This window comes from Brachycentrus maculatus, unplaced genomic scaffold (genome assembly GCF_059751285.1).
Source record: "Brachycentrus maculatus isolate JH-2025_06_01 unplaced genomic scaffold, ASM5975128v1 h1tg000301l, whole genome shotgun sequence".
Classification (NCBI taxonomy): Eukaryota; Metazoa; Arthropoda; class Insecta; order Trichoptera; family Brachycentridae; genus Brachycentrus; species Brachycentrus maculatus.
The window spans coordinates 52568-629283 of NW_028281052.1; the positions used below are offsets into that span (position 1 = coordinate 52568).

General features: G+C 34.6%; 24 protein-coding genes and 5 long non-coding RNA genes across 46 annotated transcripts in view; 15 read left to right on the forward strand and 14 right to left on the reverse strand.

The window, feature by feature from the left end:
• Positions 1-3516: 3516 nt before the first annotated feature.
• LOC148304833 (uncharacterized) lies at positions 3517-65223 on the forward strand. Of its 2 annotated transcripts, none has more exons than XM_088267619.1 (5): positions 3517-3849; positions 11513-11622; positions 60146-60311; positions 62033-62154; positions 63349-65223. In XM_088267619.1, exons 2-5 carry the CDS (start codon positions 11590-11592, stop codon positions 64615-64617), a joined length of 1590 nt encoding a protein of 529 aa, XP_088123745.1. In that variant the 5' UTR covers positions 3517-3849; positions 11513-11589; the 3' UTR covers positions 64618-65223. The 2 variants fall into 2 exon arrangements, with proteins under 2 accessions (XP_088123745.1, XP_088123746.1); XM_088267620.1 differs by having other exon boundaries at positions 3526-3651.
• Positions 40383-41195, forward strand: LOC148304834 (uncharacterized). Its single transcript, XR_015838295.1, has 2 exons — positions 40383-40656; positions 40973-41195. It is a non-coding gene; the product is annotated as an uncharacterized LOC148304834 (long non-coding RNA).
• Positions 65224-82728: 17505 nt separating the features above from the next.
• dib (Cytochrome P450 302a1, mitochondrial) lies at positions 82729-101942 on the reverse strand. 2 transcript variants are annotated; one of them, XM_088267604.1, is made up of 8 exons: positions 101407-101934; positions 99103-99340; positions 97751-97953; positions 94800-95004; positions 93596-93773; positions 85552-85800; positions 84459-84665; positions 82729-82911 (listed from the first exon to the last, which is right to left on the reverse strand). In XM_088267604.1, the coding sequence occupies exons 1-8, from the start codon at positions 101690-101692 to the stop codon at positions 82798-82800; spliced, it is 1680 nt and encodes a 559-aa protein (XP_088123730.1). In that variant the 5' UTR covers positions 101693-101934; the 3' UTR covers positions 82729-82797. The 2 variants fall into 2 exon arrangements, with proteins under 2 accessions (XP_088123730.1, XP_088123731.1); XM_088267605.1 differs by lacking the exon at positions 85552-85800 and having other exon boundaries at positions 82741-82911; positions 101407-101942.
• LOC148304836 (uncharacterized) lies at positions 89508-107194 on the forward strand. Its single transcript, XR_015838289.1, has 3 exons — positions 89508-92487; positions 99050-99236; positions 105357-107194. It is a non-coding gene; the product is annotated as an uncharacterized LOC148304836 (long non-coding RNA).
• Positions 107195-110937: 3743 nt separating this feature from the next.
• On the reverse strand, positions 110938-118065 carry LOC148304837 (uncharacterized). The gene is made up of 3 exons (XM_088267651.1): positions 118057-118065; positions 113170-113274; positions 110938-111527 (listed from the first exon to the last, which is right to left on the reverse strand). The coding sequence occupies exons 1-3, from the start codon at positions 118063-118065 to the stop codon at positions 111258-111260; spliced, it is 384 nt and encodes a 127-aa protein (XP_088123777.1). The 3' UTR covers positions 110938-111257.
• A 3005-nt stretch (positions 118066-121070) lies between these two features.
• On the reverse strand, positions 121071-127035 carry LOC148304838 (SH3 domain-binding glutamic acid-rich protein homolog). The gene is made up of 4 exons (XM_088267622.1): positions 126868-127035; positions 124821-125024; positions 123303-123407; positions 121071-121660 (listed from the first exon to the last, which is right to left on the reverse strand). The coding sequence occupies exons 1-4, from the start codon at positions 126910-126912 to the stop codon at positions 121391-121393; spliced, it is 624 nt and encodes a 207-aa protein (XP_088123748.1). The 5' UTR covers positions 126913-127035; the 3' UTR covers positions 121071-121390.
• Positions 127036-130580: 3545 nt separating this feature from the next.
• LOC148304839 (uncharacterized) lies at positions 130581-134140 on the forward strand. Its single transcript, XR_015838292.1, has 6 exons — positions 130581-130627; positions 130706-130786; positions 131061-131314; positions 132050-132139; positions 132239-132327; positions 132472-134140. It is a non-coding gene; the product is annotated as an uncharacterized LOC148304839 (long non-coding RNA).
• A 9452-nt stretch (positions 134141-143592) lies between these two features.
• On the reverse strand, positions 143593-159247 carry LOC148304840 (sphingomyelin synthase-related protein 1-like). Its single transcript, XM_088267607.1, has 5 exons — positions 158583-159247; positions 150117-150321; positions 147914-148200; positions 147226-147418; positions 143593-145112 (listed from the first exon to the last, which is right to left on the reverse strand). Exons 1-5 carry the CDS (start codon positions 159061-159063, stop codon positions 144695-144697), a joined length of 1584 nt encoding a protein of 527 aa, XP_088123733.1. The 5' UTR covers positions 159064-159247; the 3' UTR covers positions 143593-144694.
• A 176-nt stretch (positions 159248-159423) lies between these two features.
• yrt (erythrocyte membrane protein band 4.1-like yurt) lies at positions 159424-170391 on the forward strand. Its single transcript, XM_088267628.1, has one exon. The coding sequence runs from the start codon at positions 159654-159656 to the stop codon at positions 161682-161684; it is 2031 nt and encodes a 676-aa protein (XP_088123754.1). The 5' UTR covers positions 159424-159653; the 3' UTR covers positions 161685-170391.
• Positions 170392-171981: 1590 nt separating this feature from the next.
• Srrm1 (Serine-arginine repetitive matrix 1) lies at positions 171982-185490 on the reverse strand. 3 transcript variants are annotated; one of them, XM_088267657.1, is made up of 14 exons: positions 185294-185490; positions 185079-185168; positions 184600-184722; positions 184319-184424; positions 183205-183375; positions 181116-181222; positions 179572-179708; positions 178937-179114; positions 178153-178262; positions 177402-177528; positions 175271-175459; positions 174480-174569; positions 173768-173904; positions 171982-173683 (listed from the first exon to the last, which is right to left on the reverse strand). In XM_088267657.1, the coding sequence occupies exons 5-14, from the start codon at positions 183355-183357 to the stop codon at positions 172167-172169; spliced, it is 2745 nt and encodes a 914-aa protein (XP_088123783.1). In that variant the 5' UTR covers positions 183358-183375; positions 184319-184424; positions 184600-184722; positions 185079-185168; positions 185294-185490; the 3' UTR covers positions 171982-172166. The 3 variants fall into 3 exon arrangements, with proteins under 3 accessions (XP_088123783.1, XP_088123780.1, XP_088123782.1); XM_088267654.1 differs by lacking the exon at positions 184319-184424; XM_088267656.1 differs by lacking the exons at positions 174480-174569; positions 184319-184424.
• A 2061-nt stretch (positions 185491-187551) lies between these two features.
• On the reverse strand, positions 187552-208897 carry Pfas (phosphoribosylformylglycinamidine synthase). Its single transcript, XM_088267625.1, has 21 exons — positions 208768-208897; positions 206716-207001; positions 205717-206030; positions 203280-203416; positions 202754-202866; positions 202361-202614; positions 201304-201564; positions 199973-200200; positions 198898-199089; positions 197620-197769; positions 197381-197529; positions 196345-196548; positions 195686-195881; positions 194307-194436; positions 193006-193121; positions 192008-192406; positions 191514-191618; positions 190900-191046; positions 189557-189770; positions 188739-188977; positions 187552-188376 (listed from the first exon to the last, which is right to left on the reverse strand). The coding sequence occupies exons 2-21, from the start codon at positions 206991-206993 to the stop codon at positions 188192-188194; spliced, it is 4011 nt and encodes a 1336-aa protein (XP_088123751.1). The 5' UTR covers positions 206994-207001; positions 208768-208897; the 3' UTR covers positions 187552-188191.
• Positions 208898-210082: 1185 nt separating this feature from the next.
• Positions 210083-214238, forward strand: LOC148304844 (DNA polymerase epsilon subunit 4-like). The gene is made up of 2 exons (XM_088267616.1): positions 210083-210502; positions 213962-214238. The coding sequence occupies exons 1-2, from the start codon at positions 210200-210202 to the stop codon at positions 214103-214105; spliced, it is 447 nt and encodes a 148-aa protein (XP_088123742.1). The 5' UTR covers positions 210083-210199; the 3' UTR covers positions 214106-214238.
• A 465-nt stretch (positions 214239-214703) lies between these two features.
• Positions 214704-242126, reverse strand: LOC148304845 (maltase A1-like). The gene is made up of 10 exons (XM_088267615.1): positions 241961-242126; positions 238704-238883; positions 235478-235641; positions 234535-234660; positions 231926-232381; positions 229484-229591; positions 224246-224494; positions 223365-223462; positions 215744-215884; positions 214704-214956 (listed from the first exon to the last, which is right to left on the reverse strand). The coding sequence occupies exons 1-10, from the start codon at positions 242112-242114 to the stop codon at positions 214887-214889; spliced, it is 1746 nt and encodes a 581-aa protein (XP_088123741.1). The 5' UTR covers positions 242115-242126; the 3' UTR covers positions 214704-214886.
• Positions 242127-246993: 4867 nt separating this feature from the next.
• On the reverse strand, positions 246994-253639 carry LOC148304846 (maltase A1-like). Its single transcript, XM_088267652.1, has 10 exons — positions 253495-253639; positions 252442-252621; positions 252188-252351; positions 251986-252111; positions 251147-251602; positions 250384-250491; positions 249821-250069; positions 248658-248755; positions 248224-248364; positions 246994-247138 (listed from the first exon to the last, which is right to left on the reverse strand). The coding sequence occupies exons 1-10, from the start codon at positions 253637-253639 to the stop codon at positions 246994-246996; spliced, it is 1812 nt and encodes a 603-aa protein (XP_088123778.1).
• Positions 253640-254372: 733 nt separating this feature from the next.
• On the reverse strand, positions 254373-292736 carry LOC148304847 (5'-3' exoribonuclease 1-like). 3 transcript variants are annotated; one of them, XM_088267609.1, is made up of 32 exons: positions 292492-292736; positions 291124-291350; positions 289425-289638; positions 288308-288472; positions 287467-287749; positions 286738-286898; positions 285860-285988; positions 284299-284368; positions 283227-283314; positions 282204-282396; positions 281034-281207; positions 280153-280264; positions 278829-279007; positions 278167-278336; positions 277178-277330; positions 277032-277099; positions 274485-274693; positions 273426-273573; positions 272501-272622; positions 271790-271965; positions 271026-271224; positions 270269-270361; positions 269369-269541; positions 268735-268801; positions 267948-268051; positions 267063-267153; positions 265223-265306; positions 262570-262722; positions 261618-261776; positions 260910-261007; positions 260712-260829; positions 254373-255332 (listed from the first exon to the last, which is right to left on the reverse strand). In XM_088267609.1, the coding sequence occupies exons 1-32, from the start codon at positions 292564-292566 to the stop codon at positions 255249-255251; spliced, it is 4539 nt and encodes a 1512-aa protein (XP_088123735.1). In that variant the 5' UTR covers positions 292567-292736; the 3' UTR covers positions 254373-255248. The 3 variants fall into 3 exon arrangements, with proteins under 3 accessions (XP_088123735.1, XP_088123734.1, XP_088123736.1); XM_088267608.1 differs by having other exon boundaries at positions 254375-255332; positions 262570-262725; positions 292492-292719; XM_088267610.1 differs by having other exon boundaries at positions 255109-255332; positions 260712-260823; positions 262570-262725; positions 292492-292719.
• Positions 292737-293531: 795 nt separating this feature from the next.
• Positions 293532-302295, forward strand: LOC148304848 (uncharacterized). Its single transcript, XM_088267613.1, has 6 exons — positions 293532-293603; positions 294707-294863; positions 297079-297212; positions 299551-299760; positions 301254-301326; positions 301652-302295. The coding sequence occupies exons 2-6, from the start codon at positions 294770-294772 to the stop codon at positions 301744-301746; spliced, it is 606 nt and encodes a 201-aa protein (XP_088123739.1). The 5' UTR covers positions 293532-293603; positions 294707-294769; the 3' UTR covers positions 301747-302295.
• Positions 302296-303036: 741 nt separating this feature from the next.
• LOC148304849 (uncharacterized) lies at positions 303037-308751 on the forward strand. Its single transcript, XM_088267653.1, has 2 exons — positions 303037-307782; positions 308408-308751. The coding sequence occupies exons 1-2, from the start codon at positions 307425-307427 to the stop codon at positions 308749-308751; spliced, it is 702 nt and encodes a 233-aa protein (XP_088123779.1). The 5' UTR covers positions 303037-307424.
• Positions 308752-309882: 1131 nt separating this feature from the next.
• On the reverse strand, positions 309883-324427 carry LOC148304850 (ATP-binding cassette sub-family G member 5-like). Its single transcript, XM_088267612.1, has 13 exons — positions 324202-324427; positions 321195-321312; positions 320158-320342; positions 319005-319067; positions 317755-317836; positions 317525-317656; positions 316622-316762; positions 316331-316538; positions 315695-315812; positions 314576-314669; positions 312784-312922; positions 312504-312689; positions 309883-310285 (listed from the first exon to the last, which is right to left on the reverse strand). The coding sequence occupies exons 1-13, from the start codon at positions 324253-324255 to the stop codon at positions 309886-309888; spliced, it is 1920 nt and encodes a 639-aa protein (XP_088123738.1). The 5' UTR covers positions 324256-324427; the 3' UTR covers positions 309883-309885.
• Positions 324428-327454: 3027 nt separating this feature from the next.
• Positions 327455-386555, forward strand: LOC148304851 (ATP-binding cassette sub-family G member 8). Its single transcript, XM_088267618.1, has 15 exons — positions 327455-327730; positions 370567-370692; positions 371901-372032; positions 373148-373288; positions 374061-374205; positions 374872-375068; positions 375468-375615; positions 376414-376569; positions 377192-377383; positions 378936-379323; positions 380730-380928; positions 381902-382190; positions 383643-383763; positions 384379-384656; positions 385956-386555. The coding sequence occupies exons 2-15, from the start codon at positions 370577-370579 to the stop codon at positions 386211-386213; spliced, it is 2760 nt and encodes a 919-aa protein (XP_088123744.1). The 5' UTR covers positions 327455-327730; positions 370567-370576; the 3' UTR covers positions 386214-386555.
• Positions 386556-397605: 11050 nt separating this feature from the next.
• Positions 397606-403065, forward strand: U2A (small nuclear ribonucleoprotein polypeptide A'-like U2A). The gene is made up of 6 exons (XM_088267629.1): positions 397606-397835; positions 397930-398077; positions 398662-398826; positions 400658-400845; positions 402223-402384; positions 402858-403065. The coding sequence occupies exons 1-6, from the start codon at positions 397754-397756 to the stop codon at positions 402896-402898; spliced, it is 786 nt and encodes a 261-aa protein (XP_088123755.1). The 5' UTR covers positions 397606-397753; the 3' UTR covers positions 402899-403065.
• A 3700-nt stretch (positions 403066-406765) lies between these two features.
• LOC148304853 (serine/threonine-protein kinase Nek8-like) lies at positions 406766-412831 on the reverse strand. The gene is made up of 6 exons (XM_088267624.1): positions 412559-412831; positions 412398-412488; positions 412150-412320; positions 410404-410561; positions 410122-410272; positions 406766-409156 (listed from the first exon to the last, which is right to left on the reverse strand). Exons 1-6 carry the CDS (start codon positions 412621-412623, stop codon positions 408953-408955), a joined length of 840 nt encoding a protein of 279 aa, XP_088123750.1. The 5' UTR covers positions 412624-412831; the 3' UTR covers positions 406766-408952.
• Positions 412832-412979: 148 nt separating this feature from the next.
• Positions 412980-415184, forward strand: ND-B18 (NADH dehydrogenase (ubiquinone) B18 subunit). Its single transcript, XM_088267611.1, has 3 exons — positions 412980-413214; positions 413399-413567; positions 414983-415184. The coding sequence occupies exons 1-3, from the start codon at positions 413103-413105 to the stop codon at positions 415062-415064; spliced, it is 363 nt and encodes a 120-aa protein (XP_088123737.1). The 5' UTR covers positions 412980-413102; the 3' UTR covers positions 415065-415184.
• Positions 415185-416718: 1534 nt separating this feature from the next.
• LOC148304855 (uncharacterized) lies at positions 416719-444229 on the forward strand. The gene is made up of 19 exons (XM_088267649.1): positions 416719-418282; positions 422211-422440; positions 423389-423489; positions 425461-425652; positions 425941-426071; positions 426812-427015; positions 428083-428226; positions 429685-430000; positions 431220-431354; positions 431593-431800; positions 432756-432921; positions 433623-433826; positions 435464-437141; positions 438713-438911; positions 440278-440643; positions 441128-441333; positions 442009-442209; positions 442431-443828; positions 443909-444229. Exons 1-19 carry the CDS (start codon positions 417353-417355, stop codon positions 444094-444096), a joined length of 7197 nt encoding a protein of 2398 aa, XP_088123775.1. The 5' UTR covers positions 416719-417352; the 3' UTR covers positions 444097-444229.
• Positions 444230-460265: 16036 nt separating this feature from the next.
• Positions 460266-478155, reverse strand: LOC148304856 (27 kDa hemolymph protein-like). The gene is made up of 6 exons (XM_088267650.1): positions 477806-478155; positions 474488-474660; positions 465305-465417; positions 463213-463376; positions 462154-462428; positions 460266-460415 (listed from the first exon to the last, which is right to left on the reverse strand). Exons 1-6 carry the CDS (start codon positions 477846-477848, stop codon positions 460299-460301), a joined length of 885 nt encoding a protein of 294 aa, XP_088123776.1. The 5' UTR covers positions 477849-478155; the 3' UTR covers positions 460266-460298.
• Positions 478156-481458: 3303 nt separating this feature from the next.
• On the reverse strand, positions 481459-505699 carry LOC148304857 (calcyphosin-like protein). Its single transcript, XM_088267614.1, has 7 exons — positions 505546-505699; positions 491552-491705; positions 488430-488526; positions 486898-486978; positions 485685-485809; positions 485044-485128; positions 481459-481631 (listed from the first exon to the last, which is right to left on the reverse strand). The coding sequence occupies exons 1-7, from the start codon at positions 505565-505567 to the stop codon at positions 481530-481532; spliced, it is 666 nt and encodes a 221-aa protein (XP_088123740.1). The 5' UTR covers positions 505568-505699; the 3' UTR covers positions 481459-481529.
• Positions 505700-506286: 587 nt separating this feature from the next.
• Positions 506287-507612, forward strand: LOC148304858 (uncharacterized). The gene is made up of 2 exons (XR_015838294.1): positions 506287-506568; positions 507069-507612. It is a non-coding gene; the product is annotated as an uncharacterized LOC148304858 (long non-coding RNA).
• Positions 507613-508421: 809 nt separating this feature from the next.
• LOC148304859 (uncharacterized) lies at positions 508422-509518 on the forward strand. The gene is made up of 2 exons (XR_015838293.1): positions 508422-508752; positions 509370-509518. It is a non-coding gene; the product is annotated as an uncharacterized LOC148304859 (long non-coding RNA).
• Positions 509519-514114: 4596 nt separating this feature from the next.
• Positions 514115-576716, reverse strand: part of Zasp52 (Z band alternatively spliced PDZ-motif protein 52) — a 110595-nt gene continuing 47993 nt past the window's right edge. For 3 of the 12 annotated variants that reach the window (XM_088267632.1, XM_088267631.1, XM_088267636.1), the window contains 14 exons: positions 559933-560084; positions 558067-558235; positions 557146-557285; positions 555326-555417; positions 549032-549179; positions 543455-543643; positions 541410-541530; positions 537559-537861; positions 535300-535474; positions 524718-525720; positions 522289-522475; positions 521006-521126; positions 518896-519011; positions 514115-514877 (listed from right to left, as the gene is read on the reverse strand). In XM_088267632.1, coding sequence (XP_088123758.1) covers positions 514800-514877; positions 518896-519011; positions 521006-521126; positions 522289-522475; positions 524718-525720; positions 535300-535474; positions 537559-537861; positions 541410-541530; positions 543455-543643; positions 549032-549179; positions 555326-555417; positions 557146-557285; positions 558067-558235; positions 559933-560084 — 2994 coding nt within the window. In that variant the 3' untranslated portion in view covers positions 514115-514799. Of the gene's footprint in view, positions 514878-518895; positions 519012-521005; positions 521127-522288; positions 522476-524717; positions 525721-525858; positions 525995-531546; positions 531586-535299; positions 535475-537558; positions 537862-541409; positions 541531-543454; positions 543644-549031; positions 549188-555324; positions 555418-557145; positions 557286-558066; positions 558236-559932; positions 560085-572731; positions 572929-576716 lie in introns of those variants that run through there. The other 9 variants (XM_088267640.1, XM_088267639.1, XM_088267634.1 and 6 more) reach the window with 7 other exon arrangements.
• On the forward strand, positions 549401-551212 carry LOC148304861 (excitatory amino acid transporter 3-like). Its single transcript, XM_088267643.1, has one exon. It carries the CDS (start codon positions 549530-549532, stop codon positions 551075-551077), a length of 1548 nt encoding a protein of 515 aa, XP_088123769.1. The 5' UTR covers positions 549401-549529; the 3' UTR covers positions 551078-551212.

Here is a 576716-nt window from a genome sequence, read left to right on the forward strand (position 1 = left end):
AATGTTTTTTCTCCACTTGAAAAATGTTTAGTGTATTTAAAAAAATAATTAAACACCCTTTCTTCAAAATGCAGAAACAATACTTTATCCCCTGTAGCGGGTAAATTTTAAGTTGAAAATATGCCACCTTTGCTGGGATATAGTACATTTTCTGGGCATTCCGAAAACATGCACAATTGAAAATTGACGGTTTTTGATTTTCTGGCGTTGGAGTGAGCGATGTACACATATTTCAAGGATATATATTTTTTTAATTTTCAAAATACGCCATACGAGACCATTTAAGCGACAGCATGTTAGATACGGTCCCCAGCCTTTACACTTTGGAAAATACATAAACACATTTATTAAACCAATTGCCTCTATTTTAGACGTATTTTAGAATTTTATATCCAATGGACTAGTGATATAATATAACAAATTAATAATTTGACCGGTAGCAGTGTGTATTTTTTTGCCTGGTGTGAACTCGCTTAAATCTTTTGTTGATTGGTGTTTTCCCAGCGTTCAATTACAGTTTCCGTAATATTATAATTGGGAAAATTACCCGCGGTTGTATTGTCTCAGATCCACGTAGGTTTCTGGCAATGAAAACATTTCCGTGTTATTTATTCTGCGCTTCAAGTTCAGCCGAGTTCACCTTCTCGACAGTGGGAGGACCTGGATTTTTTGCGCTGACAGTTTACATATATGTATGATATAATATTTTGTTTGTGTATTTTACGATCACTGCCAACAAACTCCCCCTCATGTCACCGTTTTTAAGACGCTTAAAATATATTTGAAATTAAAATATCAATCAAGAAAGGTAGGTCGATTTTAGCTAAGTATATTTGACAGATGCCGTGGCGTAGTTGGGTAGACGCTCGATTACAAAACTGGCGTCGCGGGCTCGATTCCCGCCAAGTACAAAATAAATTCAAGAAAGATTTATTTTCAATTGGTCTGGGTATTCGAAATGTAAAATTTACATTTATCTTCCCTGTCCTTACTATCCTACCTGCAGACAAGCCTCTAATAGAGGCTTTGCGAGTTATTCCTTTGAAAATATTTTTTTAATTTTTAAAATACTGGAAGTATGAATAAAAATACTGCTAAACATCGATATAAGGTACTAATTGGAGAGAGGGGGTGTCCGTTATAAAGCTGAAAGTCCGTTTTATAAATATTGGTTTAAAATAAATGAATAAAAAGTTTATTCATTTATTATTTTAATATAAATACATGTATTTTAATATAAATACACGATACATAATAACTTAAACAAAATTTTATGTTGAAGTGACTACCGAATCAATCAATGAAAATTCTTTCATTAATTGATTCTGCAGTCACTTTGTGGTAAAATCTATCAATTTTAAATTTAAGTTTTATTCATTACATGCCACTATTTCTTAAAAGTAACATTGGTTTTTACTAAGCAAAACTTAAATTAAAAATTATTATTCTATTTACTGTCAGACAATCGTCGTGAAGTGACGTTGCTGGCGGTAAATCTGCTTTGAAAAAGGAATCAAGTTATTTTGCACTTCTGAAATTTGCAGCTTTATTTTTACAATAATTACTCTAAATTTACGAAAAAAAAATAACTTCGTTATCTGACGAATGGTCAATAAATGAGATCGTCGAGATGTGATCTTGCCATCCTTCTTCCTCGCATCTTTACTTTCATCTTCGTTTTTTAGATCCATAACTTCATCTACTACTTTACTTTAAGTCATGATATTATTTTCAGGTTCACATTCATCTACATAGATTTTTGTCCGTTATATCTGAAGTTCTTTAAAAGAGGTCCGTTATATCGAGTTTATACTGTAGATTTAATGAAGTCGTTATTAAGTCAAAATATGCGGCAAAGCGATGTATGATAGATGTTCAAATGGTTATATAATGAAAAAATGCAAGGCTGAGATAAGCATTATTGATAAAATTAAGAATGGCGTGTTGAGATACTTTGGACATGTGGAACGAATGAGTGAGGAACAACTGTAAAACAAATTTATCAGGTGCATGCAGTTGAAAAAAAGAGCAGAGAAAGACCGAAAAATACTTGGCATGATCAGGTATACCTTGAAAGCGGACAAGGTATACCTGACAGGATTTGGAATAATCGGCGGGTATGTATGAGGAGATACATGAATATGGAAGAGGCAAGTTTGCAAAGGCAGAGTGAGTGGCGTTCAATTCTCTCTGCCTACCCTAAGCCGTATGATGGTTAATTAGTCAGTTAGTTAATACCAGACAAAAACGCATGTCAGCCGGAAGACAATTCTTTGAAAAATGGATTAAAATGTATGAACTGTACGCGTGTGGAGTATGTAGCGAGACTAATTACATCAGGAATGAAAGATAAATTTTTACGTAGTACAAACAAACAAAGGTGCCATGATTCTCTTTGTCCACTGCACTAGTAACTAGTATGGAAGTATGTATATCGTTTTTTGCAACGTGCATTCCTGCAGTATATAGAAAACAAAGGTTTACTTTCACTATCGTCCGTGACTGTCCGGTAGCATGCGACAGATGGCGCTGTTCTGGGCGACTTTCGCCGCATGGTTCGCGAATCCTCGGGCATATTCGGACATCCTGCGTAATGCTGGTTTTAGTTATTTTTATTTTTTATTATTTTACTTATTTTACATTGAAAGTTATCTACAACATTTTGAGTGTGTCCAAATACTTGTTCACAAAATCTGGATCATCTCCAATTGCAGGAGTTATTTTCATATTATTTTTTGACATCTCATCAAAGATGAAGAAGAATATGGAAGTCTGGGCATTTACGGGGCTGACGACCGTCATAGGCTGGTTTAAGTGATCACTTTACACACGTGTAACATTCACCAATTCTACCCATTATTGACAACCACACTACTCAAATTCTTGGAAGTTCTATATATATGAACCAATTTAGAAACTTTGTTCTTGAATCACTAGAACTTCACTAGAGACATCTATTGGTGAGATGTACACCAGCCTATGACGCTCGTCAGCCCCGTAAATGCCCAGACTTCCATATTCTTCTTCATCTTTGATGAGATGTCAAAAAATAATATGAAAGTTATCTACATAGTTGAAGACCAAGGAATTTATGGGTGACGCAAAAAGATAACATGATTCGAAGGCATGGCCTAGGTGACGTTGTCCAGGACAGAAGGACCTATAACCTGAAGACGAGGAGAGCTGACCACAGCAGTCTATAAAGACAGTAAGCCGGGATGTAGCCAGGAAGAAGTTGAGCTTAAATAAACTGAATATGCAATAAATCCTTGTACGTAATAGGCAAGGGTAATTTTCTTTAGCAACTAATAAATAGTATTAAAAAAATGCTCCAATTTTTTTGTCAAAACATTGGTTTCAAAAGTATTGATGTTTAGGATGAGCTGTTTGCCCCATTGCGCTAGGCTGTCGGAGCTGGACTCGTGGTATCCCTACCACGAGTCCAGTCCCTTACCGTGGGAGTGATCTGAGAGTGCTACAGTTTGGCGCCGGTATCGGTTTGCCGCCAGTTTCACAATCAGTAGCCCGCCAAACGCCGTGATCACCGCGCGCGCCAACTCTTTCCGAACGCGATGCAATTTAACCAGCGCGCCAATTCTGACAGATCTATGAGTGCATTTGAGACTGTGATATGTAGCAAACCATAGACATGTGTGTTACCTTTTCATATAATCTGCATGATCTATCTTTCTACTCTATGAATCGTGAAAAATAAACTATTTAACATAGTATCTGATTCAATATTATAGGTCTTTTTAATTGTAGCATTGTTTTTTTTTACGGGTCTACTTCAAATCGTATATACGAATTTCGAACGAATATTTTTATGAGAAAATATTGGCGGATCAAGTACGTATTTTGATTTAAAAACAACAATAATAAAAAAATAACCAGGCTTTTTTTATAAAAATGTTTTATTAATTTAACATAAAAAATTATGATTGAACAAAACAAACGACTTAATCATTTAACACGAAAAATACAACTAAATAATTTAACAAAATATACTCATCTTCATTAAAAAATTAACAAACTATTAATATTAATTAATGTATAAATATTAACTTTTTCATTTTTTTATTTGTATAAATAATTAATTATATAGGTTTCTCGAATGTTTTTGCTGACGCTTTGTAGCACATTTTATAATCTTAATAAAATAAATGGAAATCCAATTTTGTTTTTTGCCAACTTTTATTTCTGTCACTATTTTTCCTACCGGTTTCGATAAGCACCTTGTCTTTTTCAGGAATGATACGTAGATATCCATCATTTAAGAAGACGAAGTGCTTGTCACAACCGGTTGGAAAAATAATACCAAAAGTAAAATGATCAAAAAAAGTTTTGGTTTTAATTATTTTATAAAATCATTTAAAAATAATATTTTTAAAAACATACAGATATTTTTTTTTGTATCTTCTAGATATATTTATCAATCTCGTAACACAAATCACGAGAGCTCACAACAGCCATCTATATTGGAATGAGGAAAGCTTTTATTAAGCAGATACTCTTTTTATTTGTATACAAAGTCAGACTCCTGGATTATATTTAAGTAATTCCGTCGTACAACGATTTTCCTATCATTCGTCTGATCACTCAGCATTTCCACAGCATTCATCCTTCCCAATTTCATATTTTGCTTCCATACATCAGTGTTGGTACCAGCACTCCGTCAAAATTACTCAATTGCAAATTAAATGCGTTATTATTGCGGAGCTACAGATGCAGTGGGTGGCCTCTATGTGGGATATTGCAAATCGTGGGCCTGAAATCCATGAAAATAATACATCTACTGCCCATAGTATGTGTACTTCTCAGAGTAGAAACCTATTAATTGTGATGTAATTTCTGGTAAATTATGTAAATTATATAGGAACCCAATTCAAGGTTGCATTGCTTACGAAATTTAAAGTTATATTAAAACTTTTATTAGATTTAAAATATAATATAACAGATGACAGTCTTAGTATACCGCTCACTCCTTTCAACGTCATATATGAAATAACTTGATTTTTCAGGAGATCGTTTTTGAAGTTTAAGAATATAATAAGATGTATTAAAAATAAATATCAAGCCACTTATTGAACTTTTTACTATGCAACAGATCTTTTGAGGTAAAACCTGAAGGTTTTTTCTCCATTTGAAAAATATTTAGCACATTAAAAAAAAAATTAAACAATACCCTTTCTTCAAAATGCAAAAACAGCACTTTCTGCCCTATAGCGATTAAATGTTAAGCTAAAAATATGCTGCTTTTGCTGGGATTTAGTACATTTTCTGGACATTCCGAAAACATGCATAACTGAAAATTGTCAATTTTTGATATATGACGTTGTTGAAAGGAGTGAGCGATATGAGTAATTGCATATAAATGTTATAGAGATTTTCAATACTGGCTGTAGCTTAATCAGACTGAGCCACGCGTTGCTGTGGCTCAGTCTGATTAAATGGAAAAGAAAGACATATATTTAGCATGTTTTCTTTCAAAATGCTTGTGAAGTAATTAAAATATTGTCTTACAAATCTTTGAAGCAACAATGCAATAATGCGACAGCAGTGTTAAGAAGCACGCTGCCCGCCATGAGAAATGTTTAATATTGCGCAAATTGCTGTTACTTTCAACAGATGGCACTGACATTGCCGAAAAAATTATCTGGCACAGGTAAAAACACATGTCACGGATATCTAAGTGGACAAACCCAGATTTGTGAACATTGATTTGGACACACTCAAAGTATTATAAAACAAATCAGTAAAAAATAATTTTTAATATTTTAAAAACAAAAAAAACTTCTCTATTTTTGTTAAGATATCATTAACATGTTAAATGTTTAATTTCATAAAACCATTATCGACGCATTAATCAGTGCTTATAAGGCCTTACTAGATTTAAAAATACATATATAAAATGGGTTGCATTGTTTTTCCTGTGATCTGCGAATTAAAATAAATATTTCATCTATTATTATACTTTGCAATAAATATACAAAAATCCATTTCGATCGGTTATATTAGATAAAAATGAGACCAAAGAAAGTTTTTTAGTAAAAAAAATTTACGATGTTTTATGTTTTTTTTTTAAATTTTATTTCATCTTTCTGTCCAAATGAAAGATAAAAAAACCACAATTTTTTGTCCATAATTTTAGGATTTGCGATTTGAGAAAAACGAGAGTAATATACAGACTGTAACAATAGAATAAATGGTGCTTTGAACAGAGCGATTGCAAATAAAAATATGTCCATGGAAGCTAAGCTGGCGGTTCACAACGGAGTACTGGTACCGACAGTGATGTTGGAAAACGAAACATGGCAAAAGAAGGATGAAAGCAGAGTGAACGCCGTTGAAATGCGATCTATCAGACGAATGCGTGAATAATCGTTATATGATATAATGAAAACGAAGATATTAGAGAATAATGTAGATAAGGCTGAACAATGGATAATTGAAAATATCAATAAAAGTCCTTGAACGTGGTATGGACATGTGGATCAAATGGATAACGAGTGATTGACTAAGAAAGTGTATTATTTAGCAAATGTGAACGGGGGAACGGAACGAGGACGGCCGAAAAAGACTTGAAACGACCAGATCAATCAGAACCTTAAATCTGGTGGTGTCAAAAGTCTACGTAATCTGAGAGCACGTATGACTTGATGAATGTGACGGAAGCTAGGAGTGTGTGTGTTGGGACTGAAGAGTGTGACGTTCCGTCCTTTCTCCCTACCCCTGCGGTAAAAAGGCGTGATCTTAGTAGTAGTAAGATATCAACTAACAGAAAATAACAAGTATCACATAATGATATATCAATATACGAGTATATCATGATATAAACACCATCGATAAAATTAAGAAAGATGTGTTTGGGCACGTGAATCAAATGAGTGAAGAAAGAACAGCAAAAAAATATGAGATGAATTTGGTTGAAAAAAGAAGCAGAGGAAGACCAAGGATAACTTAACATGATCAATTATTTCAAATACTGGGCGTGGTCAGGTCAGGAGAAATAATCGGTGGGTATGTATGAGGAGAACATGAACGTGGAAGAAGAATTAACTGTTTGCAAAGACAGATTGTGGCGTGATGGTTGGTTAGTTATATTTTTTTATCAAATTGATTTGATATTTTAATAATAATTGAATAATTGATATGTTGTATCAAATTGTAAAATTACAAGTCATTATTTAATATTAAAGAGACCATAATTCATTTTCAGAGTGATGTGAGAACACAATACTTTAATTAATTTAGCGATAATTATATTCTAGTATTACACAATAGAGTAAGGTACTTTATAGCTATTGTCAAGTAATAATCGTTTGATATTCGCCTAACTAACAAGCTAAGTCGGTATTTTCAAATAAAATTTATAGTTTTAATTTAAGTTTTACTTGGTAACTACTACTATTTCTTGAAATCTTGAGTGAGTGGTTTCTTTCAACACCGGCGTTCAAAAACGCATCATTTTCAACACCAGTGTTTGAAAATGATGCGGAATTCATCGAGACATGTCGCTCACTTCTTTCAACAACGTCATATATTAAATAACTTGATTTTTCAGCAGATCGTTTTTTAAGTTTAAGAATGTAATAAAATGAATTAAAAATAAATATAAAGCCACTTATTGAACCTTTTACTTTGCAACAGATATTTTTAGGGAAAACCTGAAGGATTTTTCTCCATTTGAAAAATATTTAGAATATTAAAAAAAATAATAAACAATACCTTTTGTTCAAAATGCAAAAACAACACTTTCTGCCCTGTAGCGGATAAATTATTAAGTTTAAAATATGCCTATTTTACTGGTATATAGTTCATTTTTTTGGCATTCTGAAAACATGCACAACTGAAAATAAACAATTTTTGATATATTACGTTGTTGAAAGGAGTGAGCGATGTATAAAATAGAACCCAGTCAGGGATCAAAAATGAATGAAACGAAAAAAAACTTTATGGAAAGATATTTGTGTTAGTGATTAGGTATATTTTCTCATTTGTTTCCTTTAAACATACTTCTTACCATATCGCTCACTCATTTCAAGATCGTCATAAATCAAAAACCGTCAATTTTGAGTTTTGCATGTTTTCGTAATGCCCAGAAAATGTACTATATCCCACCAAAAGAGGCATATTTTTAACTTAATATTTACCCGCTACAAGGCAGAAAGTGTTATTTTTGCATTTTGAAGAAAAGGTATTGTTCAATATTTTTTTTAAATATACTAAATATTTTTCAAATGTAGAAAAAATATTCAGGTTTTACCTAAAAAGATCTGTTGTACAGTAAAAAGTTAAATAAGTGGCTTGATATTTATTTTTAATACATTGTATTTTATGTTTGAACTTTAAAAACGTTCTCCTGAAAAATCAAGTTTTTTTTTATGGCGTTCTTGAAAGGAGTGAGCGATATGTTTTTTTTATATACCTTCTTACTCTACCCGTTTATTGTTTTATATTTCAAATTTTTCCCTGCGTTACTTTTGTTAATTTTTTTATCTTATTTGTTTTCAGTCTTGTTAACCTTAATCCTAAAATGAGTAATGGAAATTGTTCATTGGGAATATTATACAGGGTCCGCCATCTAAAGTTTTTTTTCAACTAGTGCTTATTTCGTGAATGGTAACACTTAGCTCATGTCTGATTTGACAGATAATTAGTTTTATCCTTCCGCTGAGCGAATATGGTTGTGTATACGCTTGAACAACGCTGGGAAATATTGCGACATTACTTTGAAAATCATGGTAATGTGTGCGAAAATTGCGTACGGTTTTTGGAAGAAGAGAAGCACCGTCAGCTCCGTATGTTCGTTATCTTGTGAAAAAAGTGAAAGAAACTGGCATCCTCATCGATAAACCAAAGCGTGAAAAGCCAAAAACAGTGCGTACACCCGAGAATATCGATGTTGTGGCAGAAAGTGTGCGTGAAGCGCCATCAACATCAATTCACCGTCGTTCTCAACAATTGAACATTTCGGAGACATCATTGAGACGAATTTTGCATAAAGACCTTGGTATGACGCCATACAAAGTCCAATTGGTTCAGGAGTTGAAGCCAACTGACCATCCAATGCGTTTTCGCTTCGCTGAGTGGGCCTGCGATCGACTTACAGAAGATGCCGATTTTGCCAAAAAAATCATCTTTTCGGATGAAGCTCATTTTGATCTTGGCGGGTATGTAAACAAGCAAAATTGTCGTATTTGGGGCACAGAAAACCCGCACGCATACATTGAAAAGCCGGTACACCCAAAACGAGTCACTGTTTGGTGCGGATTTTGGTCCAGAGGCATAATTGGGCCATTTTTCTTTGAAAATGAGCAAGGAGTGGCCGTTACAGTCAATGGCGATCGTTATCGGGCCATGTTGAACGGATTTTTGTTCACAAAAATTGAAGAGGAGGATATTGGCAACATTTGGTTTCAACAAGACGGCGCTACGTGCCACACAGCCGAAGCTACACTCGATGTTTTTTATAGCATTTTCAAAAAAAAAAAGTTATTTGGCGGACCCTTTATATGTGACTTATGTTTGTATACATAATATGTTTTTTTTTAAATAATAAAAACACGTATTTTAATCAAATGTCATCAATATAAGATCCAACCTGTTTTCGCGATATGAATGTAAAAAGTATTGTCATATTTATTGCGAGTAAAAAAATAGATTAGATCATTTGGTATGCATTGGTGAAAGTTGCCAGCAGGTTATAACATATTAATTTTTAGATACATTTAAGGATGACGCATATCGACATGTGTGTTCTTTATAACATTTTGAGTGTGTCCAAATACTTGATTACAAATCTATAACCTATTAATTTTTACATACATTTATGGACATATATGGACATGTGTGTTCTTTACAACATATTGAGTGTATCCAAATACTTGTTCACAAATCTGGATTATCTCCAATTATAGGAGTCATTTAACATTATTTTTCATATTATAAGCTAAAATAATAAAATGAAATGGATATTTTCTGGCGTTTCTCATGTATGTGATTATAATCCATGATTTGGACTTTAAATACAATTAAAAGAGTTTCTGTCTAAAAAAAAAGCTTCTTTTTATCTCACCAATAGATGTCCGTAGTGAAATTTTAGTGATTCAAGCACTTTGTTACGAAATTAAACCAAATATATAGAACTTTCAAGAATTTGAGTAGTGTGGTTGTCAATCATGGGTGGAATTGTTGAATCTTACACGTGTGTAAAGTGATCACTTAAACCAGTCTGTGACAGTCGTGAGCTCTGTAAATGACCAAACTTCCATTTTCTTTTTCATCTATGTTGAGATGTCAAAAAAATTAGTAGGTAATGAATTAATATCCTTTGAATGATTCACATTTTTTTTCTAAAAAGTCGTCTTTTAGTAACTCAAAAAGTATGCTGAAGTATTTCAACATAAATTTTTACCAATACTCTCCTTATAGTAACGTATAATTTTACTTTTATGTTTCATACTGAAAACTGAAAAAATCGATTGCATCACTGAAAGCTGAAAAAATCTGAAGCTGTTTTTGTCGCTGCATTTTTTCAGGACGGAACTTTCATAATCCGATACCGCCATGACTGCAAAAAAATAATTCAATTTGTCAATCTGAGCTTGCTCCGAAAGACTGGTCACAATATTACAGAATACATATTTTACTATTTCACGGATCGTTTTTAATCCATCGCAAACGGAAAGTAGAATTAATAAATTCAAATCTCATTTCAATGGCAGAATGTATGAATTTGAGTGAATGTTTTTTTTTCAGTAATTAGGTGAAATATGACTTATATATTTACAATATTAGATATTTACAGGCTGTTTTTATCGCAAGTGTGGGTATTAACAGGGCTGATGACCCGTCATATAGTTTTGTTAAAAACCATGTTTTAAGACTTCTAGTATACAAAATTATTAGAGGTCTTGCATACATTTTAAATAACGGTTTGTGTTAATTTTTTTACTGAAATAAACTAAAGATCGTTGTAAGAATTCACCGTGAATTACATATTTATGTGTATATATATATATTTATATATATATATATATATATATATATATATATATATATATATATATATATATATATATATATATATATATATATATATATATATATATATATATATATATATATATATATATATATATATATATATATATATATATATATATATATATATATATATATATATATATATATATATATATATATATATATATATATATATATATATATATATATATATATATATATATATATATATATATATATATATATATATATATATATATATATATATATATATATATATATATATATATATATATATATATATATATATATATGTGTGTATATATATTACTATTATCATTTACACTCGGGCTTCCACGAATGCGTGAACTCACATTTCTTACAACCATCATACGGATAATGACAAGACAGTTTTTTTTCTTGAAGATTTTTTTTATTATGAAGTCTTTGCATCTTTTAATGTGTATATTATTTTTCCTTGTAGGTTTGGACTCTAACGAAACTTGAATTTGATGATCAAAATTAACATTGGGTTTTCGTGAACGCGATACAGGAGCAATCATGGGTCACCTTCAAATCGTATTCTGCATAATGGTAAGTGTTTTATCACATTCTAAATATTACATATTTTAAAATAAAAATAAAAAACAGCCGAGTATAAACTGACAGGTATAATAAAGGGTCCGCCAAATAACTTTTTTTTTTTGAAAATGCTATAAAAAACATCGAGTGTAGCTTCGGCTGTGTGGCACGTAGCGCCGTCTTGTTGAAACCAAATGTTGCCAATATCCTCCTCTTCAATTTTTGTGAACAAAAATCCGTTCAACATGGCCCGATAACGATCGCCATTGACTGTAACGGCCACTCCTTGCTCATTTTCAAAGAAAAATGGCCCAATTATGCCTCTGGACCAAAATCCGCACCAAACAGTGACTCGTTTTGGGTGTACCGGCTTTTCAATGTATGCGTGCGGGTTTTTTGTGCCCCAAATACGACAATTTTGCTTGTTTACATACCCGCCAAGATCAAAATGAGCTTCATCCGAAAAGATGATTTTTTTGGCAAAATCGGCATCTTCTGTAAGTCGATCGCAGGCCCACTCAGCGAAGCGAAAACGCATTGGATGGTCAGTTGGCTTCAACTCCTGAACCAATTGGACTTTGTATGGCGTCATACCAAGGTCTTTATGCAAAATTCGTCTCAATGATGTCTCCGAAATGTTCAATTGTTGAGAACGACGGTGAATTGATGTTGATGGCGCTTCACGCACACTTTCTGCCACAACATCGATATTCTCGGGTGTACGCACTGTTTTTGGCTTTTCACGCTTTGGTTTATCGATGAGGATGCCAGTTTCTTTCACTTTTTTCACAAGATAACGAACATACGGAGCTGACGATGCTTCTCTTCTTCCAAAAACCGTACGCAATTTTCGCACACATTCTGCAACATTACCATGATTTTCAAAGTAATGTCGCAATATTTCCCAGCGTTGTTCAAGCGTATACACAACCATATTCGCTCAGCGGAAGGATAAAACTAATTATCTGTCAAATCAGACATGAGCTAAGTGTTACCATTCACGAAATAAGCACTAGTTGAAAAAAAAAACTTTAGATGGCGGACCCTGTATAAATATTTTTAAATGGAAGAGGTTTTCTCGAAACGCTCCATGACCTGTAAAAATTTGAGTCAATGATAGTTCAATTTATGTTTTTTATGAAAATTCAAATAATTTTGGACGAAAAGTCCCGTGGTTAGTGTCGCGGACTCTTGAGTCAGAGTTTCTCGGTTCGAACCCACTCTACCACAATCTGATACCTATTTCTAATAATGAGCCGCTTAGGCTCACAGAAATAGTATGAAATTGAAATATTTTTGTAAATAATAAAACCACAAACATTTCACATTTTATTATTTAAAAAAAATTAAATCGTAAATTTTACCTATTCTGCTTCTATTTGTCAACTTTTCTAAATATTTAACATTTTCCCTCGGATCCATTTCTTATCAAAAGTATTAACAGTCTTTACTTATTGATTAGCTTTCTAGATTACGACATCTACCAAATTCAAACTCTTATCCGCACCCGGTGATGCATAGGGCACTGCATAATTGTTATCTTGATCGTTAATACATGAAGGAAAGGTGATTAGCCCTCCGCCTCAGGTACCAGTCCAGGGTGGTATTGAACAAATATTAAAGTGAAAAACTCACTTATATTTGTTTGACCCCTTCCCTGGGAATCGAACCCGGGACCTCCAGTGCGGTAGCCAAGCGTTCTGACCATTACATGCCCGATCGAATCCTTACGAGTGTGAGAGCAACACACATAACCAAATATGAAAGTGAAATATTCTAATTTCGTTATTAGATGTTTTATTTTGAATATTATTTTGATGTTACCTCTCAAAATGATCTAACTTTCCCGTAGAAAGGTGTCAAATGTGTTAACTTTACACTGTTACGTAATTTTAAATTAATATTACACTCGCAGTCATAAGTAACACAACTTACATAGTAATATATTATAACAACTAGTCTAATTATATAAAAAAATGAATGTTTGTATGCATGTTTATCCTCTGTAGACTGCTATACTATTCAACCGATTACGATGAAACTTACAAAAGCTATTTTGTACATGCCCGCGGTGGTTTCTGCAAAGCTCAATATCAATATGTCGAATTTAAAATTTGAGTAATGTGGTTGTCAATTTTATGTAGAATGGTGAATGTTGCACGTGTGCAAAGTGATCACTTAACGAGCCAGTTAGGAAACAATTACGTCATTTTAAAGACAAACAGTCAGTAACAGGTAGTAATTGATTCTTTAAATTTTACACACAAGGTGGTATGATCGATGGCCACAACTTTGTTTTTTAAACCCAAGCAATATTTAATATAATAAAAATTTTTGCTAAAAATATAGTTTTTGAATTGAAAAAAAATATTTTAAAAGAATTATACAAATAATTTGAAACTAAAATACTTATTGAATGGTAAGGAGTTAAAAAAAAATTAAAATTAAAATTTTCAAAACATATTTTGAAAAAAAAAAACAATATCTAATACCATATACACGTGGTAAAATCTTGCATAATTTTTTCAGTAAAGTCGTTATTTGTATGCCTTTTTCCTTTTTTTTAAGAGGCTTCCTGTAATCTTTGATTACACCTTGATTACGCAATATCTTTACTCATCAATGTCTTCTTTGTTTCTAAGTAGAAAGTCAGTGTCTGTTTATGTATTTAATGACAAATTTGATACAAGTAATATGAAAGAAATTAAATAAAAAAATATCATTAACTTTCATTTACGCGAGATGACGCTATTATATCTTCAATATTTCCTCATATTACTGTTAAAAAATCTTAACTAAATCAACATAAAAGAGAAAACACCTTTTTTTACCTTTTTTGTGTGTGAACCTTAATTCAATTTTAAATTACATATACAGAGAAAAAAAATATAACATCAATTCAACTAACATCAATCATATGTAAATATTGTTTCAAAAACTATTTTTTTACATTCTTTTTTTACATCTCAAAATAGTTGAAGAAGAATATGGAAGTCTGGGCATTTATGGGGCTAACGACTGTCATAGGCTGGTTTATGTGATCACTTTACACACGTGAAACATTTACCAATTCTACCCATGATTGACAACCACATTAAATCACTATTTCATGACTACCAGTTTCGGAATAATTATTCCATCATCAGGTCAAATGGTGTCTACATTTGACTTGATGATGAAATTATTATTATTGCAGTGTTTTTTAAGTGGTATTACATAGAGTAAACGATGAACGATAAGGAGAGTGTTTTATTACCATACCACAATGTTAACAATGCTTTTAATTTACAAAATATAGAATGCTATATACTTTCTTCTCTTCTTACCCTTATCCGCACCTGATGGTGCATAGGGCACTCCATCATATAAATGCAGTGTCATCTTGATCGTCAACACATGAATGAAAGGCGATCAGCCCTCCGCTTTAGGTACCAGTCCAGGGTAATATTGAATAAATATTAGAGTGAAAAAAATCACTTATATTTATTAGATCCCTCTGGGAATCGAACCCGGGACCTCCAGAACGGTAGCCGAGCGTGCTGACCTACACTACACAGGCGGACAAATACGCTTTATAAATAAGGGCAGCACTGTCAGCCATACATTCCACATCTATCAATTACAACCAACATACGAAAGAAATCTAATATCTTTTTATCTCTGAATATAAGAAATGTTGCTCTGATCGTTATATTACGTTCAGTAACAGTCAGTAGTAAGATTCTATAGAAAAGTGTGTTCTGAAATATATGCTGGATTCATCATTACGGTATTCATGTATATTGTCAACTAACAAATATTTGAACTAAACCCCAATACAGCAAAATTACTTCAAACAAATGACTCTTACTATCTAAAGAATGACACTATGGTAATTTGTCGTTTTGTTCGGCTTTTTGAAACTTTGAAGTCTTGTGACGAAATTATGGTAATTCCTGTACAAAACGGATAACTTAGTTCAGCGGCTCTCAAAATTTGGTACAAGGAGCCCTCCGGAGGCTCCTTTTTTTGGGTTAACAACAGCAACATATGTAAAACAAAACATTAAAAGTTTATACACTAAATAAGCCAATTATAGTTAACCACAGTAACATAAAAATTAGAACAAAATATGTAGTGTAGATCTAGCAATTTTTTTCAACTCCTAGATCAATCTCGTGACACATTACATATGAGTTCACGACAGCCATCTTTGTTGCACTGAGGAAACTTTTATTTGGCAGAGAAGTTTTTTTTAATGTATGCAAATAATTCATAAGTAAACAATATCTAGATTTGTGTATTAGCATTTGGATATGTTGTAAATAAATTAAAATTAAATTTAAAAAATCAGATTTAACTTATTAAAAGGAGCCTCAAAGGGCTCCGTAAAGTATTTAGTACTTTAAAAGGCTTCCGTCACCTAAAAAGTTTCAGAACCACTACCTTAGTTTAACCGATCCGATCGTTAATTTACAATGAAATAAAAGAAAAATATTTTAAATCTGTTTTTAAAAAAGTTAAACAAAGTCCAAATTAGAATTCTCGCTTTCAGCATAACGACAAACTGCGGTAATTCCCGTAAAATATTAATATGAATAACGGTAATGATGATTACCGAAATTAATACATACGTGCAATGACGGTTTAACGAGTTGTATTTTTCATTTCCGTTGCTAATTTCAACTGGAAAAACCTTTTGATTGCTATTGCGTTTACATATTATAATAAACAACTTCAAGACACATTCACACGCTGCTTTTTGTCTGTTGTTAAGGTTTGTTTGCGTTAAGGACAAAATACAATATACATTTCGTTTTTCATCAACATATTATTTCACAATTGAAATATTCACAACTATTATGTACTTATCTACATATCACTCACTCCTTTCAAGAACGTCATAAATAAAAAAAATTGATTTTTCAGGAAAACGTTTTTAAAGTTTAAAAATATTATACAATGTTTTAAAAATAAATGTCAAGCCACTTATTGAACTTTTTTCTGTGCAACAGATCTTTTTGGGTAAAACCTGAAGGTTTTTTCTCCATTTAAAAAATATTTAGTACATTTAAAAAATAATTGAACAATACGTTTTCTTCAAAATGCAAAAACAACACATTCTGCCCTGTAGCGGGTAAATATTAAGTTAAAAATATGCCTCTTTTGCTGGGATATAGTACATTTTCTGGGCATTTCGGAAACGTGCACAACTGAAAATTCACGTTTTTTGAATTATGACGTTCTTAAAAGGAGTGAGCGATATGTAAAAATGAATGTATCTATCTTTATTTATTTAAAAAATTAAAGTCTTGTAATAAACCGCTTAATGAGTTTTATTTTTTATTATACACGACTAGTTTCGAAAACTTACAGATGTGTTCATCTACAGGTGAAAATAAAAACTAACGAGAAAAAAATATTTAGGGGTGTATATAGAGGTTGATAGCAAAAATTATTATGAAAAATATCTCCTATAATTGGAGATAATCCTGATTTGGAAACAAGTATTTGAAACTAATGATATTATGCATACCTTCATTTAAAACTAAATAAAAAATATTATAAAAATTCCTTTAAAGATGATGATCCACAAAAAAAATTGAAAGAGAAATATTGTGTTTTTGTGATTTACAGAAATATTTAAATTTCATACTATTTCTGTGAGTCTAAGCTGCTAACTATTTGAAATAGGTATCAAATTATGGTGAAGTGGGTTCGAACGAGAAACTCTGATTAAAGAGTCCGCGACACTAACCACGTGACCACAACCCGACACCATTTTAATGTCTTCAATTTTTTTATATATGTAGGAAGGTTATTGAAGTCATTGGTTCCCAAATATGTAAAGTCCTATTGGAATTGTTTGGTATTACATTTTGGTACAATAAAGTCACGTTTATGTCTCATACATATCGCTCACTCCTTTCAACAACGTCATATATCAAAAATCGACAATTTTCAATTGTACGTGTTTTTGGAATGCCCATAAAATTTATTATATTCCAGCAAAAGCGGCATATTTTTAACTTAATATTTATAAAGTGTTGTTTTTGCATTTTGAAGAAAATGTATTGTTTAATTTTTTTTTTAATATACTTTATATTTTTCAAATAGAGAAAAAACATTCAGGTTTTACCTCAAATGATCTGTAGCACAGTAAAAAGTTCAATAAGTGGCTTGATATATATTTTAAATTCATTTTATTATATTTTTAAACTTTAAAAACGATCTCCTGAAAAATCAAGTTTTTTGATTTATGACGTTGTTGAAAGGAGTGAGCGATATATCCGGTTTTGAATTATAGCAGTATATGGCTATTTGACTTCAGCACAGAGAATCTGATCCCAATTATCTACCGTTCGCGGTATATTAAGCACAACATAATAACACGAGCGAATCATATATCAGGAAATGCACGTTAATCAAATGCCCTTCGTAATGCTCTCAGGTGTATGAATTCGATACGCGCTGCGTAATTGTGCAATCTTATCGTTATATTAACCACAAACTATATCCGATTACGTATTTCCTTCAAATTCACACGTTACAACGCGCGAATTTTTCTATATATATTATTTATCACATAAAGAACATCAAAATTCTGCTCATGAAAAACATTGACTTAAGACTGTGTGCTTCCATTGTTTCCACAAGGGTCACAACCCTCAGTAATGAGGAATAAGATGGAGAAGAAAGACCATGTAGCATTACTTAAATTTGTGATAAAAAAATATGATTAAAATGTAACTTTGTTTTAAAATCACTACAAACATTTTATTATAACTTAATTATAATGTCTACCGGTTTCAAAGCTAACCGCTTCTTTATCAGTCTTGATAAAGAAGCGGTTAGTTTCGAAACAGGTAGACATTATAATTGTGTTATAATAAAACATTTGTGTGATTATAAAACAAAGTTACATTTTTATTATAAAATGGAAAATCACAAAGTTAGTGCTTGAAATATAAATTATACAAAATAAAATGTTTTGGTTTGGCATCTCTAAAGGTTTAGGTATTAATTATTGAAACAAACACAATTTTTTAGTCTACTAAGTTGTATTTTATTGTACAACAAAACACAATTTAGTAGACTCAAAAAAAAACGGTTTTTGATGTACCAATTAATACAAAAAATTAAAAAGGAGTTCTACAAATTAAACCAAATCAATAAATAAATCTCTAAATGTGTTAAACAGGGATGTGTAATGTCACCGAGGTTGTTTGATCTGAACATGAATAATTGCACTAATAAACTTAAAGGTTTGAATATTGTATCTAAAATTATCAATTAGACTGTCTGTTGCTTTTTGTATGCTGACGAAACTGTGTTTCTTGATAGTAAGGGAAGACCTGCAGGAGCTAGTGTCAAAAGTGCAAAACGTATGTGAGGAAAATAATTTGCTGATGAATTTTGACCATACCAATGTCATGAATTTTGAAAAAGATAAATGTAGATCTGGCCAGATCTGGGTGTAAAATATTAGTTGAAGGATCAGTTACATTAAAGGGATAAAAAAAAATCTCGTATTTCTAATGTGTTTTTGGTTCCATTTCTTATATATGTAAGTGAAGTGTGGAGTTCGCAAGTGTAGAAAATGACTGAATGCAATTGAAATTCGATCTCCTAGATGAAAATGGGGCAAAGCAATGTATGATAGATGTTACAATGGTGATACAAGGAATGAATGCAGGGCTGAGATGAGCTTTTCAATAAATTCAAGAACGTCGTGTTGAGATGATTTGGGCATGTAAATTAAAGGGGTGAAGGAAGATCACTAAAACAAATTTATGAGGCGAATACAGTAGGAGAAAGAAGCAGAGGTAGACCGAGGAAAACTTGCCGTGATCAAATATGTTAAATACTTGGGTGTGGTCAGGTCAGGAGTTGGAATAATCGGCGGGTATGTATGAGGAGATCCATGAAAGTGAAAAAGGCGAAAATTGTTTCAAAAACAGAACGGTGTGGCGTTATATTCTATCTGCTTACCCCTGCGTGTTAGTTAGTTAGCTCAAACTCATCCATATGTATGCATCTAATAAAAACCATCGATTTAAGAAAATTGTATGTATGCTCATTTATATGTATTTTTTCGGGCTTACATTCTTATGCTTTATGTTTGAAAAAAACTGCATAATCCAACCCCTGGTAAAATAAACAACACAATCAACCTTTTGTCACAAACATTTCATAATTCCATAGAAAAATTAACACAAAGTTGCGATCCATAGATCACAGAACAATCGCAAGAAAATTGTGCATATTGATTAAATTACTGGATATTGCCCAAGACTTACAATATGATTGTAATAACAATTATGTCAAATTGTTACATACGTGTTTCGATAAAACGGTGTCGCATTACTTGTCCATTGTCAGTAAATTACGGAAAACAAGTTTTAAGTAATTAAGTACGTAGGTTACTGTAATATCTTGCATATTCATGCACTTTTCATTAACTATTTAGATGTGGGTACACGAAATCGGCTCCCACTCGTGTAAGCGGTTACATTTTATGTACTTTTAATATCAATTTATTACTAAGCGTGATCTAGAAGGCGTTGCAAACAATTTTATTGATAAAATGAAGAAAGTAAGCTTGTTTGGGCATATGACACGAATGATTGATGATAGAACACTAAAACAAATTTATGAGGCGAGTGTAGTTGGTAATCCACATTAGATATGCAAAACTGGTTCTCCGAATCGGGATTATTTTCCTTCCGGAAAAACGGACGTGTGCTTGGACAACGTTTTTGCAAAAGTTTCGTGCATTGGGAAACCCCGATTCGGAAACTGAATTCGGAAAACGTGCGTATGCCGCTGGCCCAGCACAATCGTAGTCTCTGGATATTACAATATTATGTTAGGCATTTTTTCTACCAACGATGGGAGCTGCATTTATTATTTATCCGATATATTCGGAAACTGAATTCGGAAAACGTGCGTATGCCGCTGGCCTAGCACAATCGTAGTCCCTGGATATTATAATATTATGTTAGGCATTTTTTCTACCAACGATGGGAGCTGCATTTATTATTTACCTTATTATGTACAAGGTTTACAGATCAATTAGAATATTTTAGTTTTTTTCAAGCTAAAAAACATGTTGTATTTTAATATGTATTAGGATAGTTATGAAATAATGTGGGCCAATCAAGAACTTGTCAGCATTTGCTCATTGGTGGTAGGAAACTATGTAAAACTCTTCAGGAGCATTTTGTGTCCTAGCTTGGTTTAAGGTACTAATTAGTCCTTCACTATTTGTATCATTTATATATTTATTTATTTATTGGAAAACCAACAAAATATTTATAAAAATTACAAAATACTTTAAAAAATTAAATTAAAATCCTTTTTCGGGTTTTCACATAAAAGTAATCTTTAAAAAAATGTCATATGCATAAGGATAACTATAAAATATTACACTTACCTGCATTTCTTTTTCAAATAATCGAAAAGACATTAACAATTTTACCGTTAAACGCTTTAAAATAAATATTATTGATGTCTATTTGATAAAGGATTTCATATCGCAAGCTTTATTTAAAAAATGAAATTTGGCAGGACTTGGTATGCATTTAAGGAATTTTCACAGTAGATACCATAGGGTTTGGCATTTTGTATTGTGGCTTGATTTATGGTACCAATGTCCTTCAATATTTTTGTCATGTATGACACCACCTCTTGTAAGAGTTCCTTATAAACTATCACGGATTCGATGTCGGATAGGTCCTCACCCAGGCTCCTGCAACGCGCCTCCATCTGCTGTCTTTGAAAGCTGAAATGGGAGCTGTATTGTGCCTTACTTGAGATTTCGGTTTCCTACCTCTGTCTTGAATCAGTGAAAGTGGCTGCTGGTCATACAGAGCAGTCTTCCTTACTAGGTACTGGCATGTTTGACTTGTAACACCGGTTTCGTACTACGCGTGCGCAATTCTCGGACATACGTACGTATCATGACGTCACAATGCAGAAATTTCCGCTCACGCGTGTGACGAAAAAGAAGACTCATCTCTCGAAAAAACTGTCGTTCACACTCAACGTGCAACTGTCTGGTTATATTCCAAATTCTATAGAAAAGATAAGTAAATATTACACAAATTTCGTATTTTATATACTCAAAGCCATAGAAGCGAAATTATTAAAATATTTCTTATATATCTTAAACCAATTTTTTTAAATTTGTTATTTTAAATTTATACGTACCTTACATGTATTTATAAATTCATATACATGTTATTTTTGTAGTTTTTTTTATTTTTATTTATTGTTTGTTTCAAGTGACATCACACACCATTTAATAAATATAAAGAAGTAAAAGGAACGCTTCCTTACAAGACTAGATAATATGACATACATAATATCGGAAATATTACTTACATTTTTACGATTTTGAATATTCACAGTATACCTTTCATTTTTTTATAAACAAGATTTTTTTTTACAATTAGTTAATGTAGTCCAATAATAAAGTCTAATATAAAAAGTCATAAGAGGCAAAATAAGAGGTCGACGAGAGGGCAGAAGACAAACCTCCTGGCTCCAGAAAATACGAGATTGGATGGGGATTAGGACCGTCGAGGCGCTGTTTAGAGCTGCCCAAGACAAGGACAATTACTTTCAAGTGATAGTCGACGTCAGGAGGATCTGACATGACACTTGGAAAAGAAGCTGAATAAAGTACAGCTTAATGTAGAACTTATTTAAAAATATTATCTGTGTCTAAACCTACGATAAAGTCATAAATTATGTGCAAAGATATATTACATATTATAAACATAGATAAAAGTTTTTGATTACATCGAAGGTCAAAAACTGTACGCCCACTGACATATGACCTTTTTGGTAACACGATCTATTTTATTTTTACGACCACATTCATTATCATTCGATTAGTTTTTGCTACAGATAAATTCACAACAATAACCCATTGCACAATCTAATTCTTTAGATAAACCTCGCACCACGACATGCTATGATTTTTTTTTTTGGCCAAGCACCCAAAATTGAGTGATACATGCCACCTTTCATTACTGGTACATTTCAATATTATGCCGTAAATTAACTTGAATGCGATCTTGCTTGCTTGCGATGCTTGAAATGCGATCTCTCAGAAGAATGTGCGACAAAACGATGTATGATAGATGTGCGAATAGTGAAATAAGGAAGGAATGCAGAGCTGAGATAAGCATTATCGATAAAATTAAGAAAGGTGTGTTGAGATGGTTTGGACATGTGGAACGAATGAGTGACGAAAGAACGGTAAAACAAATTTATGAGGCGAATGTTAGTGGGAAAAGAAGCAGAGGAAGACCGAGAAAAACATGGCACGATCAGGTATGCCAAATACTTGAAAGTGGTCAGGTTAGGAGTCGTAACAATCGGCGGGTATGTATGAGGAGATGCATGAACGTGGAATGAAGAATGTTTGCAAGGACAGAGTGGTGTGGCGCTCTATTCTCTCTGCCTACCCCTGCGGGGAAGCGGCGTGATGGTTAGTTAGTTAGTTAGTTAGTTAAATTAACTTGAATGATTACTACAACTTACTCAAACGTTTTTGCCATACTTTTTAAAGTACTTTATGACGTCCAATTTTAAGGGAAAAACCTGTATAAGCTTTTATTCGTTCTGCAACCTTTTGAGCACCTTACGATGGCATTTAGAAAGGTCAAGATCTATAACATATCGCCTCGGGGCTATGTCCAAATAATTCTCACGAGCATAAAAAATGTTTGCCAAATAATAAAATAATGTTTTTTTCATAGATAAAGCGATCGTCAAGGATATACTGCTACAAGCCTATCAATCACCTTTTAGAAAATTCAATTTTTAAATAATCGTGGCAACACTCGCAACTACAACAACTCTTAAGGGGATATTCGCAAAAACAAAATCCATTCCACCGGAGAGGTCACATGTATGTTGACGCCCGATTTATTCAAAGAATTAATATTGCATATATTTTTTTTAATGTATATAGAAAAAAATACTTTTACATTTTTAAAAAATCCTTACCTTTTCATAACTCTTTTTCAAAACTATATAATTATTTCGAAGAAAAACTAATTTTTTCAATGCGAAATCAGCGTTTTAAGAAAAAGTAAATTACATTAAACGTTACCTGGATTTCGAGAAAACTAAATCGTGACTCAAATTCATATTTATATTCAATTTTTTTTGAGACATCGGTCACTCCTTTCAAGAACGTCATAAATCAAAGAACTTGATTTTTCAGGAGAACGTTTTTAAAGTTTAAAAATAGAACACAATGTATTAAAAATAAATATCAAGCCACGTATTGAACTTTTTACTGTGCAACAGATCTTTTTAGGTAAAACTTGAATGTTTTTTCTCCATTTGAAAAATATTTAGTACATTTGAAAATATAATAAAACAATACCTTTTATTCAAAATGCAAAGACAACACTTTCTGCCCTGAAGCGGGTAAATATTAATCTAAAAATATGCCGCTTTTGCTGGGATATAGTACATTTTCTGGGCATCCCGAAAACATGCACAACTGAAAATTGGCGATTTTTGATTTATGACGTTCTTGAAAGGAGTGAGCGACATGTGTGAGTCCCTCACGTAGCCATTTACTTACTGAATTCTATGTTTCCGATTACCCCCTTAAATTATTACCCACTTTTAATCATGTATTAAAATCTGGGTCCGAATGTCTTATGGTATTTTTTTATCGATTTATTACTCTAAAATTTTATAGATCAGTATATACCTTCGTACTGTGGCAACGCCTTCTTTTGTTCTTTCGTTAACATTCAACAAAAGAGATTAAGAATTAAATTTTTGACCCAAATCTGGTTCAGAGCTTAATGCTGTCAGCAATGGTCAATTTAGTTACAGCAGTATTGCTCAAGCCCATTACGTAATGCTCCATTTATAAATCGTTTACTAATATACCTTACCTATTGACATCACAAAATTAATGAGCAAAACTTCTTTACAAAACTCATTTCGACAAATTCTCTTATCTACAATTTCGCTCACTTTACTTGTTTGTATATACTTTAAGCGGGATTATCCATAGCCCGCAACTTAATTTTCTTTAAACCCGGGTAATATTTACAACATTTTGAGTGTGTCCAAATACTTGTTCACAAAATCTGGATTATCTCATTATTATTATTATCTTATTATTATTATTAGTGAAGTTCTAGTGATTCAAAAACAAGGTTTATAAATTGGTTCATATATATAGAACTTCCAAGAATTTGAGTAGTGTGGTTGTCAATAATGGGTAGAATTGGTGAATGTTACACGTGTGTAAAGTGATCACTTAAACCAGCCGATGACGGTCGTAAGCCCCGTAAATGCCCAGACTTCCATATTCTTCTTCATCTTTGATGAGATGTCAAAAAATAATACAGGTAATATTTTATGTTATTGATTTTTTTCGTTAAAAACACCGTTTTTGTATTAAAAATATTTTTTATTCGAAATAAATATATGGTTTTGAAAAGAAAATAGCGATTGAAAGGTAAAGAACTTAAAAAATATATAAATATGCATTTTAAAAAATATATTCTTATAAAATAAAATTCCAATAGATATGTATTCTAAAAAAATTGTGCGCTTGTGAGTTTATATATTTGAGAGTTCACCCTTAAGACACGTCAATATAAATACATAAATATTCTTCTAACCATCCGCACCATTGGTGCATAGCAGTGTTATCTCTATCATAAAACGCATGAAGAAAAGGTGATCGGGCCCTCCGCTTCAGGTACCTGTCCAGGGTAATATTGAATCAATATTAGAGTGTAAAACCACTGATATTTATTTGACCCCCCCTGTTAATCGAACCTGCGACCTCCAGTACGGTAACGTGCTGACCATTACACTACGGAGGCGGACAAATAAATATACGTACCATAATTCATTACGTTCGCATTCCTCATGAATTTTCAAGCATCATGTGTTTTACCCGAATCATTTTAACTATTTTTCCTTATTAAAAACTTCGTATAGAAATAGGAAACTAATTGCAATTATGTTTTAACGATGATTTCGGAGGAAATGAATACAACTTCACGTTATTCAATTTGTTATTTTCATTCCTATCACAATTCGCTCACTCCTTTCAAGAACGTCATAAATCAAAAATCGTCAATTTGAGTGAGCGACTTGTGCTTAACAAAGAAATCTCTGTCTTTGCGATGTTTTTAATAAATCAAGATAATGTCTTTAAATTCTCATTAAGCCACAATACAGTAACTAAACTACTTTAAAATAATTTGCATTTTAAATATTTTAAAACCATTCATCAACGCTTAAAAATAAAATATTTCATCATAAAAATATCTTACATATCGCTCACTCCTTTCAACGACGTTATAAATAAAAAAAACTTGATGTTTCAGGAGATCGTTTTTAAAGTTTAAAAATATAATAAAATATTTTAAAAATAAATATCAAGCCACTTATTGAAGCCAATTATTACTTTCTTTTTACTGTGCAACAGATCTTTTTAGGTAAAACCTGAAGGTTTTTTTTCTCCATTTGAAAAATATTTAGTACATTTAAAAAAAGAATTAAACAATACATTTTCTCCAAAATGCAAAAACAACACTTTCTGCCCTGTAGCGGGTAAATATTAATTTTAAAAAGTCGTTTTTGCTGGGATATAGTACATTTTCTGGGCATTCCAAAAACATGCACAACATAAAATTGATGATTTTTGATATGTGACGTTGTTGAAAGGAGTGAGCGATATATCTTTTTAGGTTAATTTGTTTTACTACTATTGGCCTGGTTTTGACATTACCAAATTTAACAAAAAAATTATGATACATATTTTTTAAATATTAAATAAATATAATTATCGATAGATCGACATAGTTGAAGAAGAATATAGTATAAGAGTGGGTGTTTACAGGGCTTGCGACTTATCATAGGCTGGTTTAACTTGCATGCAAGATTGATCGAGACTTTTATGAATTGTAAGTATTCTGAATTATGAAACATACTAAAAGACAACTGAAAATATCATTTAATTATGTAGTGCACAAAAATAAACGTTCGAATGATGATACAAGGAAAGAATGCAAGGCTGAGATAAGCATTATCGTTAAATTTAAGAAACGTGTGTTGAGATGGTTTGGATGTGTGGATTGAATGAATTGAAACGAACGTAGTTAGAAATAGAAGCAGAGGAAGAATTTGAATTTGGGGATTCACATCAAATGAATTAGGAATAATGTTTTGAGTGTGTATACAAATCTTTGTTCACAAACATAGGTTAATTGTATTTTTGTGAGTCGAATGAGCAAAGAAAGTAGAGTGAATCAAATTTATGAGCTGAATGTGGTTAGTCATAGAAGCAGAGGAATACCGAGGAAAACTTGACATGATCAAGTATGTCAAATGCTTGAAAGCGGTCAGGTCAGGAGTCGGAATAATCGACGCGTATATATGAGGAGATCATGAATAGACTAAAAATGTTTGCAAAGACAGAGTGGTGTGGCGTTCTATTCTCTCTGCCTGCCCTTCGGGGTAGTGGTTACTTAGTTTAGCTAGATACACGGGTGTTTATTTATGGTTTTACAAACAATATTGTTCATAATAGAAGTGCATAATGTATCCGGATCTCAGCAAATGTAGGTAGGTTGGTAATAATTATTCCGCCTGTAATCAACGTCATGAAACGTTTTGCATCGACAGCTGTATGCCTTGGTCGGTGACAGCTCTGCACCGTGGGAAATCAAATTATCATTCAGATGCAATAAGAGCAAAAACATTACATTCTGACTATGTAAACAGCGTCCATTTGTACATGCTGTGCCCTCGAAACGGTCTATAATATTGTCAATGTTGCCAAGAATGTTGTAGGGGTAATTGAAGTGAAAATAGTGTGAATTTTGACTAAAGGCAGTTTCACACTTATTTATTTTTTTACAAAAATGTTAATAATATTAGTTATAACCACTCACCGAGATTTTCAGGTTTTACCACAAAGTAACTGCCGAATCAATAAATAATAATAATAAAACCCTTATTCGCACCCAAATGGTGCATAGGGCACTGCGTCATATAACGCAGTGTTATTTTGATCGTTTTTACACATGAAGGAAAGGTGGTCAGCCCTCCGCTTCAGGTACCAGTCCAGGGTAATATTGAATAAATATTACAGTGAAAAATCACTTAAATTTATTTGAACCCCCCTGGGAATCGAACCCGGGACCTACAGAACGGTAGCCGAGCGTGCTGACCATTACACTACGGAGGCAGACATAGAATAGATTTATTAATATATATATATATTGACGATTTGTATATTTATGAATGCCGTTTTAAAAAAAAAATAAAAAATTCATTTTGAACATCAAGTTATCAACAATTCTCTTCTTGGTTTTTCATATTTTTTTCATGATCTTAAAAATAATTTAATCGGGCTGTTAAAAAATAAAATGGTATATCACGTAATATCACATAAACTAACATATTTACATAATATATAAATGAATGCATTGTCATGCAGAACTTATCGTAATTACTAGATACCTTGATTATGCACTAAGGTAAAGGTCATATTATGTAATTAAATATACTCGTTTACATTAGTAACAGAAACATCTTCGTGGGTTTAATTTCGTAAAATAAATATTCCATATCTGCTATGAAATTCACCGGCGTAAATATATTAGATATATATATATTTTTGTCCGCCTCGCTAATGGTCAGCACGCTCGGCTACCGTTCTGGAGGTCCCGGGTTCGATTCCCAAGGGGGGTAAAATAAATGCAAGTGATTTTTTTCACTGTAATATTTATTAAATATTACCCTGGACTGGTACCTGAAGCGGAGGGCTGATCACCTTTCCTTCATGTGTAAACGATCAAGATAACACTGCGTTTATATGATGCAGTGCCCTATGCACCATTGGGTGCGGATAAGGGTTTTATTATTATTAAATATACTATGATACATTTAACAGTTATATAAATATAACAAATTATATGGTGAATTTCATTAATTGATTCGGCAGTTACTTTGTGGTAATATATATCCATTTTTAATTTAATTTTCACTTGGTAAATACCACTTTATCTTAAAACTATTGTGACACGTGTTTTGATGCATTCCGCATCATTTTCAAACACTGTATGTGTTTGAAAATGGGAAAATCTGGACTCTTTCCACATAAGAGTTATTTTTACATTTTTGACATCTGAGATGTAAAAATAACTCTCAAATAGAGAACATCCAGATTTGTCAACAAGTATTTGGACACACTCAAAATGTTTTGAATATAAATAACTGGTCAAATTATAAGCACATATAAAAAAATCAAATAACGATTTCAAGCGTTTCCTAGTATATAAAAATAATCAGGGGCTCGGATCTTGCATACAAATAAAAGGGTGTGTGCCTAATAAAATCTTTGCTAATCCAACATAGATGATTGTTGTGAACTCACATGCACCGTGTCACGATATTGATAACTATATCTAGGAGTTCCAAAAAATTGAGAACTTTGGTTGTTAATTATGGGTAGAATTGGTGAATGTTGCACGTGTGTAAGGTGATCACTAAACCAGCCTATTACAGGCCACAACCCTGTTAATACCAGACTTCCATATTCTTCATTGAGATGTCAAAAATATAAAGGTTTTTTTTTACCAGAGCCTTCATTGAAACCCCTTATTTCGTTTTAGGCCATGATTTTTCTTGTTGTATGCTTATATAAATATAAGTTACATTTAAACCATATCCACATATGCATGCAAAACTAAACCTGCACATTCTAACATTAAAATATCTTGTGCAACACTTGGAAAAACCACAAGTCATTATTTCGTCACGCATATCAAAGTATAATTACTATTATTGTAATGCAAGTTCAACTATGACCTCAGCCGACATAAAAATACCTTACTTTGTACTGTCATTATTATCATCTCATTTGTGTCTAGAGCCGGGAGCCGATCATTCATCCAAAATGACACTTTTTAAACGGAGTCAAGGATCACTTTTGTGTATTAGTTTCTCGTTGAAAACAAAAAATGCTCCGCAACAAGCGAACGCCCACAAAACCGCCAAATAATAAAATAAAACTAAATATTTAACCTTGTATTTGACGATTTTTGTCACGTTTCTTGAGAATTCCAGAAGATCATTATTTCTCTTGTTATTGGACCTTTTTTGTTGCTGTAGAAGTACTCTACACCAAAAAAATATACATTTTATAAATATCTGTTTTTTTCCTGACGAATTGCTAGTACAGTGCCAGCTCGCTAATCTGAAGTTTTCTTTGGTCTTCGTCTGTTTCTATTACCAACTACACTCGCCTCATAAGTTCGTCTTACTGTTCTTGTTTCACTCATTCACGTGCCCAAACTACCGAAAGAAACCTTTCTTAATTTCAATCGCATTTTATTTCACAAATACATTTTTTTAGTATCAAAAATCGTAAGTATCATTTACTTACATAGTTTTTTTAACAATACATATCAAACTTATTTTTTTATTTTTTATTATTTATTTGGCAGTCACCCAGTGAAAGAATGTTTCTGCCAGTGTCAAGTATTATTTTTATTTTACGTATTAATTTGAAATCAAACACAGATTTTTTGAGTCTACTAAGTTGTATTTTATTAACAAAAACATATAAAAAATTATATTTTGACACTTGTTTCGCCTTGTTAGGGCATTATCAAACGAATGCCCTAACAAGGCGAAACAATTGTCGCTATATAATTTTTGTTTATTTTTGTAAATAAAATACAACTTAGTAGACTCAAAAAATCTGTGTTTGATTTCAAATTAATACATAAATTAAAATGGAGTTCTTCAAATCAAACGCCAAATCAATAAATATATATTTATTTATTATTTTTATTTATAAACAAAAAAATAATAGTATGTAATAATAACAATTAACAGAAAATTTTAAAGTTTAAATGCGTTTAGCTTAATCATTTTAGAAATTATGCCCGCAATATGTAAAATTATAATTTTTTCATTTCGAAGAATTTTTATATCTAAAAAGCATGTTCTCAAGGGATGGAAAAGTAAAAAAAGATATTGAGAGAATGCAGGGAATAAAATAAATGGTGCTTTGCATAAAAAATAAAAAAATATGTCCATGGAAGCTAAACTAGTGGTTCACAACGGCGTGCTGGTACCGACACTGATGTATGGAAGCGAAATATGGAACATTTAAAGTAGGATGAAAGCAGAGTGACCGCCGTTGAAATGCGTTACATCAGACAAATGTGTGGAAATTCCCGTATGGCAGAATTAAAAACAAAAATGATAGAAAGGAATGTAAGACTGAACTAGGGATAATTTATAAGGTTAAGAAAAGTTCTTTAAGGTGGTATGGACATGTGGAGCGAATGGATAACGAGAGAATTACAAAGACATTTTATTTGGCGAATGTGAACTGGAGAACATAACGAGGACGGTCGAAAAAGGCTTGGCACGACCAGATCGGTCAGAATCGCATTACAATCTGGTGGCGGCAAAAGTCTACGTAATCGCAGGGCATGTATGACTAGATGTATAGATGTGAAGGAATCTAGGAGTGTATGTCAGGATAGAAGAGTGTGGCGTTCTATTCTCTCTGCGTACCCCTCCAGGGAAATTGCGTGATGGTAGTAGTAGAAGTAGTAAAATTATACTAACTAGACAAAGTTTTCAATATTTCTTATGATTATTAAACTCGCATAAATGTTTATGTTAGAGCATATCGCTCACTCCTTTCAAGAACGTCATAAATCAAAAATCGTCAATTTTCAATTGAGCATGTTTTCGTATAAATGTTTATGTTAGAACATATCGCTCACTCCTTTCAAGAACGTCATAAATCAAAAATCGTCAATTTTCAGTTGAGCATGTTTTCGAAATGCCCAAAAAATGTACTATATCCCAGCAAAAGCGGCATATTTTTAACTTAATATTTACCCGCTACAGGGCAGAAAATGTTTTTTTTTTTTTTGCATTTTGAAGAAAAGGTATTGTTTACTTATTTTTTTAAATATATTAAATATTTTTTAAATGGAGAAAAAACCTTCAGGTTTGACCTAAAAATATCTGTTGCACAGTAAAAAGTTCAATAAGTGGCTTGATATTTATTTTTAATACATTGTATTATATTTTTAAACTTTAAAAACGTTTTCCTGAAAAATCAAGTTTTTGATTTATGACGTTCTTGAAAGGAGTGAGCGATATAAGATATAGAATTTCTTTGTATTTTGATTAAGTATTGAATACATATACAATAATAAAATGTCGGAATTACGAGTCACGAGTTCCATTCATTCTGGTAAACATTTTTATTTGTCCATTGTTACATCTCAGCGTGCTATTATTTCAGTTTATTTTTATTTAATCTATTTTTTTTACTTTCACGGGTATTTAATGACTGGGAATATTTAAGTTAGAATTTTTCTATAAAATCTCAAGTCAAAACTGTATGCAAATGTAACGACTTCGCACACTAGACGAGAACTACTCTTCGACCGGCCATTTACGTAATTTTTGCCAGTATACCCACGATATAATATTATAGAGTAAACCAAAATAACTAACTAATTATCACGCTGCTTCCCCGCAGGGGTAGGCAGAGAGAACACAACGCCATAATACTCTATCTTTGCAAACATTATTTGTCTCTTCCACGTTCATGAATCTCCTCATATTTTATTTATTGTTTCGGCATTTATGTACTTGTCAGTAACTATCGTCAGGTCTAAATAATAATTATTCAGACCTGACGACGGAAGTTTAGCTTCCGAAACTAGTAGTCATTAATAAACTCAAGTGGTATAAAAACAAGTGTTTCCTTTATCATTTTAAAATCTCTTCATACATACTTGCCGATTCTTTCGACTCCTGATCTGACCGCTTTCGAGTATTTGACATGCCTGATCGTGGCAAGTTTTTCTCGGTCTTCCTCTGCTCCCTTTTCCGACTACATTCACCTCATAAATTTCTTTTACCGCTCTATTCTCACTCAATCGTTCCATATGTCCAAACCATCTCGAAACAACTTTCTTCAATTTATCGATAATATGTACTTATCTCAGCTTTGCATCCCTTTCTTATTTTGCCATTCGAATATCAATCATACATCGTTTTGCCGCACAGAGATCGCATTTCGACTGCATTCAGTCTACTTTCATCCTTCTTTTGCCAACTCTATGCTTCACTTCCGCACACTACGTTATTTGCATGTGAAAATATGATGGTATCACATGGTATGACAAGGTGCATAAATGCACAACTTGGGAAGCTGTAATACAACAGATCACGACTAGCTTGTGTTTGGACCGTATTTATGTGCGTGATAGGGAGTGCGTACTACATACTACAAGCTTGTGTTCTGGAATGCGCTATTGCTAACCAACTATATGACTGCCGTCTCCATCGTTCCGTTGGAAAAAAGGCAAAATAAAGGAATGGGTGTATGATCAAGAGTTAATTTTATGAAAATTATACAAATTTTATTTTCTTAAATTTTCTCTCTTTTTTGTGAGTATATTTGTTTAAAATCGTTTAAAACAATAAAAAATGTATTCAAAAAGAACTCCACCGACAAGACACACAAGGTGGCTTGGCTTCTCTGCAAAAAATTATTTTAAATATGTTTAAAATTTTGATTGAAATAAATGTACACAATTTATGTTAATAAAAAAATAACAAGGACTGCCAGTTTAGCTTTCGCTGATAGTTTTTAATTTGCTATAACCGATTTCAGTGCACCATTCACTCTGTTCCCAGCATTCACTCTCCTTATAGACAAAGTAATTAATTTATGTAAAATTAAATAGTCAACCATATTTAAAACGGTGATCTGTAATTATTTTGTATTATATTTTGCTTTATCTAAATATGCGGAAAAGGCGCACACTTTCTTCGAGTCGATACAATTATAATTAATTCTACACGTTATAATAATTTCCCAAGAAAATGGGAATCAAGATAGTACTTTTCCTTATTCTGTATACAACTAACCAACATTTTGTTTACTTAACTATGTAATTTGGCGCAATTCTATTTCATTTAATTATTTGTATTACATTAATTAATTCAACAAATGAATAATAAGATAATTGATAAAAAGTACCATTAAAAAATTATATGAAGTGATGTAGGAATTACTCGAATAATTTTTTAATATTTTTGACTTTTATCTTTTTTGTCTTGTATTTTAAAAACAAGATATAACTATAATAATTTTAGACATAAATCATAAATTCTAAAAAAAGTTAAACAAAATTAGAACGAATCAAAAAAAAAGTAAAATGAATTTTTTTATAAATTGTTTTTTGACATCTCATCAAAGATGAAGAAGAATATGAAAGTCTGGGCATTAACGGGGCTGACGACCATCATAGGCTGGTTTAAGTCATCACTTTACACACGTGTAACATTCACCAATTCTACCCATGATTGACAACCACACTACTCAAATTCTTGGATGTTCTATATATGTATGAATCGATTTTGAATCGTTTTTCTTGAATCACTAGAACTTCACTAGAAACATCTATTGGTGAGATGTAAAGAAGCTTTTTACTGAGCAGAAACTCTTACATTAGTATGTGAGGTCCGAATGCTGGATTATAATCACACACATGAGAAATGCCAAATATCATTTTCATTTTTATCATTTAAGCTTATAATTGGCCAGATAATTTATTTACAACATTTTGAGTGTGTCCAAATACTTGTTCACAAATCTGGATTATCTCCAATTAAACGAGTATTTTTCGTATTATTTTTTGACATCTCATCAAAGATGAAGAATGGATGAATATGGAAGTCTGGGAAATTACGGGGCTGACGACCGTCATAGGCTGGTTTAAATTTAATCATTTTTATTATATGTTGTTAATTTCTCTAAATATTCTGTTGGTTTTCCAATAAATAAATAAACGTTGTTACGTAATTTCGTTATCATCGAATCGGCTGTTACGCTGGCAGACCAAGTTATCGAAGTACCTACCTGTTACGTTGCACCTGAACTCATAACAGACGTTTTAATTTCCCACGGGCGTCTTCAAACCGGCGAAAGTCAATTTCATTGTTATTTCTTCCTTTTGGGAACGGACATGTAGGCGTGGGCTCAATTTGGCGACCGTTTTCTTCGTTTCTTAATTCCAGTTGCGGCGATGTAATATTACGTAGTTACCGTAATATGTTATGGTCTTCTTTGTGTAGGACGAGGATCGAACCTGGAACCTGAAGTAGTTGAATGAGAGTGTCACCATCGAAATTGCAATCAACAGTTGTATATTCAAAATTACAACATTTTGAGTGTTTCCAAATACTGGTTCACAAATCTTGATTATCTCCAATTATAGGAGTTATTTTTCACATTATTTTTTAACATCTCAACATAGAATATACCATATATTGCAATTAGATTTTTTTATTGAATATACATATATTGAACAAAATATTTTCATCATTTTTTAACTCGGGTTGTGGTCACGTGGTTAGTGTCGCGGACTCTTAAGTCAGAGTTTCTCGGTTCGAACCCACTCTACCACAATTTGATACCTATTTCTAATAACGAGCCGTTTAGGCTCACAGAAATAGTATGAAATGGAAATATTTGTGTAAATAATAAAAACACATGAACATATTTCTCTTTTTTAAAAAAAGCTTCTTACTTATAACTATAATAATATATAGAGAAAACTTTTTATTTATTTTTAACTTCTAACCTTTCAACAACTCTTTTCTTTTCAAAACCATATATTTATTGCGAGACAAAACTTAATTTTTCCAAATAAAAACGGTGTTTTAAGCAGAAATTAAAAAAAAATTCAAATGTTACCTGGTTTTAAGAAAATTATGTTGTGATTTATCGTATATCGGGCCTTAATATTATATAATAAAATGTCACCAAAAACTGTCAATACCCATTGCAGCACCCTGTATTTATGGTATATTTGTAATGTTTCGCTAAAAATGCGGATGTCCTTTTTCGGCCGATGTTGGCGTTTCGATCGGTGGTGTCATAGCCATTATGGTCATACAACTTGCGAGCACAAGAAAATTAAAACTGTAATAACCCACATTTTTAATGCTGAACGATTCCAAATACTTACGAATCCATGAATCGCTATAAACTTGGTTGTAAGACGTTTATTGAGCAAAGTTTGTTGACCAGTCTCACCCACGATAAAAAATACTTGTTTTAAATCCTCATTTTCCATTTGCAAAAATATGCAAAAACGGTGTTCAAAAGGACTCGATGACGATTAATAATTTACAACAGGAAATGAAGAGGGTGGTGCATAAGAGACCAGAATGGCGAAGGTGTCCTTTTATTTTATGACATCTCATCAAAGATGAAGAAGAATATGGAAGTCTGGGCATTTACGGGGCTGACGACCGTCACAGGTTGGTTTAAGTGATCATTTTGCACGCGTGTTACATTAACCAATTCTACCCATTATTGACAACCACACTACTCAAATTCTTGGAAGTTCTATATACATATATGAACCAACTTTGAAAAATTCTTCTTGAATCACTAGAACTTCACTAGAGATCTATTAGTGAGATGAAAAGAAGCTGTTTATTGAGCAAAAACTCTTTTTTTAGTATGTTTGGTCTGAATCTTGGATTATAAACACACACATGAGAAACGCCAGAAAATATCATTTTAATTTTTATTATTTAAGCTTATTTAACCAGATAATTTATTTACAACATTTTGAGTCTGTCCAAATATATGTTCACAAAATCTGGATTATCTCTAATTACAGGAGTTATTTTCATATTATTATTGACATCTCATCAAAGATGAAGAAGAATATGGAAGGATATGAATATCTCACCAATAGATGTATCTAGTGATTCAAGAACAATGTTTCAAAATTGGTTCATATATATAGAACTTCCATGAATTTGAGTAGTGTGGTTGTTACACGTGTGTAAAGTGATCATTTCAACTAGCCTAAGACGTGCGTCAGCCCCGAAAATACCCAGACTATGTACCCATATTATTCTTCATCTTTGATGAGATGTCAAAAAAATAATACCATGTATTCTGTATTTTCTTTCTTCTACTTTCTTTGTCTTTACTTTGTACCGTATGATTCTGGTCTCCGTTCCAACGTTTATGGCATGATTACATGTAGCAACAAATCGTGCAATACGAGAGAACTTTTATATTGCCCAACGTAAAGCGGCTGGCATTAATTTATTTTTCAAAATGGACTCTAAATTGATTGTGAAAGGCAAAATTTTTAAATAATGGGACCTGTAAAGATTAATATCGATAAATTTTGATATATTTACAATAACTTATTGTAGGGAGTAACAAGATCAAATAAAATATTAGCTTTATAAATAATGAATGTACCTAAATACCCGTGTCGGGTTGTGGTCCCGTGGTTAGTGTCGCGGACTCTTGAATCAGAGTTTCCCGGTTCGAACCCACTCTACCACAATTTGATACATTTTTCTTTTAATGAGCTGCTTGGGCTAAATGAAATTGTATGAAATTGAAGTATATTTGCAAATAATAAAAAATAATAAAAAACACAAATACGAACTTCTCTTTTTTCAAATAAAATGGCGTTAGGTGTTTGAAAATGATGCAAAATGTATGATCTATCTAAAACACATGTTTTGTAGCGTTCCGCATCATTTTCTAAAATATTATATTTTAAACATATTGTTCAGTTAAGGCCCATCATTCTTTAAGTCTTATTCATTCCACCAGAGAACACCGGAGAGATCACATGTCTGCTCACACCCATTTTTTTAAGAATATGTAGAAAAAATATTTTTATATTATTTAACTCTTTTACTTTCAAAACCATAAAATTACTTTGAATAAAAACTTCAAGAAAAAAATCAATTACGGAAAATGTTATTTGAATTAAGAGAAAATTAAGTTGCGACTTAACGAATGCTGAGCCTTAAGTGTTCGTAAGCCCGGTAAATGCCCTGACTTCCATATTCTTCTTCATCTTTGTTGAGGTATCAAAAAATAATATGAAAAATAATTCCTATAATTGAAGATAATCCAGATTTGTTAACAAATAGTTGGTCACACTAAAATTGTTGTTTTATTTGTATATTTCAATGATTATGCTCTTCTACACAGATGTAATTGACATTCCTTATTTCGCCTGAAAATTACCGTTGGCCCTTTTGGTAGGATTTGATGTAATTATGACGTCATTAACTTACCGGTGTCTTTCTTTGTTTCGCTGTAAACCCATAACTCTATGGTGGTATAAATAGTGCGGCGTCGAAGTTATGGCGAGCAACATGCCTTATTTGGCCATCGGTAGTTCTGAATGTAATCTGTAGGTGGAGCTCGTTCTGGTCAATATTATTTAACATTATCTCAGCGCCAGACTGCTGACGCAGAGGCAAGGAACTCGTACATATACAAACTATGACATGTCGCTCATTTAGTGCAACAATGACGTAATTACCATTTTTTTACCCTCCCTTCCCTGTGTTTTGTACCTTGCACACATTGCTTCTGATAACCATAATATCTCTTGAAATAAAATAAATACAAGACTAAGATTAAAGTTTTCCTCCATAACATATTTACGCATTGATTAAAAAAAATTATAAAAATCGACTTAGATGGATCTAGCGGATCTTGAAAGAAAACACATTTCGCTCACTCCTTTCAACAACGTCATATATTTAAAAAAAACTGGATCTTTCAGGAGATCATTTTTAAAGGTTAAGAATATAATCAAATGTATTAAAAATAAACATCAAGCCACTTATTGAACTTTTTACTGCGTAAAAGATCTTTTTAGGTAAAACCTGAAGTTTTTTTCTAGTTGAAAAATATTTAGGATACTTAAAAAAATAATTGAACAACCTTTTCTTCATAATGCAAAAACAACTCTTTCTACCCTGTAGCGGGTAAATATTAAGTCAAAAATATGCCGTTTTTGCTGGGATATAGTGCATTTTCTGGAAATTCTGAAAATTGACGATTTTTTATGTATGACGTTGTTGAAAGGAGTGAACTATTTAAGAAAAATATTATTGATTTTGTGCACACCTATAAAAAGACTATTTTTGCAAAAAAGTATTCAGCAATTTTAGCATATGTTAAATATTAAAAAAAATCTCAGTACTAAAGCGGTTAATGTACTTGAACCAAAAAAAAAATTCTGGTAAATAGAATATCAAATGTGCAAGCAAAAATTTTACACTTCGATATTCGTCGCCACCTTCTTCGATCACCCTTATCAAATTAATCGGCACCATTATATTGTTTGATATAGATATAGAAAGGAGAGTGAATGGCGAGAAAAGAGTGAATGGTATAATGAAAGTAGTTTTGGCAAATAAAAACCTATCAGCGAAAGCTAAAGTGGCAGTACACAAAGGTATCCTAGTATTACTAGCAGCAAAGTACGGAGTTGGCAAAAGAAGGATGATAGTAGACTGAATGCATTCAAAATGCGATTTTTTTTTTTTAATTACCTAACGTCCAAGTGACTCTGAAATCTAGCTACGGCTTATGCAACACTGCTTATCATGTCCCTACTCAGGCTTCAACTTAAGATTCATAGCCTATGCCTATTCGTGAGTGGATTTACTCTTTATGTTTAAAGTTACTTTAATTTCATGTAATTCATGAGTGAAAATTCTAGGCAAAAACACTCGCGTTCAAAATGCGATCTCTCAGACGAATGTGTGGCAAAAATATACTGAAATCAGTTGCTATTGGAGGACTGTCGTTGTTTGTATTTTGAGCGATTACAGTGGAATCTCTCATAACGAGCTTAATTCGTTCCAGAAGCTTACTCGTTAAGCGAAACATTTTTTGTTTTGACTGGCGCAGAAGTCCCTGCATACAAGTGAATGTCGTGAAAATGGGACTTGCCCTTTCTCTATAACTCCTTACGCGAAATGTCGCTCGTTAAAGGAGCAACTTTTTCACATTTTCACTCGCTATGCGAATTACTCGTTATGAGAGGTTCCACTGTATTTTGTTCAGTATTGTGCGCTTTTCGCAAATTTTCATTTCCAAATAATTATCATTTCATAAGTTTATGCTAGTTAACGATTTAATTATATCCCTCCAAGCTCTTTAGAATATACAATTGTTGGGCTGTGGTCCCGTGGTTAGTGTCGCGGACTCTTAAGTCAGAGTTTCTCGGTTCGAACCCCTCTACCGCAATTAGATACATATTTCTAACAATGAGCCGCTAAGGCTCACAGAAATAGTATGAAATTGAAATATTTGTGTAAATAATAAAAACACAAATATATCTCATATTATTTTTTGACATCTCATCAAAGATGAAAAAGAATATGGAGGTCTGGGCACTTTATTTAAAAAAAATAATAATAATAATAGCTCCTGTAATTGGAGATAATCCAGATTAGTGAACAAGTATTTGGACACACTCAAAATGTTGTAAACAAATATTTCTCTTTAAAAAAAAAGTTCACGCGTGAATTTCCAATCAAACGCTATTAGAAAAGTTAAACTAATATTAGAGTGGCGATTTAATACAAAAATAAAACTCTTATTTTTATTTTGACTGTCTAAAGACGTCTATAACATTTGGCGATAACATTCTAAACAACATTGAAAAGACACAATCAGTGTGAGAATGATTGTCTCCGATCGAAATGCTTCGAGTACAGCGACCTGCCAAATACAGCGTTACGCAAGCTCTCGGTAGGTACTTGAAGTATTTAATATACTGCTCGAAAGGCAATCAGGTTGCTTTTGCGAACAGACAAGTCACTTTTGCGAACAGGCAAAAGTCGTGCATCTTGTGCGTGACATAAGCGGGAAAGTGACCACTTAACTTTGGATAATGCGACGGTTTTTTTTGTAAAAGACACCGCGTTAGTTCTCGTCATGATATCGGAATCATTTACCCATAAAGCGATCACGATGACGGATGGCGGATGTGTCATTAATAATGGTACCACCTTGCGATCATTTGATGACGAATATTACCAAACCTTAATGTTTGATCAATGACAAACAAGCTTTATCCGCAATAAAATGGAAATTTACAATTTATACTCATATACCAGTTCTTTGAGGATTAAACCCTCAAACATGCGCAGGTAAAGTAGGTACTAATAAACTTTCCGAATATTTATTTATCTAACCTTTTATAATTTTTTTCACATAAATAAATATTTTCTTTTACATATATAAATTGTTAGCATTCTCGTATTTTTAAAGCCTCTACTCGATTGCTAATGATTTTGACTCTTTCAAAAAAAAACATTGTAATAATAATAAAATTAAAAAAATAATAAAATAATTAACTGATTTAGTCCGCCTCTATAGTGTAGTGGTCAACGCGCTAGGCTACCATGCTGGAGGTCCCGGGTTCGATTACTTAAAGAGTCAAAATAAATATTAGTGATTTTTCAGTCTAATATTAATTTAATGGCCCTGGACTGGTACTTGCATCTGAAGGCTGATCAACTGCTGTAACTGCTTCTGCTGATATAACTGCTTTCTACACGATGCAGTGCCCTTTACACCATTGGGTGCGGATAAGGGTTAGAAGAAAATTTACTGAAATTAAGGAAAATTTGAAATAAATTATTCGATCTTTGCAATTAAATCCAATTAAAATGTTGAAAATAAAAAAGTATTGTTATTTTAAATGCAACTATACACGTACACACACAAACACGCACACACACATGCACACACACACACACACACACACACACACACACACACACACACACACACATTATACAGCTTAAGGCTGAATTCACACATTTTGCAAACAATTTTTCCTAGTTTGAAAACCTGTGAACTGATTTTGTTTTTTTGTTGTATCTCATCATTGCATGGTATATGCATATATTAATACAAAAATTAAAAAAATATAATCAATTTAAAAGATACATTAAAATGATATTCGCGGCACACTTCGGTGTGATTGACCGCAAGATACGACATTCGTCTAGCCTGAATACCGGGCAATTTACGAATACCGAACTGCCTGAATGGAGAGACGAACGAATAGCAAGGTTGCATTGCGGTGCAGTAATATGCTTAACCCTAGATTTCGGGACATTCGTAAAATTTACGACGGACATTCAATTTGCGGGGAGCACCGAGGCAACACATGTAAAGAATGTACCTAGTGACAACTTGCGTATATCTTAATTCTTTACCGATATTTTATGTTCGTATTTTATATAAAGTTCTCTAAAAACATCTTCAAACACGTATCCGCACTCGATGGTGCATCACATAAACGCAGTGTTATCTTGATCGATAGCACACGAAGGAAGGGTGATCAGCCCTTCGCTTCAGGTACCAGTCCAGGGTCAAAAACATGTCGCACTTTTTTATTATTTAAGTATTTTTAGTATCGATAAAATGAAAGGTGCGTTTAGATGGTTTGGACACGTGGAACGAATAAGTGGTGAAAGAACGGTAAAACAAATTTATGAGGCGAATGTAGTTGGAAAAGGGGCATAAGAAGACCGAGAAAAACTTGGCGTTGTCAGGTATGTCAAATACTTGATTGCGGTCAAGTCAGGAGCCGAAATAATCGGGCGGTATGTATGAGGAGATGCATGTATGTGGAAGAGGCAAAAAGGGTTTGCAAGGAGTAATGTGCACTCTATTTTCTCTGCCTACCCCTGGGGTAGGGCGTGATGGTTAATTAGTTAGTATTTGTTTTTAGTAAACTTTTTTGGTAAAATGTGAGATCTTCGTACATTTTACGATTGAGTTACAATGAAAATAGTATTGTTGTATAGAGTTAAAGTATAAACACACGTGCATTTATTTGAGTAGACCCGATTGAAGTAATCATTTGATAATTAGGAACATAGCGTTTATCGTGCAAGGCCGAAAAAGTTTCGCAACTTCTTACTACATCTACTGACCATTTGGTCTCACGATTAGTACGTGAAGTAGGCATGAGCATATGGAGACCGTAGGCGTTGACGATTTGCAATATACACGTATATAGGGTGATTTTTTTTTAGGTTTGGTTTTTAAACTAGCAACATTGTTTCTATAAACTGTAAATTTTTTTAATTGATTTGTAGTCAGTACGTTTTGACATTTTACGATGAACAGACTGAATGACCACTATGCGCGTCTTAGGTTCGGTAAATGGGTCAAAACAATATTCGGCTTGATCCTTTTTTTTAACGCAAAAAAATGTTCACCGATGAGGCACATTTTTAGTTAAATGGCTATCTCAATAAGTTGTAATTGCCGAATCCAGAGTAGAAAAAACCCAGAAGGCTTTGTTAAGACGCCTTTACATATCGCTCACTCCTTTCAAGAACGTCATAAATCAAAAAACTAGATTTTTCGGGAGAACGTTTTTCAAGTTTAAAAATATAATACATTATATTAAAAATTAATATCAAGCCACTTATTGAACTTTTCACCGTGCAACAGATATTTTTCGGTAAAACCTGAAAGTTTTTTCTCCATTTGAAAAATATTTAGTATTTAAAAAAAAAAAATTAAACAATACATTTTCTTCAAAACCCAAAAAGAACACTCTCTGCCCTGTAGCGGGTAAATATTAAGTTAAAAATATGCCTCTTTTGCTGGGATATAGTACATTTTCTGGGCATCCCGAAAACACGCACAACTCAAAATTGACGATTTTTGATTTATGACGTTCTTGAAAGGAGTGAGCGATATATTAAAAGTCACTATTTGGTGTGCTTTATGGGCAGGTGGAATCATTGGCAAATATATTTTTTAAGATGATGCCGGCCTTAATGTAATGGTCCATGGAGAGCCCTATATAACCATGATTACTGAAATATTCATACCTCAGTTGAATGGCATTGATGTGACAGAACTGTGGTTTCAACAAGATGGCGCAACATGCCACACGGCAAATGCCACCATAAATTCATTGCGGAAAATTTGAATTTGTATACCTCTGAAAAAAAACATCCTCTATTATATCTCAACGCCTACCTGCACTGATAAATTAGTTTTCGATACATTTTTAAAGCTTTGCCCTCCGAATTGAGGTGACAAGTATTTTAAATGGTCGCGAATTATGTTTTATACTTTGCAAATTTTATTACATGTTATATGGAAAAAAATGTATTCTAGTTAGGGAACCCAAGACGTGTTATTTGTTTCGTTTGGAAGGTGTTATTTATTGATATTGTTAAATTTCGTTTAACGAATGAAAAATAATACTTTACAAGCGATAATTCTGCTTATTCACAAATCCTGGGAGTAGAACAATTCAATATATAGTCCCAAACATTTTTTATTTGTTGCCGACGGAGGTAAGAGGTCGAAATAAAACATGGAACAAAGGCAAAATAAAGGAATGGGTAAATGATCAGTAGTTAAAAAAAACTATGAAAATTGTAAAATAGTTAAAATTTGTTTCTCTCTTTTTTGTGTGTATATTATGTTAAAGTTGATTAAAAAAAAAACAGTAAAAAATGTATGTACATAAAAAGAACTCCACCGACAAGACACATAAGGTGGCTTGGTTAAAGACAAAAAAATAAGTAAATTATTTTTATGGATTTTTAAATGAATGATTTTTTTTTTATTCAAACAACAACAAAACTGGGATAGAAGTACCATATGCCTCATTACTCATGATAAAGTTCTGGAAAGAGTGATGAAATGTCATAAATCGGGCTCTAATTGTCATCAATTCTAGCGGCACCACTTGACCGATTTCATTTTCTCGACTTGATGGAAAACAAAATTAAGACATAAAATAAACACAACTTAAATAAATATCTAAAAAAATCATATATGAAAAAATTACAGTTAAAAAACGTCGGTCACAACTTTTGTAGTACCTTGTATATTATTTATATCTACTACTTCTTGGTGTAGGCCTTACGGCCTGTTTTTAAGAGGGATCAGCCTCCAGCGATGTCGATTCCCATCTTTCAATCCTTCCCTTTTCTGGTCTGTCCGAGGATTGTCTACCTTGGAGTAGGGCATGAAGTGTCCTGTGGGGGAGTCTGGATGGTTCCATTCTCTTCCCATGCGCATACCATTGTCTTCTTCGTTGCCTTCCCCACCTAACGACATCTTCGATCTCGCATATTTCTCTTATCCTGGTGTTCTTTATTCTATCTCGTAGTCTCTTGCCAGATATGCTCCTAGTCTTCATTTTCGACACTCTTGTGTTTTTTTGTATTTCACGGCACCTTTCCAACATGACTCGAGTCTTCCGTCTTCATGGCAACCTTAAAATAGGGAAAATAGGAATTGGAGAATACCCTCACTGCAAAATGATATGAGATATTCTCGTACGTATATTCATGTATTTAATATTACGTGTCTACAATATATCAACCATCGTTAATTGCTCCACCTCCGATACTTAGTTATTATTCCAAGGATATGTGCAAAATGCTGAATCACAATAATGCGCTAAGAATATACAAACACATACATAATAATTATTGTCATCTTGCATGCCTTTAGAACAGTAATGGCCAACCTTTAACCTACCATTCGCCTTTTTTTAAAGACTATTCAGATACCCTGTACCACTTCTTCGTCTTCTTCCTGGCTCAATCCCAACTTCTCGTCTTTTGTAGACTGTTGGGGTAAGCTCTCCTCGTCCTCAAGGTGTAGAGCCTACTTCTTCAATCCATCATCTAGTGAACTCACATGTACAGTGTCACGAGATTAACCCTTTCCGGTCCATAAAAAAAAATTTAAAATTCCACCAGGTCCACAATAGATTTACAGCATTACAGGGTTAAACAATACATCCAAGTTTTTTTTTTAATGAAACTACACTTGTGTTATAAATTTACTTTTTATTTTCAATGTATACAATCTTGTCTCTTATTATTAATTTTACAGTAAATATGAGTGAGAAAAAAATATGTTTGCTTGTATTTTAACACTAAACTGATGAAGAAAAAAATGTCGAATGACATTCGACATTGGACTCACCGGAATAAAGTTGATGTCGAATGGCATTCGACATAGGACCGGAAAGGGTTAATGATATATGTAAGAGTTTAAAAAAAATGAGTAGTGTGATTGTCAATCATGGGTAGAATGGTGAATGTTGCACGTGTGTAAATATCGCGAATAATCACTTGATGGTGACAAAGGACCTTTCAAAACATTAAAAAAAGTATTTAAAATTTGAAAAGATATAAAACATATTTTTGTTCTCTTTGTGTGTAGTATTCACACGCCTCTCGTGTTTATACTCGCTTTGAAACAGTCAAGTATAAACATTAGTCGTCGAGGGGACTAAAGCTGAGATTACCCTCGCAAATTGTACCTTCATATATGGAATTGAAACTGAGAACAGTCATTGCTTCGACAAGGGTCACAACCCTCAGTAATAAGAACTAAGATAAAGAATAATATGAAATTGAACTATTAATAATTGGATTTTTTTCGTTGCGCACTGATATAAAATATTGTATCAAGATTATAAGGGTATATTTGACTTATTGCTATCAGCCACACGCGCCTAGCGCGTATTTCACACTTGGGCCAAATGTTAAAATTACGCGTCCAGGGCGTACGCTGCATTCAACATATAAATCAGTCAATTGACATCATTTTATATTATTTTTTGACATCTCATCAAAGATGAAGAAGAAGTCTGGGCATTTACTGGGCTGACGACCGTCATTGGCTGGTTTAAGTGATCACACTACACACGTGTAACATTCACCAATTCTACCCATTATTGACAACCACAACACTCAAATTCTTGGAAGCTCTATATATATGCTAGGAACAAAGTGAATGGTGCACTGAAATCAGTTATAGCAAATAAAAACCTATCAGCGGAAGCTAAACTAGCAGTGCACAACGGAGTCCTGGTTCCAACTCTAATATTTGGAAGTGAAACATGGAGTTGGCAAAAGAAGGATGAAAGTAGACTGAATGCAGTTGAAATGCGATCTCTCAGAAGAATGTGCGACAAAACGATGTATGATAGATGTACGAATAGTGAAATAAGGAAGGAATGCAAAGCTGAGATAAGCATTATCGATAAAATTAAGAAAGGTGTGTTGAGATGGTTTGGACATGTAGAACGAATGAGTGAGGAAAGAACGGTAAAACAAATTTATGAGGTGAATGTTAGCGGGAAAAGAAGCAGCGGAAGACCGAGAAAAACATGGCACGATCAGGTATGCCAAATACTTGAAAGTGGTCAGGTTAGGAGTCGTAACAATCGGTGGGTATGTATGAGGAGATGCATGAATGTGGAAGATGCGATGAATGTTTGCAAGGACAGAGTGGTGTGGCGCTCTATTCTCTCTGCCTACCCCTGCGGAGAAGCGGCGTGATCGTTAGTTAGTTAGTTTTCTACATATATGAACCAATTTTGAAACATTGTTCTTGAATCACTAGAACTTCACTAGACACATCTTTTGGTGAGATGAAAATAAGCTTTTTATTGAGCAGAAACTCTTTTATTAGTATGTGAGGTCAGAATCCTGAATTATAATAGCATAAACGATTAAAAAATAATACGAAAAATAATAATATGAAAAACAACATCTATAATTCGAGATAATCCAGATTTGTGAACAAGTATTTGGACACACGCAAAATGTTGTAAACATCATTTTAAACTAATTTTTGCTTAATTTTCGCCTCGGATTTTACGATACGCGCCTATGTAATTCGTATCAAGTAGGTGTGAAGCATATCTAAGTAATTCATTACGACATCGATTAACTAACCTTGGTTGGTGACATTCAAACTTCATAAAGCATAAAAAACGGATAATAAAATTACATGATTACAAAGTTTCAATCGCATCCCACGTTTCGTTCCACTTCACTGGTAAGTGAGATGAATTAACTCTTTTTATTCATCTGGAACGATGCATCGATGAGCACTGCGCTGTGCAGCGAATCCAAAAACGGATTTAAGATCTACTACTACTACTACTACCATCACGCCGTTTCCCCGCAGGGGTAGGCAGAGAGGATGGAACGCCACACTCTTCTGTCCTGACATACACTCCTCGCCTCCTTCACATCCATACATCTAGTCATACATGCCCTCCGATTACGCAGACTTTTGACACCGCCAGATTTTAGGTTCTGATTGATCTGATCGTGCCAAGTCTTTTTCGGTCGTCCACGTTCTGTTTTCCCTCTCACATTCGCCACATATATTTTCTTAGTCATTTTCTCGCTATCCACTCGCTCCACATGTCCATACCACCGCAAAGAGCTCTTCCTAATCTTTCCAATTATTCCTCGTTCAGCCTTACATTCCTTTCTTATATCGTCGTTTTTAATTCTGTCATACAATGATTTTCCACACATTCGTCTGAGGATTTAAGATCTTCATCTTCGTCTAATTAGGTTTTTGGATTCGAGCACTCAACCCTTATTATGCTGATCAGTAACAAATTTGGTTGCGTATTTGAGAATAAAAAAAAATATTAAAGAAACAGAAATATTTAGTTTTTTTTTTTATTATTTACACAAATATTTCAATTTCATACTATTTCTGTGAGCCTACGTGTAGTAGAGTGGGTTCGAACCGAGAAACTCGGACTCAAGAGTCCACGACACTAACCAAAGGACAACAACCCGACACAATTTAACATCATGAAAACAATATGAACCAGTGATCAAGAAATTATTACCTATTGGAGATCTTTTTATTAAGTTATGTCATAAATCGTGAGTCCATGGACCGATGGTCAGCAACGCAAATGTGCTCCAAAGAGCAAGAGCAGGGAGACAGTTGCTGACTGATATCAAGGTCAGGGAGGTGTCCTATCTGGGGCATGTGCTTAGAGGAGAGAAGTACGAGCTATTGTACCTCATGAAAGGCAAAATAGAAAGCAGAAGACAGATCTCCTGGCTCCGAAATATACGGGATTGGACGGGGATCAGAGCTGCTCAAGATAAGGATAATTACTCTCAAGTAATAGTCGACGTCAGGAGGACCTATGTTGACACACACAGAAGAAGATAATGTGGAACAAAGAGCTAATAAAAACCGTTCAATTGATCCGTTCTGATGCGGAACAAACGAATCATTTAAGTGATGCGAATCTTCTAAATGACTAGATCTTACCCACTTCTAGTCACCACATCCGAATGTTCTAAAATGACCTAATTTAATTAGTAAATAATTATATTTATACATATACATGTATTGCTAATTTATATAAATTAATAAATGTGTTATCGGAGCACTTTATCTTTCATCATTTGTTTTTAATATAACAACAGCTGTCAAAACGATATTACACAACTAACTCGTTAATGAGTCAGGTATAGAATGTACGTCTTATAATATCAATCAATTAAAGAGAACGCCCACTAACTGTCAATAGAATGATAGACGTCAATTATATAACCGTTTGTACGAATTGGTCAGATGTTCTCAAGTTCTTCTTGATATTACTACAATGCTAGACATTGTATATATTGTATATACAGTGGAACCTCTCATATGGAAAAAATGTGAAAAAGTTACTTCCTTAACCTTTCCCTTCCGGTGCTAAAATAAAACACGCGTACCGGTGTTTCCAGGTCATTCATTGTAAATTAAGTAAAAAATTATAATAATTTAGATTTATTTGAAAACATAAAAACACCATCTGGCAACGCTCACGGAACAAGCATAGGTCCACTCTTGTCGAAAGCTCAAGATCTACTGCCGCTAGCTCGCTAGCTAGCCAGAGAACATTGAGCTTTGAGCTCCTCACGCTTGCACAGTGCAAGTATGCAAGAGTGAGATGCGAATATAGTGTAGCGGTTCCCGTACACTCTTCACGCGCTATTTATACGCGAATTTATTTCCGATATTCACAAAATACCTCCGATGTACCCGATAAATTCTTATTATTATTAATGTTATTTTTTAAATCAATGCATAAATATGTTATGGAGGAATAAATAAAATCTTAGCCTTGTATTAACTATATTTATAGAAATATTATGGTTATTAGAATCAATGTGTACAAGATACACAAAACCGGGAAGGGAGGGTTAACGAGCGTTTATATCGCATAACGAGTCACACATAAGGGCAAGTCCCTTTTTCACGACATTCACATGTGAACCAGGACTTTCGCGCCGGGATTCGAGGTAGATAACAACGATATTGAAGAGCTTGTGAAAGAGCTCAGTCAAGAGCTGACCACCGAAGAGCTTATGGAGTTGCATCGTGTTTCACAGCAAGGAGAGGAGGAAGAAAACCGAGAAAAACTTAATACTATCTGGTACGTCATCTTGAAAGCGGTCAGGTCAGAAGTCGAAATAATCGGCGTGTATATAATATGGAAAGATGCATTAATACAGCTGAGCGAAGAATGTTTGCAAAGACATATTGGTATGGCGTTCTATTCTCTCTGCTTAAACCTTCGGAAAGCGGTGCGATGGTTAGTTAGTTAGTTCGTTTTCAAGTATAGTCACAGCAACGCGTATTAACGTATTATCTCTTAATATTTCTAAATTAGACAAAATACGCACTTTTTTTCTTAAACTGTGAGTTCATTACTCCAAAACCGGAAATAAAAAAGCATTACGTTACATAACGTGGTGGAAATATGAGATATAATCTTCTAGCGAGATCTATTTATGGTTATTATAGTCTGTTTTAATCAAGCGTATCTAGAATATATTATTAAGAGCCATGGCGCACGATCGAAGCAAGATTGCGGCAAAAAAATCCGATAAACGTGAAAAAATAATGAATAAGAAAGATTTCATGTTTGAGACAGAGAAATAGAGCATCTCAAAAGAAATGTAACAATACGAAATTTGCATAAAAATATTATGTTTATTCAATATTTACACTGTCATTGATTTGTGTTTCAATCGGTAATACTGATATTTATGGTTTGTGATAGCTTAAATGTGATATATGTCCGTGATTCGATATTTTTGAGATTAAAAGAAAAATTATACCTAATATTCGGATTTTCTTATTGACTAGTTGAGTTTTTGAAACTTTTGAATTTCTGAATATTATTAAAATTTAAAGCATTTACTTTGTGGTTAGTCATTCTTACTTATTTATTTTTTTTACAAAAATTTTAGTATTAGTATTTTTATGTCTACCGGTTTCGAGACGTCCCGTCTCTTCGTCAGGACAATCGTAGTATTGTTTGCATGCTGTGGTAGTGATTGTCCTGCCGAAGAGGCGGGTTCGAAGAGACGGAACGTCTCGAAACCGGTAGACATAAAAATCTCGGTGAATGGTTATATACTAATATTACCTACACTTCTTGATATATTGATCAAACCCGTAACACAGTATGCGTGAGTTCACAAAAGCCATCTATGGTGGGATAGGAAAGCTTTTATAAAGCAGAGGAATCTGAGAAGTGTGGTTGTCAATCATGGGTAGTAAATATTACACGTGTATAAAGGGATCACTTTACCAAACCCATGTCGTAAGCCGTGTAGTTGATCTGACTTCCATATTCATCTTCATTTATGTTGAGATAATGACAAAAAATAATGTAATCACTGACTTATTTGTACCGCCTGGTCTTTTCTTACTCATTCGATTCACATGCCCAAACCATCTCAACGCACCTAATAATTGAACCATCTTTTTCGTATGCAGTATTGTCCATTACAAAATCGTCAGTGCGCGTTAGGCCTATGGTGATATTGTAGCCAAGTAGGTAGAACGTACTACTGGAACCGAAATAAATTGTATGAATTCACTTTCGTTTCTCTCCTCCATATGTAACTATTTAAAATAATGTAGAGTATGGTATAATTAAAACGAGTTATTAGAAGCATGTAAAATGTCACCTATGACATCAGAAAAGGGGAGTGTCGTGAATATTATCAGATATCAACAACGTCATTTATCAAAAATCGTCAATTTTCAGTAGTGCATGTTTTCGGAATGCCCAAAAAATGTACTATATCCCAGCAAAGCGGCATATTTTTAACATAATATTTTCCCGCTGCAGGGCAGAAAGTGTTGTTTTTGTATTTTGAAGAAAAAGGTATTGTATAATTATTTTTTTCATAAACTAAACATTTTTCAAATGGAGAAAAAACCTTCAAGCTTTCCCTAAAAAGATCTGTTGCACAGTAAAAGGTTTAATATGTGGCTTGATATATATTTTTAATCATCTTCATCATATCAGCCCGTTGAGGTCCGCTATATATTTTTAGTAGTATGTCTGGCGACAATAAATAGTGAGGTCTACTATATATTGTCGCCAGACATACTTTATATTTTTAAAACATTTTATTATATTCTTGTACTTTAAAAACGATCTACTGAAAAATCAAGTTTTTTGATATATTACGTTGTTGAAAGGAGTGAGCGAAGTGTCAAAGAAGATTGATTGCCATTGACCTTACAAAAGAACTCATGCAACGCAAACTATCGGATATATAAACACTTTTTTTCCGGAAATGGATCGTTTTATTTTGTAGGAATCTGAAAACGAAAGTGCATACAGAAAATAAAACAATTATTTATCATTTTGTAACCATATTTACTTATTTTCCTTGCAAGAATTCCAGTACATACTTTTTATAACAGTTTAATATCGCGTGATCTGCAGTTAGAAGACAATTAACGCATTCGTAACAAAGGGAATTGAATAATCGTTTAACAGTTAACTATAAACTGCCGGAAAATCTATCAAGTTTTAGCATAGTTATCTACTCGTTTATTCAAACGTCAGTCTGAACAATCAGGCCATTATATATAAGTACGTGAGATGCTTATGGATTTTAAATGGCAGCTAAATTCATGCCATTTATGTATAATTGAAATAAAATAAATATTTTTTGATGGCTAGCTGTGTCCGGCCACGCGTTGCTATGGCTCAATCTGATGAAATGGATTTAAAAAAAAATGAAAGCACACATTTCTAATGAGTGGTTTTACAATGCTTGTGAAGGAATGAAAACAATAAAAATCTCTAAAACAACAACGCAATTGAAAGCATTTAAAATGACAGCACGTGTCAAGAAGCATGCTTTCCACCATGAATTATCGAAAACATACAATTCAGTAAGCTAGGGCTGATCTAGAAGCCAGACGTGATCCGCACACATTTTTTTTAGTACCTATATACATTGGATTTTGGTTTTGTTTATAATATTAATTGCAATATTTATTTTTTAAACTTCTAACCTTTCAATAACTCTATTTTTTTTTATTTGGCGTTTAATTTGTAGAACTCCATTTTGATTTATGTTTTAGTTATTAAATCAAACACAGATTTTTTGAGTCTGCTAAGTTGTATTTTATTGTTAAATTACATAAAAATAATATTGTGACGTTTGAAATGCCATAACTACAGTCTGTTCACAGTTATTTTGACTCCAGTTTTTTTTTTTATTTGGCAATATAAATAATTAAAAAAAAAACTAGAGGCAAAATAACTATAAACATTTTTTTAATTAATTTTTTGGCAGTGTAAATAATTAAAAAAAAAACTGCTGGTAAAATAACTTGAACAGACTAGTCGAAACAATTATCAGAATATTAATTTTTATGTTTTTCTCAACAATAAAGTACAACTTAATAGACTCAAAATTTTTTTTTTTAAATTAATACACAAATAACTCTCTGAAGAAAAACTTATTTTTTAACACAAAAAGGTGTAAAAATTTAAGTTAAATGTTTCTTGGGTTTAAAGAAAATTAAGTTGCAAGGATTTAAAAAAATTACGTTAAATGCTCCCTGGGCTTAAAGAAAATTAAGTTGCCTTTGCAACTCTTTAGTTAAAAAAATTACGATAAATATTTAAAGAAAATTAAGTTGCAAAGAGTTAAAAAAAATTACGTTAAATGTTTCCTGGGTTTAAAGAAAATTATGTTGCAAAGAGTTAAAAAAATTACGTTAAATGTTTCCTGGGTTTAAAGAAAATTAAGTTGCAAAGAGTTAAAAAAAATTACGTTAAATGTTTCCTGGGTTTAAAGAAAATTAAGTTGCAAAGAGTTTTAAAAATTACGTTAAATGTTTCCTGGGTTTAAAGAAAATGAAGTTGCAAAGAGTAAAAAAAATCACGTTAAATGTTTCCTGGGTTTAAAGAAAATTAAGTTGCAAAGAGTTTAAAAAATTACGTTAAATGTTTCCTGGGTTTAAAGAAAATTAAGTTGCAATCTATCGTATATTGGGCTTTAAGAAAACGATTTGGCTCGACTGCGGAATTCATGCAAATCTTTCATTGTTTATCGTTCAAATATCCCACGACGAAAAACGCCCACCTGTTTTTGCCTTCACAACCTATAACTTAACTTCAAATGACAAATTAACACACAAAAACAATATTCCTAGCCTTCTAGTCCTGGCATAAACACAATAGAATTAGCCGAGGCCACAAGTTCTTACTCATTTATGTACGGGCAATTTTCCGCTGTTTGTTTTTCAGTCAGTATGATGGGCGGGTAAGACCCGGCATTCAGAATATCCGCTTCAGTAGATCCGTTCAGTAAGACCAGATCAATGGAAACATAAATCGCTCACTCCTTTCAACAACGTCATTTATCAAAAATCGTCTATTTTCAGTTGTGCATGTTTTCGGAATGCCCAGAAAATGTACTATATCCCAGCAAAAGAAGCATATTTTTAACTTAATATTTACCCGCTACAGGGCAGAAATTGTTGTTTTTGCATTTTGAAGAAAAGGTATTGTGTAATTATTTTTTAAATAAACTAAATCTTTTTCAAATGAAGAAAAAACATTCAGGTTTTACTTAAAAAGATACGTTGCACTGTAAAAACTTCAATAAGTGGCTTGATATTTATTTTTAATACATTTTATTAAATTTTTAAACTTTAAAAACGATCTCCTGAAAAATCAAGTTTTTTGATATACCATATGACGTTGTTGAAAGGAGTGATCGATATAGTTTATTTTACTATTTTTTTGATGGCTTTGGAAATCAATTCAAGGGTGTTTTATAACAAATAACAATTTTCACATTTAAAACAACATAAGTTAATACTTATTATTCACATCAATATATAAAATATTATAGAGTAGCACTAATAATACATGCATATACATCAACATACACACACATACGTACATTCACATATACAAACACATACACTTACAGTTGTATTGATATCTCAACCTACACGAAGAAGACAAGACTGTACGGTATAAATCATATGAAAATCAATATTTCTTGACTACATTTTGAAATAAGTGGGAATCGATCCTGCGACGCCTGTTTCACAGTCGAACGTCTACCCAACTACGCTACAGGGTCAATAAGTAACTAATCAACCATCACTCCGCTTCCCGCAGGGGTAGGCAATGAGAAAAAAATCCCTCTTCTACATTCATGCATCTCCTGATAATTTCGACTCCTGACTTGACCGCTTTCAAGTATTCGACATAATTAATCGTGCCAATCTTTCTCTACTTCTATTTCCAACTACATACGCACCACAAATTTGTTCTACTGTTTTTCGTACTCATTCTTTCTACATGTCCAAACTATCTCATCAAACTAACATTTCTTAATTTAATCAATAACTAGGTGTAGATGCTTATCTTTAGTCATAAATAAACCCTGAAGATGGCAAAAGGTTGTTGCCGAAACTAGTTGGTTAGTAAAAATGTGAGTGGATCAGAACACAAAGTATTTTTATTTCTCGAAATAATATATCAATATGATCCACAAAGTTAATGCTTTCAATATTCAAAACAAAAAAAGGCTTATCTTTACCTTTAATTATTTCCTGATTTCACAATTTGAACATCTACCATACATCGCTTTGCTACAAATTTGTCTCAAAGATCGACTGCATTCAGTCTACTTTCATCCTTCTCTTACCAACTCCATGCTTCACTTCCATACATATACTATTATGTGTTATATGCTTGGTAATAAAATTAACACCCAAAGCCTTATTATATTTTAAAAGTATAACGTTAAACGAATCTTAAATAATCTTCTGGTATTACGTCTCGTTTTTATGATAATATATCTATTATAAATTTGGGAAATCACAACCGCAAAAAATAAGACAATTGAATATTTCCACAAATTACTGGTAGGTATGTACGTTCAAATGCGACAATGATACCCAAACAACAGTTCGTCGGGCGTTCCTCAAGGCCGACTCTTGGGCCTCTACTATAGTCATTCCGAATGTAAACATCGATCTCTAAGCATGCTGAATGTGTCAAAGGAACTCTCATACTGGAAGTGTAATATATGTTTATACATTATATTTCTCGTCATTCGTCATTCTTATTGGTTCGGAATACTAATATCAGAAGCGAGACAACACGGTCAAATTGGGTTTCACGGCCGATCTATACAATACATCAGGGATAGCCAAAGTCTCGGTCAAAACTTTACTTTACAACATTTTAAATATAATATATAATAAATCCCTTACCGCACCCCAATGGCGCATAGGGCACTGCTTCATATAAACGCAGTGTTATCTCGATCGATTACACATGAAGAAAAGATGATCAGCCCTCCACTCCAGGTACCAGTCCAGTGAAATATTGAATAAATATTAGAGTGAAAAAATCACTTTTATTTATTAAACCCCCCTGGGAATCGAACCCGGGACCTCCAGAACGGTAGGCGAGCATGCTGACCATTACACTACGGAGGCGGACAACATTTTGAGTGTGTCTAAATACTTGTACAAATCTGGATTATCATTTGACGCTCATCGCGTCAGTCAGGGCACAAAGTTATTTGTGTTTTAACACAATACATATCCCTGCAGAGAAACGGCGTGGTGATGGCTTCCCCAAGAGAATAGAACGCCACACAATCTGTCTTAATTTTTTTTCCTGTGTTTTATTTTATTTTATTTATTTAGAAATTTTGCAGAACAGTTACATAAATACATTTACAATAATAAGGAACAAAAAACAGATATTTGTAATATTTCATTTACAAAATTTCACATATCGCTCACTCCTTTCAAGAACGTCATAAATCAAAAATCGTCAATTTTTAGTTGTGTATGTTTTTGGAATGCCCAGAAAATGTACTATATCCCAGAAAAAGTGGCCTATTTTTAACTTAATATTTACCCGCTACAGGGCAGAAAATGTTGTTTTTGCATTTTGAAGAAAGGGTATTGTTTACTTATTTTTTTAAATATATTAAATATTTTTCAAATGGACAAAAAACCTTCATGTTTTACCTAAAAAGATGTGTTGCACAATAAAAAGTTCTATAAGTGGCTTGATATTTATTTTTAATGCATTGTGCTATATTTTTAAACATTAAAAACGTTCTCCTGAAAAATCAAGTTTTTTGATTTATGACGTTCTTGAAAGGAGTGAGCGATATGTCGTTAAATATAAATGCAAATAGAGGGGCGAGAGGAATAAAAAGGGGAAATGGGAAAGATCAAAGCTAAAGTCCAAGACAAATTATGTTAAAATTGGGACACACCACGATATAAATATCGACGTACTTACTTTGCCAACAATCTTCGCCTAATCTACGTTCATGCACATAACCTGATCACGTCTAAGTATTGGAAATACTTGATCATGCCACATTTTTCTCAGTCTTCCTCTGCTTCTGTCACAATTTTGCTTTACTTATCTTCCTTCACTCATTCGATTCACATGCCCATACTATCTCACCTCTCCAACACACCTTTCTGAATTTCATCGATAATGCTTCAGATATGTAGAGGTTGAATGTTTTACATCGTTTTTCCGCACAGAGATTGCATTTCCACTACATTCAGTCTACTTTCATCCTTCTTTTGCCAACTCGATACTTCACTTCCATACATGACAAAACATGAATTCGCATACTTTTCTAGGCAATTTTTTATATTGTACGTATGTAATACTAAAAATCGTTTTGAATACCCCTGCAATGCATTATAATCTTGTTCTTACTTACCAACGCATGACAAATTGAACAGAAGAATACTAATTTTTCAATAACTATATTAAGATAATAGAAACATACTAAAAATAAAAGTCACGTAAATATATCGCATAATAAACACATTTATATAGAGTTGACCTATCTAAGCAGGTAAACGCCGACATGTACCCAACGATGAGACACAAGGCATGACCTCAATATTATTTTAAATAAAAAATATCACCTTCCATGGTTATGAATAACAAAGACTCTTCATTACAAATGGGTACATTTTCAGTACCATTTTCTGAAGTAAAACATTAATTAAAAATATAAATGTATATAATGAAGTAAAATATGGATAGGTTTTACCACAAACTCACTGCCGAATCAATTAATGAAACCATTTTCTGAGTCAAGTTTTAGAAAAAGTTAATGAAAATTTTGGTTAAGAAAAAAGTATTTGCCATTATGTAAAATTTTCGTAATTTCAATACTACATTTGCAAATATTTTATCAAAAATATTCAAATATACATTTTATTGTTTTACATATTTCAATTTTCTAAAGACAATCAGCGATGACAAGTTTTATTTGAATGTATAATTTCTTTGCCTATTGTTTATTAAAAAATATTAAATTCTTTAAATCTTGAATGTGGCTAGGTAAGGAGTTGGAATAATCGCCGGGTATGTGTATGAGGAGATGCATGAATGTAGAAGAGACGAATAAGGTCTTGCAAAGACAGAGTGGTGTGGCGTTATATTCTCTCTGCCTACCCCCGCGGAAACCGACGAGATGCCTAGTTAGTTATTTAGTAAAAATATATATTAATTTTTAAAAAATCCGACAAAACTGTAGTTTCGATTGTTTGATTGTAACATGCATATCCACCTTCGTAATGTAGTGGTCAGAGCGTTGGCTACCGTGCTGGAGGTCCTGGGTTCGATTCCCAAGGGGTTCAAAATAAATATGGGTGATTTTTTATTATCATATTTAATTAATATCACCCTGGACTGTGTTACAAGAGGCGCAGGGTTGATCACCTTGCCTTCATGCAAATAACGATCAAGATAACACTGTGTCGCTACGATGCAGTGCCCTATGCACCGTTGGGTGCGTATAAGGGATATAAAAAATAAAACAAATATAAAAAAGTACATATAAAATGAAAACCGTTATTGTTTATTAGTTTTCAAAACAGCGCTTTTTGGTTTCCACCGCCCATATAAGTCCAGTGTCGTTTCGTCTCCAGTCTGCAGTGACGATGACGTCAGGTAACATGGAAATCTAATCGTGATCGTACGTGAAGGAAATCTAATAACCCGATACCACCATATTAATTCTAGAGGCATCCTGTGACCATCTAGGTCAAGTTGAAGTGCGTGTTCCAGCCAAGTCAACAGTAGATATTCTTCAGTAACGCTCGTTGCCCTTATAGAGTCTATTGTGAGAAATCGTCATCGACTGTCGATATTTCCAGATTGATTTCACTTTCCACAAGACAATATGGCGATGTTTTCTAATGAAGATCGTGATTGAACATTCAAGGTCAATTTTCACTCAAGGGCCATCGCGACTACGTATTTTGAAATATGTTTCTTTTCTTTAGTGCCTCAACTTTATATGAAACATCCTTCTTCTTCTTCTTATTTTTTTTGTAGATCCTTAGGGTCTGCTTGTGCCTCCGCTTGTCGCTCTTGGGATGTTGACTCCCAGCTGTCTTTCCACCTTTTTAGAGGTCTGCCTGGGGGTCTGCGTACTTCAGGGTTTCCTTAAAGGGCGATACATGGAAGTCTGTCTGAGTGGAACATGCATCGCTCTTTTTATATGAAGGAAAATGAAAGTCTGAGCACCCCAGGGCTTACTACCTTACTACAGGTCAAGTTGAAGTGCTTGATCCAGCCAAGTCAACAGTAGACATTCTTCAGTAACGCTCGTTGCCCTTATAGAGTTCTATTGTGAGAAATCGTCATCGACTGTCGATATTTCTAGTTTGTTTTCACTTTCCACAAGACAATATGGCGATGTTTTCTAATGAAGATCGTGATTGAACGTTCAAGGTCAAGTCTCACTCAAGGGCCATCGCGACTGCATGTTTTACATCCTCGTTATAACCGAGTTCGACTGTATGTTAAAGTACTATTATAAACTACAAATATTTGATTTTAACAAAAAACTAAAAATTAAAAAGTTAGCAAAAATATGAGTTATACGTTTAAAAGAAGAAGGTACTTAGATGTTTTTTCAATGAATAATTTCAGCAAAATTTTATATCGAAATATTATTAACTTATTAATGACTAACATATGTCTTTGTGGAATGAATTCAACAATTTTGGAACTATCAAAAATGAGTGCCTTTGCGCGAGTCTAGCTGTGCAAAAAGGGATTTCTGGTTGATTATTCATTATTTGGCTAGATCTATTAATATTTTTCACTTCAAACCCCTTATCCATACCCCAATGGTGCACAGGGCACTATATCAAACAAACGCAGTGTTATCTTGATCGATAACTCATGAAGGAAAGATGATTAGCCCTCCGCTTCAGATACCAGTCCAGGGTAATATTGAATAAATAGTAGAGTGAAAAAATCTCTTTTATTTATTTGACTTCCCCCCTGGAAATCGAACCCGGGACCTCCAAAACGGTTGCCGAGTGTGCTGACCATTACACTACTGAGGTGGACATTAATGTTTTTAGGAAATAAAAAAACAATTTCAGCAAAAAAATAATTTAAAATAAGTAATGAATATTGTGGTTCTGTGAGTGATTTTTTTTCTTGTTTATTTTCAGTTATCTACTGCGGGTGCAGTACTGAGTTCCTGGAGCAGCGCTCCCGGATCTCCCAACGGGCAGTACCACATCCAGACAGACGAGGGTCCCGAGAGGTATTTCAAGTACCAGACGCAGAGCGGTCAGTACCGCAAGGAGAAGCGCCTTCAGGACGGAACTGTAGTCGGTAATTACCGCTTTCAATATTCAACCATTACAGCGTTTGTGCACTACACGGAATTCTACCACTCGGCAGTCCGGTTTTTTTTTAATAAATTAAAATAGAAGCGACCACGACAGTTTAGCGCAAGGGAGGCCAACCTGCGGCCCGCCGAGTGTCTATTTGCGGCCCGCGGAGTATTTCACATATTTTTTCTTTAAGTGTACATAAAACCACCAAAAGAACATTTCACGGTGCGTAGTTCGTATCATATCTTATGTATGGAAGTATTTCACTATCGTGACAATTTCAAGACCCATATAATGGCGTCAAGTAAAGCTGATAATTTTTGTATAGCCTAGCTCTAATTTAATAAATATGTTTGATTCTCATTTTCATTGTATCTTAATAAGAAAAAAATATATCCATTTCTAAAATCAGGCCCGGCTGCTGAAAAGGTTGGCCACCCATGGTTTAGCGTGATCGAATTTACGCGCAACGTGTTCACGCACCGATCCGAAGAAAGACGGTCAAAAGCACAAGCCTATCCAAGCCAATCATTCGTTTTATCATGTTAACCGGACTGCCGGACAGTAAAATCCGTGTAGTGCACAAGCGCCCTTAGACTGCTGAGAATCGATATATCGACTCCGATATATTTGCCAAAAACGCAACCGTCGATATACCGACAATGATGCCAGTGTTTATGTTTTGATTTTGATTTTGATTTGGGAATTTGCATTATAGCTTGAGCATTTCTAAAGCTCCGATTTGTCAATAAAATATTTTTATTGATAGCAGTTATACTACTACGACTACCACGCCATTTCCCGGGTAGGCAGAAAGGATGGAACGCCACACTCTTCTGTCCTGACATACACTTCTCGCTTCCTTCATATCCATTCATCTAGTCATATATACCCTCCACGCACGCAGACTTTTGACACAACCAGATTTCATGTACGTTCTGATTGATCTGATCATTCGCCTTTCTAAGTCATTCTCGCGTCATCCATTCGCACTCAAAAATATTAATATTCAATAATTAATAATTAAAAACATACAAAAATGTTTGTCATACTCAAAATAATGACAGGGCCAGAAATTACAATAGAATGTTTACCAATTGGTGGATACGCATCGATAACGAAAACTCCAAAGACGAGCCAATTTTACACGTTTTTGACACGTTCTTGTGAATAAAAATTTTATTTATTATTTATTCATACTTCTCATTTGCATTTCTTTTAATACACTTAATTTTTTCATTACAAAAACCGTTTATTTCAATTGTTTTATATGTTCTCCGCCGATACCAGAAGAAATACTAAAATTGATAAATATTTAAGAAAAATACTGTGCATTTTGTACACACCTAATGAAAAGGACATTTTTGCAAATGCACTTACTCTCTCTCTCTCTGACCCTTATCTGCACCCAATGGTGCATAGGGCACTGCATCGTTTTGACGCAGTATTATCTTGATCGTTACTTATATGTAAGCAAGGTCATCACTCCTGCGCTTCAGGGACCATTCCAGGGTAATACTTAATAAATATTAGAGTGTAAAATCACTAATAACAATTTTCTCCCCCTCTGGGAATCGAACCCGGGACCTCTAGCACGGTAGCTATACACGCTAACCATTACACCATGGAGGCGGAATGCACTTACACCCACACAAAATATCAAACACATTATTTTCATTGAAAACCAACATGAACTTAATTATTATTTCTAATTTCTAGGTTCTTACGGATGGATTGATGCTGATGGTTATCTTCGTCTCCGAGATTATATCGCCGATAATGAAGGATACAGAATCCTGAAGTCAAAGACGGTGTACGTGGGACAAAACCGTCCAATAGAGGTACACATTATATTTTCTGGCTACCTTTCTTTTTTATTGTACAAAGCACAAGAAAACGGGATAAACCAAATTTGATATTTCGCTCATCCTTTCAACAACGTCATATATCAAAAATCGTCAATTTTCAGTTGTGCATGTTTTCGGAATGCCTAGAAAATGTACTTTATACCAGCAAAAGCTGCATATGTTTAACTTAATATTTATCCTCTACAGGGCAGAAAGTGTTGTTTTTGCATTTTGAAGAAAGGGTATTGTTTAATTATTTTTTAAATATACTATATATTTTTCAAATGGAGAAAAAACATTCAGGTTTTACCTAATAATATCTGTTGCATAGTAAAAAGTTTAATAAGTTGCTTGATATTTATTTTTAATACATTTTATTATATTTTTAAACATTAAAAACAATCTCCTGAAAAATCAAGTTTTTTTTTTATATATGACGTTGTTGAAAGGAGTGAGCTATATCAACACATAAAGTTACTTCCGGTATGTGGAATATTGTGGATGAGTATCATCGTTGAACAACAAACTGGAAAAATATTTAAAATTCTAGTTCACAACCATGATACACGATTTACCCACAACGAAGGGTTGAAAATCCCAAGAACTAACAATAAATATGGGAGTAGAACACTTATAAAACAAATAAAATAACAGTATATCGTTCCAAACATTTTTTATTTGTTGCTGACGGAGGTAAGAGGTCAAAATAAAATATGGAACAAAGGGAAAATAAAAGTTAATTCAATGAAAATTGAAGATCGTTTTTAAAGTTTAAAAATATAATAAAATGTATTAAAATAAATATCAAACCACTTATTGAACTTTTTACAGCGCAACACATCTTTTTACGTAAAACCTGAATGTTTTTTCTCCATTTGAAAATTATATAGTTTGTTTAAAAAAATAATACCTTTTACTGAAAATGAATAAACAAAACTTTTTGTCCTATAGCGGGTAAATATTAAGTTAAAATAAATATTGAGTAAATATTAAGTTAAAAATATGTCACTTTTGCTGGGATATAGTACATTTTTTGGGCATTCCGAAAACTTGCCCAACTGATAATTGACGATTTTTGATTAATGGCGTTGTTGAAAGAAGTGAGCGATATGTATTTATATGTATGTAAATAGTTTACAAATAAATGTGTTAAAAGGATAATCTTGAACTTATTTTCGTATATTCTAGGAGGCAGTCAAGTTTGCCAAAAAAGTGGCCCCGCAAGCAGGAATACTAGTAGGAGCTGCCAAGCCAGGACTCGCCTCCTACCCTGCGAGAGGCACCCCGGCATATCCTTCAGCATCTCGCCCATCTCTGGGCTACCCTACGGCCGTGAACTCACTGGGAGTGTCTGTGACTCCCGCGCCCACCTTCTCATCTTACCTGCCGCCCAGCCGCTCCCCAGCTCCGTTTGTGTCTTACAACTCCATCGAGAGCAGCACGCAGAAGCCTGAATACGACTTGAGGCCTATTGCTAACCCGGTTTCCGCTTATGGAACTGGAGTTCCTGTCACCTCCAACACGCCGCTGGTACTACTCTCGCACAACTCCATAGAGAGCAGCTCACAGAAGCCCGAGTACGACTTCAGACCGACCGTAGAACCCATCGCGGCTAATGCCTTCACAGAAAGACCCGCGAGCTCCTTTTCTACAGAAAGACCTTTATCTTTACCTGTTGGAGTATCTTCATCTACATTCTCAACGCCGATTTCGATTCAATCCTCGACATATCTGCCTCCTGTTTCATCCTCTACTGAAAGACCTTATTCTCACGGGGTCTCTTCGTCTACATACCTTCCTCCTGTACAATCCTCTACGTATATCCCACCAGTTGAATCGTCTACTTATTCTCCTCCTATACAGTCCTCGACATATCTCCCTCCCTCTTCATCTACGTACTTGCCTCCAGTTTACTATTCATCCACCCCTGCTCCAATCGTCGCCATCACTTCGAACGTCTTGGGAGACTATAAGAGGAAATATGGCGTCAGTCCAGTAGCCAAATACAATACGTACGAAACGCGTCCGAGCTACGGAGATCGTAATTTGTATTCAACCAACTCTTTGAATTTGGATCCGTTCGGCTTGCAAAGTACACCCATCGACCGAAACGATCAATACCGCTACCAACGACCCCAGACTTACAACAATTACCGATCTACCAATCCTTCAACATACACTGGTAATTATATCGGTAATGGTTACGATCCCCAATACCCTCTTTACGACGGTGTGTCAGTGACCAAGAACGGTTTCAGGTATTACTTACCCAAGCAGTACCATGAAGAAGAGAACTCTGGCAGTGATACTCGCGCTGGCAGTTTCGGGTATGTGGATCCTTTCGGCATCCGAAGAGTGATATATTACAATACCTCTCCTGGATCAGGGTTCGTACACAGAAAGAACAACAGATATGTGGGATTCGATGCCACGCCATACGATCCTAGGCCATTATAAAAAAATCATTCCGGTTCGACTAAAACGGTTGACGGGGATTTATTACATCATATGAAAACAAATATTTTGTAACAAACGCCTACCGTATCGGTTTATAATATACGGAATGTCGTCCGCATTGGCTGGCAGTCGTTCAGTCGCCTTGACATTGAGAGCCACCGACGCACACAATTGTCAAAATTACATTCAATCATTATACACTTCCTAATTATAATACATTATTGTTTAGTGACGTGATTAACAGAATGCACATGATCTTTGAGTTAAACATTGAGTTAATATAGTACGAATGACTGAATCCTAACTTTTTCAAGAATGTTTTATTGTACCCTCATAACTACATGTATACCTATTTTAACATTTTTAAATATTTGTTGGAACGAATTCATGATCTATTTTTCCTTCATCCCAACCTACTTGCTACATTTCTTTGTGTCTAGATTCCACCCACTACCTTCCACCTTCCCACTCTTGGTCAATGGAAAATAGCAACAGGACGCAAAATTGTACTACACGTGGGCGCAAAAGTGGACCGATCGTTCAATTCAAGTCTAGATTATCGTATTCAGGGTTGCCTATCAATTCCGCGTCGTTAAATCGATATTTTTTTTTTAAATAAACAATTTAAAACCAATTTTACATATTTATCGCGCATCTGAAGTACCTGCTTGTAATAAAATTGACAGCTTTCATAAGGATGTTTGCGTTTTTAATTTAAGTTTTGCTTGGTAAATACCATTTTTTCTTCAAATCTATTGTGACACGTGTTTCGTTGCATTCCGCGTCATTTTCAAACACCTTACGTCATTTTCTTTAGGAATTTTATTTTTCTATCTAGCTAATATTTTATTTGATCTTATTACCTCCTTCAATAAATTATTGTAAATATACCATTATTTAAATTACAAATAACCATTATTTCAGTACAGTGTATCCTAAGAACACAACTCTAAAATTTAGACTTAAATTCACATACGTTGATTGAAAATGACGCGGAATGCATCGAAACACGTGTCACAATAGATTTTAAGAAATAGTGGTATTTACCAAGCAAAACTTAAATTAAAATGTATGGATATTACCGCAGATTGACTCCCGAATCATTTAATTAAGATATTTCTTATTTCATGGGCTATTGGCATTTCAATCTCAATATATTATGACTGAACAAAGACAATATTTTCAATATCAAAACATTCGATTTTAAAAAATTACGATTTGCAAAAATGAAGTTTAATTTCTTCATTAACAAAACATACATTTTAATTTTATAATAGATAAGAGGTTGAATAAAATGTTTATTATTCTGAATTTATTAAAATCACTTTTTTATCAAGTTCCATTGTGTGTTTAAAAAGAAGTGATTATTTTGTTGGCATTGCACGAGTATAGTTATGAAGGTGCGTCTTTACATTTTCTAAATATTTTTGAATGTTGGCAACCCTGCGATTTCTGAAATAGTAGCACGACCTCCAAAAGATAACCATGTAGGGCTTCTAGTGCGTAGGAAGACAACCAGCTGACGCTGACGCCTCGACCATATTCAGCATCGTATCTACTAAATTTATTATTGTAAAATTTAGAATATCATGACATAATAATGGAATGTTTTCCCTGTGTAAAAATCAAATACAGTGATTTAAACTTTTTTGTACAATTGGTAAGGGCGTCACTATCGACATTGACGATTCAAAAATCATTGTTCATAAATGTACTCAAATACGAGTACCTATATATAAATCAGTTCCATTTTTGAACATTCCATAGATTAACAGTACCTAAGTGGGAAAAATTAAGAAGTAATACAAGTTTTTTTTAAATTATGGCTTAATTTTTTTCTTTGATTTTTTATTATGATAATCCTGAAGGATAAGTCACCTTTTAACTTTTAATAGTATAGAATATATATACGGTGGTGATAAATCGACCATTTCCCGACTAACATCGTTAACGTCATTTAAAATATAGTTTTCTTTTGATTTCAATTTACTAAAACAAAAAATGTATGGAAGTGAAGCATGGATTTGGCAAAATTAGGATGAAAATATACTCAATGCAGTCGAGATGCGATCCCTCAGTGCAGCAAAACTATGTATGATAAATGTTCGAATGGTGAAATAAGGAAAGAATGCAAAGCCTAAAGTAAGCATTATGAATAAAATTAAGAAAGGTGTGTTGAGATGGTTTGGACATGTGAAAGAACGGAAAAACAAATTTATGAGTCGAATGCAGTTAGTAAAAGGAGCTGAGTAAGACCGAGAAAGAGTCGGCATGATCAGTTATGTAAAACACTTGAAAGCGGTCGAAATAATCGCCGAATATGTACGAGATGCATGACTGATGAAGTGGCGAAGAATGGTTTGCAAAAGCAGAGTAGTGTAGCATTCTATCCTCTCGGCCTACCCTGCGGGAAGCGGTGTGATGGTTGGTGAGTTAGTTAGATTTACTAAAACACAATTGGCGTTAACGATAGTTTGATAGGAAAGGGTCAAACACCTAAATTAAAATACAAAAACCTTGTTTTTTCGGAGGAAAAAGTAGAAAAATTGTTAAATTCATATTTTGCGGATTCATTAATTTATATGGTACAATTGATCGATTATTCTTGTATGAAATGTATAACTAATCCTTTTGTAATAATTTACATATCGCTCACTCCTTTCTAGAACGTCATAAATCAAAAATCTTGATTTTTCAGGACAACGTTTTTAATGTTTAAAAATATAACACAAAATATTAAAAATAAATATCAAGCCACTTATTGAACTTTTTACTGTGCAACAGATCTTTTCAGGTAAAACCTGAGGGTTTTTTCTCCATTTGAAAAATATTAAGTTTATTTTAAAAATAATTAAACAATACCTTGACGTCGCCCACCTTTTCAAGCTGATATACCTTGGGAATATTGATGGAAGGGTAGGGAGATGAAAGAAAATTCTGCACAAAAAATATACTTAAATTAATTTAATTAAAAATAAAATAATTATACGAAAGCGACTTTAACTTAAACTAATCTTGAATTGCTATCTTAAATTAGCTTAAAATTAATTAACCCTATCTTAAATTAAACTTATTCTAACCTTTGGTGGAAAAGATGCGCCATGATGCTGGTGTGGCCGTGATCCTTTGTGAAAAAGCTGCGCCGTTGGATGCTGGGATGAGGTTCTTCTTATGACGGGCCGCCGTGCGATGATTCTTGCTTCTTATCTTCTTCTTCTCCTAGTAGAGCTTCAGCTCTTAATTTGAGGCTTATGACCCGGCGTGGGTCTGCTTTTGATACTCCGGATGAGTAAATCCCTTTTTTCTATCTTCTCTCTCCCTGCGTAGAGCTCCCGCTCTTCTCCTCACTTAAGTCTTAAAACCTGGTGTAGGTATGCTTCTTCATCTGATTTCTCCCGACTGCTCGATCCCCCTGATCTCTCTCGACTGCTGCTTACAACTCCTCGATCCCACTGATTTCCCGGATGCGGATTCCGACCAACTCCTCCTTCCAACTAATTATTCCGACCAGTCCGACTGGTCGGTCTTTCCTTTTACGACTGATTCCTCCCAACTAATCCTTCCAACTGTTGGCTTCTAAGAGATTATTCCGACCAACTGCCGGCTTCCAAGAGATCGATCCCACTGATTTCTTCCCGTTATATTCAGTTTCTCTTCTTGAAGATCACGCCCTCGAAACCATTTTTCATTGGCTGACGGTGCGCTTGTATCCACCCCCAAAATTTTCAACGTCTAGACATCAATTAGCAATAATTTTATTTGCGCTATATCGTAAACAAATGATTTTACTATAATCATAAAAACCGCCGGCAAATAATCCCTTTACAGGCCAGCGGGTTGGCGACAGTTTTTTTTATGATTCAAACCTTTTAAATACATTTTAGTTTTACGACAGGTAAATTATAAAAGGTCGGAGCCACAAAAAAATATTTGAGCGCACAGATTTTTTTTTTTTTTCTAAGACTAATTAAATTAAACGATTGATAATTGATTATTTTTGCCAGGCTAGAGGAGAAACGTGGTTTCACCACGTCAATCCACCCCGCCTTGTAATGGCAAAAAAATCAATCTTCAATTAAATTATTAATATTTGTCTATTTCCTAACTTATTTACTACTTCTGTTCGTACATGGTTATACTAGTGGGTAAATATAATATTTAAACTAATTATCCCTAGATTCGGGTGGTTCAGTAACTCCCGGCGCTACGCGTAAGTCGTATACAGATTTATTTCCTCTGTCTACCAAAAATGTTCCTTGCGTTCCGATTTGCATTTGGACTTTAAATCCTATTCCTAATAAATGTATCCGGAGATCTTTCTTTATCTCATTTTCCCAAGCATCTATTTCTCTCTCTTCGTTCTCCCCTTGCTCACGCAACGTGCCGTTTCTAGTTAGAGGCATATTTTTGTTTGTTTACGGTCACGTTAATCGATCAATAAAAAAAAATCGAATTACCTAACACCACACCTGTATTGTATTAAAACAAGAGAGAGCAAAAAAATATATGTAAATGTGCATTTAAAATTAATTTGACAAAAAAAACATATGCATAAAATGTGTAAATATTTACTTTCTTTATCTTCTACAATCTCCTACCCCTTTCTCAAGGTAATCAGCTTAAAATGGGACTGTCAATAAAAAAAAAAATATGTATTCCTATACATATAAATTTTTTTGTAAGTTTTCTCAGGGTCGCGAACCTCGAAATTTACAATATTTCGATGGCCGACACGTTTTGGGCGCCAATTGACGTCGCCCACCTTTTCAAGCTGATATACCTTGGGAATATTGATGGAAGGGTAGGGAGATGAAAGAAAATTCTGCACAAAAAATATACTTAAATTAATTTAATTAAAAATAAAATAATTATACGAAAGCGACTTTAACTTAAACTAATCTTGAATTGCTATCTTAAATTAGCTTAAAATTAATTAACCCTATCTTAAATTAAACTTATTCTAACCTTTGGTGGAAAAGATGCGCCATGATGCTGGTGTGGCCGTGATCCTTTGTGAAAAAGCTGCGCCGTTGGATGCTGGGATGAGGTTCTTCTTATGACGGGCCGCCGTGCGATGATTCTTGCTTCTTATCTTCTTCTTCTCCTAGTAGAGCTTCAGCTCTTAATTTGAGGCTTATGACCCGGCGTGGGTCTGCTTTTGATACTCCGGATGAGTAAATCCCTTTTTTCTATCTTCTCTCTCCCTGCGTAGAGCTCCCGCTCTTCTCCTCACTTAAGTCTTAAAACCTGGTGTAGGTATGCTTCTTCATCTGATTTCTCCCGACTGCTCGATCCCCCTGATCTCTCTCGACTGCTGCTTACAACTCCTCGATCCCACTGATTTCCCGGATGCGGATTCCGACCAACTCCTCCTTCCAACTAATTATTCCGACCAGTCCGACTGGTCGGTCTTTCCTTTTACGACTGATTCCTCCCAACTAATCCTTCCAACTGTTGGCTTCTAAGAGATTATTCCGACCAACTGCCGGCTTCCAAGAGATCGATCCCACTGATTTCTTCCCGTTATATTCAGTTTCTCTTCTTGAAGATCACGCCCTCGAAACCATTTTTCATTGGCTGACGGTGCGCTTGTATCCACCCCCAAAATTTTCAACGTCTAGACATCAATTAGCAATAATTTTATTTGCGCTATATCGTAAACAAATGATTTTACTATAATCATAAAAACCGCCGGCAAATAATCCCTTTACAGGCCAGCGGGTTGGCGACAGTTTTTTTTATGATTCAAACCTTTTAAATACATTTTAGTTTTACGACAGGTAAATTATAAAAGGTCGGAGCCACAAAAAAATATTTGAGCGCACAGATTTTTTTTTTTTTCTAAGACTAATTAAATTAAACGATTGATAATTGATTATTTTTGCCAGGCTAGAGGAGAAACGTGGTTTCACCACGTCAATCCACCCCGCCTTGTAATGGCAAAAAAATCAATCTTCAATTAAATTATTAATATTTGTCTATTTCCTAACTTATTTACTACTTCTGTTCGTACATGGTTATACTAGTGGGTAAATATAATATTTAAACTAATTATCCCTAGATTCGGGTGGTTCAGTAACTCCCGGCGCTACGCGTAAGTCGTATACAGATTTATTTCCTCTGTCTACCAAAAATGTTCCTTGCGTTCCGATTTGCATTTGGACTTTAAATCCTATTCCTAATAAATGTATCCGGAGATCTTTCTTTATCTCATTTTCCCAAGCATCTATTTCTCTCTCTTCGTTCTCCCCTTGCTCACGCAACGTGCCGTTTCTAGTTAGAGGCATATTTTTGTTTGTTTACGGTCACGTTAATCGATCAATAAAAAAAAATCGAATTACCTAACACCACACCTGTATTGTATTAAAACAAGAGAGAGCAAAAAAATATATGTAAATGTGCATTTAAAATTAATTTGACAAAAAAAACATATGCATAAAATGTGTAAATATTTACTTTCTTTATCTTCTACAATCTCCTACCCCTTTCTCAAGGTAATCAGCTTAAAATGGGACTGTCAATAAAAAAAAAAATATGTATTCCTATACATATAAATTTTTTTGTAAGTTTTCTCAGGGTCGCGAACCTCGAAATTTACAATATTTCGATGGCCGACACGTTTTGGGCGCCAATTGACGTCGCCCACCTTTTCAAGCTGATATACCTTGGGAATATTGATGGAAGGGTAGGGAGATGAAAGAAAATTCTGCACAAAAAATATACTTAAATTAATTTAATTAAAAATAAAATAATTATACGAAAGCGACTTTAACTTAAACTAATCTTGAATTGCTATCTTAAATTAGCTTAAAATTAATTAACCCTATCTTAAATTAAACTTATTCTAACCTTTGGTGGAAAAGATGCGCCATGATGCTGGTGTGGCCGTGATCCTTTGTGAAAAAGCTGCGCCGTTGGATGCTGGGATGAGGTTCTTCTTATGACGGGCCGCCGTGCGATGATTCTTGCTTCTTATCTTCTTCTTCTCCTAGTAGAGCTTCAGCTCTTAATTTGAGGCTTATGACCCGGCGTGGGTCTGCTTTTGATACTCCGGATGAGTAAATCCCTTTTTTCTATCTTCTCTCTCCCTGCGTAGAGCTCCCGCTCTTCTCCTCACTTAAGTCTTAAAACCTGGTGTAGGTATGCTTCTTCATCTGATTTCTCCCGACTGCTCGATCCCCCTGATCTCTCTCGACTGCTGCTTACAACTCCTCGATCCCACTGATTTCCCGGATGCGGATTCCGACCAACTCCTCCTTCCAACTAATTATTCCGACCAGTCCGACTGGTCGGTCTTTCCTTTTACGACTGATTCCTCCCAACTAATCCTTCCAACTGTTGGCTTCTAAGAGATTATTCCGACCAACTGCCGGCTTCCAAGAGATCGATCCCACTGATTTCTTCCCGTTATATTCAGTTTCTCTTCTTGAAGATCACGCCCTCGAAACCATTTTTCATTGGCTGACGGTGCGCTTGTATCCACCCCCAAAATTTTCAACGTCTAGACATCAATTAGCAATAATTTTATTTGCGCTATATCGTAAACAAATGATTTTACTATAATCATAAAAACCGCCGGCAAATAATCCCTTTACAGGCCAGCGGGTTGGCGACAGTTTTTTTTATGATTCAAACCTTTTAAATACATTTTAGTTTTACGACAGGTAAATTATAAAAGGTCGGAGCCACAAAAAAATATTTGAGCGCACAGATTTTTTTTTTTTTTCTAAGACTAATTAAATTAAACGATTGATAATTGATTATTTTTGCCAGGCTAGAGGAGAAACGTGGTTTCACCACGTCAACCTTTTCTTCAAAATGCAAAAACAATATTTTCTGCCCTGTAGCGGGTAAATATTAAGTGAAAAATATGCCTCTTTTGCTGGGATATAGTACATTTTCTGGGCATCCCGAAAAGATGCGTAGCTAAAAATTGACGATTTTTGATTTATGACGTTCTTTAAAGGAGTGAGCGATATGTCAAAAATCCATAAAACACTTTTGAATCTTATTTTCAATGACATTGTACCCACATATATACAATTTATTATGTTTTAATTCTTACTGTTAATCATACTAATAATTTTTAATTATTTATTGTACCATTAGACATAAGAAATACGTATTAATAATTTATTTATATTAAAATAATTCTACTAGATTAATTTGAGTGACTTATTTTCATTTGAAGAGGTGCCATTACATATTATATTTACTTTTATTCAATTTCTGTAAAATTGTGAAAAAGATTCTTTGTTAAGACCCAATACACGACAAATTATCTTTATTTTCTGTAAACCCAGTTAAAATTTTACGTGATTGAATTTTAAAATGCCGTTTTAGTATTGAAAAAATAAGTTTTTTTTTAAAAAATACATGGTTTTGAGAAGAAAAGAGTTATTGAAAGGTACGGAGTTTAAAAATTATAAAGATATTTTTTTATATTTGGTTACGCACCCTATCGTATGAAGTTATAATTTTTGCAAATGGCGTTTATGTCAACCATATTTAAAATTTGTAAAATCAACATCTGCAGTACCTATTTAATCAAATTTAAAATGGCGCATAATTAAAATCCAATTTTGTTTTAGACTAACTTTTTAAATAAATTTTTAAAAATATTTAGACTTTTATATTTTTTCTGTTAAGTGGAAAAGATAATATCCGTCCAGTGTTTATACACATTTGTGCCCGTTTTATCAATTTGTTTGTATACTGCAGCTGTCTAGATCTCAAAATTTAAAATTCGATTGATGTACGACGCCATTTTCAAAAATTATAACATTTTCCTAAAAGATGATCAATTTTGCGCAACGCTTTATATTCTTTAAAAAAATTGTGTTATTTGTTTAATTATTAACAACGATTAATGAAAATGTACGACATTCGCTAATTTGGTTTTCGTTATAATTTGGGTTATTATATAATATTAATGAAAATAATAATTTTAAACGATTTCGTTAATAATTTTTCATTGCATGTGTACAAATATGGTGCGCTTGCGACATACGTGCATATGTCTCTAATTAAATCTTGTTACTAAATCGCACACAGTCATTATATTAAGTAAATTTTATTTTAAATAATTAATTAAATACGCTGTTTTATTATCCCATATGTATTGTATTGTGTGACTTAATGGAAATAAATATTATTTGACGAATACTGTGTTCTTTTTATTGAATAATCACACTGGCCAACAATTTACAACTTTTATTTTGTAACTGGCATGAAAATACCACGGCTGTCCAAATTTAAAACACAGTAAGGGATATTTTTTTGTAGTAGGCTTTTTTGCATTTATGGACTAAGTAGACTCTACTTATCCCATATGTATTGTATTGTATGACTTAATGGAAATAAATATTATTTGACGAATACTGTGTTCTTTTTATTGAATAATCACGCTGGCCAACAATTTACAACTTTTATTTTGTAACTGGCATGAAAATACCTCGGCTGTCCAAATTTAAAACACAGTAAGGGACATTTTTTTGTAGTAGGTTTTTTTTGCATTTATGGACTAAGTAGACTCTAGTTAGTCCAAAAATGCAAAAAAAAAAACCTACTACAAAAAAATGTCCCTTACTGTGTTTAAAAATTTTGACAGCCGACCTGATCTTTATGCACTTTGCATAGCTGAATTAAAAAACGAAAGCAAAAATAATGTAGCACGTCAGATTTTTTAGTTATGGATATTTTTATGCTGATATTGACTGAAGTTTATTTTATTATTTATGTATAAATATATTGAACGGACCCTACGTAAGTGCTTTAACTACATTTTTGTCAATTTTGAGATATTTGGTGTATGTTATCAACTGATAACATAAACAACTGATATCAACTGATCTACAAATATAAATAAACAAAAAATATATAAAATGAATTACGCCTAGTTTTCAGGCGTATAAGACGCTATCTACATTGAATTTTCGAAATGAACTGAACTCCTCAAACGCTAACTACTTAATTTTAACAAAGCATAAAGTTTTATAACGATTATTACATTATTTTATCGTGTTCTTTAATGTTTAATACTAGTTAAGAATTTCAGATAAAAACGTCACTTAATAATAAAAAAATACGTTGAAAAAATCTTCTAAGCTCTCGTAATGTAACAAATTTGCAGATAGAGTACTTTACGTAGGGGCCGTCGATATATAAACATATAATGCTATCGTTTTCAATATTAACAAGTTTATATATCATATTTCCACTATTACTCCATAATTATCAACAAAAAAAATTATCCCTTAGACCTTAGACTAAAACATGTCTAGATACCAACCACTATTACGGTTTCAACGTATGGGGTCCATACAAACAATAATATGACCGTAACATCAAAACTTGACGTGATACAAGCTTGTCACTATATAGACTTTGAATAAGAACGATTAACTCAGTCCAGATCAGTCATCAAAATTTCAGTTACAAAATCATTGTATACCAGTGTCATTTACAAATCTGGATTATCTCCAATTTAGAGTTATTTTATACATTATTTTGGACATCTCAACATAGATAAAGACTTTTATGGAAGTCTTGGCATTTTACATGGCTTACGACTGCCATAAGCTGGTTTAGGTGATCATTTTACACATGTGTAACATTAACCGTTTATTGTAACTGCAGACAGTTGGTAGAATTCCATATTGAATTGTTGGTTAATATATCCAAAATTAAACACGGTTATTGGATTGAATTCCCTGTAAATACGTAGACCTTCATATTCTTTCTCTTTTATTCTTCTTTTTCATCTTGGTGTAGGCCTTGTGGCCTGTTTGTAAGAGGGATTAGCCTCCTGCGATGTCGATTCCCAGCTATCGACCCACCTCTTTGGTGGTCTGCCCGGGAGTCTACCATGGAGTTGGCCGTACAGTGCGATGTCTCCTTCGTTGCTTTCCCCACCTAACGACATCTTCCATCTCGCATATTTCCCTGATTCTGGCGTTTCTTATTCTATCTCGAAGACTCTTGCCTGATATGCTTCTTAGAGTCTTCATTTCCTATTTTATGTTGAGATTTATTCACTAGTAAAATTGAACAACAGAACCCCGGAAATTCAAGATTTTTAAGAATAACATGTGTAGGAAAAATATTTTTAAAAAACAAGCAGACTGAAAAACATAAAATCACTACATTTAACCAAATTTTGACTAACAATTATTGAGAAGTTAATAAAGTATACAGTACTGTATCTGTACTGTAAAACTCATGTACTGTAATATTAGATTGAAATGTAAAAAGTTGCAAATAATGTTATACAGGTGGCGTAAAAAGAATCATCCAATTTTGATTTTAAAAAAATTTATTACTAAATAAAAAAAATGACTACGAAACTACGAAAATATTAATTTGGACCTAAGCAAAGGGTCAAAATCTTTAATTTTGCACCACCTTTTATTTACCTTACAAAAAACAAAGTCATATTAACAAGTATTTCATTGACAAAATAGAGCTAAATGAACTAGAAAAAACAGAAAAGAACACACAAAAAAAGGCTAATCCGAACTTTTCAAATCCGAACAGATCACTGCCCCAATTAGTTCGGATTTCCACTGTATATAAAAATATTCACAAATTGAAAAAAAAATTAAATAATGTTTTCTAGCGTTTCTTAAGTATGTGAATATAATCCAGGATTCGGACCTCACATACTAATGAAAGAGTCTCTGCTTAATAAAAGCTTTCTCATCCCACTATAGATGTCTATAGTGAACTCTCTAATACCGTGTTTCAATTTTGATATTGATCATATCTAGAAGACTCAAGAATCTGAGTACTGTGGTTGTCAATCATGGGTGAATTTTACAAATGTGTAAAGTGATCTCTTAAACTAGCCTCCGATGGTCGTTAAGCCCTGTAAATGCCCAGACTTCTATATTCTTCTTCATCTATGTTGAGATGTCAAAAATAATGAAAAAAGTAACTCTTCATTGGCGATCATATATATTTGTTCACACAAGTATTTGCACACACTCAAGTATTTCATCGACAATACGGCTGTCCAAACTCAAAACATAATAAGGGACATTTTTTTGTAGTAGTTTTTTTTTTTTTTGGACTAAGTAGAATCTACTTAGGCCAAAAATGCAAAAAAAATGTACTATAAAAAAAAATGTCCCTTACTGTGTTTTAAGTTTGAACAGCCGAATAGAGCTGAATGAACAAGGAAAAACAAAAAATTAACACACAAAAAAGGCTAACTTTTGAACTTTTTCGAATCCGAATCTGAACAGGCCACAGCCCTGTTTTGTTTAGTTAGGATTTCTGGAGTTCCCCTGTTTTAAAAAATAAATAAATATTTCTCTGGAATAATACTCAGTTGCAGGCGAAATTATATTTCCGTTGACAAAACGAGTATTAGCTAGCTCTGCCTATTGCCAGTGCCGGATCAAGAGTAGTGACGGCTCTATTCTAAAATATTAATGTGGCCTATTATTTATTATTCTATGAAAAAAAGTAATGAATATTAAAATTCAAGTTATCTAATAAAAATATAAGTAAGTATACATACAAACATACATAACTGAACAAAATTAACTAAATTTAATTTTATCTTTTTTGATCTTTTTTGCGTTCAAAATTGAAAAATCTTCAATCGTGTTTTAAGGCGTTTCCTAGTATGCAAAAATTATCCGGGTGCAGATCTTGCATACATACAAATAAAAATAAAAGTTTATAATTTATATTTGAAGCACTAACTTTGTGATTTCTCCATTTTAATTAAAATGAGAATTAATCAGTCTTGATAAAGAAGCGGTTAGCTTCGAAACCGGTAGACGTTATAATTAAGTTATAATAAAATATTTATTTATTGATTTGGCGTTTAATTTGTAGCACTATTCATTTATGTATTAATAATTAAATAAAACATACATTTTTTTAGTCTACTAAGCTATATTTTATTTATTAAAAAACAAAAAATTAATATTGTGACATTTGTTTCACCTAGTTATGGCATTTTCAAACGAAACAATTATCATATTATTTTTTGACATCTCATCAAAGATGAAGAAGAATATGGAAGTCTGGGCATTTACGGGGCTGACGACCGTCATCGGCTGGTTTAAGTGATCACTTTACACACGTGTAACATTCACCAATTCTACCCATTATTGACAACCACACTACTCAAATTCTTGCAAGTTCTATATATATATGAACCAATTTAGAAACCTTGTTCTTGTCTCATTAGAACTTCACTAGAGACATCAAAATGTTGAAACAACTGTCAACAAAAAAAAATTGGCAATAAAATACAACTTACTTATAACCCTTATCCGCACCCAATGGTGCATAGGGCACTGCATCGAATTGACGCAGTGTTATCTTGATCATTACTTACATGAAGGCACGGTGATCACTCTTGCGCTTCAGGAACCAGTCCAGAGTAATATTTAATAAATATTACAATGTAAAATCATTAATATTTATTTTCACCCCCGCTGGGAATCGAACCCGGGACCTCCAGCACGGTATTACATTACACCATAATATTATATAATTATTTTTCTTATTTAGCTTGTCCGCCTCCGTAGTGTAATGGTCAGCACCCTCGGCTACCGTTCTGGAGGTCCCGGGTTCGATTCCCAAGGGGGTAAAATAAATATAAATGATTTTTTCACGTAATATTTATTCAATATTACCCTGGACTGGTACCTGAAGCGGAGGGCTGATCACCTTTCCTTCGTGTGTAAACGATCGAGATAACACTGCTCTTATGGTATATGACACAGTGCCCTATGCACCATTGGGGTGCGGATAAGGGTTTTATTATTTATTATTATTATTATTTAGCTTGTACGTAAATCCAGCACTGCCTTTCATCACATTAGCACTAATTGCCGCAATAAGTAGACTGAAGAATTTTCACAATATTCCAAATCGTCACTTATAGCATATTATAATATTCAATTTGACTATTCCGGTCTGCGGGCCCTCGGGTATTGGAATATTGTGTATAAATTGATTGCATTTTTGATATTTATTCAATCAGTTTCAACTGTTCAACACAATTCACAATGGTAAGTGATCATTGAATTTGTATCGTAACAGAATTTAAACAAACTCAAGCAAATTTCAAATAATTCAAAAATTTAAATAAAATGTAACTTTGTTTTAAAATTACTATAAATATTTTATAATTGTTTTGAATATTGAAAGCATTAACTTTGTGGATCATATTGATATATTATTTCGAGAAATAAAAATACTTTGTGTTCTGATCCACTCACATTTTTATTAACCAACTAGTTTCGGCAACAACCTATTGCCCTCTTCAGGGTTACATTTATTACTAATAGTAATTTTATAATAACTTAATTATAATGTCTAGCTTTTAAACCGGTAGACATTATAATTTTTATTGATTTTTTTTATTTATTTATTTCACAGATACATATTTATTTCGTAGATACATTTACTATATGTATACCTTGCCTGTGTTGAGCCGAAATACTAACATGCTAAAACAATTTTGTTTATTATTTTTTTTATTATTTGTTTTTTCATTTTATTATTAGATTATATACATTAGATACAAGAGATACAATAATAATTTATAGTATAAAGGTTTTACAATAAAATAATTAGACCTGGACTTTAATAAAATCACTTTCTACCTTGTCCCTTCCAACGAGAAGCAACCATCGACGGACACTGATCACTACTGGAATTCTTAATGGTTTCGGGCAGCAAATTGAGGAATGAAAAAGTTTTTTTGCAAGGAATGAAAAAAAAAGTTATAATAAAATATTTATAGTGATTTTAAAACAAAGTTATATTTTAATTATAATATGTAAAATCACAAAGTTAGTTGCTTCACATATAAATTATATTTAATTTAAAAATATTTTACTGGTCTACTATTATTTTTTTTTAATATTTATATGCAAGCTGAAATGCGTTATTTCAGAAGAATATGCGTCGAAACCTTGTATGATAGATGTTTGAATGGCGAAAAAAGGAAAGAATGCTTTGGGCAGGTGAATCGAAGATGCAAAACTCAACAACAACAAAAATCAACATAGATGGCTGTTGTGAACTCATATGAACTGTCACGAGATTGATCATTTATCTAGGACAGCGGTTGGGGAACTTTTTTAACTTTCCCCTTCCGGTGCTAAAATAAAACGCGCGTCCTGGTGTTGGGTAGTCACTACACAATAAAAAATTAGCGATTATAAAATCGGAAAAATATGGACATTCATAGCTTATCCCCTAAATAATTAATAATAATAATCAGAAATGAAGTAAAAAATTATAATAATTTAGATTTATTTGCTGAAAATATTAAAAAACCATCTAGCAAAGCTCACGAAACAAGCATAGGTCCACTCTTGTCGGAAGCCCAAAAGCGCCAACTAAGGTGTCAGTTGCCATATTTATTATTATCCCCCATATTAATATTTAACTAATTTCGATAAATATATGAATATTTTGTTCTACTTGTGGGAAGCGCTAAGGTGTCAGCTGCCCTATTGTCCGCTAAATTAAGTTCATTATTACATTGCAGAGGTTACTAGTATGGCTCGCCATCGTGGCAGCCGCGGGAGCTGTCCAGCGCGGGACGGAGCCACCCCCACCCGTCCCTCCCCCCCCGCCGCCTGCCATAGTGTTCCGGCGCATCAGGGACACCACCCCCCTCTACCAGCATCTGGAGGAGCTGGTGGACTTGCCCGTGTACAGCTTCGAGCGTGACCCGATAGTGGTCCTCCACCCGTACGCCCCGGCTGTGGAGTACGGACCACCGCCGCCGCCACCACCCCCTACACCACCACCACCCCCTCCACCGCCACCACCACCTCCACCGCCACCACCACCTCCACCGCCACCACCCCCACCACCGCCGCCGCCCTTCAAGATCGAAAAACATCATGTGGAATATGTGCCCCAGCGATCAGTAAAGCCATACCCGCCAGCGGAAGAATATGGTCCACCGCCGCCGCCACCACCGCCTCCGAAACTAATAAAACCGTATCCACCAGCGCATGAATATGGTCCACCGCCACCGCCGCCGCCACCACCACCACCGCCGCCGCCACCACCACCACCACCACCGCCGCCGCCACCACCACCACCACCACCTCCAAAATTACTAAAGCCATACCCGCCAGCAGAAGAATATGGTCCACCCCCGCCACCGCCTCCACCACCACCACCGCCACCACCACCACCACCTCCAAAAAAACTAAAACCATATCCACCAGCACCTGAATATGGTCCACCCCCTCCACCACCGCCGCCACCGCCACCACCACCAGCACCAAAACTACTTAAGCCATATCCACCAGCCGTTGAATATGGTCCACCACCACCACCCCCACCGCCACCACCGCCACCTCCACCACCACCACCACCACCTCCAAAATCACTAAAACCATATCCACCAGCACCTGAATATGGTCCACCCCCTCCACCACCGCCCCCACCACCGCCACCACCAGCACCCAAACTGCTTAAGCCATATCCACCAGCCGTTGAATATGGTCCACCTCCACCACCACCGCCACCACCACCACCAAAAATACTCAAGCCATATCCACCGGCCGTTGAATATGGTCCACCACCACCTCCTCCACCTCCACCACCTCCACCTCCACCCCCACCACCTCCTCCACCCCCACCTCCTCCTCCACCACCACCACCTCCTCCACCACCACCACCTCCTCCACCACCACCACCTCCCCCACCTCCACCGCCGCCAATACTGAAACCTTATCCTCCAGCAGAAGAATATGGTCCACCACCTCCCCCTCCACCACCACCACCTCCCCCACCACCACCACCACCACCCCCACCTCCTCCACCACCCCCACCTCCTCCACCACCCCCACCTCCCCCACCTCCCCCACCACCACCACCTCCTCCACCACCACCACCACCTCCTCCACCACCACCACCACCTCCTCCACCACCGCCACCACCACCACCGCTGAAACCATACCCACCACCCGTTCCGCATGAAGTTTACGGTTCACCTGACCCACTCCCACAAAACATATTCTTTGCCCATTAGATTATTGAACACTTTACGATAATATTGATTATTCTCATAAATGTGTACTCAGTTAATAAAAATATCCTTTTTATAAGATACATGTTACAATTGTGTGATTTTAATCACGAATAATTTGTATTTAGTACAGATATCGAATAATAAATTATTGAAGTGGGCGTGTATGTATGTTTATAATGTAATTAATTTTACAACAAAAAAATAATAAAAATCAAAACCAAAAAAGTATATTGTATATTGTTATCTCACCTTTATTAAATTCTGGAAAATTATGTAGTTGTCCGCCTCCGTAGTGTAATGGTTACCGTTTGGCTACCGTTCTGGAGGTCACGGTTTCGATTCCCAGAGGGGTCAAATAAATATAAGGGATTGTTTTTACTTGAACATTTACTCAATATTATCCTGGACTGGTACCTGAAGCGGAGAGCTGACCACCTTTCCGTCATGTGTTAACGATCAAGATAAAACTGCGTTTATGGTATATGATGCACCATTGGAGTGTGGATAAGGGTTTGAAGAAGAAGAAGTTAGTACATTAACGTTCTCCGAGTAAATATGTATTTGTATTATATATATATATATATATATATATATATATATATATATATATATATATATATATATATATATATATATATATATATATATATATATATATATATATAATACAAATACATATTATATGTATTACATATATATATATATATATATATATATATATATATATATATATATATAATACTTTTATTTCATTTCTGGGTAAAAATAGCAGTCAAAATATATAATAATAATAAAACCTTTATCCACACCCCAGTGGTGCATAGGGCACTGCCTTATATAAACGCAGTGATATTTTGATCGTTTAAACATGAAGGAAAAGTGATCAGCCCTCCGCTACAGGTACCAGTCCAGGGTAATATTGAATAAATATTACAGTGAAAAAAATCACTTTTATTTATTTGACCCCCCCCCCTGGGAATTGAACCCGGGACCTCTAGAACGGTAGCCGAGCGTGCTGACCATTACACTACGGAGGCGGACAAAAGGCATTCAAAATATAGGGATGAAAATATTAACAAACACAGTTTTTATTATGCAAATGGTTTTAATTCATTTCTTTTACAATAATAAAACACAAATAGTCATATTTTATCTCATATCTTCCTCTGTTTGAACGTTAGATTGACAGGTCCACTGGGTTCGTTTATTCCCCTCGAGACAATTTCCAAATCTTTTCCTTCCCAACCGATTTCAAAGTTGCGTACCATCTGAAAATTTAAGAAAGAAGCCATTTGAATTATGATCAAAACAAAGATTTGGTTATACCCAAAATACTGTTCTGCAATATATATATATATATATATATATATATATATATATATATATATATATATATATATATATATATATATATATATATATATATATATATATATATATATATATATATATATATATATATATATATATATATATATATATATATATATATATATATATATATATATATATATATATATATATATATATATATATATATATATATATATATATATATATATATATATATATATATATATATATATATATATATATATATATATATATATATATATATATATATTTATTAAAGTTTTTTTTAGATGGGAGTTGCATGTATTATTTACCTCTTTTATTATGTACAAGGTTCAATTGTTTCATTGAGGGTGAGATCTCAAACGTACAAATTCAGCACGTGGCTGCCTACACGAGAATCCAGACGTGTTGTCTGCACACAAATTTTTTAAAGAATATTTATTGGAATTTCTTTTTTTTTGAGTATATATTGAAAATATTTTTTTTAACTCCTCACCTTTCAATAACTCTTTTCTTTTCAAAACCATTTATTTATTTCGAAAAAAACTTTGTTTTAAGCAAAAAATTCAACAACATTATGTTATCTGGGTTTAAAGATAATTAAATCGCAGGCTGTCGATTCTCCCACCTTAAGTGGAGTTTATTCTGCTAGCTAAAAAATGGTTTATTTTAATCTGTTTTGGGGAAAGGAGGGATAATCTAGTGTGGGCTAAACAGGAACTTGTCAGCATTTGCTCATTGCTGGGAGAAATCATGTAAAATTCCTCAGGAAAAGCCGGACTGTTGACTGTCGTCAACAGGCCATCCGTTCTACTTGAAGAGGGTTGGGCATTTTGTATCCTAGCTTGATTTATGGTACCAATGTCTTTTACCATATCGCTCACTCCTTTCAACAACGTCATATACCAAAACATATATCGACAATTTTCAGTTCTGCGTGTTTTCGGAATGCCCAGAAAATGTACTATATCCCAGCAAAAGCGGCATATTTTTAACTTAATATTTACCCGCTACAAGGCAGAAAGGGTTGCTTTTGCATTTTGAAGAAAAGGTATTGTTTAATTATTTTTTTTAAATATTCCAAATATTTTTCAAATGGAGAAAACCTTCAGATTTCACCAAAAAGGATCTGTTGCACAGTAAAAAGTTCAATAAGTGGCTTGATATTTATTTTTAATGCATTTTATTGTATTCTTAAAATTTAAAACCGATCTGAAAAATCAAGTTTTTTTATATATGACGTTGTTGAAAGGAGTGAGCGATGTATGATACCACCTCTCGTGATAGTTCCTTATGAACTATCACGGATCCGATATCGGATAGGTCCTCACCCAGGCTTTTGCAACGCGCCTCCAGCTGTTGTCTTCAAAAGCTGTTTAGGTTAGGTTTGGTTAAACTTGGTTAATTTAGGTTTTAATAAAAGAAAATCTAATATAGTACCATTATCCATTACACTTACTTTGAGCAAAGTGATGTGCATGTTTTGCTCCGCTAGTCGCCTCGCTATGCACATTCGTGGTCCGTGGCCGAAGGGAATCGAAGCGAAGGCATTGCTCGGTCTGTACTGCCCACTGCTCCTCAACCATCTCTCAGGGATGAACTCTTCAGGTCTGTCGAAGTACTTGGGCAAGTTGCTGGTCACCTGGCTGGAAGTTACAGCTATGGTCTGAAACGTAATGCCACCATATCATGCACTGTCTTGACCGACAGTTATATGCTGGAAAAACTTGACAGAAATGTCCAAATTTATTAATTAATATTGATTTGATTGATAATTAATGGAGATGTCATTTTCAAAACCCAATGAAATAAAACTGAAAATGTGCCTCTCTACACAGAAAAGAGAATTAAATCCATATTAACCTAAAGAAGTGACCACGCCTCACCCCATATATATATATATATATATATATATATTATATATATATATATATATATATATATATATATATATATATATATATATATATATATATATATATATATATATATATATATATATATATATATATATATATATATATATATATATATATATATATATATATATATATATATATGTTTATATATATATATATATATATATATATATATATATATATATATATATATATATATATATATATATATATATATATATGTATATATATATATATATACATATCGTGGGTATACTGGCAAAAAATGTTAACTCTTACATCCCTGTTTGAATAATCCCTGTCATTTAAAGCTTTTAGCCTGAAGAAAATGCCCGCTTTTAAACTTAAAGTAGAATTTACTTTTATAACCAGGAGTTTTATGTGGTTTCGTCCCAGCAAAAGTAAATGCTGAGAAGTTCCTGACTCTCTACATTATCCCTCCTATTCCCAACACAGACTTAAATAAAATATCTTTTTTTATTTAGAGGAAAAAATAAAAATCCGTTTAATGATCTTTGTAGGTTTATGGATACACCTTACAAGACATCGGTAGCACGCCGCTAGCGCGTACTTGGCAATTAATTAGATAGGTACATTTTTTTTTTAAATAACATATTAAATAAATTCACTTACTCCCTTGGGAATGTGGTACCCTCCCAAAACAATATCCTTGGTGACTGTTCGACCAATGCCAACAGAAATTGGGTTAATCCTTAGAGATTCCTTCAGCACAGCTTTTAGATAAGAAGCCTTGTTTAAAACATCACCAGTCACCCTTTCATCCGGCTTAGGAAGGAGTGCTGCCGCCTCGTCAAACAATTTGTCCTGTACATCTGGATTTTTGGCCAAATGATACAGTAAGAAGCTGGTGGAAAACGATGTCTGTAATTAAAAATATGAATTTACAAATATTATTTTATTCATTCATTCAAACCTATATCTGCACCCCGATGGTGCATAGGGCACTGCATTATAATAAACGCAGTGTTGTTTTGACAGTTAACACACGAAGGAAAGGTGATCAGCCCTCCGCTACAGGTACCTGTCCAGGGTAATATTGAATAAATATTAGAGTGAAAAAATCACTTATGTTTATTTGACCCCCCCTGGGAATCGAACCCGGGACCTCCAGAACGGTAGCCGAGCGTGCTGAACATTACACTACGGGCGGATTATTATATAATTTGTATATTAAAAGCATCAATTACTTTGTGGTATAGTAATATTAAATATGTTTGTACTAATGTTATTATCTTTGTGGTATGGTAATATAACACTCTTTTTAAGTGGTATTACACAAAGTTAACGATGAATGATAAGGAGAATGTAATATTATTATCATTCTTCTTAGAACTTCAGAAATAGAACATTAAGGTGCATAGCCGGAAACACTTTAAGAGATCGAATAAGGAACACGGAAAATGTGTAGTACGGAAGATATAGTCAGATGGGAATACAGCGAAGACGGTCCTGGAATGCTCATGTTAATAGAAAGCAAGAGAATATACTTGCTCTTCAAGAAAACCCACACGGAAAAAGGCCGTCTGGAAGACCTCCAAAACGAGTCGTGACAGCTGGCATACCACATCAAAAGAGACGGATACTGGAACATCGTCGTTAGTCGTCAAGTTGGTAAGCCTGCGCGGTAAGCTGTCTTAGTCTGTGAGCGAGATGTGTTTTCAGACATGATTTGTCGGGTTGTGGTCCCGTGGTTAGTGTCGCGGACTCTTAAGTCAGAGTTTCTCGGTTCACACCCACACTACCACAATTTGATACCTATTTCTAATAATGAGCCGCTCAGGCTCACAGAAATAGTATGAAATTGAAATATTTGTGTAAATAATTAATATACAAATATTTCTCTTTTTATTTAAAAATTAAAATAAAATTTCAGCACCTACTACTTTGAATCGTGATTTCTTCTATTAATATATTTTTAACAATTATAGTTTTTTTATAAAATACAATATAACATTCAATTTGTTTTTTAAAACGTCCAATTCGATTTTTTAAACGTACAAATTGATTTGTCAAACGTCCAACTTGAAGTGAAAACCTGTATACATAATCACTAATCGCTCACTCATTTCCTGAACGTCATAAATCAAAAAACTTGATTTTTCGGGAGAACGTTTTTAAAGTTTAAACATATAATACAATGTATTAAAAATATATCGAGCCACTTATTGAACTTACTGTGCAACAGATCTTTTTAGGTAAAACCTGAAGGTTTTTTCTCCATTTGAAAAATATTTAGTATTTTTAAAAAACAATTAAACAATATCTTCAAAATGCAAAAACAACATTTTCTGCCTTATGGCGGGTAAATATTAAGTTTAAAATATGTACATTTTCTGTACATATATTGGTTTGGCCGGTACTTATCGGTAGTACGTTTTGAATTTCGAACGACGCCCGACTGCCCGAATACAAGACAAAAGAAAACAAAAGTAAAAAACAGTTGCAATTTGACTCTTCACGCGGGCGCTCTATATTGAATTGTTGTGAATACCTCGCTGTATTTTGTGACCCCATCACCACCATCAAGAGAGAATCGCCCTGATCCCAGCGCTGGATCAAGACCAAATATAAGAATAAAAGGTTAGTTCTTTATTCATATGTGCTATTAGATATTTATCGAACTCGCCGTCCCTTAGTACTTGAAAGTTCGAGCATAAATCATCGAACTAACTCGGGAGAGTAACACGACTCCAAATCGATCTAAATATTTCAACCTTGTAGAATCGTCGTCTTATTGTTAATACCATAAGACTGGTCCTTCGAATAACTATTTTTTTTGAGTTTCATTTCGCACTGTGGCGAAACCATTTTTGGTCCTATCGAACCGGATTTACATATTTACGATTACTAGCGTACCTATTTACGATTGTGAGCGTTTCGGATTTGGTGTCAATACTAAATTCGATATTTAAATTTCTTGTGAATTTGTTTCCCTTTGATAATATTGCTACTGCAATAAGCATTACGTAAACATGAATGATAAAATACAACTTAAATTGGCGATAGCAAAAAAAGATTATATTTTGGCGGAAATCGAAGAGCTGCATAAACAAGCTCAACATGTTTATCAAAGTCAAAAAGAAACGCGAATTACACAAGAATTTAGAGTACAGGCATCGGAAATTGACAATGATTTTTCCGAATTTAAAAACTTATGTGATAATGAAAACGTGTTGCAAATGAAGTTAAATCCAGATTTTCAACCGAATTTTGAGAGCTTGACAGTTTTCAAAAGGAAGTTTTATTTTGTTAAAGACACACTTATACGGATGACAAAAATTTCTGAACTCGAGTCGTCAAATACTTCGCAACCAATTCAAGGTGTAACAAATTTAGTTTTAAAATCGCAGTATGATCCTAGTTATAATTTAAGTATTCAACCACTAGTTTTAAATAAGATAACCGATAACCTTCCAGTTTCCGAGATTAATACCTCATCTCTCAACTATTTAAAAGACTTGTCCTTAGCCGACAGAGACTTCCACATTTCAAGACCAGTAGACATATTACCGGGTGCTGAAGTCTTTACTGAAATACCACGAGATAAAAGAATAAGTGGACCGCCAGGAAACCCAGACGCTATAGAGACCGCATTTGGGTTTATAATTGTAGGTTCGGCCAATTCTTTGATAAGTTACGATAAGGACGATACTCGTCCTCCTATTCATAATTTTTTGACTACTTCTAAGGAATCAATTGAGTCACTAGTATCCAGATTTTGGACATTAGAAGAAGCACCTTCGAGTGAAAAACCAAGTTTTTCATCTGGGGAAAAACAGTGTGAAGAATTTTATAAATCAAACATACATCGGGATAGCACTGGGCGCTACGTCACAGCACTACCCTTTAATAGAGATCCATCTTGTTTAGGAGATTCACTTACAACTGCGACACTTCGCTATCAGAAGTTAGAACGCAAAATTAATCAAAATGACACTCTGCGTCGTGACTATGATAAGGTCATGGAAGATTATCTCGAAAATAAATTTATTTCTCCCATACCACTTAGTAATTCTAACGAGCCATTTTATGTCATACCTCATCACGGAGTTCAACGAGCGGACAAACTCACTACAAAACTTAGAGTTGTCCTAAACGCCAGTCAGGTGACTACGTCGGGTCTTTCTCTGAATGATTGTTTACATCCAGGTCCTAATTTACAAGCAGAATTACCCGCCGTTATTCTAAAATTCAGATTATTTCCAATTGCACTCAGCGTGGATATCAAGCAAATGTTTCTAAATTTAATTGTACGTCCTAAAGATCGTCGTTTTCTCAATATCCTGTATAAATTTAAAACTGATGACGTAATAAAGATGTACCAGTTTAATCGCGTGTGCTTCGGTTTGAGATGTAGTCCTTACTTAGCTATGCGTACCGTAAAGCAGCTAGCTAAAGATGAACATGATAAATATCCATACGCTGCCAAAATCGCGTCCGAAGATTTTTATATGGACGATTTAGGCACGTCCACTCGCACAACGGAAGAAGGTGTTAAGTTGGCGCTAAGTCTAATTGAACTTTTTAAATTAGGAGGTTTTGAATTAGTTAAATTTGCAAGCAACTCGGCGGAAGTAATGAATGCTATTCCGGAAAGTAATCGTTTAACTAGTAAAGTTAAATTTGACAATGAAGAGGATAACCTTAAGATTCTCGGATTAGATTGGTGTCCTAAGGAAGATGTTTTAACAGTTTCTGTAAAATGTAGCCCAATACCTAAATGTACCAAACGCACAATGTTGTCAACGGTGGCAAAGTTGTGGGACATCAATGGCTATTGTTCTCCAGTAATCTTATATGCGAAATTATTAATCAAAGCTTTATGGATTCGTAAGTTAGGGTGGGATGAATTGCCACCTGAGGAAATAAAAACTACCTGGCAAAAGTTCTTAAAAGAATTGCCTCTGCTAAAAGGATTTAAATTACCTCGATTTTTAGGCTTTGAATCGGAATTATTTACTTTAAACATATTAGGGTTTGCAGACGCCAGCAAACGCGCGTACGGCGCCTGTGTTTATACGTGCATAGAAGTTCCAACCAATCCCAATGAAATAAGTCTTATTCTAGCCAAGAGTCGTGTAGCTCAACTCAAAATTGTGTCTTTAGCTCGATTAGAACTTTGCGCAGTCTTATTATTAGCAAAGCTTATTAAATTTGTCATCGATACAATTTCCTCAAGGTGTACAGTAAAAAATATATATGCCTTTAGTGACTCGACAGTCGCTCTACACTGGACTCACTCATCACCACATCGTTTTGACACATTCGTCGCAAATAGGATCACCAAGATTCAAGAACTTCTTGATCCCAAATATTTTTACCATATCAATGGTAAGCAAAATCCAAGCGACTGTATATCTCGCGGGTTGACACCCGCGCAATTAATTGACCACCCTCTGTGGTTAAACGGTCCACCGTGGGCTAGGGAAGATTGCTCTACGTGGCCTATAACTAAATTTTCCTTTGAAGAATCCGAAGATAAAAAATTGGAATACAAACGTTCTAAAGTTTTTCTAACAACGAATACATTCGTTAATAATTGTTTGGAGTTTTACGAATTGTCTAAAAGAGTCTCGTGTTGGGACAGGCTTCTTCGTATAATTGTATATTGTTTACGTTTTTTAAAACGGTTACCTTGTTCGGTGACAGTTACAGTCTCAGATTTGATAGAAGCTGAGAAGGTGGTTATTAGAGCGGTCCAAAGCATGCATTTTTCAGACGAAATAAGCCAATTAAAGGGGTCTCAGGTCATATCAAAACAGTTGAAACGTCTGAGTCCCTTTATAGACGAAGAAGGTATTTTACGCATTGAAGGAAGATTATCCAAAGCAGATCTTCCTTTTGAAACCAAACACCCAGCGCTTCTTCCAAAACGAGACCATGTGGTCGATTTAATAATAGATCGGTACCACAAATTTCACTTACATACGGGATCGGGACTCCTTATGTCTATCCTGCGCCAAAGATTTTGGATTCTTTCTGCCAGAAGCGTCATTAGAGGGCGAGTAAATAAATGCAATGCCTGCTTCCGCATGTCTCCGTCACATCCAACTCCGAAAATGGCTGATCTTCCATCATATCGGATACAGGAGGCAAAAGCTTTTGTCCACACAGGTGTTGATTACGCGGGTCCTCTAAACATTACTCTCACTAGAAAGCGCGGACAACGTTCTCAAAAGGCTTATCTGTGTCTTTTTATTTGCTTAACAACTAAGGCCGTACATATTGAACTTGCTTCGGACTTATCCTCCGATACTTTCTTAGCCGCGTTCAAACGTTTTTTGTCGCGAAGAGGACCTGTATCATGTTTGTACTCAGATAATGGTACAAATTTTATTGGAGCTAAGGCACAGTTAGAAGATATTTATAAGTTAACCGTATCGCAGGAATACCACAATATTATAAGCAAAGAAATGCTTAAGCGTCGTATAGAATGGAAATTAATTCCACCTCATAGTCCACATTTTGGTGGAATCTGGGAGTCAAATATTAAGAGTTTCAAATCACACTTATATAGAGTAATAGGAAGTCAATTACTGACTTATGAAGAACTCCTTACGGTATTAGTACAGATAGAGGCTCTCCTCAATTCTAGACCCATTTGTGTGTTATCGGGCGAACCTCATCCGGAAGTCCTTACTCCCGCCCACTTTCTCATGTCTACACCTTTGCAATCTCTTCCGGCCTTGGAAACAAACAGTTATAGTCTAGGTTATCGTAAACGGTTATTAGACAGTTTAGTCCAAGAATATTGGAAAAAGTGGAGGTTGGAATACTTGCATACATTGCAAGTGCGCCAAAAGTGGTGTACACCCGATCACCCGGTAACTGTGGGTACTTTAGTTCTAATTATACAAGACGACATCCCTCCTTTACGTTGGCCTCTAGGAAGAATAGAAGAATTATACCCTGGCACCGATGGTATTGCCAGAGTGGCTTTGGTCAGAACCCAAACCACCAGCTTCAAAAGGCCAGTTGTTAAACTGTGTCCAATTCCAAATCAATAGTAGTTTGTTTATCTATTGTTTTTGCATTTTTTTTATCTCAGTTTTTCTTTTGTTTGTTTGTTTTTGCATTAAGTTTCCAATTGTATTGAATTGGACGTTTCCGAACAAGTGAAAGTGTTGAGAGAATTACCTCAAACCTCTTATGGTTCAAATTGAAATGAATTATTTAATTATCCCTTTATTTAAGTATTTTTCCATATTATTTCTCTCTCTTCAACATTCGTGTTTGATCGTTTTGGAGTTCGTGGTTCTTTCGGTTTGCGTCGACGGTTTCGGAAGCTCTAGGAACTTCCAAGGCGGGGGGCATGGTTTGGCCGGTACTTATCGGTAGTACGTTTTGAATTTCGAACGACGCCCGACTGCCCGAATACAAGACAAAAGAAAACAAAAGTAAAAAACAGTTGCAATTTGACTCTTCACGCGGGCGCTCTATATTGAATTGTTGTGAATACCTCGCTGTATTTTGTGACCCCATCACCACCATCAAGAGAGAATCGCCCTGATCCCAGCGCTGGATCAAGACCAAATATAAGAATAAAAGGTTAGTTCTTTATTCATATGTGCTATTAGATATTTATCGAACTCGCCGTCCCTTAGTACTTGAAAGTTCGAGCATAAATCATCGAACTAACTCGGGAGAGTAACACGACTCCAAATCGATCTAAATATTTCAACCTTGTAGAATCGTCGTCTTATTGTTAATGCCATAAGACTGGTCCTTCGAATAACTATTTTTTTTGAGTTTCATTTCGCACTGTGGCGAAACCATATATAGTACATTTTCTGGGCATTCCGAAAACATGTACAACTGAAAATTGACAATTTTTTATTTATGACGTCTTGAAAGGAGTGAGCTATATAGCGCAGTTTTAAAATTGTCCTCGTTTATGTTTTTGGATTAGACAGAAATAGGATACATATACGGGATTTTTTTCACCGTCCATCCTGGAAAATCGGGAGTGTACTTTATATTGAAAATACAGTGAAACCTCTATCTATCGTTCCTCGAATAATCATTTTCCCGGATGTGTCGTTTATTTCTTGTATCCCGAATTAATTTCATACTAAAATAGATCGCATCGATCGTTTCTCTATCACCATTCACCGCATTTATCGTTCGAATTAAGCTGCATATTTGGTACATTTTGTCTGTTTTTTACATTATTTTCAATTTTCTTACATTCAACGGCAACTTATGGGATAGAAACTATCGCAATCTTGTGTAACCGATAGCAGGAGAGGTCGATATTGATGAAAAGAAGCCGCTGCCTGTACCTGCATTGCCAGAAGCATGCATACTTTTTGAAAGAAAACTTTCTACAACGCACATTCAATAACCGATGAGTAAAAATACTAATTGCAAAGCCGAAAATATACTATTGACTTAACAGTTAAAACACAAATTTGGATCAATGAACTTAGTATTTTTAAAAATTCTATTCAGGTTTGTATTTTTTTTTAAATAAATACCTTTGCATCTGAAACCTGTATTCTTCTTAGAATTTCAGCCCACGAATGGCTATACAGATTAAGTATTGACCTCTTAATTCCGCATTCATTGTTTTCCCGCATACATAGTTTATTTTAATAGGTCCCTTTAAAAACGATAAATAGAGGTTTCACTGAATTCTGAACATAACCATATTTACCGTATCAATGCCTCCCAGTAATAAATCCACAGATGTTCCTATGATGTCTTTAATATCTATGTCAGGATTCATAAGATATGTCTCGAGCAGGGACGATTCCCTTTCAGTGGATCCATCCAGTGAAGATATATTATTCTCAAGGCTTTCTTTCTTCTTTATTATGAATTCTAGGGCAACCCTAAATTGTAAAATATTATTTTTAAGTGATTTGTTTTATTATATACTAGCTCATACTTCTTCTTCTTCTTCTATCCGCACCGAATGGTGCATAGGGCACTGCATCGCATTGACGCAGGGTTGACTTGATCGTTACTAACATGAAGGCAAGATGATCACTCCTGCGCTTCAGGGACCAGTCCAGCGTAATATTAAATATATATTAGATAAGGGAATCGAACCCGGGGCCTCCAGCACGGTGGCTAAACACGCTAACCATTACACTACGGAGGCGGACAGGTTCAGACTAGATAAATGGAAAAGAAAAAAATGAAAGTGTACACATTTCTAATATGATTAATTTAACAATGCTTGTGAAAAATGGCGATATATCAATCGACCAACATTATTATCAGATCTAAGTATTTAGAAGTACTGGAACACTCAAAATAAATATTCTTTTATATAATACTTTTACTTATACTTAATATTTATACTTCATACTTCAAATATTTGGCAATCAAACATTTCAATGAACTCCCTAAAGAAATTTAAAAAATAGATGATATAAAAATACTTAAGAAAAAAATTTAAGCTCTATACCTTTAAATCTTGAAAAATATACAAAAAAAGACTATTATATATTTTATTATATAACATTAAACCCCGAGTGTAAGTCCCTCTCCATGCACAAGAGCACATTCTCTTTTATTATGGAGAGGCACAGCGAATCGAAATATAAAAGTTCTCCATATGTATAAATGATTCAAATGTTTTATGTTATAAATAAAAATGTAAATATATTAAATAAATAAAACAATAATAATAATTATAATTTATCTCTCGAGTAGTAAAACAACAACGACATTTTTAAACACGTTTTTTTGTTCAGTCGATAAATGATTTAGTTGTGTCAAATCATCAATAGATGGCGTTAGTAGTTCCAAATCTTGACAAAATTTGGAAATATTCGAACATGGGCGTACGCGCTATTTGACCTGATATTTTATATAGTTAGTAATAAAATTAATAAATCAAATAAAAATACTTCTCTAAATATTCTTGCGCTTTGTTGAGACTTTTCACAGCGGGGCTTTTAAATTTTCTGAAAATGGCCGGTTCGTTGTCCGTCTTGATCGTGTTACTGTTTGAAATCATCGAAGCTTGTATTATTTTCGAGGATTTGGATTCAGGTGACATTTCGTCGGGTGTGAAACTATTGATTTTAACGTCAAATGCGATAAGGCAGATCACTGGAATAAAGACAAGTAATGATTACTCTTAAATTACAAAGTGTGTATTTAGGAACGTTTGCGAATCCAGTTGGACGTTTAACGAATCAAGTTGGACGTTTAACAAATCAAACTAGACGTTTGATATATAAAATTATACGTTTGAAATATCAAATCATACGTTTGTTATATCAAATTAGACGTTTGATAATTCAAATTTGATGCCTTACAAATCATATTCGACGTTATACAAAACAAATTGGACGTTATAAAAAAGTTGTAATTTTGGTAAATACATTCAAAGTGATGCAGGTACTCATGATTTTTTAATCAATACTACTTTGGTAGTATTGAAAACTTTTTTTTGAAAACTTGAGTACACATTGCGCTCACAGACGATGACAACGCGCCGCGCAGGCTAGCCAATTTGATGACTAACGTACTTGCTAGTCTTAAGAACAATATTTTTTTTTCGAGTTTTGAAAATTTCCAACCATTTTATTTAATAAAATAAGTTAATTTATTATTAGATTAAAACCAATATTTTTAGCTTTTCCACTTTTTTATTTGACCAGCGACCGGGTTTCGTCGTTACCGACATCATCAGACTGGTGATGAGTCTGATGATGTCGGTAACGACGAAACCCGGTCGCTGGTCAAATAAAAAAGTGGAAAAGCTAAAAATATTGGTTTTAATCTAATAATAAATTAAAAATGCAATTCCATCACGAAGTGTCAGTGGATAATATAAATCTATTAATAAAATAAGGTCCAATTCGTTATGTAAAACGTTTAATTTGAAGTGCATACGATTATATATAGGTACGTACATATTTATTAAAAACATAGTTTTTATATCTGAAAACCAAAAAAAAAGCTCTGTAAATCTATATTTGATTCCAAATAGGCATTCATTTTTTTAAAATCACATACTAATTATTAAAATCATGGCTTACGTAGGGTAGACTGGGTACGGTTGAAACAATTTTGCTTATATTGTCCATAGAACTGTTCTTAACAAGTCAAGCGATGATGAAGATGCATTAAATACAAGAGTGTGTTTCTGTCTACTAATGGGAAGAATTATTTCAGTACCCGGTGTGTTATTTTTAGTGGCAGATCAAATTTAAAAAATATATCCGATTTGTTTCAACCGTCCCCATACCAGGGGCAGTTGAAACAGTAATTGGGGTCAGTTAAACACACGCAAATAAATCAATATTTAATATTGTAAGACGTTTTATTCATTATTTATTTTTGTTTTATAAATAATTTTGGCACCGCATGACAATATTAATCAGTCTACAGATATGTAATGAACAAAAACAACTAAAAACAATGGCATTAAAAAAAAACAAATAGAACGAAAATAATCTGTGAATAAACTAAAAGGAAACACTTCTTTCATTTTGATTAGTCATAAATCAAGCGAAAATCTAGCTTTGGGATCATTCCGAGTCGCAATTGTGGCAAACATAGCTAAGACCACCTTTTGTGCAGTCTTCTTGAGTCCACAGTTTACAAGTGGTGCACTGTATCCACTTTTCACCGGATTTGCTCTCTGAATACAGTGACAGACAAATAAGACAATAGCACTCGTCCTCTTCTGATGATGATTCCTGTTGCGTATTATGATTATTTTTCCTTTAACGATCCTTCTACTTTTTCCTCCATCCAATCTTTTCTTGACTTACTTAGTTTTCATCCGTTTCAACCTTATTTCATGTTCCTTTCTTATCTCTTCTTTCTCTGTTTTTTTTTAGTAGCAAGTATTTTGCAAGCTCCTGCTCCTGCTCTTTATTAAAAACTTCGTTGTGGGGTTCATATCCCATTTTCTTCTTCACCAGATGCATCTCGCTTTTGTATATATCTAATGAGCGAACATTGGTTTAATCCATGCTTCTCCGCCGCTTTTCGCAGTGAATCTCCTGCTTTAACCTCCTCATAAGCGTATGTATACCTCGACAAGTCGACCTCCCCCCTCGAAGTCTAGAAAACAGGAAAACTGAAAAAATATGTTGTTTCAACCGTACCCACAAAAAATGTTTCAACCGTCCCCAACCCCTCCTTTAGGTGGAAAAAAGAAAATAGTAATGTTAACAATAATGGCTCATTAAAACTAATCACTATATCGTGTTCTACAAGCTTCATTTCAAACACGAAATCATACTCAATAATATCGTTTCAATAGAAACCGTAATAAAAGGAAAATTCTCAGAACAAAAATACTTACTTTTGGTAATCAAAATACAATAGGACCTCCTACAAGCAACTGCACCGTGCGGCGAGCGATGCAACACTGTTTGATATGGCATATTCGTGTTTGAACTTGTTGTCCGCTTTGTTCGTTCCTTGGACCCTTCACCCTACCGCATACGGTTTGCAAGATATTTGCTCTGTTTCAACCGTCCTTTGTTTCAACCGTACCCAGTCTACCCTACTACACGTATGTAGGTACTGATTTAAATTTAAAAAAAAAAACAAATATCTCTCTAAACCTTAGTATGATTCTAAGTAGGTACTATGCTTAAAAATATATCACCTTGTAATTATTAAAATCATGGGTTATATATCACCACTTAGCATTTTTTTAATGCTCTGTAAATCTATGTTTAATTCCAAGTAGGTATTCAGTTTGTAAAAACACAATAATTATTAAATCATGGCTTGTGTACAACAGGTAGGTACTGATTTAAATAAAAATGGATAATAAAATATGACCAAAATGTGGCAAACAGGGTGTAGTATATAATTTTCTCGCACTTACACTGCAAATTTAGTCGAGACAAGTCTTGTAAGAAGTCTCTTGGTTCGTTTGAACTGTTCTTAGGTGTTGTATATATTCCTTTCACCCTTTCAACAAATTCACCGACTACCAAGTCAGTTTGGCTAATATACAGACTGGCTTTTTGGGGACTGGAGAGAGGTTTTTGAAATAGGCTGCGGATTTTCCACCATTCTGGTCCATTGCTACAAGCAATACATCAATAAAAAAGTTTAATTACTAAGCAGTGTACTCTAGAATGCACAATAAATCAATCGATGTAACAAAAAGTGTTCTAGCTTTGAATTTCTTAAAGATATATTCAAAAAATGTCAACCTTATACCTTTAAACAGCTTTTTTTCAGAATTTCATTAAAACTAATTAACATACATGAACCCATATATTCATGTTTTTTTAAGACCTATCTTTGATAATTTAATGAAGAGACAGAGCCTGTTGTATCCAAACAGCTAACATCAAAAAATTTGTCGAAAACTTTTTCCTTTTTTGAACAAGAAATAAACATCCTCCTTGAAAACAATCTTGACGTCGAAAGTAGCGCTAAAGTTTCTCGAGGAATTAACTCAGCCATTAGCAGCTGTTATAAATCACTGAAGAACGAATAATAGGCAAGAAGGTAAGACAAACAACGTTGGACATTTTTTTAAACCAGGCCAATCCTTACCAGCGTAAAATGATGACGACAGGTTACCATTTCTTCATCGTTTTAAAGCCATTTTAAAAAAAATATACGTATATATATGTACACATATTTTATGTAACATGAGCATTAGCTACTGTTGTCTCACATAAATTATTGCTGCACATATTAAAACTGTCACTTAGAATTGTAAAACTACATAAGGATCGCCAGTCCATTTGATCTTCACATTCGTTTGAAAATGCCATAACTAGGCGAAACAATTGTCACAATATTAATTTTTTATGTGTTTTTGTTAACATAATATAAAATAATATATAAAATAAAACTTGGTAGACTAAAAAAATCTGCGTTTGATTAAAAAATTAATACGTAAATTAACGTGAAGTTGTTTAATTTTTTTATGGATTATTGTTGGTTTTTGGAGTCTGTTATTATTTTAAGTACAAATGTATGTTCTTGTATGTATTTTTTGTTTAAATGAAATAAAAGATAAAATTCATTTTGAATGATAATGCATTTTATCATTAATAAACCTTGTTACATTTTTAACAAGTTTGGAAACCGATCCCATTGAATTTGTATGAATTTGTTTTACGATATTAATAATTGATTCCTTATACGGCTTTTCGCTTTGTAGCCAAGTTTCGTGGAACGTATCTAGGCCGTAAAGCGAGGTATGGCGGTACTTACCTAGCAATCAGACCCCCAGTTTTGTACTTGTCAGGCCTGCTTTTCCTGAACGCTGCTGTGGCCACATGCGACCTCCTCTCAGGGTACTTGCCCGAAGATCTCAGGAGCACCTCCACATCGTCAGCATCAGCCAGGTAAACTATGTTCACGCCTGGAATGACTTCTTCCCTCACGATAGGCCCATACTCCTTATAGTTCCTCAGACAATTCAAATGCAGCTTGGTGAAGCTATATTTACCTGAAAATTCAAAACCAACACATACTTTGGATATCCATGTTAGAATTATTTAAATTGTACAAAATCCGTTTTTTTTTTAAATTTACGTGAGACTCTCGTGTTTTAAGGAGATATTCGCAAACGCAGAAATCATTCCACCGGAGACCACCGGAGAGGTCACACGTCTATTCACGCCCGATAATTTTAAAGGTTAGGTAGGAGTCGTAACAATTGGCGGGTATGTATGAGGAGATGCATAAACGTGGAAGAGGCGAATAATGTTTACAAGGACAGAGTGGTATGGCGTTCTATTCTCTCTAACTACCCCTCCGGGGAAGCGGCGTGATGGTTAGTCAGTTATTTTTAAACCATGTGTATTGGATATTATTTTTTTTTAGAATGTATAAAGAAAAAAAACTCTTTACCTTTCAAGAACTCTCAAAAAGTTCTTTTCAAAACCATTTTATTATTTCAATTCAATGTGATTTTTTATTAAAGCGGTGTTTTATGAAAAAAAATGGATTACGGAAAATGCTACTTGGATTTAGAGAAAATTAAGTTACGACTTAACGAATACTACGCCTTAAGCGAAACTTCTAAAATTCTAGACAAATTTGATTGTATGCATTACTATCTTTGCATTTATTGACCATTTTATTATTTCAAGATTAGGAAATGGTTGTGTGGAATTTAATTGAAGATAATTTCTTTTAACTAAATTAAATATGTACTGGTTTATATATTTGTCAACATCATTTGCACTGTAGCTTTATTATCCTGGTGCCTATGTAAAAAAAAATCGTGTAAATAATCCAAAAAAAATATGTAATTTATTTATATTTTTTCACCATGGTCACCCTATGAACGTTGGAAAGGTTATATGCCGATGTCTATACCTGCTTCATATCCCATTCTTTGTGGTCCTTTGTCTAGGGCAGAAATGGGAACTCTTTCATTTCTAAAGCTCACATTAATTTACCTGATTCAGCATAAGGCTGCAGCAGTAAAGAAATCCTTGACATAACTCCGAAAACCAAATGTTTTAAATTCAGTTTCACAGTCAACACACTTTTTTTAACTAAGGTAAAATACAAATTCACAAAATAAATTCAATTTTTAAATCAAAAAAGTTTTAAATACAATCAATAATAATTTTAGATAATTTATATAGCTCCAATTTCATAAAATAATATTTCAAGGGTGCTTTTCTTCTCAACATTTTGAATGTGTTTAAATACTTCACAAGTCAGGATTTTATCTACTTATGAGTTATTTTTACAATTTGACATCTTAACAGAGATGAATAAGAATGTGGATATCAAAAATGTCACATATTATCACAAAAATGTGCATCCCCGCCGCAACACAAGGTTTCTGAAACGTATAAATATGTGCGACCCGAAGCCAATGTGTTAAAACAACGTTTTTGTATTGAAAATGTGAGTTTTTCTTCGAATTAAATATATGGTTTTAAAAAGAAAAAACTGGTTGGAAGGTAAGAAGGCTTAAAAAAATTATGAAAAATATAAAAAAAAACTAACTAACTAACCATCACGCCGCTTCCTCGCAGGGGTAGGCAGAGAGAATAGAACGCCTCTCCACTCTGTCTTTGCAAACATTCTTAGCCTCTTCCACGTTCATGCATCTCCTCATACATACCCGTCGATTGTTACGACTCCTAACCTGACCACTTTCAAGTATTTGGCATACCTGATCGTGCCATGTTTTTCTCGGTCTTCCTATGCTCCTTTTCCCAATTACATTCACCTCATAAATTTGTTTAACCGTTCTTTCCTCACTCATTCGTTCTACATGTCCAAACCATCTCAACACACCTTTCTTAATTTTATCGATAATGCTTATCTCAGCTTTGCATTCCTTCCTTATTTCACTATTCGAAATTAAAAATATTATTTCAATATATGTATATATTCTTTTAAAAGGTCAAATTCCAATGTGTGTTCTAAAAAAAATGTGCCTGGAAACAAGTCTATCCCCTAAGCGCCGCCTAGTTCTGAAATTGAACGTTTGAGATCTCAGCCTTAAATTATAAGGATACCCATTTTATAAAAACAATTATAACTTACCGATCAAGGGTATATAAGCCCACAAAGTTCCAAAAATTGGTATAGATCGCGGTCCAGGAATCTCATTGAAGTTTTTTACCTTTATCCCGTCATTTTTTCCATTCGTTTCATTCATTTCCCCTGCTACATCGCCCGATTGTCCATTTGATGTTTTAAAAACGTCGCCAGTTGATAAGATATTCTTGTTTACGGCCGGATTTGTAATTTTAGATTCCTGTTTGAGGGGGTTACAGTACTTCCTTCCGACTCGAAGCATGTGGCATAAACTTGACTTCGCTATGTTCATTTTGTGTCACATTAATTCCGCTACCGATCAACGACAAATTTAAATCCGCATGATTCGAGATCTTGGCTTGTCACCAGTATGCCGACGCGACTGCCAATTCGATCTCTGGTATTCGACTGAGCTATGGTACTGCTCAATAAGCTAATGTTTGTGTGTTTATACGTGACTGTTAGATATGTATCTTTCTACATTCTACATGCACGAGTCGAATTCTGGGAATCCATTATATCAAAAAATTATGCAGTCAACGTTACAAGAAGGTGAATAGTGTCTACGAGTGAATAGTACTTTTTTTAAACATTTATTTGTGAACTATATATACATATAAATACATCTTTAATTATTGTTTCGGCATTCACTTTGTGGTAAGACATGATGAACTTGTAAAATAAAAACATTTGTTTTTTACCACTTGTGTTATATTTATTTTATTTTAACGACTAGTTTCGGAAGCTATGCTTACATCTTTAGGTCTACATATAAACTAAAGCAAAAATAATTATCTGTTCATAAATAAAGACGGGGATAAGTTAGGGGGAGGGGGGTTAGTCAAGGGGGTGGAGTTTGAAAATAAAGGAAAAATAAAAAGCAAAGGTGAAGATTTTTATATATTGTTTATTTAATTATTATTATTAGTTTGAGTTTTTTTGGATTTCTAAATTATGTAGATGTATGCAAGATCAGAACTGCGGATTATTTTTACATACTGGAAGACGCCTGAAAACATGATTTAAAAAAATGTGCAGCTTATAATTTGACCAGTTATTTTATCTCAACATTTTGAGTGCGTACAAATTTGAGTGTGTTCACAAATGTGGGTTTCTCTAGTTAGGACTGATTTTTACATGTTGATATCTCAAAATAGATGAAGAAGAATATGGAAGTTTATTAACAGGGCTTATAACTTATCGTAGGATGGTTAAGTGATCACTTTACACACGTGTAACATTCACCATTCTGTCCATGCTCTACAAACACACAACTTAAATTTCAGAAGATATATTTATGCATTACCTTTACCTTTCTTTCACATGCTACTTCGTGGCACCATCTATAGTTGAGTTTAGTAAGTTTTGTTTAAATTAGCAGAGACCTTTATGAAATGTATGGTAGATCCTGGATAGAATGGTGAATAAAACATGTGTAAGTGATAGCTTAAATCAGCCTGTGATAGTTTGTAAGCCTTTAAATATCCAGACTTCCATATTCTTCTACATTAATGCTTGAATTTAAAAAGAGTATTGTTTTGCCATATTCTTCTACATTAATGCTTGAATTTTAATAAGAGTATTGTTTTGCCGACAGAAAAGCCTGGATACAGTTTGTGGACTCCATATGCTCCATCTAGGGAGCGGATATGGTTAATAATTGTTTTAAAATTGATACCGAAATTTATTTTGTTTTTATTGTTAAATAATGCTGTATCGAAACATCTGGATAAAATATATTTAAACTTATTTGTCATTCATTGTATTCCGGTCAGATTCAAGATAAACGTAGCGGACATCAAATTAGCATAACCACTAGATAGAGGTACAGTAAAACCTCGATATAACGGACTGATTGCGGGGAGGGGGTGTCCGATAAAGCCGAAAGTCCGTCATACAAAATAGGTTTAAAATATATCATAAATCTTTTTTTAAATATACAGTGGTGGCCAAATGTATTAAGTACCCCTACAGAATTGGTTTATGTCTTTAAATATGAATTCTTGCAATCTTTTCGGGTTGTATCGTATTTTGATGGATTTCACCTACTACTTATTACTTGCTACGACAGTTAGGGGCGTGGTATATTTAAAAACACTATATTTACTATTATTTTTTGACATCTCATCAAAGATGAAGAAGAATATGGAAGTCTGGGCATTTACGGGGCTTACGACCGTCATAGGCTGGTTTAAGTGATCACTTTACACACGTGTAACATTCACCAATTCTACCCATTATTGACAACCACACTACTCAAATTCTTGGAAGTTCTATATATATGAACCAATTTAGAAACCTTGTTCATGAATCACTAGAACTTCACTAGAGACATCTATTGGTGAGATGTAAAGAAGCTTTTTATTAAGCAGAAACTCTTATATTAGTATGTGAGATCCGAATCCTGGATTATAATCACACACATGAGAAACGCCAGAAAATAAAATATTTGGACACACTCAAAATGTTGTAAACTATAATTACTAATTTCAAAGGTCAGTTTTAAAGTGAAACATTGCTCTCCAGTTATTTGAATCAGTCAAAAAGTAAAAAAATCTACTTTACATTTAAACCTTCATTATTTTAAAATTAAAATGCCAAACAAAACGTGATTTGAGTGAAACTGAGCGGTCTCAAATAATTTATTGAATTCAGAAGTGTTGACCCGGGTAAAAATACCCGGGTCGACCCGGTTCGAACCCACTCTACCACAATTTGATGCCTATTTCTAATAAAGAGTCGCTCAGGCTCACAGAAATAGTATGAAATTGAAGTATTTTTGTAAATAATAAAAACAAACATATTCCTATTTTTTTTTTAAAATAAATATTGTAATACCCAGGGTACCTTCATTACTTGGAGTTTTTGTACGTTATATCCGAAGTTCGTTAAATAGAGGTCCGTTATATGGAGGTTTTACTGTACCTACACCACTGTCATTGACAGTGTCCCAAGCAATAGCTCCTTGTCGCTCAGTACGAAGTTTTTCGGCGACACTTTAAGGCTGAGATCTCGAACGTTCAAATTCAGAACCAAACGGCTGCGCTATGGCCGGACGTGTTTCCAAACACATTTTTTTTAAATATATATTTTAATTTTTTTTTTTTTTAAATATAAGTATATTTAATTTTTTTCTAGCTCCTTACCTTTCTATAACTCCATCCTTTTCATACCATATATTTCTTCTTTTATAACCCTTATCCGCTTCCAATGGTGCATAGCACACCTAACATTGACTTTTAACGGATGTAAGGGCGTCTCGACAAAGGATTCTGAGTTTTCTCTACTCCAAATTCGGCAATTCCCCTTATTGGCATAGCAATTTGATCAAAAATGTGCCTCATCGGTGATCAAAATTTTACGTTGAAAGAGGATCAAGCTGAACATTATTATCGGCCCATTCACCGAACCTACGACGCGCATAATGGTCATTCAGTCTATTCATGGTGAAATGGAAAAAACAAAACCTCAAAAAAAATCCTTTATTTGTAAATTTGTTTGTATTGACTAACCCAAGCAGTATTATTTTTGACATCTCATCAAAGATGAAGAAGAATATGGGCATTTACGAGGCTGACGACCGTCATAGGTTTACTTTACATAAGTGTAACGTTCACCAATTCTACCCATTAATTGACAACCACACTACTCAAATTCTTGGAAGTTCTATATATATGAACCAATTTTGAAACATTGTTCTTGAATCACTAGAACTTCACTAGAGACATCTATTGGTGAGATGGAAGAAGCTTTTTATTGAGCAGAAACTCTTTTATTATTAGTATGTGAGGTCCGAATCCTGGATAATAAACCTCACAATGTTGTAAACCCAAGCAGTGTTCGGGCAGTCCTATTTCAACTTGTTGGTAATGATTTTCTGCACTGATAAATTTTCTCTCCAAAATTCAACTGTTAAGTAGTAAAAGCAGGATTTAATCCTGTTTATTTTATTACAGAGCTTTAATGAAGCTACCCCGACACTGCAGCGCGAGTGGTATGTTTGCCACAGCACGCCTACCACATTGGGATGGCCTGTTAAGGCACCGAGTGGCAGGCTTCCGGGAGAGGCTGATGAAGAGCTCCAACCTCATCATAAAGCGGCTTGTGGAGCACAGATGGGGGCTGGACATGTGGCGGCACTGGAGCACAGTGCTGCGTTTGCCAGCGAGCTAATTTTCCTCTACATCTCTCAAAATTTATTAGTATTTTTTTTTTTTTTTTTTTTCTTTCACTGTCTTATTTGTTTGTTATTCTTAATTTCATTGTATAAAAAAAAAAGTTGTAAAACATATATGGCTGACTAAGTATTGCACCCACCACTTAGTCAAGCTGGAATAAAGAGTTTTTATTATTATCACGGTCACGGGTCAAATAAAATCGTGCCGGGTTGTGGTCCCGTGGTCAGTGTCGCAGACTCTTAAGTCCATATCAGTCCATGGACCCACAATTTATGGTATAACTCAATAATAAGATCTCTAATAGGTAATCATTACTTGATCACTGGTTCATATTGTTTTCATGATGTTAAATTGTGTCGGGTTGTGGTCCCGTGGTTAGTGTCGCGGACTCTAAAGTCAAGAGTTTCTCAGTTCGAACCCACTCTACCACAATTTAATACCTGTTTCTAATAATGAGCTGCTTAGGGTCACAGAAATAGTATGAAGTTGAAAAATTTGTGTAAATAATAAAAACACAAATATTTCTCTTTTTTTAAAAAAATAAAATAACAAGTATGGAAAAAAACTATAATTTTTATAAGATTTTTGTCCGCCTCCGTGGTGTAAAGGTTATCGAGTTTAGCTACCGTGCCGGAGGTCCCGGGTTCGATTCCCAGGGGGGGTGAAAATAAATATTAGTGATTTAACACTCTAATATTTATTTAATATTACCCTGGACTGGTACCTGTAGCGCAGGAGCGATCACCTTACCTTCATGTAAGTAACATTCAAGATAACACTGCAAATAGGATGCAGTGCCCTATGCACCATTGGGTGCATATAAGGGTAAGGAGAAGAAACTATTGTGATTGTAATGCCATCAAGAAATATGGATAATATAACTTTGACCTCGTTCATTTTCAACCTTTTTTAAAGACCACGTAATAAATGAAGAAGAAAAAAAAAACAAACATTATAAATAATCAGTTCAGTTTATTTTTTAAATAATTTCGTGTATTTTAAAATAATATAACAATAAAATGTCCATTGGCATAAACAAAAAAATATATATATATTTACAAAGCTGACAATAATTCAAATAGGCCAAACGTGATGCGGATAAAAATATGAAAAATCTATTCATATACATAAATTCATAGCAAATAGCGTAATATCACTTTAACCAAATGCACCGACTCATATATTATCTTAGTACATATTATACTTGTGTGGCTAAGCCTCGTGAATAGTAACATAATGACCCCTACCCGCCAAATTATCATAAACTACAAATACAGAGGCCTATATTATCAAAAACACCGTTTCCAGTGGCCTATATTATCATAAACAGCATATCCAGGGGCCTATATAATTAAAAACACCGTATACAGTGGTCTTTGTTATCATAAACACCATATACAGTGGCCTTTGTTTTCATAAACACCATATACAGTGGCCTATGCTATCATAAACACCACATATAGTGGCATAAATTATCATAAACTCCATATACAGTGGCCTATATTATCATAAAAAGCGTATGTAGTGGCCTATATTATCATAGACACCACATATTGTCAGACCAGCACTCCTGTATGGCTCTGAATGCTAGACAGACGAGATGTACAACACCTACTCTAGAGTAGGTGTTTCATAGGCAGTTTCTAGTTGCCTAGGCAACTAGAAACTGCTGAAATGCGAATGTTTACATGATCAGCTGGAGTGCTCCTTAGAGACAAAATAAAGAGTTCACGCTATCGTGGAAGCCTGGCTGTAACCGATATAGATATTAAAGTAGAGGAAAGGCAAATGAGATGGTATGGGCACATGGGACGTAGAGAACCTGAACATATTGTAAACCAGGCGATCGCCATGGATCTTCCTCGAAAGACATCTAGGGGAAGACCAAAAAATTCACAGATGGTACAGAAAGATAACATGATTCGAAGGCATGGCCTAGGTGTCGTTGTATATGATAGAGGTAAGGACCTATAATCTGAGGACGAGGAGAACAGTCCTCAAAGACGATAAGTTGGGATGGAGCCAGGAAGAAGAATAATCCTGTCGAAAGCAACATCTCACAAGTTTCAGACACCTAGAAGTATAGCAAAGTTTTGAAGGCTGTACTGATTGAACAGAGGTCACATTGGTGTTGAAAATACTAAGATGGGTACAATTATAAAGTCCATTTAAAAAATAAGCGGGCGCAGGGATGCAATGAGCCACGGTTTGGCCACCCCTGCATATATATGTAGGAAAAGATCATTTTGCTCTAGTAAATGTACTAAAAATTAGTATTGAAATTAGTACTCATGATCTTTAAAAAATAACATACACATTAGAGCAATCTTATGGTGGGGACTAACCGGAGTCATTTCGTCGTAACGTAACATGTTACGATGCGAGCATTCGTATAGTCAGTACAGCGAGCCGGGCTCGTACCGAGTACTCCATCCGATGTTCAGATGCTCGCCGCGAATATGTTACGACGAAATGCTCCGGTCAGTCCCCACCTTTAGTGTCAGTTCAAAATGTGTGTGGATTATGCATTTACGTATTTCGAGCAGACTTACTGAAACAAAATGATCTTTACCCGAGTGGCGTTTGCGATAGTTTGCCGAGAAAGGGTCGATATTACATACATAATACTAAATAATTTAAAATTCAGCGATACCATATAGATTATTTTAATTCCTAAACTTTGAATAAACAAATTGTTCATGTAATCAAGACGGCAAGACATGTAATAGGATATCCGTATGCCTTATAACAAAAGAGGGTGGGAAATATTATGTTTATTTAATAAGCAAACACAAAGTCCAACAGAGTCAAATTTGAGGAATTGCTAGGATCATAGAAAAGTAACTCAAGGTTTTTTTTTAAATACGAAAATCAAGAGCAAAGCAAAAATATTTTATGAATCTATTTTACGATGTTGTGATGCTTCAAAAAAGAATATGTTTACAATTAGTCGAATAAAAAAATCAGTTTTGTTAGCAAAAAAATCACGCGGTGATAGGGCAATCAAATATTTAAATATTAAATGTTAGATCAAACACTGATTTTGTTAGTGTACTATTGTATTTTATTGTTATAAAACACTTAAAAAAATAAATTTTGTGACATTTGTTTCGTTTGAAAATGCCGTAACTAAGCGAAAAAATTGTGACAATATTTATTTCTATGTATTTTTTTTAAACAATTAAATACAAATTAGTACACTCGAGAAATCGGTGTTTTATTTAACATTTAATATATAAATTAAAATGGAGTTATACAAATTAAACGCCAAATCTAAAAATACAATAAAATACTCCTAGTATCTTTAGTAGATCTAACATTATCTGTTGAGCGTATATATTATTGCCGCCCTAGTATTATCTGGAGATAATCTATATTAAAATTTTATCAAAATTTATTTAAAAAATGGATATAATTAAACCATACGTCATAGACTTATCAAGAACGAGTATTCACAACGTAATAATTTTTGGATTATTTTTCATACTATTGATTTTATTTGTAATTTGTAATTTTAAATAATCTGAAAGGAAAACAACCTCTAGTACAGTAGTTTGTCCGCCTCCGTAGCGTAATGGTCAGCACGCTCGCCCACCGTTCTGGAGGTCCCAGGTTCAATTCCCGGAGGGGGGTCAAATTAATATAGGTGATTTTTTTCAATATTACCCTGGACAGGTACATGAAGCGGAGGGCTGATCGCCGTTCCTTCATGTGTTAACGATCAAGATAACACAGATGCAGTGCCCTATGCACCATTGGGTGCGGATAAGGGTTAGAAGAAGATTTATGTTACATATTTTTTTTTCAATAAACAAAATTTTTAACTTGTCTGTAATAAAATAATCTGTTTTATTTTAAATAATGTATGTTTTTCGAATCTCGAGGTTTGGTGTACTGCAAATTTTCCTTATGATCAAAAGTGCTCCTGACTTCAAAATGGTCCAGAGCCACTGCTCTATAATATAAGGCATACAGACTTGTCTAGATCTAACATAATGAAAGGATCGTTTTCTATAGCAAAAAACATATGTAGTAATCAATCATTTAGATTGCCAAAGAATGAAAGTGTCTTTCGCAAAAATAGTAAAGGAATGTGACTCGGTGTCCAATGGCCGACCAGTCACGCGTGTCTTTGACAAATCAAACGTAATATGATTTGTTATAACTCTACAAAGTCTTACCGATGTTCGCTTAACACTAAAAGTATATTAAAGTATGCATGTAATTCATAAATTAAAAAAGGCAGATTTGAGCTTCGACTTGATAAAAGTAATGAGATGCAGGCAACTTCCAGCTTCGGTCGTAATGTAACAGTCAGTAATTAGAGTAAAATCAACAAAATAAGTCATAAAAAATTATCAAATCAATACCTTGCATTAAAAATATATCATAATTGATATTATTAAAATTCGCATAAAGATACAGTGGAACCTCTCATTATGAGCGTAATTCGTTCCAGAATCTTATTCGTTAAGCGAAACATTTTTTGTTTTGACTGGCGTGGAAGTCCCGGCTCACAAGTGACATGATAAAGGGACTTGCCCTTTCTCTGTAACTCATGCGAAATATCACTCGTTAAGGGAGCAACTTTTTAACTTTTGCTTTGCTGGTTATGCGAATTACTCGTTGTGAGAGGTTCCACTGTACATTTAAAAATGATCGCTTTTTTGTAGCATTTTGTTTCGACAAATCGAGGTTTAACTCAAATAATCTATATAAACAAAAATCAAAATATTCATTTCATCAAAATCTTAAATTATTCACTTATGAGTTATGTATTATTTTTAATTGATGTTTTCGTTAGTAAATACCACTATTTCTCAAAATCTACTGTGACATATCGCTCACTCTTTTCAAGAATGTCATAAATCAAAAAACTTGATTTTTCAGGAGAGCGTTTTTAAAGTTTAAAAATATAACACAATGTATTAAAAATAAATACCAAGCCACTTATTGAACTTTTTACTGTGCAACAGATCTTTTAAGGTAAGACATGAAGGTTTTTTCTCCATTTGAAAAGTATTTAGTATATTTGAAAAAATAACTAAACAATACCTTTTCTTCAAAATGCAAAAACAACATTTTGCCCTGTAGCGGGTAAATATTAAATTAAAAGTATGCCTCTTTTGCTGGGATATAGTACTTTTTCTGGGCGTTCCGAAAACATGCTCTACTGATAATTGACGATTTTTGATTTATGACGTTCTTGAAAGGAGTGAGCGATATGTTTCGATGCATTCTGCATCATTTTCAAACACAGTATGCTGTAGATTTTAAGAAATAGTGGTATTTACTAAGTAAAACATTAATTGAAAATGGATAGATTTTACCACAAAGTGACTGCCGAATCAATGAATGAAGTTACGTATTTTGTTGTAGATATGGGGAATACCGCAAGAATTCTAAGATGGAGACCTTGGGAGAGCAAAAGAGGTGTCGGAAGACCCCAAAAGAGATGGTCCGACGACATAGTCGCTGTGGGGGGTAGAAACTGGGTGCAAGCAGCAACCGACCGGAGGAAATGGAAAGAAGGGGAAGAGGCCCAGGTCAGAGGGCTCATAAAGAAGAAGAAGAAAGATGGGCAATGCTTAAAAATATAATACTTGAAATGAAAACAAAATATAGAAGCTAGTTCCTGCATCTCTGTTCGTTTATAGTTATTTTTTTATTAAACATAGCTCATTCCGCGGTGGACTCATTAACGATTAGGTCCTCTGATGGTGATATATCTTTCTTGACGGTGGCCGAGTCTAAAATCTTATCATCCTCCTGGATCTCGATATCCTCGTCCTTGGTTTCGATTCCCTCATCCGCCTCCTCGGACTGCGCGTCGCCGTTCAGCTTGGTCTCCGCTTCCACCGAAGCCTCCCGGGAGCTGCTGATTCCGTTTCTTGCCACCTGTTCTATGATGTCTTCAACGCCGGATGCTGATTTTGCGGTCTCTAATTCCTGCAGAAAAAAAATTGACCTTTAATAAAAACTTCTTCTCCGTCTTATTCCTTATTGCTGTGGGTTGTGACCCTTGCAGAAGCAATGACTCTTCTCCAGTTATCCCTTGACTGCGCTGCACGTAGCGCTCCAACCACTGAGGTGCCTGCTGCTGCTTTAATTTGATTGGTCCATCGTGTGGGGATCTTCCTCTCCCTCTCTTTCCCTTCAGGCTACCGATCACAACAAGTCGTTCCAGGCTATCCTCGTTGCCACGCGCAACGCGTTAATAAAAACAGCGAACAGCAATTCAGACCTCGGCTCTTATTGCATGACAGCGTTGGAATAGATTATTTCACATTCCTATATACAGGATCAACCTGCTGATGGTTATGCCTGTAGGAAGAGCTACCGCAACGCTGTATAATATTACGCCGGATATTCGTTTGTTTCATGTGTCTGAGGGCGTATTCCGAAGCAGGATTCTTCTACATCTTTAAACATCCCCTCCCGGTGATGTATATTTACTACAACTTGACTTTGAAAATAAGATTATCAATATAGAATATAATAATAGATACAGGCTCAGAATTTTTATATTCCTCAGTAATACAATTACGTATTACATAAAAGTATTATATGTAGTATAAAGTTGTTAATTTGTAGCTATGGAAATAAATTTTTAAATAATTTAAAATTGGGGATAGAATAAGCAATGCACAAAAGTTTTTCAGCGTGTGGGTGCATGCAGTGCTTTACGTATATACGCGCACGTCGTAGGGTGTTTAGTAGCACGCAGATCGCTCTCAAGTCGTAAGCCATGTAAATACCCAGACTTCCAAATTCTAATTCATCTGTTGAGATGTCAATACAGTAGAACCTCTCATAACGACCATAATTCGTTCCAGAATCTTAAAGGGACTTGCTCTTTCTCTGTAACTCATTATGTGAAATGTCACTCGTTAACCTTTTAAACGCGTTAACTTTGTTCCTAAGAGACGCTCGTGCGCGGCTGTATTTCGCCGTTTTTTAAATGATTACTTTTATCATGTATTTAGTTATGAAACGATTTATTTTCCTAAACAAAAACGTTCAATGGGATTCATTGTGCCTTTTTGGTACTCTATAATACACGTGTGTCACATTATTCTTGAAATATATCGTAATATAAACAAATTAGATCGTAACATAAATAAATCAAAGCACGCATCGTGTGTCACTCTTACCCACTGGCGATGCGTAGCGTCGAGAGTGAGACAGATATAGGGCATGATTATGGCGCGGACTAATTACCGACCGCACGAAAAATCAGGGATCTGTTGTTTTATTTATCCTTGTGATGTTACAAATTATTAGTCAGATATTTCAACAGATGTCATAAGGCCGAGGATTGACGTATTATTTTATCCAAAGTTCCACACCATGAAAAAATCCCTCCAAGTTGAACTGAGGTTCGAAACTTGGAGCAAAGTGAAAACACAAACGCTTATGTCAGCCGCGTATGGGGCATGTCTTGTAAAAACACATACGGTTATGCGAGCCGCGTGGATCCGGTTAAGGGAGCAGCGACTTTTTAATTTTTGCTTGTTATACGAATTACTCGTTACGAGAGTTTCCGCTGTAGTGTCTATAATGAACATTTATAAATGAAATTGGCTGTTACCTTTTCTGGGGATTTTTCCGCAGGCTCCGGCTCGCTCGGCGGTTCTACTTTTAAGAATTGTTCCAACGTGTCTACTTCATTAGCCAAATCAAACTGGTCGTAATCCTGAAACAAAAGTCAATCGTACAATCGACATTTCAAGCACTGACTTTGTGTTTTTACATACAAAAAAAACTTGGAGAAAAAAAATCACTATAAATACAGGGCGATTCATTATGACCTTTTTTTTCAATGGACTTTTATTGATAGATCACGCTCGAATCGCTTTGAACTGTCATTGTAAATGAAAACACTTGTTTTTTACCACTTAGTTAGATTTATTTTCTTCTTCTTCAAACCCTTATCCGCACCCCAATGGTGCATAGGGCACTGCATCATATAAACGCAGTGTTATCTTGATCATTAACACACGAAGGAAAGGTGATCAGCCCTCCGCTTCAGGTACCAGTCCAGGGTAATATTGAACAAATATTAGAGTGAAAAAATCACTTATATTTATTAGACCCCCTTCTGGTAATAAATAAAAACAAAAAATACACTTGCTTCAAATTAATCGTAATTTAGAAAAATTATTTTTTGCTAAATTATAAAAATAAATCAATGGTCAAATCAAAATATTATTTATATTATTTTTTGACATCTCATCAAAGATGAAGAAGAATATGGAAGTCTGGGCATTTACAGCCTATGACGGTCGTCAGACCCATAAATGCCCAGACTTCCATATTCTTCTTCATCTTTGATGAGATGTCAAAAAATAATACGAAAGTAACTCCTGTAATTGGAGACAATCCAGATTTTGTGAACAAGTATTTGGACACACTCAAAATGTTGTAAACTATAATTACTAATTTCAAAGGTCAGTTTTAAAGTGAAACATTGCTCTCCAGTTATTTGAATCAGTCAAAAAGTAAAAAAATCTACTTTACATTTAAACCTTCATTATTTTAAAATTAAAATGCCAAACAAAACGTGATTTGAGTGAAACTGAGCGGTCTCAAATAATTTATTGAATTCAGAAGTGTTGACCCGGGTAAAAATACCCGGGTCGACCCGGTTCGAACCCACTCTACCACAATTTGATGCCTATTTCTAATAAAGAGTCGCTCAGGCTCACAGAAATAGTATGAAATTGAAGTATTTTTGTAAATAATAAAAACAAACATATTCCTATTTTTTTTTTAAAATAAATATTGTAATACCCAGGGTACCTTCATTACTTGGAGTTTTTGTACGTTATATCCGAAGTTCGTTAAATAGAGGTCCGTTATATGGAGGTTTTACTGTACCTACACCACTGTCATTGACAGTGTCCCAAGCAATAGCTCCTTGTCGCTCAGTACGAAGTTTTTCGGCGACACTTTAAGGCTGAGATCTCGAACGTTCAAATTCAGAACCAAACGGCTGCGCTATGGCCGGACGTGTTTCCAAACACATTTTTTTTAAATATATATTTTAATTTTTTTTTTTTTTAAATATAAGTATATTTAATTTTTTTCTAGCTCCTTACCTTTCTATAACTCCATCCTTTTCATACCATATATTTCTTCTTTTATAACCCTTATCCGCTTCCAATGGTGCATAGCACACCTAACATTGACTTTTAACGGATGTAAGGGCGTCTCGACAAAGGATTCTGAGTTTTCTCTACTCCAAATTCGGCAATTCCCCTTATTGGCATAGCAATTTGATCAAAAATGTGCCTCATCGGTGATCAAAATTTTACGTTGAAAGAGGATCAAGCTGAACATTATTATCGGCCCATTCACCGAACCTACGACGCGCATAATGGTCATTCAGTCTATTCATGGTGAAATGGAAAAAACAAAACCTCAAAAAAAATCCTTTATTTGTAAATTTGTTTGTATTGACTAACCCAAGCAGTATTATTTTTGACATCTCATCAAAGATGAAGAAGAATATGGGCATTTACGAGGCTGACGACCGTCATAGGTTTACTTTACATAAGTGTAACGTTCACCAATTCTACCCATTAATTGACAACCACACTACTCAAATTCTTGGAAGTTCTATATATATGAACCAATTTTGAAACATTGTTCTTGAATCACTAGAACTTCACTAGAGACATCTATTGGTGAGATGGAAGAAGCTTTTTATTGAGCAGAAACTCTTTTATTATTAGTATGTGAGGTCCGAATCCTGGATAATAAACCTCACAATGTTGTAAACCCAAGCAGTGTTCGGGCAGTCCTATTTCAACTTGTTGGTAATGATTTTCTGCACTGATAAATTTTCTCTCCAAAATTCAACTGTTAAGTAGTAAAAGCAGGATTTAATCCTGTTTATTTTATTACAGAGCTTTAATGAAGCTACCCCGACACTGCAGCGCGAGTGGTATGTTTGCCACAGCACGCCTACCACATTGGGATGGCCTGTTAAGGCACCGAGTGGCAGGCTTCCGGGAGAGGCTGATGAAGAGCTCCAACCTCATCATAAAGCGGCTTGTGGAGCACAGATGGGGGCTGGACATGTGGCGGCACTGGAGCACAGTGCTGCGTTTGCCAGCGAGCTAATTTTCCTCTACATCTCTCAAAATTTATTAGTATTTTTTTTTTTTTTTTTTTTCTTTCACTGTCTTATTTGTTTGTTATTCTTAATTTCATTGTATAAAAAAAAAAGTTGTAAAACATATATGGCTGACTAAGTATTGCACCCACCACTTAGTCAAGCTGGAATAAAGAGTTTTTATTATTATCACGGTCACGGGTCAAATAAAATCGTGCCGGGTTGTGGTCCCGTGGTCAGTGTCGCAGACTCTTAAGTCCATATCAGTCCATGGACCCACAATTTATGGTATAACTCAATAATAAGATCTCTAATAGGTAATCATTACTTGATCACTGGTTCATATTGTTTTCATGATGTTAAATTGTGTCGGGTTGTGGTCCCGTGGTTAGTGTCGCGGACTCTAAAGTCAAGAGTTTCTCAGTTCGAACCCACTCTACCACAATTTAATACCTGTTTCTAATAATGAGCTGCTTAGGGTCACAGAAATAGTATGAAGTTGAAAAATTTGTGTAAATAATAAAAACACAAATATTTCTCTTTTTTTAAAAAAATAAAATAACAAGTATGGAAAAAAACTATAATTTTTATAAGATTTTTGTCCGCCTCCGTGGTGTAAAGGTTATCGAGTTTAGCTACCGTGCCGGAGGTCCCGGGTTCGATTCCCAGGGGGGGTGAAAATAAATATTAGTGATTTAACACTCTAATATTTATTTAATATTACCCTGGACTGGTACCTGTAGCGCAGGAGCGATCACCTTACCTTCATGTAAGTAACATTCAAGATAACACTGCAAATAGGATGCAGTGCCCTATGCACCATTGGGTGCATATAAGGGTAAGGAGAAGAAACTATTGTGATTGTAATGCCATCAAGAAATATGGATAATATAACTTTGACCTCGTTCATTTTCAACCTTTTTTAAAGACCACGTAATAAATGAAGAAGAAAAAAAAAACAAACATTATAAATAATCAGTTCAGTTTATTTTTTAAATAATTTCGTGTATTTTAAAATAATATAACAATAAAATGTCCATTGGCATAAACAAAAAAATATATATATATTTACAAAGCTGACAATAATTCAAATAGGCCAAACGTGATGCGGATAAAAATATGAAAAATCTATTCATATACATAAATTCATAGCAAATAGCGTAATATCACTTTAACCAAATGCACCGACTCATATATTATCTTAGTACATATTATACTTGTGTGGCTAAGCCTCGTGAATAGTAACATAATGACCCCTACCCGCCAAATTATCATAAACTACAAATACAGAGGCCTATATTATCAAAAACACCGTTTCCAGTGGCCTATATTATCATAAACAGCATATCCAGGGGCCTATATAATTAAAAACACCGTATACAGTGGTCTTTGTTATCATAAACACCATATACAGTGGCCTTTGTTTTCATAAACACCATATACAGTGGCCTATGCTATCATAAACACCACATATAGTGGCATAAATTATCATAAACTCCATATACAGTGGCCTATATTATCATAAAAAGCGTATGTAGTGGCCTATATTATCATAGACACCACATATTGTCAGACCAGCACTCCTGTATGGCTCTGAATGCTAGACAGACGAGATGTACAACACCTACTCTAGAGTAGGTGTTTCATAGGCAGTTTCTAGTTGCCTAGGCAACTAGAAACTGCTGAAATGCGAATGTTTACATGATCAGCTGGAGTGCTCCTTAGAGACAAAATAAAGAGTTCACGCTATCGTGGAAGCCTGGCTGTAACCGATATAGATATTAAAGTAGAGGAAAGGCAAATGAGATGGTATGGGCACATGGGACGTAGAGAACCTGAACATATTGTAAACCAGGCGATCGCCATGGATCTTCCTCGAAAGACATCTAGGGGAAGACCAAAAAATTCACAGATGGTACAGAAAGATAACATGATTCGAAGGCATGGCCTAGGTGTCGTTGTATATGATAGAGGTAAGGACCTATAATCTGAGGACGAGGAGAACAGTCCTCAAAGACGATAAGTTGGGATGGAGCCAGGAAGAAGAATAATCCTGTCGAAAGCAACATCTCACAAGTTTCAGACACCTAGAAGTATAGCAAAGTTTTGAAGGCTGTACTGATTGAACAGAGGTCACATTGGTGTTGAAAATACTAAGATGGGTACAATTATAAAGTCCATTTAAAAAATAAGCGGGCGCAGGGATGCAATGAGCCACGGTTTGGCCACCCCTGCATATATATGTAGGAAAAGATCATTTTGCTCTAGTAAATGTACTAAAAATTAGTATTGAAATTAGTACTCATGATCTTTAAAAAATAACATACACATTAGAGCAATCTTATGGTGGGGACTAACCGGAGTCATTTCGTCGTAACGTAACATGTTACGATGCGAGCATTCGTATAGTCAGTACAGCGAGCCGGGCTCGTACCGAGTACTCCATCCGATGTTCAGATGCTCGCCGCGAATATGTTACGACGAAATGCTCCGGTCAGTCCCCACCTTTAGTGTCAGTTCAAAATGTGTGTGGATTATGCATTTACGTATTTCGAGCAGACTTACTGAAACAAAATGATCTTTACCCGAGTGGCGTTTGCGATAGTTTGCCGAGAAAGGGTCGATATTACATACATAATACTAAATAATTTAAAATTCAGCGATACCATATAGATTATTTTAATTCCTAAACTTTGAATAAACAAATTGTTCATGTAATCAAGACGGCAAGACATGTAATAGGATATCCGTATGCCTTATAACAAAAGAGGGTGGGAAATATTATGTTTATTTAATAAGCAAACACAAAGTCCAACAGAGTCAAATTTGAGGAATTGCTAGGATCATAGAAAAGTAACTCAAGGTTTTTTTTTAAATACGAAAATCAAGAGCAAAGCAAAAATATTTTATGAATCTATTTTACGATGTTGTGATGCTTCAAAAAAGAATATGTTTACAATTAGTCGAATAAAAAAATCAGTTTTGTTAGCAAAAAAATCACGCGGTGATAGGGCAATCAAATATTTAAATATTAAATGTTAGATCAAACACTGATTTTGTTAGTGTACTATTGTATTTTATTGTTATAAAACACTTAAAAAAATAAATTTTGTGACATTTGTTTCGTTTGAAAATGCCGTAACTAAGCGAAAAAATTGTGACAATATTTATTTCTATGTATTTTTTTTAAACAATTAAATACAAATTAGTACACTCGAGAAATCGGTGTTTTATTTAACATTTAATATATAAATTAAAATGGAGTTATACAAATTAAACGCCAAATCTAAAAATACAATAAAATACTCCTAGTATCTTTAGTAGATCTAACATTATCTGTTGAGCGTATATATTATTGCCGCCCTAGTATTATCTGGAGATAATCTATATTAAAATTTTATCAAAATTTATTTAAAAAATGGATATAATTAAACCATACGTCATAGACTTATCAAGAACGAGTATTCACAACGTAATAATTTTTGGATTATTTTTCATACTATTGATTTTATTTGTAATTTGTAATTTTAAATAATCTGAAAGGAAAACAACCTCTAGTACAGTAGTTTGTCCGCCTCCGTAGCGTAATGGTCAGCACGCTCGCCCACCGTTCTGGAGGTCCCAGGTTCAATTCCCGGAGGGGGGTCAAATTAATATAGGTGATTTTTTTCAATATTACCCTGGACAGGTACATGAAGCGGAGGGCTGATCGCCGTTCCTTCATGTGTTAACGATCAAGATAACACAGATGCAGTGCCCTATGCACCATTGGGTGCGGATAAGGGTTAGAAGAAGATTTATGTTACATATTTTTTTTTCAATAAACAAAATTTTTAACTTGTCTGTAATAAAATAATCTGTTTTATTTTAAATAATGTATGTTTTTCGAATCTCGAGGTTTGGTGTACTGCAAATTTTCCTTATGATCAAAAGTGCTCCTGACTTCAAAATGGTCCAGAGCCACTGCTCTATAATATAAGGCATACAGACTTGTCTAGATCTAACATAATGAAAGGATCGTTTTCTATAGCAAAAAACATATGTAGTAATCAATCATTTAGATTGCCAAAGAATGAAAGTGTCTTTCGCAAAAATAGTAAAGGAATGTGACTCGGTGTCCAATGGCCGACCAGTCACGCGTGTCTTTGACAAATCAAACGTAATATGATTTGTTATAACTCTACAAAGTCTTACCGATGTTCGCTTAACACTAAAAGTATATTAAAGTATGCATGTAATTCATAAATTAAAAAAGGCAGATTTGAGCTTCGACTTGATAAAAGTAATGAGATGCAGGCAACTTCCAGCTTCGGTCGTAATGTAACAGTCAGTAATTAGAGTAAAATCAACAAAATAAGTCATAAAAAATTATCAAATCAATACCTTGCATTAAAAATATATCATAATTGATATTATTAAAATTCGCATAAAGATACAGTGGAACCTCTCATTATGAGCGTAATTCGTTCCAGAATCTTATTCGTTAAGCGAAACATTTTTTGTTTTGACTGGCGTGGAAGTCCCGGCTCACAAGTGACATGATAAAGGGACTTGCCCTTTCTCTGTAACTCATGCGAAATATCACTCGTTAAGGGAGCAACTTTTTAACTTTTGCTTTGCTGGTTATGCGAATTACTCGTTGTGAGAGGTTCCACTGTACATTTAAAAATGATCGCTTTTTTGTAGCATTTTGTTTCGACAAATCGAGGTTTAACTCAAATAATCTATATAAACAAAAATCAAAATATTCATTTCATCAAAATCTTAAATTATTCACTTATGAGTTATGTATTATTTTTAATTGATGTTTTCGTTAGTAAATACCACTATTTCTCAAAATCTACTGTGACATATCGCTCACTCTTTTCAAGAATGTCATAAATCAAAAAACTTGATTTTTCAGGAGAGCGTTTTTAAAGTTTAAAAATATAACACAATGTATTAAAAATAAATACCAAGCCACTTATTGAACTTTTTACTGTGCAACAGATCTTTTAAGGTAAGACATGAAGGTTTTTTCTCCATTTGAAAAGTATTTAGTATATTTGAAAAAATAACTAAACAATACCTTTTCTTCAAAATGCAAAAACAACATTTTGCCCTGTAGCGGGTAAATATTAAATTAAAAGTATGCCTCTTTTGCTGGGATATAGTACTTTTTCTGGGCGTTCCGAAAACATGCTCTACTGATAATTGACGATTTTTGATTTATGACGTTCTTGAAAGGAGTGAGCGATATGTTTCGATGCATTCTGCATCATTTTCAAACACAGTATGCTGTAGATTTTAAGAAATAGTGGTATTTACTAAGTAAAACATTAATTGAAAATGGATAGATTTTACCACAAAGTGACTGCCGAATCAATGAATGAAGTTACGTATTTTGTTGTAGATATGGGGAATACCGCAAGAATTCTAAGATGGAGACCTTGGGAGAGCAAAAGAGGTGTCGGAAGACCCCAAAAGAGATGGTCCGACGACATAGTCGCTGTGGGGGGTAGAAACTGGGTGCAAGCAGCAACCGACCGGAGGAAATGGAAAGAAGGGGAAGAGGCCCAGGTCAGAGGGCTCATAAAGAAGAAGAAGAAAGATGGGCAATGCTTAAAAATATAATACTTGAAATGAAAACAAAATATAGAAGCTAGTTCCTGCATCTCTGTTCGTTTATAGTTATTTTTTTATTAAACATAGCTCATTCCGCGGTGGACTCATTAACGATTAGGTCCTCTGATGGTGATATATCTTTCTTGACGGTGGCCGAGTCTAAAATCTTATCATCCTCCTGGATCTCGATATCCTCGTCCTTGGTTTCGATTCCCTCATCCGCCTCCTCGGACTGCGCGTCGCCGTTCAGCTTGGTCTCCGCTTCCACCGAAGCCTCCCGGGAGCTGCTGATTCCGTTTCTTGCCACCTGTTCTATGATGTCTTCAACGCCGGATGCTGATTTTGCGGTCTCTAATTCCTGCAGAAAAAAAATTGACCTTTAATAAAAACTTCTTCTCCGTCTTATTCCTTATTGCTGTGGGTTGTGACCCTTGCAGAAGCAATGACTCTTCTCCAGTTATCCCTTGACTGCGCTGCACGTAGCGCTCCAACCACTGAGGTGCCTGCTGCTGCTTTAATTTGATTGGTCCATCGTGTGGGGATCTTCCTCTCCCTCTCTTTCCCTTCAGGCTACCGATCACAACAAGTCGTTCCAGGCTATCCTCGTTGCCACGCGCAACGCGTTAATAAAAACAGCGAACAGCAATTCAGACCTCGGCTCTTATTGCATGACAGCGTTGGAATAGATTATTTCACATTCCTATATACAGGATCAACCTGCTGATGGTTATGCCTGTAGGAAGAGCTACCGCAACGCTGTATAATATTACGCCGGATATTCGTTTGTTTCATGTGTCTGAGGGCGTATTCCGAAGCAGGATTCTTCTACATCTTTAAACATCCCCTCCCGGTGATGTATATTTACTACAACTTGACTTTGAAAATAAGATTATCAATATAGAATATAATAATAGATACAGGCTCAGAATTTTTATATTCCTCAGTAATACAATTACGTATTACATAAAAGTATTATATGTAGTATAAAGTTGTTAATTTGTAGCTATGGAAATAAATTTTTAAATAATTTAAAATTGGGGATAGAATAAGCAATGCACAAAAGTTTTTCAGCGTGTGGGTGCATGCAGTGCTTTACGTATATACGCGCACGTCGTAGGGTGTTTAGTAGCACGCAGATCGCTCTCAAGTCGTAAGCCATGTAAATACCCAGACTTCCAAATTCTAATTCATCTGTTGAGATGTCAATACAGTAGAACCTCTCATAACGACCATAATTCGTTCCAGAATCTTAAAGGGACTTGCTCTTTCTCTGTAACTCATTATGTGAAATGTCACTCGTTAACCTTTTAAACGCGTTAACTTTGTTCCTAAGAGACGCTCGTGCGCGGCTGTATTTCGCCGTTTTTTAAATGATTACTTTTATCATGTATTTAGTTATGAAACGATTTATTTTCCTAAACAAAAACGTTCAATGGGATTCATTGTGCCTTTTTGGTACTCTATAATACACGTGTGTCACATTATTCTTGAAATATATCGTAATATAAACAAATTAGATCGTAACATAAATAAATCAAAGCACGCATCGTGTGTCACTCTTACCCACTGGCGATGCGTAGCGTCGAGAGTGAGACAGATATAGGGCATGATTATGGCGCGGACTAATTACCGACCGCACGAAAAATCAGGGATCTGTTGTTTTATTTATCCTTGTGATGTTACAAATTATTAGTCAGATATTTCAACAGATGTCATAAGGCCGAGGATTGACGTATTATTTTATCCAAAGTTCCACACCATGAAAAAATCCCTCCAAGTTGAACTGAGGTTCGAAACTTGGAGCAAAGTGAAAACACAAACGCTTATGTCAGCCGCGTATGGGGCATGTCTTGTAAAAACACATACGGTTATGCGAGCCGCGTGGATCCGGTTAAGGGAGCAGCGACTTTTTAATTTTTGCTTGTTATACGAATTACTCGTTACGAGAGTTTCCGCTGTAGTGTCTATAATGAACATTTATAAATGAAATTGGCTGTTACCTTTTCTGGGGATTTTTCCGCAGGCTCCGGCTCGCTCGGCGGTTCTACTTTTAAGAATTGTTCCAACGTGTCTACTTCATTAGCCAAATCAAACTGGTCGTAATCCTGAAACAAAAGTCAATCGTACAATCGACATTTCAAGCACTGACTTTGTGTTTTTACATACAAAAAAAACTTGGAGAAAAAAAATCACTATAAATACAGGGCGATTCATTATGACCTTTTTTTTCAATGGACTTTTATTGATAGATCACGCTCGAATCGCTTTGAACTGTCATTGTAAATGAAAACACTTGTTTTTTACCACTTAGTTAGATTTATTTTCTTCTTCTTCAAACCCTTATCCGCACCCCAATGGTGCATAGGGCACTGCATCATATAAACGCAGTGTTATCTTGATCATTAACACACGAAGGAAAGGTGATCAGCCCTCCGCTTCAGGTACCAGTCCAGGGTAATATTGAACAAATATTAGAGTGAAAAAATCACTTATATTTATTAGACCCCCTTCTGGTAATAAATAAAAACAAAAAATACACTTGCTTCAAATTAATCGTAATTTAGAAAAATTATTTTTTGCTAAATTATAAAAATAAATCAATGGTCAAATCAAAATATTATTTATATTATTTTTTGACATCTCATCAAAGATGAAGAAGAATATGGAAGTCTGGGCATTTACAGCCTATGACGGTCGTCAGACCCATAAATGCCCAGACTTCCATATTCTTCTTCATCTTTGATGAGATGTCAAAAAATAATACGAAAGTAACTCCTGTAATTGGAGACAATCCAGATTTTGTGAACAAGTATTTGGACACACTCAAAATGTTGTAAATAAAAATATTATTGATGATATTTATAATATATAACATATTTGCCTTAATGGTAGATTTGCATAATTCATTTGCTCCGTGAAAGTTTTTGTTATTTTTTTATCTATATAAATATTTTATCAATATAAAATTGTGAGAATCGGCAGGTAGGTTTATTCTTTGATGTAACGATAACATTAACAGGTACGTACGTATATACGGCCTATTTTTACAAGTTTCCCAGACCCGGTATAAATCGAGTTTTGCGGACTCCCGATTTTTTACTATGATTTGTATGAAACGTGTTTAGATAGCTCCTGGCAACGATGTGTTAATTTAAATGAAGCAATTCATATGTCCGCCTCCGTAGTATAATGGTCAGCGCGCTCGGCTACCATTCTGGAGGTCCCGGGTTCGATTCCCAGAGGGGGGTCTAATAAATTTGAAGTGATTTTTTCACTCTAATATTTATTCAATTCTACCCTGGACTGGTACCTGAAGCAGAGGGCTGATCACCTTTCCTTCGTGTGTTAACCATCAAGATAAGTCTGCGTTTATATGACGCAGTGCCCTATGCACCATTGGGGTGTGGATAAGGGTTCGAATGAATGAATACCTAGCTTACCTTACTATCTGCCTCTACTGCCTACCCTAATTAATTCTCTGCGCACGCCACTAGCAAACGGTATTAGCACGTATTTACCCCACAGTACTCGGTGTCATTAAAGAGCTGCGGCGGGAGTGGATGACGAGGGCTGGTGTCGCTGACGGTGGCTCCGGAGGCCGTGGAGTTGGTCTGCATGAAGTCCTTCTCCCCCTCCTTGCCGGGCTCCGTGATGTCCACTACCTCGTACTTTATACCCTTCGACTCCAATATCATGAGGACTCTTTGTTGCCTTTTTTTTACCTGAAGATAAAGTTGTGTGAATCATAAGACTCATTTTATATATTAACCATTTGTGCTGAGATTTGTGCATTACTAGATCCAATACATATTAACCGTTTGTGCTTAGATATCGCTCACTCCTTTCAAGAACGTCATAAATCAAAAAACTTGATTTTTCAGGAGAACATTTTTAAAGTTTAAAAATATAACACAATGTATTAAAAATAAATATCAAGCCACTTATTGAACTTTTTTCTGAGCAACAGATATTTTTAGGTAAAACCTGAAGGTTTTTTCTCCATTTGAAAAATATTTAGTTTATTTAAAAAAATAATTAAACAATACCTTTTCTTCAAAATTAAAAAAACAACATTTTCTGCCCTGTAGCGGGTAAATATTAAGTTAAAAATATTATTCTTTTTCTGGGGTATAGTACATTTTCTAGGCATTCTGAAAACATGCATAACTCAAAATTGACAATTTTTTATTTATGACGTTCTTGAAAGGAGTGAGCGATATATGCATTACTGGATCCAGTATATTTCGACCGTTTGTGCTCTGATTTGTGCATTACTAGATCCCATATACATTAATCATTTTTCCATAGATTTATGCATTACTAGATCCAGCATATAATAAATATTTGTGAAAGGTTTGCACATTACTATAGATCCATTACATATTAACCGTTTGTGCTTAGATTTGTGCATTACTAGATCCAGTATATATTAACCATTTGTGCTATGATTTGTGCATTACTAGATCCAGTATATATTAACCATTTGTGCTATGATTTGTGCATTACTAGATCCAGTATATACTAACCATTTGTGCTATTATTTGTGCATTACTAGATCCAGTATAAATTAACTGTTTGCACTTTGATTTGTGCATTACGAGTATATAATAAATATTTGTGTAAGATTTGCGCATTACTCTAGATTCAGTATATATTAGCTGTTTGTGCTGTGATTTGTGCATTACTAGATCCACTATAAATTAAATGTTAATGTTGAAATCTGTGCATTACTAGATCCTGTACAAATTTAAAGAAACATATCCAGTTCATTTTAAAAAGTGTAACCAATGCAGTTGGTGAAGTAGTGGGGTGAAGTGACTGAATTTAGAAATATCAAAAATTTGTCTCGCTACAGCGTGTAACACTGATTGCAGACAAGTCATATTATTATTTTTTGGTAGACCCGTGTATAAAATGTTATAATAATCTTCACAACCATAAAATACCTGTTTTAATACATTTCTTCTAGACTTTTTTTAATACCATAATCAGAGCAAGCATAAGCAAAATGTTTGTGGTTTTACAAATACCAATTATATGGAAAAAATACAGCTCTCCATTTGTATACCACCCAATAATATCATAGGCATATGTAATTTTCTTTCAATTCTGCGAAGACAAGAAATTTTCAGTAATAGACTTAATTATAAAGTTTCAGATTGTCCAACACAACATTAGTTTGTCAGACGATTTCAAAATATTAACATTTCTGGCTTGTAAGATGTATCAATGACACTAATAATGAAATTTCATTATACATGTTCATTTGGCAGAATTGAAATAATTAATTTCGTATATTTTACGGGGGCAAGTCATCGTCTGAATCGTGTAATACTAGTTCTTAAAAAACAATACTCCCGGATCCAAATAAATGATAAAAGCTGTTACAAAAGAAAAATGACATATTATAATGAAAGAAACCATTCATTGGCAAATAAAAGAATGAAACATGACTATATTTGCACAAAAATCGTGATGACGTTTGGTCTGCGGAAGACGAGCACAGTTCACGGCCCGGCCAGAAGAAACGTCATAAAGAAACTTGAAAATTTAAAGATACAATACCTCCTTATTACCAGATATCCCACTTATATACACTTTTACAACCATTTTCACAGTTGTTACGATCCGCTTAGCTACAATCTCGCAAAAAACAAGTAAAAAATAAACTTTTATTTTAGTCACATACAAGGCTTGGCTCGGTAGAAATGTATCAGAGAGTTAGCTAGGAGACCTGAAACGATATAGTGATGTCTCTTTTTTTAATATAGACCACTCGCGCTATAGAAAGAGATGGATTATAATCTTGCATATGTTTAAAATCTTAAACCGTATTGTGGTTACGCCTTTCTTCCGGCAATGTTCGCAAAAGATCCGCGAAATGTGTAAAAAAAAATATAGGTTGGCTGCAAAGGATTGAATTTAGTAACACGGGGTAAGGAAAAATACCTCTAAACAGCCTGAAAACATTATAGTTTTACAATATTTTTTGTAAGCTTAACAACCCTCTGATTATTCGGGATTACTATTTGGACATAGAGAAGGGGTTTGATCGATAATTTCGGAGGGAAATCATCCTGACGGCTACGTTCTGGAGAGATAATGGGGGGGGAATCGCCATTGATCGTTCTCGCGGGGCGGCGAATACAAATTCCGGGAACTCGATTATCCGCGGAAAAGGAAGCCTCGTGTACCGTGTTACCTCGCTATGTACAATATATTAATATCGCGCTTGTTAAGTTCTAATCTGAATGAATTTAATCTTTGTTTATTTAAGCCCGGAGGAAGTGTGCATCGAATTAAATACAATTACAATCAAGATAAAGGTAAAAGGGGGAAGGATAATTAAAACTTGAATGTTTCATGTACCTGGTTTAATCGATTACGTAGACATATTATTAAAATGACTTACCCTAGATTACAACACTTAGAAAATAGCTTATACTAAACGAAAGGTCCTCAACACAGTCCAAAGTTCACTTTTCTAGCTCATGTCTTGTTCACAGATTCACTTAACGAAACACCGTAACGAAGATTGAGATTGTTCCACAGTTATGAGCCATGAACGGCTCCGGGGTTGTGGAATCCCGTTGGGCGTGACGGCCACAGGTTGTAGGCTGGGCGGTCTTCGAGGGGCAGGAATCTGGTGTTCCTGGAGGGGCAGGAATCTAGTGTTCCTGGGTGGACGGCGGACGTCCTAGATGAGCAGTTCCTTCGCTGTTGGAAGGAATCTGGCGTTCCTCGATGTGAAGGATGAGGGATGAGGCATCTTCGCGGCTGGAAGATGGCCTTGTAGCGCTGGCTACATCGTGTCTTGGAGAAATGAACACTTTTCACTTCACACGATTTCTCCTCGCGGCTGAGCACTTAGCTGATGAAGTGCCGAGTTTGGGCTCGGGCCGAGCGCGACGGCGTGCGCGTTCGACCTGCGCGGTCGGGGATTTTTCGTCGACTGGGGTGAGGCGTCTTCAGCTCGCGTCCTACCCCTACTGTTGCTAGAGCAAGAGGGTCGTATTACCCCTCTCGCTTACTCCTTACCCTAGTTAACTTAAGAATAATCTTATCGTAGCTTACTTACTATAATCTTAAACCCATATCTGCTCCCTAGGTGGAGCATATGGTGTCCACAACTACTAGTTAATAGTAACCGAGTTATAGACTTACAAATAATTAAAAGTTAACAAAACTAATTATAATATGACATATTATTAACTAATTGATTCTTAATTAAACTGATTATAATAACTAGATTAACTTATAATTATAACATAAAATAATCTATTATTAAAGACTCCTTTCAGAGTAGTGGTTGACGCGTTTGTCAACCACTCGAAGTTCAGGTTCGATTCCTGGCAAGGTTGATTTTAATGTAAAGTTTAATTTTCAATTTTAATTGCTATTTCAAGTTTCCTAAATGGAATTTAGAGCGTGATGTATATTTATATATATATATTTTTTTTTTATTATTATTTATTCATCCATATGTATTGCCAGTACATACGGGAGTGCCTTATGGACGCGTACAAGGAAAGATGTCAGAAATTAGACAAGGTAGTGTGGCGTTCTATCCTCTCTCTGCCTTCCACTCCCGAGAGGCGGCGCGAGGGTAGTTACAAAGGCGGCATAATATTTATGATCGTAGCCTTGGGTCCGTGGGTCGGCCCGTTTTTAACGACCCTAGACGCGGCCGACGAAATGCATTATTCCTAATGGCCGAAAATTCCCTTAATTGCCGGTCTTACCCACCGTAAACATTGATGGTCTGTTGTCATTGTTCCGAAGCAAAATTATTTTACAATTCGAAATAATAAAATATATTTTTCTAAAGAAAGGTTAGGCTTTGAAGAAACCCGCCGTCGTTTTATTATTATTTTTTTTTTGTCTGATAACGAACAAATGATCTATCTGCGCGCCTAGAAGTGAAAATTTTAATGGGAAGAAAAACGATTTTTAATGTAATATTTTAAACACCCAGATTATGCAATATATCAAGCTAAATAATTATTCCACCTCCGTAGTCTGGTTGTCAGCGCGTTTGGCTACCGTGCTGGAGTTGGGGGTCCAATCCAGGGTTGGATTCCCAGGGGGGTCAAAATAAATATGGACGATTTTCACTCTCATATTTATTTAATATCACCCTGGACTGGTATAAGAAGCGCAGGGCTGATCACCTTGCCTTTATGTGATAAACGGTCAAGATAACACTGCGTCGCTATGATGCAGTACCCTTTGCACCATTGGGGACGGATAAGGGTTAAAAAATATTTACTGTGTGAAGAAACAAGATATGAAATTATCTCTTTGAAAATAGGAAATTTGACTAATTATGTAGATAAACATTACTACCACTAACACTTATTTCCTTACCCGAACCCAGTGGTGCAAAGGGCACTGAATCAAATTGATGCAATGTGAATTTGATCGTTTGATTGAGTTTTGATCGAAGAATTTGATCGAGTGACAAAACACATATTTATTTTGACCCCCTTGGGAATCGAAACCAGGATCCTCAGCATGGTAGCCAAATGCACAAATAACTGTACTATGGAGGTGGAAAAATGCAAAATGAATCGAAATTTTCCAGCACAATCACGACAGCCAGCACAATCGAATTTTCCGACGGCGTTTTCCCCTTTTGAAATTCTGAATGCACGATTCTTATGCAAAAACTCCAAAGTGAAATATTTTCCGATTGGCATAAAATGAGCGTGGGTTTTATACGTATTTTGTTAATTATCCTGAAACACTTGGATATTTGTTTTCTCCAGCACTAACATTCCATCTCTTAAAATTTTGTAAATTTATCAAAATGAATGGTACACAATTGTAAAGGTGTATGATAAATGTAAAATAACTGACTTAACCAACAAAAATTTCTTTTAAAACTAACCCCATTAACACAAACACTATTTTTTTAAATTCAAATGTAAAAGTGTAAATAAAAACTAACCAAAGAAAGCCTTTAAAAAAAGAAGAAGAAGAAGGGTAAGGATATTTTTGTCTATGGGCGGGATGGTTGACAGCAGCCTGTGATATCTCGCGGCCATCTTTGATTCCTGCGGTAAGAAGGGTATGAAGGGGAAAAAAATAAATTTTTCGATAGACCTTGCGCAGTAGCTATTTACCGAATGACGTATCCGAGGATCTGAATGGGCTAAATTATGACGTCATGCGCAGAACAATACGAGTTTAAAAATACCTTCTATCATTTCAACTGTGGTTTACCCCCTCCCCAACCATCAAAACATATGATTTCGGTAGGTAAACAAAACTTCACCAAGATGGCCGTTTTCCCGTTGGCTTGCGGACCATTCCATTATCACGGGTATTTTTTTTGGAATCATTTGAAATAAAATGGTTTATACAAATATTATTAGTTTATATCATCTCTGTTTTGTTTCAGGTGTAAGATTTCAACTAGGCATTCTATATCAATCCAAAAGGAATCAATGTTTCACTGCCAAACATATATTGTGCAAGAAACGTAAGTTTAAATTATTTGCTGATGTTTATCATTTCTGCATTATCACTTTCATTATGTTGTGTAACGTTAAACTAATGTTTTTTTTAATTATTATTTATAGTTTGTATGTAACTCAGAACTTCGTATATTTAATCTTGAATTCAACCGAATTTAGACGGCCATTTTACTACGCACTTGTTTTCTCCGGTTAATTTTAAAATTATTCAAAATATTACATATTTATGTTATTATATTTTAATTGTAATGGTTTTTACAAATTTCTTTTTTATTTCAGGGTGTATGGATAAGATTTCAATCAGGCATTATATAACAAAACGAATCTTGGTTTTTGTTTTTGAGTTTCGAGAATCGAATTTGTTTCGAGAATCCAAATCAAGAATTGATGTTTGAGATATACATTTTCCCTGTGAACGAACGAACAAAGGGATGTTATTTAATATCAGTGCACTAGATTTAAATTTATCACTAATTGGATCTTTCCTCAACCTGCCTCTGCTAAACGAGTATTCTTTAGCAACGAAATACGACGTAAGTTAATTATCTGTTGATGTTTATTATGCTTATTTTATTAGCTATTTTTTGTACTATGTTACACGCAATATATATATACAATGACAGATTTAGAAGGGTTTGAATATCCTGATTTCTATAGGACAATACATAACAATGCCGAAGTGGTGAGGAGGATGTTTTACAATGGGTAGTTGCAGTCATCAAGAAGTACTTCTCCTTGTATCATGATTGAAAGTGAAATAGCAGAAAAAGGGAACCTTAGAAGAGAGGATAAAAGCGAAGATAGCAAAGAAGAAACAACACTGCAAAAAATTAAGTTTTCAGTGTTAAGATCGCATCTCGATGATCTAATAACATTTATCAACTACTCGTCAGATAACGAAGTTCTACTATATTGTACGCATTTTCGTAAATTTAGAGGGTTGATTGAAAAAAATTGTTGTTTTTTGAAAGAGTGCAAACAAAACATTTCAAAGCTGGATTACTGAAAGCGTATCGATATCAAACAGCAACATCACTTCACGACGAGTGTTCGAAGACAATATTTTTTTTTTAGTTTTGCATTGTTTATTTATATCTAAATACAGTGTTCATATTTTGAACAAGAAAAAAATGTTTATTTTAAACCTATTTTCTAACCCATTCTCTCCAATTAGTCCATTTTATCGAGGTTTTATTTCTCATATACATGTATATAGATTCTTGTGGCTCTATTACATACCCAATATTAATTTAATTATATTCTTACAGCTCTCCGTTCCGAGTTATCTAGTGCTAGCGGAGCTCTCTAATTATTATGAGCAGCTAGCAGAGCCTCTTTGTTTACTCTTGAACCCCGGTGTATGTATCTTTTTCTTTTGTGAAATCATTTATTTTACTTCAATAATATTTTAAAATCAATATATTATGTCTTGGTATTAATTAAGTTAAATTTTTCAGCTCTTTATTCCGTGTTACCGAGTACTAGCAGAGCTATCCAATGGAATCAGCAGCTAGCAGACCCTTTTTATTAGCTACTGAACCATGTGGTATGTATCTTCCCATTAATGTAATTATCAAATTTCTTATTCATTCGTTCTCATACACACCTTTTAATATTATACACGTTTCTGTGGAATTCTATGTTAACATATTTTACTACTTTACATTTGATGCAATATAATTTATTTTAGGAGTACAGCCACCCGTTTTGTCAATTTTATTGGAGAATCGAGAGTTTCTAATCTGACTCCAAGGAATCAAAAGCTGAACATGGGCGATGAAGACGAAGAAGCAACTTCGATATGTTCAAAAGAAATCGACAACATTTGAACAATGGCACATTGCTGCTCGTAGATATTAAGAGGGGAAAGTATTAGTATAATACCTTTCGTTGTTAAATCTGATTCCTTATAGATTTATTTAATGTCAGATCAAACAATCGCATCGCCATAAAAGGTAGATGATATACCTGAAAAGATAAAGCTCTTGCTATCGCTTTATATACAGAAGGACCTAAGGGCTACAGGTTACTGGCTAAACTCTGCTTTGCCTTCTCCAGTAACCATTGAAAAATAACTATACTTAATTAGGCTGAAACCCGGCATTAATGACATATTATTTACCAATTTAAAAACAAAAGAATATAAAATTATATATTATTATTATGATATATCATAATAATGATAGATCAGTAAAAACTTGTACATAATTGTTATATTTTATGAAATGAGTCCTCATGTAAATTTCAATTTACAAAATGGATTTATCGAATTGCAATGTTTTTCGATCACACATTAACTATTAGGATAAAAGGGCTTTACACACCTTACAAGCAACCTCAATAATTTTCTTTTTTTGAAAGTGGTGCTAAACATGCAGATCTGAAGGGTATTGTTCTAACTACAAAGAAATTTATTTTATTTGGCCTTAAGCCTATAGCTATTGTGTGATCAGGGTACCACTGTGTTATTCTAAAATTGTTCAAATGAGGCCGATCTTATTTATTTATATCTAAAAGTACATTTCTATAATATATAGGTCCAAGAAAACTCTTCAGTATTCCTGGTGACTTTACAATTCGATATATGTATTTAACAATATTTCTTTATTGATATGAAACATAAATACAATATTTGGTAATGCCTTAAGCACTTTCGTTTAAAGTAATGCACATTAGTTGTAAACAAGAAGGCTTTTTGGGACCTAGTTTGAGCATTTGAGCACTACACTGAATTTTACTGTCCGGCAGTCAGGTTAGCATGAAAAAACAGATGATTGGCTTGTGCACTTGTCCGTCTTTCTCCGGATCGGTGCGCTCGATCGGTGCACGATCATGGTTAGCATGAACTCGATCACTAAAGCTAAACCGTTGAAATAATTTTTATTTGCAATAACCGGACTGCCAAACAGTAAAATTCCGTGTAGTGCACAAGTGCCCTTAGGGCGTTTGTCCACTACACGGCATTTTACCGTCCGGCACGTCAGTTAGCGTTTTTAAACGACGATTGGCTTGGATTGGCTTGTGCTTTACTCCATCTTTCTTCGGATCGGAGCTCTTGATAGATGCGTGAACACGTTGCGCGTAAATTCGATCACGCTACACTGTCGTAGTCGCTTTCACTTTTCAAAACCTGACTGCCGGAGGGTAAAATTCTGGGTAGTGGACAAGTGCCCTTTGTGTGTGTAATTTTAAGTACAATAATAATTTTATATATTCCTGTAATATTGTAATTTTCTTTGATTTGATCCAGAAGGTTATAGGTTTAAGAGAACTAAGAGTTCTAACAACTCGAGTATGTAATTGGTTCACCTTCCGGTTCAGTCAAAGTATGGATATAATAAACCTTTTTACCAGCTAAATGATTTTTTCATTTTTCAATTTCATTGAATAATGTCAAAATCAATATAGCCTAAATATGTCATCAACATAAAACTCTGTAAAATGCGTATTTTGCCATTTTCCTGAAAAGGCGGGAAAATGACGAAACGCATTTTACAGAGTTTCATGTCGATGGCATTTTTAGGTTATTTTGATTTTGACATTTGAGCTTCTTCTTCCTTTTTTTCTCTATAAGGCTGTCGAGTGCATCGATCAGCTGATTTTTCTGCGTAGGTTATTTTTTAGTGTGAATAGTGAGAATATTTAATTTTCTTGATTTTTTTCAACACGTATAATCATTTACCATACTAATTTGACAAAGATATTAATCTTTACTAGTATATAATCTTTGGTTGACAGTTAACAGCTGTTGACAGTCCTTACTATAGTTAGTCTGTGGTCCTTACTAGAATCAACTAGAATCAAATCCTTGTTTACTCGTGTTACGAAGTGCCGAAAATTGATTTAAAGTAAACGTATATAAGTGTACAACTAAAATAAGCATGCATACAATTGAGTTTATATTAAATAACTATTCCAAGTTGAAAAAAATGTTTATTGATGCATTCAACATCGAGAAAAATCTTAAAATTTTAGACTACTTATTTATAACATACCCTGTATCACAAAGAAATAAGGAAAGAGTCGATACGCTGCTATCATTTTTTGCCTTGATGGAAAAACAGGCTCGCTTATCATTCAACGACGTAGAGATTTTCCACAGCATAGCGGCATTGTTGAATGACCAGAAATTGATGTCTGAAGTGGATAAGCACACATTATACATGCAACAATGTGGAAATAATTTAAATTTTCCCCTTTACGATGGTATTTCAATATTTTAGTAATTTTCCAATAACAAATTAATTATTTCTTATTTTTCTGCTGCTTGGTGTAGGCATTGTGGCCTGTTGTTAAGAGGGATAAGCCTCCTGCGATGTTGATTCCCAGCTATCGATCCATCTCTTTCGTGGTCTGCCCGGGAGTTGTCTACCTTGGGTTTAGCCGTACAGTGCAATGTGGAGAAGTTGGGATGGTTCCATTCTCCTCACACGCGCATACCATTGTCTCCTTGTTGCCTTCCCCACCTAATGACATCTTCGATCTCGCATATTTCCTTTATCCTGTTGCTCCTTATTCTGTCTCTGAAATTATTTCTGCTATTGACTATATATAGTATGTGCACTCCGCATGCCTCCTGAGAGCCTTAATCAAGTTTGCCTCTTTTACAAGGCATCAGATTCGCGCCGCACAGGACGACCACTGCTGACAATTCGTCGGCAGTTCTCGTCAGAACTTCGGGATGCAGATCTGACTTGGGAGGATGCAAGGGATCTGGCAGCTGACAGAAAAGCCTGGAGACAGTTTATGGACTCCATATGCTCCACCTAGGGAGCGGATATGGTTTAATAATATATATAGTATTGAGTTCAGGGTCAATATACAATCTGACACACCTCAAGTCCCAGTATCGCAGTCCATTTGTCACCAAAAAGTGTTGTTTATTTCTTCTACCCTAAATTCATTTCATACAAAAATAGATCGCATCCATCTTTTCTCTATTACCATTTTACCGCATTCATCGTTTGAATTACGCTGCATATTTCGCTCACTCCTTTCAAGAACGTCATAAATCAAAAATTGTTAATTTTCAGTTGTGCATGTTTTTGGAATACCCAGAAAATGCACTTTATCCCAGCAAAAGTGGTATATTTTTAACTTAATATTTACCCGCTACAGGGCAGAATGTACAAAATATTTTTCAAATGGAGAAAAAACCTTCAGGTTTTACCTAAAAAGATCTGTTGCACAGTAAAAAGTTCGATAAGTGGCTTGATATTTATTTTTAATACATTGTATTATATTTTTAAACTTTAAATACGTTCTCCTGAAAAATCAAGTATTTTTAATTTATGACGTTCTTGAAAGGAATGAGCGATTTGATATATTTTGTCTGTGTTTATTACATTTTTCTCAATTTTGTTACATTTAATGACAATATTCCAACGTATGGGATAGAAACTATCGAAAGCTTGACAAAAAAGCAAAAGAGGTCGATATTGATGAAGAAGAACCGCTGCCTGTACCTTCTTTTTCAGAAGCATGCACACTCTTTGAAAGGTTGAAAACTTTCTACTACGCACATTCGATAGCTGATTCCGAAAAAAATATTATTTGCAAAGCCAAAAATGTACTGTTGACTCAAATTAAACAGCAGATAAACAAATATCAATCACAGATTGACACGAAGGAAAGGTGATAAGCCCTCCACATCAGGTACCAAGTCCAGGGTAATATTGAATAAATATAGTAGTGAAAAAAATCACTTATATTTATTTTCACCCCCCCTCCTGGGAATCAAACCTGGAACCTCCGGCACGGTGGCTTAACACGCTAACCATTACACCACGGAGGCAGACAAAAGTACCGCTCACGCTCATTATGAATGTAACGCTCTATAAATTATCAAAAATTATTATAAAATGTCTTTATAGTCCATCATTTTTGAATTTTCAGATAAAGTGGATCACCTTGGAGAATCTAGCAAGGGAGATACTGATTTCGGATTAACAAAAGTTGAACAAATTTGTGAGATAGTCACCGACAACATCGGACAGAAGTGGCGTGAACTTGCGCGGAACCTGGATCTCAAGGAAGCTGATATTGACTTATCCATTATCCAAACTCCCAATGTAAAAATCGCCATTTATAATATTCTACAAAGAGTATACAACACCAATAGGGCCAAATTTATGAAAAGATTAGTGACAGCCTTACGACAAACTCGTCGGAATGATCTTGCCGACAAAGTGTTGAAAATTGTCTTGTAACTATAAATAATAATAAACGTTATATAAATTGATACAAAAATTAACACCTTAACGACCGCATGTAAATGTATAAGATATATACGCCTATAACCACACGCATCCGCAATTTTTTCCAAAAAATTCATCTGCGATAAACGTAGAGGCAAAACCATTTACATTTTCACTTTTCTGGATTTTTTTTACTCCTGGAGTTCCAAAAAAGCTCAGGTTGTTTCGTGGAGTGTCGGTGTCTGACCCCCCGTCAGAATCATCTTCAGGATCACTCAAAACCGTTCGCATAACCCGAGGACCTCTTGTAGCTTCTCTATTTATTTCAGAACCACTATCGACTTCACTGTCATTTCTCTCAATATCACTAGGATCTTCCGAAAAAATATCTAAACAAATTCGGTCGGACCATAAAAATATCACGGAGATAAGATTTGAAAAGGGCCGAATCCAGGTAAAATATCATAGTCATTAATATTTTTAAATGAGATATAAACGTTCATGAAATCAACTCGTAACCATGACACGAACCTTTTTAAATAGAGTGAATTTATTTAAAAATTAATGAACAAATGTGGAGGTCCTCACCAAAACGTCACATTTCCATGATGATTTTAAGTAATCAGGAATTCCGGCTTGTAAAATTGTTACGTTTTGATGCGATTTGATGATTTCATATTGGTTTAACACAGGATTGGTCACGGTTTGTCGCAACTTTAACCTTCCCTTCACAGTGTTGTGTACCTAGTACACAGATCTTCTAATAACCATAATGTCTCTATACATATAATAAATACAAGGCTAAGATTTAAGGTATTCCTCCATAACATATTTACGCATTGTTTTAAAAAATAATATTAATAATAATCAGAATTTATCGGGTACATCGGAGGTATTATATATATATATATATATATATATATATATATATATATATATATATATATATATATATATATATATATATATATATATATATATATATATATATATATATATATATATATATATATATATATATATATATATATATATATAAACAGCGCGTGAAGAGTGTGAATTCACATCTCACTCTTGCAAACATGCACTATGTAAGCGTGAAGAGCTCAAAGCTCAATGTTCTCTAGCTAGCGGTCAGTTGCTCTTGAGCTCCGACAAGAACGGACCTATGCTCGTTTCGTGAGAGTTGTCAGATTGTTTTTTTAATGTTTTCAGCAAATAAATCTAAATTATTATAATTTTTTACTTCATTTATAATTAATTGAGGGGATTAGCTATGAATGTCCGTATTTTTCCATTTTAAAATCGCTAATTTTTTATTGGGTAGTGACTACGCAACACCGGGACGCGCGTTTTATTTTAACACCGGATGGGAAAGGTTGATTAAGATTTCGATAGAATACAGTAAACAGAATAGATTTGCATTCAAAGGATTTTTTGTGTAATATTGGAAATATAACTTTTTGATGAGGACCTCCACAAATCGCTCACTCCTTTCAAGAACGTCATAAATCAAAAAACTTGATTTTTCAGGAGAACGTTTTCAAAGTTTAAAAATATAACACAGTGTATTAAAAATAAACATCAAACCACTTATTGAACTTTTTACTGTGCAACAGATCTTTTTAGGTAAAACCTGAATGTTGTTTCCCCATTTGAAAATATTTAGTTCATTCAAAAAAGATAATTAAACAATATCTTTTCTTCAAAATGAAAAAACAACACTTTCTGCCCTGTAGCGGGTAAATATTAAGTTAAAAATATGCCTTATTTGCTGGGATATAGTACTTTTTCTGGGCATTCCGAAAACATGCACAATTGGAAATTAACGATTTTTGATTTATGACGTTCTTGAAAGGAGTGAGCGAAATGTCTTGATTTACTCAATAGATGCCATTGAGTTCGACTACTTATAAACCCGCAATAGCGTAGGACCGGTCGTTAAAGTGTTAATGTAAAGCAGACTTACATCAAGTCAGTTACCGGCTCAAACAAAAGGCAAGTCAGTGCTGACTTCAAAATGAAAACCGGGAATATTAAAGTCCGGACTGACGTGACTTCAATTCATACGATAGCAGTACCGAGTCAGCATTGACTTCCCTTGTGTTTGAATGTGCCTTAATTTTTAAAAGATGTCCTTTTAACGGAATACTTTTTTGACACTTTGAAATAGTGATTAGGTAAATTTTTTTGGGTATTTTTGATATATAAATGATTTTTTCACTCTAATATTTATTCAAAATTACCCTGAACTGGTACCTGAAGTGGAGGGCTGATTATCTTTCCTTCATGTGTTAACGATAAAAATAACATTGCATTTATATGATGCAGTGCCCTATGCACCATTGAAGTGCGGATAATGGTTTGAATGAAGAAATTTTTGTAGAAATGTAACGAACTGTCAAATCAGTATTCCGATAATATGGCAACATGATGGTATTGTTATACGTAAATAAATGGACGCTCCGTTTCGATGTCACTTCTCATCGCAAAAAGAAGTTGCAGGGTAAATCTTTAGACTAGAAAGTATTTAAGTATAAGTTTATATGATGCAGTGCCCTATGCACCACCGGGTGCGGATAAGGGTTTGAAGAAGAAAGAATCATCAAATATTTTGTATACACAGGTATACTTTGCTAATTATTTAAAAGAAATTGTTAAAATCCTATTAAGAAATTAGCCATTTTTTTTTAAAAATGTTTGATTATTTTGCTGTCAATTATATGTACATAGCATTAAATTATTAGCATATTATCTTACTGTTAATTATATTATTCAATTATAGCATTAACTTATTTAATTTGTTAATTATAGCATTAAATTATTTGCATACTTTTGAGAGAGACAAGAGACCTTTGCAACCAGACTTAGACAGAGTTATATTTTGGTTGATTCCCAACACAAGTAACCATAAGGTATCATATTATGTGCTCAAAAGGAAGTATCTATACAATCAGGGTATGTAAATTTTTGTCCGCCTCCGTAGTGTAATGGTCAGCACGCTCGGCTACTGTTCTGGAGGTCCCGGATTCGATTCACAAGGGGGGGGTCAAATAAATATAAGTGATTTTTTTACTCTGATATTTATTCAATATTACCCTGGTACCTGAAGCGGAAGGCTGATCACCTTTCCTTCAAGTGCTAACGATAAAAATAGCACTGCATTTTTTTTAAAATTACCTAACGTCCAAGTGACTCTGAAATCTAGCTACGGCTTATGCAACACCGTTTATCATGTCCCTACTCAGGCTTCAACTTTATAAGTTTAATAGCCTATGTCTACTTGTGAGTGGATTTACTCTTTATATTTAAAGTTACTATAATTTAATGTATGTCCGCCTCCGTAGTGTAATGGTCAGCATGCTCGCCTACCGTTCTGGAGGTCCGGGGTTCGATTCCCAGGGGGGTTTAATAAATATAAGTGATTTTTTCACTCTAATATTTATTCAATATTACACTGGACTGGTACCTGAAGTGGAGGGCTGATCACCTTTCCTTCATGTGTAATCGATCAAGATAACACTGCATTTATATGAATGCAATGCCATTTATATGAGGTGCAGATAAGGGTTTGAATGAAGAAATTTTTGTAGAAATGTAACCAACGGTCAAATCAGTATTCCGATAATATGGCAACATAATCATGTGTTATATTTAAATATATGGACGCTCCGTTTCAATTCACTTCTTATCACAAAAAGAACTTGCAGGGTAAATCTTTAGATTAGAAAGTAACAGTATTTAAAATTTTATGTTTGTATTTTTACAGTATATTTACACTGGTACATAATAAAAATTTTATTGTATTGTTTGTTTTTCATTTTATTTTCTTTTATTATTTCAATCACATGAATCTACGGGAGGATGTGGCTATACACGATTGGCTATAAGAAGCTGTTCAAATTTATATAAACACTATATCAAAAAATTATATAAACACCATATCGATTTAAATTTTACAAGAATAAGTCATAGAAATTCTTTTCAGAGCCCCAGATGAATAAAAATTTAGGGAAAATGCAAAAGGATTTAACTGGAAAAAAAATTAAGATATGGAAATATTCAAACACTCGTGAATTCAAATAGAGAAATGGTGACATCTCAGCATACATGAAGAAGATTATAGAAGTCTGGGCATTTACGGGACTAACAATCATCATAGGCTGGTTTAAGTGATTACTTTACACATATCGCTCACTCCTTTCAACAACGTCATATATAAAAAATCGTCAATTTTCAGTTGTGCACGTTTTCGGAATGCCCAGAAAATGTACTATATCCCAGCAAAAGCGGCATATTTTTAACTTAATATTTACCCGCTACAGGGCAGAAAGAGTTGTTTGCATTTTGAAGAAAAAGTATTGTTTAATTATTTTTTTAAATATACTAATTTCAAATGGAGAAAAAACATTCAGATTTTACCTAAAAGATTTTTTTTATACATTTTATTATATTTTTGAACTTTAAAAACGATCTCCTGAAAAATCAAGTTTTTTGATATATGACGTTGTTGAAAGCAGTGAGCGATATGTAACATTCCACAATTCTGATTTTCAATTCTGAACTACCCATGTTTGACAGCCACACTACTCAAATTCTTGGAAGTTCTAATTATATTGATTAATTTAGAGAAAAAAAACTGTTTGAATTAATTATAATTTCGCTGGAGACATCTATGATGAGATGAGATAAACTTTTTATTTAGCAGAAACTCTTTCACTTGTGTGTGAAAATAATAATAAATCCTATTTGGAGATAATATAGATTTGTGAACAAGTATTTGGGCACACTCAAAATGTTCTAGAGAAATGGTGTTTTAAATACATACTTAGTAAATCAGAGTGCCATTTAAATAAATATATTTCTTTTGTTTTCTTAACTTTTGGTACGGATTGTAAGTTTTGTAACCCAACTGTGTCACAATCGCTGTCTTATATGATTATTTTGAATTGTAATATAATTTTTAGTCATTAAAAAGGCATCTTTAAAAGGTACTTGCCTAAGCGGTCAACTTTTCAAAGGTAGTGTGATTCAAGTGATGAATTAACCTGTCAGGGAGTCCGGGGCCGTACATGATCCGAACAAAAATTTTAAAGGACTTTGGCCGTATGTGAACGGCCGCGCTTACAACTGTGGGGTCAGTCAACTTGAGGATCGAATAATATCTATTGATAACACACACCAGATAGCAATTGCCAATTCCAAGAAAACATTCCTCAAAACACGCAAAAAGCAACTATGCAAAACGCGTTATACAAATTCGTGCATTTTTTACTATTACTAGTACAAATTTGCTTGGTTTTTACGGTAAGTCTTTAAAAAATTTGTTGGTAAATGACGTGATAAAGGAAAATGCAAAAAATGGAAAAGACTCTGCAAGAAAATGGAGAAATAGTGCTTTAAATCCGTCTTTAGTAAACCATTTCAACAAATATATTTCATTAATTGATTCGGCAGTCACTTTGTGGTAAAATCTATCCATTTTTAATTAATGTTTTACTTAGTAAATACCACTAAGTAAAATATTCATTAAAAACAAATATATTTCTTTTGTTTCCTTAACTTTTGGTGGGAATCTTCAGTTTTGGAATCGGTCACTAACCCAACAGTGTCACAATCGCTGTCTTATATTATTATTTTGATTATACACACTGCATTATACACATGGAACAATGACCAGGAACAAATGGATTACATTCGTTAAAGAACGGTGACCTGAGGTTGCTGAGTCTGGATTTCAGCGGACGTGTTGAACTCTTTATAACTCCTTGGTGCGAAGTAGACTCGAGAGTGGCTCGATGATTTGGGGGGCACACGAGCTTAAGTACTCTCTTATGGTAGAGAAAGTCCAAAAGAAGTTTCTGAGGTATCTCTACATGAGAGAGTATGGCTATTATCCTTGGCTCTACCCGACCCAGTTTCTCCAGGGTATGCTTGGCTACAATAGTTTAGAGACTAGAAGGAATGTGTATTTAATTACGCATTTTTATCGATTGTTGTGTGGTATGATTGATAATCCTGAAATTATCCGGAGCATTAGTCTGTATGTTCCCGATAGTTACCTAAGACAGCTTCGGCATAGATTGTTTCACATTCCTAAATACAGGATCAACCTGCCGATGGTTATGCCAGTAGGAAGAGCTACTCCTATGTTGAACAATATTACATTGGATATTGATCTGTTCCATGTGTCTGAAGGAGTTTTCTGAAGCAGGATTCTTCTACATCTTTAACAAGAGTCTTTTTGCTTTCTTTTTAATGTATACATCTTAAATATATTGTTTGATATGTATATATTAATTTTTGAATAAATTGAAATCGAAATTCGGACTTTCTTCCGCAGGCCACCAAGACAATCGAATAATGCTTTCCCGAACCATATAAAAAGGGAAGCCCATGCTTCGATATCCAGCAATGTGACTACTACGACCTCTTGTTACGACAGTTGGACAATCACCAAATAATTATTTTGAATAAAATCGCAACTGTATAGTTGCGATTTTATTCAAAATAATTATCAGATTATTTTTCTATTTTAACCACGACATTTTACTTAAAAGTGTGACGTCATCGTAGTGACGCTGTCAAAGAAAACGTATGAAATAAAACATCAATAATTTTTATATAAAACATGTTTACTGGTGTAAATATTTTTTATCTAACAAAATATGTTGCTTATAGCATTGACTATGATAAAAATAAAATTATAAAAAGTAAACGAAAAAGACAAAAAAAATTCACTCCACAGATACAGCTTTGTCCGCAGAAACTCACTCCCGGACATATGAAGTAATGTGTAAAGTCTGTCAAATCTTTAAAAAATACAAACCAGGACTTCCAGATGCACCATATTAATTCCGGTCAAACCGGGACATCTGGAACGCCTTCATGTGAAGAACTTTAACATGTTATTATTATACAATTCTAAAAAAAGTTTGAGATTTTTTGTTTATTTTTATTTTTTCTAAAATACAAAAGTAGTTCCTATACGTATATATCTAAAAGGTATGTTTGGTGTTTTTTTTTGTAGCATAATATGCATAATTAAGCTTTCCCTTACGGTGCTGAAACATAACAGCGAGAAACGGTGATATGTATTTTGTACACCAAATGAAAATGTGATTTAAAAACGGGAAAAATGTATATATTTCTAAATGTTGCTTGCATTGATCATAATAGAAGTTGAAATGTAACAATTTTGTAATTTTAGCTCTAACAAGTATCTGAAAACGAGAAAAAATACATCGTAAGTAGCTGCAATAGCTGGCGTAGCGACACGACCGCCGCGTATGACAATCTGCTCACTACTGGCGCAACTACACCCGCTTTGACATGCCCGTATACGTAAAACACGGCACGCACGCACTGAGAAAGGTTTGTGTATTGATGATTTTATCCCCGATTTTTCACATATTATTTATTTCCGTCGCTGCAAATGAATAATTTTATATTATAATACTTTTATGTAATACATAACTATATTACGGAGGAATACAAAAATTTCAAATTTATTATATTTTATATTGATATTCTCATTTTTACAGTCGAGTAGTAGTAAATACATATCACCGGGAGGGAAAGGTTAACTATTGTCTTTCTACACTTTTAATACTTAAAATATATTAATTTCGAGTCCTCATTCCATTTGTCTATATTTATTTTGTACATAATAAATAAAGCGATAAATAAATAAATTTTGCTAGAATACTTATTATCCTAATTATCTTTGAGATGAGTAGATTCACTAGAACGAGTCAACATTACATCGTGCGTACACATGGCCCCGATGCAGTGCTTGAGCTGGCACATGCCTCCTTCGTTAGACACCGACGCTTGCACATTCTTATCAGATAGCATGGCCATGTTCTTCCTGGGCCGGAGCTCCGTCCCCGCTATGATATTCCTCTTGATGTTGTCTACGAGCCGAGTGACGGAGAAGTCGGCTATGGCGGCCTGCTGGCTGATGGAGTTGCCCGCCATCTTGGCCACTGAAGATTCGCTGATTTCGTGGAACAATTGGAAAATCCACAGTTTCAGAACGGAAAATATAACTAACGGGCTTTCGTATTCATTTGGCACGATTCCGTCAACTTCGCTTTCGAAAAATGAAAGCAGTGGAAACCAAATACGGGTCCTGAAACAACAAGAATAATAACTTTCAGTAATTTTTAATTAAATACAATTAAAAAAAATATTTCATGCAATCATTATCTAAAGAACACCGATATTGTATCTCAGTAATTTGTTGTACAACTTTCTTCTTCTTCAAACCCTTTTACGCACCCCAATGGTGCATAGAGCACTGCATCATATAAACACAGTGCTATCTTGATTGTTAACACATGAAGGAAGAGTAATCAACCCTCTGCTTCAGATACCAGTCCAGGGTAATATTGAATAAATGTTAAGAGTGAAAATTTCACTTATATTAATTTCCCCCCCCCCTGGGAATTGAACCCGGGACCTCCAGAACGGTAGCCAAGCGTGCTGACAATTACACTACGGAGGCGGCCGACCATTACACTATGGAAGCGGAGGCCTACAATTAGTAAAATAAAATATTTTAATCACTAATTTTGTGATTTTCCATTTTATAATTTACTATATAACTTTGTTTGAAAGTAATAATTAGTCTTGGGGAAGAAGCTGTTTGCTTCGAAATGAAATTATAATTAGATATGTATTGATTCTTACAGTTTAGTAGACTCGAAAACTCAGTGTTTAACTCTATCCACGCGGCTCGCATAACCGTTTGTGTTTTTACAAAACATTCCCCACACGCGGCTGACATAACCGTATGTGTTTTCACTTAGGTCCAAGTTTCGAACCTCAGTTTAACTTGGAGGGATTTTTTCATGGTGTGGAACTTTGGATAAAATAATACGTCAATCCTTGGCCTTATGACATCTGTTGAAATATCTGACTAGTAATTTGTAACATCGCAAGGATAAATAAAATAACAGATCCCTGATTTTTCTTGCGGTCGGTAATTAGTCTGCGCCATAATCATGCCCCATATCTGTCTCACTCTCGACGCTATGCATCGCCAGTGGGTAAGAGTGACACACGATGCGTGCTTTGATTTATTTATGTTACGATCTTATTTGTTTATATTACGATATATTTCAAGAATAATGTGACACAAGTGTATTATAGAGTACCAAAAAGGCACAATGAATCCCATTGAACGTTTTTGTTAAGGAAAATAAATCCTTTCTTAACTAAATTCATGATAAAAGTAATCCTTTTAAAAACGGCTAAATACCGCCGCGTACGGGCGTCTCTCAGGAACAAAGTTGACGCAGTTAAAAGGTTAATTTTAACATATTGAACCCTGGATAAATAAACATTCGTCCACGCGACGACTTTCTCCGATAAACTCAAGTGCACTCACTTCCCTGCACCCCCCCCCCGCACCCGCCAGCCTTTGTTTACGGAATAGTGATTTATTGTTAAATGTCTCTTACATTCATTCCTAATAAACCAAACTTACAACATTTTGAGTGTGTCCAAATACTTGTTCACAAAATCTGGATTATCTCCAATTACAGGAGTTATTTTCATATTATTTTTTGACATCTCATCAAAGATGAAGAAGAATATGGAAGTCTGGGCATTTACGGGGCTGACGACCGTCATCGGCTGGTTTGAGTGGCCACTTTACACACGTGTAACATTCACCAATTCTACCCATTATTCTAAGTTCTAGTGATTCAAGAACAAGGTTTCTAAATTGGTTCATATATATAGAACTTCCAAGAATTTGAGTAGTGTGGTTGTCAATAATGGGTAGAATTGGTGAATGTTACACGTGTGTAAAGTGGCCACTAAAACCAGCCGATGACGGTCGTCAGCCCCGTAAATGCCCAGACTTCCATATTCTTCTTCATCTTTGATGAGATGTCAAAAAATAAACCAAACTTAAGTGTCATGTAACCAGTTAATATTCTTAATAAATACTTTTGATAATTTTTACATTTTTAATTGCGTAGTCCGCCTGACGAATGTTTAGTTACTATGTATAACAAATATAGTTTAGTTATCTAGGATTTAAAAAAAGTCATCATTAAAAATTTTAGGAAGAGGAATAAGACGAGTTATTAGTTTGCTTCCCAGAGATATTTGTACGGCCGTCTGATCTATTTAGTTTTGTATCGATCCGGGATCAAATCCGATTTGGATAGCCCTGAATTAGTGGATGTGGCCGACAATTATCCGCAAGAATAGAGAATAGGAGTGAGGAGTACCTCATGGAGTCCCCCTGCATCAGGGCCTGGTTGTTGGAGAGGGTGTGGTAGTAGAGGAACAGGCGAGAAGTGATGTAGAACGCTATGAACACGTCGATAGAATAATGTTCATGAGCAGCGAGAATGAAGAATATCCCAAACATGTTCATCAACCAGGTCACTATGTGGAGGAGGTACAGGCTTCGGGAAGTGTCTGAAATTTAAAAAAAATCATTATTATACGAGAGAAAAAAATATATAAATTGGGAATAAATCGGAGGTTATAATTTATTTTTTGATTACTTCCATATTCTTCTTCATCTATGTTGAGATGTTAAAAAATAATACTTTTTCATCTATGTTGATATCAATAAAAAAAAATTATTGATTTGGCGTTTAATTCGTAGAACTCCATTTTAATTTATGTATTAATTTTAAATCAAACACAGATTTTTTGAGTCTACTAAGTTGAATTTTATTAACAAAAACACATAAAAATCTTCCTCGAAAGATATCAAGAGGAAGATCAAAAAATTCACGAATGCTGCAGAAAGATAACATGGTTCGAAGGCATGGCCTAGGTGACATTGTCCATGACAGGAGGACCTGAGGACGAGGAGAGCTTATCCCAACAGGCTACTAAGACGATAAGTTGAGATGTAGCCAGGAAGAAGAAGAAATTGACTTCAATAAAAAAGGTGACACTCACACTCGGTGATGAAGAAGTTGAGCAGCGTGAGCGCCACGGTGTGCCCGGAGAACATGTAGTCCCCGCAGGTGCGCACGCCGCGCACGGACATGCCCGCGCCCGTCCAGATGGCGGAGGCCTGCCCGAGGCGCCGGCTCCAGCTGGAGAACTCCCCCTCGGCCGGGTAGCTGCGCGGGGCGCACTTGAGGTGCCCCCCGGGCACGCTCAGCGACGTGATCAGCATCGTGATGCAGCGCAGCAGGAACACCGTGCCCGACAGCGCGAAGAACCGACGCAGCAAAATGAACCTGAGCAAAAAATACACAGGCGTAAAATTCATACTTGAAGGTCAGTGGTTTTCACAAGTCCAAATACTAGTTCACAAATCTGGGTTTTTTCCATTTTGAGATCTCAACATAGATGAAGGAAAGTGAAGGAAGATGACTTCCTTCATTTTTCAATGTTGAAAGAACTGACATTTTTCAATATTTTCCAAAAACGTATACAGCGGAACCTCTCATAACCAGCACCTCTCATAAGGAATAATTCGCATAACGAGAAATTCACAAAACAAGCAAATAAAATTGAAAAAGTTGCTCCCTTTACGAGCGAAATTTCACATGAGTTACAGAGAAAGGGCAAGTCCCCTTTTCACAACATTCACTTGTAAGCTGGGACTTCCGCACCAGTCAAAACAAAACAAAATTCGCATAAAGAGTGTTTCGTGTGAAGATTAAGATTCCGGAACGAATTATGCTCGTTATGAGAGGTTCCACTGTATTTTGTACAATGAAAATTAAATTCTATTTTTTTCATCTCATATCAACCCTGTGATGGGTGTTGCAATTGGATAAAAAAAAAACAACAAAAAGTACATATTGTATGATAACCCAAAACAAATTTATCAGTATCTAAACATTCTCTAAATATTAAAAGATAAATATATTATCTATGACGCATATTACAGAAAAAAAAACAGTTTAAATAAAACAATATTTAGAGAGAATAAAAACACATCTGTTCACTGAATAAATAATATAAATCAAACTTTAAAAATGGCATTTCTATAAAAATGTGTTTCATTTTCTCTAGCGGACTGCAATAAGGTTTGCTTGGCTTGCTATTCCAGATGATTGTGGATTTTTAATTTGGTATTGAATAAAAAAAACATTCACATAAAAAAATATTGATTGCGACAGCATCTAAATTATTGCTGACTGGGATTATGATCTTATTGACTAGTTTATCAATGGACATCACTAATGATGAAGTTTGCACATATCACTCCGAAACCGGTAGACATGAAGTAGTGTTTTTAAATGGTATTATACAAAGCGAATGATAAATAAAACATTTCAAACAAAACAGAACTATGATTGAAAGAAACGGCATTGATGTTTCAAATTTGGCGTACTGTATCTTTAAGAGTCCAAGACGTGTATGCGTAATGGCAGATACAGGGTTTGATATTTCACAGTCTCATTATTAACCCTTTGCACTCGAATGGCGATAATATGTCGACACGGTAAATTCCCCAGTAAATTGGTTGGCTACTATATGTCGCCACTATGTACCGTTATGTTGTTTAAATAATAAAAGGCTGGGATACGTACTAACGCAGGTACAATTATATCCCGCCAGTTGCTCAAGGTCCTTGCTAAAATTCATTCACTTAAAGTTTGTGAAGACTTTAGTAGATCAGTTGGTAGGGGACTTTCCGCAGATTCCAAAATACATTGACAAAATTAGTGTCGGGTTGTGGTCAGTGTCGCGGACTCTTAAGTCAGAGTTTCTCAGCGCAAACCCACTCTACCACAATTTGATACCTACATATTTCTAATAATGATCCGATTACAGAAATAGCATGAAATTGAAATATTTGTGTAAATAATAAAAACACAATTTCGTTTTTTTTAATTATATAGTTACTTATACTTATTTATAACCCTTATCCGCACCCAATGGTGCATAGGGCACTGCATCAAATCGACGCAGTGTTATCTTGATCATTACTTACATGAAGGCAAGGTGATCACTCTTGCGCTACACAAACCAGTCCAGAGTAATATTAAATAAATATTACAGTGTAAAATCACTAATATTTAATTTTCACCCCCCCCTGGGAATCGAACCCGGGACCTCCGGCACGGTAGCTAAACACGCTGACCATTACACCACGGAGGCGGACGGATAATTATATGGAAGTAGATATTAATATATTCACCTGTGTTTGTGAAAAAGCAGGACCGAAATCCAAATGGCCATGAGAACGGAGCCGGTTATCTCGCACATGTCAAAGGCCCAAGGAATATGGGGGACATTGTCCAAGAAGAGATCGGGAAGCGGAGGGTATTTCTTCATGTCGGGGACCTTGTCGTGAACAATCACCATCACCACGGCCGTGACCCACGTCACAAGAAACACATAACCTGCAAAAAGTTTCTCAATCAATTCACAAACCCTAAGAATGCCCATCAGTTTTTCATGGACCTAAAACATTGTAACACACTCCTTATCATACATTGTTTATTTTTTATAATACCACCTTAACCTGTTAACCGGGCGGGACGCGTAAATACGTCAAACGTAAACAATATCGGGTACGGGAAGGACATATGAATACGTCCTTGAAATATATGTTTATTATATTATATATATTGACGTATATTTATCGAACAACAAAGGTATTAGTCATCCATACATGTCTCGACATGAATTTAAGACACGGAGTGAATCAGTATTCACGCCCGTTACAAGTTGCGTAATTGGACAGCGGACCGCCCGGTTAACAGGTTAAAAAACACGAATATGTGACTGCCTGTTTCGGAATAATCATTCCATCATCAGGTTAAATGTTCATCTTTATTTAGGACAATGTCCTGTTATTCTCCGGTCCGCTCCTGGGAGGTGGAAGACCAGCTTGTCTCTCCATCGTTTAGGTGGTCTTCCTTGGGGCCTGTCACCTCTTATGCTGCTGTCTGCTGCAAATTCTCACCATTCGATCCGAACTTGCACTTCCCAGATGATTTCTCCAGAAATGTCTTCTTCCTCTTCCCCATCGCACAACATCTTCGACATCGCAGATTACTCTTATTTCAGAGTTTCTTACTCTGTCGCGAAGTGTTATGCCTGCAATGGTCGTAGAGTCTTCATTTCGGTTGTTCTAAGAAGGCTTTTCGTTTTCGTGGAGTCAGTTCATTTATCCAAAAATAAAATTTTGAAAGAGAAAAGAAAACAAATGAATAACAATGAGAATATTTTTCAAAGTAGACTTGAAATTAAATTTAGTTGGTAATTTTTTTTTAAAATTCCACTGTGATTCATTTGTCTTGTTTCTCTCTTTCAAAATTTTATTTTTGTATAAATATCAGACCGTAAAAATTCTATTTTAATCAACATACATTTGAACTGGTGATGTAATGAATATTCCGAAACCGGTAGTCACGAATTAGTGTTTTTTAAAGTAGTATTACACAAAGTAAACAATGAATGATATAGAGAGTGTTATATTACCATACCACAAAGTTAACAATGCTTTTAATTTACAAAATATATTACACATTGTTGTCGGGTGGGTTTTTCATCAATCCTGACCCTGATTATATTACTAATTATTGTCGTATACTAATCACAAGTAAATGCAAACCCAATTCCGATCTGTACAATGTTTTTGCCATCTCTCGCACTCTACCAAAGGTAAGCAAATAGAAATCTTATAAGCATTTCCTGTTCTCTACTGACATATTTTTTATTTTTTTTATCACCCTTATCCGCACCTAATGGTGCATAGGGCACTGCATCAAAATGACGCAGTGTTATCTTGATCATTACTTACATGAAGGCAAGGTGATCATTCTTGCGCTTCAGGAACCAGTCCAGGGTAATATTAAATAAATATTACAGTGTTAAATCACTAATATTTATTTTTACCTCCCCCCCTGGGAATCGAACCCGGGACCTCCAGCACGGTAGCTAAACACGCTGACCATTACACCACGGAGGCGGACACACTGACATATACTGATGTAAAAGACGCTTTTAAGCATTTCCTGCAAACAATATGTTAAGAGGATGTTGGATGTGTTCGAAGGAAGCTAATTCCACATAAGCGTAATATTGAAGAAAGGAACAAACAACAGTATGAAAAACATTCTCTCTTGGTCAAAGGAATTTATGCAATAAAGTTGTTAAAACTGCTTCCGTTATCTATTTTAATTAAAAAAACACTTATCCGCACCCCAATGGTGCATAGGGCACTGTGTCATATAAACGCAGTGTTATCTTGATCGTTTACACATGAAGGAAAGGTGATCAGCCCTCCGCTTCAGGTACCAGTCCAGGGTAATATTGAATAAATATTACAGTGAAAAAATCACTTATATTTATTTTACCCCCCTTGGGAATCGAACCCGGGACCTCCAGAACGGTAGCCGAGCGTGCTGACCATTACACTACGGAGGCGGACAAGATAATATATCTATAGTCACTAAAAATAGAAACCAAGTTTAAAAGTCCTATCATAAGTAGATAACGGAAGTGGGCAGATTGAAAATAGATTTTGAATTTATTAAAACATTTATGTATTTATTCAACATTTATCTATTTGCCCTATCAATAATTAATAAAAATAAATAATAAAACCCTTATCCGCACCCCAATGGTGCATAGGGCACTGCGTCATATAAGGCAGTGTTATCTTGATCGTTTACACATGAAGGAAAGGTGATCAGCCCTCCGCTTCACGAACCAGTCCAGGGTAATATTGAATAAATATTACAGTAAAAAAATCACAATTATTTGAACCCCCCTGGGAATCCAACCCGGGACCTCCAGAATGGTAGCCGAGCGTGCTGACCATTACACTACGGAGGCAATTAATTGAAGATTATTATTTTTTGACATCTCATCAAAGATGAAGAAGAATATGGAAGTCTGGGCATTTACCGGGCTGACGACCGTCATAGGCTGGTTAAGTGATCACTTTACACACATGTAATATTCATCAATTCTACCCATTATTGACAACCGCACTTCTCAAATTCTTGGAAGTTCTATGTATATATATGAACCAATTTTGAAACATTGTTCTTGAATCACTAGAACTTCACTAGAGACATCTATTGGTGAGATGAAAAGAAGCTTTTTATTGAGCAGAAACTCTTTTATCAGTATGTGAGGTCCGAATCCTGGATTATAATCACACACATGAGAAACGCCAAAAAATATCATTTTCATTTTAATCATTTAAGCTTAACATTTTGAGTGTGTTCAAATAGTTGTTGACGGACACACTCAAAATGTTGTAATTAATTGAAGACCCTACACAGAGTCATCGATTACAACAGCATCATCCGTGCACTGCAGGTCGCAAAGTTTCCGGAATGGGGAGATAGTTGTCACTCAGCCAGAACCAGGCCGGCATTTCAAAAAATGGAATTCACGAAGATGATGAAGAGTAATGGTGCAAGGACGCAGCCTTCTAAAGACCTCGAACCGATGGCCGCAACTTACATTAAATATTACAGAGATAACCTTGTACTAAATCAAGGGTGGCCAACCCGCGGTCCGCAAGCCGCATGCGGCCCACCGGGTGTCTACTTGCGGCCCGCCGAGCAAATCACACATTTTTTCCTTAAGTGTACACAAAACCACCAAAAGAACATTCCATCGTGCGTAGTTCGTATCATATCCCATATATGGGAGTATTTCACTATCCTCACAATTTTAAGACCCATAATGGCGTCAACTAGTAAAGACGTTGGACTAAAGAAGAGAAGAGTAACAGAAGAATGGAGAAGTTTTTAAGACAGATGGACAATAAACTATTTTTTCGTGGAATTTAAAACAAAGCCAACATGCCTGATATGCAATGATTCTGTTTCTATCTTGAAAAAGTATAACATTAAACGGAATCACCAGGCTAAACATGTTAATAAGATTGGAAAGTAACTTATAATATATATGTATATTTGCTTTGAATAATAAAATAAATTTTGTTTTACGGCCCGGTAGGAAATCACATTTCTAAAATGTGGCCCGGCTACTGAAAATGTTGGCCACCCATGTACTAAATGATATAAGTGTGTTTATAAAAAGATAAAGAAGTTCAAGGGCATTTAAAAACATATCTTGGGCTATGATGTTTTTCTTTTGTATGTACGAATATAAATATTTTATTTCGAGAAATAAAAATACTTTGTGTTCTGATCCACTCACATTTTTATTTCACCAACTAGTTTCGGCAACAACCTGTTGCCCTCTTCAGGGTTACATTTATTACTAAATATATATATATATAAAAAGAAACAGTGTACAAGTTGTTACCCCCACCCCTACCCTTTTGAAACCCAACAACTTGTACACTGTTTCTTTTTATTTATATATATTTAGTAATAAATGTAACCCTGAAGAGGGCAACAGGTTGTTGCCGAAACTAGTTGGTTAAATAAACATTTTTATTTAACCAACTAGTTTCGGCAACAACCTGTTGCCCTCTTCAGGGTTACATTTATTACTAAATATATATATGTATATAAAAAGAAACAGTGTACAAGTTGTTACCCCCACCCCTACCCTTTTGAAACCCAACAACTTGTACACTGTTTCTTTATATATATATATATATTTAGTAATAAATGTAACCCTGAAGAGGGCAACAGGTTGTTGCCGAAACTAATTGGTTAAATAAAAATGTGAGTGGATCAGAACACAAAGTATTTTTATTTCTCGAAATAATATATCAATATGATCCACAAAGTTAATGCTTTCAATATTCAAAACATAAATATTTTATTTATTAATATATTTCATCATACATATTATTATAAATTATTATAATTTGCCCTCACAGAGTATTCCCGTGCCCAGGGCACATTTTACAATACTTATTTTTAAAAAACTATACAAAGAAAAATTTTTATGATATGTAATCAAATATGTCGGCCTCCGTAGTGTATTGGTCAGCACGCTCAGCTACAGTTCTGAAGGTCCCGGGTTCGATTTCTCTATTTCTAATTCATTCTAATTTTGAAAGTTTTCTAATTCATTTGAAAAAAAAAAAAAAAAACTAACTAACCATCACGCCGCTTCCCCGCAGGGGTAGGCAGAGAGAATAGAGCGCCACACCACTCTGTCCTTGCAAACATTCTTCGCCTCTTCCACGTTCATGCATCTCCTCATACATACCCGCCGATTGTTACGACTCCTAACCTGACCACTTTCAAGTATTTGGCATACCTGATCGTGCCATGTTTTTCTCGGTCTTCCTCTGCTTCTTTTCCCAAATTCATTTGAATTTAGGATATTATGTATGGTAATGAATTCCATTTGTTGGTTAATTTTATCCTTACTATTCTGTACAGTAAACCCAGATAGAGTTATATGGATTAAACCCATAATACATTTTAATTCTCTTTGTTCTGAAAATCTCTTTGTTAGACTAATACCAATACTCATAATAGAAGATTATATTATTTTGAAATGTAAATGCTCCCAGTAATACATTTATCAACACCTCCATGACCTTTGGATGAAACAACACGACTATCACGAGTTATTCATCAAAGTTTGTTGTCATACAAAAAAATCTATTGATTAAATTTAATACAAATCATTTGTAACTTACCGTTATTATTCGAACGAGTCCAGTTTTCTGATCCAGTGCACAATGTAATGCACGTATCATAATGCTGATACCAATCTGCATTCTGGCATTGTATATATATATAAAACCCTTATCCGCACCCAATGGTGCATAGGGCACTGCGTCAAATAAACGCAGTGTTATCTTGATCGTTTACACATGAAGAAAAGGTGATCAGCCTTCCGCTTCAGGTACCATTCCAGGGTAATATTGAATAAATGGTAATTTTGAATAAATGTTATAAATGACCTCCAGAACGGTAGCCGAGCGTGCTGACCATTACACTACGGAGGCGGACAAAATAAATGTTAGAGTGAAAAAATCATTCATTTGACCCCCCTCCCTGGGAATCGAACCCGGGAACTCCAGAACGGTAGCCGAGCGTGCTGACCATTACACTACGGAGGCGGACAAAATAATTGTTAGAGTGAAAAAATCATTCATTTGACCCCCTCCCTGGGAATCGATCCCGGGAACTCCAGAACGGTAGCTGAGCGTGCTGAACATTACACTACGGAGGTGGACAAACTAATGTTCAATGATGTTAAAAGAGTGATGAGACAATTGGTCAGTAAAACTAATTGAAATAATACATCAACTTGTTTTATTTAACACAATTTACATTTTAAATATGTTATGAGTCAACAAAATAGTCAAATTATCAACATGAATGAGTAATATGTATTCCAAGTGACAGAGACAAGCAATATGATACACGCGTGAATCACGAATGGTGATTGACACACTCCTACACTGTAGGTGGTTCGTGTTAAATAACAAAGTCCAAAATTATTTTTATCTTAACATTAAACTGATAATTTTGTTATGTTTTAATGTTTTTATATGCGATGGAACTCCATTATATCAGATTGAGTAAAAAAACACAACTTTAAATTAAAACAGTGCCAGTTTAACATAACTTCTAACCCTTTTCGCACCCAATAGTGCATGGGGCACTGAATCGCAGTGACAACGTGTTATCTTGATTGTTACTTACACGAAGACAAAGTGATCACTCCTGGGCTTAAAAGCGGTACTACGCAATGTGAACATGAATGATAAGGAGGGTGTTATATTACCATACCACAAAGTTAATAATGTTTTAAATATACAAAAAAATGTTAATTTCTGGTTCCAACCCTTATGTATGGAAGCGAAGCATGGAGTTGACAAAAGAAGGATGAAAGCAGACTGAATGCAGTCGAAATGCGATCGCTCAGACGAATGTGTGGCAAAACGATGTTTGATAGATGTTCGAATGGTGAAATAAGGAAAGAATGTAAGGCTGAGATAAGCATTATCGATAAAATTAAGAAAGGTGTGTTGAGATGGTTTGGACATGTGGAGCGTATGAGTGAAGAAAGAACGGTTAAACAAATTTATGAGGCGAATGTAGTTGGAAAAAGAAGCAGAGGACGACCGAGGAAAACTTGGCACAATCAGGTATGTCAAATACTTGAAAGCGGCCGGGTCAGGAGTCGTAATAATCGTCGGGTATGTATGAGGAGATGCATGAATGTAGAAGAGGCAAAGAATGTTTGCAAGGACAGAGTGGTATGGCGTTCCATTCTCTCTGCCTACCCCTGCGGGGAAGCGGCGTGATGGTTAGTTAGTTAGTTAGTTAAAAAATGTTAATATTTATCTAAGCGATCGCATTTCAACGGTTTCTTCTCATCATTCTTTTGCCAATTTCAATTATATTCGCTTCCACAGATCAATGCTGGCAATAGCACTTTGTTTGGCTTCCATGGAAATATTTTTATTTGCAATCACTATATTTAGGGCACCATTTATTGTATTCTCTGCGTTAAATTTCCTGTTAATCTCTATATTCACTTTCCCATCCCTTAGAAACATACTTCCTATATATAAAAATTCTTGTAATTGTGTCTGGCTTTCATCATGTACATTAAATTTTACATTCTGTGACTTTTTTCTCTCTTCCCGTGACTTTCATTTTTTGCTAGCTAATTATCCATTCACATATCTCGCATTTTCATATTTGCGGATGAAACCGCCAGCTAGACTGACATTACACAAAAATAAAATGATAATTCCCGCCACAAAACCCAAATGAAGACATTAAAGTCTTCCTTAACACATTGACTGGCAAATTAGAAAAAAAATAAAACGATCTTTGGGGACACAACTGTAAACAGACTGCACATGTAGCACAACATGCGCACAAAGAGTTTAGAGTGAAAAAATCTTCTTCCTCTGACCCTTATCCGCACCCCAATGGTGCATAGGGCACTGCATCGTATAGACGCAGTGTTATCTTGATGGTTAAATACACAAAGGAAAGGTGATCAGCCTTCCGCTTCAGGTACCAGTCCAGGGTCATATTAAATAAATATTAGACTGAAAAGTCACTTGTTATTTTGACCCTCTTGGGAATCGAACCCAGGACCTCCAGCATGGTGGCCTAGCGCGCTAACCACTACACTATGGAGGTGGACTAATGGTGAAAAATCACTAATAATGTATTTATTTGACCCCCCTCTCTAGGAATCGAACCAGGGACCTCCAACAAGGTAGCCGAGCATGCTGACCATCACACTACGGAGGTGGACTGTACTTCACAGGATCATCATCCATACACACAATTTACATTTTCTATTATGTATTCAGTTTTAAATCAAACACAGATTTATTGAGTCTACTAAGTTGTATTTTACTAACAAAAACACATAAAAAATTAATATTGTGACAATTGTTTCGCCTAGTTATGGCATTTTCAAACGAATGTCATTCAGACATAGACTCAAAAATCTGTGTTTGATTTAAAAATTAATACATAAATTAAAATGGAGTTCTACAAATTAAACGCCAAATCAATAAATAAAATGAAAGTTCCCGCCACAAACCCAAATGAAGACTTAAAGTCTTTCTTAAATTCTAACTTGAATTAAAATTTTATGTAAACAGAAATAAAATATGAATGAATGAGAATGAAAAACATCTGTTGAAGCGGAACTCTAGAAGGCCGTAACATGTCATTGAGCCACGAGTGAAGGTTGCCGTGCGCTCCGGGTATGGGGTACTTACACAGACTGAGGAATGCTTTCCACACTTCGGGCTTGAGCCTAGAAGCTCGCCCGTCTTCAGAGGCTGGCCTCGATTGCACTTCAGGTTCAAAGTCATTATTTACAATTTTATTATTATTTGTATGTTCTCTGCACGAATCACTCACCCCTCGACCGACTTCGTAGCTCAAATTCGATAAATTGGATCCCATAAAATTAACATTAGCGGAAGTGAAATGTTTGAACGTGGGCTCTAGTAACCCTAACTGTATCATCGCTGCGTGATTTTGTTTTTGAAGAGATTTCACTAACAAATACAAACGTTTTCTGTCCTTTAATTTCAGAGTATTGATCGGATGTTCACTGAAGTCTCTTTCATTCAAACTTAAAATACAAGGACCGTCTAATTCATTGAAAGTTATGACACTTATGACGTCCGTCGATATTTTCTCTTTTATTAACCAATCTTCGACGTCTAAACTAGTCCAATTTACAACTGACATATTGAATTACTTTTAATACACGTATAAATCTTAATAAAATAAGACGAATTTCATTTACAAACGTAGTAAATTCACTATATAATGATACATATAAGAAATGTCATTTAAAAAAATAACGCTATTATAGACGAACGACGAACACAATGAAAACTAATGGAATTGGATAATAATATTCTATAACTACAAACGTCAACAGAGAAGAATTGCCATATAAAAAAATATGTTAAAAAAATACATTTAAAAATGGTACCTAAACGTACTTTTACAATTACGAACAGATGAAAATTTGAAATATTGCAAGACACGTCACATAAAAGCATTATCGAACACCTAAAATCGAAGCTAATTGGATAATGGGCGTTTGGCCATTTCCTGGTTTTGACATAAGATGGAAGTTATTGTTTCGCTTGTCGTTGTGTCATTTTTGCTCAATTTTTAATTGTTCTCTTATTAATTTACTATGTTTTGAAATAGATTCATTACTGACGGCGGATTCGAATGAATGTTCAATTAAAGTTTTCGTATCGTGTCGCGAGGAACATATTTGAGCAATCCGGTGATATGTATACAGAACTAATTTAACCATCAAAATGTTGAGATTTTTAAGTAGAAGAGGTCGTTCCAACCAAATTCGCAGCGGAAAACAATCTGCTCAAAAAAGTTTACAAAACAAGCATATAATACAATGCAGGGTAATTCTTTTGGACGACACGGACTTGACCATAAATTTGTCTAAAAAAGCGAGTGCGGCCGATCTGTACGAACAAGTATTTTATTCGTTAGATTTGATAGAGAAAGACTACTTCGGACTGCAATATACCGACACGAATAACGTCAAACATTGGTTGGATCCTACTAAAGCTATAAAGAAGCAAGTCAAAATCGGGCCGCCGTTCACCCTTCGGCTGCGCGTGAAGTTCTACTCGTCCGAACCGAACACGCTCCGCGAGGAGCTCACCCGGTACCAGTTCTTTCTGCAGCTGAAGAAGGACATCCTAGAAGGGCGGCTGGAGTGCGCCCACAACACGGCCATAGAGCTGTGCGCGCTGGCGCTGCAGTCGGAGCTCGGCGACTTCGACGAGTCGGCGCACACCCCGGCCACCGTGTCGGAGTTCCGCTTCGTGCCCAGCCAGACGGAGGAAACGGAGATATGCATCCTGGACGAGTTCAAGAAGTGCAAGGGCCTCACCCCCGCGCAGGCCGAGGTCAGCTACCTCAACAAGGCCAAGTGGCTGGAGATGTACGGCGTGGACATGCACATCGTCCTGGGCAAGGACGGCTGCGAGTACCACCTCGGCCTCACGCCCACGGGCATCCTCGTCTTCGAAGGGCCCCAGAAAATAGGGCTATTCTTCTGGCCCAAGATCAGCAAACTCGACTTCAAACGCAAGAAACTCACGTTAGTCGTAGTAGAAGACGATGATCAGGGCCGGGAACAAGAGCACACTTTTGTGTTTCGTTTACACAATGAGAAAGCTTGCAAGCACCTCTGGAAGTGTGCCGTGGAACATCACACGTTCTTCCGATTGCGGGCACCCATCAAGGGACCGTCGGCCAGACAGAACTTCTTCCGGATGGGCTCCAGGTTCCAGTATTCCGGGAAAACGGAGTACCAAACCACCCAGCAGAATAGAGCCCGACGCACCGTTCAATTCGAAAGAAGGCCGAGTCAACGATTCGCCCGGAGACAATCTCACGTTTTGAGAGAACGAGAAAAACAAACCAAGTCTGATAATCCGGAGAGCAGTGCCCCATCCAGTAGTGTAGATACTGCTCTACTGGTCAACACTAGCGTTTCCGAACCCGCACCCGCGCCAGCACCCGCCCTCGCCAAACCCAAACCCCTCTCCCGCAATTGCAGTGAACGCTCTCAGCAGTCGACATCTGATCACGCGGAAGCCCCTTCGTCTAGCAAATTGGATCACGCCAAATCGATCGATATTCCGGAATCTTCCGAACCCGACGACGTGTCCAAAGAAGAGTCCATTTCCAACAAAGTTTTGTTCAAGAAGGATTCTATTAAGAAAGATAGCTTCCTGCAAAATATATCTATCAATCAAGGTTCGTCCTGCAGTTGCTCATCCCCGGCGGAGACTATGGTCACGAATCCACTCAACGATTTGCTCAAAAGTCTCGTTAAAGAAAAGCTAAACACCGACGACTCGAGGAACGAGGTTCGTAATGAGTCGCCTTTGGACACGTCCCTAACGATCGAAGTCCCGAACAATCAGGCCAAATACTTCGGCTCTTGCGGCAAGCCTCTCCCGCCCGGGCAGCTGAAGTGCAACATCCTCAAAGCCAAGGATAACGAGTTGAAATTTTTCAACGATTCCTGTAATGTGAACTTACCGTCTCCTTCATCGCCTTCCCCTAAAGTGTTGAACGAGCCCCAGGGGTCTGCGGAAGGGCCGAGAACGCCGAACTCCTCCCAGTACGTGTCTATAGTAGTGGTGGAGCCCCCCTCGGCGCAGCCCCCGCCCTCCCCGGCCGACGTGACGGGCCCCTCCGTCACGCAGCTGTCTCCGTGGCTGGTCACCTCGGAGCCGAGCTCCCCCACCGCGTCGGGGGACAAGGAAATCACCATCATCCACAGAAAGAGCGTCATCACCACGCAACTTTGAATCATTCCCATTCAGTATCCTTTATTTCTTAGTACAGTAAGAGCGCTTGTGCGCTACACGGAATTTTACTGTCCGCCAGTCCGGTTAGCATGATAAAACGGACAATTGGCTTGTACTTTTAGCCGTCTTTCTTGATGATAATAATAATTTTGGATGATTTAAATAGCGCCATTTTGGTAAAATACTACCTCAAGGGCGCTTGCTTATACAGAATGGATTATAGTATGGATATCGGTACACTCAACCGATATGTGATCACGGTGTGCGTGAATTCAATCGCGCTAAGCTGAGTCATTTTTATTTGAACAAACCGGGCTGCCGGATAGTAAAATTCCGTTTAGTGCGCAGGCACCCTAAGTCCTCTACTTATGTGATTAATTTGTTCCAAAGGTTTTCATGTGAGTTGAAAAATCGAATTTTGTTTTTGTTATTATGCACTAATTTTAAATAATATAGCTCATATCGCTCACTCCTTTCAAGAACGTCATAAATCAAAAAACTTGATTTGTCAGGAAAACGTTTTTATAGTTTAAAAATAAAATATAATGTTTTAAAAATAATTATCAACCGACTTATTGAATTTTTTACTTTGCAACAGATCTTTTTAGTTAAAACCTGAAGGTTTTTTCTCCATTTGAAAAATATTTAGTATATTAAAAAAAAAAAATTAAAACAACACTTTCTGCCCTGTAGCGGGTAAATATTAAGTTGAAAATATGCCGCTTTTGCTGGGATATAGTACATTTTCTGGGCATTCCGAAAACATGCACAACTGAAAATTGACGATTTTTGATTTATGACGTTCTTGAAAGGAGTGAGCGATATGTGAAAACAGAATAGATCTACAGGCAAATATTTGATAAAACATTATTATTTTTAGATATATTCATCTGTAAATACATATACATAGTTACATTTTTTAAAAAAGCAGTAATAAATTTTTTATATTCCTTTATTTTTGGTAATTATCGTAGATTCCATTGGTACTGATTTTTTTACGTAATCCTTAATTCAAGCATTCTATTTAATAATTGTTCTGATAATTTTAAAGCCATCTTTTTACCTTATATATTTTTTTATAATTCTACTTTGGTCTCCATTATTATGGCAAGCCTTCTTACATTATCAATCCGATAATCAAAACATTTGTTTGAAATCTTAGGGGTTAAAAAAACATTGAAAAAAAATTGTGCAAGTATGAAATCACGTAAGTAGAAGACTTTCTGTATAAGTGACAATCCTATTATGTATATTTCCAGGTGCATTTATTGTGTATGTGGTTTTTACGCATACTTTGCAACTATTTATTGAAGTGCATACGTGCCTCTATGAATACAAATTGTCAAAGGTATCTATGTAATCGTTAAGTATTCTATGTTTTATTACATATTCAATCGATCTGTGTTTTTATGATAAATGTATTACAATTGAGCTTATTTATAGGTACTTAAGAAATCAGAATTTTACGACTTGTTTTCAAGAATATTGAAAATAGTTTCATTTATAATTTAATTAAATATTGTTATATTTCAAATGATCAAGAAATAATTCATCATATTTCGAATGAGATTTTATTATAAAATAAATATTTTTTACAAATCAATATTAGGTATATCAACCGATTTTAAAATGAAAATTATTTGGCAAAAAATTTAGGAGAATCTTAACCTTTTAACCGCGTTAACTTTGTTCCTAAGAGACGCCCGTACGCGGCGGTATTTCGCCGTTTTTTAAATGATTACTTTTATCATGTATTTAGTTAAGAAACGATTTATTTTCCTAAACAAAAACGTTCGATGGGATTCATTGTGCCTTTTTGGTACTCTATAATACACTTGTGTCACATTATTCTTGAAATATATCGTAATATTAACAAATAAATCGTAACATAAATAAATCAAAGCACGCATCGTGTGTCACTCTTACCCGCTGGCGATGCGTAGCGTCGAGAGTGAGACAGATAAAGGGCATGATTATGGCGCGGACTAATTACCGACCGCAAGAAAAATCAGGGATCTGTTCTTTTATTTATCCTTGTGATGTTACAAATTATTAGTCAGATATTTCAACAGATGTCATAAGGCCAAGGATTGGCGTATTATTTTATCCAAAGTTCCACACCATGAAAAAATCCCTCCAAGTTGAACTGAGGTTCGAAACTTGGAGCAAAGTAAAAACACATACGGTTATGTCAGCCGCGTATGGGGCATGTTTTATTAAAACACATACGGTTATGCGAGCCGCGTGGATCCGGTTAAAATAATAATTCTGTATAGACTTTTTCTGTAGTATATTGAATTTTAACCACCCTACACATACGAATGTACGTGATACGCGCGGTTTTTCTTCATCATTCCGTGCTAACCTGTATGACCTACGTAGTACGAGAAAAGATGTGTTCCAAAAATATTTAACGCGTACCGGATACACTGACAAATTTTAGTCAGGTTTCATACCTGACAATATTTTGTGACAACAAAGGTATTTTGCTTGTTTATAAAAAAATATGGCTTAAAATAACCCGGAGGTAGGGTGGTTAGTAACTAGCAGGGATAATAATACATGACTATTATTAATTTCTCTTCCTATATTACAAAATATATGAATTTTTATTTTAAACCGATTTTAGGAATATCATCATATATTTATATTATCCACCGACACTTTGTGATGGAATTGCATTTTTTAATATATTATTAGATTAAAACCAATATTTTTAGCTACCAGTCTGATGATGTCGGTAACGACGAAACCCGGTCGCTGGTCAAATAAAAAAAGTGGAAAAGCTAAAAATATTGGTTTTAATCTAATAATATATTAAAAAATATCATCATATATTTGAAATATATCATAAACATACATTCAGAAAAGTTATGGTGTTCATTTAAAATCTGAATACGTAACTATAAAATCACAATCAAATTCACATTTTATGTATATAAGATAATGTACAGAAGCAAAATCCTAACCTGAATTTTGCTTATAATATTTATAATTTATTTTTGTCAATCGGATGATATCAAGTTGGATCATTTAACAACTAATGTACATATATAATTTATGTATAATTTATTTATGGATCCTTCAAGAAAGAAATTTTGATTTTCTTCAATGATTATGTAAAAATTTTGCAACCATAAAAATCCTACATAAAGGATGCCATTTCTTTAACAAGCTTTGAAAATGTCACAATCTGTGTGCAATGCTATATTGTATAATATGTAAAAAATTATAAGGTTATCTCACATATTTTATTCCTTTCATATATCGTAGTCGTACAGGAGAAAGTGACCAACTACCAAAACGTAAAATGCCATTTAAGTCACTTTTGCTTGGCAAGAAAAAAAACATCAATTCTTAGTCATTTTTAACAAGTCAATATATTATACTTCCAAGTTTAAAATCCTTTGGGATTTTTTTCAGGGCAATATTAAACTAGTAAGATATCAAATAGTCAATGATCACTGTTTTGTAAAAAATGCACTTGGTCACTTTCTCCCGTTACATGTATTCTGAACGGATTACTGTTTCAGGTTTTACTAATTTTTTAAAAAATAAAGCTTGTTATAAACCTTTCCCTTACAGTGTTAAAAAACTTTCGCGTGCAACGGTGATATGTATTTTGTACACCATAATGAAAATGTGATTTAAAAACGGAAAAATATGAATATTCCTAATTATTGCTTTTATTGACCATAGTTGAAGTTGCAATGTAACAATTTTGTTATGTTAGCTCTGGTAAGTATCTGAAAATGTGAAAAAAAATTCATCGCAAGTAGCCGCAACAGCTAGCGTAGCCGCACGACTGCTGCGTATGACGATACGCGCACTACTCAACTTGCTATGACATGCGCATATACGCAAAGCATGGCATGCACGCACACACTGAGAAACGTTTGTGTATTGGTGATTTTATCCCCCATTTTTTTCACAAATTATTTATTTCCATCGCTGCAAATGAATAACTTTACATTATAATACTTTTATGCAATATGTAATTATATTACGGAGGAATACAAAAATGTTGAGCCCGTAACTATTATATTTTTATATTTTATATTGATATTCTCATTTTTAAAGTCGAGTTGTAGTAAATACATATCACCGGAAGGGAAAGGATAGTGAAATTGTAGCCAGACACTTGTCATTAACTGAGTTATTAAATCTATTGTATGAAGATGACATTATATGTAACTGAAAACTGCCTTATCATATCACACTAGGTGTAGTATGTGTTACTGAGATTATATAGGTTTCCTTAGTATTTTCCCGGAAAATGTTAGTTTTTTTTTGTAGATAGATGTGTTAATTCCGTCCGTATAGAATCCTGTCTTGCCTCAATATTTTTACCTATGCCGAGGTGATTATAATAGTTTGGATCTTTCAAAACATTCCTTATATGTTTATATAAAATTTATCAAAAGTTATATATAGTAGGATAAATTTTAAGAATGATAATATGCAATCAAACACTTTTTTACGTGTTTTTTATTATTAATTTTATCCCAAATAATCATTACTTGTGGCTCGTTAATTTTAATAGATTTTATAAATTTTTAATCTTTAGTATAAGTTTTTAATTTGTCTTTTTTTAAGAGATTAAATATGGCAGTTAGAACTTTCTTTATAAATAAATAAATAAACAAATATTTGGACTGACTATACCATTCCTTTGTAATATGTATGTACTTAAACCTTTTTTCAGTTAAAAATATCAGAGATTTGTTTAGAAATCTTCAAATTTTAACATTTTATACGGGACTTTGATCGGTGATAATATATTTAAATGAATTTGTCAATAAGTGTTTATTTTGTTGTACATTGGTAAGTTTCACAAATATGTATATTTGAAAATTTATAAAAAAGAATATCATGTTTCTTTTATCAATACTGCATCTACATATGATGTAAGCCTTGTTGAAATGTTTGACTGAATTAGATTTTTTATTATATTAAAAATTAGTATATATATAATATGAACAAAAGAATTTTGATAAAATTATTTTTTAAATGTTTCCATCCTGTCAATTGTGCCTAATTTTCAACGCCTCATATCTTGCTGGTTCATGGAGAATAAGACACTTTCATAAATCGTGTTTTGAGACTTGTGTAGGTTTATAAATATGTATTGTAAAAACTACTTGAAATTAAGCATTTAATATATAATATCTTTTTCAGTAAATAATAATGCAATATGTATTAAATAACTTAGAAGATGGATCTTTATGTTATATTATAGACATTAACAGATAAAAATATGGCATACTACTTGCAGAGATAACTAACTGACCATTATGCCGCCTCTCCACAGGGGTAGGCAGAGAAAATAGAATGCCACACCAATCCATTCACTCACCCACACCTCAACACACCATTCTCAATTTATCGATAATACTAATATGATTACATAATAACTATGTAATTTTTTTCAGAATAAAATAGCGACTATGTAATTTTTTCCATATGAATTTTATTCGACCAGCAACCGAGTTTCGTCGTAACCGACATCAACAGACTGGTCTGATGATGTCGTTTATGACGAAACCCGGTTACTGCTCAAATAAAATTCATGTGGAAAAAATTACATACTTCTTATTTTATTCTATAAAATGCAGTTCCACCAAGAAATGTCAGTACAAAACTTAAATCTGATAATACTTATCTCAGCCTTGCATTCTTTCCTTATATCACCACTTAAACATCGATCATACATGGTTTTGCAGCAATGAGAGATTGCATTTCGACTGCATTCAGTCTACTTTCATCCTTTTTTTGCCTACTCCTTTTTTTGCATTCAGTCTACTTTCATCCTTTTTTTGCCTACTTTTTTTGCTCCACTTCCATATGTTAGGTTTGGAACCAGGATTCCATTGTACACTGCCAGTTTAGTTTTCGCTGAAATGTTTTCATTGCCATAACTGATTTCAGTGCACCATTCACTCTTATTTCTATATCTTTATCAATTCCCATAAAACATATTTCCCAAATATCCAAAGTCATCTACCTGTTCCAAAAATTTCCCATTTGCAATTATTAATGCGGTGGGACCATAACTTAGCGTGAAGCGTGCTATACTGCAAATTAATTCACCATAAAAATGGCAAGTCATCGGTTTGTCTTTAATTTCCTGTTGTCAACAGACTCGTATACACCAACAATTAATAAAAACAGTATTGAATTTTGCTTATTGTTTAGTAGCAATCAGATTTTCAGCATTTGCACATTTTTATATCTGTAAAACTATCAACACATTCAATGTCTAAAAAATAATATCATACTGCATGAATTTATGAAAATCCATATATTTTTTTTGGCAAGGCACCCATAATTTAGTGATACATAACACAAACTGGTATTTTTTTACTATGCTGTAAATTTTTTATGATCACCCATATTTAAATGTTTTTGTTATATTTTTTCAGGTGCTTTATGATTGCATTAATTCAAAATTAAATTCTACTTTCTATTTAACCCTTAATAACTAAACATTCGTCTGGCGGACTACGCAATTAAAAACGTGAAACTTCAATCAAAAATATTTATTAAAAATAGGAACCGGTTACATGGCGCTTAAGTTTGATTTATTAGGAATGACTGTAAGAGACATTTAACAATAAATCACTATTCCGCACAGCTACTACATATCGCTCACTCCTTTCAAGAACATCATAAATCAAAAATTGTCAATTTTCAGTTGTGCATGTTTTCGGAATGCCCAGAAAATGTACTACATCCCAGCAAAAGAGGCATATTTTTAACTTAATATTTACGCGCTACATGGTAGAAAATGTTGTTTTTGCATTTTGAAGAAAAGCTATTGTTTAATTATTTTTTCAAATATACTAAATATTTTTCAAATGGAGAAAAAACCTTCAGGTTTTACCTAAAATGATATGTTGCATAGTTAAAAGTTCAATGAGTGGCATATTTATTTTTAATACATTGTGTTATATTTTTAAACTTTAAAAACATTCTCCTGGAAAATCAAGTTTTTTTTATTTATGACGTTCTTGAAAGGAGTGAGCGATATGTCAATATTGTGCGATCCACAAACGGCATTGATCTACAAATTAAGTTTAGTCATCCAGGGTTTAACATCATAAATAAGTGTATTCCTTCCTGTTTTCAAAACACATACAACCGGCTACGAATTCTTATCTTTATTCAACAAGACTCCTGTCAATGCGTAGCTACAATATTTATGTGGATACAGGAGCAGTGTTCGATGCAAGATATCTCATTCTTCTAATGAACCAGTGGTATTTAACTTTTGAATTTTAGAGTATTATATTCAGAAATTGTATTATTTAGATATTCATCATAGTTTGTAAAGTTTTTAAATACTTATTAACCGTAGATAATAATAATAATAAAACCCGTATCCGCACCCCAATGGTGCATAGGGCACTGCGTCATATAAACGCAGTGTTATCTTGATCGTTTACACATGAAGGAAAGGTGATCGGCCCTCCGCTTCAGTTACTACCAGTCCATGGTAATATTGAATAAATATTACAGTGAAAAAATCACTTATGTTTTATTTCACCCCCCTTGGGAATCGAACCCGGGACCTCCAGAACGGTAGCCGAGCGTGCTGACCATTACACTACGGAGGCGGACCATTACCTAGATAACTAAACTATATTTGTAGATACATAGTCACTAAACGTTCGGCAGGTAGACTACGCAATTATAAATGTGAAAAGTATCAAAAGTATTTACAAAAAATTGTCCGCCTCTGAGTATTTTTACATTGTAATATTTATTTAATAATACCAGTCCAGGGTAATATACCCTGGACTGGTTCCTGAAGCGCAAGAGTGATCACCTTGCCTTCATGTAAGATGCAGTACCCTATGCACCATTGGGTGCGGATAAGGGTTATAAGTAAGTAATAAGTATTTATTAAAAATAGAAACTGGTTACATGACACTTAAGTTTGGTTTATTAGGAATGAATGTAAGAGACATTTAACAATAAACCACTATTCCGTAAACAAAGCCTGGCGGGTGCGGGGTGCAGGGAAGTAAGTGCACTTGACTTTTTCGGAGAAGGGTGTCATCACGTGGACGAATGTTTAGTTATGTAGGGTTAAAGCAATTCTTAAGTTTTATAATAATTAATATATGATGTACTTATTATAATATAAGTTAATTGTGCAAGACCGGGAATGACAATTGTTTGTGTTCAGCACTGATGTGATTTAATATTAGGGACCACATATTAATATGAATTTCTACAAAACATATCTTCCTATTACTGGCAAAAAAAATGAGTCCTCGTTTTATATGTAGAAACCAATTCCCAAACTAAAAATATTTACTAAATATTTTACTTGTTCATCATCATTTTATACCCAATTGTGATATTAGTAAATTGTATTTCCAATATTGCATCCTTCAAAATGGCAGGACATACTAATTGTTATATAGGACGATGACTTTATGTTTTTTGCCAGACAATATATTATGTATTTTATTTAGCATTAAGATATTGGCGTGGAAAATTATTGGAAAAAATAAATGGCTTTAGAGAAAATTGTGCAAACAGCAGTTCGAATCGTGCCATTTTTTATATTGAACTCTGAATTATATTGGATCTGAAATATTTTTCTAAAATGGTCTTTTTTTGTCAAGATAAAATATATAAATGTGCTTATATTATATTAAACGTGTGTTTTTATTAATAAAATCCTGCTTAAAATTTATTTCCTCAATTATTTCAAACAGTACTTCTTTTGACCCTTATCTTTATTCAATGATGCATAGAGCAGCTAACCTGTGATAGTTAATTGCATCAGCCCAGTACTTCAGGTATAAGGAAGGGTACCATAGAATGGGGCTACTTGAACTTTGATGTGTTACTTGAGCCCAGTACAAAAAAAAATCAATCTGTATTTGGTCTACAATAATGAACGTATCGATATGATTCATTGTTTCCCTGACAGGTGACACTTATTGTCACGATACTTCGAACGATACCTCAATCTAAATATTTATTTTGTACTGGGCTCAAGTAACACATCAAAGTTCAAGTAATTCTATGGTATTATTAACAGTTTTAGTGCTGAGATTAAATCTTTATGTATGCTAAAATTGCTGAAGACTTCTGCAAAAGTGGTCCTTTTTATTAGGTGTACAAAATCACCAATAATCATACAAATTAGCTTATTTGTAAATATTATCTGAACTGTAAAAGTGCGCACGCTGTGACACAACCTGCCAGCTTGACCACCAAAATACACTGGCGTCATCATCCGTATATCAATGGGGTGCGCTTCTGGCAAAGTATACCAAAGTCAATGTACCAATTCTCAGCACTAATGGTCAAAATGAAAAAATCTTTATTTTGATTGATTCCCACTCGGAATTTGGACGCATTGTATTTGTTAGTGAAATGAACCATCAATTTTCAGTAGAGGTGAATTAAATTAGATCAATCTTTAATGTTTATTCCATAAGGTTGATCAGCACTAATGGTCAAAATGAAAAAATCTTTATTTTTATTGATTCCCCCCTCGGAATTAGGACGCATTGTATTTGTTAGTGAAATGGGCCATCAATTTACAGTAGAGGTGAATTAAATTAGATCAATATTTAATATTTATTCCATAAGGTTGATGCTAATGTATAATGTACATTTCGTTTTTTACCACTTGAGTTTTATTATAGACTACATGTTGACGGTTGAACTTAAGCAGCTTGTGTTTGAAAATAGAAATTGATTCCGGGTCGAACCCAGAGTATGGACTCTAACCACGGGACCGCAACCTGACACTATATATATATGTATGCCTAGTAGAGTCTTTTGCATTCCACTCATGATTACCTATTACATATATCGCTCACTCCTTTCAAGAACGTCATAAATCAAAAAACTTGATTTTTCAGGAGAACGTTTTTAAAGTTTAAAAATATAATACAATGTATTAAAAATAAATATCAAACCACTTATTGAACTTTTTTCTGAGCAACAGATATTTTTAGGTAAAACCTGAAGGTTTTTTCTCCATTTGAAAAACATTTAGTTTATTTAAAAAAATAATTAAACAATACCTTTTCTTCAAAATGAAAAAACAACATTTTCTGCCCTGTAGCGGGTAAATATTAAGTTAAAAATATGATTCTTTTTCTGGGGTATAGTACATTTTCTAGGCATTCTGAAAACATGCATTACTGAAAATTTACGATTTTTGATTTATGACGTTCTTGAAAGGAGTGAGCGATATGGTCTTACTTATCTTTAGGCTCCATAGGTACAGGATCTATAAGAAATGAGAGTAGTTGAAATTGAAAAATTCTCTTGGTTGTAGATGACTTTATTATTCAACATTAGATTAACACTAATACAAATTATAGAGTTTAGGACAAAAATAAAAATGACATTTTAAAATTCAATTAAATGAATTTATGTTCATTAACACGGAGACTAACACTAAGGAAACTTAGTGATTAAAGGTAATACTAAAATAAAAACCATTCACTACTCGGAAGTGGACATGCTGGCTTGGCGCTTCATGGACTTGAGCGCTCTCTCCCGCAGTTTCTTTTCTAAATCTTCATTATTGGCTTTGCCACTTTCTTCCGGTTCGCTCTCTGAACTAGATTTCTTTGACTTTGACGATTTTTTGTGCTTCTTGTGTTTTTTGTGTTTCTTCGAATGTTTCTTGTGCTTTTTTGCGTGCTTTTTAGACTTTTTTGGTTCATCGCTCTCCGAATCCGAGGAGCCGGATTCCTTTTTATCCTTCTTGGTTTTTTTCTTAGACAACTTATCGCTGTCTGACGAGGAGGCGTCTTTCTCGCGCTTTCTTGACTTTTTCTCGCTCTCGGCCCGTTTTTGCGTTTCTTCGTTGGCGGAATCTTTAGGGGCCGGAGACGAATTCTTCGACTTGACAGTTTTACTTTCTTCGGCGTGTTTGCTCTTCGAAGACTTGCTCTTTTCGAGTATCGGCGATCTGTCTCTATTCTTGGAACTGCGGGCGTCTTTAGTTTTCTTAACTTTCTTGACTTCCGGCTCGGAACTGTCGCTAGATTTGGAGCGGACCATTTTGTTCTTTTCCGTTTTAGAACTCTTTTCTACTTCGCTGTTGGAACTATGTAGAGAGTAGGTTTTCACCACTTCTTGAACGTCGGGACTGGATTCTACATTTTTCGATCGAGAAGTATCTTTTGCCTTTTTAGTTTTAGATTTATCCGGAGAAGAGCTCTTGGGTTGACTCTTTTTCGATTCTTTGACCGCTTTATTTTCGTCCGAGCTGTGGGAATCCTCCGTTTTAGATTTATTCTTGGCTTTGCTGGGTTTCGATTTGACTTCCTCTTCGGAGCTGCTATCGTCCGAACTGGAGGAACGAGCCCTCTTTATCTTTTTAACCTTCTTGACAGTTTTCTTACGAGCCACTCGCTTGTTTTTTTTCTTTTTGTCATCGTTGGAATCGCTGGTCGACGACATTTCCGACTCGCTGTCACTAGAGGATGACGATTTCTTATTCTTCTTGTTGCGTTTAGCGTGAGGCCGTTCCTTTCGTTTCGGCTTATTCTTAACTTTAGCTCGAGCCGGTCCGCTCTCCTCGGAGCTCTCGGAATCCGAACCGGACTCGGCCTTCTGTTTGCTCTTACCCGCGCCGGCCTTTTCGTCGGAACGCTTGGATTCGTCGAGTTTATCCGAGTCGGGTTTATCGACTTTGTCCTTGAGCAGCTCGAGTTCGTGCTTCTTGAGGAAGGGAGAAGGCGTTCTGGACAAACTGGGTGCGAACCTTTTGGAACCTTCCGGCCTCTCTCCGTCTTGTTTTACTTTGACTTCTTCGTCGGAATATAGGGACGTCGGTTTGGAAACCGACTTGGCGATCTGGGCGGGCTTAGTAACGCTGACGCGCTCTTTGCTAGAGCTGCGGCTCGAACTTCCGGAGTCTCTAGTCTTGTTGTTGCGACCGTCTCTATCTTTGGACATTTTGCGATCTTCAGACACGCGCCTATCTCGAGATGCGCGGACATCGCGGAAACCTGGAAATAGAATTGATTCATTACCACCCTGCGAGCATTTCGATCAATATTCAAGAGCGATGTTTATCATCGTGGTCGTCGTACCCATTCTGTCTTTGCTAGAGCGGCGATCTCGACTGCCGCGGCGCTCCTGGCTGGGTCGCCGCTCCCGGCTGCCGCGCCGATCGCGGCTGCCGCGTCGCTCCCTCTCCCGATCCCTGTCCCTCGAGCGGTCCTTGGACCTGCAAAACAACATCCCACTGAATCGCCTGACTATCGTAACACACTCACATACTGCACTTACGAATTGTCAATTAACCTGTTAACCGGGCGGGAGGTATAAATACGTCAAACATAAACAATATGAAGTACGGGTAGGACATATTACGTCCTGTAATAATAAATATATGTTGCGCCCTGGAACGGGCGCGACCTATATTTTCCACCAACAAAAGTAATTAGAGTCATCCATACATGTTTCGTAATGTTTGTAATTTTGCATTTTCATTTGTGATAAACAATTTGTATATAAAAATAAACGAAAAAAAATATATTTCATAGTCTTTCAATTTATTTTAAGCATATTTATGCTTAAAATTTCTATTTAGAATATATGAAATCACGTTGACCATGCGTGACGTTCTGACACGTCTCAGTGAGAGAGTTTGTGCCCGCTGTATGTTGCGTAATTAAAAAGTGATCTCCCCCCCGGTTAACAGGTTAAGAACTGATATTTTTCTTTTAAATTTCAAGCTGTTTGAGCGTGTAGAAGGCTATTATGTTATGTTATTATGCACACATAAATGAGGCCGCATACCTATCTCTGGATCTGCGACCCCGGGACCTACTCCGGGACCGGCGGCGCTCCCGCTCCCGCCGCTCCATGGAGCGCCTCCTCTCCCTGGATCTGTGACCGGGCAACATGGCAACATCATAATTCATCCATCCCTTCCGGTATAATATTGACCATTTTGCAAAAAAGTAATTGTGCCAAAATATTGGATAAATCTCATAGTGGGGACTGACCGGAGTCATTTGGTCGTAACGTAACACGTTACGATGCGAGCATTCAGTCAGTGCTCCATCCCAAGTCGGATGCTCGCCGCGAATGTTACATTACAAGGAAATGTGGAGGCCCACCTTAAGCAGCGACTGCTCAAGTTTTTTTTCTAATTTTATTACTAATTACATTATATTACATATAGCGGGAGCCATAATTAAGCGAATAACCAAAAGGCAACGCACTTTTCCTATTACTTGACACTTTTCAGTCCAATTGGATTTTGAAGTGCAGACATATACAATTTACTACGGAATGATTAAATATTTTACGGCCATTTCGGACAAAAAACTTTTAGTATATGTTTATGTATATGTATATGTTTGTTTAGCTTGCTCTATTTTATCTTGGATAGATTTTTGTAACTTTTTTAAATGACTTTCACATGATTAAGGCGCCAACAAAAACTAACCCATGGAAGTTTCATTTCAAGTTAAGACACTTATAATATTGATATAACATCCAAAGGGTGAATAATCCAGAATAAATAATGAAATAATAAATCCAGAATAATTATTCAATATAACAGAAGGGGGAGAGATTGGTACCTCCTCTCGCGTTCGCGGCGCCGCCACTCCCTCTCCCTGTCGCGCTCGCGCTCCCTCTCCCGCTCCCTCTCCATCTCCCGGCGCCGGCGCTCCCTCTCCCTCTCTCGCTCCCGTTCCCGCTCCCTCTCCCGCTCTCTCTCCCTCTCCCTGTCGCGGTCGCGGTCCACAGACCTCCGGCTCCTCCGGCTGCTGTAGAAGGCACAAACATTTTTTTTTTAAATTAAAAAACTAGAAAAAAATTTCAAGGACAGAAGTACAAGAAGACAGATCTCCTGACTCTTGTATATGAAGTATGTTCAAAAAGTATTGCAAATTTTTAATTTCCGCATGCTACACTATATACAGTGAAACCCGGATTTTACATGCCCGGATTTAAAGAATGTTATGACGTTTGTTCTGTCATTCGGTTTTTGACTCGGTTTGTGATGCTTCTTTCTTTTTGACATCATTCGCGATCATCATTTACACACAGTTTTCACGTTTTTAAATTTCTTTTATTAGTTTATTACAATCTTTTAACATTATTTTCTCAAGTAATGTCCCAACAAAGAAAATCTTTGTCAGTGCGAGAGAAAATGAACATTCTCGAAAACGTTGGTTCACGCGTTTCGCCGGCGCGTGATTTGGGGCTACAAATCACTACTTTGGCTACAATAATTAAAAATCGGGTTTCGATTAAAAAAAGTGCAATGGAATGTGGTCCAATGGTGACAAAACGCATGTACATATCATGTAAGTTTTTACATTTTTTTCAATAAGAAATAATTTTTTTTTTTTTTTTTCAATAATTAATAAAAAATAAAATTTAAAATGTTATGCATTTTCCCTCCAATTAAGTTTTTACATATTTTTTCAATAAAAAATTTAATTTAAAACGTTTTTTTTTCAATAATTAATAAAAATTAAATTTAAAATGTTACGCATTTTCCCTCCAATTAAGTTTTTACATATTTTTTCAATAAAAAATTAAATTTAAAACGTTTTTTTTCAATAATTAATAAAAAATAAAAGTTAAAATGTTATGCATTTTCCCTCCAATCAAGGTTTTACATTTTTTTTCAATAAAAAAATAAATTAATTTTTTTTTTCAATATTAATAAAAAGTAAAATTTTAAATGATACATTTTATTTCAATACCCCCTACTTGCATTTTCCCTCCAACTAAGTTTTTACATTTGTTTTCAATAAAAAATTAAATTTAAAACCTTTTTTTCAATACCCCCCGTTTACATTTTCCCTCCATTTAAGTTTTTTTTTTCGGTCCCTTGAAAAATGTAAAATAGGGGTTTCATTGTATTCGATTTTTGATTATTTTGTGGCGTTATGTTGGCACTCATGTCTCTTCTAACTTATGCCGACAAGTTAGGCCATTTTTAATTTTGATTTAATTTTTGACAGCTGTTTCGCTTGCACGTGTTTTGGCTGGTCTTCGATTTTTGCCTTGAAATATGGATCAAAGAATCTGTATCAAATTTTGTGTAAAAAACAAAGTGCGCGGACGCATTCCGAATGTTGACTGTGGCATATGGTGAAGGTACTTTGGGCCGAAACAACGTTTATCAGTGGTACAAAATGTTCTCAAAGGGCCGAGAAGATATGAACGACCAAGAGTATGCCGGACACCTGAGCACATCAACAACAGATGAAAACATTGATGAAGTGAAGAAAATAGGATTGGCCAATCGTCGAATTACCGTTAAAGAAGTCACTGAGGACCTAAATATAACAATTGGCTCGTGCCATTAGATTTTCAATAATGATTTGGGCATGAGACGGGTTGCCGCCAAATTCATACCAAAATTGCTCGATTTCGACCGAAAACAATTGGAAAAAACGGCACCAGTGTATAATATCTGGTGGGATTACTTTGAAGGGGACAAATAGACATTCATGAATAAATAAATAATTTTTGAAAAAACCCATAATTCGCGATACCTTTTGAACAGACTATGTATACGAGATTGGACGGGGATCAGGACCGTTGAGGCGCTGTTTAGAGCTGCCCAAGACAATTACTCTCAAGCGATAGTTGAAGTCAGGGGGACCTGACATGACACGCACAGAACTAGGAGAATCATCTTGACAGATTTTTTTTGGAAAATAAATCATAATAAATAAAAGCAGGTCTAACCTTTCGCGGCGTGATCGTCTGTGGGGACTGGGGCTGGCGGAGGAGTCCTTGTTGTTGCGGTAGTGCCTCTTCTTCTGCACAGAGGTGGAAGACTTCCTCACTTGCGATCCGTCTTTCCGACTGTGCCCTGTTAGGAAGGAACTTCTCGCTTAGATATTTGTAATTTTAAATGTTTCATTTCGGCATCTCAAGATAGATAACGAAGATTAAAGAAAAATAAAAGTCTGGGTGTTTACAGGGGTTAAATCAAGTGTCCGCCTCCATAGTGTAGTGGTTAGCGCGCCCGGCTACCATGCTGGAGGTCCCGAGTTCGATACCCAAGAGGGACAAAATAATAATTAGTGATTTTTTAGTCTAAAATTTATTTATTATGACCCTGACTGGTACCTGAAGCGATGACCTTTCCTTCAAATATTTAACGTTCAAGGTAACACACTGCTTCTATACAATGCAGTGCCCTATGCACCATTGGGTGCGGATAAGGGTGAGAAGAAGAAGAAATCAAGTATATTTGAAGAGATGACTTAGAACCAGCCTATGACAGGTCGTAGGCCCTGTAAGTACCCAGACTTCAATATTCTTCTTCATCTGTGTTGAGATGTCAAAATGTAAAAATAACTCCGAAGTGGAGAAACCCAGATTTGTGAACAAGGATTTGGACTCGCCCAAATTGTGATCAAAAGTTTCAACAAGTTCTTGAAAGAAGTTAAAATAATCTTCAACTGAATGAATAGTGTATGGAATAGCTTACTGGAATCCGAGCTGGAGGCCCTGTGCTGAGATGAAGAGGAACTGGAACTGCTGGAATTGCGTTTAGTTTTCCCATTCTTGGCTGGAGATGCAGATTTCTCTTTACCAGATCTGAAAAAGGTCCATTACATTTATAAAATAAATTAAACAATAATGATCGGGTTTCGTAGTTTCGTTAATGAAACCCGGTCACTGGTGAAATAAAATAAATTGGAAAAAACAAAAAAAATGTTATTTCATCATATATGTAAAATGCGGTTCCGGTAAGGTAGAAGAAAGGCAAATGAGAAGAATTTTCTCCAAAAGACATCTAGAAGGAAGACCAAAGAACTCTGGGATGCTACGAAAGAAAATGTGATTCGAAGGCATGGTCTAGGTCAGGGTTCGGCAGTTTGTTAAGAGCCAATTGTCGTAGAACAGGATAACAAGGGAACCAGAGGGGCACATATTTGTCATATACATATCGCTCACTCCTTTCAAGAACGTCACAAATCAAAAAACTTGATTTTTCAGGAGAATGTTTTTAAAGTTTAAAAATATAATATAATGCATTAAAAATAAATATCAAGCCACTTTTTGAACAATACCTTTTCTTCAAAATGAAAAAACAACATTTTCTGCCCTGTAGCCGGTAAATATTAAGTTAAAAATCTCTTTTGCTGGGATATACAGTAGTACATTTTCTGGGCATTCCGAAAACATGCACAACTGAAAATCGATTTTTTGTTTATGACGTTCTTGAAAGGAGGGAGCAATATGTTCTCACTGATATGATTGATTCATACCTTGTGGGGGACTTCTCCTGAGATTTCTCTTTAGTGGCTGCTTCCGCTCCTTCCTTGGTGCCGGCCATATTCAACAATTTGTTCTGCAAGCGGGATAGTGACCCCCCCTTTTCTGAGTCGCTGTTTTTATCATTATTGTCCTTGTCTTCACCGTCTTCCGGAGTTTTATTACCATTTTCTAAAATAAGAATAAAAACAACATAAATATAAAATAACCCATTCAAGTTTTTGTATAATAAGAATCCTGAGGTTCTGTAGCTTTCAAAACTAGTTGTGTGTAGTAAAATAAAACTTAAGTGGTATTATACAAATGTTTAATTTTTTTAATTAATTAATGAACAGTAATAATTTGTCCGCCTCCATAGTGTAATGGTCAGCACGCTCGGCTACCGTACTGGAAGTCCCGAGTTCGATTCCCAGGGAGAGGGTTAAAAAATCTAAGTAATTTTTTCACATTAATATTTATTTAATATTACCCTGGACTGGTGCCTGAAGCGGAGGGCTGATCACCTTTCCTTCATGTGTTAACGATGAAGATAACACTGCATTTATATGATGCCCAGTGCCCTATGCACCGTCGGGTGCGGATAGGGGTTTGAAGAAGAATAATGAATACGTAGTACATTTTTTATTACCTTTCTTAGACTTGTCCTTGATCAAATGTTTTGGCAAATCCGTCACCAGGCCCGGCGGACTGAGCTGCCCATCCTTCTTGTCCGGCTTGGGCTGCGGACTCTTACTCCTGCTGTCCCGCCGACCCCGGGAGCGAGACCTGAAGAAAGGCATAAAACCATTTGTTTAAAATACCATGAACAGACCACTCTGGCTGAAAATATTTATAATACACTAAATTTGGACTTCTAATGGGACTCTTAGGGTGAAGACTGACCGGAGCATTTCGTCGTAACGTAACACGTTACGATGTGAGCATTCAGGCAGTCAGTACAGCGAGCCGAGTGCTCCATCCATAGTTTCGGATGCTCGGTGATGCTCGCCGCGAGCGATGTTACGATGAAATACTCCGGTCAGTCTCCACCTTTACATATTAGCACCACTCTTTTCCACTTAAACATTACACAAGCTTTTTACTTTCCCTTTTTGCCGTTTCGCCAAAATATGGCGGCCAATACCAGGCAGTTTAAGCCACGCCTCCGTTCCTGGGTAGTTCATATTATAAAGATACTTTTGAGTGATATCTAAATCAGTAAAAAAAACTTTTGGTAATGCATTATTTCTCATTATTTTTATACAAATTTATTGACGGCACTTGATCAAAGATAAGATATATCCCTGTAAGGATAGAAATATCTTTTTCATCAAAATGTCAACTAAAATCAGTTTGAATTTAAAACTTTACATCCCAGGCCGAGTTATTTGTTCAAGTTTTCTCATCAATGACACTCCATAAAATACATGTGGAATAGTTATATGTAAAAGAGTAATAGTTATAATTTTGTGGGATAGTTTATTTTTATAACTCGGTTGAATTTGAACACCTTTGACGCTTCAAAAGTATGAGTCACAGGTGAGCGTTGTGATTTGTTCGGCTCATTTATACCACAAAAATCAATCTGTTGAGTGCGTGCTACCTTTTTCTGCATTTAAAGATTGTTTCTATGTTTGTTCTGTTTTATCAGGAGCAAAATATTAGCGTCATTGTTTGACAAACCATGTCACCTCCCCTCCGGACAGGGCAACTTCTTTCTTGTTCTTCTAGTTCTTTCCAAGTTCGCTCCCTAGGTGGAGCATATGGCCAACACGAAACGTCTCGTCACTCTGTCACGCGCCATCTCCTTGACTTCTTCCCAGGTCAGTCCGGCGTCTCGAAGTTCCGCTGAATATAGTCGGTGAATGGTCGTCAGCGGTCTTCCGGGGCGCCGGAATCCTCAGGTTGGAAGAAGAGACATGAGGGGTCAGAGGAGACATGTCCCAACCATGTCCACCTTCTCCTCTTTAGGACTTCCAGTATGTGAGGGGCTGTTGAGTTTTTCTCCTCGCATCGTCATTCCTGACGAAGTCATACCACTTTATACCCAGTATTGGCCTCAGGCACCTATTTTCAAAACTTGCTAGTTTCTTGCTTTGAGCTTTGGTGAGGTGCCACAACTCACATCTTTACTTTCAGGGATACATTCAATTTAAAAAAATAAATTAAGATAGGGGTGAATATAGAATATACCTGCGATGGCTGGAGCGTCTCTCTCGTGATCTTGTCCGACTGCGGTGATGTCGGCGACTGCCCCCGCCGCCCCCGCCCTTGCTGCTGCTGCGGTTCTCCTCCTCTTCCTGAAAAATACTCATATTGAAAATCACCAATATTGATTGTGTTTAACCGTTAACACACTGTTTGCGGAAAACTTATGGGAAACGCTTATAAGCATTCTGTTTGCTTACTTTTGGTAGAGCACGACAGACACTAAAAAATATTGTACGGAATTGCCAATTTTTTTTCAAAAATAAATCTGAATATATCTTTATATATAAAAATCCGTATATTTATGTCCAGAAAACTCGTAGAAAGTAGTCTACGGATTGACTTGATATTTTTACAAACGCAGCCTTATGTTGAATCACATAAATAGTTGTTGTCCGGCTCTATAGTGTAGTGGTTAGCGCACTAGGCTACCATGCAGGAGGTCGTGGGTTCGATTCCCAAGAAGATCAAAATAAATATTTGTGATTTTTCAGTCTCATATTTATTCAATATGACCTGAAGCGGAAGGCTGATAATCTTTTTTCATGTATTTAACGATCAAGATAACACTGCTTCTATACGATGCAGTGCCCTATTCACCATCGGGTTCGGATAAGGATTAGAAATGAAAAGGTTTGCCACCCCTGCTCTAGGCAATATATTGAGGCCGATCAAGCAGTTATCCGCACCGTTTTGAAAAATTAAAAATAAATTATTATTTATATTCAAAGCATTTACTTTGTGGTCAAACATTTTAATTGATATTAGTAATGTTAGTAAATAACCACTCACCGACTACTTCTGTCTACCGGTTTCGAGACGTACCCGTCTCTTGGTCAGGACATACACTACAATTTAACAATCATGCGAACAACACTACACCACACCCACTTAGTACTATTCACATACACTATCACTACACATGCAAAACATTCAGAGCGAAAATTGTTTTGCATGTGTAGTGATAGTGTATGTGAATAGTACTAAGTGGGTGTGGTGTAGTGTTGTTCGCATGATTGTTAAATTGTAGTGTATGTCCTGACGAAGAGACGGGTACGTCTCGAAACCGGTAGACAGAAGTAGTCGGTGAGTGGTTATTTACTAACATTACTAATATCAATTAAAAATAAATCTTTGTTTTCACATTACATATACATAAATATTTCAATTTAATGTTTTTAAACACGTGACCAGATCCGACATTGAAAATAGAAAATTGAATCGCAGCAGAGCGGGTTCCAACCTGAATACGCAGGACTAACCACGGAACCACATCCTGACAATATCTATATGTAGAGCAGAGATAACTATAGTTTAACCTGTCTGGGAGTGAGTTTCTGCAGACAAAACTGCATCTGGGGAGTTAGTTTTATTTTTCTATTTTTTTAATAATTTTATATCATATTGATGCTATAAATAACATTTTTTTTTAATAAAGAAAAATATTGCCATCAGTAAACATGATTTATATCAAAATTATCAATTGTAAATGAAAACACTTGTTTTTTACCACTTGAGTTATATTTATTTAACGACTAGTTTTGGAAGCTACGGATGCTTCCATCTTCAGGTCTGAATATAAACTGTCTGAATATATCAGTTTATATTCAGACCCGAAGATGGAAGCATCTGTAGCTTCCGAAACTAGTCGTTAAAATAAATATATATGTAACTCAAGTGGTAAAATACAAGTGTTTTCAGTTACAATTTTATCATGTCCTACCACAAAGTAAATGCCGAAACAATAAACAAAATTATCCATGTTTTATTTCATGGCTTTTCTTTGACAGCCTCATTACAATAACATCACACAAACTTTGTTTTAAGTTAAATGTCGTGGGTAAAACAGAAAAATTATCTAAAGTGTGGTTTTAGTGTTTGAATACAACCGCAGATGGCAGTACAAGTGCTATTTCAGGAATAAATGTCACCTAGCTTTACATAGTTATAAGGGTGGCCGTTCATGTATGCCCATACTCCTTGAGGAAAGTTTTGCTTGGACGACAATACAGCCACACTCCCGGACGGGTTAAACTCACCTACTTTGGGAATACCATAGACAAGAGCAACTCACTATTCGCTTTTTGATTTCGTCTTTCTTCTGCTGCATGAAGGACTCGGGGATGCCGTTGTCGGAAGCTTGGGCGCTGAGCAAGTGCTCCCAGAGCTCGCCCATAAACAATCGAGCGTTTTTTCCATTTAAAAATCCAGTAAGATTAATCTGCATTTTCTTCGGGCAAGGAAACTGAAGATTTTTGGAAGAAATCACAGAAATTAGGATACCGATATAGTGGAAGCAATCAAATCATACAAGGAGACAATGAGTCTCCTCCAAGCACTCAACGGGTGGTCAGTGTTATGGGTTCATTTCACTATTTGTAATAGTTACCATATGTACATACTATATTGTGTTATAATAAATATTTACATAAGAAATTCAAACATTTCTAAAATTCAATAAATATTGCTTTAGCATAAAATCATACATTCAGAAATGATGTAGGTATTACCATTATTAACTTTTTACATAATTTAGTCACATTCTTCATTTTTATATACATTGTTTTTTTAAATGCAGCAGTAGGTAAATACATTTGTGAAATTTTATAATTAAATATCAACTAGGATTTGGATAAAAAATGACTCGATTGATTGTATGTTTTTATGATATTCAAGGGGCCAAAAGAGTATGGGATGTTTGTTCCAAATAAATACATTATACTTTAATTATTACATAAAAATAAAGTGTAAAACTACCAATTTCAATGACTTAATTGAAAAATCCCCGTATTCCGCCACCTATAACAACGGAGAAAGATAGTTCGTACGTTCCCGCAAGTAAAGGATATTGAGAAGAGAAAGTTACAAAGAATGATGTTTTGGAGCCGCAGATTAGTCGAAGCGGAGATGGATGAACGAAGAGCTGTGGCAGCGGATGCGGAGGCGCGCTGGCGGCGGCAGCTGGCGGCGCAGCAGCGGCGGGGGCGCCGCAGCGCGGCGGCGGCTCGGGCGGCGCGGCTCGACGGGCTCGTCTCCTGTAAGGTTGCCCACCCCGGTTATGCCAACTCTCGGCTCCAAAACTCATCACGGCGGCGCGTACAAACTACCTTCTCCGCGGCGGGCGGATACGGGAGCAAGGAGCTAATCCTGGGAGTAATATATTTCCGGAAAATAAAGCCCCGAAATACCGTTGTGGGTGAGGTTGGGAGGGCCGGCGCTGCGCTGGGGCGGCGGCGGCGCGGCGAGCGGTAGCGGGCGGCGGGGCGGACGAGGCGGACCAAATAGCAAACAGAGCTAGTCGGGGTAAAAACAATTTTCACACTCGATCAATATACACATTTTTCGTTGCCGACATTTCTGCACGTCAGATTGTGTTCTTTCGGGTTAATCGATCCTGACGGTAAAACTGTATCGGCTTTGATTGAATTTGAAATATACATCATGGCGCTACGACAAACGAGATATATACCTTCTCCTCCAGCTGATTGTTGACGTAGTCTACGACTACGTCGTCCTCCATCTTCAGGATCTCCGTGATCTTCTGCGTGATCCACGGCTTCAGCACGTCCAACTTCACCTTTGACATATCCACCTAAAAGTTGGGTTACAAATCGTTAGCATAAAACACAAAAATAATTACTTTTCACTTAATCCATACATTACTTTGCGTGAATTTGAAAAAAACGAGTATATTTTTTAGATACACAAGATGTTTCCTTTGTACTGGGCTAATATTATAGATTTCATATCAATATTATCATTTCTTAGCTATAGGAACTCGTTTCAATGTCGGTGATTCTCTTATCGGAATAAAAGGCGATCTCCATATTACGAAACCCATAAAAACATAGTAAAATAAGTTATGCGCTTACAACCATTTTAATAACAATGAAGGATTTTCTAAAATTCACGTAAATATATACGCAGTGCGAACGGGAAGCATCTAACCTGTTGTGTCAACGAGTCGCCGAACTTCATTTGCTTCATCAATTTCTTCTCCTTATCACTGAAGCGATTATCCTGCTCGGCAGAAGTGCCCTAAGAAACATTACATACTTAAAACACATCCGAACAATATATATTTATAGCTCATTTTCTGTAAAATATAACTAGAATTCCAAACCAAGGGATATCGATTGACTCAATTTTAAGGTAATACTTACTGTATACATTTTGAAAGCTAGGTTTAGCGCAGATATACAGAAAAATATTTATTGACAAACTCGTAGGTCGATTACCTAATTGTATAACTTTTCATTGCATTTCATTTGAATAAAATATTAACAATTTCAGCGAAAAAAAACACACGCGCCGAAACCCAATACAACATGGCGGGCGCTATTCCGAATTTTTTGTTTCTGCTGAATGCTAGGTACTGTATATTTCTGTCATTCAAATTTTCAGTGCTACCAACACAACCACGCCAGTACCTACCTAAACCATCAAATAAGCCTACCGACCAAACGAATACAAAGTACTTCAACAAAGCAGATAATAAATTAAATATATTGATTTAGCTAAATTATGATACGATTAATTAAAAATAGAGAGAGTAATGTCGGATTTGGTGGTAGACAGACCTTAGTCAATTTTCAATTTTAACTTGATTTTTCATCCTAAAATAATGACTGAGCTTCATCATCGTTCATAATCATTGGCATTTATCCAGTTCTTTTCCCAACAATGCTCCACATTCAATAGAATAGGCCAATAAGAGTTCATGAATGAGTTCGGTGATATCATTAACTCTTGCATCGTTTAATATGTAAATGGCCATCATCATATATTTTTTAATTGACATTTCACTGCACAAATGTCACCAATTTCCGAGATTGAAACCAGAATACTATATGCGTTTCACTTTTTCATCTGATTCAGATTAAATTTCCCTATTAATAAGAGAAAAAAAAAAAATTTTTTTGCTCTTTCATATTGCAAACAATCCAATTTATAGTTTTATTCCCCAAAATTTTGATTTTTCTTTAATATTGAGGAATGACTCTTAACTTTTAACAGATCAATTCTCGTCCTTAATAGTGCATATGGCACTGAGTCGTATTGACACAGCGTTATCTTGATTGTTACTTACATGAAGGCAATGTGATCACTCCTAAATAAATAAACATTAAAATAACTAAATAAATATAAGAGTTTCAAATCACTTATTTTTATTTTCACACCCCCCCCCCTCCCTTCCTGTGAATTGAACCCGGGACGATTGAGCACGGTAGCTAAAAACGCTTACCATTACACCACAGAGGCGGACACACATTAGTAATAACTCCAATTCCTGAAACCACAATCACAGTGGCTAAATGCTGATGTCACTTGAAATTATTCGCTACTGCCATTGTTGCGTGGTCACCCATGTTTAAATACTATCGATATAAAAATTATTGAACATTTATGGAGTTATATTATAGTATATATGGATGTGAGTGTCCGCCTTTGCAGTGTAATGGTGAGCATGTTTAGCTACCGTGCTGGAGGTTCCGGGTTCGATTCCATACTACACTATAAGCTTGTATATAAAAATGTTGTTATCAATAGTAAAAATAGTTGTCCTTTTATCTTGAACTAAGTGCTTTTTACTACTCATATTTTCTATTAATGGCCTAGGTGAAAAAAAATGGCAGAATTTAAAGTGCTGTACTTTTGTCCGCCTCCGTGGTTTAATGGTTAGCGTGTTTAGCTAACCATTACAGCGTGCTGGAGGTCCCGGATTTCGATTCCCAGAGGGGAGTGGGGGTGAAAATAAATATTAGTGATTTTACACTCTAATATTTATTTAATATTACCCTGGACTGATTCCTGAAGTGCAGAAGTGATCACCTCGCCTTCATGTAAGTAACTATCAAGGTAACACTGCGTCAATATGATGCAGTGCCCTATGCACCATTAGGTGTGGATAGGGGTGAGAAGTAAGAAGAAGATATATGGATAAAATTTAATCACTTTCATTTAAATTTATTGGAGATAATTATTTTTTGACATCTCATCAAAGATGAAGAAGAATATGGAAGTCTGGGCATTTACGGGGCTTACGACCGTCATAGGCTGGTTTAAGTGATCACTTTACACACGTGTAACATTCACCAATTCTACCCATTATTGACAACCACACTACTCAAATTCTTGGAAGTTCTATATATATGAACCAATTTAGAAACCTTGTTCATGAATCACTAGAACTTCACTAGAGACATCTATTGGTGAAATGTAAAGAAGCTTTTTACTAAGCAGAAACTCTTATATTGGAGATAATTTTCATTTTAGTTCATTCATAATATAAATAAAGAAGGTAACGGATAAATATTTATTTAAATAGGATAAAAAAGAGTTAGGACAACTTGTAGGTTTCAACATAGGAAATAACTAGAAACAATTTAAAATGGTTTTGGGAAAACTAAAGAACAAAACGGTAAAGTAAATATTTTATTTTCTTATTTTACAACGCACATAGAATGTGTTGCATGGAAATATAATACCCATATGGTACGTACATATTTATAAAAAGTGTAAAAAGATCAAATTAAAATAATATCATGTATAAAAAATAAAATATTAAGTTTTTTTCAAATACTAAATATTTTAGCATATTTCTTTAAAGTGTCTGGGAGCGAGTTTCTGCGGACAAAACTGTACCTCGGGAGAAAGATTTCTTTTTCTTTTTGCTTTTTATATAATTTTTATCATGGTCAATACTATAATAAGAAACATTTTGTTGAATAAAAAAATATTTACAGCAGTAAACATGTTTAATACAAAATTTATTGATGTTTTATTTCATGGATTTTCTTTTAAAGCATTGTTACGATGACGTCACAAAAACTTTGTTTTAAGCTAAATGTCATGGGTAAAACATAAAAATTATCTGAAGTGTGGTTTTAATATTTAAATACAACCATAGATGTCAGTTGAAGTGCCATTTTAGAAATAAATTCACCGGGCTTTGATTATAAGCGCAGCTGTTCGTGTTCGCCCATACTCTTTTGAAGAAAGTTTTGTTTGAATGGCCATACACGGCCATACCCCCGGACAGCTTAATACAAAATTGTATTTCATTTTTTTTTATTGGCCCATACGAATGCATTATAAAACATCCTTTGCCACGGAGAGACTTTCTTCATATTGTTTCTTTCTGTTCCAGAGCAGTAAGGCCACTGCCAGTTTAGTGTACATCTTTCCGGATGGGGCATCATGGCTAGGTGCCTTCCATTCATCGAGCATATTCCAGCTACTCCAACTAAACAAACACACAAGAAGACGATATGAGTACGCTTTTTAAACCACATTTTTTATTTATTTATTGAAGGAATAACCCACAAAGCCTCTATTAGAAGCTTTTCTGCAGGTGGGATAGTAAGGATAGGGAAGGTTAATGTGAAAAATACATCACAAATACCCAGACCAATTGATATACAAATTTATCTCGAATTTATTTTGCACTTGGCGGGAATCGAACCCGCGACGCCAGTTTCGCAGCCGAGCGTCTACCCAACTACGACACGGCGCCTGTCATGAAATTAGTCTTTGGTACATGACCATAATCCATATAAATTGTCACAAAATCTACATCTGGAGAATATAATAACAAATTTAGCTTACGGGGACTTCCATTAGGATTCATGGGATACTTTTCTGTAGGTTTTCCGTCATCGTCCACATACTGGATGCATATTTGTCCATTTTCACTCAATTTCTGCAGGGTGAGGGGATCCTTGAAGGTGAATTGCCCTTCTCCGTGCGCAACCCATACGCCCATATGGGACGACTCCATATCGGACAGCCAAACTTCGGAGCCTTTGCTCTTCGGTATCGATACACAAGACCAACGACATTCAAATCTAAAAACATATAATACAATTAACATTAAAAAATCCACAAATTGAGTCTATTGAATGTACACTTTAATCAATATTTGAAGTGCTGGAGGTCCCGGGTTACATTCCCAGGGGGGTCAAATAAATACAAGTGATTATTTCACTGTAATATGTATTCAATATTACCCTGAACTGGTACTGGAAGCGGAGGGCTGTTCACCTTTCCTTCATGTGCCAACGATCAAGATAACACTGTGTTTATATGTCGTGCCCTATGCACCATTGGGTGCAGATAAGGTGGGTGCTTCAAGATAGAATAAGAAATGCCAGGATCAGGGAAATACGCGAGATCGAAGATGTCGTTAGGTGGAGAAAGCAATGAAGGAGACAATGGTATGCCCATGTGAGGAGAATGGAACCATCCAGACTCCCCCACATCGCACTGTACGGCCAAGACGACTCCCGGGCAGACCACCAAAGAGATGGGTCGATAGCTGGGAATTGACATTGAAGGAGGCTAATCCCTATTAAGAAGAAGAAGAAGAAGAAGAGTATAAAAAATGAAATCCATGAAGTCTAGAGTTGAGAATATTAAATACACACCTTTCAGATTTATTGTGTTCAAGGAAAATTTCAGGCCGTTTTTCATCGGTGTTATTGGGATCTAACCAGCCCAGTAGCGCCATCAATTGACACCCGTTACAAACTCCCAGAGAGAATGTATTTTTACGAACATTTACAAAATTTTCAAACTGCGCACAAAGCTTGGGGTTGAAAAGGATGCTGGCAGCCCAACCCTTTGCAGACCCCAGTGTATCTGTAATCAAAATAATCATAAACTGTATTTTACAGGCTATAAGAGGCACCTTAATTTTAAAACAATATTTATTATTTTACTATTTTTATTGTTATTATTCTTCTAACCCTTATTCGCACCCAATGAAGCATAGGGAACTGCATCGTAATGACATAGTGTCATCTTGATTGTTACTTACATGAAGGGAAGGTGATCACTCCTGCCCTTCAGGGACCAGTCCAGGGTAATATTAAATAAATATAACAGTGTAAAATCACTAATATTTATTTTTACCTCTCCCCCTGGGAATCGAACCCGGGACCTCTAGCACAGTAGCTAAACACGCTGACCATTACACCACGGAGGCGGACGGATAATTATATAGAAGTAGATATTAATATATTCACCTGTGTTTGTGAAAAAGGAGGACTGAAATAAATATTAGAGTGTGAAATCACTCATATTTATATTCACCTCCCCTCAATGGGAATTGAACCCAATAGGTAAACATGCTAACCATAACCCCACGGAAGCAGATAAAAAAATCTTCAAAAAAAAGTTGGGGCTCTTGCCTCAGAAAATTAGTGTGTGAAGTGTATTTTTGTACACTACAAATGCATGTGTGATGGACTAAATTTTTATAGTATGATATAATTCCAATGTTGCTATTACAATGTTGCCAGATAGAGATAGGTCCTGCCGCATCGCATATATGGCCATTTTTTAGACTGCCGAGAATTTTAAATCAAACACTGGACATTTTTATATTGATTTCAAGCATAAGACACATTTGAATGTCGGAGGCATTTTTGTGGAGAAAAAAAAGGGTCTTATAGTCTGGAAATACGGTATTTAACCCTTAATAACTAAACATTTGTCTGGCGGACTACGCAATTAAAAACGACAAACTTAATCAAAAGTATTTATTAAAAATAGGAACCGGTTACATGGCGCTTAAGTTTGGTTTATTAGAAATTAATGTAAGAGACATTTAACAATAAATCACTATTCCGCACAGCTACTACACATGTCAATATTATGCGATCCACAAATGGCATTGTATCTACAAATATAGTTTAGTTATCTTGGGTTAAAATTTATTGAGCGCTTTATATATAGTAATAATAATATCAAAGAAAAAATCACAAACCTGCATAACTAAATCCTCCCGGAAATACAACACCTTGAAACTTATCCAGAGTAATTAAGTCATTCAATAAATCATACATTGTGATATCATAAACTTCAAATTCTGCTTTCATCAATGAAGCAATCATTTCACGATCCCCATTAGTACCTGAACGTAAAACAATCTTATTATAGCATTTAGAGAAGAAAAAATCACATATCGCTCACTCCTTTCAACAACGTCATTTATCAAAAATTGTCAATTTTCAGTTGTGCATGTTTTCGGAATGCCCAGAAAATGTACTTTATCCCAGCAAAAGCGGCATATTTTTAACTTAATATTTACCCGCTACAGGGCACAAAGTATTGTTTAATTATTTTTTTCAATGTACTAAATATTTTTCAAATGGAGAAAAACCTTCAGGTTTTACCTAAAAAGATTTGTTGTACAGTTAAAAGTTCAATAAGTGGCTTGATATTTATTTTTAATACATTTTATTATATTTTTAAACTTTAAAAACGATCTCCTGAAAAATCAAGTTTTTTGATATTTGACGTTGTTGAAAGGAGTGAGCGATATGTACTATCAAAATTAAGAGCAATTTATTTTATAAATTACATATATTTTTAAATTACCTTCTTCTCTTATAACGGCAACTCTGATGGGAGATGTTGCTTTTTGTAAAGCAATTTCAGGTTCAAAATTTATCTTGTACGTAGGTCCAGTTCTTAACTCCAAGCCTAAATGAGAATAAATGCTATTTAAAAATTAATATAGTAAAAAATTAAGATACTAGAAAGGAATGTTAGTCTGAATTAGGGATAGTTGAAAAGATTAAGAAAAATTCTTCAAGCTGGTATAAGCATGTGGAGCGAATCGATAACGAGAGAATGATTAAGAAAGTACATTTGGCGAATGTGAACGAGGACAGCCAAAAAAGACTTGGCATGACCAGATCAATCAGAACCAAAAATCTGGTGTTGGCGCAAAAGTCTACATAATTGGAGGATATGTATGACTAGATGTATGGATGAAAAATAAGCTAGGAGTGTATGTCAGGACAGAAAAGCGTGGCGTTCAATCCTCTCTGCCTACCCCTTTTTTAATTAGTACAAATATTTGACAATACCTTCCCATTCTTCCTGAACATATACGGAATTAGCTTGAAGCAATTCCAACCGATAACTTGTCTCTTCCCAAATCTTCAAAAGCTGATAGAGCCGGGAATTAAGAACTTGCTGGCCGTTGAACACAATTTGGATTTCTGATTTCATTCCCTGGCCAGACGTCGATCCGACATTATAACTTTTGACATTCTTTGATGCGTAAAGATTCGTACAATATGCCAAATTCTCTGGAGCGACTTCCATTACGAGGCCGAGTTCTTCATTGAATAAAGCTTCGATGCAATTAATTCCCGGAAGATCCAGATTGATTTTTACTCCTCGTAGCCCGGCAAAGGCCATTTCGAGGAGACACGTGACAAAACCACCGTCACTAACATCATGTCCAGAAATAATCTTGTCCTCTGAAAAAAGTTATTTATGTTAAAAAAAGTATATTATTCAAGTGAAAGACATTACCATCCTGTTAAGTCAGTTCTTGCACAAATTACTTGCCACTTAAGAGTAGTCATTACTGTTATTTAATAATCATATATGTAGACAACGTAACCTATTATAGAACATTGTCACTTCCTAATGATAATCCAATATTGGATAGTTATCTTACAGATAATCGACAAATAATTTTCATTAATTGATTTGGCAGTCACTTTGTGGTAAAATATCCATTTTGAATTTATATTTCACTTGGTAAATATAACTTGTTCAAGAAATCCATTGATAAATTTATAGAAATAAAATTCCGCATTATTTTCTTATATGCTAAGTCTAAATTTTAGAGCTGTGTCCTTGGGATCTTGAATGATGAAGAGGGGATAAGAGCTGTTTCTTATTTTTGTTTATTTATCATTATTTTCCATATTTTTTATCAATGGGAACATGGACAACAAATGAGAGGCTTGAGTCATTATTTATGAATTTCTATTGTTTCAAAATGTTGGAGTTTATGACTGCAGTTTTATTGCTAGGTATTGAAATATTCATAATAGTGGAAGTGCTGTACCTTTCAAAAGTGTTTGAGTTATATTAAACACATTCTTCAAACATTCCGGATCGTCTACATCAGGAAAACTGTCACCTTGTTGCTTGAAGCATTGGGCCAAAGCTGTTCCACCCAACCTAAAATATGATCAAGCAATAAAAAAAGCACCAAAAAAAGTGCTTAGTAGACTCAAAAAATCTGTGTTTGATTTAAAATTACTACATAAACCAAAAAAAGTTTTATTTTATCCTCGTAAAAAACTGTATATTGCAATTAACTTCACGTTACAATGTTTACAAAAATGCAAAATGCAGAATCACACCTAAAAATTACAGTAATGATTGTAGAGATAAATGATTGGATTTGAATTTAACCATTTCAGTGCTGAACAATCAAACCCAAATATGAAAGACATAAACATATTGTTACTGCTAACGGTACTGGAACACTTTTCATTGGGAAGACGGAAACGCGCAAATGAAGATAATCTTTTATTTATTAAAAATTGCAAAGTTATAAGTGTAAAAATAACAAAATTACACCAATATATCGAAAATTACAAAACACAAGGGACGAGAAGAACAAAGCGACACCAATATAAAAACAGAGCGAGCGCGGCGTATACACGTTTCGAATCTTATTTAATCTGAGCACTCAAAATTTTGTCCGCCACCCCTTATATATGATTTTAAAGGAGCTACAAGGGTGGGGACAATATTATAAACAAAATATAACTCGATGAACTGCGTCTCTTTGTTCTTCTCGCGTACATTTATTAATACTATTTTTAATACATAAATTATTCTGTAAAATACACAGATTTTGGCCGAAACACATATATTTATTAATTTGCCAATAAAATGAAATGAGATTGCAGTAATCACATACACTGTGATAAATCCTCCAAGATCAACCGCCAAAATCACACTGACACCAGAGTAAAAAATTTGATCTCCACAATTTCACAGTAGGATTACAATGTGAAAAATTTGATTCTCAGATTTATAAGTCAAAAAATAAAATCTTGTTTGACATTTACACGTTTTTTGGTTAACATGGTATTCACTCAATCATTAATTATATGAAGGCAGAAGATCAGTCCTGCCGATCTAGATATTTTGATCTAGGAGAAGAGGATCAATAGGAAGCAGATGATCTAAGTGTGAAGGACTTTCCTACTATGTATATGAGAATAGCAAAAATGGAGGCTAGAGTACTCAGGGTTGCACACCCCTCCTTGTTTTAGCTTGTATTAAAATTTACTATCTATATAAATATATTCAATTTACAATGTGGCAAGCATGAACTCAAGGTTAACATACCTATATTTTCCTGGGGTAATGGGTACCCACATTACGATAGAACCCTCTTTTTTAAAGTATGGTTCCACTTTCACCGTTATGTCTGGGCAGGGTGCGTAAGTAGATACAACTAACGTACCAGGCGATTTCACTAAAACAAAGAGAAAAATCTGTAACATAAATAAGTCAAATAACCATTTTTTTGCTGTGATTTTTTTTCTTATAAGCATGCCAAAATTGATTATGACTTCTTTTGCAAAAATTTAGGTGTAAAAAATCAAGAATATTTTTCTCAAATATTGGCCGATTTTAGTATTTCTTTCTGATATTGGTGGAGAACATATCAAACTACTCAAATAAAATGGCATTTTGTAATAAACATACTTTAATATTTATATTTTTTTTTAAATAAATACAATTTGAGAAAAATACAGAAAATTTTCATTCACAAGAATGTGTCCAGGTCGTGTGAAATTAGCTCGTCCTCAGAGTTTTCACTAACGATGCGCATCCTCCGATTGGCAAAAATTCTTATTTCATTATCACCGTCAATAGTTTAAGTGAAACAAACGTTTAAGTATGATCTTTGACAATCACTTTCAACATAACTATTGGATGAATCCGACATTGCAAGGGCGAAAAAATATGATTTATACAAAAAATGCATTGCCAAAAATTAGTTACATTTGTTTATTTATGAATATTATTCACAAATCGGAACTTTAGAAATGTGCACGCTGTGACACAACCTCCCAGTTCGACCACCAAAATACACTAGCGTTATCGTCGTGAATTGTCAGTCCGCACTTTTGACAAAATATACCAGACTCGGTATTTCAATTTCCAGCACTCTAGCGGTTAATCACTAAACAGTCGAATTTTGGCGCAAAAATTTGTTGGTGCAGGAAATCATCACCAAACAACTTGAAACAGGAATACCCTAATACTACTCGCGTTAGTCAATAAAAACAAATATTTATTGATTTGGCGTTTAATTTGTAGAACTCCATTTTAATTTATGTATTAATTTAAAATCAAACACAGATTTTTGAGTCTACTAAGTTGTATTTTATTAACAAAAACACATAAAAAAATATATTGTAACAATTGTTTCGCCTTGTTAGGGCATTATCAAACGAACGACATTCGTTTGATAATGCCCTAACAAGGCGAAACAATTGTCACAATATAATTTTTTAATTATTTTAACATAAAAAAAACAAATATATTAATATATTTGGCTCGAGCAAATTAATACTACCAAGTAGGAATACGATTTGCCTGAGCAGCACTCGGACTCATCAATGCAACACAAACTCCTTGCCCGATTCACGGTTGGGATAAACTGGCAACTAGTTAATAAAAACCTCAATCGTAATATTATCATATATTAGTTTCACCTTTTTCATTTCCAACCTTAGCTGCCATCGATAAGGAGTCCTTTCCTCCATCCACGGCGATCCCGAGTTGAGCCATGAGGGAACACATTGCCCGACAAGCCGTTGCCAGCTTTCCTCCTTCCGTTCCGGTCTTACCACTCCACATCCAGTTACCGGAGCACTTCACATCGCGCAAACAGCTTATTCCCGCAAACACCTGGAAAAAGATAAATAATAATCTGAATATATTTTGTATATTAAAAGCATTGATAACTTTGTGGTATGGTAATATAATACTCTCCTTATCATTCATTGTTTACTTTGTGTAATACCACTTTTATAAACACTTATTAGCGACCACCGGTTTCGGAATAATCATTACATCCTCAGGTTATTAAAAAAAAATATTACGAGTTGTTACTTAAAAAAATAAAAATAAAAATAAATATATAATTTGGATATTTTTATAGCGCCATTTGCGTAAAATACTACCTTAAGGACGCTTTACTGTGATTTAATTGGGGAAAATGAGATGGATGAAAAATGAGTGGAAATGATTTAGTAAACATGCGTTTTTAGTTTTTTTTCTCAAGATCATCTCACTCTCACTATTTCTAACTACTGGTGGAACTGTGAGACCATTTTTTTGTGTAGACATCAGACTATTATGTGGAACCTACCAAGTTAGTGAGTGCCTCTCCAACGGACATCCTGGCCCCGACGTCGGGCCGCACCAGCCCCTTGAGAGACTGCGTCCCGATGGAGGTGGCCGCCCCCACCGTGTCGCTGTGAGACAGGGCCATGATGGCCAGGTCGGCCAGGGGGGTGTGCAGCGGGCCCACACACTGCTGCTGCCCGACCAGACCTGTCACACATCTGTCCACCTTAAACGTGGAGAGTACAAGTTAATATTCTTATATTTATTAATTTTCCATCATAATAATTACAAATTATAATATTGTGCCCTCACAGGGTTTTCCTGTGCCGAGGGCGAATTTTATAACACATTATTGCAGGAAATTTGCATATGTAAGGATTGTTTTAGCGTATACATAGTTTGACTGTATGAGTTGTAATTTGTTGAAAGCTTCAACTGTGGGAGTCTGTCTCGGAGCTTTAAGCATCTTTCATCACTGATTTTTGAGCAATAAATCTATAAGATGTATGTATATACTCAGGCCTTTTTTTTTAACCGCCCTACACATACAAACGTACGTGATACGCGCGGTTTTTCTTCATCATTCCGCGCTAACCCGTATGACCTACGCGCACGAGAAAAGATACCTGTTCCAAAAATATTTTATGCGTACCGGATACACTGACAAATTTTTGTCAGGTTTCATGCCTGACAATGTTTTGTGACAACAAACGTTGTGATTTTTTTACTTGTTTATAAAAAATATGCCTGAAAATAACCCGAAGGTAGGGCGGTTAAACAAAAAAGGTTCCGGAACTCACATCATGTCAAGTTTTTTTACTAAAAACAATATATTCAAATATCATTTAAATATTGATTACAATACCATATTTCCTCATTTTGATGAATTATTTAAATAAAAATTGTAATTACGTAAGCATAGACATTGTTTCGTCTAATTGATTTTTAAAATTAAAACAAAAAAAATATCTATGAAAAAAGGTGCCAGAACGCCTTTCCACCACATTACATGGGAAAAAAAGCCCTGTATATACTTATTTTTGTATAGTAATTAATACCTTGTTTGTAAGGTATCGTTTGCTGCCAACAGAAACCAGTCTGAGCACTCTCTCTAGACCTTCTTGCACGCTCAAAGATTCCGGCAAAACGAGAGGAATGGGCGCAGATGTTACACTGGAGAGCTCAAATACTTTTCTGGGCATATTACCTTAAAAAAGACATATTACATTAAAAAAATGCAAAAACTAATTAATTCTTATAAATATTCATTTTTGAATGCACAAAAAATAAACTTTACCTAATACAGTTTCCAAGTTCAGATCGAACGGGAGATTATGTTTATTTCTATTTTTTGAATTTTCCATTGAATCTTCAATCAATTTGACATGACCATCGTTAGTGACTTCTCCGACAAAAGAAATGGGGCATCTTTCTCTATTGCAAATGTCTGAAAAGTCAAGTAAAGACGAATTACATAGCACCATTAGTAGCACATCAATACATAGAAGTCTGCATCCATAGTGTGGTGGTTAACCTGTTTTTTTTTCTAAAGATTTAAAAAAATATATATATTCTTGTAAAGAAAGTACTTTATTAGTATTGTCATGATTTTTTAATTTGAAAAAAGTGTTCCCACGATAAAACAAAGTGCGCCGATAAAACAGAGTGCGCCGATAAAACAGAGTGCGCCGATAAAACAGAGTGAGAAAAACTAACATGGCAAAGTAACTTCAGTTTAGAGAGAAACTTAATAACTTAACCTGTTCGGGAGTGTGGCCGTAAGTAAGGTAAAGTTTTGTCGCAACTTTAATTAAAATTTCGATAGAAAACAGTAAACAGAACAGATTCCACCAAGACAGGCGTCGTGGCATAGTTGGGTAGACGCTCGACTGCGAAACTGGCGTCGCGGGTTCGATTCCCGCTAATTGCAAAATGAAATTAAGAAAGATTTATTTTCAATTAGTCTGGGTGTTTGTAATGTATTTTTCACATTTACTTTCCCTTTCCTTACTATCCTACCTGCAGACAAGCATCTAAAATAGAAGCTTTGCGGGTAATTCCTTTAAAAAAAATAATAATAGTAATTTGCATTTAAAGGATTTTTTGTGCAATATTGGAAATGTAACTTTTTGGTGAGGACCTCCACAAGTATACAATACCTGTAACCGACTCGGGTTACGGGCGATGACATAAAAGAAAACTACTGCTGGCCTTCACACGGAATCTGCCGAACTTGTCACCGTTGTAAGGGGTGACATTCCAGACGGCCCCGCCGTACCGAGTTGTAAGCTGGATACTGACGGAGGTGACTGGATAAACGAGCTGGGAAGAACAAAGCACTGAACCAACAAGTCAACCTCAACAGCCCTGAGAAGGGCTATTGAGAAGTTCACATAAATCCACAAAGTACACATAAATCTGAAAAAGTCCACATAAATCCACAAAGGTCCTTCTCCGGGCCGCGGCCTGACGGGCAGCCATCTCGCCCGCCAGGCGCCTAGAGGTCCTTTTTCAGGCCGCCGCACGGGGTGTGCGATCTGTCCGTAACAATACCTGTTTGTATATTTATACATACCTTCCAAGAGCTTCCTGTCTCCCTTGTCACAAAGCAGAGCATTATTTTCTTGGTACTCCGCGCCCCACAGCTCCAAGACAGTGATAGTCGGATCTCCGAGCTTGAATTCCTTGGTATAGATGACGGCTCCTTGCGGTTCTACTAGTTCCTTCAGCACATTGCCATTACCACCCGCACCTTGGTCGTGAATTGCTATAAAACAATGGTTTTTAATTAATGTTTTACTTAGTAAATACCACTGTTTCTTAAAATCTACTGTGACACGTGTTTCGATGCATTCTGCATCATTTTCAAACACCTTATCACCATTTGAAAATGTTCACCAACATCATTTGAAAATTATGCGGAATGCATCGAAACACGTGTCACGGTAGATTTTAAGAAATAGTGGTATTTACTAAGACAAACATTAATTAAAAATGGATAGATTTTACCACAATGTGACTGCCGAATCAATTAATGTAAACAATGGTTATTTATTTACTTAAAAAGAGAAAGATTTGTGTTTTTATTATTTTCGAAAATAACTAAACACCAATTCACATTTTCTATAACTGTGACGCACTAGCTCACAAACAAAGTCACATCCTTGGAGGATCACTACTAGACTCTGGGAAGGTGAAGCTCCTACCACCGAGACAGGTCGTGAGCTACATGACTCACGTAGGTCTTAAGAGTGAGCTACGATACAGAGAAGGGTCACAATAGACCTAATGTGGTCGCAGTGACATAAGGGATGCAAGATCCTTTGACCTCATAAAAAAATGCGGGGGTAGGCAGAGAGGATGGAACGCCACATTCTTCTGTCCTGACCCCTAGCTTCCTTCACAATCATGCGTCTAGTCATACAGGCCCTTTTTGGCCATCCTCGTTCTGTCCTCCCATTCACATTCGCCAAATACACTTTCTTAGTCATTATCACGGTTAATGTTACGCGTGTATAAAGTGACCTGTTAAATCAGTAGTAGACCTGTTAGCCCTGTAATTACCCAGACTATTCATATATGTTGAGATATTAAAATCAATTATTTTACTTGAAAAATTACGTAAATTAAGTCAAAAGGCAATCGGGTACCCAAAATAGGATTAGTCGAAGCTTCCAGACAGGCGCGCACGGCCCTGTTGAGGCGGTTGCCCATCTCGGCGTCCCCGCGCTGCACGGCCCCGAAGTCCAGAGCCGCCCGGCGTCCCCCCTCATCCTCCCCTTCTCCATCCCCCGCCCCCTGCACGGCCACGGAGGACGCGGCCCCTCCGCCCACTCCGATGCGGTACACGGGACCGCCAATTTTCACCACCAGGTTGCCTGAAAAGATCACATTTATTACTTCTGATTATACAAGTTATTTATGCATACATCGAGACTTTTTCTTCTAGGTTTTTCTTCCCTTCGATGTTGACAATTCGCTCACTCCTTTCAACAACGTCATCTATCAAAAAACTTGATTTTTCAGGAGATCTTTTTTTAAGTTAAAAAATATAATGAAATGTTTTCAAAATAAATATCAAGCCATTTATTGAACTTTTTACTGTGCAACAGATTTTTTTAGGTAAAACCTGAATGTCTGTTCTCCATTTGAAAAATATTTACTATAGTTAAAAAAATAATTAAATAATACCTTTTCTTCAAAATGCAAAAACAACACTTTCTGCCCTGTAGGGGGTAAATATTAAGTTAAAAATATGTCGCTTTTGCTGGGATATAGTACATTTTCTGGGCATTCCGAAAACATGCACAAGTGAAAATTGACGATTTTTGATATATGACTTTGTTGAAAGGAGTGAGCGAATTGTAAGGAATGTGAGTATGTCGCTAACATAACGGTGAGAACGAAATCCTGCAACCGTATGAATACTCACATAGTCTGGCAAGGGTCATTCTAGCATAGTCTCTCCTTTAAAGCAATCACTCACTTAGAGCTCCCAGTAACTTAAATATAGAATAAACCAAAGTCAAATAACTAGCAATATTTTACTGTTCATCTTCTACAACTTGAACCCACAACAATTATCGTCTTTATCTAAAAAGCAGCTGCTTTAAATACTGAATACAGATGCGTCTATTACTCTAATTAATATATTAAAATGATCAGTGTTTGGTTTTAAAATGATCACTGTTTGGTTTAAAATTACCGCGGTCTTAAAAATGGCCATTTATTAGATGCCGCGGGAAACCTATCTCTATCTGGAAATGTTGTAGTGATAGGAATCGTACAATAAATGTTGTCATAAAAAAGTCAATTTGTGCAATCTAATACTAAAAATGTTTTATAAAAAATATTAAAAATTAAGCTGCGTCTTGTAGTCCGTAACGTCTTGTAAGTCTGTAAAATATGGTAACTCTTACATAATTTTGTTGGTAAAGTGAAATATAAGGTTCTGAGTTGTTTGATTAATAAGTCAATTTACCTGGTTTGGGCTTCAGTTTATCGATCATATTACTGGGCATGTATCCAATCCCTCCGCTGAACATAATCGGCTTAACAAACTCTTCCCGTTCATTGGCCGAATTGTTCAAGCCATACGATTGGACAAATCCAGTAATTACGGGTTCACCAAATTTGTTCCCGTAATCGGAAGCGCCGTTGCTTGCCTCAATGATTATTTCTAGAGGCGAAGCAAAATTCTCCGGGTACTTCCAGGCTTTCTCTTCCCAAGGGAGATCATATCCTGAGGAAAATATACACTTGGTAAAGACTAGTATCAAAACATTTAGGATGGGTATTTTTTACGCTTGCGGAATGCTGGCACCGTGATTTTATGATTATGTACATATAGTTAAGACCTTAACGAAGAGGTATAAGATCTTAACATAGAGGTATATACGGTACATAATATGTATTCATATAAAAACATTGGATAATTCCTTCTTTTCTGCCTTTGAAATGAGGCCGGTGCAGAAGGTAAAAATACCCTTCCTGTCTATAAGCATCAATCTACCAAACGGGTAGAAATACCTTTCCCGTCCAAAGTGTATTAATAAAAAAACAAACATCATTCTTTATTGAAGAGACACCCTTTGATAAGTATACCGTAATGTATTGATATTTTGATCAAAAGAACTTTGATTATTATGTATCTTATTATTATTATCTATAAAGTCGTAATCCCATAGGAAGTCATTACAAACACCGGCTTAATACTATCCAAAGCTACCAAATATGTATGATGAAACTTTGTGATAAGACATGAAATTATGAAAGGGCATCATTACCCATACTAAAGAATACAGTGTTTTGAGGATATTCAAATAAAAATAATAAATACATCAAAAACTTTTCAAAAACACATCAAACAAAACCTATCGTATAACTCTTTTGGTCAAAAGAACTTAAGAACAATAACACAAGAAAGACGGCCTTTTGGCCTTTTTTGTACTTTTGCACAAGCCAATCCAAGCCAATCATCCATTTTATCATGCTAACCGGATATGCTAAGCACGACAAAATAAAATAAATGAATATACCTGGAATCTGCAGGTTGCCCACGCAGTAACCGGCCGTGCCGGCCACCGTGTGCCCCCCTCGCCCGACGGCCTGCACGTCGCGGATCCGCCCCCCGGTGCCCGTGGTGGCCCCACTGAAGGGGGCCACGGCGGTCGGCATGTTGTGCGTCTCGGCCGTGAATATCAGATCCGAATCCACACATTCCGACACCATCGGAGATGGATACATGATATTTGACGGTTTTATTTTTGTTTGTGAAAAACCACGAATAGCGCTAAAAGATTTAAAAGATTTTTATTATTTTATTTAATTAACACATGTCACAATTAATTTTAAGAAATAGTGATGTTTACTAAGTAAAACTTTAATTAAAATAAAATGAATATATCACTATTTTAAAAACAAAACATCACCTGCTATTATCTCCAAATTTTATGACATTGTTGTCATTTGATGAATTTTGTGTTTTCATGATCATCTCAATCAATGATTCTTCGTATTCTACACCATCGACAATCAATTTTCCCTGTGTAAAATTAAAATTAAATTAAAAGCAAATTATTCAGATATTTTCTTATAATTTTTTTTTTTTTTTAAAAGAGTAAGATTTGTCTTTTAATTATTTACAAAAATACTAAGTGTTTTAATATAACGAAATAAACCATATTCTTAATTAAATACCATCTACAGCACTTTCAGCAAATCAGCACTTTGTACACATGTAACATTCCTCATTCTACCCATGATTGATAACCTATGGGTGAATGCTACACATGTATAAAGTGATCACCCAAACTAGCCAAATAAGACCTGGAAATACCCAGACTTCCATATTCCTCTTCATCTGTGTCGAGATTTCAAAATACTAATAACATATTAATTGGCCCTCTTTGCAAATAAATAAAAATAAAAATAAATAAAAATTTGACTAAGGAATACCTTAAAAAACCAATGCCTCGAATGTTCACTGTTACTTTGGGCAAGATCAAAGCACTCGACGCTAGTCGGGTTTCTTTTGAGCTTGTTTTGAAACATATCGGTGTAAAAATCAATATCCCAATCGTCAAAAGCTAAGCCTATAAAAACAACCACAATAACAACAACAAAATAAAACAAGCACACATCGCCTCTTCGCATTAAAAGTATACGATTTCCAAAAATATTCGAAATTGAGTTAATAAGCAGAAACATTTGGTATCACCAGTATGCTTCTCTTAAATATTGACAAAAGAGCATAGTTCAAAAAACGCTCGATTTGCTGCAAATTTTTAGTCCATATTTAGTATAATAATTTCATAATGGTGCTGAATGAAATAGATATTTTATAAAATATTATTGTTTCACTGCGAAAAATATTGATTTTTCCTTAAATTTAATAAATTAAATATTCATTTTTAAATTAAATTGTAAAAATTAAGCAACATTTTATCTAGAAAAGTATAAAAACTAAAACGATTGTTTTTCTGACCTATGTCTCGGCTACTACATATACAACAAAATTATTTTCTTGAATGTTTTTCACAGATACTTTGTGGCAAATTTTATAAACTTGATAAAATAAAACAACTTTGTTTTAACCACTTTTTATTAGTACACCTTTTTCAACCGGTTTCGTCAAGAACCTTGTTCAGGGTAGAATTAGTACATAAACCCTGAGGATGACGAGGTTCTTGTCGAAACCGGTTGGAAAAAGTGTACCAATAAAAAGTGGTTAAAATGAAATTCTTTTATTTTATAAAGTTTAACAAAATTAATATTTAATTTTATCTTACAAAATAAATGCAGAAAATATCATTATTATTAAAAATATTATATGTTAAACCTTTAAAACGGTCTCCTGTAAAATTAGTAAGTTTGACATTATACAGTTTTAATGCGAGAAGACGACATGACAATAATTGCAAAACATAATGCAAACACCACACGGAAAAACAAATGCATTACAATAATTCAACATTATCTATAGAGGATGCATTTCACAAATATGCTGTGAATAATGAAGAGCAGATAATACTTTAATCCAAATTAAGGGTTTTTCATACAATATTATTAGCTATTTGTGACTTTTCATCTTATTCTGACACTCAATTTTAAAGGCTGGCAATTATCATTACAACTTACAACAAATAATTTTTGAAAATGGCACTGTACGTCAATCATATTTGACATTTGTGAACAAAACAGACGCAGTATACAAACGGATTGATAAAACGGGCAAATGATTGGCGGCAGCCACGTGACAGATATGATCTTTTTCATTTTACAAAAAGAATTGTTAAGGTCTACATATTGAAAGCTGTCCCACCGCATTCCCAGATCTGATACAGAAGCATCTAGGCTTCCTGACAGACCTTCTCTTGTAAAGTATTTTTTTTTAACTAAGTCGTGAAATTTAATGACAATGTGAAACAAAACGGTATCCTGTTTTTACTGTGAATTGACATTTAAAAGCTTTCAATGTCCCTGTCACTGCCAATTTAACCGTCTTTTCTTCGGGTTATTTTCAGGCATATTTTCTTTAAACAAGCAAAAAAATCACAACGTTTGTTGTCACAAAATATTGTCAGGTATGAAACCTGACAACAATTCGTCAGTGTATCCGGTACGCATTAAATATTTTTGGAACAGACATCTTTTCTCGTGCGCGTAGGTCATGCAGGTTAGCGCGGAATGGTGAAAAAAAACCGCGCGTATCACATACTTTCGTATGTGTAGGGCGGTTAAATAAATACAAGTTTGTAAATCCACTACCAAATTTTCTAGAAGTATCTCCGTGGTGGGGGCAGTGATTTCTTAAGGTCTAAATAAAGATTTTCATCACTCAAAATATTTTTATTTAGTAAAAAAGTTGTTCTAAAACCAAATTGGATGATTAATTTAGCACCACCCTGAATCTGTTTGTAAACTACATCTGTCTAATTCACAAATGTCGTACATGATTGACGTATGACGTATTTGCAAAAATTATAATATTTTCTGACATGGTGATTAATTTTGTACCACCCTGTACAAAAGTTTTAATGGATGGATTAAAAGTTTTCGAATGGATGGGTCCGGATAGAAAGTAAGAGTATCTATACTGGACCTGGGAACGGGAGCTTTCAGAATTTTAAATATAATTTAACTCCAATATATTATTAGATTTAAACCAATATTTTTAGCTTTTCCACTTTATTTTTATTTGACCAGCGACCGGGTTTCGTCGTTCGACTGGTCTGGACCAGTCTGATGATGTCGGTAACGAAGAAACCCGGTCGCTGGTCAAATAAAAATAAAGTGGAAAAGCTAAAAATATTGGTTTTAATCTAATAATATATTCAAATGCAATTCCATCACAAAGTGTCAGTGGATAATATAAATCTATAATTTAACTCACCGAGCTTTTTATTCACTTCCATTAATGCTGATTTCCCGTGCTCCATAATCGGCACATAAAACCATGGCTCCAAATTCTTGGGAAGCCCTTCATCGAAACTGTCCGTCGGCAAGTTGTCTTCAGTATATACACACTGCGTCATGCGGTCATGGAGCTTCGAGGACAAGGCCTCCCAGAGGTCGGGGGACGGAGTGACGCCCCCGTTCAATGAAATAAGATAACGCTTGGACACCTCCACTCTCACGACATCTTTGAGTCCAACATTTTGACATATTTGAACAGCATTACTTGAATCGGCCGTCGAAAAATTAAATCTGTATAAAAAATATAGCAATAATAATAAAAAAATACTTACTAACTAACCATTACGCCGCTTCTTCGCAATATTAGGCAGAGAGAATAGAACGCCACACCAATCTGTCTTTGCAAACATTCTTCGCCTCTTCCACGTTCATGCATCTATATTTATATTTTTATACATATTTTTTTTCTTCTAACCCTTATCCACACCCAATGATGTATAAGGCAGTGCATCGTATAGAAGCAGTGTTATCTTGATTGTTACTTACATGAAGGCAAGGTGATCTCTCCTGCGTTTCAGGGACCCGTCCAGGGTAATATTAAATAAATATTATGGTGTAAAATCACTTATATTTGTTTTCACCCCCCCCTCCCTGGGAATCGAACCCGGGACCTCCAGCACTGTAGCTAAAAACGCTAACCATTACACTACGGAGGCGGACAAATACCGCTGATTATTCCGACTCCTGAACTGACCACTTACAAATATTAGAAATGCTTAATTGTGACAAGTTTTACTCAATCTTTCTTTGTTTCTATTACCAACCACATTTGCGTCATAAATTTGCTTAACTGTTCTTTCTACACCCATTCAATTCACATGCCCAAACCATCTCAACACCTTTCTCAATTTTATTGATAATGCTTATCTCATCCTTGCATTCAAATATAATAACAATGCCAAATAACAAAACAAACCTTGGTCCACACTCGAGTAATCCTTGATTGCGCTGGATCTGGTTGAACGAGGACTCGGAAGCTAGATTTTCTGAGTGTAAAGGTGATGTCAACAACCATTTTAAAGTCTTAAGTTGTTGATCATCCAAAACCTCGCAACCACGCTCCAATTCAACGTGATAACATATTTCCGCTTGCAACGTTTCAACGCCCTTCTCCACACCTTTCAACTTTTCAAGAATCTCTTTTATTTTATGGTCGCTGAATGCAGGAGCCGTGTAGTAACGGATAATTGCCATTTTGAGTTCTGAAAATAAATTTGTAATTTGATATTACCGGGCAAAGAGAAACTTGCTACTAGATTCCGGGTGTTATAAATAGGATAATACTGCAAATTATTATTAATATACTAGAGCCAGGATTCCTAAACTGCGGGGCCTGAATAAGTGTTCCGCAAAAATTTGGAATCATTCAGTGTATACCGGCGGACCTCGTCTTTCGCACAATTTCCTTAAGCCTCCCAATGGTACATAGGGCACTGCATCATATGAACGCAGTGATATCTTGATCGTTAACACACAAAAGAAAGGTGATCAGCCCTCCGCTTCAGGTACTATTGTACTATGTATCAGGGTAATATTGAATAAATATTAGAGTGAAAAAATCATTTGTATTTATTTGACCCCCCCAACATGATATTCAACACTACTAAATTACTGTCTGTAAAAACTGTCTCCCTGCTCTTGCTCTTTGGAGTACATTTGCGTTGCTGACCATATCCGTCCATGAATTGCTAAACATAAAATGAAGCCGAGTGTTCTGTTAAAATTTCAAAATTTTAATAAAGTTTGGGAAACCCTGTTAAGTATTCTAAAACATCAAACACATATAGAAGTTCAATAAATAAGAAATAGGTTAGACTAAAACATAATATAAAAGATCAATGCAGTTATCAAAGGTCAACTGAATGAAGAATGGTGTAAACATCGTATGACGGCATTGGAAATCACTAACAAACAAACCAATGCATTGAACACAAATATACTGAAATTACCATATAAAATTGCAAAGATTTAATTCAATTATTAACTAACTAACCATTGTGTTGTTTCCCTGCAGGGGTATGCAGAGAGAAAGAACAACACACCAATCTGTCTTTGAAAACAATCTTCGCCTCTTCCACATTCATGCATCACCTCATACATATCAGCTGATTATTGCTGACCACGCCCAAGTATTTAGATCATGCCAACTTGCCTTTGGTCTCCCTTTGCTTCTATTTCCAACCATATTCGCCTCATAAATTTGTTTTACTGTTTTTTCTTTACTCCTTCCATCCACGTGACCAAACTATCTCTACACACCTTTATTAATGCTGATCTCTAATTAAATTTAATGATAATTTACATTTTTACTGAGTACTCCAGTATTTTTACGTTTTAGTAAAAAAATTATCTCATTTTTTTTAAAATTAAAACTAGATCACTTTTACAATATACATCATGCATTTTCTCATAAACATAATTTTATAACATATTTTTCATAACTTTTTACATAAACCTGTCATCGTCATCTTTATCTATTTTGTTATATATATTTTATACAGACATGCATGGGTCCTTATATCCCCATAAAAATACTTTATTTTATTTTCAAATAACTAATAACTAAAATATTATACTCATGCGATATAAATTAAATGTCGGATATGATTTTTAAAATTATCTATTTCAACAATGAGTTGTTCTCACTTTTCGATTTTTTTTGTTTTATTCCATATAGGATTCCGCAGGGTGCAAATATTTTCAAGTAAGAATCAAGTTGAAAGTACATACATATATTTAAATTTAAATCATATATATTTTTGTTACAGTTTCAATAACCATTAATAAGTACAATTTAGGTTGCAATATCGAGAATACTCGCTTTAATTGATATCATTCTAAATGTATTTATATTCAAACAAATTTTTGTACCTACAATATTTTAAACAATTAGTCAAAGACAGGTATTTAAAATCATGCATTAATTTGAAGGCATTTTTTTAAAAAGGGTAATTGATTATTTACTTACTAATTTACAGATAAACAGTGATTTTTCAGACAGTCTTAAGATATCAAAAACTTTTTAATTGCAACCCCATACGTCAAATACGAGGTGTCAAAAATACAAAAACACGCGGTTGGTTAATTGTTGTGTTTTTAGTTTGATTATGGTGGTAACATTTGAGGAATCTCTGAGCTCCATTTTTAAAATTGATTTCTTTTTAAATTCAGCTAAAAAGTGAAGCCAAAACGAAAACAAATTACTTACTCTTTGATAGAAAACATAAAAGTATACATAGATGATAGCTTTACGAAGATTTCTTCCTTGTCAACTTTTATTTCTGGTACACTAATAAAAATGATAACTTCAAATAAAATTTTAACTATTTTTCCCACTACAGTTAACCAGGTTACCTACAAGAGTAAATGCGTAAAACTAATATAAAGGATCAAACGACATTGTTTTAACTTTTCTGCCAAACAAAAAAGGAAAGGTTACGCTATATTTGGCTCTGTTTTATCAAAAGATTGTTGGTAGAACGGTATTTGGTTGGAAAATGTATAATAGTATTAAATCTTTGATATATATATACATGAACAAAATCTTTTTAAAGAGTTCTGACATCCCACATAAAATCTTGGTAGATTCACGAAATCGCCCGGAATATTCTGAAAGCAACACCGCTTATCATATTCCTACTTAGGCTTCTATACATAATTTTACAAGTTTTATAGCATTTACCTACTTTTGAGTGGATTTACTCTTTATGTTTAAAGGTAGGGTCTGACTGGAGCATTTCGTCATAACGTAACATTCGCGGCGAGCATCCGACTTCGGATGGAGCACTCGGAACGGGCGCAAGCAGATCGGCTCGCTATACTGACTATACGAATGCTAGCATCGTAACGTTTTATAGTACGACGAAATGGCTCCGGTCAGTCACCACCCTTTTGCGTTTGTGCACAACACGGAATTTCACCCGAGAAATCCCGTGCAGTGGACAAGGCGCTTGTCTACTATCCGGAATTTCATCGTCCGGCACTCCGGTTTTGAAAAATAAAAGCGACTGCGACAGTTTAGCGTGATCGCATTTACGCGCAACTTGTTCACGCACCGATCAAGAGCACCGATTATAAGAAAACCATAAGCCAATCCAAGCCAATCATCGTTTTAAAACGCTAACTGACGTGCCGGACGGTAAAATTCCCTTACGTTACGACGAAACGATTCCGGTCAGTCCCCACAATAAAATTTCATGTACCTACCTAATTCACGAGGGAAAATTCTAAGCAAAAATACCGGTTTTATACGTTGGCCACCCTGATATAAATATGGCGCGAAGTCGTGAACTACTGTGATCTAAGTTGTCAAAGTGAAAAATGTGTTTTTGTGTTGTTGATTGTTAAATATAACCGTCTAATTGATTTAATCGTACGTGTAGTTGCTAATAAATATTGTCATGGATGAAGACATAATGTGCGATGATGTTAACATCAACATGAACCCTGAGAATAATTTAGAAATAGACCATTCAGGTGGTAATGCATCACCAGAAGTTTCAGGAAATATTGAATTCACGGCAGATGAAAGGATTGAGCAAGAAGTTGTCGCTAATTCGAGTAATTCCGTTGTTGAAAAAACGAATTCCGATGTTATGAAATTGACACAATTGCCCTTAGCGAGAATCAAAACAATAATGAAAATGGACCCTGATGTTAATCTCGCTAGTACTGATGCAGTTTTCGCCGTCACAAAAGCTACGGTAATAACACTTCATACTTTTTTTGTTTTGTTTATGTAACTAACTTAGTTGTATTACTAATATTTTTTGTAAAATTTCGCCATGACGTCACATTATGACAACAGATTTAGAACATTTGTTATGACTTAAATAATAATAATAATAAATTTGGATAATTTATATAGCGCCATTTTCGTAAAATACTACGTCAATGGCGCGTAACTAACTTATTTGAAATCTCATCTCAGTAAAAAAAAAATGTATGATACGGAGTATGTGCATTGTTTTAGCGTTTGAGCTGTTGTATTATTTTCATTTCTAGATTGATATATTCCTTTCAAATAATATACTAGATCTATTGGATAAATGAATATACCGTGTGTCATATCATTTTTCATAATATCGTACAATAAGTCGGGTGTATACTTTGACCGCCTTTTGTCCGCCTCCGTAGTGTAATGGTCAGCACGCTCGGCTACCGTTCCGGAGGTCCCGGGTTCGATTCCCAGGGAGGTCAATATTTAATTAGTATAAGGGATTTTTTCACTGTAATATTTATTCAAAATTACCCTGGACTGGTACCTGAAACGGAGGGCTGATCACCTTTCCTTCATGTGTAAACGATCAAGATAACACTGCCCAAGATGTAAACGATCAAGATAACACTGCTCACTGCCTAACAATTTAGATAACACGATCAAGATATGACACAGTGCCCTATGCACCATTGGGATGCGGATAAGGGTGTTAATGTTTTGACCTCCGCCGAACCCGAGAGACTACCGAACCCCTGGGGTTCCATCGAACCCATATTAAGAACCACTGTTATAGAGCGATTGTCAGACCTTCGTCAAAATAGTGTGACGATGCCAGCATTCAGGCAGTCAGTACACCAAGCCGAGCACTCCATCCATAGTTTTGGATGCTCGCTGATGCTCGCCGCGAGCAATGTTACAACGAAATGCTCCCGTCAGTCTCCACCTTATACCAAAATAGTAAAAAAATTAACACACTTAGGACGGAAAGGTATTTTTACCTGTTCGGTCGATTGATGCTTAAGGACAGGAAGGGTAGTTTTACCTTCTGCACCGGCCTCATTTCAAAGGCAGAAAAGAAGGAATTATTTCCTGTTTTTATATGAATATTATATACCAATCTATTTGTTAAGGTTTTAACTATATGTACATAATTATCGAATCCCGTTACTAGCGCTCCGCAGGCGTAAAAAACACCCGTCCTTAGTGTGTTAATACGGTACTATCGTAAAATGTAAGATGATAAGAAAACTTCACATTTTGCCAAAAACGTTTACTAAAAACATTTTAAAAGTAAGTACATCATGTTTTTTTGAGATCTTTATTTAAATTACGTACATAAAATATTGGTAAAAAATTAAGATACATGATAATTGTCATGTTTAACCTCGCCTCGTAACGCATGTCTGTGCTGAACCCTTTTGTGCATGTTGGTCTTCGGGTCTGCCAAAAATCGCATGTGTTAGACATTTTGTGTAGTTTATTATGGTGGTGAAGGGTGGTATTGTTTGCATGCTGTGTTAGTGATTGTCCTGACGAAGAGACGGGTACGTCTCGAAACCGGTAGACATAAAAATCTCGGTGAGTGTTTATATACTAATATTATTAAAATTTTTGAAAAAAAAATTGATAATTGTCACTACATTCTTTACATGTGTTGCCTTGGTGCTCCCTACAAATTGAACGTCAATCGTGAATTTTACAAATGTCCCGTAATCTAGGGCATTGTTCCGCAAAGTGTGTGCCACGGCACACTGCTGTACCGCAGTGATTAGTTGGTGTGCCGCGGAAAAAAGTCTAGTTTTGTGAAAATAGCACAATTGCTCTTTTGATTGCCTGTGCTCAGCAGTTAAAAAGGCTCATAATTCGCATTAAACAAAATATGTTAAATATGTAACCATAATATGGTAAATATGCACCACAGAATTTTTTTTATTTGGTAGGTGTACCTTGAATTGAAAACGTTCAAGTTCAAGGTCAAGCATATTATACTCCTAACCAACCTGGACCAACTAACCTTCTCTGTCCGTCTCCGTAGTGTAATGGTCAACACGCTGGGCTACCGTACTGGAGGTCCTGTGTTCGATTCCCAGGGGGGGTCAAATAAATATAAGTGATTTTTTCACCCTAATATTTATTCAATATTGCACTGGACAGGTCTGGTTGGTACTTGAAGCCATCACCTTTGATCACCTTTCCTTCATGCGTTAACTATCAAGATAAAACTGCGTTTATATGATGCAGTGCCCTATGCACCATCAGGTGCGGATAAGGATTTAAATAAAATAAAAAACAACCTTCCCCTTACCAGAAATGACCAGTATATAAATATATGTTTCAAGTATGTGATCTTTTGGAATGATATTTTTCCATGAAAATCACTCCATTTCCCGTATATATCATCGATCATAGAATCATAATCATCATCTCCTTCATCTGTCTCTGATGTAATCCCGATTAGAAGGCGATGTTCTTTTTTTTTCTTTATTAACGGCCATAGCCAATTTGTACATAATATATTACATGCTGTATCTGTATGATAAAATAATGTTTTTTCTCTTTAAGTATATTATTGGTTCGAAAAGTACTTACCTAAACAAGGATGAACATATAAAAAAACAAGGAATTATGCAGTAGCCTGAAATATTGTAATTATTATTGCTATATAGTTAGGAAGTGACATATTCCACATATCGATATGGTCCGCGAAATCATTGCAGAGGTTTTGCATTCGGTGTATTGGAGTATTGAATCCAGACACTGTCCGGCAGTTATTATAATAAAATATTTGACGGTTTCTCGTGTTTCTGGTTGGAGCATAAATATATATCTGTTACACCACTCTTTGCATTCTATGCATGGTTTTCTTCTTCTTCATCTTGTTGTAGGCCTTGTGGCCTGTTTTTAAGAGGGATTAGCCTCCTGCGATGTCGATTCCCAGCTATCGACCCATCTCTTTGGTGGTCTGCCCGGGAGTCGTCTACTAGTCGTTCCATTCTCCTCACATGCGCATACCATTGTCTCCTTCGTTGCCTTCCCCACCTAACGACATCTTCGATCTCGCATATTTCCCTGATCCTGGCGTTTCTTATTCTATCTCAAAGACTCTTGCCTGATATGCTTCTTAGAGTCTTCATTTCTGACACTCTAAGCGCGTTTTTTGTGCGAACGCTGTCCGCTCTACTTTCGATTCCATACGTCATGATGGGTCGACACAAGTTTTGTAAATCTTGATTTTGCTGCCGATCTTCATCTCAGGATTTTTCCATATGGCATTTTTTATTTCATTTAAGGTATGATAACCATTTTTCCTGAAAAATGGTTATCTTGCCTTTATTCAATTCATGGTCAAGGTAACATTCCTCAACACAGTGTCATTGAGTTTCAGATACAATCGGGAATCCTATTCCATGACGCAGTGTGTAATTTCTCTTTTTTTTTCCAGGAATTGTTTATCGACTCTATCGCTAAAGAAGCATACTCTTACACAGCCAAAGGGAAAAGAAGAATTGTCACCAAGAAAGACTTGGACGCTGTTATCGACACCGTTGACTGCTTGTGCTTCTTGGAAGGAGCTTTGGATATTTAACCAGGTACTCTCAATCCCTCAGGAGTATGCCTCCGCATCTGCAGTTGAATATGCATAATGACGGGAGCTCAACAAGCCGCTCTCCATTGGCATTACCATTGCACAGGGAGGCGTCCTGCCCAACATCTTGGCCATGCTCCAGCCCAAGAAGACCGAGAAATAGGCTCCACTTTTCCCTCTTCAGACTCAGCCAATTGACCACGTTTTTCTTTAATATATATTTTTTTGTCTATTATTATTATTTTCATATCATAATTCATATCTGTATAGGCGCCCTTGAGGTAGTATTTACGAAAATAACGCTAAATAAATCATCCAAGATTTATTATTTATTATGTAGAAATTATTAAAGAAAACGCTTGTTTTATGCCACTTGAGTTTATTTCCATCTTCAGATCTAAAAATATTAATGAATGACAACTAGTTTCTGAAGCTTAGCTTCCGAAACTAGTTGTCAGTCATAAATAAACTCAAGTGGCATAAAAACAACTGTTTTCTTTAAGAATTCCAGTATGTATTACCACAAAGTAAATGCCGAAACAATAAATAAAATATTATTATGTATATTAAAATATCATAGTTTAAAAAAAAACTCTTCTTTTAGAAATATATATTCAGATTTTAAAAAATCATTTAATTATCAACATAAACAAACAAAAAATTGCTTATATAAATTAAGAATATATTAGAATATATTATTTAGATAAATGGTTTTATTTTATTATGACTTTTCTTTTTTGAAGTTTACAATGTTTCCCTATTCTAAGCCTTCCTGTCATGGTCAGTTTTCCGATTTAATAACAATGGCATCGTGGGAGGGTAGAGTGAATCCCGAAGTTCGAACCCGGGTCCTGAAAAATATAATTAAAATATTATGTATTGATCTGTATATTAAGAAAATGTTGTCCGGCTCCGTAGTGTAATGGTCAGCACGCTCGGCTACCGTACTGGAGGTCCCAGGTTCGATTCCAATGGGAGGTCAAACAAATTAAGTGATTTTTGAGAGACATCTATTTGGGAGATCAAGAAATACGAAAATATTACGATTTACCGATATTATGAAAGTTACAGTCATCTTTCTAAAAGCTTTCACTAACAGTCAATATGTGTCTCTGATGCAGGGTTACCAACTATAGTTTTTTTTTAAATGACTTTCTATTTTCGTGCAACATCAACATTTATTTTAATCCTTTACTAATCTAAGTTAAGTTAGTTAGTTAGTTAGTCTGTATCAAGTTGTGACAACCCTAACATTTTGTGAATATGTAAACTGTGTTTTTCTGAATAAATGACTGCTCAAACGCCACATGGTGTTTACATTTGGTAAGTTTTCATAATATCCTTTATATCTGTGAATATTTTTTTTACTTTTTATTTTTGTTGAAAAATTATGCCCTGCTGGGTACGGCCATATTAATACCTTCCGGCATTGAAAGGGATATCCATTATCAAAATATTTTTTTCTTAGTCAAATATGTGTAAAAACGTCACAAGTGAGTGAAATGCCATAATTGTAACTTAACTCAAAGTAATACTGATTTTATTTTAATTTTTAGAATTACATTCTTGTATATGTTCTTGCATAAACCTAAAAATATGTAATTAGAGATTTTGAATGATATTAAAAAGTATAGTTACCCTTTCTGGAATTTAGAATTAGTACTTGACGTGTACACAATCATTTCCGGGGGGACCGTTCTGAAAGCAGACAGGTCTACCAACTGATCTACAGCGGCTAAATTGGCAACCGCCACTACAGTGGGCTCATTAGGCAAAGATCTGTAAATCATTAAAAATATTATTATGATTTCCAAAAAAACAAAACAAACCACGCAGCTTCTCCTCGAGGGTAGGCGGAGAGAATAAAACTCCACACCAATCAGTCTTTGCGAACAAAGAACATTTATTGTGTTATCGTTTTGCCACATATTCGTCAAGAGATCGCAATTTGACCGCATACAGTCTACTTTAATCCTTCTTTTGCCAACTTTGTGCTTCATTACCATATTATTCCACATTAGGGTTGGAACTAGAACTCTGCTATGCACTGCCAGTTCGGTTCCTTCTGAATCCTTGTTGTTCGTCTCGGTTTTGTATGTTTTCTTCTAGTTTTGTCCGCAATAAGCGAGTTAATAATTTTTGAGTTGCACTTAAAAGAGATATTCCTCTATAGTTCTCTGGGTTTGTTTTTGCACCTTTTTTGAAGATTGGGATAGTTATGCTTAGTTTCCATTCTTTGGGTATCGCAGCTTCTTCTAATATTTTGTTAAACAGTTTTTTCAGCATTGTAGCTACCTTTCCCCCACCATATTTGATTAATTCGTTCGGGATCTCATCAATTCCAGGGAATTTTATATTTTTCAATCTTTCAATAGCTGAAATCACCTAATTTTTACTGAGGGTCACAGAGAGCCCTGCGTATCCAGCATTACATTTCTTGTTTGCATTTCCGTTGTATTGCTAAATAGGGTTTCAAAATAGTTTTCCCACTCTTCCATGGAGATTTTGTGTGCCTGTGTATACTTGTCTATGGGTTTCTTTTGTTTTCTAAGCATATTCCAGACCTTCCTCTGTGCTCTGTAGAGGTCTGTTTCCATGTCCTTGGTGAACTTGAGCCAGTATTCTTTCTTATTTTATCTATTTCGTTATTGACCTTATTTCGTGTCTTCTTCTTCTTCTTATTATAGGCCTTGCGGCCTGTTTTTAAGAGGGATTAGCCTCCTGCGACATCAATTCCCAGCCATCGACCCATCTCTTTGGTGGTCTTCCCGGGAGTCGTCTACCATGGGGTTGGCCGTACAGTGCGATGTGGGGGAGTCTGGATGGTTCCATTCTTCTCACATGGGCATACCATTGTCTCCTTCGTTGCCTTCCCCACCTAACGACATCTTCGATCTCGCATATTTCCCTGATCCTGGCATTTCTGATTCTATCTCGAAGACTCTTGCCTGTTATGCTTCTTAGAGTCTTCATTTCTGACACTCTAAGCGCGTTTTTTGTGGCAGCGGTGTCTGCTCTACTTTCGATTCCATACGTCATGATGGGTCGGACACGAGTTTTGTAGATCTTGATTTTGCTGCCGATCTTCATCTCAGGGTTTTTCCATATAGCATTTTTCAGGAATTCTGAGATGACTGCAACTTATTTCGTGTAATTTTGTATTTTCTGTATTCCTCAGTCGTAGGGTTACTTCTACATATACACGAGAAAGCAGTCTCTTCTTTTGTGAGTGTTTTGACGTCTTCATTATACCATTTCTTGGTATTGTGCTTGGCGTTTATATTTACCCTCTTTTATATTGGATTTCACCTTTTCCCAAGCCCTTTCTACATCATCATTATCAAATATTTCTCAAAGTGCTATTTTGCTGGTAACTCTGTTTATATATAGAGCCCTTGTGCTTTCATCTTCGATAGATTGAATATTAATTTTATTGATGATTTTTGGTTGTTTTAATTTTAATTTACAGAGCACCAGATGATGATCAGAGCCCATGTTTGCGGAAGATAATACTCTCACATATTCTATTGTAGAAGGGTGGATCTTTCTATTAGTTATGATGTAATCGATTGTAGATTTATCACCTTTTGTATTCTCAAATGTGTATTTATGCTGGATTTTATGCGGAAAATACGTGTTACAAATTCTCATTTCGTTTTGCGCACATATATCTATTAGCATTTCACCATTATTGTTTTAAGTAGTTTCATTGAATCTTTGTTTTATGCCATCTAGAACAGCGTCTCCTATCCTGGCATTAAAATCTCCCAGCATGATCTTCTTCTTCTTCTTTCTGTGCCACTTCTAACGACGATCGGCGATCATCATGGCTATATTCAATTTTGATGCTGTAGCTCGGAACAGAGATTTGGTGCTTCTGCCAAACCATTGTTGTAGGTTTTTCAGCCATGATGTCCTTCGGCGTCCTTGAGTTCTTCGCGCCTCAATCTTTCCTTGTTTGATTCGGTGGAGAAGACGATATTTTTCATTTCTCATGACGTGTCCGAAGTACATCAGCTTTCTCTGCTTGATGGTTGGTAGGAGTTCCTTATTGGTATCCGTCGGAGGACCTCTAGGTTGGTGACCCGATCACGCCATGAAACTCGCTGGATCTTGCAATAGAGACCCATTTCAAACGCCTCTATTCGGTTTTCTAGTGCCTGTGTGAGTGTCCATCCCTCCATTCCATAGAGAGCAATTGGGAAGACATAGCACTTCAACATACGTTTCCCAAGTTCAAGGTTTAAGACAAAAACACTATTCATTTTGGCAGACATTTCGGGCCTGCTCTAATCTGCTTTTGACTTCTTGACTCATGTCCCACTTTTCGTTGACTATACATCCTAGGTATTTGTAGCTAGTGTATCTTTCAATGTTTTTGCCATCTAGCTTTACATGTACTGAGGCGTTTGTTTTCCTGCTGATGACCATAGTCTTAGTTTTCTTAATGTTGATGTTGATGCCAGCTTCTTGCTAGCGACATTAATTCTGGTCAACAATGCTTGCAGATCCTCCTGTGTGTCATCCAGTAGGACCGCGTCATCAGCATACCACAGGTTATTGATCAGCTGCCCGTTGACAACGATGCCTTCTTTTGCCTCATGAAGTGCTTGTGCCATTATCCTTTCAGAATATAAGTTGAACAGCGTAGGTGACAGTACGCATCCTTGTCTAACCCCTCTCCTGATGGGGATTTGTTTGATTTCTGCATTCTCCACAAGCACTGATGTAGTTTGCTTCCAATAGAGGTTTGCGATAATTCGGGTGTTCCTATCTTCTATACTAACGTCTTTCAGTATTCGAATAAGCTTGTCATGTCTCACTCTGTCAAAGGCTTTTTCGTAATCTATGAAGCAAACATAAACTTCTTTGTTCATATCGAGGCAACGTTGCACTACAACTTGTAGTCCAAATAGAGCATCCCGTGTGCCAAAGCCATTTCTAAATCCAAATTGCTCGGCTGATATCTGTTGGTCGCACTGTTGGTATATTTTCTTTAGTACGATTTTCAGAAAAGACTTCATCACATGTCTCATCAAGCTTATTGTTCTGTGTTCTTCGCATTTTTTAGCGTTAGCTTTTTTCGGCATAGTGATGAAGTAGGATTTCAACCAATCCTCTGGTATGTTACCGCTTTCATACACTTTGTTAAACAGCAATGTAACATTTTTTAGTGCATTTCCTTCAATCAATTTCAGAATCTCTCCATGGATGTTGTCTGAACCATGTGATTTCCCGTTTTTTATCTGTTTGATTGCATTCACAACTTCATCTTGTAAGATCTCGGGGCCGTCCAGTGCTACAAAAACGCCATGTCTCTCGTTACGTGTATCCATGTACAGCTCTTCGACATACGTTTCCCATAGCATCTTCTTTTCATCTAGGGTGACCGCTAGAGTATCATTATCAAACATTAGCTGTGTAACAGGTCTTCCCCTACCCATTTTGATTGCCTCCTTGATCTTTTTATGGAGATTGAAGGTGTCATGTCTGCCATCAAGCTCCTCCATTTCATTGCACCGCTCCTCTTCCAGTTTCTGTTTTGCTTCACGGATTTTTTTCTTGATTACTTTGTGTATTTCCCTGTATTTCAGTCTATTTTTAGGCAGCCAATTTCTTCTTTCCTCCATTAAGGCCAAGATATCATCCGTAATCCATTCTTTGTGCGCTCGTTTCGCAGACTTCAGATGTTTGTCACTGGTTTTACACATAATATCTTTTAAGCCATTCCACAATTGTTCTACATCAGATATCTCAGATAGATTTTGTATTCGGTTTTCCAGTTCTTTTTTCACCTCTTCCTTGACATTTGGTCCTTGATTCATCAAGGGTCTGTTACAATTTTACTGACCTGTCCGGGTACTTTTTTCAATCTTACCCGAACATTCCCCATTAGTAAATTGTGATCGGATCCAATATCAACTCCGGGATATGTTTTTACAGCTGTGATGGCATTTTTGAATCTTTTATTTATGAGGATGTAGTCAATCTGCATGATCAGTTTTTCTGATTCTGGTGTGAGGTCTACAGCTTCCTGCAATTGTGAGTAGAACTCTTCAGATTCTTCTACAGGTTTAGTAATGTCAGGAGCGTACACGCTAAGTTGATTTATTCCAACGCCTTCTATATTTAGCGATAATTTTAGTATTTGATGGTTTACATATTCAGTATTGTCAATTGAGTCTTCGTATTTTTCATGTAGGAAGAGACCCACACCTGAGCTGGCCCTGAGGTGTTTGTCCTTTCCACTGTAAATCAAGATATAGTTCAAGTGTTTTGAACTTCCCTTACCCTTCTTTTTTGTTTCCCATATTCCGCAAATTTCCACCTTATGTTGATTCAGTTCTGCAATTATTTCCTGCTTTTTCTTGTTCCATGACATTATATTCCAGCATCCCAATCTGGTTTCATTCTTTTTCCGAAATCGTTTTATCCTTTTCCTTGCATCGGTCAGTTTTGGGGACCCACCGTGTTCCGAGGCTTAGTTTTCCGGGCTGTGAGCTTGCTGTTTTTTTTTACCCTACGTAGGATGCTGACCTCACCCAGGAACCCTCCTCCTTCTGCATCCGGGCTTAGGACTGGCATTACAGTATACATAAGATCGATAAAACGTGCACAAATGTATTCCTCTTAACCAAAAAAAATGTTAAGGTCCTAGTAAAGATTTCCAATACTCAGAATCTTTTTTCTTTTATTTAGTAAAAAAGTTGTTAAAAAACAAAAATGGATGATTTATTTTACGCCACCTTAAATCTATTTGTATACTGCAGATGTCAAGTTCACAAATGTCTAATATTATTGACTTTGTATAAATTACAACGCAATTTGCATAAATCAAAACATCTTCTGATAGAGTGATTAATTTTGTGCCACCCTGTATCAACGTACAAGTTTGAGTATTAAATAATTCCATGAACATAAATGATGAAATAATGACTTGTAAATATTTGTAGGATGGCGTTTATCTTTTTTTTTATCATCTTCATGCTTTTGATTGAAATTTTTATGAACATTTATGATGAAATAATGACATATATGTATATATTTGAAACATGGTGTTTATCCTTTCATCATCTTCATGCTGTTGGTTGAATTTTTATGAACATAAATGATGAAATAATGACATATATGTGTATATTTGAAACATGGTGTTTATCTTTTCATCATCTTCATGACTTTGGTTGAATTTTAATGAACATAAATGATGAAATAATGACTTATAAATAATTGAAACATGGTATTTATCCTTTTATCATCTTCATGCTGTTGGTTGAATTTTTATGAACATAAATGATGAAATAATGACATATATGTATATAATTGAAACATGGCATTTATCCTTTAATCATCTTCATGCTTTTAGTTGCATTTTTTATGAACATTTATGATGAAATAATGACATATATGTATAAAATTAAAACATGGTGTTTATCCTTTCATCATCTTCATGCTTTTGGTTGAATTTTTTTATGAACATAAATGATGAAATAATGACATATATGTATATAATTAAAACACGGTGTTTATCCTTTCATCATCTTCATGCTTTTGGTTGATTTTTTTATGAACATAAATGATGAAATAATGACTTATAAATAATTGAAACATGGCATTTGTGCTTTTAACATCTTCATGCTTTTGATTGAATTTTTTATGAACATTAATGATGAAACATGCTGTTTATCCTTTTATCATCTTCATGCTTTTGGTTGAATTTTTTTATGAACATAAATTATGAAATAATGACTTATAAATAATTGAAACATGGTATTTATCCTTTTATCATCTTCATGCTGTTGGTTGAATTTTTTATGAACATAAATTATGAAATAATGACATATGTATATAATTAAAACATGTCCTTTCATCATCTTCATGCTTTTGGTTGAATTTTTTTATGAACATAAATGATGAAATAATGACTTATAAATAATTGAAACATGGTATTTATCCTTTTATCATCTTCATGCTTTCGATTGAATTTTTTTTGAACATTAATGATGAAATAATGACTCATAAATAATTGAACATGGTATTTATCCTTTTATCATCTTCATGCTGTTGGTTGAATTTTTATGAACATAAATGATGAAATAATGACATATATGTATATAATTGAAATATGGCGTATATCCTTTTATCATTTTTGTGCTTTTGATTGAATTTTGTTTCAAATTATTTGTTGTAGAATAAATCTTGCTTTATTAACACATTGTGTACGGTGTGCACATATTTGTGCGTTTCAGAAACCTTGTGTGGTGGCGGGGTGCACATTTTTGTGCATTTCGGCTACCTTCAATTTAGTATACAAAAAACACGTCATAAACTTCTAATCTCTTGGCCTTTTTGCTTTTGTTGTGTAGTGGATAGATGTCGTTGTAATATAAAAAATAATACTGATATTTACTGGTTCAAAACATAGCTAATGGTCGTAATCTGTTTTGAAGGAAATGTTACAAATTAACTTTAAACAATGGATACAGACGGTGCGTTTTTTTCTTTGTCCTAAAATGAAATAAAATACAAAGATCATTGTCCTTTACTTAAGTCGGCAGTTGGTACTTACAAAGCAATAAACGCGTGTGGGGAAAGCCCATAAATCATTTTTTATTCGCAGATTTTGAGTTTTCGGCGGTTGTTAAACTGTGTTGTTATTTTCTAATATTTTATTAGTGTTTTTAACATTTTTTTTACTTTTGAGATTTGTGGACTAACATGATTTTATTTTGAGACGTTAGAGACCATTTAACCGTTTTTGTATTGTTTTCGAGTTCAACCTCAGAGCTTTCTTGTATTATAATAAAACAGCTGTCTAATGTCGCCCGCCTCAAGATACAGTTTTATCAAAACATTGCCGTAACTAATGTGTTAAAAATTATAATGACTACTCGTTGTGTGTATTTTGGTTTCATGCTGGTTTAATGTTAGTCTTGTACCTAAATTTAATTGATATACACAATCTATGATTTTCTACGAAACATTGATGTCTGCCTCCGTAGTGTAATGGTCAGTACACCCGGCTACCGTTCTGGATGTCCCGGGTTCGATTCCCAGGGGGGGTCAAATAAAGCGATTTTTTCACTCTAATATTTATTCAATATTACCCTGGACTGGTACCTAAAGCGGAAGGCTGATCACCTTTCCTTCATGTGTTAATGATCGAGATAACATTATTATATATTATATGATGCAGTGCTCTATGCACCATCGGGTGCGGATGAGGGTTTGAATGAATGAATAATTTTGTAAATAAACTTACCTCATTATCGCCAAAATATTTTCAGAAACGGGCTTCACAGTCAGATCTCCTTCCATCATTACTTTGTTGTTCCTTAATGCAACCAACTCTTGATAAAACTGAAATTTGATTAGTGTGGTTGTCAATCATGGGTGAATATTACACATGTATAAACTGAAACCATATCATATTTATTTATCAACTTGGCATTTATTTTTTTAGAACTCTATATATATACTCGTTTGCCTCCGTAGTGTAATGGTCAACACGCTCGGCTACCGTTCTGGAGGTCCCGGGTTCGATTCCCAAGGGGGTTAAAATAAATATAAGTGATTTTTTCACTGTAATATTTATTCAATATTACCATGGACTGGTACCTGAAGCGGAGGGCTGATCACCTTTCCTTCATGTGTAAACGATCAAGATAACACTACGTTTATATGACACAGTGCCCTATGCACCATTGGGATGCGGATAAGGGTTTTATTATTATTATTATATATACTTTAAACATTTAAATCAATCTCTGATTTGAGTCTATTAAAATATTTATTTTATTTTTAAAACAAATATTCTGTGACAATATTTTTCCCCTCTTAGGGCATTTTCAAATTAAATTAAATAGGTTTGAAAATGCCCGAACAAGGCGAAACAATTGACATTGAATTTTTATATTTATCTTTAAAAAATATAACAAACATTTATGTAGACTCAAATCAGTGTTCGATTAAAATATTTAAAGAACAGTCTTTCATGGGTAGTAATCCCTGTAAATACCTAGACTTCTATATTCTTCTTCATCTATGGTGAGATATCAATTTCATCAAAAGATAATGTAGATTTGTGAGAATAAACTTATTTTCTGTTCTGTTTTATCTATGGTCAGTGCCAAACACCCTCACCTTGTAGTGACTCTTGGTAGCTGCTTGCTGTGCCTTGAGGTTCACAGTCTTGTAGTTGCTGGCAACGGGCAGCCAAGTCTTGTTGGCGGTGGAGAAACCCGCGTTCTTGGTGTCGTCCCAGTGGTAGGGAGTGCGCGCGGGGTCCCTGGAAGTCTTGTAGTAGTTGATGGGGTCGTCGGTGTTGCAAGCTTGCGGGTCCTTGGTTTCTTCCCAGCTGACTGCGCCGTCTGTCATCGCCAATTCTTCTCCCTAGAATGATTTATAATTAACTCTTGTCCCTCAGCATTTGTCACTTTATTACTCTTCTTCTTTTGTGCGTGTCGTGTCAGGTCCACCTGACTTCGACTATCACTTGAGAGTAATTATCTTTGTCTTGGGCAGCTCTAAACAGCGCCTCGACGGTTTTGATCCGCGTCCAATTTCGTCGACCCTATGAATAAATAAATATTTTATTGTACTTTAGTCCATTTCCGGAAAATATTTCCACTGTGATTCATTTGTCATCTTTCTCTCTTAAATTTTTTTTTAAACAAATGTCAAATTGCAATAATTTTATTTGCTTCTTCTTCACCTTCTTTTTGTAGATCCTTGGGATCTGTTTGTGCCTCCGCATGTCGCTCTTGGGATGTTGACTCCCAGCTGTCTTTCCATCTTTTCGGAGGTCTGCCTGGGGGTCTGTGTCCTTCAGGGTTGCCTTGGAGGGCGATACGTGGAAGTCTATCTTCTGACATTCTGTTTATATGTTCCTTCCAGTATCGCCTTTGTTGTCGTCCCCACCTCACGATATCCTCCGTCTCACACATGCTCCGGATGTCGATATTTCTTACTCGGTCTCGCAATGTGTTTCCAGTTATGGATCGGAGAGTCTTCATCTCGGAAGTTCGAAGGCGAGATTTTGTTCCGGAAGTATCTGCTCTTGCCTCAATCCCATATGTGGCTTTTGGTCGAACACATGTTTTGTATATTTTCATTTTACTTTCTATTCTCATGTGTTTGTTCCTCCACACCGAGTTTCTGAGGCATCCCGATATAACTGCAGTCTTGTTTATTTGTTTCTGAGTATCATCATATAGATCACCGTAGCTACTGATGTCAACTACAAGATATTTGAATTTCATCACGTGTTCAACGATTCTGTTGTTTACAACTGATTTGCATCTAACTGGACTCTTTGATATAGTCATGCTTTTAGTCTTGCCAATGAATATCATCATGTTGAACTTTTCCGATGTCAAGTGGAGCTTGAGAAGCATTCTTTGCAATTTTATTTTAATTTTAATAATTTTAATGTAATAATTTTATTTTAATTTTAATGACCCAATGATGGAATGATATTCCAAAACGGGTAGTTGCAAATAAGTGTTTAAAAAAGTGGTATTACACAAAGTGAACAATGGATGGTAAGGAGAGTGTTTTATTACCATACCACAAAATTATCAATGCTTCTAACCGGATCCACGCGGCTCGCATAACCGAATGTGTTTTCATAAAACATACCCCATACGCGGCTGACATAACCGTATGTGTTTTTACTTTGCTCCAAGTTTCGAACCTCAGTTCAACTTGGAGGGATTTTTTCATGGTGTGGAACTTTGGATAAAATAATACGTCAATCCTTGGCCTCATGACATCTGTTGAAATATCTGACTAATAATTTGTAACATCACAAGGATAAATAAAATAACAGATCCCTGATTTTTCTTGCGGTCGGTAATTAGTCTGCGCCATAATCATGCCTTATATCTGTCTCACTCTCGACGCTACGCATCGCCAGTGGGTAAGAGTGACACACGATGCGTGCTTTGATTTATTTATGTTACGATCTTATTTGTTTATATTACGATATGTTTCAAGAATAATGTGACACAAGTGTATTATAGAGTACCAAAAAGGCAAAATGAATCCCATTGAACGCTTTTGTTTAGGAAAATAAATAGTTTCTTAACTAAATACATGATAAAAGTAATCATTTTAAAAACGGTGAAATACCGCCGCGCACGGGCGTCTCTCAGGAACAAAGTTGACGCGGTTAAAAGGTTAATATACAAAATACTTTATTGTATTTATTCATTAATTTATTTATTTTTCATACACAATTACAATTTACAATAATGCTACTAAGTTTTCCAAGCCGAGGGCAAATTTCACAAAACTTAATTATACAATTATATGAAAAATAAATTGTTTATGACAATCAATCAAATAAGACATTGCAAAATAATGCGAACTATTTCAGATCTACCCAACTCCATTATCCATTTATGAGTAGCATTTTTAAACTTAGTTTTGATATTTTATCGACTTTATGGATAGTGGAAGCAGATTGTACAACTTTACTGCATAATAATCAAAGTGGGTGGTTGGAGCGGTACGTGCAGAGCTGTCAAGGGATAACTGGAGAAGAGTCACTGCTTCGATAAGGGTCACAACTCTCAGCAATGAGGATTAAGATGGAGAAGAATCAATGTTCTTTCGGTCAAAAAAGGTTTTTATTATCATTATTAGCGTTATAATCAACTTTTTCAAGTACCTAAATGTAATACTGATTTTGCCAGAAATACTACAATTAACCGCATTATGGATACTTATAATAAAATGTTACTAAAATGTTTTAAATTGAAAAGCACTAATTCCATAAAAAATGACATAAGCAGGAAATTAGGTGAATGATTGATCGTTGCTGTTTGTTCAACAAGCCAACTGTTTATAATCCCTGTTTGTTGGATGATTTATGTTGACATGGAATAGGTACTACACACACACACACACACACACACTCACCCCAACCAACATAACTTTCGTAAGAATAGCATTATCGGAGTATTTTTTTAATTGGCCATAGTTTTGTTAATTAATGTTGTATAACATATTGTTTTGTAGTGGCTGTAAAAATCCCAAATAAAATAAATAAAAAATAAAAATAATTATTATTATAACTTCATGTTGATATAATTGCAATGATCATTTTGACAATTCTGCTTATAATTGAACATACTTGCGTTAATTTTTTGAATTTGTATATATGCTATTGCATATATACAAGACTATTGTCTTACTACTATTTTACATCCAGGTCTACATTCACCCCTTTCAAAAACCATGACTGATTTCAACATCGTAATAAATCAAAATATTTTATAAAAAGTAAATGATATAATGTAATATGTCCGCCTCCGTAGTGTAATGGTCAGCATGCTCGGCTACCGTTCTGGAGGTCCCGGGTTCGATTCCCAGGGGGGTTTAATAAATATAAGTGATTTTTTCACTCTAATATTTATTCAATATTACACTGGACTGGTACCTGAAGTGGAGGGCTGATCACCTTTCCTTCATGTGTAAAACGATCGAGATAACACTGCGTTTATATGAAGCAGCGCCCTATGCACCATTGGGGTGCGGTAAGGGTTTTATATTTTATAAATGATATAATGATACTGTCCGCCTCCGTAGTTAATGGTCAGCACGCTCGGCTACCGTTCTGGAAGTCCTGGGTTCGATTCCCATGGGCATTTGATTCCATTTTTTTTACTTTAATATTTATTCAATATTACCCTGAAGCGCAGGGCTGATCATCTTTCCTTCGTGTGTAACCAATCAAGATAACACTGCGTTTATATGATGCAGTTTCATATGCACCATCGGGTGCGGATAAGGATATGAAGAGGAAATGATGACAATTCTGCTTATTATTGAACATCCTTGCGTTAATTTTTTGAACTTGTATATATGCAATTATCTTGGACCCCTTTCACATGTAGTTAGAATTTCAATAGATTTGGAGATATGGCTGATTATGACACCATTAGAATAATTTAAAAAAATATGTTTTACCTCAAATTGCGACACCTTAACCTGTCCGGGAGTATGGACATAAATTAATGTAATTGCGAATTTTCCTTAAAAGAGTATCGACGTTAGTGAACGTCGAAGTCCGTCAGTCAATTAGTATGATGTAACTTGTTTAGCAATGACATCTGTGGATATTTGTGTGTAATTTTGTCATAGTTGAAAAATATTTCAAATAGGTGTTTTTTTTTAATAAAATTATTTTAATAATTAAAGAAAACACTTCGTTTTTTACCACTTGAGTTTAATTATAGACTACATGTTTCAGAAGCTAAACTTCCATCATTCAGGTCAAACTGCGAGAAATTTAAAGATTAGAATTAAAGAACATCAAAGCGGTCTTGTTAGTAATTATTTTTCGGAATTTGCAAATCATATAATAGATACTAATCACTCATTTCACTCCCATAAATTAAAATTATTACACCTTGTTCCATATAAAGGCCAAATTATGAATTATCTTGAAAATTTAGAAATACAAAAAAACCTGAATTCTAATAATAATTTATTAAATAATATATTGTTTCAAAATTCTTCGCCATTGCTTTCAATTTTTCCTTTGTTTTCAAACTCCGTTCCTTGACTAACCCCTTCCCCTTACTTTCCCCCTATCCTTATTTATAGAACAATTTTATATTTTATATTTTAGTTATTATACAGACCTGAATGATGGAAGTTTAGCTTCTGAAACATGTAGTCTATAATTAAACTCAAGTGGTAAAAAACGAAGTGTTTTCTTTAATTATTGTAACATGTCTTACCACAAAGTTAATGCCGAAACAATAAATAAAATTATTTTAACATAATTTCTATCTTCATAATACATCGATTTGATGAAATAATTTTTTTTTCATGTAAAAAGAACCCACTCCCAAGAGAAAGTCGGACATCAATTTTTGTACTCCCGGAAAGGTTAAATATTGATATAGTATCCGCAGAGTGAACAACTCATATCGCCCACTCCTTTCAAGAACGTCATAAATCAAAATACTTGATTTTTCAGGAGAACGTTTTTAAAGTTTAAAAATATAATACAATGTATTAGAAAAAAATATCAAGCCACTTATTGAACTTTTTACTATGCAACAGATCTTTTTAGGTAAAACCTGAAGGTTTTTTCTCCATTTGAAAAATATTTAGTATATTTAAAAACATAATTATACAATACCTTTTCTTCAAAATGCAAAAACAACACTTTCTGCCCTGTAGCGGGTAAATATTAAGTTAAAAATATGCCACTTTTGCTGTAGTACATAGTATATATATATAGTACATTTTCTGGGCATCCCGAAAACATGCACAACTGAAAATTGACGATTTTTTATTTATGACGTTCTTGAAAGGAGTGAGCGATATGTCTGATAAAATAAATTATCAATTGATTGTGTTTACCTGGTATGTGAGAGCAACTCCTGGTAATACTAAAGCTACCATGTTCATAATGTCTGCCCTGTTTATGCCTTGCCTTGAAGCCATCCTGCTATTATCGTGATTTCCATTCTGAACAAAAAAAAAATGTAACAGTTAATCCACGGTGAAATTCTAAGACACTTAAATTTTATATTACGGGGCTCGGGTATAGGTAATAATAACTCGTAATCAGGATGCAATCGGTTTATTCAACAAGTCGCCATGACAGTACAATGACAAGTGTGTGCAGTCTTCCCTGCCTCAATCTCATAAGGGATAACGTAAACATTTCCCGCGTACACCCCGCCCTGCCCCTAGCGGGCGCTCGGGGTCATAGTTCATGTTGCTAGAATTATTACGCCGTAAAATTTAGTTGGTCATTCAATACATTCTTGCATTTTTATGCTATGACATATTTTAATATTTTGACAACAAATATGCATATATTGGCTGTACATCAGCCTTGCTTATTTATTCCTAACTACATATTGTCCGCCTCCGTGTTGTAATGGTCAGCCTGTTTAGCTACCGTGCTGCAGGTCCCGGGTTCGATTCCCAGGGGGGTTTAAAAAAATATTAGTGATTTCACACTGTAATATTTATTTAATATTACCCTGGACTGGTTCCTGAGGCGCAAGAGTGATCACCTTGCCTTCATGTAAGTAATGATCAAGATAACACTGCGTCAATTCGATGCAGTGCCCTGTGCACCATTGGGTGCGGATAAGGGTTATAAGTAAATAAGTAACATAATACGAGATTATGACAGGTGCGGCGTAGTTCGGTAGACGCTCGACTGCAAAACTGGCGTCGCGGGTTCGATTCCCGCCAATTGTAAAATAAATTCAAGAAAGATTTGTTTTCAATTAGTCTGGGTGTTTACAATGTATCTTTCACATTTACCTTCCCTATCCTTACTATCCCACCTGCAGACAAGTTTCTAATAATACAGGGTTTTAGAGTTATTTCTTTTTTTTTTTTAAATTGAAAACCTTATTCCTATCTGAAACATTACTATCATACTTTGAAATACTAACTGTCCATCATATTATCCCTATTATTTTTTGACATCTCATCAAAGATGAAGAAGAGTATGGAAGTCTGGGCATTTACGGGGCTGACGACCGTCATAGGCTGGTTTAAGTGATCACTTTACACACGTGTAACATTCACCAATTCTACCCATTATTGACAACCACACTACTCAAATTCTTGGAAGTTCTATATATATATGAACCAATTTAGACACCTTGTTCTTGAATCACTAGAACTTCACTAGAGACATCTATTGGTGAGATGTAAAGAAGCTTTTTACTAAGCAGAAACTCTTATATTAGTATGTGAGGTCCGAATCCTGGATTATAATCACACACATGAGAAACACCAGAAAATACCATTTTCATTTCTATTATTTAAGCTTATAATTTATCCCTTATTTGAATTCCTATATCTCTCAACTCATTTCTTATTCTATATCCTACCTCCTATATCTTCCTTATTGTATCCGCAACTACAGTCGTGTGAATATAAATGTTGAATTTGTACAAGTGCCATCTGCTCACTGATCCAAAGATCTCTAAAAGATACAAATCTTACCAACTTGATTGGTTGGAAGATATTGCTTTATAGCGATAAGCCTGCCAATGTACATACGATTTGGACGAGAATATCAATAATTAATACATACTATATAAATACTTGGGAGTAACTCTTTGAGGTGTTTGGAATGTATGACGAGATAATGACTAAGAGAGTATATTTGGCAAATATAAACAGGAAAACAGAATGAAGACATCCAAGAATTACTTCATCTATCAGATGAAAAGAATATGGAAGTCTGGGCATTTACAGGGATTACAACCGTCATAGGCTAGTTCAAGTGTTCACTTCACACACATGTAACGTAACAACCCAGACTTGTGCCGTGGCATGGTTGGGTAGACGCTTGACTACGAAACTGGGCGTCGCGGGTTCGATTCCCGCCAATTCCAAAATGAATTCAAGAAAGATTTGTTTTCAATTGGTCTGGGTGTTTGCGATGTATTTTTCACATTTACCTTCCCTATTCTTACTATCCTACCTGCAGACAAGCATCTAAAATAGAAATTTTACAGGTTATTCCTTTTTAAAAAAGAAAAGACTTATACCATTTTCTTCTTCATTTATGTTGAGATGTCAAAAATAATTGAAAAAATAGCTCCTAGTTGGAGATGATCCAGATTTGTGAATAAGTATTTGTACACACTCAAAATGTTGTAAATCTATCAGAACCTCTGGTAGTCTCAAAAGTCTACATAATTTGATTGCGTGAATGACTAGATGTAGAGAAAGCTAAGAGTATATGTCAGGACAGACGAGTGTGGCGTTCCACTCTCTCTGCCCACCCCTACAGCGATGCGGATGGTATTAAAAGGGAATACTCACCACCCAGTTGGCAGTTTGCCCTACAGGCATGTAGGTCTCCCACTTGTCGATGACAAATTTAAAGTCCCTGGCATCTGAATTGTTGTTGATCCCGTTCAGGAACTCGAAATTGAATGGAAGGTGTGCTCCCTGGACCGTTCCGTTTCCGTAATACCTCATGACCGACTTGACGTCTGCGTAGGCCTCCACCAACATCACCCGAGGTACGCCATCCTTCTTCTCAAACTCGTCCAGCACCGCCCTCCACTGGTAGATCATGTCGTAAGTAGGCTCCTGGTTCTGGGTGTATATGTGGTCCAGGTAACCGTAGTCGTCGGGAGAAGGCCCGATTACGTTGGACAGAGGCTCATCGGGAAACTTTCCACCAAAGTCGTTTGGGTCTACTTCAAATAAAAATGGAACCGCGTCCACTCTAAACCCTGCTACTCCTTTTTCTAACCAGAACCGCAAAACGCTCTAAAAAACATTTTTTAAAAAACATATCGTAGGTATACTGGCAAAAAGCGTATACACGATAATATGCAATTACGACTTCATGATGCACATTATAAAGTTTTCAACGTTATATAAACTGATAAAATACACTAAATAGTTCGAAATGACATACATATGTGGTTTTACAAATAAATTCAACTTTAAGTTTAGTTTTGTCCGCCTCCGTAGTGTAATGGTCAACACGCTCGGCTACCGTTTTGGAGGTCCCGGGTTCGATTCCCAGGGGGGCTAAAACAAATATAAGTGATTTTTTCACTGTAATATTTATTCAATATTACCCTGGACTGGTACCTGAAGCGGAGGGCTGATCACCTTTCCTTCATGTGTTATCGATCAAGATAACACTGCGTTTATATGATATAGTGCCCTATGCACCATTGGGGTGCGGATAAGGGTTTTATTAATTTTATTATTAAGTTTAACAGTGAGTATTTTATGTAGGCTAAAAGCTTTAAATAACAGGGATTATTCAAACAAGGATTTTAAATTAACGTTTTTGCCAGTATACCCAGGATATGATGTGTTCCATGATATTTATAAAGTACTTGCTGTACCTGGCAATGCGTTGCTGTGGCTCAGTCTGGTTAAATGAAAAAGAAAACATATATAAAGCATACATTTTTTACCTTTTCAAATAAATAAAAAATAGTTCTTTTTTATGAATGCATGAATAAATTGTATCTCCCTAGGTGAAGCGGTATAGGTACGCATATTCAAATCTATCAAACAGGACACATTTTTATGAAATTTTAATTTGGAACAAAAACCTGACAAATATACCAAGTGAGATTCTTCTGGGTTTCCAAATATCAAAATGGTGTATGAAAACTGTCAATGTGAAAATAGTTTTATGCATATTTCTGTTCATGTTTTTTTTTTGTTTTTACAGGAATCACCGCGGGTACGCACACAATAATTCTTGTAAGTTTCATCTCAAGCATTTGAATAGTATAGATGTCTCTCTCTCTTTGGTTTCAATCCTGCCGATTGGTCTGTAGCAACAGATGACATCTCTTTCGCCATTCTCGCCTATTTTCGGAAGTCCTCTTCAGCTCCTCATACGTCGAGCAGCCCATGTCTTCGTATAAGTCGCTTAGGTATTCGCGGCGCGGGCGTCCTCTGGCGTTTATTCCCTCGATCGTCCCCTCTATTATTTAGTTCAGGAAACCCTCTTGTCTTAGCACGTGACCGATCCATTCATCGCGTCTTTTGGAGATAGTGGCGAGTAGGTACTTCCTTTCCTTGATCAATCGTAGCACCTCGTAGTTGGAGATACGATGCGAGCATCGAATGTTAGGGATCTGGGCGTTAGATTTATGAGCACCCTGACATTTCACCATCACATAGAGGCAGTCGGTGGTAATGCATTGAAAATGCTAGGATTTGTTCTGCGTACTGCCAGGGTATTCGAAAATACCTGCGTGCTGAGAACTCTTTATAACACCTTGGTGCGAAGTAGACTCGAGAGTGGCTCGATGATCTGGGGGCCACACGAGCTTGAGTACTCTCTTATGGTAGAGAAAGTCCAAAAGAAGTTTTAGAGGGATCTATCTCTACATGAGAGAGTACGGCTATTATCCTTGGCTCTACCCGACCCAGTTTCTCCAGGGTATGCTTGGCTACAATAGTTTAGAGACTAGAAGGAATGTGTATTTAATTACGCATTTTTATCCATTGTTGCGCGGTATGATCGATAATCCTGAAATTATCCGGAGCATTGGTCTGTATGTTCCCGATAGTTACCTAAAACAGCGTCGACATAGATTGTTTCACATTCCTATACACAGGACCAACCTGCCGATGGTTATGCCTGTAGGAAGAACTACCGCTATGTTGAACAATATCACATTGGATATTGATCTGTTCCATGTGTCGGAAGGAGTTTTCCGAAGCGGGATTCTTCTACACCTTTAAGTCTTCTTGCTTACTTTTACTTTTAATATATACACCTTGAATATTGTTTGTTATGTATATATTATTTTTTTATTGAATAAATTGAATTGAATTGAATAATTTGAATTGAAATTGAATTGAGATATGGTCTCTCCAGGATATCCCGAGCATTCTTCTATAGATATAAACATACATACAAAGAATATCATATTTCATTTTACCTTCATTTCTTCTACCAACAGTGGCTCCCTGTAGTTGAGATCTGGTTGGCCGATGACGAATTGGTGCAGATAGTACTGTCCCCTCTCTGCGTTGTATTCCCAAGCACTCTTGCGGAATACACTTACCTAGAAATAATTGTAACAAATAAAATATATACACATATTTTTCTCTTTTCGTCTGCCTCTAAAGTGCAGTGGTTACCTTACTGGAGGTCTAGGGTTCGATTCCCAAGATGCTCAAAATAAGTATAAAATATTCTCTCTCATATTCAATCAATTTTGTCCCGCACTGGAAGTCCCAGGTTAGATTCCCAGGATGGGGTCAAATAAATATAAATGATTTTTTCACTCTAATATTTATTCAATATTACCCTGGACTGGGACCTGAAGCGGAGGGCTGATCACCTTTCCTTCATGTGTTAACGATCGAGATAACACTGCATTTATATGATACAGTGCCTTATGCATCATCGGGTGCGGATAAGGGTTTTTTTTTATTTTAAAACTTGGCTAATTTGTCCGCCTCCGTGGTTAGCGTGTTTAGCTACCGAGAGTTCCGGGTTCAATTCCCAGGGAGGGAGGGGGTGAAAATAAATATAAGTGATTTTACACTCTAATATTTATTATATATTACCATAGACTGGTCCCTGAAGCGCAGGAGTGATCACCTCGCATTCATGTAAGTAAATATCAAGATAACACTGCGTCAATATGATGCAGTGCCCTATGCACCATTGGGTGCGGATAAGATAAGGGTTAGAAGAAGACTTGGCTAATTAGTAGTAATTAATAATCAACATTGGTACAGATGGGGTTCAGAAAAAAATTATGTATATAAACATGCAATGAATATGCTAATCTATATGAAAAATATTAAATAATTAAAACTTTGCATAAATGCAATCCAGATTTATCTGTATAATTTGATACAACTCATATTTACCCAATTATTTGGAGGAAGTGTTTTCCCAGGATTATTAGGATCAGGTTTTCCATCTACCCACACAAAATAGTTCTCATATCCTTTAGTCCTGTTGGCAGATAGACGGAACCAGTCGCTCTCATTGCTGCTGTGATTTGGTACAAAATCCAGAATTACTTTGATACCTGTAAAAATAAAAAGCCTCGAAATAATAAAAATAATCTTTGATGATTTATATAGCGCCATTTTCGTAAAAAAAACTTCCTCAAGGGCGCTTATACAGGTATGGATTATGATATGAAAATGATAATGACAGATAAAAAGAATAATTTTTTTTTTTGAAAATCGTCATCATGAGTCTGAAGGCAGGAAAGTGGAGCCGCCGTATTGTTACGCCTTCTTCTCGGTCTTGGGCTGGAGCATCGCCAAGCTGTTGGACAGGACGCCTCACTGTATAATGGTAATGCCGGAGAGCAGCTTGTTAAGGTCCCATCATTGCGGATCTGCCCCGCCATCTGCAGTTGAATAACTGCAGATGGCGGGGTGATGCTGGTCTTTTTGCTGTCACTGGCGGCATTGATGGGCATTTCCAACACCTTGGCAGCCAGGTACTCCATGACGGGGGCAAGGTAAGCGGGCGCACAAGCCCCAACATTCTCAACGTAGTACATTCGAGCTAGTGTGTTTTGAAGTTTTAAAATTGCTCCTATACTCCATTAAGATTAATAATTAAATGTGTTTTTTACTGTAAGGATATTTTTTCACAAAGCTTTAACCTGTTAACCGGGCGGTACGCATAAATACGTCAAACGTAAACAATATCGGGTACAGGTAGGACATATGAATACGTCCTTGAAATATATGTTTATCATATTATATATATATATATGGACGTATATTTTTCGAACAACAAAGGTATTAGTCATCCATACATGTCTCGACATGAATTTAAGACACGAAGTAAATCAGTATTCGCGCCCGTTACAAGTTGCGTAATTGGACAGCGGACCGCCCGGTTAACAGGTTAATAAAAAATTGCACAAATAGAGTTGGAGTAAGCACATGTTTTTGGGTCGCTGTTGTCTATTGTATTCACTGTATTGACATAGTCGTAGGGATGCATTTAACAAGTTTATTTTTCGAGAGCAACTTCTGTTGAAAACGGTCCATTTCTCAGAAATTGACCACATGACTCAACAAGCTAACTTGTGTTGCATTATTGATGCATTTTTCTCAAACAACAGCTAAACGTAAGAACTTTTTCCACTTTTAACTATTTCAATTTACCACCAATTACAATATTTCTATACATATGCAAAAAATTACGGACTTTAGATAAAAATATCCGGGGAAATATATTTAAACTTATGGAGCAGCTTCGGCCGCCAGCTATACAGCGCCAAGCCAAAACACTACTACTATGAAAGGTATTAATTTGTAAATGTATATATATTTATTTGAAAATTACTCACACAATTACTAGAAAACAACTCCCAGCTAAAGGATACAAATCACATATTAAACGCTACATAAAATAATTGCAGACCCACAAGATCAAAAACAAAATCAAATATAAACCATGTTTGGTAAGATAAAATTTATTCCCGTTATCTTTAAAATCATCATCTTTTTATTTATTATTTAGTATGGTTAAACAGTTTTAAAAAAATAGTTTTAATACATTTCTACTTTTACAGTCTTAAAATCAATTAAGCAGTTCTCTCTGATAAAGAGACTAAGCTCTTGTACTTGGAGAGGGACATACGCTTATATTTATTTTTTATGTTTGTTGGTAATTTATTTTTATTATTTCGTCCGCCTCCGTAGTGTAATGGTCAGCACGCTCGGCTACCGTTCCGGAGGTCCCGGGTTCGATTCCCAAGGAGGGTAAAATAAATATAAGTGATTTTTTCACAGTCATATTTATTCAATATTACCCTGGACTGGTACCTGAAGCGGAGGGCTGATCACCTTTCCTTCATGTGTAAACGATCAAGATAACACTGCGTTTATATGACGCAGTGCCCTATGCACCATTGGGGTGCGGATAAGGGTTTTATTATTATTTTTATTATACCTAATTAATTTTTTGTGTTTTTTTCTTTCTTGGATTAACATGTACATAATTCATTTAATTTATTTTTTAGCATTTTAATGTCTTTCTTTTTTATCAATATCTTCATTCTGTAAGGTTATTGACTTGGCTCCCAAATTTTCAAAGTTCTATTGGAATTGTTTGGTATTGCATTTTGGTATTGTAAAGTCATGTTGGTATCTCGAAGATGTACTTTTCTGAAAAATGCTTTTTTTTAATTTTAACAAAACTATTTATGAAGAGCTATTATTAATTGGAGGTAAGTAGATATGAAATACATTGCGTCATTCGGCTATTTCATCCATGATAATTAATGGTAAGTAACTAACAAATAATTTTTCAGAAAATAAATGTACAAATCGCTCACTCCTTTCAACAATGTCATTTATCAAAAATCTTTAATTTTCAGTTTTGCATGTTTTGGGAATGCTCAGAAAATGTACTATATCCCAACAAATGCGGCGTATATTTACTCGCTACAGGGCAGAAAGTGTTGTTTTTGCATATTGAAGAAAAGGTATTGTTTAATTATTTTTTTAAACATACTAAATATTTTTCAAATGGAGAAAACGGCATATATTATATAAAAAATTCTCGATTTTCAGTTATACATGTTTTCGGAATGCCCAGAAAATGTACTATATATATATATATATATATATATATATACAGAAAATGTATATCCCAGCAAAAGCGGCATATTTTTAACTTAATATTTACCCACTACAGGGGAGAAAGTGTTTTTTTTGCATTTTGAAGAAAAGGTATTGTTTAATTATTTTTTTAAACATACTAAATATTTTTCTAATGAAGAAAAAACCTTTAGGTTTTACATAAAAAGATCTGTTGCGCTGTAAAAAGTGCAATAAGTGGCTTGATATTTATTTTTAATACATTTCATTATATCTTAAACTTTGATGACGATCTCCTGAAAAATCAAGTTTTTTGATATATGACGTTGTTGAAAGGAGTGAGCAAAATATTCTGAGTAAGACTTTATGATTGCTAGAATTTTTTTAATGATTAAAGAAAACACTTGTTTTTTACTCAAGTGGTAAAAAACAAGTGTTTTCTTTAATCATTGTAACATGTCTTACCACAAAGTTAATGCCGAAACAATAATAAAATAGAATTTTTTTAACATATACGCACCTAGATTCTTAGCTTGTAGCAGCAGATTTTCAAAGTCCGCCATAGTTCCATATTCAGGTTGAATTTCTTTAAAGTCTGCTATATCATATCCAAAATCATACATGGGAGACTTGTAAATTGGTGACAGCCAAATTGCTTCCACTCCGGCATCCTTAATATGAGATAATCCCTGGGTTATTCCTGAAAATTTTAAATTGTTTGATATCGAAAAGGACATTTTTCCATTAAATATTGATATCACATTTTGTCATGACTTTGAAGGACAAATTAGGTTTTTTTAAGATATTTCATTTCAGTATTATTATTTTCAATAAGACTATTATTTGTCTTTGTGGATTTATGATTGTTTATTTCACACCTACTGGTAAATAAATATTTCTTCTTATTATTTTAGTCCGCCTCCGTAGTGTAATGGTCAGCACGCTCGGCTACCGTTCTGGAGGTCCCGGGTTCGATTCCCAAGGGGGGTAAAATAAATAAAAGTGATTTTTTCACTGTAATATTTATTCAATATTACCATGGACTGGTACCTGAAGCGGAGGGCTGATCACCTTTCCTTCATGTGTAAACGATTAAGATAACACTGCGTTAATATGACACAGTGCCCTATGCACCATTGGGGTGCGGATAAGGGTTTTATTATTATTATTATTATAGGCCTTGCGGCCTGTTTTTAAGAGGGATTAGCCTCCTGCGACGTCGATTCCCAGCTATCGGCCCATCTCTTTGGTGGTCTGCCCGAGAGTCGTCTACCATGGGGTTGGCCGTACAGTGCGATGTGGGGAAGTCTGGATGGTTCCATTCTCCTCACATGCGCATACCATTGTCTTCTTCGTTGCCTTCCCCACCTAACGACATCTTCGATCTCGCATATTTCCCTGATCTTGGCATTTCTGATTCTATCTCCAAGACTCTTGCCTGTTATGCTTCTCAGAGTCTTCATTTCTGACACTCTAAGCGCGTTTTTTTTTTTTTTTAAATCAATATTTATGTATTAATTTTTAAATCAAACGCAGACTTTTGAGTCTACAAAGTTGTATTTTATTAACAACAACACATAAAAATTAATACTGTGACAATTGTTTCGCCTAGTTATGGCATTTTCAAACGAATGTGAAGATCAAATAATAAAATACAACTTAGTAGACTCAAAAAATCTATGTTTCAATTAAGAATTAATACATACATTTAAATGGAGTTCTACAAATTAAACGCCATATCAATAAATAAATAGATAAATAAATAACCTATTTTTTTTACTTCTTATATTTTACATTTTTACTTATATTTTGTCCGCCTCCGTAGTGTAATGGTCAGCACGCCGGCTACCTTTCTGGAGGTTCTGGGTTCAATTCCCATGAAGGGGGTCAAATAAATATAAGTGATATTTTCACTGTAATATTTATTCAATATTACCCTCGACTGGTACCTGAAGCGAAAGGGCTAATCGATCACCTTTCCTTCGCATGTTAACGATCAAGATAACACTGCGTTTATATGATGCAGTACCCTATGCACCATTGGGGTGCGAATAAGGGTTTGAAGAAGAAGAAGATATTTTACATTCATAAATTTCAATTTTCATGCAAGGTTTAACCGGTTAACAGCTGGCAGGTACATGTATGGCGGTACCCAGCACGCCGCGAATTTTACGACAAAAATAAAACCTAAACATATTGTTATTAAAAGTGTATTAACGTTTATTTATAAAACTTGCCAAATAAATGAAGAGCGCGCCAGTCATTTATCCATAATCATAAAATTAATTGTTCATGGTGCAGGGTTGTCACAAAATTTGTCATAGAAAATATGAAAACCAAATTATATGTCAAAAGTAATTGTTTATGTAAGTTTAATATTAAAAGTATACACACACACACTTAGATTTAAAAAAATAAAAATTTAAAATCATCAGAATCCACACTAAAATCACTGTCATCAGATTCGGCAGTGACGGCAACTCGGGGATTATTGGACAACCCTGAGCGCCATTAGTTGTTCCGATGACAAAGCTCTCTTTAATTTACGTTTAAAATGGTAAAAACAAATTCTGTTTCAATTCTAAGTATGCAAAGATATTCTCAATAGCGTTCACTATGCGTTCAATATATTTTTGCATTTTAAATAATTGATTTTCTTTACTAAAAGCCCATTTAAAACGTCGCGTCTTCAGACGTCATTTTTGTATGAGCGGCACTCCGTTCACAGAAAATTATGCGTCTTAAGACGCTCTTGGCAGTTAACCGGTTAAGAATCAATTAATGCCTATGTAATTTGTGTGATTGATGTACATATTTGGGCATGTTCTGCCAGTTGCCTGTATATTGGTGCTGAGGGTGAGATGCTTAAATTTGGTGATATTGGCACAATTTTGTTTTTAATAATTTTCTTTTCTCCCTTATAAACATTTTGGGATATGTTATATACATTTGACTGTGTCCTTTGATATCGAATGTAAGTGTATTTAGTATTAATCAAACTAAATTGACAGGCGCCGTGGCATAGTTGGGTAGACGCTCGACTGCGAAACTGGCGTTGCGGGTTCGATTTCCGCCAATTGCAAAATGAATTCAAGAAAGATTATTTTTTTAATTAATCTGGGTGTTTGTGATGTATTTTTCACATTAACCTTTCCCATCCTTACTATCCTGCCTGCAGACAAGCATCTAAAATAGACCCTTTAAAAAAAAATCCGGGTTATTCCTTTAAAAAAAAAACTAACTAAGAAACAGGCCGCTTTTCTGCAGGGGTAGTCAGAGAGAATAGAATGCCATACCAATCTGTTTTTGCAAACAATCTTCGCCTTTTCCATATTCATGCATTTCTTCATACATACCTATGATTATTATTATGCTCCTTACCTCACCACTTTCAAGTATTTGAAATACTTGATATGCCAAGTTTTCCACGGTCTCCCTAGGTATAGTGGAATGGATTTATTAAATTTTTTCATGGAAATAATATTTGCCGATTATTCTGACTAGGTGACCTAACCACTTTCAAGTATTTAAAACACTTAATCATGCCAATTTTTTACAGCTGTTTCTCTACTTCTACCCAAACACACTAGCATCATAATTTGTTTTTACTTTATACTAATCATATATAAAAAATATAAAAAAAAAATTATAAGTATAAAAGTGAACTGCTAGTAATAATATAACGATAAGAATAATCACACATTTTTTAATGGCTGAATGGAAGGTTAAAGACATGAGATCTGGTAAGAAGTGTTAAGATAAAAATAAAATTATTACCATTGAGATCTCCGACTCCGTCACCGTTGCTATCCTTAAAAGACCTCGGGTAAATCTGATAAACTACCGTTGTCTGCCACCACTTTGGTTGGCAAGATACAAATGGCATGGCCAAAGCCAGCACAAATATTGACAATCCCCACAGCGTCTTCATTGTGAACTGTTTATAGTTCACCGGATATTATCTCTTTTATACATTATACTCTATTATTGTTATTTATGTTGAAGTTGGTGAGATAAGTACTTTTCAAGTACCTACTTACAAATGTTTTTTATTACATGAAAAAAACTTGATTATTCACATTTCAAGGAATGTATGTTCGATCTATAAATCGCTCACTCCTTTCAACGTCATATGGTATATCAAAAATTGTCAATTTAAATTTGTGCATGTTTTCGGAATGCCCAGAAAATGTACTATTTCCCAGCAAAAGCGACATATTTTTAACTTCATATTTACCCACTATAGAGCAGAAAGTGTTGTTTTTGATTTTTGAAGAAAAGGTATTGTGTAATTATTTTTTTGAATGTACTAAATATTTTTCTAATGGAGAAAACACCTTCAGGTTTTACCTAAAAATATATTTTAAACTTAATATTTACCGGCTACAGGGCAGAAAGTGTTGTTTTTGCATTTTGAAAAAAAGGTATTGTTTAATAATTTTTTTAAATATACTAAATATTTTTCAAATGGAGAAAACACCTTCAGGTTTTACCTAAAAAGATCTGTTGCACAGTACAAAGTTCAATAACTGACTTGATATTTATTTTTAAAACATTTTATTGTATTCTTAAAAATTAAAAACAATATCCTGAAAATCAAGTTTTTGATGTATGACATTTTTGAAAGGAGTGAGCGGAATATAAAAATAAATGTATGTATGTTTTTATGTGTGTTTATACTGTATAGACTCCTAAACTATTCAACCGATTATGATGAAAATTACAAGAGTTATTGTGTACATGCCCGCAATGATTCCTGTAAAAAAACGGGCCCAAAAATGGGATCGGGAACAGAAATATGCATAAAACTAATTTCACATTATAGCAGTTTTCTTACACCATTTCGACATTTGGAAGTAGAAGATCTCACTTGGTTTATTTGTCAGGTTTTTGTTATAAAATAAAATTTTGTAAAAATGTGTCCTGTTTGATAGATTTGAATATGCGTACCTATACCGCTTAATCTAGGTAGGTACAATTTACGAATGCGGTCATCAAACAGAACGCATTTAAAAAATGTTTGAATTAGGAACAAAATCGCAAACGAATTGAGATTCTTTTGTTTTTTCAACTGTCAAAATGGTGAATTATAAAAAATAAGGTGAAAATAGTTTTCAAGGGCAAATAAATAATATTTGCAAAACATTTTGAAGTGAAGGTAAGTGAGAAATATTTACTTTATATATTTTTTGTTTTCCATTTAATCAGACTATGCCACAGCAATGCGTGGGCGGGTACAGCTAGTAAAAAATAAATATGAATTTACAAGTTATTTACACTAAGTTCCTAGAGGTCAGAAAAAATTGCATCATATTTGTGATGTTAATTTGCATGTATTATCACTCAGATTAATAAGTAAACTAGCTATGTACGGAATATATTTAATAAAATAGAATCACAAAGCTTAAAAGTATTCCAAATACTTGTAAAAATGATAATGTTCCACAATTAGACCATATACAGCTTATATTTTCTACTATTTTTAAGAAATAACTTTTTTTTTTAAATCTTTATTTCAGTCGAGAGAGTTGAGAGTCCCATGTTGTATCTCAAAATTTGATAAACCTAGCCATAACAATTTTGCAGATTCAATGGAATCTTATGGAATTGGAATACCCACCTTCCCTTGAATCAATGAATTAAAAAATACAAATATTAACCCCTTTGCACTCGAAAGCCGACAATATGTCGATACGGTAAATTCCCCAGTAAATCAGTTGGCGACTGTATGTCGCCACTATGTACCGTTATGTTGTTTAAATAATAAAAGGCCGGGATATGTACTAATTCAGGTATATTTCTGTCCCGCCAATTGCTCAAGGTCCTTGCTAGCATTGAGTGACTTAAAGTTTGTGAAAACTTTTATAGATCAGATGGTAGGGGACTTAAGGCAGATTCCAAGTAGGACGTCTCCTCCTTAAACTGAGGTCCGCCTGGATGGCAAACTACATGTTTTGCGTATAGGATCAAAAAGAGGCTGTGTGGTTTACTCACAGAGGAACAAAAATTAGCAAAGGCATGAGACTTATGAATTTTATGACACTTGTCCTGGGTAGCGTAGGATGCATTTGCGCTATTTTTTTGTTAGATACTAACTAACTAACTAACTAACTTACTATCACGCCGCTTCCGCAGGGGTAGGCAGAGAGAATAGAGCGCCACACCACTCTGTCCTTGCAAACATTCTTCGCCTCTTCCACGTTCATGCATCTCCTCATACATACCCGCCGATTGTTACGACTCCTAACCTGACCACTTTCAAGTATTTGGCATACCTGATCGTGCCATGTTTTTCTTGGTCTTCCTCGGCTTCTTTTCCCAATAACATTCGCCTCATAAATTTGTTTTACCGTTCTTTCCTCACTCATTCGTTCTACATGTCCAAACCATCTCAACACACCTTTCTTAATTTTATCGATAATGCTTATCTCAGCTTTGCATTCCTTCCTTATTTCTTTCTTTGTTAGATACCATACATTGAAACACTATAAAATTATAAAATAGTAACCAATTGTCTTTATTTTTCTTAAATAAGCCATTTTAAACCTTTATTTATTGGTTTTATTGTAATTTGCATAATACCCATTTCCAGTTTTTTTTTATTCTCTTCTAAAATCAACTATTTTTGTGCAAATTTGCAAAAAAATACACTCGAGTATTACTGGTATGTCATACGAAAAAAGTCTCGAGTTCAAAGGGTTAACTTTTTAAGTGCAAAAGTTCTTCTATTGTAGATAGTTCTAATAAAATATATGGTACTAAAACAGTTAAATGAAGAGAAGAAAAAAAATGTCATTTAAATTAAACTATTTGTCCGTATGTCATGTGAAGTACTTCCTTATCAATGGAATTACTAATGAATTAATTTCTCTGTATTACTTTTTTATGATTTCTACTTATCTAATGTGATGGAAAATCAACTTCACTTCTGAGTTTAATATTCTGAAGGATAAAATATTGCATCAATAATATAATATTAAATTTATTTGTTTAAAGTGTGAAGTACTCATTAAAAAAATCTATTTATGCAATGTAATCATGATAATATTATAAGTAATACCTTTATAAAATAAAGCAAATATATTTCCTATTCTTGGTATTCTACCATCCTTGTTAAAATTTAATTGACTCCATTTTATTTTTAAAATTTAATGAATTACATTTTGCCAGTTTAGGTATTTTTTTAGATGAGATTTGCTTTTATTATTTACCTTGCTTATTATGTACAAGGTTTATAATAGATCATTAAGTGGTTTTTGTTTCTTCTAACTCAATAAAAATGTTTTATTTGAATCTTTGTTAAGAACAGGAGGGATAATCTAGTGTGGGCTAATCAGGAACTTCTCGTCATTTGCTCATTGCTGGAAGGGAACCACGTAAAACTCCTCAGGAGAAGGCGGAGTGTTGACTGTCATCAACAGACATTCCGTACCACTAGAAGAGGGTTCGGCATTTTGTGTCCTAGCTTGGTGTAATGTCCTTCACCAGTTTTATCATGTATGATGCCACCTCTCATGAGAGTTCCTTATGAACTATCACGGATCCGATGTCGGATAAGTCCTTGCTCAAGTTCCTGCAACACGCCTCCTGCTGGTTTAGGTAAAACTCATAATATACGCAATAGTTGCTTTATAATTAAAACATGAGTATTTTTATGAATTTAAAAATTGAAATTGTTATTTTATTTAATTTTTTAAAAACTTTTACTTGTGAAAATACTATTTTAATTTTATTAAAATCTTTTTTGACACGTGTTTCAATGCATTCAATATCATTTTCAAACATTGTGTATTGATTGCATTGAAACACTTGCCACAATGGATCTTCATTAATTTGGTATTTAACAAGATAAATATTAAAAGAAGTAGATAGATATTGCCACAAAGTAACTGCCGAATCAATTAATGTTGTTTTTTTTATTTACATAACTTTTTTCTTATATCCTTTCTTAGATTTATTTAAAATATATTCCACGTGTTTTTTTTTTTACAGTGCAGAATACAAAATTCTAGGATTGAGAATCTTCATCCATCAGCACAATCCTTTTACTGATGTATGGATTTCCCATAATTATATATTTTAAAAAAAAATGTAATAACTCCACAGAATATATTTATCACCATTCTGTACTATACCCAAAGCTGGGTGCAAAACAGCTTGTGATTTTTTTATTTTTTGTTAAGGAATAACCTGCAAAACCTCTATTTGAGTGGTTTGCTGCAGGTAGGATAGTAAGGAGAGGGAAGGTAAATATGAAAAGTACAGCACAAACATCCAGACCAATTGAAAATAAATATTTGTTGAATTAATTTTGCAATTGGCGGGAATCAAACACGCAACCCCTGTTTGCAACCACAGTTGACCATCTACCCAACTATGCTACGGTGCCTGCCTATAAGGTAAAATTATTTTGTTCAGCTAACCATGGATGTAAAGTAATGATAATTTAGTTTTTATATACTTGCAACCTTTGCTAACTCACTAGGGATGAGTATTTTTTATGACTGCGGACCGCTGGCGACGGGATTTAATAGTTATGTTCATATAATTAAGACCTTAACAAAGAGATTGGTTTATAATGTTCATATGAAAACATTAGATAATTCCTTGTCTTGATAATTCATTGTCCCCCTTTGAAATGAAGCCAGCGCAGAAGGTAAAAATAGCCTTCCCGTCCATAAGCATCAATCGACCCAACGGGTAGAAATACCTTTCCCGTTCTTAGTGTGTTAACGACTGTACAAACTCAAAATTTAAATATTATATCATAAATAAAATAAAAAAAAACATTTATGCTTTAATATATTTATTTAAATTAAATTACAATGTATGCATATTGGAAGGTTTGAACACACAACAGTAATGTAGTCGGTCATCTTTCGGGTGATTAGTTTGGTGGTTAAGATCACGGCATCATACGGCTGCAGTGTTAATTGTGCTGTCTTTACTTGATCCCTGTAAATGATCATATTAAAATTAAAACTTACGAAATAACATTGTTATAAATCACAATATATCTCAGTATGAGTTAATTATGATGTCGACTGGTTCCAAGAAACCTCTCAAGACTAATTAATACTAAAAAGTATCTACTTAACAAATTCAAATGTTAGGCAGTTACCAGGGCCTGGGTAGGAATCACAAGTGGTATTATGCCAATAGGCAGTTGCAGACAAAGGAATCAGCGATGGTCAATAGGTGAAAACATGTTTCATAACGGACAATATGGACATTTGGATAAATCATTTGAATGGGTATTTATTAATTGTAAATAAATTTGAATTGCTTTCTTGATTTTAAGTATTTCTGAATAATTTAATTTATGCCCTTTACTGCATGTGCTTGTTTGTGTAATACATTTAGAGGTGTATTGCATGTGCTTGTTTGTGTAATACATGTAAAACATGTTTTTTTTTATTAGGCATATTATATCGGTCACTCCTTTCAACAATGTCATATATCAAAAATTGTAAATTTTCAGTTGTGCATGTTTTCGGAATGCCCAGAAAATGTACTATATCCCAGCAAAAGTGGCATATTTTGAACTTAATATTTACCCGCAACAGGGCAAAAAGTGTTGTTTTTGCATTTTGAAAAAAATGGTATTGTTTAAATATTTTTTTTTAATATACTCAATATTTTTCAAATGGAGAAAAAACCTTCAGGTTTTACCTAAAAAGATCTGTTGCACAGTAAAAAGTTCAATACGTGGCTTGATATTTATTTTTAATACATTTTATTATATTCTTAAACTTTAAAAAACGATCTCCTGAAAAATCACAATGTTACAGCTTCAAATATTAAATATTCTATATTATTAAATAAGCATAGCAAAAATATGTATTATAATCATATCCCAATACTAATCTTAAGAGTTTCACTAAAAGATATTTTATCATTTATTCCATATATTAAAATGCTCATTACTGCCTATAATAATATGTATTTATATGATAATTACAGATAAAATCTAAAAATGTACTAAGATAAAAAGTTAAGTAGTATTTCATAATTTCTATTACTTTTAAAATAATATTTACCCTTTCATTAATGTGGCATTGATGCTTGACGCATAAACAAACATCTCAGCAGGAAGTATCCTGAATGGCTCGAGGTTTACTATTTGTTTAGTAGGAGCTAAGTTAGCTATCCCGACCACGGTTGGTTCATCGGGTAGAGATCTGCAATGAAGATGGGGTATTTCAAAATTAAGTTATACAAAAAAAAAACCTTTGCTACAGCATATAAACCTAACTTATTACGCTAATTTCATTCTATAGAATGAAATTAGCGTAATAAGTTAGGTTTATACAATTATGTAAGGATATGCAAGGTAGATGTATAGAAATACATCACTCAAACCCAGACCAATTGAAAACAAATATTAATTTGGCTATTGGTGGGAATCGAAAACACTACGCCTATTTTACAGACGAGCAATTTGATTATTTGGAAATATTATTGATATGCCTACCGCAATAGTGCCAAAGTGGTATCAGACAACGCCCTTACATCTAAATCACCCTTTTGGAGAGTACTTGTCTTACGGAGCGAAACCATGTCTTGATAAAACTGTAAATAAATATACAAAAATATTATAAATGTCAAAATGTCTCAACAAAGATGGAGCTCTTTTTATATGAAGGTAATATGGAAGCCTGGATCTTCATAGGGGTTACAGCTTGACTTATGCGATGACTTCCACCATTCTGCCCATTATTAAACATTTATATTGCCTCAATTTTTTTTATTTTTTTACCTAATCAACCTTTATATAACTTTTATATACAGTACATAAAGTGCTTTCATATCTCAATTGGAACTAACTGATGAAACTACCATTTGTTTCGAAACAAAGAGTTTTGTGAAGTAAATAATTTTACACTTCTTTAAGATTTATATAAAAATTATCTTTGTTTTATTTCATGGGTTATTTGACAGCATCTTTTTTTAAGTAAAATGTCATGGGTAAAAAAGAAAAATAATCTGAATTGTGGTTTTAATGTTTAAATGCAATCACAGATGGCAGTACAAGCGCCATTTTAGAAATAAATGTTACCGGGCTTTAGTTATAATCACGGCGGGTTCATGTACGCTCATAGTCCTTTAAGGAAAGTTTTGTTTGGACGACCATGTATGGCCACACTCCAGGACAGGTTAATATATAATTCTCAGAGGATTATGTTGTGTTTTTTGGTAGAATCAAGTAATAAAAAATTGATACTTGTATGAGGAGTATTACTCTTTTTGCTTTGCTTTTCTCTTTTCTTTGTGAGTGCAATAAAGAGAAAGATGTTAAAAATATCACTTAGAAACCGAAAAACTAATGTTTGGATATGGAAAAAGACCAAGGTAAAAGTGGCTCAAAGAATCACTGAACAATGTGGCATGTATGTCTGAGCATAGATGGACGAAGAAGGTGCTTGACTGGAGGCCTAGAACAGATTGCAGAAGCGTGGGTAGGCACCAGACAAGATAGTCCGATGACATCAAGAAAGGGGCGGGCCTGCACTGGAAGAGAATTCCATCCAACAGAGAACTGCGGAAGTCCAAGGGGAGGCCTTTGTTCAATACTGGACACAAGAAGAAGGCTGAAGTAAGTTAATATGAGGAGTATGTAACATTCATACAACATACCTTGTAGTGACTCTTGGTGGCTGCTTGCTGCGCCTTGAGGTTCACAGTCCTGTAGTTGCTGGCCACGGGCAGCCAAGTCTTGTTGCCGCTAGAGAAACCTGCGTTCTTGGTATCATCCCAGTGGTAAGGTGTGCGTGCGGGGTCCCTTGAAAATTTGTAATAGTTGATGGGGTCGTCGGTGTTGCAAGCTTGTGGGTCCTGAGTCTCTTCCCAACTGACTTCCCCGTCTGTCATCGCCAATTCTTCACCCTTTAAGAAAACAAATATACATTATGTAAATTAGTTGTCTTATTGTTGTATTTGATTTTTTCTTTTCATTATTTTCATCCGACAATGCATGCAGCAGTGTTGGACAGATCTGTACATAGAATCTATGAGTGTTTTTTTTTCTTAAAAAAATTATTAAAAAGAACTCCACCGACAAGACACACAAGGTGGCTTGGTGGGTCTCTGCAAAAAAAATGCTCTAAATATGTATAAATTGTGATTTAAATACATAAATGTATATAAATAAAAAAATCCAATATCTGATGAATAAATTGTTCAAAATAATTTTACTCTACCTGGTATGTGAGTGCCACTCCGGGTAAGATAAGAGCTAACATGTTCATGATATCTGCTCTCTCAATGCCATCCCTCGAGGCCATTCTGTTATTATCGTGATTTCCATTCTAAAATACATGTAAACGATATTCAGGCTTAACAAATTTAACAATATTCTGTGTGTAAGAATGTTAAAATAATAAAAAAAACTTTAATCAAATTATATAAATAAAGACTTCTTCAAAAGATTATTTGATAACAAAAACTTAAGCTGGAAAGAAATATAGACTGAGAAATACTTTTCTCGGTCTATATTTTACAAATTATAACAGTTGTCGCTGTTTGTTAGTAAAAATACTTAAGGTTTGTATCACAAGGTTTATTTCACGACACCAGCGCAATACAACTTTATGTATGATCTACATTGGTCTCGATCCAGGGAAGAAAGTGCGGGTTGCCAACGGTTGTTTTCTAGCACACGTGCTCCAGGCAACCTGGCGGGCATCCATTGGCTGACATCATTCCCCCCACTCCTTGACATCAATATTGCCATGTTACAAAATATCTTTTAAATCAGGTAACCAACAAAGAGCTAACTATTCCTTAGGCACATCTCTACTAAGTATGATATATTTCGAATCACAGCTACATAGAAGATGGTGGGTTTTAAAATTTAAAAATATATATATCTCACATAGTTTTTAAATAATTAATCCTTCTTAATATGTCAAAAACTATGTTTTGCTATGGGGCTGTCGAGTTGAAGATGCATATTTAACTTACCACCCAGTTTGCAGTTCTTCCAGGCGGCATGTATGTCACCCATTTGTCAATCACAAACTTGATATCTCTAGCATCGGAACTCTTGTCAATGCCTCTCAGGAATTCAAAATTGAATGGGAGATTTGAACCATCGCGTTTACCGTCACCATAAAATCTCATAACCAATTTAATGTCGGAGTAGGCCTCAGTTAACATGACTCTGGGTTTCCCATCTTTTTTTTCAAATTCGTCAAGAACGGCTCTCCACTGGTACACCATATCGAATGTCGGATCTTGATCTGTAGTGTAAATATGGTTGAGGTATCCGTAGTCATCAGAGGTCAATCCTCTTATGTTAGACAAGGGTTCATCTGGATAAACTCCCCCAAAGTCTTTAGGGTCTACTTCAAACAGACTTGGTACAGCATCGATTCTGAATCCAGCAACTCCTTTATTAAGCCAGAAGCGAAGAACATCCTATGAAAATAAATTAAGATTGTATGAATATCTAGTACCTCCTATACACGGGAAAATGTTTTTGAGAATGCATATGGCGCAGGATCCGTTTTGTCTCTATATTTTGGTATTGTCTTTAATGCTTCCCATCAACCATGTATTTTTCGGTGATCTGTTTATTGTCTGCCAAATTTCTGTTTCTGTCATATGTCATGCCGCGTGTTTTAATTTTTTGTTTACTATCAATCATGGGGGCTTAAGGTGAAGTGACCTTTTTCTAATGTCGCCTGTTTTGTAATTCTCATATAGTTATAAAAACACAGCCATATGCATTTGTGAAGTCATTTGCACGTATGTACCGGCTTAGATAAGAATATTTATATAAATTTTTGAAGAAATCTTACTTTCATTTCATCTACAACTTTCTGTTCCCTGTAATTGAGGTCAGGCTGGCCAATAACAAACTGGTGAAGGTAGTATTGTCCTCTGACGGCATTGTACTCCCAAGCGCTTTTACGGAATATACTAATCTATATGAAAAATAAAAAATAATTAATACTATGCATAAATGTAATCCGGATTTATTCTGTAAAATTTGAGTTTTACCCAATTATTTGGTGGAAGACGTTTTCCAGGATTATTAGGGTCAGACTTCCCATCCGCCCACACATAATAGTTTTCATATCCTTTAGTTCTATTAGCGGACATAAGGAACCAGTCGCTTTCGTTACTACTATGATTAGGTACAAAGTCTAAAATTACCTTAATACCTGCAACGAATGAAAATAAATACAATTAATTTATTTTAAAGTTTTTTCTCTGCGCGTGTTAATTGAATGTGTAATTTTAATGCTTTTAACCTAATTTAGTTGCTTCACTTAAGAGATTCTCAAAGTCTTGCATGGTTCCATATTCAGGTTGAATTTGCTTGAAGTCTGCTATATCATATCCAGCATCATACATAGGAGATTTGTATATCGGAGATAACCAAATAGCTCCCACGCCAGCGTTCTTTATATGTGCTAGTCCTTGTGTTATACCTGTGGATGAGGAATTTCAAATTATGGTGCTTTCAAAATATTATATCAACACATGCACCACATGTGATGTGTTAAAACGTAGCATAAGAATCCAGTAGATGTTTTCATATTATACTGTACATTAGATAAAACCATTTAATAATTATTGTTTAACAATTTCCATTCTCTGTCAAGGGAAATGGAGAAAAAGACAAGTACAGAAAGAGTGTGAGCCTGTGAGAACGAAAAAAAAGTAAATAAACTACAAAAAAGGGCCAAAAACTACTTTAGAGAGAAATAAAGAGTTTCGAACCAGGCGGATGACATAAAATCAACTGTTCTAGAGCCTAAAAACTTTCATTTCTATTTTTTATTTGTTGTAACTATTGGTGGTTGATAATTTTCAACTTGATTTTTTTATTAGATTTGAGTTTTGTACTGCCATTTCCTGGTGGAACTGCAGTTCTTTTTTTTATTATATACAAACTTTTTTTATTATATTTTAAAAATACATTTTATACAATAAAGTATATACACATATTGTAGTCATAAAAGAGAAAGTGACCAAGTGATTTTTTTACAAAAACGTGATTATTGACTATTTGATATCTTACTAGCTTAATATTCCCCTGAAACATATCCCAAAGCGATTTAAAACTTGGAAGTATAATATTTTGACTTGTTAAAAATGTATAACTGCATTGATATTTATTTTCTTGCCAAGAAAAAGTGACTTAAATGGCCCTCCTGAACATTTTATATTTTTTTAGTTGGTCACTTTCTCCTGTACGTACGACTACGATATGTGCAATATGTATGGAAAAACTGTAAAATTTTATTTTAGTGATAATTTGATTTTAGTGATGATTTTGTAATATTCCATGATGACATTACCATTCAGATCTCCGATTCCATCGCCATTGCTGTCCTTGAAGGATCGAGGATAGATCTGGTAGACTACCGTTGTCTCCCACCACTTGAGTTCGCAGGAGGCCAAAGGAATGGCCAGTAAAGTCAACAAACACCCTCCAAACTTCATCGTTATGTATCGACATGTAGACTTCTACATTCAGTCTTATATAGTTTTGTAAATAATTATACAGACATCTTATCAATTTGTTTTGAAAAAAAAACTTCTTTCAAGTGTTTACTAATCGCGGAAAATTGGCTTAATTCATAAGTATCCACTTCACAGATTGTTTGACGAAATATCTCTGGGTTTCTCTGCTTATGGGAGTTATTTTTACATTTAATGCGAATAGTTTATTAAATGTAAAAATAATAAGTAGAGAAACCTAAATTTGTAAACAAGGATTTTGACACAACCTAAATATTGTGAATAAAGTAACTGGTCAAATTATAAGCTTCTTAAAAATTGAAAATCATGTTTTTAGGTATCTCCCAGTTTAAATAAAAAGTTTACTCAAATAAACCATACATGCTGCTGCAAACTTACATATGAAACAATGTGTGAATTATATGAATGTTACACTTATAAAAAGTGATCACTTCAGTCTATTGTGGGTCATAAGCCCAGTAAATACCCAGACTTCCATATTCTTCTATGAGTCCATCTATGTTGAGATGTCAAAATGTTTAAGTCCTCACTGTGATTCCAACTCCGGTACAAATCTTTGTCAATAAAGTCTATTGACACAATCCAACATAATCTGTACATTATAATAAAATATGCAGTAAAATAATGAACCTATATTATTTCATCATTGTATTTGTAAGCAGGTAAAAAGGGGTGGTTAATAAAAACAAACAAAGATAAAATATTATGTTATATTTGATTGATTACCATACCATTTAAATAATGCGTTAACATTTATGAGACAATTCGCTAAAATATAACTTTACACGACTGTACATCACAGTGATGAGAAATTGTATAAAGAAAATATTACCTCTTAGATACTAACGTGATCTATTCTTACATTAATACACACTTATATTGTTTTTTCATTGATAACTTTGTACTTTAGGAAATACACAAATTTTACATTACCTCAAAGGGTATTACAAATGTCATGCAAATATCATTCATCTTTAGTGTCATCATTCCACAACTCAAAACATATCATCTGGAAAGAAAATACATAATTGCAGACAAATGTTTTTTTCAGTCAAAAAGCTAAAGATAAAAGTTTATAAAGATCTCTTACAAAATCCAAATAAAAATACTTGTATTATTTAATTTTAGTATTGTAAAACATAGAATTTTTCGCTAGTTTTTGTTACATATTATACATACATATGATTCATTTTTACAAAGTAAATCAAAATTAACTATTCGTTAATTTCAAGTCATTTTCTTGAGTCAAATTAAAATTATAATAATAATAACAACCCTACCAATAGCGGCACGTAGTATGACGACATAATAAGAGCACTAAAAATTGTGTATAAAAACATTATTCACAGATAAATAAATACAAGCGGCATTCTCACAGACAACGAAGAGTCCACTTAAAAAGAGTAAAATTGTAATTTAATCTAAAAATATTTTGTATCGAAATGAACTCAACGTCTATGTTATAATACAATTACATATTACTAGCTTTGAACAGTGACAAGAACACAAATAACACGAGGTAATTCATTAGTATTCATAAGATCACATAGAATAAAACACGGAATGAAATTTATTGAGCTGGCTGGAAGTTGGCGGCGATCCTTGATTTTTTCTTTTTAGGTTTTTTCTTGGATGAATTTTCTGCATTTGTTACCTGAAACATATATTGCGACAATTAGAAATCCGGAATACATACTTGTGTTAGAAATAACACTCAGATAAATAAATGACACTTTCTATAATCAATATTTGAGGCACAAAACTTTGTGATTTTTTTTTTTCGTGAAACTTATTATTTATTAAATATTATTTATCTTATTATGACTCAAACTTTTTTGTTTGCTTGGAAAATGTCAACATAAAACATAATTATTTTACCTAAGTTGTAATAAGATACAAGGTAATTTTATAACAAAATTAATTTCCATGTATCGTATTATCTATTTTTAAATCGAATTAGCTTGGAAAATACCACATTTCTTTAAATGAATTTGACACGTTTTTCAATACATTCTGGATCATTATTAAACACCGGAACAAAAATACAGTGATTTCACAATGGATTTCAAGAAAAAGTGGCACAAAACAAATAAAATTTAAATAAAAAATGCATAGATTACCATAAAGTGACTGTTTAATTTTTTGTTATAAGATGTAATGGTGCAAATGGTGTCACCTCATAATTTTATATAATTTATTTAAATAATATCTCAAGTTGTTGTAAATATAAATACATTTCTAATGTGTTCCTCATTGAGAGATCCTGTGTTGCCATATATTTTTTTTACCCAATATATGCATTAAAAAATAGAACTACAAGAATTTTGAATTTGAACTTTGTCTTTGCATCTTTCAGAATTGTTTAAATTTGTGATAATCTTAAGTTAATATATTAATTAAATCATACATTAAATATTAAATTAGCAAATAAGTGGCTTTAACATCTTAGGAACATATATTTTTATGATTGGCTTTTTTGTTGTTGTTTTTTAAATAGAGAAATTATGCAAAAAATATGTTAAAAAAAAAATGAAACAGAGCAAGTATGAACATAAAATAGTGTTATCCAAGGTATTAATGATATACATATGTAAAACAAAAATGTTTTTTTTTATGACTGGAGTTTAGTGCGTTAATTATCAATACCAAAATTATATTTTTTTTAAACTAATTTCTAAAAAAGGCATCCGAGAACATTCCTCTAGTTGTGTAGCATGTAATGTCAGTACGTTTGTAAATAAACCACTCATACCCTTGTTAGTACATAATACTACCTAATGATTTTCCCCTAAAGTAATTCAGTAACTATATGTGCCTATTTTGCTGAAATACAGGTATGTAGTAATTTAAAATGATGATGCTCATCAATTAGGTTTTGTAAATACCAATGAGGTTTATTGTTAGAGAACCTGTTTTAATCGAGGCGGATACAATAGACTAAAAGTTGTGGAAGGCATACTAAGAGATGGATCTTGAATTTAAAATAATTTTTGTGTGTTCAATTGTCAAAATATGAAAAGGTTATATTTTGAGCAAATGACGAATGGTAAATCGAGTGAATGGGTGTTGTGAGACACACAGAAACCTGGCAGGGGTGGGCGACTTCATCTTATAAGAAAGGAGAGAAGTCTCTTGCATTGAAGGCCTTTATTGCAATTGTTGGGGGAACCACAGAACGTTTTATAAAAAACCAAAAAGCGAGAATTGCGAAATGTCGTCCATACCGGGACCACACAACAACAGTTCTGAAATCAAATCCGCACAAATATTGATTTACATACTAACCCAACTCCCATCGTCACAATGCGCAACATTCGTACTTTATTTATTTTTAGGCGCATCGATTTGCAGAAAACAAACACACAAATTTTATTTAAATTATCATAAAACGAACTAATTAACTGGCAGAGAGAATTCCCTCTATTGAATGCCACACAATTCTGCTTTTGCAAATAATTCTTGCCTCTCCCACATTCATGCCACTCCTCACACATAGCCGTCAATTATTCCAACCCACAAAAGTATAGTTGAAATACTTGATCATGCCAAGTTTTCCTCCATCTTTCCCTGTTCCTATTTCCAGGTAAATTCGGCTCATTTGTTTTACTCTTTTTTCTTCACTCATTTGATTCACATGCTAAAACCATCACAACACACTTTCCTTAATTTTATCCATAATGCTTATCTCAGCATTGCATTCTTTACATGTATCACCATTCCAACATCTATCATACATCTTTTTACCGCACAAGAGATTGCATTTTAACTACATTCAGTCTCCTTGAATCCTTCTTTTGGCAACTCCATGCTTCACTTTCATTTATGAGATTTGGTACCAGGACTCCGCTGAAAGGCTTTTATTTGCCATAACTGATTTTAGTGCACCATTCACTCTGTTCCCAGCATTCATTCTTCTTCCTATATCTTTGTCAGTCTTTCCATCCCTAGAGAACATACTTCCATTTAAAAAAAAATAATCATAGTAATATTAATCAAGGTTACTATATAAATGTTTACTTAATACTTCACAAGTTGTTATAAATAAGATTATATTTATAATGTGCTCTTGATAAGTTAGCAAATATGCAGATAAGGGAATATTGAAGATTGTTGCAAAACGTTAACCCTTCCTCTCCGCTGATGTGTAACTAGTACACATTGCTTGTAATAACTTTAATATCTCCATAAATATAATAAGTTCAAAATTTAGGTATTCCTCTATAATACATTAACGCATTGAAAGATTTTTTTTAAACAAATACTACTTATTAATAGATTTATATTATCCACTGACACTTCGTGATGGAATTGCATTTTTAATTTATTATTAGATTAAAACCAATATTTTTAGCTTTTCCACTTTTTTATTTGACCAGCGACCGGGTTTCGTCGTTACCGACATCATCAGACTGGTGAGAGGCTATACAAATTGTTATGTTATATATAAAAGAAGGCAGGAGTTGATAACCATGATTTGATATAATTTTATGAGAAATTAATTTAATTTGAGTGAATTTAAGTATTGTATGATATTTAAAATATTTTTAATAAAGGTTTTTTTTGTATTGAAAGCACGATTTTATATAAAATTATAATAGATTTGCATTTTTTGTAAATGAATTTAAATTATGTAACGAGGTATCAGGAAATGCTGGTTGACGGCTCCTTCCACTAAGCTGTGGTTGTCCGGGGGGAGTCCGAAGTTCTCTGAAATGTAAATTTCCCGGCAGTCATTTCTTATCGACAAGACATTAAGGCATCTATTGTTTCTTTTCTGTTCTATTTTGAAGTCTCTGTAATGAGAGCTTTATATAATTGAGATGTTGCAAGTCTCTTTTGTTTTTTCCTAATTAATTGATCAATTAAACCACATTCATAACCGTTATTGGAGGCTATCGTCTTTATGATATTGAGTTCAGAGTTGTAATTATCATTATTTAATGGGACATACAACAGCCTATGAATTAAACATTTATAACAATGGGACATATTTAATGGGACATACAACAGCCTATGAATTAAACGTTAAATTCATAGGCTGTTGTATGTCCCATTAAATATGTCCCATTGTTATAAATGTTTAATTCATAGGCTGTTGTATGTCCCATTAAATAATGATAATTACAACTCTGAACTCAATATCATAAAGACGATAGCCTCCAATAACGGTTATGAATGTGGTTTAATTGATCAATTAATTAGGAAAAAACAAAAGAGACTTGCAACATCTCAATTATATAAAGCTCTCATTACAGAGACTTCAAAATAGAACAGAAAAGAAACAATAGATGCCTTAATGTCTTGTCGATAAGAAATGACTGCCGGGAAATTTACATTTCAGAGAACTTCGGACTCCCCCCGGACAACCACAGCTTAGTGGAAGGAGCCGTCAACCAGCATTTCCTGATACCTCGTTACATAATTTAAATTCATTTACAAAAAATGCAAATCTATTATAATTTTATATAAAATCGTGCTTTCAATACAAAAAAAACCTTTATTAAAAATATTTTAAATATCATACAATACTTAAATTCACTCAAATTAAATTAATTTCTCATAAAATTATATCAAATCATGGTTATCAACTCCTGCCTTCTTTTATATATAACATAACAATTTGTATAGCCTCTCACCAGTCTGATGATGTCGGTAACGACGAAACCCGGTCGCTGGTCAAATAAAAAAGTGGAAAAGCTAAAAATATTGGTTTTAATCTAATAATAAATTAAATACTACTTACTTATCAGGCACAATATAAAGATATTTTGCGAGAATTTGGAAAAAATTTACATGGGTTTATTCATGCTAAAAAAAACGCTATGCGACGCTATTCACATCTCACTTATTTTACTTTACTTGGTTATATAGGAACGCGAGATATGCCATCTCAGTTGTGCTTCTAGTAATGGACTGAGTCGAGACTTGCGTCAGCAGTAGCTTACGGGCAGCCAATCAAGGTAGTTGTCTCGCTCGTTTGTACAAAGTTTCGATCCGATCTGTACAAAGTTTTTTGGCATATCGCGCTCTACCAAAGTAAGCAAATAGAATGCTTATAAGCGTCTTCCGCTGTCTACAAACAATATGCTAAAGACGCTTTTAAGACAGGTGCTACGGCGTAGTTGGGTAGACGCTCTACTGCGAAACTGGCGTCGAAGGTTCGATTCTCGCCAATTGCTAAATAAATTCAAGAAAGATTTATTTTCAGTTGGTCTGGGTGTTTGGGATGTGTTTTTCACATTTACCTTCCCTATCATTACTATCCTACCTGCAGAAAGCCTCTAAAAGTAAGAGGCTTTGCAGGTTATTCCTCAAAAAAATATGTAAAATAAGCATTTCCAGCAAACAATGTGTTAAGATTTTTGAAACAGAAAAGGTTATGTATATTTGTTCATTAACACATTGTAGTCGGGCGCTTCGAACAATAGACTCTAGCCTGTAGCAGATGTTTTTCGCGATTACCGCAAAAATATATTACTTTCTTAAAATTGACACAATATCAAAACCAAATAATATTTTCGATTGAAATTTTCAAAGAAATCATATATGACATTTGATCATCAAAAATAAATTATAATCATAATTTTTAATTAAGTATTCCGTATTTCACAATTTTAGAAGCATTGTAAACTCTAAAAAATAGTCTTCTCCTCCGAGGTATCATTCCCTATACAATGCTAATATATTCAAATAATAAAATACCAAACAGTAACAGTGCGAGGGGTATGAAAAATAGTCCAATACGTGAAATGACTCAATCTAAACTGGAGATTGAGATCGCATAAAAACTCTAGATTTCTGGCGACGCCTTTACAAGCGGCACACTAGCCAATCCGGACAAGGCATCTCAAATAACGTCGACAGACTGTCGCCTAGCACCCAAGTAGCAAATTACCCTTCAACGCGTTCGACAGTCGACAAAAACGGCATTTGCCGTGTCCCGACGACAACGTGTTAATATTGTGCTCATGTCATATATGTACTACTTTAAGTAAATGTTATTTGGCAATTGACAATAAAATTAAATCCATACCTGAGCAGCTACAAGTGGAACATTTGGCACTTCCCTTGTTGGTTCAATAACCGAGTTAACTTGATCAACTTTGTTATAATTTTTCTTATAATTTTTGTTGCCAATGGGAGCGCTGCTTCTAAAATATGAAAAAAAAGGTATTCAACAAAAATAATTGTATTTTGATTTTTTTTTATTTTGTTTTTATTTTCATATTACCTTTGTCTTGTCACGGCTTGCAACGGAATAAATGGCGCTGGAACTTTAGGACTGGATTGCGAATTTTTTGGAATCCCTCCATTATTGCTTAGCACAGCCTAAAAAATAACGACGGTACAAACTCATTTGCATGTAAAAGACTAATAATGTACCGTGTATCATCATATAATCGTTGTATGACAGAATTGAAAACAAAAATATTAGAAAGGAATGTAAGGCTGAACTAGGGATAATTGAAAAGATTAATAATAAAAGTTCTTTAAGGTGGTGTGGACATGTGGAGCGAATGGATAGCGAGAGCATGATTAAGAAAGTTATTTGGCGAATGTGAACGGGAGAACAAAATAATGTTATTTTAACATTTTATGTTATTTATTGTTTTGGCATTCAGTTTGTGGTAGGACAAGATTAAATTATAAATAAAACAGTTTATGTTTATGTTTAAATAAAACAGTTTTTTACCAATTGCATACTACATTTTATTTTTGACGACTAGTTATGGAAACCTCATCTACGGTTTTTAATATAAACTGTAGATAGAAGCATCTGTTGCATCCGAAACTAGTTGTTAAATTTCTAACATTTTATTTCTTCATTGTATTTGTCATATGAATCTTAGAGGCTTGTACACTTCACCTTGAGGATCGGAATAAAGATAGATAAATGATTATCGGTTACAAAAACAATAAAGAAGATAGTTTAACATACGTTTTGGAAGTGAGGTACATTCCTGTTCTCATTTTCAATGAGCATCTGCGGGAAGGGTAGCTGGAGATTGCTGGGTGCAACTCTGTCGCTGGTATTGCTGTTGTAGAACTGCTGGGTGGGAATCTTGGGAACTGGACAAGGATTGAATCCCGGAATAACCTGAAAGGAAAGCAACAGACATTATTCTTTCTTCTTCTATGTTCGCTCCCTACGTGGAGATGTCTCCAAGTAACTGTCTCGTCTCACATCTCTTGGGCTTCCTCCCAGGTCAGTCCGGCATCTCCAAGCTCCGCTGAGTATAGTTAGTGAATGGTCATCAGCGGTCTTCCAAGGTGCCGGAATCCTCGAGGTTGGAAGAAGAGACACGAGGAGTTAATGCTCTCAGGTGGAATTCTAAGGGCATGTCCTAACTCTGTCCATCTTCTCTTTGGGACATTAAAAGTTAATAAAGTATACAGAACTTCACTTGTATTGCTACTCAAGTACTGTAATATATATTAGATTGAAATGTAAAAAGTTGAAAATAATGTATGTACATATACCTTAACCCTTTGAACGCGTTAAGCAAAAAATAAAAGTTGAATTAAAAATGCAAATTTTCCATAAAAAATAAAGTATTCAATAAAATTCCTTTTATTTCCTTTTATTTGTTTAAGCCATGTGCATGGTTCGTAAAAGCCATAGACCATAGTCCATTTACACGTCGAAGGGGAAAAAAATTCGGGCGACTTTAGTCGATTTATGCGTTCAAAGGGTTAAAAGAAACAACGTCATATGATACTTCATTAATATTAGAACCATATGAACAAGAAAAAACACCAAAGGAAAACACACAGATAATGTATTACAAATTTCTAGGTTAATTCAAACTTATTAAAATCCGAGCAGACCAATTAGTTAGAATTTCCAGGTTTCCACTGTATTTATAAACCATTATCAAATAAATACTTACATTGGGCATTGGCGGAACGAGGGGTTGGGGAATGGTGTTATTAGGATACACCATCTGCAAGAAGTTTTGGCTCTGCGGCGGCCCGGGATTACTGCTCCCAAGATTGTCCAGAAACGGGGGCGGGAATCTGCCGTCCAATGGCGGGTGTGGAGGCTGCGGGAAGAACAACCAAACTATTATTGTGAAATCCGTCTCCGTCTGGTCAGTCAGTCTGGTTGCAATATCTAAGACTTGGAATGTGTATTTGATTACGCATTTTTATTGATTGTTGTGCGGTATGATCGATAATCATGAAATTATCCCAAGCATTGGTCTGTATATTCCCGATAGTTACCTAAGACAGCGTCGGCATGATTGTTTCACATTCCTATATACAGGACCAACCTGCTGATGGTTATGCCTGTAGGAAAAGCTACCGCTTTGTTGAACAATATCACACTGGACATTCCATGTGTCTGAAGTATTCTGAAGCGGGATTCTTCTACATATTTAACAAGAGTCTCTTGCTTACTATTTTATGTATAGGCCTTAACTGTTAGTTTGTAATGTAAATATTAATTATTGAATAAATTGAAGACGACTTCCTGTCAGGGGTGCCACAAATTATGAGGGGCATATGTAAAACAAGGTCACCAAAATCTACGCTACGCAAAATCTGGTAACACTGTCGTGTTTGTTGATCCTTCCTCCACCCCACTGCATAAACGGCATCTCGCTAGCAAGCTCAGTGTAGGCGCAGCACCCATTTGCGATGGGCGCCCCGCTTGTTGTTCCCGCTAAGTACGAACCGCATTCTGTCATTAAGTTTTTGCATGCAAAGAAGGTTGCTCTGATTGAAATTCTGATTGAAGTGTACAATCCAAGGTGCATTAATGTGAAAAATGTGCAGAAGTGGTGCAGAGAATTTTCCATCTGTCTTCCCCTACGGAAAGCTGCGTGATGGTTAGTTAGTTTTTTTTTAAATTTTATTTTTAACCTCGTTCAAATCCACAATTTCACATGTAAAGAAGACCCTTTTCAAAAGTCTAGTATGAATCTAAAAGTAATAACATCAAAGCGCAACAGAGTAAGTTAACACATTGACTGCCAACTACGAGATAACTCTAGGATTGCGTTCTTTGCTAGGACGCCGACTATGACTGATCTCCTACTGTGTTTACTTGCCATATTCAAACAGCTACAATAAAATTCCTAGTATATCAGTGCTAATATGGATAGATGGCGCATGAAAAGAGAATGAAAAAATCAATTCTGGCTTACATGAAAAGAAAATTTATTAACCGGATCCACGCGGCTCGCATAACCGTTTGTGTTTTTACAAGACATGCCCCATACGCGGCTGACATAAGCGTTTGTGTTTTCACTTTGCTCCAAGTTTCGAACCTCAGTTCAACTTGGAGGGATTTTTTCATGGTGTGGAACTTTGGATAAAATAATACGTCAATCCTCGGCCTTATGACATCTGTTGAAATATCTGACTAATAATTTGTAATATCACAAGGATAAATAAAACAACAGATCCCTGATTTTTCTTGCAGTCGGTAATTAGTCCGCGCCATAATCATGCCCTATATCTGTCTCACTCTCGACGCTACGCATCGCCAGTGGGTAAGAGTGACACACGATGCGTGCTTTGATTTATTTATGTTACGATCTAATTTGTTTATATTACGATATATTTCAAGAATAATGTGACACACGTGTATTATAGAGTACCAAAAAGGCACAATGAATCCCATTGAACATTTTTGTTTAGGAAAATAAATCGTTTCATAACTAAATACATGATAAAAGTAATAATTTAAAAAACGGCGAAATACAGCCGCGCACGAGCGTCTCTTAGGAACAAAGTTAACGCGTTTAAAAGGTTAATATTTTTTAAAAAATATAATTATAAAAAATTTATGCAAAATCAAGATATTTTTTTAAATAATTGGCTTTTCAGACCAGAATTCTGAAAATTGCCATAGCAGTCAATGTGTTAAGGATTCTACTGCAGATTTAATTTACGATACAAAGATATAGATATAACATACAACAACATACTGAACTCAGTGAAAATAGTACAGAAAACCATAATTAAAGTCAACTTAAAAAAAAAAAAATATTTCTAACAAAATTATTATTCAAAAAATTTTAAGTCCCAAATATAGAATCCATTTATAAAAAAAACGCAGTTTTTGAAATACTAAAGGGTGACAACTATTTAAATTTAACAAAAAATTTATCATCGAGATTCTCAAACGATTTTTCTACTCCAAAATGCAACACCAAGCAATTTCAGCAAAACTTCAAATATTTGGCAATCAAACATTTCAATAAACTCCCTAAAGAAATAAAAAAAATAGATGATATAAAAATCCTTAAGAAAAAAATTAAAGCTCCTGTACATTTGAATCTTAAAAAAAATATATAAAAAAAAACTATTATATCTTTTATTATATAACATTAAACCACGAGTGTAAGTCCCTTTCAAAGCACAAGAGCACAGACTCTTTTATGGAGAGGCACAGCGAATCGAAATATAAAAGTTCTCCATATGTATAAATGATTCAAATGTTATTATGTTATAAATATGTAAAAATGTAAATATATTAATTAAATGAATAAAAAAAAAAAAATAAATAGATATACACATGTACAGGTAACTTACTTGGGCTACAGTGTTATTTGCTTCGCTGATTTTAAGTAAAGATTTCAGAAGCTGTGTATAGGAATCATCAACAGTAGTTTGCATCTGAAATGATCCAAAAATTATATAGGATAAATAATCAATTAAGATAATATGCATGAATACACAACTATAAGAATAATTTTAAAAAATTACACGATGTACAAACATCGGGTGAAATGTCTATTTCAAGTACATTCATAAAAGAGAACAGAAGACTTCTAACCCTTATCCGCACCAAATGGTGCATAGGGCACTGCATCATAGCGACGCGGTGTTATCTTGATCGTTAATTGCATGAAAGCAAGGTGATCAGCCCTGCGCTTCTTGTACCAGTCCGGGGTGATATTAAATAAATATGAGAGTGAATATCGGCGATATTTATTTTTACCCCCCCGGGAATCGAACCCGGGACCTCCAACACGGTAGCCAAACAGAGGTGGACGACTAGAAAGAATGGAATAGAAGACTAGTCATTTAAAATTCAAAAGAGCCTTTTTTATTTATTTATTTTTTTAAATCATCATGCCGATATTGCATATGGAAAATCGGTGAATTATTTTTTAAATTTGTCATTTCTTTTTTTGAGGTATTTTTTAAGATTAGATCCCATTAATTAAAGGAGATTTAACTATACAGTGTGAATGACAGATTTGTGAGTGTTAATTTAGGTCAAGTTAAAAGAAGAACCATACGTATTCCCAAACTATGATCTTAATGTTTATTATATTGTAGATAGAGTGAGAATACTCGGGTTGTGGTCCCGTGGTTAGTGTCGCGGACTCTTAAGTCAGCGTTCGAACCAACTCTACCACAATTTGATACCTATTTCTAATAATGAGCCGCTCAGGCTCACAGAAATGGTATGTAATTGAAATATTTGTGTAAATAATAAAAACACAAATATTTCTCTTTAATAATAAAATAATAATAATAAAACCCTTATCCGCACCCCAATGGTGCATAGGGCACTGCGTCATATAAACGCAGTGTCATCTTGATGGTTTACACATGAAGGAAAGGGGATCAGCCCTCCGCTTCAGGTACCAGTCCAGGGTAATATTGAATAAATATGACAGTGAAAAAATCACTTATATTTATTTTCCCCCCCTTGGGAATCGAACCCGGGACCTCCAGAACGGTAGCGGAGCGTGCTGACCATTACACTACGGAGGCGGACAAAATTTAAATATCTTTAAAAAAATAAAATACTCCAAAAATTGGCGTAATTTCAATTTGCATAATTTTGACATAAGCGCATTTGAACAATTGATAAATCAAGTTTTGTAAACCCGTTTATCAAATCAAATTTTACTCTAATATTCTTTCTCTCTCCGCCTCCGTAGTGTAATGGTCAGCACGCTCAGCTACCGTTCTGGAGGTCCCGGGTTCGATTCCCAAGGGGGGTAAAATAAATATTAGTGATTTTTTCACAGGAATATTTATTCAAAATTACCATGGACTGGTACCTGAAGCGGAGGCTGATCACCTTTCCTTCATGTATAAACGATTAAGATAACACTGCGTTTATATGACACAGTGCCCTATGCACCATTTGGATGCGGATAAGGGTTTTATTATTATTACTCTTTCTTTCTAATATTTGCTCTATTATTTGAGGGTTTTTTTCTTGAAATAAAACCTTAAATTCATTATTATTTAAACCCTTATCTGCACCCGATGGTGCAAAGGGCATCATATAAATGCACAATAATATAATGCATATATATGTTGATGTGATAAATCTTACGGTTTGTGGTTATAGCGTGCACATTCCATACATGTATTAAGTAGAAATAGTATTAGGATATTTTTTATTTACCGTTGGCGCAGATTGGACCATTTGGGGCGGAGGGGGGTGTTGTGTATTTCCGCCCGGAAAAACGTTCGGCTCTTTAAAGTTCTTGGTTGGACTGAAATAATTGTATACAACGGATGAATACTTTTCAACTGGCAACATTTATTATTATTACAACTTGAATATACAGAAAAGACACTTATTTACTCATCAGTGTGTGGGTTATGGATGTTTGCATTAACACATTGTGTACGGTGTGCACATATTTGTGCGTTTCAGAAACCTTGTGTGGTGGCGGGGTGCACATTTTTGTGCATTTCGGCTACCTTCAATTTAGTATACAAAAAACACGTCATAAACTTCTAATCTCTTGGCCTTTTTGCTTTTGTTGTGTAGTGGATAGATGTCGTTGTAATATAAAAAATAATACTGATATTTACTGGTTCAAAACATAGCTAATGGTCGTAATCTGTTTTGAAGGAAATGTTACAAATTAACTTTAAACAATGGATACAGACGGTGCGTTTTTTTCTTTGTTCTAAAATGAAATAAAATACAAAGATCATTGTCCTTTACTTAAGTCGGCAGTTGGTACTTACAAAGCAATAAACGCGTGTGGGGAAAGCCCATAAATCATTTTTTATTCGCAGATTTTGAGTTTTCGGCGGTTGTTAAACTGTGTTGTTATTTTCTAATATTTTATTAGTGTTTTTAACATTTTTTTTACTTTTGTGATTTGTGGACTAACATGATTTTATTTTGAGACGTTAGAGACCATTTAACCATTTTTGTATTGTTTTCGAGTTCAACCTCAGAGCATTCTTGTATTATAATAAAACAGCTGTCTAATGTCGCCCGCCTCAAGATACAGTTTTATCAAAACATTGCCGTAACTAATGTGTTAATTACCTGTTGTAATTTGCGAATGCTGAATTATGTCCATCATTATGTCTCAGTATGTTGAATCCTTCGGCACGGTTGTTTGAAGGAGATGGGTTGATATTGATCACAGCCTGTAAAACATTCATAATAAATACAAGAAAAAATGCTCCTCACAATGAAATTTTCATACAAAACATATAAAAATGTAGAATTTCTTAACTTTTTTTTCACATCTTATCAAAGATAAAGAAGAATATGGAAGTCTGGGCATTTACGGGGCTGACGATAGCCATAGGCTCGTTTAAGTGATCGCTTTACACACGCGAGTAAAGTAAAGTGATCACTTAAACCAGAAAACCTTTACCTACGTGTGTAAAGTGATGCCAATGATGGTCGTCAGCCCCGTAAATGCCCAGACTTCCATATTCTTCTTCATCTTTGATGAGATGTCTATAATTGGAAATAATCCAGATTGATTCAGCAGTTACTTTGTGGCAATATCTATCCATTTATTACTAAAATTTTACTTGGTAAATACCGCTATTTCTTAAAATTTATTGTGACATGTGTTTCAATGACGCTGGAAAAAGTAGCAGAGGAAGACGGAGGAAAACTGGCATGATCGAGTATGTCAAATAATTGAAAGCAGTCAGGTCAGGAGTCGAAATAATCAGGGGGTATGTATGAGGAGATCCATGAATGTGGAAGAGACAAAGAATGTTTGCAAAGACAGAGTGGTGTGCTATTATTTTATCACTGCCTACCCTTGCTCATAATAATAAATAACAACCACATATTTGATAGAATAACATACCTTATCATTCATTTTATTAAACAAAGAACGGCCATGTGTTATATTCAGCAAATTAAATCCTTGCATTCTGAAAAATAGAGAAAATTCATTGAATAAGTATTAAAAGAGTGTAATATTTTTTGACATCTCATCAAAGATGAAGAAGAATATGGACGTCTGGGTATTTACGGGGCTGATGACCGTCATAGGCTGGTTTAAGTGATCATTTTACACACGTGTAACATTCACCAATTCTATCCATTATTGACACAATACACAAATTCTTTGAAGTTCTATATATATGAACCAATTTTGAAACATTATTCTTGAATCACTAGAACTTCACTAGAGACATCTATTGGTGAGATAAAATGAAGCTTTTTACTGAGCAAACTCTTTTATTTGTATGTGAGGTCCGAATCCTGACATTATATATTCATGTATATTCTTCTTCATCTTTGATGAGACGTCAAAAAATAATATGAAAATAACTCCTGTAGTAGGAGATAATCCAGATTTTGTGAACAAGTATTTGGACACACTCAAAATGTTGTATTCAAAAAGTGCCCTCGACACGGGAAAACCCAGTGAGGGCAACATTACTGTAAATTGTAATTATGTGCGTCATGAAAAATAAATAAATATGGCGACATACTTGAACATTCTATTATCCCCAACTCCGTCCGAGTTGATTCCTCCAAGAAAAGGTTTGTCGAAAAGAATTTGGTATATGGGCTCGGTGTTCAGTTTGTCCGAGAGACTGACGGAATCTCCCCGGGGGCGAAGTTGGCTGATTGCGACCACCGTCCCCTTCAACCCCAGCGGCACCTACACAAAACAGATATAAATTAACTACCAACTAAATAAGGCTCCACACGATTAAGGCAGCAGCAGGCACCTCAGTGGTTGGAGCGCTACGTGCAGCGCACTCAAGGGATAACTGGAGAAGAGTCATTGCTACTGCAAGGGTCACAACCCTCAGCATTGAGGAATAAGATGAAGAAGAAGAAATAAGGCTAAAGAAAGCATTCAAGTTTTGTAATGACATTTTTTGGTGGACTGCACTTCATATAATAAATTTAATCATAAAGGTGAAGACTGACTGGAGCATTTTGTCGTAACATCGCTCGCGGCGACCGTCAGCAAGCATCCGAAACTATGGATGGAGCGCTCGGCTCGCTGTACTGACTGCCTGAATGCTCGTTACGACGAAATGCTCCGGTCAGTCTCCACCCTGAAGTACACTGTTATGTACTTAAGGGTGGAGTTACACGTTTGTAATATATTTTGTACAAATTGTCTACGGCTAACAACAAACAAAAAACTAGATGGTTTTTATTTGTAAAGAACATAAAAATATAAATTCATCGAGACAATTGTTTCACGTAGACAGTAGTTTGTCAATGCCGTAATAAGGCGAAACAATTGTCTTGACAAATTTTTATTTTTACGTTTTTAAATTTAAAATATATAACAGTGGTGTATGTATGTATGAACTAGTCATATTTCAAAAGTTGAATCTTAAAGTTAAGTAAAATTAAGTAATGTAACTTGCCGTTGACTTGGGATTGACGTTTATGACTCTATCGTATAGAGCGAAAGTAGCGACTGTCGGGTCGGGTAATATGGTGCCCAGGTTGAGTTCCGGCTGAAAATATTCAAAATTATTCATTCATAATACACCTGCAATACATATATATTCTTCTTCTAACCCTTATCCGCACCCAATGGTGCATAGGGCACTGCATCGTATAGAAGCAGTGTTATCTTGACGTTAAATACACGACAGAAAGGTGATCAGCCTTCCGCTTCAGGTACCAGTCCAGGGTAATATTAAATAAATATTAGACTGAAAAATTTCTAATATTTATTTAAACCCTCTTGGGAATGGAACCCGGGACCTCCAGTATGGCACAAATATATGGAATGAAAACAAACAAAACAAAATCAAATATATTGTATATACCGCGATTGATCAAGGGATCTTAGGGAGTATGTATCCATTAAATCATTAAATAATGGAACCAATTTTATTTTTATCAACACATTTCAGATGGGTATTTTTTACGCCTGCGGACCGCTGGCGACGGGATTTGATAATTATGTACATATAATGAAGACCTTAACAAAGAGATTGGTATATAATATTCATATAAAAACATTGGAAAATTCCTTCTTTTCTGCCTTTGAAAAGAGGCCAGCGCGCGGATGTAAAAATACCCTTCCCATCCTTAAGCATCAATCGACAGAACGGGTAGAAATACCTTTCCCGTCCTTAGTGTGTGTACATTTTTTTATGGGATATTCTTTACCTTGTATAAAACATGAGGTTTAACTTGAAGACTGAGCCTCTTCCTTTCGCTTTCCAGCTGAGGCTGTTGCGACGCCACCGTGTCCCGGATGTTAAGGATCTGTTCCGGTTCCAGTCCCACAGAGTCGCAAGCGCGCACCGAGCAACTATTGAAAGGTTGGGCCTTGATCCAGTCACTCACTTCCTTGAGTTTGTTCTCTCTAAAAAGCAAATTATCACACAAATTTAACTAATTTTTGATGAAAAATAGAAATACAATATTTTATTAAAAAAAAAACCTATTGTTTTCGCCTTTACAATGTCAGAATGGTTCAATAGTGTTGTTGAAAGCGATTGTCAAACATAATACGAAAATGTTTGTTTAACTCAAAGTAGTGATAGTAATTCGCAATATATAAATAAAAACATAAACGTATGTATAATACGGTCATTGTTTCATATACCTGCGACAAGTGTTTTAAAAAAAAACATTTAGAAAAGTTTTTCTGTACCCATATTTCAGTACATATATATATATATATATCTACAAACATGAATTTAGCTGCGGTTATACTGCAAAAATGGTTGCCAGTAATAAAGGAAAATAGTACCTAATTAATTATGGTTAAGTACTTAGGAAAAGTACTTACTTAATCATTATTAATTAAGTACTATTATATATAAACTAATATATAAACAATGCATTTCGTGGGTGCATGTATAAGTAAAATTTGGTAAAAGCCCAGACTGCTTATAAATAAATATATATAAAATAATTGTCATTACCCTACGTTGTTGGGAAATAGATCCTGCTCCGTAAAATTATCCTGTTGGATTTTCAATTTAATATTTTGGAAAAGTTCGGGAAATTTCTCAGCAAATGCGGTCACCAAGTCGACAACCTTGTGGGAGTACAGCCAACGGTTATCCACTTTGCGGGTGTAGCCGACCAATTCTTCATTCTGGAACGAGCAAAAGGTGAATATAGCAACATGTTCAAGATTCATCATTATAATACACAAGGACATAACAAAATACATGTGGAGCCGATAAACACAACCAAGTTTAGAGTAAGGTCCTTACAATATATTGCCTTTACCCAAACTAACCAGCTGCCTGGCATAAAATATGTAGAACCCAATCAGGGATGCAAAATAAATGAACTGAAAAAATATTTTATGGAAAGATATTTGTGTTAGTGATTAGTTTTATTTTCTCTTTTTTTTTTCCTTTAAATATGCTTCTTACCTAATGTTTTTTTTATATGCTTATTTACTATACCCGTTTATTGTTTTATATTTTGCCCTGTGGTACTTTTGTTTAATTTTTTATCTTTTTTTCAACTTTCTTGTTTGTGTTTCAGTCTTGTTAACTTTAGTCCCTTGTCCCAAAATGAGAAATGGAAATTACTTATCAGGAATATCATATGTGTATGACTTATGTAATGATTTTCATAAGTTGTTGTAACTTTAGGTGGAAAAGAAAATATTATCAGACCTTTTTAGAAAATTTGATGTTGAGACCGATGTTGACTCTCTGACCTCTGCCAGCATCCGGGTTGGAAGATTGTGACACAAAAATGCAGCCAGTCAAACGAGAAAATAAGAATGGAGCAACACCTGTAAATAAGACGAGTGTTATATTTTTTAACTGCAAATTTTTTAAAACAAAGGGAACTTCACATTTAGTAAAAACATTTCATGCATATTTTGGGTTTATTGACGTAAATATGACTAGTTTCGAGGACTACAGATGTTCTTATCAAGAGGTAAAAATATATAGATAGGCCACACACTATCTGACCTAGTATTTTAAAGTTTCACGGTTTGAGCAGTACGCACGGAGAGTTTAATAAAAAAAATTACAGGTGTGGCTCACTAATGTGTAATTTTTAATTATTAGAATCCATAATATATTAGTCTGTCTCCACAGTGAAATGGTCAGCACATTCAGCTACCGTACTGGAGGTCTCGGGTCCGAATCCTAGGGGGGTCAAATAAATATAATTATTTTTTCTTACTTTAATATTTATTCAATATTACTCTGGACTGGTACCTGAAGCAGAGGGCTGAATACCTTTCCTTCACGTGTTAACTATCAAGATAATACTGCATTTATATAATGCAGTACCCTATGCACCATCGGGTGTAGATGAGGGTTAAAAAAGAATTCATAAATGCTTATTGGGAAAAAAAAAAAAATAACGACATTTGCAAAACTGCAAATTATTAACACTTTCATTCATTACAAAAATTGATTTGAAAATGATGAAAGTAACAAATTATCAATGTTCTAATTTATGGACTTTGACTGGCTCAAAAAAATCAGTGATTGATTTAACATTTAATACATAAATTAAAATGGAGTTCTACAAATTAAACGCCAATTATATAAATAAATCAATCTGTCTTAGATTACATACCACTCTTAGCTGACGCCACTCTGGTGTCCAAGTAGAACGTGGAAGGAGCAGACCCCTGGTTGGGGAGGGGTTGGACTACCGGCTCGGGCTCCATGAATACGCAGATCTTCACTCTCCCCAACTTCTGCACCATACTCGAGTCCACGATCTGTTCAAACAACACACATCACATATTGCAATGCAGAATGGACTAGACTAGAGAGATGGGGCATTGTTCAAGCACAATACTGTATAATGATTGCTACTGAATTGACAAACAACGTTTTTGTTTGATATTGTGTGGTTTAGGACAGTCGCGATCATAACTATGATTATTAAATTTTTAAACTCTAAATAAATCAAATAATAGGTATAATGAGGCACCGGAAGACCCTTTGATTACGCATTTTTATCAAAGTTGCGCGGTATGATCGATAATCCGTAAATTACTTGGAGCATTGGTCTGTATGTTCCCGATAGTTACCTAAGACAGCGTCGGCATAGATTGTTTCACATTCCTGTATACAGGACCAACCTGCCGATGGTTATGCCTGTAGGAAGAGCTACCGCTATGTTGAACAATATCACACTGGATAAGGGTCTTCAGCAGTTTTAGCATACATATAAGAAAAAATCTCACCACTAAAAAAAATGTAATTGAAATATTTTGAGATTCAGAGATCTTTCTTCTAACCTTATCCACACCCAATGGTGCATAGGGCACTGCATCATATTGACGCAATGTAATCTTGATTGTTACTTACACGAAGGCAAGGTTATCACTCCTGCGCTTCAGGGAACAGTCCAGGGTAATATTGAATAAATATTAGAGTGTAAAAACAATCATATTTAATTTTCACCACCCCCCTTGGGAATCGAACCCGGAACCTCCAGCACGATAGCTAAACACGCTAACGGCGGGTACTCTCTTTCTTTCTCTGTCTAATAATTAAAGAAAAAAATATGAAAAAAAATTGTATTCATCGGAATGATGAAAAAATGTATACCTCAGATACCACCAATAGATGTCTCTAGTGAAATTCTAGTGATTCAAGTACAATGTTTCGAAAAAATGTATACCTCAGCTATGCATCCATAGTAGGGCCCAGTCTTGACAAAGACCTTGTCTCCGGCGGGCAGGGCGTCCTGGATGGACATGACCCGCGTGGAGTAGATTGGTGCCACCTCGAGGCGGGGCAGGACGGCCTGCAGCGGATACGGACTGGACACGGTGCACCACTTTGCCTCCGTGACCAGTTTACTGTTGGGTCCGATTATATACTGACATCCTGCAAAACGGGCAACTCGTCGTACAAGTCTCGCAAAAAAATACAATAGATGTCTCTAGTGAAGTTCTAATCATTCAAGAACAAGGTTTCTAAATTGGTTCACGTATATAGAACTTCCAAGAATTTGAATAGTGTGATTGTCAATAGTGCGTAGAATTGGTGAATGTTACACGTGTGATCACTTAAACCAGCCTATGACGGTCGTCAGCCCCGTAAATGCCCAGACTTCCATATTCTTCTTCATCTTTGATGAGATATCAAAAAATAATATGAAATACAATGGAATAACAATAGTTATTTATCTAACTAACCATCATGCCGCTTCTCCGTAGGGGTAGGCAGAGAGAATAGAACATCACACCACTCTGTCCTTGCAAACATTCTTTGCCTCTTCCACGTTCATGCATCTCCTCACACACATACCCGCCAATTTTTCGACTCCTAACCTCACCGCTTTAAAGTATATCAATAGTTATTTATGATGAAATAATGTAATAAAATATACATACATCGCTCACTCCTTTCAAGAACGTCATAAATAAAAATTTGTCAATTTTCAGTTGTGCATGTTTTCGGAATGCCCAGAAAATGTACTATATCCCAGCAAAAGAGGCATATTTTTAACCGGATCCACGCGGCTCGCATAACCGTATGTGTTTTCAGAAAACATTCCCTGTACGCGGCTGACATAACCGTTTGTGTTTTTACTTTACTCCAAGTTTCGAACCTCAGTTCAACTTGGAGGGATTTTTTCATGGTGTGGAACTTTGGATAAAATAATACGTCAATCCTTGGCCTTATGACATCTGTTGAAATATCTGACTAATAATTTGTAACATCACAAGGATAAATAAAAGAACAGATCCCTGATTTTTCTTGCGGTCGGTAATTAGTCTGCGCCATAATCATGCCCTATATCTGTCTCACTCTCGACGCTACGCATCGCCAGTGGGTAAGAGTGACACACGATGCGTGCTTTGATTTATTTATGTTACGATCTTATTTGTTTATATTACGATATATTTCAAGAATAATGTGACACGAGTGTATTATAGAGTACCAAAAAGGCACAATGAATTCCATTGAACGTTTTTGCTTAGGAAAATAAATTGTTTCTTAACTAAATACATGATAAAAGTAATCATTTAAAAAACGGCGAAATACCGCCGCGCACGGGCGTCTCTCAGGAACAAAGTGAACGCGGTTAAAAGGTTAACATAATATTTACCCGCTACAGGGCAGAAAGTGTTCTTTGTGCATTTTGAAGAAAAGGTATTGTTTAATCATTTTTTTAAATATACTAAATATTTTTCAAATGTAGAAAAAACATTCAGGTTTTAGCGAAAAAGATTTGTTGCACACTAAAAAGTTCAATAAGTGGCTTGATATTTATTTTTAATGCATTGTATAATATTTTTAAACTTAAAAAACGTTCTCCTGAAAAATCAAGTTTTTTGATTTATGACGTTCTTGAAAGGAGTGAGCGACAAGTGAGAGTATTTTTTTTAAAAATTACTTAACATCCTATTGACGCAACACTGTTTATCGTGACCCTACTTAGGCTTCAATTTTTAAAGTTTTATAGCCCATGCCTACTCGTGAGTGGATTTACTCTTTATGTTAAAAGTTACTATAATTTCATGTAATTCATGAGTGAAAATTCTAGGTACTTCTCTCAAGTTACATATAACTAAAATAAAAAATGAGAAAAAACATGAATTTTAACATTATACTGAAAATAATCTTTAAGTCAACAACAGATGGCAGCATAAGTGCCATTTTAGAAATAAATGTCACAGTGCTTTAGTTATAAGCGCAGGCGTTTATGTACACCCATAGTCGTTTGAGGAATGTTTTGTTTGGACGACCATGTATGGCCATACAGGCAGGTTAAACACAATAAAATAATAATTAAAATATCTCTCTCATTATTCACCCTTCCTCTTTGTGCAATTTTGTTTTATTACATAAAATTAATGATGAATGATAAGGAGAGTGTTATATTATCATAGCAAAAAGTTAACAGTGCTATTAAAATAGAAAAAAATATATTAATATATCAATCACAATAAGCGTAAAAAAGCAAATAATACTAAAATAACAATGTAATTTTATCCGCGTGAATTTTATTTGACCACCGACCAGGTTTCATCGTAACCGACATCATCAGACTGATGATGATGTTGGTTACGATGAAACTCGGTTACTGGTCAAATAAAATTACGTAGTTGTTATTTTATTCTATAAAATGCAACTCCACCAAGAAATGTCAGTACAAAACTTGAATCTGATAAAAGCCAGTAAATTTTGTAAGGCACTTTATATAATTGTGACCTACCTTTCAATGAGACGGCATGCACTATGATAGTAACATCTCCAACGTCAATTCCCAGGCGATTTGTATTGCTGAAAATAAAAGATATAATATAAGATCCCCAACTGCGCATGCTGTAAACAATCAATCATTTTTAAAAAAAGACTCACTGTTCAATGATCGTCCTAGTTTGCAGTTCCCACTGCTTTTCATTGGTAGAGCCCTCCGATATAGATGCGACTATGTCATCTTCGATGGAACTATGCTCCCTACGTTCAGCCGTATACTTAAATGTAGTTTTTCGATTTGATACTTCAACAACTCTGGGGAAAAATAAGATTTTCATTTAAAAGTGTCCATCTCTGTTCATCGAGTGTCATTAAACAGTTGCCAGTTTATCCCTCACGTGACTCGGGCAAGGAGTTTGTATTGCATTGATGAGTCGGAGTGCTGCTCGGGCAAATCGTATTCCAACTCGGTGTTATTGATTTGCCCGACCCAAATATATTTATGTATTTGTTTTTATTGACTAACCCGAGCAGTGTTCGGGTAGATTCTAATTGTTTGATGATTTCCTGCACCGACGAATTTTCTCAAAATTGCACTGTTAAGTGGTTTAGTAAAAATCAAAATCAATTAAAAATGTACTGAAAAATTAGGTTGATTAAATGGGGTACTGTAAGGCAAGCAATGGCAGTCATTTGAATGATGTTTGTAGGATCCGTTTTGTCTGCATCTTTTAGTTTTGTCTATGACCGTCAGCCTGTCTGTTGGCTATTCTCACTATATATATGGTCCAAGAACTCTTGAGTGTTGCCAGAATAGGATTATGAAAATACTGGGTGGTCCACCATTTCCATTTTAGTGTTAATGCAAAAATCAACTACTAATCAACATCTATTAAAATGTGTGCGTGGTATAAATATTCTATTGTTTATTTTTTTAAACATCACAATACATAGGCAGCATTCAATAGAGACAGTAAGGAGGATTGGATTCTACTGCACTTAATAATATCGCTAAAGTGTTGTAGGCAGATACCTATTCTTAATTTAATTGCACGTTTTATTGCCATACTGCAAATAGCGAAAGTAAGTCTCTCGGAACAGAATTTAAACTTTTTAAATAACACTATAAAATGAGGTATTTGTTAACTTACTTAGCTTGTCCCAGATGAGGCCAGCCTGCCCACACAACTTTTCCTAGCAGGTCGCCAGCGATGTTTTTAATATTGGGCTCCGTGCTGTTGTCGTGGATTATCTTCAGAATACAATTGTCATTTCTCGATGGATTGTCAAATACCGTTACCTTCGCGTTAGTGAAGTGAGACTGTCAACAAAAAAAAAATTAATATGCAAAATAGATGCAGTTTCCATAGTAAAATCAGTGCAAGTGGTTTGAATAAATATTACATGATATTTTTTTAATGCCTCTATTTTTTTTACAAAATATCAAAAATCATACGAGCGATGAATGAAAAAATCTTTAAATGTCATATTGTATGTTAATGTAGGATTGGTGAATGTTACACGTGTGTAAAGTGATCACTTAACCAAGCCTAAGACGGTCGTAAGCCCTGTAAATGCCCAGACTTCCATATTCTTCTTCATCTATATTGAGAAGTTAAAAAATTATGTTAAAAATAACTCCTAATTGGAGATAATCTAAATTTGTGAACAAGTATTTGGACACACTCAAAATGTTAAAAAAAACTTGCATTATAGTCACGTTGACTCAAATCATTATTGTGTTTGTTTTTCTGGCTTTTCAATAGTATATATTTCTAATATTTATTTAAAATAATTGAAAGGAATTATGCACCTTGAAGTTGATATGCCTGAGAGTGGGTATGCCGGGGTACAGCAGGCCCCGCGTGGGGTTGGGCAGAGGCCCCCGGACCACCTTCTCGGGGGGCACGGCCAGCTCCGCGAGCCACACCTCCGTCTCACGAGCGTGGCACGGCTTCACCACCGGGAAATACTCGGGAGCTCGACATTCACCTGCGAGATTCAATCAAATCACATTACAATGCTGCAATTTCGATCTACCTTACGATAATGGAGAACAGTAAACTTTCAATTATCCACTTTAACACACTATCTGCGGGAAGATTCGCGCTCATAATAGAGATAAACATCTCTGAAAAGAAGTGATAACATTTAACCATACTGTATACATCGATATGGGATCAAAAGATGCCGCAAAACTCATGCGTAAAAGTAACTTAACGCAATTTACGATGAGTCGAGTGAAAAGGTAAAATTACCCCTCCCGCCCAACACCACCAGTCGAGTGAAACGGTAAAATTACCCTTCCCGCAGATAGTGTGTGAATAGACAACAAAAAAATATATATTGAAAATATATTATGGTTTAGTTAATTCTATAAATTGTCTTTTACAAGTTAATCAATAAATTGTCTTTGACTAGTAATCAGAGGTTGAAAAAATATGTTCAAAAATGTTTTATTTCTAGATTTGATGATGGTGGGGAAAACATTGTAAAACATTTAAAAGTCAATTGAACTGAGTCTCTTTGTTCTTCTCGAATACATTTATGCCATACATAATCTTAATTTCTATACATGAATATTATATTATCAAAAAATACACAATTTTTTATGGCACATGCAAAAAATACATAATGTTTAAAATATTATTAAAGATAAAACAATGTCTCTCTATTGTTTAGGCCAAGTTGTGTTATCAGTAAATGAAATATATATTTTTTTAAATTGCACAAACTAATTTGGAAGAAACAGATGTTTTAAACAATAAAAAATTACGAAATACTAATGAGAATTTCACTAATTTCATTCATTGATTCGGCAGTCACTTTGTGGTAAAATCTTTCCTTTTTTATATTAATGTTTTACTTAGTAAATATAATAATAAATAAAGTTATGATGTTTGAAAATGATGCGGAATGCATCGAAACACGTGTCACAGTAGATTTTAAGAAATATTGGTATTTACTGAGTAAAACATTAATTCAAAATGAGAATTCCACTGTTGAAATCTGCATTATAAATCTATCAAAATGTGAGTATGGAGAAATTATATTGAAAATTAAAAACACATAATTCTATTAAGATTAATTCCAATAAAAATGTATAACATGTAAAATTTAAAAAAATGATATCAAACCTAAGTCTTGCGGAGTATAATCATACATGTGCATAGGACCATGAGTATTTCTCTTAGTTTCATCATCCGTTAGTTTATCATAGAATGGTTGCATAGCCTTTAGTAAATCAACCTGAAAATTATCATTTACATATTAATATTAACTAGGAAAATATTTATATAAAAAATACATGTAATTGATAAAGACAAAAATAAAAAATATTAAAATGTATAAATTTTGTTATTTGAAGAAAGAAAACTTTTTTCAACCTGGGAGTGAGTTTCTGTGGAAAAAACTAGGAAGTGAATATTTAGCCTATTTTATTTTTTATAATTTTATTTCATAGTAAATGCTATAAGCAACAAATTTATATGAATAAAAATCAAATCAATGTTTTATTTTACAGGTTTTCATTGACAGTGTCATTACGATGTTCACAAAACTTCGTTTGAAGTAAAATATTGTGAGTAAACAGAAAAATAATCTGAAGTTTGGTTTTAGTGTTTGAATACAACAACAGATGGCAGTACAAGTGCCATTTTAGAAAAAAATGTACCCGGGCTTTAGTTATAAGCGCGGCCCTTCATGTATGCCCATACTCAACGGAGGAACGTTTTGTTTGGACAACCATATACATATAGCCATACTCCCGGATAGGTTGATTGTAGCGAGTGTTTTTGCCTAGAATTTTCACTCATGAATTTATAGTAACTTTAAACATAAAGAGTAAATCCACTCACGAGTAGGCATAGGCATATAAAACTTAAAAAGTTGAAGCCTGAGTAGGGTCATGATAAGCGGTGTTGCATAAGCCGTAGCTAGATTTCAGAGTCACTTCGACGTTAGGTAATTTAAAAAAAATTAAATAATAATGGGTTGATTGTTTTGAAGATATTTTTACCTCGTCTATAAAGGGAATTAGCACAACAGCTTCCCAATCGTTCTTCTTCCCGTTGAGATCCGTTTTGAAGTCAAGGGGGTAATAGTTAAGTATGGGGGAACTGTCGTTTGTCATCAAATAGTGGAACGGCTCTGGCAATAGTTCCTTGCTTGCCGCCGGGAGAACACCCAGTAGCTGTAAAATACAATACAAATTATACGCTTTTAATGCGGACAAGTATATTTTTGATCAATACATAATTTAACCTTTATTTTTTGTTTTACAAACTTAAAACACTGTAAGGGACATTTTTTTGAAAAACGTTTTATTGCATTTTTGGACTAAGTAGATTCTAAAATCCAAAAAAAGCGTTTAATCAAAAAAATGTCCCTTACTGTGTTTTGAGTTTGGACAGCCGTACAGGCACCTTGGCGAAGAAATAGCTCAAACTGATTTTCTCGTATTATTTTATGAAGTAATTGAATCTATTCTCGCAGGGTGGCTCTATGTATATGGACTGTAGTGGACTCTGTCGCCCAATGTTGGTATTATTTCCTATGTTTCCGACTTATTTATTATCATATGTTTGCCGCCATTTTTTACTATATTTTAGTCCGCCTCCGTAGTGTAATGGTCGGCACGCTCAGCTACTGTACTGGAGGTCCCGGGTTCGATTCCCAGGGAGGGGAGGAAATAAATATTGTGATTTATTTCACTCTTATATTTATTCAATATAATCCTGGAATGGTACCTGAAGCGGAAGGCTGATCACCCTCACTTTGTGTGTGAATGATCAAGATAACACTGCGTTTATATGATGCAAAGAACGCTTGCAAAGACAGAGTAGTATGGCATTGTATTCTCTCTGCCTTACGCTGCGGTATACGGCGTGATGGTTAGTTAATTAGTTGATTGAAATAAAAAACCTGCACCTGCACCATCTTCATTAAAACTCATCACTCAAAACCTGCTTGTGCACAATATGGAATTTTATCGTCCGGCAGTCCGGTTTTGAAAAATGAAAACTACTAAGACAGTTTAGCGTGATCGAATTTATATGCTAACTGCCAATCATCCGTTTTATATGCTAACTGACGTGCCGGACGGTAAAATTCCGTGTAATTCCGTGTAGTGCACAAACGCCCTTAGGAGAAGTTAACTTGATCAGAAATTTAGATTTAGCGGACAAACCTGTTCGAAGGGCTTGAATGGTTTGCCCATGTCAAAAGTAAGATTCATATCCTTAAAATTGACTACATCAGATATGTAGGGCGCGTAGTGGTGGGGGTAAAACCAGGACCAGCTGGCGCAGCCTTGGTAGTAGTAGTGGAGCACCCACTGCACCGCGCGTACGTAACACTCCGCCTGGGATCGGAGGACATCCCTGAAACACAATCACAACTAATGTTAGCACGTTGACTGCTTCGGCCATTTTCAGAACTCCGGTCTAAAAAGCCAACCTTAAAAATATTCTTTTACTTCTTGATTTTTCATAATTTTTTAACATATTTGCACTGCATCATATAAATGCACAGTTACATCTTGGTCATCAACACATGAAGGAAACGTGATCAGTCCTCCGTTTCAGGTACACCAGTCCATTTTTTCATTCAAACCCTTATCCGCACCCTTATGGTGCATAGGGCACTGCATTATATAAACACAGTGTTATCTTGATCGTTAACACACGAAGGAAAGGTGATCAGCCCTCCGCTTCAGGTACCAGTCCAGGGTAATATTAAATAATATTAGAGTGAAAAAATCACTTATATTTATTTGACCCCCCTGGGAATCGAACCCGGGACCTCCAGAACGGTAGTCGAGCGTGCTGACCATTACACTACGGAGGCGGACAATATTAATTTGTTAATATTTTATAGGTTCATCTTGAAAATGCCAACAAATCTTATCATACTAGATTTAAGGATTTTTTTCATTTAACCCCTCAAGTAGTAAGATATTAATGACATCTTAAAACATCATTCGTTCAGTAAGTAAATCATCTTACTAGATGATAAATGTTGTAATTGTTTTTTCATCAATAGATGGCTTCGGTAGTCCAAATTCCATCATAATCTTGAATTATTCAAGAAATAATCACCACTTCCCAAAAGTGTGGCCACACGCTATATGACCTGCTATTTTTTAGCCCCACGGCTAGGACCATAAAATACCAGGTTAAAAACATTGAAAATATCATTATTCCATACTTACACAGTTACATTTGGGTAATCCAATTTATTGATGTAGTAATCACGTTTGTGTAGGATAAACTCCGAATTAAAAAGACTAGATTCAGAATCTGAAAAAAAATTTAATCAGTTTTTTTACCTCATTTTTATCTTTTCCCGCTTTGTAAAGTAATTCAAAACAGTTTTTTACCTCATTTTTATCTTTTCAAGCTTTTTAAAGTACAGATAAATATGCTACTAATAAGGCGCGCTTATGAGCAGGCTTAACCCTTACTGGTCCAATGTCGAATCTCATTTGACATCGATTTTTTGCTCTTGGGTCCCATGTCGGGTTGGGTGGTAATTTAAAATTTTCATAGATTTATTTTCGTCTTCTTCTTACCTTATCCACACCCAGTGGTGCATAGGGGACTGCATCATATTGACACAGTGTTATCTTGATCGTTGACATATGAAGGAAAGGTGATAAGCCCTCAGGTTCAAGTAGAGCCCAAGGTAAAATAAAATAAATATTACAGTGAGAAAATCACTTGTAATGGTCAGCACGCTAGGCTACCGTACCGTAGGTATACTGATGCTGATTTTAAGTATGCTCAAAAATCGATAGTCGTTGATTTTCGTACATGCTACCTGCAGCGCTCTGAGCGCGTCTGAACAGGTTTATGAGCGTGCTAGTATTGATGTACGTACACTTTTTTCAAGCAAATATCTACAGCTAGATAACATGCTCGTCTTAACCCTTTCCGGTCCCCCAAAATTAAAAAAAATAATCTAGGTAGACAGTTACATTCCAATTGGAAAAAAATATTTTGTCCTCTACTCCACATACTGTCATAATAGATACGAGTGACAAAAATGTAAGCTTGGAATTTAAATAAATAATACAAATGATGAAAGAAATGACAAATAACATCCGACATGGGACCTAAGAGGAAAAAATCTATGTCAAATGAGATTCCACATTGGACCAGTAAGGGTTATATTTAAAATTATTATATTCCCGTTTTATTTTCATATAAATCAAAACAAATTACCCACTATTACAGATTCCCATTTTTAGGGCATTTTATATTTTGTCAAATGATTAAACGTACCCTCTCCAGAATCCTCTTCATCTGTGGGAATATCGCCCCACTCTTTATCATCGTCATCTTCACCCAAACCCTAAAAATGTTCATTATTTATTTATTTATTTATTGAACGGCTAAAGCCTTTAACATAATACATATATAATAAATAATAAAACCCTTATCCGCACCCCAATGGTGCATAGGGCACTGCTTCATATAAACGCAGTGTTATCTTGATCGTTTACACATGAAGGTGATCAGCCCTCCGCTTCAGGTACCAGTCCAGGGTAATATTGAATAAATATTACAGTGAAAAAGTCACTTATATTTATTTGACCCCCCCCTGGGAATCGAACCCGGGACCTCCAGAACGGTAGCCGAGCGTGCTGACCATTACACTACGGAGGCGGACAAACATATATACAGTATCTAATATAAAAATACACTAATAGAGAAACAAAAAGTCTTAAACATAAAATAATAAAATAACAAAAGCACTGGTAAATACACATCTCCTTCACGCATTATCAGCGAGCAGCAAAACACAACGTTTTAATTTATCCAGTATAACATGGAGAAGAAATGCTGAGAAAGTACAGACTTCAAGGTGGATAACAATATATTAAATAAATCTATACTTTCAAAAGCATCGGCTAACATGTGAAGCCACGTAATCGGAGAGAACATGGCATAGTTTGCATTAAGTAAAAATACTGCAAATATAGATTTTTGCCTAGTAACTCTTCGACGCACGCTAAGCTTTATTTGATTTACAACTACTGATGTTTTCATCTACAGGTGAATAGTAAAACATATTTAACTAGTCATGTGTAATGAAATAAAAATCATTAAGTGGTATTATACAAGTGTTAATTCAAAAATCAAAAAATCAACATGTCTTTCCACAAAGTTAATGCCAAATCAATTTAATAATATATTATTTAAATTCATGTTCATGTAAGTAGTTATGTACTGTGAATTTCCTGTGTATTCCATGTATGAAAAATTAAATTTTTATTTTTTTATTTTATTTTAATTATTTATTTGGCAGTCACCCAGTGAACTTTGACTTAGAGCCAATCGTATTGAAATATATTTCTAGATGAACATACGTCTCTTGGAATTGTGTGCCAAATTTTCAGTCATATAAAATGTGTAGATATATTGTGAATACATAGCTCACTTCTTTCAAGAACGTCACAAATCAAAATACTTGATTTTTCAGGAGAACGTTTTTAAAGTTCAAAAATATAATACAATGTATTAAAAATAAATATCAAGCCACTTACTGAACTTTTTACTGTGCAACAGAAGTTTTTAGGTAAAACCTGAAGGTTTTTTCTCCATTTGATAAATATTTAGTATATTTAAAAAAATAATTAAATAATACCCTTTCTTCAAAATGCAAAAACAACACTTTCTGCCCTGTAGCGGGTAAATATTAAGTTAAAAATATGTCTCTTTTGCTGGGATATAGTACAGTTTCTGGGCATTTTGAAAACACGCACAACTGAAAATTGACGATTTTTGATTTATGACGTTCTTGAAAGGAGTGAGCGACATGTCAGATGGGAATTGTACGCACCAGTTCATTAGTTGAATCAATGAGGGCTTTCAAGTCCGATTGGAAAGAAGAAATAGGTTTTATCCCTTCAGCTTTGATTTCTTCAACGTTGACGCCAAAGGTTTCATTATCATCAGGAACATGTTTATACTGCAACAAACACATATTAAATTATAAGAAGTAATAAATAAATTTGTCCGCCTGCGTAGTGTTGTGGTCAGTACGCTTGGCTACCGTTCTGGAGGTCCTGAATTCGAGGATAATGAGGATATGAGACATCAGAGTGCCCACTATGGTATAAGTTCACACAGCGAAGCTCAAAATATATAAAAACCTGCTACAATAATGAGTACATGGCCCTCATGAAGTTACTCCAACACTGACATAAAAGCATGGGGCTAAAAAGACATATAGTGGCAGGCTTCCAGAAGAGGCTGACGAAGAGCTCCAACCACATCATAAAACGCTTGTGGAGCACAGATCATCACTTTGCACATTGTACCTAACCATAAAAGGCAAAATAGAGGGTCAACGAGGTGTGGGCAGAAGACAGATCTCCTGGCTCCGGAATATACGAGATTAGATGGGGATCAGGATCGTCGAGAGGCTGTTTAGCGCTGCCCAAGACAAGGACAATTACTCTCAAGTGATAGTCGACGTCAGGAGGACATGACATGAACAAACAGGAGAAGAAGGAACACAGATGGGGGCTAGACATGTGGCAGCACTGGAGCGCAGTGTTGTGATAATCAGCGAGCTGATTTTCTCACATCATCTCCCCAGAATTGCGTTGTGTCATTTACATTTTTCATTTTCTTATTTTTAGTTTATAATACTATGTAGTTGTGAACAAAATATGAAATAAAATTGTATTATAGTTAGTTGAGAGTTTTACTTACACTTTTCCGTTCGCTTTCGTTTGGTCTCCTACCAGTCTTAGCTTCAAAGTATTTCAAATCGGCAAACGTTCCTTGGAAGTTTTCTTTATCTACTTTAGACAATTCTTTCATAAATACTTCAAATCGTGACAAATTTAAAATTCCGCCCTCGTTTATGTACCCTGGAAAATATCATCATATCATATAGTATGACATAAATGAACATATACAAACATATCGTAGTCGTACAGGAGAAAGTGACCAACTAACAAAACGTAAAATGTTGAGGGGGGCCATTTAAGTCACTTTTGCTTGGCTAGAAAATAAACATCAATGCAGTTAGTCATTTTTAACAAGTCAATATATTATACTTTCAAATTTAAAATCCTTTGGGATATTTTTCAGGGCAATATTAGTCTAGTAAGATATCAAATAGTCTATGATCACGTTTTAGTAAAAAATGCACTTGGTCACTTTCTCCTGTATGACTACGATATGATCAATCTGTGAAAAATATTTTTTTTAAAGACAAAAAATAAAAGCAACAATTGAAAGCTATTATTATTATATGTTATAAGACTTTTTGTTATAAGACTTTTTGTTTCTCTATTAGTGTATTCATCAGTGTATTTTTACATTAGTTACTGTATTTATGTATTATGTTAAAGGCTTTAACCGTTCAATTAATAAATAAATAAATTTGTTAAAAAAAGCACATTGCCGTTGAATTAAAATTTAAAAATAACTTACCATCTAATTTGACTATGACCTTTTTATAAACATCATACAGTAAAGGCAGTGCGTCGTTGTGAATATGTAAATGGGGTAACGGAGGGATGAAGTCGTTTCCCACCAGAAATCCCATTAGAACCCAGTCGTCTATCACCTTCTCCATGTCAAATTCAAATGACATGCTATCGTTCAGGCCCAAGAACTCCTGCTCCAAGTAATCCCTCAGCAGTGATAAATGGAGTAGGAAGAAATTATTTTCATCCGGAGTACTGGGCCTTTGCGCATTTCTACCAAATTTTACCTGAAAAATAATATATGTAAACGTATTTCTGATTTTTTTTATTTAATAGGTATTCCGCAGATAAAACAGTGTGCGATGGACAAAATCCAAGATGGCGGCATTATTAAAACAAGACACTTACTATGTCCTTTTCAAAACTGACAAAACATTGCCATATTGGTTTTTCTCTGTCGCTCTCTGTTTTATCATCAACGGAACACTTTTGAATTCAAATATTAAATTTTTCTCAAAAACTAAAATCCGTCCATACAACCTATAATAAATTTGGCAGATCCCAATCGCCAAATAAAATTGGCCCTCTTAAATCATGCATATAATTTTTATTTTCTAGTTTACAGGTTAAAATAGTGGAAGAGGGGAAGGTTGAAATAGTGTAGGCTAAAGGTCCTGTCATTTTACCTCTCCATAAAAGAAAGGATGAATATAAAATGATCACCTTATAAGAGAAAAATATACCCATCTCTCGGGTTCCTTTATATCAAGTGCTCTCTCCTCTAAAGTTAGCCCAGATGGAGTTAGACACATTAATACAATTAGTAAAATAATCAAAAGAAGTACCTCTTCTCTGAGGAGAGAGAAATTGGGTTCATGAGAACATAATCCCAGCATGATGAGATCAGCATCCAAGCCATACAAACAATGCCTGGTGTTGGGGTCATGATCTGGCTGGGCCTTCAGGTAACGTATATACTCCATTATCTTGTGTTCACCTTCACCCGGAGTCTGGAATCCAAATAAAAAATATTTTTTCATATAACAAAGTCCGAGAATTGAATGTAAATGAAGAGATGGAGAAAAGGATGCTAAACATATCCCGTAGGGACCGAAAAACTGATGTTTGGATAAGGGAAAAGACCAAGGTAATTTCAAGAAAGATTTATTTTTAATTGATCTGAGTATTTGTGATATTTTTCACATTTACCTTCCATATCCTTACTATCCTACCTGCAAACGAGCCTTTGATAAAGGCTTTACGGGTTATTCCTTTAAAAATTAAAAATAAAACAGATGTGACTCAAAGAATCGTGGAACAAAAGCGGAACTGGGCAGGTCATATGGCACGTATGTCTGAGGATAGATGGACGAAAAAGGTGCTTGACTGGAGGCCTAGAGCAGGGCACAGAAGCGTGGGTAGGCCCGAGACAAGATGGTCCGATGACATTAAACAAGTGGCGGGCCTGCACTGGAAGAGAGTCGTGTCCAACAGACAACTGTGGAAGTCCAAGAGGGAGGATTTTGTTCAACACTGGACACAAGAAGAATACTGAAGTATGTAAAGCAAAATTTTCATTATTACTTTTTCCTTCCCCACCAGGCTACCAATCACAACCAGTCATTCCAGGCTATCCTCATTACCACGCGCAGCATGTCCAAAGATCTGAAGAATCCGTCGTGTACAGACATTGGCCAGAGTCAAGCTATATAACTGTAACTCCTGACGAATGGACTCGTTGGTGCGTCTAGCTGTCCATGGGATTCAAAGCATGCGCCTCCAACACCACTTTATGGTCCATGTTTCAGCAGCATAGAGAAAAATGGAGTGGACCACACTCCTGACAAGCTTTAACTTGGTGTTGTTAAATCACATCCCAGTCTTTCCAGATTTTGTCCAGCTTAGACATGGCCTTTTTGACTTGAATGAATAAATATGCACATTTAAAAAGGGGTACCTCACCTCATGTCCAGACAAGATGACTCTACATTTAGCCCACGCACTGTCGGTAGATATTTTCTGCTTGACAAAGTATCTCAACTGCTCCTGTAGTCTGGCCATGAACACCGTACCCGGGGTTATGCAATTACTATCGAACCGCTTGCCTTCGGGTAATTTCTCACCATTTTCTTTCGCAGCGTCTTCTACCTGCTGCATTTCTCTGGCAGTTCGGAACCTACAGACAACAGAGAACATCTTGTTATTGGGAGCGCATTTTTGAGTCATTAGGTGAATCTGCGTAATTCCGGAATTTAATTGTGGGACAGTCCCGAGTTACACTCTTATAATAAAGCTTAACAAAAATTCAACAGATGTCACTACAAACCTTAAAAATCACAATATAATAAGCAAAAAACAGTCTCCCGCTACAGCGTTAAAATTATTGTCAATTATGAAGTCATTTTTCGTTTCATTCAAACCCTTATCCGCACCCGATGGTGCATAGGACACTGCATCATATAAACACAGTGTTATCTTGATCGTTAACACATGAAGGAAAGGTGATCAGCCCTCCGCTTCAGGTACCAGTCCAGGGTAATATTGAATAAACAGTGAAAGAATCGCTTATATTTTATACCCTTATACCCTGTACTATGACTATTTATTTTGTATACCCACACACAGGTCATGCCTTTGTGGGATCATTTTTTGTATTCATTTTTATATTTTATATTTTATTAATATTTATATTTTATTAATATTTTTTGTATTTGAATTTATGCTATGTAATACAAAAGAATTTAAAATAAAGAAAAAAATAAAATAAAATAATTTGACCCCCTGGGAATCGAACCTAGGACCTCCAGTACGGTAGCCAGGCATGCATGCACTATTGAGGCGGACAATTGTGATTACAGTCTCTCATAAACGGCGATTGACGGACTGAGGACTGTAAAACTCGCCTCTGTGTGTAAAGAACGTATTCACAGGAAAGAAAAGGGCCTGAGATGCCAGTTCTGGTGTCAAGCGTCTACCCAACTATGCCACAAGGCCTAAATCTTCAGGGTTGGATTCCCTACTCATTTTTTCTGCTGATTTTCTTTTTTCGAACACGCTAAACTAATATGAATAAAAAAATTGGGCATATCGCTCACTCCGTTCAACAACGGCATATATTATATCAAAAATTCTCAAATTTCAGTTATACATGTTTTCGGAATGCCCAGAAATATATATATATATATATATATATATATATATATATATATATATATATATATATATATATATATATATATATATACAGAAAATATATAGATAGATATATATATATATATATATATATATATATATATATATATACAGAAAATGTATATCCCATCAAAAGCGGCATATTTTTAACTTAATATTTACCCGCTACAGGGCAGAAAGTGTTTTTTTTTGCATTTTGAAGAAAAGGTATTATTCAATTATTTTTTAATTTACTAAATATTTTTCAAATGGAGAATAAACATTCAGGTTTTACCTAAAAAGATCTGTTGCACAGTAAAAAGTTCAATAAGTGGCTTGATATTTATATTTTAAACATTTTATTATATTTTTAAACTTTAAAAACGATCTCCTGAAAAATCAAGTTTTTTGATATATGACGTTGTTGAAAGGAGTGAGCGATATTTCATTTGTTTTTTTTGTCATGAAAAAATTCAAATTTGGTTTATACCTTCGTCCCCTCTGCTGATTCATCTTAGCTCTGGGGGCGACTCCGTCAACAGCCATGAAGAAGACTTTTTTAGGGCCGATGAGTTGAAATAAGTAGGAGATATAGTGAAAAATCTCGGCAAATATTTTCTCCTCCGTTATCCTAAAGTGTGGATTAGCATCGTCCGGATGAGAACACATGTGTATAATTCCATTCATGTCCAAGTAGAGGTTGTCAAAATCTGAAACCTGAAATTTAAAATGCCAATTAAATAAACCTATTTTAATTAAGTTTCACTTGATAGATACCACATCTTCTTCTTCAAACCCTCATCCGCACCCGATGGTGCATAGGGCACTGCATCATATAAATGTTAGTTCGTTAACACATGAAGGAAAGGTGATCAGCCCTCCGCTTCAGGTAATAGGGTAATATTGAATAAATATTAAGAGTGAAAAAATCACTTATATTTATTTGACCCCCCCTGGGAATCGAACCCGGGATCTCCAAAATGGTAGGTGAGCATGCTGACCACTACACTACGGAGATTATATTACCATACCACAAAGTTAACAGTGCATTCAATATATAAAATATATTTATGCTTTAGTTTATATTCAGACCCGAAGATGGGAGCATCTGTAGCTTCCGAAACAAAAGTGGTAAAAAAAGTGTTCTCGTTTACAATACAGAATTTAATAATACTTTTAAAGATAATGAAAATTAAAATACAAATATAATAAAAATATTATGTTGGAAACTTGTGATTCTAGAGAGGGAGCACTTGTACCACGTAAATAATCCAATAGCGCATTTTTTACGAAGAAAAACTGAGTATTCATACATAAAAAATATTGTATTAATATAATGGATGTAGTAAAAAACGTTCTTCAAAAGGTCACTCTAGCTTTAATCACCCAATCAATATAGTATGGGTTACAGAGATCTAATATAAATGCCATCTTTTCTACCTACATAATTGAATACTACAGTGTCAATTGAGGACATAATAGTTATCAACAACAGATAAGAAAACCACTATTCAAAAAATACTACTACAGCATATCAATCATTTTGTGATTATTTGATTAATAACGCATAAATAATTAGTTATATTAGATAAATAATTAAGTAAAACCTCCATTTCTTCATTTTTGTAATAAATTATGGTTTACTTTACAATTTTAATGAGGTGATTCTGTATTTTTTAGGTTATGCGAAATAATAATATAAAACTCAAAAAACCGTAACAAGCCACATAAGCAAAAAAATTATCTTTTATGTAGGTACATGGGTACCATAATATTATATGATAGGAAACAAATGTAAACATTAAACGTCAACTGAATATTCGGATTAGCGATAAAAAGCTTGTTTTGTAAATATTACCTGATCAGCTTTTATCAATTCACTCAAACACGGATATCTTTCACTGATATAACGAAAGAATTTAGGGACCCCCATTCTGAGAGTTAAATAAAATAATAGGACGCACGAATTGAAGATAAAACCCGGATCACCAACTTATTCTGCACACACAGTTGTGCAATTTATAAAATATCTCGCACAGAAGCGCAAAAAGCCGCCATTGACATTCGACGCGAAATGACGGAAGGCGAAAAAACAAAGACAACAAAAACACGCGTAGAAATATAGATAACAGATATACAGTATAATGAAAAATGACTATTATGACTATTGCAGTGCAAAGGAACATTGCAATGCCTAAACGTGTGGTATCCTAAGGCTTTCCTCTTTCGGAAATTCGATGAATGAATCCTGTACAAAAATGTCTATCAGAAAAAACGACCCTGCGGTTGAAGGGTAGTTTTTAATGGAGAATTTTGAAAAACGCTAGCGCAAAACGTGCGTTTGCGTGTTCCTTTATTTTTTTTTTAAAAATCGTCCAACAATTGTGTTGGGTTGTGGTCCCGTGGTTAATGTCACAAACTTTTGAGACAGAGATTATCAGTTCGAACCCACTTTCCACAATTCGATACCTATTTTTAATATTGAGCCGCTTAGGCTCACAAAAATATATTGCATAAAATTTTAGTTTGTTTAGAAATAATAAAAATACAAATTTCCTTTTTCGAATAAGAAAATAATAATAGTAATTGGGGAACAGTATTTATTTATTGCCTTGTAGCTAAGTGGGTAACCTACTTTTAAGGCATTCATAGTCTCTGGTTTTCATAATAATATTCCAATTTCATCTAAAAAAATGTAAAATACTATGTTTGTTCCTTTAAATTAATTGTTTACATTTTTAAATGCATATTACTTTTTTCTAAAAGTAAATCACTCACTCATAAGACTAACATTGCTGAAAAAAATGATGGTAAATAGAAAATTTCCAGATACTGGCTAGAACGCTCCTGAAGGGTGAAAAGCCATAAGAAGAAGAAGATAACGATAATTTTAACTTCGGTTCGTAAACGTCAATCGCGGTGCATTGGATGCATTTTTGCAGTTTGGGATTTTTGTCTCGCTATTTCAAGGTAGTTTTGTATTTTTTAAATACTTATTTTCAATCAATTAGTTGGAGTAAGATGTTTAAACCAACATTATGTTCATTTAAATTCAAAGTGTCGTTATTACGTATTATTAATAGTAATAATTACATCAATAAATTGTATCACAACGATCTTGGATGTTTTATCATTATAACAAATACACGAAGAATTTGGGTTTGATTCAATGATATTTTTTTGCATTGATATAAATTTACTTCCGTGATACATGTGGGATTTTAGCTCAAGGGTGGCTAAATTAAATATATCAATGTTATAAAATTACCAAAAACTTTAGTCACGAAATTAATCATATCTAGCATTTCAGGGTTATTATTAAAGTGACGTTACGTCCCGTTTTGAACGGGACCGTCCCCTTTTTAGATAGCCTGTCCCGTTGTCCTCAAGTAAAGTTTCAGGACGTCGAAATGTCCCGTTTTCAAAAAAAGAGCAACTCACGGTAACGAAAAAAAAGTGCAAAAAATTTACGGTAGAAAGATGTAAGAGTCTTTTCACAGATGAATAAGTTGTGGACGACAGAAAAAACACAATTACATCGGAGTACTTAAAGTGATGTTGTTAGTTAAGATATTTTTTTAAAATCCTGCCAAGAATTTCATTCTTATTTAAAATCCAACCCACTTATAGTTAAGAAAATTTGTTTATCAGAAAAATATAAAACAATCATCTTTATCAACATTCCTTTTCTTTTTATTAATACATAAAAACTATGAAAAAATATTATTTCTAAAGTTAGCTTATATTACGTAATGTAAACTTTTTTATACAATTAATTTACTACATCTACATATATATTTGCATTTCCTTACAGAACACAAAACATTTATTTTTAAATTCTTTCAGACTCTTTTCATTCTTCATACATTCAGGCATCTCATCATACATTTTTAAACCCTTATACATTCAACAATTTCGCAACTCCTTATTTTATCCTTTTTTCTAGTTAAATGTTCATGACAATTTTTGTTTAAAACTATTTTAATATTACGTAAAATTTGGTAGATTTCCCATTTTGAGGACAAAAATAAATGGTTAGTTTAGTTATTATTGATCAGTTTTGGTATTTACAGAACCCAGGAAATCACTCTTATTAAGAAGTCTAACCGATCCGGAACAACCTGGAGGGCAAATTTATGAAAATGGAAAATAGCGAGAGTGGGGATGAACTATCTCAAGGATTTCTTAGCGATGAGCAGTCCTACATGGTCACCACTGAAGATTTACTTGGTGTGTAACTTCAATCATTCTTGCAGATACAGTGAAACCTCTCAAAACAAGTAATTTACATAACGAGTATAGGAAACGTTATGGGGCAGTGGTTCCTGTACCCATCCGCATATAGTTTTTTTTTCAAAACATGTATACAAAGACACTAATTGAATGTATCCCCGCAAGTAAGAAAGTTGCCCCGCCCAGAGGGGAGGTGATATGGTTTGTTAAACAATGAATCGCTAATATTTTGCACCTGATAAAACGAAAATAAACATAGAAATAATCTTTAAATGCAGAAAAAGGTAGCGCGCACTACAGATTGGTTTTTGTGGTTTCAAATCAGTCCGACCAATGATAACGCTCGCGTGATTGAAGCGTGAAAGGCGTTCAAATTCAACCGAGTTATAAAAATATACTAACTAATAAAATTAAAACTTTTACTGTTTTACTAATAAATATGGTACATATAACTATTATGCACGTATTTTATCGTGTGTCTAGATCAGAAATGTGATAAATTAACACGAAAACTTGAAAACATAAATCAATAGAACATTATACCTGGGATGTAAAGTTTTGATTTCTAACTGATTTTAGTTGATATTTCAATGTAAAGGATAATTCTATCCTCACAGGGACATCTTTGGTCAAGTGTCGTAAATAAATTTGTATAAAAATTATAAGAAATAATGCATTACAAAAAGCTTTCTTTACTGATTTGTAGATATCACACTAAAGTATCTTTATAATATGAACTGCCATGAATATGGGCGTGGCTTAACCTGCGGCTGTTATTCAAATGTAAAAACATACCTACCGCCAACGTTTGGCGGCTGATAGGCCGATGGGTTAACCGTGTTAGAGGTACCGAACCCCACCAGTTTCATATGCGCGTTCACCGAACCCTTAATTGGAAACATAAAATATGATTTAATCAAATTCAAAACATGGGTATATATTTATACACAGGTGCACAAAATGAACAGAACCATTTAAAACAGAGAACAAAACCACTGTAACAAGATTTTCACATAAAAACAAAATCAAAATAATGCACATTTTGCAGTGACACGTTATGACAATAGATCTAGTACATTTGTTATGATTTATTATTATGAAGTCCCATCATAGTAAAAAAAAATATGATGCGGAGTAGGCGTACTGTTTTAGCATTTTAGCTCTTGTATTATTTTTATTTCTAGATTGACATATTCCTTTCAAATAATTTACTAGATCTTGGATAAATGAATATATCGTACCTTGTAACATTTTTCATAATGTCGTAAAATAGGTTGGGTGTGTGTTTTGACATCCGCTGAACCCGGGAGACTGACTCACCGAACCCCTGGGGTTCCATCGAACCCAGGTTAAGAACCACTGTTATAGAGGGTAGATGTTTTTAGATGGTAATTTAATTTAATAATGACTAATTTCCACTGGTCAAAATGTCAATACAATTTAAAATATCAACCTCCTATAACGTTACTGTAGATAACGCGCAACCTATCTCAATGTTATCGGAGGGTTTACTGTATATACATACATATATAGTGGAACTTCTCGTAACGAGTAATTTGCATAACATGCAAAAAGAAAATGTGAAAAAGTTGCTCCCTAACGAGCAATATTTCGCATGAGTTGCATAGGAAGGGCAACTCCCTTTTTCACGACATTCACCTGTGAGCCGGGACTTTCGCGCTTTTCAAAACGAAAAATATTTCGCTTAAAGAGTAAGATTCTGGAACGAACTATACTCATTATGAGAGGTTCCACTGTAAGTAATTTCATCCAAAAAGATGTGATAAATCATAATTTCTATAGCTTTGTTATTTATCAAGCGCAGGACTGATCACTTTGCCTTCATGTGAGTAACAATCAAGATAACGCTTTGTCAATATGATGCAGTGCCCTATGAAGTCTGGGACTTCTATATTCTTCTTCATCTATTTTAAGATGAAGAAGAATGAATGAATGAAGAAGACAGGCGTAGTTGGATAGACATTCAACTGCGAAACTGGCGTCGCAGGTTCGATTCCTGCCAATTGCAAAATAAATTGGAAAAATATTTATTTTCAATTGGTCTTTTCACATTTGCCTTCCCTATCCTTACTATCCTACCTGCAAACAAGCTTCTAAATATAAAGGCTTTGCGTTTTGGTTATTCCTTTTTTTTAAATATGTAAATAAATATGGAATGAAAACTCTGTTTACATTTTGTCTATGGTTACAGAGGGAGGTGAACACGACGATGACTCAAGCAATGACCATTTCAACAAGCACATGCCCCTCAGGGAACAAGATAGATTCCTGCCTATCGCTAATGTTGCTAAAATAATGAAGAGGGCGATACCTGACAATGGAAAGGTACTGTCTACCATCTATTGCTTTTAATCCTTTTCCCGATTTGCCCAAATCATTACGATCCAAAAACGGACCTTTTACCTGACATGAGCACCCTGGTGTGGTGCCTCATCCGGCCCCGACTACCATGGACGGATGTGACGCGAGCGGCGTCCAGAGAGCTAGGCACCACAGTCAAGTACGCCACGATTGAGCGCGACATAACCGCGCCATCGCGGAGCAGCGTGACATCACCACGCGAAGAACGACATAGGACCTTCAAAAGGGCTGACAACTGAAGAAATAGCTCAAACTGATTTAACGTATTATTTTATAAGGTTGTTGAATGTATTCTAGCAGGATGGCTCTAAGTCTATGGACTGTAGTGGACTCTGTCGCCCATTGTCGATATTATTTTGTATGTTTCAAACATATCTTAACACATTTCAGACAGGTATTTTTACGCTTGTGGACTGCTGGCGACGGGAATCGATAATTATGTATATACAATAGTTAAGACCTTAACAAAGAGATTGGTTTATAATATATTTATATAAAAATATTGGATTTTTTTTTCTGCCTTTGAAATGAGGCCTGCGCAGAAGGTAAAGATACCCTTCCCGTCCTTAACCTGTTAACCGGGCAGGACGCATAAATACATCAAGCGTAAACAATATCGGGTACAGGTAGGACATATGAATACGTCCTTGAAATATATGTTTATTATATTATATTATATATATGGATGTATATTTATCGAACAACAAAGGTATTAGTCATCCATACATGTCTCGACATGAATTTAATACACGGAGTGAATCAGTATTCGCGCCCGTTACAAGTTGCGTAATTGGACAGCGGACCGCCCGGTTAACAGGTTAAGCGTCAATTCCGTCCAAAGCGTGTTAATATCATATATTTCAAACATAAACTTGCCATGATCAGTGTGTCAAATACTTGAAAGTGGCCGGTACGTATGAGGTGGGGCGTGAATGTGGAAGAGGCGAAGAATATTTGCAAAGACAGAGTAGTTTGGCATTCTATTCTCTTTACCTACCCCTGCACTGAAGCGACGTAAGGGTTAGTCAGCAAAGAATTCTGTTGCCCAATGTCTGTATAATTTTGCATGTTAATATCATATACAGTGGAACCTCTCATAACGAGCATAATTTGTTCCAGAATGTTACTCGTTAAGCGAACATTTCTTGTTTTGACTGGCGCGGAAGTCCCGGCTCACAAGTGTAATGGCCCTGCCATTTCTCATTCCCACCTTTATTGTCCTTTTTAGAAAGTCGAGGGACTCGTCACGTGTTGTCCGGCTTTAGATGCGTTCCCATGGCCATCATAAATCGGTACAGCATTTTATGATTCCCTATCCTAAAGGAAGAGGGCTTTTTAACATAGTCTAATTTGGTACTTCGTGAGACTCGGGTGTAACATAACTTAACAGAGCTGTTTGGATGCACATGAGTATTGACTGTCGTATTGTTGTTTTTAAATAAACAAATATATAAATAGTCAATACCGTGTTTTAATTAATACTCGCTTCAGTCCAACCTGCCTCCTGACAAAAAGGGGACTAAAGTGTCCTGTTTAATGTGGACGTCATCCAGTGCACGCGTACGCTGATCACAAAGTGTCTTCACGGTCATCGCGCACGCGACGCGTCCGTCCATAACATTACACAAGTGGATGTCGTGAAAACGGGACTTTCCCTTTCTCTGTAATTCATTATGCGAAATGTCGCTCGTTAAGGGCGCAACTTTCTCTCATTTTTTTTTCGGCATGCGAATCACTCGTTATGAGAGGTTCCACTGTATTTAAAATAAAAAGCTTGCCTTTTTCCAAATAAAATCTTCATTAAAACTTATCAGTCAAAGGGATAAAGGACACAACACCATCCCCCTATTGTCATTGTTGTCTCATTTATCTATCGGCAAAGGGGTATATCTGTCGATTTTTTCATTTAGTTTGTTCCACAAAATGTCTAAAATAGTGTATTCCATATCTGGTAAATGAATATAGCTGTAGTTGCAATACTTATTTAGTTTTATTAAGATATGTACTTATAAAAATACATAAAACAAATGAGTTATTTAATTTCACAAGTTTGTTTTTACTCTCCTGTAAAATTTGGTCTGAGACAGATATCGGCTGTCCAAACTTAAAACACAGTAAGGGACATTTTTTTTGTAGTATGTTTTTTTTGCATTTTTGGACTAAGTAGAATCTACTTAGTCCAAAAATGCAAAAAAAACGTACTACATAAAAAATGTTCCTTACTGTGTTTTGAGTTTGGACAGCCGATATACCCCTTTGCCTTTACACTACCGCTATGTACTATCATGCCATTTACTTGCAGATAGCTAAAGACGCCAGAGAGTGCGTTCAGGAATGCGTCTCCGAGTTTATATCGTTCATCACGAGCGAGGCGAGTGACAGATGTCACGTGGAAAAGAGAAAAACCATAAATGGCGAAGATATCCTTTTTGCCATGACAAATCTCGGTTTTGACAACTACGTTGAACCCCTCAAACTATACTTGCAGAAATATAGAGAAATGGCGCTCAATGTAAGTTTCTTAGTTATTTATTTATTTAAACTGCATGTACAGAAAAGAAATATGTACATTGGCGGGCTAATTGCTAAAAAGTAATATCTTCCAACCCACCAAAAACAGACTAGTAATATTGGTTGAAACGTTTGAGACCTTATATAGCTGTTTGAAATCAGAGGGTAGATGATAGGCTTGAACATTAAAAAAAAAAACATAAATTACAAATTACTGTTGTATTAATAAAGCAACTACATACTATATATTTCATTAAATATTTACAACATTTTGAGTGTGTCCAAATACTTGTTCACAAAATCTGGATTATCTCCCAATTACAGGAGTTATTTTCATATTATTTTTTTACATCTCATCAAAGATGAAGAAGAATATGAAAGTCTGGGCATTTACGGGGCTGACGACCGTCATAGGCTGGTTTAAGTGATCACTTTACACACGTGTAACATTCACCAATTCTACCCATTATTGACAACCACACAACAAAAATAAATAAATAAATAAAAAATTAATATTAAATATTTATGAAAATTACAAATGAATAATAAGGATGGCAAAAGAAAAAGAAAGTTTTGGGAAGGTGGTAGAGGGAAAAACTAAGGGATGAGGTTTGATGGACAGTTAGGTATGTTTAGTGTAAACTTTTGTAGAATAATATCTGTAGTTTAGACGGATAAGATAAATTGTGGTCGGAGAAGTGAAAATAGATAGATTTAGAACGGAAGGCCTGTCGACAACAGTAAACAGGAGGAGTTTTACATGGTTTCCTCCCAGCAATGAGCAAATGCTGACAAGTTCCTGATTGGCCCACAATTAGTAGTAGCACATATTAGTAAAATAGTTTATCCCTCCTGTTCCCAACACAGATTGAAATAAAACATTTTTTTTTTAATTATAAGAAATAAAAATTCACTTAATGATCTATAAACCGTGTACCATGGTACTAGAACTTATCTTTGTCTAGATCGTCCATCTTAATGTTATGTCGCCTATGGTCTGGGCACTGCTCACTGCCTGTGCATCTCTATAAGATAAGTGCGTTACATCACCATATTACGAATATGGACAAGATATAGGGGGTACAAACCATACGTTCTTTCAGTGTCCGCTGACAACAGAAAAGGAGAACTTTCTAAATAGCTTAACACGGGCAGGAATCCAACTCCCCACCCAAGTATCCACCCTTCTTTCTTAACCTTATTCTAGAATTGCTGGCATAATTTCTAAAATGATAAAGCTAAACGCATTTAAACTATAAATTTTGCATTAATTGTTATTATTATTTTCTATTATATTTTTTGTTTGTAAATAAAGATAATACTTGACACTGGCAGAAACATCCTGTCACTGGGTGACTGCCAAATAAATAATAAAATAAAAAAACTCTTGAAGGGTGAAAAGCCATAAAAGAAGATGACATCTTGTAATCTTTTTAAGCAATTTTTTCACTTGTATGTTTTATTTTGAAATATTACCTTGGTTTTTTTTTTCAGGCGACAGCCAGACTGGAGAAACATTTATCAAATACCATTATATATGAAGAAATATCGGAGGAAGCGTACAAAAGTAATAATAAGTGTTTTATATATTTATCGTTTTTCTATAAACTTCTATAGGTATCAATAAAATACCTACTTTTTCAATCTTTTTTACAAAAATATCAGTATACTTACTAAATATTATATGCCGCATTGATTGTTGGATTTTTGTTCTTGAAGTTAGACTATTTTCAAATTTTCATGTTCAGACAGGGCTGCCACACTGAGAAACACGCGCATGTTTTTATCGCTTCAGAGATTTCTCATCTATGGCAATAAGCAAAATCTGCCATTTACCGAGATATCTTGTCTATGGCAACCAATGGGTAAAATATTAATTTTTTAAATTTCAGATAGTCAAGTTCAAATGATGGGAGAAGGACAGACAGGGGATACAGTCATCTATACAGCTTATCCGAATGACGTCGGAGAATACCATCTGACTTGAGTCTTCTAGACAAATTATCGCTCACTCCTTTCAAGAACGTCATAAATCAAAAAACTTGACTTTTCAGGAACACGTTTTTAAAGTTTAAAAATATAATACAATGTATTAAAAATAAATATCAAGCCACTTATTGAACTTTTTACTGTGCAACAGATCTTTTTAGGTAAAACCTGAAGGTTTTTTCTCCATTTGAATAATATTTAGTATATTTAAAAAATTAATTAAACCATACCTTTCCTTCAAAATGCAAAAACAACACTTTCCGCCCGGTAGCGGGTAAATATTAAGTTTAAAATATGCCTCTTTTGCTAGGATATAGTACATTTTCTGGGCATTCCAAAAACATGCACAACTGAAAATTGACAATTTTTTATTTATTACGTTCTTAAAAGGAGTGAGCGATATGTTCAATTTTCTTATTACATTACGTAGAGAATTGTCACGTGTACATAAGTATTTTGTATTTATTTTTGTATCTCACCTTAGCGCAATGAATGTCGAATAGTTTTTGTACTCTGCTTGAACATCGAAATAATCTTTTTTGAAAAATCTTTCATCTCTTTTACTGACAAAACATAGCACCAAACCATTCTTTCCCAAAGTTTCAGATTGAGGTTAAAATCAAGGAAGAAAATAAAAAATAAAAATACATCTCTGCAAAAGTTTGTTATGTGTATTTAAAAAAACTCATAGAACCAAAATATTGTGTAAAAATAAATACATATTTAAATACATAATACAAAATAGTTAGTAAATATACAAAACATTTCATATATAACGTTTCTACCTCTCTTAAAAAGTAGATACTTGTGTTTAGAGAGGGAGTTCGTTTTACAATTTTTTTTTTAAACAAAGTAAATAAAAAAAAAATAAAAAAATCCTTGGTATGGAGTATAGGAAGGGTTGAGTCTTATATGTTTTTTAAATTTAGTTTTCAAGGTTTGATAATTTTTATTATAGATTTTAAGTTTTCCGGAAGTTTATCAAAGTTTTTTTTTTACCTACATACGTATAATGGTTTGACGCTGCTGTTGTTTTACATCTGTGCAATATTAAATTATTAGAAAATCTAGAGACATGTGAATTTTGCACTTCAGTTGTTATAAATAATTATTTTTTGACATCTCAACATTGATAAAGAATAATATGGAAGTCTGGGCATTTACAAGGCTTACAACCATCATAGGCTGGTTTAAGTGATCACTTTACATATTACATATTTAAGTGATTACTTTATATATATATATATATATATATATATATATATATATATATATATATATATATATATATATATATATATATATACCCATATATATTATTATGATTACGAAGAACGAAGAGCCGACAAACTAAATTTCACCCAAATCATATGGAAATTACCTAACTATTGGAAAGAGGTAAACAATACCATTAAAATTCCAACGCCTATGCAATTGGAAATATGATAACATTTTGGGCACTATTAAAGGAAGATGAATCAAGCAACATCATGATCAGTCAGTCATGAGCGAACCAAGAAGACCGTGAAGACCGTTCGACAGTTACGTCATCAGGCCAACATATCACGCAGTATAGTACAAAAGTGCCCAGTTAGATGTAAAGCTCTTATTTTATTTGTAACGTATTAATAAAGTTGTGTGTAATAAAAATATCCTTTTTTAAAAACCCAACTAAATACGACGTCGCAACAATAAAGTTGGTGTCAGAAGTGGGATTCCAAAAATTGATCATTGTAAAATTTGATCATTGGAATTCAAGGGATTCTAAAAGTGATTATCAGAAATCGGAGAAAGTGATTTTCAAGATTTCGTTTGAGAGTTAACTACAAATCAAGTGCTGAACAGCCCGTATCTGAGAAAGGTTGTGAAGAAGAAGAAGTGATCAAGACGAACAATGAGCAGACTTCAAGCTCATCGGTGGATTTCAATCTTTTAAGGAGCCAAGGACTCATCCCGAAGGAACGATGCAACACTGGATTTATTCCAATTTAAATTCTTTGCTAAAATTATTGATACCATTAATTGATTAATTATATATAAAAATGGCAGTTAAAGACAGTAAATTTGACATAACTGATGATGATGACAGGTCATCAAGCAAGTCAACTCGAAAGAATTTGCTTGCAAAAGAAGAATTCACCCTGGAAACTTTGTTCAAATTTATCGAGCTCTACGACGGAGATAGGCAAACACTTAGTTCTTTTATACATTGCTGTGAAACTGCGCTGAAAAAGGCAGGAACGTCACAAATTCCTCACTTAATAGATTATATCAGAGTAAACCTACAAGGAACGGCGGCAGTCGTTACCTCAAACTATATTATAGAAGACTGGGAACAACTTAAAGAAGCTCTCAGAAGACAATTTGCAGAAAAGAAATTATGCGGACACCTACTGTTAGAACTCAATACATTAAAACAAGGTAGAAACGAAAGAATGTGCAATTTCATCAATAGGGTAGCTAGGCAATTGTACGCTAATTTACAGAATCAGGAATGCGGAATCGAAGAGTTAAGAGGACAAATGAAATTAATGGAGGAACAAATAGTGCATGCTTTTATAAATGGAATACATGAAGATATAGGCAAAATGCTAATGAGCAGAAATTTTAAAGATTTACAGGAGTGTTACGTTCTAGCAGCAGAGGAGGAGAATAGGCAACATTTGATTAAAATGCATGATTTGAGAATCAGTGATCATAAGCCACAAACGACTTATCGACCTCAAACGCGTCAAAATCCATTTTATAATGATAACTCAAAGATGGGAAATCGCTCTCACAAAATAAACTTTGTCGAAACAAAATTCTGCAAATATTGCAAATTCAAGGGACACACTCTTAATGAATGTCGAAGAAAACAATTCTATGACAAACTACGTCTCGAAAACTGCAAATCCGATGGGTGCGGATATGGTAAACCCCATCAATCTAATCAATACAATCAATCCAAAGTAGCACCCGTGGAAAACCAACCACAATCGAAAAAGGTGAATACTTTAAACGTGTCAGAGTCGATGAATGTCGAAGTCGGTTCATCGAATTAAACTCCAGACTTCTAATTCCGAGGATAGCAACTATTTCTACAATCAACAAAATACATTACATAACTCTCGCTATTCCTTTCAATCATGACACAATCAAGCGGAAATTTCTAATCGACACTGGAGCAGCAGTATCAATCCTAAAAAAAACAATGTTTCGATGAAAATGTTATCATAAACGACAAAGATATTATCCAATTCAATGGAATTAATTCACAGAATCTGAATGAATCTCTAGGTTCATTCATACTAAATCTTAAGTTTAAAAAATTTACCACACCTCATAAATTTCATATAGTAGACAGAAATGAAATCGAATTAGATCATGACGGTATACTAGGACATGACTTCCTAGAACGCCACAAGACAAAAATCGACTATGAAAATAAAAAATTGATTGTAGGAGACGAAAATCTAAAAATAAATACAAATGATGAAAATAAAATCCAACTTAAAGCGCGAACGGAAATGATAATAAAAGTTAATATAACGAATCCAGAAATAAAAGAGGGTATAATAGATTTTAAACCACCATATGAAGGAGTATATATGGCAAAAGCTATCACTAAGGTAGATGAAAACGGACAAGCTATTTGTACAGTTCTAAACACAACGGAAGAAGATCTTTTAATAAGTAATATAAATATGATATTACATCCAATCCCGATACCATACATTACGTATCAGATAATACGAACGCTATTAACAAAGTAAAAAAATTAAAATCATCAATAAGAGCCGAACATCTTAATGATGAAGAAAAATAATCTTTATTCAAAACGTGTAATAAATACTATTCAATTTTCCACATTGACAATAAAGAATTAACTACGACTAATGTAACGGAACATAAAATAAAAACAACGGAAAATGCCCCAATCCATACAAAAACCTACAGGTACCCCGAGGTACACAAGCGGGAAGTAAATAATCAAATAAATAAAATGCTTAATCAGGGAATAATCAGACCATCACATTCACCTTGGTCTAGTCCTATATGGGGAGTGCCGAAAAAATTAGATGCCTCAGGTAAAACGAAATGGAGAGTCGTTATAGACTATCAGAAATTAAACAACGTAACCGTAGGACACGCATTTCTATTACCAAATATAACAGACATCTTAGATCAACTAGGACACTGTAAATACTTTACCATATTAGACTTAGCAAGCGGATTTCACCAAATCCCAATGGCAGAAGAAGATATTCCTAAAACTGCATTTTTAACACCTAACGGATATTACGAATTCACTAGAATGCCTTTTGGATTAAAAAATGGACCAGCAACATTTCAAAGATTAATGAATATAGCATTAACGGGATTACAAGGTACTCATTGCTTTGTATATATTGATGATATAGTGATTTATGCGAAAAATCTAACTGAACATTAAGAAATACTAGAACAGGTATTTGAAAGATTAAGAGCAAATAGATTAAAACTACAGCCAGATAAATGTGATTTCTTAAGACGAGAAGTATCATACTTAGGACATGCTATATCAGATGAGGGAATTAAACCAAATATAGACAAAATAGAAACCATTACTAACTATCCACAACCAAAAACACCGAAAGATATAAAAGCTTTCTTAGGAATGGCAGATATTACAGGAGATTCATAAAAGATTTCAGCAAAATATCTAAACCCTTAACATCATTATTAAAAAAAGATAAAGAATTCGAATGGAAAGACGACCAACAATTAGCTTTTGAAAAATTAAAGGAAAAACTAACAACAGCGCCAATATTAATCTATCCAGACTTCACGAAGGAATTCATATTAACTACAGATGCTTCAAACTATGCGATAGGAGCGGTATTAAGTCAAGGAAAGTTAGGGGAAGATAAACCGATAAGTTACGCATCGAGAACACTCAACAGTGCCGAAGGAAACTATAGCACAATTGAAAAAGAGTTATTAGCAATCATATGGGCAGTAGAACATTATAGATGTTACTTATACGGACGGAAATTCAAAATATTCACAGATCATAAGCCTTTGCAATACCTATTTAACCTAAAAAACCAAAACTCAAGACTTATGAGATGGAAATTAAAATTAGACAAATACGATTATGAAATAGTTTATAAACCAGGACAGATAAATAGAAACGCGGACGCATTATCTAGAATCGAGAAAAATGAAGCAAAAACTCTCGATACTAAACAGATACTACCAATATTTAATAAAGAAAAAGAAATATTTGATCAAATCTTGAATGAAATGATTGATTTAGACAATGAAGATAAACGAGATGACGTTATAGATCCAGAAATACTAGAGCAGTTAGAAAAGGAAAAGGAAAATAAAAACGAACCGAACGTTGAAAAGCTCTTAGAAGAAGGAGAACATGTAGATTTAACAGGAGAAGAAATAGAATCACCCGAAACATTTTTTACAACAATTTCACGAAGAACCTAACTTTAAAGAATCTTATCCAATGATGGACATTGACGACTAAAATTCTGTTCACGATTTAACAGATAGACCGTCATACAAAACTTTCTTAGCAAAAGTGGTATTTTACACCCAGTAGTCTTATCACCAGAAGATCTTTAACAAGAATTAAGAGTAATTAGAAATTCAATCCCTAAAAATCAGGAAATACCTGTACCGCTTAGCATAGAAAATATGCATTTATTATTAGAATTATGCAAATTTTCAGTATACTTCTCTACTGAAAATAATTTAGTTTTTGTAATTAAGTTACCTCTTACGAATCCAGAAGAATTTAATCTCTATAAACTTTATCCATTACCAATGCCTAATGGTAATCAACTAGATTTATATTCTCTTATTTTACCTAAAAATAAGTACTTGGCAATCGTAAATGATGAACATTCATGCATTACGATAAATGACTTAGATAAAGAATGTAAGGTATTGAATAATAACCATTTTATATGTAACTCTAACATAAAACATAACTCAGAATTTGAACCTAATTGTGAATTAACATTATTTATCGATAAAAAAAGATACTATACCTAATGATTATGAATATTTATGAAAGGAAAAATTTCAATGTGGCAAAAGTTAAGTAACAACAGATGGATTTTCACTAGCTCTGAAATAACGAGAATAGATTTTTTTTTGTGAAAAAGAAAAAACATTTAACATTTATATACAGTCAACTGGAATACTTGAATTAAATAGAACATGTAAAGCTTTAACAAACACTATTGAATTATTACCTACTCAAATTAAAATAAAGAATACTAATTTTAATATATCGCTCACTCCTTTCAAGAACGTCATAAATCAAAATACTTGATTTTTCAGGAGAGCGTTTTTAATGTTAAATATTATAATACAATATATTAAAAATAAATATGAAGCCACTTTTTGAACTTTTTACTGTGCAACAGATCTTTTTAGGTAAAAGCTGAAGGTTTTTTCTCCATTTGAAAAATATTTAGTATATTTGAAAAAACAATTAAACAATACCTTTTCCTCAAAATGCAAAATCAACACTTTCTGCCCTGTAACGGGTAAATATTAAGTTAAAAATATGCCGCTTTTGCTGGGATATAGTACATTTTCTGGGCATTCCGATAACATGCACAACTGAAATTTAACGATTTTTGATTTATGACGTTCTTGAAAGGAGTGAGCGATATCTCAAGACAGATGTTGTGATTTAAACAAATATAATTCAAGTCTTAACAAAATTAAGCCTTTGGAAATTAACCATATAAAAATTGATAATTTTGAAGATATAGAAAAGCAAATTGATAAATTTCATGAAAAACTACAAGAGTTAGAAAATCAGCCACATGTAATAAAACACATTAGTTTGAACCAAATTATCCTTATCATTGTAATAATACTATGTATAATTAAGCTTTCTAAAAATAAAACATGGATCATAAAGAAAAGAACACAAAGGACACAAAGAAGAAATCAAGAATCGATACAACTATCACTGCAATTGGAACCTATCGGAGAATCCACATAAATACGGAATTTACTGACGAACAAACAGAAACAGAAGAAGAAGAAACAAAGCCAACCCCAAGCGACAGAAAGTTAAAATTCAACTTTCATTAAAAAAGAAAATCAAGAACAATTCGCGACTCATGAATTAAAAACCAAGCTGCTCATACTTAAGGAGGAGGATATGTTGTGATTACGAAAGACAAAGAGCCTTCATACCAAACATTTCCTAAAAACTATGGAAATTACCTAACTATTGGAAAAGGTAAACAAGACCATTAACATTCCAATGCATACGCAATCAGAGGTCAGATAACATTTTGGGCAATATAAAAGGGAGATGACTCAAGTCATCAAGAGAACCAACAAGACCGTGTTCCACAGTTACGTCACCGGACCGTCATTCCGTGCAGTATAGTACAGCTAGTTTTCATACATAGTTTGGAAAGTTCTATTTTAATTGTAACGTTGTAAATAAAGTTATGTGTAATAAAAAAATACCTTTTTTAAAAAGCCAATTTAGTACGACATCGCAACAATAAATATATATGATCTAATTTCGAAACATTGTGTTTGAATAACTAGAATTTCATAAATGCCCAGACTTCCATATTCTTCTTCATCTTTGATGTCAAAAAATTATATGAAAAGAACTCCTGTAATTGAAGATAATCCAAATTTTGTGAACAAGTATTTGGACACACTCAAAATGTAATAAATAAATTATCTGGTCAAATTATAAGCTTAAATAATAAAAATGAAAATGATATTTTCTGGCGTTTCTCATGTGTGTGATTATAATCCAGGATTCGGACCTCACATACTTATAAAAGAGTTTCTGCTCAATAAAAAGCTTCTTTTCATCTCACCAATAGATGTCTCTAGTGAAGTTCTAGTGATTCTTGTACAATGTTTCAAAATTGGTTCATATATATAGAACTTCCAAGAATTTGAGTAGTGTGTTTGTCAATAATGGGTAGAATTGGTGAATGTTACACGTGTGTAAATAAATTACTTAAACCAGCCTACGACGGTCGTCAGCCCTGTAAATGCCCAGACTTCCATATTGTTCTTCATCTTTGATGAGATGTCAAAAAATAACTAGAATTTCACTAGAGACATCTATTGGTGAGATGAAAAAAGCATAAAAATAATTTTACTCTCTGAATTTTCCTTTTATAAATGAGGGCAGAGGCATCAAGTAAAATAATTTGTTTATCACAATACTCCCGACGGCGAATGCAAACGCTATACCGAGATTAAATTCCAAATTGAACTCTCCCATGGAGTACAAGTCCACTGCGGAATACTGATAGCTAAATCGCTCCGATAAAAATGCCTTTCCCGTTCTGAATTGGCAGTTGAGGTTGTTGGAGTCGTAGAGCGAGGCTGAAGTTTGGATGAGGTTGATGTCGGAGCAGTTCTGCGTCTTGCTGTACGGCAGGCCATCGTACATGCTCTGGCTGAAAATCTTTCTGTAGAGGAAAGACGATGCGTATCTTGTCTGCGTTGCGTAGCTCAGATAATATAACCAGTCTTCCAACCCTCGATAAGACCTGTAATTGTAAACATTGTTAATATTACTTTTTGTGTCTTTAACTCTTAATGTACTAAACATATCGCTCACTCCTTTCAAGAAAGTCATAAATCAAAAAACATGATTTTTCAGGAGAACGTTTTTAAAGATTAAAAATATATTACAATGTATTTAAAATAAATATCAAGCTACATATTAAACTTTTTACTGTGTAACAGATCTTTTTTGGTAAAACCTGAAGGTTTTTTCTCCATTTGAAAAATATTTAGTTTATTTAAAAAAATAATTAAACAATACCTTTTCTTTAAAATGCAAAAAAAACACTTTCTGCCCTGTAGCGGGTAAATATTATGTTAAAAATATGCCTCTTTTGCTGGGATATAGTACATTTTCTGGGCATTCCGAAAATATGCACAACTGAAAACTGACAATTTTTGATTTATGACGTTCTTGAAAGGAGTGAGCGATATATGGTACAGACAAAAAAATAGGCCTTTACTGATTTGCGGCAGTAATGGATTATAAAAGAGTTATGGGCTAGAAATACTACAGGAAAAACCTTTGTGTATCTAAGATCAATTTTTAAAGTAGTTAAAAATCCTCTTTATTGTTCAATAAAAACTTTTTTATTTTATTTGTTTATTTATTTTTCAAAACATATTACATACATAAGTCATATATATAATATTCCCGATGAGTAATTTCTATTTTTCATTTTGCTTACTATATTTGCTGATTTCAATTTATCAGGAAAAACACCTTGAGACAATGACTGATTTATAAGAACCATGAGTTCATTTTTACCAAATTTGACCATCAGTGGCGTTACACCGTCTAAACCCGGAGCAGCAAGTTATATCTCGTATCACTTTATATCAGTGCCCTATGCACCCGATGGTGCATAGGGCACTGCATCATATAAACACAGTGTTATCTTGATTGTTAACACGTGAAGGAAAGGTGATCAGCCATCCGCTTCAGGTACCAACCGGTCCAGGGTAACATTGCATAAATATTAGATTGAAAAAATCACCTACATTTATTTTATCCCCCCCCCCTGGGAATCGAACCCGGGACCTCCACTACGGTAGCCGAGCGTGCTGACCATTTAACTACGGAGAAGTAAACTGGCTTCTTCTCCGTCTTATTCCTCATTACTGAGGGTTGTGACCCTTGTCGAAGCAATACCTCTTCTCCAGTTATCCCTTGAGTAGTGCTTAGTAACGGTAAATACAATTCGACGATGCAGTGCCCTATGCACCATCGGGTGCAGATAAGGGTTTGAAGAAGACAGATTACTCAGTGAGGGCACATTATTATAGTTGGTCATCATGTGTATGATGAAATACAAATGAATTATAATTAAAATGTAACTTTGTTTTAAAATCACTATAAATATTTTATTATAACTTAATTATAGTGTCTACCGGTTTTGAAGCTAACTGCTTCTTTATCAAGACTGATTAATACTAAAAGTAGATAGTGTTTTAGTATTAATTCATATTTGAAGCACTAATTTTACTATATAGTATTCATCAGTGTTGATAAAGAAGCGGTTAGCTTCGAAACTGGTAGACATTATAATAAAGTTATAATAAAATATTTATAGTGATTTTAAAACAAAGTTACATTTTAATTATAAAATGTAAAATCACAAAGCTAGTGCTTCAAATATAAATTAAATGTATTAATTTTAAATCAATCAATACAGTTGTTGGTAAAATTATTATTATTATTATTTTTTATTATTTTTTTATTTATTATTATTTTTTTTTTATAAAAAATCTTAAAAATAATATTACCAACAAGTGTATTAAGCTTTAAAATATTAATTCTCTAAAATATGGCCATGTCAATAAATTCTTCCTTTTCCAGAAAATAAATATAAGGGTACATACCTACATCCCCCATTAGCTACTGTTGTCTCCCATAAATTTTTGCTGCACGTGTTAAAACTGTCACTTAGAATTGTATAGCTACATAAGGACCGTAGTCCATTTGATCTTCACACTCGTTTGATAATGCCCTAAGAAGGCGAAACAATCGCCACAATATAATTTTTTATGTGTTTTTTGTTAATAAAATACAACTTAGTAGACTCAAAAAATCTGTGTTTGATTTAAAATTAATACATAAATTAAAATTGAGTTCTACAAATTAAACGCCAAATCAATAAATAAATTAAATGGATTGTTCAACAGGAGAATAATGTATGCAATATATTTGCAATTGATTACCTGAGGAATCCACTGCCCAGCATTATGTAGACGCATGAGATGTAAATGCTCATGGTGGCAGCGGTCAGGGGGCATTTTATCACCATGAGCACGGCCATTGTTTGCTGTTCGGCGAATATATAACAGGCCCACAGTCCCAATGCGACATATAGAAAATCCATCATCTGGGAAATTTCCCCCAGAATTCTATCAATAAAAATGAATGATAACTATTAGAAATATGGGGAATAAAATACTTTTATAATTCATTCAACAATTGTATATCTATCAATTTACTTACGGGTAGACAATTGCAGTTGCTGCGATGACAGATATGAAGGAAAAAGGAAGAGAAACAAGATTACAAGAGAGGAGTAAAGATGCTCCGCTGTAAACGCCTTCTTGAGCTTCCTGATAGTATCTTGTCCGATATGGAATATCTGAAATGAAGTTAAATTATCTATCAATTAAAAACCAAAAGCTGATTAGTCAGTTTTTCTGCCCTACTTAATAAAAATTGTCTCAACTAAAATCGACTCTTGAATCAGAGTTTTTCGGTTCGAACCCACTCTACCACAATTTGTTACCTATTTCTAATAATGAGACGCTTAGGCTCTCAGAAATAGTATGAAAATGAAGTCATTTTGTAAATAATGAAAAACACAAACATTTCTTTTTTTTGTTAAAAAAATAAAACAAAATGTCCCACAATTATAAGTCACCATATCAATTTAAAATTTGAACTGTTGATTTAAAAATTATATTAACCATGGACTAATTTTTTTAATGTAGTGGTTAGTGGTACTAAACATTTTTTCCCGCTAAATTACAAATGAAAATTGCCTAGACTAGTGTTACATATGAATATTTTTCAAATATGGTTTGCAATCCATGAAAGAATATGTAATTCCAAGGACTTGTGTTTATGTATATTGTTTACAAACATTAGTGTGTAATTTTTTTAATGTAGTGGTTAGTGGTACTAAACATTTTTTCCCGCTAAATTACAAATGAAATTTGCCTAGACTAGTGTTATATGAATATTTTTCAAATATGGTTTGCACTCCATGAAAGAATATGTAATTCCAAGGACTTGTGTTTATGTATACTGTTTACAAACATTAGTGTCTACATGTAGAATTTTTACAAATAGTGCATTTTTTATATATTTTAAGTTCATTGTAAATATCTTTTTTATAGTAAGGATATATAATTCTTATGTGATTGCGAGAATTATTTCCAATACTTAGGGTAGAAAAACTGACTAAGCCGACTTACGATTGGTGCAAAAATTATTAATGTTTTAGATAAAATGTGCATTTTTTGCTATTGGTACAAATTTGCTTGATTTTTAACACCTCTTAAGACGGGTGTTTTTTACGCCTCAGACCACTGGCGACGGGATTTGATAATTATGTACATATAGTTAAGACCTTAACAAAGAGATTGATACATAATATTAATTTAAAAACATTAAATATGTAATTTCTTCATTTCTGACTTTTTAAATGAGGCCGGTACAGAAGGTAAAAATACCCCTCCCGTCCTTAAGCTTCAATCGACCGAATGGTTAGAAATACCTTTCCCGTCCGTATATATATATATATATATATATATATATATGTAATAAAATAACTAGGTACCTACCTATACATTTTATTAAGTACTTACAAATAGTACCTACATAAAACAGTTCTACCACCAGATGTCGCATGCGTCGCACAGAATTAAACAAAAGAGATCCGATAGAAAAAATATAATATTATTAACTGTCAGAATCAGATAGATATAAAAATTATTGTAAAGATTAATTGAGAATAAACTTTTATTGTCGTTTCTTCAATTACAAAGCAACACATTGTTTATTTTATTATTATACACCCACTTAAAATATTATTTACACCCAATTTATAAAGAAAAGTATTACCACGTATATATATATATATATATATATATATATATATATATATATATATATATATATATATATATATATATATATATATATATATATATATATATATATAAATATACATATAGTTTTTTTTTAATTACATTTTGCGCTTGAAGAATTTATTTTACAATATACTTACAGGTTAACACAGTATTCACAATACTTATAAAGTATGTTCCAATGATACAGTTGAATAAAAGGCCACCCCTTGTAATAAATGTTCTTTGTAGATACTGAAATAACATTTAATTAAGATATATTAATTTACAGAATGCAATGAGATTTTTTAAAACGTAATAAATAATAATTTTCAATTACACAACTGTTTATAAACGTCGCAGAAGGTATATGTCAAAATACACTTTGTTTAATAGCATAACCCTTCAACTTATGCCCATTTTCATATGGTAAAATAAATTATATTGATATCTAATATCTTATTCATTGTTTCGGCATTAACTTTGTGGTAAGACATGTTACAGTGATTAAAGAAAACAAATTTCCATTTTTCCTTTGTTTTCAAACTCCGTCCCTTGACTAACCCCTTCCCCTTACTTTCCCCTCTCCTTATTTATAGAACAATTTTATATTTTATATTTTAGTTATTATACAGACCTGAATGATGGAAGTTTAACTTCTGAAACATGTAGTCTATAATAAAACTCAAGTGGTAAAAAACAAGTGTTTTCTTTAATCATTTCTAATATCGATAATAAAGATGAAGAAGAATATGGAAATCTGAGTATTTACAGGCCTTATAACCTATCACAGGCTGCTTTAAGCGATCACTCCATACACATTTACCATTCTATCAATGATTCGCAACCACACTAACCAAATTTTGGAATTTGTTTACATATATATCCTGTAATTGACAGCTTCTTTCAAATGCGAGTTCTCGGCACCAAATATTTTGTTTGAGTTGAGTAAGTTTGTTTATTTTAGCAGAAAAGCTGGTTGGTAAAATAAAAATGCAAAAAGCTATTTAGTTGATATTTTATTCTTGTATGAAATGTAATTCCACCAAGAAATGTCAGTAATTAAAAAAATATTAATTTTTGCCTGATGGTAGAATTTTTTGATTTAGCTATAGGATATTGTATCCTATTCTTAGATCTGTGAATGCGGCAGAGGTTATGGAGTGTATATTCCCGACTATCACACTGATTCACGATGACCATGTTTTTGGTTTTTGTTGATATTTTCCATATTACTGCATATTTTTTTCTCACTAGAACAAAACAAAATATCTACTTACTTGTGAATCATTATAGAATATCCACAAAATGAAGAAATAAACTGGAAGTGCTATTAGCCTCAGTGCTATTTGTTTAATTCCCGACATTTTGAAGCAAAATATTGATGCGAGCATTCTCCTGCAAAAAAAAATTGATCACCTCAGATTTCACTGTCAAAAAATAGAGATAACAGTTATTACAGTTTAATCTACTCTTATTTTCCTACTTGTTTTCCAATGTATTTTTTTATTATTTATAACTGTTTTTATTTTAAATCTTTTACGATTATTATTATTTTGTTGTTTTTCTTATTATTCCACCCATTTTTCTGGTAAAAAGATCATTATAATTAGCTTTATACCGTATATTACATGTATTATATTGTATTGTCCACGTTTGTAGTGTAATGGTTAGCACGCTCGGCTACCGTACTGGAGTTCCCGGGTTCGATTCCCATGGGGGGGGTCAAATAAATATAAGTGATATTTTCACTCTAATATTTATTCAATATTACCCTGGACTGGTGGTACGTGAAGCGGAGGGCTAATCACCAATTCCCTTGTGTGTAAACGTCAAGATAGCATTGCATTTATATGATCCAGTGCCCTATGCACCATTGGGGTGCGGATAAGGGTTTGAAGAGAAGAATTACTTACACGTATAGGAGCCACACAACCTTCACTTCACTAGGTTTCCCATAAGCGAGTTGCATTTTGTTGGGATTGATAATTCGGTGTGGATCGTTTCCTCCGCTTTGCATTATAGCGTGACCTTCGATTTTGAATTTATCTACAAGAGCCGCTATTTGGTGGTTTGATTCAATGAACCGCTCGCGTGATCGACGATCCACAGTTGACAGACATACTGAAAATACACAACACTTTGGATATGTTGTACACTGTTTTTAAATACATAAAACATTCATGGAAAATAATTATAAAACTTACAATAATACATTAGTGGGTTTTCTAATTGGGGGCATGGAAAGCCAATACTTCCGAAATAATCCAATAGAGTCCTCGTTGGCCCCGCGTAAACCACATCTCCCAGACAAAGGTAAACTACTCTATCTAAGAATGGAAACACATCTGAAAACAAATCAAAGTACATACTCATTTGCGTGTGGGAAAAACTAAGGACATCTTTAATTATATGCTAAGCAAAAACTCAAATGAAGACTTTGGGATAAAAACCACACGTGTCACAAATCTTTTCTTTTTCTACAAAAGACAGAAACAACAAATATCTTTATTAGCACATCACACCTGATTCGAGGGACATTTAAAAAAAATTCTTCCTCTCTAATGGTGGGGACTGATGGAGCATTTTGTCGTAAGGTAACGTCGTAACATCGCTCGCGGCGAGCATCACCGAGCATGGATGGAGTGCTCGGCTCACTGTACTGACTATACGAATGCTCGCATCGTAACATGTTACGTTACAACGAAATGGCTCCAGTAAGTCCCTACCATAAATATGTGTGTAATCATAGACAAGAAATCTGAAAATGAAATTGAAAAATAAAGGAATTTTACTGATTTTGCCCCAAAGTCTTAAATTTTGAGAACCTAAACATTTGATGTAATAAAATGAAAAATAACCATTTTTCTTGTAGTCAGCAAGAAGCATGTTTTTTTCAATCACAATTTTAAACAAAATTTATAACAGCAGTCTAAAAACAATAATATGAATGTTTGCATAATTTTACATACACACATAGTATGTAAAACACATATCTCTTGAGTTTAATATGTGTATAATTTTATTTTTCTGATATTTCCTCTATCATTACAGGGCACTATTGTCAAAAATATTTCTGTCAATTTAAAAAAAAATGAACTTCTCTTTACCTGATCGAGGTTTTTCCATAGTAAGTATAATTGCCGCTCCATATTTCTTTGCTGCATTTGATAAAATTGATACAACTAAATATGTGTTCAACGGGTCCAAATCCCAAGTAGGTTCATCCAATAGCAGAATAACTAAAATAATAATTAATACCATCAAAATTAAAACACAATTCCTATTCAAATATTAAAAAATAAAAATACTGATATAAAAAATAAGTTAGTATATTTACCAGGATCTTTAACTAGCTGTACTCCGATCATAAGTCTTCGGTATTCACTTTTAGTCAAATTTTCGACACACTTGTGGGATACCTAGAAAATATACAACAAAATATATAATTATGATAACGATACCCATTCTAAACATTCATTTTAGGAATTAATATGTGAAAGAACGGATGGTCGAAACGTAGATAACTCACTTTAACAAAGTTAATTCATTGTATCATCCAGGAAAATTATCTTTCTGATCCAGGAGTTGAATCCCGGTCCTCTGATATCCCGGTCAGTTGCTTTTATCAACCAAGCTATGCTTGTCTACTCTAACTAACTAACTAACTAACCATCACGCCGCTTCCCCGCAGGGGTAGGCAGAGAGAATAGAGCGCCACACCACTCTGTCCTTGCAAACATTCTTCGCCTCTTCCACGTTCATGCATCTCCTCATACATACCCGCCGATTGTTACGACTCCTAACCTGACCACTTTCAAGTATTTGGCATACCTGATCGTGCCATGTTTTTCTCGGTCTTCCTCTGCTTCTTTTCCCACTAACATTCGCCTCATAAATTTGTTTTACCGTTCTTTCGTCACTCATTCGTTCCACATGTCCAAACCATCTCAACACACCTTTCTTAATTTTATCGATAATGCTTATCTCAGCTTTGCATTCCTTCCTTATTTCACTATTCGCACATCTATCATACATCGTTTTGTCACACATTCTTCTGAGAGATCGCATTTCGACTGCATTCAGTCTACTACTCTGATACGGCTATAATGTGTGCCAATATTAAAAAAAAAAAAAAACAATAACTTGAAATGTAAAAATTCGGCTTCCATATGCTTGTGTCCGTAAAACTCCAAAAAGGAGTCAATGGATTGACTTAAAATTTATACAAACGCGGCCTTGTGCTGCCACCAAGCTAAGCTTATCTACTCTGATACGGCTATAATGTGTGCCAATATTTAAAAAAAAAAACAATAACTTTATGTATAAAAATTCAGCTTATATAATGTCCGCAAATCTCGAAAAGTAGTCGATGGATTCACTTGAAATCTTTACAAATGCGGCCTTGTGTTGAATCAGCTACCCCTAACCTAAACCAATCATCTTTTGTACGTCCCAAAACCCAGAACGAGGTGAAAAAGCTTTCACAAATGGATTGTAGATGGTGTTACAAAACGTTCAGTATTTTGCATACAATTTTTTTTAAAAATGTTATTATATTTTGGTAAATCTGTGGACTATATAACTAACCTGAGAAAGTGCCAGATCTGCCATAACCTGTTTGACCTTCGATGACTTTAAATATCCACTTATCTGAAATATTAATGGAGAATTACTTAAAACTTAGTCATTATAAAATTACTATAAATCAACATATATATTTGGTATATTTCATATTTACTATTGGTACTATATTTCATTTCAAATATGTTTATGACTGAGTTTCAAATTTGTATCACAATATTTATTTTAATCCTTTTCTAATATAAGTTAACATAAATAATAAATAAATAAACTTTGTAAACACAGTTATGGTGTCGGGTTGTGGTCCCGTCGTTAGTGTCGCGGACTCTTAAGGCGGAGATTCTCAGTTTTGAACCCAATCTACCAAAATTTGATACCTATTTCTAATAATGAGCTGCTTAGGCTCACAGAAATAGTATGAAATTGAAATATTTGTGTAAATAATATAGACAAAAATATTTCTCTTTTTCTAAAAAAAAGCCGTTTTTTGTCCGCCTCCGTAGTGTAATGGTCAGCACGCTCGGCTACCGTTCTGGAGGTCCCGGGTTCGATTCCCAAGGGGGGTAAAATAAATATAAGTGATTTTATCACTGTAATATTTATTCAATATCACCCTGGACTGGTACCTGAAGCGGAGGGCTGATCACCTTCCTTCATGTGTAAACGATCAAGATAACACTGCGTTAATATGACACAGTGCCCTATGCACCATTGGGGTGCGGATAAGGGTTTTATTATTATTATTATTCTAAAAAAACAAATATTCTACTATATTTATAAGTAAATGTGTTTTCTGTATCAAGTTGTGACAACCCTGACATTTTGTGAATATTAAAACCGTGTTTTTTTTTTTAGTAAACAGCTGCTCTAACGCCACACGGTACATATATTGGTAATTTTTCATAATATCCTTTCTATCTGTTTACAAAAAATATACTTTTTTTTGTTTTTTGTTGTTGAAAAACTCACGGCCTACTGGGTACGGTCATATAAAGGTACTATACAATGATATATTCCAGCATTGAAAGGGTTAAATAAGATATTTTTTTGGTATTTTTCAAAAACTAAACCGAGTGTACTATGTAGCTCTTTAAACAACTTAATTTTTCACAGCATAATAGAGTGGATATTTTTTTCAAATATTATGGGTAATACTCACATTGACTACGGTGTAGTTGAGAGTCTGTTGGACGGTGAGGCCCGGAATGAAGTCGCAAGTGTGCTGGACGTATCCGCAAGAAGTGCGGAACTGGGACAGGCTCAGAGGTGACCCGTTCAACAGCACCTGGCCTCGGGCTGACACGCGCCGAGATATTACATCCAGAAGGGCTCTTTTACCGCTCCCTAATATCATTGAAAATGTAAGAAAAAAAACACCTACTTTGTTACTGAAATTTTTTGGCGGAACTTTTCAATTCTTAAATACATTTACAACATTTTGAGTGAATCCAAATATTTGTTAACAAAGCTCCTTCATTTATACGGCTGTCCAAATTTAAAACACAGTAGGGGACATTTTTTTTGTAGTAGGTTTTTTTTTGCATTTTTGGACTAAGTAGAGTCCATAAATGCAAAAACAACCCACTACAAAAAAAATGTCCCTTACTGTGTTTTAAATTTGGACAGCCGTATATCATCTGTACTATGAAATGTTCCACTCCTTTACATCTTGGCTTCATATGAAGAACTATAGTGTAGCGTAAATCAGGTTGAGTGGAGTCTTATTTATATTATTTTTTGACATCTCAACAAAGATGAAGAAGAATATGAATAAGTCTGAGCATTTACAGGGCTTACGACCGTTATAGGCTGTAACACGTGTAACATTCACCAATTCTACCCATGATTGACAACCACACTACTCAAATTCTAGCAACTTCTAGAAATATTGATCAAACTCGTAACACAGTATGCGCGAGTTCACTGTAGCCATATATGGTGGGATAAGGAAAGCTTTTAGTAAGCAGAGACTCTATCATTTGTATGTGAGGTCCAAATCCTGGATTGTATTCACACACTTGAGAAACGCTTGAAAACATAATTTTCAATTTTATTTAAGCTTATAATTTGACCAGTTAATTTATTTACATAACATTTTGACATTTTATTTTATATAACATTAACATTTTGAGTGTGTCCAAATACTAGTTCACAAATGAAAAGATATATTAAAAGTTATTGCAGCTTAATAAAGACCTTTGGAACCCAGGATAGCGACCACCTCTCCACTGTGGACGGTGAGAGATACATCCTTCAGGATAACTCCTGTCTTGATGTTTCCTGTCAGGCGCTGTGTGCAGCTCCCGGGCTCCACCTGTGCAATTGCATTATTAATTAACAGGAAGAGATCACAGGACCGTTGCGGGAGCTCTAAAGGCTGCACAATGCAGGGACTAATGGTGGAGTGTTGTTTGAGGTTCCAGAGGAAGCCAGCAGGGGGTCACGATCCTCAGCAATGAGGGGAATGACCGGAGAAGAATTAAAATTTCTTACAGGTAGTTTGTGGACTTTATATGCTCCACATACGGAGCGAATATGGTTAAGAAGAAGATGATGTTTTTTTAGTCATTTTCGTTTATTTTCTTCTTCTGGCCCTTATCCGCATACATGTGGTGCATAGGACAATGCATCGGGTTGACACAGTTATTGAAAGGTAAGTTGTTGAAAAAAATCATAAACATATTTTTTCAGTGTACATTCTAAAAAAAAAGTCAAATTCCTATAAAGTAAAAATTATCGCGCGCGGAAATACGACTGACCTCTAGCGCGGTCGTTCGCGTTCTGAATTTGAAGTCTGTGACCTCCCCCTTAAACATTTAACGTAACTGATTTTTTTGCATTGAAAAAATAAGTTTATCTTTGAAATAAATAAATACATCCGTTTTGAAAAGAAAAGAGTTATAGAAAGGTTGATAACATTAAATAAATAGGTAAATATGTACATGGTTTTTTTTAAACAAAAAAGGTCCCGGAACTCACTTCGTTTGAATCTTTTTACTTAAAAAATATATATATTAAAATGTCATTAAAATATTCATTACAATACCATATTTTATAATTTTTGATGAATTAAATAAATATAGATTGTCTAATTGATTTTGAAAATTAAAATTATAAACAGGGTGTCCCATAATCTGACGTATTCCTTTTAAGGGGTGTTAGGCCGGCTTATGACTCACCAAAAAATTAAAATATGACCTCAGTAAAAGTGCCTTAGTTTTCCAGATATTTACACTTTTATGAATTTTCCGAACATCTACGCCTTAGATAAGTTTTTTGAGTGCCACTTTTTCAATTTTTCACATTTTAGGATTCTAATTTTTGTTTCATAATACTGAATAAGTATTCTATTGTCACAGTCCAAAATATTACCAATACTTGCTTGCCTTGACGGAAAAAAATATTGATGCCCGGTCAATGATTTTAAAATAAATTTTTAGGTGACTTTGACTCGTCACCCTGAAAAAAAAATATATGACGCTAACCTGGAAAATTAGTTTAAAAGTTTGATCAATTTATGTCATTTTAAAAACAATCTAAAAATTACGATATTTTACTTTAGAAAAAAAGATATTGCTTTTATAATGCAAAATGAGCTGATTTTATAAGTATTTCGTTTATTAGGAATTACGAAATGATTATAAAATCAGCTCATTTTTCATTGAAAAAGCAGTATATTTTTTTCTAAAGTAAATGTTATGTTGTTTTTAAAATGAAATAAATTGAAAAAACTTATAAAATAACTTGCCAGGTAAGCGTCATATATTTTTTTTCAGGGTAAAGAGTCAAAGTCACCTAAAAATTTATTTTAAAATCATTGACCGGGCATTAATATTTTTTTCCGCCAAGGCAAGCCAGTATTGGTAATATTTTGGTATATACTGTGATCAATAGAATACTTATTGGGTATTATGAAACAAAAATTAGAATCCTAAAATATGAAAAATTGAAAAAGTGGCACTCAAAAAACTGATCTAAGGCGTAGATGTTCGAAAAATTAATAAAAGTAGAAATATCTAGAAAACTAAGGCACTTTTACTTTTTTTTTTTTTTTTTTTGGTGAGTCATAAGCTGGCCTACCACCCATTAAAAGGAATACGTCGGATTATAGGACATCCTGTATATTATCCATTCCACCGCGTTACATGTAAATATAATAATGTTCTATGTAAATATAATAACAAAAGCGCGAGTATTTGAATTTCAGGTTTGCCAAAAATATCACGCAAACAAAAATACTCAACGCGCGGTCAACTGAAAATGAAAACCTTTCAATAACCCATAACATAATAAATGTCAACAAACTTACTAAAATAATTCTTGTTCCGACTTTTGTACGCATCAATATGGCATAGGGTGGTACATCATATCGATGCAATGTTATCTTGATCGTTAATTATGGTATCCCTAGTAATTTTTCCAACCAAAAATAAACATTATAAAGGTCTAGATACACGTGCATTATTAGCACAAAATAATGCTATTATTGAGCAATGCTACTTATGGTGGAGACTGACCGGAGCATTTCGTCGTAACGTAACACGTTACGATGCGAGCATTCAGGCAGTCAGTACAGCGAGCCGAGCGCTCCATCCATAGTTTCGAATGCTCGCTGCGAGCGATGTTACGACGTTATGTTAGGACGAAATGCTCCGGTCAGTCTCCACCTTTAGTAGTAGTACTTGCCTTCATGTAAACAACGATTAAGGTAACACTACGCCGGTATGATGCAGTGCCCTATGCATCATTTATTAAGGATTACCATTACAAGAAGATAAATAGTCCCAATGCACTGTTGGGTGTGGATAAGGGTTAAAAAAAGAACAGGAAGAATATTGACCCTAGATTACGGGACATTCGTAAAATTCACGACGAACATCCAGTCTTTGAGGAGCACCGAGGAAACACATGAAAATAATGTAGTGACAACTTGTTTTTTTTGCCGATATTTCATGTTCGTATTTTATTATGTAAAGTTCTCAAAAACCACGTTGCACAGTCCCGTGGTCTATTTAAGATTAAAAAATTACGTAGTTCAAAACATTAGTTCGAAAATGCTATAGCAAAGCGAAAAAATTGTCACATACTTTACTTTTATGTGTTTTTTTAACAAAAGAAAACAATTTAGTAGACTCTAAAAATCAGTGTTTGACTATGACATTTAATATGTAAATTAAGAAATAAAATATGGAGTGTCTCTTACCTGGCCAGAGTGGAAAATATTGCATAGTTCTAAAGTATAGTCGCTTCCGATCATGTTTTAGTATCAAACTCAATATTCCTATTCAATTTCCTCTGTGTTTTATTTTTATTTAGCGCGAGTAGACTCCGCCCTGTGGTATCAACAGCACAGGAGTTTCGAGGACGCTGTAAATGTGACGAAGACGCAACTGTCAGATAGGTGTATGTATCTGGTATATTTAGGTTCAAGTATGTAGTTCTACGCCGAGTTCGCGACCACCTCGCGACTCACGGAGAGAATAAACAATGGCTGGGAACGCCGCCACCTCCACCGTTCGAACTGTAAATTGCCGTAACGCGGCTCTAGCTGCGCGAACAACGAACCGACGTACGTCCCGAACCTCATTATTTCCAAGAAAAATGCCCGTGGAACCAGGATAAGCAGTCTGTTTTCATTTTCCGACGATTTCAATGGATCTTTGTCAGACGGGAGGAATATCTAATTTAACATACTTAACCTATAAAGGTTGTATTAGACTCGTTTTGTGTTTATAACAGCCGATACAATCAATATTTTCATTCATCATTTACTTTTGGAAAATTCGCCTTTGTAAATACGTTGTTTTCGTAAGTTGGTAATGAATGACGTCACAGAAACGATGACACTTATTTAAATATAAGTAGTTGTTAAAAGGCCTAGTACATATTTGATAAATCGCAAATTAATTTTCTTTAAACCCAGGTAACATTTGACGTAATTGATTGTTTGATTAGATCTTTTTTGGTTAGATGAAGAAGAATATAGAAGTCTGGACTTATGACATGTCATGCGCTGGTTAAGGCCTAGTATTTGATAAATCGCAATTGAATTTTCTATAAACCCAGGTAACATTTGACATTATTGATTGTTCGATTAGATTTTTTTATTAGATGAAGGAGAATATAGAAATCTGGACTTATGACCTGTCATAGGATGGTTAAGGCCTGGTATTCGATAAATCGCAACTTAATTTTTATCCCACCCAATTTGACGTAATTGTTTTTTCTTCTTAAAATACCGTTTTTGTATTGAAAAAATAAGTTTTTCTTCGAAATAAATATATAGTTTTGAAATGAAAAGAGTTATCGAGAGAAAAATAGTTAATTTTTTTTTTCAAATATCAGTGGATTATATTATATTTTGACATCTCATCAAAGATGAAGAAGAATATGGAAGTCTGGGCATTTACGGGGCTTACGACCGTCATAGGCTGGTTTAAGTGATCACTTTACACACGTGTAAAGTGATCACTTAACTTATTATTCACCAATTCTACCCATTATTGACAACCACACTACTCAAATTCTTGGAAGTTCTATATATATGAACCAATTTAGAAACCTTGTTCATGAATCACTAGAACTTCACTAGAGACATCTATTGGTGAGATGTAAAGAAGCTTTTTATTAAGCAGAAACTCTTATATTAGTATGTGAGATCCGAATCCTGGATTATAATCACACACATGAGAAACGCCAGAAAATACCATTTTCATTTTTATTATTAAGCTTATAATTTGACCAGATATGTATATCAGTGGATTATACGTTCAAAAAAATTGGATTATACGTTCAAAAAAACTAGTTTGACCAGATTTGTATATCAGTGGATTATACGTTCAAAAAAATTGGCCCGAACTGACGTCTGGCTCTGAGCGCAGGCAGACGCTTAACGAATTCTATTATTGCGAGTAAGGCCTTAAGTGATCACTTCATGCACGATTTTAAGCCCATATTGGTGCACAAGGATTTGGACACACCAAAAAATAATCGATATTATTTTGACTAGGCAATTTTTTTCTTCAGATGTTGGTGTTGATGTTACTATACTTAGGAGTAATATACCCCAAGATTCAATTTCTGGATAACAAGAATACGTTTTTGTTAACTAACTATCACGTCGCTTCGCAAGAAATTTTATATCCAGGAAGCATGTTCTCAAGGGATGGAAAGGTGGATAAAGATACTGAGAGAATGGTGAATGCTAAAAAACTAACTAACTAACCATCACACCGCTTCCCCGCAGGGGTAGGCAGAGAGAATAGAGCGCCACACCACTTTATCCTTGCAAACATTCTTCGCCTCTTCCACGTTCATGCATCTCCTCATACATACCCGCCGATTGTTACGACTCCTAACCTGACCACTTTCAAGTATTTGGCATACCTGATCGTGCCATGTTTTTCTCAGTCTTCCTCTGCTTCTTTTCCCACTAACATTAGCCTTATAAATTTGTTTTACCGTTCTTTCCTCACTCATTCGTTCTACATGTCCAAACCATCTCAACACACCTTTCTTAATTTTATCAATAATGCTTATCTCAGCTCAGCTTGAATGTGAATGATGGTGAATGCAGGGAATATAATAAATAAATGGTGCTTTGATGAAAGCGATTGCAAATAAAAATAAGTCCAAAAATCCATACGAACCTAAAATCCGGTAAAGTAAAAAGTCTACGTAATTGGAGGGCATGTATGACTAGATGTATGGACGTGAAGGAAGCTAAGAGTGTATGTCAGGACAGAAGAGTGTAGCGTGTCATCCTCTCTGCCTACCCCTGCAGAGAAACGTCATGATGGTAGTACTTAGTAATTAGTATTGATAAACGATTTTCCATAACGGGAAATGGGACTACATATATCTTTTTCTTCTTCACACCCTTATCCGCACCCGGTGGTGCATATGGTACTGCATAAATAAACGCAGAGCTATCTTGATCGTTAACACGTGAAGGAAAGGTGATCAGCCCTCCGCTTCAGGTACCAGTCCAGGGTAATATTGAATAAATATAAGAGTGAAAACATCACTTAAATATTTATTTGACCCCCCTTGGGAATCGAACCCGCGGCCTCCAGAACGGTAGCCGAACGTGCTGACCATTACACTACGGAGGCGGAGAGCATCAGCATATATATTCGTTCAAAAAATTTAATCTGATGGATTTGAAAATAACAGTCAAAAAGACGATATCCAGCAATTCCCACCTCCATACATCACATTCCATAGCGATTACTAAGTTCTTCCATCTCTTTCGTGTAAATGAACGCGCTGCAAGTAAGAAAGAGACCAACGCACATCTCAGGTATTCGCGGAGTGTGTTACAAAGCGGAACCTATGATCGAGTCGGCGTTTTTTGTTTCACCCGATTCGCTGCGCGGAAGGGAGAAGGCGATAGAACGTCTGTGTATTCTATGGCGTCCGGCGGCGCGTTCAACAGTTGGGCCGGCTAGAAGCGCAGAGATGAGGTCGATCGCTTCGTGCTGAGCGCTATTTCTCGACCCGAAAGCCTCTACATGACAGGGCCACTGTGAAAAATGACTCGCTAACGAATTATACAATGAAAATAACATTCTTTCCACCCAAAGAGTGAACTATTAACGAACATTTAAGTGAAGATTTTATATATCTCTGTTCATGATTCCCGAATAGTCATAAAACAAAAGTGCTCGACTTTGCTGTGGTTTGTTTTGTGATCTGTTGTGAGCGGTGTGATGTTGTGTGGACCAACTCTCGTGAGTATTCTTTTGTTGAAATTTTGTTCATTTTACATGTTTATTCTATTATTTATTTATTTAAACTTCATGTACAGAAAATAAACAAGTACATTGGCTGCCTTATCTTCCAACCAACCAAAAACAGACTAGTGATATTGATCAAAACGTTTGATATCTTATAAAGCTGTTTGCAATCAAAGGGTAGATAGTACTTGAACATAAAAAAAACATAAATTACAAAAGATGATATAAGGAGGGCAAAGGAAAAAGGGCGTTTAGTCAAGGAGGTAGAGGGAAAAACTAAGGGAGGAGGTTTGATGGACAGTTAGGATTCTAATGATAGATTGTAATGTCTCAGACGTTTCTTAAAAGTTATTAACGAAGGTGCATTTTTTACAAGGAGAGGTAATTCATTCCATAGTCTGGCCGCTTGGACAGAGAAGGAATTACTGATGAATGATGTGTTATGGCTGTGGTGTTTTTATTCATATCTAGGGATAATTATGTTGCCCATTTTACATGTTTATCGGTAAGTCGAAGGTGTCGCCTTGCTACAAACCAATCGCTGACAACGAAAAAGAAAAATCGAAACAATAAGAAAATTAAAAATAGTTTTAACTGGTAAATAGGATAGTCACTTTCTTGACATCTCAACATAGATGGCTATTTACCTGTCATAGGCAGGTTAAGTGATCACTTCACCATTCTACCGTGATTGACAGCCACGCTATTAATTTTTTTGGAACTCTACATATGTCATAATTTCATGACATATTTTTGAAATTATTAATATATAAGTATATATATATATATATATATATATATATATATATATATATATATATATATATATATATATATATATATATATATATATATATATATATATATATATATATATATATATATATATATATATGTATATATATATATATAAATATATATAAATATATATATATATATATATATATATATATATATATATATATATATATATATATATATATATATATATATATATATATATATATATATATATATATATATATATATATTTATATAAACTGAATATGCTTTAAATCCTTGTACATAATAAGCAAGGAGAAATTTATCTAGGCAATTAAAAAATATTTAAAAAAAAAAACACGTAACTTAGATACGATGCAGTGCCCTATGCACCATTTGGCTTCAGACAGGGGTCAAACAAAATCGTCATATTCATTCTTACTACCATGAAGGTCGAAAGTATACGTTGCATCCACAAAGGCAGCTAGAAGTTCACAATACATATAATAATAGAACGCATGAATAATATTACGAAGTAACCAGTTTTGAACAGTTTAGCTACTATAAAGGTGACCGGGTGAGTCCTAACATATCTGGGTGGAATTGTAGAACTAATGTCGCTCACTCCTTTCAACAACGTCATATTTCAAAAACCTTGATTTTTCAGGAGATCGTTTTTGAAGTTTAAAAATACAATAAAATGTATTAAAAAATAAATATCAAGCCACTTATTGAACTTTTTGCTGCGCAACAGATCTTTTTAGGTAAAACCTGAAGGTTTTTTCTCCGTTTGAAAAATATTTATTATATTTACAAAAATAATTAAACAATACCTTTTCTTCAAAATGCAAAAACAACACTTTCTGCCCCGTAGCGGGTAAATGTAAAGTTAAAAATATGCCTCTTTTGCTGGGATATAGTACATTTTCTAGGCATTCTGAAAACATGCATAACTGAAAATTTACGATTTTTGATTTATGACGTTCTTGAAAGGAGTGAGCGTAATGTATTATACTAGTGGTTCCCAAACTCTTCTGGTATTCGGACCCCTTTTCGTAGTCAAAACTTGCTTACGGACCCTGAATGAAAAACTACATATAGGTACACTTAATAGAAAAATTACAAATTAAATTTTGACGTTTTGAAACGTTCCTAAATGGTGACATAAAAAAATCTGTTATTTTACATTCGAATATATTATTTAATATGACACTAGACTGGTCCCCGAAGCGTAAGAGTGATCACCTTGCCTTTGTGTAAGTAACGATCAACATAACACTTAGTCAATACGATACAGTCCCTATGCACCATTGGGTTAGGATAAGGGTTAGAAAGAAATATATAAATAAATCATTTTGTTGAAGAAGTATTTTCTGCTTGTTCAGTGTCTTACTGCAAATTCAATATGTGTAATATAAAAAGAGTGAGGTGTTATTGCCGTAGAAGAAATTCGTTTAAAAATTAGCTTTTAATTTAATGATTCTTATTTTCTTCCATATTATTACAAAATGTGTCACAATTTTTTTTATTTTATATTAAACCTTGCACGGGTGAGCTGACGTTGTTCAGGGACCCCCAAATCTGAATTTCCTTTTGGGAATCACTGTGTTATACGAACTAATGCATGACACAAACCAACCTACCTACATTAACGCTGGGACATTTCTCACAGCAAACGGCACACCTACATATATCGTAAAAAACGTATATAGATCGTAAAAATTCCATTCATTTCACCGATAGCTCGTTCATTTTTATATATAAGTATGTATATTTGCATGATCGATTCAATTCCCGTCGTATGCTGTCTGACAATAAACTATTACTACTACTACCATCACGCCGTTTCCCCGCAGGTGTAGGCAGAAAGGATAAAAAAACGCCACACTCTTATGTCGTGTCATACATTCCTCGCCTCCTTCACATACATACATCTAGTCATACATGCCCTCCGATTACGCAGACTTTTGACACCATCAGATTTTAGGTTCTGATTTATCTGATCGTGCCAAGTCTTACAATACATATATATATATATATATATATATATATATATATATATATATATATATATATATATATATATATATATATATATATATATATTTATATATATATATTTATATATATATATATATATATATATATATATATATATATATATATATATATATATATATATATATATATATATACCCATTTTCTTATATTTTTAAACTGTCATAGGCTGGTTGTATGACCACTTTACACGCGTGTAACATTCACCATTCAATCCATGACAATCACACTATTTTTTTTCTTTATAATCTTCTTCATCTATGTTGAGATATCAAAATATAAAAATAGCCAAATTATAAAATAGAAACCCATATTTGTGAACAAGGATTTGGATACAGCATTTTGAGCGTGTCCAAATACTTGTTCACAAATCTGGATCATCTCCAATTACAGGAGTTATTTTTCATATTGTTTTTTGACATCTCATCAAAGATGAAGTGGAATATGGGAGTCTGTGCATATACTTCTTCATCCTTGTTGAGATAATAGGGTTTGGATACATAAATGTGAATTTAATGTTTTTTTAAGTTACATAAGTGGCACCATTCTACCCATGATAGACAATCACACTATTTTTTTCTTAATATTCTTCTTCATCTATGTTGAGATGTCGAAATGTAAAAATAATTTCTACGTGGAGAAACCCATATTTATGTACAAGGATTTGGACACATAAATGTTGTGATTGTAATATTTTAATAATCATTACTAAACAGAACGAGCTTCGGGTCTTGTCTGTGCGTTGAAATCTTTCTTAGTAAAAAAAGCTTACATAGAGAAAATCCTTCTGCGAGTCAAAATCCTACACCACGGTGAATACCCAAAGAAGATGATAAATTTATTTCACACATCGCTCACTCCTTTCAACAACGTCAAATACCAAAAAACTTGATTTCTCAGGAGATCGTTTTTAAAGTTTAAAAATATAATAATATGTATTAAAAATAAATATCAAGCTACTTTTTTGAACTTTTTACTGTGCAACAAATCTTTTTAGGTAAAACCTGATTTTTTTCTCTATTTGAAAAATATGTAGTATATTTTAAAAAATAATTAAAAAACACCTTTTCTTCAAAATGCAAAAACAACTCTTTCTGCCCTGTAGCGGGAAATATTAAGTTAAAAATATGCCGCTTTTGCTGGGATATAGTACATTTTCTGAGCATTCCGGAAACATGCACAACTGAAAATTGACGATTTTTAATATATGACGTTGTTGAAAGAAGTGAGCGATATATTAAATGTTAAATCAAACACTGATTTTTTGAGTCTACTTTTTTGACAAAAAATAATTAAAATTTTGTGACAATTCGCTCATTTTTTTTCAATTACCTAACGTCCAAGTGACTCTGAAATCTAGCTACGTATCCATAAAATGTACTATAATCCCAGCAAAAGAAGCATATTTATAACTTAATATTTACCCGCTGCATGGCAGAAAGTATTGTTTTTGCATTTTGAAGAAAAGGTATTGTTTTATGATTTTTTAAAGTATATTATATATTCTTCAAACGCAGAAAAAACCTTCAGGTTTTACCTAAAAAGATCTGTTGCACAATAAAAAGCTCAATAAGTGGCTTGATATTTGTTTTTGATACATTGTATTTTATTTTTAAACTTTAAAAACGTTCTGAAAAATCAAGTTTTTTGATACATGACGTTCTTGAAAGGAGTGAGCGATATATGTAATTATTAAGTCGGTGAGATATTTTGTAAATGCCCAGTTGACTTTGTTTTTCCGGCGTTCGACCTCCGTTTCAGGGGTCATCTTCAGGGTGAACCTATGCAATGTTAAAAGAGGCGGAGTTATGTATTAATTCTACACCGTTCCGTAGCAAGCTAGAGAATGTGATGGGTATTTATCTATTGTTACATATATACCGTACAAGTATATACAAAATATGAATTTTTCTATTTTTTCTCGAATATTGAAATTTAAAACACGACCGATCTCGTGAGTGGTCGGACGTGTTTTCAGGCAAATAATAATAATTTTTTTTTTTTTTAAAAAAAGAATATAAACATTGAAAAATTATTTTATACATAAAAAGTCCCGGGTTCGATAAGTAGGGGGAGGGGTCAAATAAATATAAGTGATTTTTTCACTGTTATATTTATTCAATATTACCCTGGACTGGCACCTTGAGCGGAGGGCTGATCACCCACATGATTCCTTCACATGTTAACGATCAAGATAACACTGTATTTATATAATGCAGTGCCCTTTGCACCATCGGGAGCGGATACAGGGTTAAAATAAATAAATAAATAATATATATATTATATATATATATATATATATATATATATATATATACACATACATGTCGGTAGTGAAAAGGCAAAGGGGTATAACTGCCCCAGACCAAATTTTACAGGAGAGCAAAAACAAACTTGTGAAATTAAATAACTCATTTGTTTTAATTTTTTTTAAATGTACATATCTTAATAAAACTAGATAAGTATTGCAACTACAGCTATATCCTTTTACCAGATTATGGAATACACTATTTTAGACATTTTGTGGAACAAACTTAGAAAATTTTTACTGGTAATACCCCTTTGCCTTTACACTACCGATATATAGTAATATAAAGCGCGCGGTTGAGTAATAAGCCGTCGGCTATATTCGGGAAATTGCATTGCGGCAATATAATTTTAGCTTACAGAAACAATTATTCAAAACACACAATGATCTGAGTCACGTTAACCAAAGACAGAAATATGTAGGAATGCGCAAACATTCAGCAACTCCGGAATACTCCACAGCTGCTCGGAACAAGGTATGGCTGAATGCCTAGTATTATTTGTACGGGAAAATTCTTTAAATTCCACAAATATTGTTCATTGAATCTATATCGCTCACTCCTTTCAACAACTTCATATATAAAAAAAATCGTCAATTTTCAGTTGAACATGTTTTCGGAATGCCCAGAATATGAACTATATCCCAGCATAAGCGGCATATTTTTAACTTAATAATTACCATTTTTAATTAATATTTACTTAGTAAATACCACTATTTTATTAAAATCTACTGTGACACGTGTTTCGATGCATTCCGCATCATTTTCAAACACCGTATGAAAATGATGCGTAATGCATCGAAACACATCACAGTAGATTTTAAGAAATAGTTGTATTTACTAAGTAAAACATTAATTAAAAATGGATAGATTTTACCACAAAGTGACTGCCGAATCAATTAATGAAATTAATATTTACCCGCCACAAGGCAGAAAGAATTGTTTTTGCATTTTGAAGAAAAGGTATTGTTTAATTATTTTTTTTAAAAATACTAAATATTTTTCAAATGGAGAAAAAACATTCAGGTTTTACCTAGAAAGATCAAAAAAAGTAAAAAGCCCAGTAAAAAGTTCAATAAGTGGCTTGATATTTATTATTAACCTTTCAGGGAGTATGGCCGTACATGTACGGCCATTCCAAATTATCCTCAAGGAGTATGACCGTACATGTACGGCCGATACAAAACATGATTTATGGCATGATTTATATCAAAACATGTTTAAAACACGATTTACGGCAAAATTATCGATGCTTCGATAAATCATGTTTACTGGTATATAAAAAAAATATTTAAAAAATATATTGCTTTTAGCATCGACTAAGAAATAAAAATAAAAAAGTAAAAAAAAAGCAAAAAAAAAACTGATTCATATAGTTTTGTCCGCAGAAACTCACTCCCAGACAGGTTAATACATTTTATTATATTTTTCAACTTTAAAAACGATCTCAAAAATCTAGTTTTTTTTATATATGACGTTGTTGAAAGGAGTGAGCGATATGTATAATGTTTAAACTGTGCGGTGTTCTCTTACTCACCTCTTTATTATAGCCATAATTATGTTATGTAATGGACAAAGTACAATTGGAAGCAGCTGTTAAAACAAAAGTTGCAATTTACGATATTAACGGAGTAATTCCACTATGCGCGAACAAAACTTCCTTAGCAAATTATGAAAATTCCACAATTAACTTATTTGCGTCCATGTTTTCTGACTTCTGCAGGAACCTATTCATATTTAGAGGTATTTATTCATTTCATCATAAATACGAGTTCCAAAATTTGAGTAATCTGGTTTTCAATCCGAGTAGAATGATGAAAGTTGTCACTTAGACCAGCCTACGACAGGTCGCAAGCCCTGTAAATGCCTAAATACAATTTTCATTCTTAGATTTAAGTTTTGTACTGAAATTTCTTACGTTACGTTCTTAAATTACGTTTATAGTTTTTCCACATTTATTTTATTTGATTGGGTTTCGTCGGTACCAACATCGTCAGACTGGATCAGTATAAAATGGAGCAGTCTGATTATGTCGGTCACTTGTCAAATAAAATAAATCTGTAAAAAACTATATACTTGATATTTTATTATATTATCTTTATTTTTCATAGTCACGTAATTAAAATTAATTTTAAAAAGTTTCATATTTTATATATTAAAGTCTTACAAGCAATAATTTAATTCATTTAGCGTCCGGCAACGTTACCTCTACGGTGACCGGCTGGTGAATTTCTATTAGAGGCTTGTCTGTCGGTAGAATAGCAAGGATAAGGAAGGCAAATATAAAAGAAATACATCACAAAAACCCAGACCCATTGAAAATAAATCTTTCGTGAATTTATTTTGCACTTATCGGGAATCGAACCCGTGAAGCCAGTTTCGCATTCGAGCGCCTATCCAACTACGCCACGGCTCCTGTGTAGAACCATGAATTCTGTCTTGCGTTGTATCCCCTTAACCCTTACTGGTCCAATGTCGAATCTCATTCGACATCGATTTTTTCCTCTTAGGTCCTATGTCGGATGTTATTCGACATTTTTTGCATTATTTTTCATTCAAACCCTTATCCGCACCCCACTGGTGCATAGGGCACTGCATCATATAAACGCAGTGTTATCTTGATCGTTAACACACGAAGGAAAGGTGATCAGCCCTCCGCTTAAGGTACCAGTCCAGGGTAATATAGAATAAATATTAGAGTGGAAAAATCACTTATATTTATTTGACCCCCCTGGGAATCGAACCCGGGACCTCCAGAACCACCCATTATACCATTGACCATTACACTACGGAAGCGGACAAATGTCACTCGGATCTATTACAACATTGTGTGGAGCAGAGGACAAAATATTTTTTCCAAATGGAATGTATCTGTCTACCTAGATTTTTTTTAATTTTGGGGGACCGGAAAGGGTTAAACGTTGTCCCCGATTTTGCATACACCCTATTGAACTGAGTGATTGATTCAAATTGCTCAGTTTGAAAACAATCAAATAAATTTTCCAACAAATCCGGTTCTGGTTGAACCTAGCGACTGGATTCTTCAATGTCATCGATTGTGTTGCCGTTCTACGTGGAACAGCAACTATTATCTCATTTTCCCAACAAATCCTTCAAACTAAACTTGCATGTCGTACTTACTTCCGCTCGTCTGGCTTCCATGCGATGTCTCACTTCAACCTTACCAGCGTCCTCAAGGTGGATCTTCTTATATCATATTTCCCACAGAGATCTTTGCGAATAGTGAAATAAGGAAGGAATGCAAAGCTGAGATAAGCATTATCGACAAAATTAAGAAAGGTGTGTTGAGATGGTTTGGACATGTAGAATGAATGAGTGAGGAAAGAACGGTAAAACAAATTTGTGAGGCGAATGTTATTGGGAAAAGAAGCAGAGGAAGACCGAGAAAAACATGGCTCGATCAGGTATGCTAAATACTTGAAAGTGGTCAGGTTAGGTAGGAGTCGTAACAATCGGCGGGTATGTATGAGGAGATGCATGAACGTGGAAGAGGCGAAGAATGCTTGCAAGAACAGATTGGTGTGGCGCTCTCTTCTCTCTGCCTACCCCTGCGGAGAAGCGGCGTGATGGTTAGTTAGTTATCTTTGTTGAAAATTATAAAACGTATCATACGCTTCTGGAATTCATGCGCGTGTTGATTTAATTTATTTAAAGTGAGTGCTGAAGGAATATATTTTAAGGATGTATTCTCAAATATACAAAGTCAGTAAGCCAAGGGTGTTAAAAAAAAACATATTGGAATTTGATGAAAAATTTTTTTTTTAAATATACCATATTTTTTTAACTCCTTGCCATTCTACCAGTGGCGTGCCTAGGGTTTACCAGCAAGGCAAGCCCATTATTTTTCACATTCGTGAATACATGATGTACCTATAATTTCTTCACCTCATTTCATTCCCAGTATAGTAAGCACCCAGAAAGTATTATAAATATAAACAATGTATTGTAATCATTGTAAAAATATGCTTACATGTAACTTTTGTAAGGTATAGCCATCACCTTGAAATGAAGAAAATGTTCACTATAATAAAATATCTTCTTCAGATATTAACCATAACCAATAAGTACCATTATAATATAATGGCATGCATAGTGTTTAATAATCATGTAAGCGCGCGATAATTTAAAAATAGTCATACATTAATTATGTATTTTTAATCATTTGGTCTAGATAAAGTCATTTTTATTTGGAGTTGTTAGGCTAGCCGGGCTTTTGGGCTTCTAGGGAAGTACCGCCACTGCATTCTACCAACTGTTTTTTTTTAAGACTCCACTCGTTTGCGAGTGATTCAGATAAATTAATTTATTATTAGATTAAAACCAATATTTTTAGCTTTTCCACTTTTTTATTTGACCAGCGACCGGGTTTCGTCGTTACCGACATCATCACCAGTCTGATGATGTCGGTAACGACGAAACCCGGTCGCTGGTCAAATAAAAAAGTGGAAAAGCTAAAAATATTGGTTTTAATCTAATAATAAATTAAAAATGCAATTCCATCACGAAGTGTCAGTGGATAATATAAATCTATTCAGATAAATGTTTGAATTTTAAATGACTGCTTGTATTTTAAATACCTGTTGTATTTTTAAAACCATTTATTTATTTTGAAGAAAAATTTATTTTTTGAATACAAAAACGGTGTTTTAAGCAAAGCAATTCAATAACGTCAAATTTATACCTGGATTTAAAAAATATTTAATTTATTATTATTATTTTATTTATTTGCGGGCTATTGATTATCCCGCCAATATACGATAAATCGCATCTTAATTTTCTTGAAACACATCGCTCACTCCTTTCAAGAACGTCATAAATCAAAAAACCTGATTTTTCAGGAGAACGTTTTTAAAGTTTAAAAATATAATACAATGTATTAAAAATAAATATCAAGCCACTTATTGAACTTTTTACTGTGCAACAGATCTTTTTAGGTAAAACCTGAAGGTTTTTTCTCCATTTGAAAAATATTTAGAATATTTAAAAAAAATACTAAAACAATACAACACTTTCTGCCCTGTAGCGGGTAAATATTAAGTTAAAAATATGCATTATTTGCTAAGATATAGTACATTTTCTGGGCATTCCGAAAACATGCACAACTGAAAATTGACGATTTTTGATTTAAGACGTTCTTGAAAGGAGCGAGCGACATGTGCGGGCATAATTTCTAAAATGATAAAGCTAAACGCATTTAAACCATGAATTTTGCATTAATTTTTATTACTATTTTCTAGTATTTTCTTGTTTGTAAATAAAAATAATACTTGACACTGGCAGAAACATCCTTTCACTGGGTGACTACCAAATAAATAATAATCAAAAAATAAATAAAAAAATTAACGTAATAGAATATTTTGCTTAAAACGCTGTTTTTGTATCGAAAAAATAAGTTTTTCTTAGAAAAGAAAAGAGTTATTAAAAGGTAGAGTTATAAATAAAAATTGTATGTTTTTTCAGTATTTGTGTATTCTAAAAAGAAATGTGCACTTGTGGCTGGCTCCTCGCGCAGACGGTCACGTACTAAATTGTATATTTAAGAGTACGCCCTTAAGTGGCTTATGCTGCTGCATATGCTTGCGACAAATTAAACGTTCGTTCTTGCGTTTAACGCTTTATCGTGCATGAAAAAATAGGCTATTGTTAATGCAATACTGGGCCCGTGTCATTCTAATAATACCTTAAGTAATAAGTGAGTAATGATTAGATAATTTGTGCTAATAAGGTGGCAGTCCGCCATAACTACTGCCCATAGACCATAGACCAGGGATAGCGAACCTTTTTGAGCCTGAGTGCCATTTTTTTTTCAAAATAAGTATGTCGTGTACCACATGCCATGGAATTAAAAATGCATTAAATGTTTGTGTAATTTCAGATTTGTAATATAAACAAAGCATTAATACATCGAAAAAAAATAATAAAGTACTTATCAATGCCTAAATAAGAGAAATAAATAAAAAAATAAACCTAACCAAAAAATGTAGAACCCTTACAACTTCATTATTATTTTCATATTATTTTTCGACACCTCATCAAAGATGAAGAAGAATATGGAAGTCTGGGCATTTACGGGGCTGACGACCATCATAGGCTGGTTTAAGTGATCACTTTACACACGTGTAACATTCACCAATTCAACCCATTATTGACAACCACACTACTCAAATTCTTGGAAGTTCTATATATATGAACCAAATTAGAAACCTTGTTCTTGAATCACTAGAACTTTACTAGAGACATCTATTGGTGAGATGTAAAGAAGCTTTTTACTAAGCAGAAACTCTTATATTAGTATGTGAGGTCCGAATCCTGGATTATAATCACACACATGAGAAACGCCAGAAAATACCATTTTCATTTTTATTATTTAAGCTTATAATTTGACCAGATAATATGAAAATAACTCCTGTAATTGGAGATAATCCAGATTTTGTGAACAAGTATTTGGACACACTCAAAATGTTGATTATTATTATTGAATTTTTTTGTTGGATGATAGATGCCGTTTTTTTAAATCGGGTTCATAGCTGGTAACTTTTAATAGAATATGTACAAGCTGTAGTTCTTTCCTCTGTAAGTCTTCTTCTAATGTCTGATTTAATAAAGATCACTGAAGAAAACAATGATTCATAGGAACAAGAAGAAAAAATTGTTACAATGCCCATTGCTATATTTTTTAAGACAATATAAGTTTCCGGGATGGATTGCCGAGTTGTAAGTACTTCATTTTCGGCATTTCTTTGGAATGGTAAAAACGATCTCGCTTGATTTCTTCAAAAATAATTCTTAATGATTAATCTTTTTTTTCACGTGCCATGGAAAATTGTCTCACGAGCCATAGGTTTGCCATCCCTGCCATAGACCATTACAGCTCTCAAACACTCGCGAAGCCATGAAGGGCCCTCTGTGAAGCATTCGCCAAGCAAAATGCTTTGTTCCCAACTATTACATCATTCTTGATGATGATAATAAGGCAAATTTACATAAAAGGAACCTCACGCCATTACATCAAAATGATAACGAGTGCCGATAATCTGTTTTATTTTAAATATTTATAAGTTGCTTTAGAAAATTCTCCTTGCGGCTAGTTATATATTATTATAAAATACTCAAAACATTTTTATACAGTATTTTTTCAACAATCTGTAATTGGCTCCTCAAATCGCCCACTAAATTCCCCCTAAGCCAATATTGCCCACCAAGATTCCTTCATCACCCACAAATGGGCGATTTTGCCCAGTTTGGGAGCCTACGGCTTGAATTCACGGCCAGAAGGGTATTATCACTGGGGAGGAATATCTTAATTTAACATACTCAACCTATAAAGGATTGTGTGTGTTAATAACGGCCGATATAAGTTTTCTCGTTTTGTGACTCTTTTCTCGTATTGACTCGTTTTGTGTTTATAACAGCCGATATAATCAATATTTTCATTCATCATTTTCCTTCGAAAAATTCACCTTCGTAAAATCGTTGTATTTCGTAAGTTGGTAACGAACGGCGTCACAGAAACGAATCCACACTATTACTCTACTACTGTCACAGCACTATAAAGCAGATACATAAAGGGATACGCCCCATAACACACCCGACGACGTATAGCGATGTCCGTTTTATTAAAATATCTAAAGTTTAAACCTTCATACCTCCCTGACTTCTGTACAGATTTCAATAAGAATGTTATCGATAATCTTTTGATTTTTCATATTAATTTATTAGCCAATAATAACACATCATGAAAATATCCATTAAATTGGTTGCGTTTCATACAAATTACTGGCGCCTAATGATCCGTGATGGGTGATGGGGAAATCGTTGCGTTTCGTCGTAATGTATTTCAAGGCGTTCTGATGGAATTGAAATCCATACGGACACTTAGTCCTCGAGCCCTTGCACAGTGTCGAGTGCCCTCGCAAAAGGCATTGCACTTCGCCGAAGTCCAATGCCCCGAATAGCTCCTATTGCTGCCCGCCAACCCGCACTGTGTGTTGTGTGCGACTGTACGGCGCTCGCGAAATGGTAACATTCTTATTGAAATCTGTAGAGAACCTAGGGAGATATTAAGGTTTAAACTTTAGATATTTGAATAAAACGAAAAACGGACACGGCTATACGTTACCAAATTTTACGTCATCGGGTGTGCTGCGATCAAGAATTTGTTTTTCTTTTTATTTTATTATTTTGGTTTGGGTGCACGAATCACACAATGTCGAAACGAAAAGTCTGAAATGTCATATCGCTCACTCCTTTCAAGAACGTCATAAATAAAAAAACTTGATTTTTCAGGAGAACGTTTTAAAAGTTTAAAAATATAATACAATGTATTAAAAATAAATCGAGCCACTTATTGAATTTTTTACTGTGCAACAGATCTGTTTAGGTAAAACCTGAAGGTTTTTTCTCCATTTGAAAACCATTTAGTATATTTTAAAAAAATAATTACACAATACTTTTCTTCAAAATGCAAAAACAAGACTTTCTGCCCTGTAGCCGGTAAATAATAAGTGTAAAATATGCCTCTTTTGCTGGGATATAGTACATTTTCTGGGCTTTCCGAAAACACGCACAACTGAAAAATGACGATTTTTGATTTATGACGTTCTTGAAAGGAGTGAGCGATATGTAACTTAGTTTATCGAAAATTCGAATGTGACTTGAAAGGGGTCAGGTAAGGAGAAATAATCGGCGGGTATGTAATAGGAAATGCATAAACGTGGAAGAGGCGAAGAATGTTTGCAAATACAAAGCAGTGTGGCGTTCTATTCTGTATGTCTATCCCTGCGGGGAAGCGGCGTGATTGTTGGTTAGTTAGTTAGTCGAAAGAATATCGAAAAACGTTTTCTGAACCAGCTTATTATACCAGGGCAACACGACGTTCGAGGAGGACGTCTGTCGGGTCCGCTAGTTTACATGGAAACTAGACCTAGCGGACATATATCAAATACCGCTTCTTCACTCGTGGCACCAGATGCCGTCCATTTTCGATTAGTTTCGTCTTAAAGAACCGAACTGCGAGAAAATTAACTCTTACGAGCAACGCCAAAATATGTGCCTAACATTTTTATTGGTATCCATTAAAATATTCAAACCAAAGTGTACCGTGGGATGGGGAAATAAATGTGCCGTTTCTACGGTCCAATAATGTGTTCTTACAATAATTACCGGCTCCTTCGTGAGTATTTCGAAGGCATTAAACGCATTAATAGGTCTATTCTGGCGATTATTCTTAACATTAAAAAAAACAGTACCAAATCTCAATTCTGTTATATTTCTCGTCTTGAATACATAATATTTCTTTAAATATTCGTTTTTTTGCATAAGTATCGTTTGTTTAAGGCCCAACATACGATAAATCGTAACTTAATTTTCTTTAAACCGTAATTGATTTTTTTTCACGTTTAAGTTTTACTTCTAAATAAACATATATGTATTTTGAAAAGAAAAGAGTTATTGAATGGTTAAAAAGTTGTAATATAATTTTTTACCTGGGTTTAAAGTAAAATTATGGATAATGGTAGCAGGTTATACAGCTTTATTGCATATTAATCAAAGTCCTTTTCACCAAAAGAGGTTTGTGTCAGGTTTTGTTTGACGTGTTTCTGTGTTTTGGACCTTATAGATCTATGTACGGTGCAATAAAAGATGTTAATTAAGAGGTTCTTTCTTCTGTTACTCACTACCTTCTGATTATGTCATACTTTTTGTTTATAAATATTTTGCAATAAATAATTAGTCGTCCGTGATTCAATGCAATGCATTTTAACTTTATAAAACTAAACAACTTTGTTTTAACCATTTTATTTTATTTTTAGTACACTTTGACCTACCGGTTTCGACAAGAACCTTGTCATCAGCGGGGTTTATTAAATTCTAAAACATTAAAATACTCATAAAAAATCATAAATGTAATGGGGTGTGTGGAAGTTTTTGGTAAGGGAATGTAATTAATTATGAGGATTTTAATGTTTTTAATGTTTTAGAATTTAATAAACCCTTGTGATGACAAGGTTCTTGTCGAAACCGGTAGGTTAAAGTGTACTAATAATAAAAAAGTGGGTAGAATAAAGTTGTTTAATTTTATAAAGTTTATAAAATGTGCCACAAAGTATTTGCGAAAAACATTCAAGAAAACACTTTAACTTTGACCGCTATATTATCTGTGAAATAAAAATTCATATCTCGTCCCCCACCGGGTTTTGCATGAATAATTCCATAAAAAAGAGTAGCTGCCGGTTCGAGTGCTGCTCGCTGACTCTTTTCAATGAAGTTCAGTTGTTCTTCACGGCCATTATTTCAGTGTAATTGAGTGTGAAATGTCGATTGAATTTCAGGTCGAAATAAATCGGCCCAGATTCGAACCTTTGTTGTCAATTTGACATTAGCCACAATACATTATTACCAAATATTGGTATTGTTCGATAAACCCATTGATGCACATCTGTACAGCCGGTCTTCTGTTGCCCAGAACTATAACATACCTGTCGGTGAAAACTATCAGTGGGAAATGGGAAACTGTCTACTCTAATACTGATCAATATTATATTATTTTATGAAGTCTAGCTGGATAATGAAAGCTTTTATTATCTCCTCCCAATTGGAGATAATCCAGATATATAAATCAAAATTATTTGGTTCCCAATAATTTAAATGTTGAAATCAGTCACAGCTAACAAAAGCCTAACAGGGGAAGCTAAACTAGCATAATGCATGGCAAAACGATGTAAGATGGATGTTCCAATGGTGAAATTAGAAAATAACGTAACGCTTAGATAAAAGCCTTTAAACATTATCGATAAAATTAACAAATATGTTAGGCTAATGTAGTTGGTAATAGAAGCAGAGGAAGACCGAGGAACATTTGCCATGATCAAGCATTACGAATTTTTGAAAATCGTCAAAACGATATATATTTCTTTTCCCAGAAAATAAATATAAGTGTACGTACCTACATTCCCCATTAACTATTTGTTATCTCCCATAAATAATTACTGCACATGTTAAAACTATCACTTAAGGACCTAGAATTGTATAGCTATTATAAGGACTGACGGTCCTTATAATCTTCACATTCGTTTGAAAATGCCATAACTAGGCGAAACAAATGTCACAATATGAATTTTTATGTGTTTTTTGATAAAATAAAACTTAGCAGACTCTAAAAATCTGTGTTTTATTAAAAATTAATACAGAAATTAAAATGGAGTTCTACAAATTAAACGCCAAATCAATAAATAAATTCCATGTTTTTATATTACAATTTACATACAATTTTAATGGTACCTATACCAGGGTAGAATGAACACGAGGAGGCAATATTTTTATTATAAATGTATTAATTGATACAGTTCCGCTATAAGATAAGCTTAAACATTTTACATTATATAATTATCTCAATTTAGCCGGTGCCGTGTTGAAAACGGATGAGTTTTTCGTGATAAAAAAATAATATGACATTATTTCCTCATTATCGTCAATTACATTCGTTACATTTGTACGAAATAATCTTCGCAAAAGTTGCCTTATTTCCCGCGAAAAGTAATTCCAGATAAGAAAAACCGAAAGTTAGTTCGTACAAGGTTGGCCGCATTGTTATACCACGAGAATCGAGTATGAGGCGATTTTGCAATCCCGGCTAAAATGTTTTCGTATTTCCGTCACGGTCGTCAATCTTCGGTTGGCCGTTTAGACATAGGTCGATACATTCCGTTCGCCCGTAGTGCGTAGTCAATTGGGAAATTATAGTATTTTCTACTATCTCTACACTACGGTAAATAAATACGGAGTACTACAAACAACACAGCTCACGTCGGAATATTAAATTACCCGCTATTACAGTTAACCGACACAGTTCGTATATTTTACTATTATTGCTCTGAGCAAATCAGTGAAAATTATCGCACATCGAAGGAAAAACGAAGGCGAATTCTCACATCTCCCATAGGAGATAACAATTTTTTTTGGAAGAGACCTACAGATTTAATTTTGTCCGCCTCCGTGGTGTAATGAAAAGCATGTTTAGCTACCGTGTTAGAGTTCCCGAGTTCGACACATATTGCAAAATGCAATACCGAACAATTCCAACAGAACTTTAAAAAAAAAACCAATTAAAATGTAACTTTGTTTTAAAATCATTATAAATATTTTATTATAACATATATTTTATTATAATGTCTGAATTTGACAATCATTTAATAGAAAATAATCACTCATTTGATAAAAATAAAGGTCTTAATATACTACACACATGCAACAGAAGACTTAAATTAGATTACTTAGAAATATTAGAAATTAAAAAGGCAATTAATAATAATTTACAAATAATAAATACTCAAGTAAAAGATTTTTATAAAAGTCAGTTATTAAATATGTTTCCAATAACTCAACATATCTTATCCCTTTTGACTGTGACTGCTAATTAATACAAAAAAATAAAGCCACTTGGGATCTACCCAAGGTCCTTTGCCCAGCCGTCAAAATATTTTGAATATTGTTAAGTAGATCATGTTTTAGTATTAATCAGTCTTGATAAACAAGCGGTTTACAACATTTTGAGTGTGTCCAAATACTTGTTCACAAAATCTGAATTATCTGCAATTACAGGAGTCACTTTCATATTATTTTTTTACATCTCATCAAAGATGAAGAAGAATATGGAAGTCTGGGCATTTACGGGGCTGACGACCGTCATCGGCTGGTTTAAGTGATCACTTTACACACGTGTAACATTCACCAATTCTACCCATTATTGACAACCACACTACTCAAAATCTTGGAAGTTCTATATATATGAACCAATTTACAAACCTTGTTCTTGAATCACTAGAACTTAACTATAGACATCTTTTGGTGAGATGTAGATGTATATATAGAACTAGAATAATGTTTCAAAATGTGTTCATACATATAGAACAGCCAAGAATTTGAGATGTGTGGTTTTCAATAATGGGTAGAATTGGTGAATGTTACACGTGTGTAAAGTGATCACTCAAACTAGCCTATGACGGTCGTCAGCCCTGTAAATGCCCAGACTTCCATATTCTTCTTCATCTTTGATGAGATGTTAAAAAATAATAAAGAAGCGGTTAGCTTCGAAACCGGTAGACATTATAAGTAAGTTATAATAAAATATTTATACTGATTTTAAAACAGAGTTATAAGTCTTTAATTATAAGTATTTCAAAAACTCACCAAGAATAATTCGATGTGATTTCGTTATAACGTTGTTCGTATTTGATGTAACTAACGGTGTGAATTATAAAAAAAGGAATTTAACGGGATCAACAAATTTTACCCATACACGATATGGAATGTGTATTATAAATATAATATATACATATATGTATGTATTATGTGTTTTTGCCTCGGGTCAATATTCCAAATAAGCAACCGTTACATAATATGCTTTTAAACTGTGTCGGGTCATCGTAAGGTCACTAAAATACTAAAATAAAAATACCAATCTATTGTACATATCGCTCACTCCTTTCAACAACGTCATAAATAAAAAAAACTTGATTTTTTGGAATGGAAAATTCTTGGAAGTAAATGATAACTAACTCCTTATTCATTTATTATTCACTTTTTTATTATTATTAACAATCAAATCAAATCAAATCACAATTTAAAATTTTTTTTTAAAAAAAATGTAGAGGCAACCTTGGTGTCTTGTCGGTGGAGTTCTTTTTTAATATATTTTTTATTGTTTTTTACCATTTTAACCTAATATACACACAAAAAACAGAGAAAAATTAAGAATATAAACATTTTACAATTTTCATAAAATTACCCATTCCTTTATTTTGCCTTTGTTCCATATTTTATTTTGACGTCTAACATCCGTCGGCAACAAATTAAAAATGTTCGGAACGATATATTGCAGTGTTCGACTCCCATATTTATTGTTAATTCTTGAAACTATACATCCACTATCATTTTTAAGACATATAAACTAAATATGCTATAAATCCTGGTACATAAATTTCGGGCTGTGGTTCCGTGGTTAGTGTCGGACTTTTGAGTCTGAGTTTCTCGGTTCGAACCTACTCTACCACAATTTGATACCTTTTTCTAATAATGAGCCGTTTAGGCACACAGAAATAATATGAAATTGAAGTATTTTTGTAAATAATATGAACACAAATAATAGGCCAAGGGAATTTTCTAAGGCAACTATGAAATATATTTTTAAATGTATTGGAACCAAGACTCCGTTGTGAACAGCCAGTTTATCTTATATTTTATAACTAACTAACTAACTAACCATCACGCCGCTTCCCCGCAGAGGGAGAGAGAATAGAACGCCTCACCACTCTGTCTTTGCAAACATTCTTCGCCTCTTCCACGTTCATGCATCTCCTCATACATACCCGCCGATTGTTGCGACTCCTAACCTGACCACTCTCAAGTATTTGGCATACCTGATCGTGCCATGTTTTTCTCAGTCTTCCTCTGCTCTTTTTTCCACTTACATTCGCCTCATAAATTTGTTTTACCGTTCTTTCCTCACTCATTCGTTCTACATGTCCAAACCATCTCAACACACCTTTCTTAATTTTATCGATAATGCTTATCTCAGCTTTGCATTCCTTCCTTATTTCACTATTCGTACATCTATCACACATCGTTTTGTCGCACATTCTTCTGAGAGATCGCATTTCGACTGCGTTCAGTCTACTTTCATCCTTCCATATTTTATTCAAACCTTTATTTAACCTTGAGAGAGTGATGATGATGAATTCACCAAGAATGATGTCACTCGATGTTTAGTTTGGAATCGTTGAATAATTAAACACATTTTGTTTAGTGTCCCACATACCGCATAACGCTTATGCAATATACAGTGTGCTTATTGTTAGTCAATTTAATTTTGAAGGTTTTATGCGTTTCATTCATGCTTTACTCATTTATTTTATTCATATTTATTTTCTTTCATGAACATTACAATCTTCATCATACATTTACAACATTTTGAGTGTGTCCAAATAATATAAGAGTTTCTGCTTAGTAAAAAGCTTCTTTTCATCTCTCCAATAGATGTCTCTAGTGAAGTTCTAGTGATCCAAGAACAAGGTTTCTAAATTGGTTCATATATATAGAACTTCCAAGAATTTGAGTAGTGTGGTTGTCAATAATGGGTAGAATTGGGGAAAGAATTGTGTAAAGTGATCACTTAAACCAGCCTATGACGGTCGTCAGCCCCGTAAATGCCCAGACTTCCATATTCTTCTTCATTTTTGATGAGATGTCAAAAAATAATATTCATCATACATATATATGTTTAACATAAAAAAACATATAGTATATAGTCCAGGGTTATATTAAATAAATATTAGAGTGAAAAAACACTATTATTTATTTTCACCCCCCCTTGGGAATCGAACCCGGGACCTCCTGCACGGTAGCTTCATAAACACGCTAACTATTACACCCTTGTTCGTTGAATTGGTATACTAAGTTAATAATAACAAAAAAGACAGCTGGGTGTATCGTGTATCACGTAAATGCTTCAAGTTTCAATCGCGGCCTTGCTCATTTCCTTTGGTTTTATCTCGCGAACACTGCCTACGACCAGCGAGTGTGTGGAAATCGCAATTATTACATTAAAATGGTAAATGCCTACTCGTTACTAGCGCCGATGCAATGTGTGGTTCGGTAATTAGCGATTACTGTAATGCTATGATGAGAAAACTTGGGTCTACAAAAAAACGATCCGCGAAGAAGGTCGCATTGTGCAGATGGCGTGGGCTGGGAGTCGAGACTCGACACAAAATGGGTGTTAAATTTCAGTTACACACATAATCTGATCACTACACCACTGCCAGCGATACTTCAAGTCTGACTAAGGCAAATTTTATGTATATGCATGTATTTATTCTCCTTAAAGTTCGTTTTATGATTTCAAAGAAATTTATGAGGTGAATGTAGTTCTCGATCACCTAGACGAATGCATGGCAAAACGGTCTTAGATAGTTGTTCCAATGGTAAAATAAGGGAAGAACGCGACGCTTAGATAAAGGCCTTTAAAACATTATCGATAAAATAAAGAAACGTGTGATGAGGTGATAGTTTTGAAATGAGAAAATGCAAAATCAAATATATGAGGCGAATTTAGTTGCTATTAAAAGCAGAAGAAGACCAAGAAAAACATGGCAAAATCAAGTATTTCAAATACTTGAAATTGGTCAGGTCAGGAGTCGGAATAATCGACGCGTATGTATGAGGGGATGCATGAATGTAGCCGATGCGAAGATTGTTTGCAAAGACAGATTGATGTGGCGTTCTATTATATCTGCCTACCCCTGTGGGGAAGCGGCGTAATGTTTGGTTGATTACAAATAAGTATATATTTTTTATCAATCTGATTGAGCGCCCTTTTGATATATTTAATCGTAATGTATTTCGTATTTAAAGCATTATTATCATTACATATTAGTATGACTGTTTGAATTTGTTTAAAAAATTATTCTTCGTATTGTATGTCAGGTCTCCCCTAGTTGACTATCACTCGAGAGTAATTGTCCCTGTCTTGGGCAGCTCTGATCCCTGCCCAATATTCCGCAGCCAGGAGATCTGTCTTCTGCGCACACCTCGTCGACCCTCCATTAGGTGTAATAGCTCGTACTTCTCTCCTCTCAGCACATGCCCCAGATAGAAAACCCCTTCCGGACCTTGATATCACTCAATAACTATGCGTTGTTGACCACATCAGTCTATGGAATGGGTAGCATTCTACGATGTAGCCACATTTGGTTTTTAGTGCTGATCTTGAGGGTCTACAGTTCAACTCTGTATAAAAGAACTAACCAAACATCGTTGCTATTCCAACACATTTTTTGCCGAACTTTCAGATTAAAGTTATCATGTATTTTCTGAAAATAATGCTCAAACACTTGCCTTAGCGAGTTTTTCTTTAAAATAAGTCATGTCTACGATTAAACTGTCAATACTATGTGATGCAATGAGATGATTGTACTACAAAGGTACTCAATGAGCAAACAATACTCAGAGATCTACCTCCGGTTGAATATCTGCTGTAATTTACGCAACCGCAAATAAAGGTCATGAGTGGAAAGAATTACGAATCATATGGAAACTGTGTATTAGAAACCTTATGTTAATCATCATTACAGTCTTCCACATTCATGCATCGCCTCATACATGCCAGCCGATTCCGACTCCTGACCACTTTTTATTTGTTATTCATTCATTCAAACCCTTATCCGCACCCTATGGTGCATAAGGCACTGCATCATATAAACGCAGTGTTATATTGATCATTAACAAATGAAGGAAAGGTGATCAGCCCTACGCTTCAGGTACCAGTCCAGGATTATATTATATAAATATTAGAGTGAATAAATCACCAATATTTATTTGACCCCCCCTGGGAATCGAACCCGGGACCTCCAGTATGGTGGCCGAGCGTGTTGACCATTACACCACGGAGGCGAGTATTTATTATTATTTATTATTAGTATTCTATACTTGTGTGCGACCCATCATGATATTTTGGATCGAAAAAAGTGTCAGAAATGAAGACTCTAAAGAAGCATATCTGGCAAGAGTCTGCGAAATAGAGGAAGGAACACCTGGATAAGGGAAATATGCGTGATCGAAGATGTCGTTTGGTGGGGAAGGCAACGAAGGAGACAATGGTATGCGCATGTGAGGAGAATGGAACCATCCAGACTGATATGTAAGAATCGACTCTCCAAAATTGATTGCACAACAGTGGAAAAGCTCATTTTGTCCTTAATTCAGGTATGGTTTCGAGACGAAAAAATGGCATGCACGTGCCCAAACCTTATATAATAGATGCCAAGAAGAGAAAAATCTTTGATTAAGCCCAAATGAGATCATGTTAATTATTAATTTGTGATAATACTAATAAACAAAAGATTTTACAAAACTTTATACAAAAATACAACAAAAAAGTTTTGTATAATTTTTTTTATTTTTTGACATCTCATCAAAGATGAAGAAGAATATGGAAGTCTGGGCATTTACGGGGCTGACGACCGTCATCGGCTGGTTTAAGTGATCACTTTACATACGTGTAACATTCACCAATTCTACCCATTATTGACAACCACACTACTCAAATTCTTGGAAGTTCTTTATATATGAACCAATTTAGAAACCTTGTTCTTGAATCACTAGAACTTCACTAGAGACATCTATTGGTGAGATGTAAAGAAGCTTTTTACTAAGCAGAAACTCTTATATTAGTATGTGAGGTCCAAATCCTGGATTATAATCACACACATGAGAAACGCCAGAAAATACAATTTTCATTTTTATTATTTAAGCTTATAATTTGACCAGATAATTTATTTACAACATTTTAAGAAAATGTTGTAAAAAAGTTTTGTTTAAATTAATCTGTTCGATACTTTACTTAGCCACCGGGGGAAGTAAAAACAATATTTTTTACAAGGAAAATAGACAGTAGATAAGATAAGAATAAAAGTTATGTTGGTCATCGATAAGGGGCAAAGTCAGATTTTCGTATTCCGAGGACTAGCGAGTGGTTTTGCCTAGAATTTTCACTCATGAATTACATGAAATTAAAGTAACTTTAAACATTAAGAGTAAATCCACTCACGAGCAGGCATAGGCTTTGAAACTTAAAAATTTAAAGCCTGAGTAGGGTCATTATAAGCGGTGTTGCATAAGCCGTAGCACAGTCACTTGGACGTTAGGTAATTAAAAAATATCGTATTCCGAGGTCGTTATAGTAGGTATCTACACGAGTATTTCCAACTATGTACAAATAATGAGGATCTGCATACCAAACAATGTTTACATTCCACATTGCCTCGTTCGTTTATACATATATGCAATCTTGCTAGTTTAATCTATGCACACATGCGTACTCGGCATATTACACACTATTTACACATGTTTTATTTCGATAATCGGCATCCTAAAATCGATGCGAACACAATCGACACCTGGGTCATAAATTTATACGTTCTGCATTCCTCGTACAAATGTGTTGTTGGTACAACTGCTAGGAGATGGGCGGGCTACAAGAAGACAAAAGACAAATGTTTTGCCGACGAATTAGGGCACATATAATCGTCAGGTATTTCATAACATGTATAATAATTAATTCTCACCTATTTCTACACAGTAATGTGTCGCAAGTACAGTAAAACCTCGATATAACGGACATCTATTTAGCGAACTTCGGATATGACGGACAAAAATCTGGTCTAATGCCTAAATTCAAGTGTCGACACATGTAAGTAATTTTTTTATGATAATCACAAATTCTCAATACTTCAAAAGTGCAAAAAAACTTTTATAGACTGTCAGAAGGTCATATTATACGCATTTTCATAATTTTAGAGAGTTGGTTATAAAAAAAACATCAAACTTCAAAAATGCAAATGACACTTGATTCCATTTTCTAAGCAGGATTACCGAAAGCAAGCGCGTCGATATCAAACAGCAACGTCACTTCACGACGAGTATCCGAAGACAATAAATATAATTTTATTTGTGTTCTGTATTTTTATCTATATCTAAATACAGTGTTCATATTATCAAAAAAACTTTTTTATTTTATTTCAAACCTATTTTTATGTAACGGACTTTCGGCTTTAACGGATTCCCCTACCCCAATGAGTCTGTTATATCGAGGTTTTACTCTACCTGTTACGCGTATCTACTTATCGACGCGTACTGTATGCAAGATCTTTACCGAATTCTTTTTCATAGTGTGAGACGCCTGAACAACTGGATTTAGGCACATCCTAAAGTTGTGAGTAATAATTATATATTGAGTATAAATATAAATGATAATTTTGAATATTCATAAAATAATTGGTCAATTTAAGACTTGGCACTGGCAGAAACATCCTCTCACTGGGTGACTGCCAAATAAATAATTAAAAAAATAGATTTTTATATGATACTGATTTTTATAGAACGTTATTTTTCTTTGTAATAAATATGATTAAATTTTATGATAAGTTTATTCGGCAGTCACTTTGTGGTAAAATCTATTCATTTTCTATTTAAGTTTTACTTAGTAAATACCATTTGTATTCACTGGTTTATGGGTCCGGGCACATTTTTTTTATTACTTCTGCACATTTATATTTAAATGAAGACGATTGTTTGTAAAGCGCAATTTCTTACTAACTAACTAGCTAACCATCACGCCGCTTTCCCGCAGGGGTAGGCAGAGAGAATAAAACGCCACACCACTCTGTCTTTGCAAACATTCTTCGCCTCTTCCACGTTCATGCATCTCCTCATACATACCCGCCAATTGTTTCGACTCCTAACCTGACCGCTTTCAAGTATTTGGCATAACTGATCGTGCCAAGTTTTTCTCGGTCTTCCTCTGCTCCTTTTTTCCAATTACATTTGCCTCATAAATTTGTTTTACCGTTCGTTCCTCACTCATTCGTTCCACATGCCCAAACCATCTCATCACATCTTTCTTAATTTTATTTACTAATTAAAAATTAAATTAAAAATGGATGATGAATTTTTTTCAATATATAAAAACACAAATAATTGTTGCGTAAAGGTCAACCAAAAAAAATAAGCAAATCGTCCTTTTTCCTTGAAAACTTTTTTTTATAAATGGAGTGAGGTCATTCGTGAGTCATTATGATCCGTATCCGTGTGGAGTTTACAGGTTATCTTCACTTACAAAAAGGTGACTGCATCCGTTGACCACGAAATACTATTATACCATTCTAAATATAACGTCAAAATTTATGGTCTCGTCAATCTTTCCACATCTCACTGTTCTGCGATTATATTTACCAACATGATATCAGATAATATATCGCTCACCCCTTTCAACAACGTCATATATGTATGACACAACGATCTCCTGAATAATCATTTTTTTTATTTATTTATTTATTTATTTAAACTTCATGTACAGAAAATAAAAAGTACATTGGCGGGCTTATTGCTAAAAAGCAATATCTTCCAACCGACCAAAAACGGACTAGTGATATTGATAAAAACGTTTGATACCATATATAGCTGTTTGCAATCAGAGGGTAGATAGTACTTGAACATTTAAAAAAACATAAATTACAAATTGACATTTAAAAAAAAACATAAATTACCAAAAGACGATAATAAGGAGGGCAAAGGAAGAAGGGAGTTTAGGAAAGGAGGTAGAGAGAGGAGGTTTGATCGACAGTTAGGATTCTAATGACAGATAGTAATGCCTCAGACGTTTTTAAAAGTTAATACATATTATTGTCTGATGTAATAGATTTTATCAAAAAACTAAAAAACAAAAAGATGAAAATGAAAAAAAAAATAACAAAAAAGTATGTACTATATGAGTTGTAAGTTGTTTATGACATTCTTGAAAGGAGTGAGCGATATGCGTATGATATTTATGTATGCGTTAGAAACTTAATTTCTCTGAACTGATCGGACTGAAAATTAACATGTTCGACAGATTAGCTAAAAGAAAGTAGATGACTAGTCGCTGTATGGTAATTATCGTAATATAGTCATAACTCTTCATCTGAATAATTCAAAAACACATGTGTACATGTGTGATGAGCATTTTTCTAATAAATCTGCATAATTCCATATTTATCATCAACAAAACTCTTTCAGAGATAACATTCTCCTCATCATAAATCGTACACTTTGTGTAATACCACTTTGTGGCTACCGGTTTCGGAATAATCATACCATCGCCAGGTCAAATGTAGACTTAAGTGAAATTGTTACGGTCTGACATTTATACAAAACTAAAATTTGAAAGAGAGACAGAAGACAAATGAATCACAATGGGAATATTTTTAAAAGTGGACTTGTAGTAAAATTTAATTGGTTATTTATTATGGGTAAGTCTTTATTAGTTGCCATACTTGTTTTTGAGTTTTTCGGTAGTCACGAAGTAGTGTTTTTTAAAGTGGTAATACACAAAGTGAACGATGAACGATAAGGAGAGTGGTTTTATTACCATACGACAAATTTAAGAATGCTAACAGTTTTAGTCAAAAACTAACTAACTAACTAACCATCACGATATTTCTCTGCAGGGGTAGGCAAAGATAATAGAACGCAACACCACTCCCAGAATAATATAGGGTCCGCCATCTAAAGTTTTTTTTTTCAACTAGTGCTTATTTCGTGAATGGTAACACTTAGCTCATGTCTGATTTGACAGATAATTAGTTTTATCCTTCCGCTGAGCGAATATGGTTGTGTATACGCTTGAACAACGCTGGGAAATATTGCGACATTACTTTGAAAATCATGGTAATGTTGCAGAATGTGTGCGAAAATTGCGTACGGTTTTTGGAAGAAGAGAAGCACCGTCAGCTCCGTATGTTCGTTATCTTGTGAAAAAAGTGAAAGAAACTGGCATCCTCATCGATAAACCAAAGCGTGAAAAGCCAAAAACAGTGCGTACACCCGAGAATATCGATGTTGTGGCAGAAAGTGTGCGTGAAGCGCCATCAACATCAATTCACCGTCGTTCTCAACAATTGAACATTTCGGAGACATCATTGAGACGAATTTTGCATAAAGACCTTGGTATGACGCCATACAAAGTCCAATTGGTTCAGGAGTTGAAGCCAACTGACCATCCAATGCGTTTTCGCTTCGCTGAGTGGGCCTGCGATCGACTTACAGAAGATGCCGATTTTGCCAAAAAAATCATCTTTTCGGATGAAGCTCATTTTGATCTTGGCGGGTATGTAAACAAGCAAAATTGTCGTATTTGGGGCACAGAAAACCCGCACGCATACATTGAAAAGCCGGTACACCCAAAACGAGTCACTGTTTGGTGCGGATTTTGGTCCAGAGGCATAATTGGGCCATTTTTCTTTGAAAATGAGCAAGGAGTGGCCGTTACAGTCAATGGCGATCGTTATCGGGCCATGTTGAACGGATTTTTGTTCACAAAAATTGAAGAGGAGGATATTGGCAACATTTGGTTTCAACAGGACGGCGCTACGTGCCACACAGCCGAAGCTACACTCGATTTTTTTTATAGCATTTTCAAAAAAAAAAAGTTATTTGGCGGACCCTTTACATAATACAATACGATTAATGAAACCGGAAGGGCGTTCAATTAGATTGATGTAAAAGATACTTATTTATAACTAACTAACAAATAAAATAGAACGCAACAACATTCTGTCTTTACACACATTCTTCAAACAGTCTCCTCATACATACCCGACTATTTCGACTCCTGACCTGAAGGCTTTCAAGTAGGTATTATATGTAACATAATTGACCATGGTAATTTTTTCTCGGTCTTCCTCTGCTTACATTTCCAACCACATTTATACCTTACAAATTTGTTTTACTATTCTTCACTCATTCGATTCACATGCCAAAACTATCACAACAGTGTCGGCTTGTGGTCCCGTTGTTAGTGTCGCGGATTAAGTCAGAGTTTCTCGGTTCGAACCCACTCTATCACAATTTGATTCCTATTTCTAATAATGAGCCGCTTAGGCTTACAGAAATATCATGAAATTAAAATATGATTATAATCCAGGATTCGGACCTCACATACTAATAAAAGAGTTTCTGCTCAATAAAAAGCTTCTTTTCATCTCACCAATAGATGTCTGTAGTGAAGTTCTAGTGATTCAAGAACAGTGTTTCAAACTTGGTTCATATATGGTACCATATATAGAAGAATTTGAGTAGTGTAGTTGTCAATAATAGGTTGAATTGGTGAATGTTACACGTGTGTAAAGTGATATATATACACATATACCAGCCTATCACGGTCGTCAGCCCCGTAAATGCCCAGACTTCCATATTTTTCATCTTTGATCAGATGTCAAAAAATAATATGAAAAATACTTCTACTAATTTGTGAACAAGTATTTGGACACACTCAAAATGTTGTATTTAAAAATATTTCTCTTTAAAAAAAATAATAAAAACCTTTGACAATAGAAAAACTGTAAAACCAACTGTGCTGATTTCTAAGGAGCTAAAACTAAACGAGTTCAAAACTATGTATAAAATTTCAAAGAATGGTGTTACTTTCGACACTTTAATTAATTTGATTTCACTTCTGAGCTATCACTGACTTCATATCAAAGAATAAATATTAAAATAATATATTTATACACCTCGTATGCAAAGCATACCTACATTTTTGACGTTAATTTTAAACTTAATATGAACATACATAGCTATCTTTGTGAAAGTAGATGATATTTGATCACGAAAATGATTTATTTCGTTATATTAAAACACCATTAACAAGTCTGCTCTCTATAGATTTTGAACCGGTTTTATACGACTCGCATACTTAATATCGTAGTCATACAGGAGAAAGTGACCAAGTGCATTTTTTTACAAAGACGTGATCGTTGACTATTTGATATCTTATTAGCTTAATATTGCCCTGAAAAAAATCCCAAAGGATATTAAACTTAGAAGTATAATATAATGACTTGTTAAAAATGACTAACTGCATTGATATTTATTTTCTTGCCAAAGCAAAAGCGACTTAAATGGCCCTCCTGAACATTTTACGTTTTGTTAGTTGGTCACTTTCTCCTGTACGACTACGATATTCCGTAGCATTTTAGATTATTTTTTTTTTACCTACATTCATATATTACAGATGCATATAGAGCATCCGCGTTAGTTCATAAGGAACTCTCAAGAGATGTGGATACATACTTAATAAAAGTAGTGAAGGACATATAAAATATATAAAACCCTTATCCGCACCCCAATGGTGCATAGGGCACTCCGTCATATAAACGCAGTGTTATCTTGATCGTTTACACATGAAGGAAAGGTGATCAGCCCTCCACTTCAGGTACCAGTCCAGGGCAATATTGAATAAATATGAGAGTGAAAAAATCAATTATATTTATTTTACCCCCCTTGGGAATCGAACCCGGGACCTCCAGAACGGTAGCCGAGCGTGCTGACTATTACACTACGGAGGCGGACAAAAAGTGAAGGATATTGGTACCATAAACCAAGCTAGGACGCTAAATGCCGAACCCTCTTCTAGTGGAACGGAAGGTCTGCTGATGACAGTCAACAGTCCGGGTTCTCCTGAGATGTTTTACGTGGTTTTCTCCCAGCAACGAGCAAATGCTAACAAATTCCTGATTGGCCCACACTAGATTATCCCTCTGGTTCCCAACGCAGATTAAAATAAAATATGTTTTAAGCTAGAAGAAATAAAAATACACTTATTGATTATAAACCTTGTAAGATAAATATTAATTGCAACTGCCATCTAAAAAATTATACATATGAAGCTATTTTTCGCTAACGGCTACAAAATAATGCAAATACAAAAAATAATACAAATGCAAAACACACAAAAAATATAAATATTTACTGTTTTCAGACACTCGTCGTGAAGTGACGTTGCTGCTTGATATCGACGCGCTTGCTTGCAAGTTTTGTTTGCACTTTTGAAGTTTGCTGTATTTTTTATAATCTGATATTGCAAAATTTCATAAAATATAGTTGAACTTCGTTATCTGCGGATTAGTCAATAATTTACCGGACCTTTCGTTAAATCCAAAGTTCGTTAAATAGCAGTCCGTTATATCGAGGTTTCACTGTATTTTTATACACAAATGTAAAAAGGAAATATTAAATAATATAGCATGTCCCTGAAATCAGGTGTGACTAATGTGCGGTTAACAAAGATACTTGGTTTTTACAGCGTCTTGTGAAAAACTGGTTTTGTGGTATGCGTGGTTTTTGTCCCAGAGTCTTCATTTTACAATTTACAGTCATATTTCTTGATTTTATAGTTTTCTTTGTTCTCAAATATACATTCAGTCTAAAAAAATATTCGTACTATGCAGGTTTTTTTTCTTTCTGAATTGTAATAAAAGAACTTAGATATTTTTAGGATGAAAGTAGACTGTATGCAGTTCAAATGCGATCTCTCAGTGATGCGAAAGGATGTATGATAGATGTGCGAATGGTGTTATAAGGAAAGAATGCAAGGTATATTGAATATAAAAATATTTGATATACCTATTCTAATTAACTTAAAAAATTTAATGAGAATATTTATGGAAAAAATATTTTTATAATTTTTTAACTCCTTTCTTTAAAAAAAAACAATAAAGATACTTATATCGAAAAAATATATATTTCTTCAGTGCAAAATTTATGTTTTAATAAAAAAAAATCTATTACGTAAAATGTTACCTGGATTTAGAGAAAATTTAGTTATGACTTGACGAATACTGGGCCTCAAGGTTTGATAGTGTTTTTTTAGAAAAATCCCTTGATGTAATATTTAAACAAAAAAACTACGTTACTATATACCACACCTATGTACATACGCTCATAGAAATTATTGTTATTGCATAACGTGCATAAAATGATACTAGGAGTATGTGGAAATGGAGGTACCTTCATAATCACTTACCTTGGAATCCATGACTCACTCGCTCGCTGCATGTGTGTACGTACGTGTCGGTGATTGAAATACAGATAATAGAGTGAGTATTCAAAGTTTACGTAGATTTGCATACAAATGCGCTTTACAAAATACAAAATAATATATGGGCAACTAGCTATAGCCTTCCTTCCTTCCTTCCAACACAGTGGCGCCACGTCAAAAACGTGGCATATTACATATCAGTGATTTTTTCCTTTATTAAAGGCCGTAGTCAATTTGTACATAATATAATATTACACATATTGATACAGAATTGCTTTCTTTATAAATATGCCTAGCATTTTTGGCTTTAAAAACCATGGTATTAAGTTAAACAAAGTAAATTTATAACATCAGAATAAATGGTGGAACATTCTTAATACATATAAAGTTATTTTTTGTTAAAATACTATATGATAAAATAATGTTTACTCTTTTTAAGTATATTATTGGTTCGAAAAGTACTTATCTAAACAAAGATGAACATATGAAAAACAAGGAATTAAGCATTCGTCTGAAATATTGTAATCATTTTTGCTTTATCATTCAATCAATCAAACCCTTATCCGCACCCCAATGGTGCACAGGGCACTGCATTATATAATATACAGTGTTATCTTGATCGTTAACACATGAAGGAAAGGTGATCATCCCTCCGCCTCAGGTACTCAGGTCCAGGGTAAGGTTGAATAAATATTAGAGTGAAAAAATCACATATAATTAGGAAGTGCCATATTCCAGATATCGATATGGTTCGTGAAATCATTGCCGAGGTTTTGCATTCGGTGTATTGGAGTATTGAATCCAGACACTGTCCGGCTGTTATTACAATAAAATATATAGATTTATATTATCCACTGACACTTCGTGATGGAATTGCATTTTTAATATATTATTTGATTAAAACCAATATTTTTATCTTTTCCACTTTATTTTTATTTGACCAGCGACCGGGTTTCGTAGTTACCGACATCATCAGACTGGTGGGAGGCTATACAAATTGTTATGTTATATATAAAACAAGGCAGGAGTTGATAACCATGATTTGATATAATTTTAGTGAGAAATTAATTTAATTTGAGTGAATTTAAGTAATTTCTCAATAAAAAATTAATTAAAAAATTAAATAATTAATTTCTCAATAAAATTATATCAAATCATGGTTATCAACTCCTGCCTTGTTTTATATATAACATAACAATTTGTATAGCCTCCCACCAGTCTGATGATGTCGGTAACAACGAAACCCGGTCGCTGGTCAAATAAAAATAAAGTGGAAAAGCTAAAAATATTGGTTTTAATCTAATAATATATTAATAAAATATATGACGGTTTCTGGTGTTTCTGGTTGGGGCGTAAATATTTATCATTTTCAATAACAAGGGACAGTCTAAAATATTATTTAAAATTTTGTGTAAATTAATCAGATAAATAGTTTTCTCCTATCACTTAATTTTATTAAGTTTATTATACAAAGCACTTGATTATAATACAAATAAGCCCTAGAAAATGATTATTAATCGTAATTTTGTTTTCATCTTGTGATATTTATTTTTTCTGTTACGTTTTATTTATTTTTTGTATGCTTTATGTAAAACTGTCTGTTATTTTCTTTTGTACTACTACTACTACTATCATCACGCCACATTCTTCTGTCCTGACATACACTCCTCGCATCCTTCACATCCATACGTAGCTATATATACATATCGCTCACTCCTTTCAAGAACGTCATAAATCAAAATACTTGATTTTTCAGGAGAACGATTTTAAAGTTTAAAAATAAAACACAATGTATTAAAAATAAATATCAAGCCACTTATTGAACTTTTTACCGTGCAACAGATCTTTTTAGGTAAAACCTGAAGGTTTTTTCTACATTTGAAAAATATTTAATTTATTTATAAAAATAATTAAACAATACATTTTCTTCAAAATGCAAAAACAACATTTTGTGCCCTGTAGCGGGTAAATATTATGTTAAAAATATGCCTCTTCTGCTGGGATATAGTATATTTTCTGGGCATTCCGAAAACATGCACAACTGAAAATTGACGATTTTTTATTTATGACGTTCTTGAAAGGAGTGAGCGATATACAGTAATATACAGTCATACACACCCTCCGATTACGTTTATTTTTAAAGCATATCAATTTTTACATGGTAAATTCTATTATCGAATGTTTTTCGTCAAACGTTGTGTAAATTTCAATTTTATTCAAAGTTATGCATATTTTAAGATTCGCCGCCCGCTCCCACGGCCAATTTACGCAAATTGAATTCGTTATTACAATTCACGATTGCTTTTTGACGTGTTACGTCTTTACGTTAATGTACGTTACTGTGTTGCAACATACGCTTCAGCCGAGTTGCAAAATGCTAATTTTATTTTGCATTAAATTCAAACCATCACAGCTCCATCAGACCACCGAATTCAGATTCTCGAATTGGAGTATAAACTTTGTCTGCTTACGTATAAATCAATGTATATTAAATGCATATTGAAACATTTTATTTGCAAAGCACCCAAAATGGAACACTTGAACATATATTCTTTCAACCCATATCCGCACCCCAATGGTGCATAGGACACTGAATCATATAAACGCAGTGTATATATAATATTATTTCCGCCTCCGTAGTGTAATGGTCAGCACGCTCGGCTACCGTTCTGGAGGTCCCGGGTTCGATTCCCAAGGGGGGTAAAATAAATATAAGTGATTTTTTCACTGTCATATTTATTCAATATTACCTTGGACTGGTACCTGAAGCGGAGGGCTGATCACCTTTCCTTCATGTGTAAACGATCAAGATAACACTGCGTTTATATGACGCAGTGCCCTATGCACCATTTGGGTGCGGATAAGGGTTTTATTATTATTATTATTATAGTATATATAATATATTTACTTCTTACATATTACTTATTACATAAAATAATTTGAAGTCTTAATTATTTCAAGGTAGAATTCTCAAAATTTAATTTCAGAACGCGGATGAACACGCAAGTGATCGGTCGTTACCTTCGCGCACGTTTTTTTCTTTGAAATATGTATAGTATAATTAGTATTTTTTAGAAAAAATATTTTTATACATTTTTTTCAATTCCTTACCTTTCAATAACTGTTTTCTTTTCAAAACCATGTAATTATTTCGAGGAAAAATGTATTTTTTCAATGTAAAAATGGTGTTTAAAAAAAAATCATTACGTAAAATGTTACCTGGATTGAGATAAAATTAAGTTGCGACTTAACGAATACTGGGCCTTAAACCAGTCGAATGCTAGGTATATTTTTTTTAGAAGAAACTGATTTTATCAATACAAAAAATGGTGAAAAAAAAATTACGTCAAATGTTAACTGGGTTTAAGGAAAATTAAGTTATTGTTTAACGCATGTAGGGCCTTATTACCGGGAATTTATAGTATCAAATCAACAGTGACAATTTTTACCATGGTTCATTGACCCTTTTACAGCGGAAGGATGTAGCTCAGTCGACGCCAGTGGCAGTACATTTGGAAAACCTATGTTATATCTCCATATCGCTCACTCCTTTCAACAACGTCATATTTCAAAAATCATCAATTTTCAGTTATGCATGATTTCGGAATGCCCAAAAAAGGTACTATATCCCAGCAAAAGCGGCATATTTCAAACTTAATATTTACCCGCTACGGGACAGTAAAGTGTTATTTTTGCATTTTGAAGAAAATGTATTATTTCATTATTTAAATTTGCTAAATATTTTTCAAATGGAGAAAAAATCTTCAGGTTTTACCTAAAAAGATCTGTTGCTCAGTAAAAAGTTCAATAAGTGGCTTGATATTTATTTTTTATACATATTGTTATGTTTTAAAACATTAAAAACGATCTCCTGAAAAATCATGTTTTTTTTTTATATATGACGTTGTTGAAAGGAGTGAGCGATACGTCTAGTTTGACATATTGTGTAAACGTGTTTTCAAATTCGACTTTTCATTTTTAATGTACCAATACATGTAGAGCAAGTACTATAACCAGTTTCACAGAACTCTCCCGAGACAAAAAGACTTTTACTTGAACAATCAACTTCATATTATGTGTTTCAATAGTAAAGAGACCATTGTCAAATAAATCTTACAATTTATTTTTATTTAGTCCATCAAAAACTGGATTATTCGCCCTACGGATATGTCAATACAGTAAAGCGTCGATATAAAGGACCTCTATTTAACGAAATTCTGATATAATGGACAAAAAAAAACGGTAAAAACAAACATCCTGTTTATATTATACAATACATGCGTAAATTCAAGTGTCGCCGAATGTAAACAATTTTCAGCGGCCATGATAATCACGTTTGCCTAGAATTTTCACTCATGAATTACATGAAATTATAGTAACTTTAAACATAAAGAATAAATCCACTCACGAGTAGGCATAGGCTATGAAACTGAAAAAGTTGAAGCCTGAGTAGGGTCATGATAAGCGGTGTTGCATAAGCCGTAGCTAGATTTCAGAGTCACTTGGACGTTAGGTAATAAAAAAAAAACATGATAATCACGTCATACGTCTAGCGCTAGAATTTCAGACAATGCCATCCTACTCGTAGACTGCACCTAGCCGAAGCGATAGTATATACTTTACCCTTATATAAGGGGAGTAATAAATTGAATTTTATTTCTATTTTGTATTGTTTATTTATATCTAAATACAGTTTTCATGTTTTGAAAAAAAAGTTTTTTGATTTATTTAAAACCTATTTTTATATAACAAATTTTCGACTAAAACGGACACCGCATCTTCCCGATTAGTCCGTTATATCGAGGCTTTACTTTATTACAGGTGTCTCACCTTGAGATAGAATTTTCTTTATAAAGGGAAAAATTAATAAATATTTCGTTCGAAATGTAGCCCAGGAAATGCTTACACAAGGCATAATATCCTAGAAATATGTGATACATAATATTATGTATGTAGATAGGTGTGTTGTCAACTCATGTTATCGACTTTCTCTCGAGCATTAAACTTATCGTATCTACCCGTATGGAACAAAAGCATATCTTACTTACATGTTTTGTATTATAGAAATTAGTATTGAATGTTTCCTTTACCCTTTGGCTGCCAAAATTCAATATACAGTGGAACCTCTCATAACGAGCACCTCTCATAACGAGTAATTCGCATATCGAGCAAAAAATAATTGAATAAGTTGCTCCCTTAACGAGCGATATTTCGCATAACGAGTTACAGAGAAAGGTCAAGTCCCTTTTTTATGACACGAACGTGTGAGCCAGGACGTCAGTCAAAACAAAAAAAATGTTTCGCGTAACGAGTGTTTCGCTTAACGACTGATTAATACAGTCTTGATAAAGGAGCGGTTAGCTTCGAAACCGGTATACATTATAATTAAGTTATAATAAAATATTTATAGTGATTTTAAAACAAAGTTACATTTTAATTATAAAATGAAAAATCACAATGTTAGTACTTCAAATATAAATTATGTTTATAAGTTATCCAATACATTTTACTTTTCAATTTATGTTTTAATTTTAATTTATATTGAAATCGCGGTATTTTTAGCATAGTAACCTCAAAAGTCCTGGTAGCCAAAGGGTTGAGTGAGGGATCCGAAATGTATATTTTATTGAAGTATTGTTCAAACCCTTGTCCGCACCCCAATGGTGCATACGGCACTGCATAAAGTAAACGCAGTGTTATCTTGATCGTTACTTACACGAAGGCAAGGTGGTCACTCCTGCGCTTCAGGAACTAGTCCAGGGTTATATTATTTATTTATTTTTCAATACATATTACATACATAAGTCATATATAAAATATTCCCGATGAGTAATTTATATTTCTCATTTTGGGACATGGGATTAAGGTTAACAAGACTGGAACGCAAATAATAAAGTAACATTTTTTTAAATAACCAAAACTAATACATGGCAAAATATAAAAACAATAAACAGGTATAATTAATATGCATTATAAGCATATTTAAAAGAGATAAATGAGAAAAACATAAGGCAAGAAGCATATTTAAAATGAACAAATGAGAAAATATCAAAAGGTAAAATCACAAAATAAGAAAATATGACTAAACACTACATGTATCTTTCCATAAAGTATTTTTTCAGATATTTTTTTTGGATATTAATTATTTTTATTACTCTAATATTTACTGTCCGCCTTCGTGGTGTAATGGTCAGCGTGTTTAGCTACCGTGCTGGAGGTCCCGGGTTCGATTCCCAGGGGGGGTTGAAAATAAATATTAGTGATTTTACACTATTTATTTAATATTACCCGGACTGGTTCCTGAAGCTCAAGAGTGATCAACTTGCCTTCATGTAAGTAATGATCAAGAAAACACTGCGTCAATTCGATGCAGTGCCCTATGCACCATTGGGTGCGGATAGGGGTTATAAGTTAAGTAAGTAAGTAATATTCATTTATTAAATAAATATTTGAGTGTAAAATCACCAATATCCAATTTCACCCCCCCCCCTGGTAATCGAACCCGGGAGGGTAGCTGAATACGCTAACCATTACAGCACGGAGGCGGAAAAAGATGGAGTAAAGTCTAGGAATATTATATAAAGTACGTTCTAGCCTGTGTTGAATGATGTTTGATGCTCGCTCTATTATAATCACTCGTCTGTAACGAGTTGTTTGTTCTGTATCCCTCTAGATCAGGTGAATATCTTTGTAGCATTCGAAAGTATTCTCTTATTATACAACTTTTTGTTCCCCTTAATTGCAACAAAATGATTGTTCATTTGTTTACATACATATATGAATTAGCTACATGATTTCTTCAGATAGCAGTGATTGTTGTGTATATTCTCGTATGCATTTAATCATAGACGTAAGGAAACAGACGCAAGTTTCGTGACACATGCCATTATTTTCTTCGTTCGGTATTAACACACTAAGGACGGGAACGGTATTTTTACCCGTTCGGTTGATTGATGCCCAAGGACGGGAAGGGTATTTTTACCTTCTGCGCCGGCCTCATTTCGAAGTCAGAAAAGAAGGAATTACATATTTAATGTTTTTTTATATGAATAGTTCATCGTGCCAAGTTTTCCCCGGCCTGCCTCTGCTATTTTTTCGACTTCATTCGCCTAATGAAACGAATGAATTAATAAGTAATGACTTTGTTTTACTATTCTTTCTTCACTCGTCCGATTCACATGCCCGAACCATCTCGACACACTTTTTTAATTTGATCTAAAATGCTCATCTCAGCCTTCCATTATTTTCTTATATCACTATTCGAACATCTATCATAAATTCCGACTGCATTCAGTCTACTACAGTCTTACTACAGAAGGATGACTACTTCAGTCATCCTTCTGCAGCAAACACCACTCTTCACTCCCATACATTAGGTAATGTTACATTGAAATGTTTATTATTTAACTATTATATTCACCTAACTGTACATCATGGCAACTGGTAACCTCGAATAATTGCAATGCTCTGTAGTACAGTAAAACCTCGATATAACTGACTAATTGGGGCGAGGGGTGTCCGTTAAAGCCGAAAGTCCGTTGGAAAAAAAATAGGTTTTAAAATAAACCAAAGAACTTTTTGTTGAAAATCTGAACACTGTATTTATTTTATTTATTTTTATTTTTATTTGTTCGGGAATTGTACATTTAAAAAAGTATATAATAAACAATAGTTACATTAACAATAATAAACATTACATTACATTAACAAATATAGTTACATTCATAAAAATAAAGCCAATTAAACAATTCTACATTTATAGATATAAAAAAACGATACAAAACACAGTAAAAATTATATTTATTGTCTTCGGGCACTCGTCGTGATGTGACGTTGCTGTTTGATATCGACGCGTTTGCTTTTGGTAATCCTGCTTTGAAAAAGGAATCAAGTTTTATTTGCACTTTTAAAGTTTACTGTTTTTTTATAATCATCTCTCTAAAATTATGGAAACGCGTATAATATGAACTTCGTTATCTGAAAAATAGTCAATAAATTTTATGACATAGATCGTTTAATAACTTATTTTTTGGCAGTGTTGTTATTGCTCCGGCTAGGTGCAGTCTACTAGCAGGAGGGTATTATGTCTCAAATTCTAGTTCTAGACGTATGACGTGATTATCATGGCCGCTAAAAATTGTTTAAATGCGGTGACACTTGAATTTAAGATGCATAATATTAACATGACGTTTTTAATTATTTCACATTGGTCCGGATTTTTGTCCGTTATATCCGACGTTAAATAGAGTTCCGTTATATCGAGGTTTTACTGTATGTAGCAGTTTAAATAATAACAATGGCAAATGGCAGTGCTCGCATTTACTTAGGAAATTATAATAATGTAACGTAATGGTTTGGGAACTCTAGCGTTGCACTTGAATTAGTAGAATTTATGTATGTCGTATTTTTTTTAGTTCAATGAATATGTTGAAAACATCTAACACATATTATACATGGGTAAGTTGGGATCAAAGCTTTTGAAGCCACAATTGGTATAGGCGGGTATTCACAAATCCCGTTAAAATGTGATGTTATAAAGGAGTCCATAGAATAAAAACAAAGTTTTTTATTTAATTTTTATAAATTTATTACGAAAATGTTAGTAATATTAGTTTATTACCACTTGCCGAATTTTTTATGTCTACCGGTTTGGAGACTTACCCGTCTCTTCGTCAGGACAATAACTACAACAGTATGTAAACAATACTACCCGTCACTACCATAGCACTTTTCTCACACTTAAAACTACCCAAAATATTTATCATATGCGATTTTAATTAAACTAACTCTAATTTTTACATTTCATATTTCTAACATTTTTGTATAAAAAATATATAAAAGCAAAAATGACTTACCATAAATTAAAGGCTTTAAATTTAAATAATATTTAGAATACTTTTTAAATAAGTTTTACTTGGTAAAAACCACCGTTTCTGAAAATCTTTTGCGGCACGTGTTTCGATTTTTCAAAACCTTTTTTTATTATATGTGTCAGATGTGTTTTAAACAGAATTCACAACATTTTTTTATGTGTTCGAATACTCGTTCACAAATCTGGATTATCTCCAATTAGGAGTTATTTTTTTACATTAGTTTTTGACATCTCAACACAGATGATGAAGAATATGGAAGTCTGGACTTTTACAAGGCTTACGACCGTCAAAGGCTTGAATAAACCAATGACGTAAAGATACGAGGTAGAGTGAACGAATGTAATTAGCGTGTAGCCATGTTCTCTATGCTTTCCCTCCCGGAAATTGATTCGATTTGTAGGCGTAAGAAGGTACCATAAAACGATTTACTTCAAAATCAAGATTGTGCTTACGAGGAAGTAAGTCAATGAGCAAGTTGAAGTAAGAAAACCAGCATTGGCAGGGTAGGATAGTCGCTATTAGGTGAACGAAAATCTAGTACATCAAACTGTTCACATTCCGTTTGTACGAGTTGATCGTAAATATATATAATAATACTCTTTATCTAAATGTATTTATATATATGTGTGTGTGTGCATGTGAAAAAATATTCCGTTTAGATATAATTAATAAAAAAAATACGCTTACAGTAAAACCTCGATATAAATCACTAATTGGGCGGAGGGGAACGTCCGTTAAAACCGAAAGTCCGTGGAAAAAAATTGGTTTAAAATAAATAATAATAAAAAAATCAAAATTTTATAGCGCTACGGCGGGTGCCACCATCAATTTAATCTAGGAAATTTGAATTTGTGTACCTCAAAAAAAATCCTATACTTTGTGATACTTATCACTTTATTACAAGAAGTTTGCGTAAGATATACGATAATTAATATTACGAGATCGTTTTTAAGACTTTAATAAAATGTATTAAAAAATAAATATCAAGCCACTTTTTGAACTTTTTACTGTATGACAGATTTTTTTCCATATACATCAACAAATAGAGCCGCTAATAATTTAGCAATGTTACTAATATTAAAATAAGTCCATCGTTTCTGTGACGTCATTCATTGCCAATTTACGAAAATAAAGTTTTTTCGAAGGCCAATTTTCCAAAAGGAAATGATGAATGAAAATATTAATTATATCGGCTGTTATAAACACTTCACGAGTCTAATACAATCCTTTATACGTTGCGATAAAATACAACTTAATAGACTCAATTATCTGTGTTTATTTTAACGTTTAATGTATAAATTAAAATGGAGTTCGTCAAATTAAACGCCAAATCTATAAATATACTCGACATAGTTAGTAGTGGTAAGGGTTAAGCGTGGTAAACAAATAATAACAGTTTACAACTAAATTAGATTAAGTTCAACTTGGAACAGGTTGTAAATGGCGAATTCTAGTTCTAGGTTCTAGGTTAGTTGGGTAAATCTGCATTCAGAAGTGCCCCCATCTCATAATGTAGGATGCAGGTAAATCGGATATTATGTGCGTACCATTAAAACAAGTTATTTAAACATATAGTGACTTTCTACCTCGCAGCGCTGCCTGCAACTAAATCGCCCAAACTTGTTGCTCATAATATTTACACGAATTTCTACGAATGGTCCATATATTCAATACCGCCTATCTCGGGAATTACATGCCCAATCTACTCCAGATATTGGAATTTTATATATACAAATATATATATATATATATATATATATATATATATATATATATATATATATATATATATATATATATATATATATATATATATATATATATATATATATATATATATATATATATATATATATATATATATATATAAATTATATATATATATATATATATATATATATATATATATATATATATATATAAATTTATATATATATATATGTATATATATATATATATATATATATATATATATATATATATATATATATATATATATATGTATATATTTATATAAAACTTTCAGAATGTTTTCTTTGTACGAGATTGTTAATTTTTACTTGTGAAATTTGTTTGTATATTTAAAAAAAAGTATGTGTTATAAAGATGGAAATTATGTAAAAAAAAATATGAAAAACTCACCATCTCTGGGTTTTATTTTATGACAAAATTACATACAAATATCCACAGATGTCATTGCTGTACAAAATTACATCACACCAACTGACAGGCGGACATCGACGTTCATTAACGTCGATACTCATTTGATGAAAATTCTCACCGACGTTCATTTACATCCGTACTCCCAGAAAGGTTAAGGTTAAGGTTTTTATTTATATTCCAAGAAGGGTAATGCCTGTCAAAAAACATTTTGTATAAAATTTGGTTTTGGTTGTACAGAGGTAGCGGGATGTCTGTGTCGGGGCAGCCGGGAGCGGAGCGGCGCTACTCCGTGCCCTCCAACCCCTTCCTGCACGACCCCCGCGCCATGCAGTCCGAAGACCTGCACGCCTGGTCCATCTACAGGTCACTACACGCACCTTTCTCTCCACACTATGCACTCACTCCCATCTTCCCTTGAGCCCGGTCCATCTATATATGCACCCTCCTCTACACACTATACGGTCACTTCCCCTTTTCCCATGACCCTGGTGCATCTACAGGTCACTGCACGCACCCTTCTCTACACCCAACATGCTCTATTCCCTTGAGCCCGGTCCATCTATACACGCACCCTTCTCTACACACTATGCGTTCGCTTCCCTTCTTCCCATGAGACCGGTTCATCTACAAAACCGGAACATGAGCCGGAACCCTTCTCTACACACTACTCATGCACTTTTTTTTTCTTTTTTTTAAATTCTTTTGCATTATATGACATAAATTCAAATACAAAAAAATTAATTAAATACAAATATAAATACAAAAAAAAGATCCCACAAAGGCATGGCCTGTGTGTGGGCATACAATATAATTTAGTCATAGTAAAGGGTATAAGGGTATAGGTATTATAAGCAGAACTGGAATAATAGTTTTAATATACAATACAAAAAATACTTGACTCTCAGAAAACAAAAATTATTATTATGTTTTTTTTTAAATAAAATTATAAACTAAAAACACAAAAAATATGAAAAATTAAAAAGTTAGCAAGCATGTACTACAAGAAAAAGGAGCTTAAATCTGTCTCTTCAATAAATAATCTAAGCAAAATTTTAAATCTACAAAAACTTGGGTAATTAACATCTAACAAATAGTCTTTGTGACTGATTCATCTACAGGTCACTACACGTACCCTTCTCTACACACTATGTGCTCACTTACCCTCTCCTTTTGAGCCCAGTTCATCTACATGTCACTACACGCACCCTTCTCTACACTCAACGTTCTCTTTCCTTCTTCCCTTAAACCAGGTCCATTTATAGGTCACTATACCCACCCTTTTCTCAAACAATCCACCCGCTTCACCCTTCCAGCATGATCCCCACATCGCACCTTACGTCACACAAGCTTTCATCTAGAAATGTCTATGAATACCTTCTGCCGTCAAGCTACTCCACATACAACCCAATAAAGTGCCATAAAACTCCCTCACAATTTTGAAAAGTACATTTCTTGCACTGGTCCCCTGTTCCCACCAAATTGTTATTTTAGATCCTTTTGTCATTTTATTATTAAAAACAAAAATAAACATAAAACAAATGCATTTTATATTGACTGTGTACTTTTTTTAGGCAAAATCTGAATTCTGACTTCACCGACAGTGCTTTGGGTAGTACTGACAAGAGCCCACTTCCATATGGAAATTTCCAGTTGAGGGATACGACGGTGCAGTCCATATTGTCACACCCTCGATATGGCCCTAAGTAAGTTTTTTGTTTGTGTAACTTACATACTTTATCCGCTTCAGTAGTGTAATGGTCAGCACGCTCGGCTATTGTACTGGAGGTCCCGGGTTCGATTCCCAGGGGGGGGGTCAAATAAATATAAGTGATATTTTCACTATTATTTTTATTCAATTTTACCCTGGACTGATACGGACTATCAGGGAGGGCTGATCACCTTTCCTTCATGTGTTAATGATCAAAATAACACTGCATTTGTATGATGCAGTGCTCTATGCACCATTGGGTACAGATAAGGTTTAGAAGAAGAACTTACATATTGTGGGTATACTGGCAAAAAACTTTAACTCTAAAATCCCTGTTTGAAAAATCCCTGTTATTTAAAGCCTGAATAAAATACCCGCTATTAAACTCAAAGTTGAATTTTCTTTTAAAACCACATAAATATGACATTTCAAACTACTTAGTGTATTTTGCCAGTTTATGGAATGTTGAAAACTTAATAATATGCATCATTAAATCCTAATTGCATATTTTCGAAGGTTTTTTGCCAGTATATGCACAAAATAAATATAGTCGATTCTGCAAATTTCTTAAAATTAAAATAAAAACTGAAATCGCTTATTTTCGAAATTTTAAAAAAATCCCCTAATAATTATAATTTTTTGAATTTTTGTACCATTTGTAAGTACCAATTAAAATTAAAATAAAAACTTTAATCTGTATTGGCGATAACTCTTTTTGTACCCTTGCATATAAAAAACAATTATTTTTTTAGTATCATAATTTTTTATTATCCAAAATAAGCATATAAATATTCAGTTAAACATGAAACTCCGTACCTACAGTGCTTTCTATCGGAAAAAAATAAAATTATCGTGAAAGTAGGTACTTTGTGCTAATATTAAAATGAATAGGTTGAATAATCATTAAGTTGACCAACTTGACGGATATAATTATTGTCTGTGGCGTAAATAAAATTTAAATAATTCTTATTTTGAATTTCTTCAATAAATAGTGTTCATATCCTCAGCCGGGTAGGTACCCATAGGTAGGCTATGTTGAAATATAATATTTTCAATTCTTATGTAATAACATTTGTGTTAATTAATTATTATATATTTTATATTTAATAGATCAGCACTGGGATCGAACATGTACACCTACTTGAAATTTGGCTTACCGCGGGTGTTTCCTCCGAACCACAATGGATCCCAAAGGTCAGGTACTCCAAGGGCCAAGATATCCATTGGAAGTGAAATGAAGCCAGTTCCAAGGTACACCACAAAACACAAGTATTATTTCTTTAAGTTTATCATAATTTAACAAATGGGAGTTTTCTTTATTGTTTCGGCATTCACTTTGTGGTAAGACATGATGAAATTGTAAAAGAACAACACTAGTTTTTTACCACTTGAGTTCATTTTATTTTAACGACTAGTTTCGGAAGCTATGCTTCCATCTTCAGGTCTAAATATAAACACAGTTTTAAAAAAAAATAGTGTTTTTCTTCTACATTATGTTTTGACGTCTCAACATAGAAGAATATAGGAGTATGGGCATTTACAAGGCTTTTGACCATCGTAGGCTGGTTTAAATAATCACTTTACACACATATAACATTTAAAAAAAATAAAAAATGACTCCTATAATCGGAGATAATCCAGATTTGTTAACAACTATTTGGACACACTCAAAATTTTGTTAAATGAGAGTTTCATTATTTATATTTCAGTTTTAATTTTAATTTTACTTACTTACCACTATTTTTTAAAATCTACTGTGACATGTATTTCGATGCATTCCGCATCATTTTCAAACACCGTATGTGAAGCTAATTCTAAATTTTAGAGTTGGGTCCTTGGAACGTTGAAGATCAAAGAGCTGTTTCTTATTTTTATTTATTTATTTAAAAAAAAATTATTAGTGGGAAAAGGGGGGTATTTACCAAACAAAACTTAAATAAAAAATGGATAGGTTTTACCACAAAGTGACTGCCGAATCAATGAATGATTTATATTTTCTTTTTTTCTTTTTTTCTTTTTGAAGGGTGTCAAGAACCAGCCGTGGGATTAGAGAGAATTCTTCAGGATACGATAGCTCTGATAATGAGACATCACAACAGTACAAATACAACAGAAAATACAGATCTGATCCCGATTTTCGGTTGCAGAATATTCAACCCTCATATCCGGTAAAAAAATATCATATTAATTTTTGACAAATGAATATTTTCTACTGCATAATCTATGGTTAACACTAAAAAGTTATCAATTTATTTTTCATCATACAAGTAAGTACAATGTATAAGTACCGAGTAAGTATAATGTACCGAGGGCACATTTTACAATACTTATTTACAAAATTATATGAAAACCAAATTGTTTATGACACACAATCAAATAAGACACGGCCAAATGTTGCTATCTATTTCAGATCTGTCCACCTCCATTATCCATTTATTAATAATTCTTTTACACTTAGTTTTGTTATTTAATGACTTTATGGATAGTGGAAACCGTTTATACAACTTTATTGCATAATAATCAAAGTCCTTTTGACCAAAAGAGGTATGTGTTGGAAAATAAATAGAACACAATCATTTTAATCATTACTATTACTGTCGCCTCCCAAGAGCCACCATCAGGCTTGCCTCTTTTACAAGGCATCAGGTTCGCGCGACCCAGGACGAACACTGCTGACTATTCGTCGACAGTTCTCGTCAGAACTACGGGACGCGATCTGACATAGGAGGATGCAAAGAAGCTGGCAGCTGACAGAAAAGCCTGGGGACAGTTTGTGGACTGTATGCTCCACTTAGGTAGCGGATATGGTTTAATAATGAATGCTTTAATTTTAGGGGTCCAGTATTCCTCTGGTCGCGATGCACCAAGCCGGCATCAGAGCGGGTCAGTCCACTCCCCAGTGGACTTCATCCCGAAACAAGTCTGTCAGTGAAGCCAATCTCCTCGCCATGGAATCTAGAAATTACGGAGGTCGCCAATCTTACAACAGAAGGAACAGTGTAGCCGATTTTGGAAATGACGGAGAACACAGGTGATGATCTCTTTCATTACTCTAATCGTGAACACAATCCCCACAGTCTCATACTGGTTTGACACATTATTATCGGGTGGTTTTTACACCAACCCGACCCTAATTATACTCAGACAGTCTGCCACCCGACCCTCAGTGTACTATCACAAGTAACCACAAACCCAATTCCAATTTGTATAAAATTTTATGGCGTTTCTCGCGCTCTACCAAAAGTAAGCAAATAGATCGCTTATAAGTGTCTCCCGCTCGCAACTGACAGTATGTAAAAGACTCTTATAAGCGTTTTCCGCAAACAATGTGTTAAAACAGATTTCTGGGTGAGCTAGATATCTCAAGTCATAATATTAATTCGAATTGAAATTTCTTAACTAACAATATATTTTTTTTTTTTTTTCACAGTCAAATTGGACGTCCCATGTCTAAAGCTGACAGCCATCTTTCATTGATGCAATCCAGGAAGGGTCATCAACGTGCATCCTCCGTAATGAGAGGAGACTACGGAGATGGACATGTTCCTCACACGGCTTATATTTACCCCAACTTACAGGTATAAATACTTGACTAAGTAATAAACTAAATTGATTCACAAACCATTAATTTATTTACTGGTAAAACATAAACAGTGATACCTCGCATAACGAACATTGCATACAACAAACTTTCTGTTTGTCCATTACGTAACTCACACAACGAACCTCGCTTCACACAACAGACTGTACTGTAGTAAAAAGCTAATAACTGACAAGCTTCAAGCCCCTCTAATCCAGCAACACGATGAAGCTCAAAGGGAGGCTTCATCTGACTATGAGGAGAAGCAATGAAATGAACTAATATCAGCTTCTGCCATCACGAACATCCTGGTCAAATGGGGAGAGGTCCAGGAGTTTACCAACACTCACTATCCAAATTCAGCTGAGCTGATTATTTTTTTAACATGTATTGTTATGAGAAAACGGACTTCACATAACGAACTTGCTCCTAGAATGAATTAAGTATGTTATGTGAGGCATCACTGTACTGCCTATACTTTCCACTAAACTTTACTTGAAATACTTTCCTTTGGAAGCTATATGTAGTAAAATGGCCGCCATATTAACAACCATTATGAAGTGTTCCAATAATTTAATTTTCCTTTGAGAATTTTTCTGTTCTAAATTTTAGATAAATTTAGTCCCTTCTATACCTTTATTTATTTATTTATTTAAACTTCATGTACAGAAAATAAAAAAGTACATTGGCGGGCTTATTGCTAAAAAGCCAAATATAAACAAAACCAAAATACCTTCAATTTCAGTGGTGTATTTTCCATTCTACTAATATATTTTCTTTAATCTATTTTTTACAGATAAAGAATTTAGAGATTGCATCTACAGAAAACCCTTCCATGCTGTTAGTATCAGGTGTAAGTTGTGAAGTTAAAGCTGGGGAAATTCTAGCCATCATGGCCACGGCGGAAGGAGAAGCCACCGGATTATTGAATGTTCTTGCTGGCATCGATAAGGTAACCAACATTCAAAACTGACTTTGAAAATATGAACATTTCTGAATTTACAAGTATATATTTCTATTACTCTAGAGCAGTGGTTCCTAACTTGTTGTAAGTGCTTTGCGAAATTATGAAAACCATAATTCAATGTTATGACAACAGAGGTCAAGATATCTTTGATTCTATATCATCATACTTAGAACAATTGAAAATATAATGGGAGTTATGTATATTAGGAATTTGTACAGATCTTGCTCCATCAATGGTAGGTCCATTGAAAGGATTTATGACCCTGATTTGTGAACTTTGGGTTAGCAATTTGGATGGAGAAATGAGAGTAGCTATATTAAATATTAGACATAATATCGCTGAAATTTGTAAAAGCCGACAAGCTCAGCTGTCACATTAAATAATTTTCGCCACAAAAAGTTTCAATTAAGTATTTATGTATTTTTTTAAATTAATGTAATTTTTAACTAGTCTGTAATAAAATGTTGATCAGTTTTAGTTTAATAAACATTATCTTTGTATGTTTTTTGAACCTTTATTTTGGTGTACGACAAATTTTCCTTAGGATCAAAGTGCTCTCTTCAGAACCACTGTTCTAGAGTTTAAAAAAATGTAAATAAAATTTCAGAAATTGTCAGGGGACATCATTCTCAATGGGCAACCGGTATCGAAGGCGACATTAAAAAATACCACCGCTTATGTCAGAAATAATATAAACATGTGTCCAGATATGACAGTAGTTCAAACATTGAGGTTTCACGCGCAACTGAAATGGCCTAATACCAAAATGTCGCAGATTAAGGTGGACGCTAAAGACCGTGTAAGTCTATATTTTTTTTTAAACATTTTTATAAAATATAAATATTATTGCATGAAAATATTATACTTAAATTGACTGAGTAGTTGCAAACCACATTATGTTGAAAAATTAAGTTTTTTTGGCAATGGCGCTTTGGTCATTTTTGGTGTTGCCAACTTGGCAGTGTAACTACACGCCTACATAGCCCTCCTCTAAGTTTTGAAAAACTATTGTTCCTAAAACTGATGCTGGATGACCTTTCTGCCGCTCCGTGTGACGTATGTAGGTCGCTCTCTCTCTGTCTCCGCTGGACTGGCCTGTTCTTCCGCTGCTTGGAAAGCTGGTTTGCACCTGTCCAGGGAAACAGTTTTTTTCTCACCTTCTATGTCCTGTATAACTGTCTTTTCCGTTTTCGAGATGACTTTGTATGGTCCTTTGTAGTTCGGCAAAGGGGGTTTGTATACTCTGTCGTCTCTCAAGAATAAGTGTGAAGCTCGCTTCAGTTCTGAATGGACAAAGACATTATATTTGTTATGGTGTTCTACTGGTCTTGGTTTGGTAGGTAGTTACACTGCCAAGTTGGCAACACCGAAAATGACCAAATTGGTGATTTTCGGTGTTGCCAACTTGGCAGTGTAACTACACGCCTACAGCGCCAATCGGTAGAAAATTAAAAATATTAAGTTCCATATTTAACATAATCTGACAAAACTATTATAATTGGATCATAGAGGTGGGTACAAACGAAATAGATTCTGTCATCGCTCATGTCATCCATGATTGCATAACTCATGACAGACAATTAATGATCAAATAATTTACCAAACAAGTATTGTAAAATATGCCCTCGGGATGAGAGAAGCCAGTGATTACAACATAGTAAATTCAAATTTGTAAATAAGTGTATGATGAAATAAATAATTACCTAAATTTATTTTGATATTCAAATATTTTTTTTTCAAGAAAAGAAAAATATTTGTGTTTTTATTATTTACACTAATATTTCAATTTCATACTATTTCTGTGAGCCTAAGCAGCTCATTATTAGAAATAGGTATCAAATTGTGGTAGAGTGGGTTCGAACCGAGAAACTCTGACTTAAAGGCAGAGCGTTTTGTCGTAACGTAACCCGTTACGATGCGAGCATTCAGACAGTCAGTACACCGAGTCGAGCGCTCCATCCATAGTTTCGGATGCTTGGTGATACTCGCCGCGAGCGATGTTAGGACGTTATGTTACGACAAAATGCTCCGGTCAGTCTCCACCTTAAGAGTCCGCAACACAAACTTCGGGACCACAGCCCGACACAGATGAAGAATGATATGGAAGTCTGGGTATTTACAGGGCTTATGAAATGTCATAGGTTAAGTCATCACTTTATACACGTGTAACATTCACCACATGATTGACAACCACACTACTAAAAATGTTTGTACATATATCAAATATCTCATAATGCTTCATCTATGTTGAGATGAAATTTATTATGCTGGCAATTTTTTATGTAAAAATTTCCAGTATACTAAGTAAATAATATATATATATATAATTTATAATTATGTTTTCTTTGCAGATAAATATTCTCATTGAGGAACTAGGATTAGAGCAGGTCAGGTTGACCAATGTCGGAAGACTAACTCGATCCGAGATGAGGAGGCTGAACGTCGCTTGCCACATGCTTCTAGACACCGTCATCTTAGTTCTCGACCAGCCCACCAAAGAAATGGACATATTCGATACATTCTTTTTGATAGAATACTTGAGAAACTGGGCAAGCACGGGGAGAATCGTGATAATGACACTTCACCCGCCGACGTACGAAATTTTTGCCATGCTGTCCAAGGTAGTCCTTCTATCTGCCGGCCGCACCATGTTTAGCGGATACAGAAGAGATTTGATTCCATATTTTGCTTCCATTGATTATCCGTGTCCAGCATTCAAAAACCCATCGGATTATTACCGTAAGTAAAATCATTATCTTAACCCTTAGAGGGCGAATCGTCGATAGATTGACTCTCTATTAATGCGCATATAGTGCGGAGCGTTGGAATATCGACTATTGCACAATTTGATTTAGGTGTCGACCTGTGCGGACGTGTCTTAGCGCGCGCATGTATAACGTTTTTAATAAGTTAATAGCATTTATAAATAACTATTTAAAACTATTTTGCTGTGAATTTAACATTGATTTTTGTATTTTTTAAGTAAAAGTCTTTTATTTCTACCTACATAATGTCAAATTTGTCAAGTATTGATGATGAAAAGCAATTAGCAATTTATGCAAAATATGTGAGAATATGCTCAGCACTAAGGGTTAATATATAAAGGGTAGGGCGCAGTGACTACTTTTTTTTTAAACTCTCACCACAAAACGACAGTTACTCCTAGAATGCGTTCCTATAGCGCGTTTGAAAGCGCAGGATACTAATTTTTTTTAGATTAGTTTAGTGTCAATCATGCCATGGATGAACGAGAAGCGCGCATTTGCCCTGGAGGCCTGCTTTTCCTTCCGGGATATGGTTACCTTTCCTGTTTATTTTTCCTTTCAAAGCAGTGTTATCTTAATCATTACTTACATAAAATCAGGATGTTCAGTCCTGCATTTCAAGTACCAGTCCAAGGTGTTTTGAAATCAATATTATTTCCTACCCTATACAATATTATGAAGGCAGGCAAATGGAGTTATACCATGTGCAAATTGATTGTCACATTATGATAAGCAGTTTTAACCTTTAGTATTGAGAATCGTTACATTGACTTTGGCATACTTTGCCAAAAGAACGTAATGTCGATATATTGACGATGACGCCAGTGTATTTTGGCGGTCGAGCTGAGAGGTTGTGTCGCAGCAGCGAATTTCTTAAGTTCTAACTCGTCAATAATGTTCACAAAGAGATAAATTAAACTAATTTTTGGTGAAAAATACAAATATATTTTTTTTATAAAAACCTATTATTTTCACTCTTACAATGTCCACTAAATTTGAAGTGGACCATTTTTGCAAAAAAACGTCTTCAGCAGTACTAGCATACTTATCTGAAAAAATCTCAGCATCCTCTTCCTTGCTTCATCCCATGTTATTATCGTTGTAGACTGTTAGGGTCAGCTTTCCTTGTCCTCAGGTTGTAGGTCCTTCTATCATATATAGCATGCCTTCGAATCACGTTATCTTTCTGTAGCATCTATGAATTTTTGGTCTTCCTGTAGATTTCTTTTGAGGAATATCCATGGTGATTGCCTGGTTTACAGTATGTTTAGGCTCTCCACGTCCTATGTGCCCAAATGGTTAAATAATTTTTTTATCCAAACCTGCACTCGACGGACCTTGTCATCATAATTTTTATGTCTTATTTATGTTTTATTTTAGTGGACCTGGTGACCTTGGACGATCTGTCAGCGGCTGCCATGCTGGAGTCCTCAGGGCGGATAGAGCAACTGGCGGAGGTGTTCCGGAGTGCCCAGGCGCGGGTCCGCGGGGAGGCGGAAGGGCACCTCGTGCCGCCCATCCCTCTGCCCAACTCTGTGTGTCGGGCCAACCCCTTTACACAGGCTTGGGTGCTTTTTAAGTAAGTCCCGTCAACCCTTCAATGTGTATTATACAGGAAGACCCCAGATAGCGCTATTTTAGTATCAGAACGCAATGGTGCATAAAGCACTGAAATGTATTGACACATATCTTGATCGTTACTTACACAAAGGTAAGGTAATCATTCCTGTTCTTCGGTGACCAGTCCAGGATGATATTAAATAAATATTAGAGTGTAAAATCAGTAATGTTTATTTTCAATGTCCCCCCTCTGGGAATCGAACACGGGACCTGCAGCACGGTAGCTAAGCACGCTAATTATTACACCACAGAGTCGGACATAGGTTTTAGTATTACAGTACACTAAAATGCTTCGATGGCCTTGGCTGATACACTAGCCTGTGACATTACACAAATGTGTCTGCTATGTAACTATTGCAGGTAGATGTATGATTTGGTGGTAAAAGTGGAAAGTACATATAATAAGTTTAAATAGTTGTGGTTTTATCATATAAAATGCAGTTCCACCAAAAAATGTCGGTACAGAAATGAAATGTAATGAATTTCTGGGAATGGTATACTCGGATTGCAATTAATTTGTATTAAAACATGGTATATTTTTTATAATGCATATTGATACTGTCTTAATAATGGCAAAGCAAAATTTGATTAGCAGGATCAGGTTAATTGGGTATTTATAAATTTTGATACTGGGTGATGATTGCTTGAAGTTATTTGTATTATTTGTTTACAAATAACAATAAAAAAATTAAATAATAACCAGTCAAAACAAAAAGAAACAAAAATTAAAAATAATAATAAAATATATATCTTCATTTAAAAAAAATATTCTTCTTGTAATTCTGATAAAATATTTTTCAAATGTTGACTTTTTGATGTATTTCAACAACTATGAATATCTATTGTGCAATTCCCCCTATTAATTAAAAGATTTTGTTTATTATATACCTAATAATAATTATGTTTAAACAATTTATTTTGATTTGTTACAGAAAAACACTTGTATATACTCAGCCAAATACAATAATAAGCTGGATCACTCGCCTCATCTTAGCTGCCATAGTATCTCTTATAATCGGTGCCATTTTCTGGGACCTTCCGGCGAGTGATTCTCAACTTTCCCAAAACGACCGGCTCGGCTACCACTACTCCACTATGTGTGTCTCGGTGTGGCCTCTGCTGCTCCTCCTCTGCGTCAAGCCCATACATTCCCAACGCAAGTTCATAGAGAGAGATATTGACATAGGACTCTACGATAGAACGGTGTTCATTCTGACTGATGTAAGTTAATCAAAAAAAATTAATCATTAAAAGAATAACTCGCAAAACCTCTACTTTAAGAGGCTTTTATTGTTATTTTTTTATTATTATTTTTTTATTTATTGGAAAACCAACAGAATATGTCGTCAAAAATAACATAATATGATGAAATACAAAAAAAATAACAATTCTAGTTATAGGTTTCCACCTGAGAAATCTAAAAATAAAACAATTTAAATAAACTGTCATAAAAGTATAACTATATAGAACATTTCTTTATCAATTGGTCAAATAGACATCAACAATTTTTCTTTTAAACATATTAAAAGAAACATTATTGATGTCTATTTCATTAAGCATTTCATTGCACATATCGCAGGCTCGATTTAAAAATGAATTTTGGTAGGACTTGGTGTGCATTTTATGAAGGCAGGATAGTAAGGATAGGGAAGGTAAATGTGAAAAATGCATCACAAACACCCAGACCAATTGAAAATATATATTTCTTGAATTTATTTTGCAATTGGCGGGAATCGAACCTACTCTTGATAAACAAAGAGAAAAAACTCAATATGACAATATGAATTTATATATCATGGAAAAAAGTGACTTATTTGCTCCAGGATTTCAACCTAGGTCTTTTAATGTCCGATCGAAATGGTCCTCCAATGAGTCCACGGCAAAAATATATCTAAACATCTTGGAAGAAACAAAGGGTGGTTGACATTTTTTCATTTTGCAATTTAGGTTAGGTTTAGCTGTAAAAAAGCCTTCTTATAGTTCAATTGGCAGTTGAAAGGAAAGAGTGGAAGAAACGTTACTTCTCTCTCCGTTGCATATGTCGTAGACAGACATGTGTTAATACGTAGCATAAGGGACAAGTAAACGCTAGCGTATTATACTGAACGTTAGGTGAAAATGTTTTGATATTTGTTAGTTAAGAATTTCTATTGTGTAAAAGTGAAATAGGGAAGAGGCACTATAGGAATTTTACCGCCCAGCAGTCCGTTTTTTTTTTTTAAATAAAAGCGACTACGACAGTTTTGCGTGATCGAATTTAAACACACCGTCATCACGCACCGATCCGAAGAAAAAAAGACAAAAGCACAAGGCAATCATACGTTTTATCATGCTAACCGGACTGCCGGACGGTAAAATTTCTGTAGTGCCCAAGAGCTCAAAGGGAAGTGCAGATAGTGTGTGAGCCTTTAGAGAACAGCAAACAAAGAAAAGCAAATAGTACAAAAAGCGCTAAAAATATCATTAGAAATAAATGCCAGGTAAATGGGCGTTAACGGAATATGGTGGATAACCTCCCAACGACCCCAAATATACTGAATGCATTGATAGCGTTGAATGTGAAATAAACTGTTTGTAAAACCTATGAAGTTTCACTTCTATTCACAAGTCTTACGTACATTTTGTAGAATCATGTCTTCACTCTCTTCAAATACTATGTTTATTTTCTTTCAGACAATAACCGACATTCCGCCAACTTTGTGTATATGGTTGGCTTATTTAATTCCAAGTTATTCCATGACCGGCCTCTACATGCAAGGCTATGATAACTATAATGGATTCTACATATATCTTGGTAAGTAGTCTTAATTCTATATATTTTTCTTGCATATTCGTTTGCAAATAAAGCAATGGAAAAACGCTTTAAATGTGTTTCATTTATTCATTCAGTACCTAAATAAAATATAAAATAAAGAGCATTTTCATGAATCAAAATTTCCTTTTTTTTCTCTCATTTTTCTCAAAACGCTCAGTGATTCGATCGATTCCCTCATTCAAACTACCCACTGCACAATTTACGTTAGGATTAGCCACCTGGCGCTTTATATTCATAGTAGGTATCAACACGTTAACTGCCAACTATGAGATAACTCGTGGATTGCGTTCATTGCTAGGACGCTGACTACGAGATATCTCGAACTGTGTTTACTTGCATATCAGTGTAAATTCCTAGTATATCAGTGCTAATATGGATAGATGACGCATGGAAAGAGAACAAAAAATCAATGCTGGCTTACATGAATACAAAATATATTAATAAGTGAAAAGAAAATATAATTATATAAAATTATTCAATATCAGGAAGTAAAAGAATATTTTTAAAGAATCGGCTTTTTAGACCGGAATTCTGAAAATTGCCGTGGCAGTCAACGTGTTAATATTAGAATGACTAAAATAATATTATTTTTAGGTTACATGGTGCTCTACCTCTGCTGCGTCAAGATGCTAGTCAAAGCTATGGCATACTTGATCCCCCCCTACAAGTGGTCTTCCTACATAACTGCAATTTTATTAACTATTATATTTATTGCGAGTGGATACACGATCCACCATTTGGATATGACGCCGTACACACGCTGGTTGGAGTACATCTCGCCAGCAAGATGGGTCATGTCGTTATTACTAGGGAGAGAATTCAGTCCCCAAGCCATTCAATCTCACCAAATAACTAGGTGTAGAAATAAGCAGGTAAATATTCACTTATATCATTTATCCGATTCAACTAAAAATAAAATAAATATCTATCTTACCATCACATTCTATCCCTGATAAGATGAGAAATACGACAATACTTTAAGTGTGTCCAAATTTTTGTTTACAGCGCTGGGTTTGTTCACATAGGATATATTTATGTATTGATGCTACGTATCAATATATTGATACTACGTATCAATATATGAATAGCTACGTATCTGTTGTGTATGTTTTCTGTTTTATGTGTTTGCTTTTTTTTATTATTTTTACTTTAGGTCTAAATTAAGTCTTCCTATTAATTTTCTTAACTTTTGCTATATTTTATTCTTGCTGTTTACTTTTAACTTATTTAACATTTGAGAAATTTTGTAATTGGAATGTTACAGTTACCTGTTTTATTTGTTATTCATTATTGTAAATGTATTTATATTAATGTTCTGTTAAATTTCTAAATAAATAAATCAGGACGCTTCACTGCAGTGGTAGGCAGAAAGAATAAAACATCACTCTGTATTTTTAAACAATGCTCGCCTCTTCCCGATTTATGCATCTCCTCATACATACCCGCCAATTATTGACCATTTTCAAGTATTTGGAATACTTGAAGAGGCCAAGTTTTTTGAAAAGCATATACATTCCCAAGTTTCTGCGTAAAGTATTTTTATATCCAATTTCAAGCAAAAATACATTTGGATATGAATTAACGGTTCGATTTTACTGGGGGAAGTGGGTAAGAATTGCAATCATTTTTGAGCATTTTTGATTGAGAATTGCAATCATGGTTGATACTCCACGATCGAAACTTTTGGTATATAACAATATATGTAGCTATTTTTATCAACACATTTTTAATACAGATTCTACCATCTTCTTCCAAGTATAACTTCAAACCACATTTTTAGTGAATTTAACTACTACTACCGTCACGGCGTTCCTGCAGGGGTAGGCAGAGAGGATGGAACACCACAATCTTCTACCCTGACAAACACTTCTCGCTTTCTTCCCATCCATACATCTAGTCATACATCCCATCCAGACTTTCGACACGACCAGAATTTAGGTTCTGATTGATCTGATCGTGCCAAAGCCATCCTCATTCTGTTCTCCCATTCGCCACATATACTTTCTTACTCATTCTCTTATTATCCGTTCACTCTACATGTCCATACTACCTTAAAGAACTCTTCTTAATCTTTTCAATTATCCCTAGTTCAATTTTATATTCCTTTCTAATATCGAATATTGTATCATTGAACTTAATGTGCTAATAAAATTGGTATTTCCTGTTTACAGGTTCAACGACAAGATATTATAGTGCAAGTTCATTGCCCGGCGCCAAATGGAACTCAAGTACTGTTTAATATGGGATACGACAAGTCAAATTATTTATGGGAATATGCAGAAGAAAGTACAATCATATCGCTTGTGATATTTTGGATCGTATGCTTTATTGTGTCATATTTGGCATTTGTGTTTGACTGCTGTAGATATGGAAAAAGACTAACCAAACAATCCGCAAGAGGAAATAAATGTACGCCTAACACACCTTGAAATAACCACACAGTATTTATTGTTCATTCAGTGAAAATAGTGTATGGTGTCGTAATGCTAACTTAGCAATAAGCGTTCATTAAAGATAAGCAAATATTTGATATGAAAGATGAATCGATATTATGTACATGTGTTATCGACAATTATTTTATGGGTAATTTGTGCAATAGAGTTGACCCTTTTGACCCTAAACGAAATTAAATGTGGAATGCAAGTCATTATATCTAAGAAGTTGTATGAATCAGTTTTATAAATGATCGCCGTACAGGCACCTTACAAAACTATAAATATAAGTACATTTATTACTGTAAAATTAATAAAATATAAAATCCCATAGAAAAACTTTTTTTAACTACCATATTAGTTTTGTAACACCTTATAACTGATGATTTGTAGTATTGAAATATTATAAATATTATGGAAAATCTTTGATATTATCCAATTGTTTGTTTTTTATAATTTGCTAATATCAAAACTCACAAAATGTTATAGTATTCCTTTCAACTATTCAAGATTACAGATGATAAACGTAAATAAAAATCTAATGGTATGAAAACAACTACCCAAAGTATGAAGTGATCATTTACACTAGCCAATGATAGGTCGTAAGCCCTGTAAAAATCCAGTCATCCATATTCCCTTCATATTTCATCCATCCATAAACGTCCAACTAATTATGGGAGCCTCCATCCTAAGCAGACAATACATCAATTCATGAAAGCTGTTTGGGAATTGTGTGCGCGAGTGTGTATAAATTTTTAAAAAAGACCCATTTTATTTCATTTCCACTGAAAAATTATATTATAATGTATTTTATAGGTGGGTACTATTTCTACTCTTCTACCGATAGTCTATGGACTTTTAATAGACAATTTTGTATTTGTCTCTGGTTCGCGAATTTGCGTCTTTCATTTGACGCTTAACCAGGGGGGGTCGACTCGTAAACGTCAGATTGTTCAAAAAACGACCAGAAAATGACGAGACACACTAATACACTAACAAAAACACCAAAACGGGAACGAAAAATACGAGATACCAACAAGTTGTTCAAATATTTCAAATAAATATGGACAGACTATGGTTATAGACAATTATCGATAGAAAAATAGAAATCCGTCTATGAAGAACTTCATAATATTGAGTATTATGCCAAAGTTAAAGTTAAATTTTGCGTATGAAAGTGTAGTTTTTTTTACTTAACACAACGCTCCCTTGAACTTTTGCAGCACCCCCCAAATGCAAAAAATTTAAAAACGCCTAGCCAGACTTCCAAAACGCCCACAAAGGCGCGCTGGCACCCCCGTTAAGAAACATAACTTCAGAAAGTGGTGGGCACTCCTTCCGCCCTTTTAAAATATTGTATTTTCTAGAATTTTAAATATAATATAGTAATTTGAAAATTCTATCGTTTTTGTTTTTGTTGAAAAGCCTTATATTTATACATAGTTTGAGATAATAATTTCAAAACCACCATTACCACTACCATTTACCATTGTAATGCTGGTCACTCACGACGAGGAAAATAGTAGATTTTGTTACATTTTCTCTGGTTTTGTAACGTTCAAGTACGAAATTCGGAAAGACGAAAGATTTCACTGCCAACCTGGCGATATGACGCGAAATCATTAGTATATAATGTTTGTATATAAGCTTCGTTCGAGTCTGGCCACAGACTAACTATTTATATAAAGACTGCCAACTCCCTCGATTTTTTATGGCTGGAAGTGATATTCGCCAGCGGCCGGAAGTGACGTAAACGGCTAGAAGTACTAAGCTCCCGGCTGGGCGTGACTTCGCCGCGGCTGAATGTCAAATCCACCCGCCGAAATATTTATCATTCATTTTTCAGGTTAAATGGTATTTATATTGAAATTTGTTGTGTTACATATTTTCAAAATTATAATATTGATATTACAAAGAAGATATTTCACTATCTAAATTTATTTATTTCAGTGTAAACAAAAATAGAAAGGTCACGGCTAAAACGCGACATTTATAAAAAGAGTTCAGGCGATTAATAATGGTTGCTCAACTCAGCCTTACAATGGTAAATGGTAATGGTAACTTTTTTGAAATTATTATCTCAAACTATGTATAAATATAAGGCTTTTCAACAAAAACTTTCAAATTACTATATTATATTTAAAATTCTAGAAAATACAATATTTTAAAAGGGCGGAAGGAGTGCCCACCACTTTCTGAAGTTATGTTTCTTAACGGGGGTGCCAGCGCCCCTTTGTGTGCGTTTTGGAAGTCTGGCTAGGCGTTTTTAAATTTTTTGCATTTGGGGGGTGCTGCAGAAGTTCAAGGGAGCGTTGTGTCAAGTAAGAAAAACTACACTTTCATACGCAAAATTTAACTTTAACTTTGGCATAATACTCAATATTATCAAGTTCTTCATATACGGATTTCTATTTTTCTATCGATAATTGCTATAACCATAGTTTGTCTACATTTATTCGAAATATTTTAACAACTTGTTGGTATCTCGTATTTTTCGTTCCCGTTTTGGTGTTTTTGTAAGTGTATTAGTGTGTCTCGTCATTTCTGGTCGTTTTTTGAACAATCTGACGTTTACGAGTCGACCCCCCCTGAGTCTGGCCGGGCGGCCGTTATGAATTCATTGCACAAACTAATTTATATAATTCATTGTAAACAATAAATGACAAGCCGGGTGATCTCGTGTTGAAAATAACTATTATATATTGGAAATGTGAGTACTTCATTATTGGTAAGGCGTTTCCTCTCATTCCGCCGTTTGCTAAACAGCTGTCAAACAAATTACGCAAGAAATTTGTCTCGACTGCTGCTCAAATAAGCGCTAATTAGAAGAAATATGTATTCTATAACCTCCGGAATGACCCCATCAACAGCATTGCAGGTAATCAACTGTTTTTGTTGTTGTTTTTCATGCCTGAAAAACTGTGCAATCTTCTTTGTGTGAAATGTCATTTTGACAGTCCGTTGACAGCGAGTCTGTTTTTATTATTGTTTTTATGTTATATTTTAGGTAAAGTACGGACAACCGGCATAGTTACAAGCACATTTATTGTCATATAATGTTATTTATTGCACTATATGCATATAAAATAAGATTCAACAAACACAAAAGATGTCATTCAAAAAATAGCTACAGCACGTGGCGTATAGATTTTGAAATGGTTTTCCAGTTTTACTTATACAGTTACAAATGTCAATTTACTAGTGGGTGCAATGCTTGCCCATGTTTTGTTCACAAAGAAATAGGTATGGATGATAATTAATAAATAATATTGGATATATGATGAAAGAAGACCAGCCCGACGAAGCTTGCAATCGCAAAACCGGACTGGACTCTTTTGCTGACAAATTTCCAGCCCCCATCTGTGCTCCACGAGTAGTTTTATGATGAGGTTGGAACTCTTCATATCAACCCCTCCGAGAAGCCTGCCACTGTATACCTTATAAGACCATCTTAGTGTATACCGGTGTCTGATATCCTCATCATCGGAGATCGCTCAGTGGGTCGTAATGCTAGCAATTATTTTTCAAACATAAAAACTAATTCTGTAACTTTGTTACCTTTTCAGACTCTTGCAACTATTGGCAAATGACTTGTCGCGGCAGAAGGGTTCCATTTCCCCCATTGTGTTGGCGCTTTGGACAGTTTCATTTCCTAGCGCTGGATCAGAATATATAAACTACAGAGGACGATTCGGCATTGTTTTATTTGGATGTGTAGCCAGTAATTACTGTTTTAGTGTTTGCAGATATGTATGTATAGGCAGATAGATGATATAACCATGAAACGTGTGTTATTGCACAATTTTCTTGGGAGTTATTCATCGTGACTAATATATATGTATACTCTCCCCCCTGAAAATAAACATATTATGCTCTTAAATATGTTTTTATTTTGTTCATTAATGACCGAGATCCTTGAAAAGTATCATCCTATCCCGCTCTCTGTGATCTTACAACATTGACCTTAATTTTTTACAGAAATGCAATCTAAAGTAACTAACTGACCATCACGCCGCTTCCGCAGGGATAGGCAGAGAGAATAGAACACCACACCACGCTACTCTTGTCTTTGTACACATTCTTCTTTACGCATCCCCTCACACATCCTCCTCCCAACCCTTCTCCGCACCCCAAAGGTGCATAGGGCACTGCATTATATAGAAGCAGTGTTATCTTGATCGTTAAATACACGAAGGAAAGGTGATCAGCCTTTCGCTTCAGGTACCAGTCCAGGGTCATATTAAATATATATTTGACTGAAAAATCAATAATATTTATTGCGACCCTCTTGGGAATCAAACCCGGGACCTCCAGCATGGTAGCCTAGAGCGCTAACCGCTACACTATGGAGGCGGACCTCATACATACCCGCCGATTATTCGGATTCCTGAATTGACCACTTTCAATTATTTTAAATACTTGATCATGCCAAGTTTTGCCCGGTCATCCTCTGCTCATGTTCCCAACAAGATTCGCCTCATAAATTTCTTTTACAATCCTTTCTTCGCTCGTTCGTTTAGATCTTTTATAACTAACTAACTAACCATCACGCCGCTTCAGGCAGAGAGAATAGAACGCCACACCACTCTGTCTTTGCAAACATTCTTCGCCTCTTCCACGTTCATGCATCTCCTCATACATACCCGCCGATTACTACGACTCCTAACCTGACCACTTTCAAGTATTTGGCATACCTGATCGTGCCATGTTTTTCTTGGTCTTTCTCGGCATAAATTTGTTTTACCGTTCTTTCCTCACTCATTCGTTCCACATGTCCAAACCATCTCAACGCACCTTTCTTAATTTTATTGATAATGGTTATCTCCGCTTTGGATTCCTTCCTTATTTCACTATTCGAACATCTATCATACATCGTTTTGTCGCACATTCTTCTGAGAGATTGCATTTCGACTGCACTCAGTCTACTTTCATCCTTCTTTTGCCAACTCCATGTTTTACTTCCATACATTAGAGTTGGAACCAGGACTCCGTTGTGCACTGCCAGTTTAGCTTCCGCTGATAGGCTTTTATTTGCCATAACTGATATTATTAGAGGGTATTTCTTTTTCATCGAGAATTTTAATGACTTCCTTTAATCTGACTCTATCGAATGCTTTAGTAAGACCTACAAAGCAGAGGTAAGCTGTCTTATTGAACTCTATTGCTTTTTTAACTAATTTGTCTAACAACAAATGTGTTGAACTTATTTACGTCCGAGTTCACTCGGTTTCTCAGCGTCACATATTTAGCATATTCTTCTGGTGACGGTGAGCTTCTGTATTTCAGATGGCTTTTCTTCGGCGAGTTCCTTGACTTCATCAGTAAACCATTTTATCAATAATGATTATCTCAGCCTTGCATTCTTCCCTTCTTTCACCATTCGAACATCTATCATACATCTTTTTGCCTCACATACAAATAAAACTAACTAACCATCACGCCGCTTCCCCGCAGGGGTAGGCAGAGAGAATCGAACGCCACACCACTCTGTCTTTGCAAACATTCTTTGCCTCTTCTACATTCATGCATCTCCTCATACATACCCGACGATTATTACGACTCTTGACCCGGCCGCTTTCAAGTATTTGACATACCTGATTGTGCCAAGTTTTCCTCGGTCGTCCTCTGCTTCTTTTTCCAACTACATTCGCTCCATAAATTTGTTTAACCGTTCTTTCTTCACTCATACGCTCCACATGTCCAAACCATCTCAACACACCTTTCTTAATTAATAATGTAATAAATAATAAATAATATATATAAATAATAAATAATGTATGTAAAAATAAAAATAATAGATCAACCTGGCTGATCGGTGATAATATGCGTGAATAGCCTATAAATAAAAAAAAGACATTCATAATAACAGCAATGGGGGCGCGAGATAGAGACAGGCATGAATATAGAAAGAGGTAGAAAGACATTCGCCGGAGCTAGCGGTTGAGTTCGGCTTCGTCCACAGAACCAAAGATCAATTAACGAACATCTATTTACTTATATTTCTTCTTTTTTTATGGCTATTCACCCTTCTAGCCAATGCGAGTTATTTTTTATTTATATATTATTATTTTACACTTTTTACAATTTAAAAAAGATAAATGTTTGAGTTTTTATTATTTACAAAAAAAAAACTTCAATTTCATACTATTTCTGTGAGCCTGAGCGGCTCATTATTAGAAAGTGGTATGAAATTGTGGTAAAGTGGTTCGAACCGAAAAACTTTGATTAAAAAATCCGAGACACTAGCCACGGGACCACAACCCGATACGATTTGAATTGAAATAGTTTGTTTTCCTGTAATTGGGGTTAGCTTCATTATTAAGTTGGTTTGTTTAGTTAGTTATTTTATATATTTCATACACATTTACAAATGATTTTCAATTAATTTTGTTTGTTAGGGGAGGTCGATGAGATTGAGATGTTAGTGGAAAATGGAATTGGATTGAGAAGACAATACTTGACATGTAAATTTATCTTAAAATTTTCGACTAAAAAATATAATATTCTGATTTAAAAAAATGATAGTTAATAATTCCGAGGGGGCGTCAGAGGCCTGCACTTGCAGGGCATTAATTGGAGACCTAGATCTTATTTCATTGGGTGCCCGTTTAATGACGGCTTCTTTTCAGACCTCTCCAGCATTAGCATTCCGTTTTCCACTAACCTCTCAACCTTATTAACCTCCCAAACTTGTTTGTAATAATTTTTATTTCTGCTAATAATTTGGATGCAACTGGCTATCCAGAAGCTTTCAGATTCATTGTCGTTGCATGACCTAGTTGTGAAAGTAGAGTGGAGTTCCCTAGATTTTCAATTCTGCGGCGATTGCATCGTTCAGAACTATCTTCAAAAGCTGTTCCGCACGACCGCGCTTTTGTTGTTTTCGAGTCATCTTGCCCCTATGTGCGGCGCGGCGAATTGCCGGCTTTGTGAGTCAGTGACAAATTGACATTCTGATTCTGGAGAAGGGTGATGCAGGGGACAGAAGACGATTGAAAGCACGCGTGGAGAAGAATCATTAAAGATATCATGAAATACATTTAAAAAATAAAAAATATAAATTATACATTTGTGGGTTACAATAGTACATGTAGGACGGCTCAATATATAAATACATACAGATAAACTTCACAAAAAACATAATAAGATAATAAAAAAAAACAAATAATTCAAATCGTATCGGGTTGTGGTCCCGTGGCTAGTGTCTCGGATTTTTTAATCAAAGTTTTTCGGTTCGAACCACTTTACCACAATTTCATACCACTTTCTAATAATGAGCCGCTCAGGCTCACAGAAATAGTATGAAATTGAAGTTTTTTTTTGTAAATAATAAAAACTCAAACATTTATCTTTTTTAAATTGTAAAAAGTGTAAAATAATAATATATAAATAAAAAATAACTCGCATTGGCTAGAAGGGTGAATAGCCATAAAAAAAGAAGAAATATAAGTAAATAGATGTTCGTTAATTGATCTTTGGTTCTGTGGACGAAGCCGAACTCAACCGCTAGCTCCGGCGAATGTCTTTCTACCTCTTTCTATATTCATGCCTGTCTCTATCTCGCGCCCCCATTGCTGTTATTATGAATGTCTTTTTTTTATTTATAGGCTATTCACGCATATTATCACCGATCAGCCAGGTTGATCTATTATTTTTATTTTTACATACATTATTTATTATTTATATATATTATTTATTATTTATTACATTATTAATTAAGAAAGGTGTGTTGAGATGGTTTGGACATGTGGAGCGTATGAGTGAAGAAAGAACGGTTAAACAAATTTATGGAGCGAATGTAGTTGGAAAAAGAAGCAGAGGACGACCGAGGAAAACTTGGCACAATCAGGTATGTCAAATACTTGAAAGCGGCCGGGTCAAGAGTCGTAATAATCGTCGGGTATGTATGAGGAGATGCATGAATGTAGAAGAGGCAAAGAATGTTTGCAAAGACAGAGTGGTGTGGCGTTCGATTCTCTCTGCCTACCCCTGCGGGGAAGCGGCGTGATGGTTAGTTAGTTTTATTTGTATGTGAGGCAAAAAGATGTATGATAGATGTTCGAATGGTGAAAGAAGGGAAGAATGCAAGGCTGAGATAATCATTATTGATAAAATGGTTTACTGATGAAGTCAAGGAACTCGCCGAAGAAAAGCCATCTGAAATACAGAAGCTCACCGTCACCAGAAGAATATGCTAAATATGTGACGCTGAGAAACCGAGTGAACTCGGACGTAAATAAGTTCAACACATTTGTTGTTAGACAAATTAGTTAAAAAAGCAATAGAGTTCAATAAGACAGCTTACCTCTGCTTTGTAGGTCTTACTAAAGCATTCGATAGAGTCAGATTAAAGGAAGTCATTAAAATTCTCGATGAAAAAGAAATACCCTCTAATAATATCAGTTATGGCAAATAAAAGCCTATCAGCGGAAGCTAAACTGGCAGTGCACAACGGAGTCCTGGTTCCAACTCTAATGTATGGAAGTAAAACATGGAGTTGGCAAAAGAAGGATGAAAGTAGACTGAGTGCAGTCGAAATGCAATCTCTCAGAAGAATGTGCGACAAAACGATGTATGATAGATGTTCGAATAGTGAAATAAGGAAGGAATCCAAAGCGGAGATAACCATTATCAATAAAATTAAGAAAGGTGCGTTGAGATGGTTTGGACATGTGGAACGAATGAGTGAGGAAAGAACGGTAAAACAAATTTATGCCGAGAAAGACCAAGAAAAACATGGCACGATCAGGTATGCCAAATACTTGAAAGTGGTCAGGTTAGGAGTCGTAGTAATCGGCGGGTATGTATGAGGAGATGCATGAACGTGGAAGAGGCGAAGAATGTTTGCAAAGACAGAGTGGTGTGGCGTTCTATTCTCTCTGCCTGAAGCGGCGTGATGGTTAGTTAGTTAGTTATAAAAGATCTAAACGAACGAGCGAAGAAAGGATTGTAAAAGAAATTTATGAGGCGAATCTTGTTGGGAACATGAGCAGAGGATGACCGGGCAAAACTTGGCATGATCAAGTATTTAAAATAATTGAAAGTGGTCAATTCAGGAATCCGAATAATCGGCGGGTATGTATGAGGTCCGCCTCCATAGTGTAGCGGTTAGCGCTCTAGGCTACCATGCTGGAGGTCCCGGGTTTGATTCCCAAGAGGGTCGCAATAAATATTATTGATTTTTCAGTCAAATATATATTTAATATGACCCTGGACTGGTACCTGAAGCGAAAGGCTGATCACCTTTCCTTCGTGTATTTAACGATCAAGATAACACTGCTTCTATATAATGCAGTGCCCTATGCACCTTTGGGGTGCGGAGAAGGGTTGGGAGGAGGATGTGTGAGGGGATGCGTAAAGAAGAATGTGTACAAAGACAAGAGTAGCGTGGTGTGGTGTTCTATTCTCTCTGCCTATCCCTGCGGAAGCGGCGTGATGGTCAGTTAGTTACTTTAGATTGCATTTCTGTAAAAAATTAAGGTCAATGTTGTAAGATCACAGAGAGCGGGATAGGATGATACTTTTCAAGGATCTCGGTCATTAATGAACAAAATAAAAACATATTTAAGAGCATAATATGTTTATTTTCAGGGGGGAGAGTATACATATATATTAGTCACGATGAATAACTCCCAAGAAAATTGTGCAATAACACACGTTTCATGGTTATATCATCTATCTGCCTATACATACATATCTGCAAACACTAAAACAGTAATTACTGGCTACACATCCAAATAAAACAATGCCGAATCGTCCTCTGTAGTTTATATATTCTGATCCAGCGCTAGGAAATGAAACTGTCCAAAGCGCCAACACAATGGGGGAAATGGAACCCTTCTGCCGCGACAAGTCATTTGCCAATAGTTGCAAGAGTCTGAAAAGGTAACAAAGTTACAGAATTAGTTTTTATGTTTGAAAAATAATTGCTAGCATTACGACCCACTGAGCGATCTCCGATGATGAGGATATCAGACACCGGTATACACTAAGATGGTCTTATAAGGTATACAGTGGCAGGCTTCTCGGAGGGGTTGATATGAAGAGTTCCAACCTCATCATAAAACTACTCGTGGAGCACAGATGGGGGCTGGAAATTTGTCAGCAAAAGAGTCCAGTCCGGTTTTGCGATTGCAAGCTTCGTCGGGCTGGTCTTCTTTCATCATATATCCAATATTATTTATTAATTATCATCCATACCTATTTCTTTGTGAACAAAACATGGGCAAGCATTGCACCCACTAGTAAATTGACATTTGTAACTGTATAAGTAAAACTGGAAAACCATTTCAAAATCTATACGCCACGTGCTGTAGCTATTTTTTGAATGACATCTTTTGTGTTTGTTGAATCTTATTTTATATGCATATAGTGCAATAAATAACATTATATGACAATAAATGTGCTTGTAACTATGCCGGTTGTCCGTACTTTACCTAAAATATAACATAAAAACAATAATAAAAACAGACTCGCTGTCAACGGACTGTCAAAATGACATTTCACACAAAGAAGATTGCACAGTTTTTCAGGCATGAAAAACAACAACAAAAACAGTTGATTACCTGCAATGCTGTTGATGGGGTCATTCCGGAGGTTATAGAATACATATTTCTTCTAATTAGCGCTTATTTGAGCAGCAGTCGAGACAAATTTCTTGCGTAATTTGTTTGACAGCTGTTTAGCAAACGGCGGAATGAGAGGAAACGCCTTACCAATAATGAAGTACTCACATTTCCAATATATAATAGTTATTTTCAACACGAGATCACCCGGCTTGTCATTTATTGTTTACAATGAATTATATAAATTAGTTTGTGCAATGAATTCATAACGGCCGCCCGGCCAGACTCGAACGAAGCTTATATACAAACATTATATACTAATGATTTCGCGTCATATCGCCAGGTTGGCAGTGAAATCTTTCGTCTTTCCGAATTTCGTACTTGAACGTTACAAAACCAGAGAAAATGTAACAAAATCTACTATTTTCCTCGTCGTGAGTGACCAGCATAAGGCTGAGTTGAGTAACCATTTTTAATCGCCTGAACTCTTTTTATAAATGTCGCGTTTTAGCCGTGACCTTTCTATTTTTGTTTACACTGAAATAAATAAATTTAGATAGTGAAATATCTTCTTTGTAATATTAATACTATAATTTTGAAAATATGTTTTACAACAAATTTCAATATAAATACCATTTAACCTGAAAAATGAATGATAAATATTTCGGCGGGTGGATTTGACATTCAGCCGCGGCGAAGTCACGCCCAGCCGGGAGCTTAGTACTTCTAGCCGTTTACGTCACTTCCGGCCGCTGGCGAATATCACTTCCAGCCATAAAAAATCGAGGCAGTTGGCGGTCTTTATATAAATTAGTTAGTCTGTGCGCTTAACCTCAAAAATAAACTTGCGATAGGCGGCGCCATTTGAAGTTTGAATACAATCTCGTTTTTATTGTATCATATTCAATCACTGTGATTATTTATACCACATAAAGGTGTCGAATCATATTCGAGTATTGGTGAAACTTAAAAATGGTGAAACTTACTCCTGAAATTATTCACCAATCGATGCAGTACATAAATCCATGTAGGGATAGAGAATTAGATCTCCGGGGTAGGTTTTAGTCAAAAGCATTATTTTGTATAACTTTATATCGATTGAATATAATATGCAATCTTTAACGTAAATCGCACGGTTTTCATTTTAGGTTATAAAATACCTCAAATCGAAAACATGGGAGCTACTTCTGATCAATTCGACTCAATAGATCTATCAGATAATGATATAAGAAAGCTCGATGGATTTCCATTATTGAACAGACTTAAATGTCTGCTTCTCAATAATAACCGAATCGTGTAAGTTTTATTTTTAAGGTATTATTACACCCTCGATTTACCGGCTGGGATACGTTAAACGGATTTCCCGGTATTTAGAAAAATATTTTGCTAGTGCAGTAAGTCCTCTACTAATGTGAATTGGTACTTAAATGATTTTAAAAATGAAAAATTAAATATTTCTTAAGTCGTTTATTTACATTTACGACTGAAAGGGGCATTGCCCCGGTAAATCGAATAACCGAAGGTCGGATAACTGATACTCTACTGTAATATCTGACGCCCTATATATGAATGAATGATAGATAATAAATATGAATATGAATGATAGATAATAAAAATTTTCCTGACATTATATTCTATTTTGCTTAAAATATACATACATTAGTATGTATATTTTAAGCAAAATAGAATATAATGTCAGGAAAAATTATATTATCTATCATATAAGTGATGCAAAATATTACAATACGCATTATCTATGGTTGAATCAAACAGTGTATGTTAATTTTTTTAAATATATGCCACTTTATATATGAACGAGGTATATTTTGATGCAATAAAAATAAATGTCATAATTTTAAACAAATGTTTCTGTTCTTTAGGCGCCTGGGGGAAAATCTGGAACAGTACATACCAAACCTTGAAATGCTTATCCTAACAGGAAATCAAATGCAAGAGCTAGGAGACCTAGATCCTCTCATATCATTGCCCAAACTTAAAACTCTGTCTCTTCTTCAGAACCCCGTTGCTTACAAGCAACATTACAGGTATAGTATTTAAATTATGGGTTTCACAATGGGAAAAATTTCATAATTGAGTTACTTAACACACTAAGGACGGGAAAGGTATTTCTGCCCGTTTGGTCGATTGATGCTTAAGAACGGGAAGTGTATTTTTACCTTCTGCGCTGTCTATCTTAAAAGTCAGAGAAGAAGGAATTAATTAATGTTTTTATATGAATATTATGTACCAATCTCTTTGTTAAGGTCTAAACTATATGTACACAATTATCAAATCCCGTCACTAGCGGTCCGCAGGTGTAAACAAAACACCAGTCCAAAATGTGTTAACAAATGCATCTTTTCAAAGCATTATTTGATTGCTAAGAGGTCTTTGATAGGTTTGATTAAAATTAGATATTGTATTGATTAAATAATTGAAGTACAGTAGAGTCCCGAAAACTCGGCACTCGATAACCTGGATGTCCAGATGACTCGGCCACATCAGGACAACAGAAAATTACGCATTTCTTTAAAAAAAGTACCCAGTTTTGCAAAGTCGGCTAGTTGATTTTCATTATCCAGCTTTGTGCCTGCATAAAGTCTTTTTCTGAGGCTCTATTATCAGGTAAACTACTGTACACTTTGTATTTATTCATTTCCATTTAGTAAAGGCTAATAAGCAGAATGTAGAAAATGAAGTGCATACTTTTCCTTCGTGTAAGAGTATTTGGACGATTTATTCTCTGTTGAATTCTCAAGCAAACAATACATACAAGTACAGCACTGTATTTCTAAGGAAACACATCCATGACCACATTCCCGATAAGCTGGCATTTTCACAAACTCGGTCACCCGAGGTCCACATTAAGCCGAGTTTTCAGAACTCTACTGTAGTACAAAATCTACATATTCAATCTGACCCATACCATGTGTTAGTAAATCAACCAATAAATTATTTAAGTGCATACCCCTAAATCAAGTAAGTTATTACTGGAATTGTTTGGTTTTATCTCGCTGATATGTACATGTCGCTCACTCCTTTCAAAAACGTCATAAATCAAAAAACTTGATTTTTTAGGAGAATGTTTTTAAAGTTTTGAAATATAATACAATGTAATAAAAATAAATATCAAGCCACTTATTGAACTTTTTACTGTGCAACAGATCTTTTTAGGTAAAATCTGAAGGTTTTTTCTCGATTTGAAAAATATTTAGTATATTTAAAAAAAATAATTAAACAATACCTTTTCTTCAAAATGCAAAAACAACACTTTCTGCCCTGTAGCGGATAAATATTAAGTTTTAAATATGCCACTTTTGCTAGGATATAGTGAATTTTCTGGGCAATCCGAAAACATGCACAACTGAAAATTAACGATTTATGATTTATGACGTTCTTGAAAGGAGTGAGCGATGTATGCATTTATTTTGGTTCATCGTATTTTCAAAAACCAAACGCTTCTAGTATATAGTACGTAGTATTTCTATAACAGCCTCAAATCATTATATCTTATAAGATGATGAGCTTTTTAAAAGAAAATATAACAGTAAGAACGCTTGTACACTACACGGAATTTTAGCGTCCGACAGTCCGTTTTTGAAAAATAAAAGCGACTACGACAGTTTAGAGTGATTGAATTTAAGCGCAACGTGTTCACGCACCGATCCGAAGAAAGATGGGCAAAAGCACAAGCCAATCATCGCTAACTGAAGTGCCGGACGATAAAGTTCCGTGTAGTGCACAAACGCCCTAACTCAACTAATCTATTTGAAGAAACCAATTTTAAGTTTGTCAATCTTTTGAGTAGTAGGATTGTGATTATAATGATAAATTTATGCCATTTCTAGTTGATGTTTTTTGAAATGTGTTCAACAGGTTATATGTTGCGTTCAAATTTCCCGAACTGCGATTATTAGACTTCAGCAAGATTAAGCAGAAAGAGCGAGAGGAAGCTAACCAACTTTTCAAGAGCAAAAAAGGCAAAGAACTGCAAAAAGAAATAGCTAAAAAATCAAAGACATTTGTGCCCGGTGCTCACATTGCCGACGCCGCTAAAGTATCTGGTAATTCTATTTTTTCTAAGTGTTATTTTCCGAAATTTTGCCTAAACTCTGTCAAGTACCCAGGATCATACAATTTGACTCGCTTTGTTGATTAAAAGTTTTTTTTTAAATAAACTATTTACAATAAAACCTCCATATAACAGACTTCTGTTTAACAAACTTCAGATATAACGGACAAAAAATTAAATCAAATGTAAAAAAAAATAAAAAATGTCCTGTTAATATCATTATACATGCTTAAATTCAATCAGCCATGATAATCACGAAGTATATCTCAAAACTTCAAAAGTGCAAACAAAACCTGATTCCTTTTTCAAAGCAGGATTACGGTAAGCAAGCGCGTCAATATTTTGATAGCAACGTCACTGCACGACGAGTGTCTGAAGACAATAAAGAGAATTTTGTTTGTGTTTTGTATTTTTTATTTATATACCTAAATAGTGATTATATTTTCATAAAAAAAAATTTTTGATTGATTTATACATACTTTTTTTTAATAGTTATATTTATTAACATAAATTGTATACATTTATTCAAATCACAATTTTAAACATATTTAAAACAAATTTTTGCAGAGACCCACCAAGTCACCTTGTGTGTCTTGTTGGTGGAGTTCTTTTTTAATACATTTTATTGTTTTTAACGATTTTAACCTAATATACACACAAAAAAGAGAGAAAAATTAAGAATATAAACATTTTATAATTTTCATAAAATTATCTCTGGAGCATTCACCCATTCCTTTATTTTCCCTTTGTTTCATATTTTATTTTGACCTCTAACATCCGTCGGCAACAAATTAAAAATCTTCGATATATTGCAGTGTTCGACTCCCATATTTATTGTTAATTCTTGGGACTAATCTTCGTTGTGTGTAAATCGTGTATCATGGTTGTGTACTAAAAGATTTCGATATTTTTGTCTAGGTTGTTGTTCAACGATGATACTTATCCACAATATTCCACGTACCGGCAGTAATTTTAAATGTTTATATATCAAGATTGGATTGTCCGTTTGATTATATATATGACTGGGTACAATTTTTTTGACTATGGAATATTGCACATTTTTAACCATTTTTTAATTTGTTTTCGTCGAATGTCCCCAAGACTTAATTCCATATCTTAATATGGATTCTACTAAAGAACAGTATGTAACGGACTTTTGGATTTAACGGACACCCTCTCCCCCCAATCAGTCCATTTTATCGAGGTTTTACTGTAATTAATAATGTTATTATACTAACTGCCCAAACATTTATCTTAAAATATACTATTTACTTACATACTTTATCATTTTTAGTATCAGAGGTAAATATTTCAACATTGTGGGATCGATATGTGTCGGCGGTAATGAATTTTTTTTATTTTTGCACAGTTGCCACTCCTCAGGAGATCCATAAGATCAGAGAAGCTATCAAGAATGCGTCTTCGTTGGCCGAAGTGGAGAGGCTGACCAGAATGCTCCAGGCCGGGCAAATACCGGGACAAAAACCTGCCACTACCAACACTGGACACCCGCAGTTATCCGGAGAACGAGGTATACATAATTTCTTACCAACTTGTTCATTCTTTCTAAATATGTACATCATGAGAATTATTTATAACATTTTGAGTGTGTCCAAATACTTGTTCACAAATCTGGATTATCTCCAACTACAGGAGTTATTTTTCATGTTGTTTTTTGACATCTCAACATAGGTGAAGGAGAATATGGAAGTCTGGCCATTTACGGGGCTTACCAATAGATGTCTCTAGTGAAATTCCAGTGATTCAAGAACAATGTTTTGAAATTGGATCGTATATATAGAACTTCCAAGAATTTGAGTAGTGTTGTTGTCAATCATGGGTAGAATTGGTGAATATTACACGTGTGTAAAGTGATCACTTAAACCAATCTATGATGGTCGAAAGCCCCGTAAATGCCCAGACTTCCATATTCTTCTTTATCTATCTTGAGATGTCAAAAAATAACATAAGAATTATTAATAATTGTTGCTAAAATGTTTTTAGAAGAAGAAGAGGAAATGGAGGTCCCTACGAATGGACATTGAATACGGTCATTCCAGTGAGCGTAAGGCATACTGAGGCAAGGAATATTTATTTTTGCAATTTCTGCAAAAATTATTCAAATGGTATTCAAACTGTTAAATAACAGATACTACAAACTTTGATTTGCCATAGATATATTTTTTCTATTTAAATAAATTACATGAAATTGTGTAAATTTTTTATTTCATCCAAAGGTTTGAGAAGCGATACTCATAATTTCCTATACATATAATATATCCATATATACATACATACTTAAACATAAAATATGTCTGCCTCCGTACTGTTATGGTCAGCACGCTCGGCTACCGTATTGGAGGTCCCGGGTTCGATTCCCAGGGGAGGGTCAAATAAATAAGTGATTTTTTCACTCTAATATTTATTTCATATTACCCTAGACTGGTACCTGAAGCGGACGGATGATCACCTTTCCTTAATGTGTTAACAATCAAGATAATATCGTGTTTATATGATGCACCATCAGTTGTTGATTTCTTGGTCGGCATACAACACTGCCTAACTATTTTCAAACAACTTTTTATTATTATTTATTAAAATCAGTCAGCTATGTTGCATATTGACCGATTTATGATCTGTAGAGTATATATGTATATGTATGTTCAGAGTTAAATTATCTTTTCAGAGCATGATATTGTACAATGTGAGATAATTTTACACCTAACTGAAACTTCTATGCCCATTACTTATTTGATCAAAATACATTTTGCTCAAATACCTATCCAAAGATCCAATATTTGCACCCACTGCATGATTACCCTGGCTTCAGACTTCTCTTACGTTAAATTGAATGCAAAAAATCGATCAACGGAATTTAGGGTGCCTAATGTTTTACCGTTAGAGTGCTGAAAATCAATACATATATCGACTTTGGCATACTTTGTCAAAAACGTGGCCGTCAATGTACTGACAATGATTCCAGCCTATTTTGGCGGTTGAACTGGGAGGTAGTGTCGCAGCGTGCACATTTTGAAGTTCTGATTCCTCAATAATATTCACAAATAAATATTTATATTATTATTATTCATAATATTTTTATTAGTTTTAAAACCTATCGTTTTCCGCCATAAAATATCAGATTTGTCCAATAGTAATGTTAAAAGCGATTGTAATGTTCAAACTAGTGATAGTAATGATGAGATTAGAATGTTTACCAATCGGAGGATGCATTTTTATCTATCCACATTTGAGGGTAAGAAAAAAAGTATTTTTTTTACAATAATATTAAATATTTTCCTCATTAAGTATAGGACTGGTCCTGCTTCAAACCCAGTGATGCGACTGATGTACTTTTACACCCGAGCAAAGACAATAAAAGGTAAGATTTTTTTAATAAATTAGTATGGAGCACGAAAAGAATCTACTGCGGCATAAGGTAAATTAAATCAGAACCTTGAAAATAGAATACATATTGTGAATTGAATGCGCTGAATTTTCATCCAATCAACCAATTTCTCAAGTCATCATGTAATGCAAATTTCCCTTTTTTTAAATGACGAATAGGAAATATATGTAATTACATATAGTGGATACTCACTTTACCAGGATAGATGGTGAAAAAATCCTGGTTGATAGCAAAAGAGGGCAATTTCATAAATAATAATCATTTTGGATAATTTATATACATAGTGCCATTTTCATAAAATACTACTTCAAGGTCACTTGATTTGGGAAAAGAAAACTGTGAAAACAATTTATTAAACAATAACAGCAGTATTGTAGCACATATCGTGGGTGTACTGGCAAAAAACGTTAACTTGAAAATTTTGCAATTTTGACTTAATAATGCACATTATAAAGTTTTCAACGTTCTATAAAATGGAAAAATACATTAAATAGTTTGAAATGTCATATTTATGTGGTTTTAAAAGTAAATTCAACTTTAAGTTTAATAGCGGGTATTTTATTCAGGCTAAAAGATTTAAATAACCGGGATTATTTAATAAAACAGGAATTATAGAGTTAATGTTTTTTGCCAGTATACGTACAATATATAAACTTATAAAAGTATGTAATATACAAACAATAAAAACAAATCTTGAAACATTTCAAATAAATAATAAAAGACTTTAAGATACTATATTGTTTTATTTATTTTCTCATTTCATTTCCAGTGTATAATATTCTATTTAGTAGAGAAAAAATCACAGATCTATTTGGATTTTGTCCATTAATAAATATGTACTTACATCATTTGCATATCGCTCACTCCTTTCAAGAACGTCATAAATCAAAAATTGTAAATTTTCAGTTGTGCATGTTTTCGGAATGCCCAGTAAATGTACTATATCCCAGCAAAAGCGGCATATTTTTAACTTAATATTTAACCGCTACAGGGCAGAAAGTGTTGTTTTTGCATTTTGAAGAAAAGGCATTGTTTAATTATTTTTTTCAAAAAACTAAATATTTTTCAAATGGAGAAAAAAACTTCAGATTTTACCTAAAAAGATCTGTTGCACAGTAAAAAGTTCAGCAAGTGGCTTGATATTTATTTTTAATACATTGTATTATATTCTTAAACTTTAAAAATAAAACTCTGAAAAATCAAGTATTTTGATTTATGACGTTCTTGAAAGGAGTGAGCGATATGTCTATCTTAAAAATAAATCGTATAAGTTTGTCCAACATTTTGGGTTTTAACAGATACAACAAGAATACACGTTTTTGTTAGTTTTATTTTTTTGTTTTATTTTGCATGTCATAATTAAATAAATATTAAATCGGTTCTTTGTATAAATGTCTAAAAGTGAACTGTATATTATTATTCGTTTTAAATGTATTTTAAATTGGAAACTATTGCGAAACATACTTTTTACTTAAAAAAATATTGCCACGTCAATACAAACATTTTACTTAGTAAATACTACTATTTCTTGAAATCTATTGTGACACGAGTTTCGATGCATTTTGCGTCACTTTCAAACACAATTTACGGTGTTTGAAAATGATGCGGAATGCATCGAAACACGTGTCACAATAGATTTTAAGAAATAGTGGTATTTACTAAGTAAAACTTAAATTAAAAATGGATAGATTTTACCCAGATTCATGCAAAAAATTACCTCCTATATTAGGTACATATAAATATCTTGAGTATATTAATTACATATATTTATTACAAAAAAACATTTTTTTAAAATACTATTTTTATCTACCTCTTCTCTGACAACACAAAAATATAGATAATAAAACCCTAATCCGCACCCCAATGGTGCATAGGGCACTGCGTCATATAAACGCAGTGTTATCTTGATCGTTTACACATGAAGGAAAGGTGATCAGCCCTCCGCTTCAGGTACCAGTCCAGGGTAATATTGAATAAATATGACATATATTTATTTTACCCCCCTTGGGAATCGAACCCGGGACCTCCAGAACGGTAGCTGAGCGTGCTGACCATTACACTACGGAGGCGGACACAAAAATATATCTAGGAAATAATTATTTTTTCTTACAGTGAAGATGTTTTAGTTTAAAACTGAAAAGTTTTGTCGCATTTATCAAGCACCATTTAACGACTAGCTTGACACTGGCAGAAACATCCTCTCACCGAATGGTTGTCAAAAAAATCATTAAAAGAAGCATTAATTTTGAATGAATTAATATTCACATAATAAAAGTTCATTTTTAGATATATTTTTTTTTGTATTATAAAGCTAGCAATAAAAAAGTTACAAATGCAAGTCTAGTATATAGTCATTTAAAAAATAATGAAAGCTAATCGGCTGTCCAAACTTAAAACACAGTACATAAGGGACATTTTTTTTTGCAGTACGTTTTTTTTTGCATTTTTGGCTTAAGTAGAATCTACTTAGTCTAAAAATGCAAAAAAAAAAACTACAAAATAATGTCCCTTCTGTTAATGTTATAATATAACCGAGGGCGAGTGTCGAATAATGTTTAGTCAGAATAGTACAGCAGTGGTTTTTATAAAACTACTATATAAAAAAATATATTTAATATACAAACATATCACAGAAAATGTCACAGGTACAGATAATAAAATATTTATTTGGTCATAATAATAAAAGCGTTGGCCGTATACATACATATATAGTGCGACCAGGCAATTCAAACCCAGCATTTCCACATGGATTTAGATGTTATAAGGGATGCAAAGGTACAAAATTGTGCCCTGTGTGTGAACACATTCATAGAAATACTAGGTATCTCTACTGTCCCCATTCTGCCTCGGCTTTGGCGTAGCAAGCACAAACTGCAACTTCCCTATGAAGTCTATCTATGGCGTCGTCCTAATACAACACAAATACGCGATTGTGTGAATTAACGACACCATAGTGAAATGTGTCCTAATAGATAGCGGTCGTTTGTTCATCCCTGATGACGCAACGCGATTTCCGCTGAATCCCATTTAGGACACCTATTCGGCATCAATATGTTAGATCGCGCGTTTGTACAAACTTAGTTCGCGCTAATAGATTATCAAACATATTCGTCTCGCAACTGTTTTGCGTGAATGCCTATTAGGACACTTATTCGAGATCTGTATGTTTAATCGCGGATTCGTTCGAGTAATATTTGCGAGAATGCGCAATGATGGCGTTGTATTAGGACGACACCTATGTATTCCATCAAAGTAGACTGTGCTGAATCATTGTACGCTCGGAGCGTATGGCGTAGTCACTAGTTGCAGTATAGTTCATGTTTGCTGTGAAATGTATACGCAGCCTAAGTGTCTTTTAGTAACTAAAAGCATACCTCGTGTTATTTGCACTGATCATAAACTATTTGATCATACAAAAAAATCACTGTCACAAATAATATTTTGAGGTCTATACATGCTCGTTATTAGCACAAAAACATGCTATTATTTAGCAATTGCTACTTAGTAGCATGTACGTATGTACTTTGCTAGAAATAAGCATGCTCAAAAATCACCATCGTTCGATTTTCAAGCATGCTACCTGCAGGACGGGCAGAAGGAGCGTGCTTTGAGCGCGTCTGAACAGGTTTGCTTATGAGCATGCTAGTATCGATGTATGAAAACGAGCATGCTTATTTCGAGCAAGTGTATACAGCTAGAGAGTAAAATAATGCTTAATTAAATATGCTTAACACGTTGATCGCCAATAGGATTTTCGTAAAATGTCCAAAAAATGTTGTCATGTATGTCCAACTCAACCACATCATTGTATAAAATGTTTCAATAAAATACATCGATTTTAATTTTTGACCAAGTTCATTTTCTATCTTTAACTTTCTTAACGTTTGTTTTTTTTTATCATACTAATAGTGTCGATTTTCAAATGTCAATAAAAGCACTTTAACCAGTTCCCTGACTAGCCCGAGCGTGACTCTGGCAATGAGATTGTATTGCATTTGACGAGTCCGTGCATTGCTCGGGTAAATCGTATTCCGACTCGTCAGTCCTGCTTTCCCAGAGTCAAATATTGACCCATTTGTTTTTATTGAACAACCCGAGCCGTGTTCGGACAGTGTTGTTTCGACTTGTTGGTGACGATTTCTTGCACCAGCAAATTTTCTCACCAAAATTTGTCAGTTAAGTGATTAAATATAAACATCAGGCATGTGTTTTATTCTAACCTATCTATCGTATTCATGAGCAGTACTTTTAGAACCGTGAAGATATCCTAAGGGCGCTTGTCCACTACCCGGAATGGCACGGAATTTTACCATCCGGCACGTCAGTTAGCGTTTTAAAACGATGATCGGCTTGTGCTTTTGTCCATATTTCTTCGGATCGGTGCTCTTGATCATTGCGTGAACACGTTGCGCGTAAATTCGATCACGCTAAACTGTCGTAGTCGCTTTCATTTTTCAAAACCGGACTGCCAGATGGCAAAATTCCGGGTAGTGGACAAGCGCCCTAAGACCATATTGTAGTAAGATAGAATGTTAAATAGTGGTTTAATACAGAGCGCATAGCCGACGGACAGAATGACACTCTAAAGTTAGGTATGCCGTGTCAGCCACCGGCGGCCGACACGGCCCTATTAGAATACCGACTAACGTGTTAATTAGTAGCGTGTCTTTCTGGATGCAATTGTGTTAATGTGTCATTTATAAGGTAAACATGATTGTAAATGCAGTAACATAATTATGATGAGGGGTTTTTTCAGAGCTTGGTTGATGCTGCATCTCTTCTCTGGAACTACGGTCAGCATATTGTCAATCAGCTCTTGAAGTTGATAGTTATAGCAGCTTTTATTTATTGGTACGAAATTGCCCGTTACTATTTGTTGGACCAGGCCTAACAAAGTCTGGAAAAATAAGTAATTTTTATGTATTACATATTTAAAAATGTACAGATTAGACATAATAAATTTTAAATTAACTGTCAGTTTTTTGTGAAGAAAACTGTATGTGAAAGAGAGAGTTTTTTTTTTAAAATAAATCATGATGAATGCTAAAAGCAACATATTTTATTGGATAAAAAAATATATTTACACCAGTAAACATGATTTATATCAAAATTATACATCGCTCACTCCTTTCAAGAACGACATAAATCAAAAACTATTAAAAATAAATATCGAGCCACTTATTGAACTTTTTACTGTGCAACAGATCTTTTTAGGTAAAACTTGAATGTTTTTTCTTCATTTGAAAAATATTTAGCATATTTGAAAAAATATTATAATTAAACAATACCTTTTCTTCAAAATGCAAAAATAACGCTTTCTGCCCTGTAGCGGGTAAATATTAAGTTAAAAATATGCCACTTTTGCTGGGATATAGTACATTTTATGGGCATTCCTAAAACATGAACAACTGAAAATTTTCGATTTTGGATTTATGACATTGAAAGGAGTGAGCGACATGTTTTATTTCTCTGACGTCATTACGATGACGTCACTCAAATTTTATTTTAAGTAAAATGTCATGGGTATAACAGAAAAATAATCTGAAGCGTGTTTTAGATACGCGGGAGCCGGCTCTCCGTTCAAACCAGACAATTGCTTCAGTTTTTTGTGCAAATTGAAAGCGTCGTTCGTTCAGTCTTTCCGGTTCTTTACTTTTTAGTTAAAAGGCAAAATAGAGGGTCGACGAGGTGTGGGCAGAAGGCAGATCTCCTGGCTCCAGAATATACGAGATTGGACGGGGATCAGGACCGTCGAGGCGCTGATTAGAGCTGCCCAAGACAAGGACAATTACTCTCGGGTGATAGTCGACGCCAGGGGGACCTGACATGACACACACAGAAAAAGATGGATTTTTTACTTACACTAGCATCAAAAGCTCTTGTGTGTGTGCACATCTCATATAGCAAGCACCCCAACGCCCACACGTCCGTCTTGGTATCGTAAGGTTTGTTTTCACACAGCTCTGGGGCTAGGTAATATGGAGTTCCTATCACGGTCATAGCTTTTTGTTTTCTGAAAAATTGCAGTCACATTTAGAAAATGAAATGAATATTGGCCCGAGTGCCGACTAATCTTAATCTCTAGTAAAGGCAGGTCGAGCTATGGTCTATGTTATATAAGCTGTGGCATATATTATTTCTTACTCTAGTATTTTGGCTATACCGAAGTCACCTATCTTCACAATGTTCCCATACGGTCCGGACAGTAGTATGTTCTCCGCTTTCAAGTCTCTGTGAATTATGTTTTTTTCATGTATATGTTGTACTCCGAGCAAGATCTGGCAAAAGAAGTATAAAATTTCCTGAAAGAAATATTAATTGAAATTTTTAAGTACAAATATATAGTTTTATTTATTGTTTCGGCATTAACTTTGTGGTAAGACATGTTATAATAATTAAAGAAAACACTTCGTTTTTTACCACTTCAGTTTTATTATAGACTACATGTTTCAGAAGCATTATTACACCTTGTTCCATATAAAGGCCAAATTATGAATTATCTTGAAAATTTAGAAATACAAAAAAACCTGAATTCTAATAATAATTTATTAAATAATATATTGTTTCAAAATTCTTCACCATTGCTTTCCATTTTTCCTTTGTTTTCAAACTCCGTTCCTTGACTAACCCCTTCTCCTTACTTTCCCCTCCTTATTTATAGAACAATTTTATATTTTAGTTATTATACAGACCTGAATGATGGAAGTTTAGCTTCTGAAACATGTAGTCTATAATAAAACTCAAGTGGTAAAAAACTAAGTGTTTTCTTTAATTATTGTAAATATATAGTTAGTTAGAATTTTTAAAGGTTGGGACTGACCTCCACATTTTGTCGTAACGTAACATTCACGGCGAGCATCCGACTTCGGATGGAGCACTCGTAACGCTGTACTGACTATATGAATGCTCGCATCGTAACTTGTTACGTTATGACAAAATGCCTCCACTCAGTCAATTTCAATACATTTATACACATGGCAACTAATAATTTTAGTTGCGCTGTGTGTCTCAATAAAAAAGACTGAGCTCTTGTGCTTGGAGAAGGACTTACATTCAAGGTTTATTGTTTTATTTGATTAATGGTATAATACCCTTTTTCTTTTCTTTTATATGTAATGGGCATTTATTTTTTTCTAAAGAATTTTGATATCTTCTATTTTTTTATTTAGGAAGTTTAATGAAGTATTTAATTCCTAAATATTTGAAGTTTTCTTGAAATTGTTTAGTATTACATTTTAGAGTTGCAAGATCATTTAGGAATCTCGAGGATAAACTTTATTTTAAATTCAAATATTTGTCACCCTTTAATAAGTGAAAAATTGCAGTTTTCTAAAAAATGGCTTTATGTTTGGGACTTTCAATTTTGTAAATAATAATTTTGTTGGATATCTTTTTTTTCTCTTTGAAATGACTAATTATTGTTCTCTGGATTATTTTCACAGAATTCAGTATGTTTTTATATGTTCCTGTACATTTAACAATGTCATACTGTAGTAGTAGTAAAAGTACAATGGCATAGTAAACTCAAAATATCACCGTTTGAAATATTTCGTGATGATTAACACATTTAGTGCCATGTGAGCTATATTTATCTCATACTGTGTTTGGTCAAGAGGTTGCATGAGTTAAATATAACTCCAATCATAGATTGGATTTTACATTCTGCGAATTGGATACGCTTCACATTTGCCATGTAATATGCACTTTCTGTATGGCCCCCTGGACAAATTACCAAAATTGGCCCAGCTTTTTCTGAAACTCTGAAAACCATGAAACCATAAATTGGTATTGCGTATTTTCAAAACAAACTAACAATAAAAATTTGTGGCCCTAAGATCATTTTTTTCCTAATTTGGCAGTGAACGTGTTAATAATAAATAACATCCTTACATTCTCTGGCAGCAAATAATGTTGCCTTTGATACATGTACTCTGCTAAATTTCCATGAGTAGCATACTCCATTGAAATATAAACCGATTTATTTTCGTAAAAACTGTTGTAATATTTTACAATATGTGGATTGTTGAGTGTCGAAAGGACTTTAATTTCGTTTTCAGCTTCCTGTAACAATAATTATTTATATTACTCCCTCAGATCCGTTGAATAAAAAATTCGTTTACTCAAGTTTTTAAACTTACTTTGTAATGGTTATCAGTTGTAGAATCGATGATTACTTCTTTCAGTACGATTAAATCATTAATCTGTTTTCTTCGACACAAAAGAACGGTTCTAAAAATAATCAAATTAATGCGATTTTTTTTATAAATCGCGCTTAATCACAAAGAAAAATATTGCTCACCCGTACGTGCCTTTTCCTATAATTTTAATGATTTTAAAATTTTTCAATTCATAAATTGGATCCATAATGTTCCTCTATATCACGATATTTCAATGTCATTAAAAATCATAGCAATTCCGGCGATCACGCTCAAATTTTTGGGCTCTGCTATAATCCGCGCGATTTTAGTAAATTTATTTAAGTTGCCAAACACCAAAATTTGGCTACTTATTTTTTTTGGTACTTATCTACTACGAAAATTTAATTATAAAAATGGGGATAAATATAAGCAAAAAATGTATTTGAAATAACAATAATAATTATCACGTGGGCTAATAAAACGTTAAACTATTCCTTGAATTATTTATTCGTGAAAATATTTATTTTCCATCCTCGGAACGCAAATGCTAGTAGCGAATACATTTATATGATGGTAACACACGGGATACGTTTTGACAATTTCGACAATTTGACATGTCCGACATGTCCAACTTCTAAAACAGAATAAGCGTTGTTGGGACATACAATTATTTATTAAATTGGTACATTGAGCCATCGAATAAGGATGGGTACCTATTTTAGCCAATTTACCAACCCACCGGGAGTTGCTCCCATGATTACGGATACTCCTTCGTTCGATCCAAATTATGGGTTTTCGGGGACCAGAAAAAAAAGGGGTAATAATTCGTTATTATTATGTCAAAGTAGTGTTGATACAGTAAGACTATTAACTCATTCTTTTATGTTTTAAAAATGTTGAATATTTTCTTACGATATATTCGCCTTGTTATTATTTACGTTCATTTTTATTACATAACACTAACTTCCTCCAATATAAGGTTGAAAATATTTGTTTTTCAGTAATGATTGCTACCGAAGAGGAAATGATATCTGCTAAAGTTCCGCTACAAGACCGGGATTACTGTGCACATTTATATATAGCACTTAAGGATTGCAGAGATAGAAAGTTTCCATTTTTATACAGATGCGCTCATGAAAAACACACATACCTCACTTGCGAATATGAAGAGTAAGTATTATTACTGAACAGAGATAGAAACACTATTTGTGCAGGAACCATTCAATTCTCACCCGTCAGCTTCTCTGTTTTTGCCCTGAATTAATTAGTAATTAATAACAAATTTTATAACCAAATTATTGAAATTTACACTGGTTGTGCTAACACATTTCGAACGGGTGTTTTTTTACGCCTGCGGACCGATGGCGACGGGATTTGATAATTTTGTACATATAGTTAAGAACAAAGAGATTGGTACATAATATTCATATAAAAACATTTAATAATTCCTTCTTTTCTGACTTTGAAATGTCAGTGCAGAAGTAAAAATACCCTTCCCGTCCTTAAGCATCAATCGACCGAACGGGTAGAAATACGTTTCCCGTCCTTAGTGTGTTAATGATCAAAGTATTCAATATTCTGATGATAGAATTTTTCTGAGGGATAACCTGGGCTATTATTGTTAGCACTTCTTGCTGATGTTTTCAATCACCGCCTCTGTAATTTAAAATGTCGGAAAAATGTGTTAACATGATAAAATGTGGCATGATAGTATAGAAAAATGTTATCAGCATCTGAACAGTGATGAAAATCTATAAAAATTGAGGATATCTGGATGATCACCTTGCCTTCATGTAATTTACTATCAAATTAACACCGTGTCAATCTGATGCAGTGCCGTATATACTTTTATATATGTGAATAAAGTTCAAAGAAAAAGAATCATGATAGGGATCTCCATGCACAGGAGCTCAGTCTCTTTTTTGGAGAGACTTAGCGCAACTAAAATTATAAGATTTTATTAAGTAGAAATATATGGAAATTGTATTAAAAAATGTAACTATATAAGGGTGAAGACTGACCGGAGCCATTCGGTCTAATATAATACTACCATACTATAATACTATAATAATACTATGCGAATGCTAGCATCATAACGTAACACGTTACGATGCGAGCATTTGTATAGTCAGTACAGCGAGCCGAGCGCTCCATCCATAGTTTCGGATGCTCGATGATGCTCACCGCGAGCGATGTTACGACGTTACGTTACGACAAAATGCTCCGGTCAGTCTTCACCTTTAACTCTTTCCAATCCCCCAAAATTAAAAAAAAATAATCTAGGTAGACAGTTACATTCCAATTGGGAAAAAATATTTTGCCTCTGCTCCACATACTGTAGTAATACATACGAGTAAGCGATACGAGATAATAGATACGAGTAAGAGACATAAAAAAATCGATGTCTAATGAGATTCGACATTGGACCAGTAAGGGTTAAATAACAAATTTAAAATGTTTTTATCGAAATATTCTTGGATTTCTTGTGTCGCAGGAATATTTTTCCATGCAAATCAACAAATTCTGATGTACGGTTTATTAGCATGTGTAACTTTGACCAATGATTTTGTTATTTTCTGTTTTAGTTATGTCCTGCGAATGAAAGAATTTGAACGAGAACGTCGTTTGAGGTTGAGAGAATATCGTCTCAACGGAGCAGCCGCCTGAAATATGTCTTAGAATTTTATCACACTCTTTTTGCTCATGTTCATTTGAGTGAATTAAAGTTTGGCTTGTATATAAAAATGTTGTTATCAATAATAAAAATAGTCGTCCTAATATCTTGAACTAAGTACTTATTACTGCTCATATTTTCTATTAATGGACCTGCCAAGGTGAAAAAACATGGCAGAATTCAAATTGCTGCACTTTTGTCCGCCTCCGTGGTGTAATGGTTAGCGTGTTTAGCTAACCATTACAGCGTGCTGGAGGTCCCGTGTTTCGATTCCCAGGGGGGTGGGTGAAAAGAAATATGTATTAGTGATTTTACACTCTATTATTGATTTAATATTTCCCTGGTCCCTGAAGCGCAAGGAGTGATCACTTTGCCTTCATGTAAGTAATGATTAAGATAACACTGCATCAATATGATGCTGCGCACTATGCACCATTGGATGCGGATAAGGGTTACTAGAGGAAGACTTTTATCATAGCTCTTGTGACCATAGACTAGTGACAAGATATTATATTTTTATGATAACTAGTAATAATAACCATGAATAAATATTTACTCTTTGTTGTAAGCACTCTCATACTTTACATAGGGCAGTGATTCCTGTAGTGGCCAATATTGCCCCTCTTCCTGGTGAGTGCTAGAGTCTTAAGTTTTTTTTTTGGCATCAAGATTTTTCATAATAAATCTTTCAACCGTCGAGTTATTGGTCATTTAAAAATAATATACTAATTGTAATGATTTTATTATTAGAGTATGTATTAGGATATCAATGGGAGTGCTGATATTTTATGACTACCTCCAAAGGGGAGCTAGAATAAAAAAATAAGCTCCAGAAAATGTTGCTATATAACAGTCATAGTTGAAATTCTATACAAAACAAGAGAAAATTGATCTTAAATGAAATTAAATAATTATTTTAAGTTACAAGAAACATTGAAAAGTTGAGTGTACATTTGCAAACTGGCATCATGGAATTTTTTTTAGATATATTCTCACCTGGTCTCAGACCAGTCTGACCAAATTCCTCAGTCTGTATTCATTATTTCTTTCCCACTTGCAGACAAGCTTAGCCTTTGTAGGTTTCTTATTCTTATTAATATATTCCGAGGGTTATGTAAATATAAATTCTTTGGGAGGAGAGTAGTTTACTTGAAAGAAAAAAAACAGATCTTTGAAGTACATAAAGTTTGATCTTTACTTATACCCTAAAAAAGTCTTCCTTTCCTTTATCCTCGAAGATAATGTTCAACTTGATATTAAAGAATTTTCAATTTGAACCATATCTTTAAGTAAAAATAGACTTAAATGACTTTTAACTTTTGAGAAACCAATTATGATTTATTATTAATTATTCTTTCATTTATTTAATTGAATGTGTTTGGTTTAATCATATAATTGACTTTGTTTTAGTAGTAAAATGATTCGATGAAAGGATTCGATAATGAAAATAATTTAAAACATTTTTTCTTTATCTTTCATCTTTTTAGTAAAATGTATTTTTTTAATGTCCTATTGTTATGTCTTTTTCAAACACCCGCACTTAGATATTCCTGCGTAGGTACTTGACGAATATTCATTTAAAAAAATGAAGAAGCTGGGGATATTTTCGAACATGCTGAGAACAAGAATGCGATCGATAATGTTGCCAGTGTATGAATAAAAAGGCTATCTCGCCAAATAGCATTTGACCATAACGTTTACTTTCCTTTGAAGTATTACAAAAGATGTATGAAATTCCTACTATTGTGGATAATCCCATGTAAACGAATATGAACTATTTTGACATATGCCTTTAGATCTAATAGTTCCCTAAACCTCCGAGAGCAATTCATCTGACATCTGCTGATAAATTTTGTAAATACTCGTCTGTCGGAAAATGCTATTTACCGAAATAATGGCTTCCGAAGAACTAATTATCGCGAACAATAATTAAAATTTAAATAAAAAGTATATACAAACTAAAAAAATGTATTCAGAGTAGTTCGGCGGTAAAGTTAAGAGTTAAAAATTGCAATCTGTTAATGCAAATTACATGTTTCAAAACGCGTTCCGAACGTCGTACAAACAATAGATGCAAGTGTTAATATTATTATTCCGATCCGGGAATTCGTCATTTTGACCACATTTTAGTGTAGTAAACGATTTCGTCCATCGCGAATAGCGTAACGCCTAGGAATTTGCCTCGAATGCGGACCGGCTTTATTTCGATTCCGACAATTCCGAGACGACAATTTGAGATGATCAGATTTCGGTTTCGAGCAGTCGCGGAAACATCGCTGTGATGGAAAATAGCACGAAGAGCCTCCTGCCCGCGGGGGCGGTCGCAGAGAAGGCGGAGGACAACGAGTCCGAGGTGGAGTCGGACGGGAGCGGCGAGCCGGACACCGGCGACGAGCTGTCCGAGTCCTCGGACGAGGAGCCGCCGCCGCCGCCGCCGCCGCGCCGCCCGCCCGTGCGCTCCAACAAGAAGCACAACGCCATCATCCGCCGGATACCCCACCGAGACTTCCTCAAGCAGAAGAGAAAAAGTGACGCGCTCAAGGAGTTCCACAAGTTCAGCAAGAAGATGAAGCTGGACACGGGGCTGTCCATCAAGACTATAGCCGGGGGTGACATAGTGGAATTGGACGAATTGTTGAGTGACAGCGACGAGAGTTTCACGCGCGAGGAGTCGGACTCGAGCGACGGGTTCAGCGACCCGGAGTTCACCATCGACCCGGAGGCGGCCTTGCAGCCGGACCAGGGCAACGAGAGCTTCATAGACCCCGAGACGGGCGCCATCACCGTGCCCGGGCAGGAGGCGCCGCCGAGCGCCGAGCCGGAGCCGGCAACCCCCGGCTCAGGCGGCGACGCCGGCGACGCGCCGCCGCAGACCCTGTCCATCGGCGACATCATCGAGGAGGCCGGCGAGCTGGACCTCTCCAAGAACGTGGACATAGAGGAGATACTGGGGGCCAACCAGTTCACCATAGAGAAGAGGAACACTCACTGCGAGGACAAGGAGGGCGTGACGCAGGAGGGGGACGACGCGGAGTACGACATCACGGAGAAGCTCAAGGAGATGGGCGAGATCAGCGTGAAGCCGGTGAAGAGGGACGGGGAAGGGGAAGGGGAAGGGGAGGACGCAGCAGAGGGGTCGGGGGAAGCCGAAAAATCCCCTTCCGACGCCCCCTCAGATCCCGCTGCCGTCCCACCTGATGGTGATGATGACGTGAGTTATTTTTCCCTCCTTTATTTTAAAAAATATTATGTATGCAAATTCTACATACCTAATCAAAATTACAAAAAAAAGTGTTTTTTTTTTGCAATTTAATTTTTATTTTTATTTTTTTTTTTTAAACAGAAATATGGGCGCTTGTCCATTACCCGGAATTCCGTGTAGTTTTACGACGAATGGCTTGGATTGGCTTGTGCTTTTGTCCATCTTTCTTCGGATCGGACCTCTTGATCTGTGCGTGAACACGCTGCGCATAAATTCGATCACGCTAAACAACAGTTTTTGTTTGACAGCTGTTTTCATTTTTCAAAACCGGACTGCCGGACGGTAAAATCCCGTGTAGTGGACAAACGCCCTATTTGTGTTTACAAAGTTACTTAAATTTCATACTATTGCTATGAGCCTGAGCGGCTCATTATTAGAAATAGGTGTCAAATTGTGGTAGATTGGGTTTGAACCGAGAAACTCTGACTCAAGAGTAGACACTAACCACGGGACCACAACCCGACAATAAAAATGTTACCGAAATCATCAGCTTGGTGGGAGGCAGCTAGTATGTTATATACACAACAAGGCAGGGGTTGAAAGCCATGATTTTATATAAATTTTTCTGACCAAATGAATTTAAATTGAGTGTATTTCAGTATGTAGTGTTTTGTAATAATTACATATAATTACATATAATCTGGTCAAATTATAAGCTTAATAATAATAATGAAAATGGTATTTTCTGGCGTTTCTCATGTGTGTGATTATAATCCAGGATTCGGACTTCACATACTAATATAAGAGTTTCTGCTTAGTAAAAAGCTTCTTTACATCTCACCAATAGATGTCTCTAGTGAAGTTCTAGTGATTCAAGAACAAGGTTTCTAAATTGGTTCATATATATATAGAACTTCCAGGAATTTGAGTAGTGTGGTTGTCAATAATGGGTAGAATTGGTGAATGTTACACGTGTGTAAAGTGATCACTTAAACCAGCCTATGACGGTCGTCAGCCCCGTAAATGCCCAGACTTCCATATTCTTCTTCATCTTTGATGAGATGCTAAAAAATTACATATAAGTTACGGTAAGTCTAAACTTATGGTAACTGACATATTGAATTAAAGTTAGTTTATTTAGCAACTATTATATTAAATTTAAGAGATTGTGTAGAAGAAACTGATAGCGAAGAGACTTTAATACATGAAGAAATGGACATAAGAGTGTAATAATGGATAAAAATTGTAATTTCCTAACCTTTCCGGGAGTGCAAAAATTGATGTCCAACTTTTTCTGAGTGGGTCCTTTTTAAATGAAAAAAAAATTTTTTCATTAAATCGATGCATTATGAAGATAGAAATCGTGTAAAAAAAACACCTATTCTAAATATTTTTCAATTATGACAAAATTACACAGATGTCATTGCTATACAAGTTACATCATACTAACTGACAGACGGACTTCGACGTTCATTAACGTCGACACTCCTTTAAGGAAAATTCGCACTGGCGTTCATTTACGTCCATACTCCCGGACAGGTTGAGAGTAGATAGGATAGAAGTTTAAATATGAAACTGTTTCTAAACTGCCTATGTTGATTGAATACAACTGCAAAAGTAACCATGTTTAACCGCCCTACATATACGAACAAACGTGATACGTGTCGTTTTTTCCGCACCATTATGCTAACCCTGTGCCAAAAATATTTAATGCGAGAGAGAGAGAGAGAGGGAACATGCTAACGAAAAAGTACATCAGTTCCGTCCTAAAAGCACCTATTATGGCGAAAAAAAAAATTGTTTTCATAATTCTGCAAAAATTATTATTAAGTTTTCTACAGAAATAACTCAGAAAGTAACTCGAAGGTAGGGTGGTTAAAATATTTCATGCAAAACTGTCTATGTTTAATTTTATAATGCAAATTAAATGATGGCGCACCCCAGTGGGATGTAGCGTGACTGTGGACGGCGTCTTGGTAGAGCAGGTGGAAAAGTTTAAATACCTGGGTGTAGACCTATGTGCTCAGACGGATCTGCGATGCGAAGTGATGGGGCAAGTGAACAAAGCTGCAGCCATCTCAGGATGCCTGAAAAATGCTATATGGAAAAACCCTGAGATGAAGATCGGCAGCAAGATCAAGATATACAAAACTTGTGTCCGACCCATCATGACGTATGGAATCGAAAGTAGAGCAGACACCGCTGCCACAAAAAACGCGCTTAGAGTGTCAGAAATGAAGACTCTGAGAAGCAAAACCGGCAAGAGTCTTCGAGATAGATTGAGAAATGCCAAGATCAGGGAAATATGCGAGATCGAAGATGTCGTTAGGTGGGGAAGGCAACGAAGAAGACAATGGTATGCGCATGTGAGGAGAATGGAACCATCCAGACTCCCCCACATCGCATTGTACGGCCAACCCCATGGTAGACGACTCCCGGGCAGACCACCAAAGAGATGGGCCGATAGCTGGGAATCGACGTCGCAGGAGGCTAATCCCTCTTAAAAACAGGCCGTAAGGCCTACAATAAGAAGAAGAAGAAGAAGAAGAAATTAAAAGATTATTGATAAACAGTGATTTAATTTCCTAACATAAATGAATTTGATATGATCTTAGACTTGTGTAATTACGCAAATGAATGCGCCTTTATATCTTGACTATAAGGATAAACATTTTTATCAGTTTTCTCAACTAATTGCTTTTTTAACATAACAAGATTTGCAAGTGGACTACTCATATCTTGTACGCTTTATTTTCTTTTCCATTTTTTTTCCTTAGTAAAATGACTGCCGATTTTAAAACCAACTACATGCCAGTCTGAAACTATTCTGCTGAAAAATAGTTTTTCTAATTTAAAAGTAAAGTATGAAGTATTCTGAAATGAACCGGGTTGTGGTCCCGTGGTTAGTGTCGCGGAATTGGCTAAAGAAGGATGAAAGTGGACTGAATGCATTCAAAATGTGTGGCAAAACATTGTATGATAGATGTTTGCACGGTATTATAAGGAAATAATGCAATGCTGAGATAAGCATTATCGATACAATTATGAAATGTGGTTAAGGTATTTTGGTTCGGGCATGTGTATCGAATGAGTAAAGAAAGAACAGTAAAACATATTTATGAGGCGAATTTGGTCAGTAATAGAAGCGGAGAAAGACCGTGGAATACTTGGCATGATCAAGTATTTAAAATACTTGAAAGTGGTCAGGTCAGGAGTCTGAATAATCGGCGGGTATGTATGAGGAAACACGTGAATGTGGAATAGGCGCAGATTGTTTGCAAAGATAGATTGGTGTGGCTTTTTATTTTCTCTCCCTAGCCCTGCGGCAAAGTGGCGTGATAATAGAACCCCATTTTAATTTATATATTAAATATTAAAATCAAATACTGATTTTTACAGTCTATTAAATTGTATTTTATTATTAAAAACACATAAAAATAAACATTTGTAACAATTGTTTTGCCTTGTTATGGCATTTTCAAACTACTGTAATTTTCAAACTATAGTAGTTTGAAAATGCCATAACAAGGCGAAAAAAGGTGTCTGATTTTAACATTTAACATATAAGTTCGCCTGTCGCCTCCGTAGTGTAATGGTCAGCTTGCTCGTCTACCATACTGGAGGTCCCGGGTTCGATTCCCAGGGGGGGGGGTCAAATAAATGTAAGTGATTTTTTCACTCTAATATAAATTCAATATTACTCTGGACTGGTACCTGAAGCGGAGGGCTGATCACCTTTCCTTCATATGTTAACGATCAAGATAACACTGCGTTTATATGATGCAGTGCCCTATGTACCATTGGGGTGTGGATAAGGGTTTAAAGAATATATAAGTTAGTTAGTAGTTTAAAAAAATTGTTTTGTGTTGGAGTTTGGAGTGGATATCAAAACGGCCGTTCTTCCGATGATTTTGCTTAGAAATATTTTTGATTGCAGAAATCCAAAGGGAACGCGCTCAACGTGCGGCGGAACATCCGCGAGGTGATGGACGAGAAGCAGCTGGACGCGTCCACGCTGGCCGCGCAGAGGCAGGAGCTGGAGCGGCTGGCGCGCGTGCAGGAGCAGCAGCGCATCATCCGGGAGGTCCGCCGCCAGATCGCGCTCGGCAAGCAGGAGAAGGCCGGGGCTTCGCTCCTCAAGAGCGGACCCAACCTGCACAAGCTCAAGTAAATTTCTTATTATATTCTCAATAATATTAACTTCTCCGATCTCCATCTCCATAACCGGAAACACATTGCGAGACCGAGTAAGAAATACCGACATTCGAAGCATGTGTAAGACGGAGGATATCGTGAGGTGGGGACGATAACGAAGGCGATACTGGAAGGAACATATAAACAGAATGTCAGAAGACAGACTTCCACGTATCGCCCTCCAAGGCAACCCTGAAGGACGCAGACCCCCAGGTAGACCTCCGAAAAGATGGAAAGACAGCTGGGAGTCGACATCCCAAGAGCGACATGCGGAGGCACAAACAGATCCCTAGGATCTACAAAAAGAAGAAGAAGAATAATAATAATATTAACCCATTGTATGCGGGGGTCTAAAAACAATAGATTTTAGCCCCAAGCTGGTGTTTTTTAGTGATTAGCACAAAATATATCACTTTTTTAAAATCAGCACAGCTTCTAAACCAAACAATATTTTTTATTAGAATTTTCAAAGAAATTATGCCTAATGTTTGGTCATCGTACATAAAATTACAAACAATCTGATTATGTTATAATTTCTTAGCTGAATATAAACACCTGTTATCAATTTGGTAAATGGCACTACACATATTTTCAATTTGAAATATTCTACATAAAATATACCATGGTTATCCATGTATTACATTGAATCATTGCGCTTCAGTGGCCAAACGCTAGAATTATTACCTGGAGTTATCGGGGTGATAACTACTACTTTTTTCCAACTTTTCGTCTTTGTAGACTCCTGGGGTCAGCTCTCCTTGTCCTCGGGTGGTATATCCTTCTATCGTATACAACGTCACCCCTACGCCATGCCTTGGAATCATATTAGCTTTCCGTAGCATCCTGTAGCGGGGTGATAGCATTGACTATGATATTTACGAACTAGATTGCCTGACTGATGACTCTTCAAATTGTTTTCAGTTTACCGGGAACGGTGCTCGTCAAGTTACCCTCTGGTGATCAGAAGAAATCGACACCCAAACCGGGACAAGCCGACCATTTGAAAGTTCAAAAAAGTAAAGGTAAGTTATTTTACATTTATAATGCAGTCAGTCGCATTTTATATTACATTCTCCACTGCATAATTCGATCCTACATATCGGCTACAATTTAGTATATTACAGTAAAACCTCGATATAACGGACCTCTATTTAGTGAACTTCGGATAAAACGAACAAAAATCTGGTCAACAAATATTATGTAATTTAGAGAGAATTTACGCATTTTTAGAGTTGATTATAATATAAAAAAAACACCAAACTTCAAAAATGCAAACAAAACTTGATTCTTTTTCAAAGCAGGATTACCGAAAGCAACCGCGTCGATATCAAACAGCAACGTCACTTTACGACAAGTGTCCAAAGATAATAAATAGAATTTAGTTTTAGTTTTGTATTGTTCCTTTATATCTGAATACAGTATTCATATTTTGAAAAAATAGTTTTTTTTAATTTTGAATTTGATTTGATTTTAAACCTTTTTTTATAAAACAGACTTTCGGCTTTAACAGACACCCCCTCTCCCCAAATAGTCTGTTATATCGAGGTTTTACTGTACATTATAAAATAATATCTACAATGAGACGAGGCATCTATAATTTTATACAAAAGAAGATGGAAGTCTGAACATTCTAGAAGTTATAACCTGGCATTTGGCTGGCCTTAGTTATCACTTTATACACTTGTCTAGTGCTCACCATTCTGCACATTATTGAACATATGTATTGCATTAATTTTTGAAAAATATCGGTCAATATTTGGGAAAAATATTGTTAGTTTTGTATGCGCCTAATAAAAAGTACAATTTTCGCAAAAACGTCTTCAGCAATTTGAATTTATATTTAATTTAATTTAATTTTCAAATGGCAAGATTAATATAAATACAATATCAAATAAAGAATACACTGTCAAAAGACTTCAAAATAATAAATAAAAAAAAACCAAAAGCCAGAGCAGGATATTTAAAAGAAATGCTTACTTACAGTTTGTTTATTGATATAAATTCTTACACTTTGATTACGATTTGATATTAACTTATTATAATTTATCTAATTGATTATTGAACTTTGAATTAAATATGAAGCTAAAATATACGTCCTTTAGCAACCAAGCGATGGCAGGCGATTCTCGCTGGCGCGCTCCGGTTGGCCGCTTTTATTGAATCCGCTCGGGTTGCCAACTTGGTAGTAGCAGTAGTTCAGTGTTGCCAACTTGGTAGTAGTAGTAGCTACCCGCCTACAAATACATGTCTCCCACACACATTATCAGTGAGCAGCGAGAGAGTGAAACACAGTGTTGAAATTTATCTATTATAACATGGAGAAAAAATGCTGGGAAAGTACAGACTTCAAGGGGGATAACGATATATTAAATAAATCTATACTCTCGAAAGCATCGGCTTACATGTGAAGCCGCGGAATTTTAGCAACATGTAACAAAAAATCTCAAATTTATGTTTTGTACTGACATATCTTGGTGTAACTGGATTTTATAGAATAAAATAACGACCATGTAATTTTTTCCACATGAATTGACCAGCAACCGGGTTTCGTCCTAACCGACATCATCAGACTGGTGTTCGACATCACCGGTAACTGACATCATCGTATGATGAAATCCGGTTGCTGGTCAAATAAAATTCATGTGGAAAAAATTATATAGTTGTTATTTTATTCTAAAAAATCTCAGCACTAAACTAATGTGTAAAGGCAACTAGCCGTAACTCAAGTTGCGGCTATTTGGCATAACACGTCTCGACGCATTCTTATAACTGGCCTCCATCATATACAATCACAGATTTTGCTCTATCTCTTTCCTTTACCGAGATATTCATTATCCAAATATCCGCAAAATTGTATTTATTTGATGTTTTGGCAAAAAGCATCATTTAAGTTAAATCTAACCACGTTTATCTCAAAACTACTGTTTTTAACATGCAACTATTTGCCTTTGCGTATGAGTAAAACAATTGATAGAATTGAATGTCTTTTTTAGGAAACCTGACTCCGAGTGTGTCCATAGCGCCCGTTGGGTCGGTAAAGAAGGAAGTGGTGGAGATAGTGGACAGCAGCAGTAGCAGCAGCAGCAGTAGCGAGAGTCCTTCCTCCGACTCGGACGACTGCATCATCCTGAGCGACTCGGAAGTCCCTCCGAGTCCCGAGCCCGATGAAGACCCTCAGAATTCTGGTGACCTATTCCTGATTACTTTTCGTTTTCAACCCCTCAAATGGCGCTTTAACCCATCCGCATAAACTAGATCAGTGTTCCGCAAACTTTTTCTATTCAAGGTACACCTACCAAATTAAGAAATTTCAGAGGCGCATATTTACCATATTATGGTAACATATTTAAAATATTATTTTTAATGCCAGATGTGAGCCATTTTTGATAGCCATTGTTGAAAGGAGAGCGATACATGTACTAAATGTATTTATAGCGTGTAGATGGAAAAATTAAACCCATGTTTTCTTTTAGGACTCCATGTGAACGATAATTACAACTCTCCAGATGAACAAGGAAGGGTGGTCATCAATTTTGGTCATCCGGAAAACGAAGAGGATATATTCTTGGCTCCTCAAATAGGAAGAATAATAAAACCGCATCAGGTACGAATTTCAAAACTATGTAAATTTACATTACTTTTTTACACTTCATCATAGAAGAAAAAGAACATGGAAGTCTGGGCATTTACAGGGCTTACGACCATCATAGGCTTGGTTAAGTGACCACTTCACCAATTGTTCAACATTCACCAATTCAACCCATGATTGACAAACACACTACTAAATTTCACAAGACAAACTTTTTTTAAACTTTCAAAATGTTCACAATAGCCATCTATGTTGGGATGAGGAAAGCTTTTATTCAGCAGAGACTCTTTCCATTTATATATGAGATCTGAATCCCGGATACTTGAGAAACGCTTGAAAGCATTATTTTCAATTTATTTTAATTTATATGTCTAGTGAATTTATTCCACGAATTTAGTCTGCCTCCGTAGTGTAATGGTCAGCACGCTCGACTACCGTTCTGGAGGTCCTGGGTCCGATTCCCAGGGGGGGTCAAATAAATATAACTGATTTTTTCACTCTAATATTTATTCAATATTACCCTGGACTGGTACCTGAAGCGGAGGGCTAATCACCTTTCCTTCATAAGTTAACGATCAAGATAACACTGTGCTTATATGATACAGTGCCCTATGCACCATTGGGGTGGGGATAAGGGGTTTCAAGAGAAGAAGTGAAGAATTCATTTACAACATTTTGAGCGTGTCCAAATACTTGTTCAAAAACTTTATAAATTTTTTGCACATAGTTCATAATGAAGGAATCTATTGTTTCAGATTGGCGGTGTGCGATTTCTGTTTGATAATATAATTGAATCAGTGGAGAGGTTTTCCACTTCAACTGGATTTGGGTGCATCCTGGCGCATTCAATGGGATTGGGAAAAACACTGCAAATTGTCTGTTTCTGTGATATATTTTTGAGACATACAAATTCGAAAACCGTTTTATGCATAATGCCTATCAATACCTTGCAAAATTGGGTGAGTTTCCGTAATATTCTTACATATAGTAGAGTTTCGATTATCTGTACCAATTGGAGATGAAGGTAGGCCAGATAAATTATTGAAAATATCAAAATTGACAAGGAAAAACAAGTAAATTCAGTATTGATAATTTTTATTAGTCCATATTTACAAATAGCTTCAGTATTAAATTATTTTTCAATAATTGATTTCTCAGCAACTTTGTGGTAATATCTAGCCATTCTCAATTTGAATTTTACTTGGTGAATACCAGTATACCTGATTGTGCCAAGTTTTCCTCGGTCGTCCTCTGCTTCTTTTTCCAACTACATTCGCCCCATAAATTTGTTTAACCGTTCTTTCTTCACTCATACGCTCCACATGTCCAAACCATCTCAACACACCTTTCTTAATTTTATCGATATGTAGTTGGAAAAAGAAGCAGAGGACGACCGAGGAAAACTTGGCACAATCAGGTATGTCAAATACTTGAAAGCGGCCGGGTCAGGAGTCGTAATAATCGTCGGGTATGTATGAGGAGATGCATGAATGTAGAAGAGGCAAAGAATGTTTGCAAAGACAGAGTGGTGTGGCATTCGATTCTCTCTGCCTGCCCCTGCGGGGAAGCGGCGTGATGGTTAGTTAGTTAGAATACCAGTATTTTTTAAAATCTGTGACATCATTTTCAAACACCGTATACAATATTTGAAAACACCATTTTTTGGAATAGTGTTATTTACCAAGTGATATTGAAATAAAAAAACAGTTTTTATTTAAAAAATCATTTATTAATTTCTGTTTCAAACTAGCAGTACTTTTTGAAGCTCCCAAATCGCGGCTGCTGTGAATGATGTCATATTTCATTCTGTAATTCAGAGAAAAACGCACAAAGCAACAATTGAAATTTTATGTTTTACAACGTAACAACGTCAGACGCAAATCGATATGTGCAAATTAGCAAATTCATATTTTTTATTTTACTTTGATCGATTTGGATAATGGAAAATCCGGATAGTGGATGTTCTACTGTAATTGCTTTGGCTAAGGAGATTTATGGGAGGCGAATGCATATCAAACTGTTTTAGGTTGCCGAATTCAATATGTGGCTACCTATGGATCCTTCAACGAGTTCACTAAGCATGCACGGAGAGGTGCGCTCTAGAAACTTCCCTATTTACGTGTTGAACGACAGCCACAAGACTCTACAGGCTAGAGCCAAAGTCATAAAGGTTAGTGCAAGGTTTTTCTGATCCTTTTCCGTATCCGTAGTGCCTTGTCTGCCTCCGTAGTGTAATGGTCAGCACGCTCGGCTACCGTTCTGTAGGTCCCGGGTTCGATTCACAGGGGGGTTCAAATAAATCTAAGTGATTTTCCACTGTAATATTTATTCAATATTACCCTGGACTGGTACCTGAAGCGGAGGGCTGATCACCTTTCCTTCATGTGTAAAAACGATCAAGATAACACTGCGTTATATGACGCATTGCCCTATGCACCATTTGGGTGCGGATAAGGGTTTTTATTATTATTATTTTCCGTATCCAATTATGTCAACACATTTTGGACAGGTATTTTTTATACCTGTAGACCGCTTGCAATGGGATTTGATAATTATGTACATATAGTTAAAACCTCAACAAAGAGATTGGTATATAATATTCATTTAAAAACATTCGATAATTCCTTCTTTTCTGCCTTTGAAATGAAGCCGGTGCAGAAGGTAAAAATAGCCTTCCCGTTCTTAAGCATCAATCGAACCAACGGGTAGAAATACCTTTCCAGAAATAAATTCGTCCAGCTTTTTATACAAACAATAATATAGGTAAACTGTTGTTACATTGAAAAGATAAAGATGATAAATTGAATCATTCTGGTATTTATAAATTAAATTGTTCCGATTGTCCAGCCTTTTCATAGCGTAAATTCAATTAGAACATCAAAGGTGCCTTAATAATAATAATTTTTCTGAATGCTAATCACCTTATATCTGAAGACCATAATTTTAAAAAATCAACGGGTGTAGAAATTTTACATGTAAATAAAACTGGTCTTTGTTTAGATAATCTAGAAAATTTAGAAACGAGTAAAGCAATTAATAAAGACTTATCCATCATAAATAACCAATTAAATTTAGAGAGTTTTAAAATAATAATAACAAATAACATAAGTTGTGGAGGTCCTCACCAAAAAGTTGCATTTCCAATATTGCACAAAAAATCCTTTAAATCACAATCTGTTGTTTACTGTATTCTATCAAAATTAATTAAAGTTACGACAAAACGTGACCAATCCTGTGTTAAACCAATATGAAATCATGTGATCATAGTGATTTTAAAACAAAGTTACATTTTAATTAGAAAAAGGAAAATCACAAAGGTAGTGCTTCAAATATAAATTATACAATATGAAATCATTAAATCGCACTAGAACGTAACAATTTTACAAACTAGAATTCCTGATTACTTAAAATCATTTATAATGGAAATGTAACGTTTTGGTAAGGACCTCCACAACTTATGTTATTTGTAATTATTATTATGAAACGCTAATTAAATTCATTCAATAAATCTCCATCTTGTCTCCATCTCTAAATTTTAAGGGGCCTAGAATTCTGAATCGAACACACGAGGCTTATTTTTATTCAATGCGAAATATGCGCGTAAAATTGACAAATGTATATTTTTTAGGAATGGACCGAAGTGGGCGGAGTCCTCATGATCGGCTACGAGCTCTATCGGTTGCTCAGTTTGAAAAAAAACAAAAAGCCGAGGAATCGCAAGAAGACCGACAAGCCGGGAGCTAAATCGGAGAAGCTGGACAGCAGGGACGGTGACAAGTCCTCGGACTCCACGAAGCTGAACCCGGCTTCGGAAGACGCGGACAAGAAGCCCGCCGATATTACGGCCGACGGCCTCATGTGCGACGAGAAGATCCCCAAGGAGGATGAGCTGGACGGGACGGAAAAGGATAAAGTCGACGATGACGAGGAAAAATTACTCGACTGTACGTATTACAATTTTGTTTATTTATTGATTTAGGGTTTAATTTGTAGAACTCCATTTTAATTTATGGTTTAATTGTTAAATCAAACACAGATTTTTTTTGAGTCTAATAAGTTGTAGTTGTCCACCTCCGTGGTGTAATGGTTAGCTTGTTTAGCTGCCGTGCTGGAGGTCCCGGGTTTAATTCCCAGGGCGGGTGAAAATAAGTATTAGTTATTTTACACTAATTTTTATTGAATATTACCCTGGACTGGTCACTGAAGCGCAGGAGTGATCGCCTTGCCTTCATCTGTTAACCATCAAGAAAACACTGCGTCAATACGATGCAGTGCCCTATGCACCATTGGGTGCGGATAAGGGTTGGAAGATGAAGAAGAAGTTGTATTTTATTGTTAAAAAACACAAAAAACATTTTGTCACAATATTAATTTCTATGTGTTTTTTATCCTGTTAACTGGGTGGTCTGCTGTCCAATTACGCAACTTGTAACGGGCGCAAATACTGATTCACTCCGTGTATTAAATTCATGTCGAGACATGTATGGATGACTAATACCTTTGTTGTTCGATAAATATACATCCATATATCGCTCACTCCTTTCAAGAACGTCATAAATCAAAAAACTCGATTTTTCAGGAGAACGTTTTTAAAGTTTAAAAATATGTATAATACAATGTATTAAAAATAAATATCAAGCCACTAACTGAACTTTTTACTGTGCAACAGATCTTTTTAAGTAAAACCTGAAGGTTTTTTTCTCCATTTGAAAATATTTAGTTTATTTTAAAAAATAATTAAACAATACCTTTTCTTAAAAATGCAAAAACAACACTTTCTGCCCTGTAGCGGGTAAATATTAAGTTAAAAATATGCCGCTTCTGCTGGGATATAGTAAATTTTCTGGGCATTCCGAAAACATCCACAACTGAAAATTGACAAATTTTGATTTATGACGTTCTTGAAAGGAGTGAGCGATATAGAATATAATATAATAAACATATATTTCAAGGACGTATTCATTGTCCTACCCGTACCCGATATTGTTTACGTATTTATGAGTCCCGCCCGGTTAACAGGTTAACAATAAAATACAACTTAGCAGACTCAAAAAATCCGTGTTTGATTTAACAATTAATACGTAAACTACAATTTTGTATTTAAACATAAAAAGATGTTTTTTTATTGAGAAATTAACTCAATGTTTTAATTTTTATTTGAAGGTATGTTTGCCGCCCTTGTCAAACCGGGCCCCGACCTTGTCATCTGTGATGAAGGCCACAGGATAAAGAACTCCCATTCCAATATATCGTACGCGCTCAAACAAATGAGAACCAAGCGGAGAATCGTTCTGACAGGTAATTTTAACAGGAAGTGGTCATATTATTATTGTTACACACTCCTCAATTTCTTACTGTGGTAAACTTTGATGTGTTACTTGAGCCCAGTACAAAAAAGAGATTTAAATCTGTATTTGGTCTACAATAATGTATCGTGACAATACGTGTCACCTGTCAGGGAAACAATGAATCATGTTGATAAATTCATTATTAGAGTTACAATATGCGGGTTCTCACGGAGGGTGATCGGTTGCAGGCTACCCGCTCCAGAACAACCTGCTGGAGTACTGGTGCATGGTGGACTTTGTGAGGCCCAACTACCTCGGCACCAAGACGGAGTTCAGCAACATGTTCGAGCGGCCCATCCAGAACGGGCAGTGCATCGACTCCACGCCGCAGGACATACGCCTCATGCGCTACCGGGCCCACGTGCTGCACTCCCTGCTGGTCGGCTTCGTGCAAAGGTAAGTCCGTCAAGTTAACCTTACCCTCCCGGTGATATGTATTTACTACAACTTGACTGATGAGAATAATAATATAAAATATAATAGATACGGGCTCAGAATGTTTGTATTCCTCCGCAATATAATTACGTATTACTGTAGAACGGGGCTACATGAACTTTGATGTGTTACTTGAGCCCAGTACAAAAAAAAAATTTTAAATCTGTATTTGGTCTACAATAATGAACGTATCGTGACAATTAGTGTCACCTGTCAGGGAAACAATGAATCATGTCGATACGTTCATTATTGTAGACCAAATACAGATCTAAATATTTTTTTGTACTGGACTCATGTAACACATCAAAGTTCAAGTAGCCCCGTTCTACGGTACATAAAAGTTTTCAGAGAGATTAGACGTCGTATGGCCATCGCCAAAAGTGCCATGTCTAAGCTAGACTAAATCTGGAAAGTCTGGGGTCTGAGTAACAACACCAAGATAACACTTTTTAGGGGTTTAGTCCACTCCATTTTTCTCTATGCTGCTGAAACATGGACCATAAAAGCAGCTAAAAAGAGAAAAGTTTACGATTTCGAAATGTGGTTTTAGAAGCGCACACTCCGAATTCCATGGACAGCTAAACACACCAACGGGTCCATTCGCCAAGAATTGTGTAGCATGTTTAGTAGCGCGGAGGTCGTGTCGCTACGCCAGCTATTGCGGCTACTTGCAATGTATTTTTTTCTCGTTTTCAGATACTCACCAGAGCTAACATTACAGAATTGTTACAAAATTTAACTTCAACTGTTGTCAATAAAAGTAACATTTTTTAATATTCACATTTTTCCCGTTTTTAAATCACATTTTCATATGGTGTACAAAATGCATATCACCGTTGTACGATTAGTTTTTAGCACCGTAAGGGAAAGGTCATAGGACACAATATGCATGTCAATCGTTTGTTTGACATTTCAGACGGTCCCATGCCGTCCTGCAGTCGACCTTGCCCCAGAAGGAGGAGTATGTGCTGCTGGTAAGGATGACCGACCTGCAGAGGAAGCTCTATGACACGTTCATGAACGAAGTGGTGCGCAAGAAGACTGTTCCTAACCCCTTGAAAGCCTTCGCCGTCTGTTGCAAGGTAAATTACTCAATATTATAAGAAAACGTTCATTAGTATTACAATTTTTTTTTTAATTTTAGATCTTTTCAGTTAGCTTATATTTCATTGAATACAAACTATTTTTTACTCTTAATTTACATCAAATATATATTTACATCTTCTTACAGTAAACAAAACATTTATTTTAAAATTCTTCAGACTTTTTTCATTCTTCATACATTCAGGCATCTCATCATACATTTTTAAACCCTTATACATTATACAATTTTGCGACTCTTTTTTCAAAAATGGCAGTCTTATTTTATCCTTATTTCTAGTATGAAAATATGCGAAATGCACTACTTATACTTGAATATAACCTTTTTCTCATGGTTAATGATCAAGATAACACTGTGTTTGTTTGATGCAGTGCCCTATGCACCATCGGGTTCGGATAAGGGTTTGAAGAAGTTTGAAGATTTGAAGTTTTTTTATAGTTATTATGAATGTACTCATATAAAAAATTATAAAAATAAACAAAATAATCGTTCCACGTGTTCAAATCATCTCAACACACTTTCTTAATTACAGATCATTATTTTCCGCTGATTTTTATTGCGTTTGTCAGAAGTTATTCACTTAGTTTCGAAGTGATATTGGCTTCTGACAATTTGCGATACCTCTGGATGATAATGACACCATTTACTTTGTGATATAACTTGTATATTCTTGGTTTTTAGATTTGGAACCACCCCGATGTGTTGTATTACTTCCTTAAGAAAAGAGACGAAATGGCGGCTATGATCGATTACGATCTGGATATAGAGGATGCCAACCCGGCAGCTTCCAGTGCGACCACCAGCACCAGGAAAAAACCCGGACCGGTACCTCGCAAAGGCAAACCTCGATCTAAGGCGCAGCCTAAGAAAGGAAACGATAAAACGGTTTGGACCAATTTACATCTCTTCTCCGTCTCATTCCTCATTACTGAGGGTTGTGACCCTTGTGGAAGCATTGACTTTTACATAAGGTTCAGTTTATGTATTAATTTTAAATCAAACACAGATTTTTTGAGTCTACTAAGTTGTATTTTATTAACAAATAATAATAATAATAAAACCCTTATCCGCACCCCAATGGTGCATAGGGCACTGCGTCATATAAACGCAGTGTTATCTTGATCGTTTACACATGAAGGAAAGGTGATCAGCCCTCCGCTTCAAGTACCAGTCCAGGGTAATATTGAATAAATATTACAGTGAAAAAATCACTCATATTTATTCTTACCCCCCCTGGGAATCGAACCCGGGTCCTCCAGAACGGTAGCCGAGCGTGCTGACCATTACACTACGGAGGCGGACAAAATATTAACAAAACACATAAAAAAATAATATTGTGACAATTGTTTCGCCTTGTTAGGGCATTATCAAACGAATGTCCGTTCGTTTGATAATGCCCTAACAAGGCGAAACAATTGTCTCAATATAAATTTTTTATGTGTTTTTGTTAATAAAATACAACTTAGTAGACTCAAAAAATCTGTGTTTGATTTAAAATTAATACATTAATTAATATGGAGTTCTACAAGTTAAACGCCAAATCAATAAATAATGTTTAGTATTGTGGAGGTCCTCACAAAAACGTTAAATTTCCACTATAAATGATTTTAAGTATGTATGTAATCAGGAATTCTAGCTTGTAAAATTGTTACGTTTTGGTGCGATTTCATATTGGTTTAACACAGGATTGGTCACATTTTGTCGCAACTTTAGTGAAGATTTCGATAGAATACAATAAACAGAACAGATTTGCATTTTAAGGATTTTTTGTGCGCATATTGGAAATGTGACTTTTTGGTGAGGACCTCCACAACTGATAACTGCGTCTAAACAGAAAATCATTTCTATTATATATCAAGTGCCAAAAAGGAAATAACACCCTGAAAAAGATTTTTATGGCAGTTGCAGTGTGGTTCTTGGAAAGAGAGAGATTGGTCTCAATAATTCTTCTTCTTCTCCATCTTAGCCCTTTTTACTGAGGGTTGTGACCCTTGTTGAAGTAATGACTCTTAGCCATTTATCCCTTGACTGCGCTGCACATAGCGCTCCAACCACCAAGTTGCCTGCTGCTGCCTTAACTTGATCGGTCCATCGTGTGGAGGATTGTCTTCTCCCTCTCTTCCCTTCCAGGCTACCAATCACAACCTGTCGGTCCAGGCTAACCCAGTGGTCGCCAAACTTATTAGCCAAGGAGCCAAATATGCCCATTTCAACAATTCAAAATTTTCTTTCAATTCAAATCTGTTTGCAATTCTAGGACAGCTGAATTATAATTTTAGACCTTTATTAAATTACGGGTACATTCAATAAAACTTGATTTCACATATTGTGTAATAAGAATTTTATCCATTGATAAAAAATCTTTTAATGTTCTTATATCTCCTTTGAAAGTTTGATCAAGTCAGGTTTGTATGTACTTGAATAAATGGAAATATGCGCATATTATACTGATTAAACATTTCAATATACATATATTTAATACCTGGTTTAATTAAATAGTTATTTTTTATGTTGCATTTCAGCCATTGGCGCCGAATACCGCAAAAAGTGGAAAACCGGCGGCGACCATTCCGCCCAACACTAGTAATGCCAATCCCGTGACGGACAATTACAACTCTTACGATCCGAGCAAGAACATCCATCCTAATGGAGGGCAGTACGGGTACGGGCAGGACATGAACCAGCAGCCCCATCCTTATCCTCCCTACGGGTACCAGCAGTACCCCCAGCAACATCCGCAACAACATCCGCAACAACACCCTCAGCAACACCCGCAGCAACATCCACAGCAACATCCACACCAGCACCCGCAGCAGCATCCGCAGCAACACCCTCAACAACACCCGCAACAACACCCGCAACAACACCCGCAACAACTCTCGCAACAGCACCCGCAGCAAATGCAACAGCAGAATTACTATGGCCAGAGTGACCCTTACGGGCAGCAGTACGGTGGAGGTTACTATCCGCCTCAGCAATACCCGGGAGACTATAACCAGTACGGTCAGCCCCATTCGCAGGACCCCAACGTACCTAATATCGCCCCTTCGCAAAACTATCCCCAGAACACTCCTTACAACCAACAACAACATCAAGGATATTGGGGACAGGATGGCAATTATTATAATAACCCGGCTCCCGATTTTTATCAAAACCAAAGTGGATATCAAAATAATCCGGATCCGTACAACGCTTACGATCCGTACGCTCAGCAAACTCAACCTTTCCACGGATTCAATCAAAATAGACCGTACGACAGAACTATCCCTAACGGAGACCACGGCCAACCCAGCTTCGGGAGCGGCGGCCAGAGCACCCCGAGTTATCAAGTTCCCGCGGCCCCCTCGGCGGGTACAGGGCCCCCCGCCTCGTACGACGCCCCCATGTACCCCGCCTACCCGCCCGCCCCCGCTCAGGAGAAACCGCTCGCGACGTGGCCCGTCCCTCTGGCCGGCCCGGAGCCCGCCGATAACGCTAAAACGGAAATCAAGACTGACCCCGATACGGACTTTAAAATAGCGGACCTCGACACTATGAAAGTCATAGACGACGTCAAATCGAAATTGAAATCCGAAACCAAATTTGAAAGCGACGTCCCCGCTTTCAAACAAGAAACTCCAGACCTCAAACAAGGAGTTTCGCCTTTCAAAAATGAAAATCTGTCTTTAGAAAATGATATTAAAGACGAAAAAGCCAAAACCGAGGCCGTAGCCGCCGCGGAAGCGACGAAGGACGACGAGGAAAAAGCCGAAAAGAACAAAGCGTCCGATAAAGCCAAGAACAAAGACGAAAAAGGGAAGTCCAAGAAGGCTAAAGAAAAGCCCAAGGGGAAAGACAAGAACGCGAAGAAGGGGGGTAAGAACTCCAAAGATAAATCTAAGAAAGACGACGACAGCGACAAAGAATCGGACGAAGACAAAAAAGACAAGGACGATAGCGATTCCAAAAAAATGGACATGAAAGAAGAGGTGCCTTACGAATGGGCCAACGATTTACTCAAGACATATATTCCCGGAATCATAGAGAACTCCGCCAAGATGGAGATATTTTTCTGCATACTGATTGAAAGCATCAGGTTGGGCGATCGCTTGCTATTGTTCAGCCAAAGTCTCTTCACGCTGAATCTCATTGAAGATTTTTTACAACGAAACTATATCCCTGGATCCGATGTGCTGTGGGCAAAAAACAAGAATTACTATCGTAAGTTTGCATTTTGAAAATCATGTCGCTTTGGTAGTGAATTTGTCTGACATGGATATCATTTAACTATCATTTTGAGGCCTTTTTGAAATCTATTAACTCAAATAAATTATTTCTAATTTACTTATTTATTTTTTTACAAAAATGTTAATAAAATTAGTATATAACCACTCACCGAGCGGTGAGTGGTTATATACTAATTTTATTAACATTTTTGTAAAAAAATAAATAAGTAAAAATGACTAACCACAAAGTAAATGCTTTAAATATTAATAATATTGAGAATATTATTTCTAATTTGTTTATTTAGCAATGTAATTTAATTTTTATATTTAAAAAAGAGAAATATTTGTGTTTGTATTATTTATATACAAATATTTCAATTTCATACTATTTCTGTGAGTAATTTCTCATTATTAGAAATAGGTATAAAATTGTGGTAGAGTGGGTTCCAACCGAGAAACTCTGACTTAAGTGTCCGCGACACTAACCGCGGGACCACAACCCGACACTTTTTGACACGGATTGTTTGGTTATTAAAAGAAAGGACACATTGCACTACAGTAAAGTCCATTAATTAGAACAAGTTTTCATTAATTCACTCGTTAATCATTTTGTGGTAATATCTATTAGTTTTTAGGTTAAATTTCACTCGGTAAATACCAATATTTCCTAAAATCTATTGTGACATGTGTTTTGATGCACTCTGCATCATTTCCAAATGCTGTATTTGAACACGGTGTTTGAAAATTGTTTCTTTAAGTTTTGTTCATTCATTACCGAAGTGATGATGCAAATAAAGTTGAAAGATTTGAATGAAATTATTGAATTAATCAACGCAAATATACTTGAAAGATTTGAATGAAAGTATTCCATTAATCAATACATATAAACTTGAAAGATTCGGAAAAAAGATTGTGGTAAAAACTATAAAGTCATCATATATCATGTGAAAAATGAAATATTCATAGATATTGATTGCTACCTATCTTAGAAACCCTAATTTTTCATTATATTATCCCTTCCTCGGTTTCCTTCTACTGGTCCTGTACTTCGTATTTGATCTTCCTTTTTCGTTTTACTTATCTTTATCGATTTTACAGTCACATAAATATACAATATTGTCATTATTTCATTTTTCTACTGTAACTCATTAAAATATATGTCGTTTTATTATACTTATGTACAGGCAGTATCTCCCCACTAAATTTCAAACATTGTCCGCCTGTCATTGTCCGCCTCCGTGGTGTAATGGTCAGCGTGTTTAGCTACCGTGCTGGAGGTCCCGGGTTCGATTCCCAGGGGGGGAGGTGAAAATAAATATTAGTGATTTAACACTGTAATATTTATTTAATATTACCCTGGACTGGTTCCTGAAGCGCAAGAGTGATCACCTTGCCTTCATGTAAGTAATGATCAAGATAACACTGCGTCAATTTGATGCAGTGCCCTATGCACCATTAGGTGTGGATAAGGGTTTAAAAAAAAAAAAAAAATTCAAACTGCTGTTTAAGGTACAAACTTAAAGTTTTGAAGTGTTGGAATAATATATTTTGATTTGATTTGAGCAGGCTTGGACGGATCCACGAGCGCACTGGAGCGAGAGAAACTCATCAACGAGTTCAATTCCAATCCCAACATTCACCTGTTCCTCGTGTCCACCAGAGCTGGCTCTCTGGGGATCAATCTGGTGGGTGCCAACAGGGTTATAGTGTTCGATGCCAGCTGGAATCCTTGCCACGATACTCAAGCCGTGTGCAGAGTTTATAGGTACCAAAATAACTGCATATCGCTCACTCCTTTCAAGAACATCATAAATCAAAATTCGTGAATTTTCAGTTATACATGTTTTCGAAATGCCCAAAAAATGTACTATATCCCAGCAAAAGAGGCATATTTTTAACTTAACCTTTACCCGCTACAGGGCAGAAAGTGTTGTTTTTGTATTTTGAAGAAAAGGTATTGTTTAATTTTTTTTTAAATAAACTAGTTATTTTTCAAATGGAGAAAAAACCTTCAGGTTTAACCTAAAAAGATCTGTTGCACAGTAAAAAGTTCAATAAGTGGCTTGATATTTATTTTTAATAAATTGTATTATATTTTCAAACTTTAAAAACATTGTCCTGAAAAATCACGTTTTTTGATTTATGACGTTCTTGAAAGGAGTGAGCGATATATTAACAACCTTACTTTCCGTTTTTTTTTTGAAAAACAGGCCTAAAAATAATTTTTTCTACAGAATTATGAAAACAATGTTTACAACATTTTGAGTGTGTCCAAATACTTGTTCACAAATCTGGATTATCTCCAATTATAGGAGTTATTTTTCATATTATTTTTTGACATCTCATCAAAGATGAAGAAGAAGTCTGGGCATTTATGGGGCCAACGACCGTCATAGGCTGGTTTAAGTGATCTCTTTACACACGTGTAACATCCACCAATTCTACCCATTATTGACAACCACACTTCTCAAATTCTTGGAAGTTCTATATATATATGAACCAATTTTGAAACATTGTTCTTGAATCACTAGAACTTCACTAGAGAGATCTATTGGTGAGATGAAAAATATTCTTCTTCGTCTTTGATGAGATGTCAAAAAATAAAACAACAAGCAGACAGTCAATTTTATAAAGAAAAATATTATTCACACAATTAGGTACTTTTTATATAAAGGTACCTAATTATGTGAATAAGTAGGTACTTACCCAAAATTTTGTTTGTAAAACAGAATATTCTATTTTTAAATTTAGATTGGCTTTTTTGTTTTAATTTTCCGACATTATTTTTCTTTTTCATTTTGTAAAATTTTATGGTGTACTAAATAGTAAAAAGATTATCACAAAAAGTATGAATTATGAATTTATTTATACATAAGCGGACAATACTGTACGCTTTTTGGGAAGGCGTATCCAGTGTAGTTGGTAAAGTAGTAGAGTAGTAAACAAATTTTATACCATCCTTTTTATTTTATTTTTATTTAGATACTAGTTGCATTTATTATTTACCTCGCTTATTATGTACAAGGTTTATAGATCCATACCACCGTAAAGAAGTCTTCCTAATCTTTTCAATTATTCCTCGTTGAAGTTCTCTGTACATGAAGTTTAAGTAAATAAATAATTGTTGTAAGGTACGGGCAGAAGAAGCCGTGCTTCGTGTACCGCCTGGTGATGGACAACTGCCTGGAGAAGAAGATCTACGACCGGCAGATCAACAAGCAGGGCATGGCGGACCGCGTGGTGGACGAGTGCAACCCCGACGCCGTGCTGTCCATGAAGGAGGTGACCAACCTGTGCTGGGACAGCGAGGACAAGGCGCCCGAGGCCGACCACCTGCGCCAGGACTGCAAGGAGAAGTACCTGGACGTGATCATGCGCCAGGTCATCGAGGAGCACGCGCGCACGCTCAGCAAGGAGCCCTTCCAGCACGAGTCGCTGCTCGTCGACCGCAAGGAGAAGAAGCTCTCCAGCGCCGAGAAGAGGCTCGCGCAGAGAGGGTGACTATTCTTATATCTCCCACCCGGACCGGACTTCTATCCGTAAACAGCAATACTGCAATTTAAATATTTCTACAGCAACCTTAACCCTTACTGGTCCAATTGGAAAAAATTAAATAGTTTAGAGCCTGACAAAGAGATTGGTACAAAATATTACTATGAAAACATGAAATAATTCCTTCTTTTCTGACTTTGAAATGAGGCAGGCGCAGAAGATAAAAATACCCTTCCCAGCCTTATTAAGTATTAGCCAGTTTTTTTTTATACATTTTTTATTGCTTCTGTTTTGTCTTTTTGAACTGGAGAACTTTAAAACTATGCAAACTCTTGAAATAAAATAAAAAAATCTGATATTTCTATTTTTGTGGAAAAAAACCCGAGCTCGAAGTGGCTAAAGTTCTAGGCACTAACATTCGTGCGGGGATAAAAGGAAGACGTGTACGACTAATGTATGAATTGTAATGTATGAATTGTATTATTGTAGGTATGAGCTGGAGAAGAAGGCGGCGGCCAACCCTAAGCCGAGCCTCATGTACCGCACCATCCGCACGGCGGACGGCAGCATCATCCAGCGCCCCGTGGCCTCGGTGCGCCCCATGCAGCACGGGGGCGCAGGCGGCGCACGCTGGATTCCTGCCGAGGTGTGGCAGCGCCAGGGCATGACCGCCCAGGAGATGACGTTGCCCCTAGGTGACTATCTGCTGTCCAAAACTTCACAAGGACGTGTGAATTATATGATACACATACATGCATATAAACATACATACATTATCCAATCTTGCTTGCCATTCAAATGAGCTTACTCTAATCCAGTGTTCCTCAAACTTATCCTATCCAAGGTACACCTACCAAATCAGAAATTTCAGAGGTGCATATGGTAACATATTTACATATTATGTTACCATCTTATGTAAATATGTTACCATCTTATGGTTACATATTTACATATTATGTCTAATGCGAAATGTGAGCCTACTTAACTGAGCGCAGGCAAACAAAATTTGGAGCAATTGCGTTATTTTCTCAAAACTAGACTTTTTTCCGCGGCACACCAACTAATCACCACGGTACGCCAGTGTACCGCGGCACACACTTTGTGGAACAATGCTCTTATCAACCATTTTTTTGAAATTATGATACATATACATACTTATAAATCCATTGTTCCGTATAGAATGAATCCAATATTAGAATGTAAACTGAATCAGTTTATATTTAGACCTGCATAGGTTCCGAAACTAGTCGTCATAATAAAATACACTCAACTTGTAAAAAAAACAAGTGTTTTCCTTTTACAATATCATCATGTTGTGGTAAACAAAGTGAATGCCGAAACAATATATAAAATTTGTTTTTGGTTTTCAGATGTTGTGATTCCCACGAATTCGGCGGAGAAGTCCAACATTGTGCTGAAGGCCGGGCAGAGGGTCATGGTGCTCAAGTCCCCCAAGGGCATCTACATGCAGCTGGAGTCGGGCAAGATCATCGCCATCAAGACCTCCTTCAAGGTGGGGCAGAACAAGGACGGGGCGCCCGGCAGCAAGGAGGGCGGGACCCTCAAAAAAGGTGCCCGTCATTTATTACATCAGTTTCTTTCTTTTCATTTTATTTTCGCACCTAGATTCCGAGGCTACCGAGTTAGACAGAGCTCTTTCGGGCAGCTTTTCTTATTTGTCAAGAAGAATTCTAGGCATTAGTTCCCGGACGCCGTGTGCTTTGTGTGATGACTGACCATCAGCATATTTAAATTTTAAATTCTCTAATTAATTCTGTAATTTTTTTTTCAGTGATACCGAGTCGACCTGCCAACTTGCCGGGATCTCTGAAAAATAACTCGGCTATTACTGTTATATCCAAGAGCAGCAGAGGAGGTCTCCAGAAGATATCTACTCGACCGACCATTCTGCAAGGGAAACCCATCAGGCCCTTCGGGACCGGTCAGAGAATACAGGAGATCAAGATCCGCAGCGCCCCCTCCCCCCCCTCCCTCGGCGTGCTGCGCGCGCGCCTGCCCCCCCGCGCCCCCCGACCTGTCCCCTTCCAGAGCAAACTCAACATCAAGATTCAGGCGGCAGCCTCGCCCTCCCTCTCCCCGGGCGCGGCCTCTTCTTCCGCCGCACCCGCGCCGCCCGCGCCCGCCCGGCCTCAGCCCGCCCCGGCGCCCCCGGACCCCCAGGCGGAGGAGAGTCCCGATCCGGAGCAGCCCTCGGAACGCGGCGACGACGGCGGGGACGGGTTCCAATCGGGCGAGGGGACGACCGAGGCGTTGCGTCCCGCTCTTCCCGAAGACATCATGTCCGAAGATTCCAGCCAGGAAAAGACCTACGTCGATCTTTCCGACAAGTCAGTCTCCAAAATAATGACCAAACCGAGCGCGAAGAAAATATTAGAAAAACCCGCTCCCACCGCGTCTGTCGATTCGGAATCCGTACCGAAGAAAAACTTCCTCCAGTCGGATCCCATCAAATTAGGATTCGGGAACGAAGTCACGGTGAAGCGCACGACGGTAGCTCCCGCGGGCGCGCCGCCGGCCCAGCAGCCTCGCGAGGCGGGCCACCCGGCTCCCGTGAACCTGCTGGCCGACGAAGTGTTCCCCTCGGAAGCGACTCTCTCGGAGCGCCGCCTGCCGACCTCGCGCCCGCCCTCCGTACATTCGGCCGACGAAAATTCCGCAGACGACGAGTCCACGTTCAAAGAAAAGAAAGTTTACAGACCAAATCTTGTCGACCGTAAACCCAAAATAAACGCCCTCAAAAATTATCGACACCCCAGATCCGCCGCCGCCAAGCCAACGGCGCTCCAGGCGGACTTTAATGCCAGCTCGGCCTCTCCCACCGGCTCGCCCCCCCCGCCTCCGGCCGCCTGCTCCCTGGCGCAGCTGGAGATGACCGCCTCCGCCATCAGCCGACCGGGGAAGGCGGACTTCCGCCAGAGCCTGAGCGAGATCACCAAGACCTACTCGCCCGACCCAGAGCCGGTCTACAGGCCGGGCCCCAAGTCCAGGAAGAAGAAGCTGGTCCAGCCGGAGCCTTCCCCCGAGGGGGCGGAGATGCTCTCCAAGCCCATCCCCATCGACACTTCTCTCATGAAGCCCGCCCCGGCGCCTGCGCCCCCGGCCGCACCCTACCTGCCCCCCTACGTGGAGCCCGGCGCGCCGCCACCGCAGCCGTACGGAGCGTACCCGGGTAACTAGCGACGCTCTCCGCATGCTTCTGGGAAGTGCTGTGGGCGGGCAGTATTGGCTAATTGTGCGCTTGTGTTGCAGGATACCCGTCGGCGGGCGGCCCGTACGCGCAGTACCCCGCTTACTACCCGCAGTACGCGGCGCCCGCGCTGCCCGCGCCCCCCGCGCCCTACGCGCCCTATGCGCAGTACCCGCACCCGCACCCGCCCTACCCGCCCGGCCCCTACGCGCCCTACCCCCCGCACCCGCCCCACCCCCCGCAGTGGTGAGCCCGGAGCGCCCCCTGTAAATAGCGGTAAAGCAGATGGAAATAAATATAATAATAATCTCGTTAGTAAAGTTTTAGAATTTGACGGATGAAACTCAACCTATCATTGTACTTATAGTTTAAGCGTAACCTGAGACCCGCTTCGAATGCGTTATAGACAATTTCCAGAACCGGCACTTAGAAGTGCGTTCTGCCACGAATTGTACTCCCGTTCTCATTCTGTATATATTGTGTGAACTTTGTTTTATATATTGTGAGAAATGTACCATCGGCCGGCGGACTGCCCCGTGTCCCCGCGCGTTGTCATCGTATATCGACTGTGAAATATCTAAATATAATTTAATATTGGCTATTAACTAGTAATTTGGTTATTTTTCCTAATAAATTCCTAATGTTTACATTAGACAATTAGTGTGGAGCCTCCGCAACGAGCATCGGATCATATGGTTTCCAATCCATTCATGTACATATGTGATAGTAAACACAAACACGTCGGCATTGACTCGACGATGAATTTCAGAAAATAGTTCATTTTTCTCAGTATTGTAATTAAGTTTTAATTTTAATTTTAATTATTGTAGGTTATATTTTTAAGTAAAATGAAATGATTTTTTAAATTAATTTTACCGTTTCTCGGAAGATTGCGGCTTATGAATTCTTTGGACGATCAAAATAGCTTTGTGTGATAACCCTGCAAGTGCTACATGTTGTATATATTTTGCATAAATTTGTAAATATTATATTCCTAAGATTTGGTGAGACATGGAACAACACTAAAATTATCACAAACCATTTCATTTCCCAGTAAATACGGTGGAACCTATCAACTAAAATCAAGTACCAAACAAAGGTATGCAATTTACATTTTAGTTCAATAAACTTTATTATTGATATTTAAAATTTACAATGTTTTAAATCACTATTATTATTTCATCGTATCCTTTGTTGATATATCTTGTAAATGTTTATTCTACGGTGTTGAAGAAACCATCCACGCTCCGACAATTTTGGCCAATTAGTGGAATTTGCGACTATTTTTGACAAATGATTCTATGAAACCGCTTTGTATGAAATTGGTCCCGGATCATCCCGGTAGTCCTTATCAATGTTTGTAGGAATTTGATATTATTCTCGTGTAGTATGTCCACTATCGATATGTTCTTGTTGCTTCAGATAGGTGATCTTCCTTACTGGTATATGATGCACAAATCTCCCAAAAAAGATCCAAGAGTCTTGGATTATCTTTTTTGGACATGCCAGAAACATTTGTTAGACACGCTAGAAAAATTTGTTAGAAAATTGTATAAAACAACATTATTACAAACCTTTCTACCAACCTTTATCCGCACCCAATGGCGCATAGGGCACTGTCTCTCATTGTTATGTTGTTCGTTAATTGCACAAAGGCAAGGTGATTAGTCCTGCTCTTCTTGTGCCTGTCCATATTAAATAAATATGAAAGTGAAAATTTGACAATTTTGAACCCGGGACCTCCAGCGCGGTAGCCAAATGCGCTTACCACCACACTACGGAGGCGGGTTTACCAGTTTGATACCTATTAATATTGTTTAGGTTTACGAAAATAGTATGAAAAAGAATATATGTGTAAATTATAAAAACGCAAATATTTCTCATTAAAAGTAAAATAATTTAATTGGTAATATTTAGTATATTAATATCTTGTAAATAAAAATATAAGTTCATTTTTCTTTTCGCCAAATACCATTTCGATGTATTTAGTTAAATTTTTACATGTTTTTTTTTCACTAAAGGAATTCTTTTAAGAAACTCGAATTATTGTTGTTATTAACACGTCAGTAATTCACACCATCCTCACTCAGAAATTTCCTAATGCGATGTATTTCTGACGAGACTATAGATATTGGTTGATTATATCTATCATTAAGAGGATAGGAAAGCAGAAAAGATCAGGTTCACACCTCAGTGCGCCATTGATTTAAAAAAGAGGGTGGCTGCTAGTAGAGCAGTGACAAATTTTCAACAGATATTTTTTTTTTACTATCATTGATACTAGCATAATATGAAATTGATACTACAAAATGGAATTAATATAAATATATCAATTTGTAACACGTTCAAGATACACACTGGACTCTCCATTTACACGGTAGATACTTAGTGCAAAAAAATGTCTAAAAAGAATATACTAAAGTTTAAAAAAATATGGTAGACATTCATTTCCGATGTTCCGAATAGGTTTTTAGTTCTGGTTGTGTCGGCTCTCGTCTCCACTGCATACGTCATGATTGGTCGTACGCGTGTCTTGTTTATTCTGACTGTACTCTATGTTCTCATATGCTTTTTGGTCCAGACGATATTGCAGCTGCTTTGTTGGCCTGTTCTATGACTTCCTAATATTTATAGCTAGAGATTTCTACACCCTGAATACTATTCTTGTTCTACTGGGATGTCGTCTGTTACCAGTTTGCATCTCCTAGGTTGCTTAGATATTGTTAGACTTTTTGTCTTATTTACCAATATACTATGCGATATTGTATTTTAGAAATGCAAGATGGAACTTACACAACTCTGTTTATGTAGAGTTTAAGTGAGCCTTTGTCCTCCATTAATTTGATATTGAATTTTTCGTAAATTCTTAGAGTCCTCTTGGAGTTATTTTTCTAAGATAACTCATAATAATCTTGGATCAACTGGTGGACAGATCCTATATTTTCCAAAGTTAAGGAGTGTGTGTCAAGAATTTGTGTAGGGTGAAATGCTCTATTGGTGATGATAAAATCAGTCGATGTGTATTTATGCTGTATTGATAGTATTAATGTATTATTTATATGCAACTCTTTTCTTGTGCAAAAGCCTATCAAAGTTTCTCCACCAGTATTCATGTCTGTTTCGTTAAAGCGCCGTTTTATTCCAACAACAATATTGTCGCCAATTCTGGCTTTATAGTCACTTAATATTATTGTTCTCTTTGATTGTGGGGGTATCTTGTCTATAGATCTTCATGGAATTTGTCCGTGTCTTCTTGTAATTTGTTTATGTCTGGTGCGTAAACACTAATGTACCGTGCAGCTTATAAGCTTAATAGATAATTTGAGCAGTCTGTCATTTTTATAGTCAATATCCTCTATGTGGTCCTTGTACTTCTAATATAGAAGTATTCCCACTCCAGAATGTGTTATTTCTGACTTTTCTTTCCCTCTATAGACAAGGATGCAGTTGGAAAATTTTGATGTTCATTTGCCCCTTTTTTTGGTTTCAGGGAGGCCACGTATATCTATTTTATGGTGGTCCATTTCAATTATAATCTTTTGATCTCGTTTATTCTGAGACATTGTGTTGCAACATGCTATTCTAGATATGTTCCAAAATCGTTTATACCTTTTCCTGATCTGTCCGAGTCTGTTTTCTCGGTCCGAGGCTGTGCTTTCTGAGCTGTCAGCTTTGGTTGTGTTTAACCCCAGGTAGGTAGCTAGTCTGACCCGGGATCTTCATTACTGAAATACATAGCTGTTTGTATCATTCATTGTCCATTCTCTGAATTCTGTATAACACTTATCTTTTCTTCGATAGTTAAAATCTTCCTTTTCTCTGCCATTATGCGGGTAGGTACCTCTCATTACTGAACTATATAGTATTTGTCACGCAATAATTTATAGCATTTTTATTACGCAAATAGCTGTTTGTATCTGTGTGCATTGTATGTATGCTGTATGAGTTGTTGGTTGATTCTGTGGGTACAGAAGGTTCGGTGGGAGAATCATCGAGCTGATTATTTGTGTCTCATTATTTGTCAGATCATTCAACTGTATATTATTTGTCACACAATAACATAACGCACCAGAAAGAGAATTTAATTTTTGTTTGTACAAACTCTACAGTACTTTTTGATTGACTTTTCCTAGTACTAGAAGACTCATGAAGGATCGGTTTGTGAAGTCTCTAGGGTTATTATCTTCAGTGGAATTGTCTCGAAGGCCGGGTCTTCCGCAATCTCATACCTTTGTTAAAACTTGGTTGGCCACCCCGTAGAAGGTTTATGATGAGTAATGCAAGTATTCCACCTGTTACTGAAAATCATTCAACAGTTACAGGTTTAAGTTTAGTACCGAGATTTTTTCTAGCATTTATGCTAAAATTTCTTAAGATTTTTTTACAAAAATAATCCATTTTAAATTTAGTGGACATTGTATGGGCGAAAACATAATGTATATTAAAAGCATTGTTAACTTCAAAGTAATATAACACTCTTCTTATCCATTCATCGTTTACTTTGTGTAATAACACTTTAAAAAAACACTACTTCCTGACTACCGGTTTCAGAAACATCATTTTATTATCAAGTCAAATGTATACTGTAAGTCTATTTTTCACTAAAAATTAGTTAAGTTTGTTTATTTGTGTATATTACTGACAAATTAGAATTTAGAAACGTGCGGAAATACGCTGCGACACAACATCCCACCTCGACCACCAAAATACACAGGCATAATCGTCGGTATAACGACGACCGTGTTTTTGGCAAAGTATATCAGAGTCGATATATCTATTCTCACCACTAATGGTTAGTACAATCCAATATGCATCAAATAAAATATTTTTTTAAAGTATTTGGTTGCGCATGGAAAGTTGAATCGGTTCCACTGTAGGTTACGTTATGTGAAATACTCATCACATCATAATATCAAATTCACTAGCACTCTAAAGGGTTACAATTTTTCCATGTTGACTACGTATTGAGAAATGGTATTAGCAACTTATTTTACGTAAACAGTTTTAAATTTATACGGAAGTGATCAAAGTTTTGTAACGTTATGCGATATTTGATTAGTATGCGATACTATTTTGTATGGATATTTAATATTTAGTATTAAAAACTATGTTTCCTTTTAAAATGCATTGCTTTCTATGTTTATTATCAATTTATTGGAAAACGATCGTATATCCTAGTACAGAATCAAACATGGACATTCGTATGAGGAGGTTAATTCCAAAGCCTTGATAGAAATTTTAAAAAAAACCTTTATGAATATATTTTATCATCAGGTGCTTCAGAAATAAATGTAATTAAATTTATATCCTACCTTTAAAACAGTGGTTCCCAATCAGTTTTTCTTTCGTACCACTTCAAGACAGACCTCAAACACGCATACGCCATATTGCAAGAATGAATAGTAAAAAATTTAATCAATTATTATCAAAATTTTTATTAAATTATCTTGGTCAAGAGATTGGCGCACACTTCTTGATGCTATTTCGCATTCTCCTGAGGGTACGCATACCGCTATTTGGGAAACACTGCTTCAGGAATGACAAGGTTCTAACACAAAGTTTATTAAATCAGTGTGTCCCAATAACAAACAAAATGTTTTTTTTTTAAATAATTTTTAAATAGAGTACTTTTCAATATATTACCATGCCAATTTTCAAAATATTTGCCAAGATTTCACCAGATTTTTTTAATGTATTTTAAAAAATACATTAGAAACCGGACAAATATTAAATGTAAAATTTAATCACACTTTGATAGTGACATTTAATAAATAACTGTCACTTCTTTATAGAGCCATTTTATTATTTTCCAAATATAGATTTTCCATATACTTGAAATAATATTGCATATATTTTTTGTTTGTTTTTTCTATTATTTATAAAAAAATATATAAATAATTTTTTGACCAAAAATGTGTTTTTTTTTCTTCATTTGTATATAAGACTATTCAAAGACCATTTTTCATGATAACGTGGTTTGGAATTATCCTCCGCATACATAAATAATCTAAAATCTTCATATTGAGCATCAAACGATTTTATTTTATATACTGTGTGCATGCATAGATAAATTTTCTTTATAGTTGTTTTGTCAATATATATCAAATGATTTGCTTACATTTTCACTGTAATAATAATATTACATAATTCGGCATAAATTATGCCTACTTTTTACGTGGCTATAGCATTTTGTTTGATTCTATGAACGTTCATTGTAAAACCCGGGTTCTGGAATTCTTCAGATTCATTGGAGCAGTATTTATTCTTATTAATGATCAATTATTTACTTTCTGCACAGCACACCCCATAGTATAATATTTCTAATTTTCAGTTATGATGTTTATTTAATTTAAATGGACCGACTTACATAAATGTAACATCGTTTTAATTTAGACAGATTATTTTACATATTTGTAACATGGTTTTCATTTAAATGGACCGATCTTCATACACGTAAAAATATTTTAATTGAATCAATTTACGCACATAGTAACAATGTTTTTTTCTTATTTTTTCATTTAAATGGACCGATTTCCATAAATGTAACATGGTTTTGATTTAAATTGACCGATTTAAATTTTTTTAGGTTGTGACTATTTCTAAATAACTAACCATCACATTTTTCCTAGCGGGGTTGGGCAGAGAGCATAGAATGCCTTTATAATCCTTACATATAAACACTTCTTATTCGTCCAAGTGTCTTTTTATATATGTCTGTTAATTTCTCAGACTTTTGACAAATTTGCCAATGATTTCTACTTTTTATTTAATTGATTTAATTAACAATGTTCACATTTGATTGGATTTTGCCCTTTCATCATTCATCAGGTCAAAACACACAGGATTACACATAGTTGGGATGATCATTCGAGCAAAATTAGTCTCAATGATGTATGGACGGGATGTTATGTCAAATTTATTCAAAATATGGGAGACGTAGTGACATTGGTGGACTTCTCTGTATAATATATTGAAGTTTACTAGCAATTATCTATAGTACCGACATCACAATATAAATTTCAGTGGAATCCAAAAACTGATTTCAAAATTACTAAAATATGCCATCAGTTTTATCACATGAATTGATCGGAATTGTATTTTTATTAACAATATAAGTTAATTTTTTATTATTCAATGAAATTGTGAAAGAAATTGTTCTAAAAATAACCATCATCCATAAATGAACAAATTATCAAGCCTTGAAGGATGTTGAGGAATTTTTATTATAAATTAGCTGCACCCGGCCTCACGCTGCTGTGCTCAGTCTGGATAAATAGAAAAAACAGAAAACGCATTTGTTATATGTTTAATATTACAATACTTGCGATATGTTTTAGCAGCTGTCAAGATGTACGCTGCCCATCATGAGCAATGTTAGCATTGCGTAAAAATTGCAATAAAAAGGCTAGTTTTTTTTTTTACGTGAATACAAAACATGCTTGTATTTGAATGCAAAGTTGTGTCAGAATTTCAAAGCAATCAGTGAATGAGTTTTGGTGAATTAAGATTTTGATGAAATTAATAGATATTTTTTTTATTTAAAAGATTATAATTTAAAACATTTTTTGTTTTCACAATAACATCACTGCATACAATATTCTATTTATATTTTGATATCTGATTTCACACACTAGTCATTGGTTAAATCAAGTTTTTTTTGTTTGTTTTTTATTTTAATACAAACATGTTTGTATAAATATGTATGTTTTATCTATATATATCTATGAATACTTACCGATTTAAAACTATCCACTGTGTATTTCTTCAAAAGGTTTTTTTTTTAAATAGTGAAAATATTAAGCTGTCAAGCATATAGTGATATGACGGTCACAAACTCAAAAATATTGCTCTGAAAAAACTTATAGCAATTGTAATGCCGATAAATCCATATCTTATAACCTTCATTTGATTGTATGGAGTGAAAGACCTTGTGCGGGGTTTACATTACAGATAATATGCAGATAGTTCAAAATATTTTTTTTTTCTGGATTCACAATAGATGCAGTGTCATATACCGCTCACTCCTTGCAACAATGTCATATATCAAAAAACTTTATTTTTCAGTAGATGGTTTTTAAAGTTTAAAAATATAATAAAATGTATTAAAAATAAATATCAAGCCACTTATTGAACTTTTTACTGTGCAACAGATCTTTTTAGGTAAACCTGAAGGTTTTTTCTCCATTTAAAAAATATTAAGTATATTTAAAAAAATAATTAAACAATGCCTTTTCTTCAAAATGCAAAAACAACACTTTCTGCCCCGTAGCGGGTGAATATTAAGTTAAAATTATGCCGCTTTTGCTGGGGTGAAGTACATTTTCTGGGCATTCCGAAATCATGCACAGCTGAAAATTTACGATTGTTGATATATGACGTTGTTGAAAGGAGTGAGCGATATGTATATGTGAATCTAACGTCAAGCGTAATTGTGTGAATTTATATTATTAGATCTGAAGGAATGAACCATCCATAGTCGAATGAACTATCTGCCTGTTGACCGTGGTATAATATCCCGTGTAAGATCACTATGAATACATATTTAAGTTATTCAATTTAGAATTCTTACATTACATATATAATGTATGTAAAAAATAACAATATGCAGATCCGATCTATGCTGTGCAATTTTTGGATCACCAAAATATTAGACTACTGTGTTTTAAATAAATTTTTAATGTTAAATATTGATTTCTTTTTTCATATTCACATATCGTAGTCATACAGGAGAAAATGACAAACTAATAAAACGTAAAATGTTCAGGAGGGCCATTTAAATCACTTTTGCTTGGGAAGAAAATAAACATCAATGCAGTTAGTCATTTCTAATAAGTAATTTTTAATAAGTCAATTTATTATGCTTCCAAGTTGAAAATCCTTTGGGATTTTTTTCAGGGCGATATTAAGCCAGTAAGATATCAAAATAGTCTATGATCATGTTTTTGTAAAAAATGCACTTGGTCACTTTCTCCTGTATGACTACGATATGTAAATTATACATGTATATTTATAATTTCTCTTGATGCTTAAGTGCCTGACGATCAATAAAATTGCATATGTTTTCTAACAAGTAATTGATAAATGCAACAAGGGTTTATTGAAGTGATGGTTTGCGATGTCTGTGATGGAAAATGATGTGGCAATTTTGATCTCTGGTGTTCTTCATTATTTTATCTATGGTGCAAAGCAGCTGTCAAATTGAGCCTTTTATCTATGTTATCAAGAATCAAGTTAATTTTTTTTGCTAATTATATGGAATATTGTGCAAGTCTTTTAAAATATAAAAGAGACACAAACCCCGGTTGTGATTTGTTTTACCTTCAATAATATCTGGTGTCGTTATATTTAAATGCGATATCATTCTACATACTTCTAAATGGATTATATATGATTTTTCAGAGTTATAGAAAGTGAAATCAAACGATTATACTTACACATTTGTATTGGAAAAATGAACACATGCAATTGACTTTCATAAAAGCTGCCAATCTTGAAAACCTATTGTCAATCTTTATTGATGGTTCTGGGACTTACTTTTTTATAAAAGGTAGGTACCTTTATAGGTACCTAAATAATTATAAGTGGGTACTTAACCAAAATTCTATTTTTAAATTACGACTGGAGGTTTTGTTTTTCACCCACATATATGATTTTCAGCAAACAAAATTCGTACCTTTATAGGTACCTAAATAATTATAAGTGGGTACTTAACCAAAATTCTATTTTTAAATTACGACTGGAGGTTTTGTTTTTCACCCACACATATGATTTTTGGCAAACAAAATTCAACAGATTTTGAAGTACATATCTCAATTTTGTAAGGTAAAATTCAGAACTTAATTTATTATTATTTTTAAATATGCCAACTAGTACTGTGTTGTAATAAACAAATTGAAACTGTCTAATGAATTTGTTAGAAACATATTAATATTGTAAGACAATGAGAATATTCTTTTAGGATGGTTTATGAGAATTGATGAATTTAGATGAATTATGAGAAGTTTTTACGGTGATAATAAAATGAAATTACAATAATTACATAATATTATTTATTTTTGTGCATACTTGACAGTAAACCCTTAATTTAAATAAAATAATACCTTGAGAAACTCAAGCCTATTTATACTATAGTAAAAAAAATAGTCCACCTCCGTAGTGTAATGGTCAGCACGCTCGGCTACCGTTCTGGAGGTCCCGGGTTCGATTCCCAAGGGGGGTAAAATAAATATAAGTGATTTTTTCACTGTAATATTTATTCAATATTACCCTGGACTGGTACCTGAAGCGGAGGGCTGATCACCTTTCCTTCCTGTGTAAACAATCAAGATAACACTGCGTTTATATGACGCAGTGCCCTATGCACCATTGAGTGCGGATAAGGGTTTAAAAAAAATAGACTGGGTTAAATTTACCTTTTTATTCTTGGCACTTGTTGATCAAACATTGCCTTATGAATCCAAGTCAATATACCAAGCAATGCTCGTCATTACATATTTTAGTATAAACTTTTTGGTTTAAACGTGGACTGGTGTAATGTGAGTCCACAAGTTGGATACAAGCGATCGCTTGTATTTTGTCTGCAACTCTGGGATGATGAATGTAGAAATAAATAACTTTGCTGATGAGGGTTTGGTTGGTAGTCATAATAAATTTAAAAACAAGCCTTTCAAACCATAAATAATTTCTTGATAACACTCCTTATCATTTATTGTTCACATTATACCACTTTAATTAAATTAGTATTAAGCAAAGTGAACGATGAATGATAAAGAGAGTGTTATATTACCATGCCACAATGTTAACAATCCTTTAAATTATACAAAAAAATCTTGATTAAAATCTCTAGCTGCAATTTTATTCACAAGGAAGGATTGTAAAAAAAATGTGATTTCACTCACCTATGTACAATTCCAATTGTTGAAATTAAAATTTAAAATTAAAAAGTATGGCGTGGTATTGGTCTTATATATGGTCTTAAAATCGTTTGATGCAAATCTATTTGTAGTAGGCTTATTCAAGACCCATTGACCAATTACAAAAGAATCAATATACTTGCAGCATTCAAATTTACCTGATTTTGGACCATACACACATGGCCCTCCTGCATGGTAGTTAAAACGATAGTCATTACACCACGGAGGAGGACAAATATATATATATATATATATACAGTGGGTGGCCATATTATTAGGGACACTTCGAATTTCCTGTAATTTTCATTATTAAATGAATTTAATGAGCAAATAATTTGTTTTTTTGAAAAAAATTTTATTGATTGGGGTGCTTTATTTAGAATTTAGAAATTATATTATCATGGATTTAATAATACCAATTTATTTTTATCATAAAAAGTGATTATTCAACAATTTTAAAAAAAATCTTAATTTTTAGTAATAACACCCTTTGCTGCGATTACTACCTCCAAACGTCAGGGCATACTTTTTATGCAGATTGTTGCATTGTGCCAGAGATTAGGGTTATTATGCCATACTCTGATAAGAGTTTCTATCATTTGCCGCTTGGTGGTGATGACTTCTTTAGCAATCTCACGTTTCGTTAGTTCCCAAAGGTTTTCAATGGGGTTCATATCCAGCAAATTCCCCGGGTAAGGCAAAACACAGGTTTTTTTCAGCCAAAAATGTGATAACACTCCTGGCTTTATGACACGATACCGAATCATGCATTAACACATTCTCTTCATCGCCAGGGAACCATTCTTGAGCCTCGGCTGGAGTCGACTTTTCAGTACTCGCTGGTACTGGTCTTGCCTCATGGTCCCTTCCATGATAAAGAGGCATCCCATACCCTTAAATGAGATCACGGACCATAACTTTATGCTAACAGGGTGTTTTTAACCCTCTCCACAAGGCATTCTGGGCGGAATTTTTCTCCTGGGCCACGTCAGAAAAATGAGGTTTTTTCCACCAAAATTTTAAATGTTGACTCGTCCAAGAAGCAGACCTGTAATGTATTACCATAATAGCAAAAATACATATATTTTTTATCTTCTTAATTTATTATACGAATACAAGTCATAAATACTCGATTCCAGTCCGAAACAGTCACATTCCGGTGTTCTTTGGCCCATAGGAGTCGTTTTTCTTCATGCCTCAGTCAGGCGTAGTTTTTTGGTTGGACGTTGACCCATTAGATTTACTTCAACTAACCGTCTCTGAACTGTCCTTTTGGATTTGTTGATTCCTTCATCGTTTATCAACAGAAATTAACAACAATTAGACAATCAAAAGTCTTTATACGATTTTGGAAATAGATGTCCCTGATTTTATGGGCACCACGCGGAGTTGTGATGCTTTTTCTGCCTTTTTTTCCGACGCGGGCTGATTCTAGACGCAGGTTTTTATCAATTTTTCTTTGTATCCGATGGATTCCTGACTTCGAAACATCTATAAGTGCTGCTATTTCTCTCTGGAAATATGTGAAATGAAGTAATAAGGTTATAACTTCCCTATATTTTCTCGGAGATATGTTTGAAGACTTGCCCATACTTAAATTGAGAATATTATGGTTCAGTTCAAATTAAATTGAATTTTATTTAAAAATTCATTGAAATTAACTTATTGAATTAGCAAAACTAATAAATTATTAAACAACACTTACGTTTTTATGGTCTTGAACTCAAAAAACTTACACGAAAATGGTTTAAAAAAATATTAACTGAGGTATTAAAAATATCATTTTTCACTAATCAACATCCAAATGAAAAAAAACTTACTTTTTTGATATTTTACAGTATTGATACATCTTCAAAATAATAATTATGATACCAGCAACAAAAATACATAAGAAAAAATAATTATAACTAATTAATTTGACCAAAAAATTCATTTAAACTTGAAAATTACAAAAAAGTACAAGTGTCCCTAATAATTTGGCCACCCACTGTATATATATATATATATATATATATATATATATATATATATATATATATATATATATATATATATATATATATATATATATATATATATATATATATATATATATATATATATATATATATATATATATATATATATATATATATATATATATATATATATATATATATATATATATATATATATATATATATATATATATATATATATATATATATATATATATATATATGTGTATGTATGATGATAACCTGTCCAGATATTGTGTTGTAAAGAAAATGAGTCAAATATCGCTTATCGTAATCTCCAAAAAAAACATGGAGTTTTTTATTTTAATTTTTATTCATATGAATTTCGATGGTATTTAACCATAGCTAACATCTTGTACTAATTGAGAAATGAAATAGTACAGACTAAATTCATGTAAAGTTACACTTGACATAAGACTGAAAGGGGCTAGCGAAGTAACGTTTCATTTCAGACGCATTGTGTCATCAATGGGTCGTCCTTATGAGACCACCTAGTGAATTTATGTGTAACCTATAATATTGCTTTTATACATTGAAGGATATGTCTTCTTTCGGGATTTTTCATTACATAAACATTTTAGTATCTATATAAAAAATGTGTAATTTTCTCTGAACATCAATTGCGACATTTCCTTGAGAATCTAATTTAAGGCCAGAATATTACATTGTAGTACTGTTACTTGGGTATCATTACTTTTATAAAAAATCAATGTTTTCATATGAGAATCAATATTGATCGGCTACTATTTGATCTTTATTTACTGGAATAAATAATCCTGTGCTTGTACAATTGATTGTAAGACTATTTATTTTATTTATAGATTTGGCGTTTAATTTGTAGAACTCCATTTTGATTTATATATTAAATGTTCAAATCAAACACCCATTTTTTGGGTCTACTAAGTTATATTTTATTATTTAAAAAAACAAAATTAATTTTGTGACGATTGTGGCTAGTTATGGCATTTTCAAACAAATTCGTTTGAAAATGCCATAACTAGTCGAAACAATTGTCACAAAATTAATTTTTTGTGTTTTTTTTAAAACAATAAAATACAACTTCGTAGACTAAAAAAATCAGTGTTCGATTTTAACATTTAATATAAAAGCCATTTATTTTATTTTTTATGTGTATAAAGTTTTCAAAATACATAATAATTTTGTAAAATATTAAATTTTGATTAAGTTTATCGACAGTCACAATAAAACCAATATACTCTGTACTGTAATCCCTCAATACTATTTACAGATTTTTTCAATTGGAGATGAAATCATTTTCAATAGTTTTGATTTTGAAAAATTAAGGCAATTTGTGTCAGGAGGGAATACTGTATACCCATTTTTAAATAGTTTTTTTTTTCTTCCAAAGGTAGTGGTGTGCTTTCTCGTTACACATATGTTGTGTAACAATCGCATATTATTTAAGACTAACTATGGCTACATTATGATTCAATTTATAAACTAAAGGAACCTAAAAGTACTAAGCTTCGGAATACATAAGTTCAATAGTAACCGATAATGTATCATTGTAATTGATGTTACACAGATATTTTAAAATAAACTATGATACAAGTAAATATTTTGTTACTCTTTTTTCCTCTTTCCTGAAAAGTTAAGAGTTACATATAAGCAGTGGCGTGCACAGATAATTAATTAGGGTAGGTAGTAAAGCAAGCTAGGTACTAGGGTAGGTACTGGTTGTGTTTTTATACGTCTCGCGGGTAAGTTAGGATAGGCACTGCTTTTCTGTCTATATGGAATGCACCCTCCCGCATATAAAGATATGCGTGAGACTCTCGCGCATTACAAGTGAACAGATTTTAGGTTCTAGAACCTTTTTTTTCTCTAGAAACATTTCTTTTTGGATTTGTTGACCATTTTTGTTATTTCAGGATTAGAAAATGGTTATGCGGAATTCAATTGAAGAATATCTCTCTTAATTAGATGAAAAATTTCTTTTATTCATAAATTTCCATTGATTCATACTGTAAGAAGAAAATATGGGTTTGTGATGTCTGAAGTATGATACATACAAATAATTTAGACTGCAAATTTTCTAAATAAACAAAGAATACTGCATCAATGGTAGTGCCTGGTCTGGTTATATACTGATCTTCGTCAGTGTTCAATTTTTAATTGAAATTTTCATCCGAAAATCTTATATCAATGGTCGAGCTTTGTTTGACTCGAGGTTAAAATCACTACTCAATCATTATTGCATTTCATTCAGTTCTTTTCCTGACAATAGGTGAAACACTGAATTTGTCAAAAAAAATTATTTGTGAAATATGTTGGGAGGAAAACGACCGGAAATAATAATAATATCCTGAGATAGTGACTTGATCATCCAGGGTGATATAATAAAGAAATATTCATATTATTTATCTCGACCTTGGATACTCAAAAGAGACCTTACTATCAATTGCTGTATTTAAAAAATAGTATTTTTTTAAAAAGAATTTATTTTTGCTATAAATCATACAAAAGATATCCTTATTTTTATATTTACATGATAAATTAACATATAATTTAAGATAAAAGCCTCAATACATTGGCGCAGGTACCATCAAGAAATTGCTACTGATTGCCAATGAGCTTATTTGGTATATATGTATTTACACATATTTAGGAAATATTGGGGATAAGTAAAGAAAACACATTACTAAGTACAAAATAATATTTACAAAGAAAACGTTTCCACATTATGGTTGTGACTTTGGTTAAGTACTCGTATTAGCAAGACGAAAACAGTGCAAGGTGTAGGTATTACCAAATATCACAGTTGAGTTATCTGTATTTAAAAAAAATTGCAATCCTATATAGAGAGCATCATGGACTTATATCAAATGTGTTGGATTTCTACTCAGGTGGGAAAAAAATGTGTAACCTTTATCACTATGAATACATAATATAGCAATGATATACATAAGGTAGCGAGACCTTGCTTTTATATATTAATGTTGAATTACCACAACATTTATTTGGGTGTTCCTTTAGCACTACTGGATATGGAACAGAGTGAAAGAGAGAGAGAGAGAGAGATAATAAGTTAATATTATAACTATCATTAAAAAAAAAAAACGTTGCTAAAAGAAGTCAACACAAACCGAAAAAATGTATTTTCCCAGAAAGTAAAATTAGATTTTGAATAATAAATATTTGTATTTATATTCTATCTATAACTATGAAATATTATGTTCTGTGAATTTTATCTGTAGTACAGTGGTTAGTTTGATGTTCTATGACAACAAATGAGTTCAAATCCCAGTTGGGTCATATAAGAAAACTAAACACCAATGATATGCAACACCTTTGTGTTTTAGTTTTTCACCAAGAACAACTGCGTATATTATCATGTTGTTTCGTGTATTAATATGAACTATATTTGGCTTATATTTTAAATGAGCAAAGGCCTGTCCATACTAACCTGGAGAATATTGAATAACTAGAAGTAAGATGAACAAACCAAGAGAAAATTGAAAAAAATATTTTTAAATGTACATGACATTGATATCTACGATTCAATGAATTAAAAATATGGCAGACAGGGCTAGAAGTAACGATGAAACCACGATGGAGCTGGCAGAGTTTGGTGATACGGATCGCTCATTGGAAGGAGCGCCCCGCGGCTGCTTGGACTGAAAGATAAATAATAAATTTTGTTATGTGTACTCTTAATTGCAATTCTATGACTGCAGGAGTTAAGTTATTTTCATATTATTTTTTGACATGTCATCAAAGACGAAGAAGAATATGGAAGTCTGGGCATTTACGGGGCTGACGACCGTCATAGGCTGGTTTAAGTGATCACTTTACACACATTTTCATCTCACCAATAGATGTCTCTAGTGAAGTTCTAGTGATTCAAGAATAATGTTTCAAAATTGGTTCTTATACATGGAACATCCAAGAATTTGGGTAGTGTGGTTGTCAATAATGGGTAGAATTGGGGAATGTTACACGTGTGTAAAGAGTGATCACACTTAAACCAGCCTATGATGGTCGTCAGCCCCGTAAATGCCCAGACTTCCATATTCTTCTTCATCTTTGATGAGATGTCAAAAAATAATATGAAAATAACTCCTTTAATTGGAGATAATCCAGATTTTGTGAACAAGCATTTGGACACACTCAAAATTTTGTAAGTTATTTTCGTCTAGTTCTGCCATAAATATAATATTATGTCTTCTTAACCCATTGCCCGATTTGCCCGTACTATATTTAAAAAATCATAATAAAAAAGTAGTGTCAGTATGGATTATATTATTTTTACTGTAAACAGGGGCATATTTAAAGTTTTATTTGATTGGGTTTTCAAAAACAACATATCGAAGGCAGCCATCTTCTTCGCCAATAGGCTGAGAAAGTCAAAATTTGACATTTCTGTCCAGTTTTTCCAGCATATCTGCCTATATATCAGCAATAGTAGCACAGATATTGTCCTTCAGCTGACTAAGGGTCCTTGGACGATTTGCGTAAACCAATGTTTTAGGTACCCCCACAGAAAATAGTCACAGGGAACTAAATCTAGCGATCACGCTGGCCACTGAAGATCGCACCTAAGAGAGATGAAGTGTTTGGGAAAAAGTTCTATGTTATATACACAACACGACAGGGGTTGAAAACCATTATTTTATATAATTTTTCTGACCATACCATAATTTAAATGTAATTATTATTATAATACAATACTTAAGTCATTCAATAAAAATTAATTTTGTCAGAAAAAAATATTTAAAATCATGGTTTTTCAACTCCTGCCTTGTTATGTATATATGTAACATAAAATTTTTCTTGTCTAGCTTCACTCACATCAGTCTGATGATGACGGTTACGACAAAACCCGGCCACTGGCCAAAAAAATAAATGTGGGAAAAACTATATACTTGTTATTTTTTATATAAAATGCAGTTCTACCTAGTTAGAAAATAAATATCGGTACAAAACTTGAATATTTCGCTCACTCCTTTCAACAATGTCATACATCAAAAATCATCAATTTTCAGTTGTGCATGTTTTCGGAATGCCCAGAAAATGTACTATATCCCAACAAAAGCGGCATATTTTTAACTTAATATTTACCTGCTACAGGGCAGAAAGTGTTGTTTTTGCATTATGAAGAAAAGGTATTGTTTAATTATTTTTTTAAATATACTAGATATTTTCCAAATGGAGAAAAAACCTTCAGGTTTTACCTAAAAAGATCTGTTGCACAGTAAAAAGTTCAATAAGTGGCTTGATATTTATTTTTAATACATTTCATTATATTCTTAAACTTTAAAAACGATCTCCTGAAAAATCAAGTTTTTTTTATATATGACGTTGAAAGGAGATAGCGATATGTGTGTTGCGTGTGTGAATATAATATATACATACCTTATCACCGCACGGAGTGACTTGTCGGATGAACCGGAAGAGTGATTCTGCAATGTTGCTGGGGGTGGGTTCGTCGCATTTTTCCAATTCGTGGACAATGCAGTCCTGCAGTTTGACCAGGTCGTCGCATTGCTCCGTCTGGAGCAGCAGATCGGGGATATTTTCAATGGACGGTGTTTCCTTGGGAATGTACTTGGACATTGTGGAGTTTACGCAATTCTCGATGGCTTCCTGTTTTTCCGACAGGCACTCTGGACCTCCTTCGGCAATGAATACTAAAAACAAAATGTCAAAAGATGAATATTTACACATTGATTGCAGGAAACGCTTAAAAGCGTCTTTTAAATACTGTTGGTAGAGAGCGGGAGACGCTTATAGGCGTTCTATTTGGTAGAGCAAGAGACGCCAAAAAACATTGTTCAGTTCGGAATTGGGTTTGCGGTTACTTGTGATTAGTATACGACCCTAATTAGTATACTTATTAGGGTCGGGATTGATTAAAAAACCGCCCGATAATAATGTGTTTAGATATCACTCACTCCTTTCAACAACGTCATACATATATCAAAAATTGTCATTATTCAATTGTGCATGTTTTCGGAATGCCTAGAAAATGTACTATATCCCAGCAAAAGCGGCATATTTTTAACTTAATATTTACCCGCTACAGGGCAAAAAGTGTTGTTTTTGCATTTTGAAGAAAAGGCATTGTTTCATTATTTTTTTAATATTTTTCAAATGGAGAAAAAACATTCAAGTTTTACCTAAAAAGATCTGTTGCACAGTAAAAAGTTCAATAAGTGGCTAGATATTTATTTTTAATACATTTTATTATATGTTTAAACTTTAAAAACGATCTCCTGAAAAATCAAGTTTTTTGATTTATGACGTTCTTGAAAGGAGTGAGCGATATGAAATTGAGACACCTATAATATTCCATATTCTTCTTCATCTATGTTGAGATGTCAATATCAATTATTTTTGTTGGGTTCATCCCATTTCTAATTAGTGTAATTCTATAGCATTCTCTATAAGTATCACCAAAATGGATAGACTTACACGCAATCCTATCACCTTCCTTGAAACATATAAAGTTGGTGAGACTCTCGGTTATGTTGAGGACAATTTTTGTGTTTGCCCGCTCCTTCTCGTTCAGGCACGGCTGGATGGAGTCTGTAAAGTTGCTCACGCACGCCTTCAACTGCGGAGACTTGCGGCAATACCTGGCGGGAAATAAATAATATTAAATTGATAAGATAATTTGAAACTGTTTTTAAAAACTACGCTGCAATAAACTTTGGAGAAAAATAAAATGATTTCATTGATTGATTTGGCAGTCACTTTGTGCTAAAATGTATCCATTTTTAATTTTAGTTTTACTTAATAAATATTACTTTTTAAAAAAAATCTGTATAACAGATTGGATGCATTTCGCATCATTTTCAAACACCGTAGGTGAAGTTACCAGTTTTTGGACACATTGCGCGTGGCAACGAGGATAGCCTGGAACGACTAGTTGTGATTGGTAGCCGGGAGGGAAAGAGAGGGAGAGGAAGATGCCCACACGATGGACCGATCAAATTAAGGCAGCAGCAGGCACCTCAGTGGTTGGAGCGCTACGTGCAGCGTAGTCAAGGGATAGCTGGAGAGGAGTCATTGCTTCTGCAAGGGTCAAAACCCTTAGCAATGAGTAATAAGACGGAGAAGAAGAAGAATGTGAAGTAAAGTCTAAATTTTAGAGATGTGTCCGTGGGAAGTTGAAGGTTGAAGAGGGGGTAGGAGCTGTTTCTTATTTTTTTATTTCTTATCAGTGGGAACATAGACAAAAGGGCGGAGGCTTTAGTAATTGTTATATTGTCAATTATGGGTTTATTATTATTTATATTTTTAAGAATTTTTACTAAAATTTAGACTAAGCTTCACATACGGTGTTTAGAAATGAAGCGGAATGCTTCGAAACATGGGTCTCAATAGATTTTAAGAAATAGTGGTAATTACTAAATAAAACAAAATTAAAATTAATAAAAAACATAATTTGGTTATAATAATAAAAATAAAACACTTATCCGCACCCCAATGGTGCATAGGGCACTGCGTCATATAAACGCAGTGTTATCTTGATCGTTTACACATGAAGGAAAGGTGACCAGGCCTCCGCTTCAGGTACCAGTCCAGGGTAATATTGAATAAATATGACAGTGAAAAAATCACTAATATTTATTTTACCCCCATTGGGAATCGAACCCGGGACCTCCAGAACGGTAGCCGAGCGTGCTGACCATTACACTACGGAGGTTACTACACTAATTTGGTTATAATAGGTGTTTTAAATAATTAACCATTAGAATGATGAGAACCAATATATTGACTCTGGGTATATTTTGCCAAAAGAGCTGTTCGTCGATATACCGACGATGACACCAGTGTATTTTGGCAGTCGAGCTGGGAGGTTGTGTCGCAGCGTACGTGTTTCTAATGATCTGATTCATCAATAACATTCATAGATAAACAAATCTAGTTGGTTTTGAATGTAAATTAAAATAACTTTTTGTAAAAACCTATTATTTTCGGCCTTACAATGTCGGATTCGTCCATTGGAAGTGCACAAAAATGCTTGCTCAAAGTAGTCATAGTGACACTGAAATTAGAATGTTTACCAATTGGAGGATGCGTCCCTATTTTACCCCCCCCTGGCAATCGAACCCGGGACCTCCAGCATGGAAGCTTAACACGCTAACCAATGTATAGTATGGGAAAATGTGATTCACATAATGAACTTGCTCCTGGAAAGAATTTAGTGCATCATGCAAACCATTTACAGGAATTACACTTGGATGGCTTGACTCTGGCCAGTGTCTGTACACAACAGATTCTTCAGTTCTTTGGACACATTTGCATGCGATTCTGGAACGACTGGTTGTGATCGGTAACCAGAAGGGAAAGAGAGGGAGAGGAAGATCCTCCACACGGTGGACCAATCAAGATAAGGCAGCAGCAGGCTCGGTGGTTGGAGCGCTACGTGCAGCGCAGCCAAGGGATAGCTGGAGAAGAGTCATTGCTTCCATGAGGGTCACAACCCTCAATAATGAAGAGTAAGATGGAGAAGGAGTGGACATTAATAATAATAATATTGGATTTGAATAAAACAAACTTTTTGAACACGAGATCCATATCTCCGTGCGGTTTGGCTTCTTCGATTTCCTTCTTGATGACTTCCACATTCACCAGCCCCTTGATGCAGTTCATCAAGTCATCTTTGGCACGCTGCAAAAATAAATATTAACTTATTATTATGAATACACAAAAAATACTAGAATTAACCGCCCTACACATACAAGCGTACGTGATACGCATCTTCTGGACCATTGTGCTATAAATGCAAAAATATTTAATGCAAGACAGAGAGAGGTAACACACTAACGAAAAAGTACGTAAGTTCCGTCCTAAAAGTACCTATTATGGCCAAAAAAATTCAAGTTTGAATACAACAAACATTGTTTTATATAATATTTTTAATTCCGTAGAAAAAAACATTTTTTTTCTGCAGAATTAAAAATAACCCGAGAGTAGGGTGGTTAAAAAAAAAACATTGTGTTTTTATTATTTAAATTAAGTTTAATTTTAGTCTGGATTAAAATGAATACAAAGATTATAAAATCTAAGCATGCCTCAAAAAATAAATAATAATAAAATAATAAACCCTTACCGCACCCCAACGGTGCATAGGGCACTGTTTCATATAAACGCAGTGTTATCTCGATCATTTACACATGAAGGAAAGGTGATCAGCCCTCCGCTTCAGGTTCCAGTCCAGGGTAGTATTGAATAAATATTACAGTGAAAAAATCACTTATATTTATTTGACCCCCCCTGGGAATCGAACCCGGGACCTCCAGAACGGTAGCCAAGCGTGCCAGTCTTTGTCCACTACGGAGGTGGACAAAGACTGCCTCAAAAAATGCAAGATGTATAAGATTTTTCTCGAATGTCGTATCTACAGTGATTATATAGAAACGACAATTATCTTAATAACAGTACCTGACCCTGAGAGGTGACTACTTACGCTTGCATTACGGCCAATCATTTATTATTACCCAACCATTTAGAAAACAGCATGCAGTTTTAATTATTGTTGAATACAAAATGAGATTTCTGCTTTAAAATAATGGAGGAAAAAAATAAAGATAGAATGCACGTTTATTCCGGGATAGCAAAACAGATAACAATGGGAGATAAATTTTTGTTTGGTCATGCATCTTGATTAATTGAAAGATGAAAATAAAGAATTAAAAACGTGATAACAATTACTTCTCTATATTTATGGCTTCAAAATAAATTAATGAACATTCTGATATCCCAATATCGCTCACTCCTTTCAACGTCATTTATCAAAAAACATGATTTTTCAGGAGATCGTTTTTAAAGTTTAAAAATTTACGTTTTGAATATTGAAAGCATTAACTTTGTGGATCATATTGATATATTATTTCGAGAAATAAAAATACTTTGTGTTCTGATCCACTCACATTTTTATGAACTAACTAGTTTCGGCAACAACCTGTTGCCCTCTTCAGGGTTATAAATCAGTAATAAATTTAACCATGAAGAGGGCAACAGGTTGTTGCCGAAACTAGTTGGTTTATAAAAATGTGAGTGGATCAGAACACAAAGTATTTTTATTTCTCGAAATAATATTTAAAAATTTAATACAATGTATTAAAAATAAATATCAAGCCTTATTGAACTTTTTACTGTGCAACAGATCTTTTTAGGTAAAACCTGAATATTTTTCTCCATTTGAAAAATATCAAGTATATTTAAAAAAATAATTAAACAATACCTTTTCTTCAAAATGCAAAAACAACACTTTCTGCCCTGTACCGCGTAAATATTAAGTTAAAAATATGCCGCTTTTGCTGGGATATAGTACATTTTCTGGGCATTCTGAAAACATGCACAACCGAAAATTGACGATTTTTGATATACGACGTTCTTGAAAGGAGTGAGCTATATGTGTAGATAATAAAATGGAAACATAATAATTTCATTAATTGATTCGGCAGGTATTTTGTTTTAATATGTTTACATTTTTAATTAAAATCTTACTTGGTAAATACCACTATTTCTTAAAATCTATTGAGACACGTGATTTGATGCGTTCTGTATCATTTTCAAACATCGTATGGTATAATTAAAACCTTGGCATGGTCAAGTATGTCAAATACTTGAAAGCGGACAGGAGTTAATAATAATCGGCGGCTATATATGTCCGCCTCCGTAGTGTAATGGTCAGCACGCTCGGCTACCATTCTGGAGGTTTCGGGTTCGATTCCCAAGGGGGGTAAAATAAATATAAGTGATTTTTTCACTGTAATATTTATTCAAAATTACCATGGACTGGTACCTGAAGCGGAGGGCTGATCACCTTTCCTTCATAAGTAAAACGATCACGATAACACTGCGTTTATAAGACACAGTGCCCTATGCACCATTGGGGTGCGGATAAGGGTTTTATTTATTATTATTATTATATATGAGGATACTCATGAATGTGGAATAGGAATAGACAAAGACAGAGTTGTATGGCGTTCTATTTACTCTAACTACTAAATACTTGCGGGGAAGCACTTAATAAAAATACTATTTTTAAAAGCTTTATACACTTAAAAGGTTTCTAGTTGCTATTTACGAATGAGTTTATCCCTTACTAATACAATTATAACACGGAAAACAAGTTTTGTTATGTAATATTGCATGAAAGGTTGCCATGATCGTAATAAATTATTGTCAGCGAAAAGGAAAATTGTCATAACTACTGAAAATAGGAACTAACAAGTTTTTCAATTGAATTCTTTTTAATTTCTCAGATATCGCTCACTCCTTTCAAGAACGTCATAAATCAAAATTCGTCAAATTTCAGTTGTGCATGTTTTCGGAATGCCCAAAAAATGTACTATATCCCAGCAACTGAGGCATATTTTTAACTTAATATTTACCCGCTACAGGGCTGAAAATGTTGTTTTTGAATTTTATAGAAAAGGTATTGTTTAATTATTTTTTTAAATATACTAAATATTTTCCAAATGGAGAAAACACCTTCAGGTTTCACCTAAAAAGATCTGTTGCACAGTAAAAAGTTCAATAAGTGGCTTTTTATTTTTAATACATTGTATTTTGTGTTTGAACTTTAAAAACTTTCTCCTGAAAAATCAAGTTTTTTGATTTATGACGTTCTTGAAAGGAGTGAGCGATATGTGCTTTTAACATAAAAAAATAAGCAGTTGGACAAATCAATTTGCGGGTGCAATGGTGAACGTTACACGCTTAACTCTTAAACCGACCAATGAAATTGATAATCTGACAATTCATAACATTTTAAAATGCTCTATTTCATAGGTGTGTCTTCTTCTGACCCCTATCCTCACCTAATGGTGCATAGGGCACTATGAAGGATTAACGCAAAGTTAACATGATCGTTAATTATGAAGCGAGGTAATCAAGAAATACTTGTAATCTTTATCCGAACCCAATGGTGCATAGGGCACTGAATAATTTAAACGCAGTGTTATCTGGATCGTTAACACATGAAGGAAAGTTGATCAGCCTCCCGCTTCAGGTACCAGTCGAGGGTAATATTGAATAAAGAGTGAAAAAATCACTTCAATTTACTTTCCCTCCTGCATGGCAGTTAAAACGATAGTCATTACACCACGGAGGACAAATATATATATATATATATATATATATATATATATATATATATATATATATATATATATATATATATATATATATATATATATATATATATATATATATATATATATATATATATATATATATATATATATATATATATATATATATATATATATATATATACATATATATATTTAGATTTTTCTTTTACCTCTGATTTTGGGAATTACGTCAGTTATTTGACCTTCTGCTGATGATATTATTATTATACAGACGCAATTTTAATGATTACATTTGCAATTAATTAAATACCTATAAGTATTAATTTAGACGATTGAAACTAGTGATCAACTCATTTCTGAATTTCAACTTCCGACATTCATGATAATATTGATTCATTATTTAGGTACTGAGCAAAGTCCATATGAAAGCCAGAAAAACAAAGATAACAGTAGTTGAGTCAACGCAACTAGAATACAAGAGTATAAATACATATGTTTTGATAAAAAAGGGTTATCAATGTCAGTATCAAAGAATCAAAGTACTAACAATGGATTATAATATAATTACCGCCCAGTCTTTGTATTTTCAATGTAACTAATTATTATTTGACTAGCTAAGACGAAGATAAGGAACATTGAGATAAAACAGGTAAGAAATAACGTTATTTATTGTTTCGGCATTCAATTTGTGATAAAACATTATTAAAATTTTAAATAATTTTTGTCCGCCTCCGTGGTGTAATGGTCAGCACGCTCGGCTACCGTTCTGGAGGTCCCGGGTTCGATTCCCAGGGGGGTCAAATAAATATTAGTGATTTTTTCACTGTAATATTTATTCAATATTACCCTGGACTGGTACCTGAAGCGGAGGGCTGATCACCTTTCTTTCATGTGTAAAACGATCAAGATAACACTGCGTTTATATGACGCAGTGCCCTATGCACCATTGGGGTGCGGATAAGGGTTTTATTATTATTATTATTATTATAAATAAAGCACTTATGTTTGCGTGGACAAATCTAGGTTCATATTGGGAATGGGACTAATAGTAACATTTTGAGTGTGTCCAAATACTTGTTCACAAATCTGATTATCTCCAATTATAAGGGTTATTTCTCAAATGATTTTTTTGCATATTTTGTGACCGCCTCCGTGGGCGTTTTTTGTGCTGGAGGTCCCGAATTCGATTCCCAGGGGGGTGAAAATAAATATTGGTGATTTTACACTCTAATATTTATTTAATATTACCCTGGACTGGTCACTGAAGCGCATTAGTTGGAAAATGTCATAACTAGGCGAAACAACTGTCACAATATTAATTTTTATGTGTTTTTTTTTAAAAATAAAACAACTTAGTAGACTCATAAAATCTGTGTTAGTATTAACAGTTAATACATATACCGTTTATCATTGAATATGTGAATACAAACTAAGTAACAAAGATCGCATGGATACGACCTTAATAATAGGACAGAAAACGAGTTTTCTCGGCAGATTATATTATTTATGTGCATTGTGTACCTGCATAACTATATTCATTAACACGAATGGTATGATAAAGTCCACGAAAGTGGATATTCTTGGTAGGAGGTACTGCTAAAATATGCTAATGCCTGTTTGTTTAATCTTTGATCTCAAAACGATGTATGATAGATATTAGAATGGAGAAATAAAGAAAGAATGCAAGGGTGAAATAAGCATTATCAATAAAATTAAGAAAGGTGTGTTGAGATGGTTTGGACGTGTGAAATAAATTTATTTATTGAAACTTCATGTACAGAAAATACATAAGTACATAGAAATTAAAATGTTTGACACCATATATAGCTGTTTGCAATCAGAGGGTAGATAGTACTTGAACATATAAAAAAACATAAATTACAAAAGATGATAATAAGGAGGGCAAGGAAGTTTAAGGAAGGAGGTAGAGGGAAACACTAAGGGAGGAGAATTGATGGACAGTTAGGATTCTAATGATAAATAGTAATGTCTCAGACGTTTCCTAAAAGTTATTAGAGAAGGTGCAGTTTTTACAAGGAGAGGTAATTCATTCCATAGTCTGACCGCTTGGACAGAGAAGGAATTACCGAAGAATGATGTTTATGGCGAGCAATGGAAAGTGTTCTTTCTTGGGAAGAACGAAGTGGTAGACCATGATCTGAGAAGTAAATAAAATTTTCAGCCAGATATTTAGATGGGTGTTGTGAATAATATTATGAAGTAGCGTGAGAGATAAATAAGTAAGGAAAGAACTGTTAAACAAATTTATGAAGCAAATGTATAAGAGGAGGAGCAGACGAAGAATGAGAAAATCTTTGACATAATCACATCAAACACTTGGAAGCAGTCAGGAGTAAAAATAATCGGCGGGTATGTATGAGGAGATGCATGAATATGGAAGAGGCGAAGTATGTTAGCAAAGACAGAATGGCGTGGAATATTTTTCTCTCTGCCTACCCCTGCGGCGAATTGGCATAATGGTTAGATACAGAACCTCTAAAACAAATAAAAAAATATGAGTCCTGTTATCCGCACGTTGATGGACCCTCAAATGACAGCATAATTTATTTAAAAAAAAAGGAAAATTCTAGAAATGCTGATTTAACAACAAAAAAAAATTCTAACGTCCGAATGACTCCATTCACGCAACATCGCTTATCATTTTCTTCCGAGCCGTCAACCTTGTAAGATTCAGTACCTTCCTTATGCTAGTGATTTAATTTTTATATTATAAATTAACATATTAACATATCTATATTCTATACACATTTCAGATGGTTATTTTTTACGACCGCGGACCGCTGGCGACGGGATTTGATAATTATGTACATATAGTAGAGACTTTAAAAAAGAGATTGGTTTATAATTTTTTTATGAAAACATTGAACAATTCCTTCTTTTCTGCCTTTGAAATGAGGCCGGGGCAGAAGGTAAAAATACCCTTCCCGTCCTTAACCCTTCCCAGTCCAAAATTTAAAAAAAAAATCTAGGTAGAAAGTTACATTCCAATTGGAAAAAAATCTTTTGTCCTCTGCTCCACATACTGTTGTAATAGATACGAGTGACAAAAATGAAAGCATGTAATTTAAATAAATAATTCTAATGATGAAAAAAATGTCCAATAACATCCAACATGGGACCTAAGAGGAAAAAATCAATGTCAAATGAGATTCCACATTGGACCAGTAAAGGTTAGGCATCAATCGACCCATGGGTAGAAATACCTTTCCCGTTCAAAGTGTGTTAACACATTGTAGTCGGGCGCTTCGAACAATAGACTCTAGCCTATAGCGGACGTTTTTCGCGATTAGCGCAAAAATATATCGCTTTCTTAAAATTGACACAATTTCTAAACCAAATAATATTTTCGATTGAAATTTTAAACGAAATCATATATTTACAACATATATATTTAAACTCAATTTCATTTCATAAAAGAATTATAAACCAATCTCTTTTTTAAAGTCTCTTCTATATGTACATAATTATCAAATATAAGAGTTTCTGCTTAGTAAAAAGCTTCTTTACATCTCACCAATAGATGTCTCTAGTGAAGTTCTAGTGATTCATGAACAAGGTTTCTAAATTGGTTCATATATATAGAACTTCCAAGAATTTGAGTAGTGTGGTTGTCCATAGTGGGTAGAATTGGTGAATGTTACACGTGTGTAAAGTGATCACTCAAACCAGCCTATGACGGTCGTAAGCCCCGTAAATGCCCAGACTTCCATATTCTTCTTCATCTTTGATGAGATATCAAAAAATAATATGAAATCATATATGACATTTGATCATCAAAAATAAATTATAATCATAATTTTTAATTAAGTATTCCGTATTTCACAATTTTAGAAGCATTGTAAACTATAAAAAATAGTCTTCCCCTCCGAGGTATCATTCCCTATACAATGCTAATATATTCAAATAATAAAATACCAAACAGTAAACAAATCAGTGCGAGCTGTATGAAAAATAGTCCAATACGTGAAATGACTCAAACTAAACTGGAGATTGAGATCGCATAAAAACTCTAGATTTCTGGGGATGCCTTTACAAGCGACACACTAGCCAATCCGGACAAGACATCTCAAATAACGTCAACAGACTGTCGCCTAGCACCCAGGTAGCAGATCACCCTTCAACGCGTTTTATTTCACGCTGCATTTGCCGTGTCCCGCAGTTGACCGACAGTCCGCGAAAAACGGCAAATGCCGTGTCCCGCCGACAACGTGTTAAAATAATTGAATTATTATGGAATTTCACATAATACAAAACTGTAGGCTGACTTATGATTAATAATCATATACGCAGCTGAGCAGGCACTGAATACAATTATTCATTTATTGAATTATCAATCCGTAGGTCAAAGGTCCGCGTTTGTCGAGCAACGTACTGACTATTGCATGGCACATAGTATGCTTTATTCGACTGATAACACGGCTATGACACAATTAAAAATTACTGGCTACTGAATTAATTTATGAGATGGAATTAAATTGATTAAACTGAATTAAATAGATTTGTGAATTTTTCCTGAGAATTTACTGTTAAGGTGGGATATTCGATAGCCCGCGACTTTATTTTCTTTAAACCCAGGCAATATTTAACATAATTTAATGTTTTGCTTAAAATGCCGTTTTTGTATTGAAAAAATATGTTTTTCTTTTAAATAAATATATGGTTTTGAAGAGAAAAAGTCATTGAAAAGTAGAGTTAAAAGTTTTTGTCTGCCTCTGTAGTCTAATGGTCAGCATGCTCGATAACCGTACTGGAGGTCCTGAGTTGGATTCCCAGGGGTGGGGTCATATAAATACAAGCAATTTCTTGATATTTATTAACTTTAGGCTGATGTATAATTCCTTATCTAATATATTCATCCTTGTTTAATATACTTAAAAGGGATTATTATTTTATACAACAATTATTACATGTCGCTCACTCCTTTCAACAACGTCATATATCAATAAACTTGATTTTTCAGGAGATTGTTTTTAAAGTTTAAGAATATAATAAAATGTATTGAAAATAAATATCAAGCCACTTATTAAACTTTTTACTGTGCAACAGATCTTTTTAGTTAAAACCTAAAGGTTTTATCTCTATTTGAAAAATACTTAGTATTTTTCAAATAGAGATAAAACCTCTGCCCTGTAGCGGGTTAATATTAAGTTAAAAATATGACGCTTTTGCTGGGATATAGTACATTTTCTGGGCATTCTGAAAACATGCACAACTGAAAATTGAGAATTTTTGATATATGATGTTGTTGAAAGGAGTGAGCGATGTATCATATTTACTATGTACAAATTAACTATGGTCGTATATAAAGGAAAAAAAAAGTGTTACAGGTTAAGGTGGAGACTGACCGGAGCATTTTGTCGTAACATCGCTCGCGGCGAGCATCATCGAGCTTCCGAAACTATGGATGGAGCGCTCCGCTCGCTGTACTGACTACACGAATGCTCGCATCGTAACGTAACACGTTACTTACTGTAACTGCAGACAGTTGGTAGAATTCCACATTGAATTATTGGGTAATATATCCAAAATTAAACAAGGTTTATGACGAAATGCTCCAGTCAGTCTCCACCTTTAGATAAATTAGAAATAAAAAATAAACATTTACTACTCACATCTGCTTTTTCATACGCTTGTTCATCCGCTTCCTTCAGACACTTTTTCTTGAACATACTTTGAGCATCTTCAACGGAGGGAAGTCCCGTGGCGTTTATCCCTGTCTTGGACTGGAAAGCATTCTGCAGGTTTTGCAGGTCATCTTCATCGTCACTCTTTGCGAGTGTTGACACTGCAAGACAATATTTTTTTTAAAATCAAGTACAGAAAATAATTTGCTAAAAAATATATAGAAATATTCAATAATCAAAGCTTTAAATAACGTTTGTTTTTTTAATTTTTTTTTAAAGCTTCTGTTTTAACCCACAAAGCTTCTGTTTTAGATGCTTGTCTGCAGGTGTAGGATAATAAGGATGGGAAGGTAAATGTGAAAAATACATCACAAACAATCAGAACAATTGAGAATAAATCTTTCTTGAATTTGTTTTGCAATTGGCGGAAATCGAACCCGCGACGCCAGTTTCGCAGTTGAGCGTTTACCCAACTACGCCACGGCGCCTGTTCAACAACGTATTTTTAAAATGATGAGATTATTGGGAATACATCTACAAAATGCCTTTAAAGAGCTGTCATTGTTCACGTGTTGTGACTCCTGCCAAATTTGGATGTATCCTTCCAAACATTTTTTATTTGTTGCCGACGGAGGTTAGAGGTCAAAATAAAATATGGAACAAAGGCAAAATAAAGGAATGGGTAAATGATCAAGAGTTTTTCCGTTAAAATTATAAAATGGTTTATATTTTTAATTTTTCTCTCTCTTTTTTTGTGTGTATATTTGTTTAAAATAAATAAAAATAATAAAATACATATGTAAAAAGAACTCCACCGGCAAGGTGTCTGCAAAAAATATTTTAAATATGTTTTATAATTGTTATTTTAAATAAATGTATACAATTTATGTAAATAAAAAAAATAAAAAAATAAAAAAATTGTTGATAAAATCATATTTTTTCATTGAATGAAAAAAAAGTTCAAAAAATAGCATGTACACTACATCACAACAATTCTTCTTCTTCTAACCTTTATCTGCACCCAATGGTGCATAAGGCACTGCATCCTATAGAACCAGTGTTATCTTCATTGTTAAATACACAAAGGAAAGGTGATCAGCCTTCCGCTTCAGATACCAGTCCAGGGTCATATAAAATAAATATTAGACTGAAGAATCACTAATATTTAATTTGACCATCTTAGGAATTGAATGCGGAGTCCACGGAATCCACTACACTATGGATGCGGAAAAACAATTAATAGGGTTAAAAAAAAATTATAATTTTTGAAAGCTTTAGCTAACTAGCTAAACATTTTGACAATTATTATTATTATTCTTTTTAGATTATTTTATTTGTATTACAAATAAATACATTTAAGCATTCATTTATAAATTCAAAAACATAATTAACATGCCATTTTTTTTGCAGAGATCTAGTAAGCCACCTTATGTGTCATGTCTATGGAACGCTTTTTTATGTTTTTTTTTTAAATTATTTACTTTTTATCTATTTTAACATAATATACACACAAAAAAGAAGAGAAATAAAATAAAATGAAACCTATTTTACGGGGGTGAAAATAAATATTAGCAATTTTACACTGTAATATTAATTAAACATGGCACGATCAGGTATGCCAAATACTTGAATGTGGTCAGGTTAGGAGTCGTAACAATCGGCGGGTATGTATGAGGAGTTGCATGAACGTGGAAGAGGCGAAGAATGTTTGCAAGGACAGAGTGGTGTGGCGCTCTATTCTCTCTGCCTACCCCTGAGGAGAAGCGGCGTGATGGTTAGTTAGTTAGTTAGTTAGTTAATATTAATTTAATATTACCATGGACTGTTCCCTGAAGCGCAGGAGTGATGACTTTGCATTTATGTAAGTAACGATCAAGATAACACTGCGTCGGGTTGTGGCCCTGTGGTTAGTGTCGCGGACTCTTAAGTCAGAGTTTCTCGGTTAGAACCCGAGTGGGTCTACTAAGTTGTATTTTATTTTAAAAAAACACATTAAAATATATATTGTGACAATTGTTTCGACTAGTTATGGCATTTTCAAACTAATGTGAAGATTAGGACCGTCAGTCCAATCTAATTTTTTATATTAATTTTTTTTCCAATATTAATTTTTGTATTTTTTAACAATAAATACAACTGAGTAGACTAAAAAAATCTATGATTGATTTAATAATTAATACATATCGCTCACTCCTTTCAAGAACGTCATAAATCAAAAATCGTCAATTATCAGTGTGCATGTTTTCGGAATACCCAGTAAATGTACTATATCCCAGCAAAAGAGGCATATTTTAAACTTAATATTTACCCGCTACAGGGCAGAAAATGTTGTTTTTACATTTTGAAGAACAGGTATCGTTTAATTATTTTTTTAAATAAAATAAATATTTTTCAAATAGAGAAAAAACCTTCAGGTTTTACCTAAAAAGATCTGTTGCACAGTAAAGAGTTCAGTAAGTGGCTTGATTTATATTTTTAATATTTTGTATTATATTTTTAAACTTTAAAAACATTCTCCTGAAAAATCAAGTTTTTTGATTTATGACGTTCTTGAAAGGAGTGAGCGATATATTTAAATTATAATGATTATTGTGAGCAAATATGTGTTTTTGATAATATTGCTGTTAATATACCTCAACCTCCATTAAAAATAGTTTATCCAATTCCATCAATGTGAAACCCATTGAATAGGTACATTGTTAAATAAATTTACTCATAGAATATTCTTATTTCTTATCAATATTCTACCTTATCTTATCTTGAAAAAACAATCAATGAACTTTGTATTCCCAAAAACATATCAATATTCAAACTGCCTACACGATAGGAAAATATGCATAAATTTATGAATAAACCCTTCCTCATTAAAACGCTCGTAGTAATATTTAAAATTGTTATTAAATTAAACCTGCAAATAGTTTTTTCAGAGTATAACTGTTTTTAAAATGATACTTCATTGGGTTTCAGGTGACTTCTTTATTCAGTGATGTTAATTTAAAGATCAGTCAGTAAATTAAAAAAAAAACAAATGTGGTTAGTTAAAGTTTAATATTTTATCAGTCAAACAAAAATTTGTAAAATAACTTAAATTTGATTTGAAATAAAATCGATTGTATTAATTTTAGTTGTGCCTTGTGAAGTAACTTGTTATGCTACAAAGACGCATGTTTTACATAAAATGATGATGAAAGTTGCTGAACAACTTTTTTGTTGTTATTACAGTGCTATTTCTACGGAAACCCACAATATTCGAAGCATAAGTCATATTTTGTAGTATAAAAGAAGTCAAATACAGTTTAAACTTACCTATTAACGCGACAGTCAGGAAATAAAATACTTTGAAAAACATGTTGCAAGACTTGACGGTAAAAAGTACTAAGTCACTACAGAAAAATAATGTTAGAAAAAGACCTTTTCTGTTCGAGGAACGAACAGATACACAAACTAATAACACAGTGAGTAAAACCTAAATGACTAATAAGTCACTAAAGACCGTAACGCACCACGGATGACTAACCCGGAAAACAGACAAGACCGCGACAAGACTCTGATCACACTCCTCAACCTCTAAAATAAAAGTGATTCCAATTAAAACTTCACACTGACATTTCGACTAGTGACATGAACTTTAACCGACAAGTCTACCAATATTCCCCAGTTAACGTTAATGTTGCCATAATACTAAAAAATATTTTCCCACCATACCACCTATAGCAAAATAAATGGCGAGTCAATACTTACCTACGTGGGTAAATACTAGGATTTTATATGCAGGTCGCTCCTTTCACAAGCGAGAATACCCAAGTTTTATTGAGATTAACTCGCGTATGAAGGAAGGAAAACTTGAGGGGCGGTAGAGATCTCCTTTATTTCTATTCCATGCTTTGGAATTTAGTCCTAGTGGTCCCATGTTTCATCATGAGAAAGTCCTCTTTATTTTGATAACAAGAAGCTTCTTGCAAGTGTCGAGATGAACTTTTTATTGAATGGACGTTGACGTGGGTTTTAATCTTAATTTTTTTAAATCTCCAAAACTTCCTTCACTATGTGTTGTACGATCTGAAATGGCACACGAGCTTTTATAATCTATCCGGTGATTGTCCTCACAATTCAATTCAAGCACAATTTATTGGATACCACTGAAACATTCCTTCAGTTCCGACGAAAATCGTTTTACAGATAATAGTTTGTGAAGATGAAATTGGCTGTGTTTTTGTTGTTACCTTTTGACCTTTCGAGGGTCTTCTGAAAACGCTGAAAAATCAAAGGCTGGCCTTGAATTAATATATATAAATAAGTAAAGACTGCACATTTGAAAAAAAGGTCATTTAATTTTCAACACAAATATTTGAGGTATTTATTGAGTGAAATAATGGAAAATTTTAATTCAGTTAAAATTTTATTTAAAAAAAAAACAGGCTACGAAATGCACCCAATAAAATATTTTCGCCACCAGAGGGAAACACAAAACTGAGAAAATAGCCGTGTTATTTCTTCACATTATAATAATTATTTAATAATTTTTACGTAATTTTGCATCGTACTCCGCTCATTCCTGTTTAATTTCATATTTTTTCATACCGGCTGTAAAATTTATATAAATACTTTTGCCCGCAATGGCCGCGCCGACAAAAAACAAACAATTATTGATGTATTATGTAAATGTGTTGGTATGTTGCGTTAATGTCATTTGATGACCATTGCAAAATGCGTCAACTTACCATTTAGTGCGTAACGCGTAACTAACCTTCGGTGGGCGCACATTCATGTTTGTGTGGACAAATCAAGGTTCATATTGGGAATAGGACTAATAATAGTTTTGTAAATCATTTTTATTTTATTTATAAATTAAAGGTATAAATTTAATTATTTTGCTGAAATGTTTCTTTACACCGGATCTTAATTTATGAATAATTCAAAAAGTACAATAATTAAAATATCAAGTTAAAATGAAACATTCTTAAATAACATTTAAAAAAATATTGTAAAAAGGATATTATAACTGCGGAGAAACAATACCACTTTTAATGTTAAATTATAAATAAAACACTTGTTTTTTACCACTTGAGTATTATATGTATTTTAATGACTAGTTTCGTAAGCTACAGATGATTCCATCTGCGGATTTGAATATAAAATTTCAGCTTATATTCAAACCCATGGATGGAATCATCTGTAGCTTCCGAAACTAGGTAAAATATAATACTTAAATGGTAAAAAAACAAATGTTTTATCTATAATTTTATCGTGACTTTCCACAAAGTAAATTCCGAAACAATAAATTTGAATGTTATTTATATTTCAAATATTATTTAAAGCTGTACATTTTGTAATATTTTAGTATTTAATTTTAATTTTCAAAACAATGTTTCCAATTAAACTTTTATCATGTCGGTAACATTTGACGTACCTACGTTGTTATTCGTTTCTGATATCGCTCACACCTTTCAATAACGTCATTATATCAAAAATTGTAAATTTTCAGTTGTACATGTTTTCGGAATGCCCAGAAAATTAACTATATCCCAGCTAAAGCGGCATATTTTTAACTTAATATTTACCCGCTACAGGGCAGAAAGTGTTGTTTTTGCATTTGGAAGAAAAGGTAGTGTTTAATTATTTTTTTAAATATACTAAATACTTTTAAAATGGTGAAAAAACCATAAGGTTTATCTAAAAAGATCTGTTGCACAGTAAAAAGTTCAATAAGTGGCTTGATATTTATTTTTAAAACATTTTATTATATTCTTAAACTTTAAAAACAATCTCCAGAAAAATCAAGTTTTTTTTTATATGACGTTGTTGAAAGGATTTAGCGATATATGAAGTACATATTTAAATATATGTGTATATATATTTTTTAAAAACACATGAGTGCATTTTTTAAAAAAGTTTCCCAGTAAATTCAAATTCTACACACATCACAACACGAGTGCTAGCAACTGTTATTGTGTAAATACAATAAAATATCACAACCAATGTGCCAGTTGTGCGTTCTTCAAATGTATATAAAAATATATATCATTTCTATTCCATATATTATGTTCAATATAACTGAATTAAAAATCATCAAAATAAATAGATAGGTACCATTGATGTTGACTTCACAACAGAAAGTAAAGTGAAAATGATAAATTCTGTAATGATCTTTGGCAGGTATGACTTGACATATTGTCACTTTCAAATTGCTTTTTGCATATAATTATATCATAATTTCAAGATATGAAGGTTGGCTATAGCAAACATTTTAATGTTATTTTAATAGGTGAAACTTGTAGTGTGTCAAGGTAGAGTGACAGTGATAGGCCTGCCATCTGTGGGGGAGGAGAAATATCACCATCTGTCAACTGGTGTAGGTATTTTTCAATATGTATTTTACTATTCTATATTTTTTATGCAAACTTTTTGGTAATGTTTCGGATATATAATAAAGTACAGCAGGACCTCTTTAATCCGAACCCCCGATAATCCGAATAATACAAGCCAAGAATGGGCTGACCAAGTGGATATTCCTGTGCCAAGAAGATACTTTTACGTAAATTGAGAGACAAAGCTTTTTACTCATCATTAAACAAATCTTGACCGGCTAAAATATTTGATTTCTTTAAAAAAGTTGAATAAATAGGTACATTTAAAATTTCGCAATTCATAATTGTTTTATTTAATTTAATAAAAATACTTTGCAAATTCTCTGTACTGTAATCTGAACGCCCCACTAGTCCGTACAGAGGGTAAATTTTCGGCATTCGGATGAAAGAGGTCTTGTTATATTTATAATTATTAAAAACTTTTTTTTATTAAGGATTGTTTTTCCCTCTATATGTAGATGTAAGGTATTAGCGTCAACACCTGTGTTATTTCAGAGTTTCATACAACATATTAAAGCGTTTGCTACATGTTGGTTTTGTGAACCAACACATGAATGAAGATAAAATCTTGAAACCAGAAAGATAAAGAAAGGCAGTGTTAGAATAAGTATTTATATCTTGTAATAATAGATATAAAATTAAATTAAATGGTTAAAAGGAGCTTAAAGTTTATAGGTCTGGCGGATCATGAGGTCGAAGTATCCATCGGTGTCGACAGAAGCGCTGATTCCGCTGTAGTAGTTCATAAACTCTTCTAATGTTATCTGAAAAATAATTAATCATGTAAAAGGAAAATAGGAAAGAATACAAGGCTAAGATAAGCATTATCGATACAATAAAGAAAGGTGTGTAATAAGTAAATATCATAATATATATTTTTTTAATGAATAGTTGTCTAAATTGCAACCATGAGTATCTATAACAGGCCTGGGAATATGGTGGGAGCTTGCAGAGTCCTCGAAGCATTCATGTGGATCCATAAGGATTACATATTACATTCCATAAGTATAAACATTACCGCGCCTGAGTGCCGAGTGACCGGCGATCAACCGGCATGATCGAGTGTGTCATCAAATTCTTGGGCATGGCATGCATGAGGAGATGCACGAAAGCGGAAGAGGCGAAGAATGTTTGCAAAGGAAAGAATGCAAGGCTGAGATGAGCGTTATCGGTAAATTAAGAAAGGCAAGTTGAGATGGTTTGGGCAAGTGAATTGAATGAGTGAAGAAAGATAGTAAAAAAAGAGGCGAATGTCGTTGGTAGAAAAACAGAGTAAGGCTTTCAAGTATTTCAAATATTTGGGCGTTGTCAGGTAAGGAGTCGGAATAATTGGCGGGTATGTATGAGGAGATGCGTAAATGTGGAAGAGGCTAATTGTTTGCAAAGACAGATATTGATGTGGCGTTTTATTATCTCTGCCTACCCTTGCGGTGAAGCGGTATGATAGTTAGTTAACTTATTATGTGAATTCGTCCAGGGTGATATTGAATAAAGACTAAAGATGTTACAGCTTAATATGTATGTACTTGTACAATACGAACACTCGAGTATGTGTTTGTCATGTCAAGTCTGATTTGAGTGAGTTGTACAAAGTAATTACTTCATTCGTAATAATGAGATTGATGAGATCCTCATATCGCTCACTCCTTTCAAGAAAGTCATAAATCAAAAAACTTAATTTTTCAGGAGAACGTTTTTAAAGTTTAAAAATATAATACAATGTATTAAAAATATATATCAAGCCACTTACTAGACTTTTTACTGTGCAACAGATCTTTTTAGGTAAAACCTGAAGGTTTTTTCTCCATTTGAAAAATATTTAGTTTATTTAAAAAAATAATTAAACAATACAATACCTTTTCTTCAAAATGTAAAAACAACATTTTCTGCCCTGTAGCGGGTAAATATTAAGCTAAAAATATGTCTCTTTTGCTGGGATATAGTACATTTTCTGGGCATTCCGAAAACATGCACAACTGAAAATTGACGATTTTTGATTTATGACGTTCTTGAAACGAGTGCGCGATATGTGCAGTACTATTTGACTTGCCTTCCATCTTTTAAATATGCCAGTGTTGAGATTTATGTTTACAGTATTACTTAAAAAATAAAACATCTCAAAATATGATTTTTCGCTGATGATAAATCAATCTCTATGTTATAATGGGTGAAGATCATGCAGATGCAATAAATAAACAGAATGAAGACTTCAGTATTTGAGTCTGTCTAAAAATAAACAGTCTTAAATTAAATATTAGCAAAATGAAAAACACAAAACTAGCGAGAAAATGCTGGCAAATGCCTGGTCATAATGCTGAGAGTAAATATTGACAAAGTCATTTTAGACTCAAAACTAACATTGGCAACAAACTTTAAATATTTATACTTGTATTTTAAAAATGTATTTTTTTCTTGGTGGAGTGAGAAAAACATTTGATAATGTTCTCTACAAGTGATGCGAAAACAGGGCAATGAGAATAATACAAGATTGAAGAAATGAGAAAGGGTCTCAACTAGATTAAAATAAAAATTATACTAATGTGTTAAGTGTAAAGGCAACTAGCCGTGACTCAAGTTGCGGCTATTTGGCTTAACACGGCTTAAAGCATTCTTATAACTGGCATCATATACAATCACAATTTTGCTCTATCTCTTTCCTTTACCGAGATATTCATTACCCAAATAGCCGCAAAACTGTATTAATTTGATACATGTTTTGGCAAAACGCATCATTTTAAGTTAACTATAAACTCGTTTATCTCAAAACTACTGTTTTAAATAATAATAAAATAATAATAAACCCTTATCCGCACCCCAATGGTGCATAGGGCACTGCTTCATATAAACGCAGTGTTATCTTGATCGTTTACAAATGAAGGAAAGGTGATCAGCCCTCCGCTTCAGGTACCAGTCCAGGGTAATATTGAATAAATATTACAGTGAAAAAATCACTTACATTTATTTGACCCCCCCCTGGGAATCGAACCCGGGACCTCCAGAACGGTAGCCGAGCGTGCTGACCATTACACTACGGAGGCGGACAAAACTCACTGTTTTTAACTTGCGGCTATTTGCCTTCGCACATTTGCTTAGTGTTCTCATATTTATATTTATATTTTTTTAAATAAATATAACTAATAAGTAGTCATGTCCACAATTACAAAAATAAAACAATAAAAAATAGAATGAGATAATCTCATTACATTGGTAATACCACATGAAAAAAATAATCACGTTTGCAAAATTGGGATTGTAAGGTATGCTAAAAAGTATGAAGGATGAAAATTAATTGAATGAATTTAAAAATAAAGACTTTAATTATTGTTTTATATATTAGTGAAGGAATAAAATGTAAATGTTAGTAGTTATTAATAAAATTATTATATTATAGGATATATAGTTAAATATTAGATAATCTATGTCATATTTGCTTATACTTAGCGAACAAATATATATATTTAGCCATTAAATGTAGATATTATTTTTTGACATCTCATCAAAGATGAAGAAGAATATGGAAGTCTGGGCATTTACGGGGCTGACGACCGTCATAGGCTGGTTTAAGTGATCACTTTACACACGTGTAACATTCACCAATTCTACCCATTATTGACAACCACACTACTCAAATTCTTGGAAGTTCTATATATATGAACCAATTTAGAATCCTTTTTCTTGAATCACTAGAACTTCACTAGAGACATCTATTGGTGAGATGTAAAGAAGCTTTTTATCAAGCAGAAACTCTTATATTAGTATGTGAGATCCGAATCCTGGATTATAATCACACATGAGAAACGCCAGAAAATACCATTTTCATTTTTATTATTAAGCTTATAATTTGACCAGATAATTTATTTACAACATTTTGAGTGTGTCCATGAAAATAACTCCTGTAATTGGAGATAATCCAGATTTTGTGAACAAGTATTTGGACACACTCAAAATGTTGTAAATTAAATGTAGAGCTTGTAGCTTTATACATGTTTTGATCATTAAATATAAGTAAAGAGGTAAATATTCAATTTTGGGTGCTTTGCCAAAAAAAGTACAGAGATATATAGCTTTACATAGCTCTACTATATCCTTAGCTATTACATACAGAGCTTTATAGCTCTGCACAGCCGTTTGACAAAATATAAACCTTGTTGAGAAATTAAAGTGAATTTTGTTTACCACTCCATCACGGCTCTCCTCCTGTTCAAAGTTCTCCAGAAATTTATTCAAAATGAGATCCTCGCTCTCCTCCCCGCTCTTATACCTTGCAAAACAGAAAAAATCATAAATACATATTAGAACCTGCTCATTTTATAATTGAATGTTCACTTGTTAAATATCTTCTTTTTCAAACCCTTATCAGCTCAACAATGTTGCATAGGGCACCCCGCATCATTTCATACGATATGGAACGCAGTGTTATCTTCATCATTAACACATGAAGGAAAGGTGATCCTCCGCTTCAGGTACAAGTCCAGGGTAATATTGAATAAATATTAGAGAGAAAAAATCACCAATATTTATTTAACCCCCACCTGGAATCGAACCCGGGACCTCTAGTACGGTATTCGAGCGTGCTGACCGTTACACTACGGAGGTGGACAAAACACTACTCAAACAACATTAAATTCTATCAAGGAAATACCATTGAATGTCATTATCTACTAGACTTTTTACAATATAAAGTATTTTAAAGCTCTTTAATTGGTATAGTTTAATGACGCTGTTCACCCATTGATCATTATAAGGTTCATTATATTTTGCTTTGTACATAAATATCCATATGGAGAGTATATGTACTAGTAGATAGAAATAGATACCTCGGGTTTGCCTTCACATTATATGTAGTCCGTATATCGTCTAGCGTGATGACCCCGTCTCCTGTCTTGTCCAACTTTTTGAATGCCTGAGCTATAATCGATTTCCTGGAGTCAGACATCGGTGGCTGAAAAGTTTATTTATAAGTATGTTATCAGTACCTTGGAGCACCACTACTAGACTCCGAGAAGGTGAAGTTCTCACCACCAAGACAGGTTGTGAGCTACATGACTCATGTAGGTCTTGAGAGTGAGCTATGATACAGAGCGAGGGTCACAATTGACCTAATATGGTCGCAGTGACATAAGGGATGCAAGATCCCTTGACCTCATAATAAAAAATAATAATAATAAAAAAAATGTAATCAATAGGGTTTTACTTGTGAGGAATATCTAATTGAACAAACTCAACCTATAAAGGATTGTATAAGACTCGTGAAGTGTTTATAACAGCCGATATAATCAATATTTTCATTCATCATTTTCTTTTGCAAAATTCGCATTAAACGTACCATAGACATCAACAAATAGAGCCGCCAATAATTTAGCAATGTTACCAATATTCAAATAAATCCATCGTTTCTGCGACGTCATTCATTACCAACTGACGAAAACAACGCATTTACGAAGGCGAATTTTCCACGAGAAAATGATGAATAAAAAAATATTGATTATCGGCTGTTATAAACACAAAACGAGTCTAATACAATCCTTTATAGGTTGAGTATGTTAAATTAGATATTCCTTCCGTCTGATAATGATCCATTTGTCTTGTATTTCTTACAACATTTTGAGTGTGTCCAAATACTTGTTCACAAAATCGGGATTATCTCCAATTACAGGAGTTATTTTCATATTATTTTTTGACATCTCATCAAAGATGAAGAAGAATATGGAAGTCTGGGCTTACGACCGTCATAGGCTGGTTTGAGTGATCACTTTACACACGTGTAACGGAAATTGGTTCATATATATATAGAACTTCCAAGAATTTGAGTAGTGTGGTTGTCAATAATGGGTAGAATTGGTGAATGTTACACGTGTGTAAAGTGATCACTCAAACCAGCCTATGACGGTCGTAAGCCCCGTAAATGCCCAGACTTCCATATTCTTCTTCATCTTTGATGAGATGTCAAAAAAAAAAAAAAAATTGTATTTCTTAGACAAATTACGCATTTTAAATTTTAAAAACATAAAAATCTTATTGCATACTTACACGAATATGGACTAGAAATTCGTCAATGTTGATAGTTCCACTTTTATCAGAGTCAAACTGATCGAACAACATATCGATTTCCTGAAACAAAACAATAATTTATTTATTCTACTATTGGCGAACCTTATCGATATAAATATTTTATGGGCTCCACATTTTATATATAAAGGGAAATATTTTATGGGACAAAGATGATGCGAGTGAAAGAGCTCAGGGTGAAGAACTTCTCCGCTACTTGGGAAAGGAAATGGAAGAGGAATGTAGGAAAAACAGAGTAGCTGAAATGTCTAAGACACCCGGGGTTGCATACACGTTCTTGCGTGATTTGGGCACTGCTAATATGTGCGAGTCCCTTGAGGATAGTAGAAAAGATAAATTAAAATATTTTCAATTTACTGTTTTTAGTGTTGATTGTGTTATCTACAAAAGCAAAATCTCAACATAGAGGAAGAAGAATATAAAGTCGGTGTATTTACAGGGTTACGATTGTCATAGGCTGGTTTAAGTGATCACTTTATCTACGTATAACATCCACGATTGACTACAACACTACTGAAATTTCGAAAGTTGTGTTTATCCTTTGATTGACACCTTATTTCGCATGTGAATTCTCGACACCATCTATGGTTAAGTTAAGTAAGTTCTTTATTTTATTTAGCAGAGAAATTCATGAAATATATATGTATAAGATTCATCCCGAATTATTATACATACTAGGAGACGCCTGAAAATATGATAAATAATATTTTTTTAATTAACTTATAATGTAACCAGTTATTTTATTCTCAATATTTTGAGTATACACAAATCTTTGTTCACAGATCTCGAAATTTGAGTAGCGTGGTTATCAATCACGCTATTGCGTACCTAGAGTTGTGAATGTTACACGTGTTTAAGCGATTGCTGGTTTAAGTGGTCACTTAAGCCAGCCTATGACGGGTCGTAAGCCCTGTAAATATCAAGAATTCCATATTCTTCTTCATTTATGTTGAGATGTCATTATCTACAATACATTTTCACTATTAGCGGTGATCATTAAAGCCAGTATTCGGCCAGTATTTTTCTTAAAACAATTTTTGTATTGAAAAAACAGTTATGGTTTTGAAAAGATAAGAGTTATTGAAAGGTAATAAGTTTAATTTTTTTTAATATATCGTGAGTATACAGGCAAAAAACGTTAACTCTAAAATCTATGTTTGAATAATCCCTGTTATTTAAAGCTTTTAGCCTGAATAAAATACCCGCTATTAAACTTAAAGTAGAATTTACTTTTAAAACCACATATATATGATACTTCAAACTACTTTGCCAGTTTATAGAGCGTTGAAAACTTTATAATATGCATCATTAAGTCAAAATTGCATATTTTCGAGATAACGTTTTTTGCCAGTACACCCACGATATATTCTCTAAAAAACAAAAAAAATATCCAATACACATTATCTAAAAAAAATTGGGCGCGAAGAGACGTGTAACCTCTCCGGCGCCGGCGGTCGGACGCTGATAGAAATCTGTATTTGCGAGATACTCACACTTTCCGTCACTTCCAAGCCGGTGTCCTTCAAGCCTTTGGAAAACTCGTCTCGGTCCAGCGTCTTACTTCCATTGTCATCCATTCTCCGAAAGACTCTGAAAAAATAACGCAACAATCGTTTGTTCAAAATATGTAGGTCACAGGAGAATCGATTTAGAGCTCTCAACGATTCCTTGTTAGGAAATAAAGATGAATGATTTAAAATACAGTAAAACCTCAATATAACGGACCCCTATTTAACGAGCTTCGGATGTAAAGGACAAAAAATGCAGTAAAATGTTTAAAAAAATTAAAAACGTCCTGTTAATATTATACATGCTTAAATTGTCACACATCACAAATTATGTCTCAAAACTTCAAAAGTGTAAACAAAACTTGAATTCCCTTTCAAAGCAGGATTACCGAAAGCAAGCGCGTCGATATCAAACAGCAACGTCATTTAACGCCGAGTTTCGAAGACAACGAATAGAATTTTGTTTATGTTTGTATTATTTATTTATATTTAAATATGTACAGAGTTAATATATTTTTTTAAACTATATATATATATATATATATATATATATATATATATATATATATATATATATATATATATATATATATAAAATACAAATTTCAGATTCGTTATACTGGAAATTTCTTAAATTCGGTACTCGCTACAAAGAGATTTGACCTGTATATATATATAAGTTGGAACATCATATGGGTTTAGTTTCATATGATGTTCCAACTTACATTTTTTTAAAATTTCAGCAGTTTAATTATTTATGTTTAAAAATAATTTATTTGATCCAAGGCAGAATTTAGCATTACAGCAGTTGGCTACACGCGATACTAATTTGCGAAAAAGTAATTCGGGATCGATCGTTACAAATGTACTCGATCTACTTTCAGTACTATAATCCATGAGCTATAAAAGCTGTTATTCATTCATTCAATAGTTGTATACGCATACGTTATTTGTTGTGAATTCATTATTTCATTTTTTTTAATATTTTATTTGGAAACTTAACAGAATAGCTACATAAATTCATTAACATTAACGAACAACACAAAACAGGTATTTGTACCATTCCAGTTGCAAAATTTCACACTTGTAAGTTACTGAAAATACCTGGAAGCGGGACGGAAGGGGGAAAAAGGGAAAAGGGAACGCAAATTATATTGTAACTGCAGACAGTTGGTATTCCATATTGAATTGTTGGGTAATAAATCCAAAATAAAACAAATTGGTCAGTGTTTGATAATGTCTTCAAAGACGAAACGCGTCACGAATCATATATGTAAATAAAAGTAGAATTCAATCCAATAACCGTGTTTAATTTTGGATATATTTACCCGACAAATTATATGACAATAGGGACATATCACGATATGAATGTCGACTTACAATGTAAGCGATCTCAGCGCTGACATAGCAGCGAGAACAAAATTCCTATATTTATCGTTGACCAATTTTGATGAACGATTAATATAGAAACATTGTTTAGAGTTTATTCTACTCGTGGGAAGCGCTAAGTTGTCAGTTGTCCTGGTGATCCGACCGGGAAATCTAAAACATATATGTTCCAGTAATCCCTAAGAATCAATGGTGATGCTATTGCGCCAGTCTATGCAATCCGTATAACAAGTAGCGTCGTCATACCCGAGATTTCATACATATTATACATTACTTTATAACGTTCCCTCCGATAACGCGGTACCTATCTCAACGTTATATAGGGGGTTTACTGTATTATTATTACAGAATTATAACACAAGGCACAATTACATCTTCATGTAATTGTGCCTTGTGGTTGGTTTAAATTTGACATATTTCTTGAATAAAAATTAGCCACATGCTCATATTCTTATATATTGACTAACTAACTAACCAACCATCACGCCGCTTCCGAAGGGGTAGGCAGAGAGAATAGAACGCCACATCCCTCTGTCTTTGCAAATAATCTTCGCTTCTTCCGCATTCGTGCATCTCTTCATACATAACCGCCGATCATTCAGACTCCTGACCTGACTACACCCAAGTATTTGAAATATTTGATCATGCTTTTTGCATCTTTTCCTTTGTCTTCCTCTGCTTCTATTACCAACCACATTTGCCTGATAAATTTGTTTCACTGTTCTTTCTTCACTCATTTGATTTGCATGCCTAAACCATCTCAACACCCTTTTCTTAATTTTATCGATAACGCTCGTCTCAGCCTTGCGTTCTTTCCTTTGCAAACAACCTTCGCCTCTTCCGCATTCGTGCATCTCCTCATACATGCCACGCCCAAGTATTTGACGACATACTCGATCACGCCTTGGTTGGTTGATCGCCGGTCACTCGGGCGCGGTAATGTATAAGGATCCGCATGAATGCTTGCAAGGACTCCTGTTGGAAGCTCCTGTCACATTCCCAGGTCCGGTATAGAAACTTGTGGTTTCCATTCGGACCCATCCATTCAAATAAATTTTTATATTATTAATCTTTTCTATATTATATATAACATTATTTGATATTCAAAATATTCTCAAGGAATAAAAACTCTATGTAGATTAATGTGAGGGGGGAGGAGGATGTATGGGCAGAGCCCGACACTACGTCCCCTCAGGATCCCCTTAATGCTTACTTAAAAAAATACAAAAGTTTAGTATTTACGAAACTTACGAACAAAAATAATGACTTAAAGCTAAAGTAACACAAAACTTGAGTAAAATTGAGGCACAAGCATTTACATATAAATTACAAAAACAAAAACACTGTGATATACAATTAGAGAACAAAAATGAATAATTAAACAGAGACAGAGGACCCAAATACCACACCGTAAGGGAAGTACAAGCGAGAGAACGTGTGCGTTCCTCTCGGAAGGAAGCACAGTCCCGACTATATCAGCATCCTACAGGAACAGTTGCCTGTCTCACCATATTAAGCCCACCTAAGCGTCCCAACGAGACACTCAAAACTGACGAAAGAGTGCAAAATTCGTACTGTTGGCCATCAGATCCACATTCCACGCTGGTCGCATGACCCCTGTCAGATCATTCAACATCGCATCTTTGGCATCATCCAACAGCACACAGTGCCACAGCCTGAGACAGAGGAAGAGTATGGTAAATGGTTAGCGGTGTCACCTGCCGAGCCCCATGATGCCGGCGGCGCCCCTCGCGAGGCAGAGCAGACGCAGCCTCTCCACCGGGTCGGCCGTGTGCGCCAGCGCGCGCGACGAGCGCGACATCAGCTCCGCCTCCTGCCGGGACGTGGCTGACGCCGGCCTGTTCCACATTCCTGAAACCAAACCGACACATTACCTAACCTCTCAAATCTGGCTACAGCTCAACAAGGCCCTACTCAGTCTCCAGCCGGCCACGCGGGTTGTGGAGGCGTCTGTGTACCGGCCAACGTCGAGTCGGAATCGGATCCAGCTGACTTACTGATCTAACTAAATACTAATCCCTTTTACCGCCTACACAGGAGCACTTCTAAAAAAATAGTTGGTGGTGGTTTCACAAAATTGTATCTATTTAAATTGGCAGTGACAGAGATATATATTGAAAGCTTTTAAGTGAAAAATCTAAGTAAAATCAGGATACAGTTTTGTTTCATATTTTCTATAAATTTCACAACTTAGTTCATAAAACAAACAAAAAAATTGCTCGAACGTTTTTCGCAGATACTTTGTGGCACATTTTATAAACTTTATAAACGAAAACTATTTTGTTTTCAACCACTTTTTTATTGGTACAATTTTTCTTTTTCCGGTTTCGACACTAACCTTTTTATCATCAGGGTTAAACATGTACATAAACAGGGTTAACCATAATGATGACAAGGTTCTTGTCGAAACCGGTTGGAGAAAAAATGTACCAATAACAAAGCTATATTATTTTATAAAGTTTTTAAAAAAAATATTACAAAAATCATGGGCACGTGTAAACTCAGTGAGGGCACAATATTGTAATTTGTGAATACATGTATGATGAAATAAAAATAAATAAATGATTTCATATAATTCATGTGTGAAAATTCGAGGGAGAAACACTCGCTACCTAGCATTACATACTTTTCCTATATATCGTACGATTGATTACCTTTTTTCGTCTACACTCATTAACGTGATCGCTACGTATCAAATACTGTGTGTCATATTGTATATACAAAACGATTCTTTTCGTATACATTAGAGATGTGACTGATGTGTAACTGTTACTTGTTCGATTACCTGATTAAGACGGCATTAGTCGAATTTTCTCGGTTTATATTTACAGCTTGAGTTTTTTTAATGTCAAATTGTTAAACGCTAGAGTGATGGGAATCGTTATATCGACTCTGGTATACTTAACAGCTGGAGGCGCGCTGCAGGAGCCTGGGTGAGGACCATCCGATATCGGATCCGAGTTAGCTCATAAGGAACTCTCACGAGAGGTGGTATCATACATCGCTCACTCCTTTCAAGAACGTCATAAATCAAAAAACTTGATTTTTCAGGAGAACGTTTTTAAAGTTTAAAAATATAACACAATGTATGAAAAATAAATATCAAGCCACTAATTGAACTTTTTTTGTGCAACAGATCTTTTTAGGTAAAACCTGAAGGTTTTTTCTCCATCTGAAAAATATTTGGTTTATTTAAAAAAATAATTAAACAATACATTTTCTTCAAAATGCAAAAACAACATTTTCTGCCCTGTAGCGGGTAAATATTAAGTTAAAAATATGCCTTTTTTGCTGGGATATAGTACATTTTTTGAGTATTCCGAAACCATGCACAACTGAAAATTGACGATTTTTGATTTATGACGTTCTTGAAAGGAGTGAGCGACATGATAAAACTAGTGAAGGACATTGGTACCATAAACCAAGCTAGGAACCCAAAATGCCGAACCCTCTTGTAGTGGAACGGAAGGTCTGTTGACGACAGTCAACAGTCCGGCTTCTCCTGAGAAGTTTTACATGGATTCCTCTTCTGTTGAGATATCGATACAAAAAATATATAGTTGTCAAGGCGACCAAACCCAGATTTGTGAAAAAAGATTTGGACACACTCAAAATATTGTGAATAAACTGGTCAAAACATAAGTTTAATAAAAAAATTAATTGAAAATCATGTTTTCAAAGTCTCCAAGTATGTTAAATAATTCGAGAAGAATCTTATAAACATTTCAAACTGGCTTCTTCTAAAAAAATACTGCTTTTAACCATAGATGCTGCCGAGAACTCGCACATGAAAGAATGTGTCAATTGAAGGAAATACATAAGTATACAACTTCCGAAATTTGGTCAGTATGGTTGTCAATCAATCTTTATACACGTGTCAGTGGTGAATTTTACACGTGTATAAGGTGATCTTAAGACCCAATATACGATAAATCGCAACATAATTTTCTTCGAACTCAGGTAACATTAAAGAACATATAAAATATCGTTTGAAAAATATGCTCTTTTTCGAAAAAAAACATATGGTTTTGAAAAGAAAAGAGTTACTAAATGCAACTAAAAAAAAACATTTTTTCAATATGTATTAAAAAAAACATATCGAATTCCAATACATTTTTTTAATCACGCGTGGAAGCACGACCGACCTCTAGCGCGTTCGTACGCGTTCTGAATTTGAAGTCTGCAAGTTCCCCCTTAAACCGGCCCATGATAGGTCATAAGCCCTATCACTCAGACTCCGATATTCTCCATCTATAATGAGACATCAATTTACAAAAAAAATCTCTAAAGCACTTACTGTGAGAAACGATTTTCCGCCTAGGCTGCTGCATATTTTCACCTTGTATAAAAAAATATAGGGCCTATTTTAAAACTGAAGGTACTGACGTGTAAAAAAGTTTCGCGTCTGACATCAAAGGTCTTCTTGTGTCTTTGAAATGTAATGGGTGTAAATGTTTGACGATTGCTTTCACATGGTATTTTGCTTTGTATAATAGTGTCTACTTTAGAATGTAAGAAGAAAGGACGGTCGGAGCGAAGGTGCAGCGTCAAACTGCCCGTGAAAAGTCGTCGAGTCGTGTGTGTGAGGGGTTGTCGACCCGCCAAAGAAATCTAGAACACTAGCCTCCCTTCCATCGACTTTCCACAGGCCGCTCGAGGGCGGGTGACGCGTACAGGGGTGGAAAGCTTTTCCCCAAATTAACGACCGTTTAATCGTAAGTCTCCGTGAAAATTACAACATACATACGCAGACGAAGAGAATCGCGTGGCTATCGGAAACCGCAGGGTTGAAAAGTTAATTTATCATATCGTGGCAAAAAACGTTATCTCGAAAATATGCAATTTTAACTTAACGATGCAAATAATAATGTTTTCAACGTTCTATAAACTGGCAAAAGTAGTTTGAAATGCCATATTTATTTGGTTTTAAAAGTAAATTCAACTTTAACTTTAAATAACAGGGATTTTAGAGTTAACGTTTTTTGCCAGTATACCCACGATATTAAATAATGAAATATGTAGGTATTCGTCCGCCTCCGTAATGTAATAGTCATCACGCTTGGCTACCATGCTGGAGGTCCCAGGATCGATTCCCAGGGGGGAATTCAATTTTATCCTGGGCTGGTACTTAGAAGCGGAGAGCTGATCACCTTTCCTTCGTGTGTTAACGATCAAGATAACACTGCATTTAGATAATGCAGTGCTCTATGCACCGTCAGGTGCGCGTAAGGGTTTGTAGAAGAAGAAAAGTTACCTAATTATCTGTCATCGTTCCGGTGTCAAAATAAAATAAAGTCATAAGGGGGAAAATTTAAATACATATATATTCTTCTCCCGGGCACAGACCACCAAAGAGATGGATTGACAGCTGGGAATCGACACCGCAGGACGCTAATCCCTCTAAAACAAGCTACAAAGCCTGGACAAAGAAGAAAAATAGCAAATATCATCCTCACATGCATGTATGTTCCTAAATGGAGAAAACCCAAATTTGCGAACAAGTATTTGAACAAACAAAATGTTGGAAATTTATCATCGTAAAAAGGACACATTAAAGACAAAATGTAACCCACGCATGACTCTGTTTAGCGTGTTAAAGATTATTTATTGGCATGCAAAATGTAAAAAAAAAATCCATCAATTTATTGCTTTATTTTAATGGAAATATGAGCATTGAATACACTATTCGGGAGTAATGTTTTTACTAGTTTGAATAAAAGTTTAAACTAGTAAAAAGTTTACTCTAATTCTGCAGTCTCTGAGTAAAAATAGTAAATATGTTATCTACATATTCTCAATCAAAGTTTTCCTTGGTAAATACCACTATTTTAAAACTCTTTTGTGACACATGTTTCTATGCATTCCCCATCATTTTCAAACACCGTATGTGTAGCTAAGTTTAAATTTTAGAGTGGGGCCTTGGGACGTTCAAGGATGAAAAGGGGAGCTTTTCCTTATTTTTATTTATTTATATAAACATTTTTTCTGTAATTTTAAGAAGTAATGGTATTTACAAGTAAAACTTATATTAAAAATATATAAACGACCTAAGTATCTACTATTTTATTTATATATATATATATATATATATATATATATATATATATATATATATATATATATATATATATATATATATATATATATATATATATATATATATATTTATATATGTACATATATAATATATACAAATAAATATAAAAAAACCCTTATTACCGGTGATAAAAGTAATTGTGAACATATCTGATTTTGAAGGCCAAACGAGGCGAGGGAAATCACTTAATAAAATACACAATTTTCGACGATCACAACGCCGATAACTAAAGTCAACATTAAAGTAAATATTAAATAACTTTATCGATTTACACATAGTACTTGGCCTATCTTAAGGAAAGTGGACTCCCCTGAGGGCCAGGTGTATTGTAATATAAAATAAAAAATAACATTATTGTATGTTTCGTATGTGGATGTATTTTTGGACCCGCAAGTATATCTAAGTACAGTAAAAGCTCGATATAACGGACGAGAAACGTCTGAGACATTACTATCTATCATTAGAATCCTAACTGTCCATCAAACCTCCTCCCTTAGTTTTTCTCTCTATCATCCATTATTTTCTTATTATCATCCATTTGTAATTTCTGTTTTTTTAATGTTCAAGTTCTATCTACCCTCTGATTGCAAACTGCTATATATGGTATTCAAACGTTTTGACCAATATCACTAGTCTGTGTTTGGTTAGTTGGAAGATTGTGCTTTTTAGTAATAAGCCCGGAAATTAACTTATTTATTTTCTGTATATAAAGTTTAAATAAATAAACACTGTTTAGATATCAGATATAAATAAACAATACAAAACGCAAACAAAATATTATTTATTGTCTCCGGAACTCTCTAAAATAAGGAAAATGCGTAAAATATAGTTGAACTTCTTTATCTAACGAATAGTCAGAAATGTTGTTAAATCGTCGAGGTGTGATCTTACCACTGATGTTGTTACTCCTAATGGTTAGAAATAGTGAGAGTGAGATGATCTTTAGAAAAAGACTAAAACACATTTGTTTGCTAAATCAATTCCACCATAATATTTTCTCCAATTCATTTACAGTGAAGCGCCCTTGAGGTATTTTTTTTACGAAAATGGCGCTATATAAGTTATCCAAATTTATTATTATTATTATTACTCCGGCTAGGTGTAGTCTACGAGCAAGACAGCATTATGTCTCAAATTCTAGTGCTATGGCCGCTAAAAATTGTTTACTTGCTGCGATACAGGACGTTTTTCACTCAGTGATTCTCCGCCTAACGCCACCCCTATTTACGCTGTTTTAATAGCGCGGTTCAGCGATTCACCGAGGAACCGAAAAATGCAATTTTTTTACCAATCACTTTATACCGTTTCGGTTGTGAGTAAGGTGTGTAAATTCTCAGTAGGTTTATAAATGTACTACAATTAAATTTAAATTGGGTCTCGAATCGCCGGACTGATCACTTGCCTTCGTGTAATTAACGACCGAGATAACTGTGTCGATACGATGCAGTGCCCTATGCACAATTCGGTGTGGGGTTGAAAGAAGAAGAAAAATATTACCCATATCTATCAAATATAAAATTTATTGGGTCAAATTAGGGTTGTACTAAGTATATCGTAGTCGTACAGGAGAAAGTGACCAACTAACAAAACGTAAAATATTCATTGGAGGGCCATTTAAGTCACTTTTGCTTGGCAAGAAAATAAACATCAATGCAGTTAGTCATTTTTAACAAGTCAATATATTATACTTCCAAGTTAAAAATCCTTTTTTTTTCATGGCAATATTAAGCCAGTAAGATATCAAATAGTCAATGATCACATTTTTGTAAAAAAATGCACTTGGTCACTTTCTCCTGTATGACTACGATATAGCTGTTTAGTTTTCCTCGACGCATATTCAGTAAATCGAGAATGTTTTCAGGCAATCGGATTTTTTCATTGGCCGTGAGCATCACCTATTGATCAATAAATAAACGAATAACCATTTGGCTGTCATTATTTTAAGGTAAGTGGATAAGCGAAGCTAGTGTTCACATTACAGTCTGGGAAAAGTTACTAGCTACAAGCAGACAAGTGCTGTAAGTGGACGAGTGATATAGTCTTGTCAATCTTTACAACCCAAACTACCTACTCACGTAAACCAAAATAAATGACCAAATTACCTATCATATAAAATCGTTAATCAATACCTAATATATGAAACAGTTGTTAGTTACAAATTAGCGTTGAAATCATGTACACACACGCATACACACATACACAGTGGCGAGCACAGAGTTTTTAACCGCCTTGTGTGTACACACGAACGTACGTGATACGCTCGGTTTTTTCAACATTCCGCGCTAACCCGTATGACCTACGCGCACGAGAAAAGATATCGCTCACTCCTTTCAACAACGTCATATATTAAAAATATTCAATTTTCAATTGTGCATGTTTTCGGAATGCTCAGAAAATGTACTACATCCCAGCAAAGCGGCATATTTTTAACTTAATATTTACCCGCTACAGGGTAGAATGTGTTGTTTTTGCATTTTGAAGAAATGTATTGTTTAATTATTTTTTTAACTGTAGTAAATATTTTTCAAATGGTGAAAAAACATTAAGGTTTTACCTAAAATATCTGTTGCACAGTAAAAAGTTCGATAAGTGGCTTGATATTTATTCTTAATGCATTTGATTATATTTTTAAACTTTAAAAACGATCTACTGAAAAATCAAGTTTTTTGATATACTTATGACGTTGATAAAAGGAGTGAGCGATATCTGTTCCAAGAATATTTAATGCGTACCGGATACACTGACAAATTTTTGTCAGGTTTCATACCTGAAAATATTTTGTGGCAAAAAACGTTGTGATTTTTTTGCTTGTTTATAAAAAAATATGCCTGAAAATAACCCGAAGTTAGGGTGGTTAATTAGGGTAGGCAGTAAAGTTGGGTAAGAATAAGTCATAGTAGGCACTGGTCGTGTAGAACATTGTTCCGCAATTGGTGTGCCGCGGCACAATGGTGTACCGTAGTGATTAGTTGGTGTGCCGCGAAAAAAACGTCTAGTTTTGTGAAAATAACACATGGCTCCAAATTTTGATGGCCTGTGCTCAGTTTACTAGGTTCACATTTCGAATTAAACATAATATGTTAAATACGTGACCATAATATGGTAAATCAGAAATTTCTTAATTTGGTAAGTGCATCTTGAATAGAAAAAGTCTGCGGAACACTGGTATAGAAACATATATAAAAATATGGAACGCGAGTAATCCAGGGTAGGCACTGCTTTTCTGCCTATACACATACACACACAAAACTGTCAATGAATGTAAAAGAGTGCCAGATCTGTGTCGTCAAGTGTCAGGCTGTGGTCCCGTGGTTAGTGTCGCGGACTCTTTCTCGAGAGAAAGAGAGTCAGAGTTTCTCGGTTCGAACCCACTCTACCACATTTTGATACCTATTTCTAATAATGAGCCGCTTAGGCTCACGGAAATAGTATGAAATTGAAATATTTGTGTAAATAATAAAAACACAAATATTTCTCTTTTCTTTAAAAAAAAACTCCTTCCTGGAACACGTGTAGAGGTGGGGAACATGCCTACCTCAACTTATCATGAAAGGGGAAATTAGGGAAGTCGAGGAGTTGGACCATAGCGGATGTCCTGGCTGAGGAATATTAGAGATTTTACTGGAATAATAATAAGAGTGGAAGCGTTGTTCAGAGCAGCATACGACAGATAAGCTTTTTCAGCACTAATCGTCAACGTCTACGAGGAGACTTGTTCAAATAAATATTCTCCCACCCAAAATTGGTGTGTCCAGATCCTTGTTCACAAATCTGGGTTTCTCAATTAAGCATCATAGGCTGGTTTAAGTGATCACTTTACACGCGTGTTTACCAATTTACCAATTTACCAATTCTACCGATTATTGACAACCACACTACTCAAATTCTTGGAAATTCTATATATATGAACCAATTTTGAAACACTGATCTTGAATCACTAGAACTTCACTAGAGACTTGTGATTGGTGAGATGAATTCCTTACAGCTCAATATTTGATTCAACATTGATTGACCCCGTTCACTCCTTTGAACATCCTTAGCGCATATCGCTCGCTACTTTCAAGAACGTCATAAATCAAAAAACTTGATTTTTAAGGAGGACGTTTTTAAAGTTTAAAAATATAATACAATGTATTAAAAATAAATATCAAGCTACTTATTGATCTTTTTACTGTGCATCAGATCTTTTTAGGTAAAACCTAAAGGTTTTTTCTCCATTTGAAAAATATTTAGTATTTTTAAAAAAATAATTAAACAATACATTTTTTTCAAAATTCAAAAACAACACTTTATGCCCTGTAGCGGGTAAATGTTAAGTAAAAAATATGCCACTTTTGCTGGGAGATAGTACATTTTCTGGGCATTCCGAAAACATGCACAGCTGAAAATTGACGATTTTTGATTTATGACGTTCTTGAAAGGAGTGAGCGATATCAGACCTAGGCCTACATTACTGACATTTTTTTTCAAAAAAGGTTGGGAACCGGTGGTCTTAATATCTGCCAGTTGTAGGGACGATGTTCTAAAAATACCTTGACGTTATTTCAAAGCGTACTATTGTATAACGCTTAACGATGCCTTCAAAATTTTATACTAAAATTCATAGAACCGTCAGATTGCGCCTTTCTAAGTACTGTGTATTTTTTTATACACGGTTCAAAGGGGATGTTAATATTTTTTGTGCAAACCACTATAAACGTTTTTTTACAATAAATATAGAAGAACAAGTTGTGAAAAATTGATTTCCCAAGTTAATAATTTTCCCGTTAGCAATTTAAAGCAAAATTCAAGGTAAAATATGTGATATAAGTACAAAAGAGCTCTAAATTAAATTACCCCAACCGATTTGTGAGGGAATGAGTTACTTTTTATTCGTCACGAATCTAGAATGTCGGCAAGAGTATAACAACGGAAATTTGAAAACGATAATGATTTTTTTTGTAACTCCTTCTTCTTCTTCTTGGTGTAGGCCTTGTGGCCTGTTTTTAAGAGGGAGTAGCCTCCTGCGATGTCGATTCTCAGCTATCGATCCATCTGTTTGGTGGTCTGCCATGGGGTTGGCCGTACAGTGCGATGTGGGGTAGTCTGGGTGGTTCCATTCTCCTCACTGCGCATACCGTTGTCTCCTTCGTTGCCTTCCCCACCTAACGACATCTTCGATCTCGCATATTTCCCTGATCCTGGCGTTTCTTAATCTATTTCGAAGACTCTTGCCTGATATGCTTCTTAAAGTCTTCATTTCTGACACTCTAAGCGCTTTTTGTGCCAACGGTAACAGTTTTTTTGGAACTAATTAGTTATTTTGAATGCTGACATTTTCAGACAGTAAAGGTTGTTGTTCTTTTAGAGTAAATCACATAAAAGGATAAATTAAAATATACAAAATTTGTATGCGACCCATCATGACGCGTGGGATCGAATGCAGAGTGGACACCGCAGTCACAAAAAAACGCACTAAGAGTGTCAGAAATGAAAACTCCAAGGGGCATATCTGGCTAGAGTCTACGAGATAGAATAAGGAACGCCAGGACAAGAGAAATATGCGAGATCGAATATGTAGTTAGGTGGGGAAGGCAACGAAGTAGACAATGGTATGCGCATGTGAGGAGAATGGAACCATCCAGACTCCCTTACATTGCACTGCATGGCCAACCCTAATGGAGACGACTCCCAAAGAGATGCAGACCACCAAAGAAATGGAAAAACAGCTGGGAATCGACATCACAGGAGGCTAATCCCCCTTAAAAAGAGGCCACAAGGCCTACACCAAGCAGAAGAAGAAGAAAAGATGAGGAAGAAAAAAAAAATAACGATCGCAGAGTAGAATAGAGAGAGATACCTATTGTAAAAATACCCATGTATTATTTATTTATTTATTTTACTTGAGGTGAAACATCTATCGTTTATTTATATGAAAAAAGATGGAGGTCTGAGCATCCCAGGGCTTCGGACCTGGCATTTGGCTGGCTTAAGTGGTCACTTTATAGACTTTTGAAAAGGTTTACCATTACGCCCATTTCAAGTACAAAACGAGACATAATATATTTCATTCAAAATTCAAACCCTTATCTGCATCCCAATGGTGCATAGGACACTGGATCATATGAACGCAGTGTTATCTTGATCGTTAACACATGAAGGAACGGTGATCAGCCCTCCGCTTCAGGTACCAGTTCAGGGTAATATTGAATAAATATTAGAGTAAAAAATAACTTTTATTTATTTGTTTAACCCCCTCCTGAAATTAGAACTCGGGACCTCCAGATCGGTAGCCGAGCGTGCTGACCGTTACACTACGGAGGCGGATAAAAATGTATGATATATGTACCTATAGTGATTCAAAACATATCCTTATTTTCATTAATTGATTCGGCAGTCACTTTATGGTAGTATATATCCATTTTAAATTTTAATTTCACTTGGTAAATACCATAATTTCTTAAAAATCTATAGTGATACGTGTTTCGATGCATTCCGCATCATTTTGAAACAGCGTTTGTGTTTGAAAATTATGCGGAATGCATCGAAACACGTGTCACAATATATTATCATAAATAGTGGTATTTACAGAGTTAAATTCAAATACAAAACGGATAGACATCCATATATAATATTACTAAAACAATTTTACATGGTTTTTAGTCACCTCGATTTACCGAGTAGTGATAACATTTCTTGACTATAAGGGCGGTGGTTTCTATTATAATAATAAATTAACGTGAGAAGTGTGTTTGTAGGCTAAAGCAATCAATACATTCATGTTTTTATATGTAATATATCGCTCACTCCTTTCAACAACGTCATATATCAAAGATCGTCAATTTTCAGTTGTGCATGTGGTCAAATTTGTGATTTCGCTCGCTCCTTTCAAGAACGTCATAAATAAAAAAAAACTTGATTTTTCAGGAGAACGTTTTTAAAGTTTAAAAATATTATACAATGTATTAAAAATAAATATCAAGCCACTTATTGAACTTTTTACTGTGCAACACATCTTTTTAGGTAAAACCTGAAGGTTTTTTCTCCATTTGAAAAATATTTCATTTATTTAAAAAAATAATGGGACAATACCTTTTCTTCAAAATGAGAAAACAACACTTTCTGCCATGTAGCGGGTAAATATAAAGTTAAAAATATGCCTCTTTTACTGGGATATAGTACATTTTCTGGGCATTCCGAAAACATGCACAACTGAAAATTGACGATTTTTGATTTATGACGTTCTTGAAAGGAGTGAGCGATTTATGTTTTTTTAAATGTTCAAGTACTATCTACCCTCTGATAACAAACAGCTTTATATGGTATCAAACGTTTTGATCAATATCATTAGTCTGTTTTTGGTTGGTAGGAAGATATTGCTTTTTAGCAACAAACCGGCCAAAGTACTTATTTATTTTCTGTACATGAAGTTTAAATAAATAAATAAATAACTTCAAAACTTTTTTTTGTAATAATAGTATACATATATGTATGTTTGGATATAAAGTAGATAACGTTTCATTCCCGTTTTGATTACAAAGTTGGCTCTAATGGTTAATCAATACCAGATTATTGATTGTGTATTCCTACGGTATTTAGCCAGTTTCCCCTATTTTATTTACCATAAATGGCACCAGACAAATCCACTTTTTAAAATATGTGCGTTTATTGACTCTTTTTTGACCTTATATGAATATGGTGAATATTTAACACGTGTTTTTTACAAGTGCCTCCGTGGTGTAATGGTCAGCATGCTCGGCTACCGTTCTGGAGGTCCCGGGTTCGATTCCCAAGGGGGGTAAAATAAATGTTAGTGATTTTTTCACTGTCATATTTATTCAATATTACCCTGGACTGGTACCTGAAGCGGAGGGCTGATCACCTTTCCTTCATGTGTAAACGATCAAGATAACACTGCGTTTATATGACGCAGTGCCCTATGCACCATTGAGGTGCGGATAAGGGTTTTTTTTTTATTTTTTTTTATAAGTTATTTCTTGTATAGTAGTCATACAGGAGAAATTGACCAAGTGAATTTTTTTACATAAACGTGATTATTGACTATTTGATATCTTACTAGCTTAATATTGCCCTGAAAACATCCCAAAGCGATATTAAACTTGGAAGTATAATATGTTGACTTGTTAAAAATAACTAACTGCATTGATATTTATTTTCTTGCCAAGCAAAAGGCCCTCCTGAACATTTTACGTTTTGTTGGTTGGTCACATTCTCAAGTACGACTACGATATATTAATATTATTTTATGTTTATTTTTTAAATTTAAGTTTTACAACTATTTCTGAAAATCTACTGCGACACGTGTTTCTATATATTTTACATCATTTTCAAACGCTGGTGTTTTGAAATGATGCAGAATGCATCAAAACACGTATATTTTAAGAAATAGTGATAGTTATCACGTAAAACTTAAATTAAAAATGGATAGATATTAATTACCACAAAGTTACTGCCGAATCAATTAATGAAATTATTTATACAGGTATACAGAGAAAATATTATTTGAAAGATTATTTATTCTGGATAATAAATAACTCATCAAAAGCGCCTATGATATATTTTTCTTCAAACCCTTATCCGCACCTAAATGGTGCATAGGGCACTGCATCCTATAAACGCAGTGTTATCTTGACCCTTAACACATGAAGGAAAGGTGATCATCCCTCCGCTTCAGGTATCAGTCCAGGGTAACGTTGAATAAATATTACAGTGAAAAATCACTTATATTTATTTGACCCTCCTGGGAATCGAACCCGGGACCTTCAGTACGGTAGCCGAGCATGCTGACCATTACACTACGGAGGCGGACGAATATAAACGCAGTGTTATCTTGATCGTTAACACATGAAGGGATAAGGAAGGTGATAAGCCCTCCGCTTCAGGCACCAGTCCAGGGAAATATTGAATAAATATTACAGTGAAAAAATCACTTATATTTATTTGACTCCCCCCCCCCTCTGGGAATCGAACCCGGGACCCCCTACAGAACGGTAGCCGAGCGTGCTGACCATTACATTTAGGAGGCGGACGTTAGATATATTTTTACTAGGCATATAATATAAATATATATGAAATTTACGAAATAACTTTTCTACGTAAATTGTCTATTTTCGTCGCATAGTTGACCGATGCTTAGGTAAAAATCTTCAGTTGTCGTCATTACATTTTTAATTTTTGTTTTATCGATAAGTTATGTCATCAAGTCACGACATAAAGGTATATTAATAAGGGTAAGGTACAATTTCAGGATATATAATATGGTAAGTTGGTACAAAACTAAAAATTAATAGGTTGATTTTAAACATAAAACGGTAAGGCAGTCTATATAGAATGTATTGATACTAAAAATCATAAAAATGTTAAAAATACGGTTTATATTACATATAAAAGTAATAAGGTTATAAAAAATAATATCTACCATCTTTGTCCCGAGGCATATTTTCCCAATGTCACAAAATTTTCAAATAATATTCACATTTATACCGAGTAAAATATATTTTAGAAAAACACAAACGACTTCAACGTACTCGTGATTTTCACAATCAGTACTAACTATGGAACATACATATTACGGATAATATAATATCTACCTACCTGATATTGTTGAATTAGCCATCTTTGTAACAAATTTCTTCTAGCACTTCACAATGACTGCTGTATGCAAGAAAATTATAATTATTACACAAAAATATGGCGAAACGATCACAATATCACATCAAATCTTTCTGATTAAAACAAATTGCGACAAATTTACAATTGAAACAAAACATTATTTTGAAAAAAGATACTTATTATTTTGAAATTCCTAAATTCCGAAAAAGTACCTACGCACATTAATTCAATTCAATGTCGGTACTTGCCTACTATTTTTCCGTTTAAATTAATTGATTTAAGTGATTGAAAATGCATTATATTTTTCCTATTACTGAAATAAATATATTTTGTATGGGAAAGGTTCAGTAAATAAAATAATTTGTAAAGCAAAACTTACCTAGGATTTTTAGTGGATCAAACGGAAGTAAGTCGAACTGTGTTATTGCGATAGTGGGTTACGAATGAATAAATAATATTATTATTCCTCCTAGATACATGCCCTTACCCACGTAAAGACAATGCGGATATACCTATAACAACATGTGCTGTTCATTTTATTTCAAAGGTCCGGAGTTGGACATTTTGACAAAAATAATAAAGATACTTATTAATAAAGTACCTTTTAGGTACTACATTTATAAAATCTTCTGCATTTATAAAATTAGAATAGAGTCATCGTAATTTTTGGTGTAGATGTTTTTAATTTATATATTTAAGGTACCTACCTAGATAAAATCGCTCCATTACTTTTATCACATGACATCCCCACAGGTGCGATGTGATCAGCTGTTTACATTGAAAATTGAGATATACAATACAGTGTTGCCTCGCATAACGAACGCCACGTATAACGAACGCTGCGCACAACTGGTTGTAGACTGACATTTTTCAGCGTTCAATTTAAATTTAAAATTTTCATTCAAAAATCTTATCAATGGTTGAATTTCGTCTGTTGATGTTTAAAGCACCACTCATCATCATTGGAATTATATTAAATTCTTTTTCCAACAAAGCTCCACAAAGGTAAATAATGGAAATTTTTAACTCACTTTAAAAATATATAATTTTAATATGGTTACAAAAGTGTTTTTTTTATATAATTTAATTCATTTTCTAGACATTTCTACTTTTATAATCTTATAATTAATAACGCAGTTCTCTACAACAAAGAGACTTAGCTCAAGAGACTAAGAGGAACTTACACTTATCATTCATTGTTTATGTTTGTTAGTAATATAATTTATTTTTATTGAAATAATTTTTTGGGTTTTTTTTATTACCATTTATTTTATTTACTTACTTTTCATATAGCTCCGGCTTCTTTACCCATGTGGGCTGGTGTCACTCTAGAAGGGTGGAAAGCCATTAAAAAAAAAGACGAATACTATTTATGACGTATGCGACGGAGAGAGAATAAACGATTCACTCAAATTTTTCTTTCAAATTCCGGATGGTTTCGGAGAAAGGAAAGCGTTTCATATTTTCGTCTGATCCAGGCCTTTTTAAATTCAAAATAATGTTAGGGGTTGTCTGTGGAGTACGACCCTGTTTTACAGGGAGGGGCGCTCGCCGCGTCACGCTGCAGCACAGACCGCGGAGTTTGGAAGGCGCGGGCTTTGTTACGTGTCAGCGAACTTGGAAATAATATGATTATTATTTTAACATATCATTTCAACAAAGGTAGGTACTTTTATCGGAACAAAATGATCTTTGCCGCATTAGGGCCGTACCCCGTAATATTTCGGCGGACATTAAACTAACAGCGGAACGAGATGAAGATATTATGTACTTGGACTATAACTTACTGATGACGTTAGCATATTGGCGTTGTCACGCATGAAAAAATGTCCATTCATAATAATTGTGATCGTTAAAATAACTAAACATGTATTCTGGTTACATCAAATCTTACTTTTATGATTATTTATGTGTAACGAAAGTTACTCCCTTAAAATTAAAACCGACATCAAAATGTTTAAAAACATTAATAAGCGACTAGACCTGTATAATAATTCTGCATTATATAGGAAAGCGCGTAATGAAGCAATAAAATAAATAAATTACTTTCTTCTCCTCTGTATTATTCCTCATTACTGAGGGTTGTGACCCTTGTGGAAGCAATGAAGAAGTTCTTCTCTAGTTATCCCTTGACTGCGCTGCACGTTGCGCACCAACCATAGAGGTGCCTTGTGTTGCCTTAACTTGATCGGTCCATCGTGTGGGGATCTTCCTCTCGCTCTCTTCCCCTCCAGGTTACCGATCACAACCATTGGTTCCAGGTTACCCTCATTGCCACGCGCAACATGTTCAAAGTCCTGCAGAATCGGTTGTGTACAGACATTTAGACCATTTCATCTATAAATATGATTGTGTAGTCATTATATATACAAGTTTACTCAATATACGAGACTTGAACATATTAGCATTGAATTACTTTTCCATTTACTTTCGTATATTATAGTAATGTCATAAAACATCTGAATTCACTTACTTTCGTCATCTGTACCCTATCTAAGTATTCTGTACCGATAAAAATTGTAAAATTTCATTTTCATATGAATAATGATCAATTAAATATCTCGTCGATCATATGCGGTGCTATATAAACCATATGGGTGTGGAAAGAGGTCGAAGAATAAGGATAAAAATACCTTCAGATTGAAAATAAATAGGTGTATTTAATATTTGTTTTAATATAGGAATATTACAAAACTACCCGTTATTTTATAAAACCGTAAAACCTTGAATATGCTTTCAAGCTGGAAATTGAGAATATTCAACACAAAACGTGGTCTAAGTAAGTACTACGTGAAATTGTCTATGATTAAGAAGAACAAGATTTAAGAAAATTATGGAATTTGTCTATGTATGCAGCTGTCAGCTGTCATTTCAGGCTCCTATAATGTCAACTTACTTTTAAAATAGGTTAAAATATCGTTCCGTAAAAATGTCATCGCATCTAATGGGTTGTCTTCGCACTTCCACGTTATTAGTACGCAATACAAGATGTTTACGATATAATTATTCTGTAAATCGCTCCTCGATGGCAGTTTCCTTTCCCACTGTCACTAAGAATCTGTGCGGTCATATGCAAAAACGATGCTTTAAAAACTTTGGTCACGGGCCCGAAAAGGAGCCGGTTATTTCCACTTGCATACATTTTTTCTGCACATTTACGATTGCGTTTTGTCTTTTGGATATCAGAGGGTATGTATTGATTGAGTTTGTAAAATTCTATAAATAATATGGTAAAAATAGTATCCTGTTAATTTTTCACTGACCATTTATTTTTGTCCTCAAAACGGGACATCTACCAAATTTTACGTAGAAGTATGTATATTCAAGAGCACACGTATTTTTTCATAGTTTTTATGTATTAATAAAAAGAAAAGGAATGTTGATAATAAAAATAATAAGGAATAAATAAAATAAATAAATTTGAAAAAAATAGGCTGCTTTGTATTTCTGTGATGAACAAATTTTCTTAAGTATAAGTGGGTTTAGGAGTCGGCGATCTTTATATAAATTGGTTAGTTTTTGCACATGACTCACCAGCCACCTGCTGTATCCATATGCACCGAAATCAAGCTAGTATTTGTTCAGCAATGTTATATGAAACGGCTATACTACAAACTACCTTCGATTTTTTGCAGGTTTTTTTTTTTATTGTTACCGCGTGTTGCTCTTTTTTTGAAAATGGGACATTTCGACGTCTCGAAACTTTACTTGGGGACAACGGGACAGGCTATCTAAAAACGGGACAATCCCGTTCAAAACGGGACGTATGGTCACTTTAAGTATAGTTTATTTATTTTATCTTTCAGCATTTACGACAGATTGCTAGGTGATGGTCAGTCATCAAGAAGGCAACCCGGGGAACCAGAAAAATAATATTTTTAGTTGAATATAAAAATGTAAAAAAGTGTATTTGTAAATAGACAACCCTTATCAATAAAATATATTTAATATTGTAGATGTTATTTATTACAAATTTTAGATATTATTAAATTCTTCTTTACACATTAAAAAAAATATATATCCAATTGTCAGAATTCCGGTCTAAATAGTTAATTTAATTTAGCTAAATATTTAATTTAGTTAGTCTAAATAGTTAATTTAATTATATTCGATAAAAATATTCTTTTACTTGATTTTAATTATATATATTTTATAAATTAAGTAAATTTTCTGTTTATTTATCAATAAATTTGTAACATTTTGAGTGTGTCTACACTTCGCTCACTCCTTTCAAGAACGTCATAAATCAAAATAGTTGATTTTTCAGGAGAACGTTTTTAAAGTTTAAGAATATAATACAATGTATAAAAAATAAATATCAAGCCACTTATTGAACTTTTTACTGCGCAGCAGATCTTTTTAGGTAAAACCTGAAGGTTTTTTCTCCATTTAAAAAATATTTAGTATATTTAAAAAATAAGTAAACACTACCTTTTCTTCAAAATGCAAAAACAACACTTTCTGCCCTGTAGCGGGTAAATATTAAGATAAAAATATGCCTCCTTTACTGGGATATGGTACATTTTCTGGACATTCTAAAAACATGCACAACTGAAAATTGTCGATTTTTGATTTATGACGTTCTTGAAAGGAGTGAGTGACTTGTTCACAACTCTGCATTATCTCCAATTACAGGAGTTATTTTTCATATTATTTTTTGACATCTCATCTTCATCTCACCAATAGATGTCTCTAGTGAAGTTCTAGAGATTTAAGAACAATGTTTCGAAATTGGTTCATACATATAGAACTTCCAAGAATTTGAGTAGTGTGGATGAAGCGAGTGTTTTTGCCTACAATTCTCACTCATGAATTACATGAAATTACAGTTATTTTAAACTTAAAGAGAAAATCCACTCACGAGTAGGCATAGGCTATAAAATTTAAAAAGTTGAAACCTGAGTAGGGTCACGATAAGCGGTGTTGCATAAGCCGTAGCTAGATTTCAGAGTCACTTGAACGTTAGGTAATTTAAAAAACAATAAAAATTGAGTGGTGTGGTTGTCAATCATGGGTAGAATTGGTGAATGTTACACGTGTATAAAGTTATCACTTAAATCAGCCTATGGTGGTCGTAAGCCCCGTAAAAGCCCAGGCTTCCATATTCTTCTTCATCTTTGATGAGATGTCAAAAAATAATTTAATAAATGTTTTGTTCTCTTTCCATGCTTCATCTATCCATATTAGCACTGACACACTAGGAATTTTATCCTTGCTCCACAAATATGGTAAGTAAACACAGTTCGAGATAACCCGTAGTCAGCGTCCCAGCAAAGAACGCAATCTATGAGTTATCTTGTAGTGTCGGTCAACGTGTTAATCAATTGTATCTGAGACATGTCGCTCACTCCCTTCAACAACGTCATATATCAAAAATCATCAATTTCCAGTTGAGCATGTTTTCGGAATGCCCATAAAATGTACTATATCCCAGCAAAAGCGGCATATTTTAAACTTTATATTTACCCACTACAGGGCACCAAGTGTTGTTTTTGCATTTTGAAGAAAAGGTATTGTTTAATTGTTTTTTTGAATATACTGAATATTTTTAAAATGGAAAAAAATTCTTCAGGTTTTACATAAAAGATCTGTTGCACAGTAAAAAGTTTAATAAGTGGCTTAATATTTATTTTTAATACATTTTATTATATTCTTAAACTTTAAAAACGATCTCCTGAAAAACCAAGTTTTTTGATTTATGACGTTCTTGAAAAGAGTGAGCGATGTACCAAAATAAGCTTAATTTGTTTTTATTTCAACACATTATTGTCAGGCGGTTTTTTCATCAACTTTTTAATCACAAGTAACCGCAACACCCAATTCCCATCTGTACAATGTTTTTTTGGCGTCTCTTGCGCTCTATCAAAAGTCAGCAAATAGAGCCCTTATAAACGTCTCCCGCTCTCTACCAACAGGATGCAAAAGACGCTTTTAAGCGTTTCCCGCAAACAATGTGTTAACTCTTAACTGCCCAGGCCATGGAAGCCCTTCCAATGCCCACGGGGTCCATATGGGCCCAAATGTAAAGTATTATATTATTGATTATTGCTTGACTACTGTTTATTTTTTTGGGCTGGCAACACTTCTTTTGTAACACTGACAATACTCGGCTGTCCAAATTTAAAACACAGTAAGGGACATTTTTTTTGTAGTAGGTTTTTTTTGCATTTTTGGACTAAGTAGAGTCTACTTAGTCCTAAAAAATGTCCCTTAGTGTTTTAAATTTGGACAGCCGTACTGCTTCCTACCAGTTTACATTTTGACTGCTTAACTAGCAGTCAACAATTTCTGGCCCATATGGACCCTAGGGGCAGTCGTGGGTTAAAAAGGAATGACCCGCATAGCCTCTACTTTTAGAGGCTTGTCTGCAAGTAGGATAGTAATGATAGGGAAGGTATATGTGAAAAATATATGACAAATATATCTGGGCAAACCAATTCCAAATAAATCTTTCTTAAATTTATTTTTCAATTGGCGGGTATCGAACCCGCGACGCCAGTTTCACAGTCAAGCTTTTACCCAAAAATAAAACATTAACCTCCTGAGTATATAGTAAGATGTTAATGAATTTTTGACACATGGTTTTTTCAGTCGGTAAAACAGTCGATGAATGATTTAACTGTGTTGTATCATCAATAGATGGCGTTATTAGCCAAATCCTGACATAATTTGGAAATATTTGAGAAATAATCACTACGCCCCACATGCTATGTCAGACGAGGAGGCAGAAGGCAGATCTCCTGGCTCCGGAATATACGAGATTGGACACACTAAGGACGGGTGTTTTTTACGCCTGTCGACCGCTGGCGACGGGATTTGATAATTATATACATATAGTTAAGACCTTAACAAAGAGATTGGTACATAATATTTATATAAAAACATTGAATATGTAATTCCTTCTTTCCTGACTTGAAAAGAGGCCGACGCAGAAGGTAAAAATACCCTTCCCGTCCTTAGTGTGTCATCATCAATCGACCCAATGGGTAGAAATACCTATCCTGTCCATAGTGTGTTAAGACAGGGATACATACTCTCAAATTGTATTTAAGAGGGACGATAAGGGGGGGGGGGGGTTGACATCTCAACATAGATTCTTATGTATAGGACCAACCTGCCGATGGTTATGCCTGTAGGAAGAGCTACCGCTATGTTGAACAATATCACATTGTGTCTGAAGGAGTTTTCCGAAGCGGGATTCTTCTACATCTTTAAGTCTTCTTGCTTACCTTTAATGTATACGCCTTGAATATATTGTTCGCTATGTACATATAATTTATTTTGTAAGGGGGACCTGACATGATACATAAAGAAGAAGAAAAATAAGAAATAAAAATAGATATTATTTTAAAATACTTTATTTGTGAAGCGAAAAACATTAAAATACCATAATTCAAAATACATTGATTGCATACAGGGTACTCGTATAATCATTTAAGGCGCTTTAGACAGTAGGATGGTGCAGTAAGAATCTTTTAGATCTTGGTAGCAGGCATTGGTGAAATCATCCTCTGTGTTGCTTTAAAAATAACGCATTTTCATGTTTTACATGATAAATTGATAAGCGGAAGCATAAATTAAACAACAACTTAATGCAACTTTCTTAGTAAGTAACTGCTTAATCATATCTAGATAGATGTACGAACAGTAAAATGTATTGTCTATCAGGAGTAACCAAATGTTCAAGCTCATATGGGCGGTGCAAAGCGACATACATATTGCAATATGTAAAAATTACCTTCTTACATTATTTGAAACATGTGAATACATTTCGGCAAAGGCGAGACACAGTGAAGACTGTCACCCAAGACTCGGTTTACTCCTAACATATATTAATTATAAAATAATTAAATTCTTAATAAAAATATGGGGTTATAATTGACACACATTGCTCGTAATGTATTGCGGAGTCTAAATATATAATTTGCGCTATCCTTACAAGAAGATAAATATAATTAGTAGTAAAACAACAATCCAGCTAGTCGAATATTAAAAATGTACACTAAATCTGTTAGATTAACCTATGAAATAATGATTAGAGTTAAAATAAATATATATGATGTTATATCTATGTAATGCGATGCTTACATTATCATAGCATTTTATTCTTAAATTATTTTATGTTGACTAGTATAAATTTAATTTATAGAGCGTAATATGTAAACTGAAAAGTAAATATATATTCAAATTATAAATAATTAAATTCTATAATTAATATTTACTGTAGATAATTTTATGACAATCCCTATTTATTACTTGCGTAATATCTAGTTATTTGGAAGCTTATTTTAGCACTATATATGGTACACGACATAGTGATAATTATCTGTTTATATCGCTTTAAAACATCACGCTAAATTATATTTTAATATAATATAAAATTGTGCGCCTACATTGTGGGATGAATTGATCTCTTATCGTAATACTGCTTATACACGTTGAATATGATATTATAGGCGACAAGCAAGAAACAAATGATCGCAGCGTGGTAGTGAGCTGGCAAATTGAGAAATTTGGAACATAAACTGTCGGTTTTAGTTCCCTTCTTAAGTTTTTGACTAGTTTTCGGAATATCCTCGCCATTTATCCTGAGGTCGGATGTAACGCTCGAACTGACATGAGGTTTCTCTTCAATTTTGTCATTATCTTTTCGATTAAAAACATTAGTAGATATGTAATTTTGAGTTTCGACGAAATTGTATTTCTGGTTATCTGCGTAATTCGGCAATAAATTACTCTCCTCAACCATAATATCACTCTTGTAGATTATATTTTGAGTATCATATTTGCTAACGTCTTTGTTGACGGATATTTCTTGGATTAGTAAAGGCGTTATCGGTCTCTTCATATCCATGGTGGGAGTTAATTTGCCAAATAGATAATCGTCAAATTCCATCAATGTCGGTGTGAGCTTTATTTTCAAAACGTCTTCGTTGGTGAAGGTTTCGGTTCGAAGTGTGTCCGTTACCGACATTGGAGAATGTATGTCAGTTCTGAGCGCATCTCTTTCTATCTCGCTGATGTCATCCGTCACGGGAACGTCCGTGACGTTGCAGTAAGTGGAGCTGTGTATCGTGTCGACTGTGACCGTGCTCAGTACCTTACCCGAAGGGCTGAGGATATCGTCGAATAAGCCGCTAGACTTTGGAGAAGCATAATCAGTATTACTGGCATTATCTGGATACGCGTTAGACTGGTAGAAGGGAGACAGCGAGTTTCTTTCCGTAGAAAGGGCACTAGCGCGCGTGAGACTTGCAGAATGGACGTCCTCCCTTGGCGTAGAAACTCTGTCCCTCGAGATTCTTTTTGCACATCTGAAAATTTCATTTGTAAAAAAATATTAAACATTCAAAAGGTAATTTATTTATTGTTTCTGCATTCACTTTGTGGTAAGATATGATGAAATTGTTAAAGAAAAATGCTTGTTTTTTACCACTTGAGTTATATTTATTTTATTTTAACAATTTTTATAAAAATAAATACAACTCAAGTGACAAAGAACTATTGTTTTTCTTTAACAATTTCAATAGGTAAAGTGAAATAAGTCTCTTTTTTTGTGAATTGAATAAACATTTAATTCAGTTGACTTTATTATGAAAATTATGCAAAAAAAGGGTAAAAATAATAAATCTGAAGGAATCTGTCAACATGTGTGGTTGTACCTATACAGCAAAATAAAAACAGGTACAAACATTTGCTTGCCGACAGACGAAATAGTTATTTGAAGCAAAAACGTAAAAAATATTAAAGTCAGGGATGGCAAATTCAAGCAAGCCGTATTATTGCTTTGGTGGCATATATAAAAAAAAAACAAATTAAAGGTCTTTATTATAAGTATCCTTTTTCTGATTACTTATTTTTCAGACATTGTCTACTAAATCCAGTATTTGCCATTCCTGCTAACGGGAAATATAAATCATATGACGTAAATAACTTGAATTTTTTCAGCATTCATTGATATTTTTGACATCCATTTTTCTTTGATTTCATTGAGAACTCATTTACACACAAAATTATATATTCCCACAATGAAGATTTAATGTTAAGAAAAAAACAATGATGTCTTTAAATAAACGGCACATTTCGATCTACGACATAAATTGTTACTGCAAAATAATTAAACACTTTACTAATCTAGATACAAAGTAATATACATAAGCCACAAAGTAATTAAAAAATTCACACGCTTTAGAAAATGTAATGTGTAACCTAGTAATAATTCAAAAAAAAAAAAACAACCATGAGGACCATAGACCTAAAGAAAATGTATACTTGGGATTCATATTTGATTAAATAGGAACAATACCAAATCCATAAAACGGAGAACTTGTTAGGTTCTCAGAAAATAATTAGAGCCTCTTCCGAGCAAAATTATGAAGAAAAAATTTTTATTTGATAAGTGTTATTTTTATATTGGGTTTTGGTGTGTATAATGTGTTAAGAAGTAAATCCATACAAATTTATAAAGTAAGCTGATAAACACTGACTGCACTCTTTTTTTACAAACTACATATGCCTCTTACAATGTTTCAAAACGATTTTCGTCAAATTGGTCCTTACGAAGTTCTGCCGGAAAGTGCTCATCATGTGCCTAAAAAACATACTTTTGAGACAGATTACTTCAATAATCACCCGCATGAGTTAAGAGAGATACTATTTTGGAAATATAAATTGATTGGCTTTGTTTCTTTCTTATTTCTTAAATGGTGATTGAAAACTATATGAAAACAATTCAATCTGAAGTCACAGTATTCTACATAGATCAAATAGGAAAACAGTGAAAACTCTATCTATCGTTTATAAAGATACCTATTGAAATAAACTATGAATGCGGAAATAAAATGAATCGGAACTAAGAAGTCAGTACACAAAGAGATACAATCAAGTAAAGATAGTGGTCTCCCAATCTGCATAACAAAATGCTAGGTTAAAATTCTAAGAAGAATACAAGTTTTGAATGCAAATAAATGTTTTATTAAAAAAATTCCATGCTGAACAGAACCAAAAAAATATTAAAATCATCATTGACAATTATCTATGATTGACGTTTGTTTTTTTTACTGTTTTATTTCCGTAGTCAACAGTATATTTTCGGCTTTTCAAATGATATTTTTATCGGCATCAGTTATTGAATGTGCGTAGTAAAAAGTTTTAAATCTTTCCAAGAGTATGCATGCTTCTGAAAATGAAGGTACAGGCAGCGGCTCCTCTTCATCAATATCAAACTTTTCAGCTATATCCGTCAACCTTGTGTCACACAAGCTTTCGATAGTTTTTATCCCAAACGTTTGAATATTGTCGAATGTAACAAAATTGAGAAGAATATAAAAAAACTATGACAAAATATATCTAATATGCAGTGTAGTTCAAACCATGAATGAGGTAAAATGGTGATAGAGAAACGACCAATGCAATCTATTTTGGTATAAAAAGAATTTGGGGTAGAAGAACTAAATGATGCATCCGGGAAAACGATTATTCGAGGAAAGATAGATAATAGAGTTTTCACTGTTGATAACATAGAAGGAGAAAATATTGATATAAATATAGATTGAAACTTGTTTTTTGCGAATGAAAAGTGTGACATAAACTAGAAAATTATTAGGTTATACATTTGAAATATAATAATGCAACAAGATACAATGGAATACTATCGAAAAATACAAAATTAAATGCCGTTCATGATATGAAACAAAGGTTAGATTAGAAAATCCGTGTATTTAAATGCAAATCTACCTTTTCCAATTGAAAATAAAAGCATTCATATTTTAATAACACTAAATTTTCCATCATAATTCAGCTTTGCGGGGAAACGAAAACAGAGTCCACCAAGTTCAAGAGGGAGATACTGTTCTATAAATTTGTTAATAAAATGAAAACTCACACATAGTAGCTTGATTATTTCAAAGCAAGGACTGCCCATAAAATTCCTGTATCTTTTTATGGGTTTCAAGTTTGTTTAGTGTATATTTTAAAAATCCGAACAAAAATCAAAAAAAGGTTTAAAAAAACTGAATTTTTTAAATATTTTTATATAAAATTTACTTTTTGTATCTGATTTTCAAATATAATTGGCCATATAAATGTCACCTCCATCACTTCAAAGTCTTATAATGACTTACTATATTTTTAGTATAGTAAAAATATATATTATTTTTCCAATGTTTTATGTGATTAAGAAAATACTGCGATATATATTTTTTCAATAATTTAATTTTGTAATTAAATAACTAGCCATCACGTCGCTTCCATCACACTACCCTGTCATTCCAAATATTTTTTGCCTCTTCCACATTTATATATCTCCTCATGCAAACTTGCAGGTTATTCTGACTCCTCAAACCTATCCACTTAATTTGAGTATAAGTTTTAAGTTTTTCTCTGCTTCTATTTTATATAAGTTTTACGATTGGTCCAAACCATCGCAACACACCTTCCTTCATTTTATCGAAAATGCTTATTTCAACCTTGCATTCTTTCCACATTTTACCATTCGAAGATTTATCACAAATAGTTTTGCTGCTAGAATGATATTATCAGCAAGGCAAATGTGCTCCAAAGAGCAAGAGCAGGGAGACAGACTGATATCAAGGTCAGGAAGGTGTCCTATCTGGGGCATGTGCTGAGAGGAGAGAAGTATGAGCTATTGCACCTCATCATAAAAGGCAAAATAGAGGGTCGAAGAGGTTGGTCAGAAGACATATCTCCTGGCTCCGGAATATACGAGATTGGACGGGGATCAGGCGCTGTTTAGAGCTGCCCAAGACAAGGACAATTACCCTCAAATGATAGCCGACGCCCGGGGGACCTGACATGACACAAACAGAAGAAAAAGTTTTGCTACGCATTCGTCTGAGGATTGAATTACAATTGCATTCAGTCTACTTTCATCCTTTTTTCCCAACTCCATGCTTCATTTTCATATATTACAGTTGGTACCAGGGACTTTTATGCACTGCTAGTTAAGTTTCCGCTGTTGGGCTTTTAGTAACCACTGATTTCAACTTATACATATGTAATGAATAATATTTAATATCATTCATTACATATGTATAATATTTTGTATAATTTGTTATTAATCATCATTTCATTTTTGCAACGATTTTAATGAATCTTTTTCCTAAAAATATTTTAATTTTCTTCTTTGGTACAAAATATATTATTATATTATGCGTTTATTGGTATTTTTTTGGAAAATAAATAAAATCTGGTATCCGTTGGCGAATAAATAAATGCAGTCTCTTTCCGATTGTGTGAGAGGCTGCGGTGGCATTGAGTTGATGGTGATATCGAGGTGGCAACAAAGATGGAATGTAAGTGTGGCATACGCACCGTGCAGTTGAAGCACTGACTGTGGTAGTTATTGTTGAGGGCCTCCACCCACCTGTCTCCAGCTTCCACCGGGAAGCCGCAAGCGATGCACTTCGTGGTGAACAGCTCATTCCAATCTGCAAACAGTCCCAACTTGACAACACTACCCATTTACCTACACATTTCCCTAGTGATAAAAACACAAATAACTCGGGTGTGTCCATTCTACATATACATCGATGGAGTTGAAAATCTTAATTAATTAACTTGTTTTGTTGGATAATAAAACAGAGGTGTGTATTTCATAGTGGAGCGGTCACTCATTAGTTAAAATACTAAGGACGGGAAAGGTATTTCTAATTTATTGTAACTGCACACAGTTGGTAGAATTCCCTTTTAAATTTTTAAGTAATATATCCAAATTAAACAAGGTTATTGGATTAAATTCTACTTTTATTTACATATACATATCACTCACTCCTTTCAAGAACGTCATAAATCAAAAATCATCAATTTTCAGATGTTTTCGGAATGCCCAGAAAATTTACTATATCCCAGCAAAAGCGGCATATTTTTAACTTAATATTTACCCGCTACAGGGCAGAAAGTGTTGTTTTTTTTCATTTTGAAGAAAACGTATTGTTTAATTATTTTTTTCAATAAACTAAATATTTTTCAAATGGAGAAAAAAAATTCAGGTTTTACCTAAAAAGATCTGTTGCACAGTAAAAAGTTCAGTAAGTGGCTTGAGATATATTTTCAATACATTGTATTATATTTTTAAACTTTAAAAACGTTCTCCTGAAAAATCAAGTATTTTGATTTATGACGTTCTTGAAAGGAGTGAGCGATATATGATAACATGTGACTCATTTCGTCTTCTTAAGACATTATCAAACACTAAGAGCATTTATTAATGTCTTAATAAGATGAAATGCGTCACATATTATCAAATATATGTAAATAAAAGTAGAATTGAATCCTTGTTTAATTTTCAATATATTACCCAAAAAAAAAACCATATCTACCCATTCAGTCGATGATTGCTTGAGGACGGGAAGGGTATTTTTACTTTCTGCGCCGGCCTCATTTCAAAGTCAGAAAAAAATAATTATTTTATGTTTTTATATGAATATTATGTACCAATATCTTTGTTCAAATCTAAACTAGGTGTACACAATTATTCAATCTCGTCGCCAGCGGTCTGCAGCCGTAAAAACACCCATCCAAAATGTGTTAAGTTGAGACACCTATATAGACATATAATTCGTAAGGGGAGTAATTCAGTGTCTGAGAGTAAATTTACAAAAAAATGTAAAATACAATTTAAAAAAAGAAATTGTTACTTAATTGGGTTTTTTGATTTGATTACTTTAATCTAATCACGCCAATTAGTATACAAATTTGGTTGTGTGTTGATTACTTCTAGCTCCTTATACATATCGCTCACTCCTTTCAAGAACGTCATAAATCAAAAATCATGAATTTTGAGTTGTGCGTGTTTTCGGAATGCCCAGAAAATGTACTATATACCAGCAAAAGCGGCATATTTTTAACTTAATATTTACCCGCTACAGGGCAGAAAATGTTGTTTTTGCATTTTGATGAAAAGGTATTGTTTAATTATTTTTTTAAATATACTTAATATTTTTCAAATGGAGAAAAAACCTTCAGGTTTTACCTAAAAAGATCTGTTGCACAGTAAAAAGTTCAATAAGTGGCTTGATGTTTATTTTTAATACATTGTGATTTCTTTTTAAACTTTAAAAACGTTCTCCTGAAAAATCAAGTTTTTTGATTTATGACGTTCTTGAAAGGAGTGCGCGATATATGTATTTGACATCAAAATCTTAAGCTAGAAAGAAATATAAAACAAGAAAAAGTAACAAATACCATTCTAATCAGGTAACTGAAAACGTAACAACATAAAAAAAAGAAAGTCTTCATTTAATTTGATTTTTCAATTCAATCGCCAATGCCTAGTATGCTGATTGTGCCTATGGTGAGGCTGAAATGCATCTATACTAAGTATAATAAAAAATCATTCGCACTCTTTTATTTCCTAATTATTTTTTTTTATTACTATTTTGCAAATCAATTCTTCTTCGTGGGTTTACAATTTGTGACTTACCGGCCTCACAGTATGGAAGTCCCTCTTCCAAGAAGAATGGATTGTTTCCAAACAGTTTTCCGCAGTAAGCGCAGTTGAAGCACTCCGGATGGAAGTGCTTTCCAATAGCGTTCAGGCAATCCTGCGAAGTGGACAATGCATGAGTTATATTTACATGGGTTACTCAACACGTTCAATGCATGTACAATAATGTTATAACACGAGGGTGGCCAACCTACATGAGAGAGTACGGCTATTATCCTTGGCTCTACCCGACCCAGTTTCTCCAGGGTATGCTTGGCTACAATAGTTTAGAGACTAGAAGGAATGTGTATTTGATTACGCATTTTTATCGATTGTTGCGCGGTATGATCGATAATCCTGAAATTATCCAGAGCATTGGTCTGTATGTTCCCGATAGTTACCTAAGACAGCGTCGGCATAGATTGTTTCACATTCCTATACACAGGACCAACCTGCCGATGGTTATGCCTGTAGGAAGAGCTACTGCTATGTTGAACAATATCACATTGGATATTGATCTGTTCCATGTGTCCGAAGGAGTTTTCCGAAGCGAGATTCTTCTACACATTTAACAAGAGTCTTCTTGCATAATTTTTAATTTGTTTTTTTAATGTATACGCCTTAAATGTTTGTTTGTAATGTATATATTAATTGTTTAATAAATTGAATTGAATTGAATTGATTTGAATTGAATTGAACCCACGGTGATATCCTTACATGCGGCCCGCAATCATGTATGACAAATTTAAAAAAAATATCGGGTCATTCAGAATGTATTTTAAATCATATTTTTAAAACCAATCAAGCTTTTGTAATAACATGCATATATTCTGGTAAAAAGATACTCAAATCTTGCAGTCACTGTAATAATTAAAATAAAATTGGTAATATTGTTTGATTTATGTGTCCTAATTAAGAATTTTCATTGTCAAAATTGATAAAGAGTTTATTAATATAATAAAACCCTTATCCGCACCCCGATGGTGCATAGGGCACTGCTTTATATAAACGAAGTGTTATCTTGATCGTTTACACATGAAGGAAAGGTGATCAGCCCTCCGCTTCAGGTACCAGTCCAGGGTAATATTGATTAAACATTAGAGTGAAAAGTCACTTATTTTTATTTGACCCCGCCATGGGAATTGAACCCCGGACCTCCAGAACGGTAGCCAAACGTGCTCACCATTGCACTACGGAAGCGGATAAGGGTTAGAAGAAAAAAAGTGTAGAGATAAATTCAATAAAACTATTGAAGATTGTGATGAGTAAAAATTACTTACTCCTTTGATTTTTCCATGGCATTTGTCGCAAGCCGGAGCAATGAATTGCTCGAAGCAGTATTCACAGTACAGTTGTCCATTCTCCTCCACGAATCCAATGTCCTGCAGGTGGCGCCTGCAAGTGTTGTTCACGCACACAAAGTGCTCGGGGCACCAAATGCGTCCGAGCGCCGTAATGAAGGGCCCCCTGGTTTTCAAAATGCGCAAATCGATTAGAAATTCATTACTTATTTAGATTAAAACAGTGTGCCGTAATATATTATATCAGTGTTCCGCAAACTTTTTCTATTCAAGGTACACCACACCTACCAAATTAAGAAATTTCAGAGCTGAGAACTACTCTGAGAAACGTTTGTGTATTGGTGATTCTATCCCACTACACTTGGATGGCTTGACTCTGGCCAATATCTGTACCCGACGGATTCTCCAGTTCTTTGGACACATTGCGCGTGGCAACGAGGATAGCCTGGAACGACTAGTTGTGATCGGTAGCCTGGAGGGAAAAAGAGGGAGAGGAAGATCCCCCACACGATGGACCGATCAAATTAAGGCAGCAGTAGGCACCTCAGTGGTTGGAGCGCTACGTGCAGCGCAGTCAAGGGATAACTGGAGAAGAGTCATTGCTTCTGCAAGGGTCACAACTTTCAGCAATGAGGAATAAGACAGAGAAGAAGATTCTATCCCCAATTTTTTTACAATTGATTAATTTCCGTTGCTGCAAAAGAATAACTTTTTATTTTAATACTTTTAAATTTGTAAAAGTATTAAACAGAGGAATACAAAAATTCTGAGCCCTTATCTATTATAATTTATATTGATATTCTCATTCTTGAAGTCAAGTTGTAGTAAATTCATATCACCGGGAGGGGAATTAGCTCAAAAGTGGTTTTATAAAAGTGCTTAATTATTATACGGGGAGGACGATTAAACTTTTAACAGTCAGTTTTCTCATTAATTTTATTTTGAATATTTAGATTCACAACGTTTAAATATCAATTTATTAAATAAAGTACCTTCTGCCCCATAAATAAAAAAATATGTTAAATTCTACACGGGAAACAATTAAACTTTTATATTATTTCGAGAAATAAAAATACTTTGTGTTCTGATCCACTCACATTTTTATTTAACCAACTAGTTTCGGCAACAACCTGTTGCCCTCTTCAGGGCTACATTTATTACTGTAACCACTGTAATTACTATAACCCTGAAGAGGGCAACAGGTTGTTGCCGAAACTAGTTGGTTAAATAAAAATGTGAGTGGATCAGAACACAAAGTATTTTTATTTCTCGAAATAATATATCAATATGATCCACAAAGTTAATGCTTTCAATATTCAAAAAAAAAAAAAAAAAACAATTAAACTTTTGTTTACAAACTGTTTGTATTTTCAACTGTTGATGAGAACATCTGTAGTTTTTGAAACAAGTGTTTACATTACTAAACTCAATACAATAATTATTATCAAAGAACACATTGCCTAGAAAAATAGACAATGATTCAACATGCACTCAGCTTGATAGTTACGTAAAACCATGCTCTAGGGATATTTATAAAAAAAGTATGACATAAAATAATCATTTTTGTTTCTTTAAGCCGCACAATATCAAATTATATGTCCCCTTCATAGTGAAATGGTTAGCGCGTTAGGCTACCTTGCTGGAGGTCCCGGGTTCGATTCAAAGGAGGATCAATACGAATATAAGTGATTTTTCATTTGAATTGATTGATTTTTTATTAAATAAATATCACCGAGGGGTCGAAGGTAGTAGAAGAAGAAAAAGATCACCCTAAATGGACTGACCAAATCAAGGCTGGTTTGTAAGTTCATCAGTGGTTGGAGCTGTGCGGATTGCGGTGCGTCAGGAGAGTTGGAAGACAATTATACAAAGTATCATAGATATATAATATAGTATCAACTATACAGTGCCTGCATTGCTCCTGTTCTCTTACACGGCTGTGAAACATGGTACCTTACAAGGGCACAGAGCAGCCGTGTACCGAGCTTTGAGAATAGGTGTCAGCAAAAGATATTAGGTGCGGTGGTTTGACTTTGTGAGGAATGAAGAGATAAGGCGTAGGACGCAGCAAATCTTGGTCGCGACTGTCGTCAAGAAAAAGCGATTTAGTTGGCTTGGCCATGTACTCCGCATGCCTCCCTAGAGCCTTAATCAAGCTTGCCTCTTTTACAAGGCATCAACAACTGTCTGACAATTTGTCGGCAGTTCTCGTTAGAACTTCGGAAAGCGGACTTGTCTTGGGAGGATGCAAGAGAGCTGGCAGCTGACAGAAAAGCCTGAAGGCAGTTTCTGAGCTCCATAAGCTCCACATATGGTTTGATAATCAACTATATAAAGAAGGTATCATTTTGACATTGTGCGGAACAAAGAAAACAAACTAATGTTAGAAATTTCACACAAAAACTTACCTGGTTATTTGCTTATTACATTGCGTGCAAACTGGATAAACTCCGTCTACCAAATCCACTGAAGCGATAGTACTGAGCGGTCTCGATGTTACGTGCGAATCTCTTTTCCCCGACGATTTGGCATCTGGCGTCATGTGCTTTTTATCTCGGAGTTTTACGGTGGAGTCTTCGTTGGCGTTATTTTGATCATTTTCACTCATTTTGCCAATATTCGGTGTCAGTTTTATATCTTTATTTGAGTTTTCATTATTATTAGTGAACGGTTTGAAATTTTGTTCGGCCAACGGTTTTCTCAAGTTATTTTTTAAATGGCCAATTACGGCCTGTTGCTGCGTTTGCGGACTCTGGCAATCTTTTTGTAACGCCAAATTCTTCTTTTCTGTTTCCGATTTTGCATTGATAAAATTATCTTTTTTGATGATCTTGTTTAATAAGGCTGATGTTAGTTGTTTGGGGGGTATATCGGAGGAGTCGGAGTTCAGGTATTGCCGTTCGTAAACTGGCGAAAGCGAACCGCTCCCGGAGAGGCTTGTCATGGGAGAAGAGGATTGGCTGACGGTTGGAGAAGGATTCCCGTTAGCTCCGGGAACCGGGGATAAGGAATCCACCTTGAACTTCGGAGGAGGAGGTGGAGGAGGAATGCTTCCAGGAATGAACGTCACAGGTATCTGCGGCACAACTGGCTGATTTTGATTCACCAATGTCTTTTTATATCCGGCATCATTACCGTAATTTGACAGATTATTATTATTTAAGCCATTATTGCAGTTTGACGGCTCATTGGCCTTCAACGGGTGTTTTAGTACGACGGTGTCTTTGATTTTGTTGGCCATGTTGGCGATATGATCTCCGGGTTTGATCTTCCTCTGTATACCTATCTCGTAAGCTCCGTTGAACGCGTTTCTAGACAGTTGTTTCATCAGGGAGTTGTTAGTCATTCCGTTAATGGGATATTCTACCTTTTTCTTTACCGCCTTTTCTCGGTTATTGTTATCGGGTTCATCTAATGAAAAGAAAACAACAACAAAAATCAATAACACACACAAACACAGACATGCGATTGTTAGAAATACGAGGGTATCACACGGAAAGCGCACAGCATCTGTAATGCGAAACGAGAGTAAGCGCAGTGAGCAGGTACCTAATGTGGCCGTTGCAATGGGCACAGAGTGGAACCCGAGTGCCGGGGCCGGCCGCCTTGTTGAGAATGCCGCGGCCGCGCTTGGGCGCCGAGGACACGCCGAAGGTCTTGCCGCGAGCCGCTCCCGCTGCGCCACCTGCGGATGGGGTGGGATCACATACCGGGCCACTGGTGTTACGGTTAGCGCCGCTAGTGATGGAACAAGGCTGCCCGTAGACTGGTAGGGGCTTTGTTGCCGTATTAGCGGAGGGTTCGACAGACAAGACAGTCGCCTCGGGTTGAGTCGGGCGAAAAGATACGATGGGGAGAGCGGACGGAGGTGGCTGAACATTCCGCGGGGATTCTTGCGGGATATATTGGTCGGATGATGAGGACTTTCTAGGGATTTGCGGGGGAGGATAAGAGGTGATCGCTCCGGCGTTTTTTTGTATTTCGATCGATTTTGAAGTCCGGGTTCTCTCGTATTCTTCGAAAACTTTTCTAGTTCTTTGTACGGAATTTGTACCCGTTTCCGAAACGGATTGCGACTGAGTCGCCTGCTGGATACACTGGCGGTTCGACTGGGACGACTCGCTGATCCTCGTATCCGCAGTTTCTTGCGAATGAAAGCCGATTTTAGTCATTTGCTGCGATTTTAAAAAGGATTGTTGGTTGTTTGCCCAGTTTTTGGCGCCGGAAGAATTGAAAACTTCGACTCCGCTTTGGAAAGTGTTCTTCACCGATTGGTGTTCTTTGCGAAGATTGGCCGTGGCCTGAGAGAGTAGGGAGTGAGTCTGTTGCGCTTGAACAGAGGTGTCCTTGATCTTAGGCGCCTGCATCTTCAGAGGATTAGGGGGAGGGCCGGGAGCCGGAGATCGAGTCCGGATCATTTTAGGTGTCGGAGAACGGCTCACTTCCGGGCTCGATGGTTCGTAAAGATTTGTTTCAGGCGCAGAACATTCCACGGCTACTAAATTCATCTGGTAATATGGTACCAGCGGAGCCGGCTTGTTGATCATGCTGGGAGTAGTCGGTCGGCTACCGATAGTGGGTGAAACGCGAAGATTGGCTTCGGTAAGCGGTTGAAACGTCATAGAAATTGGTGTATCTTTCTGGAGATCTTTCACGGACGGTATGTTTATATCCTTTCGTTCCATAATTTGTACAGATTGCGTCGACGCGACACTTTTCATGCTTTCGTTTGCCGTGTATTGTTCGATCGCTCGTTGATTTGAATTAATTTTTTTGACATGCGGATCGATGGTGTCGGGTGCCACGCACGGAGATATCGGTTTCTGCAGTATAGCCGGTTCATTGATGATTTCCGGGGTTTTCCCCCTTTGAGATGGCAACTGCTCTAGATTTTTCTGGTAACAGGGTAAATTTGATGGCATTTGTAAACCAGAAGACGCCCTCTTACTCATGATAGACAATTTTTCTCCCTGAAGAGAATCGTGTGACTGTTCATAATTTTGCATAAAATTAGAGCTTTGTTTCATTTCTTGCTGTTGAAACTGCCGATGATAAGAAGATTCGTGGGATTCCGTAACTAGAGACGAAGATGTAGTATGCACCTTTGTTGAACTTGACGTTTGCATGAATTGGTTATTCACACTAGTCGCCATGGACTGGGAATCGAACATGTCTTCCGGAAAAGGCGGTGGAAACGTTTGAACAGTTTTTGCTACGGGTTTGAATGCCGACAGTTGGGTGGATGACTGAAACTGGCAAACGGTTTGAATGGGCGCTTTAGAGGTTTGCACGTTGACGGTGTGGCACGGCTGAGTAGCGACAGGCCTCACGCATTCTTTAGACAGTGTATTTACGGCGATGGGCTTCGAACAAACTGCTTCCGTGGGATAATTGGCGGATTTAATTAAAAGGGTTTGTTCGTTGGCTAGCGGCGTGTACGCACGTTCCGGGGCTACTGTGAGAGCTTCGAGTAGAGAGCCTCTCTCGATCGGTTGAGAGCCAAGGGGGGAATACGGACGAGTCGGAGCAATAGTCAATGCGGAAACTAGCGGCGAAACTGCCCCTCCTCTAGGCTGCCTTCGTTCGACGGTAATTGGTATATCTGGGGGAAAGTAAGGCGCAGTTTCTTCCGGCATCGGTATTGGTTGAGACGATTTTTCAACAGGTGCGTGGGGCTTTATCGGCGGTATGGAAGCGAACCCGTGTTTGGGTTCGTAAGAATCCATCTCTATAGCGTTGTCAGTCGATGTCTCTTCTCTGTTCTCCTGAACTTGTTTAATTTCGTTTTCGACACAGGATTGTTCGATCTTTGTCGTACATATAGGTTCCAAACATGTCGTCGAAGAAACTGTCAGAGGTTCGCTCGTTGACGGACAGACTGTAGTAGCTTGCGTGGCTTCTGGAAGAGGCGAGTACGGTCGTTCAGGGGCTATAGTCAAGGCGTCTACCAGTTTGATCTGTTGATGTTTAGTTTCATTAGAGGAAATACACAGAAGATTTTGACCTTGTAGGGCTTGATACCCGCCAGCATCTGGCCCGGGAATAGATTCTTTCCTTTGCACCTGTACTTTATCATGTTGTTCAATTATATTCTCTTCGACTTTACTTTTAACATCCTCAATAGTAGAGGAAAGGGGACACATTGTTTCGAAGTTGTCCGTTAGCGATTGAACCAGTTGTTGAGTATCTATCTTTTCAGAAATCGTTTCCACACATTCCATCGGCGACTTTTTACCAGAAGTATTTGGCGCCTCCGTCAAACAGACAGACTGTTCGCTGTTCTGATGTTGAGATTCGTAATTCGTACATACGGAAGAAGATACTTGGGTTTCAGATTTTTCTTCTTTGGACATTGTTTGGAATTCCTGGACGGGTGTTTCGTAGGTTTTTTGAATTGGGACACCAGTTTGGGATTGGTATATCGTTTGTAGGGTATTTTCCCCGGTGATATTTTGGCATTGCTGAAGCGAGGCGCTCTGTTGCGATGAAGATATGACGTTTTGTCCGGATGTGACCTCTTCGTAAGTAGAGCTTTGAGCGGAGGACTGCACCATAGAGGTGGAAGACATTCGGACGGAGGAAGAGACCGACGTCTCGCTTTGCTGTTCTTGGGTGACTTGGTCCAGGAACTTGACGTGATGGCTGTCGGGATCGGAGCGCGAGGTCTTGGCGAGCCAGGGAGCCGTCATCAAGGGGGCGGAGTCAGTGCGGTAGGAAGGGGAAGGGGGTCGGGCGCTAGGGCAAGGGCAGTCGGTCTGGGAGGGGAGGCTTGTTTCATCTTGACTCTCTTCATTATCGGGAGCATTGACAGGGGGCCAAACGACGTTTTTCACGCTTTTTACTTTTGATTTAGTTATAATCGTGTTAGTATTTTTATTTCGAACGTTACATATTAGTGTAGAATGAAAACAAAAGAGGTTAGTGTCAGATCGGGGAGATAGGATCGGGTTGAAAAATTGTGTGGAATAATAATATTAGTCATATGAAAATTATTAAGCATTTATCTTAAAATAATACAGCGGACTAAAATAAAAAGCTTCTTACATTTTTACAAGGAAATCAACAGAGATTTGTAGTTGAAACATCAATTTCATTTAAAGATCGTCTAAAACAGGGGTGGGCAAATTTTTGGTCTACCGGGCCACATTATGGATAAAACATTGACTAATAACATTTTAAAGTTTTTTTTTAAAATTATGAACCAATTGTTTGCCTACAGTGGTACTTTTAATAGATGTAGATAACTGCTTAGGAAGCTGAGAAAATGCAGTATTGTGACAGTAATTAAAAATTTTAATATACTTAATACTAAAATTTATCTGGGCCGCTATTTGCCCACCCCTGCTCTAAAACCTCTCATAATGTGAAAGATAACCTAAAAATATGACATGTGCATAAACAAGACTAAAAAATATTCAATTCAACAGTAAATATGTGAATTTATTAAATGTGTAGGATGCATACTGTAAATGTGGCGCAACATGTAATATGTAGTTTGTGGTTATTTCTGTATAATTATTATACACTGTTCATACACAGTTCTGATATTAATTTCTTAAAGGATGTGGTTAAGAGATCCGCTATAGCAGGTTTTTGTCAGTACACTGTGTAGGTACTGTCAACGGTAATAATATTTTAAATTTAAGTTTTACTTGTTAAATACCACTATTTCTTAGCACATTTCAGACGGGTATATTTTTAATCAAACATTTACATATTCATACCATACTAGGTCAAAGGAATTATTTTGCAATAAATTCTACAACCTACTCCCATTATTCATAGTCATTAAATAAAGGAACCATTTATAAAAGTCCACCTCCGTAGTATAGTGGTCAGCAAGCCCGGCTACCATTCTAGAGGTCCCGGGTTCGATTCAAGGGGGAAGGTAAAATAAATATGAGTGATTTTTTCATTTGGCAATCACTTGGAAAGGATCACCTTGGACTGGTACCTGAAGCAGAAGGCTGATCACCTCTCCTTCATGTGTTAACAATCAAGATAACACTGCGTTTATATGATGTGCAGTGCCCTATGCACCACTGGGGTGCAGTTAAGGTTTAAAGACGAATAATATTTTTTACGCCTGCAGACTGCTGGCGATAGGATTTGATAATTATGTACATATAATTACGACCTAAACAAAAAGATTGGTATATAATATTCATATAAAAACATTGGGTAATTTCATTTCCTTCTTTTCTGCCTTTGAAATGAGGCCGGCGCAGAAGGTAAAAATAACCATCCCGTCCTTAAGCATCAACCGACCAAACGGGTAGAAATACCTTTCCCGTCCGAAGTGTGTTAAGATCTATTGTGACGGTATTTACCGAGTAAAACTTAACTTAAAAATGGATAAATATTACCACAAAGTGACTGCCAAATCAGTTGATGAAAAGGTATTTATATTATTATGGGTTGGTGTTAAAATTGTCAGTATTCAGCCAATTATTAGAGAGTAGTTGTAAGCTTCAAAACATGAGCAAAAATTCTTCCAAAAACTTGACTGACATGAATATATCGGCAGTAACAATTCCGCATATTCATTAAAAGCTGAGAAAAATACAGTGAGGCCGTGTGTGATGGTTCTACTGTTTGTGGTGTTCAAATGAGAATTCGTCATTTAGAAAGTGATGTGTAAAATAAATTCTTTTTAAATTTTGATATTTCAACTCAACTTTACACACGCGTAACATTCACCATTCTACAATCAGCCATACTTCACAAATGTATTGAAAATCTCTTTTTATATATTTTGTTTTTAGAGGTCAAAGGATCTTGCATCCCTTGTATCACCGCGACTGTATTAAGTCTATTGTGACCTCCCTCTGTGTCATAGTTCACTCTCAAGACCTACGCGAGTCATGTAACTCACGATCTGTCTTGGTGTTAGGAGCTTCACCTTCTCGGAGTCTAGTAGTGGCCCTCCAAGGATGTGACCTCATTTGTAAGCGAGTGCGTCACAATTTTATAAAATGTGGATGAGCGTTTCGCTATCCACAATACAAAATCTCCAGACTGGGGAATCATACAGTCCAATTTTTGACATGTGCTTCCTCAGTCATTGAAAACCTTAACCGTATAAGATCAAAGACCATTGCATATATACAAATTTCAAGAATTAATGCAATACGGATGTTAATTATCATATTTTTTGTATTTACGACAAGTTTAAAGAAGAACTTTGGATTCTACATCAGCGTCTATGTACAAATGTGCTCAAACCTCTTCAATTACCTTTAAAAGGTGAAGCTGCTTTCATTGAGGAAAATTGACCTAAAATTTGGTAATGGTTTATTAAAACGAATAGCAAAGGAAACCAATTTCAAAGCGATATTCTCCAATGGCGTAGAAGAAATTAAAAAATGCTACTCAGACATCAACTCCGATATCCTCTGGTTGTATGAATAATGTATAAGTGTGGATAATGTATATATAATTTAAAAAAATGTATATTTATGGTTTTGTGATTAAACTTGTATTTAAAAACAGTAAAACCTCAATATAACAGACCTCTATTTAATGAATTTCGTATATAACGGACTAAAAATCCAGCCAATTAATACTATTTGCATTTTTGTAATTTAAGACAGTTTAGTATAAAAAAAACAGCAAAACTTCGAAAGCGCAAGCAAAACTTGATTTAATTTTTATTGAAGATTACCCAAGGCAAGCGTGTTGAAACTAAACGTCACTTTACGAAGAGTGTCTGAAGACAATAAATAGAATTTTGTTGTGTTTTGTATTGTTTGTTTTTATCTAAATACAATGTCCGTACTATCCGACCTGCAGACAAGACTCTAATAGAAGCTTTGCTGGTTATTCCTTTAAAAAAAAAAAAAAAATATATATATATATATATATATATATATATATATATATATATATATATATATATATATATATATATATATATATATATATATATATATATATATATATATATATATATATATATATATATATATATATATATATATATATATATATATATATATATATATATATATATATATATATATATATATATATAATCGACTTTCGGCTTTAACGGACACCCCAATTAGTCTGTTATATCGAGGTTTTACTGTACACAGTATAATATTTTTTATTAAATTGTTAAGCAATATTTTATTTATTAATTCCTTTATACACGGCTGCTAGTAAAAATAAATAAAATTATAAAATTACACATTCAAATCAAATTGATCACACATCACTTGGATGTGAAATGCACATCATTCAATCTGTGAACCATCAACAAAACATAAACACTGGACCACGCCAAGCTAAAGTCATTTGACATCACGTAGTTTCAATATGAAATGGTATTTTGAAACCTTGCAACTAAATGAAGGTTTTTGAAATCTCAACATAGATGAAGAAGAATATGGAAGTCTGGGTATTCACAGGGCTTACACGACCTCTCTTAGGTTGGTTTGAGTGATCACTTTATACACGCGTAATATTCACCTTTCTACCCACGACAGACAACCACTACTCAAATTTTATAACTCATATAAGCACGTCTTATGATTGACACATTATTTCATATGTAAGTTCTTAGCAGCATCTATGGTCGAGTTGAGTACGCTTTATTTCTCAATTCGACCATAGATGCTGCTGAGAACTCACAAAAGAAAGAATATCTGAATTATAAAATACAATTTGTCCGCCTCCGTAGTGTAATGGTCAGCACGCTCCGCTACTGTTCTAGAGGTCGCAGGTTCGATTCCCAAGGGGGGTAAAATAAATATAAGTGATTTTTTCACTGTTATATTTATTCAATATTATTACCCTGGACTGGTACCTGAAGCGGAGGGCTGATCACCTTTCCTTCATGTGTAAACGATTAAGATAACACTGCGTTTATATGACGCAGTGCCCTATGCATCATTGGGGTGCGGATAAGGGTTTTATTATTATTTATTATAAAATATATTCATATGAGTTCCAAAATTAGAGTATTGTGGTATTGTACATGGTAGAATGGTGAATGTTACACCAGACTTCGATATTCTTCTTCATCTATGTTGAGATGTCAATATATAAATAGCTCCCAAGTGGAAAAACCCAGATTTGTGAACAAGGATTTGAACACACTCCAAATTTTGTAAGTAAATGAAGGTTAATTATAATATAATATAATACTTTATATATTATACTAAGTCTGTCAAATTCAAGTTCACATTTAAAAAACCCTTAGTCAGTCTTACATACAGTATGTGAAAATTCGAATTATTATCTTATAAAATATATATATATATATATATATATATATATATATATATATATATATATATATATATATATATATATATATATATATATATATATATATATATATATATATATATATATATATATATATATATATATATATATATATATATATATATATATATATATATATATATATATATATATATATATATATATATATATATATATATATATATATATATATATATATATATATATATATATATATATATATATATATATATATATATATATATATATATATATATATATATATATATATATATATATATATATATATATATATATATATATATATATATATATATATATATATATATATATATATATATATATATATATATATATATATATATATATATATATATATATATATATATATATATATATATATATATATATATAAAATACCATGTAAGATATATAAAATAAAAATCTCATTTAGTAAGCAATTCCATATATGTAATTGTTAAATTAAAAAATAAAGTCATAATTCTACGAGTGGGGGGAATCACATGTAATATTTCACATATCCCAATAGTTAGTTGCCAAATTATCACATTTTAAACTGCTCTAGGTAACTAGAAAACTGCTGAAATGCGAATGCTTAGATGGTCAGCTGGAGTGTCCCTTAGAGACAAAATAAAGAGTTAGCATTCGTGTAAGCCTGGCTGTAACAAACATCAATAGTAAGGTATAGGAAAGGCTATTGAGATGGTATGGGCACATGGGTGTAGAGAACCTGATTACATTATAAACCAGGCCATGGATCTTCCTCAAGACCAAAAAAATCACGGATGCTACAGAAAGATAACATGATTGGTCCGCCTCCATAGTGTAGTGGTTAGCGCGCTACCATGCTGGAGGTCCCGGGTTGGATTCCAAAGAGGGTCAAAATAAATATTAGTGATTTTTCAGCCTAATATTTATTTAATATGACCCTGGACTGGTACCTGAAGTGGAAGGCTGATCACCTTTCCTTCGTGTATTTGACAATCAAGATAACACCGCTTCTATACGATGCAGTGCCCTATGCACCATTGGGGTGCGGATAAGGGTTAGAAGAAGAATTTTAATTTCATTGTCTCTATCATTACTTTGAGTGCAACAAACATGTTTGTATCACTTTTAACACATTGTTTGTGGGAAACGCTCAGTAGTGTCTTTTACGTACAGTTGGTAGAGAGCGGGAGACGCTTATAAGCGTTCTGTTTGCTTACTTTTGGTAGAGCGTGAGATGCCAAAAAACATTTTATAGAACTGAATTGGGTTTGTGGTTACTTGCGATAAGTATACTGAGGGTCGGGCGGCAGAATGTGAGTATAATAAGGGTCGGGGTTGATGAAAAAAACAGCCTGATAACAACACCAAGATAAAGCTTGTCAGGAGCTTGGTTCACTCCATTTTTTTCTATGCTGCTGAAACATGGAGCATTGAGTACTTTCTGAAGGTCCTATTAAGGAAGGTCCAGTTAAGGAAGACTTATGAACTAATTGAGATAATTTGGCTGCTGTGTTTCGATATGCGTGTTCCCTTTTCACTCGTAGAATTACGATAGTAATCTTACAAAAGTATCGTAAGTAGGTGTCTCCATAATCAGTATTGTCAGCGGTCACCCGTGTTGCCAGGTGATGGATATAGATACATGCGCAGGGGCGAATCAGACAAGTAGGACCCTGGTGGCCGGGGCGAAGGTGACGTGCTTACCTGTGAAGGGCTGCGCGGGCGCGGGGGCCGAGTACTGCTGCGGGCGGGGCAGGGTGGCGGCGGGGGACACGGGGGCCGTAGGGCCGGAGCGCGGGGACAGCGACGACACCGGGGAGTGCATGGCCGGGGAGAGCGGTGCCCCAAACGGCTTCGGCCCTGAGATGTTGCTGCTGGGCTGTGAGGACATCATCTTATTTTACTATTATTTACTGTTTTATTTTAAATTCTTTTGCAGTTTACAATATATTATAATTACTAGCGATTTTTAAACATCTCAGTAAGTACCTATTCGAAGGCTTTTTAGTACCTATCTATCTATAAGAGGTGAATTTTAAATAAACTCTTTTAGAGGTATCCTCTCTTAAAGTCTCTTTAAGTGTTATAATTACAAGTACAAAAAATATATAATATTAATACAAAAAAAGATCCCACAAAGGCATGGCCTGTGTGTGGGTATACATTTTATTTTAGGTTATAATAAAAGGGCACTGGCAAGAATACAATATATATCAGAAATAAAAGCGCTAATAAAAACTACAAATATTTGATTTTAACAGAAAACAAATTATGTTATTTATTCTATTATTGCTGCTAATCCTATAACTTATTGTTTTATGTATTTATTTATGTATCTATCTTTAACATTTTACCGCACCATCTATGGTTGAGTTGAGTAAGTTTTTCAATAAGCAGAGACCTTCATGAAATGTGCGTAAGATGTATTTAATTTTAATTTTATAATTATTTTACATACTGAAGCACCCTTGAGGTAGTATCCTACGAAAATGGCGCTATATAAATTATCCAAATTTACTATTATAACTACAAGAAGATCTTTTGAAAATATAATTTAATTTATATTTTGACCACTTATTTTGAGTGTGTCCAAATCTTTGTTCAATGTGGTTGTCAATCAGAGGTAGAATGGTGAATGTTACACTCGTATCTTTATATCACTTTTGATCACATAAAACCAGCCTATGACGGGTTGTAAGCACCTGTATTTACAGGTATTTACTAAGACTAGATATCACTCTTCATCTATGTTGAGATGTCAATATAAATAACTCCAAAATGGATAATTTGCAAGAGGTCAAAATACCATTTCACGTTGAAACTACCTGATTCCAGTTTTCATGTTTTTTTATGGTTAAAACCAAATAACTCCTAAGTAGACAAACCAACATCTGTAATAGAGTGTTGATGAATAATGGTTGAGTGAGAAATACGATGACTGAGCATTTTCTGCAATGTCTTTGCACTGTCCCATGTCTGGCTGGCTGTGCTGGTCGGGTCGTGGAGGCGTCTGTGTACCGGCCAACGTCATCTAACTGAACTACTAACCCCTTTCACTGCCTACACCGGGGCACTTCTAGAAAATTTGGTGGTGTTTCTACAAACTTGTATTTATTTAGATTGGCGGTGACAGGGATATTGAAAGCTTTTAAATGTAAATTCCCTATTATTTTTTGACATCTCATCAAAGATGAAGAAGAATATGGAAGTCTGGGTATTTACGGGGCTTACGACCGTCATAGGCTGGTTTAAGTGATCACTTTACACACGTGTAACATTCACCAATTCTACCCATTATTGACAACCACACTACTCAAATTCTTGGAAGTTCTATATATATGAACCAATTTAGAAACCTTGTTCGTGAATCACTAAAACTTCACTAGAGACATCTATTGGTGAGATGTAAAGAAGCTTTTTATTAAGCAGAAACTCTTATATTAGTATGTGAGATCCGAATCCCGGATTATAATCGCACACATGAGAAACGCCAGAAAATACCATTTTCATTTTTATTATTAAGCTTATAATTTGACCAGATAATTTATTTACAACATTTTGAGTGTGTCCAAATACTTGTTCACAAAATCTGGATTATCTCCAATTACAGGAGTTATTTTCATATTATTTTTTGACATCTCATCATATTCTTCTTCATCTTTGATGAGATGTCAAAAAATAATATGAAAATAACTCCTGTAATTGGAGATAATCCAGATTTTGTGATCAAGTATTTGGACACACTCAAAATGTTGTGTGAATTCCCTGAAAAATCGGAATACAATTTGGTTTTACATTTTCTATAAATTTCGTAAATAAGTTCATAAAACAAAAACTAAAAAATGCTTTGCAAGAGAAGGCCTGTCAGGAAGCCTAGATGCTTCCGTAACAAATCTGGGAATGCAGCGGGACAGCTTTGTGAACAAAGATTCGGACACACTTGAAATACCGTGAATAAATTACCTTGTAGTTGCCTCCCATGTGCGGAGGGATGACCTTTTTAAATACTCCGTTAGAGATGCCGACAGGGCTGTGCGTCTGGACACTGATGGGATACACACTCAACAAATTCCCGGAAGCCGGTCCGTTAGTACCGATCTTTATCTCTGTGTTATTGTTAGCGGGGGGCGCCGGGGGCGCGTTAGAGGAGCCCTGCGGAGCCCTGGGGTCCCTCTCCTCGTCGAGGACATTCGCGAAGGCATCCACGTTATCTTGATTAAGCTTTAGTGATAAGTCACTCATATTTCCAATCAAATCATTCGTGCTCTGAAATTTTTGTAAGGAGGAGAAAACATCAACGTTAGTAGACATGCTCTCGGAAACATATTAACCGTTATAGGGCTGAGATTTATATGTACGCTGTATTCCTTATATGTACGCTAAAATTGCCGAAGACTTTTTTGCAAAAAAAAAGTCCGTTTTAAATTTTGTGCGCATTGTTAGGGCGAAAATAATAGGTTGTTTCAAAATATGTATTTCTATTTTTTGGTCAAATTTGTTTATTTGTGAATACAAGGCTGAGGTCTCAGTCGTTTGAATTTAGAACGCGAATGACCGCGCTAGAGATGTGGTTTCGCGTGCAATTTTTGTTAATTTGACTTTTTTAAGAATATATTTTGAAAAAATATTTTTGCAATTTTCTTAAGTTACTTTCAATAAGTCTTTTCTTTTCAAAACTGTATATTTATTTTAAGCAAAAATACAGTTACGTCAAATGATGCCTGAGTTTAAAGAAAATTAATTCGCAATTTATCGTACATTGAGTCCAAAGGCCCAGTATTTACTAGGTCCGCCTCCGTAGCGTAATGGTCAGCACGCTCAGCTACCGTTCTGGAGGTCCCGGGTTCGATTCCCAGGGGGAGGGTCAAATAAATATAAGTGATTTTTTCACTCTATTATTTATTCAATATTACCCTGGACTGGTACCTGAAGCGGAGGGCTGATCACCTTTCCTTCATATGTTAACGATCAAGATAACACTGCGTTCATATGAGTGCAGTGCCCTATGCACCATTGGGGTGCGGATAAGGGTTTGAAGATTTACTAAGTCGCAACTAAATTTTCTCCAAATCCAGGTGACATTTTATGTAATTGATTTTTTTCTTAGAACACCATTTTAGCATTGAAAAATAAGTTTTCCTTCGAAATAATTATATGGTTTTGAAAAATAAAAAAATTTGAAAGGTAAGGTATTGAAAAAAAAATATATAAAAATATTTTTTCAATGTACATTCTGAAAAACAAAAAATATGCAAAATATATTTTTTTAAATCGGGCGTGAACAGACATGTGATGGTTGAATGAATTCTGTTTTGTGAAAATCCCATTAATGACTGATTGAAACAGAAATTAACTTCAGCACGCTGAGAGAGAACCTACAGTTTACACATAGTCATCGTCGATATATCGACGGCCGCGCTTTTGGCAAAGTATACCAGAATCGATATATTAATTCTCAGCACTCTAACGGTTAGTCAGGAATTAAGGATTGTTCAATACATTAACCTTTCAACTGCCACGATACAACTGGCCCCACCATGAATTATCATACAAGTATTATTATAATATTGGAACATGTAGAGACATCTTTTGGGATAGTTATGACTAAGTAAGACTTTAAAAGTTTAATATGCCACAACCGGAAGACATGTTTGACTAATTGTCTGGAAGTAATGGAAGCCTGTTCGCCTCCATAGTGCATTGATTAATACATTTGGACCTGGGTTCGATTCCCATTAAGGTCAAGATAAATACAGGTGATTTTTCACTCCAATATCACCCGAAGCGCAGGAATGATAACCTTGCCTTCATGTAATCAGAAATCAATATAACACTGCGTCGATGCGATGCAGTGGCCTATGCACCGTTTGGTGCAAATAAGGGTTAGAAGAAGAAAGGAAGCTAAGATTGTGCCATAGAACAGTCGATCCTGGTGTTCCATCCTCTCTGTCTACACTTTCAGATAAACAGTGCAATGGTAGCAGTAGTAGTAGTTGAAGTAAGACTTGACATGAAGAGATATCTCTTGGGATAACCATTTGCGGCGTGCCAGGCCTGCCTACCCGGCATTTAAAAGGTTAAGTTTTCAATATTCATGATTTTTAGACAAATATATGCAAAATTTTAAGTGGTTAAAGAGATAAAAAGGTGAAAAATTAAGAATATTTTTTTGGATTTAGGGGGTTTTCGATACTGGCATAGAGTCAGGCTACGGAAGTGGTGAAGTTTGAAAGCACAGAAGTGAGGTGTACTGATTCAAAGCGTTCATTCGTTGCAATAGTAAAATTACAATTGAAATCCAATTTTGATTACTGTCATAAAATGTAATTACACATTTGTAAAAGTGTAATGCATCCTGCAAACATTTAAGGTTATTAACAGTGACTTAAAATGTCCCCCTCCATAGTATAGTGGTTAGCTCGCTAGGCTACCATGCTGGAGGTCCCGAGTTCGATTCCCAAGAGGGTCAAAATAAATATAAGTGATTTTTCAGTCTGATATTTATTTAACATCACGCTGGACTGGTACTTGAAGCGCAAGGCTGATCACCTTTCCTTTGTGCATTTAACAATCAAGATAACACTGCTGCTGTACAATGCAGTGCCCTTTGCACCACTGGCTGCGGATAAGGGTTACAAAAAGAACACTGAAACTGACTAACAGTGGCATTAACACAATTTGGACGGGTGTTTTTTTACACCTGCGGACCGCTGGCGACGGGATTTGATAATTGTGTACATATACTATATAGTTTAGACCTTACCAAAGAAATGGGTTCATAATATTCATATTAAAACATGAAATAATGACTTTTTTCTGACTTCGAAATGAGTCCGGCAGAAGGTAAGAATACACTTCCCGTTCTTAAGCATCAATCGACCGAACGGGTAGAAATACCTTTCCCGTCTTTAATGCATTAACTAACAAGTGACCACTCCACTATGAAGATGAACAATTAGCATTTGACTCTATACACCTCAGTTATGTTATCCGACAAAACAAATTAAAATAAGATAGTAATTATATGATAAAATAACAAATATGTAGTTTTTTCCACATAAATTTTATTTGTAAAAGATTTTTTTTTTTTTTACTACATGAATTTATTTTATTATGACGACTAGTTTCGGAAGCTATGCTTCCATCTTTCCAAACCCTTATCCGCACCCGATGGTGCATAGGGCACTGCATCAATAAACGCAGTGTTATCTTTATCGTTAATGCATGAAGGAAAGGTGATCAGCCCTCCGCTTCAGGTACCAACCAGTCCAGGGTAATATTGAATAAATATTAGCGTGAAAAAAATCGCTAGAATTCATTTGACCTCCCGCCTGGGAATCAAACCCGGGACCTCCAGCACGGTAGCTAAACACGCTGAACATTACACCACGGAGGCGGACATTTTCATTTTTAGGTGTAAATATAAACTAAACTTAATATGGAAGCACAGCTTCCGAAACTAGTCGTCATAATAAAATAAATTCAAGTGGTAAAAATCAGTTATTTTTCTTTTACAATATCATCATGTCTTCCCACAAAGTGAACGCCGAAACAATAAAATGAATTTTATTTGTCCAGCTCGTGTGGAAAGTCACAAATTCATGTGGAAAAAATGACATAGTTGTTATTTCATTCTATAAAATGCAGTTCCACCAAGAAATGTCAGTGCAAAACTTAAATCTAAGATAGTAATTAATTCAAAATACGGGTTCAGAGGGTGAAACAAGATCCACAATATTACTGGAATGGGTGGTTAGACTGCTGGAACATGTTGACAACATCGAATGGGCATCGGGGTCGGGTGTAGGGCTTACCAGGAGCGAGGACGAGGATGGCCCATTGCCAGCCGACGGGTAGATGGGGTTGGAGAGCGGGGGGAGCGGCACGCTGTACGCAGATGGCAGCACCGACGAGAATGTGCTGGATGGCTTATTTCTGGAAACATACATATAATAAATTGACACATACAGAATTGTAATGAAACATAGGGTGATTCATTCTGACCCTTTTTCAAGTAAAAGAACTGCTGCCCAAGTTGTAAAATTAGACATCCAATCTTCTTCCAAAACATTGAACAAAAAAAAAGGGCATTTTTCATCATCCTCTGCGAATATAAGGCCATAGAGCCCAGAAGAGGCCTTAGATTATGGTGGATCTTGGGTTGACAAAAGAATGTTACTAAACGATGTGATTTGAAGCAAAAAAGAGAGGGGATAACATTTATTCCTCATGTCGAGTGGTAGCAGAGCCAAAAAAGAAATGTTATCCTACAAATATTAGGATATCTGAAAATGAGGCTGTCGTGCCACTGCTGGATCCTCTTATATATACAACACAACGTCTGGCTCATGTACCAGCACATGTAACACTACAGAATATTTCAGAGGGCTGTGATACTACTACTACTACTACAATCACGCCGTTTCCCCGCAGGGGTAGGCAGAGAGGATGGAACGCCACACTCTTCTGTCCTGACATACACTCCTAGCCTCCTTCACATCCATACATCTAGTCATACATGCCCTCCGATTACGCAGACTTTTGGCACCGCCAGATTTTAGGTTCTGATTGATCTGATCGTGCCAAGTCTTTTTCGGTCGTCCATGTTCTGTTTTCCCTCTCACATTCGCCACATATATTTTCTTAGTCATTCTCTCGCTATCCATTCGCTCCACATGTCCATACCACCGCAAAGAGCTCTTTCTAATCTTTTCAATTATTCCTCGTTCAGCCTTACATTCCTTTCTTATATCGTCGTTTTTAATTCTGTCATACAATGATTTTACACACATTCGTCTGAGAGAGCGCATTTCAACAGCATTCACTCTGCTTTCATCCTTCCTTTGCCAGTGATACTATCAATGTTTATTATAAATAGGTCTAGATGGCAGCGGTGGACATAGTGTATATAAACAAAATTTGGCGTATATGCAGATTCCAATTTAATTTTGTGTATAATTTTTCCACTGCAAATGTGTGAATCTAATCGTAAAATAAGTTGGAAAAATATATCACCATCATCAAAACGATATTGCCATTTAATCGAATTAAAAATAAACATAATAATAATAATAAAACCCTTATCCGCACCCCAATGGTGCACAGGGCACTGTGTCATATAAACGCAGTGTTATCTTGATCGTTTATACATGAAGGAAAGGTGATCAGCCCTCCGCTTCAGGTACCAGTCCATGGTAATTTTGAATAAATATCACAGTGAAAAAATCACTTATATTTGTTTTGCCCCCCTTGGGAATCGAACCCGGGACCTCCGGAACGGTAGCCGAGCGTGCTGACGGTATAAAATTGATTAAAAGTGATTAAATTCAAACATATTCCTATTGTACATTACCAGTAGAATACAGAATCAAATTTATATAATTGTTTTTTTTCATTAGAATTTATGAAAATCCACCCCCCTAAATAACCAAATAGGGCATTTTTTAAAAAAATAAGATAATTATTAAAAAAGCATCTTTTATCATTTTCTGATCAAAATATTAAATAAAACCGATATTATATTTTTGGCGCCCTAAATTGGTCATCCGTTCTTATGTGTTATGTAGCAAACATTGGCATAGCGTTTGTAAGAAAGAAGAATAGATTTTATTTTCGCTGAGGTCGGGAGAAAGTTCCGAGTAGGTAATATATATTTACCAGACGTATTCATATGTCCTACCCGTACCAGATATTGCTTATGTTTGACGTATTTATACGTCCCGCCCAGTCAATCAGCCTATGACAGATGTGTCCTGTAACTAGCAAGACTTCCACAGTCTTCTTCGCCTTTGTTGAGATGTCGAAATGTATTCAAATTTTACTTGAATGAGGTAGTTATACATGAATACGCGGTACTTACTGGGGCACAGTGTAGGGCTCCAAGTTGGGCGCCGGAGGGTTCTGGCGGGCCACCATCTTGGCGTGGATGTCGCAGTACAGCTTGCCGTTCAGGTTGTAATATCCCTGATTCTTGAGGGACGATCCGCACGTGGCGCACTTGAAGCATTCCACGTGCAGGTTCTTATCCTTGATGCGAACAAACACTCCTCTGTAAGGAAAACATATATTTATAAAATTATTACATTTACTTTTTCGACTTTTAAAAGAATATATATTTATCAGTTGCCTTAGAAAATTCTTCCTGCCAATAGGCATACATAATAATGTACAAGGATTTATAGCATATGTAGGCGGGTAGCTACTACTACTACCAAGTTGACAACACTGAACTACTGCTACTACCAAGTTGGCAACCCGAGCGGATTCAACAAAAGCGGAAAACCGGAGCGCGCCAGCGAGAATCGCCTGCCATCGCTTGATTGTTAAAGGACGTATATTTTGGCTTCATATTTAATTCAAGGTTCCATAATCGATTAAATAAATTAAAATAGTTAATATCAATAGTAATCAAAGTGTAAGAATTTTATATCAATAAACAAACTATGTAAGTAAGTAAGCATTTCTTTAAATATCCTACTCTGGCATCCCGCACAATAACACACACCGGGTTTCCAAATTGGTGACCCCGACGTGATATACCACGCACGAGGTGGCTAAACATATCGCTCACTCCTTTCAAGAACGTCATAAATCAAAAAACTTGATTTTTCAGGAGAACGTTTTTAATGTTTAAAAATATAATACAATGTATTAAATATAAATATCAAGCCACTTATTGAACTTTTAACAGTGCAACAGATCTTTCAAGGTAAAACTTGAACGTTTTTTCTCCATTTGAAAAATATTTAGTTTTTTTAAAAAAATAACTTAATAATACATTTTCTTAAAAATGCAAAAACAACACTTTCTGCCCTGTAGCGGGTAAATATTAAGTTAAAAATATGCCTTTTTTGCTGGTATATAGTAGATTTTCTGGGCATTCCGAAAACATGCACAACTGAAAAGTGTCGATTTTTGATTTATGACGTTCTTGAAAGGAGTGAGCGATATGTCTTAACCCTTATGGTGCTAAAAACTTCCGCATGCACCGGTGATATGTATTTTGAACACCATATGAAAATGTGATTTAAAAACATATTTCTAATATTTCTAAACGTTGCTTTTATTGACCATAGTTGAAGTTGAAATGTATCAATTTTGTTATGTTAGCTCTGGTAAGTACGAAAAAAAGAAAAAAAATACATCGCAAGTATCCACCATAGCTGGGGTAGCGACACGACCACCCTAAACGATGACTTGTGTGCAACTAAAATGAGATCGTCGGAAACAGAATGAATCCGTTTGCGTGTGTATGCAAAGTGCGGCACGCACGCATACTCTGAGAAACGTTTGTGTATTGGTGATTCTATCTCCAATTTTTTTTCAATTTATTTATTTCCATCGCAGCAAATATTACAATATAACTTAATAATATAATACTTTTTTGTAACACGTTAAAGTATTACGGAAGAACACAAAAATTCTGAGCCCGTTTCTACTATATTTTATGTTGATATTCTCATTTTTAAAGTCAAATTGTAGTAAATACATATCACCGGGAGGGGAAGGTTAAAAATGATAATGGATGTATATAGTTAAAAATAAACGAAAAACGTTGATCCCTAAAAACAAAACAAAACATACAAAAATACAATAAACACAATGGATTCAATACTTTATATCAAGATTTGTCACAAAGTTCATTTATTTGTCTTATTTGTGTTGTCATATTTTCTTAATAAGACACCACTAAATCTGATAGATCTTTATGTCTTCTTGCCTCATCAATTGTCGTCAACTGCATACCTTCTTTTGCACATTCTGTTTCCAATTTAAATATTTCTTTTTCAAAAATTGGACCTACCCACACTAAATGAGGGACATCTTGCGATGACATCTCATCACATTCACAAGTAGAGTTTTGTCTAATTTTAAAACGGAAGAGGTATTCTCGAAATGATCTATGACCCGTAAAAATTTGAGTCCATGCATAGTTCAATTGGTTTTTATATGAAAATTAAACAATTTCCGCCCTTTCCACATTCACGCAACTTCTCATACATACCCGCCGATTGTTCCGACTCCTTACCTGACTACGCCTTGAGTATTTGAAATCAAGAATTCACATTGTCATAGTTTTCTCTTTTTGTTTGTTAAATGTTAACAAATTTAATCATTATTATCTTCTTAGACAAATTTGTAAAATAAAAGATGGTTGGTTGGAGAAATAGTTAAAAAGCAGTTAGTGAATTATTTAGATACTAACCCTCCCTTCCCGGTGTTGTGTACCTTGTAAACATTGCTTCTAATAACCATCAATATCTCTATAAATATAATAAATACAAGGCTAAGATTTTAGTATTTCTCCATAGCATATTTACGCATTGATTTAAAAAATAGTGTTAATAATAATCAGAATTTATTGGGTACATCGGAGGTATTTTGTGAATATCGGAAACAAATTCGCGTATAAACAGCGCGTGAAGAGTGTGGGGAACCGCGACACTATATTCGCATCTCAGTCTTGCAAACGTGAGGAGCTCAAAGCTTAATGTTCTCTGGCTAGCGGTTAACGGGCTAGCGGCTAGCAGTACTTGGCAGTAGCTTTTGGGCTTCCGAAAAGAGTAGACCTATGCTTGTCCATATTTTTCAGAATTTAAATTGCAAATTTTTTATTGTGTAGTGACTACCCAACACCGGGACGCGCGTTTTAATTTTAGCACCGGAAGGGAAAGGTTAAAAAAAATTACACAAATAAATGTAAGCCAAATAGTATAAAGTATACAAAATTAAGGTAAATATATATATATATATATATATATATATATATATATATATATATATATATATATATATATATATATATATATATATATATATATATATATATATATATATATATATATATATATATATATATATATATATATATATATATATATATATATATATATATATACATATATATATATATATATATATATATATATGTCTAAAATAGGCGATAGTTAGACATAACAAGGACACATTGTATGCATTGAATATGAATGGAAAACAGTAAATTTGGCAGCTATATATGTACAGGTGACATCCTAAAAAGCCAACGTTTTAATGTATTAGTGCGTTCTGATACTGAAACAATGTATTTCACCTAAATTCTCATTCCAACAGTCCCTCACTGCCCTCAAACCAGAACATCACTTTATATATGGCAAAATCTCTCGGGAATGATTCGATTGGATGAAATGTATAAATATTACTTGTGTATCTTCTTTTCTTCCGGGAAAATGTTGATTACTGAAGTATTACTCCTAATGAACTATGAAGCGCTACAATTTTCTATCAAAAAGTGGATGCAGAGAATACTCTAATTCAATTTGTAGTCGGCTACCTTTGCTGATGTTATAAAACAAAATGTATATTTTGTTTTGTGGTATGGTAATAAAACAACTCCCCTTACCATCCATTGTTTACTTTGTGTAATACTACTTTTTTACAACACTTATTTGTGACTAGCGGTTTGGAAAATTATTCCATCATCAGGTCATTAAAATTAAAATAAAATTATTACATTAAAATTATTCAAATTAAAATAAAATTATTACGTTTCATTAATTGATTCGGCAGTCACATTGTGGTAAAATCTATCCATTTTTAATAAATGTATTACTTAGTAAATACCACTTTTTCTTAAAATCTACTGTGACACGTGTTTCGATGCATTCTGCATCATTTTCTGTTTGAAAATGATGCGGAATGCATCGAAACACGTGTCACAGTAGATTTTATGAAAAAGTAGTATTTACTAAGTAATACATTTATTAAAAATTATTACGATTTGACATTTGTATAAGAATAAAAATTTTTGAAAGAGAGAAAAATGTCAAGTGAATCACAATGAGTATATTTTCAAAAGTAGACTCGAAGTTAAATTTACTTGGTTATTTATTATGGGTAAGTCTTTATTAATTGTTTTACTTATTAACAAAATGTACTTTATTTAGAAGTTAAATGTCTGGGTTTCCTTTCAATTATTCACATCTCCAACGTACACACTTATCCCAACAGTGTTTCCACTTTTGGAAAGAGTCCTGGAACGCTTCTTATGTGATGTCCTTGAGCTCCTTTGTCGTATTTGCCTTAATCTCGGGAAAATTGTCTCAAATCTTCTTTCTTTCAAAGGTCTTTTGTGTTTGTGGAACAAGAAGTCAGAAGGAGCGAGATCAGGTGAGTAGGGTGGGTGGGGAAAAGAAGGAGATTTGAGACGATTCCCGAGATTAAGTCGAATGTGGCAAAGGAGCTAAAAAACATCATGAAAGAAGCGTTCAAGGATTGTTTTCATAAGTGGAAATATCATGTGATACACATACTTATCATTACGATAAGTATGTGCATCACATTAGAAATAAAGCTCAATTAGTGGTCTGAGTGTTTAATTTTTAATAATGTATTTCATCAGATTCAATTAAGAAATCAAGATACAAAAAATAAAAAGACTTGAGACTGGCAGAAACATCCTCTCACTGCCAAAAAAAAAATTCAAAGTTCCTACTAAGTTTAAGTTTAAATTTGACCTGGAAAGTGATGAGCAAAGGGAGCCGTTTTGTGAAGATAAAGGGAAGTTTAATAGGAAAAGTGTATACTCATGCCAGATGAGATATTAGAGACCGCGGGCTAACTACAACACGGTTACACGAACACGTTCATCATTCCCGCAGTGCGCTCCTTACACTATGAACTGCCCGCACTCGGAGCAGTCGGGGGTGTCGGGCACGGGCCCCAGGGGCGCGTCGGGCGCCGCGCAGGGCGGGGGCCCGGCCCGCACCTCCCCGGAGGGCAGCGCGAGGTACAGCCCCGCGGGCGGCGGCGGTGCGAAGGGCGCCGGGAAGTCAGGCGCCGGAACGGGAGGCTCTTCGGGCGCGGGGGTCTGCGTGCCGTGGCTGGCGCGGCTCGGGGGGCGCGGGGCGCTCCGCGGCGGCCACGGAGACACCGGCCGGGGGCTGGCCGTCCTCACTCGACTCGCCGTCGAGTAAAAGTGCGAGGTCTCTACGTCATCGATCAGTCCTTTGTCATTATGAACACAAACATCCAAACCTCCCGGGAGTCGTTACTAGGTCAAGTTAGAAACGGGAAGATCGGAGCTTCCCCCGCACGGTGACTCCAACCGCGACCTGTTCATGTGTTAGGTTAGCTTATTTTTAGTACTTTCATACAGCATTATTGTTAAATTAACGCAGAGAACATCATAGTCTAAGCTAAACTCGAAGGTGCACAGTTTACACCCGCGCTGTGCCAAGCGACCCTTCTTAGGTTAGGTTAGACTAGGTTAGGTTAGGTTATTTTTAGTGCTATCACACAACATGATGGTTAGATTAATGCAGAGAACATTGTGATGTCTAAGCTAAACTCGAAGGTGCACAGTTTACACCTGCGCTGAGCCAAGCGGATTTCCCGCAAGGTATCGGACCTTCCCTAGGTTAGGTTAGGTTGTACTCACATGATGAGCCGCTCGCACTCCTCGCAAATGTTCTGCCCGGGGGGCAGGCCGCCCGTGCTATTGACGGGGGCGTCGGGCCTGGTGACGGGGGCAGTCACGTGGCGGAGCCCCGAGGCGCCTCCGCCCACGGGGGACTGCGCGTGCACCTCTGGACAGCCAACACAAGGAGGAACATGCGGTGAATTATGTCGTTATACTTAGGTGCGATGATGTCGTGCTATTACGATGGTGGAATTCTATTCAACACAAGTGCCTAGCTACCAATTTGAATTCCATAGCAACTACCATAGAAACCAAACAAAATGAAGAATTTTTTGACAGCTATTTTGAAATCATTTTGAATACTAAAATCTATTGTAAATTATCAGATAAACAGTATTTTAAGATAATAGTAAATATCACAGGATGACCCTAAAATTGTAACATGTTTTAACTGAAAAATATGTATATGTAATTGTATCTTAGAGCTAGAGCCGTGGAAATTAATTGACTGCCAACATGAGCAGCAAGCAGCAGGCATCTTTGCCTGTCGGTGCGACTAAAGGCAAGGCAGAAGCCAAAGTGGCGGTAAGTACAGGAGGCGCAGGAGGATCTGGGAGTACGGCGACTCCCGAAACGACAAGAAACCAAAGCCCTGGCATATTGGGATGTTTGCAGAGAAATCTCCTTGCCATCCTTACAGTACTGGGCGTGGTGATTGGTTGTATTGTAGGAAGTTTGCTGCGCGCCTTTATGGGAAAGTGGAGCGGGCGAGATGTTATGTATCTCGTGTTCCCCGGCGAAATATTCCTCAGAATGCTCAAGTGCCTGATCATTCCGTTGCTTGTGTCGTCCGTGACGTCGGCCATCGGCTCTCTGGACTTCAGCATGAGCAAGAAAATCGGCGTTCGGACTGTGGTGTACATAATGACCACCACTGTCTTAGCCGTCATTCTGGGAATCGTACTGGTCGTCTGCATCCGACCTGGAGCAGGCGGCAAAGTCGAGACGTCTTCTTCCGGTTCTTCCCATCGTGATGTACTCACGGCGGATACTCTACTAGATCTCGTTAGAAATGTGTTCCCGCCGAATCTCATTCAAGCCACGATCTCTCAGTACAAAACCGTCCTCACCAAACCGGATAATGTTACAACGCGGCTGACGGAATACAAGATCGGAGGCGTTTATACGGACAGCACCAACGTCATGGGCCTGATCACTTTCAGCATTATACTCGGCGCTACGATCGGGAAATTAGGACTTCTGGGCAAACCTCTGCAAGAGTTATTCTTATCCCTGTCTGAGGCCATGATGACAATCACACACTGGGTCATCTGGCTGTCTCCCGTCGGCGTGTTCTTCCTTATCATGGGCAAAATCCTGGAGACTGAGAGCTTCTCCGAGATGGCGGGTCAGCTAGGCGTTTACTTTCTCACGGTGCTCTTCGGGATATTCGCCCACGGCTTGATCACGCTTCCCATAATTTTCTTCATCGTCACGCGGAAGCTGCCTTTCGGGTACATGGGCCGATCAGGGCAGGCGCTAATCACTGCGTTCGCCACGTCTTCCAGCTCCGTGACAATGCCGGTGACTATTGACTGTTGCGACAAGATGGGCATAGACTACCGGATATCTCGGTTTGTGATTCCGATTGGAGCGACCATCAACATGGACGGTACGGCTTTATACGAGGCCGTAGCCGCCATTTTCATCGCACAACTGAGACAAATACAGCTATCTTTTGGCAACATTGTCGCGATATGCGTGACAGCCACGGCTGCAAGTATTGGGGCAGCGGCAATACCCCAGGCCGGGCTGGTGACCATGGTGATGGTGCTAGACACGGTCGGTCTGCCAGCCGAAGACGTGACAATCATCATCGCTGTCGACTGGTTACTAGATCGCTTTCGAACAACTATCAACGTGATGGGCGATATCCTCGGGACTATCATCGTAGCCCACCTGTCCAGATATGACTTGGAGACCGAAATGAACACTCCCGGCCCGGAGATCATGGTAGCGCAGGAGTCAGGGAAAACTAGCAACGCAGACAAGTTGAGCGTATAAACTTAAATTACTTCTTCTTCTTCAAACCCTCATTCTCACCCGATGGTGCATAGGGCACTGCATCATATAAACGCAGTTTTATCACGATCTTTAACACACGATGGAAGGGTGATCAGCCATCCACTTCAGGTGCCAGTCCAGGGTATATAATATAATAATATATATTTTTATTATTATATTTCTTTCTTTTCTGTTTAACCAGACCGAGCCACAGTAATGTGTGGCTGAGTACAGCTAGTAAGAAATACATTTGACTCAGTTTATGCCAGTAGAGGAAATGAACACAATAGCAACAACAAAAAATTAACTTAAAAAAAAATTAAATTTATTGACTGGTGAAATTTGTAATTTTGTGCATTTTTGAAACGAAGTGCTGTGTAAAATATACTGACATAATAATATTATTATAATAATAATATTGTAACGTCTTTTAATACAAATATTTATAAACTTTATGTTAGTACATATATTAATTTATTGTCCCAAAATAAAGTAAAATACAATAGAATTTGCACACTAAATTATGGGTTTGTTTCCACGTATGTACAATATATTAATAACTCAACATAGATGAAGAAGAATATAGAATTTACAGAGCTTTTACAACCTGTCAGAGGCTGGTTGAAAGCACAAATATAACCTTCGAAATTTGAGTAGTGTGGTAGTCAATCACAGAAATTTAGAAATGTTTATAGAACAGTGAAGAGTACACGTCTATATGGTGATCATTTAAACCAGCTTCTGACAGGTTGTCTCCTTTTTCCTGGCTCCATTCCGACTTATCGTCTTTGTAGATTGTTGGGGTCAGCTCTCCTCGTCCTCAGGCTGTAGGTTCTTCTGTCATGGACAACGTCACCTAGGCCATGCCTTTGAATCATGTTATGTTTCTGTAGCATCTATAAATTCTTTGGTATTCCTCTAGATGTCTTTCGAGGAAGATCCATGGCGATTGCCTGGTTCACAATATGTTGAGGTTCTCTACGCCCTATGTGCCCATACCATCTCAATTGCCTTTCCTCTACCTTACTATTGATGCCTTTTACACTCAGGCGAATGCTTGAACTCTTTATTTTGTCTCTAAGGGACGGTACCCGACTATCCTAGCATTTGCAGTTCAGCAGTTTATGACAAGTAGTAAGACCTATAAACACCTAGACTTCTGTATTCGTCTTCGTCTTTGTTGAGATATCAATTAAAAATTGCTCCATCCACTTTAAATCACTGATTTAACCAATGACACTAAAAATACCTTTAAAATGTATATGAAAGGTGGTCATTTTGATTCTATAAATACAAATTAATCATCACAACATATCGCTCACTCCTTTCAACAACGTCATTTATCAAAAATCGTCAATTTTCAGTTGTGCACGGTTTCGGAATGCCCAGAAAGTGTACTATATCCCAGCAAAAGCGGCATATTTTTAACTTAATATTTACCCGCTACAGGGCAGAAAGTGTTGTTTTTACATTTTGAAGAAAAGGTATTGTTTAATTATTTTTTTAAATACACTAAATATTTTTGACAAAACCTTCAGGTTTTACTTAAAAAGATCTGTTGCACAGTAAAAAGTTCAATAAGTGGCTTGGTATTTATTTTAAACACATTTCATTGTATTCTTAAACTTTAGAAACGATTTAAAATCTCTAGAAAAATCATGTTTTTTGATATATGACGTTGTTGAAAGGAGTGAGTGATATGAAAACATTATGAATATCTACTTTTATAAGACAGTGCTAGTACAAATTAATGGTTTATATGCACATGCACTCAAAATGCATCTATACATGGTTATTGTATTCATAGTACGAGATAAACTACTTATAAGAAATACAATTTAAGTCAAGAAATAATGAATAACATATTGAAATATACATGTTTCCCACATCAAATTAACCTTTCCAGGAGTATGGACGTAAATGAACGTCGGTGCGAATTTCCCTCAAAGGTGTGTTTCAATTTAATTTCAATTTCAATTTATTCAACAAAAAATAATATATACATAACAAACAATATTCAAGGCGTATATGTTAAAAGTAAGCAAGAAGACTTAAAGGTGTAGAAGAATCCCGCTTCGGAAAACTCCTTCGGACACATGGAACAGATCAATATCCAATGTGATATTGTTCAACATAGCGGTAGCTCTTCCTACAGGCATAACCATCGGCAGGTTGATCCTGTGTATAGGAATGTGAAACAATCTATGCCGACGCTGTCTTAGGTAACTATCGGGAACATACAGACCAATGTTCCGGATAATTTCAGGATTATCGATCATACCGCGCAACAATCGATAAAAATGCGTAATCAAATACACATTCCTTCTAGTCTCTAAACTATTGTAGCCAAGCATACCCTGGAGAAACTGGGTCGGGTAGAGCCAAGGATAATAGCCATACTCTCTCATGTAGATATACCTCAAAAACTTTTTTTGGACTTTCTCTACTAATGTAAAGTAATGACATCTGTGGATATTTGTATTTAACTTTGTCATAAAACAAAACCTAGAGATGGTGACCTTCATTTTTTTATTTAAATTATTTTTATATAATTTCTATCTTCATATTAAAAGATTTTATTTTTAAAAAATACATATTTAATGTAGAAAAAATCCACTCCCCAGTGAAAGTCGGACACCCATTATTGTACTCCTGGAAAGGTTAAACGTTTTACAAACAAAATTAGACGTTTTATAAAACAAATCGGAAGTTATATTATATTTTATAAAAAATTAAATAAAAAATATATTCATATTTGTACTACATATACCGTCAGTGTAAATATCTAGTTGTCAAGTTGGCAAGCTTGCACGGCGCGCTGTCATAGTCTATGCGCGTGATGTGTACTCAACTTTTCAGAAAATATTTTCAATACTGCCTATTATTAATTAGAATTATGAGTATAATTTTTTTTTTAAATCTTTTATATAAAATTCTTTTTATAAAAAACTTTTTTATAAAAAAAACAATACAACATCGAATTGGATTTGTTAAACGTCCATGATTTGTAGGGCATCCAGTTTGGTTTGTAAAATGTCTAATTTTAAGTGAAAAACCATAATATTTTTTTTGTATTTTTATATATCGTAAACATTGTGGTTGGGTAACACAGTGATCTTCATACCCTTATCCGCACCCCAATGGCGCATAAGGCACTACATCACATAAACGCAGTGCTATTTGTTTTGATCGTTAAATGAAGGAATGGTGATCAGCCCTCCGCTTCAGGTACCGGATAACATTAAATAAATATTTGAATGTTTATTTAAATAAAACCTTGGGAATCGAACCCGGGACCTCCAGTACGGTAGCCGGTACAGTGAAGCCTCCTTATATTATATCCCTCTTCTCCTAACTCTTATCCTCACCCATTGGTGCATAAGGCACTGACGCAGTTTTAACCAGATCGCCAATTGCATCAAAGCAATGTGATCCAGTACTGCGCTTCTTGTACCAGTTCAGGGTGATGTTAAATAAAAATGTGAATGAAAATAACTCACATTTTTTTCAATATTTATTTTGCCCCCCCTGGGATTCGAACCAAACACGCTTATCACTACATTACAGAGGCAGCTTTACGCCCTTATATCTAACATTTAACTATTATTATAAGGTACCGTAGAACGGGGCTACTTGAACTTGGATGTGTTACTTGAGCCCAGTACAAAAAAAAATTAAATCTGTATTTGGTCTACAATTATGAACATATCGTGACAATAAGTGTCACCTGTCAGGGAAACAATGAATCATGTCAATACGTTCATTATTGTAGACCAAATACAGATCTAAATATTTTTTTGTACTGGGCTCAAGTAACACATCAAAGTTCAAGTAGCCCCGTTCAATGGTACTTTTTTGTTGAAGTTTTGAATCTTCTTCAAACCCTTATCCTCACCCAATGGTGCATAGGGCACTGCTTCATATAAATGCAGTGTTATCTTGATCGTTTACACATGAAGGAAAGGTGATCAGCCCTCCGCTTCAGGTACCAGTCCAGGGTAATATTGAATAAACATTAGAGTGATAAAATCACTTTTATTTATTTGAACCCCCCCTTGGGAATCGAACCCGGGACCTCCAGTACAGTAGTGCGTGCTGACCAATACACTACGGAGGTGAACAAAATAAATTGGTATTAAGTTATTTTTTTCAGTATGGTAGCTCAGCTTGCTGACCATAGCTAGCTAGGCGGAAATCGAAGATAATAATAGAAAAATAAATATAAATTATATCTTTTATAATATCTACCTGGTTCAGGGTCATTATCAGCTTCCTGAAGCATCTTGAACACTTCACTTTTCTCTGAATCGTAGGTCTTCTCGTTTTTCTTGAAATTCACACTGGAAACAAAATTATTCAAAATATAATGCATATTTATGATATTATTTTTTGACAAAGATGAAGAAGAATATGGCAGTCTGGGCATTTACGGGGCTGACAACCGTTATAGTCTGGTTTAAGTAATCACTTTACACACGTGTTACATTCACCAATTCTACCCATTCTTGACAACCACACTTCTCAAATTCTATAAATATGAACCAACTTTGAAACATTGTTCTTGAATCACTACATAGAACTTCACTAGAGACATCTATTGGTGAGATGAAATATTCATAAATATTATAAGTGATTCAGCCTCGTAAATGCCCAGACCACCATATTCTTCTTCATCTTTGATGAGGTGTCAAAAAATTATATTAAAATAACTCCTGTATTTGGAGATTCCAGATTTTGTGAACAAGTATTTGGACTCACTCAAAATCTCATATTTATCATATAATTTTTTTGATTTTTTGATTTTTTCATAGAGAAATATTTGTATTTTTATTATTAACAAAAATACTTAAATTTCGTACCTTTTCAGTGAGCCTAAGCGGCTCATTATTAGAAATAGGTATCAAATTGTGGTAGAGTGGGTTCAAACCGAGAAACTCTGACTTAAGAGTCCGCGATACTAACCACGGGACCACAACCCAACACATCTGACATCACACTTGACATCTCAACATAGATGAAGAAGAATAAACGTTGTGTTTCATTCTCTCACGCTGATAGTGTGTGAAGAAGACAATATTAACCAGTGCTTACTATTTGTTATTTTATTAATATTTTACGTTTAAGACTTTTTGTTTCTCTATCAGTGTCTTTATTAGTGTATTTTTATATTTGATACTGCATATATCGCTCACTCCTTTCAAGAACGTCATAAATCAAAAAACTTGATTCTTCAGGAGAACGTTTTTAAAGTTTAAAAATATAACACAATGTATTAAAAATAAATATCAAGCCACTTATTGAACTTTTTACTGTGCAACAGATCTTTTTAGGTAAAACCTGAAGGTTTTTTCTCCATTTGAAAAATATTTCATAAATCTAAAAAAATAATTAAACAACACCTTTTCTTCAAAATGCAAAAACAACATTTTCTGCCCTGTAGCGGGTAAATATTAAGTGAAAAATATGCCTCTTTTGCCGGAATATAGTACATTTACTGGGCATTCAGAAAACATTCATAACTGAAAATTGTTGATTTTTGATTTATGACGTTCTTGAAAGGAGTGAGCGATATGTATTATGTTAAAGGCATTAGCCGTTCAATAAATAAATAAAATAATATAAAATAAGAAAGATTTCTGAACAAGTATTTGGGCACACTCAAAATGTTGTTAAAACATTACATCATGTACAGAAAAGAAATGAGTACGTTAGCGGGCTTATTGCTAAAAAACAATATCTTCCAACCAGCAAAAAAACAGACTAGTGATATTGGTCTAAACGTTTGATACCTTATATTGCTGTTTGCAATCAGAGAGTAGATAGTACTTGAACATTAAAAAACTAAAAAAATAATAAGGAAGGCAAAGGAAAAAGGGAGTTTAGGGAAGGAGGCAGAGGGAAAAACTAAGGGATGAGGTTTGATGGACAGTTAGGATTCTAATGATAGATAGTCATGTCTCAGACGCTTCTTAAAAGTTTTTAGAAAGGGTGGATTTTTTACAAGGAGAGGTTATTCATTCCATAGTTTGGCCGCTCAGTAATCAAATAACTAAATAATGATATCTTACCCTAAAACTCCTCCAGCCAGCACTTCTGCTTGGGCGGACAGAGTTTCGGCAATTGTTTCTTCGCTGTAAATGCCAACAGGAGTATTGTACTGCTTGTTCACAATGCTCTTGACGGTTGAGTCGCCGTTACTACCATTCATCTGAGGAAAAAGAAAAAATAATCAAACACAAAACACACAAAAACATTATTTCAGATTCTCTCTCTCTCTCTCTCTCTCTCTTCAAAATATCATCTTCTTCTGATAATTATTATTAAATTATTCTTAATTAATTTGAATGGCTTGGCGGCGCTGTTGTATCCCAATGTACACCAAAGATGCGGTAGTCTATGGTATGCACAATTGGGATGAGAATTGTGTCGCCTACTTTCAAAATTCGCCAGATACAATTTTATAAGATTTTAAAATATATGCTCTATCGGGATGCCAATTGTGGGTTTTATTGTTTAAAATATTTTTATACTTGAAAACTCTGCTCAAAAATACTTTAAAACAGCGTTGTATTTCGAATTTCGCTATATTCAAGGAACTTGCCTTCTGACCCATATCGGCCAATCAGAGAGCGGGGATAGGTCAAAAATTAATATGACGTCATTATCGGTTTGTGTTTGTGAATTATTTTCTAAAAAAATGGGAAAATTCTCTATTTCATAACATCTTATCTAAAGATAGACAAATTTTTCAAACGTAAATGTTACCCGGAGAATTTTGCATTTTTTGTAAAATCTTAACTAACATGGATCTGGCGGAATTTGAAAGTAGGCAACACAATTACAGGGAACTTTACAGAGAATAATTACCTTCATAGTTGAACGGCTTGGCGGCGCTATTGTATCGATATTGGTGTACAATAGATGTGGTGGTATATGGTATGCACAATTGGGAGGAGAATTATAGGGAACTTTACAGAGAATTATCTTACATAGTTGAACGGCTTGGCGGCGCTGTTGTATCCGGAGCCAATGTGGTGCGCTGGTTGCTGGTTGGCCTTCAGGGAGGTCTGCGTCACGGGCGAGATGGAGCTCATAGACCTTCCAGGCGATGGAAGAGATCCCACAGCTGTGACCGATGGCTTCCAGGTGCCTCCACCCCTGTACCAAAAATAATAAACCAAAATTAAAAAACAAACAAAAAATTTATTGTAACTGAAGACAGTTGGTAGAATTTCATTAAAAATTTTTGGGTAATATATCCAAAATTAAACAGGCTTGAATTTAAGGCTTTATTGGATTGAATTCTACTTTTATTATTTACATATAATATATTGCTCACACCTTTCAACAACGTCATATATAAAAAAACTTGATTTTTCAGGAGATCGATTTTAAAGTTTAAAAATATAATAAAATGTATCAAAAATAAATATCAAGCCACTTATTGAACTTTTTACTGTGCAACAGATATTTTAAGGTTTTTTTCTCCATTTGAAAAATATTTAGTGTATTTAAAAAAATAATTAAACAATACCTTTTCTTCAAAATGCAAAACCAACACTTTCTGCCCTGTAGCGGGTAAATATTAAGTTAAAAATATGCCTCTTTTGCTGGGATATAGTACATTTTCTGGGCAGTCCGAAAACATGCACAATTGAAAATTGACGCTTTGTGATTGAAAGGAGTGAGCGATATGTGATCTTATCTCAGGCTTGAATTCATTATTTGTATCACAATTCGAACATTAAAGTTGGAACCAGGAGTCCATTGTGCACTGCCAGTTCAGTAAAAGATTAAGTTCAATATTCAATATGTAAACATGTATTGAATATTAAAACAGTGAGGAATTGCTTGCCAAGAAAAATAATAGATGGCGCTGATAGCTCGAATTTCAAATAACATCTTTTAGACTATGTTGAATTTTTTAAATATTTTTTTCGTAGAAATTCATTTTGATAAAAAGATAAGGTATAATGTAAGTTTCAAGGTTTTGAAAATAATTTGCGCATAAATATTTTTACGTTGGATTTATTTGAAATGTTTTATTGGATATTAAATTTCGATTACGTTTGTGAAAAAGTACAAATTGCGCATTATTTTTTCTGCAGTTCAAGTGACTTTATAGGTTTTTCACATTAAATTATTACAACCAAATTGGACGTCTTACAAATCAAATTGGACGCTAAATTGTATTTTTAAAAAATCATTAAAAAAATATATTTTCATTAATATATACCCTAAGTGTGATTACCTGCCCACAACTATTATTCTTCAGACTAGCAAGTGCATTAGTCGTCAAGTTGGCAAGCCTGCGCGGCGCGCTGTCATAGTATGTGCGCGCGATGTGTACTCAGTCAAGATTTTCAATGCTACTTTGAACCATGAGTACTACATTGAATTTAGTTCTTAAAATTCTCTAACTTTTTTGTAAAATACAATATAACTTCCAGTTCCTTGTATAAAACGTTCAATTTATTTGTTTAACGTCCAATTTGATTTGGTAGGCATAAGTAAAACGTCCACTTGATTTATTACACGTCAAATTTGATTTGTAAGGCGTGCGTAAACGTCCAATTTGATTTAAAGGCGTGAGTAAACGTCCAATTTGATTTACAAGGCGTGAGTAAACATCCAATTTGATTTAAAGGCGTGAGTAAACGTCCAATTTGATTTACAAGGCGTGAGTAAACGTCCAATTTAATTTGTAACGCTTCCAATTTAGATTGCTTTGAAAGTTTTGTTCGAGCGCGTCTTATTTGAGGTGAAATCCTGTAATACATAGTCTCTAGTCGGATTCAAAGCGTCGCGGTGTGACAACCAGGAAATAATTACAATAAAGCGAAGTGACTGACTACCTTTGCACGGTGATGTCGAAGTTCTGGCCGGCCTGCACGATGACGTCCTGGGCTTCCTTGTGGCGCAGACTGAACACGTCCGTGCTGTTCACCTTGATGACGGAATCCCCTGCCGCCAGGCCCGCTCTGTCCGCCGGACTTCCTCCGTTAACCTGAGATAACAAAAAAAAACACAAAAACATTAAAAAAAACTGAAAATCTTCATCAAAACTTATTTTATTTGTATTTATTTAGTTCAAAACATAATACATACATTGGTACATAAGTCATATATCGCTCACTCTTTTCAAGAACGTCATAAATCAAAAATCGTCAATTTTTAGTTGTGCATGTTTTCGGAATGCTCAGAAAATTTGCTATATCCCAGCAAAAGCGGCATATTTTAACTTAATATTTACCCGCTACAGAGCAGAAAGTGTTGTTTTTGCATTTTGAAGAAAAGGTATTGTTTAATTATTTTGTTGAATATTTTTCAAATGGAGAAAAACCCTTTAGGTTTTACCTAAAAAGATCTGTTGCACAGTAAAAAGTTCAATAAGTGGCTTGATGTTTATTTTTAAAACATTGTGTTATATTTTTAAACGTTAAAAACGTTCTCCTGAAAAATCAAGTTTTTTTATTGTGACGTTCTTGAAAGGAGTGAGCGATATATCGTAGTCGCACAGGAGAGAGCGACTAAATGAGCGAATAATGAGTCCGAATTTGGCTTAGTATTTCTTGTGAGATGCACCATTTAAAACTAAAAACTAAACATATCATTTAACTTACTAATGCGAGTATATATCGCAGTTGTACAGGAGAAGGTGACCAACTAACAAAACGTAAAATGTTCAGGAGGGCCATTTAAGTCGCTTTTGCTTGGCAAGAAAATAAACATAAATGCAGTTAGTTTAAACTAACTAACTAACCATCACGCCGCTTCCCCGCAGGAGTAGGCAGAGAGAATAGAGCGCCACACCACTCTGTCCTTGCAAACATTCTTCGCCTCTTCCACGTTCATGCATCTCCTCATACATACCCGCCGATTGTTACGACTCCTAACCTGACCACTTTCAAGTATTTGGCACACCTGATCGTGCCATGCTCTTCTCGGTCTTCCTCTGCTTCTTTTCCCACTAACATTATATTATACTTCCGTGCCATGTTTTTCTCGGTCTTCCTCTGCTTCTTTTCCCACTAACACTATATTATACTTCCAAGTTTAAAATCCTTTGGGATTTTTTTCAGGGCAATATTAAGCTGGTAAGATATCAAATAGTCAATGATCACGGTTTTATAAAAAATGCACTTGGTCACTTTCTCCTGTATGACAACGATATGTATATATAATATTCCCGATGAGTAATTTCCATTTCTCATTTTGGGACATTAAATATGCATTGTAAAAAACTATATATATATATATATATATATATATATATATATATATATATATATATATATATATATACATATATATATATATATATATATATATATATATATATATATATACATATATATATATATATATATATATATATATATATATATATATATATATATATATTATATATATATATATATATATATATATATATATATATATATATATATATATATATATATATATATATATATATATATATATATATATATATATATATATATATATATATATATATATATATATATATATATATATATATATATATATATATATATATATATATATATATATATATATATATATATATATATATATATATATATATATATATATATATATATATATATATATATATATATATATATATATATATATATATATATATATATATATATATATATATATATATATATATATATATATATATATATATATATATATATATATATATATATATATATATATATTAAATCAGCGTGAACAGACGTCCAGCCATATTTGAACCATTGAGATTGCCTTAATAAGGATTCAATCAATCTCATGACGCTCCATCATTGACTTCACAATGGGTTGGATTAAAAAAACCTTTTATTTAGCACAGACGATCCTAATATTCACACTGGATCTTCCTCGAAAGACATCCAGAGGAAGACCAAAGAATTCATGGATGCTGCAGAAAGATAACATGATTCGAAGGCATGGGCTAGGTGACGTTGTCCATGATAGAAGGACCTACAACCTGAAGACGAGGAGCGCTGACCCCAATAGTCTACAAAGACGATAAGCTGGGATGGAGCCAGGAAGAAGAAGATGTTCTTTGATACAACATTTTGAGTGTGTCCAAATTCTTGTTCACAAAATCTGGATTATCTCCAATTACAGGAGTTATTTTCATATTATTTTTTTACATCTCATCAAAGATGAAGAAGAATATGGAAGTCTGGGCATTTACGGAGTGACGACCGTCATAGGCTGGGTTAAGTGATCACTTTACGCACATGTAACATTCACCAATTCTACCCATTATTGACAACCACACTACTCAAATTCTTGGAAGTTCTATATATATGAACCAATTTAGAAACCTTGTTCATGAATCACTAGAACTTCACTAGAGACATCTATTGGTGAGATGTAAAGTAGCTTTTTACTAAGCAGAAACTCTTATTAGTATGTGAGGTCCGAATCCTGGATAATAATCACACACATGAGAAACGTGAGAAAATACCATTTTCATTTTTATTATTTAAGCTTATAATTTGACCAGATAATTTATTTACAACATTTTGATGAGATGTCAAAAAATAAAATGTTCTTTGATGTTTTGTTTGCAGTTTTTGGTCGTAGCACTATTGTTGATTTGATGTGCTGAGAACTGGTCTGAAGTATGTATGATTCGATGCTAATCTTTTCTCATAGTTTTTGTGAGAAGCGATCAATTAATACAAAAATAGGTAATTAATTATTTGTTCGTGAAATTATGGAAACTAGAGCTGACTTTCTTCGCCATTTGAAATTTAGAAAATACACATAAATGTTTATTCATTAGAAAATCATATAATTAGCACTGCATACGTAAGGGCGTTTGTGCACTACCCGTAATTTTACCGTCCGGCAGTCCGGTTTTGAAAAATGAAAGCTTGTGCTTTTGTCCATCTTTCTTCGGATCGGTGCGTGAACACGTTGCGCGTAAACTCGATCACGCTTAACTGTCGTAGTCGCTTTTATTTTTCAAAACCGGACTGCCGGATAAAGTGATCACTTAAACCTATGTCAGCCCCGTAAATGCCCAGACTTCCATATTATTCTTCATCTTTGATGAGATGTCCAAAAATAATATGGAAATTACTTGTCGGAAATATTATATTACTATGACTTATGTCCGCCTCCGTAGTGTAATAGTCAGCACGCTCGGCTACCGTTCCGAGGTCCCGGGTTCGATTCCCAAGGGGGGTAAAATAAATATAAGTGATTTTTTCACTGTAATATTTATTTAATATTATTACCCTGGACTGGTACCTGATCACCTTTCCTTCATGTGTAAACGATCAAGATAACACTGCGTTTATATGACGCAGTGCCCTATGCATCATTGGGGTGCGGATACGGGTTTTATTATATTTTTATTATGACTTATGTATGTAATATGTTTGAAAGTAAATTAAAAAAAATATGTAATAAGAAATATGAATGGTTTGAGATGAAACGCGTCAATCTCTATTGAATGAATGACCTCCAAACTATTATATATTAACGAAGAGTTTTCGAAACCTTCACTGTTCAGTCTCCGGTCGTGAGATAATCTACATACATTCGACCTAGGTATAATTTTCTCACAGCTTGGATCGCGGCCAGATCGTTACGAATGTGTTTTTAGCATTAGATAATCGTGCTACCAAAACGTAAACAAGAATGGTTTGTTTGTCGTTGATCTAGATCGCCAAACCGTGGCTTATTAACTTTCAGTTCATAATTGCCGTGAAAGTGTCAACAGATTACAGATTAAACTCTATTATTAATTTTATATTATTTTTGACATCTCATCAAAGATGAAGAAGAATATGGAAGCCTGGGCATTTACGGGGCTGACGACCGTCATCGGCTGGTTTAAGTGATCACTTTACACACGTGTAACATTCACCAATTCTACTCATTATTGACAACCACACTACTCAAATTCTTGGAAGTTCTTTATACATGAACCAATTTAGAAACCTTGTTCTTGAATCACTAGAACTTCACTAGACATCTATTGGTGAGATGTAAATATTATAGTGAGATGTAAATATTATAGATGTCTCTAGTGAAGTTCTAGTGATTCAAGAACAAGGTTTCTAAATTGGTTCATGTATAAAGAACTTCCAAGAATTTGAGTAGTGTGGTTGTCAATAATGGGTAGAATTGGTGAATGTTACACGTGTGTAAAGTGATCACTTAAACCAGCCGATGACGGTCATCAGCCCCGTAAATGCCCAGGCTTCCATATTCTTCTTCATCTTTGATGAGATGTCAAAAATAATATGAAAATGACTCCTGTAATTGGAGATAATCCAGATTATGTGAACAAGTATTTGGACACACTCAAAATGTTGTAAATTAATTTTATGACGTTTTTGATGATATTCCCGGAAATTGGGCAAGTAGGAAGATATGGGTATTACAAAATTACGGTATAACCTTGCAACGAAAAATGTATTATATAAAATAGAACCTAGTCAGGGATTCCAAAATGAATTAACTGAAAAAATACTTAAAATACTTTTCAAAACTCGATAAAATTGAACAACTTTGTTTTACAATGATTAAAGAAAACACTTGTTTTTTACCAATTGAGTTTTATTATAGACTACATGTTTCAGAAGTTAAACTCCCATCATTCAGGTCTGTATAATAACTGAAATATAAAATACAAAATTGTTCTATAAATAAGGAGAGGGGAAAGTAAAGGGAACAATTTTATATTTTATATTTTAGTTATTATACAGACCTGAATGATGGAAGTTTAACTTCTGAAACATGTAGTCTATAATAAAACACAAGTGGTAAAAAAACAAGTGTTTTCTTTAATCATTGTAACATGTCTTACCACAAAGTTAATGCCGAAACAATAAATAAAACTTTGTTTTAACCACTTTTTATTATTAGTACACTTTAACAAACCGGTTTCGACAAGAACCTTGTCATCATCAGGGTTTATCAAATTCTAAAACATTTAAAACATTAAAATACTCATAATTAATTACATTCCCTTACCAAAAACTTCCACACACTCCATACACCATGTGAAAATATGATTTAAAAAATATAATTTAAAAATATGATTTAAAAACGTATTTTAAAACTTTTTTTTCATTTGTTTCCTTTAAATATGCTTATACCTTGCATTCTTTCCTTATATCCATTCCAACATCTATCATAAATTGTTTTGCCGCACAGAGAGATCGTATTACGACTGCATTCAGTCTACTTTCATCCTTATTTTGCCAACGCCATGCTTCGCTTCCATACATTAGGGTTGGAACCAGTAATTAGCATTTATCATCTATGATTATAGAGTGTATGGGATTATACATGTATTATGTCATGGATAATTATATAGGATGCTTTGTTTGAATTTCGATACATTTTTCATTCTAGTCTTCCTTGAGCATAACCGGAACGAGATTTAAAACATATTACATACACAAGCGAAGATATAAGAAATGTGAGATAGTTTCGGCGTGTGTATCGAAGGAGTGAAGAAAGAACATCAAAAGTATACGAGATAGAATAAGGAATACCAGGATAAGAGAAATGTGCGAGATCGAATATGTCGTTAGTTGGGGAAGGCAACGAAGAAGACGGCGGTATGCTCATGTGAGAAGAATGGAACCATTCAGACTTCACCACATATATATATATATATATATATATATATATATATATATATATATATATATATATATATATATATATATATATATATATATATATATATATATATATATATATATATATATATATATATATATATATATATATATATAGAATAAGGAACACCAGGATAAGAGTAATATACGAGATCGAAGATGTCGTTAGGTGGGGAAGGCAGCGAAGAAGACGATGGTATGTGAGGAGAATTGAACCATCCAGATTCCCCTACATTGCACTGCACGGGCAGATCACCAAAGAAACCGATTGACAGTTGGGAATCGACATCGCAAAAACAGGCCGCAAAGTCTATACCAAGAGGAAGAAGAAAAGATGATTAAATGCTAATCAGTTGTAAGCAACAAAAAACCTAGCTGCGCATCTCAATGGTAGGAAATTTTCTCAGTAGGTACTGCAAAGAATTTTCAGTGCTGGCAATGTATTATATCGTTCACTCCTTTCAAGAACGTCATAAATAAAAAAACTTGATTTTTCAGTAGATCGTTTTTAAAGTTTAAAAATATAATATTTACACATGTTAAAAATAAATATCAAGTCAGTTATTGAACTTTGTACTGTGCAACAGATCTTTTTAGGTAAAACTTTACTAAAAAGATCTGTTGCAAAACTAAAGGTTTTTTCTCCATTTGAAAAATATTTAGTATATTTTAAAAAAATAATTAAACAATACCTCTTCTTCAAAATGCAAAAACAACACTTTCTGCCCTGTAGCGGGTAAATATTAAGTTTAAAATATGCCGCTTTTGCTGGGATAAAGTGCATTTTCAGCGCATTCCGAAAACATGCACAACTGAAAATTGACGATTTTCGATTTATGACGTTCTTGAAAGGAGTGAGCGATATGTACGTGGGTAGGTACCTATCTGCGTCTGTTATCTGATGCAAACCTTGGAGTAAGACATCGTGCGAAAGCGATTTTTTGCTGACTACAAATATGCGCTTTGTTTGAAGCTCATCTTCAGCCGCGGACAAAGGGATATTCCGTTTCGCTTGACTCGGCGCAAGCTTCCCATGACTTATAGTCGCACTTTGCATTATACAAAGTTACTAAATGGTAAAAAGGCGTTCTGCCGCGAGAGGTACGCGAGTCTGTAGCGTAGCGCGAACCGCGAAAAGTAGATTGGCAACAATTATTCGCGTTTCGTTTAGAAAGAGTCTTCTCACGGTGCCGACCTCCATCCAGTGTTAACCTTTCCCAAACAGATCATCTAAAAAAAACACGTGATCCGAAACGGAGTCACAAAAGACCCCAGTTCGTATTTGTGTGGAAATCGTAGTACGCAGCTCGTAACTCGCCGCCAGCTGAGTCACAGATTCCACGTCCTTTCCGACGCGCCGCCAAGCGCCGACTGACGGCGGCCATCCGATAGCCAGAGATTGTCTCGCTTGATCACATAATAGAAACTAAGCACTCACGAACAATTTAGAATATTTAAAAATACATAAATAATTAAATTCTGATAAAACGTTAATTAATAATATGCTTTTTCAAAAAACGTCACCATTATTATCTATGTTTCCTTTTACAAAAAGTCCCGTTCCTTAACCCTTACTGGTCCAATGTCGAATCTCATTCGACATGGATTTTTTGCTCTTAGGTCTCATGTCGGATTTTATTCGACATTTTTTTATCATTAGTATTATTTATTTAAATTCCAAGCTTACACTTTTGTCACTCCTATCTATTACAACAGTATGTGGAGCAGAGGAACAAAAGATTTTTTTCCAATTGGAATGTAACTGTCTGCCTAGAATTTTTTTTTAATTTTGGGGGACCGGAAAGGGTTAAACTCCCTCCCCTCTATTTGCTACCCTATCAACCACTATATAAATATATATATATATATATATATATATATATATATATATATATATATATATAAATATATATATATATATATATATATATATATATATATATATATATATATATATATATATATATATATATATATATATATATATATATATATATATATATATATATATATACATATATATATTTATACCTAAATATTTTTTGCTCGTTAGTTTTACTTTTCACCTGTAGATGAAAGAAAACATCTGTTAGTTTTCGAAACTAGCCGTGTGTAATGAAATGAAACTTATTAAGTGGTACTATACAAGTGTTATTTTTTTTTAAATACCCCAAAAAAACACCATATACTATAGTTATTGAATGAAAATTCATATATGGGGGATTTCAATACCCCTATTCGAGCCGGCTGGGTTGAATCAAGATCAGATCTAATTACATTATACCATTTATCAATGGGTCGCTCACAAAAGATGTATTTACTGAACGTGTTTTGCGAAAACCAAATACAATATCTATATAAGTATAGAAGAATGTAAATATTTTCTCATCAAAGATGGTACATATCTCAGCATAGATGAAGAAGAATACGGAAGTCTGCGCATTTACAAGGCTGTCATAGGCTGGTTTGGTGATCACTTTACACACATGATTGACAACCACACTACTCATGGGTAGAATGGTGAATGTTATACGTGTAGAAACCCGGCTTTTATAATTAATTGTTTATTAAATCATATGTGTCACCTACTTTCAAAATCCGCCAGATCCAATTTTATAATATTTTAAAATAAATACTCTAACGGAATGCCAATTGTGGGTTTTATTGTTTAAAATATTTAAATACTTGAAAACCCTGCTAAAAATACTTAAAAACATCGTTGTATTTCAAACTCCGCCATATTGATGAAACTTGTATTCTGACCCATATCGGCCAATCAGAGAGCGGGGATAAGTAAAAAATTAAGATGACGTCATTATCGGTTTGTCTCGTGTTTTTTTTTTAAATACTAAAAAAAATCTAAATAAATGGGAAAATTCTCTATTTCATAATAATTTATCTAATGATAGACAAGTCTTTGAAACATAAATGTTACCCGGAGAATTTGCATTTCTTGTAAAATCGACTTACATGGATCTGGCGGATTTTAAAAGTAGGCGACACATATCTTTTACGAATGTGCAGCATACTTGTGCAAGGAATGCATTTCTAAAGAATAGATAGTGTGTTATCATAAGTAAACTGAACAAGAATGTCAAACAAAGGGTCAGTATGAAATATATATATACATATATATATATATTTATATATATATATATATATATATATATATATATATATATATATATATATATATATATATATATATATATATATATATATATATATATATATATATATATATATATATATATATATATATATATATATATATATATATATATATATATATATATATATATATATATATATATATATATATATATATATATATATATATATATATAAATATATATAAACTATTTAATATATTATTATTGTTGCCTAGAATCTTTCTTTACTATAAATTATAATGCAGGATATCATAAAATGCATATAAGTAGCTACGTAAATTGTAAAGAGTCCATCTAAGTCTCTCTTCTTCTTCAAGTGTTGTGTCTTGTGGCTTGTTTCTAAGAGGGATTAGCCTCCTGCGATGTCGATTCCCAGTTATCGATTCTCTCTTTGGTGGTCTGCCCGGAAGTTGTCTACCATGGGGTTAGCCGTACAGTGCGATGTGGGGGAGTCTGGATAGTTCTATTCTCCTCATATGCGCATACCATTGTCTCCTTCGTTGCCTTCCCCACCTAACGACATCTTCGATCTCGCATATTTCCCTGATCCTGGGGTTTCTTATTCTATCTCTAAGACTCTTGCCTGATATGCCTCTTAGAGTCTTCATTTCTGACACTCTAAGCGCGTTTTTTGTGGCGACGGTGTCCGTTCTACTTTCATGATGGGTCGGACATAAGTTTTGTAAATCTTAATTTTGCTGCCGATCTTCATCTCAGGGGTTTTCCATATAGCATTTTTCAGGCATCCTGAGATGGCTGCAGCCTTGTTCACTTGCCCCATCACTTCGCATCGCAGATCCGTTTGACCACACAGGTCCACACCCAGGTATTAAAACCATCTAAGAATTGATTGTAATATATTTATTGATTTGGCGTTGAATTTATAAAGCTCCATTTTAATTTGTGCATTAATTGTTTAATCAAACACAGATTCTTTGAGTCTACTAAGTTGTATTTTATTGTTAAAAAACAAATAAAAATTAATATTGTGACTATTGTTTCGCCTTGTTATGGCATTTTTAAACGAATGACAGAAATGACATTCGTTAATTGTGTTCAAACTGTCCATTTAATCAGCGTTTAAATGGACTGACCGTCAGTCCATTTAATCTTCGCATTCGTTTGAAAATTCCATAACTAGGTGAAACAATTGTCACAGTATTCATTTTGATGTATTTTTTAACGATAAAATACAACTTAGTAGACTCTAAAAAAATAGTGTTTAATTAAAATACTGCATTTATGGTCAAGCGATCAGTTCCACATTAGCGAGTCTTTTCCCTTTTCATATACCTTACGAAAGGGTCTCCACACGCGCGTCACCACTCGTGAATGTTGTTCCGAAATTCCTTACAACACCCAGCAAAGTTTTTTTTTATTAATACAAAAACGTCTGGGACGGGTGACGTGTGCGCTGAGGAATCCGTCGGGTAGGTACCTACCTTTGGTGATGATATACACCTAAATAGGTACCTAAATATGATGGTTTATATTATATCACGTGTGTATGGGTGCATATTAATTAACATCAGACATGTAGTTCGTCCCATCGTATATCTTGGCATACTGCGCTAAATTGATTATATCCTTTGCGAATTCGTTCCCACATTTTCGTTGTTTAATTGGGAGTATCGATAGCAAAAAAATATTTAATAGTTCCAAGCTAATCATTTTCAGACATATCGCTCCATCCTTTCAACAACGTCATATATAAAAAAAATCGTAAATTTTCAGTTATGCTCATCTCAGCCTTACATCACACACACATATCGCTCACTCCTTTCAACAAAGTCGTATATCAAAAATCGTCAATTTTCAGCTGTGCATGTTTTCGGAATGTCCAGAAAATGTACTATATCCCAGCAAAAGTGGTATATTTTTAACTTAATATTTACCCGCTACAGGGCAGAAAGTGCTGTTTTTGCATTGCGAAGAAAATGTATCGTTTAATTATTTGTTTAAATATATTAAATATTTTTCAAATGGAGAAAAAAACATTCAGGTTTTACCTAAAAGGATCTGTTGCACAGTAAAAAGTTCAATAAGTGGCTTGATATTTATTTTTAATACATTTTATTATATTTTTCAACTTTGAAAACGATCTCCTGCAAAATCAAGTATTTTGATTTATGACGTTGTTGAAAGGAGTGAGCAATATGGCAACCCTTAGTTTTTTCGATTAATTTTCGATATAGGGTCATCTTACACGGTGTTCATTTTGACGCGGACTGTTTGCGTTAGTCCGCAGTAACAAAAATCGTAAATGCAAAAAAAACTAATTTAACCAACCATCACGCCGCTTCCCGCAGGAATAGGCAGATAGAATGATAAAAAGACTAATAATAATAAAATATATATCTAATAGTTAAAATATTTTCTACCAGGTTATTTTTGGACGCAAGTTATTGAGAGTAAATTTGACAAAAAACCCGATCGAAATAATTGTAGCTAAATGCACTGGAGTGTTGCCGAATTATGAGTTATTATATATTACAATTACAGTATAAAAAAGGTTTGATCAAGGTCAGATAAATGATTACATCGAAAAAACTTGGAAAAATAATTGATGGGTACACAGCGAAAATACTCTAATTGTAAAAAAATATAGCAATGCAAAATTTAAAAATAAATATTTTAAGTATTAAAAAATTATAAAATTATATTTAAATCTTTAAAAAAGTATATCCTTGATATTAAAAAAATAAAAAATACCAAAATACAACACTAAGCAATTCAAACAAAATAAATATTTGGGAATTACAATTGGTTAATTAGAATAGGTGAATATTAGACGTGTGTAAAGTAATCACTTAACCAGCCCATGACAGGTAATAACCCCTGTAAATGCCCAGACTTTCATAGTGAGAAAGTCCAGATTTGTGAACAAGTATTTGGACCACGAAAGAACGACGATGGAAAAAACCCACCTAAGAACATACGAGTATGTATAATTACTTTATAACCCTTACAGTGTTCTCCCAAGGTCTACATCGTAAAAAAATGGGGTCCTTGGAAGAATATAAGAGGTGTCGGAAGACCCCAAAAGAGATGGTCCAACGACATAGTCACTGTGGGGGGTAAAAACTGTCTGCAAGCAGCAACCGACCGGAGGAAATGGAAGGAAGGGGAAAACTGCCATATTCTTCTTCATCTTTGATGAGATGTCATTTTTTTTCCTATTTGGTAGTATTTGGACACACTCAAAATGTTGTAAATAAATTATCTGGTCAAATTATAAGCTTAAATAATGACATTCGTTTGATAATGCCCTAACAAGGCGAAACAATTGACACAATATAATTTTTTATGTGTTTTTTGTTAATAAAATACAACTTAGTAGACTCAAAAAATCTGTGTTTGATTTAAAATTAATACATAAATTAAATAATAAAAATGAAAATGATATGTTCTGGCGTTTCTCATGTGTGTGATTATAATCCAGGATTCGGACCTCACATACTAATAAAAGAGTTTCAGCCAAATAAAAAGCTTTTTTTCATCTCACCAATAGATGTCTCTAGTAAGATCTTCAATCTTTCAAAAATTGGTTCATATATACAGAACTTCCAAGAATTTGAGTAGTGTGGTTGTCAATAATGGGTAGAATTGGTGAATGTTACAGTGTGTAAAGTGATCACTTAAACTAGCCTATGACGGTCGTCAGCCCCTTAAATGCCCAGACTTCCATATTCTTCTTCATCTTTGATGAGATGTCAAAAAACAATATGAAGGGGAAGAAGCCTAGAATGCCCAGAGGGCTCATGAAAAAGAATAAGAATAAGACTTACAGTATTCAAAAATTAAATTGTAACTATGCACTATGCACCATTCGATATGTATGATGATTTTTATCAACTTCACTTAAAACACTGATGTGATTTTGCGTTTTCACCTGGCCTGTTGGCGTTCGGGCGTCCGATAATACACTAACAAGTCTCCATAATCTAGCGATAAGTCGGTACAAATCGATAAGAATTTCCTCAGTGGAACTAATTACATCGGAACATTGTGTTTGATAAAGCAAATAGCGAAAGGAATGTATAAATCAGTTGACATAAATTGTATTATGTGTTTGGCAACATATGTTCGGAAAATGTTACATTGTCGTAAGGTCGCGACATTGGCGCTATATTGACATAATCTGGGATTATAAAAAGCGATATTTGAAGCTGTTTAAATGAATACCAGACACTATGTCTGTCGCAGTTTATTGTCAATTAACCCTTTGATTACCAGGACTTTTGGTATTACTAAACAATAAATACCGCGATTTAAAAAAAAATTATTTTAAATTATAAATATGTTCGATAATTTATGAACACTGGATTATTTCATGTTCGGCGCGACAAAAATATCTGTCCGAGTATAGTTAAATAAATGTATGCAATGTTATAAAAACTCGACTAACAAGGAAATGCTGCTCGCTCGATGTCCATCTCCTTTTCACGCCGTGAGCATAATACTGCGAATCAAACGACTGACCAATTGACGGCATCCGGTGTTGATAGGAATAGTGTAGGGGTGCGTGTAATTGACGATATTTATTTTTTAGCTATGCAATATTTGTATAATACCTAACACGTAAAAAATTATCTACATATCGCTCACTCCTTTCAAGAACGTCATAAATCAAAAAACTTGATTTTTCAGGAGAACGTTTTTAAAGTTTAAAAATATAATACAATGTGTAAAATAAATATCAAGCCACTTATAAAACTTTTTACTTTGCAACAGACCTTTTTAGGTAAAACCTGAAGGTTTTTTTTTCCATTTGAAAAATATTTAGCTTATTAAAAAAAATAATTAAACAATACCTTTTCTTCAAAATGCAAAAAACAATACTTTCTGCCCTGTAGCGGGTAAATATTAAGCTAAAAATATGCCTCTTTTGCTGGAATATAGTACATTTTCTAGGCATTCTGAAAACATGCACAACAGAAAATTGACGATTTTTGATTTATGACGTTCTTGAAAGGAGTGAGCGATATCTTTTTTGGGGCTGACGACCGTCATAGGCTGGTTTAAGTGATCAATTTACACACGTATAACATTCACCAATTCTACGCATTATTGACAACCACACTACTCAAATTCTTGGAAGTTTTACCTGCGTATGACGGTCGTCAGCCCCGTAAATGCCCAGACTTCCATATTCTTCTTCATCTTTGATGAGATGTCAAAAAATGATATGAAATATAACTCCTATAATTGGAGATAATCCAGATTTGTGAACAAGTATTTGGACACACTTAAAATTTTGTAAATTATCTACATATTTGAAGAATATCACAGATTCAGACAACTTACTTCTCACGAAAACAAAATTGCTTGATTTATGTACTTTGTTTTCTTCGTTTCCCTTTTAGTATTTTTGTAACTTAAATTTTTGTAATATTACAGCAAATTGTAAGATATATATGATCATTCAGTTCTAAATATCGATGGAAAACTTATTGAAAAAAATAACAAATGTGAATCGATGCATTTTTGTACAATTTTTTTGTATAACCCTGAAGGAATCCCTTACATATTATTTTTTGACATCTCATCAAAGATGAAGAAGAATATGGAAGTCTGGGCATTTACGGGGCTTACGACCGTCATAGGCTGGTTTAAGTGATCACTTTACACACGTGTAACATTCACCAATTCTACCCATTATTGACAACCACACTACTCAAATTCTTGGAAGCTCTATATATATGAACCAATTTAGAAACCTTGTTCATGAATCACTAGAACTTCACTAGAGACATCTATTGGTGAGATGTAAAGAAGCTTTTTATTAAGCAGAAACTCTTATATTAGTATGTGAGATCCGAATCCTGGATTATAATCACACACATGAGAAACGCCAGAAAATACCATTTTCATTTTTATTATTAAGCTTATAATTTGACCAGATAATTTATTTACAACATTTTGAGTGTGTCCAAATACTTGTTCACAAAATCTGGATTATCTCCAATTACAGGAGTTATTTTCATATTATTTTTTGACATCTCATCAAAGATGAAGAAGAATATAGAAGTCTGGGCATTTACGGGGCTTACGACCGTCATAGGCTGGTTTAAGTGATCACTTTACACACGTGTAACATTCACCAATTCTACCCATTATTGACAACCACACTACTCAAATTCTTGGAAGCTCTATATATATGAACCAATTTAGAAACCTTGTTCATGAATCACTAGAACTTCACTAGAGACATCTATTGGTGAGATGTAAAGAAGCTTTTTATTAAGCAGAAACTCTTATATTAGTATGTGAGATCCGAATCCTGGATTATAATCACACACATGAGAAACGCCAGAAAATACCATTTTCATTTTTATTATTAAGCTTATAATTTGACCAGATAATTTATTTACAACATTTTGAGTGTGTCCAAATACTTGTTCACAATCCCTTACATACTGTCCAAAATGTATCTGACTCTTTTTTAAAAATTACGTCATCAGACCCGACGGATCCGGTATCTCTCGCTTGAGTTCCGAAAGCCGATATATCAGATTTTGGTCGTCAAAGGGTTAAGCAGTTTTTATCGAATACGGAAGATGACTGTATCGTGTATAATAATTTTATACACTTATATCGGTAATGACTCATATTTTAGCTGTAACGCTTCGCAAATACGAAATACCTGGAATAATTTTTACGAGTTTAAAAATATAAATTGCGTAGCAAATATATAATAAATAATGGTAAATATGTATATACATTTTAAGATAGACATATTTAATTTTTATATTTTAATTAATTTAATTTTTATTTTAGGCATACTTAATTGGTCTTATTAAAAATACTCTCCAGTCATAGTGTCTGCTCGGCCCTTAAAAGTAAAAGTCGTACCTCATTATTATAATTCTTTTATAAATTTTTACTTCTTCGTCTTTTTCTAGATCCCAAGGATCTGTTTGTGCCTCCGCTTGTAGCTCTTGGGATGTTGACTCCCAGCTGTCTTTCCAACTTTTTGGAGGTCTGCTTGGGGGTCTGCGTCCTTCAGGGATTCCTTGAAGGGCGATACGTGGAAGTCTGTCATCTAACATTTTTTTTATAAACCCTTATCCGCACCAAAAGGGTGCATAGGGCACTGCATCATATAAACGCAGCGCTATCTTGATCGTTAACACATGAAATAAAGGTGATCAGCCCTCCGCTTCAGGTACCAGTCCACGGTGACATTATTTGACCCCCCCCCAGGAATCAAACCTCCAGAACGCTAGCCGAGCGTGCTGAGCGTGTTATTGTAATTTCTATATCTTAATTACATCACGCCGCTTCCCGCAGGGGTACGCAGAGACAATAGAACTCCACACCAATCTCTCTTTGAAAAAAAATGTAAGAAATCGGTAATTTAGCAAAGGAATAAAGCGAGCATTACCGATAAACCGGTAATGCTTGCCCTATCGCGTATTCTTCACATACTCGACACGCCCATATCAGGGTTATGTGACGTCATCCCGATGACGTCACGCGACGCGCGATGACGCGATGTTACATAGAAAGCGGCAGTAACCCATCCGGTGGTCAGAACGGAATGCCAGAATACTTGAAGGAGTACATCATAGAAACGCCGAAGGGCACGATGAAAGTGAGATAGTGCTGCAAGGCGGATATTCGACCACTGTTTATTTTACTAATGTCTTCACTGGTCGAGTAACTAACCGAGTTACTCGAGGCGGGATATTCGATAGCCCCAACTTAATTTTCTTTTAACTCAGGTAAAAAATCGCTCACTCCTTTCAAGAACGTCATAAATAAAAAATC

What these genes read in the sequence shown, in the direction of transcription:
- LOC148304833 (XM_088267619.1), top strand. Translation starts at nt 11,590, where the DNA reads ATGGGTCACCTTCAAATCGTATTCTGCATAATG. An exon ending in AAATCGTATTCTGCATAATG is followed by an intron (nt 11,623 to 60,145) that starts GTAAGTGTTTTA and finishes GTTTATTTTCAG; the next exon opens with TTATCTACTGCGGGTGCAGT. An exon ending in GACAAAACCGTCCAATAGAG is followed by an intron (nt 62,155 to 63,348) that starts GTACACATTATA and finishes CGTATATTCTAG; the next exon opens with GAGGCAGTCAAGTTTGCCAA.
- dib (XM_088267604.1), bottom strand. Translation starts at nt 101,692, where the DNA reads ATGAACATAGCGAAGTCAAGTTTATGCCACATGCTTCGAGTCGGAAGG. An exon ending in GGCTTATATACCCTTGATCG is followed by an intron (nt 99,341 to 101,406) that starts GTAAGTTATAAT and finishes TTGAATTTTCAG; the next exon opens with GTAAATATAGCTTCACCAAG. An exon ending in TACTGGGAGGCATTGATACG is followed by an intron (nt 85,801 to 93,595) that starts GTAAATATGGTT and finishes TTTTAATTACAG; the next exon opens with ACATCGTTTTCCACCAGCTT.
- LOC148304837 (XM_088267651.1), bottom strand. An exon ending in CGGAAAAATCCCCAGAAAAG is followed by an intron (nt 111,528 to 113,169) that starts GTAACAGCCAAT and finishes TTTTTTCTGCAG; the next exon opens with GAATTAGAGACCGCAAAATC.
- LOC148304838 (XM_088267622.1), bottom strand. Translation starts at nt 126,912, where the DNA reads ATGGTTGTAAAAGTGTATATAAGTGGGATATCTGGTAATAAGGAG. An exon ending in GGATATCTGGTAATAAGGAG is followed by an intron (nt 125,025 to 126,867) that starts GTATTGTATCTT and finishes CTTTATCTTCAG; the next exon opens with GTAAAAAAAAGGCAACAAAG. An exon ending in ATGACACCGAGTACTGTGGG is followed by an intron (nt 123,408 to 124,820) that starts GTAAATACGTGC and finishes CTTTTGTTTCAG; the next exon opens with GATTACGACCAGTTTGATTT.
- LOC148304840 (XM_088267607.1), bottom strand. Translation starts at nt 159,063, where the DNA reads ATGTCAGTTGTAAATTGGACTAGTTTAGACGTCGAAGATTGGTTAATA. An exon ending in GAAAGCATTCCTCAGTCTGT is followed by an intron (nt 150,322 to 158,582) that starts GTAAGTACCCCA and finishes AACTTTTTGCAG; the next exon opens with GTTATGTGTTTCTTGTGACG. An exon ending in ATGCAGGGGGACTCCATGAG is followed by an intron (nt 145,113 to 147,225) that starts GTACTCCTCACT and finishes TTGTTGTTTCAG; the next exon opens with GACCCGTATTTGGTTTCCAC.
- yrt (XM_088267628.1), top strand. Translation starts at nt 159,654, where the DNA reads ATGTTGAGATTTTTAAGTAGAAGAGGTCGTTCCAACCAAATTCGCAGC.
- Srrm1 (XM_088267654.1), bottom strand. An exon ending in AGACGCTCCAGCCATCGCAG is followed by an intron (nt 179,709 to 181,115) that starts GTATATTCTATA and finishes GCCTTTCTTCAG; the next exon opens with GTCTCGCTCCCGGGGTCGGC. An exon ending in GGTCGCAGATCCAGAGATAG is followed by an intron (nt 173,905 to 174,479) that starts GTATGCGGCCTC and finishes GTTGTTTTGCAG; the next exon opens with GTCCAAGGACCGCTCGAGGG.
- Pfas (XM_088267625.1), bottom strand. Translation starts at nt 206,993, where the DNA reads ATGGCAATTATCCGTTACTACACGGCTCCTGCATTCAGCGACCATAAA. An exon ending in GGAAGTGAATAAAAAGCTCG is followed by an intron (nt 203,417 to 205,716) that starts GTGAGTTAAATT and finishes TTGTTTTTATAG; the next exon opens with GCTTAGCTTTTGACGATTGG. An exon ending in GGGCAACCTGCAGATTCCAG is followed by an intron (nt 201,565 to 202,360) that starts GTATATTCATTT and finishes TATTTTCCTCAG; the next exon opens with GATATGATCTCCCTTGGGAA.
- LOC148304844 (XM_088267616.1), top strand. Translation starts at nt 210,200, where the DNA reads ATGGATGAAGACATAATGTGCGATGATGTTAACATCAACATGAACCCT. An exon ending in TCGCCGTCACAAAAGCTACG is followed by an intron (nt 210,503 to 213,961) that starts GTAATAACACTT and finishes TTTTTTTTCCAG; the next exon opens with GAATTGTTTATCGACTCTAT.
- LOC148304845 (XM_088267615.1), bottom strand. Translation starts at nt 242,114, where the DNA reads ATGAAGACGCTGTGGGGATTGTCAATATTTGTGCTGGCTTTGGCCATG. An exon ending in GCTACAAGCTAAGAATCTAG is followed by an intron (nt 235,642 to 238,703) that starts GTGCGTATATGT and finishes TTATTTTTACAG; the next exon opens with GTATCAAAGTAATTCTGGAT. An exon ending in CTACCAAGAGTCACTACAAG is followed by an intron (nt 223,463 to 224,245) that starts GTGAGGGTGTTT and finishes ATCAAATTTCAG; the next exon opens with TTTTATCAAGAGTTGGTTGC.
- LOC148304846 (XM_088267652.1), bottom strand. Translation starts at nt 253,639, where the DNA reads ATGAAGTTTGGAGGGTGTTTGTTGACTTTACTGGCCATTCCTTTGGCC. An exon ending in AAGTGAAGCAACTAAATTAG is followed by an intron (nt 252,352 to 252,441) that starts GTTAAAAGCATT and finishes CATTCGTTGCAG; the next exon opens with GTATTAAGGTAATTTTAGAC. An exon ending in GTCTTCCACCAAATAATTGG is followed by an intron (nt 252,112 to 252,187) that starts GTAAAACTCAAA and finishes TTTTTCATATAG; the next exon opens with ATTAGTATATTCCGTAAAAG.
- LOC148304847 (XM_088267608.1), bottom strand. Translation starts at nt 292,566, where the DNA reads ATGGGGGTCCCTAAATTCTTTCGTTATATCAGTGAAAGATATCCGTGT. An exon ending in TCTCTCTCCTCAGAGAAGAG is followed by an intron (nt 287,750 to 288,307) that starts GTACTTCTTTTG and finishes ATTATTTTTCAG; the next exon opens with GTAAAATTTGGTAGAAATGC. An exon ending in GGTCATAGTCAAATTAGATG is followed by an intron (nt 286,899 to 287,466) that starts GTAAGTTATTTT and finishes GATATTTTCCAG; the next exon opens with GGTACATAAACGAGGGCGGA.
- LOC148304848 (XM_088267613.1), top strand. Translation starts at nt 294,770, where the DNA reads ATGAAAATGGAAAATAGCGAGAGTGGGGATGAACTATCTCAAGGATTT. An exon ending in CACCACTGAAGATTTACTTG is followed by an intron (nt 294,864 to 297,078) that starts GTGTGTAACTTC and finishes CTATGGTTACAG; the next exon opens with AGGGAGGTGAACACGACGAT. An exon ending in ATAGAGAAATGGCGCTCAAT is followed by an intron (nt 299,761 to 301,253) that starts GTAAGTTTCTTA and finishes TTTTTTTTTCAG; the next exon opens with GCGACAGCCAGACTGGAGAA.
- LOC148304849 (XM_088267653.1), top strand. Translation starts at nt 307,425, where the DNA reads ATGCATTTATTATTAGAATTATGCAAATTTTCAGTATACTTCTCTACT. An exon ending in TAAAAAAAGATACTATACCT is followed by an intron (nt 307,783 to 308,407) that starts AATGATTATGAA and finishes GAAAGGAGTGAG; the next exon opens with CGATATCTCAAGACAGATGT.
- LOC148304850 (XM_088267612.1), bottom strand. Translation starts at nt 324,255, where the DNA reads ATGATCGGAAGCGACTATACTTTAGAACTATGCAATATTTTCCACTCT. An exon ending in TATGGAAAAACCTCGATCAG is followed by an intron (nt 316,763 to 317,524) that starts GTAAAGAGAAGT and finishes ATTTGTTTTCAG; the next exon opens with ATGTGTTTCCATTCTTAGAT. An exon ending in TGTGAATACTGTGTTAACCT is followed by an intron (nt 312,923 to 314,575) that starts GTAAGTATATTG and finishes ACTTCATTTCAG; the next exon opens with ATATTCCATATCGGACAAGA.
- LOC148304851 (XM_088267618.1), top strand. Translation starts at nt 370,577, where the DNA reads ATGTCTGTGTCGGGGCAGCCGGGAGCGGAGCGGCGCTACTCCGTGCCC. An exon ending in GGAAATGACGGAGAACACAG is followed by an intron (nt 375,069 to 375,467) that starts GTGATGATCTCT and finishes TTTTTTTCACAG; the next exon opens with TCAAATTGGACGTCCCATGT. An exon ending in TGGATTCTACATATATCTTG is followed by an intron (nt 383,764 to 384,378) that starts GTAAGTAGTCTT and finishes TATTATTTTTAG; the next exon opens with GTTACATGGTGCTCTACCTC.
- U2A (XM_088267629.1), top strand. Translation starts at nt 397,754, where the DNA reads ATGGTGAAACTTACTCCTGAAATTATTCACCAATCGATGCAGTACATA. An exon ending in CTCAATAATAACCGAATCGT is followed by an intron (nt 398,078 to 398,661) that starts GTAAGTTTTATT and finishes TCTGTTCTTTAG; the next exon opens with GCGCCTGGGGGAAAATCTGG. An exon ending in CGACGCCGCTAAAGTATCTG is followed by an intron (nt 400,846 to 402,222) that starts GTAATTCTATTT and finishes ATTTTTGCACAG; the next exon opens with TTGCCACTCCTCAGGAGATC.
- LOC148304853 (XM_088267624.1), bottom strand. Translation starts at nt 412,623, where the DNA reads ATGGATCCAATTTATGAATTGAAAAATTTTAAAATCATTAAAATTATA. An exon ending in ATAGGAAAAGGCACGTACGG is followed by an intron (nt 412,489 to 412,558) that starts GTGAGCAATATT and finishes GATTATTTTTAG; the next exon opens with AACCGTTCTTTTGTGTCGAA. An exon ending in CAACTGATAACCATTACAAA is followed by an intron (nt 412,321 to 412,397) that starts GTAAGTTTAAAA and finishes TTATTGTTACAG; the next exon opens with GAAGCTGAAAACGAAATTAA.
- ND-B18 (XM_088267611.1), top strand. Translation starts at nt 413,103, where the DNA reads ATGGGTACCTATTTTAGCCAATTTACCAACCCACCGGGAGTTGCTCCC. An exon ending in GGGGACCAGAAAAAAAAGGG is followed by an intron (nt 413,215 to 413,398) that starts GTAATAATTCGT and finishes TTTGTTTTTCAG; the next exon opens with TAATGATTGCTACCGAAGAG. An exon ending in CTCACTTGCGAATATGAAGA is followed by an intron (nt 413,568 to 414,982) that starts GTAAGTATTATT and finishes TTTCTGTTTTAG; the next exon opens with TTATGTCCTGCGAATGAAAG.
- LOC148304855 (XM_088267649.1), top strand. Translation starts at nt 417,353, where the DNA reads ATGGAAAATAGCACGAAGAGCCTCCTGCCCGCGGGGGCGGTCGCAGAG. An exon ending in CCCAACCTGCACAAGCTCAA is followed by an intron (nt 422,441 to 423,388) that starts GTAAATTTCTTA and finishes AATTGTTTTCAG; the next exon opens with TTTACCGGGAACGGTGCTCG. An exon ending in GAATAATAAAACCGCATCAG is followed by an intron (nt 426,072 to 426,811) that starts GTACGAATTTCA and finishes CTATTGTTTCAG; the next exon opens with ATTGGCGGTGTGCGATTTCT.
- LOC148304856 (XM_088267650.1), bottom strand. Translation starts at nt 477,848, where the DNA reads ATGTTTTTCAAAGTATTTTATTTCCTGACTGTCGCGTTAATAG. An exon ending in CCTGACTGTCGCGTTAATAG is followed by an intron (nt 474,661 to 477,805) that starts GTAAGTTTAAAC and finishes ATTGTCTTGCAG; the next exon opens with TGTCAACACTCGCAAAGAGT. An exon ending in AAGCGTATGAAAAAGCAGAT is followed by an intron (nt 465,418 to 474,487) that starts GTGAGTAGTAAA and finishes TTATTTTTGCAG; the next exon opens with CGTGCCAAAGATGACTTGAT.
- LOC148304857 (XM_088267614.1), bottom strand. Translation starts at nt 505,567, where the DNA reads ATGGCTAATTCAACAATATCAG. An exon ending in GGCTAATTCAACAATATCAG is followed by an intron (nt 491,706 to 505,545) that starts GTAGGTAGATAT and finishes GTTTGGTTTCAG; the next exon opens with GAATGTGGAACAGGCCGGCG. An exon ending in AATGTGAAGGCAAACCCGAG is followed by an intron (nt 485,129 to 485,684) that starts GTATCTATTTCT and finishes CTGTTTTGCAAG; the next exon opens with GTATAAGAGCGGGGAGGAGA.
- LOC148304861 (XM_088267643.1), top strand. Translation starts at nt 549,530, where the DNA reads ATGAGCAGCAAGCAGCAGGCATCTTTGCCTGTCGGTGCGACTAAAGGC.